Source organism: Chroicocephalus ridibundus, chromosome 8 (genome assembly GCF_963924245.1).
Source record: "Chroicocephalus ridibundus chromosome 8, bChrRid1.1, whole genome shotgun sequence".
Classification (NCBI taxonomy): Eukaryota; Metazoa; Chordata; class Aves; order Charadriiformes; family Laridae; genus Chroicocephalus; species Chroicocephalus ridibundus.
This window is the reverse complement of record NC_086291.1, coordinates 13,155,992-13,567,505: the sequence shown is the minus strand read 5'-3', so window position 1 is coordinate 13,567,505 and position 411,514 is coordinate 13,155,992. Positions and strand designations below refer to the sequence as shown.

The 411,514-nt window shown below is 39.3% G+C and overlaps 2 protein-coding genes across 4 annotated transcripts; both read right to left on the bottom strand.

The window, feature by feature from the left end:
* Positions 1 to 7,834: 7,834 nt before the first annotated feature.
* On the bottom strand, positions 7,835 to 80,826 carry ST6GALNAC5 (ST6 N-acetylgalactosaminide alpha-2,6-sialyltransferase 5). 2 transcript variants are annotated; one of them, XM_063344200.1, is made up of 5 exons: positions 80,299 to 80,823; positions 79,437 to 79,658; positions 21,971 to 22,380; positions 16,493 to 16,600; positions 7,835 to 9,343 (listed from the first exon to the last, which is right to left on the bottom strand). In XM_063344200.1, the coding sequence occupies exons 1-5, from the start codon at positions 80,362 to 80,364 to the stop codon at positions 9,112 to 9,114; spliced, it is 1,038 nt and encodes a 345-aa protein (XP_063200270.1). In that variant the 5' UTR covers positions 80,365 to 80,823; the 3' UTR covers positions 7,835 to 9,111. The 2 variants fall into 2 exon arrangements, with proteins under 2 accessions (XP_063200270.1, XP_063200271.1); XM_063344201.1 differs by lacking the exon at positions 16,493 to 16,600 and having other exon boundaries at positions 80,299 to 80,826.
* A 62,475-nt stretch (positions 80,827 to 143,301) lies between these two features.
* ST6GALNAC3 (ST6 N-acetylgalactosaminide alpha-2,6-sialyltransferase 3) lies at positions 143,302 to 370,728 on the bottom strand. 2 transcript variants are annotated; one of them, XM_063344559.1, is made up of 5 exons: positions 370,503 to 370,728; positions 266,146 to 266,340; positions 222,512 to 222,921; positions 152,501 to 152,608; positions 143,302 to 150,903 (listed from the first exon to the last, which is right to left on the bottom strand). In XM_063344559.1, the coding sequence occupies exons 1-5, from the start codon at positions 370,518 to 370,520 to the stop codon at positions 150,717 to 150,719; spliced, it is 918 nt and encodes a 305-aa protein (XP_063200629.1). In that variant the 5' UTR covers positions 370,521 to 370,728; the 3' UTR covers positions 143,302 to 150,716. The 2 variants fall into 2 exon arrangements, with proteins under 2 accessions (XP_063200629.1, XP_063200630.1); XM_063344560.1 differs by having other exon boundaries at positions 150,750 to 150,898.
* Between the last annotated feature and the right edge of the window lie 40,786 nt (positions 370,729 to 411,514).

Genomic DNA, 411,514 nt, shown 5'->3' with positions numbered 1-411,514 from the left:
GAAACTTTTGGAGCAGAATTAAATGTCAGCGCGTGGTGAGTTAGGTCTGTGAGCCGTGCATGCCCCTGCTTGCAAGATTTTGTTTGTTCACGTCTGCACCCTGTGGTATGTAACTGCATTGACAGGTCTTGCAGTGGGTTTTATGGATGTTGTTTAGAATACTCCTGGATGATAAAAAGCTAAGTTGCTTCATTTCAGTTTTTCAGCTCTTTCAGGGTCACATGTTGAAATGGGTTACTGTTGCTGAGCCACAGAAATGGTAAGTTAACTGTAGGCTCATACTCTCTCGTACACATTCTCTCATGTCTCTCCACTTTGATTCCTGAGCTGTCTATGAAATGCCGTATGTATTTGAGTAGCTGTTTTGTATGACCGTGCCCAAATGTTTACACGAACGTGTGACTCTAAGCTACGCTTTTGTAACAGACTGAAAAGTGAGATTGCCACAAAAATAAGTGGAGAAGGAAGCCTGAGCGGTGACGAGGCAATCGGTGTCTCATTGGTCTATGCCAGTTAAATCTTTTATACTGAGGTGACTGTCACCATGAAATGCTGCTGTTGTAGCATAAGGAAAGATCGTAGATGGTTCAAAACTGTCTTTACAAATATCATTAGCGCTGGTGTATCTCCTCTAGAGAGTGGACTCTTTTTTTTTTTTTTTTTTTGTCAGATGTTTTTTCCCCCCTAAAAGCTGGTCTCCGGTACCGATTACAGAAAAGCAAATGTAATCTGGTTCAAATTCCCGAGTGTCTGCAAACTGAGCCCATTTCCATCTCTTGTTTCAGCAGTCGGGGATTTCCATTCTCTGGTAGCACATCCACGAAATGTACTGGAAGCGTGTGGATCTTGAGGTCTAATGAGCCTTCAGATGGGCATCGGTGTGTGCTAAAGCAGGGCTGAGTTGCACATAGTAGGAAATCATGTGTTTTATGAAGAAACAAAGACCGGATTCAGCTGTGAATTTATCATGGGTGGAGGGGATTTGCCAAGTGATGAGGACAGGGAGGTGTTGCACTGTGTTCCTCAACACATACGAGAGGTTTGAAGGACTAACTGTCCCGCTGAGGCAGACAAGAGAAGTCTGCAGCCCCGGCAACCCTGATACCAACACTGTGTCAGTCGAGGTTTTTTTGAGGCTTGAGAGCTGCTTCTTTCTCCTCTCTGATGGGTGCTTAGAGGGAAGGAATAAAAAGAAGTTTCTGGTCTGAAGACTTCCAAAAACTGAGCTAATTACCCCTTCAGTATAGATGGGGAAATGAGATGCTGCCAGTTGCTGGTAAATAGTTAGATTTGATCCAGTACTTTGTTGTGTTGTGGACTGAAAAGCTTCTACAAGTTCAGGATTATTTGGAATTGATAGAAATAGGTGAAGTGGAAGGCAGTTCACGGAGTGGGAGTGGTGTATTTCATGGAGTCTGCAGCATTTGGAGACAGGACAACCTTTGTATATGGTACAATCTGGGGACAAAGATTGGGGGTGTCAGAAACTCAGTGTCCCTGTGTACAGATCGTCCCGCTCTGTGTCACACAGCTGTGTGTGACCCGGTAGCATTTTGTCGTGCTTCCAGACTAAGTTACCTTTGGACTGAGGACACCCATAAAATATTTCACCCAAGAGACTAATCTATCCATAAAGTCAGGAACTACAGAAAACAGCAGTGTGTTTAATGAAAGTGTCTTCTCAACCATCACTTCAACACTTTTGTACAATAATGAGCATAATGGGTTTTGCATTTTTAAGTGGTGAAAGGCAAATTAAAAAAAACCAAAACAAAACACCAAAAAACATGAGAGAAATGTATTTCCCATGGAAGATAATACCCTCTGCTGTGCGCAGTCTGCTGTTATTTCTGCTTTCCCTCTTTCCATGAATTTTTACAAATAATATGCTGTAGGGAAATGCATCTTGAAAGCATTGGTGTTTTATGATGAAAACTTGTATGTGCTGCATAACATACTCTGAAATCAGCATTTCATTGCGCTAATTTCACTTGCACGTTCTTTAAAATGAGTTACTTTTTCTCCCTTAATGAGGATTTCTGCCTGATTTAGTGATTAAATGGATAGTGTTTAAGGTTTCAGTTCAAAGTTTATGAAGATGTACATCTATTGATGTTTGACTGTGCCGTGTCCTCTTCCCCATGCGAATTTTAGATTTATCTTTTTTTTCTTTCTTTCTTTCTTTTAATGTACATGCACAAAGAACACTGAGGCCTTGTCCAAAACTGAACCAGTTTTGCTGCTCTGGCCAACAGGCTTAACAGAGATGTGAATTATATCAGCAGAAGTTATTTTGGCAGCGTTGTTTACAGCAATCCGTTGAACAATCCCAGCTATTCCAGAACGGGACTGTTTGGTAGTGTAACAGCAACGCTGGCAAAGCTCTGCCATAGCTGCCATTTCGTTGGAAGTGACTTTTCCCACGCTGCCCACCACTACGTGGCTTTGGTGCGACAGCTCTGTAGGGACCGGGCAACCGGGCTGTGGTCTGTTTGGGAGATTTGTGGCATGTCATACAAGTGCCTATGTCAAAGTTGACTAATCTGAAATAGCAAATGTATTTCTTGCCTGCACCAGGACTTACTGGAATAATACTGTCATACAGTAAGTGCTTGGCTGGGCCCACTCTCCAGGGTTTGCATGTAGTCGGCATTTTAAGCTTAGGCTCTGTCCTTTATGTCCAATTCCAATGTAATGGTACTTAATTCCTTTGGCAAATGCTTTGATGTTTACCGATGAAGATACTGCTGTTGGTTTTTGTTAAGTTACTTTTTCCATACTGGTTTTCCTGTCCAGGTTAAGTTTGTAGCTCAAAATTACTGTGTCTCAAATTGTAATGATTTTAAGGTCCCCTTAGTTCCCTTGGTCTTTATAATGCCAGTGGAATGGCAAATGGGGCCATCGGTACCTCACTGCAATGTGTGTGTGTTTTGTACAGTTTTTATGCACCCTTCTCTGCAGTAGTCCCTATCTTTCCCTTTTTTTGGGTGTATATAGAAGGCTTTGTGCACTTGATTTTGCTTCTCATTTCTGTATAGCTGCTCCTTCTCTCCAGTATCCTTTGCAATGGACTGACCAGGAATAGCTTTTTAGTGTTTCATGTAATGCTTGTCTACAGATGTATAGCTGAATTAAAAAAAAATAATGCTGTAGTGGGAAATGTTCCAATTTTGTCTAACACAAATGAACAGTCCCACTGAATACCAGTAACCTCTTTCAGTTTTGGCCTTGTCTGCAGCTTGGTTACAGCAAGGATGCAGTGGGGGGAAGCATATCCTCATAGGTTATAAATCTGTTCATTACTTTTGCCTTTTTTGTTAAAACATAAACCTAACCTAAGCTCTTGCCTTAAACTCAGCCAAACCTAATGGTTCCCTTCAGAATTTCCTTCATTTTGCTGTTGACAGACTCGCATCGTGCTGTTTGGATCCTAACTAATAGGCTCCAACTGAGCTGATAGCCGAAGGGAAGTCAGCAACGTCCTAAAACCTTATACGTCACTAAATATGCGTTATTCCCTTTATCTTCCCCGTACTTCAGGAAGTATCTAGTGTCCTAAAAGCTACTGATGTTATCTTAACAGTTGTCTGGGTTGTGTAAAGAAGTTGACAGATTTAAATATCACTAGACGTCTCCTGAAGGAGATAAACCGGTTCTGAGAAACCAAATTATTAAGATGACTTTCCTTGGCTGGTAAAAAGGGTCCAGCCTTGCTCTCCATCTGAGCTAGATGCTTTGGCATTGCTGTCAGTAAAATGAGAATGCAGTTACTGCCTTTAGATCTTGTGGCTGCCTGGCACATTTTGAGTATGGCGAGACTGTAACTGGGCTTTAGTGTACATTTTTTTTCCATATTTTTTATTTATCTATTTATTTAGGCAGTCTAGCCCCTGTATCCTGTGTCAAGGAGTGACCTATGGTAGATGCTAAGGGAAGAGTACAGAAAACCAGAGAAAATGTATTGAGATGTTTTCCGGTGAAATTCTGCTTGTAACCTCAAGCTGATGATGTATCCTCTTGGCCTTATTTCCTGTATTCACCTGGGTTCCATAGGTGAAGATCTTCTCTTATCCCGTAGCTTTTTTGGAAGCGGAACTAGTTGTGGATTCATCACCTGGATGTTCTTGTCCACTTGCTTCAGAGAACTTTGAAGAACTCAATAGATTTGCAAGGCATGACTTTTCTTACAAAAGCTGCGTTACCTCTTAGCCAGTGCCGTCGTCTTTATGACTGCTAATTCTGTTCTTTGTTACAGTTTTCCATCGTTTGTCTGGGTTGCCGGGGTTGCTTGTCTGTAGTTTCCTGCCTTTTCTGTCTTTCTGACAACTCGGGGTGAAAGTACTCCACAGTGAACGAGGACGGTGTGTGTCTGTCACCTGCTGAGTAGTGTCTCTGGCTGGGTCTGGTGTTCAACGACACACAACGCAACGAAACGTCTCCCTTTTGTGCTGGCCGTGCCCGTGTGTGCTGTGACAGCTGTGTGCTCTCTTGCTGGCGCCCTGGGAAGGTGCCACAGAAGGGAAGGAGCTGCTGGTTCACGACCTGTTTCCGCACGTCTGCATTTGCCGTGGAGCCTGTTCTACAGTCAGCCGTGATAAAGGCACCATCTTTGTTTCCACGGTGATGCTGAAACTCCATCCTCATGGTGGTCAAAGGGTATCATTTGACATTTCATGTTGTGTTGTAATTTTCAGTGCACAAAACATTTAACAATCCAGTGATTTTAACAGTATTTAGCATAAACAGAGCCATTTTACAGCCATTTTATAAAACATCCTTTGAGTTTTATACTTTTCTGCTTCAGTACAGAGAAACTTCTCACCACCTTAGACTCTTGCCCTTTCATATTTCCTAGGGTTTTTCTAAAGACTGTCCTTAAAATTTTTTCTTCTTTCTCCTTGTGATAAGCAAGATGTGCTTTTGCAGTAGGCAGCTGGAAACTCAAAGTGATCAGTATTAACTGATGCCCCAGGAAAGGTGAAGTATTGATACCTGTAAGGTTTCTGTACCTTCTTCTCTTTGGCACTACGTTTTGTTGTCTTACCAGTACTCTTTCACCGTTTAACTGTTCCTTTCTTTACGTTTTTTAATCCCTAAGCTATGGTTTTAGGTGAACTAGAAATTGCATCTCCTCGCATCAAACAAAATAATTAACTTTCATTAGTCAGAGACAATTATGAGAATTTTTCAAAGAGTTTGTGTCACGTGAGAGGTGTGTAAAATATTGAAAAGAAAGTTCTGCAGGACAGCCATTGCTACTGAGCCACAACTGTCCACCCTGTCAGCCCCAGCCTGACCTTCATCTTCGTATTGCAGGGGAATACGGCCAGAGAGCACAAACCACACTTTATTGCTTACTCTCTAGATTCCCCTCACCGCATCCTCCAATGTTTTCCCAGCTATTTTTAGATTATTGTGTCCTTGCCTCCTTAGAGGTATTTTGGGTAAAAATGACTTAGCTTCATATGAAGTTTGCCCGAGAAATACTGCAGGACAAGACCCAGGTAAGCACCTCCTGCAGAATGTTATCAGTTTACACTCCTGTTCGTCTGTATGTATGTTTAATATCTGAAATTCTTATTGTGTGTTCTACTGGCTACAGGGTAGCTGTCAGCAGACCCGAGGCTCATCTACAACACAGTGCTAAGGCTGTAACTTGGTCTTAGTAAGTTTCTTAACCTCCCCTTTCCTCAGCTTCCTTACCCAGGAAGAAATGGTACTGACACCTCTTCTGAGGTGCTTCAACACTTCGCATGGAAGGTTTTCTCAAAGTGCGTCGTGTTTTTGCTTTGTATCATGATGCTGTTAGCTGGGCATCTTCCAACCACTGTGCCAAAATAACAGAAAGAATGGTTGTATTTTTCTGTTCTTAGTTGCAGAGATATTTTATCATCCTCAATTCCCGTTGCACATACCATGGCTTAAGAGCTTTGGTTCTTTGAGATGAAAAATAGCTACTCTGATGAAGCCAAGCATAAAAGCATTAAGGTATGCAAGGAGTTCAGAAATAAAGTAACATAGATCTTAAAACTGCTGATGTCTGTAAATACTGTTTTGCAACAGTTTTTAATATGTGAAATGATGCGCGCTGAAGATCATGAATCGATGAAAATTATAGTGAAGAGTGTAAGATGACAGCATAAACCAGAGAATGGCAGCAGTGCCTGGTTTGTGCCGCTTATCTCTGGCCTGACGGCATTTTCTATCATAAATCTGTTTGGTTTATAACTAGGCTATAAAACCTTACGTCAGGCTGAAATGTAGCAGGATATGGTGTAGTTCAAAAATTGCACTTTTATAGAAAAATACATCAGTAATTTGCAAATTAAAATTGCAGCACTTTAAAAATTATTTATTTTTCTTTTGCACTCTTCCTATTTGTGCTTTTTGCACTGGATTTATGTTCCATATAAATCTGTGTGATCAGTCCTATTTAAAAGTTGCTGGCTCCTTGGCTTCATCAAGTTCCTTTTGTAGTGAATTTTCTATGTACAGGTGTGACTCACTCTTAGAAAATACTCCTTCGAACTTTTTATAATTAGATGGGGAAACATGCTGCAACTCCACAAGAAGCTGATGAGACTCAAGTGAGTTTGGGGTTTGGTTTGTTTAAAAAGACTGAGTGTGTATACAGCTAACAAGAACACGTAGTTACTAGTAACAGGAACTGAAGAAGGAATAATTACAATCCTTAGCTTCACTCTGTTAGAAGTTGGGAGACCTGATGTCAATTTATCCAACGTTTCTTCTTCACATTCTTAGTGCTTCATCTGATCTACTTGGTATTGACCAGCCTTGGAGACAGGAAACAAGCGTGTGGAGCACAACGCCGTCTGGCCAAGCCCCCGTGCTTCTGCTGAATATTAAAAGTAGATCAGTGTAATCTATTTTAAAGTTATCTGTTTTTAACAATAACATAACTAAACATTTAGCATACACAACCCGCAGGCCTTGATTAGTGGAAAAACTAGGAGCTCTATTGTAGAATTACAAGATCTTTTTATTATTATATCACTAATAAAATAACAAAAGGATGGTGGCATCAGAGGACCTACTGTCATCTGTACCGTCTCTTGCAGTCACATTAGAAGTGATCTCTAAATCAATTTGACCGAGTTCATCAATTTGAGCAGTATATGCTGGATACGTGCCCCAGTACACGTGCTGAAAGGGATGTTCAAATTGCCATTAGTTCAAAATCCATTCTGGTTTTTTGCAGAATTTTGTGAAATCAAGTGGAAGGAATAAAGCAGAGTCAGTGAAAGGGGGGGAGTTAAACACCAGCTGACAAGAGACAGGTCACAAGCACTTGGCAATAGCAGAGCTCTGCCTTCCGTTTGTAGGCCGAGTGGAGCGTACCAGGAGGAACACCAAGAGAAAACCTTTAAGGCAAAATAGTTATAGTTTCTTCTCTTGGATAGCGGGGAGGGCTGCACCAAGGAGCGTGGCCCTTGGAGGCCTGCTCTTCGGGTCCAGGGGGTGTCACAGGGGTGACGCTGTTTTGCCCCTGACAGGGCAATTCACTTTGCCCCCAGAGGATCGGGGACACGGGGCAGCTGCAGCTCTTGCTATCCAGTTTTGGAAAGAGGAAGACCGCGGGTCGTAAGTGGGTTTAAATGATGGTGAGTTTGGTCCCAGTTCTACATATCACCTCTGAGGTTCAGCTTCTTGGACTTGGGTGTTTTAAGGTACTGCCTTTGTTCTAGCTTTAGTATTTGTCTAATGAGAGACACCTTTCGTCACCTGAGCTGTAATGTTTCATGCAGTAATTATTCCTACTGATTACTTTGAAGAAATTAGAGATTTAGTATTTGTCAGGCAAAAGGAAAAATAATACTGTAACTGAAATCTTCTTTATTCACAAGCCAAATGTAACCCAGTAATTCACACTGTGAGGTTCCACATACAGCACTAGCATTGTCCATCCCCCTGCTTTGCAGGGCCTGGCCACGCACGTGTACTTCACCAAAAAACTGCCAAGTGTAACTTTGCTCTTTTCAGGGGGATAATTTTATATACGTCCAACTCTTTTCACATCCCAACTTCAGTGTGATCCAGGATCTCCGAGATCAGCAATGACCTTGGAACAGTGGGAGGCAGAGAATTTTGCAGGTACAGCGTTGTAATCTTTTTGGCTAGCGTGGCTGGTGTTGCAGTACCTGGTAGCATAACTTCTTGATTTCAGAGACTTGGCCATGTTCTTTCACGCCGTTGTTGCCGGGTTTGCAGCCCGGTGCCTCAGGAGGGCGGCTCCCCCAGCCTCTTGCAGGAGGCAAAACAGAACACAAGCCCTCCAGCCTTAGCCTGGTCTCGTCACCAAAAAGCATGCTGCTACAGAAAGGGATTTTTTTGGATAAACTTTGCCCTCCTTCCTCCCACCCCTAATTAAAAAACAGCAGCCCAATAGCACAGCAGCAAATGCACATTAATATCAAACAGAATTTTCACTACTGTTTTCATATTAACATGAGATGTCAGAATGTAAAGTTAGCTAGATCTGCACATGGGACCGTTCTTGCTGTTAAAGGCTTCAGGCTGGAACGAAGCCCAAGATTTTTAAAAGAAATGCAACATTTCCAGATCAAATATTAATTACATGCTATATAGAATCATATTTTTCAAACAAATTTTATAAATAAAAAGCTAGGCCTTTCAAACCATCAGCAATATTAATTTTGGATTTGAAAGATTATGAAAGATAGACAACCACATAACTGTGAATTAGAAAAATACTGGCCTAGGTTGCATAAAAAACCTCCATTAAATAAATAGCGTAAGTTTTCACTATGAAAATTCAGTGGCATTGTACTTTAAAAAACCATAATGAATTAACCATCCGTTAATGATACTCGAGTTGTTTTTCACAAATCACATACACATACAGGAAGTCAGATGGCCAGAAAAGGCTATATACTGGATTAATACAGTTTGACAGAAAGTACTCTCGCTCCGCTCCGCTCCTTCATCGCAACTTCCTGACTCTTGTTGCAGTTCATCAGCTGCAAATCCTGTTGCCCTTCTCCTCTCGGCTGCCTTGCTGTCGCAGACGGTCCGACACCCCGGAGGCTGACGCAGTGGGTGACTGTGACTGCGGTCTTGTGCATTCCTCCCTCAGACCACCGGTTTAATCTCGGGGTGATTTACGGTGAGTGGTTCCGGTTTCCAGTCTGGTTGGAAAAAGTGAATGTTGAATGTCCGTGCCCAGTTCTCAAACACTCGTTTCTCTGTGATGAAGCGGTGATGGCTGCCCTTCCGTCCCCGCTCGTGTGAAATGTACATTGTGCATTCATCAGGTCCCAAAGGTTCGTAATAATGATAAGGGACTGAAAGATGATTAGGATCCCTGTGGAAGAAAGAGAATAGATGGAAGCCTGAGATGTTCTTTTTTACTGATTGAAAAGATGCTATCTTTAATAAGCTGATGTGCTTAAATCCACTTTTTCTCCCAGTTAAATCAAATTTCTAGGTAGCTGTATTTTTCTTGCATATTTAATACATCAGAATGGGGCAAAGGTGTTTTCTTTGCTCTTTCTGTTGCTCTCCTTTAATCCCCTCCTCTCAGTTAAATAAAGGACAGCAGGAGCTCAAAAACAAGGGAGTGTGCTGCAGGGCTGTGTTACTACTGAAATTTGAAGCCAACTGCTTAAGAGATTTATATCTAGATTGTGATTTGTAAAAAGCCTTGCAGAGGTATTTGCTGAACTGGGGGAAGAAAGGGAAGGGGAAGATGGCGGGGAGGTGGTTATCGGTGTCACATCGGCTCAGTTGAACATTCCCGGCACGGCGCTCGAGTTCTGAGTGCACAACTTCAATGAGCCTATCTGTGTGCCAGGTCAGCGATAGAGTGCTGTGGCTGGGTTTATAATCAAACATCTGATGCACAAATGAGTTCTTTTTGATTTTACGGTGGCAACTTTCATGTATCTAAGCTAAAAATTAAAACCGTTCACCCACAGCATCCTTCTGACCTTGTGAGCCCATCGGCATTAGCCAGCAGAAGATGCAGTACTCATGTGGTGACACATAGGATATGCCAAAGACCAATTAGATATTTAGGGATAAAGTCCGTTTTAGCAGTTCTAACCTCAATGTTTTGATGTTACATTCTGTAAAAGACCCTTTGTATTATAATAAGCCAGAGTGATTAATTCTCCTTTTGTTTTATTCTCTGCATTAAACTGTACCCACTCTGTTTTGACTTCGGGCACAGGCGTTTGGGGCTGACGAGGGCTCATACAGCCGTCTCTGTCATAAATGCAGAGGGAGATGCTGTCCCAGACAGAATAAGCCATTGTACCGATCTCCACAGTTGGCTACCAACAAACTATTTTGTAGTGTCAGAAAAGTTAATCCAAATATTACCATTTAGTGGAGCCTTGGAACTGCTCTACGTTAAAGCCTGAGCTGAACAGGACCCTAGTACGGAGCAAGAAATCTCATGCAGATTCAGGGCTGTCAGCTCTAATATAGAGTTGATTATTTTCATTTTGAAGAGCTAATATTTAAGCTCACTTTCAATTGAATGCATCCACAATCTGTCAGTATTCCGTCCTGGTCATTATTTTTACTATGTAATTCTGTCACCTACGCAATTCTCTAATTTTTCTTATTTTACCATTATCCATATTGTATATGCAGTGGTAATGTATGATATTGCTGCTGCTTTCCATTTGTACCTTAGATTAACGTTTTAATTCAATCAATCTAGCTTCCTGGTAACACAACACGGCGATCAATCTTACAAGACCAGAATAACAATAAAATTACATTTCTACAATAAGATGGATTCTAAATTTACTTGTATATATTCTCACCGGAATACATAAGTGAGTGAAAAGAAATCCTTCAATACCTCACCTACAGAAAACATATTTGTAATGTGAAAAATACCCTTCATATAGAAATTGAATGCGTTTTTTTTAGCTACAGCTATTAGATCTCAATCTTCACTTAATTTTTCACATACTTTTTTGATACATTGGACCTCTTATTATAATCTCTTAAATGAATCATTTGTATGGTAAATCTAACAGGATACATCTTAATGTGATTTATTTTTTCGTAAGAACTACTAAACAAATAGGCCTCTGCCCTTCATTTAGGCTGCTCTTCCTTTCCGCACTGACCCTGGATTTTACTCTTGTGTTCTCGAGGGTAAACCTGTATTGCTTGGGGGGTATTTAGTGCTTTGGAGTTAGGATTAGTAAAGTTGAAATCGTATCTCCAACAGGCTTAGAACGATTGCAGACACAGTGGAAAGAAGGTAACTGCTCAGTATTGCACAGTGAGCCCCGACGCCTCCAGGGAGGTTTGGCTGGGATCCTCCTCTGCTGCCCCATGCCACCTTTTTTTTTTTTTTTTTTTTTTTTTTTTTAAATGAAGGCCTGAGTTGGGTTTGCAGAATGTGAACTGGAAGAGCAAAAAGCAGGAAGTTAATCACTGTCTGTCTCTTCTCTATTCCCTTGCTGTACGCTGGAATTAGCAATGGATGATAGTGATAACTGGAGTCAGGGGGCAGGTGGATCAGACGCAGAGAGGAAGGAGAGAAGTCTTAACAGTGGTCCTCTTTCTTCTCCCTCACTCTGTTTAGTATTTACCTAGGGTTACACTCTTCTGTTACCTCTTTGGAGCCACATTTTGAAGCCTGTACCTCCCAGTAAGCACTTTATCTCTTTTGTTATCAGTATTCTACCGGTGGATATTTTAGCAATGGGTTTCCCTTTTGAAGACAGGGGTTCCACATTACATCAAAGGCTCTGAAGCTGACACCTGAGTATCCTAAGTGGATGCCCTTAGCTCCAGAGGCTGTAACAGGTCACTCCATTTTGTGCGATGTCCCATCAGAAACAGCCCAGAAACACCTGCTGCACAGGGCCCGGCAGGCGAGAGAGGCAGAGGAACCCTGTTGGGTCCAGGCATCCCCTGGTGGGTGCTGCGAAGGCTCGCGTGCGCATCTATTGGCTGAACTGGAGGTGAATTCAATGCAACAAGGAAAATGCTGGTGGTTTTAGACCTCTCCAAAACTACTCTGCAGCTAACTGAGGTTTTGAGGCTAAATTCCAAATGTTCTATTTTGGATTTAGGAACTCTGAAAGGCAGTTAGGTATCTAGCATGTTTTGTCTGAAGTCTTTCTCCTTCTGTGGGAGTTCTGGATTCCCCTAGATTGCATGCTAGTAAGGTTGGGATTTGAACTTGCCTTGAGTAACTACACCATAACCCAAATTAACTGTACTGTGTTATCTTCTAACTCTGCAATTAGCTTGTGTCACCAGCAAATGAAATGCATGAGTAATTTCTATACGGAAATTGCTTGCCACCTCATTTATTAACATTAAAACAGATGCTGTTTTATCACTGCCTGATACTGGACATTAATCAGTATTTTGTCAGACTTTGCATGCATATTAATATCACAGCTGGGAGGAATCTAGGAAAGTTCCTCTGTAAAATATACTGTACTTCCTGCCTAACAGCCTGCCAGCACAGCAGCCGTGTAAGTGCTTGTACCCAGTGTCACTCATCTACTCTTTGCCACTTCAGTGCACATTTTCCCACAGATGGTTTCCACCCACAGCGAAAGCTGAAAATACAGCAAACAGCGATTGCCTCAAAAGAAACAAGGCAGAAAAACAAGGCCATCCCATATCACATTCTGGCCAACCTCTTCCTTTACGAATGAAGAGCCATTATAAATCAACCCACTAAAACTAGCCATACTCACACGCTTTGTAAAATAATTCATATTTTGAAGGGTGAGTAAAGTTTCGTTAATATGTTGAGTGATGGGCAAGGTGCTGTGCCAGGACTATTAAGATTTCTGGATAATTTCTTGCCTTCTATTCTCAGGATCCCATTTCCTTGACCTCCATACCAGCCGTTTTCCAAACCATTTATGCATTTTGTTGTTAAGGTAATGAGGTGAGATCCGGGCAGATGGACCAAAGGGCATGACTATCTCCCATAAAGATCACAATTCTGTGGGCACCCCTTCTTCCATCAAGCACCTGGTAAGTCTCAGGAAATGCAACTAGCAACAACTGCTTCTTTGCACTTGACTTACAGAGAGAGGGAGGTAAGAAAACACTACATTTAAAAGCTGTACCCAAAGGAATAGATTAAAGGATTTCAAATGCCAATTTTCAGGCAAATTATCACAGACAGGAAATGGCCTGGCAGTCAAATGAGGATTCTTAGAGGAAAATGATCTGGGTCCATAATCGGAGCAAAAATTATTCGTATTAGTAAAATAAGGCTCAGAATTAAGCTTTACTTTTTTTGTGTGAGTTCCGGAAGGCCCATGAAGAGGAGGGAGGGTTAAAGAGGGCTCTTCTCACCAACACCCTGAGTTTTCCTTGTGTGCGTGAGTACCCAGAGACATCTGCAAGGAACCAACCTCTCTCTGCTCTCCCTGCGACAGGGATTGGAGTCGCTACAAACTGCATTAAGGCTTGTCTGTGTCCTTCCCAGGGATGGTGCTGAGCAGCCACAAAGAAAATCAGCAGCATTGCAGCGCCTTCGGGAACGGGGGTGATGTCTGTGCGCCGCAGTCTGGCTGCTGATGCAGGGAGGCGAGAGGAGAATCCTCCACGTCCCAGTTGAGGAGTGAGCCCTGTGCATGTGGCAGGCTGCCAAAGGGAGCTCGGAGAGGGAAATGCTTCCCATCTGGGGTGCTGGTTTGCTCCAGCACAGGCTAGGATTGGATCCCTGGGCACTGGGAAAAATACAGCAAGATGGCTTGTCTTCCTGGCGACAAAAGAGCGAGAGAAGCACACGCTCTCCAGAATCTTTGCAATGTGCACGGAAGCACACGCTTTCATCGTCTTCTCGAATGTGCAAGTCAGATGTATTTAACAGCACGAGAATGGTATCAAAGCCATTAACCCTTACTACAGCATCAATCTGTAGCCAAGGGATTCGATATTACATATAGCTTTCCTGTAAACTCCTAGAAATTTATAATAATCAGGTCACCAATTCCAGTTCAGCTATAAAAATCAATGTCCAGGGAAAGTAAATAGAAAAGAATCCAAAACACGTTGTTGCAATTAATAGTGACAAATCTTTTAGTCTGTACTCCAGACTCCTTCACTAGACTATTTTTCCTGCACGGGTGGGAAGCAATTTGGTTAATGAGCTTAAGCTAATAATTTGTAGCAGAATCAACAGTATGATATTCACGATACCTTTGAGATGTCCTTCACGTTACGGATGTGATACTAATTTAGTTCCACGACACTGATCACCCACGCTCATTACCTACTCCACAAATTAATACTTAAAAAATAATGGGTATCTGCTGAAGTTGTAAATTTGGTGATATTAACTCTGAATAGAATTAAAGATTGTGGTGGTTTTTTTTTTAAATCTTAATGATTCCTTAGATGCCCAGCAACTAAGTACTTCTACCATCTCTAACACACGAGAGAGGTAGGGTGGGGATTTTTGTTGTGTTTTTTTTTTTTTCTTTTTTAAATGGTGGTTTTCTATTTTGTCTGACTGAAAACCAGGAAACATGGCATAAAAATACAGAATATTTCTGTATTTCTGCTATTCTATTTTGTTGTCTTATTTCTTTGAACGGAAGCACTGTTTAACTTCTTAATGAGTAGCTGAAGAGCAAACCAAGACGGTTAACACTATTTACGGCAAGAGGTTCCTTTCGTAGCTTTTCATGGACAGCTTCTTCCAGGCACAACGATGACAGTTTTCCCCTTCATCATCTGGAGAATACATCTGAAGTAAAGACACTTTATATTCCTTTGATCAAGAAATGACCTTTTCCCTTTTTATGACCTGGTAAGTGTACCTTTGTATTTAAAATTTTGTAATTTTAAATTAAGTATATGTATCTAAACTAATCCAGCTTTGCCTGCATAGTTAGGATTAAGCATTGCTTTACAGTGAATTGCTGTCTTTTGCATTTTTAGATCATTAGTTTAAGAATTACTTCCATGTGCCAAAAGAATACAGCCACTTCTGGGTAAGCCAGACCAGCCGCTTACAGAAACTGAAGAAGTGTGTCTTGGCCAGCTGCAGCGAGGGGAACTGAAGTGCTGTGCTGTGGAAGGCATTTATGTTGTCTGGAATATCTGATCTAGTTTGTTATTTCCCTTGAGAATTCATGATGAAATCTGGCAGTACATCACAGCATTTATCATCAGTGTTTTGTTATAATTTGTAGAAATTCTTACAAAGTGGAATTTAGTCTTGACATTTTATATTGTAATTTCTTCAGGGATTTCTACTATGTGCCCGGGACAAATGCAGACTCCCGAATGATCTTTTTCAGTGCTCAGAAGAAAGTCAAAGCAGTCCTGTTCTTTGATAGATGAGCTAACCTGTCACCGCAGCCTTGCTCCCCTGCCCCTGAAAGGCAACTTGAATTAGTCAATGAACCAGACTTCAGTGAGATCACTGAAGTTTGTGTCAGAAAATTCAAGCAAGTACTTCTTCGTGAAAGGGATTCATGAGCAGCCAATGAATCGTTACCCTGATGCCATCGTTCCTCACTGCCGGTACCAGCTCTGGGCGTTGCTGGGTCACCCAGCGGTGCATGTGGGATCAGGACTGGGTGTGGGCACAAAACCTCGTTTCTGAAAGGCCAGAGTGCTAGGCTAGTAATGGATGGACAGCTGATACTTAAGTCAGGATAAGGATTGCTGATGTAAAACAAATTTGTGTGAATTTGTACTGGATCAGTGCTTTGTATCCCGTGGCTAATGTCATTTTGGCCCAGTACCAGAAGTCCTGAAGACTGTTTCCCTCTATCACTGATCCATAGTAGGAAACCTTAACCAGCACCTTGGCCTGAACCTTGAATACAGCTGGAGGCACCACGTAGCCGTAAAACGTACACATGCTGTTACTTCATAAAACACATAGCTTGTACCAACAGAATTCGTGTGCTGCTTCTTCTGCTTGTGGCCCACACCCTGCGTGACCAAAATGCGTGATTACAGGACTGATCCTCTGTTCTGCAGGTCCAAATTCTGGTTGGGTTTTTTTTGATGGGGATTATTTAGGAAGCTAGTTTACTGGAAGATTGGGATTCATGTGGCAGACATAAAACCTTAATTTGAGTTGTGCAGCAAGTTCAATTTAGAAACTAGTCACTGTGAGAACTCTGTTCCTCTATTAACTGGAGGGAACTTTAAAAACAAATTAAAAGTAATGTTTTCCAGTACTACTTTTTTTTTTTTCAGATTAATTTCATGCCAATTATTGCATTACTTTTAGCTGATAAATATTCAGAGACTAAAAGAAACCAACAAGATGGATTAATTCTCCCACACTACAAACAAAATTTTTAAATATTTTATATAACATAATTAAATGCTGTTTGTTGTTTTCAGAATCAGATCTTGGGACATGTTAATTAATTGCTTTAAGAGGACTGACGACATGTTACAGAGAAAAAAAATTAAAAGATTCAGATATTTATCTGTAACATTCAACCTTGTTGGCTAATAATGGTTCCAAAATAAATCCTACCTGCAGAAATCCGGTGGCACCATGCCATAAACATTTATCCTGTCACAGAGCTCTAATGCGATAGTCATTGTGAACCAGCCCGTGCTAAGCCAAGTGTTGGATATCTTCCTGAAAGCAAAAACATAATTAAGTTTCTAGGCTGACAAATAATTCTTGAGATATCTGAAGCAAGTGCTGGGCATATTTTTTTTTATTCTTGTGAAAGGTTATGAAAATTGGGCAACCAAGACTACTTTGCTCATTCATCTTTTAATGATTTTGCTAGTGTCTTCTGTCAGTGGACTAATCTATGCAGAAACTGCTCTTGCTGTAATTAATTTTGGGCACAGCAATGTTAATATTTAGCTGACCTTTTGGCAAGTTTACCTTAAGTGACTGAAACTTCATGTCCTATATTTATATTCTTCTGCTAGTATTCTATACACATCTATAATCACCTAATGGAGCTTACACACTTAGTGCTGAGGAAAACGCGTCGCAGGGGATGAAGAGGACTGCTTAAAATGCTGCCTCCCACAGCATACAGAGGAGCCTGTCTGCTGGAGCCAGGTCTGGCCTCAAGTGCTTGCTCTAACCAGTTTCCTCCCACCCCGTCCATGATTTGGTTTCTAGAAGCTCCCAGCCACTCGCTGTGACTGCTGGCAGCTCTGCCTGTCCCTCTGCCAGCCTGGGAAACCTTCATCCTAGGTGCTACCCCTCTGCCTGCCCTAAGTCCCCTCCCCACCTGGTGGGACCTCTGAATACGAGTGACAGTGCTGCAAGGGAGCCCTCTAAGGCAGCTCCTGGCCTAGTCTTCTCTGCATCTTTAAAAGAAGCACAACTGACCCCAGCATTATTTACGCAAAATAGGAGATATCTCCACATAAGTGCTCACAGATGTAAAAGATTTACAAGTTGTGCTTAAACTTTGCTGTATCACAGGTTCTTATCTGCAAAATGGCAACACTAATGTCTCCTCTTTCTAGCATTTGCTTGTCATTGCTGTTTAGTGTGTAAGACCTGGCCACTATAATGGTTACTGGTTGCCTGGCACATGCACCGAAAGTCCCAGTCCTGTGTTAAGTTCCTGCACTGTCCCTATGCCTGGGGGGAGCTGGCAGTCTTGGAACGGGAGGGTCAAGGCAATGCCAGTGAGGAGCACGTCTTAAAGGTGTCATAAAGGCGTATGTAGGGGAGCCGCGCGGGACCAAGTCAGGCACCTCTCAGAAATGGAGGCACACACTCAGGTATCTGCTCCAGAGAAAACAAGTTCACTCCAAGTTCTCCTTTCAAATACTGTTAAAGAAGGAGAGAGCAGGTCTCCCTAATGGCTCCTCACTCAGCTAGAAAAGTCCCACAGGAAGAACTTCAAGCCTGTGTCATCTGTGTCCCAAAAAGGCTTCAGATTCCTGATGAGAGCCTGTCACAGTGACTGCCTCTCCTTTACCTCTTACTAAAGCTGAGGCACTGGAGAGCAAGTGCAGGCTCTTGGCTGGCTTGTGTGCTGTGTCAGATTGTACCAATATGGAACCTACATTAACTTCATTCCACCATGTCTGGCTGACATATGCAAAATTTTGTGACACCCCCCCAAAAAAAAAGCAGCGCAGAGAACATGAGGGTCTCATCAGAGCAGTCACCTGGGAATCCCAGGTCCTGAGCCCAGTTCCAAGGACATCTTTTGCACTTTACCCAGTGACAATGGAACACACAACAGCCCTGGAAACAGGGACCTGAAGCCACAACAGCCACTGCGAGCGAGTGCCAGCAGTCACTACTATGGAATTCAGCAGGCAAGAGCCCACCCTGCAGCTTCCCAAGCTAATGCTGAGCAAGTTGGTTCCACGTAGGTCACCTACAGGGCAGTAGGAGGGAGATGTTTTGAGCACTGTCAGATTGAGGAATGCCTCGTGCGTTGTTTCCTCAGTGAATTAGACTACTGCAAAGAAAAAAAAAAAAAAGTGGTGGTATCAACGCTGGGTGCCTAAAAGGCACTTCTAAACATTCTTTAACCAAAAATGCCTGAAGGATGCTGGGGAGCCTAGGTGATTTGTCCTGTCCTTTGTGGGTCATCTGGTAAGGTATGAACTCCTGAAACGTACGTTTTTACTGCTCCTGACATACAGACTTTCAGGCTAAGTTAGCATTTGGAGAGTAACATGATTTAAGCATCTCATTAGTTCCAATTATGGGGCCTTATTTATTTTCTGAATTTGCACTTAAGCTTGGGGGGGGTGGTGGTGGTGCAATTTGTCACAATGTCATAGCTGGGTCACAAGCTCAGTGGGGGCCTTCAGGCAATGCAACAATACCAAACGGTAAATAATAATTTTTGTCTCAAAATTATTAAGAAAGGGAAAGCTAGGGAAAAGCCTAAAAAATTTGCTTTCCTGCCACTTGAGAGTTTCTGAGCCTATGAATTGCTAGATAACGTGGGAACGTGTTCAGGCTAAGAGGACGTTGGAGCGTGCACAAGGCCTGGTTTAGGTGCCTAAGACCTCGCATTCCAAAGCGGAGGGAGCAGATCTATCTAGACCATGACTGACGTGGCTGGGCTTTGCACTGCCCAGGTGAGGCAGCCTAGCTCCGCTGTCTGCCGGGTCAGTTTGCTTTTTGCTTACACGCACTTATGCTGTAATTCAGTGTTTGCAATAAATAGGAGAATAATGGAATTTAAATAAAGCAGCTTAAAAGCTAAACAACAAAATAAAAATTATAAAAACTTAACTCAAGTACCGCTTTGTCCTCTTTAAATTCCATGTCTGTAGGACAGCAGTATAGAAACAGGGTTACAGTGTTTTGCCTTTTCATAAAAGATCCAAACAAGAGTCCAACAAAAGAATACTGTTTTTATACCTAATCAGCTGTAATGAAAGAATATGAAGAACTGTCATGTGCTTATTAGGGGAAATTATCAGATATTCTTTTATACGATGAACTAACACACGGTGCTGATAATTCTGTAGTGCACACTAAATTACAATTAAAGGCCTTTCTGCTCCACCAAAATCTCATTTATAATCTCTATGGAAATACTCTTCCTGCAGTTATTTCATTTATGCTTCCTTTATCTAATTACTATAATATTGGTTCTGAATCATATTTTCTTAATGTACCCTTATTCAATTATAAAGTTATTTTCAAGTACAGTTACTTTATAATACCAAGTATATCGCTCTGCAGCCTTTGTCATTCACCATACTATTTAACTGGCAATGTTTTCTGAAGGTTTCCCTTCATTTCAAAATCAGCTTTTTTTCAAACAGCACAATACATCAAATTACCTTTTTTTCTCATCATTTTCAAGACAGAAATGAATAGTTTGATTATTGCAACCTTGCAATCAGGCCTCTCTCTCCCTCCTTTGTTTTTTGCAGGCACTAATGTCAAGCGCTCAGCAGAAACCTCCCAGGGAACAGCAACATTCTGGGCTGTACAATGTTCTGCTCTTGCCCCTACAGCTACATAAATTTTCTTCCCTTACAAATTCCTTCCTACCCGTGTTTCTTTTCATCTTCCCTCTCTTTTTTTGTGCTGCCTATTCATTTATTTTCATCTCCCGTTTTAATCTTCTTAGTCCTTCAAATATGCTGTACATGCCCTCTAAAGGAGCGGTTCATACACAGCAGAGCCTGCAATTTCTTAAAAGCAACAGGACCTGTTCAGGAGGCTGCATTTTGCTAGCGTCCAACTGCCCTTGATTCACACTGGGAGTGCAGGGTGCCCATGACGGAGTCCGCTATAAACTTGTTATAATGTCATTAATGTCTCAAATGCCTTGAGAATATTTCAGGAGCCAAGGCTGAGCGCAGTGCCTGTGCAGAAAAAGAAATGGTTTAATCACATGCGCAGCTATAGGCCTCCTGCTCCGGATGGGTGATGCAGAACCGGGAAGAGCAGCTTGCCGGAGATTGCACAGCTGGCGTCAGGAAAGGAACGGGACCCTGGCTCCCCGTGGCAGAACTGGCCAGAATGAAGCAGAGGAGGTAAGCTGTTCCTTAGAACAGGGGACTGTGTGTGGTATTACACTGAAAGAGTAGCCCAGGAAAGGAGGTGGCAGCGTTCCTTCCTTGTGTACAGGGTTTGCCCCTTAGGGCTGATGATGGCCCATGTTACAGTGCAACTACAGCTTTGTTAACTTTCATGCCTTTGTAAACACTGGGCATACAGTATTTACTTTGCAATTTTATTGAAGGGTTCAAATGCTTAATTCACCTTCTCACTTTGCTCTGCTCAGGGTGAACAAACCTGGAAAAGACAGTAATGCATCAGAACTGGCAGGATTTTTCCCCTTGTTGTCCTTCCTTGTCGTTCTGGCAGAGGCAGAGTCTCTGGCAGAGACTCACAAGCACTGATTGGAGGATGAAGAGAAAAGGACCTTCAATGGTAAGAAACTGACTGAGTTACTGTGTGCTCTAGTGTTAGTGTGAGTCAATCAAGAACTTAAATACGTGGTCTGATCCACTATGACTGAACGGAGCTCTGCAGACAAACCATGGAGGGTATGACAAAGGCAGCAAATGCGAAGCAAAGATACAGTTGCCATCAGCTCAGAGGATACAACAGTTTCCTCCAACACTGGTTCTGCCTTTTTTGTGCAGCCCAGAAAACAAAGTTGTGCTCTTGAGTCCTCCCCGTCCCCAAGAGGATCGAGCCCAGCTCCAAGCTTTGGTGTTTGTGGATAGTGTTTGTGAAGCTAGAAAATCTCACCATGAGTTACTCCACAATAAACCTACCTCTTCATTTGTACGTAAGTGGGGACCCTGCTCCATTTTTACAGCAGCATATCTAATAAGTAAAAAATAGTTCATTAAAAAGAAATGTATTTCTTGCTAGGAAGTCGTTGGTTTAAATGCCCATTTTCAAACGTTATATGTGAAAGTGCTCAGGTCCTGCAGTGGCTCACTTATTAAAAATTCGATTTGAAGATCAGCCTACAAGTCATAAACAGTCTCATGAAGATGTAACTATCATAATAACTTTCGTTTTCCCAGTTGGAAATACAAGATGAACTGTTCTGAAGCACCTAATGTATGACTAATGTTTATTTGTTTTACACGAAGCTTTACAGCTGCAATGTTCCAAGAATGCTTAAATTCAATAAACAGCTATTATAATTCACTGAATGGTGGCATCTCCTCTATAAGAAAACATAACCTATCCATTCTGATTTTTCAGAATCAGTAAAAAAACTTTCACATATATTACCCCAAAGTGAGATTTAAACAGCTCCTGCCTCCTTGGCTGTATAAACAGTACATCCAGATTGTGGTGGTCTTAATTTGATGAGGCAATGCTCCATACAAATTATTTTGATGCATATTTTTTACTTATGTTACAAGTGATGTTGTTTGGCATGTCATACAGTATTACAACTCATGAGGCAGAGGATTTAATGGGTGTGATGGTCCCTCTGAGCAGATCTGAAATTGGTATATATAAACTACGTTATTTTACTACTGTATGACATCCCCCAAATGCATCCACATAAGTTCTCACCTGTCTTTCCCAGTTTCCCGTTTAAAAAGGTCGTCAAATTGAAGCATCTTGTGGCGAGAAATCATATATGCTTTTAATTGAGGCAGTATCTGATTCATCAGCTGCAGGTTATTATACACCAAGCCTTTACCATCTCTCCTCATGTAGCTGCTAGGACCCCAGAAGATAAACACAGCACCATGGCTCATATTTAAGAGTTCATTGCGATTTCGCAAAATCCTCTGAATACTGGAGTGTGCAATGACTCGAAGGCTCGTTTTGTTTCCAACATCTTTTCCATAACCTCGGGTGGGTGCATCATTCATTCGTATTACGCACTCTGTCTCGTCGATTCTGTCACCTTGTTTACTTCCCAGAAGGTGTCCAGAGCTGGTTACCAACGCACAACTGTTGCAGTGCATTTTTAAAGGCTGCAAAGACACACATACTTCAAAATTAGCTGTAAACATCTTCCCATTCACTACATGATAACTATATTTTACATGTACATGGCATATTTTACAGCAAAACTCTCAAGAGGACTTTACGTAAATCTCTCTCAGCAGTCTTCCCAAATAACTGGGGACACATTACCTGTACGTTTTGTAGACGGGGAAAATGAGGTATAGCTCTATAGCCCTTAAGGTTCCTCTGTGGCCTCAAGTCCACTGTTTAAATCCTCCTTTCCACTGCTGCATCATATACGGTAATCACAACAGCTTCTATACTGTTCCCAGCTGCAGAGGACTGTACTTCTTCCACTTGCCATAAATGAGCTATAATTGGAGTATTTTTTATGCTTCCTCTTCCTTTTTTTTTTTTTTTTTTCCCAGGAAGTAATCAATTGTAAGTCCTTGTAAGCACAGGTGTGAATATCTTTTCAACCTTGGGGTCAGGACATTTTGGTAAGGGAAGAGATTTACACCTTGGACCAATCCTTCCACGCCATGTCCAAGTTGGTGCCATAACCACTGCAATGCTCTTGTACCTCCTTTGTGGTTCAGCAGTCAGAGCTGCTCATTAATGTCTGCGTGTATTTTACATGACAGTGAGTTAGTGCACTGAGCTTTTTCTAGCTTGCCAGGTCATGTTTAAAAGTTACCCAGTAAAATGGGACAGCAGGGGCCTGTTCAGTGAGTGTCTGACGTAATGGAATCAGGAGAGTAAAACAAGCTTTCATGAAAATGAAAATGCATTATAAATCATATTACTGAAGTAAGCCACCAATACAAGTATCAGTAAACGCAGTATGTATCTGTTGCTCTGCACGAGAACTAAAAAGGGGCAAAAGGCTAACGGTATCCCCAAAGTGCTAATTTCTAACCAGAATACCATAAACTTTGCAGTAAAGACTGTTTGAAGGTGTGCCTTGGTGGCCCTCCATGAACCAATATCTTGCAAAATACTTAAGACCAGTAACATCAGATTACAGAACATACAGAGTGTGTATCTTAGCATTTCTTTGCAAAAAAAGGCAAACAAACTGAACTGGTTACTCACTGGTCTGAAGCTCCGTGGAAGGCCCTTTTGGTTCATGATTATTTTGATCTACTGATCCCTAAGGTTGTCTATCAGAATTTTATTTTCATCATTAGCCATAAAGAATGGCATTCCTGTACCTTCCTGGTGAGTAACAGGCTTGTTTAATTCCAGAGGCTCCAAATCAGACACACCGCATGCTGAGGGCCGTCATCTCCTGCGCTGTGGCACTGGCCTGATCCTGTAGTACACTGATGGTATTCATTGGCTCTGAACCCATCTTTGACAACAAGGGCCTTGGCACCTCAAGATCAAACCCTGTGTCTCTCCACGGCAGCTTGCTGTTCGTGCCACGACAAACATAGCTAGCGTGTCTCCGGGTGTAAATTTGGTGGGTTTACTAGCAATGAGGAGAAGTTATGATGACGTATAATTACACTTAGTATCAACCACATGTGTATAGGAATCAAATGACTAAATCAGCGTACTGTGAGGTCCAGCTTAAAACTCTAAAGCTGAAAGGAAGACATTACCTATGTTTGAGATAGCATAACCTTGCTATCTCAGGCCCCTGTTTGGAAATCTTTTGGCCTCTACCACTTGAAGGAGGGGTAATTGACTTAAGTAACTTGCTTTTAATTTTGAAGGTAGTGAGTGAGTCTTTTTTTCTATGTCCTTTTTTTTTTTCAGTCTGAGCTTTTTTTTCTGTGGGAATAGCTAATGAATTATGACGTGCTTTTTAATTAAAGACAAAATAACTAAACTATAAAATTTGCGTAATGATACAACCAGTAAGCTTTGTATCTCCATCTTCCCCAAACAACAAAGTCCCTTTTCTTTCACCTATATGGATTTTAACCCAGAGCTAATGATATGGGTAGAATTGTTCATGCCTTTGTGAGCCAAGGTTCCTAATGCAGTATTTACATGCATTTTCCTTTAAGCTTTCATCTGCCACTTTGATGAATTACCTAGCAAAAGGCTCTAAGGTGAACTAGCTGCTCCACCATCATGCTTGGGAAAGCAAGATGAAGTGCTAATGAGGTTAAAGGAAATGTAGTCAGCACCAATGTTAACTCACATGGGTTTGAATATCCACATAGCAAGACATTTTCACCTAAATAATCTCTGCTGGTTTCTGGCCTATTGAGCTACAACTTCCTTGTTTCTTTTCAAAGTCTGCCAGAGAATCCATCAATTGTTAGGAAACAAGGGTGACCGTCAGTGGAGCTGTGGAAACTTGGCGGGGGCGGGGGGGGTGTGAGGGAGAGGATGTCAGCATTTGCTAGATGATAAACATTAACATCCCCCCAAAACATCTGTCCCACATCTTGTTTGAAAACTGTTCCTTCTGGGAAAAAGTCTTCAGACTGAAACATTTGAGTATTGCCCAGCTACTTCTTGAATGATGCATGGGGGCTGAGCCCGTGTAGCTGCTCCAGGCAAGTCATTTTCACTCACCTCACTCAGATCCTTTCAGTCGAAATCTACAAAACTTGCACCTGAAAATTGTCAGAGGAATTCACAGCCAACAGCCACAACATTCTCGTACCAGCTGTTTATAATACTTTGACAGTATTGAAAGCAAGGGGGGAAAAAAGCTATCGGCTGTAATATCATCTCATTGGGAGGCAGTGGTTGCACCAGAAATGTCATCTACTTAAGCAATAATAATGGAGGCACAAGGCAGTTCTTTGGGATTGATGACCAGCTGGGAAAAGTTGATGGCCTGAGAATAACCAGGGGCCATTAAGCCAGAAGAACATTAACTCCGCAGAAAGCTCTCTGTTACGGTAATTATTACAGTGATATTTGTTAAAAAAAAAGAAAAGGCAAACTACGAAAAAGCAAACCCGTGACATACGAGTTACATTTTAGGTAGGTGATGCAACCTTTACTTCATGAATCTTGCTTCAAAATGCCCAGAAAAGGGACAGGGTCAGAGGTGGGTGAGTTTTATGGCACCTGTATTTTTATTACCTGGAAATGTAACATATCATGCATGTAAAAGACAACGTCATTTAGTGGTACCCACTGTCAATAAGCAGCCACAATTTCATGTGTACCTGAACTACATGTACAGCACCTTGGCACAACACGGCAGGGCACATGGCTACTTCCACAACCCAAGTCGGTCATACCAGTACTCAGGGCACTTACAGACAGCGAACGAGCCAAGTATCAGCCAAACAAATGGCCCAAACCACCTCTCAGTTCCAGTCATTTAAAAATACATACGGGGAGAGAGAGAAAAGAGGTTACAAACAAAAGAGGTTATAACAAACGAGCGCAACCTTGCACTGCTGCAAGTATCATAGGCCAGACTGGCTCCTGGCAATGTTCACTTATGTAGGTCCTAGCCCAGTAAGTACTGGTGCTATATCATATACTTCTGATTTGTTTAATAGCAACCAACAAACAGAAACAAAAAACAATGCCGCAGTTGTTTCTGCGTTTTCCAATTTGAAGCAATCTGCTCTATTATTGACTTTAAAATCTATGTTGTCCAATGATAGAAAGATGTTATTTTCAGACACTTTATTGCTCAAAAAAAAAAAATCAATGGAAAAATGTTATTCCTCATTCAAAATATGTTACTCTTAGATACAATTATTTTCTCTGTGATGAAATCAAATGATCCTTTTTTTTGGCTTATAAAAGTCTTTTTATTTTAAAGCCAAGATTAGAAAACAACATAATTCCCTCCAGTAAAATCAGGAATGCTGGAAAACACGTTTTTTCCTATACTGAGTACTTAATGACCTACTTTCAAGACCCCTGGGTTCAGATCACTCCATTATCAGTAGTATAAAGGTTTTCCTTCTATAAATAAAAAATAAAAGTATTTTATCTTGGCAATAATGACTTGGCCAACCAAAAAAAAAAAGATCTTTTGGGGCGAAGAACAGCCCATTGCTGTGTTCATCAGAAAAAGACCACCTGTCAGTTCATCAACACCAGCATTCCTCGTAGATACATCTGGAAATATTACAGATTCCTTCAAAGTGTATTGGGAGAGAGCAAGAGAGACCGAGAAAGGTTACAGAATATCCAAATTCCTTTTGGATGAATGACCTTTAACTAAGCATTTGAGACTGAAAGTGCAAAATATCAATAAGGTACTTGACAGCTATGTTTTTCTCTTCCACTGCAACACCTCTAGAGCATTTTGTTAGCCAGCGCCAGCGTGCTTGTCTTCTGTCTCATCTGGAATGAAAAGCTATAGGGCTTCTTCACTCTATATTAACTACCTGAACGGTATTACTGAACTAACAACCTCCTCTGCAAGAGCTCCCAAACTGACCACTAAAGTAAAAGCAGTGGCAGAAATAAGAAGACTGATGTACAGGAAAGCAAAACTGTTTCCATTGTCAGCTGAATTAATGCCGTATAGGGCTATATTAATGGTTAAAAAAGCACACATAAAAACTACAAGAGACAGTCTTACTGGTTCAGGAGAAAGTGAGCTTATTCCAGACAAGCCTAGCTTTCTCTTTTTGTCATAAAGCAGATAATGTCATTGGTAGGAGTTTCATGTCTCCCCTGCCTAGTGCCCATTGTGCCTGGCAGAAGCACAACAGCTAGCTCGTGACACTCACTGTGTGTTACCTCAGTGTTCGCTTTTTATGTTCCTTGCCTTGTGCACAGAACTTAATCAGCATCTCATGCGTCATATTAATGAACCCTGCGTTCACCCCGTGTTCAATGTGATTTATTACTTATGGCTTGTTCTTGATTGCTGGGTCATCAGCCACCAGCAACAACACTGAGTAATTAATGCATTGCCAGTAATAGCATATTTTGTCCTGGCAGCTTTAGTTCTAACTTTTTACTTTTTTGTAGCCTCGAGCAGTTTTGGGGTTTCTCACAAGCTGGTGGCTTGGGACCAGCTCCATTAGGCTGGCTGCTCCTTCCCAGTTCTCCTCTCCCAGAGGCCTTGAGGACAATTCCCCTGTCACAGCGGGCACCCCAGCATCTCCAGGAGCTCCGAAGGGCATCCCTAGCCCATTGCTGGCATCACACACGGCTGCCCCTACTTTTGTGGGGCCCTGTCACTCAGCGCTGCTCCAGGTATAAAGCTTCTCTTGCCATTACATCTGTCCCTCATGAGCAAGCTATATATACTGTTTCTATCAGTATGCCTCCTTCCTTAATACTTTTGCTGGAGGACTGACGATTTTAAGGCCAAATCTGCTTTTCTTTGAGAAATTCCCAACAATCACCTTAAAGTAGAATAGAAACCCTAAAGCTTCACATTTGCGTTGCAACTTCTGTTCTTTAAGTCAACGCAGCAAGCTGTGGGGCTCAAACTGTCTCATTAGTGAAGTACACTTCTGTGCACTTCAGGAGTGACTTCCACAATGCAAGTACTCTGGGAGACATGATCCTGTGAAAATAATGCAAGCTCCCTGATAATATTTGCTTTGTAATACATTGATGTTGGAACAGTGCTTTCATAATAATAATATGAAAAGAACTAAAAATGAAAAAACATACACGCACAAAGAGTTTGCGTTAGTATATTTCAAGTCCCATCTACCTAACACACTATACAATGATGCTCTCAAATTAGTTTTCTCTGAACAGTAAAAATTATTCCTATGTATATTGGGATATTTTAGGTAACATGCCTGTGTATAAAAAGCTGGACCAAAAAAACAGACTGAAACACCTAAAGCGTGAAGAGAGTTTTGGATTTCAACCAACTTCAACTTGCTGTGGTACACACCCTTCTCAAGTCTCTGGGAGTTTTGATTTTGTGGTGCCAAGTTCTGATCCAAGAGATGCTTTTGCTTTGACCGCAACATTTTCACATGTATGTTCAGGTAGAGAGTGGAGCTTACTTTCTACAGTATGCATGCCAGCTCAGATTTTTCCCTCAAGTTTCATAAATTTTCATTCTGTAACTCTTATGCTAGCAGGTACAGAGAGCTCTTAAAGAAAGGGGGAAAAAAAAAAAATCTCTTGAGCAAATATATTTATAATTTTTGTTGAACTAGACTTTTGGAACATTAGAGAATCTGCCATGAAAACAAACTGCATTATCCACTGAACTAGAAGCACTGATTGCCTTGAAAACTGTATCCCAGTGACTGATACCATACAAGTAAACAGAAAGGGTTAGGAGATACCACTTGGACAACATTGTTAATCCTTATGCAAATCCAAATAACAAGCATTTGCAGCAAAACTTTGCAATTCAAAAAAGGCCTGGCAAGTCTGCTCATAAAGATAAATGCATGTCTGTTTAAAAAGATAAAAGATAAAGCAAATGAATTTCTTATTACTTCTCTTTGTTTCTTGGGCTGTGGAGCTTGAATATGCAAATGTTGTGGAAACATTAGCGTCTTCATTTCCCATTGATTCTTCGAAGTTAATTATATAACTGGGCTCTGCCTTCAGATATTTGATAAGTAGAAACAGTGAAACAGCCAAACTTCAGCAAATGCATTCATCACACTAGTGACCACAGCGCCCTAGGTTTTATTCCTCCAAGGAATGGAATATTTTTGTTTTCCACGGTACTATACTGATGAGCATCTGCAAAATCTGTAGTAAAAATATAACAATTCTATTTTTAAAAGGTCCTTAGACATACCTACTTCAATTTCAAAATTATGAAAAGAGAAATAGAAAAACAAATGCACTCCATAAAGCTTTCACTGGAATAATTTTCTTAGAAAAAGTACTGTTAAGCACATTAGTCAATGAAGAGTCTTCTGCTTGTGTGAAGTGTTTTCCGGCACATTAACTCCTTTTCAGGGGACTGCCTGCTAGTCAAAGCTTCCATTAGATTAATTAAAATATGGCTCCTCTCACTGGAAAGAAAAGGCATGAGTTTGGTTACAGGACATTGACCGCCTATAGAAACCGAGCCCTTTCTAGTTACATAAAATACAAGCAGAAGCAGCACAGGAGACTGAACAACAGGATAACTTTGAGTATATGGAGTGCATTTCTCTTCTTATTTGGAAGCATGATTACCAGGTGCTGATGTTTTCCCCTAAGCCACCTGAAGTGAATATAAGGTGCAACCTTGCAAATTGTCAGCACATATAAAGCTAAGATTTAGAGAGTAGTTTCCATCCTGCATCCTATAAATGTGTCCCATGAGGAAGATTAGTATCAATCATAGGCTTATTGGAGAGGGAGATAGGATACAATGATAACCTGAAGCTATCAACTAGAGTAATGGTCTAAGAAGAAAAAGCAATCAGAGAAAGAAAAGAATATCCTCGATGAAAGACAGAACTGGAAAATCAGGCAGGAATGTATCACGTTGATGAACATGAGCTGCTATACAAGAGAGAGAATCATATGAACAATATACAGGCTCTAAAGAAATGGTTATTGCCTAATGTTTATCTTAAAAGGAGTGCAAATAGACATCCATATTACATCAAACTGCTTTACTTTTGTTCTGCAGCTAAAGTACTTGCACTAAAATGCAACAAAGCCACAAGTCTTAACCTGTGTCTTAACAATGCAAATTGTTACCACTGAAGTGTCAGAAAAGCCGGAATTATGTCAACAGTCTATAGAAAAGGTATTGGACAGTCCAGATTTTTGTTTCAGAAAGTTTTCACATCGACTTCTCTCGTCTGCTTTGGTATGTTTTGGCAATTCTTTCCAGCTTAAATGCTTCATGGGAATACGTTGCTCTCTCTGCACCTGTCATGGCTGTGCAAGATTTTTTTTTTTGAGCTTAAAGTTTTACAGGGTCACTTTTTAAATCTGACCCAGCTTCACAGGTAAGCATCACTAATCCTTAAAAGTCTGTGCCTAAGTTTTCAAATTCAAGCACTTGTTGCTTTCTGTGGCACTATTTGGCTCATCCAAATGCATTTAAACTCTTCCTACGAGCATTATCGCTACAAGGCATTAAGGTGATAGCAACTGCAAGGACACAGGAAGCCTTCTCAATGGCACTCAGTTTTAACATGTCAACTTCATCACAGCACACAGAATCCTTAGAACAGGCCAGATGAAATTTCAGATCAAATGTATGATTAGAAAGACTTAAGGGCCCCATAGAGAATTTTCCCTAAAATATATTTTGTCTTGTATTTCCTTAGCTTGCTAAAGTAGACTGAAATAAAAAATACAGCTCCTCATTCCTTTGAAAGGTCTTTGTTCAAAAATTTGGTTCAAAGGTCTCTGTTTCAAAAACTGTCAAAAATGTTCAGCCTCATGGTGTTCTCTAAGGCCTTTTGATTTTCATGTGGCTAGCTCCATGTAATCTTCATCAGTTTATTTTATATTAACCCAGACTGCTCTATACGCTCTTACTTCTGTCCCTCTGAGTTAACAGCACATCAGAAATTAGGGAATGAAAGCAGATTAAAAATAATTTCTTTTGCCAGGAGATACTGCATCTGAATTTAAAATCTTTTTCTGAAGATATACTAGGCGCAAAAATACACAAAGTTGTAGCACCTCTGCAGCAGGATCCCAAGGTAGCTTCCATAATCACCGGCATATTGACACTACAGACAGATGCTGGAAACCAGTACTGTCAGCAAAACTGGTCAAAACATCCATTTCATTCAATAGCTACAAGATGCAGAAAGCCACTGGGAATTTCTCCCATGCACATATGTAGAGAAGAAAAAGAGAGTGTGTTTTGGGCTACAATATTTGTACATTCAATTTTGGACTAAAACCAGATAAAAAGAAAACATCTTGAAGACAGATGTTTAAAAATCTGTATCTGCAATTATGTATCCATATAATTTTATCTGGTTTTGGACTACAACTAAATTTGAAAAATAATCCTTTGAATTCAGGGGTCAGCTCTTTGGATCTTTTTTTTTAAAGGGTCTCAAGCATTCCAAACACGTCTCTCCAATTGTTTACTATTATCACAGTCCTGATCAGGACAAAAAAATGTATTTATCCAATCAGGATGTTTGTATCGAGTCTATTTGTCCATGTGCAGGTTAATATGAAATTAAACACTTGGTGGATGGAAACATTTAGCACTGAAATGCAGTTACCACCAAGAGTTAATGAGACAATCAAGCACAAGAGATGGCACTCTGTCTGCCGAGGTGGCACTGCTTCTCCAAAGAGACGCTCTTCAATTTATATCAGAACATCGAAACTGTATCCTGAATAAGTAAGGGGTAAATAAGTTCAGGTGAAAAGGATAAGGCTAACTGGAATCTCTGGAGGAATTAGAGAAAAAGGCTGTCTCTCAGAGGAAGGTACCCTGAGCTGCAAGGCAAATGAGAAGAAGGAGCCCTTGAGAAACTGAGCCAGGAAAGAGCTGATAGCAAGTCAGCTAATTACAGGGAGAGAGCGGGGTTGACCTTGCTAGAAGTAGAGTTAAGTCTATTTCCATATCTATGTATTTCACAGACATGTATAACTGTGCCATCTCTTGTGGCTGTGGCACACAAATGCTTTTATTTGTGTTTTACTGTCAACTGATTTGAGTGAAGTATGATTCCCAGGCACTTGGCTAACACTCTTCAGTAATATTCCTTGCTTAAGGATGTAGCTTATCTGTAACTGAGGAAATGATATAACTTAAATCCACAGTTACCCAATGCATTTGGGCAAGGAATTTAAAGTGTAGAAGGGTGTGCCACAGAGAGGATGCAAGAGGTAGGTTTAAGAACAGATAACACAGAAATCAGGAAAAAAGGAATCATCTTTTAGTGAGCAGCAGCAGAGATGAAGCCTTCCTGCAAAGAGGTGAAATGCAGAGTACCAGAGTCCCAGGGGATTTGTGGGTGCTTTATACACTTTATCTGCTTTTTATTTTACATTACTAGTCTTAAATTGTACTCCTTGGATGTGCTGTGTGTGTCATTTGAAGTGCATTTTACCTGGTAGTGACATTAAACAATTCATACTCATTTCTTCCTGCTGTGGGGAGGGAGTATATTTCACTGGATCACTCCTTAGATCCATTTCACAATGGGAACAGGAGGCAAAGAGAAGTAAAACAAAGGGGGAGCAGGGGGGAGATAGGTAGGTGGATGGCACTGCTTTCTTTAGTGACACTGAATATATATAAAATTCACCCCAAAATGCTATGATAAGATGGGTGATGGTGGTGGTGGTCATGGAAGAATGAAAAGGAGAAAAGGGCAGCATGATCAAGAAGTGCTAAGCTGCAGAGGTCTTTCAAAGTATCTCTTAATCTTTCATTGTTTCAAATCACTGTTACTGAATGCCTTGACATCGAACTGATATCTGTCAGCAGGAAATTTTAAATTCTGTAACCAGCACTTGCTTTCCAGGTCTCTGTACCATGCCTGGCTGCAGCCCAGGATTCTTGTTTCATGTGAATGAACTTCTGTCAAACAGTTTCTTCAGAGCAATAGGCATATTCTAAAGTAGTTTTTCTGCGCTGGGCATGTAGGTCATCTTTCCAGCTTTACCGTCTCAAATAATGCCTACCCAACTAAACAGCATTTCTAACAAACCTAGGCCTCTCTAGAGCCACAATTTCAACTCTCAGGAGAGATGGCAGGGTATTTTCTTCTTGTAGGGGAGAAACAGTGAAGTGTTGACAGTTTTTTGTGTTGGAATCTTTCAGCAAAGAATTAAAAAGAGGAAGACCAGCTACTCATCAGGTGTAACTGCTTCACTCCACTGAACAAAAACGTGACTGGGTGGTTTATCCTATCTTTACTGCACGGCCCTTGGGTTGCCCTCAGGGGTGGCTCCACCCTGCAGCAGAATGGGCCAGGAGACTCTGTGTCCAGCTGCCCAAACCCCATGGCCTCGCTGGCAGGGCGAGGTGGCACCAGCCTTTCTGCTGCCCTCATGCCCACATGTATGAGGCGGTTCTCGGGAGCTGCCTGACGTTTCACACGCTTGGCACATCCTCAGGGCCCAGCAGTCGTGTCCACCTTACTGCTGCAGGGGGGACATCTGACCCCCGCAGCATCCCCAGCAGGGCTCTGCGCAGCGTCCCTGTACCTGCGCCCTCCTCTCCGATCCCCCCCTGCCCACACAAGGCCACCCGCAGCCCCGCTGGCTTTCGCGCTGGTCTCACAGGGCTGGCACGCTGTGACAAATACATCTGCAGAGGACGGGGCAGGGCAGAAGGGACAGAGAGTGCGCGGAGAGGCAAACACGGTGACAATCTGCCAGGAGGTGGCACGAGAGCATAATCCTGACTCAGCCTGCCCGGTCGCAGGCACAGTGAGGCCACGAGTGTCCATGCCGCTCTCAAGGGAGAGCCCTTGAGGACAGCTGGACAGCTGGCACCCTGCCTCCCTAAAAACCAGCATGAACGAAGTGGGAATTTCACCTTGAGCGTGGCAGGGCCTGCACTGTGTCAGGCCCGCCTCCTTCCCAGATTTGCGCATCCGAGGAGAAGGCATCACATCCTCCCAGCAGGAACTGCTGCTCCTGGGAGCGCAGCACGGCCGGGAGGAGCCCCCGACCTGGAAATCCACAGTTGAAGAAGCGAGCAGCCAAACTCCACTGACGTGTCAGTCTTTAATTAGAGCTGGAGTGTTGTTCAAATCTTTCCCTTCACGTGTTCTCCTTCCCAAAACACAAAAAACAGCAACGGTGCAGGATTTCTACCCCTCAAAAATAATAATCACACTACAGCCCTACTATTATAATTAAACAGAAATTAATTACATTCTATAGAAGGGGACAGGTTCTGAAGGCTTAGCTGGTTTCCTTTTTAATTATTGTATAACACTGAACACAGCAAAAAAAAAAAATCTTTTTAACATGCTAAATGCGCTAGGGGTTTTGTTTGCTTTTACAGACTGCAATGGATGCTACATTTGCATTTAATTAAAAAAATAAGTTATTAAAATAGTTTATTTTGGTTCAATGTGTATTTGTTTAGCATGTGGATGGTTTCACATCAGAAATTAGATATTTTTTCAATCGCTATTGAGCAATAGACATCTGGGAAAGCAAATAAAAAGAACAAATCAATAAATTTTCATAAGAAAGCTTGTTAATGCAAAAACATTTGGTCCTGTCACATCTAGATTACTTTTGAATATTCACCATTTCCAAAGGAATCAATCCCAATTCCAACGGATAAACAGTAAGTTACCTTTTTGACAGGAACAAAATAGCACAACAGCAGAAACTGGGACGCATGCAAAAACCTCACACCGAGTATGAACCAGCTTCTAGCCAACGGTGATGTGATGAAACAACTCCTGTGGGTAGATGGCACCATCCCTTCCTGCTACGTTTCTCAGGACATGGCTGGGTGTATGAACGTAGGCTGACTCTGCTGAACCAGGCAGGGCATTTGGGAGAAAGAAATTCTGATTTCTAGCTCCTGAGCAGCCTTATACAGGAATCGGGCAAGGATACTGGCAGATGCAGAAAAAAGAAGTGTAGGCATTCAGTTCACTTGAAATTCAAATGAGGAAACAGCGAGTTGGTTTATGTGCTTTCAGGGTTAGGCAACAGCTAAGCAAAGATTTTTTTAAACTGCAATTTTACATTTAGGTTTAGGAGGGGAACTTTAATTGGGTTAAGCCCTGCTTTGGATACCAAAGCTCTTCACAGGATCAAACTCTGTGTTCCTGTATTAAATAAGAAGTCCTAGGAAAACACTTCTTCATAGCCATATACCTGATTCATCATTCTTTGGAAGGCTACAATAAATCTGTCATGGAAGCCTACTAATTGCTAGTAAATCTCCGAAGTTGGAAGTGTCAAAAGCATATCCAAAAAGAGTAAAAGTGAAGAGCCGAACATCTAAAGAGCTCTGGGGTGAAATTCTGTCACTTTACAGATGAACCTGTAATCTATGTGAAAATAAATGATGTATAATGATTACTAAATTTGAAATCAAATCTTCACATGGGGACAATTCAATAAGGTTAGGTGATTATAGGACTATGCAGCAGCATCAATTATGGAGCCAGAAATAGCCTCATATCCCTCAGAGGCCACAAAAACTCTGCACTGCTTTATTCACCAACATCAGAGGACATTCACTTTTATCAAATAGTCTGGGGGTTCTTGTTTGGAAGAAAAAAAAAAGGAACGAAAAAACAGAAGGCATGAGCCCAAAAATGACTGGCAATGATCCTAACTTATCATCTGAGCTACCATTTGCTCTGCCAATTGATGGGAAATGAAGTGTGATCAATTCTAGTCCATTGTACATCATTCCCATTGACTGACCTGCCAAATCCTTGATTGAATAATTAGTTAAAATATCAATATCTGCCATTTCGCACAATGCTCACAAGACAAAGCCCTGAAGTTTTCAAAAAATGGACAATTACAACATTATCTGTAACTTTACATTTTCTTTCACATATATGACTAAGCCTTGATATTGCCAAAATATGGAATAAAAACATAATGGTACATAAGAAGTAGTAAAATCCAGAAGCATGAAATCTAGAGGTTAGTGCAACCCCTAAAGTAATACAACCTACATTTTAAATCTTACAAATGGATAATAAGCCATATCAGAAAGGATTAAATCTGTGCTCCTCATTTACAATAGCTCGCTTTAAGTAGAAACCTATTTTCCATTCTCAATATCAAGGGAAACAGCGCTAACTCAGGTACTTGGTGGTGACTGACAGCAATGCTGACATTTTAACAGCAGCTACTGTTTAAGAGCACTATCACCATCCTGTGATTCTTAAATAAAGATTTAATCTGCTTTTGATGCATCAGAGCTCTGCAGACCAGGCAATCTGCTGTTAGGACACATGAAAAGATGAAGATTTCTATACTCCCATCACTGAGTCCCACACCGGGTGTGTAACAAGCTGTTCCAAAGCCATAAATTAGACCACGTGAGGCACTGCCCGGCATTATGCTTTACATTACATTCCCAAGTCTGAACTGCTATCAAACAGGGACGCTACATTTACTTTTCTGTCATCTCAGACACAAATGGTGTTAACTGCAAATACAAATCAGTTATTCAGTGCAAAAATGACACATGACTTGTAAATTGGGCCTTTCATAAGTACCTTGGCATTTCTATGTTTAGTTCAGATGCATGGACGTAGTTCCCAAGTAACCAGATGCCATAGCAATATCTAAAGACACCACTTGTCCCCAATCCATTCTGCTGCGGCTTTGGGTGTGCTCACCACCTTTCCCCTTAATTCTAGTATCTATTCCCATCTTATATGCCAATGAAGAGCAAAACCAGAAAGGGAAATGTGCAAACTGAAAATGCAACATCTAAAATGCAGGAAAGTGCTAGTGACTTACAAGGCAAAAATGGAGAAACCACATGAAAGAGAAAATATCCTACTCTACATCATGAATGACTAATTTCTTCCCACAGTACGCCGTAATAAATCCTAACCTTTGCTAACACAAGAATAGGAAAGCTCTTTCCCAGAGCAAATAAAGACATGCCCTGCTTAGTGCTCACTTCAGTGTGCATAAATGGAAGACATTTCTCGTTTGCCAGGTAGTGGTACCTCAAATAATCCAAAGAAAACAGATTCATCTTTCCTTCCTGGCTGACAGCAGGTTAAAAGCATAATGCCCTAGCTTTGTATCCACACAAGGCTTCCTTTGGACGTTACACCAACCCTATCCTAGGTCTTTATTTTTAAATTGGCAGAAAATACCCTACCAGTGTGATCCTAGCAGTTGCTGGCTGATTGTTTTTTCGATCCCTGCGCTCGACAGGTGTGCGTAATAGCTGGGACATGCTGCAGTAGATTTCTATGGCTGCTGCTGTAGTGCAGCAGTTTGCATAACACTTTGAAGCGAACGTTTCTTAAGAGAAGGAATCTGCATTACAGAGGCAGCACTTGTATCACAGACAAACTATATATTCACGTTCAATGCATATTTTTTTTATGTCAAACCAGCCTTCTTGTGCATCTCTCTATGAACGGGATTTTCAAATTAGGGAAATGTCGCAAGTTGGACTGATCGCCACCCTGAGTTGCTTCAGCCGTATTTGCCTAGGAAGTATAGGCTATGCAAGCTCTGTGCAGTCTGCAAACTCTTACTATGGAAATGTGAATTACATATACATTTACTATTTGCAGATAAATGTAGTCTGAAGCAATCTGGTTCTGTGCATTTTGCATGTTGAAACACCTTTCTCTTGTATGTTCTGAATGATGCCTTTTAATCCTCTGTGAAGATCGGTTATCCAACATTATCTCACAATATTTTACAAAGTGCTTGTCCCTCCCAGTAAAAGACTGGAATGACCAACTTAAGCACACAGAAAGACAAAACGTTAACACACCATCTTCATCAGAAATAACTGCATCCTTCCTGTGTTACCCATGGCAATTTGGGTCTTAGTAGTTGGTCAGCCTCTCTCTTCTTTACAAGAACAAAAAAACTTATCTGTGGTTTTCTACAGGGCTTAGCTCTGGCGAGTATTAATTAAGCACGGTGAGTATTACAGTAGAAAAATGCCTCCTTTCTCCCTCCTAGCAAAACTAGTAGCAGGGGGCATATAAAATATATAATAAAATATTCTACCCTTTCCAGATTAGCCCAAAGCACAAACAAGTACTAGCATTCTCTTTGTTCTTCTTACCCAGAGCAAATGCTACATCAAGTTCAAGAAAGACAGTTGCATCTTGAGCAAACTGGCTCCAGGAATCAATCAACTTATCTCATCCAAGAAGAAGGCGGATGTCTAGACTTTTACATTTGTGGAAATGGTTACTAGGCATTGAGTAATAATGACAACATGATGGGCCGACAAGACTTTATTTTTCTCTGAGATTGGAAAATTCTGATTCTGCTTGGCAATAAATGTAAATTATTTGCAGCGTAAAGATTTGGTAGATATCCTGCAGTCTACTGCACATGGGTGTACTGAATTCTTATATACCATAATTGTGCACTATATATGCATTGATAAAATTAATAGAACTGCAGGCAGAATATTTCTATCTTGAATAATTTTCCACATATTAACCATTCATCTCAATACCATGCCTTTTCTTATCTGATAATTTTATTAAGAATTGGTAGGGGTTTTTATTCAGCTAAAGCTTACTGAATGAAGGAAAAGTTGCAGTTGTTTAACAGGTCAGGTAAAAAGTGGATAAAGAAGCCTCAGTACTGCATAAGATGCCAAGACCCTCCAAAATAACATTTACTAAATGGATTTTCACAAGCAGCAATTTCTATTTATTAAACCAATAAATGCAGTCTTGCAATATCTGAAAGAATTAAACATTCTCTGTGAAAATTAGCCATACAGCATCACAGGAGGTTCCCCTTTATCCAGCATCAGTTAAATTTCGCTGTCTTCTAAGAAGGAGATTAAATTTCCCTTTTACAACTCTGTTTCCAGCTATCATCTAACACACTTCAACAAGCTTTCAAAAGCAGGCTGGCATCGCTGAATTCTCTCTCAAATCCAGGCTGCTTCCTTCGCTCCAAGCTTCTCCACTCACTATTTTTTCAGTGTTTTTCCATTCTTTCATGGTTGCTTACTCACCATATATCTTTATTTTCTAGGCTAAAGTTTCTATGCCACATATATTCCACTGCAGTGATACAACATAAATGAAGCACATATGGTAAATTAAGAACACATTTTAAACATCCCTGAAATTCATTTTGAAGGATGAAGGGAGCACATCAAAAATTGAGGGTGTGAACGTGAATTTTAGGATGTTACAGAAATCAGATGAGCATGCTATAGATTTCGATCTTTTTTCTATTTCTTTTTTATTTGCTATCAGCATAGGGTTACCAAAGACTTCGAATGGACAAACTGCAGCCTATGGGCAGTTTATAAAATGTGGTTTCTTTATGTATTCATCACTTGTTAAAAACATGTAGCTGTTACTTTAAGAAAGCGTATTTTGGTAACTTCAACATATTTACGAGTTCAGGGTCTACATTCTGGTGTTTTAGGGTTTTTTGTGTCTTGGGAATATAGTGACGGTTGCTTACGACTTGAACCTGCAAACTGACAGCATTTCTGGCCTTTAGTAGACAACCTTCCTTCTAGCGACCACAGAAGGCTTTTCTTGACGCAGGCATCACGAACAGAGAGGGATGAATTACTGCACGTAGTGGTCTTAGATTGATGATCTGTTTACTCTTCTTACTATATTGCCAATTGTTACAATTTTATTATGTATTTCATAAATATTGCATGTTTTTCTTAAATCTCAAGAGTGATGGGATTTATAAGAGAAGAAAATAAGTTTCTCAGAGTGGCTGAGAAACCGGAAAGTGTAATGTTAATGAAACTTCAAAGGCAAAGGAAAAAATAAACTCTGAGTATAATATTAGTATTTATAGCTTACCAATATTTTTAAACCAATATATTAGTTGGATACAATTTCTGATTGATTGACTCGGATTGTCCAGAGCAATGATATATAGGGAATGTGTGAAGAATAGTCATATAGGCTCACTTCAGACTTCTGTTGTTATCACAAGTGAGATACTGATGCTTAACCTGCATGTATTCTCTACCTATAAGTTTTCAGTAGTCCTAACTGGGAAGAGGTGCATCATATTCTCCTCTTTAACCCTGTGTCAGGATTCCCACCAGGGGTCTGGTGAATAGTGCTTCAGGTGCTCTGTCTCCAACTAAGCCTAGCATTTCCTCTGCCTTGGTTTAATACATCCTCCTCCCCAAAAATCAGTTCTGCAGCAAAATTTCATGTATACACAAAGCTTCTGGAGGGCAACATGCCTTCAGCATCACACACAGCAACTCCTCTCTGCTTGGCCACTCTACTGCTGACGCCATCCGTGTTCTCTAGGACATGCCACACATGCTTCAGTGAGTCTTTTCCTACTCCCTCCCTCTCAAACAGATGCACTGGAGCTTCTATTTGCTTTACTTTTCACACTTTAGCAAAAGACTCTGTTGTGCTGCTTCACCTCAACTTCTCTTTCTGAAGAACAAGACACTAAGGAGTCACCTGCCATATATCCTGGTAAAACCAGTTAGTTCATTTGGACCATGCTTGTCCTCTCTGCTCTTGCCTTCCTCCCGAGAAAAACCCAGCAACTCTTCAACTCATTCTTGCAGGCAAGATTTCTGCTCAACCTGGGAGAGGTTTTTAGTCTCTCTGTCCAGTTCTTGGCGCTCACATAAAACTCTCAGAGTGACAAGGTGAACGAAAGGAAATTTTTTTACAAAAATTCTGACTGAGATTGTAACTGTCTCATTGAAACACTCGGCAAAATCCTTCACACCAAATGAGAGAGATGTTACAAGCTGCCTTAAAAATTGATCACGAATGAATGAGTCACTTTCTTAGCAAGTAAGACTTGGCAGGACTGATTTGCATCACAAAGCCACCACTGTCTTCTGGCATCCTGAAGGCATTGTCAGTGAAAAAGCCAAGGACTGAATGGATATAGATGCAGATGAGAATCACTTACTCCTAGGGCAGGCTTTAGCTGCAGAGCTAGCCTGAACTTTAACTACTGCTCTCTACCACTTTCCTACCCGCACCGGAAAGCTTATGAGCTGTCTCAGAGGATGGTTTCGGCTTGTATTAACACAATGAGGAAAGTACAGGCTTGAGCCCTGACACTGGCTCCCTCCAGGCTGGCAAGCTAGCTGCTGACATGCAGCACAGGGGCACATCGATCATACATGCTGTTCTTTCCAGCATTACTGGACAGTTCAACTAGGATGAGATGCTGTTGTTCCCCAGCACAAATCCTCAATTTTCTACAGTGAACTATGATCATCAAGAATTGCTGGAGCAAAGATACGCCATGAGAGGACACCATGGATATCACCCACGTAACTTCATTTGGCATAAAAGAGCGAGCATCTTCTAAAAAGCTCTTCCTTGGTTACCAGTAAATACGCAATATTGTAATTTATCACCAATAATCCCATTATTACACTGAAACTAACTCCATTTAAAGAACTTTCAACACCTAAAGGGTTTCAAGCAGTTCCCAGTAAATTTCCATGTCTAGATATGTCAATAAATTCAGTCTCTTAAGCAGCAAGAATAATCCACTATGGGAATAATACTGCATTTACCAAATGTATGCAAATAAATTTGACTAACAAAAAATATCAGTTTTAAACAAAAGGACAAATACTATTTGTATTTATCAGTATTAAGCACAATTTTGCCCTATTTCCTTTGTTTTGTACTGGACAAACTGCAAAAGTGTGATTGCTTCACAGCCAATAATCCTGCTGAGCTTCACCTTTTACCCCAGTCTTTTCATGAAATTCATTCCAGCTGCCGAGTGTGACAGGTATGCAGCAATATACACTTGGTGATGAGCATTTGTGACAGCATTTAAGATGACCCAGTTTTCAAGGTGGTTCATATATCTTAGTGGGAAAAAACCCATATCAATGAATAGGATAGGAATGCTGTTATTACATTATTGTTTTTACTGACCCCTCCCAAAGAGAGACACTCATCCTCTGTATACAGCCCTTCTCATTCTTAGGTAATTTTTATTCTAGAGGCACATTATTGTTATAGCAAAACAAGTATATTATGCCAAAAAACCAGTCCTATCAGGGATACAGCTACATGGTAAAGAAGTGGTTTGTACTGGGCAAGCTTCATCACCCCCTCACAATCAAGCCCAATTCTACCAGACTTACAGGTACAAATGCTTCTACTTTAGTCTCTTCCAAAACAACTGTGCCAGTCTGTGATCACACTTTTTCTCCTCTCCCAACACTTACAGGGCTCCTTAGCGTAGGTGTGGTTTCCTCCCTTGACCATCATCAGTAGCACAAAGTTATGCCTGTTATCCACATCCTGAAGAAGCCAACGCCCACTGCCATTTCTATAAGGCATTCCCCAAAAATGCTCAAGAAATTCCAATTTCTTTAGCCTTTCTTTTTGGCAAACAAACTACACCTGGTCTTCCCACTGACCAAGTACAAAATCAGACTGACCAGTAAAGCTTTGAAAGCTTCCTTTGTTCATTTCTCTGCTTAGTTGTCGCATAGGCACAGCCATGCTTGCTTACTACTAAATACAAATTTCATCTATTTGCAGTCCTGATTCTTAAGTGCTTTTTACAGGCAAGAATAATGGTAGTTCATTGCTCTTGAGCCAGGTGTTCTCTGGTCAAAACCATAAAAGCAAATACGAAATCCCTCCTCCCTCTCATCCACATCAGATTTGTTTAATAAAAGGCCATTTAGTTTTCTCCCATGTATCTCAGCACCTGGGATCCAAATGTCGAGCTACGTTCTTTCTCTTTTTCTATCATAGAGAGTAATCAGGATTCTGCACTCTCTACCAGTTGGCAACTTGGTTGACAAGGAGTAAGGCAGAAAAAGAATTCGAAGTTCAATACTCCTTTCCATCGCTTAATGCAGAAATCAGACACAGAAAAAGAAAATCTAATGTGAATAACAAGAAGAAATGGTGAACAGAAACTGTACAACATGCTTGCCTGAAGGCTAAAGAAGCTAGTTGATGCTCCAAGGACTTTCATGAGTTCTACATAAAATGGTCATTGGATAACATGCAGAAAGAGGAGCAGGGGTTGAACCAAGCTCTTCCCAGCCTTCGGCTCACAGTCCCGCTTGCTCTGTTCTTTGTGCCTAGAGGCACAGCTCCAACAAGAAGTACAACGTACTCTGACCCACACATTAGTTTGTAGTTTAGAGATTAGGGTTGTATCCTTAGAGAAAAAATTGCAAATCACCTCTGACCAAGGAAGGCATGAAGGTTTTGCCCTCTGCATTCTCGATAAGCGGTCTAAACACTAGGCTACTCTTCAGGGCAAAGCAGAGGACCTTCTTGTTTAATTGAGGCTTAGATGTTTTTTGGCAAAGGTGCCCTTAATCTTTGATTTTTGAGAAAAGGGCAGAGGAACTTATTTCAGGATCAGCATTTAGGACAGCATGAAGGAAGGTGTTTCTTCAGAGCCATGAATAAGCATGAAGATAGGATATTGTTTTTTATTATCTCTTGGTTCGTATTTTTGGTGTTTTTTTCCAGATAATTGTATACGGTCTTAAACATATGTTAATGGATTTTTATTAAATACTGCATAAACCAAGGAGATGTGGCATTTTATGTGCCTACACAGTTACACCCTAAATGGCATCTATTGAAATACTTAGAATCTTCAAATATATTATTGTGGTTTACACATTTGATTCACAGACCTTTCTGAATGTAATACAAACTCTACTTTTCAATAAAGAGGGGATGTTACTTCTTGAAATGCAAGTCCAGTGAAAAGCATGGCCGTGGTTATGTAACGTGTTTTTGTGTTTCTTCCATGCATCTTTATCTCCATCACTAATTTTGTAATTTCAAGTAAATCCCAATGTGTATCTCCCATGAGAATATGAAACACTATTCTCGTCACATTTACAGGGAAGCAGAGATACTGCACTGTTTTTCTTGAACATAGATCTGAATGTGTTCTTGAGAGAAGTGCCCATCTTATTGATTCAAACAATATCTGAGAGGCATCAAAACTGCAGCAATGGTTTAGCTGCTAACATGAATCACAAACTCTTTTTCAGCACATTCGAACTGGGATCTTACTGCCCTGAACATTGATACATAAATACAGTTATCTGACATAATGTAATTTCAGAGCAAAATCACATCAGTACATTGACTTAATACCAGGTTCTATATGAAAGTCTCATATTCTCAGCTGATTATTTAGAAAGTGGAGCCTAAACAGCCCTGCATAAGGAAAAAAAATCTAACCTATAGAATATAAGATGAATAACCTTATTGGACAGATGCACTCCAAGATTTTAATTCTGCTTCAATTCCTGTTTAGCAGAAGTCCATTAAACTCCTACATCATGAGTCTGACCTAGAAAAGTAAATAAGTACTCCGTTATTCCCTTTAGAGCCCCGAGTTACTAATAAGGAATTATAAATCTCCAGTTGCTTTGTCAAGCAGCCAAATACATCCCAAGTGAAACACAACTGCAAAGTTCATAAAAATGAGACCGATTGAAATGCAAGACTAAAAATGTGATTTTGTTTTATAGACCATGAATTAATACCACATTGTTTCCGCTTTTGTGAACTACAAATATGGACAAGCAAGAATGAACAGAATACAGCTACATTCACCCACCTACTCGACTCTTTCACTGGCCCGTGTTTGTCTCCTCCTTGAAAACATCAAGTTACTGCACTTATATAGCACTATTCATCATAGATGTTTAAGCTTTTTATGAAGACAGATAGGTAGTTCAGATGGGGAGAGACTCGGGAGCAAACAATCATAAACATTCACACGTGCCTCAGCCAAAGTCACCATGCAAGGCAGTGATGGATTTGGTAATAGGATCATAGTACGTACCCTGGCTCAACTTCCAGCTCTAAAACGCACAGCGTATCATGGGCACTGCTCCAGCAAAATGCTAAGCATATACATTACTAGAAATTTATGAATAATCACATTGAAGATGTTTTCTGAAACAAAGCCACAGCCCTATGCTTAGGATGAAATCTGGGCTCTGCTGGAAACCTTGCCTCACTGATAAAAGCCCTCTTGGCTTCAGCAGGTCTAAGACTTCCCGTTCCTTTCTAAACGTTTCTTGAAAATCTGCTTTGGATTTGTTGATTTGTTTGTTGGATGACCTCAGTTATACTACCCGGGCTATGTTAAATATAGTAGCTTGAATTGTCATTACCTACAGCGATTAAGCCTATAATTAGATCCCCTTCAATGTCTTCTTGACTTGCAAATGCATCCCTCTAACCTTCCCTTATGCTGTTTTACCATTTGACCCTGGAATGTCTCTGGTTGCTTTCCTGGTGCAATAGCTCTAAAGTCCTCTTTGAAGTAATCTGGCTAAAAAGCTGAATGCTAGTTGTAACACTATAGTGAGAATTACTTATAATCAAGTTTCCTAAGGCTCATTTACAAATCATCCTACTACAGTTTATTCCACTGCTTTTGCAGCTGTCTGTCAGAGCACAGCTTTGCCTTTAGAGGCTTCTGAATGCTGCTGAAACTTCAAAATACGTAATTCTACACATAAACATTGGTTTTGGTAGGAATTTGGCTATATTAATAAGACTGGTGAGCTCAACCCTTCACCTCGCTCAGTTTGCCATGAGGAAACTCTCCTAATGAGGCCATAAAAGCCCTAAAGTCCTGCCTGCTCCCAGTGATGAAGACAGCGTGTCTTATTCACAAGAGTCGTGTTCGGGTCATGACTAAACCTCCCCAAGTCAGGTACTGTCCACTTGGCTGCTGCCTTCTGAGGACAGAATGGTCTGTACTATGTACATGCCGCATATACTCTCTACAGCAGTTTGGGACTCTGCGGTATGAAAATAATTTAAGATAAGTTATAACATGGCTTCACAATTTGAATTATACTTGATGTATCTGTCATGCTGATTTTTAATTCTCTATCCACCTCTAAAGCTGAGATGGCACCATTAATTACATAGCTGGAACAGTGTACTTGTACAAAAATGTGAATGAAATCGCTAAATTAAGATTGCTTCCAAGAAACTGTTGCTCAGTCTCATTAGCAATACAAAAGTGCAGTAATTGAAATGCATGCAAGAAGCTGTTTATTCAACTGGCCAAGAAACCTGACAGTTACTAAAGGCAATCTTAATCTACACAAAGAGAGGGTTAATTAAAGATATGCAAATAATTTGTTTTCTTGTGTTTCAAGCTAGGAAGCACCTAGTGTCCCATCTAAATAGGTGATGAGAAGATAACGGATCCTCTGGAAGATCACAATGAGATGTGAAATACATTATATGAAAGGTGCTAAAAAATCATGTGCTAAAATACAACGTACTACGAAAACGGAAATTAAAACCTTGTATACTTGGCCCAATTTGCATGTATTTTAGCATCCCACTGGGAAAATAAACATGTTTTGTAACTACTGACACCTTCACATCAAATGCAGAGACCAAGTCACTGAAGGGGTTTTCCAGCCACACACAGTGTTTCAAAGACAGCATGTCACAGTCTTTCCAGCGGTGACAGAAAAAGACAGATGTGGCTTTGGGCTGTGGGAGAGCCAGTATTCTACTGTTATATGGTTAAGACCAGCTAAAAATCCAACAGTTATTCTGTAAACTGAAGAGTAATGCTAGCAACTGGACAGTCTGTCGTCTCCACTTCAGGCAATTTAATATCTCCTATCTTTTATTTTCCTTTTCTCTCTATTCCATAAAACACCAATAAATCCTCCTTTTCTTTAATCTAAGCTTAATTGAGTTTTTGGCTGTTATCTGGGGAAATTACTTTTTCGTATTCCTGAGGGAAACAGAACAGTGTCCTCAGGAGAGCTGAACACAACAGTCAGCCTACTGGTCAAGGGCAGGGGAAAAACTGTTCTCTCCTTTCAAGGCATTGCCTCAGAGGGGTCAGTGGTATCATTATGAACAGAGACAGGGCTAAATGACTTGAGGATACAATGCACCATCAGGGACTCAGATACACGTAATAGACTACTGGTAGCGAGAGCTAGGATTACACACAAACATGCTAGGAATAAGACGGATATCTTCAAAAATATTTCAAAAGCACTGTGTTCACTGAAACACAGCGCACGTGCAGAAGTCGTATCATTTTAATTATAGCAGTAGAAATAAAGTGGTACAATTGTCTTAATGTGGATGCAGACTTAGAGGTATAAAGGTGTTTGTTGCATGATAAGCTAGTCTTGGAAAACAAGAATAAAAGGCATTTCTGGGATAAGGCATCTTGATGCTATACATCTATGCCCACGGCAGAAGACAACTATTTCCATAAGGCATGTGAACATAATAGAATAAAAACTGCATGTAGACCAGTCCCAACAAAAGAGGGCACATTTTAACAGAAATGAGGAAAACAGGGTTCTTGATAAAAAAAAGCATAAAAAAGCAGTTCTTTTTTGTTTGTACATCAAAGGCACACCATCATCAACACAAAGGAAACTTTGCTTCTCATTGATGCCCTCCTCAGGGTTTGCACATAGACTTTCCACTAATGGTTCTCTGCTTTGTGTAATTATATAAGATGGAAATAGACGCACAGTTGTAAGGTGCTTTCAATGGAGTTATCACTTTGCAAGTCTGAGCCTAGCATTTTTATTATTTTTGCTCCTTTGTATCACCGTGCTGCTTGGAATATTTATTCCATTTGTGTTCCAAATATTTCCATTTTCAGAATACAATTTAATATATAGACAGAGCAGCAGACTGCCTGCTTCCTGACAGGGCTGATAAGAACCAAAATGTTTACAATGTAAAGCTGTCTGAGAAGCAAAGCAACAGACCTCTGCAGGACAGGTGCTCAGACAGGAGTATCTGCTAGTAAATCTGAAATGTCTCACGCTGACAGAACCATCCTACCTGCTATCCAGAAATGCTCCTCTGAAATACCAAAGTAACTCATGAGTGCAGCCAAAACTATTTTTAGTGTAAAAATACTACACCTTCCCCTGCTGTGGACAGATATATTCCGGACACCAACATATTCGAAACATTTTGCTGTGACACCAACGTACATGTAGTTTTTTTCCTCCTCACTGAAACAGTCTGTGATGTGCCAGGACAGACATACATACTGTCTTACTCTGCTTGGATTTCTTCAACAACTCTACAGAGCGTGGAAACTTATGTTAACCTCTGTGTTGTCCCCAGCACTGAGCACTGTCATCTCCAGCTGCGTTCTCAGGTGACGCCTCCTGCAATCCTAACTGGCACCCACAATCTACTAAACCACCGTCCACTATCAAATTGCCCTCCTGGGACAATTGTACAAGTAATTTGCAAAAAGATCACAATATCCCTAAATCTACTATGGCTACTTTGTGAGAGGGCTTGGGAGGAAATAAATAGCCCTGAAATAAACTCTGCTTTATGAATTATTCTGATGCAAATTCATATTCTAAAGTATTGCTCTTGTGCTAGAAGGAATATAAACAACTGAGAATATATTTTTATACTTGGATTTACAGGGGCCATTATGAAAAATTGATTAACTGTAACAAACCTCCAAACAAATACTAATTTAAAGAGTTAGGTGAGAACCACAGTAGTGATGAACAGCTAACCAATACATTCACCGAAGATTGAGTCACACTCAAAAGATGTTAATTTCCATTATTCCTATTTAATGTTGTGGATTTTAAAATATTTTGGCCTCGATCTTTAAAACATATAGACACTTAAATCTGTTTGAAATTAATGCGAATTTCCATCAAACCACTTTTGAAGAACTAGCCCTCTGGATTTCTCAGGGTATTATCATCACAGTTAATGTATTCACAGAGGAAAGAAATTGGCTTAGTCACACAATCCATGAGCTGAGGGTTGCAGCACCCTCCTCACTGAAGAAAATAATCTCATATGGAAATTTTGAATGTTTTCAAACTGCTTAAAACACTAATATTGTTCTGTGCAGCCTCATCCCTTCCTACTGCGATGGCTAATATGCTGGTATCACTGTAACATCAGGGTTCTAAATCCACAAATTACTGAATCATACTAAAACTACTAGGTGCTGATCCTACCACGCTGTCATGGCATCTGTGTGCCAGTGAGGTCCAGCAGCTCCCTGGGGTGCCAAAGCGGTGTTGGGTTCCCAGGGAGCCAGCAGGGCAGCGACTCATCATCCCAGACAGGGAACAGGACACAAGCCCTGGGCATCGGGCACCTCCGTGGGGACAGGGATGTGCTGAGGCCAGGCCAGGATTTCAGCTCGAGGGTTGGGCCCGGCTCGGCAGGACTGGGCTGGGGCAGAGCTGTAGGCTGGTTAGAGGCACCGACATGGTGTTGGTGTCAGTGTCACTGGGGCAGGGACTGAGGGCCTCAGGCTGGGCTGAAGCGGCGCTCCTGGGCCCACAGGAGTGGTGGGCAGACCTGCTCACATCTTTCTCCAAAGCAAAAGCAGAACTGCTATGCAACTCATGCAAAAAGTAGGTTTTGCCTGTAGTGTTTTGAGGATAATATGGATGAAGACAATAGCTGTGCAGGGAAAGGGTCTTGTCATAAAGGAAAGGTTGGGAAGAAGGTCCCAGCATCCATTTGTGCTGCAGTATCCAGTCCACAGCAACGTCAGTTTCATATCTAATTATCTGAAATTAGGCATCAGAGAAAGGATAAATAGGTCAAACAGTACTTATAATATTTGTAATATTTATGGATACCAAGCAAAACATTTAGATGGCACTGCCCATCACTCCTAGGTACAATGATTCCATGACAGCATGGCTAGACCAAGCCACACTGACCAAGTGACATCATTTACAATTTTGCCAGTCTAAGGCATGTCAGGATAAGACACCAGGCTATGATCTTTCTCCCATATGTATCATTCTGATGAGTTTTACAAAATGCCAAATTATAAACCTCCTGTCATTATTTTATAATAAGAGATGAGATTTTCCCATTTAAGAGCTCTAAATGTGAGATACCAAGTTCAACACCAGAAGTAGTCAACTAGTGTCAATTTAGGGTAGCTTGTGTCCATCCAACCAACACAGAGCTAATTGCAAACAGCCCTCCTTTAACTTCTAAAACCAACTTGTGACCAGTCTTTCAAAAAAGTCACTATAAAATTCACTTTGGGGAATCTTTTTTTTTTTTTTCCATCTCTTCCTAATGCAGCTTTAAATTAACATGTTCAATAAAGCAAGCAACACTCCAGCTCTAATAGCCAGAATCAGTCTTGACCCTCATTTTATCTTAGCTGGAGATAATTACTTGATACTAATGTAGAGTGCCAAAGACATTCCTGAATTTCACTGAATTATTACTAGACAGATTTTCATTCAAATCACTCAGTATAACACTACATAGCTCTGTATATCAGTTTATTTTGTAGTATTCTTGCTTGCTTGCAGAAGGTCACAAACCTTGACCGTACTTTCAAATAAATCCACAGACTTCAGGACCAATCCCATAATCTGATACATGCGAGTAATCACATCAATTGGTTTCTACAAATCCTTCTCAAATAGAAAAGTGCATACTTGTTTCCCTGAACCATGTCAAGTGCATTTATTACAGGCATAATGCATGGAATATAATATTCCAAATAGGGTATTGTACATGTTATACATCAGCTATGTAGCAAGTAGTCACTGCTTTTTGTGGAGGTGTGTCACATGAGCCGTCAATAGAGTTTGTCAAGCAGTACCTTGAAATTCAGTTATATCTCAGTGGATGACCGGTTAATTTTACGGAGTCTAGACAGAAAGTCTGAAAATTAACATGCATAAATTTGAATCATTCCTGTGCGTTTAGCAGTCACTGCACTACTGATATCTATGGAAAAATGACCAGAGCTGTCTGGAATATCAATAAGAAACCCCACAATAGGTGGTTACCTGTCAACAAATACTGAAGTATCTACATAATCACAATTCTACCGTGTTTGAAAGGATATACAATCTCTCTAAATGAGGTGATCATGCCCTTACCAGCTATTAGCATTAAGTAATGGTCAGTCATGGTGGAAAATCTTGATGATTCAGCCTTAGTATATACAGCGCAGGGTTATGTGTCACATGAGCAAAGACTGGCTAGATTTTCACTAATCAGTTCTGAGAGTGCCAAAGGCTCACTGATTGTTCCATCATCTCAGGTTTATTCCAAGTATAGCTCATCAGATTACAAGTCTGACAGACGCTGAAGTACCTTACAGTGTTACACAGCTGATGAGCACAGTGTCACAACAGCAAACTGAAACGAGGCAGAATCTTTCTTTTAAGGTATATTCTGCTAAATATTAAGCTTTCTCCTCCAGAATATACTTCAAAATTAACTGTATCGTGCCAAAATTCTTTAATATTCAGATGCCACTACTTAACTGCGTACTCCAGAATATCCTGCCTTCACTGTGTGTCTGCAGTAATGCTTCTACACGTGTTGGAGTAATATGAAAAATGTGGCCTTTTGTATTCTTAATGGATCAGAACCAATACAAGGACACAAGATGGTTGATCCGAGAAAGCAACAGGCATACAGACATTAATTGAACAATGTACCTGATATATGAGGTAATCCCCACACTGGACGTTTCACATGCATCAGTATGTTGCTTTGGTATCAGTGCTCTAAAGAAATATTTCAACCTTCCTCTGCAGCCTAGTAAGTAGTTAATATTCTTAATCTTATGTACTATATTTTTAAACACTGTAAAACATTTTGTTCTGTTTTATCTACCATAAACATTCAGCCTAACCAGGAGGGACACACAGAGGCATATATTGTATTGAGAACCTCATTTCTACTAACAGACAGATCCACTTTGGATCACAGGAGTTCAGAGCCTTCAAAACATTCTGCAGTACTGTCGGAACCTTCCACTGCAGCAGCACTTATAAGAAGCACAGAAATTTGTACCTAATGCATTTATTTACTTTTTTCTGTGATGCTTCAACTTTCTTCTTAATTTTTTTTTTCTGGCGTTCGATGCAGTTACATTATTTATTTAAATTACTGTATTAACTGTACCGATATGAGATAAACAGTATCTATAACACTTTTAGCACTTACAGAAACTTCTCACAGTTGAGATGCAATAGTACTGTACCAGTCACCTCACTGTTACTTTGTGCTTTACCTTGCAACTTCTTGCCTTACCTACTGTCTTTCATCTTACTTAGTCCTCAAATCCTTTAGGTCTGGGAATTGATCTATTTATTACATGTTTGTGGAGTTCTGGCACATTTAGGCTTGGTTCCCTACCTGTGCCTTAAAATAAATGCGCAGTAACAGAAAAGGTTCTCTCCTGCAATTCCCCAGGGATACCACCACCAACGACTCGACGCTCATTTCTTTCTCGTGCTCTGGCTAAAGCAATGCAAATTCACACACTCTGCATCTAAGAAAGGGCAGCTCAGCACAGCTTGACCCATACAGCCAAATGTAATAAGTAGAATTTAACCATCCTTAAAAACCCCCGCAATATAATCTATACTTTGTAGGATTCATGGAGTGTATGCTGATTTACACAGAGTAGAAATTTATATCTCTGGTAGAATCAACAGATATTGTCCTTTATTCTGATCTTTTTCAAATAGACTCTAACATAAACGCACAAAAATCCACACATTTTCATATTGTTAAGGTATAGCATTAAACTGAAAATTGGGGAGAAGGTGCCCTTTTTATGCCAAGGGCTTCAGTTCTGGATAAAAAAGCACTAATGCCACTTTTATGGATTACATCATGTCGATAGTAACTAATCAAACGCTACTCATGAGCAGATTTAAGTAGCCACAAATTCCTAAAGATACCGGATCACTTATTGAGAGGCTGTCACTTCCTGAACCCTCTGTCAACATTTACATGCACCGGGGGAAGCTGATGCCGTTTTGGAATCAGAGTAGGATAAGCACAAGTCCAGCACTGATTACTGGAGCCTTTACTAGCGCGATAGTTAAGCATGTGCTTAAATGTTTGTTTATTCTCACTGAAGTAACGGACAAACTCACATGCTTAAGTACCTCACGGAAATAGAGCTGTAATTACGGTCTATTCTTCCTGCCAGTATCTTTCAATATCACTAGATAAAGATTCTCCAAAGCAGGAGGACATTTCCCGAGTAAGACTTAAAACAGTGGCTGAGAGGAGGGGCATCAATAGCAAAGTTATTGAATAGTTTCTCAGCACCATCTCAGTTAGTACACGCGTGCTGCTCTATCCCATACGCGAGATATCCCTAAGTATCCAGAAAGCCAATGCAGTGATGCTTCTAAAATACAGTAGCATGCATTATTTGACTAAACATTATGCCTCCCCAAGGGCCTGTGAAGCAATAGAACGCCAAAGTGAGTTAGGCATTGAATAGGCATTAAAACTGATTCTGAAGTCCCCTTTCCTAAAATCTTCTCTACTGAACAAAAAAATTGAATAAAGTCTTCAGCCTAGTAAATAATTCATGATAAACACAATCTTTGGAATTTTAACACATAATTAAATGCTGCCATCATTAAACATTTATAAAGTTTGAAAAGTATGGTACAATGGAAAAGACCAAATTTGTTAGTTACAGAGAAATGCGACTTGCCCTGATTATTCACTGAAGCCCTGACATGCTATAACACACAGCACTGATGTTGGAACTTGGAACCTGAATTACTGCATTCAATGTCTGTTCATAACAGAACATTACAGACTATAAAGGGAGGTTTTGGGGGTTGTTTCTTTAAGAATCTGAAGCTGTACAGTGAAGGCACTAAGTGAAGGGGAAGGAGAACTGCTTGGAGGGAGCTAGATGAGTCCTGGCATGAAAAATTTACAGATGTAGGCAAGTATTTCAGTTATATATTTGTTGATAAAACTTAGAATCTTATAACAGCACTGTGAAAGGCAACGTAGGATTCGTCAGGACAAATACAAGTTTTTAATGGCACATCTTTATCTCTCAAACTAATACCCCATCATATGCAGAAGAAATAGTGATGATGGTCACAATTGGAACACAGATTCTCGTCACAGAAAACCTTTCAAAAAACTTCTGTTCTGAAAATTGTTTGTTTGTTTGTTTTTTAAAAAAAACAACCCCTAAGCTTCCTGAAAAGCATTTTTCCCTCAGTATTAAGTTTACTGGGTTTTACTAAAATGCAATTTTTCATTTTTAAATGCAACAATTTTTTAACAATAGACAGTTTTCCAGCTATCAAAGCATTTCAATATTAAATATGAATATGTTTTCAAAATATCTAAAACAAAAAAAAACCTTAATATATTTTTTACAAATGCTGTCATTTTCTGGTACGTTCTTGCTAAGAAATAAGACACATACTGATATCAAAGTATGTTTTCTTTATGGCTGGTCCTTTTACATACGCCATAGTATAGGAAAGTGGCAAAAGAAAATCACCCTCTCATTACTATTCTAATACGACTCACTGGTAAACACATAAAGTATATGAACTATATGCAACACTTCCAGATCCATTCCATTAACTTAAAAACAACTGCAGAAACACTCTTACCATGCAAATTATTTGATATTAAATCAATACTTAAAATAAATTTAATTTCATTTGGGATTCCTTTTTATCTTAGAGTGAAATAAGTAAATAGATCCTATTTGTTTGCATGTTTATGCTTTCTTTGATCTTCATAACACAGGGAAATATACTGCATATTAAAGTAATTTTGTATACTCAATATCATTAATTCCTCCACAAACCACAGCCACCAAACCACAGCCTCATTGTAGGACAGCATATAGCAATGCTCAGAAGGATCACCTCTCGCCCTTAGGTTATTTATGAATGTCCCTTAAAAAATGCAAAGGAGCAGGCTATTAATTTATCAAATAAATAGCTAAAATAACATTTGTTATATCCTGCAATATTCCTGGCACTCAATATCATTAGGTTTTTAGACCGCAATTTTTGTTCTCCACGCTATCACCTACATAGGAAAAATGAATGTTCACAGCTGTCAGCACATATCCACAACTGTATTCAAACTAACAAGCTATCAATAAAAACACCTGATACATAATAACAAAGAACATTTACAACTGCAAATAACTGATCATGTAGGATAGCTTTTATTTAGTAACTAATATAAAGATCTGGGTGCCTAGCATCAAATTTAACTTCGCTTTTATTAAACAGTGTAGTTTGGGGGGATAATTAACCATAAATTTGTTCAATGCTTAAATTCGAACCACCTTTTTTTAGGATTAAGGCTTCCTATGACAAAAGAAATGCACCTGCAGAAACACAATTTAAAGACAGATCTGTGTAATTAAATATGACTGAGAAATTCTGCACAGCTCCAGGATGGATGCCTGACTGGATTTACTCCGAAGAAGCACGACTTTTTTGAGCTCTGAGTATCAGGAAATTTGACAGTGGTCTCAGGGGAGCTAGGGTCCTCCAAATCCCCACGTTTCTGAACAGGTAAGCTGTCTGCAGTAGTTTAACTATGGACATGATGTCTGGCATTAGCCAGTTATGGGGCTCAAACCCCATAAGGACATGGAAGTCTGAGGTGGAATCAAGCTGAGATATTGATCCTTATTATATGTAATAGGCAAAACAAGCATCGTAAGCCCTGATTAGCACCATAAGCCTCCAAGATGTACTCAGTGCAAAGATGCAACTGAAGTCTGGGAAAATTGAAAGGTAGAAGTAAAACAAAACATGAAATGAGATTAACTAAGCAAGCAGGAAGTAGAAAGTAGAAAGTAAAGAAGAAGGAAGGGCTAAAGGCAAGAAAATGTGAAATTTCATAAAGAGCATTACACAGTAATATGAAAGAAGAAAGCCACACTTATGGAGTTAGGCAAAATTTAAAAGTCTCAAAGAGACTACTAGAAAATATAATGGATAATAACATGGGACAATTTTTAAAGAAAATTTCTTCAGTAAGTGGGAATGCAACTCGTGGTCCTTCAAACACATCTCGCAATTGTAATTGGTATTCAGAGAGGATCAGAAAAAAATAACACTCATCAACTTACTTCCCGACATCAAAACCTGGTAAAGAAAGGAAGGTGATCAAAAGCACACTCCACCTACCAGCCAGCCACATAATACACCGCGAGGTGCTCAAGGGAGAGCAGGCGCCTGAGGGAGGGGGACCAGGTCACACTAACCCCACAGAGGATGACTCCACGGAGAACTGGAAGCACAACAGTCCCTGGCATGACGATAAGCACAGAGGTCTTAAGGGGCTGACCTGCTGCACTGACTTTCAACCTACAGCTAAGCTATAAGGAGGAAAATTTCAGTCCCGATCTTCTACAATACAAAAACATTAGTGGGTAAATAAGCTATCAGAGGCAATGAAACTACACTTGTTGATTAAAAAGTGCTTGGATTGTATTCTATTCCTCAAATTTGTGTATAAAAACAGACCCTGTATCACACTTCCGTATGGAGAGTTAAAATATCAAGAACTAAGTTAGTACAAGGGGACCCTACCCCTTCAGAAACACACTTGCATAGCAAAAATGAAATCTTGCAGAGAATACTTAAGAATACTGAAAAGGACTTTTCTTACACCCAAAGTGAAAGATCTAACTTATGGAGGAAAGAATGGGAACGGTGTTAGTTCCAGCCATGTGCAGACAGTAGGAATCATTTGACAAATATTATAGAAATGTTCAAAAGACTGAATGATCCTAGACTGTGTTCAGACCAGCTGAGAACTAAAACGGAAATCTTGAAAGAAAAAAAAAAAAAATCATCAAGTTTTATTCCAAAAGGAAGGAAAACTACAAAACCTCAAACATTTTCTGGTTTCAAAAAGCCAGAGGTTATGCTAATGAATGTATAGGATGACAGACAGGCAATGCACTTTGCGTTTAATCAATTCACTTAAAAGCTGTGAGTAGATGGTACATGAACAATTCCAGTTTCTAATTCAAGAACCCCTACGCTGGAGTGTTAAGATTCATGACATAAGTTCCTTCATATTTCAGGTTTTCTCATATTCCAGGAACCAAAATAGTTTTCAGTGTGCAAATTACAATAATGTAGTACATGATCACATATAATATATATATCCCCATATAGCTCTCCAGTGAAAATACATTCTACCATAGATATCAGTCTGTTACAGCTCAAGCTAGAGCAACTAAGTCCTTTAGCTCCTACTGAGCATCCTTTGGTTTTACATCTGCAGGTCTGCAGTACAAGCTCTGACGCCTGTCACACACATTACTAAATAAAATACTGATAAAACTATCATAATGCTTAACATCTGAATGTAGGCATATATGCTGGCAGGACTGTGGCTTTCAATTCTACATAATTGGAAGTTCTTGGGAAACAAAGCAAAAGAAAATGTATCTCCTAGCTTCCTTGAAACAAGAGATTGCCTGTCCCAAAGTCAACAATGAACTTGGTTGTTTTGTCAATAACAAAAAGACTAGAAAACTAGCAGAGAATATATTTCAGTATTTATTGCTATCCCTTAAGATGCCCCATAGAAGTCACTGATGAATTTGGTATTGGCTCCAGGACATGAGACTCCATTGTGCGACATTTTCATTTAATAAATTCTAACCAAGTACAAGATGAAAGTGCTGTCTACATTCCTGGAATGCCTAATGTTCCGTTCACCACATCGGGCTACCTGACATTCAGGATGAAAACCAAGATAACCCTAAGGAAGAACTAGTCATTAACATTCCAGAAGACACAATCAGTACTGAAGGATGTGCTATTGAAGGTTGCCTTGAGTAGATTGTTTGGAAAAAGAACTGAATTTTAGAGAACCATCTAACAGGAGGTGGAGCAAGGGGCCAGAATACGGTGCCATATGCTTTCCTATCAAAAGAGGTGAATAACTATGGTACCTACAAGCCAACAGTTTTTCAGAGAGTGACAAGATAAAGCTTTGCAAAAGGGCAAGGAGAAAGAGCAGGTTTAAGACTGTAACTCTCCAAGTAATGATATATTTCTTTATAACCCAATAGACATGTTAAATAAGCATCTGTCCTTCTGGAGCGGACTGTACAGTCAATAACTGTTTAAATTCAAGGTGATGGTACTATAACCCTAGGATTACTGATTGTCCTTCCTCTTGTTTCTTAATATGGCTCATCTTCTACCATAAATCTCTTAGATGGCATATATATAGTAAGCCTTCACACTGGCTGCCATGGACCTCTAAAGATTGCTGCTTCACTACCTCCAGAACAACTGAGTTCTTCTCCACAGCAAGACTCAAAGTGAGTAGATCAAACTTACGTTAATACACATGTGCAACCCCCTCACCATCACCACCACTCTCCAAATGCATCCGTATGATATATCTATATATGTGACAGGACAAAACAAGGGACAGGAAGGGGAGGAAAGGCAAGACATGACATGACACGATATACCTATCAGAAATGCCACTACAGAAAATTATTCCATTCTGAGTGCTAATTTACCTGGTAAGTTTTAAGGGTAACTGCAGTTCACACAAAAATACACTTTTGGTAATAAACCCTTAGCAGCTCTAAATAACCAAAACATTACATTAAATGAGCATGGTGAATAGTCATATATCCATTTCTCATTGATTTCAATGGGATTCAATGTACCATATCTGATAAATTATACTGCGCAGCTGATAAAACACATACAGCATTACACAAATAATAATGGGTATTTCTTTTTTTAACTCATAATTCTATAAATAGTACTTTGTATTTTATATTGATTTTAGGGCACATCTAGTACATTACGTCCCATTAGAATCAACGAGGAGTGAAAATACAATTACTGAAAATAATTTGGATTAAGATAAATATGATTGACCTTTTAGTCTTTTTCCCATGTTTTCAACAAAACGGGCTGAGAAACAAATTTAAGATGACATTTACATTTAAGAAATAAGGACACAAAGGAATAAGAGACTTCTGACATCCAGAAGCAAGGGATGATTCTACAAACCAGACAGTAAAATTGCTCAAGTGAATAACAAATACATGAAGAGTTGATCTGACATTTATTTTCTTACCATTTGCTTCTTGTCTGTCCCCTATCAAGCTTAATTTTCTATCATCTAAATCAAACACTGAAATCATCAGCACTTTTCTTTCAAAAACTGGAATTTAGATTCCATAGATGCCTAATACTCTGGAAAACAGCATTAACACAAGCACAGGCAATTATATCAGAATATCAGATAAATGGATTTAACAGACTTTTGCAAAAAACATATAGATGAACTCATCAGTCAAATTTAAATGCTTGAATAAAACACTAATGCTACTTACTAAACATGTCAATGAAGAGCTGATAGATTCAGTAGTTGCCAAGAGTGGCAATACACACACCTGAGAATAATCATAAACACCGCAGCTAAAAACAAAAATGGAGTTGCCAACTCCTCTCACCGAAAGTGGGAAGATAAACAGCATAAAGAATATTGACAGAATGGCAAATTAAAACTAGTTAAAAATAGCAACATGACATTTTGTAGTTGTATCACAAACATACTCATGCAAAATACTAAGTTTTCTCATGCAGGACACAGGTGAATTAACTTCAGAATCAAAGAATTTTCCATTGTCTTCCAGAACATTAATACTGAACTAGCGTAAGTATATTGTTACCTCAAAAGAAACATTTTCCTTCCAATTTCTACAAACTTAATCACGTCTCTTCTAATTTTTGCTTTTTTAAAGCACCCAAGTGCTATGAGGTGGTTCTTTTGAACTAATGAGATTAGAGACTTACATTATCACTATCTACCAGTAAAAGGGAAAATGTGTCTCACTGAACTTTAGAGCAGAGGCTTTCAGTATTATGTATATTAATGGTATATTTCATTTGAATGCACAGCAACAGACTGCACTGAAATGCAATGAGATGAGAAAATAATACACAGGAAATTTTTTTTTTTAAAAGAAGTCACACTGAGATGATACATGAAGTACAATTGGCATTTTTGAGACCACTCTTCTTCCAATACAGGATTTAACCTTCACTGAAAGAAGACCAAGGAGCTAGTTTCTCTGACTTGAGAAAAAATGTTTCACTATGTTCCACTTTAGCACTGGCATCTCAAAATAATTTGAGGTAAATGCAGCTACGATATAACCAAAAGACGATTTATATTGGCATCATTTGCCTTCAAAGCACAAACCTTTTCCTTTTTTAAACCAAATCCACGATGTATCACAAATTCACTACAGGTGAATTACACACACCATCTGTATCCCATCCCATATCCCAACACTACATATCCCATCCATATCCTCACTTTTACTGCAAATAAGATGATGAACCATTCTGAAACATGTATCTGAACTGGCACAACTGAGCCATTTCAAAAGCCGGAAGAATCTTTCCAAAAGCTTTATCAGTGAGAAAATACTGAATCTGGTGTCCCCTCCCCCCATGTCTTCAAAACTGGTGATTTCACATACATCACTGGATAAAATATCAAAGGCAGCAAAGAATGCTTGCTGCTTTTCCAATTAGCTATGCTACACAGGGTAAAATAAAAATTAACACCAAAAAAAAAAAAAGAACATGACAATTGCATGCAAAAATACCGAAACCCGGTTGTGATGCTCTCTGTATAGTTTTCCAAGGATGAGGCTGTTTCACCTGGATTCAGCACCTAACGCTTGAGTTATGTACCTCTGTAGGACAAATGCTTAACACAAAAGTGAAAATGTCTAATTTCATTGTCTACCCCATTTCACGGTTACAAGTCAGACCCCTTAAACAAATAAGAATTTGCTGCCTTTCATCATGCAACCACACCCGACGTGAAGCAGGTCCCGCAAGTGTGGGTACAGGTGAGAACTGAGTAGACACGATTGTAGCTGGCCAGGCTCTATCTCTGGACCAGCTGTCAGGATCCTCCTGGTCAGCCACTGGCCAGGAAATAGAGAAACCCCAAGCAACCTATGCAGACTGCCTCAGTCTAAGAAGCAGCCCTGTGGATCACTTCGAAGCCATAGGCTGCCTAGTTTATACTGAAATTATCACTTCGAATTTCATCTTTCATCTTGAAAATGAGAGTCATAACACTGATCCATTCTTTACCCTGAGGACGCGAAGCACTTTAGGAAGAGCTGTGCAAGTGCTGGGTATATCACGTTAAAAGAACAATCAGTAGAATGGGACTGTCTCCTTGCACAGTGTTTGAAAGCACCTGGCACCTCAGAGCCTGCTTTGCAAGAAGGCTTAAAGGAATAATGTTAACATAAATAAACACCTTATTCTGTAACTGCGTCCTGTTTGCATTGCCCTCGGAGACAATTAGTCCATTACCAGGAACAACAGCAAGGTCTGTTTCTTGTATGGCCTCGAATAAACAATTTATCACATTCTGTCATACTATTTTCATTTCTGTATTAAGAAAGCAAATGAACTGCCAAACATCACTCGCTAAAGCCAAATTATAATTTGCCTTCTTTAAATGATGCTTTCAATACAAAGCACTCGGTAAGCACCATTTCATGGGAGGTGCGTACTGTAGAAAACATCACTCCTAGAATACATCCGCAGTGAGCGTTTAGCGAAATGTTTGAACAATTTGCTTAGCAAAGAAAAACGCGCTCCTTGGGGTTCTTGAATTGGTGGTCAGATGAGGGTGCTGATAGTATTTGTTCTATTTGTTCTATATCTTCACTGTTTCTCAACAGCCTCTGTATAAGTGAGAGTTGAGCGTTTGAAAGTGGGAGCTAGAGCAAAGGTCAGGGGACATGGAGCTTTCAGCACCGTTTCAGCCCTCACCTAAAATATACTGCGAATGCCTTCTATGACGTTATTGACTATATGCCTTACTGATGGAAAGACTGTAACATCTCAGGATGTGGAACCTTAATTTTCTTGGGAGGGGGTACCCTCTCTGAAACTTGGGGCACATCCAGACACAGACAGATTCATGTTGAAATGCTGGGGTTTTAATTTCAAACTAAGACTAGTTAGCCTGGTTTTATTTTACACTATTTTTTTTCATATTTTAAAAATAATATATGTTCAAGTGGCAGACATTGTGAGGTGTCCAAGAAAGGCTTCACACCAACCTTTCTCTTAGCCATTAGTACACACCGCAGCAAATGGTAGAGAATTGAACTATTCTGTTACCATATCAAGGGATAATACCAAAAGGAGAGAATAAATTTAGAGATACCATGAAGCTGCTCTAACTCTCACCAGGGGCCAAGAGTGACACAGTTCAGTTCCTGAAATATTTTGCTGTTTGAATTTCAGTTTCAACAACAGGACTAAACCAGAAATCAGTTGCAGTGTAGCAATATTTACAAACAGGATTTGTATTTAAAGTAGTAAATCTCTCAAAAAAGCATACAAAAGTATAATAAGGCTTCATATTTTTGCATTCATAAAGGGCTTCTGTACCTGTATCTCCAGTTTCAAGTTGCATGAGACATCCTTCTGTCTCATCAGACAAATGAGGTTTTTGTTTGTTTTCCTAGCCTTTTTAATACATGCAAGTGCTCTTCTCCATTTCCTCAGATTTAAAATAACATATTTAAAAAGCATTCAGGACCCACATTATCATCTAACAAGCAGTAAAAACTGTCACTTCTATTTTATCCCTCTTAGCTCCCTGATTACGAAGTTCTATTAACTGAAAGACAGCACCAGTTCACAAAGATAATCAAGAAGAAAGGTCAGTGGTTTATGAAAGGATGTTCTGGCCTTTCAGGGCACCACTGGGACTTGAGCTCAGTGCTAGTTTCAAGAATGGAAAGACAGAGACTCAGTGTCCCTCAATAGTATAATCCTGGCACTGCTCATAAAACCATACAGATTTCCTCAGATCTGAGGATGACCACTGAAACATCAATCCTCAAATGGGAATTCCTTAAAAATGGTCATTGCAGAGACACTATCAGGATAACATGTGACAATAAGCATTGCCAAAGACTGTAGTTTATTAAAATCTAGACCTGTGGATAGAAAAGCAAGCGTCACTTTTTATCGCTGTCACCCTTTAACGCAGAGAATCCTAAAAAATGTTTTAAAATAATACAATTATTTCCCCAATGCCATTTCTCTATTAACACTATGGCTCCATGTTGTTCTGTGGTATTCCAAATTCTCGTGCACCTTTAACAATGAGACCCATATAAAAAGATTTTTAGAAACATTCAGTGTAGGAAGTATTTGGGACCTAACAATTATTAGCCCTAGACTGTAGCCTCCCACTCTTTTCCCTAATCTGTATGAATCTGCCAGGGAGGGCATGACCCCGCATGCTACTTGCCCTTTCCGTCTTCAAATGTTATTGATCTATAGATTCCAACACTTCAAAGCAGAACCAGGAAATAGTCTATGTGCCAACGGAAGAGCGGTGCTCTATTAGGTGATCAGCAGCTGATGCTGAACGTCTCGCAGGCTGCACCCGCGGCACTGGCAGCCTCTGCTAATAACAATTGATTGGGCTGCAGACCTGGGTACTAATCCTGCTTCTGCCAATTTCCTGGGGAAATTTCCAGGGGAGAATTCTACAGAGTTTTAGCAGAAGCAAGATTGGGCTCTTTGAATAACGATGTTTCATTCATAGCATTTCCTGACCTTGTGTGCCGCTTCCTAGCTCTGCAAAGCAGCATGTGGGAATGGCCTCACTCATCCAATGCTATGCTTTTGTTCTCCCAAGAAATACAAAGGGAGAGGAAGTTCAAAAAATTTCTGCCCATATAAGACTGTTAGGAGACACACAACAAGAAGTGATGGATTATAATAAAGAAAAGAAAAAAAAAGAGTTGTTTGAGGCTGCCTTCCCTGACAGAGTCTCAACACCACTTGATGGATTATTTGTCGGGATTCACCATTTGTGAGACATGTATCTAGCTTAAGCTACAACGTTGTGGCAGGAATCTATGTATTTCAGTGCCTAATCAGAACAGTCTGGTTTGTACACCTTCACTCTGAAAGCTGTGCAGTGCAGCTTTTATTGCAGTTTTATTATCCATGATAACAGGATTCACTACTTGCAGTTCTCTTCTCCAACTTTCCTAATTTAAGTGAGAACAGAATTGTGTTATCTTTATTTTTACCCTTTGAAAGGGAAGAGAAAAATATTTGCTCCTAATCCATAGAAAGCAAAGAAAACTGAGGTCATTTAGCCTTCAGCTGCATGATGTTACACCTGAAAGATGACCTTCGTTTTTTTCAAAGATGATACTCCATGAATGCTATATTTCTGTACCCGTATCTCACTACTACTATACAGAAAAGTACTGAAACTTTTTGTATCTGTATTCTTGTATTTATAATTTTTGCACTTGCTCTTTAGACTTTGCAAATTTTAGGCAAAAACCCACAAAGGCTATCTAAACACTAAGCATACAGTGGATGCCCTTACAGCCTACAGAATTTCAGGAGACCTACTGTTTTAATCTACTAGATCAAATACAGCCACACCACCAAGTGATTTCGCCACAACTCAATATCCAAGGAAACTCTGGATCAGCATTCGTAGAGGTTAAGGACTGAGCTGGCAGTCTGAAGACGACTTCTACCTTTGCTCTTAAAGATAACCTTTCCAGGTACATGGCAAGATTTTTCCTGCTCTTCCCAAACTGTTCTTGTTTAACAGGACTGTCATAGATTTCATACTCCGAAACTATCAGTAAGGTACTTTATACAATCACAACATTTATATTCAAATATGTTTTAAGTCATCCTATTTGTTGGTCGTCTTCTGCAGTCAGGCAAGGATTTTATTTTCCTTTACACTAAAATATGCCAGGATTACTTGAGCATGCAAAGAGAAATCTGAGTATCATGATTCTTCTCCCCATGAATGAAATTAACTTATTTGATTTTCAAACAGAATGTATTTTTAATATGTAATATAATAGATACCAAATGCACAATATAAAACAATATAATATAAAATATAGACCAAATATTTTTAAGGCATAATAAATTAATGAACTTTGTGTAAGCACTTGGTGCCAGTATGATGAATACAGTTTCCCTAAGGAGCCGAGGGTGCCTATTTAACGTTGTTCGGTGCCTGTATTTGCACGCCCCGTTAAAGTTTATTAGAGCCCAAAATCCTGTGCAGCCCTGCTGCACACATCAAAGGCCACGTTAACCTGCCCCAAGTCACCAGAGTTGGTGCAAAATGCATGTGGTTCAACGTGTCTGAAAAGCAGGTCATTTATTTAAGTGCCTGTGTACTAATTTAGAGTGAGATCTCAGTGTCTCAGACATAGTCAGTGACACTTTGACAGAACTGACTGAAAGCCAAAACCAGAAGTATGGTCTTCAAAAGCCTTGTTCAGCCACCATCCGAATCTGGGCTTAAGGACTGCTCTTTCAGTGTGTCTGACTGTGATCTGACAGGGGCTAAATCTGGCAGCCTGGCAGGACATCTAACATTGCCACGTATGACGAAGTTGGGGGAGTTACACAGTTCAATAAAACAGACTAGAAATCTCTTTGGAAAGTTACAAGGTAACGCTGTAATCTCCAATTTACATGCTTCTCAAATATGTGCTTTATCAGCTTCTGGAGCAGGAACTCAAATGCTTTACACACCATTTCCATATGAGATCCCCAACTCAAGACCACAAATTGTGTTCTCTTTTGTTAACGTTTATCTGGGCTAAACCATCCTCCACCACGATCCTGTCCAAGCAGGAGGGCTGGTCTGAAAGTGCATTTAAGTATTTTTCTGTTGGGCAGCTCTACACAGAATAGGTATCTCAAGTCCAGAATCCATTTCAGGGGCATAACTTTCCTAATCCACTGTATATAACTTCAGCATTACATAGAACAAGGTCTGAAATTTCGCTTCCAAGCCATGTATGAAGGTCAGGTATCTCAAGTGATTGCTCGTGCACCTATCCCGAGGCTGAGTCCCCTCAGTTTTTAATGCTCAGCACTTTTCAAACTCCTACATGAAACTCCTTGCTGGACACTCAAGGTCAAAACTATGGTTTGAACTTTTTTGTTTCACTATTCCCCTATGTCATAAGGAGTTAATACTCCTGTACTTTAAGGCAGGAGTCTCCATTTAATGCTTCTATGGCATTTGGAGATCCTCAGAAGCAAGGTGATATGTAAGTACAAAATATTATTATTTAATGAGTTGAGGGAAAGAACCTCTTGTTTCAGAAAATGGGAAGGTTATATGTGTGTAAAATATAAAAACGGCCAGTTGAAACTGTATTTGAAGGAGAATGCGAAAGAAAATTGTTATTTGTTGAGGGTTTTTTCCTATTATTTAAAAAAATATAGCCTGATTAGAAAAGTACAATTTAGGCATCTACCACACTCAAAAGCTTCTCTGTAGTATATTTTAACTGCTGCTTCAACATACAACCTGTATCACTTCATTGGATTATTACGTTACCACTTTGAATGAATATTTGCACAAATTGCACTAGTTGGCTATTATCAGATAATTATTAAAAAATTCCTCTTCACAAGTTTTAGCCAAGACAACATTAATTAAATGGTACAGACATCCACAATAAAATGTAAGCCTTTGCTAATTATAGCACAATACTGTGGCTTCTTACTACCCGTTTTATACCCTGTTGGGGCTAAAATATTAGCTTTAATCTTTCACAAAATGAATTTAACTTTGCCTCCCAGCTTCACCATTCTTTTCATACAGTTTTGTTTCAGGACTTGCCTTGTCTAAATATGCTGCAACTATAGCCCATTTCTTTTTTTGTGCCTTAATGTTATAATTTGAAAGGAAAATGTAAGAGTAATTACTGATGTAATAAAACATGAACATACTGTGGACAACTCTATGGAATTTTAATTACGAAATGTAGGTTCACAAAATTTCCCCTGTCCTCCTTTCAATGAGCTGCCACCCACTGCACGTCTTATTTTCATATTTTGAACACCTTCTGTCAACTTTGTCTTCGTATTTCACAAGCATAAACATAAAGCAAATTATGATGCTGCTAAATAAGAGCCTGAAATGCAATCTTCTTATAGAAATATGTATGTCTAACACAGCTTCTATTTTTATTGATTGCTCTGTGCAAAAATATGAAGGCATAAATAATAGGACAGTTGATTAGTTTTAATTTCTTTGCACTTAGGCACGGCCTCAGTCTAAAGAAGGATCTAACCAGACTCTGACAGTTAAAGATTAACAGTCCTGCCATACCAACAGGCTTGACAAAGGAGCTTAACTTAATCCTTAAGGCAGCATAAGATGTCTTATGTGTATTACTGCATAGGAGCACAACTTTAATAAACACAGTGTAATGTAATTTTCAGTAGTTTTACTGATGTAAAGTATGGGATATGAAACAAAAAAAAAATAAAATTGACAGATCTATTTGTTTTCCAAGGGAAACAAAAAGGAATCAGAAAACTTACTATTTTTTTAAAAATTACTTCTATTTTGAATTTCAAAGCCTCGGTGCTTTGCACAGACTGGCACAAAAAACAGCAATTCCAATAAAAACAAAAACAAAACAAAAAAAAACCCACAAAAAACCAAAAATGGAGCAGGTGCAACCTCCTCATCATCCACAAGCAAGAGGTGACGGGACTACCATTTCAGCTAAACTGGGTTATGCGCTGCTCTGTTACAGCTGGTTTTACCTCTGAACTCAGTCACAAGGTTCTCATTGCTCCCTGTGAGCAATGCACTCCATTTTAAAAAGTCTTGAGAACTTAAATAACTGTTGGTCCTTGAACTTAGTGTGACATCGCTGAGATCACCTCTTGCACCTTCAAGTGGAATTAATCTTTTTTTATTTGTGAGAGACTGTGAAAATTAACCATCATACATGAAAGTTCAAATGTTAGGACACTAATTGTCATGTTAAAACGATTTTTTTCACATTATGCACTACGAATAGGATGTCATATTCATAACACACTGAAAAATATCCCTGGGAAGTGGCATAATTATAAAAAATCATTTCTGAGAAACTTTAATAAAGCTGATGCATCTTATCATCAATCACACTATACTATATGTGTCTGAGAGCACTGATATAAGCATAATGCTCTGTCTGTTTCTAAGGTGCTCCTAATGCAGCCGTTCCACTGTATTCCATATCAACATGAAATCTCAAAGGCAGGATTTTCAGGTCCTGTGAACTGTCTCCAATCTATATTTGATCTGAAGATATGTGCTTTTGCAGGTTATATGTGTATGTATGTATAGGATATGTTGCTATTCTATCTTGACAGCAGTGAGAGCTCTGACGGGAAGGCTGAGATGCAGCTGCACCTTCTGCTGAAGCCCAGGGTGCTGCACATTCCGTGTCTTTCATGAGAGCAGAAATGTGATCCCTGCACTTACAGGTAGGTAACAAGCTGTGCGAAGTTTCAGATCAACACAGCTGGGAGCGAAAGGTGATTCTAAAGCCTCATTTCACTTTCCAGGCCAAAATGTCCACAGGCATAATTAAAGATACCCTGAAAGCTGTTCTGTATTGCACAAATTGCTGCAGATCAAAAGGGATCACTATGCTGGAAGAAATCAGACACATTAATACCAGAGATACCCTCCTGGCCCTGATATCCCTCCTCCACATCTACCAGCTGCACAAAGTACCTCATTTATGCCCTTAAACCATCAGGGATACACCAACACTACTCCTGAGAAAGAATATTCAGCATATCTATAACTAGGTTCACCACTTCTTTGCACCGCTACCAATACATAAAGCAGATACAGCGGAAGTAAGGAATTTAGCTCTAGTTTAGATTCTACTTGTAAAAAAAACAGAGCTTTTGGCTATTCATAAAAATTAAAAGATAAATCAAAATTAAATCTATTACTATGATAATTACATACAGAAAGAGTAACATCAAGGCTCAGCAGTTGTACATTAGCGAATAGTTAGTTAGTACGTTAGTAAATATCCTGTCAGCACAAATTCTTCATTGAAAAAATTAAGATACAGTCGTCAACATTTCCAAAGAAATATACATGGTAAGAATACCAGAAAACACAAATGAAAACACAAACACTACAAATTAAATAACCTATTTATATAGAAATAGCCTATATATATAGAAATATAGAAATAGCCTATATATATAGAAATATAGAAACCTATGTGTATAGAAATAGCCATGTTACAAGCAAAACGCCTCTTAGCCTCATTCTCAAACAAGATTTTCTAAAGCAAAGCAATTAAATCTTTTCTTTGATAAGTATGTGGCCAGTGAAAACAGATTTTGTCATAAATGGTGCCTATAGAGGACTAAAGCATGCTCCGAGAACTTAATTTAGGGTCTCATTTCAAACTTTGAGAACCTGATCCACAACATCATCTGTCATATTAGGCTGCTGTACAAAAGAGAAATGCTGAAAAATAGCCTTTTTTGTTAAGTGTACTAAACATGTGGCAATCTAATGACCAAAATTTAATTAACAAGAGTACTGTGAGGTATGTAAGACTTCTGATTGAATGCTGAGAAGTGTGCAACGGTACAATAAATGTGTAGGTTGTACTTATATTCTCCAACTGTATTAGGTAGAAAATTCTTGGTGGTGTGGCAGGGGACTGAAAATGCCCCTCCAGAGCAGGGTTAGGAAACCATTAGGATATGGACTAGCAGATTTTTGCAGGGAAATGCAAGCCTATATCAGACCATGCTCCGTACAACCAGCCATCGCCCGTGCGTCAAGACTGTAGGACGCAGAGAAGCTCTATGGTGTCAGCTACATAACCACACTAAATATGCTGCTGAGCCCAAGATAATAAACCCTGCCTCTCAGTCAAGCTTATTAGTTCTGGCTTAGCAACATCCTAACTGCAGCTCCTCAGCTGCCAGAGCAGAGACGCCGTGTCTCCAACCAGCTCAAAGGGAGGGCAGAGCATGCTCTCGTCTGCTGGCAACATCCCATACAGACATATGCTTAGACATCATGGCAGCTGGCACTTGGCAAGAGGGGGAAACCCTTACTGAAGTGCCGGTTATTGTGTATAGTCCCATTCATGTCCGAGGTAGTTCTCATGGATAATGTGAGCAATATTATAACAAACCGTCTCAGTCTTCATAAGGCTCATGAATCACTATTAAAAACAGAAAGAAAACCAGAGCAGTGTTACAAAGAGAATACATAAGTAGATGAACAAATGGCAGTGGCGGTGACTTTCCCATAGGTTTTTAATTTGTAAAATGTATTTTGGAGAGTCATCAAAAACCTAAGTGTTAAAAAAGAAATTATCTAAATAAAATACAAAGTGTTTTGTTATGTTTTCTTTTTAAAAAAAGAGTTCACCTCAAATTGTGCAGGCACAGGCAGAAGAGCTGAGGAAGGACAGGTAGTATTAACTCTGCATCACTCTTGCAGCTGCAGTCAGACCACTGGCTGTATTTTGAGGTTTTAGGTTCCTATTTTAGAGTCAACCAATATGCTGACGTGTAAAACTAACCCTTTTACAGTAGCATTAGGAATAAAATGGACAGCAACAAAATTTAGGAGCGCATTTGTCGTTGTTCTAATCTCCAAGGATGAACTTTAGCCAAGTGTCTGAAGGACTGACCAAAAATGCCATACTCAAAGCTGGAGCAGAGACAGGAAAGGACAGCACAGGTTGTACAACAGCACATACTCCCTGTGAGCTTCTGAGCTCTGCGTAAAGCCTGAGGATAAGGTCGGGAGAGTACTGCTTCCATGCGTTTGGCCAAAAGCTTTCTCACAAGGACTATGGACAAGTCTTGGAAATCCTAATGTTTTCTAAACATACCATTGCTGTGGCCAGGTGTACAAGGTGTACATAGTCTGGACTATATACACCAAATACAAGGTGTATATAGTTTGGATGGCTAAAAAACAGCTAGTATTTCAAATGCAGTTTCAGTCCCTGGGACTGCACTTGAGAATTGTCCAGAAATGTCTGGGGCACATCTCTACTATCATTCCCCAGGCACCATGTGTAGCCTGTCCTGACCCTGAATGCCACAGAAAGCACACGCAGAGCCAGCCCAGCTCCACAAGAAATGTACCTGCCAAAGGTCAGGTTTTATTTGTTCAGATACAGTGTGACTATTCTGCTTTCAAATTCAAGCTAACAAGCCTGTCTCAGACTACGCTATGTAGACTTACTGACCCAGCCTCCACCAGCTTTGGGATCTCTGCATCACACTTTATTAGCCTGTAGCCACGCGCTACCTTCCTCTCAGTTGCCTCTATTAGGTGCTTCCTCAGATGCTTACGTTTTGTACAAGTCACAAGGATGAATTCCATTGAAACAGAATAAAAATCTCTATGCCCAGAGAACGCAATGCAGCCGAGAAAGTTTAGAAGATAATGAGCCTGAATGTAACTCATATCACTATCTACAAAACACGGCCTGGTGTCTCAAACTGGGAGAGAAGGTTTTAACCTCATGCAGGTATGCTAAGTAGCAAGCACTTGATGATGAACACAGTCTCTAGAAGTCTATTTCTCAGTGAGCCATTTCTTAAGCATAACATTATTCCTTTAACTTTCCTGTGCACAAAGCTTGATACAGATGTACATTTGCACAAACTTGCACTGTTGAATTTTTCTTTTCCTTAGAGATAACTCTAGACTGATGCTCTGCTGAGTGTTATTACATCTACTTTTATGACCTGCTATGGCTGAGGGCAAGATACATTCTAATTTAATACTGTCCAACAGTACAAAATTTACAGAATATTTTGTTTCTGCAATATTAACATCATGCCAATACCTGAGGATGCTAATAACATACTAAAATCAAAATATAATATTTGCTAAAGAAAAATACATATTCCAAATGCATTGACTGTTTACTGAGAAACACATTCTCCTCCTTTTTTTCCAGGTTATTTCTTCCTGAGCCATCCATTCTGTAATGGAAATTTTTCTACAGCTGCAATGAATTCTTAATGTGTTGTATTTGATGACTAAGTACACATTTATATATTCTTGTTCTATGTTACTTACAACAGTCCAGATTATTAAATCTGAATTAAAAAAAAATGATCTATGCTGCCTGTACACCATATAAACCCATTACTGTTCCCTTTTCTTGGGGACATTTGAAAATTTTGCACTAGTTCACTGTCACTGTGAAAAAATACTCTAGTAATCTATTAAATATATTCGTTTGCCCCCTCTGTATTTTAAAATAACCCAATCTTATTCTGAAGTTTTCTTACAAGGTTCCAGTTAAGAATCTAGTATTTATTATTGCAGTTAATATACACATCATGCTTCTCTTAAATTGTATGTGTCTCCGAATACATCCCAGGCACTAACAGTATTACGGGATTTGCTTAACCTCAGTTCAAATGTGGTATATTCTCCATAGGAATGTGTACGTGCTTCTCAGCGCCCAACTCTGTCTTTCATATAACACCACCAAGGGGCACCTCAGAGCTCCACTTCTCCATTTGTATTTTGCACTTCTGTTGCAAACAGACTCTCTGAAGGCAGAAGGCTTCAGCTTTGACTTGTGCACTTGCTTCCTATGTGACTCTTAGTCTTAACTGTATTTGGGTATTTTCAGAATTACAATGGAGAACAATTAATAGCAGTTTCTGAACTGAAAATATTTGCTTTTCCAGCTGATAGCAAACTTCAGTAATTAACCTGGTCTTAACACTTGAAGCTTTAACTGTTAGAGCAAGAGAGTGATGGCTAATGGAGATTGCTTAGAAACGAGGTGAAACAGTGAGGTGAAACACCACAATGCTTCATCTCACCTTCAAAGCAGCTTTTGTGCTGTCACATCTGCTTATATCAGCATCAAACGACTGCTGATTTGATCATAATTGCCCTAATTAGAAGTTCAATTAATACACTGAGTTCTTCGTATCAATGCCACCTCAGCATCAAGGATGTGCATACAGAGCATTACTGAGCAATACAGGTTAAACTAATAAGGAAGGTCACCGGGAAAAGGAAACTACCTGCAGCCTACTGTTCTGAGGATATCACATAGTTAGGATGACACTCAATATCCACTTATGCCCCAGGACAAGCAGAAAGGGAGAACTTAAGGAACTCTATTGAGAGATATCCATCAACTGTGAAAAAAAAAAAAAAAATCACATTTCCTGTCATTGAAAATCTCATTTAGTTCAGACTTGCTTCCACTAAGGATTAAAACCCTTCAAAAGAACACTTTGTCTTCACAGGAAGGTGAAAACAGCCTAAAATGCTCACAGTGAAAGACTGTGTGCAAAAAGTGCACAATATGATAACTTCAAATGGTTATCAAATATAATATACTTCAGCACATACTAGAAATAGAAATGTGGTCATTGAAACTAATGATGAAAATGAAAAGAAAAAAAATTAAGTGTTTTTGCATGAGAGACAGGCAAATCTCACTAGCAGACAAAGTGTCACCAATTCCCTGCCTGGAATTATTTTGCATATCCATCGAATGAAGAATTTTGCATGTTCTCAAAAGAAGATAGGGAAGCAGACAAGGGAAACAGACAGCACCCACTTATTAAAATATGATGCATAGGATATTCATAAAACAGGAAAGAGGATAGATATATAGTCATTCTTCACTTTTCACGGTTCAGCATAAAGGCTATAATTCAGAATCAATCAAAAAACAGAAGTGCAAAATAAATAAAAACATCTTCATGCTTCTGCAATTTTTCTTCTGTGAAGAAAAAAACAGAAAAAAAGAACTTTGTCTTAGTCAGTTGTAAAAACAAGATAATGTATTATGACCAATTTAATGGTACCATATACTGCTGCGGGATGTGACTTTTTAAAAATGTGAGAAAATTAAAACACAATTCTGCATTAATGGTCTTGGCCTGACCATCTACCTACTATTTATATTTGTACTGAAATCAATCAAAATTTTGTGATACAGTCTCTGCAATAATCTTTTTGCTTCAGTTTCTGTGAAAGAACAAAGCTACATCATAAAATGTCACAAATTACACGGGGCAAGATCTTCACCTGTTATAAATCCCAATACTTCCTCTGTTTTCAGTATAACAGCAATGATTTACGCTCCTTTATCTTCTCAATAACCAGGAAATGGTCAGAACACAACTAATTCGTGGTTGGGTAGATTTTTATGCATCATGTTACATGAATGAATGTAACATCACCACGTATTAGATGCATACCAAACATCTTCCAATTTTCAGGGACATTTGGATATTTATTAGTACCTGTACTCTTTTTAGACAATTCTTTTAAGCAACAGGTCAAGACCTCAGCCTGGAGTCACCACCTCTACTGGTTAGACTTCATCTTTAACAGCACTTATTTTAGAAAGAATTAGTGATAACTGTAAAATATTACTTGCTTTTATTATCCTGATACCTAACATTTGTGTTCTCTCTCAAGCACACTGGAGTCAGAATTCTATAAAAGAATTGTCCAACTACGGAATATGGCCTTTTTCATAAAATAAATGCAGAAACTGCACAGCTGACACCTATATGTAAAGATTTGAAAATATTTCACCATATTCTAAGTAGGAACAGTGCCAGGCTAGGACTACTGGTTCTTTGCAGAGGTGCCAAGCAACCTGGAAAACAGGAAAAAGTACCATCATTTCCTATCATTGTTGCGCGCTACGTATTGCACACTAGCTATTATCATCGAGCTCACACAGAAGCTGCTAAAAATTTTAGACAAGGCTCATCAAACTGAAACCACTATTATGATTTGTTAGGCTGAAAAAGCCCACTACCGCAGTAGGTCAAAAGTAAGAAAATATAAAGCACAAGATAGTCATAATTCACATGTCGGGTAAATGCGATAAAACAATTGTCTCTGCTCTGCGTGTGTGGAAATTCAGTTACATTCTCCGACTGTCATGCTCCCAATTTTTATTTTTTTTTACCCTGCCCACTGTATGAAGGTTTTAATGAACCTACCACTTATCAGAGGAAAAGGTAACTACAGTACCTCAAAATACAAAAAAAGCTAAGAAACCAACAAAACACTGAACGAGGGGCTTTTTGGACTCACAGCTTGCCTAGGTCTGTGACAGACGGAAGTGTCCCCCAACAAGGTTATTCTAGAATAAAGTCTCCCCCTTGTGGATCTCTCACATAATAAAAGCTCCATCAAATACTTAATTGCATAATAAAGTCTGTGCTCCTTCCTTTGCAGGTAAGAATTTCAGCAGAAAATAGGAACATGTACTGAAATCATGGTATACGGTTTACTTCAACTCAGTGGACTCTATCCCACCTCAGGCAAGGCAAGCTGGTTTGTTGTAAGATACCTTATGACTCTGTGATAAATTCATTTGAAAGACACTAAAACTCTCAAAATAATTTAATTCCTTCCCATCTTCACACAAGTGGACGTTATGAAGGCCGGTTTAGAGACCTCCCACAAACTTTTCAGCCCCAAACCATCAATGGTTTAACTATTTAGGTAAAAATTCAAATTCTTTCTAATAATTAAAAAGAATATAACACATGGTGAGATTCCCTCCTATTCTAAGTGCACGAAGTTTACTATCCTAGAAAAAATAGTTTCATCCCAGAAGAACCCATTGTATCTCAGAGATTAAGGAGCTATAGCACTATTTGCAGAATGACTCTTCCTCAAACACTTCATTAACTACACTATTCTCTCATCTGCATTAATTTAAAGGGATCACAAAGATTTCTTTGCATATGATAACTTACATTATCATAAATTAAGAAATCGTTGTGATCACTTAAATTATCATGTTGATCTCAATGCCCTCTTAAGGTATTTAGACATGGTTCCAATAAATCATACGGTTTGTCTGCAAGATTGATTTTGATACGTTTTGGTTTTTTATTTTCTGAGAAACAGAATCCTTGATGGCTTGAAATATTATTCAATTACATACGTGACAAATTCATACTTTATTCGCAGTGCCAACTGTTGAGTCAATACTGGGTAAAAAGCTTTTTAACTATCCAGAGACATGTTCTCACATTAATTTCAGAATAGTAATATAATGGTTAAATATTTATTTCTTGCAAGTTCTGGAATAGTGCTAGGTTTCCTACTTTCATTAACAGTCTCTTATTTGTATGCAGTAATTGCTTTAAAAATATTAGCATTGTAATTTCTTGCTAGCACTATGATAAATCAACAGAAATTCTTATCCCCATGCCTCCCCATGGAAAAGCATAATTCTGCTTCCCTCGACAGCAGTGACAAAGCCTCTTTAATTTCAGGATTACACTCAAAGAATTAATGAAAGATGTTAGTTTGACAGTCCGGGACTCTTGTCCTTCCTAATTGCAGAACAGATGCAATAGCTAAGCAGTGCCAGACTCTGCCAATGTGCCTCTGCAGGAAGCAACAGCTCCTCAAAGGAGAAGGGTAGCTGCTACTTCTCCACTTCGTTTCACTCCTTGCCCTCTCAATAGCAACTGCCAGCAAACCATGTTTTCCGTTCCAAATGTGAGAGGTTTTAGGATATAAATACCTGGCTATTAAGAACAAAAAAGATATCATTCGTTCATTTCAAACATCCATCAATAATGACTGTCAACTGTTGGTCTGGGACGTGCAGAGGTGAAATGCCAAGAACCGAACTCTGAATCCACTGCATTTCTGAATTTTCTTGTTTTAAGAGTTCAACGCAACAAAAACAAAGTTTGCATTGCTAAACCATGAAAGGCTGCTAAAGCTAAGAAGGTGGGTTCTGATCTGGGCTGCTTGATTCAGGGGAAAAAAGCACTGGGAAACAAAATGTCACAGATCTGACCAAGTGCCAAGAGACTCCTGCAAAAAGGCTCTTCAAACCAGTAAAAAGAATATCACATATTTTAGCTATATTCTCAGAGAATGCCTGCTTATCTTGACAGGATGGATGAGGAACTACAATTCTTAGTGAATATAAAATAAAAGGAGGGAAATAATTGGTAATTATAATATTGCAAGCTATGTTTTAAAATCAGTGGTACTTTACTAAGTACCTTCATTTTCTGGCATAGTCTCCATACATGACCACCCAGCACTACTAAATGAACTGTACTGCTAGTAGTGATAGACTTTTATAACACATGATATTTCACAATGTGGACAACTGTTAAATTTCATCCCCAAAGAGAAATGTCTATACTACCATATAACGCAGCTTCTGTATGTGTCAATACTCATATTGTAATTATGGATTAATAATAACTTTAGTAATTATCACATAGCTTTTACATGTATGTGCATACTTACTCTCATTAAATGCATCAAAATGGGTACACCACCACAAACATGAAACTTGGTTTTCCTATTAAAGCAAACTATGGGATCCAGAAACAAAGTATTTTTAAAGTTAAGAACATCGTTCAGCTCCTAGATCTGAATGATCTAGACATTTTGTCTACTGCTAACTGTCATTCATGCACAAACACATACCAGGGATGAATTTTGTTTAACGGTCATTCAGTTTCAGGTCATTCAACCTGACAGACAATCCCAAGATTCTACATGGGAAATTAAGGAACCTATATTGTGAAAAATCTACCACCCATTGTCATTTCACAGTCACCCCTGTGCCATCAAAATAACATGTACCATTGCTGAAGCAATTCCCTCCTTACCTTTCCATGCCTGTTGTCCTTACACAACAGGTACTTTTCATCTCCTTCCAGACCTCCCTGTCTCTTCAAATACCATGTCCTACTCACAGCTAAGGAATTTTATCTTGCTCTCTTCTTGCAGCTCTCCTAATAGTCCTTAAACCTCCCCAATTCCTTCATTTTCTCTCACTTTGAGCTGGTTGCTCCAAGTGAGCTGCTTGCTATTCACACTGTCTTCTCCGCAGTCTCCAGTATCCCACCCAAAAACAACATTCTCTGAAAATTTTTCACCATTCCCCAGTCCTTCCAATCTCTCTCCCTATTCTCATCATCACCGATCCTGCATCCTTCTTTTTTCAAACCATTAATGCCTGCAATCTTTTGCATTCTCCATTTTTTATTCTGCAGGAAACGTTATGTATTCTGAGATTGTAAATCCATGTTAAATATATGGGTCTGTTAAAATACTAAGACAAATACACTATTAAGAGTAAAATCTGAGCCCTTCTCTCCCCCATCATCTCCTTATGGCAATACAGTGTCCTTACTGCTCTGTATACCATGGTGGCACAGCTCTCCGCATGACCTCATGTGCGTTAAAATAAGACAAAGCAAGCTGGGAACATAGCAGGGGCTCACAATCTTCTTTTTGAACCCCAGAAGTTACGTGGAAGAGTTATTAAAGATTCAGCAGATTATTACTGTGAGGCATGAGCTATGTGAAATGAAATTCAGAAATGGAGCATCTGTGGGTTTTGGGCCATATTAAAATATATTAAAAAAACTAGAGGATCATCCTTCTCCAAAACACAGGGAAACATTAAAATTACGCTGAAAAACACAGAATAGTGATTTTAAGTACGTTCTATTAATGAGGGGTGTTTGGGAGTCAGGAGAAATCAATGTAAGGGGTTACCAGCATCAGAAGACTACTCACATATACACCCTAAAAACCCGTAGACACCTTTTCAATTATTACTGCTTACAAAAATCATGTGCATATATATCTACACCTTATCACTACAGTCATGTCCAAGAAGAAAAAAAGAATTACAAGACAACAGCTCACACAGTAGGGAACCCCATGACCTTTTTCTATACAGACATCACATTAGAGAATTTCCAGGAGAACCACGTAAGAAAGCCAAGAAAGCCTACAAGGGACCATCATGAGCTACTTTTCTGTGTTAAGAGCCCTACAGATGACTCTTGCATAGAGAGTGAAGCCAGAAGGAACAATAAAAATCTCTGTATATCAAAGTCACTCATCTTCATACCGTACCTCTAAACTGAGCTCAGTAACTTGTTTGACAACAGATCTTTCAGAAAGATGTCAGTCTGGATGTGAAAACATGAAAAAGTTAAGATTCCTCACTTCCCTTGCTTATTTTCTGAAATAAATTTTTACTTCAAGAAGTGTGTGTACTAAACATTATCTGGGGGTTTGGCAGAGAGGGGTCCTTGGAGCTTCCAGGTAAATGCAACAAACTGAACGCTGCACAAGAAGTAGAGAAATCTGCCTTCTGAGAAAATTACTGAAGCTCAAGTATCTCTTCAGCATGGATGTGCCACCTTGCTCGCTTTATGTCATTACGTCTGCCCTGTGAGATATCAAAGCTTAGTCTGCCTATCTCTGGTAAACGGGTATTACAGTCTGACAATCCAGCCTGGTAATTCCTGTGTCAAGGGGAGGGACATCATTTTGTTCACCATTAAAGAGATGCCCCCAATTTCTAGAATGAAGACGATAGTTGACAACTTCTGCTTTCCAGGAGGAGGATGAAAAGGTCGTTTATGCAGCAGATACGCTTCTCTTCAGTTTCCCAAGACGAAATGGGTGAAGAATAAACACCTGCCTATTGACTCTCTCTTCCAGCAACCAAACTTCCTTCTTTAACCCTTCTTAATATTGTCATAAACATTTGTAGTGTACTTCTAGCATCCAACATCAGAAACAAAACACTTCACCCTCCATCTTCTACTGGGCAAGGAAAGAAAAAACCAACATTCCACAAAGGCCTAACCGCAGGCTGGGCACCGGGTCCCGTTAATCCATGCACCCCAGGGCCTGGCACCAGGGCAGTGACGCCAGCCCGGCCATCGAGGCACCAGGGCACCCCATCCCGCCGGGGGTGGACCCGCCGCCGCAGGGAGGGCAGGAAAGAGAGCGAGCTTTGCATGTAAGGGGGTCGGGAGACCCCTAGGGAGGACGGGACACCGAGGACCGGGTGAGAGGGGCGACCCCGCGGCCGAAGGACTCACCTTGTGCTCCAGGACGCTGATGTAGCCCTCCAGGAGGCCGGCCCCGACGGGGAGCGCCGGGCGGTGCTGGCCGCGTCCCGGCGGGCGGCTGGGCACCGCCGCCACCTGCTGCTGCTGCCGCCGCGGCGGCTCCGGGTGGCCCCCGCCGCCGATGCCGCCGTACATGAGCAACAAGCTGGTGCACATGGTGGTGAGCGCCAAGCAGACGGCCAGCCCGTGGCGCTGCGGGGGGCAGAGAGAGAGGCGGCTCAGCGCTGCGGGGCAGCGGGCTCCCCCCGCCGCGGGGCCCTCCGGGGCGCACCGCTCCCCCGGCGCCCGCAAGTTTCACGTCGCCAGAGACCCGGCAAAAGTGCGAGGAGAGAACTGGGGAACCCCCTCCTTCCTGCTCCTGGCCCCTCTCCGGCCTCCCTCCCTCTCCCCCAGCCCTGCTCCCTTGCCTCTTCTCCCCTCTGCGTGCCCGGTTCCCCCGCGCCTCTCATTCCCATGCAGCCGTCCCCCTTCGGGCATCTCATTCGTGCATTTTAACGAGTGTTGGGGATCGTAGCGCTCCCCCCCGCGCCGCTACCTCCAGCCTCGTCCTTTAAAGCACATCGGCTTTCTGTACGCTCCTTAAAGAGCACACACACACACACACAAAACCCCCAAACCACGAGCAACACGAATAAAAGAAAGCAGGCGGAAAGTTCTTCGCCGCCGCCGCCGGGGTTTTGTTCGCCTCCCCGCGATCCCGAAGAGCCGCGGGGATGCAGCCCGGGGAAGGCTGGAGCGTGTGCAGGGTGCCCGGGGCAGCCCCGCTCTGCTCCTCTCCTCTCCTCCTCCCCGCCGCCGGAGCCGGGATGAGCAGTGCCAACAATGCACTTACCATCAGGGTCTTCATTTTGTGCGCCTCCCGGCCGCCAGTCCTCCCGCTCCCCGCTAGGCTCGGCATGGCGGGGAAGCCGCAGACATGGCTCGGCCAGGGAAGCGCCGCCGTGGCGGGGATTAGGGGGGAATTACACCCGGCCGGACCCTCGGAGCCTGCCAGAGCCGGGTCCTCGGCTGCCCCGCCTGCCTCCGCCCCCGCCTCCGCCTCCTCCTGCCGGCGCAGCGGCGGCTCCAGGGCAGGTGGAAGTTAACTTCTGCCTCCCCCTCGGTCGCGCTGCTCCGGCGGCGCGGTGGGGCGGGGAGCGACGCGGCGGCCACCGCGGCCCCGGCGGCACCGGGCGGGCGGCGCCTCTCCGGCCCCCGGCGGGCATCGGGCGGGCGGGCAGGGGCTCCCGCCCTCGGCCCAAGCGTCTGTCCTGCTTCCAGCACCGGGGCACGACCCTCACATTACGTTAGTTGTATTTTTTCCTGGCGGAAAATTCGCCATTCTCCCACCGCTAGCTGGGTTTCCTGACGCTGGCAGCGTTCAGGCAATACTTTAAATTCACGTTAGTAAAAAAATCGACGCCCTCAACTCCTTGTGCGGTGCTAAGAACACCCTCTCTCTCTCAAGCCCTAAAAACTGGTTTCAATTTTTTTTTTTAAACAGAAGCTTTCTTCATTTTTTTAAAGTAAATCTCACAGACTTGCTCACCATGCCATCTTTTTGGTTTCTGAAGACGAACATTTTCGCACTCTCCTTTCATAAGCAGCCTCCCAAAGTGTTAGGGTTTTTTTTTCTAATTATTTCTCTTTTTTGTGTTAATGGTGTACAGTTCAGTTGTGAAAACTTTATTAACAGACCTCAAATTACATAGAGTTCTTGCTCTGGGATTTCCACGTTTATAAATGTGCCCCTTCAAAACAAGCCATTTTAAGGTTGATTTCTTACGGAGTTATTAAACTGACAGCATAGCATTTAAAAAAAATAATATATCTCCTAATCATGAAGATATTTCTCTTAAATTACTCATGGAAATAATAGTTCTAATATATGACTTCACATCTAACCTATAGCTATCTAACATTAAAGATTACATTAAGGCGAAAACGATCAGCAGGCTAACTCAACCATGGTCACAATAGCAGCTTTCTCAAGGCTGGAATTGTCATTGAAATCCATTTTTTATCTTTACTAATTCATAGGAGGACTAAGGGTGAAACAAATGCCATCTCTAGCATTGGCACATCATGCAGCATTTAGTGTCTTTTAAGAAAGTAAAAAGAAACGAGAATGCATGGTACATCAGCGGATAGCACAGTAAACACGCTTTATCATTTCAAAGAAGAATGCCATATTGCAAGCATGCTTGCTATTTATTCACTTTGTGAGTTTGGTTTCAATAGTACCAGTTGTTAAGACAAACGAAGCAATATAAGAAGAATCTTATCAGGTCTTGGTAATTCTTTATTATGTGGTTGCACTTGACACTCAAATTAGTGAAACAAAGGGCCAACTTGATGAATCATTGAAAGCAAATTATCTGTGGCTCTCCAAGGCTTCCTGCAAGAGACTACAAAAGGCAGCTCATGCATTTTACAGTGCTGTTTCTCAACTATCAGCAAGCAGGTTGCTGGTGACTGACCTTTCTAAGCCTTTCTAATATATTTTGCCATGCCAAACTGAAGCATCATTTTTATGATTTAGGCTCATGGCTGTATGTTAGACATCTGTTACACAGTATGTCTGACCAAATTCATTAAACTTATGGGTTTTGGTAGAATAGGCTGATTTAAAAATCTACTGATAAAGGAGACAAACTATATTTTCTAATTTAATGCTGAGCTTGACTTGAATAATGTCCAGCTTTCTGCTCGTCAAATATTTAATTAGATTGCTATGATGGTCATAGACAGTATTCTTGGCAGTCAAATGCTCATGGAAACAAATACAGTAGTGTAATGTAAATCCTATGGAGGTTTTTATGAGTAAGCATGGGAACTTCAAAAATCATCTGGAAAACAGCCCAGCTATTTAATTTAATTTTAAATTCCAATGAATTAATAGTTCTAGCTATCTGGAGATTTGGTTTTAAACACTATTGGAATCTACGTACTTGCAGATATGCATCTGCATACCCAATATAGACTTGCAAAGAGGAGAAGAGCATAGGCTGAACTCAGGCATTTAAGCAACTTGGAAACAATACAGAAAACATCTTAAAGTCCATCTGACTTCCTGCTTCAACCAATTTATTTTCAATATGCAAGGGATACTGAACTGTCGATGCATTTCTATTCCTCCTTAGAGCTAGGGGCAAAGACAGATTAAAATATAAACAGATGCTTTCTCTAGACCAGGAAAAAAAGCATCAGAGCCATGGTTAGGTTTTTCACCAAAGTCTGACTGAGGAGAGCTTTTCATCTGCATGGAAAGGACTGGGTTGTCTCCTCTTCCAATTTACTTTCACCCTTCTGGTAGCTACAGGCTGACAAAACAGTCACATGAAATAAAAATCTGCTTGCGTCAGCTTTAGAAGGACGTAAGATGCAAATAACAAAAATCCACACAGAGTGAGAAATACATATGAGAAGCAGTGATACAGATAGAGACAAAATTCTCAAAACTGGCAATGGACTTGGAGCAACAGAGCTCTTTCACTGATTCCTAAGTAAAACTGCTCAAACAGCAACTTTCCCCAAGTTGTCTGGATAAATGAAATAACTATCTTACTATAATGCATTTTAACCTGTGTTGTCTTTCAGAGATTTCTTTGTATAGATATAAAACACCCTTTCAAACTATGGTTGATGTCTCATGACATTCATATAGAGATAACATAGCGTAATCTACACCTTAATATAATGAACAATTATAAACATACTTTCCACATTATGGTTATCCTGGAATGAGTACTTGAGTGGAGGAGCCTCTTACTTTTCATCTATGCCAGTCCATCTCAGCAACCGGTAGCCAAAAGTGCTTCAGTGCAAGTTACGATGAGTGCAATGGCTAGTATTCCTGCTGCTGACCCAGTTGTTTGCCAGGATGTTTTCCCCAAGTGCACTGGCTGCTACCTGTGTAACCCCAGCAAACCCTGCTCTAGGACCTTGCTGTCCCTCTCTCCTTTCCACCATAACCAGAGGTAGGGTGTTAGTGCGTGCGCTCAGTACACAGAATGCCTCCAAACTGTAAGCTGCAGCTGCTCTTCAGCCCTGTCACCTCCTCAGAATGAAAGCCCAGACAGTCTTAAATGTTTAATTATTTTGTGACTCATTGATGGCAGCGTGGCTCCTTTGCTGCAAAAAAAAAGGAGAGTATTTTAGAGAACTGATTTAGTTCTGTGTCCAGTTTTAAAGAGAGTATGAAAATGAAATTTTTGTTTACCAATCAATTACATGTCACAAAAGAGTGAAAAGGGGACTAGTGTGATATAAGTAGTTAAACTCCAGGCGAGTTCTGTATGTTACTCTGCAGGCGTGCTGAAAGCACTTAAATACATTCCCATCACGCTATGTGTATGAAGATGTTTTTCAGAAAAATATTGGTGATAGAAGAGCTTAAAATAGATTGGAGGGGCGAGGTTAGTTCTATCAGGACCACTTCGATATCCTTACACCTTTGAAACGAAGAATCTGAGTTACTAAGATTCTATACGTGGCTAAACACAAGAAAATATTTGTTTAAAATTAATCTAAAAGTGACTCCTGTTAAAGTTGCATCATTTTGTCATCTCTGTTATATTCTGTGGTCTGTGAAGCCTTGGATCTGTCTCCTTAAGAGTAAAATCCTGGCCCCACTGAAATTATCCCCTATACCTCTCTTATCCCTCTGCTTGCTGGGGCAAGGAGCTCACCAGCAAGTATAAAGCTCCCACTTCTAGCTCTGCAGCCTCGTGAGGTATGAGCTTAAACCATGATCACTAGCATAGAACAGAATATTGCTTGTCCTGGGCCTCTAGCCAGTGACATTTGGGAGGATGGCTGGGAGTGCCACATTTCAGGGGGAAAAAGTAAGCATTTTTTGACTGACTAGCTAGAAAAATGAGACTAAAGGTACTAAAGAGGTTGGAATACGATGAAAGTTTGTGTGGATTAATGGACAGAGAGGCCGTCAAAGGTATATAGGAAATGAAATACATCACACTGAGATCATCTCCATGTGTTGTTTTATTATTTATGTACCTATGAAATTTTAACTTCTTTTTCCTGAGAGAAAGGGCTGCATTTTTGCATCACAAACACAACCAATGGAAAACATTCAGCAGCCAGCAAAGTAATGAGCTTACACTATAGATTTTTCAAACTGCCCAGTGACTCATGAAATGCTTTTCAAAACTGGAAATATGCATTGAGGATTGGTCAAAACAGGTAGAAACAATATTATAGATCAGTCAATACTGTCTCTCCTTTATGAAATCAGGCTGCCTTTGAACTCCTGACAGAAGCAAACAGAGATAGATGCATAAAAAAATGAAATATTGCATGGAAATAGAAGTGCAAATGAAAAGAGAAAGGGGAAAATAGTGAGATAAGATTTGCTGAATCTGCTCGTTTTTTTCTTTCCTATTTCTTAAGTTTTCTCCCCAATCTAGGAAGCATAAATAAAGGTATTGGATGTTTCCGAAGCAATCTGTCTAGCTCAACTGAATGGACTCATCTGCTTTAAGACCACACGTGAAACACTGTGCTTCATTCTAATCACTTTTTGGGGGAGGAAAGCTAAACAAGGCACACCCTGGAATATACAGCATACTCGGAATTCCACATCTAAAGTCAGAAACTTTGATGGTTAAGAAATTAGCACAGGAGGCTGCAGATGGAATGTACCCGGTACCGCTTGTGGAAGCCAACAGGCATGACCACAAACTGTTCTTCACGGCTTTTTGTTTTACTGTTCACCACAAAAACAAAAGAAGGGACACATATATAATCCCTGTAAACAGAGCACAGATATAACATATGGACTAAAGCAACTGAGGACGTAATTACTAGAATTTGGTATGAAATTTGATACATTTGAATATTCTGGGGGTACCCCTGCTGTAACATAAGAGATCTCAACAGGCTCCCGAATGGCTCAGTGTATGTATATCTGTTCCTTTGCAGAGAAAAACTGCACCAACAGGAAGTCAGAGTGTTAAACGGAACAGAATTGCTAAACTTTTAAAAAATTACCAAGCAAATATCAGACATGAAGCAATAGAGCAAAAAAGGAAGAAAAGAAGGATAACTGCTCATTATGGATTGGTTTGCAGTTCTTTATGTATTATTAGAGAGTCAATAGAAAACTCTTCTGCTATTACTAACACAAACACAAACATCATTTATGATGACAGGCTGAACAACAACTATGTCAACAAGGGGATCCATTACCGTCAAACTGAAAAGGCACAGAATCATGTAAAGTCCTTCAGTGGCCATAAGTATCTTATTTTGGTAATAGCTACTGTACTTATGTACAGGTTTATAGAAACCATCTTCACTATTCACATAGTATATCACCACATAAGCATATATGCAAATTCAGAGCAATAAATCACTTAATGTACAGCGTGAGAATAGCTGCCAGTGAATCCTGTCCTAGCTCAGCAATTTCATGCTCGTGTCCAGTGTGCTTCTGAAATTATGTAGTGGCTGCCTTTGTTATGTATGAATTTCTTCCATTTACCCAGAATACTCCAGACACGGTTACCTAAATGAAGTCTTGGGGATCTGAGGTTACTGCTGAGGGGTCCTGAATACTCTAATTTCCCAGGGAAGTCGACAGGAACTGAAGGAAGGTCTCTGCATTCCAGTGAGCCGCCTGTTACAGATAGCATTGGTTCTAGCCATTTGCAGATTCAGATGGGGATAGATTTCTACCAGGAGATATCAGAGACCATGGGCCCAAGGTGCAGTGAAGGTACGGAGATAGTGACCTTGTTTATATAGCTTGCTTAGTTAATTGCAATTGAACATGGAATCTAGACCTGAAGAGAGTACAGAATGGTTCTAAAATAATTTCCTATGTCCAAACCTGGTACTGCGAACCACCCCAGACAACTCTTCTAGCGAGGATGAATAAGCATTGTAGGAACTAGCCTGAAACAGTGGGAGAGTTTCTTCACTGCAATAGATACCTAACTGAATGCTTCAAACCAGATGCTAAAGCAGATGGATTGTCTTCCTTTGCAATGTGCTGTGTCCTTGTTTAAACATTTCTGCCACATTATTGATATTTGTCACTCTTAAACAAATACAGAAAACAAGTCTTCTCTCTTTCATGCAGGATAGATACCTTGGGTGTCTACTGGCATCCTCAAATCATGGATTAGCACAAATCCATGGCTATATACACTCATTTTTCTTTCTTACACTTCAGGGCACAGGACCAAGTTCAGCTCAGCTGCAGAGCTGGATCCAACATTTCCTGCAGCAGCTGCACCCTCCTTTCTTTGAACTGCTATTAATACTTGTTATCACATTCCCTAGCCTTTGTCACCACCACCTGCCTTATGCTTTTGACTCAAGTGACAGAACTTCAAAAAATCCTGTACTTTTCCCAATCACAGTAAATATTTTATTCAAGGTGATGATTATGTATCTATTCTCTCCTATAAACTACAGTGCCAGGAACATACTGACTCGAGTTTTGCCGCAGTACTTTTACTACCTTCTGATGATTTCCTTGGTGGGAATTGCATTTGGCCTCTTGTTTTGCTGAATTTCTCCAGAGACCAAAGCATTCTAATCAAACATGCATATTTATCTAATTGCTTTATTTTCCCTTTTCGTTTACAATTTATTTCAGTTTGGAAGGGATTATTTTGATGCTTTCTTTCTCTACAATAGTTTTTGTTTGTTTGGTAAGTATCTAATTTTATTTGTTACCAAAAGCCCTTGAATTCTGTAAGGTTTGTTCAGTTTTTCTTGTGATCAGTACTTGAAATGTGAAGCTAAGCTCTGTAGGGCATGTGCTGTTTCTGTCCCCAGTTCAAATAAATGAGGCCTTAGGCCATTTATGGTTTAGACCATAAATTCAGATGTCAAAGGAACAGGTGGTAACGTGACACAAGCTGTTCTTGCTCATTGTATCAGTTTCCTCTGCTCAGTCTCCTACTGCTTCATCTCTGTCACAATCCCGAATCACTCTCCAACAATGGTTACTCCATTTTGGCGGGTTCAGTTTCTGTCCATTGATAAATGAGAGCTTCTCTGCTTCTAAGCAATATCAATCTGGAGAATGTGGATCTTGGAATCCAAAAGCGTGTCTATACTGGCACATTAACTCAGGCACAGAACTGCATTACTGTGACTAAAGCCTTCTGGGATAAAGCTGGCTCACATCACACAGCTTGGAGCCTGTGCAGAGGAGCTCAGGTCCATCTGCACATCAGCTCCGACTCACTAGCAGTCTGCTAGGTTGAAGCACTGTGGGTTATGGTTCAAGAACTTGCAAATAGGAAAGAAGAACAAAAGCTTACCAGAGAAGTGAAAATAATGGGTATGATGCATTAGTATAAAATAATATAATAGTTGTTCAGTGCTTGTTCAGTCACTGATTTTGGAGATACAGTCATATATAATTTGATATCCTGCTGGTGAGCAAGTGTGTTGGACTTTCTTCCTAAGTGAGAAGGAATTATCTGCCAGTCTTGTTTGTGTACCTGGCTCTTCATTTTAATCGAAGAAACTATTGTCTGTCAATTTCTTTAGGATCCTAAAAAAATTTTATCCTAAGCACTATTCATTTTCAAGCATTGTCTCCACACTAACTAGTCCTCACAAAATCCATGTGGCTTCATCTCTATTTACACAAGACCGTTGTGTACTGAAGGTAAGGAATGCTGTTCCCTCAACTCCAACTGTCACCTTATAGCTATGAATATTTAGTACCTTGGGTATTGAAACCCAAAAAGCTTAAAGTTGGGCACTGAAGACTAGAAGCTTCTTTTGGCAAACTGAACCTTCTTGACTTCTCAAAACCAAGAGTTCTTACTTCTCAGCATCACTTGAGAATTGCTGCAATAGCAACATCTCCCATCTCAGCTTGTAGTTAAAAAATTTGCAAACTTTCCCTTCCCTTCCTTTTTTTTTTTCTTTCCCCCCACACTGTCCCTTCTCCAGTCTTTGAGTAGCTGGACTGGGTCCTCCTGGCTACTCCTACCACCTACTCCACCATGTACTTACCCAATCCATGCAGAGCTCCATGATGTAACTGGCTAATGACGGGTCTGCTTGGCAAGTCACTTTTCAACAGAGCACCGGGTGATGGCTAGCACAGCTATTTATCTGTAGCCATATTATTACAGCATGTCTTTTTGATTAATTAGAAATGCAGCACTGTAAGTTTTAGTTTTACAGTCTGGGTATCATTCACTAACATGAAGAAGATAGTGCCCTATTTGCAGCTTTACATATTTGAAGGTGAGAGAGGAAGGGGAAGGGATTAGCGCAGGACAGAAAGAGTACATGCAGCAAATATGGATATAGTGCAGGGTGGGAAGCACTTTGAGGGGTGTGTCAGGGACAAACAAGGTCTTAGACATCATCACAGGCAGTCAAGAAGTCAAAAGAGATACTAAGAAAAGTAGTAAGTCTGATCTGCACATTTTCACTCACACAAACAGAAAAGAAAGCTTTGACGCCTAAAGGCTGCCCTGGGCTGCTGACATTTCAAGTCAGCTAATAAGGATTTAGCAAAGGAAGTAGAAGATGGTACGCAGAGAAAGCATGGCATGCAATGGCTGCTCTCTGACCATACCAAATATAAGGCAAATGTAATTTCTAAATCTTAATAAAGAAGTGGTGTAAAGGGAAATAACATCTCTGCCTCACCCTGCTTGGAGCTCAAGGTCCATGAAGAGGGAGACTATGTATTTAAATCTGGATGATTAAAGCATGTTCCTAAACCCAAACCTAAATATTTCTATATAAGAATGCTACTTCTCAGCATGTTGTGCAGTCATGAAAATACAGCTCCGGATCTAAGCTGGATCTTCGTCTTATCTTTCACATCACCCAAAGCTGCTTAGTCTTTGTGTACACGTGGGCTGACCTTTCACTTTTCTAGTCTATTGCTATTGAATTGTTCATAAATCTTGTAATCATTAGACAAGGTTAGCCCTCACATTTCAAAAAGGGAACATCTTTTTTTTTTTTTTGCAAGCTGATGCTGGCTGTTTTTTGTGTCTTTGTAACACTAGATTATGCAAACCAGGTGCTGACCAGCAGATACTTCGCAGACCTCAGCGTGCTGATTGTGGCAACATTGAAACAGACTGAAACATTTAGGAATATGGGTTACATAGATGCACTTTATTCCTAAATGCAGGTTATTAACAAATTGGCAAAGTTATTGGCCAATTGACTCAAAGTATAAGCATTAAAATAATTCATCCTGAACAATGCGTGGTTTTATTTTATGTTTAGTACAGTAGGCTCACCTGCACGAATTTGCTGTGCTTATTTAATATCCTCTTTAAGATGAAAAATGATGCCAGTCCTGTGGTAATAGCATCTTTTGACGCTGAGAAAGCATTTCACTGGATTGAATGGCAGTTTCTCTTTACTATGATGGGAATTTTAAAATTTGCTATAAATGTATTGCATCAGTTACACTGTTCTGAGCAAGGATGCATACTAATGTCACAATACTATCTCAATTTTGACTTTTGAGGGAGACTAGTCAAGGGTGCCCACTTTCAGTGCTATTTTTGCTAATGGAAGCAAACCAATCTTTCGAAGACTCAGGAGATTGGGTGGAGACTCTGAAATAGAATGCATTAGAGCTGAGAGCTTATATTTGCAGAACTGCCCTTAAAATGGTGTCCAATTTTGCTATACATTAGTAACCCTTTGGAGACTCTAAAACATATTCTGCAGGGAGCTACGGTTCCTAAACAACTTCCTAGATATTGGGTGGATTAGGATTTAGCCAAAGATTTTGGAGCTGAAGTGATGATAGCTGTAGAAGCGCTGAGAGTCCCTCACTACTCATTAAACCCAAAACTCACAAGTCTGAGGACCTTAACGGTGGGGCTCAGGGTAGAGTGGGGCTTCAAATGGGGAAAAAAAGAAAAAAAAAAAAAAAGCTTTACTCCAGGCTTGGAGGATTTTCACATGATTTTCTGAAGAAAGAATTCTTTAGAAGCATTATGAACTGTTCTCCCATGCTGTGATCACAGGAGTGATGTAACAAAGAAGTCTCTCCTCCCCTTGCAGTAAAGCATATCATCATGAAGAAAAAGGGAAAATGCTTATAAATTCTCAAGAAGCTAGACAATTTCTTTATTGCTTTTCCTCAGTGTCCTGACAGAGTCAAACAGAAGTATGCCAGCAGTATTAGAATAATAGAATGGTTTAGGTTGGAACGGACCTTAAAGATCATCTAGTTCCAACCCCACTGCCATGGGCAGGGGCACCTCCCACTAGACCAGGCTGCTCAAAGCCCCATCCAACCTGGTCTTCAACACCTCCAGGGATGGGGTGTCAACAACTTCCCTGGGCAACCTATTCCAGTGCCTCACCACCCTCACAGTAAAGAATTTCTTCCTAACATCTAATCTAAATCTACCCTCTTTCAGTTTAAAACCATTACCCCTCATCCTATCACTACACTCCCTGACAAAGAGTCCCTCCCCTTCTTTCCTGCAGGTACTGGAAGGCCGCTGTAAGGTCTCCCCAGAGCTTTCTCTTCTCCAGGCTGAACAACCCTAACTTTCTCAGCCTGTCCTCATAGGAGAGGTGCTCCACACCTCTGATCATCTTTGTGGCCCTCCTCTGGACCCTCTCCAACAGATCCATGTCCTTCTAATATCGGGGGCCCCAGGGCTGGATGCAGTATTTCAGGTGGGGTCTCATGAGAGCGGAGTAGGGGGGAAAATCCCCTCCCTCAACCTGCTGGCCACGCTTCTTCTGATGCAGCCCAGGATGTGGTTGACTTTCTGGGCGATGAGCGCGCATTACTGGCTCATGTTGAGCTTCTCATCAACCCACACCCCAAGTCCTTCTCCTCAGGGCTGCTCTCAATCCATTCTCCACTCAGCCTGCATTTGTGCTTGGGATCGCCCTGAACCAAGTGCAGGACCTTGCACTTGGCCTGGCTGAACTTCATGAGGTTTGCATGGGTCTACTTCTCCAGCCTGTCAAGGTCCCTCTGGATGGCATCCCTTTCCTCCAGCATGTCAACTGCTCCACACAGCTTGGTGTTGTCAGCAAATTTCCTGAGGGTGCACTCAATCCTAACATCCATGTTGCCAACAAAGCTGTTAAATAGTACCGGTCCCAGTACTGACCCCTGAGGAACACCACTTGTCACTGCTTGCCACTTGGACATCAAGCCGTTGACCGCAACTCTTTGAGTGTGGCTATCCAGCGAACTCCTTATTGAGTGATCAATCCATCAAATCCATCTCTCTCTCTAATCTAGAGACAAGGATGTTGTGTGGGACAGTGTCAAATGCTTTTGCACAAGTCCAGGTAGATGATGTCAGTTGCTCTTCCCTCATCTACCAATGCTGTAATGCCACTGTAGAAGGCCACCAGATTTGTCAGGCATGATTTGCCCTTAATGAAGCCATGGTGGTTATCACCGATCATCTCCTTATTTTCCATGTGCCTTAGCAGAGTTTCCAGGAGGATCTGCTCCATGGTATCGCCAGGTACAGAGGTGAGACTGACTGGCCTGTATTTCCCCGGGTCTTCCTTTTTTCCCTTTTTAAAAATGGGGGTTATGATTCCTCTTTTTCAGTCAGCGGGAACTTCACTGGGCTGCTCAGACTTCTCAAATATGATGGATAGTGGTTTGGCAACGTCATCTGCCAGTTCCCTCAGGAACCACGGATGAATCTCATCAGGACTTGTGCACCTTCAGGTTTCTCAGCTGGTCTCAAACCTGGTCTTCTCCTACAGTGGGTGGTTCATCATTCTCCCAGTCCCTGCCTTTGCCTTCTGTGACTTGGACGGTGTGGCTAGAGCCCTTACTGGTAAAGAGAGAATCAAAAAAGTCTTTGAGTACCCTCAGCCTTATCCATGTCCTGAGTGACGAGGGCTCCTGTTTTCTTCCTGAGTGGGTCCACATTTTCCCTGGTCTTCCTTTTGTCACTGACATACCTATAGAATTTCTATGTTGCCCTTGATGTCTCTGGGCATATTTAACTCTACCTGGGCTTTAGCTTTCCTAACCTGATCCCTGGCTGTTTGGACAATTTCTCTGTACTCCTCCCAGGCTACCTGTCCTTGCTCCCACCCTTTGTAGGCTTCCTTTTTCTGTTTGAGATTGTCCAGGAGCTCCTTGTTCATCCATGCAGGCCTCCTGGCATTTTTGCAGGGAGGCAATGGATTTTGCCAGAACGAATAAGCCTGTGCCTCTACAAACAGAAAGAAAACATCTTCATTTAAACCAGGCATCATGTGAGCAACTGTGGTACAAGGTCTTCCTCTGTTTCCTGGCTTCCTGCTTCCCTCATGTTAAATGTCAGAATCCTCTTCTGTGATATTTTAGACTTTTTTTGTACTGCTTTTCTGCATTATATTCACATTAATAATGCTGAGAGAACATCCTCCCACACTTCGGTACACATCAATCCTTACTTGAGTTTTTCCCATCCCTAGTTTCTGTTACTGTTCTCTTATGCACCAGATTAGCTTGGAGCTTCTTGCACATAGGTGTTGGCAAAAATCCTTTCACTGCTGGCTCACTTACAGCTGTAACCTGTAACCTCCACACCAGTCTTAATGCTACAGATTTGGGAAGCTAGAATTAGTCCCTATGGCAACAGAGAAATCAGCCAAGTACAGGTGAAGTGTTGAGAGGTACCTGATGAAACTAACTAAACAGCTGGTTCCAATTTATCACAGGCATCTGCAATTAAGTGTAATCAGATCATCATACCCACTATGAAAAAGATTGCAGATATCACTGCACGGCCAAGGAAATGCATTTCCTGGATGGAATGTGATCCTTATGGTAGGATACTGGAGAACTAGAGATGGTGATGGGACATTTAGTTGGCCCTGAAATAGCAGTTCTTGGCAACCCTTGCCTTACAGTAACATGGTAAACTAAGGTATCTACAGAGGGAAAACAAATCTAAAATCCTTAAATACTAATTTTCCATTCTCACACCAGAAAGAATGTTGCAACTGTAGGAACTTTTTGAAAATTTGTTACTCTTATTCTCCTCTTCTCCTTTTAACTTATTTGTATTTATGGACTTGTAACAGCTTTAAATATACGGTAATGTAAATTAAATACACATCAGTTCAAACATTTAGGAATAAAGCCCTCTAGTTACGAAAATTGAGATCTCACTAAGTGCTTAGAAGCTAAATACAAAATCAGTAAATAAAGTTTAACAAAGGTAAATTGAAAGGCAAAATGAACTCACTCTGATGAGTTAATGTAATTCCCTTATGGAATGCTAGTTTCCCTATTATAATTAATTTTAAACACTAAACCAGTATGTCTGTTTTTTGATAATTATAAAAATGCATTCATCCATGTCCTTGCAAATTATTAATATTTATCATAAGGAATATCCTGTAGACATTAAGAATCAGGGAGAGAGAACTTTTAGCAAATTCTTACAGAGCTTTACTAAAACAATAATGGAGTTTTAAATAGCTGTGAGTCCAAACCAAAGAGACATATAGGGCTAAATCCTCAAGCTTCCTTCATAGCATCTACCTCACAAATCACTCAGGCAAACTTGCACTGAACCTCAAAACCAAAGATTTCAGGACTGCAAGTGTGTGATACTGCCAAGTATCCTATGTGCTGACTTCACTCGTGTTCCACTCCTGGGAGCCAAGAGTATCAAGTGTTCTAAAGGGATGAGGCCATAATGATGTTATAAAAAGATTACGAAAGCCCCTGTAGTTCTCTTCCATTTCAGGGATAACTTCAGTGATAAGGAAACAGCATCGTGACACTTTTGAGTTACTTCTCTGACATTTCAGCAACACTGATTATCGGTATTTCTGTTCATGGATATTTTTAAGCCTCTCAGCACATTTGGACCTAAAGTTTCACACTTCTAGGAACTCAAACTCATCATGAGTAGCAATAAGAAGCTTCCCTTAAGTCGGTGAGACTCAATGGGGGTTTTGCTTACATAGAAGCTGCTGGATCAGATGCATGTGATCTAGTTATATGTTGGCTTACTGGTTATGATAAACCTGAAAAGCAGAAGCTGGAACCAAATATGAGGCATAGCATTTTGCCGTTTCAGAAACTTAGGTTCCATCTAACTTTCTTCTCCATTTAGAAAAAAAAACACCAAACCCACATATGTCACTAATTTCTGATATGAAATGTGACCAGAATGTGCTTTCCTTCAAAATGTACCCCAATCCAGAGGCAGGGAACAGAGCAATTTCACAGAACAGCTGATTCTAATATACACACTTATGTGTGTGTAAATATATATATGTATGTGAGTATACACATTAAAACTTCCTTGGTTGATAAATAAGCTCTTAAACTTAGGTAATTTGTTTGAGTGAGGAAACAGAAACTCACCCACAGTGGCAGCCAGGATTACAATAGCAATGATCAATAAAAAACATTGTCCCCTCCCAAAATTGTAGCCAAACTTCAGTTTATATCTTCATGAATTAGTGGACATCAAGCATCATCTCCACAGATTAGGAAAAGGGACCTGAACGTTGGTGGGAATACCAGGAAATCTTTGCAACCTTTTTGTGGCTGGTTCCTGTAACAGACTGAAGGAGCTGGATTTTCAGAAGATACCCTGAGTTTTTCTCTTTTCATTTTGCTGAAGCAGAGCAGCTCAGCTCTGTTTGTGGTGGGGACTGTGAAAACACAAAGGAACAGATGAGAGAGAGCTAGATAAGAAAAGACGGAAGTGTATTCCTTGTCCTATCTCTACTCAGTAACTAAAGGAGGCAGGAGCCACAGCAATGTTGGTACAGGCAGATGTGCATTACTCCCTGCACAGAGTGATGATGCAGCAACCTGTGCTCCTACAATGCAAATTAACTTCCTGCTGTTTCATACACCAAAGGCAAAAACTTAAACCAGCAAGTTAGATAACTTGCTATGTATACATATAGTCTGAGAAAATAAACTATTAGATTTAGACTAATCCAAAAGTATAAGAGGTATACAGGACAACCATCGTGGTGTAAAACAAATGGAACAGCTAATGACGTTTTAAGGGTGAATAGGTCTTGCCTCTGAAAGTGAGGAGTTTTAACTGGTTTGCGCTCTCTTGCTTTGATCTGACATTCCCCATTTTGTTCACCTTGCTGACCACTGAGAGAGGAGTGAAAAGACTTAGAGTGTGTGATTGTAGGGTGCTATTTTTTATGTCAGCATTCTTCATTATTGAGTTGGCTGTTTATGCTGCTGATGTGTAATGTTGTGAAGCAGATGAGCTGGTAAAGTATGAAGGGTATTCTATAACCTTTGCTGTACTTTCAATTACCTTACAGTAACTTAGAATTCAGAAAGGCTGCTCTGAGCAAAATCAAAATACAATACGATAAACTCCATTAGGAAATGAAGCACTAGGGCTCTTGTTGAAGGAGGGCAAAATGGTCTAATTAATAGTTATTGCATCAAGCTCACGCTGCAGTTGCAGTAATGACACTGATGATATTGATGGCATTGAAAATGGAGTTTAGTTCAGAATGGAAATGAGCAGAGTATTCATCTTCAACTACGTATTGCTGTAGGCAGTGGAAGGCCTCAGAGCTTCTTTGTTTTGTTGTTCTGTTGTTCAGCTGGTTTTCTTTGATAGTGCAGCTCCAAGCAATTAATACATATATTTACCCAAGACGAAGCATGTTCATTTCACTGGAGCCCCATAGCTGACACTTGTCCATACTGAAGAATAGGCATTTATTGGCTTTTATTCTTGCTGTTTGATTTTTCAGTGGTGGATAGTTATCTAAGGGTATCCCAACTTCTTTATAATTTTTATTAAACATTTCTCTCTCTTCTTTGGTTTGTGAAAGCTGTTGGCAGCAAGGAATGCCAACTCCTGCATCCTGAGATAAGGTTTCATTCTCATCAGTATTTGGTTTCCATTCAGACTCCTGTTGATATGTCTTCTTTCTTACACTTTACTGATATATCTGTTTGGCTTGTGTTATTCTTCAGAAATAAACACATCACAAAGTCTTCCAGTAACCAAGCTGATTCATGTAGGTAGATGAGGTCTTCATCAAATGTCAGGGTCAGTAAAGCTCCCTACCCATTCTGATATTAATGCCAACACCATTTATTAATATGAAATGTCAAATTCCAGAACTAGAACAAAAATCACTGAATAGGACCAAAAGCTAACAAGGGAATCCAGAGCTTGGAATATACCTTGGGAATTCATCACGATAACTGACACCTATAACAGTAGCACTTCAATTCTGAATGGGTCGTGCCATACAACTAAGCTCAAGAGAGCCCTGTGATCAAAAGAAAAGAGTCAGAGTTACATATACTGTATAAAATCTTCTCCCAGTACCATTGAATTTAATGGGAAAAATTATTCCTCGCTTCAGCAGAGAGAAAGACTTATTTCCTTGCCTCTGTCCAGACTTCACTCCCCTGCCATGTAAACTTCAAGGTTGCAAGTGCAATCTCAGGTGGGACAGAGGTGCAACCAAGCAACATAGGAGTTTAGTCAGGTAAGCAACTCTCAAGCACCCAGATGGACAAAAGTTTATCACACAAAGAGTGTGCCAGGCCTCTAGATACACTGTACAAAACAGCTATAGCACCTGTTTAGCTAGATATCTGCAGATTCTACTAATTAAAGAATAGTCCTCTGATGACAATCATCTGGTGTAACCGCTCTGAACTACCCACTTCAGAAGAACCTGTTAAGATAATGGTATCCACTCCAAGTACCTCCCTGGCTTCAGGAATGGTCACTTGTGATAGAGGCCAGCCTTTGGCTGTGTACCTTTCTTTCTGCCTCCCTCAGCAACAGTAAAATGCTGGGTCACTTGGTGTTGAAACTTCTCCAAGCGAGTCTTATCTGTTGCCTCAGAAGCAGACTTACTACTTGCTTTCGTTATGTTTTAATTTACTTTCCCTAAAGATAACACTTCAAAGCAGCAATTTATGTTCTGTAACCTCTTTATTGGTCCATCTTAACACCTGTTCATCCATTTACAAAAAGAAATTCTCTGTCTCTGCAGGAGGAAGAATGTAAATATAGGAAATATTGTAGAGGCCTGGGTATATTCCCAGGCTATACCATTAATTTTTATGTTTAGTATTAGGAACAATCGTAGGTTTCAGTCATTCTAAGCTGTGAATTTGTATGATCCCTTAAACTCGTTCTTGATAGTGCACATTATAAAAACTCCACTTTAGTCCAGAGTTGCTGATAACACAGCTTACTGCTCCATTTCACCAGGTATACATACCACAGAGCCTGAAAAATCACCTTTCCCAGGACCTTCCTCTGCCATTCCCTGGCTTATGTCATGAAAACTTTTTCATGCATTTGCAAGGCTTGTCCAACCATTGGCTTAGATCAAAAGAAGATATGATTGTTGCTGAGAACATAACACAGCAGTAGAAACAGAGATGCTGAAAAATTTTATTTCCAAATAGCCATGATTTCCATGGTTGTCTTGGTTTGTAACCTCCAGTCCCAAATTACTGAGTACAGGAGAACCTCTATCCCAGATTCTCAGCAAATGTCAATCCACTTAAGGCCATCAACTCCAGAGCAGCTAGCAAATCGAACCTTTAGAGAGGATTCTGCTCTTTGCTTTCCCCAGAATAGAGAAGGCTTGTTTTTCATCAGCATTTCTGTCAGTATCTCGTCTCACTGTATAGAGTCTTACACTGCTATGTTAGTATGTGGTCATTTGTTCATGGTCTGGATTAGGGGTGACTGGGAGGTGTTCAGTTTGGATTCCCCCACTCCTACAGAGAAAAAGTTATCAGCTTTGCTGTTCCACTGGATTTATATGATTGCAGCTGAAATAAGACCTGGATCCAGAGAGTTTTATTGTCTCTGATCAATAACTAATGAACAGGGCTAATATTTTTCATGTAATATGGGCACAATATGTCCTTATGATATGGGAACAGCATTCAAACAAGGATTCCCAAACCCAGTTTGCTGGGAAATATAATTTACTAAAGGAAAACCGAACTAAGACTCAAGAGACTTTTGTTCCATTCTTCAGCTCAACCAAGCATTTAGTACCCGAGTGGGGACAAATCATCTCACCTGCCCTGTATGAATGGTAATGATATTTTGCTTGGTACAGGATTTACAGAATAATACCTTATACTGGCTAAGATAAAGTTTATGAAAGCCAAAGAAGTATTTTATAGATAATATTAGAACTTTAAAGATCTATGTTCTCCCTCAAGACCTGTGCAGAAGAGGTGATGAAATTTGGCCTCTTGCCCTGACATGCTATGACTGAAGTAACCTTCAAACTCTCCAAAGCTTCCTCTTATGTGGAACTCAGCATAAGGGAAATATTCTTGCCTTTCTAACAGAAAGCTTCATTACACTACTTTTGTTACTTGGTTACTAAATAGCTTACCCTAACCCTTCCTTTCAAGTTTACATCTATTGTCATTTTCCACCATTTCTTAGTATTTTATACAATATTTACTTTCTGTTATTTTTTTTTAAGTGGGTATCCAATGCACCTAAGGTTATTTTGCTGTACACGCCCCTGCTTCACTGTTTTTTACGTTTTTGTGAGCTACAGAACATTTGTTTGCAAAATAAGCTTCATGGGCGAGTTGCTGCGTTCAACAATATTTTCCCCCTCTCTTCTGCTGCCACATGCAGGGTGGCCATTCTGTCTAGCCAAAGTAAATGCCACAAAGCCAAGGCTGCCAAGCAATTTGTGTTTCATTTGGCATTGCTGGAGCAATTGGTGACGTGGCAGGCAGTATGTGTGTTATCAACATATTAAGAGTATCCTTCAGGGTCAAAAACCGGCCATAAGAAAGCAAGAACGAGTAACAATGCACAAGGTATCCCAAAGTCAAATGCTTTCTAAAACTGCATCAACTTTAATAAGAAGTGGCAGCTCCAGGCACCATACACATCTTTTTATACTGTCAAACATAAATGCACAGGAATGTACGTAGTACATGATTAGCAAGTGGAACCACCAGATCTGCTAAGAAATTTGTGTACCTTGCCAAATAAATGCCAGTCAGGTTAGGCAGTACTGACACTGACTCTGGCCTTGGCACCTCTAAGCAGTAAACCTTTGCCCTCTTAATAAATGGTAAAGCACAATGGCATTTTAGTTTACAAACATATGGTCAGGAACAGCAATATATCCGTCCTTGAAAAGACTCTTCTTTTTACTCCTCCTTTCTTCTCCAATATTTTCCTCAGTTTAGAAAAATAATTTTATGTTCTCCTCCCTATCAAGCTAGTAGTATTTTCCTCTGTTACCAGTCATGAGCGATATTCTGCGCACTGGAGTGCACAACCTGTTTTAATGAGCTTTGGCAGAACATCAGATTCATTCCCCACCCCCCGCCTAATTACAGCCTGCCATTTGTGTCATTCTGGTTCAGGATCTATCAGCAGATCTATTAGAGACACCTATTTCTAGGGATTTATAAATAAGCAATAATAATGAGGTTAAAAATGACTGAAGAATGGCATGCAGTTGCAATATTTTTGGATTGTTTTTACACTGTTTACCCAGTTGGTTTAAGATGTTTTTGAGGTCTCACAGCCCTGTTTCTTGCAATTAACATATGCTGTAAATTAATTCATTTTGGTACTTGAAGGTGTTTCATAAACTCTTGTAAAACAATTCAATGACAAAACAATTTGCGAAGTTTCACCCATGGTTCAAAGCCCTCACCCTGCAAGGACAAATACACATATTTTACTTTCTGTAATTTAGCAGACATGTTTGAATCTAAGGGATGACTGATGTGCTTAGAGTTAAGCCTGGTGAAAGTCTTCAGCAGACAGAGATCTGCAGTAACAGGCTGAAGCTACTTTTAGCCCCGAAATATTGATAAATTACTTTAAAACAAAGTATTTGAAAATTACTTTTAGTTTTACTCCTTTGCCAACCTTGGTTTTCCCAGGACTTAGATCCTGGCAGAAGGATAAAGAAAATATATATATGAGAGTTTTGCACATGGACCAGCCAGAGCCATAAATTGCTACAGTGCAATGTATGCTATTCTGATGATTAAGGACAGGACTTTGTCATCCTTTCCCAATTTTTCTTAACCAAATAGGAATTTTGCTTGAATAAATTCTGCGTATGAGCTGATCAACATGATGTTCAAGTTGCTTTTGAAATTTCTTAAGTTTATGGATTGACATACATACCCAGACACACATATGGATGTACAAAAATTTGCTAGTTTGATTTTCTAAGCTGTCAGTCATTGTCTAGTAACTGTAGACCATAATCCAGGACAAAGTCAAAACTTATTCTTCCTGCCTATAGAGATGGGTCCTAAAGTTTTTTAGGGTTATAAAGCTATCAGCTTACACACTAATCAGATCTTAAAATATTTTCTTAGCTTAGTAGGATTGGTTTAAGTCTACTCAAAAGATACAACAATGAAGACAGCAGTTCCCCTGTTTCTTTCTACACACAGAATTATCAATACAGTAAAGTCGATAATCTGAAGAAAGAAGGGATTTATAGGAGGTCACAAATGCACAGCATTGCAAATCCACCTTACTTCATACAACTATTTAACATGCTTTTTGCTTTGTTGCTGTATTGCATTTTCCAGTCTCAGCTTTGTTCTGTGAACACTGGATGTCATGGCTCATGAGCTGACTTTGTCAGCCTTTGCCCACTATCTCCTGCTTTCATCAACATAGCTCTTTCTGGTTATCTGTAACTTGTTTCTCAAGAGCTAGTTTAAAAGTAGATGATGGGGTATTACAGTCTTTGTTTCCCTCACACAACACACATGGATCTTCCCATAAGACAATGCACAGGCAGTATCTGTCCTGTTCGCTAGTCCTTCTTTGCTTTTGTAAACCAAGAATGTAATGCGGTTCATAGCTGTAAAGTCCTAATTTCCAGAAGTACTACATGTGTTAAGTTTGCAGATGACGGTATAATGGTAAACACAAATGTTGTAAGAAGTGCATAAAAAGCTCTATTATTAAATTATTCTAAATTAGAAGTAGAGGAGCTCCATTTACCTGCATCTACCCATGACTGCATCAGTACCTGATGACATATACTTCTGCATCTTACTGCTTCACCTTTCTTGATGCCTGTCTTTTCGTGGATCCCTAGGGCAAGTAAAAACTTTACTCTCTAAACCATTCAGTCATGAACTTCTATACCTACAGTCCCAACAAATTCCAGGTTTTATTAGCTGGGACTGCTGTGTGCTGTTTTCTGCAGAACTGGCTGACATTATTTCATTTATGGGGCTGCACGTGCTAAAAAGCTTGTGATTCAAAATAAAGTTCAGGATGACATTCAAAATCTGTTGGTTTTTTTCAACCTTCACTTTTCAGTTTCATTACACTTATCAGTAGATGGCACTTGCTGCTTCTTGTGGGGACAGAAGTGGGACCCACAGTGGCCACATCCAATAAAAATTTTTTGCTGTATTTAAAAGTTATTTAATTTAATTCCATCTTCAGGTATTTCAACTCTCAATAATCTGAAGTACCATAAGATGTATTGGACGTCATTGATTTGTGACTGCCAATCAGGGTTCCTATGGACCTGGTATTTGCCGCAAACCTTTATGACTTTAAGCATGACATTTACCTGGCACTCAATTTTCCTATTTAGAAAGCAGTAACAGAGGCTTCATGGGAACGGTGTGTGGACAGACAAATTCAGTGGCTGCGAAACACTCCAGTACTGTTGAGAGGTGGCCACAGAAGAATTCCAGTAAAATCTGTAATACTAACGGAGCAATCCAGTCATTGTTATAGTAACAATATACACTTACTAACAATAAACACTTCAAGCTGGCTAAACGCTTCTGGATGACTAGTGCAAATTAATAACCAGCCTTGGTTCTCCACTTGGTCCTCTGATTTTTGTTCATTTGAGAAAGAGAGTGTGAAAAAAGCAAAGAGGGGTTCACAGTTTCCCTGTTTGGTAGCTGGCTGTGGACTATTTCTTCATAGTACTTTAACTTGAATCCTATTACCCATGTCAACAAAACAGTGACAGCTAAAATGAGCTGCAACGTGGTTTTGGACTTTCTCTCTCCTGACCTTCTCTGCATACAGGTAATATTTTTTACAGCTTGGTTATAGTTCCTGAATATATATAGAAGGCTATAGAGGGCCTGGATATAGCTGCTTTGTATTTGCAAGGTGGCAAAAATAATTTAAAAACCTGGCCTCATGGAGTTTAACTCTGAATCTGAAAATTAAATTATACAAAACACAGTTTCACGAGTCATAAAAGTAAAAATTCTAGACAAAGAATCCTCATCATGGACCTAACTTTCATTACTACAATTTTTCACATTATGAACTGATTTTAAATAATAGGGATGCTCCCTGGTAGTGCCCGTTATTCCTTTGGTGCATGCTAAAGAATGGATTTACAGAGCGATAGATATTGAAGTTCAAGGATGCTTTCTGACACAAAAATGCAAGAAGCTCTCAGACTTCTGAAAGGCATCAGAATACAATATAATCCTGCTGATAAAGAAAGGAAAATGCCAAGCAGCCAGTACAGCTTCCCAAATGTCTACTCAAAGAATGGAGGGCAATGAGAATGTTCTGGAAATGGAGAGAATTGTATATAAATGAGCAGAGCTGGACAAAGATAAGAGGAACCGAATGTGCACTGAGATGATTTTAGTTAAAGAAGAAACAGTGAATAAAAGAATATTTGAAGACATCAAGAAGAAAAAACACACTACTGAGAAATTAGACCAGGTAATAAGTGATCAGGAGGATTACCTTACTAAAGATTCAAAAAATGACTCAGCTACCTGCACTGTGGGTTCGGGTTTTTTGTTGTTTTGTGTTTTTCTTTATTTAACATTTGGTCTGTAAAAAGGAAAATTAAGAAAAGGTGGTATGGACAGTTAAGTAGCAAAGAAAACTGCTATCTCCGTATGGCTGGCTCAGGAGCCCAAAGCTTTTACCACGCTTTCCTAGGGCAGACTCACCTGGAGGCAGGCATGTTTTCCCCAGATCTCTACCTTCACTCTGGGAAAAATTTACTGAACCTAAAAGGTTTCAATGAACTGTTGTTATCAGTGAAATTTGACTTTTTGTATTTCTACAACAAGCTACACTAGCATTTGCAGAGGGACTCTAAGCCTGGCTGGGTCATAAAATAAGGAGTTTGCATCAAGTCAGACCTCTCTGACAGTTGTATTGCTTTAATTCTGAGAGGTAGGAACAGCACTGAGAGAAATAAGAAGGTATGGAGCTTGACAAGGCCTTAAGACGAGTTATCTGTGCTCTGAGACAGAATCAGGAATAGTTAGGCTACTTTCCTTTTCCCAAAATCCTCTGAGAAAAGCCTGCAAAAGTTCCAGAGAGAGCCTGCTCCCAGCCTTTCATCCTATAAATGGAAAGCTTTGCCTAACATTCAAACAGACCCACTTCTTCTTTTTTATTCTAAGTAGACACAGGGAAATAAAAACCCCATATCACTGTCTTCGTCATTACAACATTTCTCGCAGGTGATTATTACATTCAGCTGCCTTCTTTAGCAATCAGTTCTACCACCCATTCATTTCTAAACCTCGTATTGTTCTCGCTGGCATTTTCTCAACTTTCACAGAATTGTCCTACGCAGGTTTAAGTGCGATGTTGCAAATGGAGTACAGTGGTCCTGGAGAGCCCCAGCAGTACTAAAAATCACAGCATAATGAGATCACACTCCTGTTCTATGCTTCAGAATGGCATTTGCTTTTTTCATCCAGCATCACATTTGTGCAGTGACTCCTATTCATTTTATGACCAGATAATTATCTGCAGTGATTTTACACAGCTAATCACTTCACAGTGTGTTGGTATTTCCATCTAGAGTTCCGTCTGTATCAGATGTCACCTTACCGATATCAGAATGTTTTTCCAATTTATCATCACCATTTTCAGTTCTAATCTTCCCCTTGCAGACCCTCCCCCAACCTTTTGGTCTCATCTACTTCTTTTTTTTTTTTTTTTTTTTACCCTCTGTTTCACAATCTCAATCAATAGTGAAATGCTTATATAACCAGACACAGGAAAGATCCTTGTGGGATTCCACTTGTTATGTCTTCAGAGTTTGACATACCAACAGACTAAGCAAAACACCTCTCACAAAATCTTATTAAAAATGTATTGAAATTATCTTGGATATGATCACCATCTTAGCAACAGGATGCAAGCAAAAATTGCTATGAACAGGAGGCTAGCATGCTTTATCTACAACAGTGACAACTTAAAGGAAGTAGAAAATACATATTTCATATATTTCTTATATCAGCATATCATTTTATAATAAATTTGGCACGTCTATATTCTAGTCAAAGACAGAGAAATCATACAAAAAACCTCTTGGATGTTAGAAAAAAGAGTAAAAATAATAAGAATTAAATTCTTCCTCCAAAATTCAAAGTCATGCTTCGTTATGCTTTGAAGCACTGCAATTCTATAGAAAGGGCATACTGGAAAGTCCAAACAGACAGCCAAGCATGGCAAATTAAAGCTTACAGTGAAGGGCTGAAGCAGCCAAAACAGCAACCAACTCTGGGTTGTAGAAATATTGTATCACAGCCCAAGGAGGTGATTATCTTTATTGTATCACAGCCCAAGGAGGTGAGCATCTTTCTCCTTGCAGCTTTAGTGAGAACGCACACAGAATTTTTGGCACTCTAATACTGGAAAGGTGTCTGAATTATTAAATATAATTCAGAAAAAAACCTGAGAAATTATGTGTAGATTAGAGTGGATGTTTTTGAAGAAGAATTAAAATAACTAAAGTAAGATTTGCTAAGGAATGACTATAGGGAATACTATAACATCTACAAATATTTGACAAGGAAGAAGTGAAATTTTTCAGATTTATACAATGGATCATAATAATGAATTATAAAATGAAAGAAAAAGAAAATATAACCAGAATACTACGATAAGCTTTCTTATGCCATGGCCAAGGTATGTGTCTACCAGGAATTAATTAAACCCTCCTTTGGTAGCGGAACTTGAGAAACTCAATGAAAGCCAGGAAATGGATGTCATCTTAATGAACTTTCTGACCATATGACGGAGTGTTATCTAACTTCCATCTAACTTTCTATCTCACTTAACCATATCAGAAACTAGACTCCAAGATTCAATTTGGAGTATGGAGTTTGAAAAATAGGATCTCTTAGTAAACCTTTCCAGAAGGCAGTGAAAGATGATCAAGTCAGGCAAAACTGCTACTAAAGATGTCTCAGATTTAATGAATAATCATTGCTTGCTACTGTTAAAGGACAAATTGAATGTTTAGTCCTGTTCTTGTCTGAGCAGCTGGCCAGCAAGGGGAGGAAGTTACTAAAGGAAAAAAACGAGTGTCCTGGTCATGTGAATGACAAGATTAGATTAGATTCAGTTAGATTACCGGGAACCATAGAAAGATCAGGGCCCCTCTCTTAGATGACTCCCACAACTGCATTCATAGTAATGATCCTGCTTTTTAGACTTCACTGAGAACTTCTCTGAACTCCACCCTTCTTTAGGAGATTTCCTATTTTCAAAATGTCTTATTTATCTGGATCTACACTTCATACTATTAACAAGCATCCTGTGCCAGTGGAACTAAAACTTGCTGGAATTTCTATACATACAGAATTACACATTTAGCTTGTGAAATAGTCCACTCATTTGAGGCAAACGCTGTAAATGGTACTTTTGCTGGAAGAGAACCAAGTTCATACTCATACCAGGTGAGCTCACCTGCTCCAACTCAAAATAAAGAACATCCTACCAAACAAATGAGAAATGGAATTTTAAATCTATGCATTATACCAGTTTCCTTCCTCCACAAGTGATCCTGCCTTATAAGTGAGATGGAGGCCAACTGGTGCATGCCATGTATTTTGATACCCATTATGTCTTTAATTATTGCACCCTAAGAGCATCAGATGCTTTGTAAACAAATAAGGGGACAAGACTTGAGGAACTGACAATTTAAAAAGTTTACAAGTGTTAACACGATCCCTAGCAAAGCAGCCCAAGGTGCTAAATAGAGAGATTGGCCAGAGCTGATATAACACAACAGAGCCCAGTTTCTGCCACAGTGACTTTCAGAAGAGAAAGAATGGACTCTACATGAGTATGCAAAAATTTGGTATTAATGTCATTTTAGTCTGGGTAACTGGGTGCAGTCTGCTGGACCACTCCCTCTGAGATCAAAAGATTTGCAAGTATTCCTTGCCCTCAAGATTTGGCCTTTTGTAAAAGAAGCAATGACGCTAGTAACTGATGCAGGACTTAAATGGAGGCTCAGGGAATGTATATAAAATGGTTAAACAAGGGAAAAGTACCACCCTTTTAATTAATGCACATTAATCCTTTCTTTCTATGAAAGAAATCACTTCCCAGTATTTCCATTCTTTTTACCACGATGTGTTGTTTCAAAAATACTGTCTGAATCTGTTTTTAAAACCTAAATCAGACTATAAAAATGTGTATGTTTAAGAACTTTGCTGAACTGCAGTCCGTATATATTTATTGATTTTTTTAAAAACTATCCTATCCTGTGATTTTTATTTTTTTAAAATAACTAGCTTCAGTCTTAGCTCTGTAGAAGCTCACACAACTTACTGGTGGACATTTTCCTGAAAAACCTATACATAAAGAAAGACTAAGTACATGTCTCTTTCTGGACTTCAACAACCACTGTTGATACAGAGAACAAATGGAAACAAAACAGAGACAAAGAATGGAAATTTTGTGTTTTGGCAGACAGATCTGCATTACCTTTTACGTTATTGCAAATATTCATATTGTGCCCTGGGGTAGTCACACAACGCATCAAGAAAAACTTAAAAGGCATAACTTATCAGAGTCTTTTAGTTTGTTTAAGAGATTTCATTGAATTATATTAAATTGGCAATGTCAAAATCCAGAAACTGCTGCCTGTCTCTGACGAAGTTATCAAAATCAGATGAAAGAAAGCTGTGCTACAATTGTTAGGCAGGAAGCCTGGCCAGGTTTTCTGCCATACTTGCTGATGAAACAAAGCCATAGCTTGCAGAGAACAACTGAATATTTCCATGTGTTATGCCAGTAATAGCTTTCCCTGTAGAGAAGCGTCTCTTGCTTCCACCTAACAGCAATGCTTGCTACCTAAAATCTGACAAATGGACTGTGTTCAAAGTTGGATAATTGGAATCTCAGTGGTGTGGACGTGACTTTTGTCACTTAAAGCTATGATGGTTCATCTGTTCTCAGTGGTAACTTAAATAGAAGGCACAGACTATTCTTTTGTCATCCATTGCTACATAGTCACAAGTGCTTGCTGTCACAACTATCAATATACTCAAACCAGAATTACTGTGAAATAGTTTCTATGCATTTTTGAAGAATTCGAGCCGATTCAAAAAATCCTCTCAAACATGAAAATAAAATAGTATGCTAAAACAGCTTCTATCATATCATTTTTGAAGCCTAAGAAAAAAATAAAATTGAATCAAAGTTTAGGATTTGGGATTGCCAGAAGTATGCAGTAATTTCAATTTATTTTTGATTCTTCAAATAAATACCTTTCTGCAAAAGTACAAGTTGTAAGATATGGAGGAGCCACACTTAATTACTCCATTTAATACTATATTTACTCCTACTATATGTGATAAACGTTTTCAATAACTGATTGATTACATTGATTTTAGCCTAGGCTGAATGTTCACTCCCCTGACTGCTTTCAGATGGGAATGTATAATGGCAAATTAGAAGACAGCACGCTCATCTAGATTATGCCCATTGCACGTGACAAGGAATACTCATTAACATTTGGGAAAACTCTTTACAGCCTAATAAACACTGAAAAAACACCCCAGTAAGCTTGATTCTGTTCTCACTATTACTTCATTTAAGCAGCATACTTAGACAGTATGTAGTTTACACAGGTAAGTATGCAACGTCTTTGAATTAAGGGCTCTATTTGAATGCCTGCAGTTTGTTATTTGCTTACATCAGACTTAAAGTGAGAAGTTGTAGGAAACAGCTGTAGGAATCATACAGACAATATTTGGACTTCAGATAGTCTGATCAGTAATAAACTGATGAGATCATAGGTATGTAAGTTTTCAGGATCAGCACTTTTCTATTGGTTAACTCCATTGAAATCAATAGAGTTGAAGCAACCAAAGTGAAAACGTGAATGGGTATTTTCTTCTTCTAGCTTAAATGGGTTTCTTTAGTAAACCTCAGATGCCAGACTGTTAAATGCAGAGTGTTCAGGAAACGGAAAAAACCCTCCAACCTTTTTTTTAAATGTAATTTTTACAACCATTTAAAGTGTTCTACAAATTAGTTATAGCAGACTTCCTGAAACTTGGAAAGAAAAGATGGGATAAACATGGCAAGAGACTCTTTACTGTCTATTCAAACTGAGCTCCCACTCAGAGACCTTACAAATCTTTTCCATACATACATTTTTATCCAATGCTGTGGCAAATCATTGCTGAATGTATTAACAATTCCAGTAACCATTTACATATGCGAGTTCTTTTTCATATGACTCATCACTATCAATATATCTCAAAAATGAAACAGAGAATAAAAAAGATTGAGTTGATTTGTAATTCATAAGTCAGTCAGAAATAACTTTTTAAAAACCGACTGTGAAACAGTAGAATTTGTCATAGTCTCAAACCAAAAAGCCTTCACCTCATTCTAAAAAGCATAAGTAAAATAAAAAAATCCGTATTTTAAAGGAGTATCTTGACAAACAGTGACTGAATAAAATCACCTTATTTTCCTAAGTCTTCACTATTTCAAGGCAGTAATTTCCACTCTATGTTCAGCCACCTCTGACTGCAGGACTAGCCAAAACAAATCAGTCAGGGATTTGACAAAAAGGGTACAACAGTATTTCCTCCAGGTTCTCTGAGTTGGCTTGCAGTAGTCGGAACTACTATTACGTCTGAACATGACCTAATACATGGCAAGGGAGATCTTCTTTTATCATGTCTCCCTACTGCCCTTGCACATCCAGATTAAACTAAGACTAAAGACTCAATCCAATTCTACAGCAGTCCAGCTTCCCTTGGCACCTCTCAAAAAGCCAAACCACTGGTGATAAAAAGACCATGTGAGGCAAAGTACTCTATCTAGGCTGCTTGTGAGTGTGTTTTGAGTCACATGCTTGAGGAACATTGCAAAAGTGAGCCAACAAAGCTGCTGAGGATTATCATAATCCTTGTGCATCTATGCTGATTAAATTCTGAAAGGTGCTCATGTTTGCAGAAGGCTCAGTCCTGTATGTATGTACGTACGTACGTGTGTATCTACATATGTAGGTTTTCATTCCAGAGATCACTGTCATACAAAATACAAGTTTATATTAATTGTCCACTCTCTTGTAACATGCGTATGCCTTTACACCTGCAATGCCAGGCTCTAAAATAAAGGTATGTGAAAGTACCGGGTCTGATTCTAATTTGCGCTAAGGTAACTGTACCTGCTTTTGACCATGTTATGGGGCTGTAAACGGAGGTAAATCTCAGCTAAGCAAATCTTCTTCAAGAGTCCTTTTCATTGCTCAACAGGTGTCCAAGGCTCCATGTAAATTAGAATCAGGCCCCACCAAGAAACAGGACAGTACCTAGCCAGATGACTAATAACCATGGTTTCAATGCATGTCAACATCCCTATGGAGATAAATTCATTAAGTAATTAAAACAGTTCAGAAATTCAGGAAGTGAAACACTGTATTTGTAGTTTGATTCACAGAAAGCCAGATTAAATAGTGTTTTATTTTTTCTCATCTCATAGAAAACCTTATTTTTATTTTTGAAGAAGTGTCTACATAAGCATCTTTTTTGTACAGTTCATGAAAATAATAGAGGAGTAAGGCCATTTATTAAGTGGAACATGACAGCATGTACACATGCAGTCTTATTTGCATAATAATTCAATTTAACTTCTGTGGAATACAGACATGAACAAGCAGCTCATGTCTTTAAAAGTTCGTAACATCAACCTGTGTCTGTTTTCCTCCTTCAGTATTGTTAAATTTGGCCCAGTGTAAGCACATGTGAGTACTGGGCTGCATAAGTAATAAATGAAGGGCTGATGCTTCTTCCCATACTGGTTTCTACTGCAAAATAATCTTTCCTAACTTATACAAATTCAGGAAAGAATGACCCTAGGCATGACATTTTCATTACATTAAAAGTCTAACAAAAAAGAAACAAATCCATTTTAAAAAGAAAGTAAGAATATGTACACGCAGTTAAATTCCACTATAGTGATTTGGCAAGGTAATGGAAAAAGCAGTGCTTCTGTTTGTAGAAGTTACTATTCTGCAAGTAATTTTTGCTACTTTTGCTATTATTTTGCTATTTATTCTCTAGAATTTAGATTAGAAAATTTGCATTTTTATTCTTTATATTGTGCTCAAGAAAATCAGACATATGTGTCTCCTGCAATGGAGAGATACACAATATACAGGACTTTCATTTTGCTTTTGCTATTTAACTAATACTATCACAGAAACTTTTTGGCTTTGGATAAAAAAAAAAAAATAAAAATCACATCTCGATGACTTTACAGAATGTCAAGAACTGTTAGGTTAATGTAACAGATTTTTAGCTGCTTGCTTTTATTCCTTTGTGTATAGCTCTCACTACCCCTATTTTCCTGCATTTGATCATAACGCTAGTAATAAAACTTCACTTCACCTTAATAAAATGGAGTCAAAGCACCTAATTTCATATATTTCTATTTTATTTTAAATAGACACTGATTACTGATCTGAAAATGTACCATCCTATACTGTTGTACCTTTGTGCCTCATTTTTCCATTTATATCCATTGTTGACTGTGATGGAACTATACTAGCAAAACAATATGATCCCAGCCTTGAGAAGATGTCTCTCTGCTAGGTCAAACAATTTGCCATAATGAAAACTGCAAAACGAAAATAAGCGCATTCACCAAACAGTGAAGAACACTGGCCTTTCTTCTCCATGCCTCATGATAACAGATTGGCCTTGCCAACTTCCATCACAAAAACATTTTCATCTGTGGAAGATCTTATAATTCTTGGTTTGAGTGATTGCTTTTAGATGATAGAAAGCAATAAATATGAACTTTATTTTATTTAGTGACCAGTGCTTCTGAAAGACTGCAAGCCAACTAGAGCAGCAGAATATTGAATACATAAAATGCTATTAAAGAAGGTTAAGGCTGTGTCATAAACTATCTAAAATGTTATTATTATTTCAAGCTCAAGCTGATATGTTGGTGTACTGTTGGGAGAAAATAAAGGATACAATAGCAGGAGTGAAAGCACAGTCACAGTCAGAAAAAGTTACTCTAATAATGACTTTGAGATGACTTCAATACAAACAAGAGCAGATACACTGTGGTTACATGGTCTACATCAATGATACCATATCAAAGTCATTCAACTTCCAAGCCATAGATTTTTTTTTTTTTTCAACTAACAGTCTAGAAGTCACAAGGATTGGTCTCATTTGCAAAGAATACAATGTGAACAAGAGCCATAATTTGGGAACTGAAAGTTAAACTAGATTTTTTTTGTCTTTTCTGTGTCCATTACTGATGATTTTACAGCTGGAATGTAGTTCATGGTGTTCGTGCAGAAGAGACAGAAGAAAGGTCCTATTAAGTCCACAGATACACAATTCAGTTGTATTAACAAGTACAATTTAGAACCACAGAATGGTTAGAGTTGGAAGGGACCTTAAAGATCATCTAGTTCCAACCCCTACCACTAGACCCGGCTGCTCAAAGCCCCATCCAACCTGGTCTTGAACACCTCCAGGGATGGGGTGTCAACAACTTCCCTGGGCAACCTATTCCAGTGCCTCACCACCCTCACAGTTTCTTCCTAACATCTAATCTAAATTTCCCTTCTTTCAGTTTAAAACCATTACCCCTCATCCTATCACTACACTCCCTGACAAAGAGTCCCTCCCCTTCTTTCCTGCAGGTACTGGATGGCTGCTATAAGGTCTCCCCAGAGCTTTCTCTTCTCCAGGCTGAACAACCCTAACTTTCTCAGCCTGTCCTCATAGGAGAGGTGCTCCGGCCCTCTGATCATCTTTGTGGCCCTCCTCTGGACCCTCTCCAACAGATCCATGTCCTTCTAATGTTGGGGGCCCCAGAGCTGGACGCAGAACTCCAGATGGGCTACCACAAGAGTGGAGTAGAAGGGGAGAATCCCTTCCCTCGACTTGCTGGCCATGCTTCTTCTGATGCAGCCCAGGATATGGTTGACTTTCTGGGCTGCGAGTGCACATTACTGGCTCATGTTGAGCTTCTCATCAACCCACACCCCAAGTCCTTCTCCTCAGAGCATTCTCCACTCAGCCTGCATTTGTGCTTGGGATCACCCTGACCCAAGTGCAGGACCTTGCACTTGGCCTGGCTGAACTTCATGAGGTTTGCATGGGTCTACTTCTCCAGCCTGTCAAGGTCCCTCTGGATGGCATCCCTTCCCTCCAGTGTATCAACTGCACCACACAGCGCGGTGTTGTTGGCAAAATTCCTGAGGGTGCACTCGATCCCACTGTCCAAGTTGCCAACAGATGTTAAACAGCATCTGTCCTAGTACCAACCCCTGAGGTTGGTATGAACTTCTATTAACATGTACAACTTGTTATACAACTTTACCATTTGACTAACACAATGCCTATGTACACATGCACTCCTCTCCCACTCCCCAGCAGCATGCTAAAACACAGCCTTTTCAGGGTTCTTTAGCTCTTAAAGCCTTAACAATGGTGGTGGGCAACTATCAGCGTCATAGAAGCATGTTCCCAGAACACTGCTGTGTGTATCTTCATTTGCCCCCATGAAAGTAGGCTCATCTCTGCCTTTCAATGCTGACTTCAGCACTAGCTGGTAGGAAAAAACGCATTGTTTACCTCTTCCACAAAGTCAAGGAGAAGCCTTTTCCACAGACAGAAGCTTTCATACTTTCACAGAGCTTGTCCAGAATAGAGCCTACCCTAGACATTTTTTCCAGCACACTTTAAAGATAGTAATATTCCAAATCCCCATCCAGGACTCAAACCCAGGAGATACAGCACTCTGGTCCTCACCTTAGGGTAGCACTTTGCCTTCACATTTAGCTTGTGAATGATTCTACTCTTCCAGTGAAATTTGACCGATTAATTGTACACTTGAGCCTTAAACAACAGGAACTTCTTAATTCATGTGTCGAAACAGTGCAAAAGCCTTGCCATACTTCTCAGATTATGCTAATCCCCCAAACTCATAAACCTACCTACCATTTCTTATAGGTGTCAGGAAAAGCCTAAAGAGCAGGGGCAGATTTATGGGCTGCACAGCCAGCTATGAGGAGTTTCAGGGTGTGCAGCCTCTTCTTGACAACACTGCTGAGTTCAGCATACATCTGACTCTGTTGAGAGTTAGAAAAACAAAGTAGGTAATTCCACACAGGACTGGGAAAGTGATATCCCTTTTTTGGAGCATTCATAGCCATTACCTGATGGATAACATGGGAAGTTTGCCATTCTCAAAGGACATCAAGAAGAGTTAAACAGCTAGACAGCTTTCTGGGCTTTTGGCTAAGAGGAGGCACCATTCTGTGGTAGATATTTGGAGGAAGGAAGCCTCAAGTTTTGACCTTTAAGTAGAGTCATATACAGCTGCACCCAGCTTTCTTGATCAGGAACCATATTCTCAGACTCTTTGTTTTTCTGCTTTCCTCCAGCTTTTGATTTCAATTTCTTTCCCCTGTCACTTTTGAGGATGTCTGATGGTGAGGCATAGCAAAAGAAAAGCCAATATTCAAAGGCTGGGTTTTCCAGAATGGATTACACTTGTAAAAAATCCAAAGACATTCATCAGGTGACCGCAGTTAACATTGCACAATTAATGAACACAACAATGAAGGCCTTCTGTACCAAGTTATTTAATCTGTATCCATTTTATGAAACTTTGTGCTCACAGAGAGAAAAAAGTCTCCTTTTTCTTAGTTGGCTTTGGTCATTAATGTAACTTAAAACAATCTCATGGGCTTTATTTAGTTACTTCATCAAGCTCTGGAGTCCAAGTAGAGTTAAAGGCATTGCACTCAGAGTTCCCAGATATACCCTTGTGAGGTAGCCACTATTTCTAGAAACCTCTCCAGACAGCCAGAATCATAGCTGAACTCCTTGTCCACTAGACTTCGTAATGATCCTTCAGGAGCATTTGTGATTTAATCAGCCTTTTCCAGAAATCTCCCCTGGAAGACCTCCACTCATCCAGTTTACAGAAAATTTACATGGTAAATGTAACTCACAAAGATTTTGTAAAACACTTCTGAAACCATTGTCTCTTTAATATAAGATAAGAAACATTCAGATTCATGCTCAAAGATAATGTTGTATGCATTCCACTGTCTGATTTCTCACCACTGGCTGTGATAAAGCCCAATGGAGTCACCCATAGTCTTTCTATGGCCATGTAGCTTTTTCAGCCTATCTTGCTTAGCAGCCTTGGCTGGTCGTGCACCTAAATCAGATGCTACTGTTCTTCATCTCTCCAGACACCATTTCCTGGATCTTCTTTTTAGATGAGTCTCCAAATTAGTAATTTATCTAAATTTTCTGTTTGGCAAATTTGCATTGCTCCAAACTCAAAATGCTCCAAACTCCAAAATACTTCCTTGCAATCTACCCCTATCAAACAACTTTGTCAGCTACCTTGTTCCCAACATCCTTCCACCTTAATAAGCTTCTCATTAAGTGTTAGCTAACATCTGTGTCAAGAGAAAAATATGGTAAAACCTATTTTAGCAATTCATACTGTGAAATAAAATACAGCAATTTTATACCTTCACTGTTTCTTTGAAACTACATAATTCTCCAACCAGTCATAGATACAAGTTTCTTGGTAAATGTTGATGGGCATTTGTTCAAACATTGAAAGATCACTGAAAGAATCAATCAAACTACTAAACAGATGATTTCTGCACAATAGTGCTGTTGTAGCCATGATGGTTTGTGGGTATGAGGGAGAAGATGATGATACTTGTAACTACTGTAATGAAAAATGTAAGTGGGAATTATTTCTAGCCTGTATGAAATACAAGCTATATTTATTAACTAAGTTATATGGCTTGTAGAATGACTTATAATTTATATGTGAATCGTACATCTGGTTGAAATATCTGAAATTCACAATCTGATAATCTGCTGACTGTGAAACTCTGTTTTAGCTTGGATTGTGAATAAAGAATATGTTTAATTTTTCTTCTACGCAATGCTCCAAACAGCTGAAAACAGGGCAAAATTAATTAAATAAGTATTTTCTGCTATCTATTTGCTTACATTAACACTAGTCACATTATAAGACATATTTTTTTCTTCCAGTTTACCAGCTGGTGGATTTTTTTCCTCTCTGTTTTTGTATCTCCTTGAGTTTTACAATCCAGGGATCCTGGAAAGTGAAGCCTGTTCTGTAGTTGTAAAACTGACATTTACAGTAGAAATTTGCTACATCTACTTTGCTCAAAAAGAACTCCCCCACATGAGAACAGCACATCTGAATGGCATCTTCAACACCTTGGCATATCTAGTATAACTGTAATCTAGTGCCAGACACTGAAAGAATTAATTACCAGTACTTCAGTACTGAAAACACGATTATAACAAGCAGATAAATGTCATGTACACAGACATGATGCGGTAACAACTTTCTACTTTGATAATGATGTAGATTTGAACCGCAATCTAGAAGTGGAGATCATGAGGGTTTTTCTTTGCCTTCCTCTGTGGAAAGTCTATCTCCATATAGAAAAAAACAAGCTACTTTTTTTTTTTTGTGATCTCTTTTCTTTCTATCTTCAGTATATGTTCTACAATATGGGAAGGAATCTGGATGAGAAAAATGTTTCTCTTTAAAAGTACTTAAATAAAAATCTCTATTTTCTGTAAATCAAATATCAATATCACCATATTATTTTTTTTTATAATTATGAGGTAGAAGATATGAAATACTGCAAATACTGATAGGAAATCCTGCAATTTTAGGTTAATCACTGGAAAAAATTATAGCTTGATCATGAGGTTAAGAATAAAAGTGTGGTATATAAAAAACCCTTATGTGATATACATTTCAAATGCAGTTTTAATCAACCCCTTATGGAGGAGTGTGAAATCTAAGTAGTAAAAATGACATACTGCTTATGAGAGTTTTAAAGCGACGTGAAGCTATATCCTGAAAAAAGGCTGGATAATCTCACAACTAGGGTTATTGGGCATAGGGAATCAACTTTCCCAGGAAAGTGATTTGGTCTGACAATTGTTGGTACCAGCAATTTCCAAAAACAGTTCCTCCATGCTTGTCAGCAACACAAACCAATGCAAGTGTTAGTTACAGGTGTCTCAAACCCATTTTTCAGTGTCATTATAAAAAGAGTAATTGAGACCAGCTAGTACACACAAACTACATAGGTCATGAGTGTCTTATGAAAGAAAGAGGATTACTGAAGATTATAGACAGTGATAGTTGTAAGGGCTTTTACTTATTTTTAATAAGGCTTACGTATCAGGTCCAAATGTAACATTTCAAACCAACAACTCCCTCTCAGACAAATAAGAAGTAAACCATAGCATGCTTATTAACTTATCTAGAAATGTCAAATAATGAAGCAAGGGGCATTAAACAGATCTTTTTATTACCATGACTGTAGCTAACACTAGGAGCTAGGCTTCTTTTACAACAAAGAAAAAGCCCAACAAATTTAACATGACAAAAGATAAATCAGTGCTCTCGAAAAGCTATTAAGCCATAAGTGTTAATTTCCCTTAGTTAAATCTTTGCTCCATCACCTTGTTACATATGAATCATTTCCTAGAAGTGAAAAAATGGTGCTTTAGAAATATTAAAGTCACACCTTTATGTCTTCTTGAATAGGTCAGGTTGTTAAACTTTCAGTAAAGGGTACCTAAATGCAGATATCTTTGAAAAAGCTAAAAAAAGATGACACACATAGTGCAGTGGAGAGAATCTGTGAAAAATCAAGAATACAGACATATCTCAAATAGATCTCATTGACTTTTAGAAAGACTTTGAACAACAGCTGTAGCCACTGGGGTGCTGTAATGACATACCCCATTATAAAATGTAACACTAAGTAAATGTAGGAGTGGAAATTTAACAATTGGACGTTTAATGGCTGCAATTATGGCAAAAGAATAATGAACCTATTAGACAGAAGAACTGGCAATTACTCTAAGGCTTATTGCAATACAGCTGTGAAAAAAGTAATACAGAAGCATGCTTAAAAATGGTTATTAAAGGGGGATAATGCATTCTGTTTACCTTGACAGAAGCAATTTTTCATACGAAACGAAATGGAGCTTTTTGGCTATCAGACATGGGAGCTCAGATGTGATGGATCCCGCTATTTAAAGGTAATGCATTTTCAGATATGCTTTTCTAGGTATAAATGATGTCTACACTAAGACTATAACAGCTAGATTTATCAGCCAACAAACAGACAGAGGTAGATGTTTAAAAACACACATAAATGAAAAATAAATAGCATGCAAAAATTTAAGGTATCCTCTAAGCAGTCTAAGTAGCTACTCTTCATGAATGGAAATGTTAAGTGTTAGTTGTCTCCTATCAAGACAGATTAGGTGCCAGACCCATTAGGCAGTGGTCTGTAAGTGTAGTACAGATGAAACAAGGAAGACTGTTGAATAAAGACAAGAATTGTCTTGTATGGAAGTGTAATATTTGATTACAGCAGTATATAATTTTTAAAATTTCAGTTTCCTTTAGAGTTAACAACTAAGGGTAGAAAGTCCATGCAAGTGTTAGTAAGTGATACAGGATGTATTGCTTGTCCACATAATTAGCAATCTGACAGAAATTCAGAGGATAGCCATGCCAACCTTGCCCAGGTCAATGATTTAACTGGTGACTCTATGTTAAGCATGGTGGAAAGTTAAACATCCCACACCAAGTCATGGCAGTGTTACTAAAACATATATCTCAAGCCTGACTGTGTTCATCAGCTTTCTGCTTCTTTCAGTGTTTCATAAGGGATTTATCAAATACATGGCAGCTCTCAGCCATACATTCCCATGGAAGAGCTCAAAACTTAAGTATGTATCTAAATTTGGATGGCAGTGAGTGCAACTAAAAAAAGGGCCTCAGGGCCCGTATCTTATCATTTGGTGCAGACGGTTAGAAAGAAATGAAGACTTGCCCTTAAAAGGAAATGACAATAAGATCAACTAATTGAGAAATAGAGTCTTAGAAGACACAAAACGCAGTGTCTTATGAATGGCTTCATAAGGCCAGGAACCAAAGTAATCAAAAAGTTATGCACTAGCAAAATTCTCATCAAGGGCTTTGCCCTAAGCTTACTTACATCATAGAAATGAATATGTAAAAAAACAGGTTTACTCTTGGCTTAAACAGCGTGACTAGCAATTTGTGTGTATTTGGTTCAGGTTCTGGGACTGGCTTTGGCTGCTTTATGTAGCTGTGGCTGCTCAAAGCAGCTAGAAAACTTCTATAAGGGGCCATAAAAATGTTCCCATTTGCTTTAAATTATTCAATAGGTCATTTAGGCCCAAGGCCAGTATATGAACATGGGTACAGAAAAGGGGCTTTGAGCTATGAGTATCAGTTTCCTGGTATGGGAATTAATTTTGAGAATGAAAGAGATGATGTTGTAATTTGACCTATTGACTTAAAAAGGTTTCTATTTAAGACAAACATGAACTGAAGATGAAGCTATTTATAATGTGTATCAATTATTCACCTTGCACTCTGGTACTTTTTTGTTACATACTTTGGCTACTCTATGGAACTAACTCATTAGTATACATATTCCCTGCATACTTTCCTCAGAAAGTGTCAGTTCCTGAAAATAAGTTCCCAGATCACTGTGAGAGAAGGAGGCCTATCAGTCTAGAAGAAAGAGGCTTTTGAAGCTTAGGAGTGGGGACCATATAGGATACAGAGAAGCACGTTACAGAGACGGAAGCAAAGACCACCAAGGAGTTCTAAGATAAACATAACCTTGTATTAACTGTCCAGAGTCAGAACTCCATTACTTCTGAAATGCAGGCTGTTTATTTATTCTTAAAATATATAAATGACTTGTGGGTTCTATAGTGTGAGAATACAGCATAATCATTCCCCTGAAAAAGATACTCTTTTTACTTTAAAGTATAACCTGAAGTTAGTGACACTTCTATCATCACTCCTTAAGCATGGCTGCCAGACAAAACATCATGATACTATAAATGATGTCTCTTTTCCCACATATACTTCCTCCTTGTTTCTCTCATCATTGCCCAAGACACTGCTGTAGAGGTTCTAGACTGTACTTACACTAGCACTATATTGCATCAGCATGCAAATTATACTTATATCTTTCGATGTGCAAGTGGCTATTTTACCAGTGTCTAAATTATTAGACTTCTCTTTAGACTGCAATTTATCAGTGGTGTCTCTGGCTAGAAAGAGCCAGGCTTCTCACACATTCAACCCAAGCATGACTAAGAATGCAGCTTTAAAAGCACAGCCTGTTTGATTAGCGTCGATGCATAGATCAGAAACCAGTAACAAACAAAAATCCAAGAAAGTGAGTGTGAAGGAAAGTGGAAAAAAACATACCATGAAAAACTGCCATTAAAGCAGGATGTTATCCTCCGTTGTCATCTGCCGAGAATATATTTGTTCACCAAGTAATAAATAAATATATCCTCAGGTTCTCTGCTTTGAAATGATGCTACAGAAAAGCGCATTGCTACTGTTATCAAGTTTAGGCTATCATTTGGTTTATGGCAAATAGATGGTATTAGTTAACTATCTCTGGAAGGAATGATTCATTGCAGAAGGAGGAGCAGTATTTCGAAGACTGCTTTTCAAACTTCTCAGCTCCCCAGAGATGAAGCACATTACACGAGACTAGAGAAGAATAGAGACTGTCTTTGAAGAAGCATTAACATGCAGTGCCATCTTTTAAATATTTTAATTGCTGGTATTCAGCATTTGTATGAGTAAGACAGTCTGTTTATATCAAATTTCTCTTTCTTGTTAACTTCCTTGTTCCTCTGAAATTGCTGAGAGGAGTTTGTGCTTTTTCTCTACAAGCTGTATATATTCATCTGGGTGCCCCTGTGCTTATTCTCCTTCAGAGAGAAAGCCCGTGCTCTTATACTTCCAGAAAGTTCTTACAATATGTGTGCTTTTTGCAGCATGATTATCCTTCAAATATTACAGGAAGTCACTATTAAAAAAATATAGGTACTATACAGAAAGATAAAGCCAGACTGGTTAATTTTGAATCTTCTTGAATGTGGTGATATAATTGATTTCCGGAATTCTAAAAATTGCTATTCAGATAATCAATACACTAGGGACAGACACTCAGGATAACGATTATCCTATAAAGTTGCCCTTTTATTTTTTTTGTTTTGTTTTCCTTTTTTCATTTTACTCTCATGCTACATCAGACCTTTTTAAATGAGCTGTAGGCCTTCCTGGTTTATTTGGCTCCCTCTGTCTGCCTCAAATATGGTTTTATTATGTGGTAGACTGTCTACAAGTGTCTTCTTTCACAGTAACCTTTTAAATGAAATATGTCAGCAGAGTATTACAGCTTGCTAACCAAGGATTTGCCCTGTTTTTCCGAGAGGTTCCTCTCAAAGAAAAATTTTCTTTTCACAAAAAAATTGCAGAAATTCTGCCTACTGTGTTGAGACATGTCAACTCCGTGCAGTGAAATACAGGACAGGTCTCCATACTAGTGGCAATCCAAGGCTGGTAGCAGCACTATATAGACATAGTAGCCTGGCTCTGGAAGCAGAACAGTGTTGATCAAGCAACCCTCTGACCAAGCTAAGAATCCCTGCTGCAATACCGACGGGATGAGATGTTTCAGATCTACGTTGCTTTGTGTACACCTATGTAGGTGTTTCTAAGTTGTAAGACAGAAACTCTACAATGTAAGATACATCTGTCAACATGACTAAAAATGCATCCAAAGATGTATCTGTGAAAACCACAGTGCATAGTGAAGAAAGGCTTTAAGTGGGCTAAGTGGAATCTCCGCAGCATTCTTGCCATTAACTACTCAGGAAGAAGAGTGGGAAAAATCAGTTTAAATGGTGCTGTGTGACAGACACTCTCAGGTCTGGTCTATAAGAAGTTAAACATTCCTTGACACCAGACTATGGCATCAAATTCCTAACGGGAATAACTTATAAACTCCTGATGTCTGACTACTTGGGGGAAATAAATATGAATTATTAGCTACCATATTTTTAATGAGTCTGGTCTTTATGCACTGTTACTTATCTTGAGAGTGCAACTAGGCTGTATTATTTATAAGACAAGGACATTACTTGCTTAGCTTCTGGAAATCTATGCTTTAAAACTGGACTGGCATCTTCATAGTTTGCACCAAGATGTTGTTGTTTAAAAAGAAAAAACAAATCATGCCTCCCAAAGACTCACAAACTTCAAGTACATCTGCAAACATCAGAAAATGTTTAGAAAGTCTGGGTAAACTCAAATTTCATGAGAATTGTTTGTCCCTGATTTGCATGCATGAGTCATGTAATTGTCAGTGAATGGTGAAATAGTGAAGCAGGTGGTAACGTCTGCACACTGGGTTACGAGTGGAGTGTTCTGAGGCAGGATGTGTTTCAGTCTGTAGGAGAGTTACTGGAAAATGTGACAGACCGAGTTCTTTTGGTTACAGGACAAATGGAATAGATCTGAAAAAGCAGTTTAACAGGCCAAGAAGAGAAATGCATTGGCTATGTTAGAAATCTGTTATAAGAAAAGAAAGATGATTTCTCGGATGACAGATGTGAAAACATTGCAGGCTCAAAAAATAACAAAGCACTCAAAGGGCTCCTATTATAACTAGCTCATCCAAAGATAAGAGAATAAGGAAGATCAGAGATACACATTTGCATTGAGGAAAAAAAAATGTCACACCCTTTTTATTCTGCCCAATGGCCTCATTAAAAAAAACAAAACCACAAAACCACCTTGTAATAAAATTGAGATCCACTGACTGTGTTCTTCCATTGTAGCACAGGCTGTCATATTGCATGACATTTGCATATTCCCATCTAATTTATACTGCTTGCAGATCTTTCCAAGCAGAACTATACCAGAAGAAGTAATGTATAGAATCATAGAATCATCTGCCTTTAAGATCATCAAATCCAACCATTAACCTAACACTGCCAAAACCACCACTAAACCGTGTCCCATGTACTAAATATCCAATAATACAGCAGCCTTTGGACTAAAGGCAAGAAAAGGAAATGAAAGAAGAACAGGTACATATTCTTCCAAAATACTGTTTTGGAAACTGTTAGATTACATAACTATGTTGTACTTCTCGAGTGTTTTTAACCACTGGTTTTTACATGCTGCTATTTTGGTTGCTAAAGGAACAAAAACAAAGCTGAGACCAATGAGATGGAAATTCAGTTTAGGATCGGTTCAGAAATTAACAGCAGCATGATAACTGGACATGGATACACAGATGATGTAGTTGTAAATCCTAGGAAAGCACTGCACAGTATTTACAGTGTTAAATTCTTTACCTGTTGTAAACTAAGCAATCTTGTAGGCTTGCTGACAGCCACACCATGTTTCAGATTACAGTGGACAGAATTAAAGTTCTCTTAATTGCTGGGTCACTAAAGCAGAATAATGAAATTTAGTAGAAGCATTGCTAACTTCAAAAAAAAACATTCAGTAGTACTCCGTCACTGAGATCAGCATTTCTGACTTGCCCATTTTGAAAGATGATAGCTCTGTACTGAAAGCTAAAGGCAACTGTTTTGTCATTGGCTTGTTGCATTACAAGCTCCATTTAGGACTAAACCATCCATACTGTGCCAGGAGATAGAAACCATGTAAACCACTACAAACTTGAGAATCATTGTGGGATCTCAACTGTATACGTCTCTTCCTCACTGAAGTACAGTTTCCTAGTAGCAAAACCTTGAATGGACTCTGGAAAGAAACTAAATTCTCCAGTGGTTTCCTCTGAAAGCTTCAGTTTGTCTACCTGAACACTTAGCTTGAGGAGCTATCTGAAAAGTGAAAGCCATTTTATTGCAACTAGTAAGCAGAAGTAGCTGGAAGAAGAAAAGGCAGGAGGTATCTATTTGGACCAAGGGTGCTAAGCAGAATGACAATCAAAGGTGAAGCAAGATCTATCAAAGAAAATGTTCTTGTTTTCAGATTTTCAGTGCTCCAAGCTCTTTGAGAGAAAACGTCCCTAGGATTAAGAAATGCTTTGCGAAGCATGCTTTTGTCATTATTGCCTCAGTACCAGCCCATGAACATACTGAGGTTGCCAGGCTCTCTGCTTCTGTCATGTCTTCCAGTGCTTTAGCGGATCAGTGCAAAGCCAATTAGTTAAGTCCTGTTCTTTGCTTTCTATGTTCTTATGTCTGTTAGCAAACAGGTTAGCAAAGCCAACTCATATCCAACAAAGAACCGCCTAACAAATTCTAGCATTTGTGAAATGTCAAGTAAATCTGTGTGCTCACAGAATCCAGAGCGTATTTCTAGACACTGTAATTCATCCAGGCTTAGAAAATAAGTATGATCACAACAGCAATAGGCTTTAAGCAAAGAGACAGAAAACACACTCCCATGGTGGTTATAAATCCCCAGAACCATACCTGTCAACCCAAGTAGCATTCTTCTGCCACCATTTCCTTAATTTATGCATACATTCCTCTAGGAAATATAAGCGTGATCTACAAAATAATCTGTACGGAATGAGAATTCATACAAAATACCAAATTACTAACCATCAATGTCCTGCTCTAATCCTTTATTTCTGATTTCTTCATGGACAGACTTCTGTGACCAACACACATAAGTAAACGCTATTTTAACTGTGTCTGCAGGAAGAGCAGCGCTTGGCAAATACAACATTCCTTGAGACAAGGTGTTTAAAAAATTGCATACAGATCTGTAGTTTTCTGCTCTTCACTACTGCCTAGAAATAGTTCTTTTTGGCTAAATTAATTTCTTAATGACAATCAAGTATGATACTTGTTGCTGGTTTATATTACACTTTGCAGATTTCCAGTTTTGTGCCACTGAGACGTAAACTTCCTGACCTTCAGTACATTAAGCTAATGTACTACCACATTAATGTAATCAGATGATCACAACACTTCCCACCATCTGTGATTTACTTTTACAGTGATCAGTGCAGAAGCCATCATGTTTCCTTTGTGTTGCCCACTATAACTATCTCCTTGCTATGTAGTTTTTAGTTCTTTATTATAGTGCAGTCAAACTTTCCACAAAAAAAAAGCTGGTGGCTATGAGAAAATCTAACTTGCTGAATGCAAAAGGAAAGTCAGCTTTTATGAAAAAGTGTAAATTTGACACATTAGGGAGAGGGGATACCTATTCTTGTACAAGCAAACACAGTAAGGACAAACAGACGAACTTTGGATGCGCAAGGCCTTCTTCGGGTGAGGGGTTTTTTCCTCTCAACAATTATAATAATAGCTGTTATAATAATGTATATGACTTTCTTGAAAATCTGGCCTTATCTGTATTTTTATCATAGCTATATTTATCATAGCAACAGCAATTTTTTCACTATATGTGTATATAAAACTGAAACCCTAATATTTGTATAATTTGTGGTTTTTTTCTGTGTGTTGTAGCATTTATGTACCTTTAAACCATAAACAGTTCCTGCACGGACACATGGGTATGCAACACTGTAATTGCATCACAAACATTTGATACAAGAAATTAAGAGGTTTCCTGTGTTAGAACTAGCAGAAGGAATTAGGGTAGAATGCAGTTATTACAAGAAATGAAAACGTCATATTTTTACAAAGTATGCGTGAGCTCACACAGGAGACAAAATCCTAAAGAGGGTTTGCTGCATTTCAGTAGTGTAACAGAATCAAGTACTAGCTAAGTAGCAGCTTCAAGAGTCTTTAGGCATCTAGGCTTGGTTTGGAGGCATGTGCTCCCTCCTGTAATGGAGGTGACAGAGCAAGGCAAACAGGAAATGCATAATAAATCTGCATACTTTGTAAAACTCGTAAGCTTATCTTACAAGCTAGTTACATGATATATTCTCTTTGAAAATGTTATAGATAAACTTGTGCCAGCCATAGTCCATCAATTTTATGAAAAGATATTTAATGAATGCAGCAGATTCCCATAGCATAGGAGCAACTACAGAACCATCATGAATAATGAACATAATGAAAGAAATATACCTCCAAGCACAGAACAAACTACTGACTGCATCATAAGACTAAAAAAAAAAGGGTGCCTTAAGTAGTTATTTCCAAATATCATTCTGTAAACAAATTTGAATATAAAAGCCACACAGAGTTTGTTATTCTTCAAATTTGTATAAAGGATTTGTCATCTCTGAAATGACAATCCATTCAAAGTACAAAGGCAAACATGCTGAAGGTGCCAGTTTGATTTACCAGAAATACCAGGAAATAGGGCAGTATACAGCTGTGCATAAATTCCTAGCAAAAGTTATCCTCAAGTGAGTGATCACCAGGGAGTAAAATGCTTGTGCCTCCACTTCATAGAGGTATCGAGGAACAACAGTGCACTTATCACTAATCAGTACCATTTCCACTGTACTCCAGAAAATCGTATTTACAGAGGTTTATTGCTTCCTTTATTTTACTGTCCCCAAATATAAGACAGAGTTGGATCAAAATGGCCCTCCTTTTTCCCCAAGCAGAAATAAAAATACTCAAAAAAACCCCTAGATCACTTGCCTCCTCACTCAGACAACAGTTTGGGAAAAAAAAAAAAAAAAAAAAGTTTTTCCTTTGTTTTCCTGTGTACTGCATACCATATGTCAGTATCACACATTGAAAGATTAGATAGCTGATAGTATGATCACCTGACAGAGTTGGCTCAAAGATAACTCTAAAGCTTGCATTTTCTACCCAGCTCAGGTTGTTCCCCTTTGGCTGTGTTCAATCCAAGCCTAAGAAAGCGAGGGTCTGAACCTGCCAGTGTTAAGCCTTCTTGGCAAAATGTAGATTTCTCTTATCATCTTGCTGCATTTAGCATCTCTCTGCCTGCCTCCACAGCTCCTCATTAAAGGGGAAAGTGAACTCACAGCAAGCAGGAGGGAGAAACAAAACACCCCAAATGGGATGACAGCTTTCAAAATACTTTACAGATAGGGGAGAGGCAGCTGCCACAGCAGAGACTAGGTGAGAGTAACCCTTAAACTCCATTCTGAAAGTTAGCTGTGTAGCCCCACCTTAGCGTCAATGTAAATAACCACGAGGTCAGAGCAGGTGAAAGGATTCTGGGTTTATCTCCTCCAGCTTCTGAACTAAACAGGAGCTGTGCTTCAGTGGGAATCTGAGATTGGGAAGTTCCTCCCTGCTGCATTACAGCACCATAAATTGCAATTTTTGTTATGTAAAAAATGGTAAACAAACCAGTAAAGACTTATCCTAAAAATGTTGGACGTAACTGTACTGCTATTCTTAAAGATAACTAGCAAAAACTTGGCAAAAGCAGAAAAGGCATACGTATAGTCCTGTGTCTGGTATGAAGTTTAGACATCCAGAATCAAGAATTTTATAGAGGGTGATTATATCTCAGTTAATGAGTTTCTTGACTCAATTGATGCTCCTTAGTGCCAAAAGCACAAATATTCTGAATAGCATAGTGTTACCTCCACTACAGACAAAAGTGTTAGTTGGTGACAGACATAGTAAGAGTAAAGAAACTGACTTTATTTGTAAGCTACTGTCTCCTGTGCACAAGAAGTATCAAGGAGAAGGTATGAACCTATGAGTGACACCAAGATAGAATGGAAAAATTGGCAGAGAAGTTGAAGGCATAAAAGGAGGAAAGTAGGAGGCGAAGTACTACTAAATGAGTGATGTGGATGTTAATTTGAATACAGAAATGTTGTTTACATTTTTAGGGTGACTAAGATGCATTTTAAGGGATCTCAGAATTAATCAGAGGCTTATTCATGCAAAGCAGTGGTATGCATGGGGCCTAGTATCAGTAACTCTGCTTCTCACTGGCTTTTTTTTAATGTTTCAGGAAGCCAATTAAAAAAGCCACAATTATAAGCAATCTGGTTATGTCATTGCATTTCCCGGATGGTAAGTCTGTAAAACGATGCTCGGACTTTGTATAATTGGGCCCACAGATGTCTCTCGGAGGAACTGAAATGGATGTAGAAAAGATACATGGGTTTTTGTTTGAGTTCATTTGGAATGAAAAGGCACAGCCCTTCTGCAAAGCATGTTGGTGAAGCTGGGAAAAAAATAAATGTGGTTGTTGCCATCTGGCTCTTCCGAAATGATCCCTACAGAGATCTGTCTCTGTCTATTTATACCATATCCATTGTCATCATATCTGACCATCCTTGAGACAGCACTCTGGGCAAGAAACATGTAGGATGACACCCTGAAAATTATGGAGATGATTCTCAGTGAAAATCAGCATAGTGAGATTAATGAATGAAGTACATAGTTTACCCCAAATGAGAATCTGCCCTTACAAATGAATTGCCCATTGTTAAAAGATTTTCGAAACACACTTGTCATGGCTCTTCTTACTGTGCTTATCCTGCCTCAGAGACTGAGGATAAGGTAGAATGGCTTTTTGCTTTCCTCTTCTGATGAGCATTTATATGTATGTAACAAATGTAGTCTCATTCACACTAGCTTTCACACACAGATACATACTACGTCAGAAAAGCTTATATATCCACCTATGACATTTTCTGTAAGAAGCAGGGCTAAGAGGAGGTTGGAGAGGCTCTGAAGAGAGAACAATTAAAGATAAATACTTGTAAATTAAATACAACCACTATGTAGCTAACAATGAGGGTAGGTAGGCAGTGTTTACTACTTTGTATCTAACATTCAGGGATACAAACAGAATCATAGAATCATAAAATGGTTAAAGTTGGAAGGGACCTTCAAGATCATCTAGTTGCAACAGCCTGCCATGGGGAGGGACACCTCCCACTAGACCAGGTTGCTCAAAGCCCCATCCAGCCTGGCCTTGAACACTTACAGGGAAGGGGCACCCATAACTTCTCTGGACAACCTAAATATTGTGCGCCTCTGAAAGCTCTTCTGTTCGTAGCTTTTGCCTGTGTATCTCCAGCTGCCCTTCCCCTTTATATAGTTGTCTCTCCTTTTCTAAGGCCATAAACCTCCTAATAGCCCCTACCAAGGCTCACTTTCTGATTAAAAGCATTATGGGCGTCCACTCAAGGAACAGGGACAATACCATGTGATTTAGGTATCCATTCACACCACTCAAATGTTAACTATTCACAGTAGAAAGTCCACGAAGAAGCCACAGGAAAATGTATTAATAATATATTAACAACAAAAGTACTAACAAAAGATACTTACCTGATTTGAGGGAGGGAGCTGGTTTCAATAATTAAAAGGGGCTACATTCAGCCAGTTTCTCTTTTCCTTATTTCATATCCCACCCAAATGATAAAAGTGTTCAGAATATTTGACTAGCCAAGGGGAAAAGCCCACATGAACTCCACTGAGTTTCTTGGAACAGCAGAATAAATGCTGTAAACATCAAGTGTTTATAAGGAGCGTTCTATCAGTCTTTGTAAACTGTACCATTAAGACTCCAAAACAACCCAACCTCAAAAACCACCCTGACATAATCTTTAAAACTAAAAAAGCATTCTGAAATTTTGTTCTTTCTTATCAAATGCAGTCTAACCCTAGGCAGGGGGCACAGACAATTGCATTACTCACATATAGCATACTTCTCCAGATTCTACTCCCCACAAAAAGGGTCTCTCCGCTTTTAACTGTTTAATGATTTCCAAAAGCTTTCAAAATGGTTTTCTGTCTAATATCTCAGATCTAGCATTACCGCTACTTGGGCATGTAAAGATAGCTTAAAAATTGCTAGGCGTTCAAATATGAAGGAGCGTCAACAGCAATACAACACTGAATGACTTAATTCTGCTATTTAACTCAACTGAGAGCAATAAGGGGTACTTCAGTGCTGGTTTAAGTTTCCACAATATGCCATAACCCCCTGCTCACTGCTGGCCCAGTTGCTTTGGCAAAATACTGCTATGGAAATCCTTGCTAAGATACAGAAACTTGCACTGGGGTGGGAATGCAAACACCCTAATGTAGTACTCTCACTGAACCCTTCCTGGGCTCCACCTCACAGCAAATGGCCTAATTCTGATGCACTACTTACATGTAAAGCGTTGTGAAATTTAAATCAAAATCAGTCATAACATTTTCTCTTACTCACAAATCCACTCAGCCTTATTTGAGGTATGAGGTATTCCTAATTCATCCACCAGGATTTTCACTGTAACCACAGCTGCCAATTTTAAAAAAAAAAAAAAAACAAACCAAAAAACCAACACAACAGGAAGTATGACATAAGATAACAGTGATAGCTGATACAGGTGAACACCAGGTTACTATTAAAATCTTCACAGGACCTACTCTTGGAAAGGCTGTTAGATGTGAATATTTATCTGAGCCTGAATACATACTACACAGCAAGTCTCTAGTATATTCATTTTTCTTCGTCATTTTGCTATGAATAACTCATCTAGAGAAGCCTGGTAGCCGAGTCTTTCCCTACCTTTCAGCCATCTCTTAGAAGAGCTTCTTCTACTTTCCACTCTTTAGGGATCACTTTTATATATTTTCTTCTAATCACATCTAGCTCCTTTGCTGGAGGTTGATCTTTCTTTCACATTTTTTTCTTCAAGAGAAATAACATTTTTCCAACTACAACCTTATGTTCCTTTTTCTTCAAGTCACGCAACTACCATTCTGCAGCTCCCTCTAAAAAACCTTCTATTTTATATAATTACTCATAGATCAAAATAGCAGAGAATGTCCTTCCTACTGTAGTTTTTTAGGGTGTTTCTGATAACTCTATAATGAGAAAAAGCTTTGCATTATACTTCTCTTGTGTCCTAATTGGATATTACTTGTATTTAGATCTCGACATAACAAGAGCTTGAAATGAATTTTCATGAATATTTGTTGTAAAAAGAAGACACATTTGAAATGATAATATTTAGATTCTATTAAGGTGCAATCGACCAGCTTGCAGGCAGCAGAACAGAGCCTCAGGAAGAAATTACCTAAAATCCCTGTAGGACTCAACATTCAGGGCCAGATCCTCCATTTGGCTTCAATGGAGCAATACTGATGTACTCCCACACACAATCTGGCCTTGTTCTCTGCAGTGCTATTGCACCCAATACTTTTTTATTAACAGGTTTGCCTTTGTCTGATTCAAAGATTATTTTTTTTTATACTCAAGCAACTTTTCTTTATTTAAAAAAAACACGTATATGTTTAAAATCCTAAAATGCAACCAATGAACTCTGTCAGCCTCTTGGCTTCATAATTTTTGGTTCAGTCTCCATGTGCAAACTCAAAGACTTTCAATACCAGTTTCCTTTCTGATGCACCTCCCACCGATGTGTAATATTCCCTGGAAACCCTTCCAGAGATGAACGTGCTGAAATTTCACTGTGCAGGGGTAAAATATTATATTATGTAATATTGAATTTTAGTCTCATATCAGAGATTTTCATCTGGAGATATTACAGCACACAAAATGTAATATTCCAACTTCTGTATTCAAGCGTCAAGTATTTTACCACCAAATAAATGGTCTGTCAGCTGGACCCCTCAGGAACTCCAGCGATATCTGGAGCTCATCAGACAATTCTCAGATTTTTTTTTTTCTGGGAATTTCTTGGGGAAGTATATCAAGCTAACTGCACCTATGCAAAAGCAGCAGTCCAAAAGTAAAACAGTGCTTACACCCCACATGCCTAGATAAAACATCTTCACAGGTTTATTGTCCAACGTTCTACAGTAACAGATATGAATGGCAGACAAACCCCAGAAATTAATAAGATCCTTTCATGCATGTGTCTACAGGGAGTCTTCATTAACATTAAAGTCGAACCTCTACGGAGATGGCTAGACATTTTGCATGGCACTCCTCCTGGCCCTTTACTTACAGTATTTTATTAGCATAGACACTGAGATATTACTTACGTAATAAGAGTTTATGACAGCACAAGTGCTTGTATGAGGGGACTGCACTTCATTAGAACATATTTTCTGACATCGTGTATTCTTCATTAACTTTTAAACATTTTACTAATTAGATTTCACTTTGTGAAATGGACACTAAATAGGATGGCTTTTATCCTGGCTCCTACTCAGTGAAAAATTATGGGATTGTGGGCAGCAAATGTTAATTGAATATACAGCAGTAGCCGAGTTCTGCTGCTGCCCTTCTCTTCCTGCTGCCCTTTGCGAGACTGAAGGCTGCCATTATTGTTTCATTCCTTTGACCTCTTATAAGGGCAGCACAGAAAGGTCGGGCTGCTCTTTTCTTTCCTCTCCTCCAGATCAGCTGGCAGTCCAGATCTCTCCATTCTCTTCCCATAGTTTTCTATTACACAACATCTCCCTGCACGCCTTACTTCTATTCTTACCTCTGATTTATTGTTCTAATACTAATACTTCAAAAATTCAGCATCTCCATCTCTCCAGACACCTAGATAACCTTTTAAAAATAAATGACTAACACTTGCCATATGATCAAATAGGAGCAAGACACCTAAAGCAAAATGTTATACAATCCTCCAACAGTTTCACCAAAATTCTCTTGCTGCCTCCTCTCAGCCCACCTATCTCTGTGACAAAAGGGGAAACAAGCAGTCTGCCTCACAACTGGTCCTGAAAGTTAACAAAGATGTCCGTAGGAATGGACATCTGCCTCCATCTTCCCACTTATTTTTGTTTAACCCTAATGTCCCAATGCTATCAAAGCTTATGTGATCACAGACACTCTGCTTGTTTGCAAGTCTGTCTGCTTCCACCTAGTAACTTTGGATTTAACTGTATAATTTAAAACTAATTTCACAGAAAAACAAAAATCTCAGACACAGGCGTGAGTTTCATGAAGCTCAGCAGCCAGCTAATAGGAGAGAGCCCCTGCTGGCACTCTGAATGAAGGAAAGGCAAGAGCAGTTTAAATTGCCTCTCTTTTGTTCAGTTTGCCCAGACACTGGGAGGAAGTAGCAACCAGGTGAGTCAGTACACAATTATTAACTGTACCAGAAGTCTACACATAACTTTAAACCGGCCAAACTATGTTTTCTTTTGACCACCAGACTGGGCACAGGTTGGTAGAGAATATGGGAAGGAGCTCTGAAGCCACCTTAACTTCAGAAGTTACTGCAGTAGTAAGTGCATCTGGGGACACAAGAAAGGGACAGGGGTAGCATGGTAAAAGCCAGATGACAGAGATATCACAGAGTATGAGGATTTTTAAGGGACATGAGGGAATCTGGAGCTAAATCAATGGAGAAATGCAGACTATTAAGGACAAATCCATTGCTAACCAGACTTCATTACTCCCAGAACTAGTAATAAGGTTACGGCTTATGTCCCTTCACTGGCAATAAGTACAGAAAGCACATCAGACAGAGTTTCTTCTAAGGATTTACTCAGATTATTTAGCTTTCTAGATCAAAATCAACAGCTTCAAATGAATCTGGAAGACAATGGCACGAACAGCCTTATGGGGTAACAAGAAACTTCAGCTTTTATTGATATCAGTGAGATGAGATCAATAAATGCAGTCACATAACCTTCAAAAGCCCAGGCAAATCAAGTTAATTCATTATAAATGAGTGTATCAGTACTTGCTCTGTTCAGGTGTCAACATTTTTAGGTTGAGATAATATACAGAATTTACTGGTAAAATTTTTACTGTGTTATCTTTCCAAATAGCCTGACTATAGTATTCATGCTGTTCCCTGAAAGCATAGGGATTCCAGAGGACCCTTGCCCAGGCCTAATAAAGGCATCTGTAAAACTGTCCACAGAAATCTCTGCATATGGAATCAGGCTGATCCCGGGCAGCAACAGCAATGCCCTTATTAATTCAAACATTTTCGTAATAAGAGATTTTACTACTCTCATTAACATTAATAGCATGAGAGCAATATCTTGTTAGGAGGAAATACAGTAGCGGAAGGAAGAATGCTCCTGAGAGGAAGATTTCCATGGGGCTTAAAGATCCTTGGCACAAGATACACATGAGAGTGACTTCTGCATCTCAGGAAAGTTTCCTTGCTTTGCCCACAGAAGAAACACAGCTGACACTGAGTTCAATTAAATACTGCCCCCAGGCCTGATTCTCATAGCCAACAAGTTTGATCTTACCTATTCGTTATACATTACAAGTTATGAATATATTGATTTTTTATAACTTGTATATGGGTACAACTGCTTTGGAAAATCCAAAGCAAACGTGTTGTGTGGATTTCTCAAGTATCTGAATACAATTTGCAAACTTGTTCAATAGAAACAGATAAATCTGGAATAAAATTCAGGAGTTATAGACTGTGTACTTGTTCATCTACTAGTTCACATGCATTTTCAGGCAAAATATTGTTGAGTTAAATTATGCAGGTAAATTTGGATCACCAAAGTAAGAAGACAAGCTTAATCTACCCCGAAATATCTTTTTGTTTCCAGAAGTTCTAAACCTTTAATATTGCGGGGGGGGGAAGAAGTATATTCAGCAATTCATACTGGGGCCTGATGCCATCTATTCTAGTGCCTGATGTTCCCATACTAGTAATGCTGCTATGAAACATGACTTTAGGCACACTCAAAGCTGTGGCATGGGAGGAATTAAACTGCTTCTTTCATGTCTTCATAGCTAATACCTTTTATCTAGTTATTACGTAGACTGATCAGATGAAGAAAGTTTAAATACTTGGTGACTTGTCACACTGGGGCCTTCAACTGTTTGAAACAGTAGATTATTTTCAGACAGTTGCGGCTGTTCAATTATGCATTTTTGTTTTGTGATGCATATAATCAGTCACCATATTCACAAATTCAAGATTTCCCAGTGGGAAAAGTTTTAAAGATAGGACTTCCATTGCTTTCATGCCTTATCAAAATGGAGGCAGGCAACACTTGTTTTCAGCAACAAATATCTTGGGAAATATACTAAGGGCTCAATCCTGCCATACTCAGAAATTTTAGGATTTTCTGCTACTGATAGAACGCAGTATGCTAAGCCCAGATCTATTCTGTGTTCCAGACAGATCACTGTTTTGAGGGAAAAAAAACAGGGAGGCTATCAAATTCCAGGGTAATAAAATAAAGGCCAACAAATGTGTCAAAACATTTACTCAAAAGAACGAATGTTAGTTTCTTTGGATTATACATTATTAACTTTATCAACCATTTTTTGTGACCAAAACAGGAACAAAAACCTGTGACCAGGGCTAAAAACTCTCTAACCCTCTTCTCAAGCACTAAAGGAGCCTCCTCCCAGTCAGCAGGAAAGGACAGTTTTGCGGCTGTCCTTTGCAGCATCTGCATATCCAAGCCTGTGACATGGCCCATCAGCACTAACTGCAGACACACAAATTGGTTGCATGCCTTCTCTGGGAAACAACTGACCTTGGTGCCTGCACACAGCTTATTTGCCCCTAACAAATCTTTTGAATTTTATATGAAGTAAAAAGGAGACCACGTGCAGGAAATCCACCTAGATTTGCCCCATTCATTCCACCAGGAGCTTAGATTCTTTTGATATATTAAAAACGGAAATACATTAAGTCACTGGCAGACTGAAACATAATTCTTGATATGGAGATGTACAATGATGTAATATCACTGGGGCCCAGACAGTTTTCAGACGTGAGTGCAAATCATAGGCCTCTTAGCTTGCTAGATGCAGTTGAAACAGTACCTAAGATTTCAAGTCTTATGAAATTTAAGGGAGGGGAATACCACAATACAGAACCAAGCTTTGCCTGGTACATCCACCCCTATTAATATTGTGTGGGAATATTCCCACAGGATGAGGAGAATGTCAAAGACAGGCCAGCTTTGCCTATGCATCACTGCCCAGAAGAGAAGGATATCAACACAGTTTTTACATTTCAAATCTTTGTTTTGCTTAACATCAAAGTTATTTCCAGAGCCCCACTGTGAGAATCAAGACATCACTACTCTGGGTGCTGAAGAGTCAGTTGGTGTATAGCCTGATTCTGTACTGAAGATTTTTCCCTTCCCAGACAAGATATACGCAGCCAACTTTGACAATAACATTTCAAGCAATTCTTTTTGATTAGAAATGTCTCAGAAAACAGTCCATTAAAACTGAATGAAAGGTCAAGTCTCCATTTGGGTAATTATGTTGTTTTCAAGAACGATCAGAGAGAACTATGGCAACATATCGTGGATTAGTATCTGCCACCATATGGCACTTCAGAATGACAAATAGAAACAATGCATGTACTTTGCTAAAGAAGCAAATTGTAAGCAATTTAAAAAACTGTTTTATAAAACCAACCCATAGTATTAAATACAGGAAACCTGTGGGATATTTTGTTGGGTGCATTGCTGTTCAGGTACAGAAATATCCAAGCCCATCAAGTCCTGGGCAATTCTCTTTTTACTTCTGATTATTTTAGACTTTTTTGTTTGTACTATCTAAGAAATTTGTAAGGTATCTCTAGCCCTAAGGAAACATTTGAGGTGCTTAAATACATGCTTAAAAGGCAAAGCAAAGATACAAGTACAAAGGTTGGTACTGAGCCCTATTAAAATCAACAGGAAAAAAAAAACATTCTAGAAGTTTAAATGGGACAGAGCTTTCATATCAGTATTGCTGACAGAAAAAACCCCAAGCTGCTCTTTTTCCCCACTGCTTCCCCTTCCTGCAAATCACGAGACAGACTTAAAAAATAAGAATACAAAAAAAGATTTTTTTTAACTCTTTCGTGCTTTCAAACCGCTGAAACATACACAGATAGTTCTGAGTTTTTTCTGCAAAATGAATCACTTTTTTTTTTTTTTCTTTTTCCAAAGAGCATTCCACATACAAACCAGGTCTTCAGGAAAAATCACAAAATCTTGTGAAATACAATGCCTTTAAGAGCTCAGAGCAGTGTGCAATGGCGGGCCTTGGCAGGACGGGACAGCACTCACCTGGAAACCTTGAGCTCCTGCTGCTGGGAGACGTTGAGCAGAGATGGCAGCGCTTTGGCACACAAGTTTGAAAAACAAGTTTTACGAGGGTTCCATATCCCCAGCACCATCCTTCCCAGCTGTGCCCAGGCCGGGAAAGCTCTTCCAGGGCAACAGGGTGGCCCTTGGCCTGCAGCCATTCCATGTGGAACTCTGGGGTGGAAGTGGCTGTCTAGAACTCTCTAGACCAACCTCTGCTGCCCTGCAGGCTGTGAACGCACTTAGAGCAGGTCCTGGGCACCACCCGGCCCACATCAGCTGCCAGAGCTGGGTAAGAGCAGCTGCTGCCCTCAACCACCACAGCCTCCAACGTGCCTACCCTTCGCTGAGGGACTCATCTCCCCCAGCGAACCACTTCCGCCAATGAGAGGCTGGTGATGGGCAGCCAATGCTTTGCCTTTCTTGGGGAGTGACACTCCTCTTCTCCAATGAAAGCGCAGCTCTCTGTCAGGTGGGGAATGTCCCGCCCCACGGCCATCTGGGTGGGTGGAGCCAAGGTGGCCGCCTCACGCCTCAGCCTTTGGGCGGGAAGACACTGCCCTGCTTCAAGCTTCGCCCCTCAGACCAAGGCGAAGTCACTGAGGTAGGCAGAAGCTTCCCCCAAACAAAACAGAGTTGTTTTGATCAAAAACCTGGGAAAAATGTGCGAACAACCGCATGGAAATCGTGCAGCCTCTCTTCTACCTTATCATTCCAATTACATTCTCCTAATCTACAAAATTGAAAGGTAATGAGCAGTATTTCCTTAAACCACATTAAATAACACTGTCAAAATGCAAATTTATTCATTAAGTATAAATGAGTATGTTAAATATTCATGAATTGTTGCTTGCAGTATATAATTAATCCCATGGTCTGTGTGTCCAAAAGCATTTAGAAGATAAAGAGTTGAGAAAACGCTGCTGTAGAATGATAACATTTAAAGCATGTTTTTAAAAGCAAAGGTCGCCAGCCCTTTGGATCCTAAACTATTACCAGTGCTTATAATTCATTGTAATACCTCTTCAGCATGTACAAATGCTTTCATGATTCAAGGTTTGTATCCTCAGTCCTTGCTGTCTAATAATCTATTCAAGGAAAGAAATACTTGAGAGCGGAAGGTGCTATTAAATTATCCCATTCACTACTGATGCACTCAAAATTAATATGGTACTTTCCACATTTTAAAATTCCCAAGGATCACAAAGCTGCCCTTGAAAAATGATGCAGTTTGACTCCTTGCCCCTCCTTTTTCAGAAAAAAGTGCATTCCGACACTTACTTGAACTGTCACTAAGGCTAGTTGCCATTTCAAGTATCACAAAAGATAAAACAAAGGCTTCAGCACCAGAAAAAGACTGGCCTCTTTTTTTCTGTGCTTTATAGCCATTTGCGGTTACGAAGCACAAACCCCAAGCCCTGTACTAAGCTTTAAGTAGGTGCTCCCATTGATGCGAAAGAGAAGTACAGCATATAAAGGGCTGGGATGTTATGGCTCAGTGTCCTTAGCTTAAATATTCGCTCTTTTCTCTGCCTGCCTTAAATTCCTGCTGCTTCCTTTCATGTAATCAAAACTGCTTTCAGAAACTCTTTGTCAGTCAGCTTCATACTTTTTTGGGAGGAATCTTTGAGGTACTGTTGAAAAGAACTGACTTTTTCAAGATAGCGTGAAGAAATAACAAAAAATAAAATCATTGTAGTGTTCATAATAATTCCCACCACAATCATTTGATCATCTCAAGTTGCTTACTGCATAAAGCTTTCAGCAAGAATAAACTCTGCAGTCTCCCCTTCCTTCCACAACACTTTCAGAAAAAAAGTACATGGCACTGACTTGACCTATGACAGTTTAGTGTATGAGATTTTTTTGTTTGTGTGTGTGTGTGAATTAATTAAAACAATACCGAAAGTGATTCACAATTCCAAGTAACTGAACCTGTTGTTCACAGCAGAAGCTAGAAATGAGATATTTAAGAAGAGCTGTGAGGCTGTGCTCTGTCAAGTTTTTGTCACATCTTTCCTTGTACAAATGTAACAAATGGTATGTCACTTGTGTGCAGACATGTTTTGTTCATTCAGAGCCAGCAATGGTATCTCTGCGTGGCATGGTTTTGTACTGTATCAGGTGGACACATCCTGCAAAGTTAGGTGCTGGAGGATTTTCAGTTTCTGTACAGCATCCTCAGGGGACACATTTGCATAGCTCTCTTCCCAGTTCTGCAGAATTAATACATAGGACAAGGAAGCAATCAGATTTTTGCTAGGTGACATCACTATACATCAAGTGTCTTTCATCAATCAAGTCACTAAGACGATGAAGCAATACAACTTGTAGTGTATCAGAACAATGAACTGAACATCTTTTCCAAAGTGCTGACAAAAAAAGGCAATGTGAGACCAAATGGATTTGATTAGCCTTATTTCAAGGCCTGAGCAATAGTGCTTGATGAACTATAGGCACTATAAGAATAGGGTGAAGGCAAAGCTGATCACAGAATGCAGGATAATGTTTCATCCTATCTATTAAAGAGGTAAGTTATCTAACTTCATGGCCAGGCAGCTGCAATCCAAACACTGTTGACATTCAGTTTACAAGACATTTGTGATAAGTGCTTTTGTTGTAATTAAAAAGCTGTGCAAGTCTACCCAGATGTGTCGCAACCAGCACCTTATCTCTTGTGCCAAGATGAGGACAGACCTCACCTGTCAAAGACAATTAATTTAGATAGCTCTCCCTTGGACAGGAGAAGAGTTAATCAGAAATTCTCTTGTCGAATGTTTTGCTTTTTCCAGTGAAGAATGCTAGTTGGTTGTCATTTAAATCTCCCATAGAAAGATACAGATTTTGATCAATCTTCTGACAAAACAAGCCAGTTCTTAACCTGTTTCATTTTTTGATAGTTCCTCTGACCACTTTACATAATGTCTCAGAATTTAGACTCTGTAGTTCCTGAATTCTGCTGATCCAGAGGGAAGATGGGAATGCCCAGGGACTGGGCTACCCACATAACTCTGATTTCTCTGTGCAACAATAAAAAGAAGGGCCCAGGAAGACATGTTAGAATAGCCTATTTTCATGTGAAAACAGATGGCTTCCCCCCATCTCCCACTCATCCCCACTCAAATTTCAGAATCCTCCAGAGGCAGAAGTGATTTTCCAAAAACTCTTAGTCTTGTTTTAGAGAAGTTCAGGGAACCTTGAACATTGCTGAAGGAGAATGATCCTCTAGGATATTATTCTTGGCTGGCAAATGAAGAAAGACAGGACAAAAGATTCTGAAGATGGAGGAGAAAGGATGGCACAATTTGGGTGGTCTCCTGTTCAGTGGAAAGGCAGACAGCCCGCTAGGAAAGAGGCTGCAAATGAATTCTAAAAGGGGAATTGATGAAAGAAATAAACAAAACAAACAACCCCCCAAACCCAACCAACCAAAAAAACTAAATAAGTCCTCATTCATCATGAAATAAAGATGGCAAAACCAAAATTAATCAAGGATGTAGAAGTAGTAGATTTTCTATAAATCAATACTGAAGAGTCTGGGTAAAAAAGGAATCAGAATTAACTATTTATAAATTCAGTGTAGCTGGTATTACTGACACTAAATGGGAAGAACTGCATAATTGGGACATTAAAATCAATGGTTATAACCTATTTTGGAAAGATCAAATAGAGAGAAGGGGTAGAAGAGTGGAACGCTACGGTAAAAAAGACATACTCTGTTTTCAGGACACTGGCAGCTCAGAAGCAAATGATCTTGAATGCAATGGATCAATACTCTAACAGATAAAACACTAGATGGGATAGCAGCTGCTGTCTGCAAATCACCAAATCATAGAAGAGAGCAGGATGACTGGATGCCTTTGCACCTTCTCTAATGTGTAGGAGCAAAAAAGCTGCGCTATCATCTGAGATTTCAGTCTGCCTGACATATGCTTAAAATTTCATGATGCTGATACTAAAACCTCTGCAGAATTTTTGAACATTATATATGAACATTTCTTAAACCAAAAAGGGAAACTCTCCAAAAATGAGAATTTTATGTGAGACCTCATCTCACAAATAATGAAGAGAAATCAAAGAACTTGATAAGAGAACTAAATTTTAGTGGCTATGATGATAGCTTGATTGCTCTTTATGGGCATAAAGAGAACAAAGCCCAAACAGTAATATGGATGGTGCAGTCTTTTTGCCAAACCGAAAATTATTGTAAAGGAGAATCAGCTAAGGAGAGAGAAATGATCAATAATTGGAAAAATACAAATATTTTATTTAATAGCTGCAAAATTAGGAAAGCAAGCTCTATGTGTTTAAAAAACATCTAGCTTAAAGGGTTAATGAAAGCCTCTACATAATTGTAAATCAATGAAATGAAGAAAGAACCTTGATAACACTGAATATAGAGTAGATGTAAGGAATTACATAAATAATTCCTCCAGTAAGCGTAGCCAAGTTGTAAGGAAAAATTTATGGCCAGAGAATGAAGGACAATATTTTTCAAATATGTTAGGAATCCTGACAATAGTACCCATTCTTTATCAAATTGAAGCGGAAGATTTGTTAAGAGTAATGAAGACAAGAAAGACATGTTCAATAAGTGTTCGTGTTTGGTATTTAAGGAAAAGACAGACAATAGGTGATGCTCTATGAGGATGATGAACTACCAGGCAACTAAAAAACCCCAAGAAAAACATTAAATGGAAGCTACTGAAGTAGGAATATTTGCACAGGAAACTTCAGATAACCGTTATCCAAGAGCTGTTAATGAGCTGACAGAGGAATCTCTATTGTTGTTACTGCGTTTTGCTAGGTCTTGGAACAATTGGGAAAATTCCAGAAAGCTGGAAGAAAACTTGTGTTAATATTTAAGAAGGATAAACTTAATGACCTAGATAATTACAGTCCTGTCAGTCTGAAATTGATCTGGAGCAAAGTAATGGAATGGCTGACAGGGGACTCAATTACTAACTAATTAAAGAGGAGAAATATGGTAAATGCCAATCTAAGTGCAGTATGGGAAATAGATACTGTCAAACACATTTGCTGGCTTTTTTTTTCCAATTGTGACTACAAGCAAAACACAACAGTGTTGATATACTTTGATTCTATATGACATTTGATGTGGCATTCATAACATTTGAGTTAAGAAACCATGATAATACAAAATTGACATGTCGCACATTAAATGAATCGAAAACTGGTTAACTGACATTTCAAAATGTGAATTTAAATGAGGAATGATCACAGAACAGGTATTCTGCTGGGATAGCTTCTTGGTTAACATTTTTATCAACAATTTGGAAGAAAACCCAAAGGTTTGCAGAAGACTCAGTCTTCTGCAAAATGAAGTGTTAATAAAAAGAAAAGATCACGGAGAATAGTTGACAAGGATTACTGGGTGATCTGCTGCAAACTAATAAAATAAAATCAAAATGCAAAGCCTCAGGAACAAAAACTTCAAGGGGATAGGCTGGCTATTCTATAAGGTTTCGAAAAGGTCTAAGGAGGAATAATTCAATAATTAAACTATTTTTTTACCTGAGTATCTGGTTCTATATAATCAATAATAATCAAATTTATTTGCATTCACATCCCATGCCACTACTATTAAGTACGAACGTACTTCAAGAGCAATATACAAACCTAGCTGTCCTGCATGGAAAAAGGATGAAATCCATATTACATCATGCTATGAGTATGCATTCACAGCTCATGCTATAATGGTTCTGAAGGGAACATTACAGTATATTCAGAGAGTATGTCTGAGAAATAACACACAAATTCTTAACAAGCTCCTTGGCAGTGTATCAAATTTGAAGGACCCTCAAAGCTGAGCATGTGAATGGCATTTCTTCCCTTTATTTAGTTTTAGTCTTACCACAGAAATTCTCTTTTTACTTCCCCTCATTGCACTGGCTGACAAAATAGCCCAATTTGTAAAGGAAACAAATCTCTGTGCTATGAGTACCTGAGTACCAGAATCTGGCCCAAAATTAAATGGTAACAGTTGCTGCATTATATACGCCAGTGCTGAGAAACACACCTGGAATCTCCAGTCTTTTCAGAAACCCAGTAAGTATCTATGTGTTTAATGCAGCCCATGTAAACCAAGTTAAAATTTACACATTGAAGCATGTTGCTTTTTAATCATATTCTTACCTGGGCAATAAAACAGGGAAATTAGAGGCTAGTTAGAGGCTAGAGGAGTTCTAGTTCCTTTCTTCTCTGAGCACCGTAGGGTCCGCTGCATGATGAAAGAGAAGTTATGTCAGTCCTCCTCACACTCTTGTCAACATTGTAGCTGCAAGCAGAGGTTTGCAGCTCTTCAGCCTTACACAGCTCTCCCAAGCACGTGCTGGATGTCCACTCCTAGGGGCTTGAGCACTTCTGAGAGTGCTATGCTCCAAGAAAGCGCTTGAAGGATGTACCCTTTATGGATAGGATCCAACGTACCTTTCCAACAAATCGCCATTCCTGTGTGCAAGTGTGCGCATGTGTGTTTTAACACACAGAAATAAAAACATGAGTTTTTGTAAGTGTAGGCTTTGTGGCTGAATTTACCCAACATTACTGGATATGTTTAGGATAGATGCCTTAAAACGTCTTTAAAGTCAATTAAGAAATACTTTCGGCATAGTTCACATTTGTGTGCAGCAGATTGTAATATTTTCTAGAACGGAGATCTTTATTTCTTAGAATTCAGTGAACTTTCAGGTATTGTTATAGTGGCATAGATGTAAAGAAGAATAAAAGTATTTAGCACAAATGTACAAATTATGTCAGACAATTGGAAAATCATATATATTTATTCGTTTTTCAAAATAACCCAGGCACAAGTTTGCAAGTACATAGAAGCACATTCTTCAAATGAGAGCAAAAACTGAGTAGCATATAGCAAGAAAACACATGACGGAACATCTAAAGTAAGTATAAATAGTATGAAAGTTTTCTAAGTCTACAGTGATATCTACTATGAATACGCTTGTCAGCGTTACAAGGCAACCAAAGAATACATGTAATAAATAGAATAACATGAAATTTCTAAATAAGTTTATGTTAGCAGCATATAGCAGCAACTGTCTAAGAACAGAAGAATGCTTGTACACTGTATATACATGCACATATATACAGATACAACTGGAAGGCCACAAGAACAAAAATACCCTGGGAAAATGATGAAGGGAATTTTTACGGGTAATGCACTATATAAACACAATGTGTGCAGCAGCAAGCATCCAGCATGTTCATGATAAAAATCACATCCACAAGTGAAATCACAGTTAACTCTTCATCAGACGAAGCACTTTCCGTGCTGTACCCATATTCAATTATTCTGTCCTATGCCATTCATGACATATGGAGCACATTTGGATGCTAATCTTAGGAGGAATCAGGACCCCTTGATTCCCACGGTCTGACAGGAGGAATCAGATCTCAGATTTGAAGGAAAAATACCTATGCAAAAAAATACCCATGCAAAGCCTGAGGGGGTGAAAACCAACAAAGGGCTCCTATTTAGCCAAAAGACAGGCTAACAGGAATTTCACTTTCCTGTGGGGCAGTCCAGTATGGCAGCCTCACTTAAAAAGCTTTAGTTTACATAATGGAGCAGTCCTGAGGATGTGAACTAGATTCCTTTTGGATGAACTAAAAGATGTGCTCCAACCACTAGTGGCATTCAGCCCATGGGACCAAACTAGAGACTCCCATGTACATGGTGTGGAGATCAGGTCCTCAGCACCAACAGCTCCAGGCTACAGATCTGATCCAGCTGAGCTAATTCCTCACTGATGTAGACACAGGCGTTGGAAATATACAGAATAAACATGAATCAACAAGTACTATAACCTATATTTACCATGTAAGAGATTAGTCTTATTTGTTCTTACTTGCCACTATCTGTAAAAAGAGACTTTCCCTATAGACGGTCTTTGTGTTTGCAGGTGTTTGTGTGCATGTGACTGTGTATGAGGAGGGGACAGATGAACAGCCAAAAGAACAATGAGCACACGTCTTTTTTTTTTTTTTTCCCCTTTTTTCCCCTCCAGCCATCCTTAGAAATATTATTTTCAGGAACAACACTATGAAAAAACTACAGGCATCTTAGCCAATCTTCTACATGTGCAATTCCCGTTAAAAACATACTCCCATAAATGTCAAAAATTTCTGATTGCTGCCCTGCCAACATCTTGACACTATCTGTGTTGATAAAGTCATTCCCGATGCTACACTCGGATGTGAGATCTCCTTATAACAGAACACAGAATTGTGACTGTGAGCACTAGAGTAGGTTCACAAAAGTAAGTTTAACTATTTCTGGTATTCCAGTGAAAAATGTCAAATTTAGTAAACATTTCCTGACTGTTTTCAACAATTTATTTGCTGCCAGCTGCTAGCAGCACTTGCAGAGATCCAGCAAAGTGCTCTGGGCAACACATGATAAGAGACAAAGGAAAAGCACCACTTCTGCTACTTAAACTAAGTTTACACACAACTTACATTATTTATTATAGTGCGAGAATAAGATGTGTAACATGCTATCATGCATAATACATGGTAAGAACATGCATTAGTTCAAGTTTACAGTCTCTTAATGGCCAGTAAATCAGAACAGCAGTGGCAGATGCTGATAGCTGCATATCTTGAGGAATTCCCAGAAATAACAGCAAGCAATGCAAAAAAGATGCAAAATCAGCTGTGTAGGACAGCCATAAAACGGTGACTCTTTGTGAGTTGGTCTTACAAACAATAACAAAACCCAGTGATATCTTTCCCACTGCATTCAAAGAAACTGAGTTCAGCACCTGAGGTGAGGCTGTGCCTCAAGCAAGATCTGTGCTCCTGACTTGAGGGAGCGTCCCTGCTCTGGCATTCACCACTCCTCACCCCCATGTTAGCATCACCACTCCCCTGGCCCCACAAAAGGGGAGGATGGGGCAGACTTTGTGCACCTCACAAGCTGGAGAACATACTACATCCAATGGGGCTGGAAAGGGCCCAAAGGGGAGCCTGTGAAAGCTGGGGGAGCAGGCCCAGGGACAGCTTCCGCAGAAGCCCTGTCTTTAAATGGAGAGAGACCCTCTCTTTCTCTTTCAGCCCCTTTCTCCCCTAGGACTCCAATCCAGAACAGACACATGAGACTTCTGTAGATTATGCAATACACGGTTTACAAAAAGCTTGCTTTTGCCTGTGTCACTAGCTATATGTCACAACAATAGCCAGAAAATATATATGAATCTGGTAGTTGGCTATTTACCATATAATTCTTCACCATCCCATGGTTAAGTCACATTCCGCTGCATCCTCTCAGAAAAGAAGGAGCAGAATGAGACACATCTACTGAAAATGAAACACTTTCTCCTCAAAAGAACTACGCTTAGTTAGGAAGACTAGGCGTTTTTCAGTAAGTACATACTCTCTGTTGACAACAGTACATCGCAGTACCCACAGACAGCTCCTGTGTGATACTTTGGCACTAACAGAGTTTCATGTTGTGGGTACCCGAAGGTTCATCAGAAACAAACCCCGGACTTGCTCAAGCAGAACTCAAGACATATGCTATTTCTGAGATATATGCAGGAAAAAACAGTCAGCAAAATATAAACACCAGTATGTAGAGTGCTTGTGATTTTCTACTTCCTAAGGGCACTATACAGTTATAATTTGAGTCAATTTAATTCTTTCTTACCTGGACATGTCCTCTAGTTGAGCATCTGTGCTCTGCTGCCAGCTATCTTTGTGTGGAGTCCTACTTTTGTCCAGCCCACAAGCAGGTGAATAAAGACCATCTCCATCAGCTCTCCAAGTGTTGGATGGGCTGCTCTTTATTAGGCATGCAATGCATTATGCACATATGATACCTCTTAGACAAAACACTGCTTACCTTAGTACCCAGGAATGCAAAGACTTTACTGGGATGGGTGCTGTATTCATGAACTTGCCAAAGTGATTTCCATCAGTTTTGAATTGAGTCCTCATAGATTCCTAAATCAGTGAGTCTTCAGATAAGCTGCGTCAGGCTGACTTCTTCATCCCTGGTGTTGTTTATACAGAAATCTTCAACAATACAGAATTTGGCCTTAATTTTTCCTGTGAAGGGCATGTTTTCTCATTGCTGGTAATTCCTACTAGAGAGAGTAGGACAACAGTTCTACACATGAGCTAAAGGCATTTGAAGAAACAGAATACTTTGGAAAAGTATTTCCAGGAGAGATCAATGGGTACTCCTCTCCTAAAGCACTTTAGGGACATTTTATAGAAGTTGGAACACCATCTGCTCCTAAGTAGAACTCTTCCTCAGTCCTTCCCACTTATTCATGTAACTGATACAAGCAGTCTGCAGATGGAGCCTCCCAGCCCAGATGGAAAGGGAATTTGGCTGGATACATAGCCTTCTTTTTTCTTTCTGTGAGGAGGCCTTGATATAAGCAGAGGGATGTGATCTGGACATCTAGTGGGGATGAGAAGGTTGGGATCATGTCTGCTGTGTTTCTTTGGAAAAACAAAACCCAGGTTTTTATGTTATTCATTTAATTACCTGTGAATTAGTAATTAGCCAGTCAAAAAGATTCTTTTTTTCCCTAGGAAAATTTCTGCTCCTATTTAGAACTTTTTTCTCCTTGAAAAAAAAAAGCAAATCAAAAGGTAATGCAACATGAAACATATTAAAATTTAAACGTTCATTAAAACCAAGGCTACAGCAAGCCAAACAATAAATGCCTTTTGTTTTTTTCTCCTCAAGACTAACTAAATTGTAAAAGAAAACATTTGGTGACTACTTAGCTGATTGATGGCAAAAAACCTGCCAAATTATTTGTGAGTATTCATCTATTAGCAGCAATGTGAAGATCTATTTTGAAAACCTCAGGTAAACTCCCTACTTGTTTTATACACGAGTAGTTGATTAAAATAGGACTGCTTGAATGAATAAGCAATTAGGATCTGATTACATTCAGGTAAACTGTAGTAGGCTTTATTTTAAAGAATTAATAAATGATTCTCAGCTGATGTCTTAACTGCTTTCAGAAGGTGAATCATCAAGGTCTCTTACTACACAGCCAAGTAGTGAGACTCTTTCTTCAGTACCACAGTGCTGATTTTTAAAAGATTTTGATGAAGTAATTTCTTTGTAGAATCATCTTTAACTCAGCGGTCACAGTTCCTTACTCATATAATAAAAATCATGCAAATGCGTGTTCAGTTTATGCTAAAGACAGGCTCATTTAAATAAGGGAACTGATGTTCATTTACTCTAGTGTGAATGAAGCCTGCTGCAATGTTTCTAAAAGTGTATCTGCTCTTACTGCAAACCCAAGCAGAAAGCAACACTTTTACTTTGCTCTGTGACAACTGTACTCTAACGATGTTCTCAGCTGTTCTTAGAGCTGTATTTTTCTTAGCTAGCCTTTGCATCAGATATTGTTTCATACAGCACGCAAGCTCTCTACAAAGAGCTTCACTATGAAGCACACATTTTACAACAGATTTATGGCAATTTGGCAAGTCTTAATTATTTTTAAAACTTTCACAGGCTTAAAAACTGCCTTGCATGTGAACACAACTCAGGCAGAAACCTTATGCTGTGCTTGTTGGAGTGAAAGACTATGCTTCGTGAGGATACACCTCATCTAAGTCTGTCCAGCCCAACCTCACTTTCATGTGCAGCACTTTCATAGTAACTTTTTATAAACCCAAAGACCTTCTAAATGCAAGTTCAATTTGACTGATCTTGTCCTTTTCAGCTCCTCTTCCCACAAGGGAGCTGTAGGTTTTCCCAGACTGCCCTGTACAATATGTGTGGAGCATTCTCCCTGGTTCTGAGTGTCCTGCATTCTTCAAATCCTGCATTAGAAATTTTTAATTAGCTTTCCGTCTATCCAGCCATCCATCTGAACTGAAAAGTTGCATATGCATATGGCAATAAATCTAGCTCACTGTCTTTTGCTGCTACAACTTTTCATTCATCCACGACCCTTCCCGCTCTTGATTTCATCCCATGCTATATTAGCCTACAATTGATTTTAAACTCCGGGGACAAGAAGCAGCCACTTTAAATTATTTTTATATTATAGCATTGCCTGTAGCCTTCAGATTCTTTGGTCACCTCTTCTGCAAAGCATTATACAAATACATTGCAAATGAGACTATCTGCCTCAAGAGCTTACAAGAAAGTCAGTCAAGACAGGGAGTAGGGAAATATTATTGTTCTCCTTTTCCGAACAGGAAGGTGAGACATCAAGCCACACAAGAAATCTTGGACAGAGCCTGTATTTGAATATAGATGTTTATCCAGGATCATAAGCATGGCCCCAGCCTTTGTCTGACAACCAGCATGAACACTTACAGCACTAAAGTAAGCAGTGAAATCTGAGCTATACTAAAAGTAAAATCAGAAAGCTGCATTTATTGTAGAAAATAGAAGGAGCAAGAGAGATGATCACCTACCATCACCTACCAAGAGGAACAAGAAACCAATGATCAGGAGGAGGAACACTGGTTAACAGATTTCCTCCCTATCCTAAGAGTTGCAGCTGCTAATAAGAGAATATATATGCCATGAACATATAAAATATAGATTTATATATACAAATATACAATAGCAAAGAGTCAGTATACAAATACTTACATGTAAAAATAGCTGTTTACTTTCCCCTTTTCATGATTTACAAAAGCATACAAAGTTTCCTGTTGGTTAATGTTTAAGTAGTGTGAGTAAACCCTGTGTGTCATGTTCCACACATAATTCTTTCAAGTGTTCACAGTATTGGCTATTACAGTGTTAAATCTGACATTCCAGATGTTAAAATATTCATAGGACATATTCTAAACTTACAGCATTAATTTAAATACAGTTTAAATAAAACTCACATGTATAGTTGAATTATGGTCATATTACAAATGAGTCTGCTGCAGTTGAAAACTTTCCATGAGAATAAGCTTGGGAATATATATTTCAACTAGAGATGAGCATATTTTAAAATTCTTGAACTGCCTCTTGATGTGCAGATAATACTGCAAGGTGGTGAGTTCTTTCAACTCCATCTGAAGCAACGCAAGCTGAGAGAACGCAGTATTACAAATTATCCTCAGTAGGAAAGCGGATGAACAGAACAATTCTCCATCAGATCCAGACATGCTGTCACTTTCTTCAAATACCCAACAGACAGGAATAAATGACAGGTACCATTGTTTTTGTGTTAAGAATAAATGCTCTGTAGCATTCTTCATCAGGGAAGTGTTTTATGGACTAAAATTAATCCTCACAACTCCCTTGTGAGGTAGGTAGATACTATCCCCATTTTAAAAGATGGAGAAACTGGATATTTAAAATGAATTATGATGGCCACATGGGAAATACTGTCAAAATATCGGTATTTGGATGGTGGACCAACTCAAAGGCACAACTGGAGCAAATGGAGATGTTCATGAGACAACTTTACACTAATCAGCTTGCGTACTGACAGCAGGCTTGGTACGACAGCCAAAGGTTCATCATGGGCTGCAAAACACTGTCTTTGCTAAGTGCCACGCTGCTGGAGCTAAACTGTGGGACAACAGCCTCAAAAATTACAAAGCACATAATCCAAGACGGTGCAGCCTGATCAGGGTGGAAGGAAGCTGCATTTCAGAAGTTATGAATTAATCAGGAGCCTTGAGTAAATAATATATTCTCATGTGAGAGCTGCGTGCAGTTCAAGAACACGTTTAGCTCATCTCTAATTTTACCATATATGCAAGTGCTCAAATATAGCAATGTATTCGGGTATTTTTTAAAATTTACTCACTCATAGACCTTGGAGGTCTATATTTTTCCTCATATTTCTTGTGTGGAAAATTTCTACTAATACCACAAATGGAACTAGTGCTGCAGTACTGCAAATGAGCTGCAAATACTAATTTTAATTAACTAAGGTGATGGACAGGTTTTAAAAGACCACCGTATTCTCTGCGTGCACCTGCACATACAGAAATCTCATCTGCCTTTAACTGCTACTGCCTTGAAGTAAAATCCAGTTTAAGTATAAAGTGCATCGTGTGGAGTAAAACCCTAAGAAATAACAAACAATGTGTCTGCCTTCCAGAGATTGATTAATTTTGCTTAACAGCTGAACCATCACCCTCTTTGTCTTTTAGTTTTTAGTTTAGTGTTACCTAGGCTGAGAAAGGCCAGCCAGATGTAAGCAAAATTATTGTAAACTGAGGCATTTTTGTAATATGCTGTTAAGGGAGAGTTAAGAAAACCAGTATCAAGACACTGTCCAGTTGGGGTGTGTAAATATTATTGTGTGCTTCTTTGCCCATTTAGCAAATACTTTCTTTTCCGTGATAAACCTGTGGCCTCCATATGGAGCATTTTCATGCAGAAAGTATTCCTCACACTCGTCTCTTCCTGGCTCATAATAGTGGTAGGGAACTTTACGAAAGCCTTCTGACCTAGGGGAAAAAAAGATACGCTTAGGTATTATTTCCAAAAAACCCCAATATATACTGCATCTGAATTCACTGAAATCCCTTCCATGTGTCAGCACCTGAGCTCCTTTGCTAAACTGTATAAGGGCTTTCATTACAGCATGATTTGTATGAATTTTCCTATAGAAAATTAAGCTACATGTATCTCTCAAAATACACTGATCTTATCAGTCAGTAAGAAGCTGATGGGCCAGTTCTTATGGGTACTGCACATTTTGTTTAACCTGGGAGAACTCAGTCCGTAAGGCTCCATCCCTAAGCAAAGTCTTCTCATTGGATAGTCCCAACTCTTGAAACCAGTTCTTGAACTGGCTGAATAACGCAGTTATAAGAATAATATACATTATAAGTAGGTAATGCAGTCAGAATTGCAGCTTTAACGAAACCCATCCTTCTCTGCTGCCAATAGGCTGAAGTGCTATCATGCTGTTAACTGGTTTTACATCAGGGCTATGCAATGCCAGCTCGGCTGAACTCTGTGAGGACAACTTTAGCCCTGTCACCCCTCATCTCAGGGCGTCTACTGTGTTTTCATAAACAAAGAACAACATATGTTCGTTCCATCTGGATGACTCACTCAATCAGTGAGATCTGCAAGTTCTAAAAAGTCAGTCTCTAATGTTAAGATACCCTAATTAAACAGCTGTGACTCAAATTCTTTTTTTTTTTTTTAGGGTCTGCCAGGAATGAGTCCCACACTGGAGTAACACAAAATGTGGAGTGATGGTCTGCACAAAACTTTACTCTAGGAGCTGAGGACCCACTGGACTCGTTACATGCAACACCTGAGCCAGCCTAGGCACAGAAGAATAGATTTGTACTAGTGTCATACATTGTTTACGATGTTTCCTGCTTTTCTGAATGAGGAATAATTTCATTTTATATTTTGCTACCATATAGTAGAGATTAAAGCATTTAACGTGGACTTTTAAAAATTGTGTTCAGAGTTATTCTTCTGACAATAGGATTAATCCATCGTCACTGTAAGGTCACTAACAGTAGTTGGCTGGAATTTATGTCAGTTTACTGTGATAAAGCTTGCAGGACTTGTTTTATTATCTAATTAGAAACCCCCTACTACTCAAAACAAGCCATATATAACCTAGGAAGTTCAAGTAGGCTGCTCAATGGTGGTGAAATGTAATTTCAGGTAACAATCCTGGGCCAGTCACTTTCTTTCAGTTCCAGGTGTATTTGGTATTCAGAGAACTAATCTATTAGTATTTCCTCTATAGATTTCTTTTAGCAGTAGAAGTAAGTACATTTTGTCAGAAGAGTATGAACATACTTTATTTCCAGCTAATTCAGAAACTGCAGAAGATTCTGGATTAAAAATAGTTCCTTACGACATCTGATGTAAGATTTCGTAAATGTTTTTATTTTATCAACAGCAAATGCCATATCAGGGCTAAATATGCTGACAATAGTGTCACATCAATGCAAAACACTGGGAAATGTCTGCCTGATCCATTTTTGGGGTTTATGATATTAAAATCAATTGTGAAATTTTGACAAGACATCAGAATTGCAGATGCATGAAAATAATTTCCTGTGATCTTACTTGCAGTAGGTGTCATTTATCATCCCATAGACGTGAATTCCATAGCAGGCATCCATAGCCAAAATTAAGGTAAACCAACCCGTACTGAGATATGAACCTGACTGGACTCTGTAAAAATAGAACATACACAAAACAAATTGCAATGAGAAATTATCAACACTTTATCAAAGAAATATAATCTATTACCTGGGACAAAAGGCATTAAGCAACTTGACAATCTGTCAAAACTATACAATTATTTTGAATTATTTATAGATATGCTCTCATTCTTGCCAGCTTGGGGCCTCAAGCTATTGTCCACAGAAAAAATACCATGTTAAATATCTGAAGTCAAACAATGCATCTCCTATAAGACAGAAAAGAATTTATTTTTACATCTGAAAGACAGTAATTAGTAGAGTGTGTAAAATGAGATAAAGTTCGCCAAAAAGCAGACTACTGGCAGAGTTTGTGCTGTGTGCATGTGAGTATGCACCATCCTCTTCCACAAACAAATTCTTAACCTCCAGTGGACTAGCCTCAGCTTGAAAATTCACACAGTAATGAAACTCTTAAGGACATTTTGATAGAAAACCATCTAATACAAGGCTTTGAAAAACAAAATTTTGTGCATATCCCTTTACATAAGTTTGTGTTATCATTCTTTAAGATAACATGGCAGAGGACACAGTGCCCAGATCGATAACCTGTGCTCAAATAACTAGTTACATTAAATCAGTCCAAAAGTATTACCTGCACGAGTGAGAACAAACGGCATGTGCAAGGATTTGTCTCACACGCTGGCTATGTGAACAATCGTACGCATTGTTAATTGCAGACCAGATCCTGTTCACTCTGCTCACACAAGCGTTACCAATCCGGTACTGGGAGTCAACAGAGCTACCCATATAACCTGGGCAAGCAAGACTTACTGCTTTAAAACCTCATAAGTAATAAGAACACACTTAGTCCTCACTGCTTACACACTGGTTGAAGTCCAGCTTTGTGCATGTATAGTTTTCAGTCTGACGGAAATCAACGAAAATAATTACCTTAAAATTATAAAGAACTTGTCCAATTTCTAAAGAAAGCTATACAAAAGTCAAAACCATCTTAACATAGCCCCAAATTTGTCTCAGTTTGAGAGAGTTGGGTGTGAGTGAGAGCAGGGGATAATTTAGCTTTATGCCACATCTACTAGCTCTTAGCTTTTGGGTACAGCAGGGACCAGTCTGTTCCCCATCAGAAGTTAAAGCAGCCTAAGATTTGAACACAATTAAGTTTTGCTACAAAAGAACTCAGAAGTAGGCCTATGTATGGATCAGTTATCCCCATCAACAAAATCTTCTGAAAACACTTGCATCCTACGTTAGGAATAAAGCTTTTGTGTGGAAAAAAAAAAATCATATAGCAATTTATCCAGCCTATAAGACCCAACTTTCCTGTGAGACAGAAGAACCAACCTCAGGTGTTTCTTCCTGGTTCAGAGCAAAAACTACTACGGTCTCCTGCCTCCCCGGTAAATCTGCCAATCAGTGGCTGTGGCTCAGATGCTGTGTTAATTCGTTAATTCCTTGCTCTTTCTTGTTGAAGTCTGACTAAATACTAATTAAGATAATGGGTGAAAAAGTAGTTGTACAACCTTTATATGACATTTACCCGACACATATAGGACTGAGATTCGCATTCCCTCCCTGATGAATACCTTTTATTATGGATAGTAGAAAAGCTCCAAGAGCTTTACATTGCTAAAGAAACTCCAGTACACTCCAGTTTAAACAAATCTTATTTTTTTTAGTGAAAAACAATTACCTCAACTTCCAGAGAGTTTTATTGTGCTCAAGAACACTCAAAGTAGTTTGGGCTACATCTTTTCTTCCTTGCCCATGTCTATCATCCTTCATGGGTTAGCTGGTATGAACTTCTATCCCTACCTTCCCTGAAACATCCTTATCCTTAGGATATCTCCTAAGTATCTGTTCAGCTGCGGTGATATAGGACCATTCTGAAAACAATAAATAAAGGGTTAACTCAGCACTGAAGAGTGACAAGTGGGAACAAAAGGCAGGGTGTCAAATACCTGCATTTCATTAGGTGGACACTGAGTATAATTGGGCTTCTTTACTTGACACCTTTACAGCTGAAACTGTACATCTGTTTATCTGTCCCATCAGGATCTTCATTTCTTCAAACAGAATGTTCTGCTGCTGTCTAGCACAGAGAATTCCCCATCTGATTCACGTTATTTCAGAGTAACATTCTGCCATGATAAAAAGCTGCTTTGCTTCTAACTTGCTTTCTGCTCTTGCACCAGAAGAACACTAGCCTTCAGCTTTTAAAGCCATTTAGAATGATAATAACCATTTATAAGAACACTATGAAGATCAGGACCCTTCCGATAATGGAGGTTTATTGGAGAGTACTATATTGACAGTAGCATCTGAAATTTGCTATACTCAGGAGGAAAAAGGAATTTTAAAAAAGAATTAATCAATATTTCATGTCTTGTTTTAACACCATTGGACCTTAGTCTTCTCATCTATATACCACACTGGCAGGATAAATAAAAACAGCAGAGTGAGTTCCCAGATACCTTCCCTGGGAGATGAAGTACGTGACAGAATACAGATTATGTACTTTAAAACAAAGCACTTACATTCCTCTCATTTTTTCCTCTGAAGATACATAGGGATACAAGGGAATATACTTAAGCAGTGGGGATTCTGGATGATTTGGTAACACCTTAGAATTCAATCTGATACCGTAAACATACTTGCAACATTCTAATGAAAGCAATATTAGAAATGTGAAAACAATTTTAGCTGTCCCTAAAAAGTCATAAATCTCTGAATACCTTTTAAAATATCATCCCATAAAACTGTAGTGCAAAGCAATGTCTCAGCCCTTGCTGTTATGCTAACACCGTGCACTCAATTTCTTTCTCTACAGGAGAGTTTTACATGTTTTTTGGACAGGGCTTTTTTGAGACTCATTAAAAAGAGTTCCTCTTGTTACTGTAATTGCATTCAAATTTCAAATTTTACACAACAAGAAGAAAAGAATTCTCCACTTACGTGTAGCGTAAGGCTATGTTACTGCACAAATCTGAGGGAAGGAGGACATTAATCCCAAAATAGGGAAAACAGGAGTTTGCTAAACGTCAGCCGTAGAACTACTATAGGCAAATCTATTGTGATATATGTGTGTGCAGCAAATCCGAAATTGTTCCCTATGGCTCACAGGGACTTTTTCTTATACTCTAAAATTAATGGGGCACCATATCTAGGCAGGAAATTGTCTCAACGGCTCAGGAGAAAATAATGCACTATTTTTCAAAAAATGCATTTAAAAAGAAGATGGTTTTGCTTTCAAGACATGATTTACAGCTAGATGCAGCAATAAAAAGGCAATGCTCACAAAAAGTTACTTTGTCTGTTTGTCTTGAAAGCTTATTTTGCATACTTCCTACATTATTAGGATTCTTAAAGAAATGTTAGTTATTGGCATGTAATTCATTCTGTTAAATACCATCCAGCATGTCAGAAACGTACATAGGCATATGCTTAACATTAAACACATGAAAATACCAATGGAACCCACTTAATTAAGATGCTTGAAACAAAGTATGTGACTGCCTGTCTTGCTTGTAGTGAAGGTTTAAGTGCTTAAAATGTCATTATTTCATCTCAGAGTATAAAAGTAAGCTCCAGGATTAGTAGTTTCAAGCCTCAAAACATAGAATTTGCATTTTTAGTAATGCTTTCCATAAACTCCAATAGAAAGAACTGACTATAATTTCTCACGATACCTTAAAAAGGAGACTTGCCACCTACATTTTGGAAGGAAATGGTAAAAATCATGTTTAGGATTGCTAGAATTGTAATGTGTGATATATAAAGCTTTAATTAAAAATTAATTAAAAGTAAAAGCAATTAGACAGGCTTCTTTAGCCTTAGCTTTCCAACATTCTACAAAAAGCATAAGAAATTGATATAAAGAAGATGGAATAGAGAGCGCCCCATAAAAATGTCGGCGACTGAAATTCATCTTCTTTGACATCTATAACGATGCTTTGATGTAGGGTAAATGAAGGAAAAACTAGTTCCTTCTCTCATCAGGGGAAAATGGAGGAACATCAAATATTTTCTTAATGATCAAGGGCAGGTGAGTTCAAATTGGGTAAAAGTTTTGTTGTCACTTGAGTTCTGATTTTAGCGTAGAATTCCAGGAAGTTCTTTTCTTTGTTCAATTGTTCCATGATTTTTTATGTGCACAATCAATTCTAGCTCTATGGTTCAATGGACTGCAATTTCCAGTGGGGACTTCAGTGGTAAAAAAAAATAAAAAAGGAAAAAAAAAGTTTGTTAAGGTGGAGATGATCTGTAGACAAGCAATTTCCTGTCAATCTGATTGCAGAAAAGAATTTAGAAGCCTATTTTTAATTCTTTGCTGGGAGAAATTAAAGAGCGCAGAAGGTCAATTAAGAGTACTAATTAAGATGAAAAATGAAGAAATTTAGGACTTCAAGAAGCTATTAACAGACAGCTTGCCAAAAGCATTAACTAGACATTTTCCTTTTTTGCTTTATTTCAAAATATTGCAGTAAAATAATATTCAACAACGACAGACTGAAATGACAAGATTCTCCAGGCCAATTAATTGACAAAAAATTTTATCTTTTCATAAAGGCTGCTTATAAACTCCAATCCTCAGATGACCCTCCTACCAAACTACTGAATCATCATCAGCTTTATTTGGAGCAGCTTGTCAGGCCCCTTGATTAATAAATAAGTTTAATAAATAATTTGATTAATAAATAAGGGTCTTGGTCTAAAGAAACTGAGAGACCTGTAATCCACAGAGCGGAGGCACAATGTGAGATGTCCTTCCAACATGCTAAACGATTTGTAAAAATGATTCAAAATAAACAAATATTTTCAAGAACTGTGTCAAGATTAGCTTAGACTGTGTTCAGGTAGACATGTCTCTGGTACTTATTTGTGTCAGCAGAGCACCAAGATACTGTTAATCTTCTGGGAGGGGCTCGGTCTACTCTGGTGTTGCCTGTCCCTCTGCCACTCACCCCATGTCGTCCTCAGCTGTGACCGACCCTCGGGAAGGAGGGTAGAAAGTACACGTGCCCTCTGCACTCCCTTCTTAAAGACAACCAGCTCTTTTTCTGCCCGGGTTACTGGAGGTTTTTGCATTGCCGAATAACGGTACGTTTCCTTACAACTAAAAAAATGGAAAATTTATCTAACAGCACAAACCGGTGATCCGTGACTTAATTCCATACTAACCAAATTAATGCTACCATTGTACTTATGTTGACTGAGATTTCTATTTCTGAGGAAGCATCTCTGAATATAGCTGCCGAACAGCTCTTCATCTTTGCCAAATTAAACGCCCACATTCCCCACGTCACAGGTTTGGTCTATGCCTTCCTCTTCGTATCAAAAGTAGACTTGTAAATGACAGATTAGAATGAGCTGACAGAAAAATGCCCCCACCCCTGAGAGAACGGCCAGGCTCCTTCTTCTAGCACCTCCCCTTTGAGGAGCACAGGTACTTCTCATGCCAGAAAGCTGTTTTCTTGAGAGGAAAAAAAGGAAGTACATTTGGCACAGGAGAAGGGTAAGACTCTAAATGCTGAAGAATATTAGCACTAGCCTTAATTCTATTTTCTGTAAGACTCGGTGCTTTGTTGCTAATAATTTCATTATATATTTTCTGCAGAAAAAATCGCACAAGAACAGCAATGAAGACGCAAACACAGAGAATTGATTTCACCTGGTAAAAATGGACGCTATTTCTGCATTATAAAGATGATACCTGTCAGGCAGTTGTTTATCATAATTATTCATTCTTTTGCGTGTGTGTGTGTGCACTCATGTGCTTTCTCTGCATTCCATAACAATGCAGGACATCTAATAATAAACACCCATGCCCCTCTAGCAGTGAGCAGACTGTCTCACACATTCAAAAGCCCACGCGGTGCTTCAGGTCATTCTGAGAAGTGAAACATTTAGATGTGGACAGATGTTTTATTATCCGTCATGTATGGTTTTATGCAAAGCTTAAACAAGTGGAATGCATTATGAAGAGCACAGACCACATTCCAAATTCAGACAGCGGCTGTGCCCAGAAAGATGTACCTGGGAATGGAGAAGTGATGCACTCCTGCCAGCCCAAACTTTTGGTGGATCATCCTTACCGTGAATACTGAAAATAAACTGCAGGTTTATTCACATGGCGTACTCTCCAATTAATCTCCAGAAATATAGGTTTTCTATCTATATTAATACTGCACCAATGGAACACAGAGAAAAAGAGTCCATTTCAGTTGAATTTGCTATAAAACCACAGTAAAGGCTACGCTTAGGTCACAAACTAGCCCATGAGAATCTCCCCTCACAATCTGATTTAAGAAGAGATGTAACAATTAATAAATCCTACCTCAAAATGGCCTTGAAAAAAAGACAGGAAGGACACTTCTGAATGATCGCAAAAGGGATCGGAGAAATGATGGCTTTGTATTTAACTGCATCTAATTTTAAAAAAAATACAACTATGTGACTTACTGTTTACAATTTTTGGCAAGACAGGCAAAAACAATATTAGAAATAAGGAAGAATCTGTTACTGCAATTACTGAAATCCATGTGGCATCTGCTTGGGTATGTAATTTATGCATATAGTTCTGATCTTTGTGGGGTGTATGTATTTATTTTTTTTTCTTTCCTCTCTTTCTCTACTCTATTCAATATATGGATGAAAACCTGAAACAAAGGGAAAAAAAAAATGCAGCTTAAAGAAATTGACTTCTGCTGCCCAGGCTTCTGTAGTTTCCTTATTTCTGATTCCTTGACCTGACTTTGATGTATCTCAGCTCAGTTGTGAACTCAGGCAACAAGAGAAGGAAGTTATTTCATCCAGGCAGAGAGGGCTCCTTCAGGTGCCTGTGCTGCTGAGCTCCGAGGAGAAAAGCAGAATTCCTCTTTATCAAGAGTAATCACAGAGGTCCAGCTTGCTGCAAAGCATACAGAAGAGAAACAAGACTAAAGAATTATAATTGTAAACTCTACCTCCCCTGCTGATAGCCATATGTATGTATTATTTTGAGGTGATTCTCATGCAAGAAAACCTGTGCTCATCTTTTCAAGTTGAATGACATCCTCTGCAGAGAACAAGAGTTGCTAGCCGAATTTCTTACAGCAGCTGGGCTTCTGCAGCTCGCACTGACTCTTCAGATACAAACTGTGCTCAGATACAAAAAGTGCAAACTGTTTACAGAACAGTAAATCCCAATCCCAGGATTTTTCTTTCCCCAGTCTCTTGCCTAGTCCTCCTGTTTCCACATTTTTCTTTCCCCAGTCTCTTCCCTAGTCCTCCTGTTTCCACAAATACTTGTTCTTTTTCTTTCTCTTGAATCAAGAATTCTTTTTTTCCCTTTCTTAAGTACAAACTGTGGTCTTCATTGATGTGCTCAAGTTATTAGCAAAAGATGCCCTTTTGTAAGTGCCCTGGTTGCAGTTGCCACCTGAGATCTGAAGTCAAGCAGTTTACGCATGAATTACCAACAACCTTAACCCTCTGGAGGTGTATTGTGCAGAAGGAGAAGTGCATGGTGCCACACATCTCCATTTGCACTTGGCTTTCATTGCCGAGCAAATGGGTGTTTAAAGCAGAAGAGGATTCACAGAAGTGTGGACCATTACAACCATGCAATTACGTTTGCAGTGAAGGGAAACTAAATTCACACAAGCAGATTTGAGGGCTAAGCTGTTGGCATCTTTACACAGCCATTTTTCTCTTAAAAAATCACGCAAGTAAAATTCTCTCCACCCTTAGGGTGAATGAGCTTATCAGGAACCGCAACTTTTCTGGTCTACGCCAGCACAGCGCTTGCTCCACAGTACAATTACTTATGCTCGTGGTGGTTGAAGCAAATGGGAGCTAATGCCAAATCTGCTTTCCCTGGGCAGGACTCAAGCCTGCAAGTTAGTTGTGGCACCATGGTGTGCTCCTATTCCGCCGTTCTCCACTTTCCATTGCCCTGTGCTAGGTCAAAGTCTTACTGCAACCCCTGATGCCTGTGACAAAGGGAGTGACAGCTGAAACCGTGACACAGGTTTCGTGACTTGTGCCATGGGCCTCCGTGGGGCAGCTTTATGCACTCTTCTCCTCAGCAGTAGCGGCATCCAGTTTGCTGAGCACTGGTTCAACATTTTCCTACAGCATGAAAGGGAGTCGAGAAGGATTTAGATTTTCATCTTTTGTAACCAAAAATGAATCAAAACTCAAAGTATGCCAAGTGGAAGAAAAAGAGACAACAGTGACTCTTCCCTGAATCTACATTTAAATCAATACTTGCCATCTTGGGTCTGCACATTTTTCTCCAGGGAGGATGTAAACTAAACAGATCTGCAGTTAATCCAGGATCCCCAAAGAGAATTAATTAAGCAGGCTTTCCCACCCTTTTCTTTTGGTATTAAAGGGCACTTGCTACTCCTAGCTGCATATTTTAATGAAATCTGTTGTAGGTAAATACAGAAGAAATTTCTTGATTAGTTCTTGCCTTGTCAAGACAAGATACCGAAGGGAGTTCATCTTACCTTGGCTGAAGGCAGCTTGAATTTTTCAGAAACATTTTCTATTAGTTGGGTTTTTTTTTATGTTTAAAGCAAAAAATATAAGACAACTTTCTAAAGGTGCACATTGTATGTTTGTGACATTGGGATGTGAGCAGAGGTTTTTGTAAAGGTTTTTTTTTTTTACTGCTATGGTGGGAATGATCACTACCTCTTTGAAATTAACACGGAAGGGAAGGCAGTGTTACATTTTTCTCCCAACATTTCGCATTTATCTGGGAACTTAGCTTTTCACCAGGATGGATGGTCATCCAAAAAAAGCTTACAGGGGCCCAGCCATAATATTTAAGTTTAATTTCTAAGTTTAATTAATTTAAGTTTAATTTCTGAAAGGAAAATAGGCACTGAAAAAAAGAGAACTCAAACCCCACAGATAAGACCTTCATTGGTGCACATCCCTCTATCAACAACTTGTCTCTCCCCAGCTGTGGTATTCATAAGAGTGTTTCCAGGTATTCGAAAATTAATTCCTAATTTGTTGCTAAATTACTTACTGATTATTTACATTACAGTAGCACTGCGAATTCTCACTGTGCAAGGCACTATACACCCACATGTGACAGTCCTTGACCCAAAGAGCTTAACTGTGAAATAATCACGAGAAAAAGATTCTTTGGAGAATGCACATATCCTTATCCCCAGTTCTCACAGGGAACAGAGGCATACTGAGATTTCCTCCCTTACATTTAAGGCATGTATATAAGCAGTAATTTAACATGCATGCGAAGGTCTGTGCACCAAATATAGCAAGTAGAATGGAATAAAATAAATGCAAGACCTTCTAGTACTGTTCCACAGAAACTTCCTACAATACTGTATTGTGTTATAAAGCTACATTCTCTGAAATTGAATCCAGAGCCACAGTGCTCTTCTTTACACTGTCTATTTGCACAAACCAAAAGTTCATTTTAGATTATGGAACATCAATATTTTTAGCAAAAATGAAATCTTAAATCCAGACAAATTATTCTGATGTGGAAAAAAGGAGGTAAAAATAGAACTTGCGTGGGTCTGAATTTTAATTCAAATGCAAGAGGCTATAATGTAACCCATCAGTCAAGCTTTGAAGATGAACTGCTAATTAACACAGATGTTGCCTTCCCTTTTACTACTGCAACTTTTTCCAGCTTAACTTTTCCTTAAAGTAAAAAAGGAAAAAAATATTTCTCTTTCCTTTTCTTTTTTTGACACCCAGTTTAATGAAACACCCAGACATATACAGGTATCACACTTAGTTTCAGTATTAGGGTCTTGCTTACTCTCTCTATTCCATCAAAACGTCTCTACCCGTTCACTGCTTTCTTAGTTAACTCACCTCTGTCCAACTATCTAGAAAGAAGCAAATAATCCTAGCCTCAGAGCTACTGGAACTTCCCCTACCTTCTCCATGGCTCTGTTTACACAGCAGCTGGCTCTCCGATGGGCACCTCTCTCTGACGTATATTGTGGACAGAAGAGGTCGAGGTCTAATTGAAGTCCCACCTGAAATATAGGGTCCCAAATCCTCAGGGCATGCAAGATTAGCTTTTATCTTTCCCCTTCTGCTCACAAAGAGACACTGCATTTATGCAGCAGGGTCTTCTGAAGGCCAGATGCCTGCAGCCACCGACACCAATATTTACACTGAAGGCAGGACCTTGATTGCAGACAGACATACTCAGCAGAACAGAGAAAGAACGGTGCATTTTTTTCTCTCAGATGGCAGACTTCAGATACAGCAAACAACTTAGAAAAGCAGAAGACTGCTCAGGAGAAGCTCATAGGAAGAACTATGGATCAGAGTAGATCCTCTTCTAGCCCACTGCACGGTTCCTTCCACACTGGACGATTTCAGATTATTTTCTTCCCATATTCATTGAATAGACTGCAGGAGGGTAATTGTGCAAATGGAAGCTGGGAGAAAAATCTCCATACTTATTAGAATGGCAGTGAAATGCTCCAAAGAGAATTTTTATGGCTTCCCTGCTATCAACTGAAGTAGCAAATTAGTTAATTTTCCAAGTCTTTCACAATCCAGCTTTTTGAGAATAGTAAACTCAATAATTATCGGACTAATCATCTAGCCAGCTCACTGTCAGTGTAAGCTAATGCCTAGTAACCCAGTATGGTGAAGAATTCTGTTAGCTTTTTCCAGTGAACCAAAGTTATTAGAACACATTAATGAAGCACGACGGTGGTCCTTTGCTTTATAAATACATGCTCTGATTTCTTCTCCACATATTCCATTGCTCTCGGTGATATCACCTTTTCAGTGATTCCCAGTATCAGCTAGTTCAGACTTGGATATGCCGCCAGTGAAGCTCGGCAGGCCAGCGGCTCTTTAGAAGGCCGCAAACGTGACAGCGTACATCAGAGGAGGCTGTTGCTGCTCTCTGGGCATCAAAGTTCAGGACATCACAGTTAACCGAACTCTTATCTATAAGATTTGCATGACAAATATTAAAACAAGCTAATTCATTACAAGTAGAAACTACAGCCCACTTATTACAATGTAGACTCAACACTACGTCTTTTTGGCACAAAATTGTACAATTTAAAGCTGCCAAAAATCTGTTATATAGTTACACTACAGAGAACCCCAGGTAACACTAGTAGCTGCATTGCTGCAAGGAATACCAGGTTAAAAATTAAAAGTTCAATCACACACAATAACAGAGATAGCGTCACAATTAGCTTTACAAAACAGCACCATTCTTTACGAGGCTTTTTCTTTGCCTCTTCATGCCATTTGCCCGATAAGCCCTTGCCAACAAAGACATTATACTAATTACAATTAGTTATACAAAGTGTGGGACAACTGAAATGATTTATTGATTTTTCCTCACAAAATAAACCTTATTTTGAATTCCAAATATACTGTAGGAAAAATAAAGCAGAAGCCCCAGATGCCATGTTTACTGCAGACATGTATGAAAGTGAATACACTTATAGAGACACTGAATCCATTTACAAGTTTAATCTTACAGTAGTTTGGAAAAATCATTGTGGAGTAGTTTTTATGCAATTAAATTCCTTTTCCCCTGAGCAGAGACATTTAAGGTTCAAAGGCAAGAGCTGAGCTGTTTTCAAAAAAACTTAGAAGTACACTATCTTCCAAACAATAGTTAAAAAAGAAAGTGTCCAGGCCAACAAATTAAAGTATGCATCTTTGTCATGGAATATTAATGCGGCACTGTCTATGTTCGCATTTGATATAATCTGTTATCTACATGCAATCTGAAGAGATGAAAGGATATGAAGCTGTGTTAAATATTTTTCTGTCTTAAATATCAATCGGTGGTAACTACCGCTTCATATCTAGACACGGAAATCACAAAGGAATCTTTTTGCTTCAGTTCTTTGGGAACTCATTCTAAGCATTTCTGCAAGACCTTCCTTTGCCCTCCACCCTGCAACATCATGAATGCTCCTCAAATCATACCGAGAATTTGCTCATCTTGTGAATATCCTCAGTGTTCAAATGTATTTCCATGAAGGATGTGCACGGACTGAGAGTCTAAGCAGAGTACAGAGCTTGATCCTTCATGGGGACCCTCCTCACAAGTCTGTATCTTAAATTCCTTTGAAGTTCCAAAAAAATACCTAGACTTACTGAAAAAATGAATAGCTGATCCAGTTTGATGTTCTTCCAGTCCTTTGTATATATGCCCCACCTCCAGAGCTCCAACTCACTCGAGCACTTAGATATAAACCTTCCGTAATACAGACAATGAATATATACAAGTAAATAGGCTTAGACGCAACAGCCACACTCACAAACCAGCAGGTTTACCCCCTGATCTCAGCAGTGCCTTTTGCCACTACACTAGCCATTTTGTCCTCAGTCTTGACAAGAGAAGGCATAGCACTTAGGCAAAATACATTTCTTCTCTTTTTTCTGGTCTGCAAGTCAGCGTTATCTGATTAGGTCCACTTCCTACGGCGTGCTCAGTCTTGCTTATCAGACACACTGGAAAACATTTCCAATAATAAGCCACCAGAAATCTGCCTTCATATCTGCTGTCAGGCTACATATAACAGAAATCTTTTCATTTTGGTTTTAAAGTATTGCTTCATTCAACAAGCCGACTGCAGGCTGACACACAATCTAACCTAAAGGCTATGGATCAGCAGGTAAATGCAGAAATTCTATTAGTTTTCAGACCTGAGGTTTACGCCTTTCATTTCAAATGAAATCAAAATCCTACACATGAATAGGTAAAGCACAGAGTAAAGATCCTTTCTTAAAACCATCCATTACTTATTACATGAGTGCGAGGAAGAAAGCAGTTTCTGCATCTTGTAGATACTGTATTTCTTGTGCTCAATGACACTGGCAAGGATGGTAAATAGCAGACATAAAAGAGATCCATTTTGAGGAAAAATTAAAACCATGACGAACATTATTTTAGGCAATGTGCAATCCTGCACAGGTACAAAGACAGGCATATTCAGATATGCTTGGTCTTAGCAAAACCTCTCCAAGCTTGTATAAATTGGACTTCCTTACCTAAATCTGAATTTAAAAGTTGTAGGCAAACTCGCCTGTGCTTTAGGGGGTTTGGAAATAAGCATCCTCATTTAGCAACAGAGGAAGGAAATAGTGCAAAAGTGTGTATTGCAAAAGCGTGTATTACAAAGTATCCAGAATGTTTATGAAAATATTTCTTTTTCCAAACTGTAAGAAAAAACATCAACAAAGAGAGATTTCATTCCTTTGTTCCTGCTATATGTATACATACTTTTGATACGCAATCAGATTTCCTACCCGGCTTTATATATAAATACAAGAGATTTATGGATGATTGACACCTGACTTCATTTTACCGTTTGCTCTGAAGCAAATGGTAAAAGCATATGTTCTCTAGAAGTTCTCAGAGCACACGCGTCAGCATTTTGACACAGTATACAGACTGAATCCTCAAATTAATAGCAGTGACTATAACCCACTTCTGTTGTGGTCAGGCAGAACTTCACTGAAGTCACTGGAACCACTTCTGCTAAAGCTGAATTTCTCTGTGAGACTGGTATATTGTACAGTATACAGGCAGAGCATCTTTTGGAGATAAGGCCCAACCTAAACCTGTGGAATGGACACACCTGCATTCTAGTTTTGTGGCTCAAAGATTGTATTATATACACAGTTCCTGTATAATTATGCCACACACAGTTTTCCTTCAAAACAGTGGACGATGATTGTCTTAGAGCAAGAAAATCAATTGTGATTACCTAAGCACAACTGTGATCACACTAATAGTGCTTTTTTGCTGCATGTCCTGTTCTGTGCATTCAGTTAAGGAAGCTGTTCCATGGTTTTGCTATTTATTCAGGAAAAAATACAGAAGGAAAGCATTACTTTTTCTTCTTTGAAAAATTAGCTGTAATATTTGTCTTTGGAATATGGCATTAAACAGTGAAGGAGCTACTCATCTTGTTGGGCTCCCTCTTTCTCATTATACAGCCCTACTCATATTTTTCCTTTGTATTTTGTGTTTATTTGTATTTAATCTGTATTTTCCTCTGGCAATAGGTTTGATAGCCTCTTGTTACATTTTGCGCTGATGCTATCTTATAGCTTGATGATTACAAGCGAGTTGGTGTTCTTTATCATAGCTCTTAGCTATTACAATATTCAGTCCTCATGTATGGATTTCCCATACGTTTTCTCCAAGAGAGGCAGAATTGTAGCTGTTACACAAAACTGAGAAGAAACAGAAGTCTACACAGTGTGAGATTTCACCTTACGTGTTCAGTCAGATCAAGAAATGTTACATCAATTGGCTTAGAGTAAAAGCAAACAGAAACCTCAAGATGCAATGTCTGGGTCCAGTTTGCAGTTAAGTCCAGTAAGCCCATTAAATCACAGCTTACAAAGGAATACAAAATAGCCATGATCATTCTGTTTTATCTCACAGCAGATGATAATAGAAATGCTCGTTTATCTTGCCCTTCTGACAGGTATTCAGCACTTCGCCTGATTCTGCATAAGAACTTTTGACAAGGAAACAGTGCTTTGTACTCTCCAGTCAAAGGCTGACCTAGATGGTGCTTAAAAATTAACATTCTGTTGGGACATACTAAAATCAGGGCTCCAGAAAGCTAATGTAAAATATAGCATCTCAGCTGGCACCATTGCTTATGTAGTACCTTTCATCCCAAAAGGTTCTTGGTAGAATACAGACACACGGACAAATGCAGCCACTTGTGGGAGACTGTGGAAGGGGTTTAACAGCATGGCAATGATAAAGGACAATGTAGGATGAGGATGAAGAACTATGTATCAAGTAAACTCCCCAACAGCATGGGAGATGCTTGTTCAATGCAGGCAAGAGAGGAATACTGATATGGAGCAGTTTCCTAATGCATTCTTGAATTGCCTTGGAAATCGCTCATCTAAGTATTGACCGGATTCGACTACGTTTAACTTGTTTGATCTGATGACATCAGGTTATATGGCTGCAGTCTGTGATAAGAAGCCAGTGATAGAAATAAACTGTAGATCTCAGAAAAGCAAAGCAAGAAAGCCCACAGCCCTAAACCATTCATATGGAAATTATTCAATATAAACAGGTAATTTCTTCTTGAACTGCTCATATAATAGTCTCTGTCCATCTATCACTATGAAAACTACATGGATACACAGATTATTACCATATGAAACAATGCAGACATCTTACTCCCCTCATAGGTTTCCTAGCATTGCTCAGGGCTTTGCTATTTTAGAGTAATGTCATTATCTTTTATCTTTATGCTGTGTAGTATTGTCCTTCATTGTGCAGTATTCGTTACCACACACTCTGTTATGCACTGCCTCTGCAGATGTCTATAATATGCACAGATTAAGCTAATCGATTTACTGATACCACAGATATACCTTGCACTTAGATCTATCACAGGCGTTCCTTATGCTTACGAGACAAAGCAAATGAGTTATCTTTTATATACTGGAGGATCACTCTTTGTAAATGTTGAATGATTTTAGTGGTGACATTATGACTTTGTTTTTCTTCAATTTGTTCCTAAGAGGATGTATGAAATAAAAATTTACTGGTAGAGGGAAGGAATATAAATTAAACTATTTTATGAAAGCTATTCCTTAAAATGACTCAGACAATAAATTTCAGCAATTGTTCAAGAGCAAAAGCTTTTGTAAGTACCTGAGAACAACAATACAGGTGGAGGAAGAAGAGAGAACACCTTCAATTGAGACCATTCAAGTTTGCCATTTCCTTGTAGAAGCATACGCAGAGCTGCTCTTCAAAGAGGGAACTGTCACTTCTCTGGGCCTTGAGTCATGCTTTGCTCCTGTTTTACCTTTGTATTTTTATTTGGTTTAAGTGCATGCAAAGGATTAGTTTGAAATGATGCCTGTTTTCACACACTGTGGAATGAGTTGCCCGTTTCTAACATTCAAACCACAGTGTAGACTAGACAGCCTCCATAACGTTTAAACAGAGTTTATAGAGGCTGTAAGCAGCAGCTGGAGTGGAAGTGTTTTGTACAGAGAAGTGTCTGTAAAGATGCTAGATGTTATCTCACTCAGTCCTCAAATACCACAGGAAATGAATACATAAGACAAACCTCATTTCATCCAGTAAGGGTTTTTTTTACTTACTTTCCCTGAGATTTCTGGAGTTTCCCTTTAAGAAGAGAGTCTGAGATGACGGCATAAGAAATACAAATTTATTTCCTCTTGACAACTTATTTCACTACTGCATAAATTGCATGAAATGCAATTCTGTATTGCACAAATGCATGAAAATTAACCACGAGAAAAACGAATTTTACGCTGCAATCATGAACTGAAATATGCACCGCTGACATGCTCCTTTCGAAGCAGTTTAACGCTGCAAGTAAATGAGACCTCACAGCGTTATGCAAGGTATGCAAGGACAAATATTACCAACAAGCAGAAAAGCTAAGACTCGAGTGGACAAAGCTAGGTCTATACAGCTGAGTTAAATCTATGCTGAACTTATGTACCATCCTCACTCATGCTCAGCAGCCTGTCAGACACCGCCTGAGTCTAGCTGTGTGGTAGATGATGTTACAGCCTGTCAGACACTGCCCAAATTGAGCTGTGTGCTAGATGATGTTACTGCTCCAACTGTTTATCACCACCAACCAAGCAACTGGAGATTACTGATCCCACAGTTCTGGGAGCACACGATGCAAATCTCTAACCTGTTTCAAGCAAAATAACCAGACTAGATCAACTCACGTACATTGGAAATAGGTAGCTGACTGCAGTGGGCAGATAGGAAGTGGATGTATCTTAAAGCAGTTCAGCCAGGAATACGCATCTTGACCCTCTGGAAATGTGCATTCATGAGCCTTGATAGAGCAGCTTCCTAGAGTTTTCCATTAAGAAGGGGGCCTACAAGAATGCCAGGGACGGGCTGTTTGCAAGGGCATGTAGCGATAGGACGAGGGGCAATGGTTTTAAGCTAGAGCAGGGCAGGTTTAGATTAGACATTAGGAAGTTCTTTACAATGAGGGTGGTGAGACACTGGAACAGGTTGCCCAGAGAGGTGGTGGAAGCCCCATCCCTGGAGACGTTCAAGGCCAGGTTTGATGAGGCTCTGAGCAACCTGATCTAGTTGAAGATGTCCCTGCTTACTGCAGGGGGTTGGACTTGATGACCTTTAAGGGTCCCTTCCAACCCAACACATTCTAGATTCTATTCTATGATTAATAGGAAATTGGCAAAATAAAGGCATCTGAGGAGAGCAAAGTATCTGATATTTTGATTACAGACAAATAAAAAGCTTCAAAAAGACTTTGTGTCTATAAAGACAATTATTGGAACCACATCTTTTTCAAGCCTCGACTGAAGTATGCCTAGTATCCGCATACGAAGATCATCATTGTAATGGTAATTGCTTTGCCACTCCAGGAGCCCACTCCAGGAGCCTGAGTAGCAGACAAAGCTATGATTAAATATCATTCAATTCACCTCTTTGTATCTTTTACCTGGCACCACAATGTTATTTGCCTGAACAGTGGTTATAAACGCCCACAATTCAAATGTTATACAATGCAACAGAATATTGACAACTCAAGACAAGACCACTAGTAAAGCACTCCTCCCTAAGAAAGTAATGGTGAGAGCTTTTCAGTACTTTGTTGTAGGTGCTTAACTTTGTTCAAAAATAATCATGAGGAGAGGCAGAAAAGATATTTGACGGAGTGGTTAGGTGGAGGCTTACATTCCTACGGATTTTCATTCAGCAGCAGCAGGTAGAAGATGAGTTCAATGCACCATCGCACCTTCTGGAAAATGATCTATCCTTTTATTTTGTCCTATTTGTTAAAGAAAAGGTTTCGATTCAAATTCATTTTTCCCAAAATGACATAAAATGAAGTTGTAAAATATTTATGTTCTTTGTGATCTCTTTTGGGTTTTGGTCTGACATTACACTGTAATGTACTCATATCTAAATGACTCTGTGTATAGAGAGCCTCAGCTGCCCAAGCGCTAAGAATTAGCACTTGCACAAAGTCGTCCTGAATTATGAAGTTGCCTTCACGTTTCGGAGTGCTACAAAATAAATAGCCCTAATAGTACTGTAATCTTTCAGTTTCTGTTCAAAGTACTTCCTGAAAGCAAAATGAATTAAACTATTAGCACACCTGTAAATTAAGTAGGCATTCTGACTTATTAACTGAAGCGCACAGAAGCTATCTGAGATATCCAATCGGCTTGTTCTTGCTCCCATTGAAACCACCAGCAGCACTCTCATTGTCCTCAGAGTCATAGAATCAAGCCCAGAGTAAGCAGCAAATCGACAAAGGATAAATCTAATTCTCAATCAATTGCATTAACAATGCATAGTAAACTACAGGACAACAGGAAGACAATGTGCTTGGCAAACACAAGTTGCACACAGCAACAGCTAATACAGCATAACCCACAAGGGGTATGCAGGCACTTGCAACATGACTACCTGTATGCAATCTGTCCCAGCGGTTCTTGAATGTCTCCCTTACAGGTGGGCAATGTGCCAGTAATCATGCAATTGTGACGGAAAAGCAATTGAAGGCCCCTTTAAAATGTGAAAATCCCTGTTTTCTTCTGCCCCTGAACCTCAAGCAGACCTGATAAACCTGTTGACTCCCTATGAGGAAAAACACATTCTACAAATTATCATAAACGACTAAGTGGCATGTATGTTTAGTTTTTGCATGCAAAGAAAAACCTTCATCCTGGCTCGAATGCATGGAGAACTTGTGAAAGTACAGAATTTCAAACAAGATTAAACCCCAGTAAATCCTCTCTCATTGTGCCTCACTGTGCAGACTGTCCTTTCACTGAGCACAGGTTTGAAATACGGAGGAGCTGCCTTCCCAGAGTGCCATCCTTCATTGGCTCAAATTCTCACAGAGGTTTGTTTTCTCAGCCAACCCTGCACGTTCCTCCCACTAACAAGTGCAACTGTACTACAAAACAGACATGAAAACGACTGCCATGCCACAGAATCCAGCCTCCTACAAACAAGAAATAGAAAAGAGCCAGATATTGTTCAATCCCATATCTCAAAATGGTGCAGAATTCCCATCAATAAATTGACCCCATGTTCCTGGTGGTTATGTATTTCTTGTTCTCCATCTTTTCCAAAATGTCCTTTTCAATAAAGTCTGAATAAATCTTCAAAAATTTAAATGAACTGCTCTGGGAAGGGCAAGAAATAAGCTTTGAAGCCAAAGTAATATAACCATTTTTCAGTACAGAATTTATATATCATTCAGAAACAGTATCTTAATTTTAACCTATATGAGCTTGAGCCTCAACTGAAATAAACAAAATCTTGCTGAAATTAAAAAATGTACAAATGGTCTTTTTCCAAGTTCTAACAAAAGACAGGAATTATTGAGAAGAAAGTGCAAGTATTGTAAATATTGCAAATATTTCTTTGGCACGAAGCAGAAATTATTTTATAGCTTCCCAGTGAGGAACTGTGAAACCCATTTTCTTTTCCTGCAACGTCTATAACAATTACACTCTAAAATATATATTAGGCACAGAGATAAACTCTCCTAAGAAAACAGTAAGAAAACATCTAGTCAAAAGTTTCTAATCATGAAACTGTACAACATTACCCTTCCTGTTTCTTAAGTGATTAAAAGGATGAAAACCAGCAATTAATGAATTAAATTGTAAAGGCAGAAGAATAAAATCCTTAAAATCCCCGATGTATTCCCATTGCTTTTGCCGAGCCATTTTACACCTTTTGAGGCACCTGCCAAGAAAAGGTCAGTTGAACTAATCCGTGCTTACACCTTGGCATCTCCATTGAAACATGTCATCTCTCCACTGTAGAGTTATTACTTGCTGCCTATGACACTAAGTCTCAGAAACAGGCTAGACTTGATCCTGAATGGAGGTGTGACGGATGTGTCTTTCATAAGCCACAGAAATCTATACACTAGGTGTCTCAGGAGACTAATAGTCCAGCTTCCTTTGGAGTATTTTCCTCTTCTGTCTGGCTTTCAGAGCACTCCTTTTGCTGATACAGTAACTACAGAGTGGAAAAGCAACCATCAATAAAAATTCAACACCAAACAATTAACTTTGTGGGACAAAACTCAAAGGAAAATCAAACGTATTTGCTTATGTGCATTTACCCAAAACCCAGGGCTTAAATGTTCACCACGCATTGTGAATTCACCTTCTCTAACTGTGGAACCAGAGCTCCCTTGTTGGTCTCACAGGCTTTCCCCACAGAAAGCCATCTCTTCATACATCGGGAATCCTAAAATCTCACAGTGAGTGCCTGGCAGCAAGCAAACAAATGAAACAACACAGCACAGAATAAAAGCAGCCATAAAAAAACCCTCATGTATAAAAATTAGTTGTCAGATAGCTGACAACTCCGTTCTGTCTTCCTGTAGGCTTGTAATACTCGGGAAACAACCCCTTCACATTTATCACTATTTACCAATACCACTCTCTCAGGTCTCAGAGCTTGGACCAGCTACAATTGCCACCCACTCCATATTCATGGAATCCATCTCCTTCTCATGCCATCTGTTCTTCGTCCCGCACTAATCATGATATATAGGGCAATATGATTGCTACCTGCTCTGAACATGCTCCTAGTATCTTACCATAGGTTTCAGCGGAATCACAACTGTGAGGGTATGTGTGTTGTCTCTGAACCCCTGGTGTAACACCACTGGAGCAGAGAGGCAAGTTTTAGGACTAGTACTACTTCTTATGCTGTTATCACTCCTTGTTCAGTGTTGGAAGAGAGATTCTCTCTGATTTCTTACCACTACAGTCCTTCAAAGCTACATTTGGTGCAAACAAATCTAGTTGATAGTGGCCTCTGTTGGGTAACGCAGGATCATGTTTTGAAATTGGACTTTGAAAGGACTCTAAGATTTATCTCTGAAAATTAGGCTGTGATTGGTCTATTTGGGAGTAAGGCTGGTTATCAGTGATAACACATGCATTTAGACTCTTAAAGAAACCTGACAGGTGCCAGACATAAGAAATTATCATTTTCCTCTGTGAGTCTGGCTCCATTACACACATGTTCAGATCCCATTTTTGTTAGCCAAAGCCCTGTTCAAAAAATCATTTTACAGGTTTTAAGAAGCCTGTAGTCATTTATTCAGAATTTTTCCTTTTTATTTCAGTCAGATATTAATAGAACAGCAAAGAAAAATGTTCCCGTGGTTTAAAGAACACTTTTTTCTCTATATCTGCCTTTGCTTACACATGAGGGGGAAAAAGGCTCTGATAATCTACACTACAAGCAGGAAAGGTGACGAGTGGAAACTTATCTTTTAAAATGCTTTCCTGTTTTACTTCAGGTGAAACAGGCAGTTAATATGCTAGAGGCTGTTTTCTGTGTAGCCTGGAACGCTAAAGAGAAGCAGCATGACAAATATCATATATAGAGCCTGCATCATAACACAGCAGCTTAGTTACTATAGGAAAATCAGTGACGACTTGAGACAATGGACAGGAATAAAAGTTAAACCCGTTTCGAAGTAAAAAGTTAAACACCAGAGAGAACATTTCTTATTATCTGCCCAATATTACGAACACTAAATAATTGCACAAACTACAGTGAGGGTAATATATGCAGCAAACCACACAAGACTTTACCCTTGCAAACAAAGTTCGGGAGCATTTTTGCTCACAGGAAAAGCATCTTAGTTTGAATTTGTATGATAAGTAAATATTCCCACTTCTCTGCTGGTTTGGAAGAGAGGTTAATAGAGGTGAAACATTCAACCAACATCTCTAACATACACATTTTTCTGTGCAAGAAATCGTTATTATTCCCACCTCATGATTTTATCAGCCTGGATGTAAGATCTGCAAAATGGAGAAAGGTTTACAAAATGTAAAAATGACTTTTAGAGCAAAATAGAATTATATATTTATGTTTCTGGTCAGAAAGTAAGCTAGGGCAGTCATTTCATTGAATAAACAAAGACCAAGTCATCACCTCTCTCTTTGCTGTGGTTAAAGTCGGGATTTGCAGATCTCGTCCACTGAGACTTGAATCTTCAGACCTATCCAGGCTGGTAAGATTCAATCCAAGCATTAGTAACATTTAAGTGGATTCTATTTCTGTTCTGCTTGAATTAACTGTCTGAAAGATTCATTACTTACATAGTTCAAGGCTCTGAACAAATCGGAATTAACTTCAGTGGTTCATTTTCATAGGACAGAGTTAAGTTTGTACACAAGTGCAATCTGAATTTTATCAGTGGCTTAGGCTGGTTTGATATGTATGGGACAAAAAAACCCTAAGGTAATTCAGTATGTTAGAACTGGATTTCCTTAATTCACATTAAAACCAAATGTATACAGTATTGTAGTTTAAAAAATCTTTGATGTTAATAGCACAAGGGATAAAATATGGGTCTAATCAAAATGACTCAGTATTGCACATTAAACCCTGCAGTACCCAATTACTCATTGCTGTTTCTGGTGAGAAATGTGATATTCAAGGGTATAACCTAACCTGCAGCCATAAATAACACATATATTAAAAAGAACAGGTTGATGGCAAGGCTACTAAATGCTGTTCTTTTACTGTGGGATCTTAGCTTTGAATCCATTGCTAGTAGTAATAGTACAGTAGTTACATGGTACAGTTTTATTTAAAAGCAATCAAGTCCACAGACTCAGCAAAATTATAAAGTGATTGTGCTTGTCAAAAAGCAACATTAATGAGCTTGGGCTTGGTATGGGGATGATCTTCCTTTAAAAAAAGGACTTGTTTTGTTTTGAACTTGTCATTTTGATTTGTCTGGGAGTCTCTTCTTGATTTGCCTTGAAAAACCTTATGAGGGACAAAGAGAGCCCTTTTTGGGATGTCTTCTCACATGAAAAGGCTTTATCTTACTGTCCACCCAGTTTGCCAAATAAGCAACCTGTCATGCTTGTATTAATTCACTCAGGCCAAAGCTGAAATTCATTTCGAAGCTTGTATTTCAGCATTTTTCCTCTTGAACATATTGAGCTTGTTGTGTACAAACACAAAGCTGTCTGTCATAGCAAGGGAAAAGAACTAAAAAAAAAAAGAAGGAAAAAAACCCCCTGTCATATGCTTTGGGTTGTTTTTTTTCCCCCCCTTTCAGTTCAAACAAGTGTCTGTTTTGTGCTGCAGAGATTGGTACACCACCTCATCCATTTCAAAAGAGAGACTGCTTTATGAACTCATGGAAAACGGTTATTTTATACAGCAACTTGCAGATATGATCCTCTGACAGCAGCGCTCATTAAAAGAGCATCAGCTGGCTCAAGCAGTAGTCTTGGTTGTTATTGAAGTAAGTCAGACCCTTGGGGATTTTAACACCATTTGTTCAACAAACAGTCTCATTCTGTCCAGCTGTAAAAAAAAAAATTCCAATTTAAAAATAAATCTTTTGTAATGGGCTCAAGGAAATGTATGGTATGGGAGGATTGAGAAGTTATCTATTATACGGGCATTCTGTTCACATCCAGGATGATTCTGCCTTGATAAACGAACAGTGACACTATTGGCAAACCTGGGATTTGAAGTAATGGTTCATTAATGCAACTGCACACTAAGTAATGTACTTGGGTGTCAGCGTTCTGCTGGGTTTTCTTCCTCGTTGTAATGCTCTTTTTCCTCCTGGATATGCTTTAAAGATATCCTGGCACTCCTGTCAATATATTAGTTTGAAAAATGTCACCATGGGCCTGGAACTGGTGTGTGTATATGTAACTGTGCATTGACACTTGCATTGGCTTGATGCATTCTGGTGATGCGAGTTCAGTCTCCTGTAGAGATCCAAATTATGATACGATTGCACTGAGCTTACAGACTTCTCTCATGCTGGGATGGAGATGGCGTGAGGAGCTAAATTCACAAAACAGAGCAACGTGCTCATACTGCATGGTTTGAATAGCTCTTCCAGCTGCACGCAGCGCACATCTTGCTTTTCTTTAGAGGAGTGTGGAGATTAGATATGGCTGACGTGGGGATGCGAGGTATTCAGTTCTTCCCCTTCACTAGCACAATCCTTCTTCCGATCCAGGCTTCCACCATTCCTTCCTTCCCTCTTCTTTTATTTTTTAAATCATATTCAACAGTTCCCACATCTACCTGTCAGGGACCAAATGTCTAAAACGATGGTTTGTGTAACCCATGTCTCTGTTCCAACAGAGTGCTCAAAGGCCCCGGCAAGAGTATTTTAATGTGTCGTTTAGGATTTAGGATCTATTTGAAAAAGACAAGTAGAATTGGTACTGTTGGTAAGGCAAGGTTTTAAAGTGCACATAGAGTAGGGGAGGATTCAATATTAAGGGGAATGACATCCAAAAGGGACAGACTTAGTCATTCCTTCCATCTGTCACCTGTAGGTGACTGAAAGTTGATTAAGTCATCTTTGTGTGATCAGAGGGGAAAAACACATTTTTAGCACAATTATGTAGCATCATGTTTAAGTATTATCATATTTGTCAGCAAGAATTGCTACTCATTGGATGGCTTATATAAATTTATTGTGTGAAAAACTCAGAAAAGGTGTGTGTAATTGTTCCAAGCATGTTTCATTAGATTTTAATTTGAGACTGATGTGACTGGTGCAGAATAAAGTGACCTCATGCTTCCTGCCCCAGGAAATTCTTGGAAATTAGATATTTCAACTCAGTGGGATTCACATTCCAATGTATTTTAAATTACAAGAACGGAGTCTTTTGCTTGCTGTTGTCCATCTGCATTATATTCTTTGATTTACTCCTATACAGAGAATATATAGATTGCTTCTTATCTACATAGCTTAGCGCATCTTACACAGAAAAATCAGGAAGGAAATCTCAAAGGCAATTATGTTGGAATTAAACAGCTGCAAGGAATCATCAAATGTATTCTGGCCAGACCCAGCGGGATTGTTTGAAATAGTTTATGTGAAAACTCACTTCACATGGAGTTTTTGAAGGTACAAGTCTCTGGTCAGGATTTGTCTAAATTTTACAGAATTGCTCAGTTTTCCCCAGTCCTATGAAGACATTACTAACAGTCAGCAGAGCTCTCCTTTGCTAGTGGCTATTGATTGTAATCCTTTCCCCTGCCCCCACAGGTAGGAAATGTGAACAAATACCCACTGCAGTTAATGGGATCATCTTAAATCCTTCAGAGGCAACTATCCCACTCCATTAACCCACCAGGGACTGGCTGTAACAGAGGCTGGAGCGTGGTTCAATTCCTAACCTATCTCAATTGCCACACTATTTCTTAGGGCGCCATTTACCAATGCATCTTTGCACACAAATGAGGCCGAATGCAGTGAACCAATGAAGATTACCTACTGTTCAAACTTTAAAGCACATCAAGGAGCATGCCTAACTAATTCCACCACTGGGCTAAGATCATGCAGTATATTTGACAGTAAGCACAGCCTTTCCAGCTTGCCCAGGGGAACCTCCACTCTTATCACTTTGGCTTTTGATGTGCAGCACCTACGGAACAAAAATACTTAGCAAGTTGCAACCATTAAGGGGGCACTTGAAAACTTCTTGTTCCAAGCCCAGATATCTGATATTGAACGTGCCTGTTGGCACATTCCAAGCAAGAGCAATTTTAAAAACTAAACCGAACACACTACTATTGATCTGATTTTGTCTGCTGTGCAAGGTGCAGCCCTTCCCCCGAGGTACCTACGCAGTTCACACAGCTGAAGGCCACTGAACTAGAGAACAAGCTGATTGATTTCCTATTTGTGTCCAACAGCACTTTAGTGGCATTAAATATTATTTAATGGCACTGATTACATTTTAATGAAATTACCAAAAAAACCCTCAACCAAAAATAACAACAACCACCTCTCCCCTAACCGGTAGCACTGTGCTGTCTCCAAAGCAAGCTCACTGTCTGCTTGCATTGGAGGGTCACATCTTGATTAAGCAGAGTGTCAAGAGTATTGATAGCATCTTTTCAGTATTCTGGGGAGCAGCCATCAATAAAACCCCAACAGAGTACAATGACTTCTACTCTCCTTTTATTAATCATGAAAATATATTTACAGTTGGAGCAGAAGTGCATTGTACAGAAGCATCGGTCCTCTCTGCTCACATCCACATTGCAATCCCCTTTCATTTTATAGGAATTGAAGACTAAAATGGAAGTCAGTTCACATGAATCTTCCTGTTGCAAACAATTATTGTTACCAGAAATCTTCAAGGAAAATCAAAACAAAGCTCACAGGCAAATCAAAATGACAAGTTCAAAACAAAAGCACATTAAAGCTTAAAGAAAAAAAATAGATCTATTTCCTTTACCAACTCCAACTTAATAAAGAGGATTCTGACAAGCACAGTCCTGTTATATATACAGCTGCCTCAGTCCACGTTCCTGATCGTTTTATAAGAAATGGTGTCAAGAAACTACCCTTTCAATAGTACTAAATGGGAAACATCTCAAGTGTATTTACTTTAAAAATCAAATGCAGGCGAGCACAACACTAGTTTAATTTATTTTTTATAGTAAAATTGCTCTCTCATTTCTGGGCTGCAGCTGTCAGATTGTTTGCAGATTGTTTGACTTGTCCAGAGGATGCAGAATGTGGACAGAATCTCAAATTTTCAGGGCAGAGCAGAGGGGAGACGTTTTCTCCTGCAGATCAGCCGTATGTAGCGCGGGTCAGATAGGCGAGTTAGCCTGGTCGTGGAAACCACGCAAATAAAAATCTTTCCCCTCACCATAAGCAGAAAATCTTTCTGTAAAGAATCCACTGCAACCGCTCACGGCCTGATCTCTGAGTTACTTGTTCTACCGTCCCACAAGGTGCAAATTATCTCCTGGGATATGCCAAACTGCTCACGTCCCACTAGGGTATGCAGCTCCTCGTGGGAGATATTCAGCATCTCACATGGTTTAGCCCTTAACACAGAGAGGCAAAAAAAGAAGAATAAAAAAACTAAAATAAAAAAATTGCCTGGTTCATGTTCATGAAACAAGGAATCCTCCTGAACACATACTGCAGAGGGTGAGCAACTAGTGAAGTGGAGCTTCTACCTAGAAAGGGAAAAAGCGTTCTATTTCCCGTGTCAATCCCATGGCAAATATTTGCAAGGACTAAGCAAGCATACTTAATTGGCTACTCTTTTTGTAAGCAGAAGCCACAAAAGATGTTTATCTTCAAATCTGATTTCATACCTTAGCTGTCACCGAGGAAATTAAACATTCAGCAAGTCACTCTCTCTGTCAAATATGGAGACAGTCGGCAAATGTAGGCCATAAAGGTAGAGATTAATTACCGGCTGTATGAATTGTTGCTGTTTTCCTCTGTCAATTACGTCATGGTTAATCACGGAGTAAACTCCTGAGAATTTTCCATCATTCCTCCCTGCATTTTTCACAAATAAAAAGTAAACAAATATAACCAGAGGTCATTCTAAGCTCTCTCTATCCACTGGCAGGAAAAATTTCTGGGAGTTGCAGCATATCTCTCCATGAAGATGAAATTAAACTTTTTAATTTCACAAGATGATTTAAAACTAACAGATGAAGACGTGTCATGATTTATTGTATGAACTTGAATAATATTTATGCACACATTTACTTCTGGTAAAAGGTTATCTGGTCACTATTTGTAGGTGTTTCTTGCTCTTTTGGGCTCATAATCGTTTATGTTGGGCTACATAAGACTTGACAAAAATGGTCCAAAGCAAAGAGTGAAGTAAAAGAGAACAATGGAAGGAATGTACATATTGTAGGTCAGTCTTCCTAGTCATAATTACTGACCTAAGCATTTCACCCTATGAGGCCACTCTGGACTGGGTTTCCACCAGAAGGATCAGCTATATCAGATAAAAGCTAAAGGTGATAAAAAGGTAGAAATATGACTTACTATTAATAAAGGCAATGTATCTGCCTACGTTGGGCAGCCAGCAGCATACCAGTATTCCTCTAGAACTTTAGAAAAGACAAGCATCCCAGTTTGCTCCACAGTTGTTTTGGTTTTTTTTAGAAAATATGTTATTACACTTGAATTCATTAAATAAGCCTAGATATCAACGTTAGCCAATATCTACACAGAATTTCCCACAGGAGACTAGATGAAAAGAATATTGTAAAAATGTCATTAAGGTATGTGGGTAGGTGAGGGAATGAAATCTTCACAAATACTAATGTAGGGCACTAGAAGCACAGTTTAAGGTAAATTTGCCTTGGATCACAAGGACAGTCTAATCCAATTCCATATGAGTTACAGAGTCTCGTTCCACCAACTTTGACTCATAGGACTAAATCCACCATAAGCAGGTAGAGAAGGAAAATATTCACATCTGTTAGCATTACCCATCAGTTTTTTCCTCCCTACAAATAGTTGTGGTCACACTTCAATTAGCGCCATGTCTATCAATACTCCTGAAAGGACACTGCAAGAGCAAGAATTATTCTCACTTCTACCTTATAGATCCACAAATACCTTCAGAGAAGTATTTTCTTCCTTTCATCTGACAATAAGGAGTAGTAAGTTGAAAAATCTGCTCTGGATCAAATGACAACTCTTACTGAAAAACCACAGACCTCAATAATTTTGATTTTAAATACAGGAAAGTCCTATGTACTACACTTGACTTTAAAAAAATTTAAGACTGTGCATAAGAAAAAACATATGAACAATCACATCTAATTACATGACCAAAATTATCTTTAAATGGGGTAGTTCGTTATGGTTTGCACTTGGCACTACTCAGTGATACAGCATGGGTATAAGACAGTGGTCTTCACGTAGTTCTGGGTCAGGACAAGCCATTTGTATAATTTGAATAATTTGAATTGACTAAGATAACCGTGCCTCAGTCTTATACTGGAAAGACTGGCAATAGGTGAGATAAACAAGACATGCTGCTCAGATAAAGAATAAAAACTAGCAATTATTGGGGGGCGGGGTGGGGGAGGGGGTTTCATTTGAGTTTGCTAGATACAGAACTGATTAAAAGCATCACCATCTTTTCTGCATCATAGAAGCTGACTGGTGTAAGATTTCTGTTGTTTCTTGCCTACTGATCCGGGGATGTTGTATTTCCAAACAGTTGTGAGAACAGAGACCAGCAAATACATGTGCCTTCATCTGGAAGGTAAATGTACTGGAATATGTTAAACACGTAAGGCTGTTACAGCGGTAATGCCAGTTCTGCTGCGGGGAGGAAGAGGGTATAGGAAAGAGAGGACGTTCTTTGTGTAAACATATAGAAGAAAGAGGCTCAAAAAGTAACAAAATATTTGCTAAAGACACAGATTTACTGTAGTAGACAAAAAACATGCTTTGCTACCTGTGTTTCAGTTCAGCTCCTTACCACCTGGCTCGCAAGCTCCACTGCCCTGGGCGGCATTCAGCAAGATTACAGTTCCGGCACTTGTTTTCACTGAAGGGAATCATGATCTGACACGAACCTCCTTTTCATATCTAATTTCTTTATGTGATTACAATTAGGTCTAAACCTCCCTGCACCTGTTTTTACAAATTTAAATCTTAGCATAGATGTTCAAAACTTATACATAATCTTTTGCTAAAGACTGTTAATTCCTGCCTACATGTAGGATGATAACCTCACTTTATAGGTACATACATTTTAAAGAACATGATTCATTTCATTTTTCACTAGAGTTACTGTTAACTAAACAAGTAACGGGTAGTAGTGCGTTTGGAGTAAAGAGGCTGCATTCCGGGCTGTGAGGGATATCATGAAATCCACCCACTCCTGTGAACTGCATATCCCCAGTTTGGCATGGCAGGAAGCATGTGTCAATCAGGCTACAAACAGATGAAGACTGGGGTATTCCCGTGCATGCTTTTATGACTGTAAAAATAATTAATTGCTTATTAACCGACAAAGGATTATCTTGAACCAATAAGATTCCGCTGCTGGACTCGAGCCATTTGATTACTTACTGCTTCTGTTTACAGGGAATTGGGGACTACAGCTACTCACCCTATCAGTCATTATGGGAAAATTACTTTTTCCAGTCAAGCTACTACGGTTACATGGTTTTACCTTTTCTATTTCCTGATAGTATGAATTACTATAATATTGACGTAAGTAGAATATATATAATTTTTTGGTCTTAATTTAACAATTGGGCAGCTTTCAGGTTTGGCCATAGGGCTGTTAAAATTAACTGCGTAGAATGGCATAACAAGACCAAAAGTAAAACACGGTAATATCAGGTAGTGAGGCTGTAGTGGTAAATTTGTATCCTATACAATCTGAAAGCGATACCTGGCTGGTTACATTCCTGACAGGTTTATGCATAACAAATCTTCAGTCCATGGTGGAGAGAGGTACACTGGTTGTTCCTAGTTAATTTCTAATTCTGAACTAGATCCATGCAATTAAAGCTGTTTCAGCACCTATTTCTTATACAGCTAAAAAAGGGGTGAAAAAGAAGAAAAAAAGAAACAACACAGAAGTGACAATTTGATGGGATTGGAAGCTTACTCAGCCATCACTGGGATGCCTGAAAGGCCAGGCACTTAGCTTTCCTTGGTAGAGATTAATTACCCAGCTGTGACTCCTAGATCTCTACTTTTAAATAACGACTTGCATAAATCTCTGAAGACAAGAATTTACCACTGCTACGTTACACCCAACCATGGCTGCAAGATATTACTGCCAGTGGAAATTCAAGTTTGCAGGAAACGGATGTAACGCTTTTCCAGGAGGAGTAAGAAAATCAACCCTGACACCTATATAATTCCACTTGGGCTCACCTCCATTTCTGATATAACACTGCAGGAAATTGCATCCTCGTACTTCTTATACAACCATGGAATTGGTAATATTCAAAAGTCTGGTAAGGTGCCTGTGTTTTAGCTAGAATTAATATTTGTGAAAAGGGAAAAGCTTGGGAAAAGTTGCAGTAAGCAACAGCAGGTGATTTTTTCCCAAGGCTTATGAAAACTACATTACACACATTCATACATGGATACTTATAACTTCAATGAAGGTAAGCAGAACTATTTTGCCATTTTTCAGATTGTTTTTGTGTACTTGTGCTTATTACCATTGGGCTCACAACTCTCTCTCATTCTGAGCAGGTGCACTGAAGTAGGTTTAACTACCTGCAGGTTTCAGATAAGAGTTGTTCCTTTTTGCAGCTCAGGTTTGAATTCCCTCAATTCATGTAAAATTTCTGTCCGCAGTCATGGTAAAGACAAAGTGCAGGATGAAAGGAATAGCTGTCTGCAGAGTGATCCTTGATAACTGCATACCACAGGATATTGTCGGCAGCCGGAAAAGCATTCAGGATTCAGGTGTCATTGATAAATGTGATTTTTAACAAAATGATAGTCAATAGAATTGTCATAACATTACAGTGGGGAGAGGGAAAAGATATGAAACACTCTAGAACTGATCTATGCTGCAATATTAAGTGAATTACCAACATTTTGCAGTAGGTTTGTCTCAAGGAATATGAAAATAACCCAGCTTTGAAACATCCCAGTAGTTATTTAATAGGCGCAAAAGATCAACAGATAATTACAGTGTATTTTGGTAATTACAGTGGATATGATTTATGGTATATTTTAATTACCACAGAGAGCCTAGCATGAAGGATGAACACTTAAAAGTCAAGATAAATATATGAATACATCGCCTATAAAAATAAATCCATTAAGTAACACGTACTTCACTGATATTTGCAAGAAATTGCACAGCTACATAAGAATAGCCCCTTTCCATTTGTTATGAAAAGGGCTGACAAGTTACAGGGCCATCTCTCACGATTTGGCAGATTCAGTAAGACAGTTACGTTCCCCATCACAAGCATATACCTTTAAGAAGCGCAAAGGAAAGACAACACCTAGTGCTTCAGTTTAAATAGGTGACACCAAATGCTATTTTCTTAGCATTATTTCAGCCTTATGCTAATGAATTCCAACACTGTTGTAGGTGAGTCTCTCCTCAATTATGCAAACTTTGGTCTTTAGTGTAGAGGTCATTATGTGACACACAAAAAATGTACAGTAATGAGGTTATTCATATTCTATTACAGTGCATAAGAATTGAAAACCAAAAGTGAAATTAACTTTCTTCCTGTTCTTTTGTGTCTTCATAGATTTAGGCTAATAACTCAGTGGTATGGTATGACCGGGATACGAATATTTAGAACACAGCATCATACCAATATCACAAAGCAAATATCGTAGTGGGGAGTATTGCATTAACACCCCGCTTCTGAGCTCTAGGAGATGAATTTCATATATAATACAGTGTGATGTTTACCAATTCATTACATTGACCTGGCTTGCTACTTCCTCAGAAAACTGCAAAAATGGAAATGTCATACATATTTGCATTCAGGAGGTTACTGTGTATCACTGCACACTTCTTGTGCTGTCTAAACAGAAGTCTGTTTTCTGCTGTCAGTCTAATGGCTCAGCTGCTAACCCAATCTGAACTGCCTTTGGGAGGCATCAGGGGACTCTAGATACTGGTAGCTTGAGGCATCGAGAAGATGAGGCACTTTGTTGCCTAAAGAAAGAGAGAAGCTACTGTCAGGACAGCCCATATCCCACAGGATCTTCTTCTGGAAGCTATTGGAATAGGCTGGAAGTGTGACTACAAGCAAGGAGAGGTGGCAGAGGATGGCTAGTGAGGGAAGCTGGAACTTGTTTGTGCATAGGAGAGGGGTTTGAATTGATGAGAACAGGATTTCAGACTAGAAAGCTGCCTTAGCTCAAGCTGATGCGGAATATGTCTTCAAGGACAAAAGACCGTATTTAGAACACGCATGGATAAGGACATTCACGTGCTGGCATCTCAGCTTAAACTCTCTCTGTTTCAACGCACTATTTTGTTGGATCTTTTTATACTTAACAGAATAACTTTATAAAATGTGTGTATAAGATACGGTCCTGGTGTCTTTAAAACACATCTTACTTTGTAGCTACCAGAATTGCTGGATTAAGACAAAAATAGGTTTGGGTTTCTTTCTCCCAAAATGTTCATTAAAAATCTGATGAAAACTACAAAGCCAAGCAAAGGTCACAACTCTACTTCAGAGTGACATTCCAGTCTGGACAGGGCAAACTGCCTGGCACCCTAATTTTGTGGAATATCAACATTGATGTAGGACACTTAGTTCCCAGAAGAACGAGAAGCGCAATGGTCAGGCCAGCTCATATCCCATGAGGTGTCTTTCTGGGAGTGATGAGGATGTGCTGGAACAAAAAGACATGTCCAGATCCTGATTTCCATTTTATGGGAATTTTTGACAGTCCAAAATTCAATTTCACTGCAAACTAATAGAAATAATTTCCAGGATACGTCATCAGCCATTTTTTGTCCTTAAATTTCCATTTCAAAATGAGTTTTGAATTTTCATTTATTATTTTTATAGTAAAACAGCAGCAATCTCTGTTTTGCTCAAAATGCACTATTTTGAGTGTACTGCAAATATGACCTATAGGAATCATACTGTATTCAGAAAATGGATACAGCTGATTAACACTCAGTATTCCTCTGCTTTTCCGAATGAAGGATACACCTGTGTAGCACAAAGCAGGGCAATGCAAAATATAGATATTCAACTTTAGCTAGAGGAGTGAAATGCAAACAAGTTCTATGTCTCCTGTCTGCATAGTAATAAAACAGTGCAGGAACTGTCTATTCAAGTGGCCTGACCTTCTAAAGTAATGAATACCCAGCAGCTACCAGTGAAGTTGCTGTACCTCAGAATTCATTTGAACTAAAGCTATTTATGAAGGGGAAGATTTTCCCAAGGTGTCCTGGTTTGAGGTAAAACAGAACCAACTTTCTGTTCAGTAACTTTTAGTTCTTAGCTAGGCCTCTTCTAACTCTCTGAAATTAACAGCATGTTGTGTCTAAAATGGTTCGTTCAGAGTGATAAGACAGTTTGTGCCAAGGAACGGTATGCAGAGAGGCTCTTGATTATACTTATTTCTATAACAACCAAGGTCAGCTAATTTTGTTATTTGCCCTGTTAGAGGGTTGGAAGTGGAGGGGCGTAGAGGGGTCCCACCTGCGGGGAGGAGTGGACAGGTGACCAAAAATTGACCAACAGGGGTATTCCATCTCATCTGCCCCATGCTCAGTATAAAAGCCGAGGGATCAAAGGGTCAGCTCTCTTCTTTCAATGGCTGACGTCCGAGGAGGACCCTGTCTGTTCATCTGCCTTTGGTCCTGATGCGTGTGTTCCTGACTCCAGCTCTGGAAACCGATTCCCACCCGTCGCTGAGTCCAGCCTGGGACTTCCCCAGTGCCTGCCGGTGACATCATCCTGGGAGCTTAATAAGGTTTTGTATATACTGTCTTATTTCATTATTTTCCTTTTTATTCTATTCTTAATATTTCATTAAAGTAGTTTAGTTTCTTCTAAACTCGTAAATCTCTCTTTATCTCTCCTCCTCCTCTCCGTGCACAAGAGGCTGTGGGGCAGCATTTGTCACCAGCCATGGGCCAATTTGTCCAAAACTACAACGCAAGGAAAACATGCAGTTATGGGAACAGAAGTGCCAGGTGGACTTTGGGAAATCTCGTCACTGTCAAACTCTGGAGTGAACTAACTTCTGGTACCTAAGTGTGCAAATCTTAGTTATGCTTTCCCTGTGTTTAATACACAATGGCTGACAAATGCAAAGTAATTATTAATTTTTGGTGATGCTTAGTAACTCTATTGGGCAATGCTGAAATCAGAACTCCTAGTCCAGCATTTATCCTCTCCCCAGTTCTCCCTCTTTTCCTCTTCCAGAAGATCTGTGGCCCTACCAGTATGTGCAAAAAATATCACGACATAATCATGTTACATAAAATGTTCTTTAAAAATTAGTTCTTCCAAAACAATATCCTTTATGACTTTCCGTGGAGTCACAAGGGGAAGAATCCCATCATGTCTTAATGCACCTTCTAGAATTTCTCAGCTTTTGGGAGATAATAGATGTTCTCTGACTCCTTTGTGTGAAACGCCAACATATTTATGTCGAGATCCAGGGTCTGAGGTTGAAGCATTATAACAAAAGCAGCAAAGCAGCAGCAAGTTCTAAATGCAATTTTCTGTGAGACAGAAGTACATTCTGTTCCATGTTTACATTCAATGATCTTTACATGCTGAATGCAATACTATTATCACATCTATTTGAATTCTTTTTCTGCTATGGCAGAAAAGAATTAATTCTTAGTCACACAGCCAACTTAGACTTGCAAGTCATTAGGAGACCAAAGTTTCCTTCCAGGCTGAAAGGGCTGCATCGTGAGAGATGCAGACGTGAAGGAGAGCTATTGTTTAGTTATTTAGGGCAAATCCTGTACTCTACACACTGCAGATTGGGAGAGCCCCCGGCACTGGGCTGCTCTGCTCACGCGATCAGTTCAATACGGCTTCAACCTGAAAGAATTACTCTGGATCCAGAAAAAGAACCTTCTTGTTAAGACTGTGACAATTGTTTGCCATCTTGCCAATGGTGCTGAATGTGCCACTAGCGAGTACTTGAGGTCTGGAGCAACAGTGTATGAATGAGGCTACAAAATTAATTGGTCTCACTTGACTGTATTCTTTACCTTTACTTGGCCCAGGCAGGTTAGAGGAGGAGTCTACTTGTATTTGCAAGAAAGGATGAGTTTCCATTAAGGAAGAATATCTGAGATCAGCAAGCCTGTTTACTCAAGTGCAGGAACAACTGAAATGTGGAAGCGAGAGCATGTGTTGTAATTGCATCCAACACTGGCAGAGCTTCTCACAGGGAAACCACCGCCTGTGCTCCTCCTTCCACAGTGGGAAGCAGCAGAGATTACAGCTAGTGATTCCCATTGCTTTCATCCCTGAGGATTTTTGTGCGGGAGTCTGAGAAGGGACAGGGTCTCTGTTCTCCACAGAGAAGCAAACATAACTTCACTGGGACAAAATTCTGGTATAAACATGCTCTGCTGTAAAAAGTAACTTGGGCCAACATGGTTTTCTGTACTGTCAAATACCAGCAGTACTGCATTGCACCATTTTCTCTGGGTGATCCAGCACAGGCCAGATGCTATTTCAGTACTACTAGAAGTAGAACTAAAGCTAAGGGGCCATACTGGTATTGTGGAGGGAGCTGAAACAGTGGGGAGACGGAGGTCCCATAATGAGTTGCTGCAGAGCTTCTGGACATAAATGATCCTTTCCCCGAGTCCGTGGGCCTGGGAGGTGCAAAACTCATCTATTCAGAAATTAAGGTACCTTCCTCATCACAGAACTGAGTTATATATTATCTATTCAGTTACTTCTTGGCTGCCTTCCATCAAAGATACTTCCCATTCTTTTCTTGTACCTCGTGCTAAAGCTTCAGCCTTATGTTTTTCTTCATATCTTTAATTACAGCTTTTGGGTGAATGAGTTAAGTAGCTCCTGAGCCTAAAAAATTCTTAGCTCAAACTACGTCCCAAACTTTCCTAATCATTCACTTTGTCATCCAAATACATATACACACATATACGTGTATGTAACCTGAAACATTTCTTCTGCAAATGACCCTGATGACATTTCCAGTATCTTCATTACAATTAAAGAAGCTTTAATTTATTCCATCACAGAAGAAGGGAAAGACTCCAAACACACACCCTCTCTTTTCAAGATCATGCTTGTGGGGCAGTTTCACTGGGTGGTTATAAGAGTGCAATCTTGAAACCTCTGAGATGAACGATTTCCCATCAATTCTGAATTCTACCCCACTAGTGGCATTAAAATGCAAAAAATCTGCTGGAACATGCAATTTTTATCACATCTATTAATGAAATGCAACATCATAAACAATAAAGTTTAATTAGTAACTAAAGTGTCTATGGCAATTAAATAAGAAGGAAGTGTTCTGGAACACAGCAGGATGGATTATACTTTGAGTCATTTACATTGCAAATGGATTTTAAAGATGTTATTGATGGAAGTTTGGGGGAAATTAAGATTTTTAGAAAATAAGACATTGACTCTATGACACTTAAACGCGTAACTTGGCTTAACATGAACTCGGTAACTGGAACTGCAGGTGGAACTAATGGGAGCAGCTAATAATATAAAGTGCACTGAAAAAAACATAAAAAAAAAAAGCTTGAAAGAATCTAGTGCGATGACATGACTCATTAGTGTCAGGCCAAAAGAGCAGTTAAAATTAAAGAATACACGTGCAGTTCTACAGTAAGGAAAAACTGTTAATTTATTTTATGCCTGAGTATTTGAATACGAACACAGATGCTTACTATATAGTAATAACTCTACCTGAAACACTGTAATCATTTAAGATTTGGAACAAAGGTCCTATTTGAAGACAATTTGTGAATAACTTAAGTGGACAAGCAGTGGAACACTGTCTACTTGTTTCAACTCACAGTTCATTCCACCTGAATTATTCAACCTACAACAGCAAAGCTGGATAATCATCAGGAGAAGGCTGGGTAAAAACAAGAATAAAGAGGAAAAGAGCCAGGCAGATGTGACTTGAGGCCCAGATTTCTCCTCTGCAACACAAAGGTATAAAAAGCATTAGTGTTTGCTCTTTTGCAGAAAAAGTCAGCGAAAGCTAGGTGGGGAAAGAATTATCACTGGCCGATTCACTAGGAAAGTGAGTTTTCAGCTTTGCACAAGCTGCCCTGAAAGCAAGTGAATCCTCCTGGATTTGCAAGAGTAAAGGTCACCTCCAAACCGGGCCTGTCCTCACGCGCCTCGCTACCCGGTGATCCCTCTGGGAACAGGCGCTCAAGCACGCTGAAACAAGGCTGGTCCGAGTAGAGTGACAGTGACTGTCACTGTGCAAACTGCACCTGTGAGCCTCACAGAGGCTACCAAGCTTTTGAGCTATCCGTGAGGATATATTTAGGAAGAGGCACTTTTGGGTTCTTCATCTGCAGGGTACAGGAATTTGAATTGTTCCCACTGACAGTAGCTATAATATGGGCAGCTGAAGATTCATTTTTATGATAGTAAGAATGGAAAAAATATTGGCTTTTGATTCTTTCAGTTCACAGGTTTCCATGAAATTGAAGTGTTTTACTTTTCAGACCAATCTAATCTTTGAAACACCGTCTGCCATCTCTAATTGCCCTTGTGTTCAGGGTTTTTTTCTGTTATTTTCTCACATCTCCTCCACTATCCCATGCTCAGCATACCAATCTTGGTGAAATTTAAGAGACAAAAGTCCAGGCTTTGGTGCTACATTAGAATTTCAGTTGGTTTCATAAAGATCCTTAGCATTATCTACTTTCCCCTTACGGGAAGAGATGAGTAAACAGAGCAAAAGGTATTTGTCAATAGCTTCATAAATAAAATCCCTTGACACTTCTGCTCCTGCTCTCATCCCTCTTTGTTTGCATATTTACAAACATTCCAGCATCAAAAGATAGTATTTTCAAAAGCATTCAGGTGATTGTTTACTTTGCTGCTAGTGCATTAGGAGGTAAAAGTGCCCCTTACCTAATGGGAGCCCCGATAAGCCTTTGCTGACAGTAAATCCCATCTCCAAGTTTTTTCTCCCCAAGAATGTTTGCAGAGTAAGCACCATAAGAAGCTCATATCTTAGCCGCAGCGATGTCTGCTCTACAGGACAGATTCTCCCTGGAATATCTGCTGCTCTCCAGTGAAGCACAGAGAGGGTCGTTTCTGCTACACAGCCTTGGCAGGTGACAAACTTCTCTCTCTCTTGCTCCTCGGTATTACAAGGAGACACTGCCAGTAGCTTGCTCCTGTTCTGAGGTACAGGGGGCAAAATGAATGGCCACATACGCTTCTGAGAACTGCTTTGCACTCTAACGCTCACATCTGTGCAACACGAAAGCAATGCAAAGGCATAAAAACAGTGAAAGCAAAAAACCGAAATGTGTTATTCAAAAGCTTGAAGTTTTTGCTTTATTGGTCTTCTAATAGTTCCAAAATGAAACAACACTAGATCTTTTTAACTGCATGCAGATAATCTGATCTTGCAAGTGCTGGCTGCTCCCTTCCTCGTGCTGAGCGCTTCTCGTGTTGCTTTAGAACTCTGGCACTCAGCGCACGTGCTTCGTGCCTGCGGGATCAATCTCATCATTTATATTTTTACTATTGCAAGGTGAAAGAAAAAATGGAATTCTCAAAGTTTGTATTGTTAATGCGTGGAGTGGCCACGGAGCTGACTTTTGGAGCAAAGCTTAGCAACTGGAGGGCAGATGCAAATGTCTGCATACTAAGTGGCTGAGAGCTTGTTTTTCCTTGAACTGAAACTTCAGTCAGATGACATGACATATGGAAAAGGCTCCTTCAAAGTTGGCTCATTAGTGCTCTTAAGACCTCTGACTCACCTACCATTTTAAATGCAAAAACTTCCATGAGTTTTGTAAATATTAAACAAAATAATTGTGTGTGCACAAATGTATAGGCAGGTTTTCAGACAGCTTGGGAAAAAACATTCTGTGTTCGTTGCCACAAAAAAGCACCTCTTTTCCTCTGTGAATGTCAACTTGCTACGGGTGGTGGTGAATTCTGACAACCAGAGACCAGTATGTACTTATTCAGCCCTGTGTGGATGAGGAGAGACAGCAACAGATGAGATCTAAACCAGGAAAAGTTCACATTTTGCAGAGTCTTGGGTCTTTAAAATGAACCAAATGTAAATCCCAATTCTGAAAAATATTTACCTTTGAGATATTTGTTAACAGGTAGGCTCAGATCAGTGGTCTAGGCTTTGAATTTTTTTGTTCCCTGGTACCTGTCTTTCTTCCCTATGCATAACAATGCAACAAAGAGGGAAGAAAGGCTGGCTTATAATTAGAGCACAAGACACAGCATGGGGAGAGAGGACATTCACACAGCCTAATTGAGACACTTTTCCCCAGGCTTTTTACAGCCACTGAAGAGAGAGAACTTCACAAGGCAACTCAGGGGCCCTAAGTAGCCCTCTATTTTTAATCACCTCTCTCTCCAATGACTCTCAAAAGGACTCCAATAGCTGTGAAAAGAGGCTTTCTCTCCAATGAATACCGAAGGAGCAAGAAAGCCAAATCTCCTATTGTAGGTTTCTGAGTAGGAGTTTAAATCTCTTCAGTTCTGTTTTTCCTTAGTCCACAAGACTGTGTGCCTGACAAAAAGCAGGTGCCTCAGTTTTCTCATCTGCAAAATGGGAGAGCTGCTGCCCTTTCCATCCACTGGCTCCAGGTCCGTGAGGCCGATGTTGAAGCCTGCAGGGCACTGCGGCTGTGCAATGGGAGTCCGAGAGGCAGAACAGACAGGATGTGATGCTTCACATCGCAGCACACTGGATTCCATCTCTAAAAGCAGATCTCCCCAGACAGCCTAACTAGAAGGAAGGTGGCGCTACCAGTCCTTAACTGCTACGTACCGAAACTGGAATATGAAGAGAGGTGCTGATATAAATGCTGTGCGTTGTACTGAGAGGCAGTTTTCCCTACAGTAGTGCTATCCTGGATGTAGCATAGCTATTTTAAAATGTTTTATGATTTTAAAGCATCGTAAAGGTCAAAGTTTAATAACTGTGGCGTATAATTCCCTCTACCTTTAGCTCTACTTCTAGTGTTATTAACTCATCCACAGTCTAGACATAATATGCAGTGCAGCAGTTCGAGCAATGCTCTGCCGAGCTGACAGGATCAGCTTCTCAAGGGATGTAAGGGCAATTCACCCTCCAACTTTATTGAATCCTCTTTGGACCAAAACCTGCTAGTTGAACAAAAGTTGCCACAACGTGTCATGTGCTACAGCATATAAGAGATGTGAGATGTGGTGAACATTTGTAATTGAAAACACACAGTTGAGTGGAAGAGGAAGCTAGCTGTATTTCAGAAAATGAACAGGATGGTTCCACATGTATAAATAGCAGTTTTCAGTAGCATTATCCAGCTCCTAAGAATAAAAAGCTTGCTTTTGCTTCCACTGGAAGCAGATTCAGGCTCTAAATTGATTAGGGTTGCCACTGTTCTTGGATTACTGTAAGAGCACAACATGGCCCAAGTCAACGTGTCACATTCTCACAGCATCAACACAATCAGTACCCCAAATACAATTAAAATAACAATTTATTCCATTAACTTGGTCTTTTTTTCTGAGCTATGGATTTTCTCAACTGCATCTATGAGGAGACTGATCTAAAGTACACCCAAGCCAACGAACGACCACCCCTGGCTTCAATAGTTTTAGATCAGCACCGGTTTAAATGAACTTGGACAGCCCTTTGCTCTAAGAATTGATCACAAATATTTAGTAATAAAAAGCCCAGCATTTTTAAATCATTATGTAAGAAAAGTGATTTTTCACATAGGTCAGAGAAACTTGTGTCTGGCCCACAACTACATGAGCATTAACACGAATTTTTGTGCATTCAAAATTAAAACTCTGTTCCTGCAAAAACTCATACATGAAATATTGAGATTCACTTTCTGTAAATGTTTATACCAGATATGATTGCTTGACTGTTTGCAGAGTTAATGTGAGAGTGTGAAGTAAATTAATTTTAAAATTAAAATGAATATTCATGGATGTTTTTAGTTCACATTATTCATCCAGCTTTGTTTAATACAGAGGCTAAGGAACAAACGTGCATGGAGACAAGAACGAGTCTCCTTCCTTTTGCCCCAATCTTTTACACTTTCTGGGCATAGCCTGCTACCCTCTAGTACTGGCAGTCGGCAAGCCTTCATTAGGAATAACATTTATATAAAAAAACCAAACCCAAAACAACTTAATTTTGCTCATCTCAAGACACAAATATGGAAAAAAAATGTGGCATTTCTTAGCTTTAGAAACATTGTACTGGGGATAACCTCCCTTCCTGTGCTTGAGTCTATCTTCAGAATTAGTATTATTGCCGTGACACCAGGCAACAGACATATGGAAGTGTTATTTGTTTCTCATTTACCAAACAGATAAGAATATGGAAATAGTTTCAGTCCATTTGTTTGATGAGCTTCCTAAGCCAGTAATAAACAAATCAATACAATTAGTTTTGGCTCATCATCATTAGAAACCTTCACTACTGGGATACAATTTAATTATACCTCTTGTTCCACAGCAAAGGAAAGCCTTTGAAAATGGACTACTTTGCCAACTATCGAACCAGAAGGGAGGAGCGAGAGGGTACATCAGTGATGGAGGAGTTATTATCTAAGCGGGGAGTACAACATATAAAGCATATTGTGCAATACAATTTCCCTGATTGCAAGTCTAAAATATTCCTGCCATTAAGTGCTTATGAGCAACCCAATGTGAAATCCAGCTGTAAAATGACTGTGTATATGACATGCTTCATGTGAATGTTGCAATTAATACGGCATGCATCAATCACTCTTGGACTTGATTACAAACTGCACTAATCCTAATTGATTAATTAAGCTGCAAAGTTACATACAGTAATGTAGGTTAAAAAATCCTCACCATATGTGTGCTAATGTCCCAAAATACATTTTCATTGTGGAGATTAATGCTGTTACTTTGCTCTTGGCTGTGCATCTAGAGTCTAACAAGAAGGGCTGCACTAAACGCGGATATCCCTGAAACTAGAAATTCTTCAATATAGGAATGCAGCTAGCTATAACAGAGGAGAGGGGAACAAACATCCACATTCAAACCCTCAGGAATACTTTTGGGAGGAAAGGAGGGAAGGGCTGAAATCCACACCTGACTTCCCTGAAGAACTCCTGAAGCACAATTCAGCTGTGGCAATGGCTGCTGCAGAACAGTCCTCACCTCAGGGGGGATAACGGAAAATCCCGAATGTTAGGTGCACTGAATGCACGCTTAGGGCGGCAACTCTCCAATGCCGTCAATCAACGCCTCAAGACTTTAATTGATATTTGCGCACCATCTCTTTGTGCCACGGTTGTAGTCACTCTCCTCTAAACCCCGGCTGACAGGCTTGAAAGTGAAAATTACTCCATAGAGGGGGCAGCCGGGGCAGAACAGTGCCAACCCGTGTAGGGAGAAGGGCCCAGAACACCTGTAGCTGGAGATGAAAGAGCTACACAGGAGAGGAAAGAAACCTCCAGCGATCTCCCCGTGGCGTCACCTTATCAAAGGCTCGGTTTGCCGGGCTTTTATTTGCCATGGTTTCAATCCTCCGGGGAAAATATCTTTGTGAAATCTAAGAGGACTTGATGCATAAATAATGCAATTGGGATCACTCAAAAAACATTACATTCACTGCACATCCAGTGCAAAGCTCACTATTGTATTTATAACAATACATCTTTGGATGACACATTTTAGATCGACTTGTAGGAACTTTTTACACAATCAATAAATGTTATCTCCAAATTAATTGCTTGGATGTTTAAAAATGTATTTCTGCTCAGTACCCAGCACCAGGCACTGGTAATCAATGCATTCTACTGTATAATTATCATCCTAATTTTCATCTTACTTTTGAATGACACTAAAAGGAAAAAAAAATCGTGCTTTTAAAATACAGGAACCGCTTCGTGTGTAATTTGAAAAACTGGGGTATATTTTAATTTTCTATGTGGAGACTTAAGATGCTAACTTTGGACAGCCTTTTTTAGGTATCTTGCTGTAAACAGACACATAAAAATTACCGTAGGTTGCCCTAGCTAAAATTCACGTAAGTGTCATAATGACAATACCAGCCCTGTAAGCCACTGAGATGTAATCCAGTTGAGGCTCTGCTTTCAAAGTACGTGAGGATGGTTTTCAGTTTCAGCTGGTCTCCAGTGTCATCAGAAAGGACCATTTCATCCTGGAAGGTAGGTATGAATGGAAAATTACCCTAAGCTTCCCCAGTTAGGCCAAAGTGACACTGCCAACTCAGTATCTCAGCAGTACAGTCCCAAAGTGAACATCTGAAGATTTCCAGAAAATAATAGGATTTTTTAAAAGCCTCTTATACAGGCCTCTACGTTTTGCTTGGCAAAGTCTGTGAAAAATAACGTGGTCTGTTTCGTGTTTGTTTATGGTTACTTTTGCCATCAGGATGTGATGCAGTAATGTATTTTTGACTGCATACATGTATGCATTTGCCTTTCCTAAGGTTTAACACTTTAACTTCTCTTTCATCAGGTCCCTGGATCATAATCCAAAAGTAATGGTCTAGTATCACTTAAATTGCCATCTGAGTACAAAGCTATTAAACACTACTGAGCTGATAAGAGGAAAGAAGCTACTACTGGTGAAATGTATTGAGAGGCTGAGCTCTGTAACAAATTTATCAGTCTCTTCTATAATGTTTTATCACTAGTAACTGGTGTGGCAGAGTGGAAAGGGCACCGTGTTGTTGGAGCTATTAAAAGCCCATTTTTTCCCAGGAAGTCTGCACTGTTCAAAGTGTTCTGCTTTGCTGTATTGTCTTTGTAACACCTTCCTCAGCCTCACAGGACACAACATTGGCCGCAAGCCAATAAAGCAAATCGTACAAGAGGCTACAGTTAAGACGAAAACGATGTGAGCTTGGGGGAGGAAATGCAAATTTATTGGCATAGTCATGCCTAAAGAGCATGGGGAGTTGAACCTTTGGCACAGCTCAAGGACCTCTCAACAGGCCTGTGCCTGCCTCACTTATTGCCTCTGCTGAGAGTCCAGGGGAAAAGCCAGCAGTAACCTTAACTCAAATGACTCTACAGTGAAACAAAGGGAATTTAATCAAATATGAGCACTGTTACATTAAAAATGTAGCAAGACCATTTCCCAGGATGTCTTATCCTCTACCGCGCAGTAAACCATCCACATAAATACAGGAAAACTTGATCCAAACATCTTTTGCTTCGATGGCAAGACCCTAGGGCTGTGCGATTGCACAATTTTATTTTAAATTTTACAATATCCACCATTCTTTGAGCCCTTCTTTCTGGAATCAATTGACTAGATGGGAGGTACCACTTTCGCTAAAACAGAAGAAATTTTCTAGCCATCATGATTTCAGAGAACAGCTGGAAAACATAAACTCTGGAAGCCCAAGAATAAGAACACAAATTACTAGAATTCCATGTTTACCCTTCTGAAATCTCACTATCTTGTGAGGCTCAGCTCCAGCCTTGAACACCTGGGAACGATGGCATTAAGACACTTACTGACACCTCAAACAAGCTCCTGTTCCTGGCCCAGAATCTACATAGGGACTCAGAGGACAAGCTCCACAGTATGTGGTGAGGAGCACGTGAGCCATTTCCAGAGACACCTTCTTGCAGCATCTGGTGTTTGTTTCACTGCACCAGAGAGCCGAAGCTCAAAAAGCAAGAAAACCAACACACTTTGGGACTTGAAAGTAAGACAGCTGACTGAAGCTGTGACCTTGCATGCCAGTGAAAAAGTGTAAGGCTTGTTACTACATGTCTAGAAACCCCTTCTGAAAAGAAAACACACGTGCATTTATTTCACTGGGCATCCATTCAAGAGTGCACACATTTTGTGCTTTTATCCCAACATCTGATTATACACATGAAAAACAATATTTGATTCTGTCATCAAGTGGGTAATTTTGTTGTTTTATTGTTTCCTTTAAAACAGATGATAGCTGCAAACAGTGTAAAATCAGGCTAAAAGCTTTAAATGCACAAAAGCTTACCTATGCATTTTCTATGGTGCGTCACTATCTGTCAGCTCTTCACTGACTGAGTCGTTCAGATCCACAGTTACAATGTCCATTAGGATCTTGCGGTGAATTCTACTCTCTTGATTGTCCTAACAGAGGATAAAGCAGTATGGCCAAATTCTCTGCTTCTGGAGTGCAGTTATAATAATAGGCCCATAACTCCTACAGCAACTGCTTAGCAATATTCAAACGCTGTAAAATACCGTAGCTGTGAAATCTAACAGTCATAACTTTGAGACCCCTCAAAATTGCTCTGCTTTCCAAGATTTAGCAAAGCTTATCTGGGAAATTTATGCCAGCGGGAATCATACATGTTCATCTGCAGATGCTAGTTCAAAGGAAAAGTTTTATGATTTCAGAATATATTCTTCCATTTTAATTGAACCCAGGAAGTTGAAAGCATGCTGTAAAACTCAGTCCTTTTCCAGTGGCATTATTTCCTCCAAAACTGAGTGGTTTGAGTGGTTGATTGTTATGGAAATGAATGAAAAATGTCAAGAGATTCTGAATTTCAAGTGTTCTGCTCCTGATAGCAGATCAGACTGTATTGTAATATGTAATTAATAGCGTATCTGCCCAGTGTACTCAATTACACTGCTTTTGTAAACTGAAATAAATATTTCTTGTATGTATACACCCAGATGGTGACTTACATTAGCTGTATGACCTATAACTTTGAATATCTTTATATGCAGTTAAAATCTCAAGCACACTGTTCCATCCATACTTTCTTGAATATAATATATTAATTCAGCAAGTCACTTAAAAAGCATTTGAGATGAGATAAAACAAACAGTAAGAATTTCACCTAATCTGAAGATCCGGTAACAAGGGAAAGCTCTGGTTTTATAATCTTGCTTCAGGAGAGAAAGTATTTCCCATAATCACTCAAAATTTTAATTTCTCTGCACAGAATGAAATTCCAAATGGTTTTTGACAGTCGTAACTCTTAGGCAAACCTATTTCATTTTAGTAGCTGAACATCAATTCATACCATAATGAAAAGCAAATCTTCAAAGTTGTCTCTCTCTCTCTCTTCCCTAGCATTTAATACAAATCGATGACACGACATGACCGCTATCACAACATCTCTCCTTGCAGATTATTTTCTTAGTTAGCTTCACGCATTTAATCAACGATGCTAAGCTACTAAAATCACTCTGCTGTCTTTTTTCAAGTTATCAAGACTCAGTCTCCCTCGAACTTGCAGTCAGCATCTAAGTTAAATAAATACTGGTTGAATGTGGATTGATCTGAGGATAATAGTTATATGTGAAATAGCATATATTGTATTTAAATTTAGTGATCTAATTTGAGCAGAGGAATTTTTGAGTACGTGTATCACAGATGGCACCGTAGTTTATCTTTCAATAGGTCTCCTGTTATAAACCGTAAACTTCACTCGACAAGCTCAGTAAAACATTTTATATATATAAACTGACTCCTAATTGTGTGCTGACATTTGTAATAGTGCAACAATCCCACAGATCTTTCTATTTTACTTGGCAAAGTGCTCTTTACAATATCATTCGCTCTCTTTCTCTCTTGAGATATATAAAGGTTTAACTGGAGCTCCAGGACACACCGCACACGGTCAGAGAATTCATCAACAGCCAGCCAACCTCTTTATTACTCCTTCATTCCCTGGGTTTATGAAAAGGGCTGTTAATTCAGTAGGCAGCACTCTTACCTCTGTCCCACTGCTGCTGGAGTGATGGCCCCGATTCCTTCCGCACTTGCGCTGTTCTAAGTCTGCAATAACTCCAGTGAAATCATCAGTAAAACTGGTCTTTGTGAGAGGAAAATGAAGCCCTTTATCTTTCAGAGAATAAGTGCTCTTTCTTACTGTAAAGTAAGTGCTTTTTCCATATTGAAGCTATTAAAAATGTCAGAGTGCATCTTGCAAGGCCAGAGACATTTTACTTTTATGACCAAATTCCAGTTTAAATAATTACAAGAGCCAGTTAAAAATGCGTTTTCAACAAAAAGGGGCAACATTTTCATGAAAACATTTTCCTTCCATGCTGCTTTTTCGCCACTGTGTCAAATGCACATTTGTTCTTTCTTTTTGTTCTTTAATGTCTACATGCTCTTTAGCATCCATTGCATTTCATCCCAGAGGTGGCTGCATTTCACAGTGGATAAAAGAGACTCTTTTATAAATAGTAAAGTTAATTATTTCATCTTATTTCTTCATTTCCACCAAGATTAGCTGTTATAAATAAATACATTTACAGTCATCAAATACTACTGCCTAATTTCCCATTAGATTCATTCTCTACACTTCTTTTCCATAAAATCAGACTCAGCTTTTTTATACAAAGAGGGCACATGATTTTTAATTCCACTAGGATTATATCTTTGGGTCAAAGCATAATTGCCTACAATAAATAGAAGCATAAAAGAGTGACTTGGAAATGGAGAGACAATATGCTGGACCTGTTTAAAAGACATCTGGTGTCCCAATTCACTGATAGCAATGCTGAAGGGCATTTGTTTTCCCCTGCTATGTGAAAATTCAATTTCCTTTGAACTAGGGGGAAATCATATTTTTATCGATTAAAGGGAATGAAAAAAAGCAGACAGATACCCAGTTTTGTGAGTATCACACCGAGCACCCTTGCCTTGCACATGGTGTACTACTGCTTTAAATAAAATACTGTCGGTATTAATTCCTTTAGACAGCGGCCAGATCTAGGGAGCCAAGCGTGCATCTGTGGGAAGACCAATGGAGACACAATTCTGAACCTTTACATTTAGAGCAAGCCTTGGGCTCTATTATTCAGTAGAGTAGCTTGGCAGGGAAGATATATAATGTTTAGTAAGGTCAGAAAGGGTGTCCATTCCCCGCCCTGGCATGAGATGGAACTGATGAACTACAATTAAAATAATGTTTGCTCCATTCACAGATGAACTGACAGACTGAAAACTACGGGGGATGTATGCTGTGGAAAGGAGGTGCAAACAGAGCTTTCAAAATCCTGATAGTTGTGTGCTAGGTAACCTCTGCACCCTTCTCACCAGCTCCAGTTGCTGCAGCTGCCTGCCGGTCCCTAAAACACCACCAAGAAGCTCTTCTCAGTGTCAGCTTTCTCCCAGTGGCTCCTGGACACGCATCTCTCACCGACTTAAGTGCTTTGCACAATTGACTTTCTGATCCCTCAAGGTTATTCACATGAGGGGAGTAAATGCCTCTTCAAACAGCTGTAAAGCAGCTGTGAACAGCTGGAACAATGAAAGACAGGCTGCTAGGGCTGCATCCCCTCCATTCAACTATCCTACCACTTTGGCAAAACCTGAAGCTCCCAAAAGCATGGGAAGGTGATGGAGTTTCAAGTATCCACAACTACTGTGGGGCAGCTGCCATCCACTGGGCTGCTACAGCCCAGCAATGGCTCTACGTTGCGAGGGGGTGGGCAGTAGGGGGTCCCGGGCCCATGTGCAGAGAAGGCAGCAATGTCACCAGGATTTACTGAAAACTTTTCCTGAGGCCACAGCCTGGCCAGTGGGTGCACTCTTGTTAACAGCTTTAGCACTGGTGAGCAGCAGGAAACATCTGGAATAGTAACATTCAGAGCTGAAATTTCCTCAGGACAGATGGGAAAGTTAATTCACTCCTGGACAGCAGACGCCACAAAAGGTTAGTCACAGAGACACGGGTCTGAACAGGGACTGTAAATACAGTCGAGCATCAGCTTAAGGTATCTTACTCCTTTGTGAAGGGAGTTTCTTTTCCATCATTCCCTCCAGTGGGTTCACTGCTCTGCCCTTGGTCCCACATCCCACGGGGGAACACGTAACGAAGTGTTAGGTAGAGTCACACGACAGTCTGCAGACAAGTCTGACCCAGCTGCAGCTCTATAGGCACCACAGGGTAAGATTCAAGATCAGGAGAGTATGTGCTACAAAGAAAAGCTCTGTCCACACTCTTGTTGACAAATTGTCAACCTACTGGTGTACTAAATGCTTACAACGTGAGTTCCTAAACAAACACACACCTCTCAGTGCAGATACTTCAGTCTACCTATTACAGACGAAAGGCATTCCCCCAAACAAACACAACTAGCTTTTCCCCCCTTCTCTTAGAAAAGAAAATGCAAATTTAGTGAAAAATAGTCTGTGTCCAACCAATGTTTTAAGAACTGAGAAGACCAAATGTTATTGCGCGATGGGAGGAATGAATTTCAGAAGAAAAGGCGGTCAACTAAAACTGCCAACCATACTCACACACTGAAGTCCACAGTACTCTTGGCTTGACTGTCCCAGCTGAGTTTAGTCACTACACAACTAGAACAAAGCAATTTCAGCCATTTCTAGACTCATTTTTGCACTGGAAGGATTCCAGATAACTTTGGACAGTAATCTCACTGCAGTGAGACATGTCAAGACTTTTCTATATCAAGTGAACTCTAATACATCTAGCGTGTTTGTAGGACTTCTGTATAACAATTAAAAGCTTCCCAATATTGTTCACCATAAGCACTTCTGTGGAAAAATACTTAACGGTTATTATTCCTGCACTTGGAAAAGGCACTCCAGCTATCTGGGCAAACTTCAATGGGTTTTTGTACCTCTTTCACCCACTTTTCCGTGTAATTTTTTTCCTCTGTCCCAGGCCGAAATTCATTTTCAGACCCAATGTTATGTTTCTAGAAAGAAGTAATCCTTAAGAAGGACGGCAACCAGACCAAAGAGAGTATGATATGTCAGATGAACTTTCTGCTGTACTAACAATATGAAAGACACCACCTCTGTCATGCCTTTACCAGAACCTTAAAGTAAGTACAACACATGCTAAATAACTGCACATACCTATTAGGAGATGTAACACACAACCAGAAGACACTTAACCACTATATACCTCACCTTCCTTTGCTAATGAAGAATTAATCTAGACTCTCTTTAATCAACAGAGAAAGGGCAGAAAATTTGCTTCACCTATCTTTAGACAACTCTTTCAGAAAAATGCCTTTCAGAGATGCTGAAAACCGCCTGAAGGGAGGCGAAGGAACTTCCTAAACCAAATGCCTATCCTCTACGTTGCCAAAGCGACCCTGCATTTGGGATTTTACAACTCAACCTTATGTCATTTCAATGAAGTTCTCCATATTTTATATTTAATACGTTAAGAATACAAATTCAGTCAGTTAACTATGTTTAATGCGAGCCTTTGGTTTTCACTGGGTTGGGAGCTCTTGCCTGCAGTCGCTGTCTCCTTTTACATTAGCATTCTGTGTTAAGAAGCTGCAGCCTATGACATTAAGGGTCTAAAAGTTTTATGACTGTAGTCTGTAGCACTAAAATCAAAGAATCCAAATCAATGTTACAGATCACAGAATGCATCATTGGGAGTTTCTCACCATTAAAAAAACATGTCTCGTGATCTATGTTGTAAATACACACTCAATCAATTTTTAAAACATATATTGCTCTGAGTGTGCAGTGATGGTAATAGGAATGGCAAGGATGTCACTGAGATATTCCTGCCCGAATGTCTCCCCTGGGTGGAACATGTTTTACTGAACTGATATGTGAAACTATCAAGACAGTCGTTACAAATCCAGATACACACAGTTTGTTAGTTACAGCCAGACTCTTTTGTAGAACTGACGACTAATGTTAGGGCCACTAATAATGCTAAAAACCGATTCTGTAAGGCCAGTACTTCTATAATCCATAACGGTGTGGATCACATGATGAGATACAACTTATCTTCGTATAATCTTCCACACAGGGGCTTATAAATACATTTTCCTCTGATAGATAAGGTAATGGTCCAGCAGAATTCTAACTTTTTCCTGAAAATTTATTCAAACAACCATGGAAATCAGGCTATAGTATTAGCTTGACTGTACTGTATTATATAGGTGATTACATGTGATTTTTTAGGAATCAGACAAGAAAGTAGAGAAGAGAAAACAATCCATAAGCCAGTCTGAATGAAAGCAAACCATACCATTTTGAATTTTCCAGTTCTGCTGCCATGCACAGGAATGCAAGAAATGAAAGCATCTATTAAGTACAAGGTGGGAAAGGCTGCTGATCAGACTACTCAACATCCAAAGGGCACGAAACAAAGATGTGAAAAGGGTCTAAACTTTCTGCAGCCCACTTGGTACTGCTGGGTACTAGGCTGATACATCTTCTTAAACTGCAACATTTTAAGGTAATTTGGAGTTCAACTGTACTTTAAATAGAGAGGGTTTCCCTAGGAATTAGAAGAACCAATTACTGCATATTAGACACAACAGATATAACTTTTGTGTGAGCCTTTAATTTGAAACCATTAGGTTTAGTCCTCAGTAGAAAAGCATGCACTTTGTAACTTTGACTTTAAACAGTATTTTCTCAGAAGTTTTTCAACTGAGATTCTCTGTTATCACATTGCCTTCCTACCCACTCCTTTCAGTTCATTGCTATTGCACATCAGAGACTGAGATACACTTTGGAGACTTTCACTTTTAAAGCAATGACTGAACTGCATACGTTGCTACTGCCCGTTTCTTCAAGATGTTTAAAAATATTACTAAACAATAAACCTCTACATTGGTTTATTATACCAGCCTTTTACCCCAGAGATTAAAGGTCAAATCTAGATTAGACAAACCGTTGTAACCTCCTAGTTTCACCAGTCCGTAGCAGTGCTTCATGTACATAGTAAAAGACCAGTTTACATTAGTTGGACCAGCAATCTTTGCTCAGGAGAGAAGCCAAAGCCCAGGACAGCAGCCTTACAATGGACTGGGTCTGACGCAAACTCACACAACTGGAAAGGTTTTAGCAGGCTCTGGTGTATGACATTAGTCTGTCACTTTATGGGCACTCAATTATTCAAGCTATTTAGACATAAGCTAAGATTTTCGGAGAGTAAGAAGGAGACAACTTGCCAAAGCAGATGAGGAATCTAATCCTGATACAGGGACAGACAGTTATTATTACTAGATGGCTGGTTGCATGCAAGAGGAATTGTTGTCTGTAGTTGCAGAAAGCGGGGAATGTTCATATCACAGTACCATCACACCTCTCAAAGTACACTTTGTGATAGCCTGAAAAGGAAAGAATGGGCAGAGAGACCAAGACATTAGAAACAATGTTTTCTGCTTAAAATATAGCATCTAGATGTTTAAATGCTTCTGTTGTATCTGTTCTGTTGGATACACTGGATAGGACGGACAGGATACACTGCAAAACCTCAATCGTCAATATATACCCAGCATATCCATGTTTTGTTTACTACTACTAGCATGTTATAATACCAAGATACCTGCAACACCAACAATCACAAAGAACTTCATAATCATGTTTAGGAAAAACAGCACAAGAGATTTAGACAGATGTTACCAGAAAATCTCTGCTTCTTCAACTAATGAAAACATCCTACAGTAGTGTTCCCAGTTCTGCTTTCTAGATATTTCACGTGAATTCCAGATACTTCATCAGAAAAAAAAAAGCAATAACCAAGATGCCTTTTTTACTCAGGGAACTTTTTCATTTTCAGATGTAATATGGGCTATTTGACCAAGGATGTGCTTTGGAAAATATTTTTCCCTGTATTTGTGCCATGTTCACTGATTATAAACAGTGATGATCAAGAAATGTAAACAGGAATAAAACAATGGCAAAACTTAGCTGCCAGCTCTCAAATTTCCTAGAAGTAATTGAAACATCTTCCTCACTTGGGAGAGAGAAAGCAGCTCCTGATGCAGCATCCCATGTAGCAATCCCGTCTGTGAACAAAAGTGCAACACAACATCTGACCTCCTGACTTTGGTGGGGGATGTGCAAGTCGAAAACCAGATTAAAGACCTGCTGTTCAGACCAGGCTTGGATTTACAGGGATTTGGTGGCCGTGAGGAGAGGGGAAGAAGGTGGTAATGGCCGGCTGACAAAGCTGTAATACTGTTCAATTCACAGTACAGGTGAAGGGAGACCTGCAACACGCAGCGAGCACGGCTTTTCCACCTTTCCTGAAATGAAAGTTTGCGTCAGGTTCTATTAATGCTGGCTGGATGCCACTGCAAAAGCACCCCAGCTCACAGTTCACTATGTTGAGTAAGAACAGCAGCATATTGTGGACTATTTTCCTTAGGTTTTCTTCAGCTAATTTCATTCCTCTCGTGCTATAAGATCACTCATAGCAGCTCAGAAATGCCTAATGAAAAGAGAAATAGTGTATCTGATTCCAGTCATGCTGTTCTAAGCGAATTAATCGGAGTCATCATTACCTTAAACACTTCCATTCAGAGTGGGTTTTATGATGAGCTGAAGAAAAGTAAATGCTGTTTCAAATAGGTACCTCTATATATTAAATCAAATAAATGAATGATAAAGTGCTGGCACTTTTTGGCTGTAATCCTGTTATTGCTTAGAGCCATTTCTAATGCAAATGAAGAATGATGTAGCAGAGCTATTTAGCAATTTTCTTTGATGGGCAGTGCTGACTGCTGGAAAGTGGCAGGAATGCAACTGCTCAGATGTGGAGTGTTCCAACATGTCTTGTACAATTCTTCCCCAAATCTAATGATCACCTCTCCCTCCTGCAAAGTGCGATCTTTAATCGAGGCTCAGCTGAGAAATACAAGACTATATTTGCACAGAGACCAAGACACAAGAGCTGGGTCCAGTCATACAGAATTTTAGGAAATGTGCGATTTCTAGTGAGTTCACTTAGGAAATTCCACTTCTGCCTGTTTATAAAAATGCACTTTATATGGAGTTGCACACCACCTGGTCATCCAGGACCCCCTCCCAGGTAAGCATGAATTTACATAGGCAAGAATACATTCCTGTGCCTGCTGAATGTCAGGGTAGTGCATCAGGGGCCATTTGGGATCCCTGACTGAAGGACATCTTCATAGCTCTGCCAGAGAGTTGCAAGATGATACCTGTGCACAACTTGACAAATGACTCCCTGCATGAGTTTTACAATCAGGAAAATGGGGAAATTAAAGCTGATTTAACGTCCTGCAGTGTTTCAAGGACTGTGGATGAAACACATCATGAAATGCTAAATAATATTAATGAAATCTAACTGGAGGAAGAACACCGACTTCAATCTTGGGAAGAAAGATGGGCTTGGGAACTGTCCCTCTATTTAATAAAATGCTGCATAAGGCCAGTAGGAGGTTGTCATCAAGTAAGAGCATACACATGAAATGTGGTAGATTATATGCCTACTGTAAATTCAAGCACAGAAAACTTCTTCAGAGACTACAAACTATCTGGACAATGTGAAATGGTGCACAAACATCAGCTTTACAATGGAATAGCATGGGCTCTCTTCAGGATATACATGACCCTCATGTCTGCACTAGCCACCCCCAAAACACAGAACAGCCATCCTGCTAACAAGATCACACAGAATCACAGAATGGTAGGGGTTGGAAGTAACCTTTGGAGATCATCTAATCCAACCCTCCTGTCAAAGCAGGCTCACCTACAGCAGGTTTGGAATACCTCCAGAGAAGGAGACTCCACAACTTCTCTGGGCAGCTTGTTCCAGTGCTCTGTCACTCTCAAAGTAAAGAAGTTCCTCCTCATGTTTATGCATGCTCCCTCAGCACTTGTGCGTGCATCCCATCAGAGCCATGGATTTGTGGGTGTTGAGTTTGCTTAAATGATCTCTAAACTGATTGTCCATGACCAAGGGAAAGTCTTCCTTTCTCCAGACTCTCTCCCTTACCTCCAGGGTCTGGGATTCCTGAGGGCTAGCCCTAGCAGGAAAGACTGAGGCAAAGGGGGCATTCAGTAACTCCACCTTCTCTGCATCCTCTGTCACCAGGGCACCCACCTCATTCAGCAGCAGGCCCACATTTTCCCTAGTTTTTGTTTTGCTACTGATGTACTTGAAGAAGCCCTTCTTATTGTCCTTAACATCCCTTGCCAGGTTTAATTACAAGTGGGCCATGGCCTTCCCCATTGCATCCCTGCATACTCTGACAATGTTCCTATATTCCTTTCAAGAGGCCAGTCCCTTTTTCCTTATTCTGTAAACTTCCTTCTTCCATTTGAGTTTTTCTAGAAGCTCCTTGCTCATCCGCAGGCCTCCCGCCTCTTTTGCTTGAGTTCTTACTCATAGGGATGCACTGATCTTGAGCTTGGAGGAAGTGGTGCTTGAACATTGGCCAGCTCTCTTGCACTCCCCCTTCCTTCTAGAGCCTTTACCCACAGGATTCCTCCAAGTAGGTCTTTGAAGGGGCCAAAGTCAGCTCTCCTGAAGTCTAGGGTTGTAATTCTACTTTTTGCCCTACTTCTTCCATGCAGGATCCTGAATTCCACCATCTCATGGTTGCTGCAGCCAAGGCTACCCCCAACCTTCAGAATCACAATAACATAAAGTAGACGTAGTCCTTCATAGAGCATGTTGCTGGGGGCACTCAGAGAGAGACCCAAATGTACCTTCCCCAGCCCTTTGCACACACTGGTACATACTTAGGGGGAGCAAAGCTATTTATACTGTGGCATCCTAGGGAAAAGTGAGACACGATATTCTGAAGTGAATGAAAACATCAATAAAACCACTTCCACCAGGATAGCAGAAGGTCTGGAAAACTGCGCAGACCTTACCGAAGAAAATGGCCAAGGAAAAAAAACCCTCAGAAAGCTGTTTTCAAATCAAGCTGACCAGGTTTGAAGGATGCTAACCAGCATTTTTGCAACAATATTTCATTACATTTTTGCTCAGACTGTTCCACCTGAGGAATGACTTCGGAAATGAAGAAGCAGGGCTTGCTGAGATCCATATGTTGTGGTGAGAAGAGATGTAACTCTGAGCTTTTTCCACAAGACTGGGCAGGGCAATCTGTCCTCAAAGGGCATATTTACAGGAAATCATCAAAGATAAATTTGTGGTTTCCACTTTCCTGATTGGGGCGGATGGTACCGTATGATTGCTATTCCAGGTCCTCAGGTTTCCTGCTGTTTTCAATAGTTTGCACTTTAAACTGTCTTACAACTGACTTTGGTCTCTTTATTTATTTTTTTATTTATTAAAAACCACTTCCATCCATTTAACTAGTTAATGTTTTCAAAGCCCTTTGAAGTTGTAAAGCACTGCAAATTTAGAAACTGTTGTTAATAGTCATTTGGACAAATGGATCCAGAAAATTGCATATTGATGGAAGGAGTTTATGTTCTTTGCAGTCAAATATTTCCTCACTCGTTTCATGCAAAATTGCTTGGCCAAACAGATTTTCCCAAGGCGCTCTCAATAATGAATGTAACTTTCTTTTGTTTCTGGCTCTTCTTCGAACCCATCAGGAAAGGGTAAAGCACAATGACATAGGTCTGTTGTCTCCTGTAACCCTCTGGGACTGTTTTCTCTAATGTGATTGTTTGAAAATCAGCAGTTTTCTGCCAGGAAATAAAACAAGCCATTTTCATTCCAAGTAACACTGAAAAAATCTGAATGCCACAGAGCCTGCTCACTCATGCAACATTAATTTTTAAAAGAATCAATTTGGTAATCTTTCAATTATGGTTTATTGTAATGATAATAATCACTGAGAAATCATGTTTTTTTCCACTGCTAGTGCTGGTGGCTGTCATCAAACCACTTTCAGCAATGCTGAAAACACCTGGACTAATAAACCAGGCATTATTTATTTATACTTTAGTTTTACTTATTTAGAAACATATTAAACATCAATTCCCTTAGCAGTTGGTGATGTTGCAAAAACTAAAAGCAAATACATTATATCTGTAGCACATAAAGACCTAAAAGTCACTGCCAGCCTGGCTTTCTGGTACTGTCATAATTGAAAAGTACTTAAAAAAAAGCCAAACCAAACCACATGGACCTCGCTCATCGCTAGCACTATGGAACACATCAAGTGAGTCTCTGTGAACACCTCTTGTGCTGGAAACCCACAGAAAGGCTGTCCTAGCTCCCGTCGGGCAGGCGAATACCAGATCTCTCTGCTTTTCACGCTGAAATCATTGTGCTGGCTGTTTGGTTCACTTGAGCATGGACACGAAGCATTTGTGATAGCTCGTATATGTATAAATTGCTCCAAGCCTTTATCAGTGCTTGCATACACTGAGCTACATACTCACGTAACAGGGAACATCCATTGTTCATACAGCAGATCATGCCAGAGTTTAACATTTAACAGCGTGAGCACAATAGGTTTATATTATGTTCACATTTTACAATAAAAAGTGTACAGAAAAATCACTTGGTTTCTGATCAAAACCTGAGCTCCCTGCTGTTTTAATTCCTGTAACCAACAATCATCAATAAATAATCATGCACAGCTTCTACATCCCACTGTGATATTTCGGTTTTGTTTTAAGTACTGGATGTACTGAGTTGCGATCTGTAATTCCAGATCCAGCTTTCAGGTGTTCTGCTCCAGGATTCAAGTGAGGGACCAGGCACGAGGGCAAGGACAGAGAGGGGAGAGCTGTTCTGCAGCAGACACCTTGCAGGTCTGTGAGCTGTTTTAAAAGAGATTGTCCCAAAACCAGGAGGTATGTTCAAGGCAATATGTTTCACAATAAAAGGACAAAAGGCTGGAAGAAGAAAGCTATATAGATGACATAGGTACAAACAATGAGGCAGGAAATCAAAGAGGAAAAAAAAATGTGGAAAATATCAGTCAAGTAATGATAGAGAAGAAAAAAAATATTCGAAGGAAAGCAAGAAACATGCCAAATGGAAACAAGTATCCATTAAAGAGAAACAGGAAAAAGGGAGAGTTTGTGACCAAAGTACGGTGACAACATTACAGCCTGTGATTTGAGTTAGCTAATCCAAATGGAAGAACCTGAGATGGGTGTAAAGAGAAGGCAGAAAAGTTGAAATGCCCCAGGAATTGCTTGGCGCCAGGCCTCAGGCCTCACAGACAACATATGCCTTAGTATGTACTGAGCTCTCCTGGCACCCAAGTAAAGACTCAGACAGTACCCAGGCTCTGAACACCACTGTACAACCATGAACAATGTGGCTCACAAATTCAACCCACCATTTAGCTCACTGGAACAGAAAATTAAACCCTACCTTTGCAAAGACACAAGAACTGCCACCTCCAAGAAGACCACCCTGTAGGCGGCTGCACCAAACAACCCAGCTGGCCCCCGGCCTCACTCTGCTCTCTGCTGTAGCACTCCCACCCTGGCAGCCTGGAGGTGCCTTAGCCTTCCCATCGGCTATGGCCAAGGGCAGCAGGGAGTGGGGTAGAGGGGGAAGTCCACGACCCCCTCCCCTTGCTGTGAAAGGCTTCTCTGCCGCCTGTGTCTGTGGCTCTCCTTGCCCCCTTCTGTCACCATCTTTACCTCCCAGACAGGTCTAGAGCGCTCCCTGGGTACACAGGGAATAGGACACTGGGCAGTGGAGGAATGGCAGAAGGCCAAGTCATTCATTTCTTCATTCATTGAATAAAGAAATCAAGCCATTTGTTTCTGAAATGTAGGTAATTAACATAAACTAATTAAATATCACACTGTTAGACCAAAGACATTTTCTATTGATGTCATTTGGTATAATACTTAGAAAAATCAATGCAATTATATTTTTAATGCCTAGTTCATAACTGCTTAATTCATATCTCTTAATTCTGTTTTGGACTGAAATGGCTTAGATTATGTAATTCCCACTTCCACGAGTTTGGCATTTAAAGGTAACATTCAACCATGCCATTATGTTTAGAAAATATGCAAAGTATTGAAAACCTGAAGACAATCTTACTGCATGTTTAACAATCCGTGTAGTCTGATCTGGATATACAAATATCAGAATGTCTTAATTCTAATTAATGTTCTTGCCATTAAGATCATTTGGGAGATGTATCTATGCATTCTGGGGCTAAGCACTTTTAACTTTGAGCTCGATATCCCAACATACAAAATGAGAGGCTTCTCTATCCATGTCAAAGCATTGTTCTTCTATTTGTTCTTGCATGTTCCACCTCTGGATACAATAGAAAAGGAATGTGGCTGAAGATACTACTCAGTAGTAGACAATACTAAAACAAAATCACCACAGATGATAATGCACACATTTAACATCTCTCATTCACCTGAAGAGAGATGGTATTCTACTGACTGACTCAGGGTCAAGCTACCTTCATTCTCCTAACACATCAAACCTGAAGGACCTAAAATTATTTTTAAATTTTATGTTCAATGCAGCCTTGTTGCAAGATGTGACCACCTCCAATAACTTCATTTCAAAAATGTTCTTTGTGAAGACTATACGTACCATTTGATAAGAACTTGTAACCATTGATTTTAAAATAGTTATATTTTGAATTACATAGAGAGTGGACACAAACTTTACTGAAGCACGTAAATCTACAATTCTGTGCAAAACGTTCTCTTTACAGGAAGTGCAATAGTATTGTAAAATGTAATTAGATATAATCTTCCCTGTTTTCATTAGCTGTTAACATTATGTAAAGACAAACTAAAGCATAACAAGTCTTTTTATTATCACGTAATTGTTATTTTAATGGTTACATTACAAGCCATATAATACTATATATACTTCCACCTCTCATATTAGTGGGCAATTATTTTGAAACTTTCTATTATAATCTACCCACAGAGACCAATGTATTAATGCCACCATTTTAGTATAATGATGACCATGGTTTTGAAATCAGTATGATAGCCTCCGGGAAAAATGTAAAGTAATAGTGAAGAAAATATTTATATTATATGCCAGTCTCAGTCGTGGTACATGGATGGAAGTTTAAGGGAAACATGTGGAGCTGCTCTTGCTACCACTATCCTGAAACTGCTCAAATACATATGAAACCCATGTTTATTATTTCAAAAACAGAGGAAAACTTTTAAGTGATTCAGAATTAAAAGCTTGCAAATGAAACTGGAATAAGCCTTCCCTGAATGTATCATCCCCGAGTACCATCCTAAACCATATCCAGAAATACTGCCTGAAATACTCTATTTCCCACTGATATACAATGAACTGCCATTAGTTACTCATCCATTCATTGCCTTTCTCCTAATCAAACAAAGCAGTGTAGCTTGGCAGGAAGCCACTGGTGCTCAGACAGGTCTAAGCAGTACATAAAGCTTGAGGATATCCTGAGGATATCCTATACAAAGTTAAATGAAGTTTCGTATCTGCAGGGCACTCTGTGAACGAGACCCAAAATACCTCTAGGACCGAGAAGGCTCTAGGACGCCACTGCAGCTGAGGGTCCCTGGCAGGATCTGTACAGTGGAACTGAAATCCAACTCTGTTGAGCACTGCGCCTTCTTGGAAGAGGAGGCAAAGGCAATTTAATGGCATGAAATAAGCCCGGAGGAGTTAAGGACCACTGCTTTCTTCTACTCCAAATATGAAACATATTTCAGCAGTGTCATCACTAATATGAAATCAGAGCAGCACAGAGAGAGAGAGCAAAAAAATGCCCCTCTAAGCTCCAGCAAAGTTATAATTCTCTCCTGATAAAAGAAAAAGCTACACATGACAAACGCTAGTCACATTTCTTAATGGATGGGAAGGTACGGAGACAACGCTAAGATGGACGCAGGATAGGAAAACAAATAATACTCGAACAAATTGAAACTAAAATTCTTCTTTTAGAGGAATACTGCTTTGCAAATACTCTTCAGATTATTTTCTTTCCCTAATATTTTGATTGACTGCAAAATGTCAAGAGATTACCCCTAATTTTACATGGAAGGAAGTGCCAGAACATTACCATGTTTGGCTGAAAACAGGTTATAGAGCAGCAGAAATTGGTTCCATTTTGCAGTTCCAGACCATTCCAGCCCAAAATTAGCACTGTAAGAGACTGAAATGCCTTCATGGTAAGCACACGACATTCAAAAAGCCCTACGGGCATGAGTTTCTGCACAGCAATAGCTCCTGCTTTCCCCCAGTGTCCTTTTTTCATGGAAGTCAAGTTGTAAAAAGGGGATAAATATTCCTTGCCTCACAAAGGCATTTTGAGGCTTAAGTGATATCTGCAATATTTTCGGAAATGGTCTCATGGAAAATGTCTGGGACGCTCTTTGGAGACAGGAACACTAGCATCTCTAATGAATGTACTTCAAGGAAAACTCTGAAACAACATATGGAGCACAAACTGAACACAGAGCACATATTTCTGGCATTTATCTTTGTTTTTATTGTTAAGATAAAAGCATGCTGTTTGTTTCTTAGGATTTCATCTGCTATCGCTTTCTTTCTCCGTGTCTTATTCTACACTAGTGACATCATCTGCAGCAATTTTTAAAGTTTTGCAGCAAATTCTGTGCTTTGGAAGTTTTAATGAGTCATGTAGAGAATGTTATTAGACAGGGAGTTCACGCCTCCTTTCTGTAACCAGTGTGACTATAGCAGAGAGGTTATGCTTGCTGGGATGACTGACTTTTAAAAATAAAAACAAAGACAAAGAAGTCTCCAAAGACCAGGATGGGACAGTAACAGCAAACTTGCAAAGAACAAATACGGGCATTTAGAAACCTTTTCTTCTTTTGCAGTTGCACGTTTACTGAATACTAATTCACTGAACGGGGCTGCTCAGGTTGTGAGATGAGTGGTGTCTCTGGCACGTGGTCCCAACTGCGCTCAATGCTACTACAAACAAGAATTGATTACAAAATCTTGAAAATAGAATGGCTGAATCTTTGAACATCTGCATCAAAAAGTATTCCCCTTCACACCTAAACTAAGCTACATGCTGATCAATATCCAAGACGTCAGATGAACTATTTGAGGACACTCCTAAAGATTCATAATAAATCCCCACAGTTGTAGTTGTTTTTCCAAACTGTTATAGTTACCAAAACCTGCTGAGATGTGTATGCCTGAGAAAAATTTTACATGCTGCTCTTGTGCGTGTTACTCTTTAAATGCATAGCTGCCTCACTGTTAAAAGCTCAGAGAATTTGAGTATCACAGGAACTGTATAGGATGTAGTCAGCAATTGTTTCCTAAACGCCGGTTGTAGCATACCCCAATAGCACATCAAGTTCTCCGAGAAGCGTGGCTGTGAATCCTGAGTTACCTTCAAAGACGTGCGCTATAAATCCATGTGCGCACATATATATCTGTACAGTTTCACTGTTCTGAAATTGCAGCCTGAATTCTTTATATGGGATACATGATAACAAGCATATAAATAAAACAGTGTAGAACATCTGTTTTGTTTTTATATGGATAAAAATACACATTGAGGATGTGCAGAAGCAAGCACCTAGTTAACACTGAGTTCTAAATTAATTTAACGAGACACAAACTTTCACCGTTTCCCCCCAGTTTTCCTCCCGACGATGCGTATGAGGTCTCACACAGGCTTGTTTTCTTACCAATTAAATTTTCAGTGCAGTGTTTTTTTACTAATCCTTCTACATTTTAAGGTAAAATACTCCATCAGTTCAGGCTAAACCGTTTCTACTTTTAAATAGGTTTTCTTCTGCTGTGTTGCCTACTTGCTCAAAGCTTTGAGAAGACAATCTTTTCTAGACATCATGCAATGATGATATTTGAAATTAGCTCATATACCTTTTCTTATAAAAGTCCTTTGCAGTAAGTTTTACTAGCTAGTGGGTGGACAGATGTACAGAAACTCTTCTCTATCTGAAGCAACGAATCACGGTAGTGTTTTATTCCCTATCTCCTAAAGTTGCTATCCTCACTTGAGCAGCAACTCTATAACACCAAATCTCCCAGTGCATCTCACACAGTTTGATTGCAGTATGTTGCCTTTTGCTAAACACTGTAAATACGGCTCAGTGCACTTTAGGGAGCTTCCATTAAAAAACCCAGAGTTATCAGTAGCCAACGGGTATCACACTAAAGTAATAGCAACATTGCGTTTATTTTCTGATCTATTTAATACATCTTAGAAAAGTATTGCTGTGTGACAACTGGTGATAAGTACAGACTTGAATGGTAATGTCGTGGTAATGTCTCTGTGTTTTTAAAGACAATTATTTCAGCTGGCAGCAAGGTTGAGTTAGAATAATATATAAATTTCTTGATTTTTTTTTTAAAATAGTTCTGTTCCTTTAGAATTTTAAGCTCCTTTAGGAAAATCAGAGTCTTTTTTTAAACACTGTGATCTGAAAAATCAAAAATGTTGCACTATGGAAGGTGATCCAGTGAAGCTTCTCTGAACACCAAAGGCTTCATTCGAATTCTGTGTCTCTGCTAATTTTTCCTCCAAGTCTTCTGCCCTTGCAACCATAAAATACCTTCACTACCAGCAACAAGATTGGAACTACCGTGATCCACAGCGCTACCAGGATTGGTAGCATACAAATCACTGACTTGCCTAATCCTTTCAAAAGGTGTATGTTCACGGGATGCGAGAAGAGTCAAGGCAGAATCTCATTACACACACAATCAGAGTGTTGCTGATAAGAGATATCAGCACTACTCCCTTGACCATAAAAGCTGCAGAATATTTAAAGGACAAGATGGAAACGCGGTGCATGTAATTAGGATAATACCAACCGCTGTATAAAGATTTAACATCTGGCTTGTCAACAGCAGAAAACAGATTTGGTGGCACTTAAAGACAATGTGATAAATTAAAAGCAATAGATGTTGGATAAATTCAAAGAACATCTGAAAATTCACAAAGATAAAGTAGTTCTTGATTATATATTTCTTGACTTAAATCATTAGGTAAAAAGAAATAACTCCATGGCTGAAGTCAGCAACCACCACAGAATCAATAGGTCTCTGAGCCCACACCAATCTGTATGCAGCCACAGTTTTATCACAAAATATTAGCTAATATTGATATTTTTAAATAAAGTCACTTTACTATGTAGTTAGTGTAATCGTAGTAGGAGCTGTGTCTCTTAACAAAAGTGCCGGTGCTTTGTACAGCATTTACTGGCACGTTAATAAAAAATGGATTTCTTCTATTGAGTTCCATCTGCCTAATAGAGAAAAGTGTTCATCTTAATTAGGAAAATCTTCATAAAGAAATATAACTGTAGTTACTAATGGGCTGCAGGGAATAAATCTAGGACACTCAGGAACAACTGGTGTTTTACCAGGAAATGGAAGAGTGAATATAAACCCCAAAACAGTTGTTAGCTGTCCGGTGATTGACCACAAATAGCAATAGATGTTGAGGTTTTAAGTGTTTTATAATGAAAAATCTATTCATTTCATTAAGGTTTCATGCTTTAGACCCTTGTTTTTTTCAGGTAATAAAGCGGTCTTAGCTGACAATGAAACTATTTAAACCCTCTATGAATTAAGATGGAGAAAGCCATTAGCATTTTTTGAAGGAGTTACTTTATAAAAAGAAAGACTGGAAGTGCCAAGCAATAGCTCAAAAAAGTTCCACCATCAAGCACTTGAAAAATGGACACTGTCTCAAACATCTTCTGGGGCTTGCTGTGATGCTCACAGGCAGTTTGAGAACTTTTTGCTGACACTGGTGCAGCAGCAGACACAACATCATCATGATAAAGACTATATCAAAATATAAATTATAATTTTTGTCCTTAAAAGTGTTTCAACTGGCATTATACATTTCCTCTGTCAGTCTGAATCAGTTTTTCCATCATTTTCTTCCAAGAGTTCTATAATTTAAAGATGCTGACGTTACCTAACTCAGCTCATTTTCCTTTCAAAATGAAATGAACTTTTACTTATCTTCCAGAATTCTTTTTTTTTAGAAAAAGCATTTTAATGCAAAGCCCCAATGGGAACTACTTTTATAATCCCAAAATCTAACTCTCTGAGCCAGATTCAGTGTCAATCTTCACAACTTCCCAATGAAAAACTGCTTTCTGCAAATATTGCCTAACACCAGCAAAGAATTTGTATTTTCTCTGAATGGCCTTGATGGGGAAACTCATAGGTATATGTAAGCAAGCGTAAAGGTGGAAATAGCATTACTGTAGTATTTCATTCCAGCCAACAACCAGAAACATGGCATAAAAATCTGACGTTCTGGCCACTGACAGCTTTACTACCTCAATGCACAGAGACTATCACCAAACAATAGAAGTTGCAGCTACTTGAGCCTCAGAGAATGTAATTCCATTTATTCATTTCAATGACATTTTTACTAGACTACAGCTTCATGTAGATTAGTCAGACACATCAAAAACCACATATTAGCTGAGGCGAAGCTGTGATGACTGCAGTTGTCTAACAGTGTCAATCCCAACTTTAGATGAATATAATTTGCTAGCTCTAAATGACAGAGATATAATATAGATCTCAGATATCGCCAACGTAATAAATAATTAGTGAATAGAACTGAGTAAGATAGCAGGTTGAGCACACCCCCAAATTTTGAATCTTGATGCAGAAGTCAGTGATCAGAATGATCCATCTTTCTGCCTCAAATGATAAAACAGCTTTCTCACAACCTGACACATAGCACCATCTGGCACGAACAGAGGAAACTACGAACTTCTGGAAGAAAAGCACAAAAGCAATTTAGTTTCTTCAGAATTATCCAAGATATTAACAAAAATCCTTCAGAAACAGTCATCCGACTGCAAATGTGGCTCAGTGAACCTGCCTCCTGTATACTTTCTTGTATAGCTAATAAACTCAATAAAATGTTGTTGAATTGAACGGAATTGTTTGGGTATGGGATGAGTGTTGTCAAAGTTAAGACAGTGTGTGGGAAGTCAATTGTCTACCAAACTGGCTGGGTTTCCGAACATTATCTCATGTCTCTTAACGGGAATTTTAGGAGCTCAGAATACATATCCTCTGCAAAGCTCAGCAGGCATTTTCAGTAGTCATTTATAAGAAGAGTGACTACAAACACAAGTTAAGCTGTGCTTTGAGTGGTATCAGCACATGCATTATTGGCTGTTTGCTGGGGCTCAACGTCCTCCACGTGCAGTGGGACAGGAGCAGTCTCATCACACCGTCAGCCCCGAGAGGGGACGTGGAGCGGTGCCATCAGAGGCACTACTCGGCCATACTGTGCTGAGCGGTTAGTCTGAGATGTTTGTAGCATAAACACAAATGGAGTTTGCAGTCTGGATGACATTAGTCTGTTTCACTGATATTAGCACAGATTTATTTTATCATTGCTTTTTGAAAGTGACTTTTAACGCAGACTGTTTTCTAAATGATCCTTAAAAGACACTCCTTTCTTCCTCATCACCTTCACCTAAGGCAATAACATCCAGTAGCATTGATCTATTTGCTGCTAGTTTTCATTAATTTTACCCTCCCTAAGGGTGGTGCAGCTTTGGTGCCAGCTAATTAAAACCTATTTAGGGCTGTTCAGTGCACTTTATCAGACCAGAATTAGCTCTTCTGCTTTAATGAAGACTACAGTTTTCTCTGTTATTACCAATTAAATGTTGTTATATCATATTGCATTATATTTCTAATGCATGGCAAAGATATAGATGGCTTTAGAACCACTTACCTGGATTGAGGTACATACAAAGATGCCACATTTAGTAATTACCTAGTGTTTCTTTAAATCCTTCAACTTGACTCAATACATATAATATACCAAAACATTAGTGAAGTACTGGAAGAAGCTGCCAGCTTTATGCTCCCTCTAGGGAAGTATGAAGTAAAATGCATTAATGAAAAATTGTGAATGTCTGGTAATGAATATTATTTATGTACAACAATTATTCAAAGTGGAAGAGCATTCACCGCCTTGAACTCCAATACTTCGCTAATGAAGACTCCCAGAAAAGAACATATGCTCCCCAGATTCATAACACCGCATGCAAGGTTAATTCTCCAGTATGAATAGCCCATATCAGAGGGTATTCTGTACTGCTGTAGAATTAAAAAAATGCTTCATTGCAAAATAAACAAACTTGTTAGTTGGAAGTTATTTAGAGGCGATTCTTCTTTCTTCCATGAACAAATAATAAACCATTTGTCGATAACAAAGCTGTGGGTTTTGAACCTGCGCTCATTGAAGTCAGGGATGAAGCTCCCATGTCAGTGGTGCAGGACCAGAGCTTTTCTGCAGTAGAGAAGCAACTGCAGCACATAGCTGTCAGCTGCTTCTCATAACATCCTTGAAAACTTGAGCACGGTAGGACGAAACTACTGAAAAGTCCCACTAATTACCTAAAAAGATGGTACATCAAAGAATAGAAATAGAAAGCTCATTAAAGGCTTGACAGACTAGAAATCTGTTGCAATCTTACTATGCATTAGTAGCATACACTGTACATACGGACAGTATTTTAGGATTAAGCTAAAATAGATGTGGTTACAATCCACTCAGTACATTTTAAAATATGAGTTGAACTTGGTTTCCTTCCAGAATTTTTGCTGGGAACATGTTGAAACAGACCTCTGTTCAATCTAATATTGCAAGCAAGAGTTGATGTTTCTCTGAGGAACTGAAGGAATATTTGGCTGAGGAACCTGAGTCTGTCTCAGCATCATAATAGTCTGGCACAATGTGCGAAACTATTTTCATCACCCACAAATCTCTTGTGCTCTCCCTTTACTGCTTCCACAAATGCCACATACTTCTAACAGCCTCATGACCCTCCCTAGAAACAGCAGACGGTTCCTGTGAATTGAAGATGTTACAGAAAATGAAAGTTTCCAAACTGAGGTCCCCTCATTAGTAGGGAACTGCAGGATGTTTTCTTGTGATACGGAAGGTGTTGGCTGGTGACACGTCAACTGTTTCCCTTGTTTCTCACTGACAAGCGCACTAAATGATGTTAAAAGCACCACTTAGTATTTGATGTGGAAAAGTAGGACTAAAACTGAAAGTTGCAGTGGGTACAAGTAGATACCACTGTGAGAAGTGGTGGGGTTTTTTACCCGGGGTTAAAGGGAGGCACGTGCAAAGGCAACGTGATGTGGGTCATGATGAAGGCTATTTACAATTTGTCACTGTTCGCAATGTGAAATTTTTAGTTATTGTAACGGATTATGGAGAAAGAAATTGGGCCACTTTGACATTAGGCTGCTTAAGAACTTTGTTTATAAGCACTGGGAGAACAGAAGTTCAATCTGCCTTTGACATGGAAAGAAGCATTTGCATTGTGTTGATTGAGTAATAATAAAACCTTGAGATGTGTTAATCTGTTGAAGAGGAATGGATTAGGCTGGAGATGATGATACTTTGACATTGGATGATGAGATTCTTTGATAGACATACTAAGGTCCGGTCTCACAATAAGGATTTTGATATTGTAAAGTCACTGTGACCTGACCGACTGTTAATACGCAAGAGTCATAAATATAAACAAATTTATGTTTAGCAGTGCAATAATGTACCCATGATCATATTTGGCTCGATTGATATGTAAACCGGACGACTTGGATTATTAGAGGGCATTTTTGAAGAACGACTCTTGTGTATTTTCTCTATTAGCCTCTGTTCATCAGGTTGTTCAGTTAAACCCAAGAAGCCATGATGACCTTGACACATTTATGAGATATAGGTGCTCCCTCCGACTCTAGAATTGCAGCAGCACATGCACATGGTGAACAAGCTGAGGGGCAAGTTCTTCCCTATGTTTCAATAGTTTTCAAAAAAGGAAAAATCAACTCCAACCAAGTTTTGACAGTTTAATAACAAAGTGAATCAACAAAGCCGGAGAGATCAAGCTATTCTACTTCAAAAGCTAAGTCAGAAGTTCAGACTAAGTTAAATTGTTTGTGAATATCTGTATTTTTAGTTTGGTCAAAATAGCTCCAGTCCTTCACAACTGCAAATTCATGATGTGCAAATTCAAGGCACAGCAGTGATCCGCCTCCAGTGAGTATGTGTGACAGGTGCTTTTCCATGCCAAAACACAGATCATCAGAATTTTTGCAGCTAGGTTACAAAATCCTACAATTCGTGGTCTTAATTCCACAAATCCAATTTCTGCTCTGAAGATGCCAGCCAAAACAGTGTCCCTCACACTTCCATCTCCTTACAGCCCTCACTTGAGCAGCATAAACACACATTCTCAGGCATGGAAAATAGAATTTCAGCATAATTCTGACAAAAACCTAAATCTATTACAGTATCACCAATAATCCATTTTCACCAAGAACGGAAATAATGCATAACCCTGAGGTCTTTGTTTGAAGAAAAGCTACAGCGAATCTCAACAGAGAAGAAAATACAATATCCAGAGTTATCCTGAGGTTGTGCATTTGGAAATGTTGTTTGTGTAGGATTATCCTCTTCAAATAAAATGTCAATTTAATCAATAGTAAATTGAGCTGAAAACAACACACAGCTTTGAAAACGTTTCAGGAAGACATCCAATATTTTTGGGACTCCAGCCAACAGAAATGGAAAGAACAGAAGGTAGCGTAGGTGGGGTAAATGGGGCCTAGCTGCTGCTTCATCAAGTGCTTATAACAGTCAAAACCGTATAACAATCCATTAAAAACCTATCTAGGGATTCATTTAGTAGCTGGCATACAGCATGGACTTCTCTCATGTATCTTTTGTCAAACATTATAATTGTTCTTCACATTTAGGACTTACCGGTCTTTTCCCGTCTCCTTCTTAAATACTATATCACAGTAACTCATGCGCTTTTCTGTTGTCACGTAGATTTTGGCGGTTGGGTAGCTGTCAACAGTTTTCTTCAGCATGTTGTACACAATACCATTTCCATCCTTCCTCATGTTTCGAAAAGGTCCCCAGATCACGTAAACAGTGTTGTTGGTTTCTTTGAAAAAGTACTCGGGATTCTTGAGTAGGAGAGGCACACTTGTGTGAGAGACCACTCTTACGGTTGTCCTCTTCCCAACATCCTCCTCATAGCCCTTTGTGGGAGCATTGTTCATCCTCCATATGCAGGAGGACTTGTCTATCTCAGCTCCCAGCTTCTGGCCAGCCATCTGTCCTGAATTTGAAACAATGGCACAGAGGTCACAGTCAAGTTGTAGAGGCTGGAAGAAAGAAAACAAAAATATATGGCAAGTCTTTTTCTATAAAACACGAAGACTGAAAATTCAATTAAAAGAATGATGGGCGCAGTCCAACAAATTGATAGCAATGCTTCTCTTTAAAAAAAACTAACAATCCCCACATGTTAGATCTGGTAGAAAACCCTACCACTACAAATCTCTGAATGCAATACTTTTTAGTGAAATAGGCAGTTCCAGTCTTTTGCTTTGTTCTCCACCTTGCAAAGTCACCTAGGAAAATAATAATTCCTTTTTTTTCCTCTAAATGTTACTCTTTCCACTAGAAAACAATGAAAGAAAGAAGCAGCAGAAAACAATATTTAGATCAATGCTGCCTTCTCTTTTAACAAGGTGTTGTCAGCAAAAGGAAAAAAGTACAAAAAAAGTAATGCTGGAAATTTAACTATACACTGACTGTGTTCATGTGTCTGAATGAATAGTTCTTAAATTTGTGACAGAAGTCAAACACGAGATGCAACTCTAAAAAGCAATCTAGTAGCATGAAAATCCTGCAGTTGGAAAGGAGACGTAGACAGAGGAATACGTTGTTCTCTACAGGGAACAGTTATGACCCATGAAAAATGAGAAGCAGATGGACTGGTGACATGCGAACTAGGAACTTAATCCTAGGCAAACTGAAGTCAAAGACTGAGCACGTTCTAGGGTACTGTTTCTTCATTATGAATTGAAAATGGGAACAGTTTTCTGTCTAACAGAAATATAGGGACCTACCTGATGTTATGTTTGTCAGAGTATAGATAGTAAATATCTTTTTGTTCTTTTGCACCAACAGAATAAAAGGAAATGCCCTATATTTAAGTTGGATTGTATTAGAAGTTTGGTTAGAAATCCAAATGAAATGAAAACTAGATCCTTCAAGAAAAACCTACAGAAGAAGGTCCAGGCCACAGATCATCTACAATTTTTTTGTGTGGTCATAGACTTGATCTTCTGTCGTGCTTCCAATTGGGAGCCAGTGACTACAGTTTAATGTTTGTCAGGAAAAATTTCCCTCATGTTCTTCAGACAGTTAGCCTGACAGGATGCTAGACACTTTTCTGATCAGGCTTGTGGTTATTTCCCTTCAAAATCCCACCCCATTTAGCTGATGTGGATGAACATCCTGGCTACATTTAACTACTACAACCTTAGAACATGGTGGCTGAAAAACATCAAATTTCTTCGATAATGGTGCATAATAAAAGGACAAGAGATAAAAATCTGAAGGGAGAGAAATTATAATAGCTAAAATATCTCATCTTTGGGAGACAAATATTGTACTGAACTAAGGTGTGTCCTGCAAGACTTCTGCAATAAATCTCACAATCACAAAGGTTTGATTTCTCTATGTGAGTGGATCACGAAAACATTCTTTCCTCATTTCATCAGGAGTTAAAGATGCCTGACTCCATGCAAAAGCATTGACATTTGCTTTACAGAACACCATGTATTTTTTTACAGCTGTTGTAGTTTTAGAGAGCTGTCCTGCACAGCTTTCTGACAGCAGGGATGAAATCCCAAGAGATGCAGCTGAACACAACAATCTTTCTGTTTACCACTTAGTTACAGAAATCCTCTCTAAGATACATTATGAGGACATGGCTGGGTGACCTAAACAAATCCATAAGCATAACTCACATCGTAACCTGAAGTGAATTGTTAAAGTCCCAGTAGATTAATTTATAGCTTTCAGGGTGAACTTTCAAACTAACAAATGCTGAATATGCTAGACAAGAAAAGCCAATTTCGTCAAGAATCCGGTCCCATTTAAATTTGTCTCAATCTCGGTGGTGTTTTTTGGCTTTGTTTTGTGTGGGGTTTTTTGCTTTTCTTCTGTTTTGTTTGGGTTTTTTTTTTCCAATAGTCTTCCTTCTCCATTAAAACGGAGCTGCTTTCTTAAATTTGGAATTGTTTGATTTTCTGACCTTAGTTAGAAATGCATTGCACATTTTCTATTCACTGAGTGTAACTGTTCTGCTCGAATAAACTGAGTACACTCACTCCTGCAATTGTGTCCCCCGGTTTTCTACCTCTTTTGTTGTGATTCATTTATCTTGTTCCATTTTATAAAGCGCTTTCATAATATTGAATGCCTGCACTAGGTCAACATATAATCTGCTCTTCAATAGAGGCAGAGGCTTAACCCCTCCCAGCCCTATCTCAGAATAAATATTTTTTACAATGTAGAGAAATTTTATGTGTCCTAATATGTGTATTTCCCAACAGAGATCCCAGAGTTAGGAAACTGACTGACACTCATGACAGACATTCCACCGACTCCAAGTATCTTTTGGCATCCTATCTTCCTCAACATATGAGAAAACACACATCAATATTCATTTGTTGAAGCCCCATACAGAGACAGGCCGGCAGCTTTTGGTGTTGGTTTGTAAGTGTCACAGACAAAAGGGGCAGTTTCCCTTTTCTGGGGCAGTAATCCACATAAAACAGCTTTCTCATTTTCCTCATTTAACGTGACATTCCTATTTGCTATGATAGCCCAGCTCAGGTATGGCTGCCCCATCACTTTAAGAATCAAAAGCTGCTCAAATGTAGCTCCTCTACCAGGTGGCTCCCACAGGAGCTATTCGGGCACAGGGATTTGGGTGCCCAAGGAGCTGGAATTGGGAAGCACCTGGGTAGTTGTGGCTGCCACTTCTGCTACTGAACTAGGACACAGCTGACAGCTCCCTATGAACCTTGAGGAGTTGGAGTGATGTTCTGTTTTCCCCCCTCACCCCATACTTTGAGGTTCTACTTCCCTCACACCCTCTTCCCATATGCAGAGTTTTGGCTGCAAGGTTGCCCACGGTAGCCCTAATCAGTATGAGAAGTTATCACTTTCAATTTAACTTGCCGTATTGGTTGTATTAAGGATGAAGAGAAGCAGAGAGAAAATTCTTACACACAGAAACAGCAATACAGAGAGATGAAAACTGGAGAATTAGAGAAAGTGTGCCTTCTTGGTTATCTGTTTTGCAATTAACAGTAACTGTTTACAGATGTCCACATCACAAACACCTAGATAGCAATTAAACACGAACTCACCAGCAGCCTTATCAGCCTTATGGGTCTGGCAGGCAGTCCAGGCTGCCCTCTCACCTGCAGAGATGGCCCAGCAGCAATGGGACTGATACAGATTGGCAGGACCATACAGAAACCTTTGCTGTTACTGTTTATGCTCTCTGGACTGAGAACATCAGTTAAGGGTTTACCTGCACCTTTCACAAGATCTTTATTCACTTGCATTGTAGAGATAGGAGCTAAAGAAAAAGCCACAGAGACCCATTCACCTTTTCTTCTCTTTTCACGTATTTAGATACGTATTTCACTTCTACATACCACGGGGGCTGAGCTATTACTGCTCATAGAAAATTATTCATTTTGTCGCTGACCAGAAGGACGTAGAAGTCCTCAGCAGAGCAGCTGGGCATGATTCTTACAAATTGTCCCATCTTTTTCCTGAATGATACATTGTAACTCTTGAGGAGCACTTATATTTTAATCAGTAAAGAAAATGAAATGTCTGACCTTTCCATTTCCTCTGCAAGCTTACAGACAATAGAAAAGATAATTAAAACTGTGAATTAGAACTTGCAAAACAGTGCTGTTTCTCTAGCAAAGAGAAATAGCTGTGTAATAAAGGTCACTTATCAAACAGTTCTAGTTATTAAATCTTTGCATTTAGCACTGAAGTGGCTTCACAGAATCAAAGGTCAAATCATTAAATAACAAAACCAGCCAGAATTAGAAAAGGTCACAAGCAAATCTAACTAGAAGTAGGTCACAAAACATGATTCTCTTCCACAGAGTATTTCAATATTCGGAAAATTCGTTACTTTCCAATTTGAAACAACTCCCCTATCATTTCAAATGTCTCCGCCAGGAGACTGGAATTCCAGGTACAGGACCGTTTGCATGGGTGAGTTTCCCAATGGTGCAGACCCTGGATCACCAAGCTCCCCAGACGTGGACCTGTAGGTCTGCTGAAGTCTCACACGAGGATGATCTCAGGCCAGGTCTCAACCTCTGGGCCGAAAATTCAGCACAAGTCAGTGGAGTCCAACAAAACAATGTCCTGACAGACCAGCCATGTGCCAAGCTCCCGTCTTAGCAGACACTGATGGATTCACTCCTCAGTTGGACCAAATCTAGCTCGGGACCTACGCAGATGCAATTTACACTAATGAAAAGCTGAATTTCTCTTGCGACTTCTTAGCACTACAGGCTGGTGGTGCGCCCGAGAGCTCACTCCAACCACCAAGTCTGCTTCCCTCTGTGAATCCCACAACTAATCATAAAGATAGTTAGGAAATTCAGATTAAACTTTCCCAATTGTTACCTTAACAATATGATTGTAATTTTGTAAATTGGACGCAATGCCCATTCACTACATAATGAGGCAATTATTAGCAGCTCGCCACATATTAATTTGCTCCTTTAATGTTGAAACAAATGAGATCTTTTCTTATAATCATCCTATTTGAGTGAATTCTAACAAAGCCGATTGAACAAAGCTCCAGAGAGACTTTCTTTATTTCAAGGCCATTTATTCTTCTGCTCTTCTTGGATGTCTTTAGAGTTTTAGAGGATACAACATTTATAATGATGCCAATAGGGAATAGATTTTGCCTTTATTCTTCTTGATGTTCTTTTGAGGTCTTTGAAATGAAAGGTACAAGAGAGGCATTAACCGTCTGGCGTTGTTTTTATTGCTTTTCTCTACTTTACAAGCAAAAAATGTATTTTAATTTTTCCTGTGTTTTAGTGATGATTAACCAAGCTAGTTTCATCTACGCTTACTCACTTTCTTCAGACCTCTGACTGGGAGGAAAGACTTGCCAGGCTTCTCCAAGACAAAATTCAGCACATTTAAAGAAAAGAAAGATAGTGCTTGTGTGTTCACCCAGCAATGGCTATCAATTTAACACAGCACTCAGAAACACTGTATATAAATCACATTATATAACTAACATCAAGCAATAAAAAGAAAAATGATAAAAACCCACAGGTCTGACTACCCTGAGTTTGTGGTTGTACCCCCTTCCCTCCTGTGGTAGTGTTATGTTTTTTTAGTCTTCAGCAGTTGATTTTGGTCCTAGCCCCCGGCATCACATCCCAGCAAACATCTCTGTCTTCATAAAATTTAATGTTAAGATGTTGTAAAGATGTTAACATTTTGACATTATTTTGAAATAAACCCTATGTCAACATGCATCCAATTTCCAAATAAATAGAATATGATCTGCCTCTTCATAAGACTATTCCTGAGACCGCAGTGCCTGGGATATTTTATTTAGATGACTGTCACTGATATGTACATAGAATGCTGGCAGGAAGTCTTTATTTAAATTGAATGAATTGGAAGGGAATGCATTGGAGCCACATAATGAGACTAATCTTGCAGTAAGAGACTGAATAAATAACCATGACTGAAATTCTGTCTAGATACACTGACCCAGTTGTTACAGAACTATTCTTTGATTTGCAGCTCATGTTACAGCTCCTTAAAAGGGCCGTATCAGCCCTTTGTTTGGACAGGTACCTTGTGGATTCCTGATGTCAGTGGTAAAGAGACAGAAAAGCAAAGAAAGCTTGGACTTTGGACAGAGGTTGAAACTCGCAGGCCAGAGTCTCCAGCACCATCTAAACTTTCACTTGGCAAATGTATTTTTGAAACATTTTAGCTTGCTTTCTCATGGAAAGGAAAGAAAAAACAAACCCCAAAGAAAACAAACCACAAATCCAAGCCTTCTGAACATGAACCACAGTGCAAAGTGATGCAGTGTCATCTTTCTCACTTTCAAGACAGCTCCAGTTACTCCGTATCGTACCTCTTTCAAGATACAGCAGAACAAATGTTCACCAGAACGTTGGTGATTTTCCTGCTGCTATAGGGAACAATATAGGCAGCTTTGAAACAAGGCAAGAATCAAGTACATCTCATGATACTGAGAGCTGAAAAATAAACGCCTCAAGTATCTGTGAAATCTCTGAGTAGTAACAGAGTCAAGTATGTGACCTATAAAGAAGAAAACAGAAAAACAGGTCTTTTTATGTATTTTCCTCTACTCTAATACAAAGCATAAATTGAGAGTCAAAGATAATACCCCTCTTGACAATCCCATAAAATAAAATTTGAGTAAAAACACGTCCGACTTGATCAAAACATTTTAACCTTCTATTTTTTAAAAATCATATTTAAATAGTTTTCTAAAATGGAATTAAAATGTTCCTTCAATTCAATGTTTTTCTGTATTAGGAAAAGCTTGAACAGTCCCTTTCATTTTTTCCTTTCTTCCTTATTTCCAGCTGAAACGCCATTGAAAATGACACCTTTTAAATAACCCTACACTAATATTTTCTTCCGGAATAATAAACTATTGAAGGATTCCTGATAGCTCTATTGGTAAAAAAGATTTAAAAATAGAAAGGTGGTGGAGAGTAAGTAAAGAACAGGAGAAATTGTTCTGTCTCTACATGGAAGGTTAATGAAGGAAGGAAGCTGCCGGATTCAGTGTTTCGAGTAGAACAGAAGGACCCAACAGAGGCAGAGCACTGGAGGACTGATGGTCGACAGCCCCGTGGGACTTCGAGCACTGAGAGAGTGTCAGGTGAAGAAAGTTTTGCCCTAAGGCATTGCCTGAAGGATGTGTGAGGCCCTGTCCTGCGCGTCTACTCTCCATCAGTAGAAGCCACATTTTAGTTTGCCTCTCAGATGGTTGGTAAATTCTCCTCTCCCCATGTAGGATGGCAGAAGGGATGTGCTCTTATTAATGTGAATGAATGAGGCAAAAGGGAAGGAAATAAACAGAAGCAGGATACCAACAGAGAAGACAGAAAAAAATTTGGACAAGAACTGAAACAGGCTATGAAAAGGTAGCACATAGTTTAGTGTTTAGAAGAGAAAGATGTAAGGGGAAAGAGGATTTGAGGAAAAGTAAAATACTGATATATAGCCAGTAAGATAAACCATGATGTTTGGGAATGAAATCTAGAACCAAAACACCTAAAGATATTTGTTAAGGTATAAACTAACTGTTGTGAAGAAAGCTTTATCAGACATGTCAATCAAATAACTCAGCATTAGGCAGAGAGAATAGCTTTTTTCCTTTAAACTGCAACTGCCCAAGCAGAAAACGGATGGAAACAGATACATTCACTCCAGCATATAGTACTACAGCTTGTAGGTAACCAGAAACCCTGACATCTGTAGACATACAGATGTCTACAGTTCCATATCAACATAACTAACACCTCCAAACTGGGGGTGGAAGAAAAGCAGAATCATCTCTGGCATATAAAATATCCAGATAAAAACACAAATATGTGGAACTGTTCATGTCAAATCCCGTTGAGGATTGAATGCCTAATTGTTATGGGAGGGAGGCGAACTCCACCATGCACACTCTATACAGCAAGTTCACAAGGTAGGTACTAAAATAACATTCACTCTGAAAAGCAGCCTACGAAAAAAATAATTTCCCAGTTGTTCAAAAAGGAAAACCAAACCAACTACATTAGTTCTAAAGTACCTTCATCCCAGTGGTTTAGCTGATGACCATAAATAACCAGAATGTTTGTGACACTCCATCTATCACTCATTTGCAAATATACAGCCTTTGAAATACCATGGCTTTGTAATAGTTCAAAAGCCGGGAATTCTTCCAAATGCTGCTTGCTGAATGTTGAATCCAATAAGTCATTTATCTTAACATCCGCCACATTGCTCACTTGCCCCCGTTAGCACGTGATGACTCTTGAATTTTGCGCACAAAAGTTACTGCAGAAACACAATTTAAACCAGACACTATCCATCAAACTTCATAAACAACTCCAAACACAAAACAATCAGCTGATCTTAACTATGGCACCCCTTTTGTCACTCTACTGCAAAACTATTTGCAACAGTATATTTGACACCAGCAAAAAAGTCATCACTTGATGCGGCAAGTTATTGGTATCATAATATTTAGGTTTACTTTATCTTCTGCAATTCTCTGTTTATATTGCATTTTTTTTCCTGTTTTTTGAATGTAGCAATAAGGGAGATAAAATTTGTTTCTTCTCTATACAGGCATATTTGCTCAGCAAACAATAGAAAACACAAGGAGGTAAAATGTCACTTACAACTCAAGGAGACATAAAAGGGGGGAAGATACTGTTAGCACATGGACTGAATAGCGAATGAATCACAGTATGAAAGGGCAAAACCAATTTCTCACATCCAATACCGTGTATGGCACTAGAGCACAGGCAACATGTAACACATAATCCTTCCTTACAGAGTGGACTTTAGAACAGCGTCCTTCAAAGCAACCAAGGCCAAAAGAACTCTCTCCACAAAAACTGGTTTTTCTCCGCAAATAATAATAAGTGTCTGTGCAAAAAAATTCATGAGAATTCTCACTATGAAGTTGCCTACTATAAGAGTATTTCTAAGGAATTCTTTGTCACATAGGCAAAACATTGATTACTCTGCAACTGCTGACTTTAATTTGTATTTATTATAAATACCCACAGATGGCGGTAAAGTATATAATGTATACAGCAGATTTGTTCCAAGTTTGCTTTCTCTAATAACCTCCTATTATCGGCACTCACCATTAATCATGGGCCATTATCTAGGAACTTATTTGGCTGAATCACAGATGCAGGAACGCCTGTTAGGCCTCTAATCTAAATACACTTAAAAAAATTACACTCACAAATAAATTATGTGACTTCTAATATGAAGATCATATCTTATTTCAGATCAATTTATTTGGGATCTAATATGGGGAAATGATATCAAGGCAAGCAGCAAAAACTGTCAGAAAAACTACCTTGTATTCCCTTTTTTTTTCCCCATGAAAATCCACCTAACAGGCTGGAAGCCTAACCTCTAATTTATTTTGGTTCCATGCTGTCTAGACCTATTATTTAATTTTGTCTCTCTTGGTGGTCTATCTATCAAATTATTTGTATGCATGGAAGGAAAGTGATAAGCTACAATGCTAATTATCCATGTTTCTGAAATAAAAAAAAAAAAAATCCATGCTAGGAATAACAATAAGTTTTATTACAATAGCATTAAAACCAGTAGCATTTTTCATTTGGCAAAATAAGCCTTAAGAAGCTTTCCGAGTCCGGTGTTTTTAATTGCAGGATGCCTTATCTAAAAGACAATACGCACTTGCTTCTGGCCACATTCATTTCTTTTCCCCTCATTGGTATATTGGGAATATTTGCTGTACCGCTTTATGCCTGTCAGCTTTGCAAATGTTTAAAGTCTTCTGTAAAAATATAATTTCAGGTTAAAACTTCACTTACAAGGTCCTAGTCCAAAATTTAAATTGTTTTAAATATCTTTTATTTTAAGTTATTTAGATCGTTTCAGCTGCAGAAAGATACAAGGTTAAGTCACCATTTTTCAGATATCTGAACTTTCAAACACCGTGGCACTGGGCACTAGGACAGAAATTTAAACTAGATTGGAGAGTTCTGCTTAAATAATTAGGAAGATTTATTTTAAGGTCTTTTAAGTCATTAACGGAAGCTGTTAGAAGCCTAGCTGCATAGTTAAAAATTCTGAAGCTAAAGCTCTGTTTCAAATGAAAAAATTGTTGTAGATATACTCTCTTCTGATTGCTTTTACATCATTGCCTCAGCGCGTATGTCCAATAACCAAAATTTAATCAGTGCAGATTTCATTACAGCCACTAGTTTGTATCATGGACTAACATTACCTGCAATAACTTTGTAAGCACCCTCAAGTGGGAGCTACTGGGTTAAATGGTTTGTAAATAATTCAAAGATCATTCTGCATTGGTTCTTCTTCCTCATGGAGCTTGACGGTGTAGTGTCTCCTGCTACCACATCCCACACCAGCTCATTTTCCCCCTCACTTAAAAGCCTTCACTAAAGAAAAGCCCCTGAGCACAGTGGCCTCTGCCAAATCTTACCGAAGTCAACAGAGAATTGTGCAGGTCAGTGCATCATCCCTACGGAGCTCAGAACAAAGCCTGAGGAGGTCCTGAATAACACACATGCACAAATGAGGTGGTAAGTTATGAGGTGAAGCATGTTAGAAGCAACTGCAAAACAAAATCTTATTAAAAAATGAAAATAATAAACCCTATCAATCTTTCCTCCACTATATAGTCTGGCCTGACAATGATATAGTTGCAAGATATAAACAACACTACCTCCAAGATGGGTAGTTATAATAATATAGCTCTTCTACCTATAATTTAAATTTTTAAGAGAGAAATTAATTAGTCCTTCACGCATCTTAAGGAGAAAAATACTACTGTAATGCACCTATACGCTGACTTTCTAGGAAAATCTATGGCACATTCATAGCCTCCACTACAGTCAAAAGCAAAACTCCCACTGACATCATTGGAGCCATGACTTCACCTTATGTCTGAATTTTGGAAAGAGAAATTTGGAAATTTGGATATGGAGTTCATAGATGGAAAAGTTTTCTATCTGTAAACAGACTCAGCTCAGCAGCAACAGAAACAGCAAGGAGACTTCTCATGTGACATGACATCCTCCAGCTTGGGGTGAGAATCTGTGCAGGGCTGGGCTCAACAAGACATACTTGACTCTGAAGAATAAATTTAGACATGTGATCATAAAATTAAATAGCTCAGAAAAAAAATGTTCTGTGCGATTACAAGATCATGGTGCTGCTGTTTTGCCTGGGCAGCAGCAGAGGCCTCTCAGCTATGATTCTGCTTCAACCTCTGAAAAGGATGCAGGGCCTTTTCTTGACGTAAGCCATCTACTCACAAAGCCAGATGACAGTCTTCCTTCTTTGTAGGTGAGCATGCATACTGGTGTTCTGCGCTATATGGACTTACCTTGTGACTACTGAAACTATCTTCCTGCCTCGAGTCTATTCCTGGGACGGAGACCAGGTGTTGTGGTTTTGGCTGGACACCAGGAGACCTGGGACATCAGCTTCCTGCTCTTGCTGGCATCAAATGGGTTAAATCAGATTCTACATTTCAACCCTGCCAGTGAGTGCACAGGGTTTGTGTAGGTTTTTGGTTTTGTGTTTTGGTTTTTTTTTTTTAAACCTGTTGATTTTAATGAAGCTTGTGATTCCTTATGTTTCCAAGGACTGTAATGACACCAGGATCTTTATCGTTTGACAACTTGAAAAGCAATCTTAAAGGTCGACACCAAAGCTCATCAGCTGCTCTGTAACTCCAACTGATACAGCAATGACTACCATGGTTCTGACAAAACAGGTTCTTGGGGACAGGAATAAGGAGGGAAACTTGGTGCCCTCTGATAACATCTGCCTGCTTTGGCTTGCTGGCACTATGAATATGGTGAAATACATGTCAGCTGATGGCCTAGCAAGGGAAAAGATAATGGAAGACTAACAACTGCTTTCTACAGCAAACAGGTTGTGTCTCTCCTTTCCTCCTCCTTCCAGAACAACGCTGCTCCATGCCACAGGCTCTCTTGCACCTCCAGCTCCCAACAGCTCACAACCACACACTGGGAACTGAAGAGGCTAAGTTCCACCTCACTGCCACAAAGAAGGTCTGAGGGACTGTAGTATGCAGTTAAGTAAAAAAATGTAAAAATATTCCACTGAAGTCATCAAGTAATTATAAAACAATCATCCAAAAGAAGAGCCCACAGAAGTTAAAGCTGATGTTGAGGGAAAAGCCCAGAGGACAGCAATGAACCTTAGCTTGCATAGAAATAGTATTTCTTAATTTCTGTGCACAGTATATATTGGAAAACTTTTCTATAGTCATGGTAGTTCTATGTTTTCTTGTCTGCTTAGCAACTTTAAAAAAACCCCACACGTATATATATGTATTAATAAAACTAAAAGCAGCGAGAGAGGTATATATGGAGAGTTTAGATGATATATTAATTTCATTATAAGGAAATATTTACAAAGCAAATGTGAAAGCTTTGGCATCTCCACTCTCTGAGTCATACTACTGCAGAATTACAGATGCAGTATGAAGAAAAATGTGTGTGTGTGTGCGTTCATCTACCCCATCATACATGGTCTCAGACATGCACAGTATTCCCTACAGCTAAAAAGGACCAAGGGAGATGAGGAAGGAATATTGATGGGCTAATATATGTCCCATAAAAAAAAAAAAAAAACTTTTTTCAGGGAATGCACCTTTGCAACAGCGGGAAATTAAGCATTGGAACAGGTGCACAGAACATTCTGGAGTCTCCATCCCTAGAGGTTTCCTAAGCTTGATGAGGCACAGAGCTGTCCCCACCTTGATGTTAGTCCTATTTATAGACAACGTTCAACAAGATGGACTCCAGAGGTTCTTTACAACCTATTTTTTTTCAATAATTCTATAATTCTATAACTTTAAGAGCCAAGGGGAAGTTGGATGAATTTTAATGAAAAAGACAACATGCATTTTTAATAGTATGGACTATTAATCACTAGGGGGAAAAAAACCCCAACCTACCCCCCAAAAAAAGCCTAAAAACACATCAAAAGATTGAAAGTTGGATAATTACTGAATAATTATTCTCTTTTTTCCTGTCCGCTCTTGGTTCTTTCTACTGCCTGTCACACACAAAATCACATACAAAATACAACAGGAGAGAGAAACATTCCTAAAATGAAACTGAGATGATAAGAGATTTGATCTGCATGTCATATCACAATCCTGCACAGAACCTAAACCTAATAAATCTTATTCCCGATAAAACATTATTAGGCACAGTTACAAGACTGGAATCCAGATTGACCTAACATCATAACCACAGGTGCACTCCAGCCAATGTAGCACAGGGTACGGGCAGGCAACACAGTGCAATTTCCTTCCTGGCATACGTGAACTAGCTCCAGGACTGCTAAATTGGCTGTTTCAAACAGCTTAGGTTCATTACTTCATAGGATATTTGCAGAGACTGTGAATTTTAGTTGAGTCCTCTTCATAGGTCTCCTTTCTAAGGCCTGTTAGCAATGACTACAAGGTGATACATACAATGTCATGCCTGCAGACCGATGCTCCGAGTTCTTGTTACTACTTTTAGCTCTACTAACAGTGGTGCCTCCACCGGTCTAATGGTCTCTGGGGTGAGGAGAGGCGTAAAAAGAAAGAGAAAGAAACACTGATCCAGAAGGAATAAATCTTTTCCAAAAGAGAAGTCAAGGCTGCTGCCATGTGCTAGTGACCACTGAGCAGTAAGCTGTTGCTTCACAGGCTGGGACAGAGGGGAGGAAGAGAAGAGGTAAGTTGCAAGACATCAAATGCACATCGCATTTTAGAAAACTGGGAGAAACTCCCATACAATTGGACCTCCAAAGCTCCAACTATAATACAGCAGAATTACAGGGGCTACAAAATGTAGGATGATGAAAATAAATTCTGAAAAAGTATATCACAAGTGAATACTGTACTTATCCCCTCCCCTTGGAATAACCCTGCTGTAGCAGCAAAACCATTGCTAGTTCTGTCACAAGATCCTCACAAAAATCCTGCAGACCCTGTTTTTCAAAAGAGCAATAATGAAAAAATAAAGTCCTGTGGTGCTTTTCCTCTATCAGCCCTGTTTATGAATTCATAGCACAGCATGAAGGTTATTAAAATCCCATATGTGAGAACCACACACAGCACAAGGAGATACGAATTGGCATTCCACAGAGATAATGCTATCTAATGGGCAAAACAAGTAGCATGGTTTCATTCTTATTCAGAGTACATTTGGAAAGGGCAAAGCACCTGGCTGCTGCTAGTGGAGAGCTGACCAGACACAAACCTGGTTACGAAACTGGTTATGAAACCTGGTAATGAAACTTAAACACAAACCTTCTTCTTACCTGTTGATTAAAAAGTTAAATGTAAAGAGCATGACTGTTATCTTGCTGGGCCTTGATATTCCCAGGGCACTCTTTTACCCAACAAACCATTTGACGTGGGGTGGATTAAATGCTATTTGGGTGACGCAGATACTATTAAACACATTGCTATTTATTTCCACACACACTTTTAAAATCAAAATGTAATTAATTGTGGAGATAACCAATACACCTCACGAATTAATTCCAGAGTTCTGCCTATGCAATAATTTCATTATTTTCCAGAATTATTCATTTACTTCCCATTTTATTGTTGAAACAAAACAGTTAATGCTGTGCTTTATTTTGCTGCCAAAAATGTTTTGATCCCAAGTAGCACAGAGCTATTTTGAACACTATCAGCAGCTGGAAAAACTTCAAGAAAAAAACCCAACCAAATGTTTTAGAAAAAAGGTTTATGAAAAAAATCCTGAACTAACAAAACATAGACATGCACAAAAAGTTTCCCCAGTTTTCATATACTCTGAAACTTTTGTTAAAGAGAAAGCAACCCCCAGTCCATGATTTTAAAAAACTTGACAAGAGTTGAATTTAATGTCTAAAATATGTTTTGCTTAAGGACAATGATCAAAGGTTTGCAAGGCTGTTTCTCTGTCTTGCATGTGTGATCAATCAGCCGTCACAGTGAGACCACAGGTGTCTGATGACAGTCATCACTAATGACAGAGATGGAAAGTACTCCAAAATAGGAAAGGCAGGATCTGCCGTGAAGCAACATGAGATAAAACCATCTTCTGGCAGGATTAAAATCTGTGCTGGCTTGGTACTCTGCTATATTGCTGAGGAAGGGTCTCTTTCTCCTCCATATCTCTGTGATCCCACTCTGCTGCTCAGTCTCCCCTACTTGAAGAGTCACTGCTGAAATTCAGAACTGGGGTGATGCTGCGAAGTTTGTGTTCAGATCTGAATTTTCTCTAATTTCAGGAGTGTTCAAACTCAAGATTCTCATTTATACCAAATTATACACTTTCATCTGCACCTTCCAACCTTGTCACTATGTGATAGGCCCCATCACAATATTACACCATCTGTTTCAGCTGTTGGATACTACTTACATGCTACAATCAACATCACTGTCAGAAATTATAATCTATATCAATATTTTACAATGGCAAAGCAGGGAAGACAGTGGAAAGAAATTAAGTTTCATAACTAAAATGAAAAATCCTTTCCCTCTAATGACTCCTGCCTTCTAAACTGTCTTTCTTTATGCATTAGACAATTTGACTTGTGATTTGCTACCTGACTAGCATTAGCTACGTAGTTCAAAACAGGAGCCCCACAATGAGCAATAAATAAAACATAACAAATAATTTTCTGTAGCGTGCCATTCCAAGTAGAGGTGGTTGTCCCTCCTATCACCCTCACAACTAAAGCTACAGTCAGGTATTTAATACTGTTCCACAAAAAAAGAGCTTTTTGACTTGTGTTCAGCGCGCAAACAGGAGACTAATAACTAAAAATTTAAGGGTCTTTGTTGCCTTCCTTCTGCATTTTTTTTTTGTGTTCCCCACCAACTCACCCCCAACCCCCGAATGGGGAATAAAAGATCTCGGGCAAGAGCTTGGCACTTGAGTGCCAAGACAAGCTTTGTAGAGGCCTGCATGATCTCATGAGCATTGCTTCATCATCTCACAAATGTTAATATATCTAACGCCAAATCTGAGAAGAAATACCGGTGATCTTTAGAAGACAAATCCAAAACGGCAAAACCATATGATCCCCATTACTTAGCACATGTTCAGCCTGGGTAGAATAGATTATGACTGTTCTGAGCCTCTGATGTGCATACTGATTCATATTTAGAGCACTGTCCAGAGAGTAACGTCTGACGTATGCGAACACAGGAGACCTGCTGATATTGGAGCTCAGGAACAGAGTTCCGACGGCATTTCCAAGTCTTACAGAAGATTTCAGGATGCAAAGTGGATTCCTGGCCACATCACCTGATGAATGAGACATCTAGTTTGACCTTGGTGTCAAAGGAAAACTGTTTTTATCTGTAAATACGTCAGCCTGAATGTCAGTCTTGCTGCATTTTTAATGTGGACACCAGAACTTCGCTGCTCAACACAGAAACTTATGTACACTTGCACCTTTAGCACATGTTTCTTTATTTCATTATTTTTACTATTCCCACCTTACAACAGACTGCGTGTTTTTCTGAGCATGAAGTATTCTGTGGTTCGTCCAGTGACAGCTCATTGGCTATGATACAGGGGAATTCAGAGCCCAAATGCTGGGACTTTGTATTCTTACAAAGTAGTTGGGATCACAGAGCTAAATCTAAGCAAAGGGGGGAAACAAATTCCTCCTAATCCTGGCTGCAGCTAAAGTATGGTCCAGCTTCACCTGGAAATTGGAACAGCTCAACAGAAGCTTAATTTCTGAAGACTTCTGGTAGGGAAACCAATTAGTGAAGGCTGTCTGGACTGCTTGGCCTAGGAATATACATGCAATGCCATTTATTCCATAGGGATGCCAGAATTTTGTTGCCTGAACATGAAGCGAAAAGCCTGGTGATAGTAAGTACTTTTTTTCCGGATTCATGAAGGAATGATTTGTGGTTTTGAAAAGGCACAGCTACAGTGTAAGTGCATTGTACAATGACAGTCCCTGCACTTCGGAGGAGGTGGAAGGTTAGGTCACCTTCTACAACAGCGCAAACAACACTTTTTAAAGAAGTAGATGAAGAAATACGTTCTTCAGGGTTGGGGAGATTTTCTATATGCAGTTACCTTCAGGTGTGAGTCCAGCTCTGAGGATACTCTGTCTCTGTGCAATACTTTTGGGTGATCCTACAGCAAGTCATGTCAGTTTAAGGTTCTGATGTTGCAAAATACGTAAGGTCAGCTGTTCTTATATTATTGGATTATTCCTGCTTTAATCACAAGCTCACAGAGTTTTGTTCTATGCTGAAAATAAGAGAACCCACCCTTGTAGCTTTTTCACTGCCACTAGTGTTACAAAACATGAGGAAAATAACTCCATTTTACTTTTACCTTAGCTTCTCAAAAGAAGCCGTACTGCATCTCTATCAAATCAGAAGAAAAAAACAAAACATAAAAAAAGAGAAGAAAATCTGACTTTTGTTCTCCTGACCTTGGGAAATAAAAATTCACTAGAGCTTCCCTTCATCTTCCCACTTCATTTCTGCCAAGTCACAGAACAAAATAAATATCCAACGAAAAAAAATCTTCTATCAGTCTTTTGAATACTTTTGGGACAGAAATCACTTAGAAGTGATGTGTCAGGGCACCTTGCCTGTTTCTTCCTCTCCCTTTCTCAGTCTAAGGATGATATTGAAAAAGCAAAAGCACTTATAAGTGCTGTTTGGGGCATAAAATCCCCTGCCATTCATCTCTCACTAGGACAAATTTTGAAAAGAAAAGCACTTAGAAGTCCCTTTCTGTCTCCATCTACATTATTCCTTTTCTCAGATGTGTTTTGAAATAAAAATAGAAATGAAATGCTATTTTCACTGTTTTGATGTTCAAATCAGGCATGTCTCCTCTAATTTCTTACTTTTGCATTTGCTCTGTAACAAATATCAGTTTTGGTATATACTTCGTTCCGTTTCGCTCTCTTTTTAATCTCAACATCCCCCTCCCAATTCAAGTAATGAGATTATGATGCTATAATCTTATTCTGAGCATGACCTTTGAGTTCTATAGATTTCTATTCCAAAAAAGATACATCCGTTCTGCTGGCCAGATGGCAGCAAAATAAACATTTAGCTACATTTAATTGATGCATTAATTAACTTTCTAAAGTGGGGGAACTTCCACTGACAATGGCAGTCATCTCCAGAGCTACAAGTCACAAATGTGTGCTCAGAGGCAGCAAAATCATCAATACAGTTTTTAATAACTAAAAAAGCAAACATAATCCTGAGACATACATAAAGGGTTATGAAATTATCTTTTCACTCTATTCAGCCAGCAATGATAGTCAATTCAGTCTGGGCATTTGACTTCAGCACAGATTTGGATCAGCTGCTGAATGGCCAGAAAAGCAAAAAGAATAATCCATGCCCTAGAAAACTTAACCAGCATTGGAAGAACTGGGTTAGTGCAGAGAACAGAAAACGGAGGAGATGTGATAAATGTTTCCAAATACGTAAAATATGCTGCAAGGATTCTCCACATCTGTTCTACACAAGCAGGGTGGTAGCAAGAGAGATTTAGGTTAGGCTTTAAGCAGCTTTCTAGCATGTGACACGAAAACAGTTATAAACAATCTTGCCAGGGGCACAAGTATGAACTAGATAAATCCCAAGGTCCTTTCTTACCTCATTTTCTGTGAATCAGTGAGTTTTAGTAGGCTGATGTACATACAGCACTTCCCAACTTGGCCATCTTGGATGACACTAAAGAAAGAAGGTGACGCTGTGGTGTATAGTAACAGTCTCTAGCTCAGCACTCTGCTCTGCACTACATGGAAAAGCAGGTATCCAGGTATCCTTTAGCAAAAAGGTAGCTGGGCAGGTGTGTGTGTGTGTGGGTGTGTACGCACGAGTGTAACTCATGTACTAGTAAAGCAACCTGCAATTTGGCAAACCCTAAACCCTACATAGAGAAATCAGTAAAATGAGAACAGATGTTCTCCGTAATGTTGTAGCAGTGATAATAATGACTTCCAACTTTTTAGAAAGTCAAGAATATTTTTCTAAATATTAATGGTTGTTTTAAAACAGTTATGTGCTTCTGACTTTCGAGTTCAAGCTCCAGCAAAATGAAGCTGAAATGGAGGTACTCACTAGCCCATCACCTTTTAAGATTTCTGCTGAAATCCTCCTTAAATGCAACAGAAGACTTGCAGTCAACCTTTCTTTCCTCTAAATCTATTCAAATGTTTCCTGAAGTATTCCTAGCAAACCCTTGCTTCTTGACAACAGTAGATATAAAGCTCTCTTTGAGTAAAAGCTGCATTTCTTCTTAGTTTATGATAGCTTTAGACTCGCTATCCTTTTTTTTTTTTCCCAGTAGAAAGAATAGGAGTAATTGTGGCATAAAGTACCACTCATCACGAGTAAGGATGTCAAATTCTGTTCTATTGTAAGCTATATCAAATGATAAGCAATTAGACCCTGCTTTCAAGGTCGTTTAAATAAATAACATTTTGTGTGAGTTACTTTTCAAAAACTGCCTAATGTACATACCACAGTCTGGAATAGTGATACGTCTATGCTGACTATGGTGTTAAATGCATATTTCAAGTATCAGAATTTCTATCTGTGGAAAAAAATAACATTTTCAAAGTCAATCTGAGGCTGTGCATTTTCACATGTTTCTGATCAGCTCTTCACCGCCGCTCTTCCAAAATCGTTGCTGTATTGTCAGCATCATCTTCATATATAGCTGCCAGTGGAAAATGGATCAGATGCTACACATTGCTCAAGGGCAATAAAGACTTGAAGGAACCTTCTGCAGAAAGTTTCTGAAAACAGAGCCTAAGCCTGCTGTGTTCTAAATTACCTCGGTGGGATTCTCCCGTGAAGGCAAACATATGTTTGTTTACTGCAGAGGCAGCATACATGTCCCATGGCAAAGAAATGCTAGTTTGTGGCTACTACATTTGATAATTTATTCAAGAAAAATTAGTTATGAACATTGCTAAGTGACTGAGCCTACTGACCTACAAAACACAGAGTAAATTTGCTTTTCATGTGTTGCTTGGTTCCAAGCTCTTGCAAGCTTACGTGCTAAGCAAGTAACTGTGTCACCTGAAAAAATAGATAATAGGGTTCCAATGGCAATAGCCCTTGATAAAACACGAGCATATTGTGTGTAATCTCAGATGCCCCCTTGCATCAGAGAAGTATTGTGAATCAGTGACATTCAGTTTACCATCAAATAAAACCCATCACTTGTGGAAACGCACATGTAGAGATTCTGCTGCAGTAGATTTCCACATCCATCACTACAGCTGAACTTGTCCGGTGAACTACAGACTGGCCTCAATAAATGCAAATCAGTTTACGATCAGTCTGTCTACTCCATTTCCCATACGGGAAGCAAATACTGCAGTCACACAGAGCTCACTGGAAAGAGAACCACTTACACACGGCTACACAGCGGAGGGGCTCTGCTACAGTAGGAAGAAAAGGTTATAAGGCAAAATAAATACTACAAGCTTGGGAAAGACAGACTGTAAAAGCTGATGTGCTTTACTTATTGGCACTGGGATGTGAGAGCCAGATTCTGATGCTTTTTTGTGCTGTCTTTGACTTTACACTTGTAAACATTAAATGTAATGGCACAACAAGGTCACTCTATTCAGCACAATGATGCTCAGATTTTCTCTGAGACGCAACCTTTGGACCATTATTCTATATATTTACTAATTGCTTCAGCAGGATTACTCACATGGCCAGAAAGCGCAAGATTTATACCCCTGGTAATTAAAAAAAAAAACCCCATGACTTTGTACAAGTCTGCCAATGCACACAATTTCATTTCAGAGAAAAGGAACAGAGGACCTCATTCTCCTTTCACACTAACATAAACCTGAAATCCTGGGCAAGCCATTTACGCCAGTGGCGGAAATAAGAAACCCACCCTGTGAATTGTAAACCACTATAGAGAGATCTAAACAAAGGAAGGTAAAGAGACTGCACAAGTTTCTGCTGAAAAAACTGCTGTGCTGAGGGAAGGTATTAGTTCTGGTTTATAATTGTACTTTTTACTTTTGGCACAAAAAAATACCAATTCTGTTCCCCAGGCCCACGATACATGAGAAATAATAATGAATACAGATACCCTTTAAGCCAAGATCAACTTGTTTAAAAGACCTTTGTTATAAATAGGTGCTATTGTCAAAGGGGTATGTAAGAGTATAGATGAAGGGTAATTAGGAGGGTAATGAAACTCTGCCTGTGAAGAAGCAATAAACAGCCTGCAGTGGAAAAGGTTGAGTCGGTCTGTGGGTGCATTTTCATATTTAGGAGTTTGAACTTTGGCAGCCATATCCATTTCTGAACTTCTGAATTGGTGGAATGGCCATCAGGGCTACTTCTGATATCAAGTTATTTCTCAAAGAAAATAAATTTTTCAGGTCTTGGAGCAAATGCATAACAAATGGTGTATAACTCACAATCCCTTGGACTCTAAGCCTGATAGTGTCACCTTAAGTAGCACTTTCTTCTGAATAGGCCTTCTACAATCAATAGCATTATTCCTGGAGTGAGCTATTGCTTATCTTCACCAGACCCCAGAATATTGCAGTTTGAGGCAACGTTCAGTTTTATGCAGTTTTGTTTCTGCTGTGTAACATTTACTCCTTCCTGTGGGGAGACTCCACAGACAGATGCAGGGAGGAAGAAATGGGAACACAAGTTTAACAAGGCAGAAGGTAGGCAGGGAGAGCAGAGTCCATACGGAGCCAGAGTCTAAAACACAGTTAAAAATATATACCTCATGGATCCTCGTGGAGCCCAGGGGAGCAAATCTGAACTGACAGCTTTTAATGGCAAGACAAAGACTTTGGCCTTTTCAAGGATCTGGTACAAATACCTAACTGGGGCGGGTGAGAGTTAAGAAGGTGGAACCAGACTCTTCTCAGTGGTGTCCAGTGACAGGACAAGATACGATGGGCATGAAGAGAAATACAGGAAATTCTGTTCAAACATCTGAAATACTTTTCTATTGTGAGGGTGCTTGGACACCGGAACAGATTGCTCAGAGATGCTGTGGAGTCGCCATCCATGGAGACAGTCAAACGCAACTGGACAAAACCTAGCTGACCCTGCTTTGAGGAGGGAGGTGGGACTAGACGATCTCCAGAGTTTCAAAACGCAGAGGGGCAAGCACCTTGTTCAACCCCAACTGAGCAATGCTTACAGAAAAGATCAGTCACAAGGGCTTTTGTGTAAAAAAAACCTGCTTGAAATCCTCTCACTGTTCAGCAAAGAAAAAGGTGTAAGGCTGGACATACTTGTTCTGGATCTCAAAAAATGATTTGATACTGCTTCATCCAACAGATTGATTTCTAAAGTGGGAAAGCATGGCATTGAGAAAGACAGAAAACAGAGCAGGTTATAAATCTTTCCATAGAGAAGAAAAAAATGATGTCTATAAAAGGAACATTTCAAGGTTTTAGTTTAGAGAATGTGTACTGCCATACGTGTACCTACTAGAACCACTTAAGCTTTTTTTATACCATTTATCACCATTACAAAGAAAATGAATCAGGGCATCTAACCTGCGTCAAACATAAAAAAGGAAAGGATAGTAAAAAATTTCTGCTAAGGAGAAACAAACAGCAACCTGCTATGCTAGCCAGAGGGCCTTTCTTAAAAATGGTGAGGTAATTTCCATAATTTCCATTCTAACACACAGTTTCTATCAACGATCGGCAATATATATCTTAGATATACAAATAGCACACAGATTTTAAAAATCTTCACTACATATTACAGTTTCTGGTAAATATATTTTATTGCTTTTTATTGTTTGCATTGAACTAGCAATCAGCTGTGTCTATACAGAAAGTTGGAGAGGAAGATTCAGGTCCACAAGAGCTGATCTGAGTTGGCTGCTTTTAAATGCAAGATTATGGAGAGCTGAAATCATAGTTTTGGGACAAAATATCAGTAAGCTCTATGCAATCACTAGGCAACACTGGCAAAGTACTATAGAAACTGTCAGAGAGCACGATCACATTAGAAATACTTTAGTAAACTGCCTGAGCTCTGTTATTTGCAAGAAGGAATTTACTGTGTGTGAAAAATACAGCAGGAAATCAACTAAAATCATAGGTTTCTGTGGTAGAAGCAAGTTGTTTAAAAAAAAAAAAAAAGGAAAAGGGAAAAAAAAGAATCAAGGGAATATCCTCATGTGCTACAAATGTCTCTTAGCTTCACTGCCTTCGCTGTACACCCATTGACTATCTCCCTTTAAAATTTTATCTGTTACAAATTGGAGGTAATTCAGGCAATACAGAATTTAGCATGTGCTTAAATGCTTTGGGATCCATTCCAAAACACATGAAAAATCAATGTCTTTATCTGGTTTTGGATAAGGCCCCTGTTAAATATATCTGGTGCTAAGCATGAGCTGAAGTGTTTTGCTAAACAAGTATCACAGAGAAAGACAGATCTCACAGAGGTCATCTCTGCCTGTATATAAGCACTCAAATGCTACTAGTCTATCCGAGATACCGAGTTTTAAACAATGTAAGGTGAAATTATCTGTACACTTCAAGAACAGCTTCTTGAAGAAGCCTAAATGTAGCAGCAGAAGATATTATAAGTTCTGGATGAGTTCTGAGCTTTGCATGTCCTTTGGCTTGACCTGTCATCCTTATTTGTTATCATCTGATCACCTACATTCTCCGTGTCCTTGATTTTAATTCGCATGAACGGGGTATTATATAAAAATGTGACTCTACAAATCCTTAACTACAAAAGTGAAAAATGTGTCACAAAATTCAAACATGGAGCCCAAAATAACAAAGGATCTGAAAAGCTTCTGTAATTTACATATATCCCAAGATTGTCAGAGCCTGTACTAACAAGTCTTAAAAAACGATTCCAAAGGACTTCACAAAATGAGATAAAACAATAATTTTAGGCTATGCTATAACATAATTCACTGTCAAATAGTTTCCATACAGTTTCTAAAAGAGAGAGCTTTATAAGAACAGAAAGCTTTGTAGAAGTCTGGTAAATTTTGATATAAAATTGATATAAAAATTGCAATAAAAGAGTTAATATAATTTCAGAGCTAGCCATCTATTTTCTCCACTAATTTAGCTATTTTGTGAAAGGCTTTCAGTCTTAGAGATTTTTTAATGCACCATTCCTGAATGCTAAACAATCAAAAGAAAGATAGAACTAAAGACAATTCCAATGGAAAATGAAAATAAATATTAAGTACTAAATGCAAGTAAAAGGTCACTTGCAGCTTATTTTCTGTCATTAAAAAGTTACGCTATGCTTCTTTTGTTCCATTACTCTACTAAAACTCATCCCCTTAAAGGAGGGAAAAAGAAATATCTCTTCATTCCTGTGTATCGATGTTTAATTATAGCGCATTTGACTCTAAGTCCAAGAACTACTGGTTCTGGAAAAAAATACAAATACTGCTTTAAAGATTATGTCTGCATGGCTTGATACAAATGTGGACACCTCCAATTCATGATTTCTTGTCTCCATTATGACGGCTTTTTATTTCAGGTAAAATCTTAGAAAAGGGAAAGAAAATAATTGAGTTATGAGTTTGTGGACAGACCAAGCTGAAAAAAGGCTGAGTTTTTCAGGCTTTCTAATCCTGCACCTATTACCTAGGTTTGTATTTTGATACTGTTACTAATGCTGAAGATAACAGCAGCCTAATAACCTAATACCACCAGCTGTCCCTTTGGTATGAAGATAGATTTAGCATGAGTAAGAACATAAGAACGTAGTTTTACAAGGAAACGAGACTACTTTAACTCTGCAAGCTCTTCGGGACAGGCTGTGAAGGTGGACATGTACTGGAGCAAAGGAGGTGCCTTTAGGAAGGCATGCTGGCAAAGGTGGCTCTACCTCAGACGTCCCTACAGTCCAACATCCCCCCTTTTGCTCTGACAGGTAGGTAAAGAGGACCTGGCCTCTGACAACAGCATTGTAGACACCCAGGCATCTCACCTCAACCAGGAAGCATAGGGAACAAAGCCCTTCCTCTACCCTCGGCCATATACTTAGCCAAGTGAAGGCCTATTTCAGAATTACGGCATCCTACTTCAAGTAGACCCCTCACAGCGCAATTGCAGAGGCACAGCTCAGGACAGCAGCATCACTGACGCACTGAAACAATTTATTTGCATGCACAAGACAAGAAGTCTGGATAAACCTTCTTTACTTTCCCCTCCATCATTCTCCTGTCCCAGTCTCACCATTTTTCCAAGTTTATGTGTATTGTTCTTCACTTATATTCTGAAAAGTTCCAGATCATACATGCAATTAATGCCAATTAGAAAGCTGCACTTTAGAACCAAAATATCTGGCTCCAGACAATATTTTTCCAAAAGGAGAAATGGATGAAATAAAATTATCTTCTAAAATGAGGGCCATAGCTAAAGACTGCTCACACTCAAGGGAGAAGATTCTTATGAGCACAATTCTCATTAAAAAGATGTTTCATCCACACCATCATCAATAAGCCGTGAAGAATAAATGTAGAAGCAGAACTAGAAATAATGTAACACAGTGTGTAAGAAAAGAGACTGCACTGAAAACATAACTAACTTCTTAAAAATAATTAAGCAAAGAAAACAAATTCATCACCACTGATGTAAATCCTTCAAAGCTCTGACAGCCTGAAGTCTCCTGCTCTGCAGTGTGATATCCAAGGTTCATTGCAAACCCCTGTTTATCCAACTAACTGTATTTCTCAGTAGTTCTACCTAATTAACAGTTTGGCAATGAAGGAGGCAATGGGGAGCATATATATGTAAATACACCAGAAATATGCTAGGGAACATTAAATGTGTAAAATCAAGCATTGAAAATTTAGGCAAGTGTCAGAATTAAGGTTGCTGTGCAGCCCTAATTGGGCAACCTTGTGTGCACGCATTATGATACTGTCTTTAATTACCCGACCACCTACTATTTTTTCCACTGGACCCCTGCCTGCACTGACTGACATAATGAGCAACTACTCAATGCCTTTGTTTTCTTGTTATTAGTCAATGTGTCCCCATGCCTCATTTATTGAGCACTATTCACACCCCGCTCTGAGACTTATTAATTTCTGCCTGGGCTGTCATACACTACTTACATTCTAGTAGCTCCTCACTCCTCAAATACCATTCTAAAGAGAGGTAGGAAAAGATTGTATTAGTCCTCTTCAGCAGAAGGGGTCTGAGAAACTAAGGTGAAAGTTATAAATTAAATTAAGAAGTATATACGCACTGACACACAGAACCTGGAGCAATTAGAGTTCTTCGGTAATTTGTATATTCAAATGATTTTCATTGACTTGAGCTATCTCTGTGAAAGATCAGTGCTTCGTAAATCAGACCCAAGGGTCTCAAACGGAGCATTCAGAAAGTAAACAGCACACAATTAGTCAAAACATGGCTTGATTAGACTGGTATCACACAGAAATTCTGTAACAGAGGCAAGAATGGAATCTAGCAGCTAGCATTAAGGCTTTACCATGACAGCCTTGCCTTGCCTTCCATTCCTGTAATGTCACGACTGCTTCGCACCTTGCCATTTCTTCAGCAAATAAGGCAGCAGTACTAGCAACCTTCTTTACACCTTGCCAGCTGGCACCAGAAATGGTAAATCCAGGACCATGAATGAGGCTGAAGTTGCCCCACTATGCACAGCCACGAATACATCAAAGAAGTCTGAATCAGAAGTAGACAGGTGATTTCAATTATGGCATTTCCTAGTCCCTGAACCTTGATTTTGCAACCCTACTGGTATTATGGCAGCTACAAAGGTACTCCTGTGTTGTCCACAGCAGGGCCAGAACCTTCCTATTCACCACACAGATTTCAGTCAGTTGAACTAACACAGTAGCAGTGGCAGTAGCAGAACACCACCCTCTAATTCAGTAGCCATGCTATTTTTCTTTTTTAATTACAATATCATGATTGGTAGTACCAGGAAAATACTTTTCTCACCAGCTCTAGTGAAAATAACACATTTTCTCCTGACCAACAATATGACATTATGAAATAAAATATTTATATTGAAGAAGCATCCAAAATTTTGAGTATAACAGGCAGCCATAAAGCAAAATTCATAATGTAAACAAATTAAGAGGTATTTAACAAGACTATGTGCTAAATTGCTTTTTGTGTCTGTTACCCACCAGTTGTCCTTTTGGGAATACAAATTATTCACTGGACGTACAAGCCCACCGCCCCACAAGCACAGCAAAATAAAAGCCTAGAGGTCAGAAGGGTGGCCTGGCACTCAGGAATCCTGAGCTGTGGTCTGGCCTGCTGCTGACCTGCTTTGTGGTACCAGGTAAATGACAACCTCAAGGTCTCACTTTCCCAATCTGCAAAATGGGATTGATACTTGATCTCAAAAAGAACTGCATGGACTTGCTATATTACTGTTACTGAAAAAAATGCCTCCCTACCTCAAACCTCTCCACACATAAAACTGTGTGTGAAGGGGAAGTATTCAGCATGGTCCATTTAGTTAGAGAATTGTCATGTATCCTGCAAAAGCCCCATTTGCTCCCTGCGCATGGAGATCAGGGGAGTTATGCCTCCGACCTCCCAGGCGTCACCCTGCAGGGACTGGAGAACAGACGGGCAGATCAGTTCCAGGGAAACACAGCGGGGGAAACCCGAGGCGCTGGCATGTGCTCCATCAGTCAAATTTAAAATGAGCTGCAATTTCTTTTTTGCAAAGTCCCCTTAACTTGATGTGGATTTAGCGACCGGTCAGCTCTAGAGATGATGCAAGCAAATGCAAGGATCCCACAACGGAATGGTGGAGAAAGCCTTGCTCGGGTACTCACTTCCTGGGCACAGCAGGTGCTCATGTATTAGAACTGAAAAATTAAAATAGCAAAATCTAAAAATCTACATAAATATATGTTCTAGTGGAATGATTTCAACTGACTATGCAAAAGTATAAAGAGGTCATCTCACCGCTAGTAAAACACAATTAGCAGAGTGACATAGCTTTTACTTATTAATTATATTTCTTTTGTACCAACACTATGGGAACTGCAGCAAAAAAAAACCCCTATAATCAGCAAAAATCTTTTCTGATGACAGGTTTTTTCTCCTATTAGCTCTGCAAAATATATTAATCCTGAAAGAACGGTATTTCCTTTCAGTTTTGCAAAGCAGTGTGTACAAATAAAAATGTTAACTGCCAGGACATAATTTTCAGTATGCCTGTCTTACTTCCGATGCGTGTTTTCTGTTTGGAGCACAGCTGTTCATATTTCCCAACATGAGCTTCAGTGCTGTAAATATCTTCTCTATTGAGGGCTACATTCCCAAAGTACTGCACAGGGGCCACACGTACAAATTGTGTTAGTGCTAATGCAAGCTGTGCCCATGCAAATCCATGCACAGCACTTAGAAAATGCAGACCACGGACCTTGACCCCACCACTTTGCCACTGAACCAGAATTGCTGTAGTTAATGCTCTGACTGTGACATAAATCAGGTTTTTCAAAAGGCTTTTATTCAGCTAAAAGAATTCGTTCTGGGATAAAATTTAAATAGATCATGCTGCAGAACTGCATTAATGAAGCAAATTACTCCCAGCAACTTGGAAAACAAAATAATTTGGAAACTGAAGGTAGGATTGTCTGGGGTTTATTGCCACATTTTTTTCAACAGTAGAAGTCTGTGTTGCGTTTAGCTCAATTTCTTTACTTCTGGATTTCAAAAACAAGTCCTTTGCCTGTCAGCACAACACAGCTGGCAGCACTATTGCTTCTATGCTAGAAGGTCAGAGATGCACATCTCTGACTGAGACATGGGCTTGTATCCAATGCTGACACTGCAACAGAGCGTTTGGGGGATGTCGTCGCACAGTTAGAACTGCCGGCCTTCAGATGAGACATTAAATCAAGGTCATTTCTGCCCATCAGTGGGGACCACCTGGGTGAAAGGTAACAATCCCATGGCAATTTTCGCAACAGTAGGACATAAGCACAATGGTCTTAACAATATTTGCTCCTAAGAAATAGCTTCTGGTGTCTGAGATTCTTTGGAAGCAATTGTTAAGCAAAATAATAGAAATCCATCAGACTATTTAAACCATGTCAACGATATCACCCTCCTTACTTTGCAAAGCTTTCTCTGTTTAGGAGGAAGGGCAGCCTACTTCTTAGCACAATGAGAGTACTGAGTCCAAGTACGTATTAACATATTCTGTAGAGACGTGGCATATACTTGTAAGTTTTTAGAAACACGGATTCATGAATTTCCAGTTTCCTGAAGGCAAATTTGCAACAGTAATTATCAAATTAGGTTAGTATCATTCAGCCAGTCTGCTGTTTTAGGAAGACGGAAAAATATGAGAAACATAAGAGTATGGGAAATAAAAGCTATTTCGGCACCATTTTCCTCTGAGCCCAGCAGGCAAGTTTATTCTATGGCTGGTGACAAAAGTCATGGTTGGTGGCCATCTATCCCCTCTGTGCCCCAGCTTTGTGAATACAAGGAGAGAATCTGAGGAACAGACACAGGTATTTTTTAGCTTTCATAGGATCAATCTGTATTGTAAGATCAAGAGCAGAAAGAATGGTAAGACTACAGATGTATGTCGGGCTGTTGCTATGAAAGTTGTGAAATATCACATCTTTTCATAAGAGCTAGAACAATACAGAGATAACGAAACAGGATGGCATGGAAGCGTGGTGTACTGCACTCGGGGAACTTGGGCAGTCACAGAAATCTCTCATTCTGATCAATCGATTCTGATTTCACCTGTTCTTCATGGACTATAATCAAGTGAGAAGATGTCTTCTTTTTTTTTTTTTTTTTTTTTTTTTAATTTTAAATCAGACACTGTCTGAACCAAAGATGAGGGGCTATCACAAGCCTGTAAAGAAACCTTTGGGTACCGCACAAGATATGATGAAAAAAAAAAATAGGAATCTGAATTGATTTGCAGACAAGAAATTATAAAGCATGTTTTTCTTCCCAAGGAAGCCCTCAAAAGGAAATTGAGAGGACTTGCATCATTTCAGGTATTGATAAAATAGGGCTCTTCATTGTGTTAATTTGAGTAATCCTAGGCAGGTGTCAAGGAAGGAAATATGTTGCTTTATTCGTTCATATGACAGGGGAAATAAGAATGGAAGAATATCAGATAAAAGGCAAAGTGGACTAAAGTTATCTTTGACCACAACTGAAAAAGAGAAGCAAAACATAATATATACATAGTAGGTAGGGAAATAAAATTAAGCATACAAATAAAAATGCTGCTTCTATAAAAATAAGAAACACGCATGTACTTAACATCCATCCTGGGAAAAATTCCAGTGAAGTTACAATTAGATTTTGAGAGTAGTTTCAGTAGCAACTTATTTCATTTCTATAACACTATAATGATTTCATCAGTAACAAATTCTCTAGCTAGTATCGTGCTGCAAGGTTTAAGGATGGCACCATTAAATAGCATCCATAATTGTTACAATCAACTGCATATTACACAAAAAGGTGCATTTGTGGATGACTGTTAAATGTACCAATTTGGCATATTAGCATTTTGCTGAAAGTAACACTGTGAGCCTTCAAGAACATATTACCTATGGACCAAAGCTCATGTCAAGTCCATTTTCGGCTGCAAAATGAAACTGGGCATCCTTTCACAGTAGAATTTATGTTACAGTCCCAAATACTACTGATTACCATAAACAGTTTAGTTACGACGGGGCAAAACATGGGGTTTTTAAAATGCCACTGAGCATAGGGCTGGGTATAACAGCTGTCTATTTGCAGACGTTTCCTCCCCTTGTTCCATTCTCCTTTGCTCTTAAACCACTGCAGGAAGCTGTGACCAGTGCTTTGCAGAGGGTGACAGAATTTGGGCTGCAAACCTGACAAAACACCAAATCTACTTAGCAGGAAGGGAGTCTTGCAGAGACACACACACACGCCACAAAGCATGATAACCTGAGGTTTCATTTACAGTGACACTAGGGGAAAACCCAAACAAGCAATCTAAAAACACATTTGACATCCCAAATCCTCTAGATCATTAAATAATAGACACTACCTCTGTGTAGAACACTTTTTAAATATTATCCTATCTCAAATACAAAAAAGTACTAGAAATCTAGGACAACCTTAGGTAGACAAAAACTTCACTGCATCCAGAAATAACTAATAGTTATATATAGAGATACTCATATTGGAAAGAAACAAAAAAGCTACATTCATGAATCCTCTAACAATTTAAAAATTCAAACAGTTCTTAAGACGTATTATGCGATAATATCCACTCACTCACATTTAATGTAGAAATGCCTGCTAGTGATATGTAGTTGCTAAAATTATATTTATGTTTATAAAGATCTTGACAGACAAAATAGATTTTTCAAAGAAAAATGACATGCTTAGTGAGGGAAGGGAAATTACAAGAAACTTTTGCATTTAGTAAAGACTGAGAAAAAGACTGATTTTCAGGAATTCAGAATGCAACTTCCTAGATAATTGGACAATTAATCTGAATGTACAAGAACTACAAATGTATATACAAATCAGGTGTTTTGAGCGTAAAATGAATCGCTAATTTCTTAATAGATTTGGCACATTCTATTATGAAAGCTGTTCCTCTAAGGAACACATTTAAACTGCAAGAATGCTACTGCAGATTGAATGGAAAAAGATGATGGCCAAAAATCCTACTGAAACCACTGTAAGATTCCTCACGCGGACTGAAACAACAACAACAACAACCCCACAAACGAAACCCAAAAAACAACAACAACTAAAAAAATCACTTTGCCTTTTAATTCTAAACCTTTTTTAATTGGCCTCACAACAGCACACCTCTTTGTGATCTTTTCCTTGTTAAATCTGCCTTATCTTTGCAAACAATCTTCAGGAGAAAATAAATGGCATTTGCAGAAAGAGTGGAAAAGCATGAGGAAAGTAACAAACTGGGCATCATCTCAGGAAACCACGAAGTGATTCACCTAATGAAAAAACATCCAAGACATTTTAAGAAAAATAAATCCTGGTTAATTCAATATCTATAAGCAGAGGTAACATGTTATGTCATCTCTTCTCTTCCACTACAGCTGAATCCCATGCCAAGTTCTAGGAAACTGAGACAGTGAGAAGTGAGGAGGGGGGTGGGCTCTTGCTATAGATGAATTAGGAAAAATCAGGAAGAGTTTTGCTTGATAATGTGGTAATAAAGAAGGAACTGCAAGTGTCTGTATACGCTAGAAGAAAGAAGAGAATGAGAAGTGGAAATATTTAAGATCTTTACAGAAGAAGGAAATAAAGAGTTATAAACAGCTGTAATATTTCCCATATCTCAGTCTGAGGAAAAACAAGTGGTGAACCATTAGTCCACCGCATGATCTTCCAAGGGGTGTGGGCAAAGGCCCAAGAATTGTAAATATAAAAGCGGACAGGTTAAAACCTGAGTTAACGTGGAATATGGGTAAATCATGTACTAGCTGGGAGATGAGCAGACAATTGGGTTTTTTCAGCTCTAGATTTTTTTTTTCTATATGCAACTATTCAGCACACACTGAAACTAGCAGAAAAATATATGCATTATTCATGCTATTCGTGGTAGACATGCACTGTAGTTTTAGTGAACAGGACTGGAAGTAACACCAGAGGAAATAGAGGCCGTAAAGGAAGACACTAATCTCAGAAACCTCAGAGTGTCACTGTAATTTTTTTTAAGGATTCTGTTATGATAATAGTTAGGTTTGCAGAAAATTATTTCTGCGCTATTCAGATAAATGACCTCACAGAAGGCCATTTTTTCCCCAGGAAATGAAGAGTGGATAACACCCACCAGAATGGGAGCAAGCTATTTAAGAGCAAGTGGAGGGAGCTCCACAATGCTGGTTTCTATGTGATTATCAACGTCCTGAACATAACAAATGTTTTAGATTTCATGACAGAATTTACCTTGCATTGTAGGCAGCAGAGGTGGCAACTCATTTTAAAAAGGAAACAATATCACCCCCATCCCTTGCTTGAAAATGACTTCTCATCTACAATTATCTGTCAGTTTTGCCTTCTCATTTTCAGCTATCACCAGCCTCCACACCTACAAAAGTCCATTTCTCCTTGATTCTCGTGCTCAGCTCCAAAATAATTTATTAGGAGTTACACGTGCTTATCAAAGACAGACAGAATTCATGCAGAAATTAATGGCAGTGTATGGAAGTTGTTATATATCATTATATAAATCGTGCCAACACTGCTGTCACAGTACCTGGATTGCCTCGTCCTTTGTCAATCAGAATAAAGCATTAGTGTAGTGCAAAGATTATTTTTGTTGTTGTTCTGACAATGAAGTTCTATCTGTAATACAATGGCAGTAAGTGATAATCTATCAGGGATGGTAGATCCCCAATCATTTTACGACAGTCAGTCTGAATGCCCCCATTTTACTTTTTCAACATGACCAGAAGTGACTTGATCCAAAAATATTACTTGCTCTTTGTAAACATGAATCCTTTACAAACATGATGAACCTGAAGCAGTGAAGAGTACATTTGGTCCACACCAGCAGCAGGACAGAAACTGAGGGTAGTTCATAAGAGCTCCATCCTGTTCCTCTGCCTGTTCTCTTCTGAGTAAAAGATCAACAATAATCATCGTTATTTGCCTTACAGTAATATCATCAGCTCCATCAGTTGTCACTGATACTGGTGATGACAAGGCGCATCCAACACCAAGCACCAACTGGAGCAGAAATGAATAAGATAGCTCCAGCACGGACTCACCTGAATGGGGGTTCCCACAGGATGGTCCCTCTACCTCCAAGGCACTCTCCTGTGGGACTCCCTGAAGGTGTGCCATTGAGAGTATTCACGAAGACACACCATCTACCATGTGTTTGAGAAAATTACATTTCTCTGGCTTCTAACTAGAGAGCCAGTTTAGCCTCAAAACCACTGAAAAGTGCCTGTACTCAGCCTTTAGGAGACACTGGCATGGCTGCAAATGAACTTTTTAGAGACTCACTCGATTTGAGAGAGAAGTTGTGCTTGTAAAGACATCAGAAAGAAACTTAAAAATGTACGCGAGCTCTGATCTGAGACACAATTTTGCGATAGGTTCTTCTGGTTTGAAATCTGTTCCCGGTTGCTCTTCCGAAGCCTGGGTGAATATAATGAATTCATCTTGGGGATACATCTTGAATCCATTCAGGAATGAAACCTCGTGCAAAACGGAGCAGCAGCTGGCCTAAGAACAGCCTCTTATCTCCTAAATCTCCAAGCTATGCCTTCAAAGATGGCCTAAATGGTAGTATATTTTTGGAGAAGTAATCTGATGATCTAGTGAAAGAGATTTTGGGCAGTGAAGGGCAAGCCAAATAGCAGAGGAGGCTGAAGAAAGAAATCAGCAGTTTTGGACAACATGGACTGGATCTAAAAAGGAAGAGCTAACAGGAAATAGGATAGACATTACAAATCTTTTACATGCTAGAAATAAGATGACATGAGAAACTGTATTGTAAACCAGAAAATGTTAATAAATCAATAAAATTAATTACACAAAAAACACCTGAGAACAAAATTGTCATCAAATACAAGGCTATTGTTTTTACCTAAAAGCCAAACTTTATCCTTCACTTTGCTGTTTAATTTCTATTGTAGAATATTAGCCAGTGCTGATCTAAGCTTTCAACGTACTGCCCTGGAACTACTTTGGGGTGACTCTTGTGCATGCAGGCAGGCATTTCATAGGAGTCTGACGGCATTTGAAGAAAAGCTTAGAAAAATACTTTTTCAACTTGATGCACTCAAGAAATCATATTTTCTCTTTACCAAGATGAATCCTAGGCACCAGTACGCAGAAGGCAGAAGGGAGGGAGGGTGGTAGCATCACTGAATTAGAACCAGGGAAATCAACCCAAACCGACTTGCACTTTGGCTGGTGTAATATTAATACAGGGCCCTTGAGCATTCTTTGCAGTCTCTAACTGGAGCAAGCAGTCTTGATCTAAGACCTGTGGCATTTCCATCAATTTCAAATCCAAAACTCCGGGTCCTAACTACAATAGCCTCTTAAAAACAAATTCAAGAAGCTGTACTTCAAAAAATGATGCTATTACTTGCTGAAAAAGAGGACTTGACTGGTATGAACAAGGTAAAGGCAGTAAAATGTGCATCCCTGGGGTTGGGGATAAAAATGTAGGATTAATTGTTGTCATTAAGTGGACAATCCCAAAATCACTCTATTAATTTCTCTGCACTCATTTTGGGAATTTCACTTAACACTGTATTTATCCATCTAATGGGCATGCCAGCTGCTTTTCTGAGTGACAGGAAACAATGAATTACTGTAATCTCTGACTAGCTGAATATGAAAAATACATCAAATGGAGAGACAGAAAAATAAAGATAGAGGAAAGAAACACTGCAAATAACACAGAACTTCATTTTCTCCCCACCCCTCCCCAGACTGAATCTTCATTTCAGGGTGCAGCCCCAGGGACACAATTTACCATGAACTTTTCAATGTTGGTGGAAATATCACTTATTGGTTTAGAGGTAGTTAAAAAATGATTTATGATGAGTGGACAAAATTTACAGCTACACCCACAGAAAACGTAGCTCCTTGTTACAGACACTGTAACTCCATCAAGTACAGCGCTAAGACGCACACACTGCCAGCATACAGCTATGCCAGTAAGGGGCACGAGGGTTTTGATACGACAGCCATACAGGCCCTCTTACAGACCAAAAAACACATATTTGGTAGTATGGATTAATGTATTCAGCCAGACAAGAGAGACTATCCCAAGAAAAGCAATTATGGCTGATGCAATCTGCATCTGCTCTAAGAGGGTCTCTGAGCTCATTTCTCTCCATGCAGCAGTTACACCAGTCCACCTGTTCCAGTCCGGTCTGAGAGCAGATAGCACAGATTAACAGCTCAAAAATGCATTTAAAGTTCACATTTTAATCTAACAAAAAGCCTAAGAGAAAAGGCTCCCGTGGTAGAAACTTTCCACCAACTCAGAGAACAATAAAAAAGACAAAACTATGTATTCAATCCGCAGAGCCTTGCAGCAGAACCTGAAGCTGCCAAACGCCGGCTATGACAGATGGCCATGGGAGCAAACTTGGAAAGCAAAGGCTTTCAAGGAAGATGGCTGTGGATTTAAAACTAGCCAGTAATTGGCACGATTGTCAGTGTTAGGAGTCTGTCTCTTGAGCAAGTTCTAGCGGCTGTGTTTACGTGCACACCCCTGCACGTACGTGTCACTGTGTGTGTGTGGCTGGCACGCTGCTTCCCTGCAGGGAAGTATTAATAGCCTCGGGTCAGCTCTGCGCTGCGCATCTCTGCCAGGATAGCTCTGCTGGGCAAGAGCTCAAAGAGCTAAAATCGCCGATTGCCACAGCCAGCAGAAACCCCTTGTGTAGAAACAATTATATGAGCAAAATTCCATTTTCACTGGCTCTTTTTACTCTGTGGTGTATTTTATACACCAGTACAAAGTGCACCTCAGCCATTGTCACTGCATCCAAAACTAGCAACACTTGGCTTCAAATGATACCTTGAACCTCTGTGAGATATAGACTCCAGCTATAAACTCAGGAGGGTGACACTGAATTCCTTATGATGGAGGCATCTTATTTTTTAAACTGCAGTGGTGGGAGGATATTCAGCGAGTAAATGACAGGGCTCTGCTCTCCCAACTGATAAAATGGAACACCAAGAAACACCTTGTTTACTATTAATGCAAACCAGCCCATCCTTCATTTAACAACCGTTATTGACAAAAGCTGAAATCACATCATTGTGACAATTCTCATCCAGAGTAAGGGCAGTAAGTTCCTCCTCCCACCCTTGACCACAAGCTTCACCCTCAACTGCTCATTACACAGGGAGTCCACCTTTGCTATCTTCCCCAGGGGTTTGGACTCATTCAAGAAGCTTTTACACCAAACCTCTCTCTTTTCTTTACCAGTCCAAAGAATACTCCATTCACTTTGTCCAGTCCATCTGCCATTCAACTAAAACAACACTTTTCTGATAGAAGTTTGTCTGTCAAGCTGGGTAACTGCGAAACTTTGGTTTGTCTCTGTTTTCCAAATGGTGCCAAGTCAATTTTAAGAGTGTTGTGTCTCTCATTTGGAGAGGCGTTGTTCACACTTCTCACATGGAAAACACACCTGGCACCTTCTTGTAAGGTGTCTAACTTCTAATGTAAACCTCCCCTTCTTTACCAGTAAAAAAATCCTCAAGAAGGTGGGATAACTCTCTGGAAATTACATATAACCAGGGTGGATGGCAAATCCACGACACCAGGCACCTTTTCTGGAATAACCTGCAAGCTCCGTTCAACAGATCAATCCAGCCCATGACCGTGCATCGTAGACATTTATTTCTACCAGCCCAGATTCTTTAGGGATTGACTTCTGATGGCACAGCTCACTGGCTGATAGTAATCTCTTCTGAAGTCTCCTAGTCTTTTTTTTTAAAAAAAAAGCAGAGCTGCGACACAAGCAGCACTGCTTGACTCATCACATTCGGGCTCTGTGTGGAGCAGATTTAATTTCTTTGTATAGAACACTCGATATATTTATCCTGGCACTTGACTTTTTCCTCATGAGACACCATCAGAGTTGTGGCAGCTTTAAAAACCTAAGCTAATTCCATATATACAGAAGGAAAAAGGCTGAGCTGGCAGGATTTACTCTACTGAGGACACACATCATCTGTGCGCCCTTCTCTCTTGTAGGTTCATAACAGCCTCAGTGGTTTCACGTGGACCTTGCAGCTTATTCTGATGGTTCTCTCTTGTCCCAGATAAAAAGGGGGCTGGAAAGCGGAAGAGGGCAGTGGTGACTCTGGTGATAATTTGTTTATTGAGGTCTATTTCTGTAATATAAGATGTGCTCCTGGAGTTGCTCATTTGGTGGTTATAGTCTTTGGAAGGAATTTTATTTTCAAGTGTGTGCCTATGGCTCCCAGAGCCAGGAATGGGAGGTCTAGTATAGTTAGCAAACACAGAGGGGTGGGGGGATGGGAACCAACAACCCAACCCCTTCTCTCTCAGACGTGTAACACGCAATGTGATTGTTATTAAAAATGTTATGTAGCCAACCCTTCTGCAATACTTCCAGGAAAAGTTGTTCCTGAAAATTTATATAGCAGAAGCCGAAAAATATCCAGAAGAATGTATGTCATGTTTAGTTTTACTTCCATTATTATTACTATTATCATTATTACGTGATTACTGGGGCTGAAATGATTTAACTGAGCAACTGATATAAAATTGTGTCTTAGAAGAGGTATAAATGATAGATGACTATGAAACAGATGACCTTTTCTTAACAAAATATCCTATGAATTCTTAAGCTGTAACAATGAATAAGATCCCAAAGGAAAAGACAGGATGGAAGTCATGAATGTGTCAGAAATTAAATACTAAAGCAACTTTCTGTCACAGTGAGTTCTGGTTGATGTAGCTTTTTAGTCTCTCTAGGACCCAGTTCTTCCCTGCAAGAGCATGAAACGAACATCTCTGAAGTTAGCTGAATACACCATGCAAGTTCACAGTCTGATACCTTCTGTTCTGACACAAAGCCCAGTGCTATTCTCCACGTTTCTCTTCATAGTGTCATTCTGCATCCACCACTAACAGAGGCAAAACTTAAACCTTCCCACGTTGATCACTAGCGTTATTTATTTTTAGTATTTCATATGAAAATTTCAGTCCTTTTTAAATTTTTTCTTCCTTCCTGTATCTGGAAAGAAACTAATATTAAAACATCCATCACATTCTTTGCTTTCTTTGTGCATTTTTAAATTCCGTTATACAAGTTTTATAAGAACATGGTCTCTCATGATTGATACGGGTCATTCCTACGATTACTCCTAACATGTTTGATAACTTTGCTTCTGCTATTGTTGAAATGGTACATGCCTTATCTTATAGTCAGACAGCACATCACATAACCTGTATTTTTACATGTTATGTTAGTTTTCCTCCATACTTCAGGTGCTGTTGTTTAATGCAATTACTTTGTTCTGTTAAAAAAAAAAAAAAAAAGAAGTACTACACAAGTATGTACAAGGTCTCTAGCGTCCTCCTGTTTTTATTCATATCTGGGATATTTCACTTGTGGAAACCTCCACTCTTTTCAGTTGAGTTCTACCACAGAACTGGCAAAAGGGGAAAAAAAGAAACTAGGCTGTATTGTTCACACACACATGTGGCTGTGCGTTCCACAACTGGCAAGCCGTTAATGCTTGTATACTAGTTTGTTCAGGCTACACGACAAAATGGTATGTGATAATATGATCCAAATTTATTTCTTCAACATCAACACAGTATTGATGAGTTTTTCAGTTACAATAGGATTAAAAAAATATCTTAACTTCTACAAAGCATGTTTTATCTAGTGCTCATCACTATACTGTGAGATTCTTCAATGTTCATGACACAAAGGCTCTTCTCTCCCTCAGAATTCATTTTAGATGAAGCCATTAGATCTCACAGCTGCAGTTTAATGTAGGGATTTTAGGTCATCTCAGAACTTACCCTTTTCCAAGAACAGTTTTAATCTTTGTATAGTACTTGAATATACTTCTTATAATTATGTTTCAAGTGTTATTGCAGCTATATTTCAGATTTTATGTATGTAAGAAGATGCTATATTATTTTAATACTGACGGTAGAGTAAAAATCTATTCAATATTCACCTTTCAGGAAGCACAATCAAATATCCAAGAACACTATTAGACTTGCCTAGCATAAAGTTTCAAACTGCTAATGGGTCTTAAATTGATGTCATAATGCCGCAATTTAAATACATGATGTTCATTAATTTTGCCAGAACTCTTTGCAGAGTAGGAGGGGTATGAAAGAAGGAGGAAGGTTATATTTTCTATACCTGCTTCTTTTTATCCGCTCGCCTATTTTTGATACACAGGAAGAATCATTACATCAGCTTGGGGCTGGGGGGATAATTTATGCAAATGACAATAGGTTTCAGTTAGGTAACCACTGTGGAGTTCTATCAAAGTAATATTTTCTATGAAAAAAAAAAACAGGAATAGGATAAAAATAACTAACACATGATAGGCATGATGTTTCTTAAAGATGGATTTCATGGGACACATCATCAAAAATCCATAGGTACAAAGTGCAGGAAATAAGGGACAGAAACGTCATCTTGCCCATACACCTCCTTTTCACCGAAAGATCAACATTCATGTACTTGAGAGAGAGAACAATATTGCAACACAGGCAGCCACAGTCTGTCGCAAATCTCAGGGAGACCCCTCAGAGGTGGACATTGAAAAGGGAAAAGAGATCACACTGTGGAGGAACACTAAAGGATCCTTTTCTCTTGAGGGGAGGGAGGGTGGGCACTAAACACACATTTTCTAGGTGAAGAATCATCTATTTCATAAATATCTCAAAAGTCAAACTAAAATGCCTCTAGACATAATGGGCCAGTATAGCACAACACTTCACATCTATTTATATTTTAAATATAGTATGTTTACTGTACATAAAGACAGTTTTTCCAAAGCTGTTGCTATAGCTACAAATCAAGGAAACCATAGCAACAACCCTGTATTATGTACAGCCTTAATTAGGGATTAAGTTATGTCTCTCTGCATTTTATATTAAATACTCCCATACAATTAGTTATAGTAATCTTAAAATTTTTTTCAGACTTTTTAATAATAAAAATTCTATAGTATTATATTGTCAAGTCAAATGCAAAACACCCTTGAAATACGTGTTTACTGCATTATTTTGATCATACCTAATAATATACACGTCACTGTTTTTTACTTGGGATAAACACAGATGTTCATATCACCATATTTCCTGATCTTTTTTAATACACATCATTCATCACTTCACTCTTAACCACCAAGTAATTTATTTTCCACCATCTCATAAGATTTTCAAGTCTCATCCCACTCAGCCTTACCCCAAAAGGAATCAGCTCCTCCTAACTTCAACTTTTTTTCCTTTGGATTCAAGTCTTGGTTGTTTTTTTTTTTCATTTTTCTCAGAAACTAAGTATGCGATGGAGGGGCAGGAAATGTAGACTTGTAGTTCATCTAGATTTTCCAGCTTCCCTGTCATGTCAGATGACTGACTGGGTTGGTGGTAAATTACTCGGATTACTCTGTTTGGTTGACCTTGTATATGTACTATTTAAGTACACTGAGAAGTTGGGATCAGAGAGCCCTGGCATGCTGCATGCAGCCAGGCCTCAGAGTGGAGCCTGAGAGGAATAGGTAGATGAGAACAGAGAACAAAGGTGAAGAAAAGAAGGATGTTGGAATTGGCTGAGGAACAGGAGGGAGTGCTATCAGACAGCAGGAGACACGTAGGACCCAGTGGGGTGATAGGCTTCAAAGGACACCCTTGAAGGCTATGAACACATTCAACAGGTATGCATAGATTCTCTCAACAAAAGAGAAAGCCAAATTTCATGTCTTTAAAAGCCTTCCCTCCTATCTTCCTTTCCACCAGAGTTTTATGATAATTCATTATGGCATAGTTTCTTCACCTTTTGGTCCTTCCCCATTGATGAGAAAGCGTGTGTCCCATTTTGCAAAAACCTTAGCCACATTTTTTTAGGGCATTAGCTGCACTCACAGACTGGACCTTCTGCTTATCTTACACACCACAGAAGCATAGAAAACTAGAAAAGAATAACTTAATTATATGAAACGAGCAGAAATTCAATGTATTTGGTGGTTACAGAAATGAGAGATCTGTGGTTTTAATCTCTATGAAGAATCAAGAATTGCTGGCCATTTTAATACAAATGCATATTTTATAAAGCAATCTGTGTTATAAAAATTGTAGTCTGAGAAAGCTACGAGTGTGAGTTAGGAACACGAGCTGAGTAAAAGCTTTTCACATGGGCAGCACAATAAAACTTCCCTATTTGCATAGGGAATAATTAAGTCAGAAGACAGTGCATTCACAATTAGCAAGGCATGTTCAGTTTCTTCATTATCATTTTAATTAGCAAATATTAATGTAATCTGCAAATACAAGGGGGAAAACAATTAAAATTACTAAGTTTAAGGAGTCCTTCATGACCTAAGCTAAATTGAGACAAATGTCTTACTAATCGATACTGGTCACCAACTTTCAGGACATTCATTTCCATTTACTGTTAGAACTTCCAAGCGTGTTATCAAATTTAAGAATGAATTAAGGCTCCCACAAGCTACATCTAACCTCTGATGAAGGCAATGGTGAATAAAAATGGATTAGCATGCTCCTCTCCTCTGCAGTTATCAGTTCAGACTGATAGTGATCAAGTGACCGTGGCAGCTCTGCCTCATTCTTATTCCATGCCTGCCTCTATGGCAATAACCCAGGGACATGCAGAACACACTGCCCTCTCATTTTTGGTGGGCTCCTGGTCCTTCTGTATTTAAGATATGCTGGATGGAGCCTTAGCCCTTTTGAACTCAATGGCAGCTGCCATTCATTTCACTGGGACTAGGAGTCACACCCTGACCCAAACAGATTTCCTTTTGGTTGCTTGTCCTTTTTCTGCTCTGCAGACAACGCACCATGGCCTCCAACTGACTCAGTGCTGCGTCTTACAGGGACAACAATTAAAAGATACAGAATTTTAAAAGAAGCTGCCTTCTGAAAACTATAACCCTCTCTCATTCTGATTTTCATATTTAACACTTTAAAGGTAAAATAATAATTAACTTGTCCAATACGCTTATAGGACTGAATATCATGAAGTGGTAAAGTATTTTCGTTGTCTATAAAAGCTGCTATTTGAATGAATTTCATTCATTAATATAATAATTGCAATTTTATAAAGAATAAGTAGCAGTCAGTGGAAGCCTGATAGTATTTCTCATGACTGACAGTGCTATAACTGATCTGAAACAACTTTTAGAAAGAGTTACTTTTTATGTTAACTTATTTTGCAAGTTTGCATCTGTTATAAATAGTACAGAGAGAGAGACAGAAGGGAAGAGTCTGGGGGAAAAAGCACCACTACCACCAAGACCCAACAACGTCATGAGATATTTTGTCAACTAAGACAGTTTGAAGCAGGAGTCCTTGTAAAATATAATTTTATCACGCAAGTATTTTTATCACACTGCAAGTATTTGGCAAAGCAGACACAGGTCAATGCATTTTAAAATACAGACTGGAAATACATACCTTGTTTTCAAATAGCTACCAAGTGTTAATGTAATAGTTTCAGAAAAATCCGGTAAACCTCTAGCTCTATAACTTTTCTACACTCACATATGTTCGTTTCACAAATCATTCCCTTTTCCTTTTCCATGCATATACAAACACAAATAAACTACTTCTTCCTCAGGTATGCCAGGCAAAATTAAACATTTTTAGGATTTTATTACGAACGCAAACAAGAAAATTTCCTTTTGAGCTAAAGGGAGCGAAGGCTTGAAATTAATCCAAAAAATTCTCTTGCTTGTATAAATACCAGTTTTTACTGCAAGCAAGCATGATTTTGAGGCAGCTTACTGCTCTCTCCATTGCAGATGTGACAGAAATTAAAAAACACAGCGGTTATTTAAATGGTAGCACACTTTTAAAAGAGACTTTGCTCAGAACCATTGCTTGCTTTAGTTTTTATTCTGGGCAGGTTGCTAGAAAAAGCAGTTATGTGGGATCAGAAAAAGCGAAGTCTACTGGTCTGTTTTGCTGTGCTCTTGATATCAGGTCTTACCTCTTGTGTTTTCACATTTATATATCCATAATGAGTTCTCAGAGGCTGCCTTTGGCCATTAGAAAATGGTATCCATTTGACACTGGTTTGTCCAAAGCAGTTTAGGATCAAAGGGAAAGTTACTTCATTGGTGAGACGAACGATGATCAGACAGAGGAATGCTGCAACGAAACTCACAGCAACAATGGACTTTCTCTGTAATGAAAAGAAGAAAATCAATTATTAAAATTCAGAATTGATTTTAATAAAAAATACATATCTTCTAGTGTAGGTTGAAGGAAAAACACTTTAGATAACTTTACGTGAAATTATTTTTATGGTAGTTACCTTGCTGCAGGAACATAAGGAGACAGGTGACCAGATCATTTTGTTTCAATAAATTTGCATTTCAGAGGTTTTGAGAGTGTCTTTTAGAACGGGCTGGAAACAAATCAGTTTTGTTCAAAAAACCCCCAAACCAACAACTTTTTTTTTTTAAGTTTCAAAAAACATCTATCAGTTTTAAATTTTATTTGTATTTGTAATGAAGATTTTTATGTAAACATCCACACCAAAGGCTCAATTCAAAATCATCAGTGCTCTAGCACATGACAAACACACGAAGTGAAAATGTCATTTACAGCCATACCACACAGTTTATTGTGAAGATGATCACCACAGATTGGGTTTATTTTTAAAACATTCCCGTGCAACAGAACTCATACTCTCACCTTACAGATTTTAGAATAGATCGTCGGTGAAGTCAGCACAACATTCTGCCTTATTCCAGGTTCACAAATTTACAAGGTAAGGCATTATTACCTCGGACAACATGACCTCCATTGTTAATAATGTAACAGCTCTGAAGCCTGTGTCTAATTAGCCTTTGCTTTCCACCTCTAACCTATCCAGTTGGTTGGACTGGTTAATGTAACCACAGAAAGATAGGAACTTTTTCCCTGGGTAACTCCCCAGTCTGCAGGAGAAAAACTTCTAAGAAACACAATGTTCTCCTTGGTTTTAGCTATTTTTTAAATACTGCAGTCAACTACTTCCAGACAAATTACTTAAGAACAAAACATGTTAGCTGGCATATGTAAAGATTCTAGGTATGATACTCTGTTGTAAAGGTTATTTTTAAATTTTCCCTGAAGGAACGGAACAACGATCATTTACAGGTGTTTTTACCATATTTTAATTACTTTCTAGCTTTACCTCATTTGCCACAGTTTAATCACCCTACTCCATTTAATTCTATCCCTCTGAACAGCAATATATACAGAAAAGAGAGGGGAAAAAATTATTTGCCTAAGGGCCTATGTAAATATATACTAACACTTGATGCTGGATGGCAGAATCTGATCACTCAATTCTTTCTACAAATACCACCAACTAACAGGAACCAGCAAAGCACACATTTAAGGCAGCTTCTGTACATGATGGCAATAAGGTCGCCGTCGTGCTGCAAAGGCAATGGAGGGGTGAAAGGTGAGCTCTGATTGTAACTGCATCGGGTGAATCTGCTCTTTGCCTGGAGGTTCATTTCACAGTCTGCAGAAACTAAAATTCAAAACGTTGAGCAGAAGAAACAATCATATCTACATAGCAAACATACTGGGAAAGATGTAGAGAAGGTTTTACTGAACATGAGCACACAAGGCTCATGTGCCCATGTGTAAGGCCTGTAGGCACTGCTGCCATGCTCCGGTTCAGTTTCCGGACACAAGAAACACTGCGAATCACAAAGAGCAGACAGAAAATCTGAAGGGATATTATTGCATTCCCATACACAAGAGTTAACAAAATAGTACATTATGGGGATCAATTGCACGGGTCTATCTTTTTTGATATATTAGGAGGCTGCAATTTGCAAGATAAAAGCAACAAAAGACCGAGATGGAAAACTTGGGTGAATGAAGTCTCTGTGAGGGAAAGGGAAGAGGATGATGAAGAAGAATTGTGGCAATGTGATTCAGTGAGGAATCTTAGCTAATGGCTGTGCAATGTAAAATTAAACTCAGCAAATCTTCAGAGGGCAGCGCAGCAGCCGCAACCCAATCACAGCTTTCAGAATTCATGGAAGCCACTGCACTCTTCATCAACTGCATTATAGCAGATTTACATTAAATTGCAATAAACTGGCTGGGGAGCACTTCTGTGTCACTTCTCTTTGTACCAGATGGAATCAGAAATGTTTAGCTATATATCAGGGCCTTGAAAGTGTTAAGAGCAGCCAAGATATGCAGTGCAAGTGATAATCATAAAGCAATAAGAAGGTGCATGGATTAGTCATATAATTTATTGCAAATCTGAATAAAAATACTGCAAATATTTAAAGGGGAATCTGTAGTCTCATTCCACTACATAGGCATGCTTCAATCAAAAATGTCCACAGCAGGAAGCAGCAATACTGCCCTGTATGATGCTGCTACGTGATTTCCATATATTCGATCTTCCTGGTTTATTGAATACCATTTTTTCCTTCCTTTATTTCATGCGGATATGTTCTGAACTTGAAAACGTTGCAATCAACTTTGTGTGCTTGTCACAGGGAGCTGTTCTAAAGAGCCTCTGCCCCGAGAAGAATTCAGGCTGTGTAGCTAGATTTCTTGGTCTTCATTAGGATGACATTCAATTTTTCTTTTCCTTCTCTTTGACTACATTGTACTACAGGAGACAACGTGCAATGAGAGAAAGGAATTTTTACAACAGAAAGAAATCACGGCATATGCTATCATTGTTTTGGGAAAAAAAATCTAGCGATATGCAAACACAATGCCTACTTATCAACTTGTACAAAGAAAGGTTGTGGTAACGATTCAGTTCCCCTATAATTTTTGTTAAAGGCACGAGATCCCACAATATACATTCTCTGAGGGAAAGACTGTTGCAAATTGGAATTTCAGTAGCTCTATAAATTTCACTGTAAAAATATTAAAAAACAACAAAGCATCTACTTATCATAATTTTAGCCTTCTTAAGCACCAAGTAAGACAGTCTGCTCATTGGCCAAGAGTATTCTAAAGGGCACCTCTGAAAATAATTTGTTCCCCTTAAGTTCCTCCCTCCTTTACCTCCTCAAAAAAACCCACCAACCTCTACCAAAAAACCGAGGCACTATTTGTCAGCAAGTGCTTCTTGCAAAATCTCCCTTTCTGCTGATAAATGCATTTTGTTATCTTTCCTCTGATAAAACTTAAAATTTAGCATTGGAGACTCCAGGAATTTGACATGACATTAGGATATGACAGAGGAGAATGAAGCTATACACGGGGATGAATACCAGACTATAATTTGTCTCAAAATTTGTCGGCATCAACATTTTAAGTACTTACACATCCTACCATTTGGGAGAGCTAAACCAACATTAATTAGCAAGTCTGCACAGAAACAAATCTTATTCCTTCTTAATTTTCAGTTCTCATGAATGCAAATAGTCTCTTAACAAAAGAAATGTTGCTTTAACATGGAAACATCCCCTGTATAAATCTCAATGAATCTTTATATTGTTCTACCTAATCTAATGTAGATATTTTGATGTTGGCAACATTTAAATAAAAAATGTATATTCTGTTATAAACATTTCTATACATATTCAGTAAGGAGTAAAGAATAAGACATATTTTAAATAGTTTCTTAGCTGGATGACTTGCACAGTATGTTAGCTTTTGTATCATTTTATTTCATTCACTATAGTACCTGACTAGTCTAGATGACAGTTGCAAGAAGAAAATTACCATATTTATGAACACAGGATCCTATAGCAGAAGGGTGATAGAGTTTACTATTTGTTAATGACACTTAAGTCTAAGCAGATGCTCATTCAGGGTTTAAGTAAAAAAGAAAAAAAAAAGAAAAAAGAAAACATAGAAGTGGACACACTTCAGGTCAGACGATGTGAAGCACGATACCTGGGACCCCGCTGGGCAGAAAGCACACACTAGAACTAAATAGTTTCTCCTCAAGTTTTTTTACTCAATTCCCACAATAATGTAATCACAGTTTTGGTTTCAGTTATTTCTCAGACACCAGGCTTATTCTGTCTAGTGTGTATATCAAAATCAATAAGCAGTAGTCATGATTCACACTTCTAAGGCTTCAATTTATATTTACGTTGTTAAAATAAGAATTGAAATAAAATCAAGAGTGTCATACTACTATGCTGGCTAGGATTTCATGACAAGCTTCACAGAAATAAAACAATAACATCAGTATTTTTATGGGTGTATATATACACACACACATATATTTAGCAACATGGTCCCTAACACTATTTATAAGCTTCATATCATCTATTTTTGGCTATTTACCAGTGCCAGGGTGATTCATTAGCTTCAGTTTGGCAAGAACTTGACAGTCTGAACAAGTTTTAGTCATTTTTCTTTCATAATCTGTTAAGAAGTCTGGAGATGACAAGACCATTTTTTATAGTTCAATAATGCCTGATAGAATAATAAGACACAAACATTTTTTTTCCTGTTGTATACAGTTGCCTAGCAGGCAGGAAGAAAGGAAATATTTTAGGCATAAGAGGAGAATTTCATAAGTTGTAAATTTTACTGAGGTATGTAGTAAGTATCTTTTTTCTATTTTCTAGCCCAAAAGCAACAGCCTGTCAATTAGAATGTATTATATGACAGAGACTATCAAACCACTTTACAAGCAGTAATAAATCACCATCCTAGTGAGAATAACAGTAAAAACCCATTTCACAGATGCATAAACTGAGGCTGAAAGCAACTTCCCTAAGATCACAAAGAAATCAATGGAAGCTACTCCTAAGCTTTTATTCTAGAACTATGCTGTTTCTTAGGTTTATTGTTTCTATATAACAAACTGCCTGAATTTGTTAAGTGCCAAAGTTGAATATGATATTATGGAAGACTCTAGCAAAGAACACTTGGAATCAGTGAAGTTCCATGCTCCAAACAGTAATTGCAAATAAACCTTTTTTCAGAAATTGATTTTTTAAAATATTCATTTTTTCTGTTATTTTCGTGTATGTTTCGTGATAACACTGTGCTTGGAAGGACAAATCAATGGTAAACACTTACATGAGGGCTTTGAGTCTTTTAGATGACACAATATGCAGTAATATGGTATTAGTTTCACAATATCCACCTTTACAAGCATACTGAACAACTCAATCACTTTTTTAATATCTCTGCACATTATACTATTTTTATTATAGGACTGATGCAGGGTTTCAGGTTTTTTACTCAAATATAATACCAATTGAAAACAATAATGGCTACACTTACTGAATTCATTTCATTCTGTAGACCACTATATGTAAAAAATAGTTTTATTTAATTTTCTCTTTTATAATCTCGAGTATCCCTTTCGAATGCTGCTTTCTGTTACAACAGAGCATAAAATGAAATTCTTTCAGCGCACTAGTTCAGTATACCTTGCTGATTTCACTGCTATTGAAAACATATATGCCTTCCAGCTATTTCTTTTGTCCTGAACCTCTCTGTAACAGGGCTGCTGGAGGGATACTCAGGCAGGGGTCCTAGAAGTTTTCAAAGAGGGAGCAAGACTATATAGCAAAGATCTTTTTAGAAATAGACATGTGTCAAACAACATTTGCATAAAATCGGTAGCTGAAGATTTACTTTCTTCTCCTCCAGAAGTGAGAGTTAACCTGAATATGTTCAAAGGCTCCACAGGAGATGGTGGTCAATGTTTCTCTCTCAGGAGAAGAGAACAAAGCCGGTAAGGGCTTATATCAGAAGTAAAATCTGATTTGGGTTCAAAACCCAGTAAAATTAAGATTAAAGCAATTTATTTTTTTTTCTGGAAAAGAGCACCTTTGTTAAACTGGAATGTACGCAGGCAGGAAGCTGAGGAGTAAGAGCAGAAATAAAGTTCAGTGATGGAGAAGCAAGGCAAGAAATGCAGCATACATAAAAATAGATAGAGAAGATACAATGAAGGAAACATATGACTTTTAGTCTTCTGTATGGCCTGGAAAGTATTTTCTAAGAACGTACTCTGAATCAGGACTGCGTTCACAGCTTATGATGTTTGAGAAGGCATGAATAGAAGACACACTACTTCTTGCATGCCTCCTGTGTAGGAGCTCTAGCCTTCTTTATAGCTAAGGCAGCTGAAGAACTCTCAAGAACACAGTTCACTGTACCTCTTTTATTGTTGTCCTTTATTGGAAACTTGTTACATGATTCAGTTTTCACCATGATTTGCAATGCTGTCCCATACGAATGGTGGCATATCGAAGTTCATTACAGCTCCACATAGTGTTTTTCACAGTAAAATGAAACGTATTCAAATATCTCCTTCATTAAAGCCAAAAATCTGCAGAGATTGCTCAGGCTCACTGAGGTTAGGACCTGAGCAATGAACAAAATCAGGAATCAGCACAGTATTGTCCAAACAACTGATGTAGCAGCAGTGGTCTATATTAAAAAAGCCTTCACTGCTTACATATAGGAGGATTATCGCTATTGACATTTAGTCTCAGGTAACTGCATAACGTTATTACATACAGCATTCCCATCAGAAATACCACACATATTTGGGTAAAATATGAAATTATGTAAGGTGAAGAACTTCAAAGTTTCAAGGAGTAACTCTTGAAGTATTTTGAAGGTCTCCCATATGCTATCATGCATAAGAAGTTACTACATTAGAAAAGTCCCAGTAATTCTGAGCCTTTCAAACTGCAAAGCATTGCCAAATTTCAGGAATTAATCTGTGTCGCTATTCCCTCTTGCCCTAAACTCAAAGCCTGATAAGAAGGAGCATTTTTTTTGGCTGGAGATATTCTTATCCCTTAAAGTGATTTCAGATTTTCCAGCACTTTGAGTTCTTCACGTCCTATAGTGATTGTTTCTCCCACTCTTTTGCTGCTTAACTGAAGCTGAATTTGTATTTCCTTCAGCAGTCTACTTCTAGCCTAGGGTTCCCTATGCAAACAGCCCCTACTCCCAACAAGACACAAACACATCATTAGCACAGCTCCAATTTTCACAAACCACAAAGTCACAGCAGCACAAGGCAACCTAAGCTTCTGAGCAAGGCATGCCTTCTGCCACTCTGCTACTTCATTTCATACTGCAACTGAAAGCTGTCCAGTAGCTTAAAAGATCTAGCCCATTAAAATGCCCGTGGCAGAGAAACAGATTTTAAATAAGGTTGTTGATTTTTCATTCTTTAAGATCTGCTAAGAATATTTAATCTAAAACTGCTGTTACTGATTCATCCATGTCCTTCACAACTGGGGTGAACTTCATCAGTAGCTGTAGATGCATATTATATAAATACTAACATAGTCTCTGCATGATAAAGTAGTATTAAAAAGGAAAAAAAGCCTCTGCAGTACAGCTCTCAAATGGTGCTTGGTTTTTTTGTTTTTTAACTCTGGATTATTGCCCAGCGCTTCTTATCAATAGCTTGGCAAGCTTTCAGACACACACAGGCTGATGTACGCTTCCCTATAATAGAACTGCTGGTACAAGAATTTGTGATCTTTCAACCTGGCAGTTGGTTGTTACTACTTATTGAAGTACCACCTGATTGTAGCTATTTTTCACCTGCTGAGAAAAAGTTCAAAGAAAAAACCACCCATATGTGAGTATTAACTCTTACTCTGCCAGATATACCTCACATAGATGACCCCTCTCTTCTATAGAAATACACAAAGATTCATGACAGGCAACATCATAAGAATGAATCCCCAATTGAGCCGTTTTCACAAGCATTCTGCCAGACACCCTATAGCTGCCAACATTTTCATGAAAAATCCCTTTCAAAAAGTTGATTCTTTCAACCAGAAATAGACTCAAAAATGCATAAACCAGAAAAAAAAAGAACAACAAAAAGCCCCACAGATGCATCAAGAAAGATTCTTAGAAAACAATAAAGTACCAGCAGACCTCTGGTCTGCAGATCTCTATATATGAAAAAAGATGTAGTTATTTAAAGCCTATTAATTTTCTTTCTTATTTTATATGGAATATCAGAAATACTCCACTTCTTGTTTCAAAACTCACGTGCGTTAATCACGTAACTATATGTTTAGCAAACACTACACTGGGATGTAACATACGGAAGTATTAACTTCTAGATAAGAAAAAAAAAATCAAACAAATAAAATTAAACATATGACAGCAGCCTAGAGGCAGAAGAAATGAAAGTAAATAAAATGTTATAACAATATTCTCAGGCTGCACATCTGTGAAGAAAACGCCTTTTGCTGGAAACCTTCGCTTGCCTGCAGCTCGCTTCTACCTGCGGGGAAAAGTTTATGCTACAGAACAAAAACTGCATAACCAGAAATTCACACAATTGGAATCTAATTGCCTACCACCATCTGGACAAGCCCAAACTTCCTCCACTGAATTTTCCTCTGTGAAGATCCCTGACTGCCATGCTGGACTTGAAGCTAGCAAATATTGGCCCCGTGCCTCAGTTTCCTTCTAAAGGCCAGATAAAATGGAAGACAAGAGAGATCTTGCCCAGTCTGTCACTTGGCAGGACTCTTGCTCTGGCCCTTCACATGAGCTTCATCCCATACTGCTCTTTGGGAGTCAGCACTTTTGGAAAGTTGCTCTAGATGCTCTCTCTGCCACAGTGCACGTAGCGCACCTGCTACAGAAGCATGAAAAGGAAAAGAGGAGCAGGTGGCCATTATTCATTTCAGTCTGGTGCAGGGCACCCTCAGCCAGCGCACCTTAACACAATGCAGATTAATGTCTTGTTCCCGTGGCAGGGATGCAAACACTGCTTAGTGTGGGGAGGCATACAGGCTTTTTCAAGGTCTGGCTGAACAGTTGGCTCTGCTCTGAAGTATAAGAAGATACAAGTACTGAATATAAGGGATAGAGGCCTCCTTCACAGCCACCAGGCAAAAGTCCAAATTCAGAGAGCCGAAAGACAAGGTTTCTTTTCAAACGGGTTTTTCCCCCAAGAAAGGAGGACCACTGTGAATCAGAAAGAAGCTGTTCTTAAGCAGAGATGATGCTCTTCAGACAGCTTGTGGGAGGCCTTTTGTTCCTTGAGTTGTGTAGTTTCTTTCTTTTTTTTTTTTTTTCCTTTTTATGAATTTGATCAAGAGACTCTCCAGCACAGCTGTAGCCATGTTGTCCTTCGTTGGCAGGAGGCAAGAGCAGCCTCCATGGATGGCCTTTTACATAAACCAAGTAAACCTGGGCTCTAAATTGTTTTGGCAAGGCCCTTTCCCCACAGACAACACAGAAATCTCCCTGTTTTCTTTGGACGAACCTGCTCTAGCCTACCTCATCCATACATAGTTGCCACATATATCATGAGAAAAGTAAAATGTATTATTCAAGCACTTGTCTGTCTCTTGCACTTGGAGTAAAATTTCAATAGACATCATCATTTATAGCCAAGAAAAAGCAAGACCTAATGGAAGAGAAGTCTAGGCTGAAACCAGCTATTTTGTAATGAGAATTTTAAATTTTTCTGCCATATAGCTGGAAACATACTACTCTTAGTGAGGAAAACACACTTTCCTTGCTTAATTCTTCTTTTTTTTTTTTAATGCTGTTTTCTCTATTGGAAGATTAGAAAAAGGGGCTTTTGAAAAAAAAAAATATAAAAAATCAAAAGGATTGATAAAGAAGCTAGACACCAGCGTGGCAGAAGAGATCTTCAAAGCCAAGATTTAGATGTAGATGTTAAACTATTTCTGTGGCATACAACCCTTCAGGGCAGCAAACTTGTGAGCAAATGGAGGCATGTGAAGGATGTGGTATTTGCTGGGATGGTCACATTAGGGCTCATTCTATCTGATGAGTTCATTTTCCAGTGCAAGAGCAACATGCTATCTGTAGGATATACATTGAATCCATTTCTAGGGAGGTTTTTTTTTTTAGGGGGTTGTTTTTGGATAAAGGTATGCAGAACTCAGCAAGGCACGTTTTCTAGAATATATTAACAGTCATATTATTATCACATGACTACAGCACAGAGCTTTCTACCTAGGATGCAGACCAACTGTGTTGAACACTGGATGCTTATAGTGGCAAACCCAACAATTTCATGATCCAAATGAAAAACAGAAGGCAGGCCTGTATTTTAAACCTCATCTGTAGGAGGGGCTGCACTGAGCAATGCAGCATCTGTAGTGACAGAGAGGGACAAACGGCCTCGACTTTTTTGGCAGAGACTTTCCTTTCAAGCACTGGTGTGGTCTGACCCCGCTCTACCTGCTTCTGCTGATACAATCATAGCAAAATGTTGCAAACCAGCAGGAACTTAAAATTTCTTGCCCATTGAGTATACTTGTATTCCTTCTACATGTAGGAGACTGTTCATTATTCAGCCTTGGGTAACATGAGCAAGAGGTTATCAGAAGTTGCCACACGGGAGACTCTCCAGTTAGCACAGAATATGCAGCATTATAGCTACAGAACATAATGACTGCCCACATATGACTCAAGAAGTTGATGACATATCCCTCAGTTGACCATGGAGCTCCTTAAGTAAGGGCACTGAAACTCAAGAAAAGCACCGATCAAGGCAGCGTCTTCAATTTAATTATGAGCTTTATCGATCATGTCTTCTCTTTATAAAAAAAAAAAAAAAAAAAGAAAAAAAGAAAAAAACACACAGAAAAAAAATAAGAAAAGAGAGGAAAAAAAAGGTTTCCACAAAGCACTAAGCTTGTAGCAAGATCTAGTGGGACAGTGCAGAACAGACTCCTTGGCTGCTCTGACAAATCCACAGTGGACGATCTTTGCCTTTTGTCCTGACCTCCCACTTTTAGGAATTAGGGAAATAATTTTATGTGAACTAGCTTTTGTCAGAAAGAAGCAAAATACAATTTCACATTTACAATAAAATCCATGATCTGAGACCTATTTTGTGAATACACACAGCTGAATGGTATACCTGCAGTGGAATAGCACCCAAAAGCCACAATCTGGAGCCAATCTCCATTGTGCTAAAAGCTATAAATTCCTTGGATTCATTATTTCTGCAGAGCATCTCAATTGGAGGTAGGGGAAACCATAAAAATTGATAGTTTTCCAAAAGAAATTCTTTCAAGCAGTAAAGTCTAATCTCTCTCTGATCTGTTATCCTGATAGAATAGTACAGGAACAGTAATGTATATACCCTACACAAACACACATTCTATCATCATATCACACTCCTCTCACGCTGGGTGAGCTAACTGAATTGAACTTGACCTTCAAAGCCCTTGGAATGCAACAAAATATCTCTGTTTTCTGACATTTATGGGTGGCTTTTCTGCATGGCTGCTTTTATTGCCTAGAAAATAATGGTGAAAGCTGTGTGTACAAACCTACTATAAACACTGACAAATCACATGAAAGGAAGACAGATTTATTCAGTGTAGATTACTCCAGAGCTAATCTAATCAAATGCAAGATTTACATTTTTAAAGCAGATCAAAAATTCATAGAGTTAGCATTTCGATACAATAGATATATATTACAGTTTTATTTCAATCTGCAAGTGTAATTGAACTGATTTGGATTTTCTGTGCTTTTATTTTTGCTTAAAAGGGCATTATGTGTTTCATATGAAAATGCATCATCGAACTAGCACATGCACAAGGAAAACCCCATAGAAAATTCATACAGAAGGTTATCAATCTCTGTCTAATAAAGCTTAGATAAAAATACATTTGGACATGAATCTATATTAAAAAATAAAGCATTAGATTCGAGAAGACAAATATATCCTATTCATGGCCTGCTTAAACTTAAAAGAAACTACTCCCAGCCACACTACCAGAGCTGACTCAGAACATTTTGATGGAAGAAATAAGACACATACGTGCACCTAGCACAGTTTTACATCCTTTATTCCATGAAATACAGAGGCACTATCAGGTGTCAGAAATTATCCCAAACCCCTGTTCTCTTCATGCATGTTTAACTTATTTGCATGCAAGAAACAAACAAAACTAGTAAAAAAACCCCAAAACATTCAAATTGAGCTAATTTTTGTATGGTTGTAAATGAAAATTAATGTCAGAAATTATCCCAAACCCCTGTTCTCTTCATGCATGTTTTACTTATTTGCATGCAAGAAACAAACAAAACTAGTAAAAAAACCCCAAAACATTCAAATTGAGCTAATTTTTGTATGGTTGTAAATGAAAATTACAGTAGCAACACTGCCTCATACAGTCCGTGGACTGTTCTCTAGAAGACAAGATGGGCTCACGATACAGAGGATGCACCTCCGCCATGGGACGGACACAGATGGCTCTTGTTCTGCTGCCTGACCTTGGGCAAATCACTGCTACTCTGTTCCTCATTTGCATTGTCTTCAGAGGTACCCTAACATCCACCAGGGCATATTGTTTTCAAACAACAGCAAAGCTTGACCCAATTAGAAACAAGTATTTTCACCAAGTATTTTAGCCAAAGACATAATCTACTGTCTGGGTACTTGGTTCTGTGCCAGCGTACCTAGCTACTTGCACTGAACAAAAACAACCATTGAGTCCTGTTCCTCCTTCATTTAAAGATATCTCTAATTGATTTAAAGGAGAGCAAGAGAAAGCCAGAAGAACAATCAAATTCGAAAAGGATCGGGAAGAAAAATATCACTATAAAAATTTTATTTTTATTCCTTCCCAGCGCCTTTGCATATCAGTTACTCAATTTGCAAACTCAGGATGCCTCAACTCTCATTTGAGTCAAGTCTGGCATCACCAAACCCAGCTCCTGAATGCTCCTTTTGAGGCCCGTGGGACGGAATACTGTGTCTTTGTAGCTTACAGCCATAAGGAAACTTCCTTAACTGCCACCCGTGCAAGCCTTGACATGGATATGAAAGACAAGTTCTCTTCTTCAGTTTTGCTGCGGAGGCAGGAAGCAGGTTCTGCCCACAGGCTTTCTGTAGGACATAAATGTCTCCCACACATTAACAGCCCAAAGGCCATTTATTTTCAATTCTCTTTAACACCACTGTGGTCTGAAGCAGTAGAATAAGGCCAATCAGACTCTAATGAACTCATCACAATGTCCCAGAGATTACAAAAGAGTGTTTCCCTTTCCATCAGGGAAGCTGCCAGACACACCAATGAGATTAAATGATGTTCCCCAAGACCCTTTGGAAGTAAGAGGCAAAGCTGACTTTTCCTAAAGTTCATTTAGAACTGGAATCATACTCAGTTATTGCTAAAAAAGAAGCATTTTTTTTTTAATGTTGGAGTGTCTAGGATCTATGATATTCAAAAAGTATGTATAATGAATGGAGTAATGTTACTCTTACATTTACCGTTCCCTTTGTTTTCAATATTTTCCATTATTTCTCTCAAAGGTCTTCATTTTTAAGTAATAGTTATCAGTTTTTACCTCTAGCTTTACCCCAGTGCTGCTTAAACAGCAGCTACCAATAAAAGAATGAATGCGGCCACTTGTGACCGACCACCTTTCATGGTGCCTACATTCTCTGTCAGAATATTTGGGTTTGCAGTACTTTGTACATCATTACAAGTTATGAGAGTTTATGATCTGTTCCAATCACTACAAGTCACAAAAATTATTCCAGTGCTCTTGAAAAAGCAGCACAAGATTTTCTCAGTGAACCTCTAAGTCTTTTAGCCATAAATCTCAACAAGTAACGCTGTTTGTTTAATTTAACACTGCTATACAGATTAATGAGACAAGTTGTCCACTAGTCAGGGGAGGAACACAAAGATCCATCCTAACTTATTTCATTTCCAGGTTTATTCATTGTACGTGTTATATAATGTGACATTCACACATTACTGAATAAGTTAAAAGAACAAAATGCACATCACTAATCATCTGATCATTTTTCATTTCATTTTAGATGCCAAAATTAATGATGCCTTTCCTTTTTCATTATATTTCTTTTTTTACACTTTATTTCATTAAATCAGAAACAGAGTATGTGAGCATTCAGAATATTTCTCTGCAATTCCCTTGCTTCTGCACATGCAACTTACCCCACAGTGCTAGAAAATAGATTTAATCAGTTTAAACCCTAGGTCTGTTGGGACTCCAGCAACTTTTTTGGCTAGAAGATCCAACTTCAGACGTTAATGTTCCAAGACATTAAATCCTGATATTTTCAATTTCTCATTCTTAGTTATTCAGCATTCACCACAAATGTCACCTGTCAAGTTTCAGCTGGTCTTACTCCATTTCCTCTTGCCTGAAAGTTTATTACCTCATTGAGTGCCACAACATCTAATTTTATACCCTCTGGCCATTCTTAGATACTCTAATCCTCCAAGAAGTCATGCAGTACTTCCCTTTTTGCTGTGCTGCAGAGTGCCTCTGCTTCAGCAACCTCTTGCTACCCAACAATACTATTTTCAAATTCTCTTCTTTTACTGACCTTAAGGAATCTCCATCTTTAATTCTTTAATCCCATAGGTTTTCTGCAGTTATGCCCCAGCTTCCTTTTTTAAACCCTCCTGCCAGTTTCTCCTTTCATAATTGTTTTCAAGAATCTTGTACTTAACTATTCTTCATTTATGTATACTACTCTGTCCAGGTGACTAATTCCATCCTAAATTGTCTTTCAGAACATCTTTCATCTCACAGTAATTCTTCTTTTTATCATATTAAATATCCTTTCTCTTTCTGGAAACAGAGTCACTTTCCCTCTGCAGACCCTTTTTCCATGTGCCCCTTTTTCCTGTAGTAGTTCCTTTTGGTTTTCTGTTATGATATCAGTCATGTGGTTGCTGTAATGGTCATGGGCTGCTGTATTTCAGTCCTGTTAGTTTTTTTTAAGCCTTTGTTACCGACATCCGGATGTTTTGATTGGTGCTGTATTAAGAAAAAAAGGTGCTGTATTTAGAAAACGAAAGCACTGTTCCTCTAGGCCCCGTGAAGTGCCCTCTACAGCAAGAAGTACACAGTTGGAAGTATATAACGCTATAGGGAAAAAATGTGCTTTGGGGTCTTACTGGGGGCACCACCTTTTCATAATGTATTTACCTAGAAAGTATTAATCTAAATGAAAGGCCAGAAGACTAAAAGCAGTTTTCTGAACAACAGACTGCATTGAATGTATCTAATTAGTCCTATCCATTCTCAGAAACGGACCTTTGATGTGTCTCTTCTCAACTAGTTTTAGCAAGCTAACTGAACCAAATTCTTCTTGTATCTTCCAATAAGAACATCCTCCATTTTCCTGATACACTAACTTCTCAATCCCTGTTCTTCTGCTTTCAGGTCATCTTCTTTGACTACAGGTATTGCACCCATACTGTAATTTGTCTTTCAAAAGGGATCTCACTAGTGTGTGTGTATCAGCTATAAAACTTCTATGAACTAAGGTATTTCATGGTTCAATTTTATTTAGAAGCCTGATTATCTTGTAAGTGATCAGCACACCCATAATGAGTCCTGTGTCGTTTGTTTCCAGATGATGAGCTGCCCATATATCAAGCACAGTGGCTGCTTGATTACTTTGTTTTTCTAGGGTTTGTCTAATTGATAATTTTATTTATTTATTTATTAATGTTGCAGAACATCCCTGGAGTCTTCTGTAGCTATAGCTTTGGTATTAACTGTAGGAGCCAAAGTTTTTACTAAAAGGCTTTCAGAAAAGGTCAGGTCTCAGTAATGCCAGGCAGGACAGAAGAGGCTGCAGCAGCTAGAATAATAGGAGCTGTTGGGTTTAGGGTCAGATTTTGGAAAGCACCCTCCCCTTTCTGATAGCAAAGTTAAAGAAATGGGTCTTGAAAACAGCATTCAACCTATTTTTAAGACTTTAGACACTACTTCAAAACCAGTTTGCAATGGCCAGCCTTAACTCACATTACTTAAGAAGTATCCCAAGGAAACGTATTGTGCGCAGGCTGTACCACGACAGAAGACCAACCACAGTCACGTCACTTTACATAAGCATATTCACTATGTTTTTAAACAAAGTTAAGAGGAATTTTCACACTAAACGACTTAGCCTCTCAAATTTTGACCAAGACTGTACCAAGGAATGTCATATGTTGTCCACTGAAGGGTGAAAGCGTACAAAGCATTAGAGGATGAAGTAAACTACTAGGGCTACACACGTTTTATTTCATTCTTCCACCTTTTCTTTTATTGAGCACCAGAGCTGCCATTTCCTAAAAGCCTCATGCTGTCACCTCAGAGACAGCAGCTGACATGTCCCTTTAAAGTGACAGGAAAAAGAGATTTTGTGACATCATAAAACTGTTGATGATAAAATCAGTTTAAATAACAATAACTACAGGAAGACATTTGCTGCTCATCTTTCACTTTTGTCTCCTCTTCTAGTTATGGGACGCTCACAGAAATAGAGAAGTAACGCAGCTTCCTCTCTTACACACAAAGTATTTCCCTTTGGTGATCCAAAGACTACTGAAATCTATAGGAAAGCTCTGTATTGGTTTAGAATCTCAAGAGTTTTCTCTGTCTTCCCTGACCACAGGACAGATTGCCTACATGATATTTATAATAGAAAAATCATGGATAAACTACTGGACTATTGTACTGTACGGAGACAAGGACAAAGGAGAATCAGAGAGATCTTAACAAATCAGCTATGCAGCAAAAACCCATGCAGCAATTAAACAACCAGTCCTAGCACACAAGCTCAGTTAGAGAATCTCCTCTGCACCGTGAAAGAAGTAAAGGAACATAAAAGACACCCTTGACCACCTGCAGCAAAAGCATGCCGCAGCAGGCTACGCTGCTGACTGGGGTGCAATGTTGTTTTTCTATTATATAGGGACAAATGGTTTGTTCTTGTTTTAACGACATTGTAAAGCCAATACAAGTGCAAAGAAAGCTGCTCTTAAGAATCAACAAGGTCAATAAGCTGGACTAAAAGCCCATTAAAAATTGCATCAGAAGAAAAGAAATGATACAATAATAGTCCACTAAGGCACAAACTCAGAAACAATCTGATCAAAATGCAAAGCAGTTCAAAATCTGTCAGTTACTCAAACTATCTAAGATTCAAACCAGGTAAAATAATCACATCACTAGGAAAGCAAAATTTGATTTTTTTAAAATTATGGTATTGTCTAGTAATGAATAAATTAGATTTGATTCATTTTATTCTCTCCTCCTATGCAGCGCAATTACAACAGCAGTGGAACGAGATTAAAAAAAAAAATTACCATTTCATCAAAGGTTTTTAATACCCATCTATGATTTAATTTGATTGCCAAATTTGATCTATAATGATATTAATAGATAGAAAAATCCATAGTAGAGTCCATTATTGCTGAACTTTATCACCGTTTTAGAAAGTACAATAGTAAAATTATCTATTAATTAGATTAATTTCAAGGAAGCGTAAATCATCCTGACCCATGATACTTGCTTGCAAAGCTATTGTAAGAGAATAATTAATAGGCAATAGTCCAGGAATATCATTCCGAGCAGATGCGAACCTTGAACTTCCAGTCACTAGACTTAAATTCTGGCTAAGAATACATCATTTTACGGAAACTCCAACATCCTGGCGTGATGCAAGAAGAAGGAGAAGAAAGAAAACTAAGTGGATTGTTGTTGTTATATATAATCTGTGTTATTGCTTAACACGACCATGAATTAGAAGTGGATATAAGTAAAAATCTCTGAATTTTAGAACTTCAAGGTGAGAAGGGCTGCCCTGCTCAAATAACAGAGCCCCATATAAAGAACACATCTTACAAGTCATTTCATTTATAACCTATTCTGCTGGCAAACGGTATGGCCTTGAGCAAGTATTTAACCCTAAGCAGTAGCCGGCAGTAAATACATACAGTGAGGAGGACAAATAAAACACATAGGTTTGCAATTTTTCCTCACCTTTCCATCACCTGAAATCAATTTCTACAGATTCTGAATTAGATCCATCCCAAAAATATATTAATTTCCTAGGTTTAAAAACTTAGTTGTAAGGTCTTTTTAGCAGTAACAGCATCCAATAAACAATGAATGGGAAGTAATCAAGACTAGAATCTTGTATTCACATGTAAATTTTCAACAGAAATTAGTTAGTGTATTTTCTGATGAGCTATATGTCACATTGCACTATCTGTCTAATAAACTCTAAAATGTTCTCTGTTGTGATGGATGGAGCTCTTATCTGTAAAACCTCTTTATAAGATACTGAGAGGTTACCAAAATGTTCTGTTTCAAGAGCTGAAGAGAGGACAGAGTTGTTTTTATTCCCACACAGACTCTCAGGAACATCCTATAGGCACAGACGGATGGCAAAGCGCTATTCTGCTCTACGGTGTCATTCCTCCATGTGATGACTCCTCTACTGTGTTTTATAACATCTAGGCTTTTAACAGAGACACTATGCAGAACAAAAGCAGATCACCAATCTGAACTAGAATCCTGCATCCCAAGACTTCAGCAAAGACCAAACTGAATGGATGTACATTTATAACATTATGACTAAACAAGGAAAGGGTGGATGGAAGACAGAGAAAGAACCTTCTTCCCATTCCCTGAACACCCAGTTAGTTTTAACTCCTATATAGTGCAACATATTGAATAACAACAGGATAAACCCCATTGCTTTAGCTATAACTTTATGACAGCTTATAGCACCAAGCAAGAACACTTTCTGTGTTTCAGCATGTTTCTGACAGATTATTCAGCAGATGTTAAGTGTGCTGAATTCAAATGAAATGTGTGCATCAGAGGGTCAGTGGAAGAAGGACCTCGCCCTTGATCCCCAGTCAGAAGTATTTGGTGTGATATTCAGTAAGGCCTGGAGTTCTTTTATAACAAAGCTTCAAGAATAAACTCCACCGAAAATGCCACCCGTATTTCTGCTATCTCTCTGGGAAATCTAGTGAAGCGAAATTGATTTTCTTTTTTTTATTAGCAAGGCTATTAAGCATGAGGCACCAAGTGATGAATGGAGAGCAAGCCACATAAAGAGACAGAAACATCTGAAAATGTCTTTTATTTGTTGCCCAGTTGCTTTTTGAGAAGAAATACCTGCATAGGTGAAAGATCAATCTCTGTCCAGACTCCACTGGCAACACCTACAGTGACTCTAGGAGACTGAATGCATCCAGAAATCTGCAGGTTCAGTAGGTGGCCACTACAGAAATCTGATCCTAAATTTCTAAGAACAAGGATATTTCTCCTAACTTCTGAGAGACATCCTAGCTCACTAGAGACTGTTCCTGTAAAAGCCCTTATTGCCGCCAGCCCACTTTATACTGAACAGTCAAAGAAATCTGAAACCAGGGCTTGCAGATGAAGTTAAGAAACTCATTATCCACACCTCCCCCTTTCCATCCTTTTCTTTTAAACTCACATCCTCATTGCTTTTTCTTTGATTTTCTCCTGCTTTGAACATCCAAAGCTGACCATAGGGATTTGTTCCCCAAGTCATCTTTCAACAGAAGCAGAAGTGGTAGGAGAGCTGGAAACCAGACCTAAAAGGTGTTGGATAGCAGCACATCGCTGCTGTAAAACTACAGGTACTTATTCTGGTCTTGTTTCTTCTTGATGCACTGGTTTCCTGCCTGGTATTTTAGACAGTGTGATAAAAATATTGTAGGCATAATGTTTCATTTTCTGGTAGTAGAACAGTTTGGCACACAGTGACAAAGAGGACAAAGGAGGATACCCCCCCAACACACACACAGTTTAAGACGCATTTATGGTCCTATGAGAGCAGAATGAATTCCTACAAGCAGAATTAATAGGATACCTTATTCTTAACATCTGAAGGAGGCAGAAGTAAAAGAAAAATGAAACTTAACATGTCTTTTCTTTCAAACAAAAGGAGGATATTTAAACAGGAGAATCTCATGGGAAAGATTTCCTATCACTACAAACAGTGCACTTGTTCAGAATATAACAATGATGATAGCATTCCTAATGGAAGTAAGATGTCCTCTCGATTTTCATGTGGATTGTAAATTAGAGAAACAAGTACCAGAGCAAAGATACCCATGTATGCATGTGCACGTGCGCACACACATACACCGCTCACCCTTTGCAATTACTTAATTGTAATGTCAGATCAAAGACAGTCAGAGTACAGATGGATGATTTCTCATCTGCATCTAGCTGTGGTCTTTCTGTTTGTCATTGGGCCTAGGCGATAGCATGAAGCAATATTATACTCATTAGTCCCTGGAGGTTTCTGCAGTTTATGATCACAGAGATGAGTTTTCCATCTTCCCACTGCTTGTATATCATTTAGCATTACAAGATGTTCCATGAATAATGGAAATAATGAAACTATGTCCTCTAAGACACTCTCCCCAGGCCAGAGCCAGCATACACTATAGTTATTAACGAATTATATATGCGCTGATTAGCTGGCAGCTGCCGCCAAGCAGAGTGTGTATTACAGCTCAGTTTTGCCTTTCCTTCACCTGGGACCTTACTTTGGATCCTCCTCTTCTAAATGGCCACTAACGTTCACAAAACTTTTAGGAATGTAAGTATCTCTGAGATGATCAGGAAATGCAGAAGTTATTTGGAGAAGAGGACTGGACAAACAAATGAACAGGCAGATAAGCACCGTGGCTATATAAGGGTTATTTCCAATAAAACCTAAATAGTGACTGCTATTTCCTTACTGGTTCTTGCACATCACAATTTTAAAATAAATAAAAAGTAAAGACAGGCTAAACAGCTTTTAAAGTATGATTTTTTTCTCATTTATCTATGAACTTGAGGACTAGAAAGAACGTCAATGCTCTACCCATTCTTCACACGCATTTATGAGAATTTCTTGACAACAGTAAGAAAGGATCCAACTTACCAAGTGTTCAATCTTTTTTTTTAGTACTTAAGTACACTGTAACAGCAAAGGCCCTTAGAGATTTATTTAGTAAAGTAGGCTGGAATACTCTAATTCCAGATCCATTCTGGCTTTATAAATTCTATAACAAATACAGGGCCATGCAGGAATTCACGGTTGTAACTATAATGAGCAGCACAGTGAGAAAAACACTTTCAACCAACTAAGATGGAATTTAATCCTTCCAAGCCAAAAAGGATTTTTATTGAATTGTTGCCAAAAAAGAGTGCCTTTTACACAATTGTAATTCCTTTTGTTGGAAGCATATGAGCATTAAATAGTTCACTGTTATATGAAAAGTAAGATCTAGAGGAAGTAAACACCTTTAATATAAGAACTCACTACTGAAAACATGTTACCATTGTTTTTTGAATATTTTTTTTAAATTACTTTTGTGTTTTGTTGTGGGTTGGTTTTTTGGTTTTTGGTTTGTTTGGTTTTGGTTTTTTTTTGTTTGCTTGCTTGTTTGGGTTTTTTTTGTTTTTCTTTTTTGTTACTAACTTGAATGTGACTTATCTGTCCGCTATCCCTCCGTTCTGCCCACCGTAACTTAGGTATGCATTTGCAAATTTTGACAAAATCAGAAAAAGTGCTAGGCTGATTTCTTACCTCAAAGGGAACTAAATTCCCAAGAGTAAAACCAGCAGCTGATCAGATCAGCACAAACGCTTGGGGTCAGACAGGCACATCTCAGCTATTCAACATTTTGCTTGACATTTTGCTGGCTGACCAGCGTATGCACCTAGCTCCAGACTTGACAGATCGTTTGCCATCTTGCATGCCAAGAGTGCAGCAAGAGAGAGCAGGTGAGCAGGAGTGTACAAGGAGGATAAAGGGCACATTAGATCACCACTCATGGAGAAAAACCTGCTTACTTAAATATCACCAATCTTGTAAAGAAATTCTAGAGCTCTCTCAGTATCTCATCAGACACAACAAGCTGAAGTTAGAAGAACCTTACATACCATTGTATGTGCATACCTCAGATTCACTTCAGAAGATGCAACAAAGCTGGAAAATGCAAATATTTGCTAATCATTTAAGACAAATAGTGCCCCAATCATGCTGCACTGACACAGCAATTGAACTATTCCTGAATTTCATCAGTGTGAAAAGAATTAAGTTCAAGATTAAGCAACAAATAAGTTTTAAAATCCCATGAACTAAAAGAGAGAAAGAAAGATGCATATGCTAGAGCTTTAGTAAGTCACTAATCTTTATTGGACCATGTTACCTTTTCTATCAATGGTAAAAGTTAAAAACTGACAAATAGCCAAAAATACATTGTTAGACAATCATGCTATTCTGGCATCTCACTAGAGATGAAGGGCAAAATACATTGTGTGGGGTCTGGGTGCATGGGAGGCTTATACAAAAAGCCAGAGATAGGGTGGAGGTGAACAAAAGGGAAAACAAAACAAAACAAAAAAGTCCTGAAATTTGGGGATATACAATCCATGCGGGTAGAACTACACAGCTTCTATTCCCAGGGATACACTTAAATACATCCTCAAGGCAGCACTGTGATTACAATGAATTGGTGCATTGAAATGTTCTGAGAATGGAAGCTGATCCAGTTCAAACAAGTGAGAAATGAGGATGCTACAATGTTGAATATTTAATTAACGAAAGAAAAACAGAGAAGATTCGCAGGAGACAACTGTTCTGCATTCCCAGGCTTTGGCTAGCTGGCTTGAGAAACATTTCCATTGTTAAACACAATTTAAAGAAAGGAAAAGAGATAGAGGCGTGCAAGAGCATGATATTGTTCAATTAACATTTTGATTTAAGATTTTAACAATAGCCCATTTAACGTGTAGGAGAATGTTTGCTCCCAATCGGTTTGCCATGTTCCAGAAATGTCTGATTATACCTCAGCCCAGAAGATTGAGAAGGCTGTCTTAAAGGATTACAACCTATAGACTTACATTTCTGATTTGTACAACTGCTGGAGGGCATCGTTGGGTGAAAGCATTTTGTGAGGGTATCATACAGAATGTGCATCTCAAGTGTTTTACACACATGAATTCAGCAAACCTGCCTTCCTGGACAGCAGTAAATCTAGGACCCAAGCACCTTAGGAAGGAAAAGGGGAGAGCAATACATTATATAATTTTTCTCTATTTTGTCCTGTGAACACACTCTTCTGAGAGTGCAGAGGTCTGTTTGATAAAGCAATTTGATTGATAACAACTGTGCCACTCCTTTGAAGAGTCCACATGAGTACCACAGATGGTGAGATAACTTGCTGTAATTTTCTCACCAAAGAACACTGCATCAGGTTTTCAGCCTACATAGCAGTCAATTTCCAATAAAATTCACTAAAGGAAATTTTGTACTTGCACTTCTCAGATTTTGATTATCCCAGAATCCATGTCTCTGCTGCGATGCTGGAATATGTTCTACACTCAGCACATTGAATATTTCTGCCCTGGTGACTCTGAGGGCACATGTAGGCTAATGTCACATTTTGACAGTGACAAAGAAGTGAAAATACGGGAAAGCTAAAGGGGAAGAATCAGGCATAAATAATAATGAACTACAAGTGACTTAACTGAGGTGCCTGGAAGATTATAGAACCCAGGGTCTAGTCCAGTAATCGCTTTGTAATATCTTTACATTATATGGTACTAGCTGGGTAATGCAGTGTCATTGTGTCCTGCTACTCGGAGCCTAACTAGAATAACTGGACTCAATTACATTTAGAGTGGATTCGTGGGTGAGGCATCTAAATCTACAAATAAGCCAACTGTATTTCACTATACCAAAGGATTCGTTAAATTGAAAAAAAAAAATAAAAAAAAAAATCAAGTATAGCGTTTCTGTGACCCATGCTACTCAACTGCAGCTATCTCCTAATGTTTTAAAGGGTTTTTATCAAATATACTGACCACAGAGTGGACAAGCACAGAGAAGACCGTCAATTTGCAGGTGTACTGTGGACTGTAAGGATGTAGAGGAGTGTCCCGTAACATCTAACTAGAAACCCTGACAATTATGCGATTTTATTCCTAGTTCTCTAATAAGCAGCTGTTCCTGTTTCATCAATGATATCCACCATAAGGCAAGGTTACATCAAGCCAACCTTTTATTTCCAGTGACTCTTCACATTTTCTAAACTGTCAACAGGTGAAATCGCTGTCTAGCACTGACTCAAGAAACAGCACACACCTCACTTGGGGATTTGGACTCAGGTGCTTACTGTGGTGCAGGGACACTACACCAACACGCATAGCTAGTCTGGGTTTGTTACTTGGGAGGTAAATAAGAAACGTAACTCAAACGTTGCAGTAGCCCTCCTCCCATGAATCTTATAGTTTCCCTGGATAGCACCAAACTTGGGAGCGCTGGAGTTTGCTTTCCAGTGTTTGTCTTGCAGTTGTATCCCTCCGATGCCTCTTCAAGTTTCCCCACACGCTCCCTTCTTCACACAGAACCCTAAAAGCATCTCCACTGGCAGCATTCTTTGAATACGCACAAAACTGGCTGCTTGTCTGCAAGCCTCCTTCCTCTGCCATAGCATCAGTGATCTGTCTGAAGAGCCTGCTTTAATTCCAACTCTCACACCTTTCATTTACTGGCATTTAGTTCTGTTCTCAATGGCTTGCCTCTGGAGAGTTCCTTCCCTCGGGAAGAAATGCCGCAGCTTCATTGATCGGCCCAGGCTCTGTATATAGCAATTTCACAGGAGTAGACTATATCGCTTGAACTCTGTGGCACAATTTCCATTGTTTTGCACCAGCTTTCGGCTCTCAAAATGGTCTCATCAGCAACATGATTATCTGTTTAAAAGGCTGCAGTGCTCTTTGAGTGCTGCCATTCAGTAAGCCCACCTGGACTGAATGGAACAGCATCCTTCTTACAAGTCTAGATCATATTTTCGTTCTTGAAAAACAAACAATGCTTCAACTCAAATATAGGGCTCCAACTGAACTGCCAAGGCATCTTTTTAGCCTTTGCTGCTTTTGATGGCAGCTGATAAAATGCCAGGTACATATTTTGCTGAGTAATACAGCCTGGGAATTTGCTTCTACTTTGTCAAGTTCAAAATAGTTTCTGCTATGACTAATTCCTGCACAGAATCCTATTCAAACTAAGATGAATAGCTTTCTTGACTATTTCCTATGCAAATCTCACTTTCAATTTTATGAACCAAATTTTAAAAAATGTTCTTTGGATAAGGAATCGTCAATCTATAATTTCAAAATCCTTAAAAATACTGTTCCCAGGAGTGGGAATATCCAATCTTTCACAGAAGCCTGTTTTTTAATTTCCTTCTGGCTTTCCTGCAGTTGTATTTCAGACACCTTTTTCATAACGTTGTTTCTGAATTGTCTGTTTTTACTTGTGTGAAGTGAATCTACTCTTGTTACTTTAGCACTCAAGCAAAATGCACATTTTTAAACTCCAACAGTACCTAGTTTCTTCAGGTTCTACCACCAAAAAAAAATACTGTATTTTTAATTTTATTTTTATAGTCAAATAATGTTTTACTGTGAAGTGCCTAGAATTTGTCCCTCAGCTTTTTTGACATTATCACTCGTGAGATAGAACAGAAATCCTTCTCTCACCAAATGAAACCATTAGTCCTTTCCTAGCCATAGCACTTGCAAAACTGAATCTTCATGGCGGTTGCAGTCAGCTATAGCCTATAGGTAGATTTTTTTGAAAGGTCAGATCTTCACATTTAGCCTTTTCTGCCTGATGCTTTTTGTTTTGAGGTACATTGTGTTACAAGGATTACACTCACACACCAAGAAATAAATATATTAAAGTTAGTATCCAAAATAACCAAACAGCAATTCTTCTGTTTGCAGAAGAACGCACAAAGGTAAATGACTTCGTATTTCAACAGAAGTGACACTTACCAACTTGACATTATCTAAACAAGCAACGCACAGCGGGCCACTCCCAACACTTCTGTTGTTTCAGTTACAGTAAATTTCAATGACAGAAAAATTTTGATTAACGCTGGTAGAAAATTAGCCAGCTATGTTTTGAACCCTTTCAGCAAAAGGTAAGTTCAGAGCATTTTTAGAGTGTCATGAAGAAAGAGTTACACTTTGACCTCTTGACCTTAAGAGGTACGGGATAAAATATACAAGCAAGTAACATTACTGTTAACTGGATCATAAGCAGCATCTATCCATAATTGTGTTCACTGTATTAGATGTAGCTGTACGTAAACAGCAAAAGTACAGCCTGACTGGGGCAGCAACACAAGTGATCTGCAGCCTTGCTCTCTGCCCAGCCATTCATGTGTTACCCAACCACAGAAATGCGTGCTCCTGAAGAACTGGAAGGATCCATCTGCCTCAGGTCCCTGGCATGGCAGAATGGTCTCCTTCCTGTGGAGCATCAATTAAAGGCAGACTGAAAGAATAGACTTTGATAGCAATGTACACATGAAACAAGTAAATTGCAGATTTTAGCAAACACTTTGTCCATTCTATAGAGCAGGCAGACCCTTGTGCAACATGTGCAAGTACAGCCCCCCAGTACGCCCTGTGAGGATCTCAGGGACCTTTCAGAGATAATAACATTACCAGCACCACTGACACATACCAGCACCCTATTTCCTGGTTACAGAGTGTTAAGTTTTGTCACATCAGTCTGGGAAGGCAAGAGACACCGATTTCTTATACTGTTTTCTAAATCCTGACCGTCAGTTCTATCTCTGCAGATATAGAATAAAGGGGGTCTTAAGAAAAGTACTTATTAAAAAGTCAGAAACTGTACTACCAAAGTCTGTGTGAGTGGGGAAACATCACCCATTGTGCAAGCTCAAGTTTTTCCCAGGTTACTCATTAGGGGCACAAAATAATTCTATTTCATATTTCCATAAAAGCCGCAGACTTTGAGCCCAGTTCTTGTTGCTAACAATAATGACTGACAGGTAGATGGAGGTTATAATGGCTCCATTATAAAGGAAACACAAAAGGATAGAGAGTTAAAGGTTTCACAGCTCACCAACTCTGTCACTGCTTGATGTTTCGGCTTTTGAATTCTTGTCTTTGCATTTTCCTTTTAACATTTTTATAGGACTTTCTAGTTGGAGTACCTATTAAAGCAGCTGTGTTATTTGCTGGATAAAAATCTAATAAAAGAGCTCCCTCTTTAAAACAAATAAAAATAAATGCAACAAATGTGTAGTTTTACTCTTACCCTACTGATTTCAAATCCTACGGAGTTTCACTATTGTATTATCATTTACATGATAACTCAGGGTAGAAATTGTTCAGTGAAATGCACTGAAGTTCACCTTGGGACCCGACCTTGGTAGGGTTCCATCCTCCTGCATTTTCATTTTGCCTTCAAGTTGAGTATTCGTTTTTAAACTGCACCAAAGCGTACATATGGCTCACAATAAAATTCTCAAGAGGAAGCTCACTAGTTTTAGGAACAACAGTGGAAAGAATATGAACAGAGCAGTGTGAAAAGAAATCTCAGCAAGGCTCTCCCCGATTGAAGTCTCTTCTGCGTTCAACATTTGAATTTTCTACATTATTTATTGCCACCATCAAGAGTTTAATCCTTAAGGCATCGTTCTGCATGCAGTTGCCTTATAAGCACATGAAACCCTAGGTAGCTTAATTCCAATACAGTTATATAAATGATTAACCTCATCTCCAAATATGATGTGCATTTCATCTAAGGAACTGTCTGAGATTCGGAACTTCGATGTTGAGACCAAATTTCTTATATTCAAGCTCAATTTCAAGAGCTCTGTTAAATGACCTTTTACTTGAAGACTACACAGTAGACAAGCACCATTTTGTAAACTGCAAGTAGGACCAACAAAATATCTCCAAATCCAAACATTTACCTAATGGAATTACATTTTCAACCTAGATTTCTGAGTTTTTCTCTCCAGCTGACCGCACAACCTTCTGAACACTTCCCCCCTCAAAAAAAAACCCCACCTCCAGGCAGATTAACCTATAATTGTGACTAATTGTAAGTCCTCAGGTTACCTTGAGGTAACTTGCTACTTTGACTGCATCAAACATGATAACTTAGGACGTGACAAATCTCACAAGAGAAAGCTCTCTGCAAGCACTTCTATTATTCATTCCCTACTGTCACCTTGAGTGTTCTCAGAAGACTTCTCCAAATGTCACCTTCCCACTAACTTTCACATAGCTACATACATGAGACTAGAAATACTGTTTCAAGTGTATCTCAGTGTAAACGTTCAGTTTCTACATACACAGAAAATGCATTAGTTTCTTCTAAAGAAAAAAAATAGGGAAAAGAAGAAAAAAAACCCCACCAAAAACCCAACAGCAAACCCACGTTGTGTCCACAGAGCCAGTGCAGCCTTCTACATTACCCTCAGAACTAAAAGTAGATAGAATGAATAAAGTTATTTTTATCATCACTAGACCTCTAAAGAGCTTCCTCCAAGGCTCACTGAAGTACACAGAAAGGCATGGGGTGACTCCTTTCTGCAGTGATCCTGACCTTGCATTCCGTCTGTGATGCCTGCTCAGTTTGCCTCTATTAGTGATTCAGTTGTTTCTTCTGATATTTCCCTCCAAATTTCATATCTGAAAAATAGCAACACTGTGTGCAAATATCTGCATTCTTGTACATGAGGAAATATGTGTATTCTTTGTTAATATTAGTTTTTATTTCTACTTGAGAAGTTTTGGGCATCTAGCTAAGAAAAATAAACAAGATAAAATAAGCAGTTGTCAAGTGGAATGCTACATATCAAACAAGGGACTGTTTGACTAAACTACAGGTAAACACTACTGATAAATCAGCACAGACCAGTATTCACAGTTTGCCCAAAATAGGAAGAAAAAGCTTTGTATTTTTCTGTGAAAGAAAGCAACTACAATGCATGAGTATCTTCTGTAAATATCCTCAGATCTCTTACGCGGAAAGAAAGAAAGCATTCTAAGATTTGAGAATGAAAATGCTGATAACATCTCAGCCAAACCCATTTTAGGACCTGATCCAAAACTCAGTACATAAAGACGTGGTGAGTTTCCATGGGGCATTAAGCTGCTGTTTCCATAGGCAATCACCAATAACATTGCTGCGAGTAAGGAGCGGCTGTGAAGCAGGCAGTATAGACCCAGAAACTGCACTGCCAATATGTGCATTTAATTTTTTATTGTACAACACCCTTTGGACACAAGGGGTTTTGAGAATCCCAGTATTACAAGCGTTTTAAGTGGACTTCTGGGTTTCTTGAGCTATCCTATTAAAACATGAGTCTTTCTTTCAAATCCTAGATCCCTTGAAGTCAGAGTTTATTCTACTTGAGTAAAATCTCCATTTCCTCCACTGATTTCTTTACACCTTTGTCTTCAGAGAAAAGCTCAGATTCTCTCAGTAGATTCCACCGTCATGATTTAAAAGTATTTAGAACGTCTGGTAAGGTAAAAAACCGCTTTCCACAATGAAAGCCTTTACGAACATTTTAAGTTCTGTTCCGCTCCAGTCTTAGTGAGATAGATATATATAGAGATGCGTGTGCCTGTGTGTGTTACAATCAGTATTTTGAAATGAGGGAAACTAATGACGATAGGTTAAGTAGTGTAGACCTCTGAGCACTCCAGATTCAGCACACAAACCACAAACTAATACACTCTAATGGATCTTAACTGCTTTCAGCATGGGCTTAGCTACACAACTGTCTTCTTGTAAAAGTAAGGCAAACACTGCTGATTTCTCTTGCATACTTTCTTATTTAAAAAAAACCAAAAAACCAACAAACCTTTTTTCCTTAGAGCATAAAAGAAATGTGCTGCTTAGAGTTTGCTTTTCATTAGAAATCAGGAGTAGTATCAACTTTTCTTCAAATTACCTTTGAGGCCACATCTGGTTAGTTTAATTCTTCGAAGATTGGCTTGCTCTGTCTCCTTGGCTCTTTTTTCTCTGTCATACATTGGCTTGTTTTACGTCTGACAGTTCTTTTATTACCAGATTTCATTTTGAATCCGATTTCCCCCCTGTCTCATTACTTCTGTCTTGCTCTCTGTGTGTTCTCTTTTTCTTTTCCTGTCTGACAATTCTCTTATTAGTGGATTTGGTTTTGCTTTTGTTCCATGCTTTCTGGTTTTACTCTCTTGCGTCTTATTTTTGCTTTTTTACTTATTTTCCTCCTGTCAAGGCTTCCTTTTCTTTCTGCCTATTGTCTCAAAAGGTATATACTTACTTTTGTTTAAGGTTACCAGATTTCAGCATGTTGTGGAGTTGATTTATCATTAGGTATTGCCACACAGAAGGAACCAGGTTGAAATCTTAGTTTCTTCAGCTGTTCGGTCTAAGAGCACAATCACTAATACAAGTATCAACCTATTTTTATAGCTATTAGCTCTGCTTCCCAGCTACTACAACATGCCCTAGATCTAAACTTACTGGGTTAAGAGGAAGGACACTGCTTTTAAATTCATTACTTTCTCACAGCATTCTCCATAAGCCACTAGGTCCCCTCCAGTTAGTACAGAGAAAAGGTGACACACAAGCCATGCCTTTGCTCTGCTCCTCGCAGGTTCTCTCCTAACACCATCACTACAGTAAATGAACGAATACACTCCTGAAGCACATTAACAGCCACAACCAATGTTATTTGCAGTTCTTTGTGTCTCAGCTCCTCCCCAGGGAAACAGTTGTGTGTGCACACGACGCAGTCTTGCTGTAAGACATTTCAGAGGGAAAATGAGAGCTTTTGTGTGCTTCATTGGGGAAAAGGTGGAAATACGATTAGTGAGCTTCATCCAGCTGGTCTTCTAATCCTTTAAAGATCTTGCTGTACCACCAGGACTGCACCTGTCCTAGGGGCTACCAAGTGCCCACTGGAGCAGAGTGACCATTTCCAAGCAGTCAGAGCCCTGAATGAAAGCCAGGGAGACCTCACTTATTTGCCACCTGCATCACTAATTTGCTCCAGGTGCCAGAACTTGAGGCAAGACCAAGAAAGCACTACTGGGACAGAGGGCTGATCTGAAAGGAGATGTTTGGCCTACACTGATACTTGGGGATCCACTTATCAATGGGGTATTTATTTTTATGGGAGTAGAAAACACAGTTGGGTGAACTTGCTGCCATTGACTGCAAGGAGAACGTTGGCTCACTACCCCTTCATATTGTTTTTCTGGTGTTTTTCAAATTAAAAGGGAAGTATTGCAGTCATAAATTTTCTCCTCCGTGCTTATGGATGGAGAATTTCTGCTTCTAAAGGCACCAAGGAAAGGAGCTTTACTAGATTTCTGGGTGAGAGCTCAAGCTGATTTATTATTTGTCAAGAGACACATTAAATAAACTTGGCCTTTTTTGCTGTCATCAGCTGTCTGAAAGACGAGCTACAAGCATTAGAGTTTCTTTTAATGCCATAGCACTTATGTTAGAGAAAGCACTGTCGAAGCATCTTACAGTTGGAAGGAAGGTGTGATGTCAGGGTTGAGTATTACTTGCTGGGGCTGTTTGTTCCTCAGTGGGGGACTGGTCCCTGTGCAGTGTCTCCTGTTCCCATTTACACTGGGGGTGAAAAAATAGTAAATTGTCTTTGGTAAATTAAAGTTTGGTGAATCAAGAGGAGAATAAAGTGCCATGTCATTTTCACTGCCTATAAAGAAGATCTCTAAAGTGACACAGCATTCCTTTAAAGGTCATTACTGCCCAATTCCAAGGAGCATGATTCCCTTCAGTTATTTTCAGAACACAGCCTCTCTATTGCTGCCAAAGAAATTTTCAGGTCATTTTTTTGTTGACAGTCACAGGACTTTCTCACAGTTTCCGGTTCTGTGGACTTAAAAATCAAAAGCAGCACTCTATACAAACAGCAGTGCAGACTATCAAGACAATGATTTCTGCTAAAGCTTCTGAAAACTAAAGAAAAAGCAAATCATGTGTCGTGCACTGTGGGCTAGGCATACTAGCACCCTGTTCCATTTGCTAATGAAAGCTAAGAAATCAAAAGGATATAATGCATACAATGATATGGGGCAGCGCAACATAAAATGTAAAGGCATGTAGCATTATTTGCCATGTTTAAATCCTGCGGACATACTAAAAGCTGCAGCTGTGTGAACCAGATACCAACCTTCCTTGCTATGCACAAATTCTGCATTCTTGGACCAGCATCATATTCATGAAACTGAATCCAGGATGAGAAAATGAAAGAAAATAAAGAAAATGCTCACATATGTACTGCTGGTGGGGCAGGCTTTTTTTTTTTTTCCCCCCTTTTAAACAGACACATCTGCACCAATTTCTCAGACTAAATGGTATTAATCACATTACCACAGTAAGTCCCATAGCAAAGATGATTCATCTGATCTGCTGGTAAGGAAGGCCATCTCTGTTTCTGCAGATTCTACTCTTCTCCACATCACTTAGTTTCCTATCCTGTGATTTAAATAGAACTGGGACTAGATTGCACACCCTTGACACAGAAGTCCCACTAACATTTCAATAACTGTTCACCACTATGCATAAAAGCTCCTATTAGTGGTCTTGGAGTGCTGCTGAACCTGACATAGCACTAAACTGCAGCAAGCGGACCGGGATTAGAAATTTCAAAGCCATTTAGATGCCTTAAAGATGCACTGTCATAATCTGCCTTTGGGAATGATCTGCCCTCATAGCTAAAGCTAGCGTGTTAGCAAGGTACTCCAATGCCCAAAGGCTCTCCTGCAGCCTAGTTATAGCTACCATAAGCCCTGTTTCAGCATTCTCTGGTGTTGTGCTGGATTTAATCGCAATAAGAACCCATGCACCCTTCCCAGGACAGCCAGAATTAGGTATTTGCAGACACTTTCACACTAAAGCTATACGGCAGAGCTTTCCTTTTTTCCAGCATCTTGAGAAATGGAGCAGTCAAAAGACAAATAATGTATTTCCTAAAGCCAAACCTGCACCCCATAGAAATTAGAGACTGATCTGCTTTCAAACATAAGACAAACTCCATAGGCCAACCCATAACTCTACTGTGCCTTTTAGTCTCACACTCCAAACTGAAACTGTCAAGAAACACCAAAATTTGCCTCTGCACTGAAATTATTAGCAGAATCCAAACAATCCCAAATGCAAGATGCATAAGGGATCCTGGGTCCTCAGTTCCTCAACCCTTGTGGCTTGAATTCAGGCCAAAGCAGTGACTATTTTGAATCTGAATGCTGATCTGGAGTCACGAACTGCTCCTAAGTTTCTGCCCGGAGCCCATCTATACCATGGTTCAGAATAACTGCACATGCCAGAACCATCACAGACCCTGCACACTTCTGCCAAAACTCTATCCACTTCACTGGAACTTAATTTGGCCCAGAGTCTGCAATTACTTAATTCAAACAGCATCTTGTTATAAATTTGCTGGGAGCTATCCCCCAGTTGTTTATCAGCAGGAAGACAAAAATTTAAAATAGAGTTTATATTTTCCAAGGCCAAGAATTGCTGGCTTTATAGTAACACTACTGACTTGTAAATAAACAGTAAAAGGGAGGGTAAAAATCCACCATGCAGGGTGTCTCCCTCTCATAAATACTCAAATTAATCTAACTAGCAAATAGAGAGCAAGCAAGGCTTCTGAACCACTTAACAGTTCAACTGTTCAGAGAAACACTTGGATATTGTTAGCAGATAAAGGATAACAAGTTGTGAAATTAATATCCTTTCATTTCCCTTTCACTTACTTCACATTACTTAAGATAAGAGTAAATTACCTCAAATGCATCCCTTATCGAAAAAAACAAGGATATGTTTCCATACCCTTAAAACATTTCTATTTTCAGTTTACGTTTCTTTCCTTCAACTTTTGTCTAAGATGCACATAGTACCAGTATTTTCCCTCCTGTCCTCAAGAAAAGCCTATGGCGTACAGTGAGCAAGTGTCAAACACTGAAAAAGATGTGGGCCAAATCTACGCATCTTGATTTTTTACCATTCTCTTGATCATAGTTTCTCCAGAGTTCAAAAGTATTTAGATGCAAGTGTCAAGTTAATGCATATGAACAGAATACTTCAAGCAAAAGTAAAACAGTATTAAAATGTCTACATATTTCAGATCATACTTCAGGAAAGCTCATAAAGGCTTGAGTTTGTCAGTAAAAAAGGCATCTAGCCAGTAAGCAAACTCAAATACTTCAGAAGCCAAAGACCAATTTGCTGCCAATTTTGTAGCCTTGTGATTTCCAACCAGGAACTCTCATGATTGAAATACTTTGTTAGTTGATAGTGAGTATTTTTCTACTATACAAGCACTTAATCTACACAAACATGAGGTGAGCATAGGAGGCTGACTCTGAAGATGTCACCCTTAAATGAGTTGACTCAGATAGGTGTCCTTTCCAACTTCACAACACTGTTTGTCATCATTGTTGTTTTAAAAGTTGTTCCAAAACTTCACTGGTTTGAAAATACATACTAAGAGACAGAAATTGCAAAGGAAGTGGAAAAAGATATATTATTCCTATAAGGCAAGATAAATTGAAGAAAAAATCCTATGCTCCGGCTGTGGTTTATATATTCTTACTGTTTTCAAACAAAACCCTCAGTCTTTTGTGGAAGATAATTTCTGATCAATTGGTTCTAATCAATTTTTTCAAAACTAATGACCGAATTTTCTACAAACAACAGGAAGATTGCCAAGTAAAGTCTACACCTCTCCCCTAGTAAGGGTGTTTTATGAGCTGTCATATTCTGCAAATCTCATCTAAAACTAAGCTGTGCCTCTGCACTATTCAACAATAAGATGAAATGTCTTGCTACAGCTTCACTGTAATTCAATTGAGATGAGAGTTTAAGTGAAACAAAACTTCAAAATGCCACTCTATTTATACCCATCCTTATATTGCTTAAGATACCCAAGTCCACTTCCAGCAAAAATTTCAATTGCTGCAAAAACTTAATGGGCCTTAACATTTCATATACCACAGAGCCAAACATGGACAAACTACAGGTTGATGTTATTTAGAGTACTGTAGGACACCAAGAGTACTCCAGGGTAAAAAGCTCCCTGCCGCTAATGGTCTGTGTTTGAGCTGACAGCAGTGACATACATATACAGGGTGAGAATTCCTGGGGGCAAAGTTGTGAAACAAATGAAACACTGTCTTCAGAAGGGGGAGGCACAGATTCGCTGGTAATGCCTGTTTTGAATTTGCACACGTACATGCAAATAAAAAAAAAAGGTTAAAAAGCAAACTAGGCTAAAAGTTAGCTTGAGGAATAAAGAAGATAGAGTATGAATTTAGGATACCATCAGAAAACATAGAAGGAAATACATACGCATGCAAAGGGGAGAAGGAAGGGATGCCCAGAGAGAAGGACAACCGTTACTTGGCCAATTGGTGGATGTGTCATTATATTCACACTTGACCTGGTTGCCTAAATATAAAGAAAACTCATGAGTCCTACCTAGCCCTGCCCTTTCTATGAAACCATCAGTTACAAAATCAGGTCTGTCGCTACAACCTTGACAAGTACAGAAGGCAGTACAGAAGTACTAGTATGGAAGGCTGTGCCGCCATACAGAGAGACTTGGACAGGCTGGAGAGCTGGGCAAAGAGGAACCTTATGAAATTCAACAAGGGCAAGTGTAGGGTGCTGCACCTGGGGAGGAAAAACCCCATGCACCAGGACAGGTTGGGGGCTGACCTGCTGGAGAGCAGCTCAGCTGAAAGAGACCTGGGAGTCCTGGTGGACAACAGGATGACCATGAGCCATCAATGTGCCCTTGTGGCCAAGAAGGCCAATGGCATCCTGGGCTGCATCAAGAAGAGTGTGGCCAGCAGGCCGAGGGAGGTCATCCTCCCCCTCTACTCTGCCTTGGTGAGGCTGCACCTGGAGTACTGTGTCCAGTTCTGGGCTCCCCGGTTCAAGGAGGGCAGGGAACTGCTGGAGAGGGTGCAGCAAAGGGCTACCAAGATGATTAGGGGACTGGAACCCCTCTCTTATGAAGAAAGGCTGAGGGATTTGGGCCTCTTCAGTCTGGAAAAAAAGATGGCTGAGGGGGGACCTTATCAACACTTATAAATACTGAAAGGGTGGGTGTCAGGAGGACGGGGCCAGGCTCTTTTCACTGGTGCCCAGCAACAGGACAAGAGGTAATGGGCACAGACTTGAGCATAGGAAGTTCCACCTAAACATGAGGAGGAACTTCTTTACTTTGAGGGTGGCAGAGCACTGGAACAGGCTGCCTAGAGAGGTGGTGGAGTCTCCATCTCTGGAGACTTTCAAAACCCACCTGGACGCATTCCTGTGCAACCTGCTCTAGGTGACCCTGCTGTGGCAGGGGGGTTGGACTAGATGATCTCCAGAGGTCCCTTTCCAACCCTATGATTCTATGATTCATACTTGCATGAAACAAATAGGAACTGATCAAGTCTGCACTAACACATGAGATTCAGCTGATGGGCCACTAGAAGTGGTGAGCAGCATCCCGTTATTTTTCCAGCATCTTCCCTCTCATTCGTTATTTTTAGCTTGCTGTTCTGAGAAAAGAAGTCACAGACAACTATATCCTGCCTGTCCATTCACCACATTCAATAATCGTATTTCCTTACAAGTTTTGTGAAAATCTGTTTCACAGGATACACTCAAAAGTTATTCTCACTTGCTGCACTTCTGGTCCATACCAATAGACACAGAGTAGCCAGCTACCCAGGGCTCATGTCACTCAGGATCTGTCATAGCACTGATCTGAGAGAGCCCTGCTACTAAGGAAAACTAGGCAAAGAGACAAAAAAAAAATCAGAGGTACTGCAAGGAGATTCCACTTCATAAAGGCTGAGGGGAAGAAGCCAGAAAAAGCAAGAGATACTGTGAGGTTGAAGGAGGGAAGGAAGCCTACAATGACGCAAGATCCCCATCCCAAAGCAACTAGGTTGTATCAATTCCATTACTGGTGGAATGACTTTTTACTCATTAAAAAACTCACTTTAGATAGTCTGTTGGTGTCTGTTCTGATTGTTTCCAGGACAGAGAGGTTCGTTAAGAGGGTTAGATAACGATATGTCCATAAGATGAATGAGTCAATGTAAAGGTGTTTCAGTGTCTGCATAAGGTCACAAGTAAAGCGTTCAGACTTCTATTAGCGGTGCAATAGCTGTTCAACATTGGCCACCATAAAGCAAGTTCCAGTGGCACCATGTGCCTACAGCAGCCAAATTCAGGGCTTATCATGGCCCAGCACAAGGCAGACAAGACCACTAGGGCTTTTACATAAATACATTACCTATTATCATGGAACAAAATATTTCCATGGAGAAAGTGTAAGATTTTTGGTTACAGCAATCCTAAGACTTGAAAGCAAATTCACAGAACTCTTATTTCTGATAATCCTTTTTGACAGAATTCATTAGCCAACCCAGGAGTCCTGCAGTTTATTTTGATTAGGATGAGAAATTTATGATAGAACCAAGTATCTCCTGCAATTCTATCTGCTAACAAAAAGAAAATAAAAAAACCCAAACAAACAAAAAACAAACCACCAACCCCAGAGTTGCCTTGAACACAATGAAAATAAAGGTAAAAGGAGGTATTTTCTTTACTCGCACAGTGCCAAACTTCTTTCTAGCTGACATTCAATCCAGAGGATTTTTTGGCTTACCATCTGAACTAGGCTGCCAAGGATATTGTGACTCCATCCGATGCTTTAAAAACGGCCCTCTCTCACGGCTCTAGTACCCTTTCTACCTTCTCTCGCCCGTATATCCAAGCATCATAAAATCATATGCAATGAAACCTTCTGCCCACATACACCCTGTGCTTGCTCATGTTTGAAGTGGAAGCTGCTCTCACTCTGCCATCTGTTCTGTAAAAGAGCATCTCTATTTCATAACGGTTTTACCAGATGAAGGGCAACTATTGTTTCCTCATTGGTAGCACCAGTTTTAGTCCAATTCAGAACAATATCTAGTGGCAAAAATACAGGGCAAAAATACTGCATTACAACATAAATAGAAAAAAATAAATGTTTAAAGAAAGTTTCCTGGAGAACAACACAAAAGACTCTAAAGAAGCTAAGGAGAGACAGTAACATTACAGTCGAGTGTGTGGGTCTGCCCTGTTTTAAACCATTTAAATGGAGTCTTTTTGACGCTAAAGGAAAGAGATAGCATGAAAATGTTTATGGTTAAAGGCCAGTTTAAAACATCCTTGGCTCAAAGGCCATCAAAGGCCACCTGTCTTTCCTTTTTTAAACATAAATCTCCACACTTTGTTCATTTCTTTTCAAAGCATAACTGGAAGTGCCACCCAGTTGTGGTAATCTGGCAATAAATTTAATTTTAAGAAAGTGTTTCAATTTTGAGCATCTGATCCTACGACTTTAGCCTTATATCAAACAACCAATTAAGAAGGCCCTATTGTTTTTCCTGCAAAACAACTGCTCTTCAGTGCAGTGTTATGGTGCATCACACCCATATGACCATTTTTCTCTCTTGTTCAGGTCAATATCTCTGTATAAGTCTCAGTGGCTTTCCTCTCTGATTCATAAGCAGTTATTATGGATGCCTTGCACTATGTCTTTGTATTCTTTGGTCCCTAGCTATAGACATTGGATTTTTTCTTTTTAAAATTTTCTTTGAAAAATTCTGATTTGCTGTCCATTTTTAAGGTCAGTCTTACAAAACATGCACAACCTACCTGTGCTTGATATAACTTGTTAAATATTTTATTTTATTTGTGTTTTTATTAGCTGGATACAGCCCTCTGGGGCACTTTTATGAAGGATGCTTTTGAAATGTAAATGTGATTGATTTGATATTACAGCTTATATTATTCTACTTGCACAGTGCCTTTGGGAACAAGAGAATGGAGTTTCTCTTTTTACTGACGAAAAGGTCCTATGGTAGGTATTTTCCTCTCTTCTACACATAAACACAAAGAGCCTACTAACTTCTAAAAAAAGTTAGCAGTGTTCATATGCTCGTGCCAACGAACTTTTAGTGCTTCTTCCATTTTCTGAACTGTTTTGGTTAATAAAAACAATAAATTTGATACTCCCATTTAAAAGGCAAGTTATAATTTACACATGATGCAGACACAGCTCCACCTTTAATAGACTGAATAGTACAAACCATACCGTTCTTATCACAGTTACTAAAGAAGAGTGCATAAAGCAGTACAGCCAAGTGGTCCAGAACACGCTGCTCTGTTTGCCATCACAAGAGCAAAGGCATAAGAGCAAAAGAAAAGTTTGCAAAAGCCTACGATTACTTACTCCTGTTGTGAGAAGTGATTTGACTAGCTTTAAAAAGTAGTTAAACAAAGGGCTAATTGCTTTATGTAACAGCAAATCCTTTAAGAATAATATATTCCAGGAGAACATTCAAACATCTGGAAATGATGGGCTAGCACACTCCCATTTGAAACACTGTGTTCCACTTTTCCCTGCCCACAAGAGGGTGGAATGGACATAGCAAATATATTTCACTGTACTTCTACAATGAAATCTTCTTCTGGTTTCAAAGGAAGCATATTTGTATGACTTCTACAACCTATCAAATCCCAACAATTTAGCAGAAATACTTTTGACTGTAATAAACGGCGGAAACTATTCCAAAATAATGAGGTATTGTCTTGGGAGATATTAAAAATACAGCAAGTAACTAAGAAGCTATCTGCATTTCACACACACAGTATTAAAATACACCCACAAGAACAAAAGGCATTTGTGTAAAATTTAAGCAATATTAAGTGTGCAGTTTTTCCAGTGAATTGGTAAAGCTCAGAAGATATACCTAATTAGAACAGAAGGCTGCAACAGTTAGACCATTTCAGGAAGAATAGTTAAGGTACGTTGCCATATGGTTCTGAAAACTCATTTAATGCAATCCAAATAGAAGAACATATGCATATACCCCTGTGAGTTGCCCAAGCATTAATACCGCCTTTTAACTCAGCCATTTAGTACAGGCACAACTGTTACTGAGCTGCATGACTTTAGACAGTGAAGGTAAAATTAAATTGAGAAAAGATTACAAAAGCTGTGAAAACAGCATAAATCAAAACAAATTAAATATTCACCTATGTCTTATATGACATCTGATTTTCCATTCTGCTGAAACAGAGAGTAACATATAGCTCTCCAAAACTTCAAAGGAGCGAACATGTCTTTGCACAAACGCAGTCAGTGGGTTAGGACAGTGTGGTCATGCAGCAGATCCTGAGGTAACGGACACAATCGATATAACATCTAAATGGCAAAGCTACACGCTCAAAATACAGAAAGAGCCACAGCTAAAAATCACTTATAGAAAAACGCCTTCATGTTTGAAAGTATCAGGTGCCATCTGTTCCTATTCAAGTGTGCTCCTTGAAAAAAAAAATCAAGAAGAAAATTTTTGAGTTTAATGGAATGATATTTATGAAGCTAAGAAAGAAGTAGAGAAAGAAGTTGAGAAGATAACATTTAAGACCTTGACCAACAAAATTTGGCTGTCATTCACGACTTTGAAAATGCAAACTCTTTTTTACTACCGAAGAAGCAGCATTGTTGAAAGTTAGTCTCGCCTTTAACGAAGATGTTGCACTATTGATATTGATCCAGAAGTAACACCAAATCCAGAAATTTGGCTCTTCTTCTGTCAACCTTTAAGAAAGTCTCAACCTCATTTAAATACTGAGGCTTAGTTCAGCACCTAACAAATAAACTGTTCACCCTACTACCCTGGGAAAAAAACAAAAATACAAGAATGAGTAGTTTTGAAAACCTTATTCTCTATTCTCCTGCTGGAGCTATTCTTACCCACTGTGTCAAGATCTATCATCGTATAAACTCTTTGACTGCTACTTATTTTTACCATTACACTTCGCATGTTTTGGGCATCAAATAATACACAAAATAAGTCCTTTCATTTAATCCAAAAGAAGAATGGAAAACTATTTTTGCTATTATTTAATGAATAAAACTGTCTCGTATCCATAATCCCTGGCTCATCTTTTAGGAGGCAGAATATAATCCCCTGGGAGGTTTCAGTAAAAATGGAACTGTGCTCCAGTTCTGTAACTGGTAATTGCCTTCCATGAGCTCTCTGCTGATGCAAGGACACTGTGCACAGGAATAGCTGTTCTGCTCACACCATCGGTGATAGGATAATGGCCCTGTATTTGTACCTGTTCCAGTTCCTGAATCTTAATCACCCTGGGAGCTGAAGACACTCCCTTACTGGTGTATATTTTACAACCAGTCAATGCAAAATTAATTACTAATTCTCTCAGTCCTCCAAAAGACATTTTAAGAGATTTTTAGACCTATACATTTTTAAAAAGCGTCCTCCATTGATCTATGTCTCTGCCATAGATCTGTGTGCTGCTTTCTGTTCTCTTCAATCCGAGTCTGGAAAACAAGGCACTTTTTCTGAATCCCGATGCCTAAATGTATTCAATGACATTTAGTAATATGTTTTACTACCCTGGCCTTTGATTATGTTGTATTGCAACTGCCTGGTCATCCCATAGTTTCCCCACAGGTCAACGACACTTCTAAGAAGGGAATAAGCAAAATGCTATTTAAGCTGATGGTATCACTTTCTTATTGCAATGCCTTTGAATTAAAGGTTGTGCATAACAGTAACAACACAAGGCAGCTCATTGCTTTTGGTGTCAGCTCTCTTCAGAAACTACCTTATTGCTACCAATGAGACCACACTCACAACAATGGGCTACAGAAGAAAGCTGCATTGCCATTGCTTTTAAGGAGACAATAGATTTTGCAGAAAATTAATTCTGAAAATAATGTGGCTGAACACAAGATTTTATGAAAGCTGCAGCACTTATTTTGAAGAAATCTATGTGAGACAGAGTATACAGGGAAACTGCAGAGAGCATTAGCTTAAGAATCATTTTTTTATGTCACTTCCCTGATTGGTAACATTTAGCTAGTGTGAAAAACCCATACTTAAATATGTAAGATACATATTCACATATTTTCATAAACCTCAACACTGAAGATTCTTACTAGTAGAACTTTGCATCATTGGGCAGTTTTCCAAGAGAACATTAATATTATACATGAATTTATGATTTATTTATCTTTACCCCAACTACTTTAGAGACTACATTCTTATAGCATGTTGAAATTCAGCCATCTCTGTAACAGAGCGACCAGTCACCCAGCACCCCAAACCAGCACACTTTGGGAGAAAGCAGATGGAAAAGGTGCCAGAACAAACATTATCTGAAAAAAAAAAAGAAAAAAAAAAAAGAAAAAAAAAGTGTCGTAGGCATGTCAGTTCTATAAAGAGAAAGATATACTTACAGAGGTATCATCTGAAAGCCTCCAGTTTTATGGGAACAGATGCAACGAAAATACCCCATGAGGGCACACATGTTAGAGCAAGGGACAGGCTTCTTAATTCTAGGTAGGTAGCTTATATATGTCGTGATCAAAGCTTTCATCCTTGAAATCAGCAGAACCCCTATCGATTTCCATGGGGACTGCATTTTCCTTCCCATAGCTATGTTTCAATAGGAGAGACCTTAAGGAAGGGTGAATAAAAAACTGCTTCTAAGAGGAAAATGCCTCTTCTGAAAATAATTATTAATGGCCCTTCTTTGTCTTTATACCCTTTTCTTTCCTCCTCCACAGAAGAAATCAAAAACTGTTTTCATCTTCTCAGATCAGCATTGCCTGTTGCTACAACTGTGCCAAAGCTGACTGATTAGCTTTGATTTTTTGGTCAGCTATTTCCCATTAAGAATCTATGATCTTTGTTTTGACAAATACTCTAGGCAAATTAGCTGGACATCAGTTACCTAAACACATGCATGTACCACCATTTTACAAGCCTTAGCCTCTATCTGGCTTTCCAGGAGGGCTGTGACATACCTACCAGTTGAGTGTGCTTGTGTTGCTTTTGTTGTCCCAGAACACGTGAAATGGCATTAGACACCTGTGTTGAAGCAACTGAATCCCATTGTTCAGTACAGACCTTCCCAAAACGGGAAATATTTTATCAGTCTGATATGACCCATTCCAAAGTCAGCACCTGGGTCAGGACAGATGAAGAGGAACCTCAGATCTTTAGGTACTTTTGGATAGAGTTTAATTCCACTGTTGTCTTAAAAGACAGATTCCCCAAAGATGATATCGAGCTTATAGATTTAAGAGTGGTGTGTCCTATAAATTCACTGTACATTTGGGTTTACGTATTAGTTGCTGCTATTTTGTAACAGTAGATGGTTATAATAATAGTATTTCATGTTGTTTCACAGTCAGGGAAGATAGAATAATCATTTGGGAATCCACAGGGGGGCAGTGAAACCAAGTAAATGTTTTGCTATTCAAATTGAGGCACGAAAGTAAAATTTTTCATCAAAAGTGCTGGTACAGATTTTTCAAAATGTCTTTAAATACCTCTGCTACAAACTCTATCACAATACATAATAATGTTTTCTCCTGACTCCCAATCACAAAGTTAATCACTGAATTGCCTAATGATTTCTCAGAAATCTTTATGATGCTTAGCATATTCTTTCTACACCTGACTTGCCTTTGTGTATTACAAGCAAGTGACTGCAAGGAAACATTAAAAAATATGCACTACTTAAGAAAACAACTTTGATAGGAATAACAAAGTATTGCTTTTTCCTGGCAGGAAAACACTGCAACAAGTTACAATAGTTGGACTGAAAGTTGAAGTGAAGTTTGGATGGCCCTATTCAGAGTTAGGCAGAAGAAATCCGGGTGAATTAAAAAAGAAGGGAACATAAAATGTCTGGGAAGAAGCCAGGGAGTTTCTTAATCTCCTATTCAGAAGTAAACTCAGCAGCTCCTTGGAATTTGAATGTATGTTTACACTAAATACCAAGTTGCAATTTGTCATGTGTGTTTTAGGACCAAAAATCTCCAGCAAATTCTTCTAGAAATGTGTTAAATCGTATTTCAAAAATATTTCAAAACCTCTGCTCTCTTACACTAGGGAGACCCTGGTGCCTTGTACATCTAATTTTGGTGCAATTGATTTACTTCCACAAAAATCATTCATCTATCAGCATGGAAAACATAAATGTCAAAGCAGCTATAATATACGTGCACCAATAATCTGTTATGCTTTTCTTTTTTTCTTTTTCTTTTTTTTTTTTTTCAACCAGCAAAGAAGAACATTTTATTAATCTTCACTAGAATTAAACATGGGTTTTAAAAACAAAAGATCATCGAGTGACTTCTACCCAGGAGTCCTTTGGAGGGGACAATGAGCCTAAGCTGCAGACCAGTAACCAGAAACTGCCAATGCCTCTTCTGGTCTTGGCAGTATCATATAAAGTTCCTTGCCTCAGTTTCTTAATGTGGGATCATAAAGAACAGTGTCATAACGCTGATGATCTATGAGGTCACCTTATTCCCATGGCTAATACTGGCAGTAAATTTAGCTATAAAGTAGTTTGAAAAGAATTATATGTGTGACGAAACACACATATCCTGGGAGAACAGACGATCCACAAAGAAGCACAAGTCACTCACTTCCTCCAGGTCTTCTAGCGGCTCCCAAATCACTTTATTCAACTTGTTCAGCCATCTCAAATTCATTTTCCCCTTTAGCTAGTTTGACTAGATTAAAACAAGCAAGCAATCAAAAAAAATCCAAAGCTCCACACACCACACAAAGAAGTCTCCACTCAAGGTTTTTGTGTCTCTGAAATGAAGAGGGGAAAAAAAAAAAAAAAAAAAAAGGAAAAATAAAAAGGAAGAAAGAAGAGTAAGAAAAAGTAAGAAAGAAGATTCCCCAATTGGGGTAGCTCTGTGGGATGAGTTGATAGAACAGATGATGTTAGAAAGCAATAAAGAAATCCACCTTCACCAACTATGTCATAAGAACACGGCTTTAGTGAGGGCTCATCGACCATGCTCTGCGTCATTAGGTGTTCCATTAACAGCCATATGCTGAAACATAGGAAACTTGGAAAAGAAGAACAATATGATACGACCATTTCTCAGAGCAATGTGATTGAAGAGTGCCTGAGAGCAATGAAAGTTCATGTTCCTCCAGGAGAGGCCCCATCCACCTGGGCTTGCACACATGAAGCACTGTCTTTGTTAGATTGTTAGGTGATACCACACAGGTCTAGTGCAAGCCCTCGGCAGAACCCCCTGAGGAGGGCCTGCAGGATTACGTCCTATGTTTAGTTTTAGGTCTTGTTCACCAACAGGACACAAAAAGCAACAAAAAATGGACCAAAAGATGCGGCACATTGTAGGAATGCAAAACTAATAATATTTTAGAAGTGATCTCGATCTGAAAATTTCAGGGGAAAAAAAGATAAAAATCTGTTACTTGAATGAGGAACCTTTATCAACTTTTGCGCTGACATTCAAAAGTTAAATAATAAAAATAGAAGTTAGTCAGCAAGTAAATAGTGAAGAAAAGGACCCCACCCCACAAAAAATATTTGAATATCAAAGTTCCACTTACATCTGTGCAAGTTAGGCAGCTTTTGGTCCAAAGTGTTTACTATTAAACAATGTGGTAAATCACAATTCAATCTCTTCTACACTTGGTAAAGTTCTTAGTTGGTGGGGATCTCAACTTTTGTAGTAGACACGTTAAAGAAAACAAATTCATACACAACAGGTATAGCACAGGCCAGAATATTTATAAGCCGCAAAACAAAAACAAACCAAAACAAAAAAATCCATTATTTTGCAGAAGATGTTGCAACTTTCTCCTACGCATCCCCTCTTGGTGCTCAGACAAAGAAGCTGCCTTTCCAGCCCAGGGAGCCGGGGGGCAGAATACGAAAATGCAACTGCAGGCTAGGGAGAAGGAGCCCAAAGGCCTCAGAGATCTGTAGTATGAACGTTAAATATCACAGCAAGTTGTTACACAGAATTTGTTTGATGATATGACACTAGTCTCTTGAATTTTCACTCCATTATGCCACCATGGCACCTTATTGTTGATGCAGAACGCCCAGGAAGTAGTTTTTGACACTTTTGTGAAGTTTTGGTGGGGATAAGACCCCACTAACTCCAAGATAAAAGCCACCCCTGTCTGGGACATTCAGTATAAAAAAAAAAGGGTAAGTTTAAATACATCTTCCACAAGTTAAATTAAATTTTTTAAACAGTTTTACCAAATATATCAAAGTTCACCTAGGCTAATCCTGTTCCAACCTAATTTAGTGTTCAAAATCCACTTACTTCAGCAGTTTAAGAATTAGTATCTTTTTCAACGCTAGCAGTTTTTTCTGGTATACAGCTTCAGAAAAGCTCTATTGCATCCGACAAGATCATGCCAAAAAGCTGAATTAATACATCACAGCCACATATACAAGAAAATGCAAGACATAACATAACAAGGTATCTTAAATATCTGGGTTTTTTCCTCAAATGATCTACTCACAATACAGTTTCTACTCTGGAATGCCATACATCCAGTGCAACACATTATAGCTGTCTGATACAATATTGGGGAGATTTATTTTTTTTCTTTCATTGTCTCAAACTAAACCGAACAAAAGCCATCAGGAATAGTCTGTGTTATGGACCTCTTCATTGCTGACAAAGAAAACATGTCCAAGTCACTGTAAGGTTAATCTTTCTTCACAGCTATCTCTCATTCCTACACAGGCTGAATTAAACACCTTCCAAACGACAAAATGAACAGGTAAAGCAAAAACAACAAAAAAAGAAAGACTTGGAAAATATAGGTTCTTCCTTTAAAACATGAATTTGAATTTTGTATCTAATGCCTGCACATTGTGGCTTACAGAAACATTAAAAATGTATAAGCAGATTTTGAAATAGCTTGAAGAACCACAGAACAACACATCTGTTAACCAAATGGAAAGTATCTAAAAAATTAAAGAGGTTGTGGAAATTATTTGTTTTATTCTTTTGCATTGCACTTAATCATTATGTGTTCTTCTCTTCTAATTGAGTCCTCTAAGCTATAAGAGTTTAAATAAACACAAGTATCCAGCCATAATGTCTGTTTATATCAATCTTTGATCAAGCCTTACTGCAGCAAATTAGGAAGAGTCTTTAACTAGTAATTAGCAGCATTATTACAAAAGAGCAACAAAATACTTGCATAATATATTTCTCTCAGGCCAAAGCTACCAGCAGTAGTAAGGGAGGACAGTCTTAAACTGCTTTTGAAGACCCCACAGTATATAAGAACATGAATTGATTTAGGTAAGTACCAGGATAAGAGAGTACATAACATGCTAAGACTCACACCAAAATAAACCATTTTTGAAGATTAAGGTGCTCATCGTGTAGCATGTCCCAACCTATCGTGAGGAGGGGAGAAGGATGAGCACAAGGTCAGCAAGAAAAGGAGATTGACAGAGAATAACCGCAAAGGGAATACAGGAGGATGGGAATGTCTTCAGCATAAGTGGACTGCCTTTAATTTGCATTAATGATATGCATAACACTCCTGCCCCCACCCACCAAAACAAAACAAAAAAACAACCAAACCAAAACCTAACATACATTGCAAACCACATTTTACTGTTTGCATAGGCTCCATTTTGAGGTTGTCAACACACAAAGAATTCACAAGAAAATTAATGTGATATGGCAAACCAATGAGAAAGGTGTATTTTTCTTCTATGTCTTGTTCTACTTCATTAGCCAGCAGGAGTAAAGTCCTGGAGCGTGCAAGTGAGCAATTTGTCTGTTGTCTCAGAAACATACCAAACATATTTGATATGCTGGAGGAAAAAAAAAAAAAAAAAAACACCAACCAAAAAAACTCTCTCCTTGACTTCCTTATTGTTAATCCGTGTCTGAGAAGTCATGTAGTTTTCATGCATCTGCACCCGAACAGCCAGCAAAAGTGAGAAAACTAGATGTCTACGCCCTTTCATGATATAACCAAGTCTTTCCACTATTTGGGGAAAAAAAAAGTTAAAAATCTAGAATCAGGGCCATAGATCTAGGAAAAGATGACCAGTCTTTCTATAGCATATTACTGTTTCACAACCAAGGGTAAGAAAGACACTATCACTTCATAAAAGAGCAAATAATTAATCTCACTACAGCCAGAAATGCTCTTTCTAGAAAGAGATCTATTTTTACTCCTTCAATACCATTAAAATATATCTACAGCCAATCCTTATTCAGAGCTAAAGGCAGTTTTTAAATTACCAGTTATGTTAATTCTTTCCTAACAAGATTTGTGATTTATATAGCAAGCACAGTTTAATGTAACTATAATTTGCCCTCCTGCTGCTAATTGATGACAAAGCACTACACACGTTTTTTAAACTTTAAAGAAAAATTAAACATCATTTTCCAGAGCCTTATTGACCTTTATTGTACACAAATTGCTTGAAATAATAATGTTATGATGATCTACAATCTAGTTCCAGAGTACCTTTAACTTCCATACCCTGAATACCTCTGTTACATACCATCAACCAATTAATATAATCTCTTTCTTTGCAATGTGAATATTAGCGGAGGAAAATGGAAAGCTAATAAAATATACAGCCAGAATAATGTGGGTTTGAACACATTTATCAACTTCAAGACTTTGTTATTCATAATTTCGGAAAAAATGACACCGTTACACAGGCATATATAATAAATACAAAACAAATCTTATTTAAAGAAAAAAAAAATCAATTTCCTTTTAGTTTTCCTTTTACAGAGATTTTCACTTCCCTTAAAGCTCTGCTTTTTATTTTACCTAGCAGAAATCCTGGTAAAGGTAGTCAGTGTTTGTTCCCTGACATTTCTGCTGAGAAGAAAAACAAGGATTTGCTCATCTCACTCTCTGAAGCCACAGTACATATGTAAGAAATAATCAATAGATCTCGGCTAATACTGCAGAATATTTCTGCAAATAATCACTGCAGTTGTAATACTCGGTCCCATAGTCAGGGGTCATCTTTGACTCTTCCCTCTCAAGAAATCTTTTCAGTGTCTCAAAGCTACTTCCTATATAACATTCCCAAAGCACATTCTTGTGTTGTGTCTACATCAATAAAAACTACTTTGGGTCCCCCCAGTTTTGATGATTTTTCCTTCCTGCAGCTGCTAAAAATTTATTCATTTCAAATGCCCCCAAAAAGCTGCCGCCAAATTTATCTTCTTTCATTGCTTTATTTCCATTGGATCCAGCCAAATAAAAAAAGAATCTATTGTTACACTGCAGAACTCAACTTCATCCTCTCCTTGCAATGTTCACCCCAGCTTTTCTTTCAGAAACCCCGCTGGCAGCTCACTGTCTGTTACCACTTCCAGTTCATCCCACTGTCGCTTCACTCTCTTCAGGACTCCATGCGGCTTTGAGGCCAACAAAGCCTTGTCTGATAGAAATGAGGTAAAACATCTTCCTTCTCTTCCCAGTACTCCCAGTCTGCCGTTCCTTGGTCTGCCTTTACACAGAGTTCAAATACTGAGAAGAACCCGCACCCTCTAACACCCCCGACGCCCCAGTGTAATTAAGTTGGGCCAGATGTTCGCGGCTTTCCATTGTAACAAGATCACTTCAGCCACGCTTGGCCTACCTTTGGCTCTTCTGCTCTCTGTCAGAATTTCAGAGATTGTCTTTATTCACAGAAATTTTAACAAAAAACCCACCCAAAACTGTTTTCAAGGTTGCATACAACTTTTTTACAAACCAAAGCCTGTCTTTGCATGCAAGCACTGGAAATACTCAAACCTGTTGTAACTCTTCTGACAACATAGGCAAGCTATAGATCAAACCTGAAAATAATGTGTTCAATATTAAACGCTTACACAGAACTAAGTGATCCATTCCAGGGAATATTCTTTAGTAGGCACAAACTGATTTTTTCTATCAAGCCAAAAAGGGGGGTAAAAAGGAATAAAAAGAGTAAATATATTACAGCGTTCTTCCTCTTCAGAAAATATTTTTCATAGAAGCCCAACATTTGTATATCTGCGAAGACGACTTTCCTAAGAAATTTGTATTGTGACTTTACAGTTTACATACATTTTTTTTAATGGACATATGTATATAAAGTTTGCTGTTAAGCTCCCTGGAACAAGCACTGCACTCCTTGCTCTTTATTAGAAGACCAACTTGAACAAGAGGTTCTTGTCCTTAATTAAGCTTCTTAAGGTTCTAGATTAAAACATAATTTTTTACCACCACCTCAGTTTAGATGGATAAAGCCTTAGCATAGTGAAATTAGTAGAGAACTTCACCCTACGATTCAGAATATAAAGATAATATATACTACTTCATATAGTGGGAGAAACCCAGAAAATTATGAATGACGTTTACACACCTGCAACTATGTGCAAATTTTGTGGCCACAAACAAATAGGCATTTTAACTAAGACATCTTTACGAAATACAGGTACTTAAGAAGGTAAGTTTAAAGCAGATGTCTTCAGTGAGAAAGAAGACAATCCCAATTTATTTCTAACACACTATGGAAAATATTATTTAAAATTAGGGGGACATATATCTAGAAGGGCACTAAGTCATGTTCACTCATACAATTCAAAAGAGAGATTTTTAGAAACAGGTTCAGGCCAAGGAAGACTCCTAGAGTCAGTGAAAAGTGTAATTCTATCATACAAGCTTTACATATATGCCCTAGGGAACCACAGAGTTTAGACAAACTTGAATTAAGGCAAAGTGTTCTCTTAAGAGCAAAAAGAAGAACAAGGAAACTGAATTTGCTTGATTAAAACAAATTTGATCTGTTTCCAGAAGGAGAAAAAAGCTCATCTCTGATCAACTGAGATTCTTTGAGGATACTGCCAAGATGAAAATCACAGCATAACGCAACCTATTCTTTTTTAAGAAAAAAAAAAAAAAAAAGAAAAAGGAAGTATATAAGTATATCTCTGAGGTGAGCTCTAAGGTGAGAGCTTAATTACAAGGACAGGGAATTATCTTTAGGAATAACTAACTGCAGAATTTAAAGTATAGCCAACAGTTATGAAGTAAGTAAACTTTTAGTAAAACCAACATCCCTTCCTTTCCCATTTCTGCTGATGACCACAAGTGGAAGAGGACCTACGCAGACTCAGCCCTGCTCAGTGGGAAACAATGGGCATCAGGCAGCCAAGTGAGGTTTAGTACAGGAAGGCAGAGATACGGTGTCCTCTCCCCACCTGCCGCACTATGAGCAGGGCCTCTGCACATGGAACAAGACTTTGTACAATATCCGCCAGAAAAGCTGTCTATCTTCCATTGTGTGTTGCAATTGTTATGGAAGATGTCTTGCCCTCATTCAGCGGGGCACAAGGACCCTTGGAGAATAGCTTCTGTGACCCATAGGGTCACCCCAGCCTTGAATCCAAGGAAGAGATGAAGCTGACATTGGTGACAGCTCTGGGTAGAACACAGAGAAGACACAGTGCCTGGGAACTGGAACTACTGCCGACAGGGAACAGCCTACAGGCAGGACCCTGCCAGGGATCCTGGGGCCCAGCCCAGACTCCAGATTTACACTCAGCTGAATTGCTGGGGAAACCTTGGACCTTTCTGGAGATTAACCTATGCGCAACATGATCCAGCAGTTCTGTGGAATTAGGATCAATACTGTCAAATGGGATACCAGCATTAGATAGATAACAGGTAGGAGTAGAAGAAGATTTGACTTTTAAAATACTCAGCGGTCATAAATAAGTGAGCACTGCAAATGATATCAAACGCCAAAGAAGGCAGATCATTTAAGAGCAGGTGCACAGGCTAAAAGATAATAAAGCAGTTCAATACTGATAAGCTTCAACCAATATATCTTACAGCAAAAGGAGAAGAAATTCTTGCAAAAATCTGTCCTTAAACAGATAATAAAGGAAAGAGGCGGGAATGTACCTCTAACATCCCTACGGCAGTGATGGTGGAAGCTGGGGACTACAAGGGAGTGCTGCTGCTATTGGAACAGAGGGATGGGCCACACAGACCATTGGTCTAACCGAGCAAAGCATTTATGTTTAAAAAAAATGCAAGTTGTTGAGACTGCTGTGTGCAGAGAAGAAAGTGCTCAAGTACAGGCGAGGAGAGGAAATGGCTCAGCGTGCAGCTGCAATAATAAAGCTGAGTGTGAACAAAGACAGCCATCACTACCACCAATTCTACAGTTCAATCAAGTTTTTCATTCACAAGTCTCCAAGGATTATACAAATGTTCATTAATGAGGTAACGAATCTCCTTCCGACTCATTTTCAGATGAGTTCACTAAATAAAAGGGGGGGGAGGGGGACAGTGCTAGTTTCCCAAGCTTGCTGTTCTGCAATTATACTGCTGCCCAGTAGGAGATTTTATGGCATATTCACATATAATGCAACATCTAGAGAACTCTGCATTTTAGAAGTGCTTGATGAGATGAGATAATACACAAACAGAAAGGAAAAAAGCTCAAGCCTTAGACTCCTTGGCTCCATCTCCTTTTATTCTTCTACAGTGAACTTGGTGACAGAAAGGAATTAGCTCCATCAGATACCTGATATCAGAAGCTAACACTGAATCTCTCTCCTGCACACACACACACAGAGCAAACAATGATCATGGCAATGTACCAGAGCCTGTCCCTGAGCAGACAGACACGAAGAGAATTTAGTTAGAAATTGGAAATCCTTCTGATCACAATGAAAAATTGCAGTGAAACTACAGAAAGAGAATTAGAATAAGAGCAGCCACATTATCATCTATAATGGGCAACGGCTGCCACAGGCTGCAAACAGCATTGGGATTTTTCAGCACAAACCAGGAGGATCTATATAAAATTTTAGAAGCGTTTTCAATCCACAATGTCTGTCATATGCCAACAAAGCATAATAATGAATTTGGAGAGAAAGCAGATTGGTAGATTGCCAATCAGCTTGAAACAGCCAAGTCGTGCTATTATGAAATCTTAAAAAGATGAACTAGATGCAATAGATTAATAAGAGGAAAAAATATAAGAAACAGATAGCAATACTCAGGAACTCTATTAAGACCTACAGATACATGCAAAGCTAGCGAGTACGGCCACATACAAACAGAGATGATGTGTGGTACAAGCTTGGAGTCCATTCATCCAATACCTCAGAAGGTAAGAAAGCAAGCAAAAAGCAAATGCACGAGAACAAAACACAGATGAGCTTAATACAAAGACATGTGGGAATCGGAAAGAAAAATACCCAAGATAGCAAAACAATGTTTTGTATAATGGGTCATGTGCAATTACTGTGGTAACGGGAATAATTATATCAGAGCTTCCAGACACGAAAATAATGCACCATATTGAAGTAGGAAGCAACTGGGATCAGTGGCCTGGAAGATAACATTTTGCATGTATAACATTAATGCAGTGCCCTGTTTGCAAAGCAAAGACATCACTAAGTATAGAGAAAGAGACACATACACAAAGTCCAAACAATTAAATGCAATATGAACATTATTCCATGTACTACACCATGCAAATTTCCTTAGAATTACGCAAGAAAATTGCAAAGCTACTGTGAGATAAACTGAATTAAATAATCATGAAACTGAAGGAAGTACACAGGTTATAATTATATACAAAACCACCAAAGAATAAATATACACACTGAAGTTTCAGAAAGCACACACACAACACAATCACTGCCTTCAGTTAAAACAAGTGAATGGGTGCTGCTAGCAATGCTAGATAGAACAAGCAAAATATTCCTATGAGAGATGCAGCAGATGCAAAATAAAGATGCAGCCTGAATACGTCTCTTTCAACTTGATACAGCCATCAGAGGTAGCTTGAAGCTTATTACTCATCATCCCACCTTGAAGCACTACGTGAATGAAAAGGCAGTCGCACAACATGATGCCAGTGAGATGGGGCTTGAAGGATCATTCCTATAAAAGGGACAGTCAGTACCTTGTGTGTGAAGGTCACTAGCACCAGAGGAAAAGTGTACATCTGATTGAAAAGAAATGTCTTGCAGTAATGTTTGCGTGTGAGAAGTTTGGTCCAAGGACAGGAAACCATTCTAGTGGAAAGAGATCATAAATCACCAGAGAGCAGCTTTATTTTTTTTTTTTTTTAAAAAAAGTAATGAGAAGAAAAAAAGACTGAGATATACATAACTGACTTCCCATCCGGTACAACCTTGCAGCATCAAAATATGGCAGCTCAACAGTAATACTAACTCTTCAATTTGACAGACTCAGCTGAAACAGTTTTATGCCCATATCAAGGGAGATGCTAGAATGAATCAAAGAAATCATGAAGAAAAAAATTTACTCAGTCTTATATCCAGCATCTTTTTAGGATGATGCTCCTTCCCAATAATACAAGTTCCCAGAACAGAAAGACCTTCCTTCCCTGCATACCACAGCTATGAGGTGAGGGTACAAGGCACAATTACATGTGGTAGTAGTGAATCTCAGTGAGAAACTATGACTGAGAAAAGATTCACACATCTTTTGTAATGTGAACAATGGATGCTACACAGACCTCAGCCACCACAAAGATATCTGAGCCCAGTGAACAGCAATAATCATATAACAGTGTCCAGTCTAAGCAGAAGGAAAGACATTAAGACAATGGAGGAACAGCCCTACGGACTGCTGTCTAAATGGTCAGACATTGTAAAATTACTGCATATTGCAAGCAGCAAAGCCAAAACCAGAAGTCGAAAATTAGAACAAAAATATATATTTTTTACATTCCTCTGGTTAAAGGCATTATTATGATTGTCAACCCTTAAAGGAGAAGAGCTAACTTCAACTACCTTTGAAGACAGAGTCAGTCATTCAAGGCGAATTGTACAGCAGCAAAGCTACATCTGTTTAACAGACACTAAATTATTAGTGAATAAATTGCATATATTTCACAAAAAAATCAAGTAAATTTATGCATGACAAACCAAGTCATAACTGGGAATGCTGAAGAGGACAAAATATGCTCTTCGGACTTGAATCAGCAGACCACAAAAGAAAATGGCAAAGTTTTCTAAAATCCTATTTTATCAAGAATTTCTTCTTGTTTAAAAGGAAAAATTCAGACTTGCTTAAAAAAAAAATTTGGGTCACTAGCAATTCGCAACACAAATTAAACTGTGAAAGATTAACACATCCAAAATCAGATAGGTTTTCTAGCCACTAAAACACCAATTTGCTTTGCCTTTCCTTGACTTGCATTTATTATATAAATATACAGGCAAATCTTAAAAATGTAATTAAGACAAGATGAATGATGCATTTTTTTCAGCACTGCCATTTCAGATGAAATGGAGGGTAGGTCGGGTTCCCAGGAAAGGGTGTTGTAGTAGGATAGTATGGCAGCACTCATGGTAGTGTACAGGGATCTGTCTCCAGACAGAGCTCAATGATGGGAAAGCATCATTCCTGACCAGTACCTGGTCTTTCCAGGTGTATCGCCACTGTAGGTTGTGGATCACAGGTGCCACCACACCTCTCTGCAGCATGGGTCCCCACAAGTGCAGTTCCATCCTCTGCTGCTGGCAGGAGTTAGTGAGAGCAGCTTGCTACTGCTAGAGGAACTCCTCTTTTGCTTGAACTACACAGATGGTGCTTTGGGTGCCAGAGGTCCCACTTCAGTCCCTGCTGACTCTCATCATGTCTTTTCTTTAAGCAGCTATGGTTCAGTATTCACCAGTCTGCAGGGTTCTTCCGTTCACATCTCTGACTAACTATTAAAGCACACTAATATGGTAGATTCACAAGAAAATGGGCTTCACTGCCTTGGATAAAAACAGTATTAATCACACAAAGATCTGCTCTGTACATTTGTAAATGTTGTGGAAACAAAGAAGTCTGACTGTGTCCCAAGAATGTGTTTATAACACTAGAGCTGTCTTGCTTCATAGAATCATAGGGTTGGGAAAGGGACCTCTGGAGATCATCTATAGTCCAACCGCCCTGCCACAACAGGGTCACCTTAGAGCAGGTTGCACAGGAATGCGTCCAGGTGGGTTTTGAAAGTCTCCAGAGATGGAGACTCCACCACCTCTCTAGGCAGCCTGTTCCAGTGCTCTGCCACCCTCAAAGTAAAGAAGTTCCTCCTCATGTTTAGGTGGAACTTCCTATGCTCAAGTCTGTACCCATTACCTCTTGTCCTGTTGCTGGGCACCACTGAAAAGAGCCTGGCCCCGTCCTCCTGACACCCACCCTTTAAGTATTTATACGTGTTGATAAGGTCCCCCCTCAGCCATCTTTTTTTCCAGACTGAAGAGGCCCAAATCCCTCAGCCTTTCTTCATAAGAGAGGGGTTCCAGTCCCCTAATCATCTTGGTAGCCCTTTGCTGCACCCTCTCCAGCAGTTCCCTGCCCTTCTTGAACCGGGGAGCCCAGAACTGGACACAGTACTCCACGTGCAGCCTCACCAAGGCAGAGTAGAGGGGGAGGATGACCTCCCTCAGCCTGCTGGCCACTCTCTTCTTGATGTAGCCCAGGATGCCATTGGCCGCCTTGGCCACAAGGGCACATTGCTGGCTCATGGTCATCCTGTTGTCCACCAGGACTCCCAGGTCTCTTTCAGCTGAGCTGCTCTCCAGCAGGTCAGCCTCCAATCCTGTCCTGGTGCATGGGGTTATTCCTCCCCAGGTGCAGCACCCCACACTTGCCCTTGTTGAATTTCATAAGGTTCCTCTTTGCCCAGCTCTCCAGCCTGTCCAGGTCTCTCTGTATGGCGGCACAGCCTTCCGGTGTGTCAGCCACCCCGCCCAGCTTTGTGTCATCGGCAAACTTGCTGAAGGTGCACTCTATCCCCTCATCCAGGTCATTGATGAATATATTGAAGAGGACTGGACCCAGTACTGACCCATGGGGAATACCACTCATCACCGACCTCCAACTAGACTCTGTGCCCCTAATCACTACCCTCTGGTAGTTTAAAATCTTATTTTCGAAGTACTAGATTAAATTTCTCCCCTTGTGGGCTGCAGTATTTAAAGTCTTTTCCAAAACTCTTCTATAATATTAAAATCTCATTTTTTTATGCAAGAAACCTTGAGTCTGTGGAAGGCTAAGTAAAGAAAAAAAAAAATCACCTTGCCACACTTCCGAAACATACCCAAATAAAACAGTTTAGGCAGAAGCATGAGTTGAGGCAGAAGTAGCTTCCAATAAGTCCTCCAGCTTCTGCATGTGGCACAACAGCAAGAGAGGACTAGGTTTGAGAGCTTTAACATAGCAGAAGCTGTAGCTATCGTGTTTCCTATCCCTTTAATATTATCACAGTGTTAGAGGATCCTCCTCCTTTTGAAGCATTTTGGTTCTCATCCATTCAAAATTTCTTCTGCAGTGCTGGAAGAAAGAGAAGTCTGACTTCAGATGCAATGTGGAATGAGTAAGACATGGTTTTCTATTTGAAAAAGTTAAATAGCTTTCTCAGCCTCTTTGGTTGCTGGTTTAATCCCTCTGTTGGCAGGTATTTTGGGTTGCTGGAAGAGTTGTTCTGCTTTACAGTCAGGTAGAAAACAATAATTCTTTGAAGTCATCTCAGTCTGAGGAAAACACAGGCAAAACATCAACTTTGCTCTTGGAATCACGATAAGGATAGGACATAGGGGGCTACTTGAGAGACACTAATTCTAATTTCAATTACCTGAACACTGAAAGTCAGACTTGTAAAACATTACATTCTTCTTGCATAGCAAGGTGCACATCTTAGTTGGCCAGGGCAAAGCAGATCCTTTCTGACCTCTGATACAGTCTGACCTCTATACCATACACAACCATATTTCACCCAAATAATCTGTATCAAGCTGAAAGGCTCGAGTTATGCATTACTTAGCCTGCTGTAACTACAGAAAAGAAAAAGCCAGAGCACCAATGTTACACAGAGCCTTTGCAACGGCCAGCAACTAATGAGCAGAAGGAAGTCCAGATAGTTCCAAATGCCAAGCCACACCTCTGCAGCACGAAGTTGAAACACTCCCTGAGCTCCTTCCAGGCTAAACCAGGGAAAAAACCTGAATGAGCACACACAAATCACTGCTGAGAAACACAAGGGAATTCTCTGCACCAGCTTTCTGGAGATTACACTGACCTGACCTACTTATTATCCGGATGCCAGTTACGACCTGGTTTTGATGCTCAAGAGGAACCCTGCTTTCACCTAAGTCAAAACATGTAAGGGGAACGGGCAGAGTGCAGAAGAGGAATTTGTTCCTGGCAGACAGTTAGCAGAAACCCTGATCCATGAAATATAATATAATAATCATATTAATGCAGAGTTCTGTGTAATGAAAACTACCCCTAATTTCTTTCAGGGTTCACTGAAGGAAAGAAATGGGCCAAGGAACCTTTAATTCCATACCTCCAGTACATACAGATTAACAAGCATCTCCTAAAACTGGAACAAAGTAGGTATTTCAAGAGAAGCAGCCAATTTCTCCTTAAATACTCATGGTGATGTAAGTCCACTGCCTCCCTAGGGCACTGTTCCAACACTCCATCCCTTGAGCACAGTGAAAACTAACAAGAGTCACTAATGACGTTTGCTACAAAGACTAGGTCTGTTCTTGGTAATATTACTAGACTTATTAGCAGCATTTGTTACTGTTCAGTAGATCCTGCTGCATTACTGAGTAGCGGTGATCAGTTACGTACGGATAGTTCTGCTCAGAATTGGCTGCAGCCTTGCTTTTAGTTGTTGAAAGTAAATTCATTCTCTCACTTTGCTGGGTTTATGCACGTAGCTCGCTTCTCCCCACACTGATTTTAAGGCCTCAGGGCAGAACATATTTCTTTTATGAATTTTACTTGTTCTACATGAATTCGTATGCATATTTGTAAAGTGCATCTGAGATGAATATATAAACACATTATCTAGTAAACTATGTGAATGCTAGGCAAATTATGAGCAACCCAACTGAAAGGTGGCTGCTCTGACAACTATCAGATACATATGACAGAACTTCCCTAAGGTTGTGTCTCATTTAGTTTTCCATTTCTGCTTTCCTACTTCTATTCTGCCACGAAATTGCCTCACTTAAACTCCCACTCTCAAATCCTCTAGCTCCTTCTCCTCCTCTCTCAGACTCAACCAAAAGGCCACCTACCTAACTCATGTAGAGAGCTCATAGCCTTATACTGCCTTTTACATTTCTGCTGCATCAGTTATCACTCGATCTCTGCAAGGATGAACAGTGCCAAAAGCACCAGTGTGAAACAACTAAAATAAAAAAACCCAACTAAAATAAAAAAAAAAAGACAACAAAAAACAGAAAAAAGGATGATATAACAGTCCCTGTTTTTATGTGTAACATAAGGCAGCTAAACTCAGCACTGTGACCCAAAATAGCACTGACATCTGCACTTTCAGAATGTGTGGTCTAATCTCCATTGGAATCCCTAGTGCTTAATCTGCCAGTCACCACACACAGATTTAGTATTTACTGCCAGGTATTAATTCTCAACTGTTTCAAGCATAAAAGTCACCAGCATTGGACAATACAGCTAAGGAAACATGCCTTTTATCAACTGTTTTCACAAAGATGTCCTGTCTTGTTGTGACTAATAAAAAAGCAATCCTATTGACTAAAAATTTAATCTTACCTTAAGTATTTTGCCAGTGTGACCATAGAAATACCCCTGAACCAGACTCAAATGTGAGGCTAAATTCTCATTAAGAACAAAACTGAAATAAACCTTACACAGTGGCAGATTAGAACCAAATCCCCTTTACACTAAGTGGCAGGGGACTTTGGCAGGGAAATTTCTGGGAAGGTTTTTCACTTCTGGACCATACCATCTTCTCTAGTTCGGAACAGCCTTGAATTTTTACCCCGTGGTTCCTTTGATTACTTTGGATTTAGATCACGAGTTACGACAAGAGAATGCGCTCCTTAACCACATCATGCAGGTGTCCATTCACAGCAAGCATTTACAAAACAAAGCTTTCTCTTTCCTTCCTGCTGTACTTTTCCTTTTAGAAAGTGGAAGAGTAAGTAAAATAGGTGGCTGTTCAAGTGAAAAGGCAGGGAAAGGTTATTCCCCTTTAGGAAGGACAGGAAACAGTTTATCTGAAAAAAATGTAAATAATTACCTCCAGTCTCCAGTTCTGCCAAGTAAGATCCGAATTGCATACAGTTCTAAAGGTTTCTTTGCTTCACTGTTGCTAGTGTCATACAACACTTGGGCCAGCGGCCCCATTCCTCCACCACACTAATGATGCATCAACTATATTGAGAACGTGCTGCACTGAGCACAGCTCACAGGAGCCCACTTGCAAGAACTCAAGATGAAGGGAGTCGCACTTTGGTAAAAATCCTGGCAGCCCGTGGTTGCACAATTGATAGTGAGAGAAATAAACTTCCATGTCCCTCACAATATTCAGATCTCCTCATTTCCAAGATGCCTTTCTGTCATGGTTTTGGCTGGATTGGCCAATCAGAACGACAGATGTCCCCCCCTCCAGGGAGGAAAGGAAGAGATAAGGAGATTTACGAGTTTAGAAAAAGAACTAAACTACTTTAATGAAAATAATAATAATAAATAAGGAAATAGTAAATAATAATAGAATAATAAAAATAAATTAAAAAAGTATACAATATATACAAAACCGTATCCAGCTCCCAGGATGACAATTGTGTCACCAGCAGGCACAGGGAAAGTCCCAGACTGAAGTCAGTGATGGACAGGAGCTGAATTCCAGATATGGAGTCAGGAATGCTCAGATCGGGATCAAAGGCAGACGAACAGACAGGGTCCTCCTCAGACATCAGCCATCGAAGAAAGAGAGCGAGTCAGAGCACCCTTGCCACACTGATCCCTTAGCTTTTATACTGAGCATGATGCAGATGGGATGGAATAGCCTGTTGGTCAGTTTTGGGTCACCTGTCCTGTCTGCTCCTCCTTGCGGGTGGGACCCCTCTACGCTTCTCCGCTTCCGACCCTCTAACAGGGCAAATAGCGAAGTGAGCTGACCTTGGTTGTTACAGGAATAAGTATAAGCAAGAGCCTCTGTGCATACCATTCCTTGGTATAATCAGGTCTTATCACTCTGAGAGTGAACAGTTTCTGAACAATGTGCTGTTAATTTCAGAGTTTAGTCAGTTAGAAGGGGCCCAGCTAAAAAGTAAAATTACAAAACAGAAAATTGGTTCTGTTTTACCTCAAACCAGGACACTTTCCTTCGTATTGTCCTGCACTGTTCATAGCATATTTTGATTATACTATATGGCCTACACTATATTGGCATTTCAGCACAAGGGTTTTGAGACTTCCATAACGTAACTCATAAAAGTAACCCTATTTCATGGGTGCATCCCTCAGACAACTTAGCACCAACTACCATTGGTCATCAAATTTCTTCCTCCTTCATTTGCATTTTCAAGGCAGAGGTCACAAGGAAATACATCCCAGAATATGGCAGCTCCTTCTTTGACTAAGTTGCTCTCATATATCTGCTAAAGTCAATTGTCAATTTAGCAATTTCTGCTGAAGTCAAATGTCTTCTCTGCCTTCCCGTTTCAAAAGGTACAAACAGACAACAAGCGCTTTCCAGCCAATTCTTGGCGGAGCTCCTTTATACACTACAAAGTCATTCTGCTTGCCAACTCATCTACCAAATACTTTCTTTTGAATTGGAATGACCCTCACTACAGTAATTTTTTAAATGGAAACATAATCAGACTGCCTGTATTTGCCAAACTAAGAGTTATACATTTATGAGTACTTCTGTTCAAGTAAGCAGAGAACGCAAAACTAGGTGTTTATTTTATTTTTATTGACGATAATGTTTCTGTCTGGCAGAAGGCTAAAAGCTTAAATAAAAAGCCACCCTGAAGTGAAGGTCAGCACAATCAGACACTTAGAACTCAAGGTCTAATTCACCGTATGAAGGTTAGTAAAGGAAAACATCAGAGGCTACTTTGCACTGCATTACTAACGCAGAAAGGCTAACATATCAATTGCAGCAACAGATTTTTATATGGGGGTGCTGATAACATTTAGGATGTCACCACAGGATCAATTTAATTGTCCAGCATCCAAACAATTATAAGGAGCAACGCTGAGCGAGACTGCTTGCTAATTGTGAGCTAACACAGAACCTCAGCACTGGATCCAGGCAAGCAGACCTTTATTATCACTAGAGAAACAAGAGAGAGTGTTGTAATCTTGGTACCTACTGAGAAAATATTGTCCTTGTGCTAGACGAGTATTTAAAAACAAATGTATTTTAAAAAATTATAAAATACAAATTAAATGACTGTATAAGATCCACTAGCATAAGCTTAGTAAACACTATATTGAAAGGTTTCCTTCAAACACTCTACACTTTCAAATCAAATTAAAAAGTTATACATTTAATTCTGCTCTGAAAATACTCTAAAATCATTATTGACTATATGCAAGCCAGATTTTCACAAACTCGGGCTAGTGCTGTACAGAACCAGTGGACTTTTGCCTAGAATAGCAAAGATAAATAACAAAGCTCTGCTCCAAGATGTCCCAGGACTTAGTTACAAATTAAATAATAGATCACCTTCTTCAAGGAGAAATCATGTAGCTAGAACTCCATGAAATGTTTGATCTAGCTACAGCCAAACTGCAGACAGACATCTCCACAGTGTTATTGTTATTGACAAAACTTCCACAACAGGGACACAACCTAATAAACCAGAAGGATCAATTATTCCTGCACTACATTCTTTACCATCTCAGTTATCCAAATCCTTTAAGTAATTTCCTTAGGAGTAATTCAAAGCAATGGCAACGAGTCCTTGGAAAAGTGTGTTTATCGGACTTCTGGAGACTTCTGTGAACTAAGATCTGGTATTTATCAGCATATTCTGTAGCCTGTATGGCACAGGCTTAACATTAAGTACCAGTTTCTTTTCTCAGCAATTCTGCTATGAAAACATTTTTCTTTTGATGACATAGGATCATTTCAGCAATCCAGAACTGCATTTCTTTCTCCCCTACATCCTCCCCCCTGCTTACATCCTCAGAAGCTGGCTTAAGCAGAAGCACAGCCCCAGTGCAGCCCATGCATCGCATGGTAGGAACAACCGGTCCCAGAGTCAACTGCTTCAGCCAGCCAGTGTGCGCGCATCTCTATGTGGATGCATTATCTCATTGAGAGCTCCTTCGAAAGCAAAGCACTGATAAAATACCAGCAGGATGTCAGTAAATACCCGTCTTCATAAAGGTATCTGATCCTATGCTGACATTCTGCCCGAGCACGTGCTGGTTACTCCAAACACTTCATTAGAAATACAAAGATATTTGAAAAAAAAAAAAAGAAAAAAAACAAAACCAAAAAAACCACAAAAAACCACACACACAAAAACTTTGCTTTACAAACCCTCTCTTGCACAGTGGCCAATTCAGATCATAGTTCTTAAACATCATCTTTTTTCAATGCACTAACTTTATACCTTTTTTTAACTAATAAAATAGGGAAGCCCTCTAGACACCATGTCTTCACTGGCTCTCACAGAAGATCGCACAGAAGACCATGTTTTCTTGTTTATTTGCAGTTGATCTGAAATTAATGTGAATTTGGTCAACATAGCAATGAAAGCAGAACTGCTTGGAGCAGATCACCTCCCACACTTCAGATCTATCACTGGAATGTCCACCAAGCACATGCAACAAAATAGCATAGTTGGAAAGACTGGAACCAGGAAGCAAGTTGAACAACACACGCGCGCAATGGATTCTTGCGGACACCCTTCTGGGTGGCATGAAACTGCAGCAACACCATTTCTCATCTTTGTAAATCCTGGAGGGAAAATCCTGTACCAACACGTATTAATTAAAACCTGAGTTGATCCGTTCTTTAATAGAGGCATCAAATTTGCATTTCCTTAACCAGTAAGCCAAAGTGGCTATCTAGTGATGAAAGTGTCAGGTATTTGATACTCCTCAGAATTACAAGCTTAGATCCTATCAGCAATGTAGTAAACATGCTCAACTTCTTGAAATTTACCACAAGAAATCTTTCAATAGAACCAAAAAAAAAAAGGGGGGGGGGGGCATAAAGAAGGTAGCAAGGTATGTTCGCCAAATCTTACCCAGCTTAAACCACCACTCAGCTCACACTGATATATAAATGAATTAAATAATGGATCATCTTCCTAACAATGCCCACGAATTATATTGATTGTGTCATTTAAAGAAGAAGAAAAAGCTATCTTAATTCTTAAAGTAAACATAAAGAAAGAGTAATTACAGAACTACTGGATGGAAAACAATCACAGTATTTTAGTTAAAGAAGCTGAGACTAAGTAGTATAATGTACTCATCTGTTGTCTGTCATAATGAAGGCAGTAATTTGTTCCAATACCATTTAAGTATCTTAAATCATTTGGAATGCATGGGAAACTTCACAACAGCATTGCAAACATTTAAAGAGCTATCATTTTGTCGGGAATCTGAGTTCAGGATTAGGGTGGAAACAACAGGGTGTGATTAAAGTGAGACACTTCACTTTCAAAATTTCCAAGAGCGGTTCAAGGGGAGGGGATGCTGTTTCCTTGGTAACTAGTCTACATGTATAGTTGCAGTGTTTAATATGGATTAGATGGCATAGTTACTAGGAAGCAAATACAATTATTCTTCTTTAAACTGAACAAATCTAGAATACATAAATTTACAATCTCTAAGAAACATAAAAGGCTGCTCAACAGGAAAGATCAAACAGCAAGAGTGCACAACCAGAGCGGAAGAGAACAGTCACCAGTGTCCAGGCTGTAAAAGTAATAATGAGAATAAATTCCACGTGTGTCCTCCTTTGTGATGAATGACTGCCACAAGCACAGTTCAATCTTTTATTTGTTTGTTCTCGCTACAGTCATTATTGGTAGGATACATTTCACTTGGCATAGGTCTTGGAAACAGGCTGCATTTCAGGAGAGCAAACTCATTTAAAGGCATTTGTGTTAACAAATACATCTTTTATAAGGGCCACACACAAGGTATTTACAAGAAAGCAACTTTCAGAGAGGAAAAAAAAGTATATATAAAATATTGGCCAATCACCTTTGGTTTTAGCTTAGGTAATATTTTACCTGTATTCTGGAAGCCCAAAGCCCTCTGCACTTGAATGATCAGCAAGGCAGGACTGCTCATGTGATAACTTTCAAGTGGTTTTTAGACAGAATTTCCTAACTGAGTGGTCATAAGACCTTCCATAAGACACAGCTACATACAGATGGTGTATGTTTTAACTGAATATATTTTATCCCCCAGAAACAGCTGCTCCTGACCTGGAAGACACTTATGAATGCCCTTGATTTTATGATCACTAGGGGTATCTAATGTCAGCAGCAGTACTGCAGCAGTCACTTGCCCTGCAGGCATCCGTGCACATGGTTAAGTCTTTTAATATGCACTCAAACACAATCTCCACAAAAAACACTACCGGAAATGAGCTGAAACTAAAGGCTGTAACTAAAGGCAAAAAATATCATACAGTTTACACTGAAGTCAACCATTTAAAAAAAAAAATCTGCACAGTTTTCATAATTTCATCTGCACTATTGAATTACAGGAACCAACAAAAAGATGAGGAGAAAAAAAATAGTTAAATCACTGGTGTTTTTTTTCAGCACTTGAAACTATTATACATCATGAAAAAAAAAATGATAGAAAGATAAAGTTGTTTAGGTTTTAAGTCAGAGACAGATCAAAGTCAGCCCTGTACTGAAAGTCTATCTAAATCAGTTCTTGATATAAAAAAATTACATTTTCAGATACAGAATGCAAAAATGCAATACAAAATTTGATCTACAAAAACAGATCTGTTACATGAAACATTCCCTGATTATGAGGCAATTAAATAGGTGTCAACTCTCCTAACTCCATGTTAAAAGACACACACTCATGGCAGAAAAAACCCACCACCACTAAGTTAAATCCAAGTTATAGGCCTGAACGCAGTTAGTGCCTTGCCCTTCCCCTTCCTTTTTTAAGGACACACAGTTATTTAGTAGGTGGTGTTTGATAAGAAAATACTGAATAAGTTCTACAAACAAATTGTTGGTGAGACCTTGTTCACATTTTAAAGTGAATTTAAATTTCAATGTGGGGTGTGTTCAACCTTTATTAAAAAGGTGTGATGACAGAAAAATAACTACTAATTTTAAATGAATTCTCTATAGTCACATGATTCATTGATAAACATTTAGATGTAATTTTAAAAATTGCTAGCTTTTAAGCATATTAAATACTAAGATCTAAATGTAGCCACGCAAGTGTTACAGACTTGCACAGTATTAAGAAAATCTTTGGCATTGTTGAAAGCAGCAGTCTGGGTGCAGGGGCGCAGCAGTCTGAAAACTATATTTTTAACACCATCTATATAGGGTTATTGTCCAGTTTATTTATTACTTTTACCATGATATATGGTAGCATGACGATTGTCCTAGTCACAACTAGAGTTGTGTCATACTACTAAAGAAAAACATAATTTATAGTAACTACACATTTCTCATGTTTAGCAGTGATCCAGGTCAAAGTCTTCCTAGAGTATAATTCTCGCAAAATACAGCACTGTTGATGTCAAAATCTAATGCAAAATTTTCCAGTGATTTAAACTTAGTCTCAGATGTCATTGAGTAAAGAGCTCTAAATCAACTGAACACTCCTCTTAAATATCTATCATTTAAAGAACAAGATCACAAAGAGAAGGGGGGAAAAAAAAAAAAAAAAAAAAGAGAAGGGAAAAAACCCCAAGATTTATCAAAGGTAAATGGGCTTCAGGTAGCTTCAATACTCTTTGTGCTAGGAAAGACACCACTTAGTTGGAGATGTCATATATAAAACCAGTGGTTATCTATAGTTGCTCCTTCTCTAAATTTAATGCTCAGCCTTCCAATGCAGAGTTGCCATTTTTCCTCTTGTATGGAGACTAGAAAGCATAAAAAATGAACCTGCACTGAACATGTACCTTTAATAATCCTCTTCCTCTGACAGGCCCATGCCCACCCCACTGGTTAAATCCTCTACCACCAATACAACACCTGACATTTCAGCTGCTGGAACAGTAGCTGCACTTAAGCAGCAATTTATTTATTCCATATATAGATCATATAATTATCTCCAGGATAATTAGCAAAATTCAAGACGTGTTTTTAAAAATGAAGTCACAAAGATGATAAATCTGAGTGAGACATCACTTGCTCACAGTGATATAGTAAATTACTAGAAAAGACAATATTTACAGCAATAAATGGCAGAGCTCTTCAAAAGGACTATATAAGCTCAACTTTCATTTCCTCCTCATTCTTAAAACATTTTTGTTTTCTGAGAACAAAGTGGAGAGGGTAGACGCGAAGTTACTAGGGAGGTATATAACCCAATACAAATGGGTTTGTCAGCCACGTTTAAGTTTTTTCATTTACATATATGTAGATATAAAAAGAAAGAGCTAAGTCTATGAAATTGTTCTGTCTTAGGTTTCAAAAATTCTAGAGGTATTTCCTACTATTTTCGTTTGGCATCTTACCAGGCCTCTCATTGTGGATCAGTCTGTAATAAAGTTGTTCTGCTGATTCAAATGTAGTAGTACTAAAATTGTGCAAGTGAGTCTACTAGTTTAAAGCCATTATTAAAAATAAAGGTAACTAAAACAATATAATTCATAGGTACACACTGCAGAGTAACTTACTACCTGAAAAAAACCAAACCAACCAACTAATCTATCAGTCAATAGTAATCAATCAAGTTTGCTCTCTAGGGTTTTTGGTACTGTCAAAAGCATTTAGGAATAAATCCAGTGATGAAGCCAGAGGAATCCCTCCCCACTTGTCTGTCTAGTGAACATATCTCAAGTAGCAGCAACCAAAAACTCGCACAGACAGTTTGAGTTCAAAAAGTACATAAACGTAATAGTCAAACAATGGACAGAGAAGGACAATAAACAGAACAACAATTACTTGGATGATGTTCCTTATACTTCTACTAGGTCACAATAAAAAGAACAGGTTTTTCTGGCTGCTGGGATTAGGACACAGAGAAGCAGAAGGCCCCTAAATAAAACCTAATAGAGATGGAAATTATATTTTTTGCTTGCTTGTAACTTCATGCTTTTTTTAGATATCTTTTCTCTAGTTCAAATATTTATGGGCTTTTACTTCATAAAATTGGTAGAAAATTTTAAGTGAGGACATTTCAAAAATAAAGATTCTTGTAAAATTTGACTTTTTGTGAGTACTTTTTAATGTTATCTCCCCTCCACCCACCATTTCACCATCTGACAGTCATTTGGGAAAACACATACAAGTTCATGAGTTATTTCACTGTCATTAAATCTATAGTTTTCAATGAACAGTCAGCTTTCGGCAAGGACATTCCCTAAAGGAAGATACAATTGCAGAGCGTTCTGGATATGCAGAGAAATCCCTGCTCTTCCACTCTTTGTCCATAAGCGAGGCAGGTTCCTCACTGGTGCCAGGGAATACAAAATGCTTCCCCTTATGATGCCTGGAGTAATATTTGAGGTCATGCCTCTGCTTATGCATCTTCCTCTCTTTACCTCAGCAAACCTCCCACTGGAGTCAATTAGAATTTTGCTTGAGTAAGCACTGCAGGGTATGGCCTGTTGGCATTAAATAAGTCATCATTTTTAATTGGCATTTTAAGTTCCATCAAACTACAGACTATACCTCACACTGCCTTAGTAAATGTTTGCACAGGGTAACAATTTGGATCACGTTAATATTCACAAGTGATCCAAATATACGCTGTACAAATACTGAGGTTAGGTGAGTTATTTCAGAACAAAAGATATCTATTCTTCTTAAATTAGTATGTATTTTGAAAGTCATAAGACAGCCCAAAGTTATTTATTTTAGGGCATGCACATATTTCTTTTAGATCATTTGGTCCAGCGCCAGTAAGTACTATGTATACTGAAGACCTTATAAAAGGTTGTTTTATCAGTAAATTCATCCTAAGCCTCTTTTTAAGTGTAACATTATTCATCTTGAAAAGGCTGTAATAGCATGCTCACCACTTTTCATGATTACACTAGCTGCTCTCTAAACACCCCCAAAATCTCTCATTATTGGGATTTCTTGTTGGGACTTTCTCCCTGATATCACTCCTCCTCCCCCTTCAAAAGGAGCATTAAACAAGCTTTTGCTTTGTTGAAGCACTTTGGGACTAGAATTTGTATGAACCTCAACAGATGTTGAAGAACATAACATCGGATTATAGTGGGGTGGTTTTTTTTGGTTGGGGTTTTTTTTTTGTGGGTTTTTTTTTTTTTTTAGGATCCTAAACCACTTAGCATAATGTAATTCTGGATATGTGAAGGACAAACTTCACACTGATGAACGGCGCGTCTTGCAATTCCTATTCGCACACATGCTCCTCTTAGCTTCTACAGAAATACATGTAGGACCCTAAGTTGCTCTAACCTTCAAAAGCTAATTTTTCCCCCCTGTTTCTTCAAAGAAACACACACTGAGTTTTACGATTTTACAACATAGGTTTCAATCCAGAAAGCGGTAGGTTTTTCCTGTCCTGTTAACCCTTTTTGCAAGCCTAAATTATACTACTTCCCCCCCCCCCCCCCCCCAAGGAATTCCCCATTTCTTGTAGCACCAATCTGTTTCAAACATCCCTATGCTCAATTCCTGATGCATCTTCAGGACCAATGACAACTACAAGACAGAAAATATTGAACATGTGTAAGATTAAGTCATGCTTACAGAGAATGGGTAACTAGAAACTCAAAGGAACACATGAGCTTATGCGTACAGGCAGAACAAAAAGTGAAGAGAAAACACTTCAGGAGCCAAATCAAGTGGGTTGTTTCTGTAGCATCCTAGAGCTAAAAGGCAAATTACAATCAGTCCCTCAGTAAAATTGAATTTGACACCTCTTTTCTATTGAGATTAGGAATTATCATCTTGCAAACCTGCACTTTGGAGCATCAGTGTCAACCTGTCTGGGATGTAATTTAGATTTTTCAGTAACATAAAATACCTACTCTTCTGTAGTCATTAGCGGCTGGCATAAACAGTCTGACAGTATTATAAATGAAGCGCTCGACAGTTTGCAACACTAATCCAATATTTTTCCAGTAGCTCTAGAGCTCTCTGAGAGGGGGGAAAAAAACCTGCACCTGTTTAATCAGAATCCCTTTTTTTATTCTTGTTCTGATGGTTTGTAAGTCTTTTTGCAGGACCAACCTGATTTCTGTTGAAGAGCTAGAAAACACACAGTGGAGTTAAGAATTACAAACATTTATGCACATGCTTAATGTTCTTATCATAAAAAAGATGAGCTAATATAGATTAGCAGTTATTTCTTAGAGATAAATCTAAAACTAATGAGAAAAAAAAAAGTTTCTTTTGAACTGGAACAGTCTGGGATCTCTCGTTCCCTCTAGTGGCCACTGGAGCTTAAAACACCGCATCCAAGAACGTATGTGAACTGCAGCCTTTCATTTGATATATGTAACTAGACTGAGCTCTGCCGTGATGTTGCATTTTAAGTGGAACTCCCTGAAGAAATCAATGGGGAATTCTGCTTAAAAACCGGTAGCATATTATGGCCTATAGTTGCCTAAGGAAGATTTCTTCCCAGCAGGGAGGAAAACAAAGGTCATTCTCTAGGAAGAGAGCACACTAGGGCTGGACTTGAAGTAATTTAAAATTACATTAACATTTTGATTGTTTCTCATGTGTTGTGCTTGCCTGGGCCTCCGATCAGAAAATATAAAGATTTAGGAAATGTGAAACAAGAGAGAACTGGTGCAATTTATGGTGAAAAGCAGATAATGTAAAACAAACAGGAAAAGGCAAGCTGCTTTTTAACAAGATCCACTTCGATCTGAAACATCAAGAAGCTGGAAAACCTGCCTCCTCCTCAAAAAAAAATAAAAAAATGTTTTGTGCTTATTGCTATGTTTAAAACTCCACTGAAAAGGGAAGAACACTAGTCTAAGCAAAGAGTAGAGCAGCAACATGTGAATATAGCATCTAGTTACTTAGGTTAAGCAAAGAAGATGGCTAGGTACTACAGAAATTTCAATCCCAAACTCAATAATCCTCATCAAATTAAATGGGAATTTTGAGGAATGTCATATATGCAGAAAAGAGTAATTCAAGCTATTATTGCTAGCTTCCAGGTTAACTACAAGCACTGATGGCAAAAAGCAAAACAAACTCCTGGATTTTACAGTTCTTTTTCACGGGGGATTAATGATTAAAGATAAATAAAATGATTGATTTACATTGTGCAAGGAGTGGTAACTACTGAAAGTATTAAGATGTTATTAAACTGACAGCAAACAGTACAAGTCAGTTCTGATATCCCCAGTTTAGAACAAATAGAAGAACTGGATTTCTATGACTGGAGCATGTATAATTGATTGAGAAATTTGGGAATAGCTGGTTTATAAAGGAAACTTAACACTGGACTCACCAGACTAGCAGTTTGAGTAAGAGCATGAAAATAGCAAAACTGAAACATACTTCTATTAAAGATGCAAAGATTATTTTGGAATTTAGAATTCCGCTGTTTGCCTTGGGGAAAAAAAAAAAAAGGAGTAAACATTATATAGCATCTCTATAGAGAAGTACCTGCAAAATACTTCTGTTCTTCTGCAAGACTGCAAAATATCAGTTAAAATGTCATTCTCACTTCTGAGCATCACACATCAAAAAAATGGAAATGAAATGGGGAATCCAGAGAATGATCCGCAATGAGGATGATCAGACCAGAGATTTTAAAATAAATATGAGGAAAGGCTAGGGTAAATATTAGTTTAATTCAAAGGAGAGATTACAACGTGATATGCTTCAAATACATAAAAGGTTACTGTTCTTCATGCCTGTTGGACACTACAAGCAGTAAAGGGATTAAGTTTCAGCAAGGCAGATAAGGACAACATCTTCAAACAGTAATGAAATACAGTAGTTTAGCCTGCAAGGTCTGCCTTATTGAAGATGTTAAGAACTAGTTAGACAATCACCTGTCCGAAAGGACCAATATAGCTGATATTGCCTTGGGGCAAGATCACAGAGGTGATCATGGAGGTCTTTTCCAGACCTGTAAGTCTATAAACAGGGGAAGAACAAGACCAGTCACTGAATCTGAAAGGCAGAACATAAGAAACAAAACAAGTAAATTAACAGCAAACACTCTTTAACTTATTATCTTACTAGGCCACAGAACTCATTACTGTGGAAAAACAGAGGCTGAATGTTAAATACATTACTAAAAGCAATCATTCATTTTTATAGACACTGAAAAATATCCTCAAACTTACCAGGACTGTGCAGCTATAGCACTAGTAGTGTGATTATTTATGGCTGTTTACATGGTAATTTTGCAATACAAAGAATAGTTCACTTGGAAGATAAGTGAGGATGAGACTGATTCCCTCCACAACTTCCTGTCCTAAAAGACAGGTCACCAATCTGCATGACCAGACATTAAGAGAAAAATATTGCCTGTCTCAATACTCAAAAAAGGCCCAGAATAATACTGCATTCCAAAACTAATGCATTAACATCTGTTGTACTATGGTTCGTACTCTGCTTAGCGAGTGTTCTCCCATTAAAAACAACAGTGTAGTAGCAGGTAAGAAACTCATAGGAAAGTGCATTTCTGGAGAAGTGGAATAACCTGCTCCCATAAGCTCAAAGAAATCAGAACCAGATTTAACACATTCGTTTTCCCAGAAAGTTGGTGTTCTCTCACTACCATTTAGCATTACTTACCATGGAAATTGGATATCAGAGGGTGATGCTAATGACCTACACTGCCTTTCAGCTTCACGTCATCCAGTTTGAATCATAACCAGACTAGTGAGCATTCTAAAATAGTCATACCTAAGTGACAACAGACGAGATGAACTCAGTAGGAAATGGAATTTCCACCTTTCACAAACGTATCACCATGCTTTATTATTGCATTGCAAGTTCCTCAACTACAGGCCAGATCTCCTACCCTGTTTTGACTGTACTGAAGGCAGTGATCTTAGCTAAACACACTTCCTTAGTGTGTTAAAAAAAAAAAAAAAATTTCCTTACAGAACAACTCTCCCGCTGTGATTTTCTGTGGAGATTCTGGTTTCTCATTGGTTTGTGGGGTGTTTTTTTTCTACATTAGCCTAAAAGCAGATGCTTTTCTCCAGGTACTAGAACTGTAATAATACTTTCCCAATAGAAGGATTTGCTTTGTCAGTAAACTAAAACTAGGTCATATTTCTGACTGACACTACTCAAATATTACATCTCACACAAGAGTGATCACCCACTATTTACACAGCTGTTATCAAAATCTGCACGGTTATGCTGTTCAGATTTGTTGCCAATCATCCTTTCTCACTGGGTGGATTTAATGGTTAAAAGGTGTAATATGAATAGTTATTTGTATTAATCATTGTTAAGGTAAATATAGAAGGAAGACACCACTTTCTAAAGCTCTGAGACAAAACCTTAGTAAATCATGCTAGCTTTGAAAATGGCATATCAAAATATACATGCATGTAAAAAAAGCCCTAACAGAGCCTAGTACTTCTTTTAAAATTCCAAGAGCGCCCTCTTGTGTGAAAACTGACAGATATTACACTGTATGCAACGGTGAAGCACATGAAATGATGTTTTAAAGTCTGCAACAACATAATTACATTCCTTCTTATCACCTCGTTACCTTGCCTATTGCTGACATGTACTTTTTTTTTTTTTTTCAACTTGTTTCACTGGATTTCTATTCTCATGGACACATGAGCAGGCAAAGTCAAAGCCAAATCAGTGCAAAATAATCTATTCCTTATCTTGTCTCATAAATACAGTTTCCTCCAGTGCTTCCCTACTCAGCCCTGCAGGAATGATACATCCTCCAGGCTGCAACACTGACACATACCAGACCCTAATAAAAATAATAAGAAGATATCAGCCAACACTTTCAAGCTGATAGGAGAAAACTGAAAAATCGTAACTAGAACTGTGTGAGGTGAGTGAGCAGGGGACTCAGCTTGCTTTTCATTGTCCATCTTCAAATGAGACAGTTTGCAATGGGAAATTTCCAGAAAATAATGGCCTATTTACACTGGAATGTCAGCAGGAAAGCATCATTTGGCACAGAGGAAGATGAAAACTGAAAGGCATCACAGACACTTGCCCGGAGGTAACATGTTGACTAATGCCACAGATTTCAAGTTGACAGGTGCTCATTAAAAGCCACAAATACAAGCAGCCAGAGTGAAGCCAGATATACAAGGGAAAATGCACATATTGCCTGCTAAAACTGCCATAATTACCAAAAGTAGAGCAGACTCGGAGCTACTGAGGAAGAGTGGGTAAAAGCAAATAGGGAGAGAGGCAGATGGAAAGACCTAAAAGCAAAGGTAGAAAGATGAAAGAAGAAAGGGATAGGAAAAGAGTTTACTAGTTGAGTCTACATGGAACATGAAACCCTCATCACTTGCGTTACTCATTTTTTTAATTTTGTGCTTGCCTTCCCCTAGCAATTAAACTGAACGTCCTTGACAATCTGTCTTCTGTAGCAGCACAGAACTGAAACTAGACATCAGCTTCAGCCCTTTATGGTCCCCACAGTATTTTAATTTTCTAAATTGGAGATTTATGGAAATGCTGACATTCATCTCTCAGTTAAAATGCTAGCATGTTGCTTACAAATACGGACTTTTTCCTCCTTTTAGCTAGAAGGTTGACAAGAAAGGCTTAGCTGCTTTCTAATCATTATCCTGCACATGACGGGTTGTGAATTTTATGAGCTCTATCATCTTACTGCTTACATCTCTAAAAGCATCTGGCCACAGACATGCTTTTGCTCTCTGTGTTCTTTAAACAACAGTGGTAATAATTAGCAACTGTGAGCAGCCTGATTATCATATGAATGGAGAAACAATTGAAAATGCATCAGAATTAGGACCCAGCAAACACCTAAGTCTTCAAAATTACAGAATCTTTAGCAACAGATACTGAATGATTCAAAAGTTCACTTGCCACCACACCGTTTCATTAAATACTATTAACAGTAGTCTCTAAATTGCACCGCAAGACTTCAGGTTTGATTGAAGAGACTTCATAGTATTGATGACCTCTTTCGCTGTGTAGACGCTTAATAAGGGGAAGTCAGGTTAGTATGTTTCCAGTGGACTTATTTATTATTATTTATGAAAATATACGCTTTTTGTCTCTTGGGTAGCTTCCTTTTTTTGTCTCTTCTCAGATACCTAGGGTCCTCTGTACAAGACAGACATGGATCTGTCCAGAGGAGGGCCACAAAAATGATCAGAGGGATGGAATACCTCTCCTACAAGTAAAGATTAGAATAGTTGGGCTTGTTTACTCTGGAGAAGAGAAGGCTCTGGGAAGACCCTATTTGCAGCCTTTCAATACTGAAAAGGGGCTTACAAGAAAGATGTGGACGGGTCTTTTAACAGGGCCTGCTGTGATAGTACAAGGGGTAATGGTTTTAAACTAAAAGACAGTAGACTCAGCCCAGATACAAGGAATAAATTTTTTTATGATGAAGGTGGTGAAATGCTGGAACAGGTTGCCCAGAGCAGTTGTAGATGCCCCATCCCTGGCAACATTCAAGGTCAGGTTCATCAGGGCTCTGAGCAACCTGATCTAATTGAAGACGTCCCTGCTCATTGCAAGGGAGGTTGGAACTAGATGACCTTTAAAGGTCCCTTCCAACCTAAACTATTCTATGATTCTGTGACTCTACATCAGAATGTAAATCTTCATGTGATTAGTTCTTCATGTATGTTGACAAAACAACTAAAAAACCCTTGATGTGATTGAGAATCTACTGTTATTAGAAATGTTACCACCCATTAAAAGTGAAAGAGTGACAATCAATCATTCCTTGTACCTTAAAGAAAATTATAGAATGTGTTGGGTTGGAAGGGACCTTTAAAGGTCATCTAGTCCAACCCCGAATATGTTGCGATATGGGCATGTTTGTCACCAGTGGGATTCCCAGAGAGAAAATACCATGTGTCAACACCAAGGTGTGTTAAAAGCTATTTATAACAAAAGGTGTTATCTATTTTACAAGTATCTCCGTATGCCAGACCCACTCACTGCCTTTCCAGAGTCCTACTTTAATAACATGAAATTTCATTAAATCTTCCGATTACTGCTGGCTATAAGCCAAGGCACTAAGACATTCCTCTCATCCTGCAAAGGAAGGAATCCTTATGGAGCATGTGTGCAGTTGTTAACCCATCAACAGTCTCTCCTCTGTACCCACTTCCTCAGCGTTGTAAGCAAACTAGAAGTGGGCTGGGATCCAAGTATTTACCTACCTTTCTGTCATACACATATCCTTCCTCCTTCGCTACATGCTTCTCTTCCAGACCACGGTAATACTTACATTTAGCATTCCCTATGTGAACACTGAGAGGCAGATAATAGCATATGTAAATTATTTCTGACAGAAACAGTGAAACTTCATTTTTTTTATTAGTGAATTTATCATCTTGGTTTTTTCCACAAGCCAGAAATTCAATCTATTTACCAAACTGTCAATCATGTCCTCAGAACTTTCAAATTTTATTTGCAGAGGTATTTAGTCATCTGAGAGCCACAGCAATATTTTGATATACCTCTGAAAATGGCTTCCTGCTTTTCCTTACAGCTTGAGACAAAGGACCAAAAAAAAAAAAGGGGGGGGGGGGAGAAAAACACATTAAAAAGAGGCAAAAAAGGAAGAAATGCTGTGTTTCCCACGTACAGTAGTTTGTGACTGTTAGTTTCAGCTGCTAAGTGTTCCCCATCCCCCTCACAGATTCAGCAGTAGGAAAGGGAAGAGGGGAAGGAGAAAAAGACCCAACCTCCAACACACAGCACTTCTGGAATGTCTCCAAATCCATAATAACATTCCTCCAGGATTTCGGGGACTGACAGCACACTGCAGGCAGCAGCAACCGCTTTTTCCTCACATTTTTAAAGCCCAGCAGTGCCACTGTCACCCGTTAACATCCCAGTTGCCTGAAGAACAATTTCCCTGGCCTCAGGTCTCCTGCAGCACAAGGCACAGAGCTGTCACATCTCTTGTAGGTTTGCTGCCTCAGCAAATTCAATTTACACTTTTATTTGTTTACTTTCTAAGTGAAATCCAAGCTGGATCACTTCCCCAGGAAGGAAAATTGATGTTAAAAACCACTTGAATTTGTCTCTCCTGACAATACTCTAAGCAAGGAGTTAAGAAATCATTCTCCCTTTATAAGAAGGAGGGAATTTAAGGCTTTAGTAGACAGCAGCTTAGATCATCCCAGCAATCAATCCCAACAAGCAAAATCTAGGTCAGTGAAACTGATGGAAGTCAGACGGCTCCAAAGAATGAAACATTCAATTGTTAAGAATTACAGAAAAAGCTTAGGATCTGGTTAGGACAAAGGTCCTATTAAAGCTGCCAACTGGAAATACAAGTTATCTGGAAAATAACCTCCTTCCAAATCCTACATGCAACAAAGTACTTAGAGAGTTTGTCTTCAAACAAAAAAAAAAAAAAAGAGACTTTGCAGGGGAAAATTTAAAAAAAATAATGCAACCATCTTGGAGCTGTAAGTAAATATTTATTGCAGTGATCACAGGCTTCACCAATACCTTCTCTGACATCATCTCATGAATAATAGAATTAGATCCAATATTTTACAGAGTTATGAAATTTCTACTAGGACAGAAAATAACTGCTGTTACAGACAGGTCTCCCCTGGTGTTACAAATGGCTAGCAGCAATGTAAGACTTACAAGTAAATTAAAGTAATATGCATTACTTCATTTTCCTTCCTGCTGCAGCAGGAATGTAAAACCTTCCAGTTCTGCTTTTCTGTGGATTACAGACAGCTTTGTGGAACTGCTCTGAACAGCCTCTGCTCAACTTCTCTGAACACAAAGCTCCAGCTGACCTAAAAATCCGCAGGGATATTGCATATCTCACACTGATCACAACTTCAGAAATCAGAGCTGCTAATAGGGCTCTTGACAGAACATCAGCTACTGGAATTTTGTTAGCGCTATGAGTACCTTTAAGGATTCCCCGTCCTGGAAGGTGAACTAAATGAGGTAATTGAAAATCCCAGTTATTTAGAAGTGTTCTAACTGGTCCCTACAGCCCTTTAACAAGTCTTAAGCACACCATGGAAACAATGCCATGCCCCCTACCTCCCCACCCCCCAATTAAACCTACAAGTTATAGTTAAGTGCTTATGTGTAAGAAAAGCTCTGAACTCCAAGCACAGTATGTACAAAGGCTCCTGGACCATCAGCATGGAGTTTGTTGTGCTTACCACGTGGTAAGCAAAACAATAAAGCCTGTTGTGCTCTTTGTGTTTCTTTACAGTACAAAACAGAATCCCGCTGACCATTCCTCATCAGAAGACCTGTGACACCTCCAGAACTCCTCCAAAAGGGACCTATGTTGCAAGGACAGGTTAGAGGGCAGTTTTTCTTGAACCCTCATTTTACATGGCACAGAGAAAAGCTTTGGAGTAGGCAAGAAGTGAGAAATCTAGGTCACACTTTCCAATGAAAAGTTTAGACATTTAAGTGATATAAAGACTTTGGTGTGTTCCATCCTATTTTAAGCAATGCCATCTGTATGGACTCTTGTGAAAAAGTTCTTCAGCCTGCTCACAGGCAAGATGGAAAGAGGCTATTACCTTGCACTGATCTTGCACTATTCTCTCAAAACTTCTCAGACATTTGTTTGGGGGTTTGGGTTTGTTGTTTTTTTTTTTTGTTTTGATTTGTTTTTTTAAATGTTGTTTGGGGGGGTGGGGGTGGGTGGGTTTGTTTTTTTTCCAGCTCATCATTGTCCTCAAGAAAGGATAGAAGATAAAAAGTTTGAGAACAAGAAAGGTCAAGTCACTTGACCCCATCCACAGAAATAGGAATGGAGGATGCCTCTCCCTGTCTAGAGCTATATTTTAATAAACCTAAACTTGCCATGGCATTAAAACAAATGCACAGCTATACAGCATTATGGAACTGGAGTGGAGAACATTTGTTGTGGACAAGGGAGCTTCAAAAAGTATAGAAATAGATCTGATTAGTTAACTACAGCCCTTCTGCATTATTTCAAAGACACTTGCATCATCCTTGTTTCTGGACTGTATTTCTCATCAACAAAACTCTTCTGCCAGGGATGTGATCCAATGCTAGTGGGTATAGAACTAAAGATTGATTTCACAGCAGAAGAGTTTAATTTTCCTTATATGCCCAACGATGTCTATGTGCTGTCTGGAAAGTTTAAGGTCTTAGAATGCTTAGAAAAAGCTCAGAAAGTCAGACCTTAAGGGGTGAGAAAATATACTTTCTAGACAACAGGAGGCTATGGACCACTGCTCACAAGCAACAGATATTGATGTTTTTCTCTCTATTTATTATGTCCAGCAGTGAAGCATCTAAACCATTAGACACCACAATTTCATCTTCCCAACCAAAATGGGACTTGAAGAGACAGCTTGAAGGTTGCAGACAGTACCTGCAGAAGCGTTCCACAGAACGGTACCTTTTAAAGTATTCACTAATATTTAAGTGTAATATACTGCCTTTGCAGTATGCTACTATTTACTACAAGGTCTTCTTAATGCAGGCATGCATGCGAATAGTTTAACATCAGCATTATCAAAAATGCTAACATTTAAAATAAACAAAAAAAAATCATGAACGGCAAAATTACTTAAGGAATGCTCTTACATGTTTACAAAATGGCTGATTGAATCTCATGGTAAAAGAGAATATTATTCTTCAAACACTATTTTAATTTTTTAAAAAGCGAGAAAAGTGAATACAAGCACATTGTCTCACATTTGGGAAAACAACCTGAATAAGGATTAAAATGCAAGAATTCATCTGTCTCAGCCTAACGCTCAGGTAATGAGAATATGGGTTACTAACACAGCAACAAACGTCACATCTCCAATGGCCACATTTGTGGCTTTAAAGACCAACAACCTCTCTAAACAGAACAGATCTACATAACATCCAGGGATGTTATCCAGATGAGTGCCATATTTAATCATACAGAACTCTACAGTACTGTTTTCCACACTCAAAAGTTTCCGAAGTACCATGCCTTTTACTGAAAGAGGAGCTTTACTTCATGTAATGGTAGGCTGCCCTAGACTGTGCTGAGAGACAATGCTGGGTATCTTCTGTCCCCAGGTAACCAGGGAAACAGTATTTGGAGTGGTATGGAGAGGCTAAGGAGGAGTATTTTTTCATTGTTCATTTCAAGAAAAGAAATACAGGTCATCAGGTGACGTTAGAGGGGTTTTCTGTGCATGCAGCTTATTTAAGCTGTGGCGCTCCTTGCTACGGTACATGATAGAACTATGTGGGTTCATGAGAAGACTGCACAAAGTTCATGAGAAAGTTTGTTACGGGTTATGGAGTGAGCAGAAACCACTGCTGGCTCAGAAGGCCCCCCCCTCCCAAATTGCTATGAGAGAGCAGGGAAGCATTGTCTGATCCTAGCTCTAGTCTTTTACTTCTGCCAAGTGGGCCTTTGGTCTCACCTTTCACAGCCAGTCTTATATGTGCCTTAGTATAATTTATGTCCTAATTATGACAACAATATTCAAAAGTCCTCATGAGGATCAGAGCACCATGCTAGATGAGCACAGGACTAGAATTGCTTAGGACGTGAAAGGGATCAATACCTGCACAGAAGTGGGGATGGGAGGGTGCAGATCTCCCCATCTCACTGCTCAGAGCACCCCACACAGCAGCTGTAAAATGCTTCGTCATATCTCTGAGTACCTGTTTCAACGATCTCCTTCAAAATGAACAACACTTCAGGTAAGATACTTGAAAATCAACTCAGAGGCCTTGGGTTCCTTAGAAAATAGCACACAGACTCCTATGACCTAAATTCTCACTGATATCAAAGAAACAGAAATCATGCACCAAGTACACTTCTTATTGTGTGCCCAAATACTTAAACTGCTTTCAAAAATAGACTGAGTCACAGCAATTCTGCAAGAATTTTGTAAATCCTGAGCATGACAAGCTTTTGAAATGCTACCCCTTTGGGCCAACACGATGCCATCTCCAATATTTTATGCTGAGCCTTATCAGTCCTGGCAGGGACCCGGCTTCACAGCTTGAAAATCTGAGCAGAGACAAACATCTGTCAGCAATCTGGATGTGGCTCCTCTTCAGCTGCCTGATTAAGAGCGCACGCTGGGTTTGGATAGCCACTATCTCAGACACCTTCTTATGCCTCTAACCAGGCTCCCTCTGGGAGGAGAGTAGCAAACCACAAAATACATATCCATAGAGCAGGCTCTGGAACTGATTAGTCTTTTCAGTCAATATTCTTAATTTGTAAGATTCACGGTCTGGATTCCAGTTCTTCTGACAGCAACAGATGCGTAACTGGCAGAAGCAGGTTCATAAAGAAGGAAAAAACCACAAATCTGTTCCCCTGTTCTCCCCACAACTCCTTCCATCCATTATCTGGTTTCAAGACTGGCAAAAATGGCTGACCGGTTACTGTAGGAAAAAAACAACAAAAACCAGAGATTGCAGTTGCTATGAGATGTGTCCTACATAACCCCAAAAGACTGACACCACTGCCAGCCCTCTTCTGGGCCATTCCATAGCAGAAGGGAAGCTGTCATGACACAGATACGCATCTACCAGCAACTGCATAGATGGGAACAACAGAGATTTTACCATTATACCGTATGGAATGGGGCCCAAGAGCTTTCACCATGCTCTTGTATGGTCTCTGCCATCAGGAATCAAAGAGTCTTTTCTCCAAGTCACCACCAACCAGGTTAATTCCCACATTATAAAAAAAGCAGGATTCAGGGGGGAACAGTTGGGGTGTGGGGTTTTTTGCTTGTTTGTCTGTTTTTGATAGAAACATGGAGACTAATAGACAAACCAGATCCAGGGAAAAGAGCAGAGTGGCTGAAAAATCATATTGAAAGTGAGAACAGCTGTAAGAGAGATAGGTCTGTTGCAAACCTGTAACCCCTGCCAATATGGCACAGTCTTAAAAAGGGGAGAAAGCAAGGCAGGAGCATAAAAGAAGGATCAGAGGCTTCTGAGATGAATGCAAAGAAATTAATCTAAGGCACAATGCTAAATCTAACCCAAATAATGTCAATGCATTGAGAAGAACGGCGCACACACGGTAGTGTTGACACTGCTGATAACACAAGCTGACAAATCTCCTAATATATTAGGCACAAATATTTTTTCTTGCATGCAATATCAGACATGCCTGATTTCTTATCCCATTGATTTCATTCCCTTTCTCGCTAGCAAGAGGATTGAGTTAAGATCCCGTCCAGTCAATGAGCTTCTTTCCATTGACTTTTGCAAGCTCTGGCTCAAGCCCACACTTGTCATGGCCAACGCATGGCTTACAGTATTTGTCTTGTCACTGTCCAAAGAGAAAATTATTTCAGCGTTTTGCATATCCATTTGCTGAATCAGGGAGAAAGCAGATTTTGCTAACAACAGTAGAAAACAGCTGGGAGGAGAAGAGGCAGAATTAATTTTGGACCTTAACAAACTAAATTACTGAGCTACTCAGTCAGTAATTGACATGTTGGAATATAATAAGGGGTTCTGAAGACTCTGAATGCACCCAAGTCACCTACGCAGCCTTCCAGCTGGAGGGGCAAGGGGAAGGGAGTCAGGACAGAACAAGGCAGCCTTGCACATGCATAACCGCATAACCAGACTTGGTATCAGACTCTCTTTAAAGCTGAACATTTTGTTTTAGTGCGCCTAGAGTGGAACAGGATGTCATGGATTAATTCAAATTATGACTAATATAATGACAACAGGTCTAATAATTTCCTGTGTGCTTACAGAACTGCAAAGAGACAGCTAAACTAGAATTCAGAGGTCTGTGCAAGAGAGAGTATTTCTCCCCCATGCTGGAGCTAACTCATCCATTTAGAAGAGGAATCCAGTCTTTTACAATGTTATTGTACTTAAAGCACTTTTCTGGACGTAGATTTCAGGACATCACAATCTAGAGTCATTAGTTTAACAAAGGGTGCAGAAAATTTGTACTAGCAACACTGTACAGCAACTGCTTACTTGTGGGAAATGCAAAAAAGAAGGAAAATTAAAAAGAGAGCAAAAACTACTGAAGAAGATCCTACAAACATACAGTGATTAGGTGATGCAATTATGAGAGGGTTGGTTTGTTTGTTTTTGAAGCTTTTTAAGGATGGAAGCAAAAATCTCTAATACCTCATTATTCAGCTTAAATTTATGGATTGTAAACAACTTTTTGAACATCGAATGGCATTCAGAAATGGATTCATCTGCCTAGCTTGTGCTTTGTACTGTAACATTACTTGCAAATACAAGCATTGTCACTTTTATCTGAAGGAGTGAGCAACCTCCTGCTCTTCCATACTCTTTCTCAGTAACGGTAACAGTGCAACACATGATACATCCAACACTATCTCTCTGTCTGCTGCCTCCCTCTTCCAAGGCACAGTTAAAAGAGAAAGTGTTTTTCATGTTTACTCTTATTTCTTCTGTCATGCACACAGTATTGCATCTTACACTTCCAATTTTTATGCTCTCTCCAGATAGAGTCCTTGAGAAAATATTTTGACATTTGTTTATGTTTCCATACTACAACTCTGGATGAGTTTTCATCATACATTGGTGGGTTTTTTTAAAAAACAAAACAAAACAACCAGGTTGTCACAGGACAATCCACATGCAGCTCCACATTCTGAAGTACTTGCAGCTAAGCTTTCAAATTATATTAATTATTAATGTGTGATATCAACCATTTTGCAGAACAATAATCAAAACAGAAATGTGATATTTTTTTTTTATTTCTGTTTCATAGGCTACTTAAAAATAGCCATACTTGGGTTTGTAGTCCCTTATCCTTGCCCCAGTCAAAGCCTTTCAGTGGGTTTTATGATGTCCACAAAAATGCTTTTTGCATCCATAGTATGCTTAAAAGCTCTATTTCAGATGCCAGCCCCACATACAAAATCCCATTCACAGAGCTTTAATCAGAGCCAGTTAGCCTTCACAGTGAGATAAGGGCATGCTGGCACAGTGATGAGACCAACTGGCTGAGAACTAAAACAGTTTGAGGGTCAGCCAAAGAAAGTAAAATTTGAACATGTTAATTCATGACACTGCAAGAAAAGGGAACAAAAAACCATGAGTGCTAGAAAGGAATAAGGACCTTGGCCCAAAGCAGTCACCAGGCAGCTCGCAGTCCCATTTTCTCCTTGTGTTTCTGGCTGTCTACAGGTAGTTTCTGTGCTCCAGGTTCTTGTTTCCTTCACCAGCGTAACTCTGCCAGATAAACGAGCTCTTTCAGATATTCACAGCCCAGCTAACAGTAATATTATCAACAACCATGATTAGCTTTAGTGTAGGAATATGCCTTATTTATTCTTTCTCTAATAAAGATTGCTCCAGCCACCAAAGCAGAAAAACTGTTTTTTTTGCTGACAGGCATGCTATAGAAAAAAAGAAAAGCAAACAATCCTCAGAGAAAGGTAACAACCCACCTCCAAATCACAATCTTAAAAAACATCAAGCACCTATCTTAGGCTGGAATATAGGGCAGGATAACTTTAAAAATGCCAGTGCCACATGCATTGTTTTCCTAGATGGATGGTTCCTATGAATTAGGTTTTACAGTCATCTTTTCTACATGCAGCATTGAATTCGTTGTTGCTACCTAAGAAAACAATACTATAGCATATGGGACAAATGCCCACAAACTGCTTTTACCAGTAAGGGTGAACTACAGAAAGCACCACATGCTACAGACTGAATGTAATGTTTTAAAATTCATCTATGATGAGTTATAAGGAGCTGTGCATAAATAAACATTTTCTGCTGATGTTTCAGTAACTTATAAACATTGCTCAAATAATTTACAAAATGTTAGCAATACCAAGCCCTACTAGCAATGCATTCATTTTAAAAGAGAGAGCATAGCTTACTAAACTGGTTTACACATGTTGAATAAATCATTTATAATGAACTGTGAAACCCTTAGAAAAAAATAAATACAATAAATTAAGTTCATTTGGTAAACGCAGCTATTGACTAGCTATTTAATAAAGCACTCATAGCACACCATATGAAGCATCTGTCTACAGCACCACATGCTTGCTAAACTATTCACCATTGAAATAAGCAACCTTTAATAAAAAAAACACTAAATTTAATTCTAAAGATTATTGACCTGCTCTAGTTGTTAAATACATCATTCATAACACATTTAATGAAACATTTATTCCGAGTTATGCAGCCCTCAAAACAAACACATTTTCACAGCTGTTGAAATAGCACCAGTCTTCTATGCAGTACTACTTCATAGCTTATGATGAACGTATTAACAATTTATAGGCTATCCTGAGTTGAGACAGAAAACATTAGCGAGGACATGCATTTGGATATCTAGCAGAGCTGTAAACCAGGGCAGAGAAACACCACATGAGCACCATGTCCTTGGGGACTTCCAGAGTAAAAGCTGTGCTTTCTTCAGTCCTATAAGGATCCTCTAAAAACATGGGTCCGGTTCTTATATGTTTTTGAACTTTTGCAACTACCTTAAAACTGGCTAGTTTCCCTTGCAGATTTTCAAAGCTTACCTTTCTACAGTGTATTTATGCCTTATGGGTGAGCAGTATTTTGGACTCGGCGTGAGAAAGGGAGTTGGTGCAGTACCTTTAAATAGGACACTTACATTACAGTTAAAAGGTCAAGATCCCAGCACTTTCAAGGAAGTTAAAAAGTTAACCAGAAAAAACATTTTTCTCCATCAACTAAGGCAGAATTAAACACCTTTTTTCTGTTTTGTAAAACTATGATTTGCATCTAATAATTTGATTCTTTTTTATTCAAACATCATTCACGTCCCCAAATAAAAGACGCAGGTGCAACCACTGCTACATTTCCCAGCTACTGACGACCACCCACCTTGGCCTTGGGACACAGCTTTGTCACTACATCTGATTTCCATTAAGTTATGCTTTTTCCTTGGAAATGCTGTGCAGAGCATTAGCTTGTTAGTTTGCAGCTTCAATAACAGCAGAAGCTCTGTGGAATTCAGTTCTGTTCTTTCTTGCTCCAGTGAACCCTTGCTGATGTTTTACCCAGGAATCTGGTTATTGGTAGCAGATAAAATACATAAAGCAACAGAGTCTATCTTCTACATTTTAACGGAGCTCTGTGCTGTATCATTTATACCATGGAAACGTGTTCTGGCTTATAGAAGCATCCAAACCTGTTTGCAACACCTCTGCAGGGTGACTCAGTACTGCTCAAAATACCTGATGTATTTATTTCTCTGCCCCAGCATCATTTTCTCCCTATTCTTTTCCTCTTTCAAAATTCTTTTTTTCACTCTTATCTTCTGGAGAAGAGAGTTTACTTCAAAAGCAACACAACAACATAAAATGTCTTCGAACTCCTGTATGGCTAGTAAAATGGTTAAAGCAAACCAAATTCCCTATACACCAGGACCACCAGTAGTCTTGTTACTGAAACTAAAGAATCATTCATTTATCTGCCCTGGAAAGCCATTGCTACAGCAAGAAAATCCTGATGATTCAACAGTTTTGAATAAGAGTCATCAGAACAGCAATTTTTTAATTTATAACACTGCTCTATTATGATAGTCCTGTAAAAAGCAGTGCTTAAGAAAGAAGTGAGATCCTTTCTTCTGGGCAGCCTCACAGAAAACAGACTAATTAATCCCATTTGAGTGCAGTCAGAGCTGACCTTGCACCAATTTCATAGAAATATGCAAAAGCTTAAACAAGAAAAATTCAAATTAATAGAAGAGACTAAGACTTCAAATTCTTGTGTCCCGTCAGAAGTTTCTGTTAAATAATTTGTCGTGAAAAAATACCTTGCTCCATTTGAAAAAAAACATAAAAAGAATATCTGCAGTCTCCTATTTTCCTAGATTCTAAATTTAATTTGATGGCTCAGAAAGCAGCAGATTATTCAAAAAGACCATTCTGACCCCCAACTTAGACTTGCACTTAATACAACCCCTTGGCAAATTACACCACACTGTTGCTTTGGTTCAATAAAAACCAAACAAGAGACAATAAACTGGACTTAAGACAGAGCATTATTCTGGCTCATGTCCAGGCTCTATTTATTATTTTCTCAGATTGTTTTAATAATTATCCCTTAAAATACCAGAGGGTGCTGAAAGAGACAACAGCATTGATCAGTCCAGGTGTAAGATAATAAAGGCAATGGAGCTGATTCAGTTTTCCTTTAGTTTATATCCTTTACTAAAAAAAAAGGTATTAAAAGATTCTGGAGAGAGGAAAAACTATCAAAATCTGTGGCTATAGCTCTAGAGGAGAGAACCCAGCAGGGAGTTTTGCTTTAAGCCAGAGCAGGAAAAAAAAAAAAAATCTGATCCGCTATGCACAGTAACAGCAACTAAACGAACAAACTGACAGAAACGACTGTTTATTTACAGTTTCTGTAAGCTGGAATGCAGACCTTTCAGTTGAAAAAGCTGGATTATTTTGTTGCTTTTGAATACGGAAGTCTGAACTGTTGAAAATGAAGCTTTATTCCAGTCATGCACAGTAATCCATTTACAGCCTTCAGCCTACCAAACTCAAAAAATAGTGGGTCCATATCTGACAATGTCTAATAAAGAAAATATAGGACCTGGGAAAAGTACTGAAAAGCCAGAAATTACATCCAGAAAGACAGAGGATATGAGATACAAAGTCAGTAATTACATTTGCCCTTAACTTCTGTCCACCAGAACGTGGGCATGGATGCAAACACACACAGCCTAGGCCGGTCTTGCAAACAGCAATCTATCTAAAATTGTGCATATTTGCCACTGATAGTGAGCCTGCAATAATATTCCCTGTAATAAAATCAGTTCTGGGGCTGTGGAATGTTTGCATTAAACTGTAGAACTTGCATGTTTGTTTTCCATCTTTGTACCAAAAGAAAAATAAGTAATTTACTTCAGCAGTCAGAGGATCCACAGTATATACGACATCCACCATTTACGCAGTTTGGCTGAGAACCTGGACAAAGTTTAGCTTTGAATCCAAAAAGCTGAAACATGGCAGCGTATTAGACATAGGAAGGTCATTTGAACCTTTCCAGATGACAAATAAGGACTGCTAGCAGGAGGGCCAAAACCACACTGAAGTAGAGAATTGTGACTGTAATGTTAGAATGAATTCCCTTTACAGGTGCCAGGGGATTCACCTTTGTTTCCTACAAATGTTCTAGAATAACTTCACCAGTAAGCGTTTTGGCAAACAGTTCATTTTAAGCCATGGAGAACAGCAAATATAAGAAAGAAAAAAATAGTTTGACAATACATTTGTATCATAATCCTCGAGAAAAATGTAAGATGAGAACAAAGCAAAGCACTTCTCTAACTCCTCTGAAACCCGTAAGACTAAGGTTGAGATTATCTAGCAGATGTTTTTCATTAACAACATTGTACATTCTTCCATTCCATTAAAAATAACGTTGTGAGGTGCAAATAGCACAGTCTTACCGTGTGCAGTTTGGGTGAGCAGAACTCAAAGTTTACTGTGCCTGCACTACAACCCTTGAGAACCAAGGAAAGGTGTGGATTTCAGCAGAAACAGACAGATGGAATAAATCACTCCTGTTCATCATACTTAGCTCTATTAAAGGTATATGTATCAAATATTCCCTCACTTATCCTTAATCCTGAAAAACACTCATGGAATTTCCATACCAGTGGTAAGCTATAAACCTCATTTCAGGTAGCCTCTCTTGTTTAATTACATAAAGTTTACTTTCTTGGTGAAAAAGTTAATAACCCTGAATATAGGTTTTATGTAGGGCCTTTGGGAAAAGCGGGGCAAGATGAGCCAGTGAACTGCAGAAAGAAGAGCTGAAAAGAGATGGACTGAGTTTGCACTCGCCCTCTCACAAGCCATCAAATTACTAGGGGCTTTTTAGTTTAGCTAGATTTTCCTGTCTAGTTGAACACAGGCAGAAAAAGAAGAGTCGCACTCCACCACTTCAAAAAATTCTCAACCGAGTGCATTATGCATGAACAAATTAAGTTTAGGCTCTAGGATAAAAAAACCCAGCCACATGAAAGTTTGCTGCCAAATACAATCCTCCAAGCGTTCTTAAGAGTATTGCAAACTGTAATTCCTTTCAAGAGAAGCCTGCACTTAATTGCAGAGACGTTAACAAGGATCAAGAATGCTACATTCAGGATAACCAGTTGGTAATTTATTCATGCCCTAAGCCAATTGGTAAAGCGTTCCTCTACTTCATGACCGAAGGGCCACCATTCAGTCCTTCATTCATTCCATTATTCAGGGCTCTTCAATCTACCGCTCTACATGTAAAATAATTAAACTTGCAATGTTTTTACATTCTAGAGGTAACACTATGCCACCTCAGCAAGATTAAAGAGAGAACCAAAAATGCTTGACCTGCCCACAACTGAGGATGATTCTGTTAACACAGCTATTAGACACGTTTCAATAAGCCTGCTACATATGGTGTACTACAGTTAACACCATGAATAGCAGCAGCAGCATTGTAGAAATCATAAAATCACAGAGTAATTAAGACTGGGAGACCTCTAGAGATCACCTAGTCAAACCTCTTGCCTAAAGTAGGCCTAATTTCAAAGTCACATCAGGTTGCTCAGGGCTTGTCTTGTTGAGTTTTGAATATTTCCAAGGCTGCATATGCCAGGCCCCTGTGCCACCTTTATTCCAGTCTTAGTGTAAATTTTTTCTCCTCATATTTAGTTGGAATTGCCCTTGTTGCAACTTGTGGCTGCTGGCTCTTTCCACTATGCTCCTCTGAGAAATCTTGTCTCCATTTTGTCTAACCGTTCTGGAAGCAGGAGACTGCTAGTACCTACTCCCTAGGTCCTCGCTTTTCCAGGCTAAGGAAGCCCATCTCCCTCAGAGTCTCCTCATAAGATTTTTCTTTCCTAACAACTAGGACATTAGTGGGTGGTTATCTGCCTCCCACTATTCTTCGCAAAAGAAAAACCTCAGACTTGGGATATCTCACTTTCCATTTTAGTTCCCATAGAAATGAAGCACGCATACACCAAATTCCCATACACATACAGACATACTTGCTATTTGTTCTAGGGAATAAGGACAGGGGACAAACTTGCCTAGCAGTTGATCCAACAAATCTTTTCCATCTGCTTCGTCACACTTCAGAATTAGTCTTGGCCTGTGGCAGCAAAATAACAGGGACAAGCCCTGATCTCCACTGGGTGCCTACATTTACCAGGAAAGGACAAGCTTTAAAAATCCATACAGTAGTTAAAGACCTCTCTTTTGAAGAGAAGCCTTAATTAAGCCAGATGACAGGCTGTCATTACAAGAAATGCCTTCAGTCACCTCATTTATTCAGCCAGCCCAGGTGCAATCCATTCTTGGCTTTCAGAGAGGCAAAGGTCCTGCTCCCATGGCAAAGGTCCTCCATGGTCCTGCTCCCATGGCAAAGGAGCACTACGGCATGCAGAGCTTGGGAGGGAATCATTTCCCATTGCACAACCAGCCCTCCTCCCACAGCTGGCTTTCATGGAACAATGTTTCTCTTAGCAGAACAAGAAGCAAACAAAAAAAATTGTTTGGATCCTTTTTTTTTTGTCAACCAACACACATAAAAAAATTAAATCTAGTGTTACAGCACAGAAAGGGGAAGCCAACTTCTCCTTCCTCTCACAAGGAAAAGAGATCAGAAACACCTGGTGATGCAGCCCATTGCATTATGCATACGTTGCCAAAAAATCCACAACTGTGACACGAATTACCAACAGTCTAAGATACAAATTAACCCCAAGAAAACTTCGAAGTGCAGGCCCTCTCACAGTTCAGTAAATTGTACTCACCCACACTTGTTAAGTGCTTCAGTAGCAACAATGAAATTAAAACAGAAAAAAGCCCAGACTACCATTCTATTATTTCTTCCTAATGGTAGACGTCTTCCAGTCTGTATATAGCCAACCACATTTTACCACTTTAGTAGAAAAGCCATCTCCCCATCTATAAACAGTCAGAGACAACCCCTGTTTTCTTCTTGGTTCCTACCACAACACTCAGCCCATCAGCACTTCAATCATCAGCCAAATTCAGAGAGGGACAGTTATCTTTCACAGCTCTTACCCCTATATTTTTCTCCCCATTGTGGGTCCAGGAAGGAAAGGATGTACTCACATCTAGCTACTTAGGAGTTTGACAGAGCAGTTAGTCAGTTGAGATATTTGACATCTTATTTTATTTAGAATCATTGTGCAGACAGAAAGAAATTAACAATTCTGAAGCACTAAAGAGTCAGAAAACAAAATTTCAGATTTATGGTTTAAGGTTCTCTTCTTTGCATCAGTTCTGCAAAGAAATAAAGCATGTGTGCTGTAAAAACTAACTTTATCTTACCTATTTTTTCATGCAAATTTCATATTCAGCCCCCCCAACAGCAAACCCCTATGTTTTCCTGTTTATTGCAGAAATAAGCCCGATTTAAGCTCCTGACGTAAAACCAACTAAACCTTTAAAATCCATAAGAATATTACAGTACAAAGATACAAGAAATCTTGTATCTTCTCAAGTAACATTTCTAAACACAATATAATTTGATTTCATAATTATTAATGTAGTTTTTCCTGTAATTTCCAAATGAGGGCTTATCACAGCTGATGATGAAGTTGCCATCATAGAGCACCCTCAGGGATAGCCCTGGCTAATTCCCAGTTCTATTGCAGTTGGTTGATAAGACGCGCACAAAACTTCTGGGATTTCATTTCTGACTGGCAGAGTGTAATAAATTAGGAAACAGAAGTGACATCCCTTATCAAAACTCAACCCAAGTGTCTATTATTAGACCTGATCTCCAGATTCAAATTTCAGAAGATAGTTTCATATAACTTTATTTAAATAATGGTAATACTTATCTATTTGCAGGCTAGCATTTCAAAGCCTGCATTGCCTAAATCTGCTTTGAATTTTTCTTCTTCATCTCTTATTATACTTCAAAGAAATGACTTCAATTAAGTTTAATTACTTCCTTCCACAGCTTTGGATACAGCCTTATTATATTTCATTACCTTTCCTCTTGGACTGCATGGCAAATAGATGACTAATAAAAGTACAAAAACAAAGAAACTATTAAGCAAGTACATTACATATACATAACCATACTGTACACGTATCAGACTAATTAAGTTATTATCGTAGTCTGCAATCACATAAATGGAATATTAGGAGGGAAACTTTTCACACAAGGTCAGCAAAACCTGGCTCATTCTCTCAGATTTCTAATACCTTTCGTACCTAATTTAGAAATAGTTTTAAATTCCTGAAAGGAAATAAATCTCTTAAAGCACAAAAATAGTTTACACTTTTTACTCAAGAGTACATTAAAGTATATATCATCTAGGCAGTGAGTCAGTTACCAATTACATTCCTCTGTACTCTACTTGTCTAGTAGTTATAGAAGCATAGCTCTATCCTTTCCAGTCGTCTGGAATACCATACCCATGATTCAATACAGATCCTATAATCTCACTTTTTTTCCCCAACTACAGATGGTAGGAATTATGATGATAGCAATGGTAGAGCTATGTAAGTAAAGCAATTCTTCACACTTCCTTTGGATAAGAAGGTCTCAAGTATTGACTTTAAAAACAAAGCATAACTCATTTATTTAAAATTGTTAATGACTATTTTGAACCAAGGTTAAAACAACCCTATGTCCACTAAAGTGAAATACTAGATCAATGTTATCATATCATTTCTGGTCCAAGCAATGACATAAGCTTTAAAGGTCCCTTCCAACCTAAACCACTCTATGATTCTATGAAAACAGCAAATTTTTTTGTAGTTTGTAACAAAATACTGATAAACAATATAACTAACAATTACTAAAGCTCAGAGCTGTTTAGGGAACTTTTTACTGAGTGAACAAACATAGGACTAGTCATCACATACCTCAGGCTGCTACAGCCATAGACCAATGAAGACTGAACAATTTCAAAACTCATTTTCATTTGGTACAAGAAAATAAATATGTTTCCTCACAGTAAATAATTTTTAAATCAATTGGATGTTCAGTTTTTTATTATATTTTATTTCCACACACACAAGTAGACTTCCTGCAGTTTTATCTAAACTACTGATGAGTTTTCCATTTTCCTTTTTACAAAGATGTTTATTTCCATAAATGGATTAAATTCTCCCATAAATTGCTTTAGAGCACTTTCACGCAGTGCTTCACAAGACACTTTACAAATACAACAACACTGGCTTAATCGTGCCATTAGCAAATCATGACAAGCCGTGGTACCTTGCCTTGAGGCCCAGAAGGAAATTCAACCCTCTGGCTTTATTCACAAGGGGCTGAGGTCTTCCCTTTGAGAGCAAGATTTGGCAAACAGACAGGAAAAAAACTAAAAAGGAGCAAGTCTGTCAAATTCAGTTTTCTTTTCAGTGTCACTGATAATGTTTTCCTGCAGATTTTGAAGCTAAAAAGCAGCTACAATACATTTCCACATGTCTGTGACCTGCGTGATATTGCCTTTTGGGGGATGCACTTTTCACTGTACAATTGTTCCTCACTGCAATGGCCTCAGGCAGATTTGAAACTGATGATCAGAGGTAAAAGGTAAAATAGGAGTCTGTAGGTCTAGCAGCTCTTGCAGTTTGCATTCAGAAGAAACACACCAAAGCCAGCGTCTCCCACTGGAATCAACGAATGGCAAGTAGTAATAAGGTCTCGTGCAAGACCTCAGTGGGGAAAAAAGCACAGTCAATCTTCTGGTTAATTCGTAAATGCCATCAAGCGTAACATTAGTTTTAGCAAATACCGAAAGCTGAATTTTCAGAAACATTCATTTTCCAACCCTCATCTGAAAGACCAGACACACCAAGAGGCAAAGAAAGGTATGCAAGCAAAGCTTTAACAAAATGCCAACCGAGCTTCACCTCATGTCCCTCAAAAGCACAAGCACCCCCGGGACACAGCAGATGAACATGCTGCCTTCTAGACATGTGGTCAGAGTTGGAATACCGATGGCATTTAGTAAAACAACAGGAAACAAAATATATTCAGAGGCCAGAAAGATGCAAGACCACAAGCAATTTTAATATTCTTTCTTTATTTGACAGACATTCAGTATGACTCTTTCAATAAAGACAGTTTCAATAAAGACGAAGTTAAGCAATGTGAATATTTTGTGGTACCTGGAGTTTGTGCAGGACTGCAGGTGAGGAGGTAGTGGCATATACGACAGGCAGATGGCCCAGGGGTATTGTTCAAAGGTAGTAAAGCTAGATAGCATGCTGCCAGCTCAGCTGACCATAGCTGGAAAAGGTTATAGAGGTATTTACAAGTCCAGGATAAACAATGATGTCCGTCAGGACTAGAGGAAGTAGGGAACAATTTTTTCCATTCTAGGCACGCTAAAACCGTATTCCAGTGTTCAAAAGGCACCAATTTATCAGACTGGACAAGGAGACTTGCTGCTTCTCTAACTCAGGGCAGTGGGGCATGAACGTAATAAAGCTGCATTTCTGCTACAGAACTTCCCATATAGCTTCTCTTCCCATTTAAACAGTGGCTAGGTCCAGGCTAGGCTTATTGCCTATACGTTGGCAAGCAGTGTCCTGCTGAAGGGCAAGCAATTAACAGTATGGGCAGCTGCTACTACTGCAGGAAGTTTTTTGGTAGTAGTACCCACATGAACATTCCCTGACCCCTCGTAGGCTACTCTTATGCTTGCACCACGTCCTCAGCTGGACCAAATGCAATCTCTGCAATACTTGGGAAAGTAATCTTAAAAATAACCCTCTGGAAAGCAAAAAGAGTTATTCTAATACATTTCCATTTCCTGCTTATGTTACCATAGCCCTACATACAGCTATGCTGGCACAACAGAGGGGAGAGTAGCTGTAGATGGCTCATCAGAGGTGCCAGTCTGAAGCCAGAGCTACACTGGGGAAAGCGTGAGAGATGCTGCTCCCTGGGACAGCAACTACACGTTGACTATCTGGCTCTTGGATTATGGATTTGGCTCAGGGATCTGGGTCTGTTCTTGTGGTTAAGGCAGTGGTTACAGACAAGGAGACCATATCTCTATATTTAGTATTCTTAAGAGGAAGTGTGGTTAGATGGGGGAAGCTTCTATGGCATTTCAAGGTCTTCAGTTCTCTGGTTTCATCTGAAGTGACCTGGTAAATCCACTAAGATACCTTAATTGGTTTAATGATATATGAGTGGGCAAGTGGCAGTGAACACAAAGGAAAAACATAGTATGAATTGCATTTCATAATAAGAGTTGTGAACTGCAGAGACAGACTGCCAGGTCTCAAGAGCAGGTACAGTTAGTGCTGCCTAAGAGAACTAAAGGAAGGATACAGTTTCAAGAAGCATTCCTAAAGAAGCTATTTCTTTTATCTTGTTTGGAACGTTCAGTGGCTCTTTCCTCTTCCCATTTCCCTAGTCAAGAAAAACCTTTAGTAGGGTAAAACCAGTTTTTCTGTAAAAATATTTTTATGCTTTGTGGAAAGAAATTTAAAAAAGATAAGAGGGATGGAGAGACATTCAGAGACAGCTGTCTGAAATTCTGTCATTAATCATATAGGAAAAAAGTTACAAAATATGCATCTTCAACCAGTTTCTCCTCCATGTTACACATTCCACAGCTCCCAAGGATCCCACAGGAGAATGAGTCAGTCTCCTTCTCCATTCCAGTTTTTAAAACGCAAAAGCTTTTTTTTTTGTGTGTGTGTCTCCACATAAGAAGCACTAATAGAAAGTTCTCTTCTGTTAACAGTTAATTATTACCTGACTAGCTTGCCACAGACAAATGCAAACACAGGAAAATTACAATAGATCAGCTGACACACAGTAACTTGTAAATAACTCATTCACGTGGCTGAGAGGTCTAAGCTAGAAGAGTTTAGTAAAACTATAATGCATTTTAATAACCACATAAGAGTCAGTGTGGACACACGTGAACTGGAATTCAAATTTTTATTCCCCTGCCAAATCAGAACAAACAAAATCATATAGGAACTTTATTCTAGTATAACTGCATCCCACAGCAGAAAACACACATTAAAACTTGAAAGCCTTCTAGCCTTTTTGGATTAATCCAAAACATAAGGTGACTTCCACTCACGAAGAAGGGCCAGATCTTAGGATTTACAGAAGTACATACATAAACCACAAGCACAAGATTTCATAATCAAATGTCAAATAATATCATAATAATTATTTAAGGTACACCAGGTGGTGCTCTACTGGCCTGAATGGGTTTGTAATAATACCAATATGTATATTAAAGAGCTAATAAATACACTTATTTTTAAAGTGTACTATCAACGCGAGAAGAAAATTATGTTCAAATCTGAGTAAACAATAGATTTAGAAGAAACTAAAAACTAATGATTATAAAAAGGTTGTGAAACTTGCAAAAAAAGAAAAGTGGTATTTGGTTTCTTGCTTTTCCTGTTTAGAATTAAAACACCAAACCTCATAGAACGATGTCTCATGTTGTTACAGGCTCAGGACGGCATTCCCTTTGCCAAAGACCTGGCAAACTTTTGTTAGTAGTAAAATTCTAAAATTCTTTCCTTAAAATTATATATCAAGACAGAAGATACTTAATCCTACACCAAACTAACATGCAAGGATGCATTATTAGAAGAGACAGGATCTATAAATATTTCATTCCGCATTTCTTCTGTACAAATTGCTATTCCCATGAAATAAATGTGTTTTTCTGCTTACTTCCAACTGCTCCAACACCTGCATCCTGCCTGCCTAGGTTAGCATTCCACTGCCTATTGTTAATGCAAATTGCAGCAAAATATACCTTTCGTAAGAAGCCACTGTTTCATTTAATTATTAGCAAGTGTGGTGCTCCCACGTCAATTCTAAAATGTCACACATGCTATATAGACAGACAAGAACTGCTTAATAGGACTGTCTCGAGACAACACAAGCCATTGCTTCTGAACAGCATCACTTACATGATTTCATCTCCCAAACCCTTCCATTTCAGTTCCTGCCTCACCTTTCTTCTTCTCAATAGTAAAGATGAAAAAGAATATCCAGCATGGTATTTTATCCAATTTCAAATATAGAAACCAAGAATTATGTGTTCCAGGTGCTTCTGCTAAAATTATCTGAATAAAAATAACTGTCATTATTTTAAATACAAACCCCATTTATATAAATTTTGTACTGATAACATAATTTCAGTTGGTTGACTTATTTAAAAAAATAAATACAGCTCCTGAAAAGCATATGAATACACCAGTATATCTTACTCAATAAAAGGTGACAGTACTATCAAGATCATATTTGTAACAGTGTAAAGGCAATATTTGCATAAACATTGGGTGTTGTTGAAGTGGGGTGGAGTGCAAAGAATATGCAGTTTAATATTTAACAGTTTCTGAGATGACATACAGCAATTCACAACTCATTCAGTCATGTTTTATTCTGTCCTCAGACTCAGGAACACAACATACATTTCAATCGCACATTGTCCTTTTTCATTGCAAGTTTCCATTCTGCAGAAACCAATGAAGCCACTGGAAATGTGTTGGTCTATCCTACCTCAGCAGCGCATGGGTTATTTACAAGAACCACCACACAAAACACAGCAGCTGCAGTTTTTCCTCCAACAGGAATAGCAAATTCATCCCACATCAGTATTTGATGCTGACAACAGTGAGGCAACTGCTCCCCCGGTTTTAAGAGATGACAGAGCCCAAGACAGAGTTTTGCCTCATTTCTTGGGAATAAATCAAATAATTAGAGTTGCCTTCACCCTCTCTGTTTATGCATCCCCACAAAGATCAATTCTTCCTGGCTCCTGAACAGAGGTCTCAGAGGTCTCAAATACTAGCAAGATAAAAGACACTTCCACCTCTTCTTTGTTATATACGCGCACGCTTCTAACCTTCTACGCTACCAATCAGATCATGGGTGGAGAGCAACTGTCATGGATAACAACTACAAAATAAATTATCGGTTTGGTTCATAAGATGGCTTTGTTCTTGGGGACAACCAGCTTGCCGCACAGCGGCACCTATCTGCAGCAATTAAGGGGCCGAACAGCAGTAGCCAAACCAATTCCTCCCACTCTTCCCATGGGCTTCCCACAGAATTTCCAATGCTCTTCACTTGCCATTTATTGGCAAGTGGCTGCATGTCCCAGGCCCATAATATCTGAAAGTCAAGCTAAAAATCTAAAATAAATGTACAACCAATAATTTCACTTTTCTTGCACAAAATAGCTCGCTCTTGTTTTTTTTCCCCATGGTAAAAGCTGCTCTGGGGAGGAGATTGGTCCAAAAGTGATATTCATCCAATGACCACCAGGAAGATAAAGAAATTCACCTTCCATTCCCTGTGTGAGCATTTGACCTTTCCTTTCCTAACAAATACACAGAAACCTCCCCCCCCCACCCCGACTTAAGCCACACACAAAAAAAATCCCTCTTAAAATAAGTCAGTCTGATGCATAGATATTGCTTCTTTGGGAAAAGATGAAAGAACAACCACTGAACAGAGCACCACGTCCAGTACTACACTTGTAGAAGGTGCACAGATACTGCCAGAAAGAAATATGGCAAAAGAACAACAAAAAAAATGCTGAAAGCTCTGCCTTTTCAAATTAACTGAGCAGATGTTGTGACAGTTGCGACTAGACCCTAAAAAATAAAATAAAAACTGTATGTTTTAAGCTGCATTTCAGACCCCTTAAATTAATCATGAACATTTAGCTACTGCCACAAAACAAGGTCCCCTTTCCTATTGGCTGCCATCTCACTAGAAGTAAGTAAGAGCACATTTGTCCTATATTTCAAGGGGGTTGATATGTTACATCAAAGTATAAGAATTTGCTGCTTCCTGTGATGTTTTATGTCATACTATGACATGCCAAGTTATCTGGTATTCATGACATGTCAAAATGAAAATTTAAAAAAAGAACAAGACATAAGCCACTGAAGCTCACGCACAAGTCTACAAAGAGGATGAATTCTGAGAAGACTGCTCTTTAATATGCAATTCCATACCCATGATAATGCGCACAACAATTGTGTATCCTGGGCGGATGAGAAGCCTAAAACATCTGGATGACACATGCTTCATTGGTGAAAGATGAACTGCAAAACAAAAAGTCTTTCCCCCATTACTGCTTTATCACATAACTACTTAAATGTAAAACTCTGCGTATGAGACATCTCCTAATTTCATGCTCATTTTGCAGTTTTAGTTTTCACACCTCTAATGAATTTAGATAGGAAACTCCAGTTTTAAACCAACTGAAGTATGCTTACACTGGAGATTGTTTTAGTACAGCTACATGGGCATCAAAATGAAATTCATTCAACCAAAGCAAGTCCCCTTCTAGGACTAAGCTGCCATCGCCTTCTGCTTGGGAGAAGGCTAACATATTATTTTTACAGTATAATTAGTTTAAGATCATTGCAAGCAAGAATGAAGAGTGTTTTTACACTTCTTAGAATTTAATTTTCCTTAAATTTTCAAGAAGGCAACATAATAAAAAGCATATTACAAAATTCCACATAGTACACTCCATAAAATCTTACATGGTAATTAAGCACCACCGGACCATGATACAGAAAATCCTAGCCCTGCACATTGCTGGAGTCATTAATGCAGCTTCATTCACTTTGGAGCGATTCAGAGGTAAACAATGTAGAGCAACAAAAAAAGAAGTCTTTCAGTTAAGAAACAGAGTAATTTTAAGGAATGGACTTAAAATAGACATATCTAATGTAGAAGGAGCATCAGAAAGCCTTAACTATGGAGTTTTGCTAGTTTTGTTTGGCAGGGGGGTGGGGAAATCAGCGAGTGAGGACAGAGTGATCCAACAAAAAACCTGTTTGCTGCCTCAGAAATCCTGATTCTTCCCTATAACTCCTTGTTGCACCTGCCTGTCACTTTCCAACTCATTTGTGCATACCTCATAAGGGGCACCTTTGCATATTTACACTGTAATTGTGTAAGAAAAAAGTTTTGCTGAAGCTGTGAAGTACGAAAAAATGGGAGGAACTGGAAACTCAGAAGACTGATCTCTTCGATTTACAAACACTTCCCATCCCCAAAAATATAACCACGTATTCCTAAGAACGATTCCAGTCACAATAGAAATACAGCAGACCACAAAACTGTTGATCATCAGGTTAAGACAGGCAGAGAAGAGACCTCACATTACAGTGGACCTGCAGCAAATTTAGACGTTGCTGGGAAGCGACCCATCAGATGGGCATCTTCCCATGAGGAAGGGAAGTCACCTTGTTACTTTCCCTAGGATCTCTCCTCTGTGTCTTGCCATGCCAGAGGAAAGAGCACAGCATCAGAATCAAACAGGATCCAAGTACAACTCTCGGCATAGGAAAACGGATGGGTGCCACGCATAAACATTGCTGCAGTCAGTTTAACAGTCAAGGGAGTATGTGAATTGTCTTGGACCTGATTCAAGCAGGATATAGAGGTCATCTCCACGGAAGGCCCTGCATCCTGCAAATCCCTAGCAGTGAATGGAATTATGGTGAGACACAAAGCCTACCCTGTAAAACAGAGCAGAGGGGAAACAAGGAATGTGCTCCTGGTGATGTAAAAACTTGGGAGGAAATGTCTACGATCTTCATCATGCACATAGAGGTTAAAAAAAAATCAAATTAATAACTAAATATCCAAAATGACAAGTATCCAAACACCAGAACCAGATCCTTTTAGACCTTCTGCCTCTCCCCTCTGAACAGCTACTTGCCAGGGTGGAAAATTTAATATAATGAGATCAGCTTTGCTATTTGAGTCTCAAAATGGAGCTCAGATGGAGCATGTGCCTGCAGATAGTAACGTTATCTGTATTACTGCAATGTCTGAAGACCCCAATCAGACACAGGCCATTGAATACTCAGAGAAAACTCTCAAAGAAAATTCCTGCCAAAAAAACAAGTTACCATGCAAACTAATGGGAAAATGCAACATGTGGATTTAATTAAACCGGCTGAGATAACCACAGAGAGGAAACATGCAAAACAATCATAGGTAAACACACAGGTATGGTCAGCTTTGACAGCATCCTGCAGAAAACTGTTACAAGCATGTGATGAAGGGTTTTGCTCGGTTGAGACCTGTATGTTACATTTTGCAAAACACTTCTTTGATTAGAGTGAAAAAAACATTAAAGCAGCTACAGATTTCAGTTGGCCACCTGCTTACATTTGGAGAAGAACTCGCAATCAGCTGTGGTAACAAGAACATTGCCTCATGTTATACAAATACTATTTAGACCACAGAATTTCACTGAAGGTTTGAACTGTCTTGTGATCTCTGCTGGTAGAAGGTCACGTCCAGTCCATAGGCATGTGAAATCTCTTTTGTTCACTGCACAGTAAATACACAGCACACAAAATAGAAGGAAATCTCTTTCTAGATACCACACTTAGTTGTCACTGTATGAGCCCATCACACGTGGAGTTTTTTTATTAAGTTTTACCACATTAAGCCTACACAGTTAAAATTGTACTATGACGGCAACATAATCCACCTCCATCATCCTTTTCAAAACCTCCATTTAAAAAGAAGAGTTTGTAAACAGGGAAAGGTGTAATCCCCTGCAAAGCATAGCCTGTGTGATCTAAGTTACCTTTTATATTTGCTTTAAAATATCACTGTCCAGTCCTCAGTGGGGGGTATCAATATTTTTCGAAGTATCATTATCATTCATGTTGTATTTATTGTAAGACAGGTACATTGAAGTATCATTTTTCAATTATGCAAAAACCAGCAGTTCTTTAAAGTAATTTATTGAATAACAACTGTCATAATTTTAAAGGGTCAGTGGCTGATACAGTAGAAGTTAAGGAGTTCAACATCTCTAGGGATAATAGTGACTACACAAACAGTAATCACTTTGTTAATCTTGTAATCAGCAAGGTGGCATGTAGCTACCATAGTAACAAGCATAAAATCAACTGATTCCAAGAAATGCCTACGCCTCACTCAGCTATTCTGCCACAATTTTTAAAGACATGATGGAAAATATAAAAACACATCCTGTGTCTTAGAACTCGCCTCCTTCTCTTCATTTCCTCAACAGAAGAGAGGACTCCTCAGAAGAAGAGAGTTTCACTAATTTTAACGAGAATGTCCCACTGTTGATTGATCGTGGCTCCAAAAACTTTGTTTCCCAGTGGACAGTGTGGCCAGTCTTACATAGAGTGCGGAACAAACACGACAGAGAGCACACACTCCCTAAGAAGAATCACCTTCCCTTATATTTCTAAAAGGGCTACACACAGAGAGTATTTCTTGCAGTCGTCATAATAAAAGGAGGTCTTGGTATCTAAAGGTTATACACTTTTACTAATATGCTCTTAACCACTGTCAGTAACTCCAGTTAATTATTAATAGCCACCTCTGTTCTTTGCACTTCACAGACACCTCTGTCCAATCTCATTCAAACTAAACTCACACATGTAAAGAACTCAAATGTTCAGCAAGTCTTAATATCTTTGTGAGGGGGGATTAAAAAACCTAGGAACGGAGGGAGGGTAAGCCACAAGGCAGAGCCACAGAGGCACTCAGGGCTGAAGTGGCAGGGACACAGTTATTCTGGCTTCCCATCCACTGTGCCACCACGTATTTAAATTCTATACCTATAGCACAGACTATTTTATTTAATGTTTCCACACAGGCTACTGACTGAATAAATGACAGAGTCAGGATAAACCTAAGAGAAAGGAGGAGGATGTAGCTAACAGGTTTGTATTTTCAGGAAGGAATTAGCCTGGTATCACATCAAAATATACGTATTATTCTCAATTTCCTTATTATGGTAAAAACTTGAGGAATACCTGTAGGCATTACATTAAAAACATATACAGTTAGGTGTCTTGATCTAGACATTTAAATTATTCCTATGGGAAGTCTGTCTGAGAAAGTCCCGCCTGCCTTATGGCAAAGCTAATCTTCACATATCTGTTTCACTTTTTATCCTTGGACCTGCCTGTCTTAACGAGATTAAGAATTAAGCTGGCAGAGAGCTGTGTGTCAAGGGATACCAATTTATCTACTGATTTAATCATCAGAATTACAACCAAATGGAGCTCCAGGACTGGGCAAAGGGAAGGTGTTATTGTGTTATAATTCATACTGTAAAAAGAAGGCCCTGCAGAAATCATGCTTGTGGCAGGCTGTCACCAGACTGTGCAGAGGAAAGGACTGGGGGCTGGGGGAAGACAGGAGTTTTCTTGTAAAAGGATATTCTTATTTAACCGTTAGGGCCAGAGGGAAGATTTTGCATGTGATCTCTCCACATAGTCAAAAAGAAGTAAAGAAATTCTGTCTTCTGGATCACTCATAGATCCAAGCTAAGTCATCCAGGGAGTGTTTAAAAAGGAGTGCACACACTTAATCTTTGTGAGGCCAGGCTCCGTTCACAGAGCTCATACCTCCTCAGCCCAAGTCACAACTTAACTCTCAATTGCATCAGTGCTGTCTGCTTAAAGGAGTTTGTCACCATCTACCTCCAAGCAGAACCTGCTAGTTCAGGGAAGTTTCTGCACTAGAGGCATACTTTGCCATATGTATTAATATAAGCTGCCACAACCTACACGCTCACGAAAAACCCTCAAAAAATATCCATGTACCACAGACACACTAGTAGGGAATGAATGAAAGGGGAGAACAATGCAGCAAAATAAGAAGTTGTTTTTAAAGTTGAATGCCAAAAAAAAAAGTGATAAGAATTAGATTCAAGGAGACACAGGAAGGTTTATTACTTGGGGACTGTTTTGAAGATTCGCAATTTATCTCATATGCTGAAGGCAACTGCTATGAGAGGCCATCCCTAAATCTGGGATAATCAACCCTTTGTTAGAAGATCAGACTGGAAATAACAAAAGCACGCACAGAGCAGTTTTATTTACTAAAAGGAACGGAGTGCAAATGTATTAAAAATACACACAGAAAGGAGCAAGGGAGATAGCAAATGAATGCGAAACAAACCGCTTTCAAGCCAGGCACAGGAGAGTGACTCCCTGCAAGTGACAACACTGTAAGGAAACAAACGCTGTTTGTTCTCAACTGCCTGCACTTCCGCCTCCTCCCCTTTCATTCAACACTCGGTGCTAGTGATGCTCCCTCCATCTCTATGACATGCTGGCTGCAAATACTTTTATCTCAGTGAGGAAAGCAGGGCGGAGAAAGCACATGATCACATGGGTAAGTTTACGCTTATATTTGCTGACATGAAGGGGAAAAACCTTCTTCTATCAAATAGGTCCCTTAATTAGAAAAAGCAATTAAAAATTAAGTATAATTGTGTGGAGCATGTGGATCTCTGGTAAATTCGGCAGAGGAGTGTGTGCTTAAGGAGCAACTGTGATAGCTGTGTACATCTGCAACCTTTGCTTTAAAAGCAGTAAATACTGCACAGTCAGAAAAAGAAAATAACTTCCCCTGTTTTGTCCTTTGTACTGGAAGTCTGTTGCCTGAATACTACTGCTGCTGAAGGAATTCAGCTCCAAGTCAACCGAGACAAACCAGAGCCCCTCACCCCCCTCCTATTATTCGGTACACAGTTCCCTTCCCGCTAGCCGGTAGCTCGCAGTTCTGACAATGCAGGGAAAGAGGAAAAGAATGGCAGAGGGAAGCAGAGCACAGCTGTACGTTGCAGAATCTCTCCATATTCATTCACCAAACAAAGCCAGTATTCAAAAAGACAACGAAGACGCAATAGGACCATACCGAATCCATGCCTCTGAGCAGCGAGGGGCTCTCCAACAATGCATTTAAGCAACAGATAGAGATTTACCTTCAAAATGCAGGCCATGTTCTTTCTCTATCCTTCCTACCACAGAGCAGCAGGATTCTACTTTGTGAGCAGCAGTTCCAGTGTCAGGCAAAAGGCTGGTAGAGCTGCAGAACTGCTAGAGCCTACATTCCTGTAGATCCAAATAAGGGTACCACGCATCCAGGATCCGTTAGTCATATTAGTCTTTTTATGCCCCGTTTGTTCCACCCATCAGCTCCTACCACTGGCTGGGAGCCAGCCCGGTACCTCCCCTCTGTCACGTGACCCAATTTGATTCATGGCTCCAGCGTGTATTTTTGTAAGCTCCAGGACGCTCTCGCGCAGTACTATACGTACAATGGCAATCTGTACCTTGCAGATGTTTTGCAACGTTTGGGGACCAAGCTGCATGTTTATAATTAATCCCTGTGCAACTCCCTATACGTTCTCAGGAGACAGTTGCTGCCTGTTGGTCAGAAAAGTCCAAACTCTCTCTATTATTTGGGCTCTAAAAATCCTTACGCTGCTTGTTAGTGTGAAATATCGTTTTATGTTCAGCCCCCTTCATTGTACAGCAGGCTTCCCTTTGTCTGAAGGCTGCAACTGCTTCCCAGTGAGAGCTAATCATTGTCAGCAACCAACAAATACCCCACCAGAGGTGCTTGCGTTTTGCTGTGCCTGCCTTTTTGCGTAAAGGGCTGGCATCTATCACAGGGAATGGAACTTGGGAGCGGTTGGTTTTTGGTTTTTTTTGTGCAAGTCTGATAAAGGTTCTCTGAACTTTCTTTGAGCTTTCCTATACTGTAGCAGGATTAACTGCAGATTAATACATTCGGCTAATTTGGCTGATGTTACATCATCTCATTAAATTCAAGTTGTTCTCTTACATATCACACAGGTTTCACTTCATATTTCTTGCTTCTCCTGCAGTCTCTTTCTCCCCTTTTATACTTTCCCAGTACTTCTCATTACTACATCTTGGAACCCTTTGCATTTTCTGTACTTGGCACCTTCCCTGTATTCCTTGTGTGCTACATCGCTTCACTCCTGCTGCTTTAATACACACCAAAGCACTTCCTTTCCCTTAATAAATTCCTTGTAGTGGATGTCTTCATCCTCTCTGCAGTGACTCAGGGTACCTGTTTATGTGGAGCCAATATATTCCAGTTAATGTTCTGATGCTGCTTGCCACAGAGATCCTTATAAATACGTGGAATCCAGAAAGAGTTAGTACTGTGCAGCACATTTAACAACCAATACTGCCTGGCAAGGCTCCCCTATCCAGGTGCAATCCCTCAAGACAGTAAGTAGGTTGAAACTAAAGGAATTATCTGTCCTTGTTTCTATGCAGGGGCAGATCATCCCCAAGAGCAGAACAGAAATGGACTGGGGAGGCTTCCTCCACCTCACATTCCTTGGCTGCCTTCCTGTGCACTTCCAAAGAAGATGCCAATTTGTGTTTGGCCTTTACGCTACCCCTCCAGAGCACCGTAGTTTTACACAGCTCCTGCAAACTCCTCAGCCCCTCTCACCACTGGAAATCCATAAGCTAAAGCTCTTAAGTTCTTGAGCTGAAAACTGTAGTGTTGTTGGGGAGACTAATAAAAAAAAAACCTTATTGAAGTTTCTAACTATGAGTTGTCTAACATAAGGAAATATCTAAACAATGAACCAGTGGAAGAAGTTGTGAGGGAGGGACCTATGGTCTTTCTTTTACTAGAAGCTACCACTAATCAGTGTTACATCATTCTGGATTGCAGTTTATGCCTCTCTAAGGACTAGTTATTCATAAGGAGTTCTCTAACACAGCTCTTTTTTAATCAATAAGATACACAAATTGCTCATATTTTTTTCTGATTAAAAAAATATTTGCCTATTTTTCTCTCCAGCAGTCAAGCACCTAGTTTTTCTGGGACTGAAACTATTTCTTCCATCTGTGTAGCGGGCATGGGAAAAGTTTCTGAGACAAATGAAAAATACTCCATCCCCTTTCCACCCACCTTCCCCTTACCAAATCTGTAAAGAAAAAAAGAATGAGACCTGGAGAGAAACTGTCCTGAAAAGGTCAATCATTTCAAGATATCCAAAGCATTGAGAGATTTCTAGTGAATGGTATTCCTCAAGGAAAGACAGAGATGTGGGTAGGTGTCTTGTTTCAAGCATTTCTCTTACATGCTTTGATTCTAAACACCATATCAGACAAAATAAGGTGACCTTTAACTTTTAGACTTTTTGTAAATGGACATTCATCTTACAGATACTCCATCATTACTTCACTCCAGTGACAGCCATTCTTCCCTCTCTCCCTCCCCACAATCCAACCACCTCATATTCACCTGCCTCCTGGGGTTTTTGTATGACACCTTTCTAAGGGCATAACAAAAGTAATATCTTGGATTGTCCAACAGGCAGCTACAGCCCCTCTAAGTTTTCTTAGTTTAGTAAACTACAGTCAAATATATTTTCTGGAACACTAAAAGTGCTGTGAGTGTCCATGAGTTGCTTACAGTATTCAGAGGGCCCTGCAGCTCCTGTTGGCCGTTCCCAGCCAACGGGGATCCCAGCAGCAGCAGCTCTTGTTTTAGACAGTGCTCTGCTGGTGCTTGTGAGAGCGCCATGTGAAACCGTGTTTGTTCTTTGCAAATACAGGAGCAGCTTGAATTTTTTCTTCCAGAACTTAATTTAGAGAGGAGAAAATGTAAACCCATGCCTTTCAGACAAATACACACTTTAAGGAGGGATATTAGATTCCACTTTATTTGCTCCTGGGGCAAGAACTGAAGGTGTGACTCCAGCTGAGATCACTGTGAACAACAGCAGAAAGTTCAGCCTTAGGCTGAGCTAATTTCACCTCAGAGAAACTACATGAAGAGATGCATCCACCAAATGATAAAAGCAAACAAACATTGTAAGCACATCTTTTCCATAAGCCTCATGAAGTATTTTACTTGAATTTAAAATGCTCTAGAAATCAGCTTTAGGTCAAACATGGCTCGCTCAAATTTCAGTCGCGCCTGCAACTTTCCATCCAAAATGAACACAGCTGTTGCCTGGTAGGGATGTCAGAGGCAGTATGAAACTGCCTTTCAAGTCTGAATCATTGTGACAGGCGACGCAAAGTCACTACTAGTAGTTCTGAGGAGAAAGACCTTGCATATTTGCCATCTAGTTCAAACCCTTCCAATACATGAAAAAGTTATACTGGTCCAAATACTGACCCCTGAGGGACACCGCTTGTCACCATTCTCCACCTCAACATGGAACAGCTGACCACCCTCTGGATGTCACCATCCAACCAATTCCTCAACCTCCAAACAGTCCGCCCATCAAATCCACCTCTCTCCAGTTTAGAGAGAAGGATGTTGTGGGGAACAGCGTCAAAGTGTTACAGAAGATAGACAACATTCATAGCTCTTCCCTTGTCCTCTGATGCATCCACTCTACCACAGAAGGCCACTAGGCTGGCCAGGCAGGACTTGCCCTTGGTGAAGCCACTCTGGCTATCTCAAATCACCTCCCTGTCCTCCCTGTGCCTTAGCACAGCTTCTAGGAGGATCTGTTCCACAATCTTGCCAGGCAGAGAGGTGAGGCTGACAGGTTGGTATTTCCCAGGGTCCTCCTTTCTACCCTTTTTAAAAATGGGTGCAGTGTTTCCATTTTTCCAGTCAGCAATGGCTTCACCTGGCTGCCATGACTTTTCAAATGCCCTTGAGAGTGGCTGGGCAACTACATCAGCCAGTTCCCTCAGGACTCCGGAATGAGTCATGTGACTGACAAAGCTGTACTTTCACCTATGATAAGAACTTCAAAGACAAAACCCCACAAAGAGGTAGCAGACTTAAACATTAAGTTAACGTGTTAGTCCTATACTCTGTATTTTAAAAGTGCCTGCTTAAAGAAAGTCTGAGAACTATCATCTTCTCGCTAACTGTTGAAATCAGACACTGTCTCCTGTAGTGAAAACATGCCAAAAAGGAAGAAACTATTTTTACGCTTGCTGCCACTACAAGATGGCAGTTCTCACCCTTCAGGTGCAACCTGAGTCAGTGGTTGAGTAGCAGATCTGCTCCTCTGTTATCCAGACAACTCATCTTCCCAACCTTCTGTATCAATTTTTCCTTACCTCATGTAAGCAACATAAGCTACTCGGCAGCTCAATGGTGTGACAGAGGTAGAAACTGAGACAGCAGGCTATGATTGGAACAGGAAATCTTATCAAGTTATCCAAAAGTTACATGTAATTTTAATTTAAACCTTTTCATAACCCTGACTTTCCAGGTAAGAAAAAAAGCTAAATCAAACTAGTGTGCTTCATTTCAGGGGTGAACTCCTGCTACACTCTGTCTGGAATCCAGAAGCTGAGGAGAACACGTACAGCCTGAATTCTACCTTTACTTTTCAGAAAATCCGTACATCTTAAAACAAGCACCACATACACATTAGGGAAGGAGTTCAATCAGAAATATATATTGCCCTACCCAGCTTCCTTCTCAGCACAATTCATCTGTACCTAAGTCGGCTGCAGTGCAACATGCTGCATTTAAAAAAAAAAAAAAAAAAAAAAGGTTTAGTTGTGGAATACTTCTGCATGTTTTACGGGCAGGAGACAAGGATTGCTTGGCACCATTAATGCTATTAGAAATTCAGCTCATCACCTCACTATTATTCAGTGTCATGGTAACAATTTAGCATAGCCACACAGCACTTTGGGACCTTGCACGTTCTTGAGTTACACACACACGCGGCTGCTTTCTAATGCGCACCTACAAAGACATTCAAATCCACACCTCCCATGTTCTCTTAGTGAGAGAGAACTAAGGTTCTCTTTAGTTCTCTTTCAACTAAACATTCTTAAAAAAACAACATTAATTTTAAAAAGGAAAAAAGAAAGTAAAAAACAAGTTTTGGCCAGACCTAACAGCTTTAGGGAAAAAAATTTTCCCTTTATTCTTTAACATGAGGCAAATGTTTGAATAAGGTAAACACTATGCTATTTTATATTTATAGGATATAAATGATATAGTCTTATATCTGTACTATATGGCTTTTATACAAAGCACACAATGTTGTCAATAAATATTTACTATTTAAAAGAAAATAAAAATTCCACAATATTTTTAAATGTATGAATATTCAGAGATTAAAACACAGAGGTCTGGAGAAGTTCCTGGAAGCAGAATAAAGCAAGCCCTACAAATAAGTAATCTTTTCAGAATGTTGTCATTTAGTTTTCAGTCTGTCCTGGTTTCAGAGAAATAAAGTTTTCTTTCTGGTGGTTGCTGTGTTTTCAGATATGGTATGAAAGGACTATCAATAATGCATATTGTTTTAGTTGTTGCTAAGTGGTGTTCATACTAGGCAAGGACTTTTTTCAGCTTCCCATAGAAGCTGAGAAGGGGCATAGACAGGACAATGGAACGGCCAACAGAATATCCCATATCACAGATGTCATTCTCAGTACATAAATGGGGGCTGGCCAGGGGACAGGAATCTGCTATCTCTGCTAGGGTCAGGCTGGGCAATGGATCATCGGGTGGTGAGAGTGACTTGTGTCTTGTAAATTCTTTTACCATTATTGTTATTTTCCTTGTCCACAATTGTTCCATTAAACTGTCTTTATCTCAACCCACAAGATATTTGTTTTTCCTCTTTTCCTCTCCTCTTCTCCCTACCCTTCAGGGTGGGGAGGGGGAGTGAGTGAAAGGCTGCATTGTCCTAGTTGCTGCCTGGGCTTTAAACTACAACACAATCCAAATTCATCTGAGAACTTCAGGTTTCTGCTTTCAGAGTTGCTTATTAAAGAGTAATCATTTTACACTGAACTATAGGTTGTTCTATTTTATATTAATGAAAAATTGTGTGTCATACTTATTTGCAAATTTAACTGAACAAAAGGAATTTAAAAGCTACAGGAAAAAAAAAAAAAAAAGGTGCTCAGAGAAGAACACTGTCCATCTTCCCAAGGAGCTTTCCTCTAATTAAAACAGACTAAGCAACTCTGAAGAGTGCTGTGTCCGCTTATGCCGCCAACTGTTTTGCCTGTGTAAAAATAGTAAGATAAACAAATGTATAACTTACTGCAATCTCCAGGAGAAGAAAACCCACCAATAACATTCTGAAGGGCATTCAAAAGCTAAACGATATGTCATTTAAAAGTAATGTTGTTGACTAGACAATACGATTGGTTGATAGGCATTTCTTGCAGGTTCTTCAGCCCAGGATATATTTGGCTTTTCCATTATTACCTTTTTATATTCTTTGCTTCTATTATCAATGCCTTACACTCCCACTATTTTTATAATGCATAATTCTAACATCCCCAAAACATTAACATTATTTCACGCTTAAATACATCCATGTCAATTTGCCCTCTAATGAGATTTTATCTTGGAGAATACAGGTGTTCACATAAAAGGAGCTTAGGTAAAGGAACCAGCAATGACTTCAATCACAGTATTGAAGGCCCTAAATTGGAACAGAAAATTTAAATCCAGCATTTCAATGTAGGAGAATACCTTCTCCTGAACTGCAGAAGCAGGAACTGTCCCCTGCCGTGCTTCCTCCAAAGATCCAGTCAGCTACTGGTTTTAGGAGCTAAGGTCTGTTATTATCCAAACTGCCTATCTTTTGGAAAAAAAAAACAAAGCAAAAAAAAACAACCAAAACAAACAAAAAACCCAACACATCCCTATCCCTTCCTGAGGCTTTATCTAATGTTTCTTTGCACTTGAAAGGAAAAGCTTTAAAAGCACAGCAGTAAAGATAGTTTTGTTTAATGCAGGAGTGAATTAATCTTGTTCTGAGGGGGGAGGAAGGGGGGGAAGCGTGGGGTTTTTTTGACCACTCTCATGTAACATATCTAGAGGGGCTCAGCGCCAGAGCTGTCAGACTGTGAACCCAGACCTGAGCCACCTTGCTCAACAACATCCTGCTACGCGTACCATCACAAAACTATGAATCCCAAAGCTTTATCTCTGTCTTGAATGAAGAGTTGTCCTCCAGGGAAAATAAGTACATAAATCAATCCATCTGTATTCTGGGAATGAGATGGGAATTTCAGAATTCTACTTTTGCCAGGGAAGGGGGAAATGTGAAGAACAGGAACCAATCTCTACTTCACAGGCTAGAAAATAGGAAAGAAAGGAAAGAGAGCCTGTGGCACTCACCTTGCCTATCCAGTGTCCCACATATTATCCTTTTAGGCACCGTGTAGACCCAGTCACCATCAGCATCCTCTGAGGGCTCCTGGAGGTCTTTCCCAGCTCTGGCTGGCAGAAACAGGGCTCTGAGTTCGGACAGCAGCAGACACTGCTCAACAGGCTCTGTTCTGCCACGAATCATGAATAGACAGCCAGAGGAACATGCAACCAGGGACAACAGACTCTCTGTCCCACACCTTCTTAAGAGACAGAGGGAGCCACATGACAGCCAGGAGAGTCCAGGACAGAGGCTGCACGTGGCTGGGGCCCAGAACAATAAAACCTGAAGGCACATTTGGCCTGTGGTCCAGAAGTTTCTGTTTCTAATTAAAACCAGCACAACAGCAAGACGAAAGCAGTTGAAGGGTTTTTTCTAACCTTACTCTTAGGTATTAGAGTTCTTTGTAGTTACATGCTTTCAACAGAAAGTCAGGCAAGTGTAATCAGAAATGGGTCCTATTCTGCAACAATTTATCACCTGCAGGCTCTAGCAAAGCCAGCAGCACGCACAGGATATAAACTAGTATGAAGTGTAACTCATAGTCTGGTTTCACTGAGCATTATGAATTAACATTATTTTAGCATGCTATAAATGGATCTGTAACACGATGACAATTTTTGGAACAAAAATGTGTTTCACAGATGTTTTCTGGCTTGGATGTATTTTATTCAGTTATGGCCCCAATGTTTAGACATGCAGCAAAAAACGTGATTTATATACCAGAATACTAAGTAACATTTTCATGTTAACAGAGATGTCATCTGGAGAGATTTACAAAGATGGTCATAAACTCACTAGAGCCCACGTATTCCTGTTTTTAAACCTCATTCAGTACTTGATTTCTGAGTTATGAAACCAATAAAACTATCATACTTAAATCCAACTCTACCCCTTCCATTCAAATTCTCTCAATGAAATTCCCTTCTTGACACATTTAAAGTCTTACCTAAGCCACAGCTTGAGAAACAGAAACAGTAAAAGCTGCTTACAGACCTTGAATCATGAGCTTTACTCCTCTGAATCAACTGATACTCTACTCCCTATTAAATCCACACTGTTCTTGAAGCCTTTAGAGACAGTAGCCAGCCATCACGCTGTGTCCTAACGTCAACAGGCTTTGCTCCACCAGATCTAAAGAGAAGAAAATATCTACCTTGTTATTAAAGCTACTTTCACCCATGAAAATCGCCAGCAGCAAAACTTTGCTGTACTTTGAAAAGCCCATCTCAAACTAGAAACACACATTATCAAGAAAAAGGCTTTTATATCTTCTGAAACACCTGATAGCTATCATACCAGACTTTTAACAAAATCTATTCCATGCAATGCTTTTAATTAACAATGTTACAAGTTCATAACTGACAATAATCTTGCTTCTGACAGTTTTCTACACTGCTGTGTAATACCAAACTAGAAGATAAAAAGATGCAATTATAGGGGGATTTAAGGTGAGTTAGAGAACTTTTGGATATTGCCTTGATTGTAATAATCAGCAAGCCTGAGTTAAAAGGTTTAGGGTTCCAAACAAAAAAATGAATATACACAAATGCTATTATTGAAAACATGCAATTAAAGTCGTAGAATCAAACACAAGAATAAAGAAATATAGGAATTCAGTTTGTCTGTGCAACTTAAGTTTAGTCTGGGCATACAGATCTCAGAATTTTTACTGACATCATCACACAAGTCTTTCCTCAATGGAAGTTTTGGGTTTGGTTTTTTTTTTTGGTGGTGTTTCTGCCCCCACCCCCACCTGCCCCATTTTTCCTCCCTTTTCCAGCTCAAAAGATGGAACTTGCAAAAGATGAGAGTGAATCAGCATTACTTGAATATGCTGTTTCCTACAGGATCACTGCTTCACTTACCGGAAAAAATTTAAAATTATACAGTGAATGAGAAATGGTTTTAAAGGAAAAACTGCAGTAGTCTGATGATTTAATCATTGAAAGCAGCTGTGAAGAGGTGGATTCTGTACTTGTCTCTAAGAGAAACCCTCTGATGCTCTCTGAATTAATAGCTAGGCACTAGTATTAGTTTGTCATTTACTGAACTCGCAATTTGAAACTGTAAGGGCTTATTCACTGATGCACTGGGTACTTGCAGCTGTGGTTGAGGGTAACAGGGGTTATATTTTGAGTATATTAATTGATAGATAGTGCCAAATACTCTTAAAATAAAAGGAAATCTTAGTCATCCCATATTGGACAGCAACATAAATGGACACTTTAACCATTTTTTTTTTCTGTGACTCTCTTTCTTATAAAACAGTAGTAATTTTTAATGTGGATATATCATATTACAGTGAATGGCATAAGAGTGTCCATCAGGAAATTAGGCATCCTGTCTTCAGGAAATGCTTTCACTGGCATGAGGTAACGTGTGGCATAGGGCCACACTTGGGCAAGGAGGAACAAACAGAATATTAAACAGCTGCTCCCCACCTGCATCTGACCAACCTGTACACATAAACAAGTCAGGAGCATTATAACAAAACCCATGTTGTTGGTCATGTTAAAACTATATATAATGTTTAGGAGATAATTTGACGAAATTAAGACTGCAGAGGTAATCAGCTTGGCATGCCTAGGTTTGTTATTTAATACAATTTTTATTTTAGTATCCCAGAAATCAGAGGCATGGATTCCACCTCCTGCCATTACAGTGGTACTCTGGGTTGCCAGTAAAGTTTTCTAACTTCCAGGACACCACTCCTCAGAAACCAACAACTCACACAAAAGCAGTCACTTCTTGACCTAGAGTACAAGACGCAACCTCTCCCTGATATGTGGTAGCAGCAAAGAAAGGCAAGATCCTGTCCTGCGACAAACACCATTCTAGTGAATGCTGACTGACGAATCTACCATCTCTGCCATTTAATAGGATACAACTTAATTAATCTCTATCAATGTATATTTTCTGAGTTAGAAGCTACAAAAAGAATGTATGTCATTGTTATGCTAACTTTGAGAAAAAAACCCAAACAACCCAAACCTGAACCCCCCCCATTACTTTAAGAGTCACAATAAGTTAAGAAACAAGAAGTCTCAGAGTAAGTCCATATAATGGTTCATATAAAGTCCATACGGTGGTCCCCAGTTAATTACAAAAGTGGTGTGTTTGTTAATCTTAACGATTTACGAATTCTGGCGATTCTGATGTTTCATTACAAATCAGTAGAGTTCCTCAGGGGCTGGTATCAAGTCCAGTGCTGTTTAACATCTTTATCAGTGACATGGACAATGGGATCAAGCGCATCCTCAGCAAGTTTGCCAAAAATAGCAGTCTGCGAGCCACAGTTGACATGCTGGAGGGAAGGATGCCATCCAGAGGGACCTGGACAGGCTTAAGAAGTGGGCCTGTGTGAACCTCATAAGTTCAACAAGACCACGTGCAAGGTACTGCAGTTGGGTCAGGGCAATCCCAAGCACAAATACAGGCTGGGTGGAAAATGGATTGAGAGCAGCCCTGAAGAGAAGGACTTGGGGGTGTTGGCGGATGAGAAGCTCAACATGACCCAGTAATGTGCACTTGCAGCCCAGAAGGCCATCCGTATCCAGGGCTACATCAAAAGAAGCGTGGCCAGCAGGTCAAGAGAGGTGATTCTGCCCCTCTGCTCCGCTCTCATGAGACACCACCTGCAGTACTGTGTCCAGCTCTGGGGCCCTCAATATTAGAAGGAAATAGACCTGTTGGAGCAAGTCCAGAGGATGCCCACAAAGACGATCAGAGGGATGGAGCACCTCTTCTATGAAGACAGGCTGAGAGAGTTGTTCAGCCTGGAGAAGAAAAGGCTCTGGGGAGACCTTTTAGTGCCTTCCAGTACTTAAAGGAGAGGTGGGGAGGGACTCTTTATCAGTGAGTGTAGCGATAGGACAAGGGGGGACAGTTTTAAACTGAAAGAGGGTAGATTTAGATTAGATATTAGGAAGAAATGGTTTATTGCCAGGGTGGCAAGACACTGGAACAGATTGCCCAGGGAAGTGGATGAGCTGTTCAAGGCCAGGCTGAATGGGGCTTTGAGCAACCCGGTCTAGTGGGAGGCATCCCTGCCCATGGCAGGGGATTGGAAAAGAAGACCTTTAAGGTCCCTTCCAACCCAAACCATTCTATGATTTTAGAGTTTTCAGAAAGGCAATAAATCCTCTGTTAACTGTTTCCCCAGACTGAAAGTGGAAGATGCATACATCCATTACAGTGGTAAAAACACAAAGATTTGGTGCTCTGACTATTTTTAAAAAGCCAATTTTTTTAGCAATTTAATCCTGACATATATCAGTCTAAGCCAGTGAGGGACTTAGACTCAGTGGCCTTTGGTGTAAAACACCAGGTTTTGCAAACATAATTTAATTTGCAAAGTTTTCACTCTAAGTTGTATATCTCCAGGAGAAATTTGCCATGTCTTCAATCACACAATCATTTACAAACCTTCATAACTATCATTCATCCCTCACAACAATTTAAGGGTCTCTGTGAAAATATTCTGAGCAGTTCCAGTACGTATTTATTAATATTGCCCTATAGTCACAGCCTGCGTCCCAGTAGCAAAGCTATCAGAACTTGGATGCAAAAACATTTCAGAACATTTATGTTAAATGAGTTCATAATGCAGATTTTTAACAGTAATATGTAAGACAAGTAGAGAGCTTTCCTGCCCCTATATTTTCAAGATGACTATCAGCATATCATTTTTCTATGTCTATTCTTATTATTTAAAGCGCAGCCACTAGTGTTTGCAAGTCACACAACACGCTAATTCTCTTGCAACAAAAGCACAAGTAATGGTGTATGTGAACAGCAAGAAAGGAATAAACTAAGTATAGAGACATATTTTAAATAGAAAACATTTTGGAAATAATTTTACTCATCCTCAGGTGGGTAACGCTCTGCATTTAATTTCCCCGCAGAGATTTATTACTAGAATTACTGTTAATCTCAATAAAACTACAGTATTTCTGTTAATCCACCAGAAAGTATCAAAGCTAAAAATAGCCTGTGATTTATCATGCACACAATGATACAGTTTTATAACATTTTTATTATTTTCAAAGCCTTCTAGGATTTTCCTTATCAAGATGTGACAGAAGTCTTCCCATAGCTCAGTTGTCTCTTTAAAATGCTGCAGTACATGATAAAGAAAATGCTTTATAGTTGGAGATAAACTTACTGTGTCTGGCTTTCCATTTAAATAAAATTTACAACAGCATTTGGAGAAACTGCAGTACCAGATTTCACTGACTCTGGAAAAAAATACGCACTAGGAGGTAAGATTGACTTTATGCCCATTTAGACATTTTGTATAGCAGTCATGGAAGCAAGAAGTTGTAAGGATTTTAAGCACTGGTTCAATTTCAATTCTGGAGCCCACATGCAAGCAGGACGGCTGCTCACACCTGAAAGTTTCAGAGTACATGGATAGCCTAGATTTTTGTACATGAGACTAAATGTAACACCTGTCTGCAAACACAGAGTTCCTCTACTTTATTCATCTGAAATAAAGTTATTTTTTGCAGTTAAAGGCTCCTGAACTAGAGGTGCATAGTTTTAGAGTTTGTGGTAGCAGGAGATTTAATTATGTTGGACTAATCGTATCTTTTAATTCCCTTAATTATCATCCCAGAAGCGGGTGCCAAAGGAAAAATGACCAAATCCACTGGGCTTTGACCAGGGCCGTATTTATGTCCTTCTTGACATAAATAACAATCCTTAGAGTTTTCCTTAGAAGGAAGATATAAACCTGACTGTTAGGTGAGGTCATGAGCAACTGAGGGGCAACTGGTTCAGAAGTGTCAGGAAGGACAGCTTCTTAAGTCATAGCTCTGTCAGATCCTTTGCACTCTTGAACAATTTGCTTTGCAAGTTAACATCTATCTAACCTTCTCCTGATAAGAATAAAGAGAACTGCACATTGCTGCAGTCCTGTAAAAATCTTAGTCTAAGGTAATAGCAATAGTAAAGAGTTCTTTTGGAAAAATCGGGAAGGATGTCAGGCTTTGCAGTCGCACTTCCCTTCCGTAAACCACACAGTTGCTGTTGTTGCTATAGTCTAAGGGCTGTAACATTAATAAGGTTTCAGTCAGGACCAAAGGGTCTTGGGATAACATGGAGTGAGGGTGGGAAATACAGAAAAACATAGGTCAGACAGGAAGTTACCCCTATTGCAACTTTAAGAGCACTTCCTTCCTTCTCTCCCCTGGTTGCTATTTTTAAATCCCACAAAAGGAAGCATCAGCAATTCCTCCAAGGGACAGAAGCTCTGTATTAGAAAGGTAAAGGCACAAGACCACCGACTGGCATAGTTAAATAGACTAGCATCAGGGCTGGGTAAAGAGCTGACAAATTTGTGTTTAATTCTGTTTTCATAAAGAGAAGTGGAAACTGTTTTTCTAAAATGGAATTCTCTTCCTCTAACATAGCCTCCCAAACATAAGCACTAAGCAAGAGAGAGCAAATCTGTGAATTTTCAAAGCCGTATCTTAAACCGGCTTGAGATTTTTAGCGACATTTACATTTGTACAGCGAGCCCAGTTTATCTCAGTTTCAGAAGGTGGCCATTATTGGCATTGCTTGAAGCTTTTCTTATGCACAGTCAAAACACACACTGTTACACAAAATAAGTTCACTGGAAGGGCAGGAGAATTTAGCTTTGAATACATTTCAGACAGTATCTCTGCTTGGCTTTGAACAAGGCTTTTGGAGATTTTTCGTGCTATTCTGTCTCTCCTTAAGAATACCTGCAGGGAGAGATGTGGGATTCTCCCCCCACCCCCAGCTCCTGCTCTCCTTTGTCCACACTTCCTCTCTCCAAACCAGCTCAAAGCAAGGATGCGGGACCACAGCCAAGCTAGAACAGCATCAGAGATTGCCCATGCAGTATCTTATTAATGTACTCAGGTAAATAAGCGCTGGAAAATAGTAATTTTGATACAGCAAGGGGAGATGGCTTGTCAGAGGAAATTATTTCAACTGGAAAACAAGTAACAATCTCCAAAAGCCAATATTTCTGCTTTACTTTTTGCATTCTACAGTTCACAAAAATAGTGAAGAAACTGTCAAGAGCCAAACCAAAACTAGATCAGGACTCTGCAAGTCTGAGAGGAAGAACCTGAGAGAGAGAAGACTGAAAGACAAGGTTGTTAACACCCAGATATCACCATGACACAGATGAAATTTAAAGCTTTAAAGCTTTCCTATATTCCTTTATTTTCCATTTCCAGGAGGCATTTTCTTGAGTGTTTAAGACACATTTGCAGTTTGCTTCTAAAACCATGCAAGAATTTTCAGTAATGTGTGAGAATCACTGGAAAATATTCTTGAACAAAACATGAATCTGTTTACAGGAACAGTCTAAATTCATCTATTCCAAGATTAGTCAGAAAGTTTCCTAATTGTGACTGAAATGCAAGTAAACACTATCATGTTTAATTCCACTGAGAAAGAAGACACTGGGAACTGCTCAGGAAGTTGCTAAACATGATATAAAACGATGTGACGACTCACAGAAGTCAGGATCTGCTCTCAAACAGGAACACAGGACGTTAAATTTAGCGGCTGATTATACTGCATGGGATGAAATCACAAAAAAAGATCTCTTAGAGCTCAGGTTTATATTGGCTCTTTCAATTCTTGTTTCAGGCTGCAGTGTCAGTATTGGAACATTTGATTCTAAAAGCACAGACAAATTATCTACACATTGGAAAAAAAAAGCCGCACCAGGTGGTTATGTCACCCTCCTTTCACAGTAAGCATGTGCATTTTTAGTGAGGTGACAAATTAATCACTGCTAAAGCAGAATTCTCTCATAAGTTATTGAACCGTCTTCTATGCCAAACCTGTGCTGTTGCCTGTTACTTGTGACTATTCAAGGCACGGCTGAAGATGCTCAGGGTGCAAGCTAGTTACCTGCACAGCACCATGAAGCAATTCAAGCAGTGGTGATGGCAACTACTTGAGTTGAGACACCAGAGTATACTTTGTGTAAAGGCCAGTAGTTTTACTAAGTATATAATTGGCAGGGTTGGTTACTATAAAAAGCTCTTAATTATATTATCATCAGGAGAGCCGCTTGTCTTCAGCAGCAAATACCCCCATTAAAAGATTATTCTGATTTAGCCTCAGTGTACTCTAGTTTCCACACAATATTCTTTTTGGTATTTTCCTCAATTCCCAGACATAACAGGATCATTGTTTCCTGTTTCTTGCACACACTGCTACCAATAATTAATTATAAATAGACACATTACTTTTTAAAGAAAGATAGGGGTATAGCAGACACCTTCCCAATGGGAGACATCTCAATACACTTCTAGGGCAGGGAGACGTACCGACCTCAGATAATGCCATCAGTAAGAGCAGCACCAGCTGCTGCCTGCCCAGCTGTTTGGGTGGCACATTCATGCTGTGCCGTGCTGCTTGGTAACCTCAGCGGCCAAACACAGAACTCTGCTGCTGGGCAGCGCTGGGGGAGGAACAACAGCGCAAGGAGGTGCGAACTCTCCTCTGTTTTCAAAAAGCACCACAAGGGAACTGTTCCCGCATGCATAGAAAATCAGAACCTGAGAATTTGTTTTTTAATTAAGGACAACAGGTATGGATTAGAGTCCTGTTCCAGGCCTGTGGACACAAAAGATGTGCTGGAAAGCCCTTGGAGGTTAATATAAAGAACAAAGAACTGCAGAAAGGAAAGATACAAGAAAGAGCAGTTGTTCCATGTACCACATTTGGTACATTTAAACAGGAGAGCAGGAAGATCTATGTTAAAAAAAAAAGTTAGAATAAGAAAAATCAGTTTTCTATCCAGAAGTTGTTTTTACTGTATATAGTTCTCTTCAGCCACAGAGACAGTAGAGTGGCAAGCTGCATGAAACTGTCTTCCCATACATACAAGATGAACCAACTTCATTACAGGTTTATACAGGGACAATCAGACTGTGGCTCTGTTACAGCTTGAATTAATTTAAACTCTTTCCTCTTCAGGATTAATTTTCAGCAAGATAACTCCAGGAGCTGGCACCTGGTTGCATGAGTGCTACTGCTAGTGAAGGAAAAAGTGTGTGTGTGCACGTACAAGGAAGGCAGAAACACAGGAAAAAGGCTACAGGCACAGGACAGTGACTGTTTAGAGTTGCTTAAAGTGACAGGAATCCTTAGAATGACCACAAAAGTTTTTAATCAAGAAATAAGCAAAGCTCACATCCCAAGTAAAGATCATAAATAGAGCAGAAAATTAGTTTACCAAATATGACAAACCATAGCAAGAACACAAATGAAGAGGGAAAAAAAAACGGATAGCAAATACAACGTAGAATAGGAAGAAAACCAAAATGCATGGTAGCACTTGGACTTATGGCGAGAACTGTGATAATGGAAAGTGTTCTGAGTAAAGGGTCATCTGAGCTACAGGTGATAAGGGGAGAAAGAGTGCCATATAAAGGAGTCGCGCAATAATTCAATAGATGACATTCTGCATGTAAGGCAAGAGCACACAGTGCAAGCCAGCAAAATATATTAAATGCTCAGATTAGGACCAAGACATGACCTTAGCAGACAGATAGAAAATTGGATGTAAAATAGACATGAAAGCATCAGGGAATGTGATATAATAACTACAAAGGTTTTCCCAGCGTCATGCAAGAGAAGGAAGCAAAGTCATCCAGCCAAGATAAATGCTGGCACGATTGTTAAACCACTGGGACAGTGTAAATTACAAAGAAAAAAAAAAGTACACTAGCCTGGATGTCAGTTATTCTCAGCTCTAGTACACCATTATCAGCCAACACTTATGTCTCCTTGTTCACCTTCAAAAATAAGCAGAACACATTTTACTATTAAGCTTATAGTAGGGATATAGGGATCACAGCAACATCACCAAGATGGTGATCTACCTCATGAGACTCAGCATCACGCAAAATAAAATTTTGGTGTACGGATTTAAGAGAACAAAAAAGAAACGGTAACACAATCACAGTTAAAATCCCATCTGTCATCCGGAAAGAGCCAGGACAATAATTACAAAATAAAAATGAAGTGGCATTATAATAGGCTTTTCGTCTGCTATGAAATATTTGAAGCACAGGGCAGGGACTCCTGACCAGAGGCTGACCAGGCTGCTATGGCTATGTTGTGCAACACAGTACATGGCAGATATACTAAACAAAGCTCTGGAAGTTTTGACATGTGCATTTACCCAACACTGCAAACAGTGTTGTTCTGCAAACAGTAAGAGAACTGTGGGAGAAGAGATGCTATAAGCCTTTTATTTTTTCAAATGAAAAATGACTTGAAATTTTAAATAGAGATGAGAGTCACATAACAGAAATATTACTACATGCACGTCATGACAAGCAAGAAGGGTTTCTTTCTTCACCTTGGATTGGCAAATTTCACATCAGATATTCCTATATGAACATTGCAACCCAGGTGTAGAGCAGGGCCCGAAAGAGTTGAGCTTATTAAATGATCTACAACAAAGTTATCCACTAGTGCGGGTACATAAGTATGTATCTCTGTGGGTGTACGTATATAAAATCCTCATATTATTAGCTGCTTTTCTGTGGCTGCGAACATGTTTCAATTTCCTCACATTTCCTTTCAAAATTATTTTACAGTATTTTTCTCGCTGACTTTAATGGCTTAGTTATCTAATGAAGTAAGAACGTAAATAGTGAACATTTAGATTTTTTTGTATTGGGAAGTACGAGAAAAGAAACTCCCTGAAAATATAATAAGCAGAATTTGTAGTCAACCAGCACTCTACCAATAACGGAGCACAAGACCAATACTAGTCTGGCATTAATGACCTCTCAGGCAGATTGTTTGTGATGGGGTTATGCTGCGCTTTTAGAGAGAGTGCTCTAACCTAAATTCCTGTAGCCATGGCCTTCCTCTTCTGTGTTCAAAGGCAAACCACTGTCATGGAAAAGAAGTAGTACATTTCGGTCAAGATTTCAGCAAAGGGCAATGAAACATAAAATAAGATCGGAGAATAAGCTTGTTAGCATCAAGCCCTCCAAATCCCACAGAAGACTTTTGCTTGGAAGCATGCATGCAGTGGTATTCAGAGAACGTACACTTCTAAAGTGACAAATTCAAGGGGCACCCAAGCACACACACTGACCTCCCTTCCCCTTCATGGTATTTGGTTGGGTACAACAGCTCACTGCAGTTCTTGAATACAATTCAGAACTACAACAGTGCAGTTCCTACCTTGTACTTAACAGAGACGCTCCGGGTGAGAAGATTGAATTACTTTTCCAAGTCAAAGCTTTCTAACTTGGCCTTTGTAACCTTGCTGCTCTCCTTTCCTTTCTACTAGTCTTAAGTGCAGCACTCTGATAGCACAGATGCTAAATCAGCCTGATTTATCCAAACAAGTTATGCATTTTCAAATAGTTCAAAAGAAAATCTAGAAAACAATAATAATTAAATCGGACATTGCACTTGTATTCCTATATTACCTGTGGCCCAACCAATTTATTTTTTATTAAAAAAAATTATAGGCATTCAATGGTGTGGACTGAGTTATGTTATATAGCTAGAAGATCATAAAGCAAAACACACCGAGGTAAGCAGGATCACCTAGGCCTGTCTTGTCTTACTTTGAAATCAGTCTCAAGAGGAAGGAATAAAAGAAAAATAGATATCAGACACGCCAGAGCAAATGCCAGTAGCACATCAAACATGGACCAAGAGGCAGTCCATGTTATTAACTATTTCCCATTGGAATGAAATAATGGAATGGGCTTGTCTATCTGAATTTCCCACTTCTGTTCTTACAGCTGGAAACAGATGATATTGTCCACTACGGTATTCAGAGTTATTAGGAGATAAACCACAGAAAAAAGGATATGCTTAAAATAAAAAGATAAACCTTCAATGGTTAGAGTCATGCTTCAAATTGAATCCTTCATTTTCTGAAGGATGACTGCCTTTTCCGCAGAGTTGCGGGGGGATACAAAACATGGCAATACTATTGCCTGTGAATAGCCAAACACAGTGCAAGATAAGCAGGAAAGAGGTACCAAGCCTTTGTAATGCTCTAGCCTGGCTCCGCATACTAGGAGACATTCATATTGTCTCCATATGTTTTCCAATTCATTTTTCAAAATTCTCTTAAGTTGATCTATTGTGTCATTTGGATTTTATACCTACCATCACCCACAGTCCTGAGATGGCAGCAGGTCATAACATACCTATAGGTAATCCCTTGGAGAAGAGTGAATTACTTCACTGGAATTGTTGTTCTTTGGAAGTAATTAACTTTTTGTCATCTTCCCTGGGAATGCTTTTTGAGAAGAATACTGTCTCTGTTTCCCCCATTGCTGTCCCTCACACACCCTGCTGAGTGAAATTTGAAGTCAGTTGAAGACTCCTGCTCTCTTCAGAAACAGATCAGAAATACTGTTGATGATGAACATTTTCAAATTTGCCATGTGTGTCTTCCCATTGCTTGCCAGAGACCCTCCATGTGATTCCTCTCTGAATCTATGAGTTCCCATCCAGCACAAGTGACCCTTACAAGCTGATGAAAGCAAAACAAACACAAACAAGCCTTTGAGCCATGCTGGACTCCATTTACAGCATACTGCCTGTAGGAAAGGCATAAATAGTCACGTACGCTTATATAACTAATTGAATTACTTCCAGAATCCCTTTCCCCCAGCTTAACACTCAGACTCATAGGGAAAGGTTTAACATAATTTATTTCTATATATGCTCCTCAGTAATCAAGTGACCCTTGCCTGAAAGCAAAGCCTCAGACTGAATACTAGCACTTTCTCTTCTCCTACTACTGAATTTCTTAGTCATATTTCAAATCCATTACATGTTTTCTTGCTGTTTTGAGAGGATGAGATGCCTTGAATTGACTGATGTGAGTCTCCAGAATGAAGGTGGAAGGGGGCAGTGATTATTGGAGGAATCAATGTGCTTCCATTGTACTTCTTAAATAAGTCCACTCCTCCTAGCTAAAATAATGCCTTTTGCTTCCTACGAAACTTCTTAAGCCATGTCTTTGAAGATCTCATACAAACACTTTCTGTAGTTACAGAACATCTCTCCACCACTCCAAATCCAGCACCCCTCTGCCAAGAACAGTTACTTACAACTTTTCATGTAAAAGAATCCATTTCATTAAAAACATGGGAAGGAGAAGTATTGCTGCCTACTTCCTACATAATTACCAGCTACAGAACATCTGCTAGGGAATAGGAGACCTTTATTCAATCCTTCAAAAAGGACATAAAACCAACCCTTGCTTTAAGGTATTCCTGGGTGGAGGCATCCTCCATCTCACATGCTGAATGAACTTGGCCACTGTGGGCCAAGGCTATCAGTGGAGACCAATGAAGGTAGCCACGTGTTGTCGAGAAGCCCCTGCTCATGTTGGCTGGGGCCACAGGTAACATAGGAATACAAATGCTCATTTTCACTACATTGTCATCAGTTACGTGAACTGCCTAGTGTACAGCCCAACCAGGTCCCTCTGCATGGATTGCCAGCTACTCTGTGTACCCTCAAGGTCCCCATGGCTCTGTATCAGCACTTTCAGCTAAGACTCTGGAGTTGAAGGCTGATCATCTCCGTAGCCTATACAAACTGTTACCAACTTGATTTGACTTTTACCTTAATGCCTTCTTTTTAAGCTTATGGCCATCCATCACTACAGCAATTTATAGAGTACTTCATACCCAGGATTACAAACAGTTGCATTGCATTCCATATGGGTGTACACCTGTAACATTCTCCTTTATACTAAAGTCTCTCAGTTTCAAATCAAACCAAGGCTGGCTCCTGGCTGTCACTATTCATCAGTTCACTTTCCCCTGTACAGCCTAGGAGATAAGATGATTTATTGTGAAATCCTTTCTCAGTCCTGCCATTAAACGTCTGTTCTATTACATACATTTAACTCTCAACATACCAGTCTCAATGCATTTTTTTTTTTGACATGTACCAGAACAAAAATATTTGTACAAGTGAGTCTACAAACTGATGTGCCTGCATACAGGGCTAGGTAATTACCTAAACATACCAATGTAAATACAAATAGCTAACATTCACCTGCAGAAATTTAGTGGTATGGTGTTGTCTACTGGTCCTCAGACAACACAATGTTTCCAAAGTAACAATGGCTTGAATCAGAATAGGCAAATGAACAGAAGAAATCAAAATTCACCTCCTCTTCGTATTAAAATGGTTAGGTGTTTCTACAGACTTTTTTGAATTATCAAGCGAGTTTGAAGCTTACCTGCTTTACTCTGAAAAGCTAAACTAGGATGTGTGTAAAAGTCACCCACACGCATCAATGAAGCTTGGACAGTGTTCTACTCCTCCTGCAAGTGCTTCCAATAGGAGCTTTTATTGTTGCCTCCAGCTGGCAAAGCAACGCATGTTGCATAAAAAGTCACTTAACATTTGGGAAGCACTCACATACTAACGTAATCAACGGCAGGCAAGACCCTGGAAAACAAACAATTGCACTGTTGCCCATCAACCACAATGGTACTCTCCTGTCATTGCTCCAGGCCATGGAGCAGCCTGTTTCAACCAGCTCCTGAACTAGTTTCTTGGCAGTACATAAAATGGACTTCTAACGCTGACCACCTTTTCCAGATACCCCCTGCCAAAGCCTCATAAAGGGTGTGAATACCTGCCAGATGCAGAGCACAGCAAGTTAGATCACCAATGTTGACTCAACTTCAAACTGAAACCCTGCAGTGAAAATACAGGGGAGTCTGAATCCCCAACGGGTAGGGAAAATATCCATTATATCATAGACAGCAAAAATTAGCTTACCAAGTACAAAATATTTACATGCTCTATATAGTTGTTCTTATTTTGACACACGGCTTTGCTAGCCAGTATAATGCTTTCTCCCCAGTGCTAGCCATTCCTGGATGTTTACATGCAGCAACACTCACCTCAGTTACAAGTTCTCTCACATGATGCATCTGTTTCTCCAGCTAATCAGCAAAAAGAGTGCTTAAGTTATGCCTAGGCCTGCACTGAATCAAAAATTTAAATTTTCACTCCATTTTATGATTTAAGGAGTCCTCCAGAATAGAAAACACATCTTGTTATTGACAGCTTCTGTACTATGACATCACATTTTTGGCAAGGCACGGGCATTCTGTGTTTCACAGTGCAGATAACTATATTTTATCAAAATACATTTGTAAAAGTCTCTTGGGAAAGGTAAAGGAAAAGGAGACAGAAATCCTAACCACCTATTCATTGGCCTTTCATTCTCTTTAGAAGTGCTTGTCCCTTTGAAAACATATTTTTCCCTTTCTTTTAGAACACCCTTACAGCATCCTACTCAGAATGCGTTTCAAGAATTATTCTATGTCAGATGAAGCATAGTAAAATACTGTTATGCAAAACAAAGCTTCTTGCTCAAACAAATAGAAAATAGATTCTCTTCCCATCTTTATGTTGAAATAGTAAATCGCAAAATCAAACTGATTTAAGCTATCACTTAGGTTGCTTGAAAGTGTGCCAGCACATCAGAGGCATACTGTCTTCCTGAGAATACACAATAGCAGATGATACGCATTAAGACTAGGGCTATGCAAATAATTAATTTTGCAGTTTGCTTGGGGAACACAAAAACTCATTTCAGATTAGTCTGAAATAGTCTCTGTTCTTAGGGGAGAAAACAGGCAAACAGAAAAGAAACCCCACTCAGGTCAGAAGAAGGCATTTCATACTTAAAGGTTTTAACCTTCTGAAATGTGTCTGCATGAGAAGCTAACAGAGGAAACATTTTAAATGTTTATTGCACGTTCTGCAAAAGAGTAATCAATACTATTTTTCAGGCAGACTTTGATGGTCACTGTTTAAAGAGGAAAAACTAGAAACACATCTATCCTTATGCACACATACTATTAAATTTCCATGTAATTATTTATTAAAGAAAGGAAATTCACAGGATGGGTTTTGTGCCTGCTGCTTAGAATACAACACCAAAATCTATACGCTTGTATTCCCCCTTGAAGAAAACTGGAATTAAGTTGTGATGCTTTTCTGGAGTCTTAACAATTAGGGGAATGCTTTAACCTGTTCATATCTATGCTATAGAATGCTATAGAACAGTATTTCTTTCAGATGAAAAATTATAACCTTTCCATCTAAGGTCTGCCCATCTGTATTTCCTTGTCCTCTGGGACGTAGTGCACATAGTAAAAGGTTTTTTTGTTTGTTCTGTTTCTTTTGTGCATATGCAACAAAATTTAAAACAATAAAAAATACTATGAAGTATCAATTATTCCTAGCATCAGTAGTGACACAAGATATAGTCCCAGGCCAAATGATGGGCTTTAACTGCCGGTCCCATCACAATCCCTTAACATATTAAGTCTACAAACACATATCAAGCCCTAAAGGTTTTTAGGTATCCATAAAACAAAGAGGCATATTATTTTCTACAGAGTCATTAAGAATTTTTCTCTACTGTTAATACTTTGAAAGAGTTTTCCATGGCTTTCATTTTACCTTTAAATAACAAACTCAGTGTTATCTAACATGCTGTCTCTGAAAATTCAATCAGCAGCACTTTCTTCACAGCCCACATTTAAATCTTCGCACTCAAATAGTATTCTACACCTTCAAAGCAAGCCCTATACAAATATTTAAACTAATTCTCATAACACTTCAAGGTCCACATTAGTTCAATAATTTAAAACAAAGAGAAAGGATTTCTATTAAGTATGAAGAAAAATAATCATTCCAAAAAAGGAAACAAATACACCATACATTTACTACCCTGAACATACAGATATCACGAGCATTAAGCCTGCTTTAAAAACAGCCAATCCCACAAAAGTAAAGATATTCTGATACTTCTGACATTAAAAAGCCAGCACTACACACACAATATTTTGAGAACAGAAACACTACTAGTAACATCTCACCAATACAGCTTCATTTGTGAACTAACCTTAATGAGCACATCATACTCCTTCCACACTTCCCCAACGTCAGACAAACTCTCAACTTATTCTCCTTAGTGTAAACCCCGAGTGAAAAGCTGTTCATTTAGGAAGCAGCTCTCTCACCTGGGTGAAAGCTGTTTTGGCCATAGAGGTCAACTTGCTTGTTAAGCATTTAGTAGTAAAGAAACCACCCCGCCCTTTCCTGAGTAATCACAAGACAGCTGTGACTAGTTTGGCCAGAGCTTCTGTTCCGCAGCTATTTTGCCAAAGCCAATGTCCTACCTGTTCACTTCTTTAGAATCTGTGGGAGGTTTACAAATTCTACAACAGCTGTACACATTTAAGAATTTTAAGGACCAGGTTTTTAGGCATATAACTCATTTATGACAACCAGAGTCAGACATCTAACTATCTCTGTGGCTCTAGGCCTTGATTCTATGCAATCTATCATCTACCAATTCCAGTGAGAGTTGGTCTGAGATGTTAGAGGAGCTTCAACCACATAGGAGGAAAATGTTCTCTATAAATGAGTCATCTAGGACAGATTAAACAAGCTACCCAGTTCCTGACACACAGGGTCAGGCGCTAGTCAGGGCTGGCACACCTGGGGCTGCATTTGTAGAGCTGAATGCTGCTTTTAACCACAAAGCCACCCACAGAAAATCACTATGGAGTCAGCCATACACCAAAGTGGCCCCTAACTTACCATATTTTCATCCATTCAATAGCCAAAATATAAGCAAAATTAACATAAAGACTTTTTTTGCCTTCTCTGCCTGTTGTACCTGCTACATAAGAGAATCTCTCCCAACTTCTTTCATACAAGCTGTCTCCCAGATCTGCAGGGCTGAAAACTTGACTGCAAAAGGGAAAGATGTGGGAGGCAAAAGACACAAAGATGTTTTTCCTGGGGAAGCTTAATTAATTGTTTTTATAGCACCTTAATGATATCAATTGCTCTGGAAGCGCCAAGTTTTTTTTATCGTTACCACCACAAACAGTCATGGAGGACAAGAAACAGTCTGACCACTGTACTTGATGCATTGATTTTAGATTGTGACTTGAGTGTTCTGTAGCTTTTTCTTTCAATGGAAACCTCTTCTGTTGCAGATAAAGGATGTTTTGAGGAATAAAAGAGGGAATAAACAGAGCATTATTTTTTTTTCTAATATATTTCTGTGATGTAGGAACCTCAACCCACCTCTTATGTATTCACTTGTGTTTATGCTGGTTTTATTCCATTCTGAAATTACCTTGGTTCGGTTAGAAGGCACTGCTGTCAGCTGAAATAGATAAATACAAAGGATAAGACAGCAATTAAAGGTTGTTTTTTTCCCAGCTTCTACACGCACAGTTTGACCTTACTGGCAGTCACAGCTAGAGGACTATAGTGCCATCTCTCTCTCTGAGCAATGTTTGCAATGTATTTAACCTGCCTTCATCTCAATACAAAGCTGTGAGGATGAATTATGTTAGCGTATACTAAGCAGGCAATCATTACAGCAATTGTGCATCACAACATCTCTTTTATATAGGTACAGACAGTTTGCCTGACTGCTGTTTCTTTGTGGTCTTCCAGTTTCCGTAACACCTTATTGAAAGAATATAAAATCCCATTATTTTCCATCCTCTATGCTATGTGATTGAAATACTGCAGTTATGTAGCATGCCAAAACAAATAACTCCTGCAGAAAAAATGGTGCTGGATTACAAGGGAATATAGATGAGACAGGCAGACAAACATGCTAGCTGGCATACCTCAAGAGACACCTTTGCTCACAAGAATCTTAGGAAGGCTCGTAATGCACTGCTATATTCCTGCCTTTTATATTCTTAATTATCAACTTAATGATTACCTGAAAGCACAGATGAGGGAGAATTTTTGCCATGCCAATTCTACCATTGGGTGTACAGGTTGCTCCAAAGGAAATAATCTGCTGGACAGCTGGCTTAGTGCTGTATTAAAAAGATCTATTCGGAGATCAGCAAGCTGTCTGTCCTGGGTCAATTTGATGGGCACCTCTCATGTGTCCCAGAAGGATGTTGTGGTAAGCTGTACCCATTAATATTCCTCCTCATGCTGAATTCACAGCGTTCCAAAAAATCCTCATAAAATCATAATGCCTGAGTGCCCTTCTGCTCTCATCAGCATCATCTTCGGACGTTGGGTAGGATCCCCTTTTATCCCTTAGCACTAGTCACTGCATTGAATTCCCAGCTTTCTGAGATATGTTGGCCTCTAGGAACAAGCACAGATAGCCGCAGCCAGCACCCTCGGCTACATCCAGTTACAAGCCTGATTAGAGGCAGAAGTTCACTGTCTTAAATGGCAAAGAAGAAATTTCTCAAAGCAAGCTGGTAGCTTTCCTATGAATCTTGCATATCTGGCTCAGGAAGGTCACACCTAGAGAGAGTTTTCAGCTCACTTAACAGCACTATGTAGACCACAGAACTGCAGAGATGGTCTTGACATGCTAGGCCTGTCCAGAATGTCATTGATCTTTGTTCATATAAGCAGTTACACAATTAAGCCAATATGATTTAGCAAGTGTCCTGGTCAGCTTTAGGTTACAGGTCATACGTGGTGGTGATCTGGCTAACTGGACACATGTTAGGAAAATTATGTAGGGAAAACACAGGATGAAAATTTCAAACCCAAATAGTCCTCTGAATTCAAATTCAAGAAGCCTGTACAAATACCAACGGTGAGCAACTCATTGTATCATGGAAACAGAGTTTAAAACAAAATATTTGGCTTCTTCTGTGTAATGCTTTACCTCTACCCTTCGGGTCACTAACTTGGAGAGTGACAGGAAGGGAAGGGTAAAACAAATAGCAAGTCAAACCCAATATATTGTTTCCCTTTATCTCTCACCAGACAAAGCTTTTCCCACAAACTCCAATAGGAAATAAATTGTGATTCAGTGACCTAAGAAAGTTCAAAGCTACTAAAGCAGCAAATGAGTACAAGTGAGCCAGAGTCGGTGCTAACAAAGAACACATGCTGCCAGTTACACACTTGGAGGCTAATTTTCAGTAGTGCTGAGCACTCATAATGCCAGCTGAAGCCAGGTGGAATGGTAGGAGATCAGCACATCAGAAGATCAGGCTCTTTGATTTAAAGACTATCCTGAGGCACAGAAAGCCTACCAGTGGGATGAAAGAATGGAATACAATGACTGTCAGTAAAAGTCAAGCATTCTGGGAAAACAAGTTGAAGCCAACAAAATAATCTCCTCCGTGTCCCACTCCTCAGAAAGGGATAAACTCAGGACTCTAAGAATACAGGGGTGAGAAATATTTGTGGAGAGGAAAAAAAAGTGATAAATGGTGCAATAGCGTTTCAGAGCTGGGTTTTTAGGGTGACTGCTGAACAGATGCTTAGTGGGAGTACCTAAGGGAAAGCTATTATGTATTCCAGTTGGTAGAACCCATCTCTGCTAACGAATGGTGTAGGAATCCTTCTACTCCCACAGAAGTAAAGCACAAGCAGATACCCAGATACCCCTGTAACTTGACTGCCCAGCTGTTTAGCAATTTCCAAATCTGCATAAATATAATGAATTACATTTTAATATGAAATATATTCTCTCTACTACCTATAAATGTGACAGCTTATTGCAGAGTCTTGATTCACGAGTATTTCTATGCCCTCACTTAGTAATTGCCTCACCCACTGACTGACAGCTACAGCTCTATCAAGACGATCCTAGTGATATTCATTATGCAGCGTATACAATATTAAAATACTAAATGCTAACTAAATACTAAAACCATGTCACCCTCTACTCCTTCCCCTTACCAACCAAAAAGGAAATGTAAATAAAGCTTGGTATTTTTGGTAATCACAAAGGAGGAATTGAATATATGTATATTAAACACCAGCAAAAAATTACAAGCACTATCAGTTTAGCCCATTCCAAGTTGTGTCAAACTGCAGGCTCAGGACTGCATCAACGATCTCCACAAACATGTGAAAATGAAGCAATGTATTTCAGACTATTTTGTCAGACTGGAGGGATTCAGTGCTTAACCTCTTTTTTAACCTTTCCTTTACCCTTCCTCGTCTTCAAGACCATATAACAGCAGACATGGCTCTCAGCTGTATCCTGCTGCTGTTTCTCTATTGTGATAATTTTTTTTCACTTCTGGAAATGCAGAGATAGTCTGAGTGAACTGGACCATAATCAGTATGCAGCAGTAACAAAGTGCCTCATTCTATCAGGTGCAGAACATAAAATTGGGAGAGAGAACTAGTTTGTAGCTCTTCTGATTTTTTTTTAAGATAAGAGTCTCTCCACCTTTCCTATCATTTAATAAGAAAAGTTGGAACACACACATCTGGAAAGTGGGACGTTCCCAGAATCTGTGGACATCCACGTGAAACTCTTCTTTTTCTTTTTTTTTTTTTTTTTTTTTTTGCAGCATGACCCACACTGTAGACCTTTCAAGCAGTAAACTCCCAATGCCTCCCTGATTGTAGCTGCCTTCTGAAGCATATTGTAAGGGAGAAAAAGCACAAGTTAATACAGCCTCAAAACCCTTTAGATAAGTAGAGGCTTTCATCTGACTAGAGAAATAGATGGAGGCAATATATTTAACCTGGGAGAACAACTCCAAGATAAGCTTCCCCTTGGAGACTGGACACAGAAAAACAAGGAGATTCCAAAGGGTAAATAGGATGTTCAGAAGAAGAGGCTTAAAGGAAAGAAGGTGGAAAGGACACGCCATTTTCAAGTTCTTCAGGAAAGATAGTCTTTAATAACTCACTGGTCACCGAATCCCAAATACTGTGATAAGTTGCTAGTGTGCTAAAGCCCCAATTAAATAGCTTATCTCATCGCGCCAATGTCTAGTCAAGTCTCATATATTGCAGTAGAACATTTTGAAAGAATGTTTTTGGTTCCTTGTAGAGAGGGGATGGATATAAATGTATATAATTCATTTGCTGTGTTGTGCATTAATGCTGGTTATCAGTTGTTACCAGAACTGAGCAGTTTGTGAGTATGTTATTTTAAGCTACCCCTGCTGCAGTGTCTAGATGCCTTGAGTTTTGTCTATATTTATGAAATTAAGCTGCATTTAAGTTTCCACTGCCAGTGGTGATTTCTGCAGTAACGTGTTGTGAGCTTCTCTCCAGGACAGGCTTTCAATAATACAGATCCCAATAAAGCTTCAATGTAAATACACTGCTGAACCTTGAGGATGAAACACACAAAGTGAAAATAAAGCCAGGCTGGATATCTATGTCTTTTCCTCTTTTCTGCGGCTGGCTGGCTTTTCTGAACAGGAAGTGATCTTGTTATGAATTTTATCAACATTGTATTTAGTGGGCCTTAAGTTCCACATGTCTTTACATATTTTCACTGGCTATTACTGTTTTCAAACAGCTGTTAGTGAAAAACGCAAGAAAAAACTATATTCTGATAGTCTAATTCTTATATATAGCTTCTTGCGTGCTTTGATGTAAATTTGGATGAAATGGACTACAGACCCTATAGGTAAAGATACTTAAAATGAACAGCTTTCTCTAGGATAATAGAGAACTTAAAGCTTGGATGTGATTAATGTTTACTGTGGATCATAAAACTGCATGCAAACACTTGTGCAAAACTCGCATTGATACCTACAGGGGATGTTCACATGTCATTTAGTCATAACGTTCACACTTTGCAGAGGAGCTAATCAGTAAACTGATAAACTACATTGAGACTACGCTTGCTGAGCTTAAAATACAAGAAGAAAATGTCTAAACGCTGGTTATGCGTGATCAGACTGCAGATAGCACAGCTTACTCTGTGCGTCCAGGCTCCCAGTTGCAGTCCATACAAATCCGATCCACCTTGACCAATAGCTAGGGCTCCAGCTGAAACTCAAGGGAAAGCCAGCTAAACTCAAGAGAATGCATATGTCTTTTTAAACACTAGTCACATTGAACAACTTAAAGAAAGGGTTTTAAAAGCTGTATTTGAAAATGAAATGTGATAAGAAAATTATGCTCTACTTCATCTGGTGTAGAGGGAAAATAAAGATGAGTAAATTTAAGATGGATCAGGTAAAAAGTTCTTCAAACTATAGTTAAAAAAACTGTAAACAAAATATTTGCAGAGTTGTGGGGTTTTTTTCTTAAAGTGCATAGACCTGATGTAGCTGTGTTGATGTGTGTGTTTCAAGGATACTGTAATCTCACCTTTCAGGGAAGGCTTCCATAAAAATCAACAAGGAATCCACCTCTGTTCTCTGAACAAGTATCCCTTCTCTCTGAGTGACTTAGATGGGCATATTCATAGAAGGGTCCTTCATTCCCTGAAGAACCAGATTATAAAACATTAGGCATTGCTAAGGGCAAGAAATCAAACTTGATAGTCCGATGCAATGTGGCAATTCCTATAGCACTACTAGTAGTTCATTTCCATACAAAGTCATTCAAATAGCTAGATAAGAATTCCACTCTCCCTCAGACATATCTGTCAACAAAATTTGCATTGCATGCAATATTTATTACATCCTTCAGGCATTCCACGTGAGCTGTCTCACACTGGCATTTTATACAGGTCCAGGTACATGCCATATTCCCTGAGAGGTTATCAAGGAACCCCTTGGCAAAGGAGCTCCAAGTGGCAGTCAAGGGACTAAGTATCAGAATGATTAGTTGGATTGCACTGAGACCATGAGATATTATGAGTTAGCTCTGTGAAAATGCCTGTTCAAGGCAAAAATTAAGACACAGCAGACATTCCATGTTAAGGAACAGTCCGGCACACCGGTGGCTAATCAATTGTTAAAATTTAGTATATTTGTAGAATGGAGCATAAGGAAACAATTAAGCCTCCATAGTGCTTATAAGCTGTAGAACTGATTTTTGAAAATCTCATACTATTTGATAGAAAATAGCATCAGCTTCCAGCCTGCTATCAAAGTATATGCAGCTAAAGTAGACGATGCAGTTTTCTTCTGACAGTATGCCACTTACATAGCATTTCAGATCAGAATGTGTACTCTCCCCCTACTTTTATTGACAGTTATCTTCTCTTTAATGAAACTGCATATTTTAGAGACAGAAAACAGTCCTACTCTTAAAAAAGTGAACAGAACAGCAACTGTTTACTTTGGAGTGTTCATTAACATCAGATCAACTTCTCTCAAAAAAAAGAGCTGGGTTTTAAAGTCGATTCCCTGAGCAGCATTTTCTATCAAAATACTTGTTAGGTAGCATTTTTTCCCACCAGTTGTTGGAAAATATGCAAAACAAATATTGAAAAAAATGTGACTTTCTTTTCACTGTAGAGAACATACTGATTTGGTGGTTTAGCACAACTAAATTCTCTTTGAAATACGGAGATGTCTCTGATTGGAATTCCAAAATAAACAAGGAACACCCAGCCAAACCCTAGAGAAGGGAAAAAAGCAGATACAAAGCCATTATCTTTCCTGTAAGCACGCTAAGTGAATTCACCCTTGATTTCCAGCAAATATTTTAGCAAGAGCAAGATGAGTTCTTTATGAACTGAGCGGTAAAGACAAAGTATGTTCCATCAACTGTGCTCTGGAAATAAAATGAAAGGCCTCCATACTTGTAAAAGTAAACCAGATCCATTTGAAGAAAAGGGAGCATTGCAGAATGTAAACTATTTGCCTTTGCAATATCCCATCCTCCGTTTAGGCTTGATACTAATTGTTACCTCTTCCCTTTTGGTAAGTTTTATCATATTTTTTTTGTGTCTTTTTCCACTTGTTTGGGCTGAAATCAGCCTGCAGACATATCATCATCATATCATGTATTCTGTATACCTACACGTAGCACCTATCTTTTGTCACCTCTTAAATATGCTGGAAATATCTTTTTTTTCCCCTCCTTCAGAGAATTCATTGTAGCAAAATATATTTCATGAGTGCCAAAAAAGATATACTGAAGCACCTTGGCAGATTTTTTTCTGTTCCAAAAAGTTGTCTACATTGTAGTCTAGACAGAACGTGCAATGTATCCTCCCCTAGCCATGACTTTTTTTGGGGAGTACCTTATCATCACCTCATTGGACTGGTGTGCATCTAACAAGGCTGCCTTCAGCACTAGTCTCACCATAATGCTTCGTAATGGCTTTTGAACAGATTGCACGTCCATCTGGTGCCCCAAGGTGAACTGACAAACTCATTCTGTTGCAGAGAACACAGCCAGCAGCTCCATTTTAGTTTGAGCTTGTCTCCTTTCTGTGCCCATCAAAGCACTGCAAGCTCTACTGAACTGGCTTTGCCTCAGTGGAGCTCCTAGCCATCCTTCCTAGGCATTGTGACCTCAATTATTACACTTCCAGCCATCCCACAGTAAGACTGAAGGTGCTAAAGGATGGTGCTGATCTTGTGACTTCCTCTGCCCTTTCAGATACTTCTTGACCATACTAGACCGCTTAACTATCATAAAGGCCCATAGGTATATCAAATCTGAAAACATACTTGGTAACTACTCTAAATCTATTGCCTCTCCATGCTTTGAGGTGGATGTGTTCCTAATCATGCAGTTTTTCTGGTTCTAGACAGAGTTCTTCAGATGTCATGTGCTCTTTTCATTTTCAGTTTTTGACATAGCTTTCACTTTAGTTTGATGTCCTGCTCCCAGTACCCTACTTGGAGTTGTTACAACTTGGTAGAGCACTGAATTCTTTTTCATTGAGGCCTCCTTCTGCTGCACAAAAATCAGTATCAAATGCAGTCTTCATGCTTGAGGTTCCCTCCAGCCCTAGTTTCCATTGACAGTGAAATGCCTCTTGCGTCACACTGCGGGCCAGAAACACTTTTGATGTTTGGGTTTTTTGTTTAAGAATATCTCCCAAAACCTATAGTAAAGGTCATTAAGGGCTGGTACTTCTTTTTCATATTAGCATCCTGATCCCAAAACTTAGCACTGTAAGATGATCTGTACCTTTCAGAAGTACTGAATGAGTATTACACTTATGACTTTTTGCCTGATGTTTCTGATGGGTTATATTTTATGGAGGCCCTGGATGACACTCCCAGGACAAGTGTCAAAATCTGATTATCATTTCTTTTGACAATATTTCTAGTAAAATAGATAGGTCATCAGAAACCATTTTTTTGAGCTTGTACTTTTTTTGAGATCTAAGAGTGAACAAGACTACACAGCAATCTGTCAAAAGTAATATTTATGTGTAACATTAACTTGAAATTATTTGTACACCAAGTAATTTTTATCCTTTATTTTTAAAACATAAGGAAGACTTTTGTCCAGAAGTTTAGCTGACAGCAATAATTATGGCTAATGAAGACAAAGGGACAACATCTTATGAAAGTTTGTCATTTTGACCTGACTGAATCATCTGAAGTGATCTGTTTTCAGTGTGTGCTTTATGTTAAAATAGCCATAGCTTGCTACTATCACAAGGAAAATGGTTAAGGTTATTGTAAGGTCTCTTTTGCCTGGAGAGAAGACATGTAAAAACCAAACTATTTCAAGACTTCCTTCTTTATTATTAAATTAATTCTGGTAACATCCTTCTGCCTAATGCATTATGCATTGAAATTCGGGGAATTAAATACTGGCTCATTGCTCAAGATTCAAGAGCTATTTTAAAAATTTACTTTGTATTGCAAAGTGTCAGTTGAAAGTACCTGGTTTTGTTATGGTCAAATATTTTATTACAAGATGTCCCACTAATCCAACACAAACATGAAGGTAGCTTACCTGGAATGTTTTCACAGAACAACTTAAAGACCAAACGATCATTAAATACAACTTCAAAGATAAATTACAAATTTTAGAAGCTACTATATAAACCAAGTTATTCTTATATTAATCCACATTAAGTGTTTTTCATATTTGATTTATTATAGTCAAGAAGTCTGTCCAGCCATCACCTGTAGATGTTAAAAAATGTGTGGTGCCCCACTTTTGCTGTCCATGCTTCTTTTGATGCAACACAGGATACTGTTGGCTACCTGGGCTGCGAGCACACATTGCCAGCTTTTCATGCACCAGTACCCCAAGTCCTTCTCCACAGGGCTGCTCTCAATCCCTTCATCCCCGGCCTGTATTGATATCAAGGGTTGCCCTGACCCAGGTGCAGGACCCTGCACTTGGCCTTGTGGAACCTCATGAGATTTACTCTGGTCCATTTATCAAGCCTGTCCAGGCCCCTCTGGATGGCATTCCACTCCTCAGGCACGTCAACCACACTACTCAGCTTGCTGTTATCTGCAAACTTGATGAGGGTGCACTCAATCCCACTGTCTATGTCATTGATGAAGATATTGAACAGTACTGGTCCCAATACTGACCCCTGAGGGACACCGCTTGTCACCATTCTCCACCTCAACATGGAACTGTTGACCACTACCCTCTGGACCACTCAACCACCAAACAGTCCACCCATCAAATCCACCTCTCTCCAGTTTAGAGAGAAGGATGTTGTGGGGAACAGCGTCAAAGTGTTACAGAAGATAGACAACATTCATAGCTCTTCCCTTGTCCTCTGATGCAGCCACTCTACCACAGAAGGCCACTAGGCTGGCCAGGCAGGACTTGCCCTTGGCGAAGCCACTCTGGCTGTCTCAAATCACCTCCCTGTCCTCCCTGTGCCTTAGCACAGCTTCTAGGAGGATCTGTTCCACAATCTTGCCAGGCACAGAGGTGAGGCTGACAGGTTGGTATTTCCCAGGGTCCTCCTTTCTACGCTTTTTAAAAATGGGTGCAGTGTTTCCATTTTTCCAGTCAGCAATGACTTCACCTGGCTGCCATGACTTTTCAAATGCCCTTGAGAGTGGCTGGGCAACTACATCAGCCAATTCTCTCAGGACTCTGTGACGCATCTCATCAGGCTCCATAGATTTATATATATTCATGTTCCTCAGCTGGTCATGAACCTGGTCTTCTTTTACAGTGGCGGGGACCTTCGTCCCCCAGTCCCTGCCTTGAGAGTTATGGGGAGAGAGATTGTCAGTGAAGACTGAGGCAAAAATGTTGTTGAGTTCCTCAGCTTTCTCCTCATCCGTTGTTACCAGTTTGCCAGTATTGCTCATCAGGAGGGTATGCTTTCTTTGACCTTCCTTTTCTGACTGACATACCTGTAGAAGCCTTTCTTATTATTCTTTGTGTCCCTTGCCAAGTTCAGCTTCAGCTGCACCTTGGCCTTCATGACTCCATCCCTACGCATCCGGATGGCTTCCCTATACTGTCCCCAGAATACCTATCCCTGCTTCCACTGCCTGTAAGTTTCCTTCTTGCCCTTTAGTTTGACCAGCAGGTCTTGACTCAACCATGCTGGGCTCTTGCCTTCCTTTCCTTATTTCTTACACCTAAGGATCAAGACATCTTGCACTCTATGGAAAGCTTCCTTAGGGATTCGCCAGCTCTGTTCTGCTTCCTTGTCCCTAAGAGCAGTTTCCCAGGGAGTCCTATCGACTAACTCCTTGAAGAGCTGGACGTTTGCTTTCCTAAAATTCAGGGTCCTGGCTTTACTCTTCCCCTGATCCATATCCCTCAGGACTGCAAACTCCACAAGTGCACGATCTCTGAAGCCCAGGCTGCCTCCCGTCCTGACATCACCAATTAGCACACTTGCAGTTGTGACCAACGTGTCCAGTATCACATCCCCTCTAGTAGGGCTTTCTATTACCCAGCTTAAGAAGTTCTCTTCAGTGCATTCCAGTAGTCTCCTGCGTTGCCTACAGCTTGCCATGCTACTTTTCCAGCAGATGTTTGGGTGGTTGAAGTCCCCCCAGCAGGGCGAGAGCCTGCAAGTGCAATGTGTCCTGTAGTTGGAGTAAGAAGGCTTCATCCATAGGCTCCCCTTGATCAGGCAACTGTAGCAGACACCGACCACAAGGTTCCCTTTGTTGCCTCAGTCTCTAATTCTTACCCATAAGCCTTCAACATGCTCATGGCTATACTCCAGAGACAGAGGAATATATATTCCCTATAATTAATGATAGGGAGTCACAAATCTTTCAATAAGCAAAGCAGGATCCAGAATCTTTGAAGACCTGGACTAACTTCCAACCCTGAAATGAAAGTCTAGGAAAACCCCCCTATAATTTTCAGGGTGTTAATAATAACTTGAAAAAAAAAAAAAGAGACTATTATGTACCTACAGAAAATTGATATAGCCTAGTGACTTGGGAAGAGTAGATGGAAGGTGAGATTCATACGTATATTAATTTCCCAGTTGATAAAAACCACGTATTTTAAGAAATAAGACAAAAACAAAAGTAAAAGAAGTAAAACAGAAGTAAAAAAAACATGTGTCATGGTTACATTTGGAACATTACAGGGCGGATTCAGTTGCCTGCACATAGGTACATGGTACCATTTAAGATGCTCTTGGTGCCTACCTAGCCTCCAGCTGTCATCCCAGAAGGTCTCTCATAGGTTATGCGTCACATCTGACAGCCCCCTGTATCAACACCATAACAGATTAAAAAAAAAAGTATCAGATAGTGCAGTGTTCAATAATTATAATGAAGTTTACTCTTACACCTGTTATCAACTTATTTTGCTTGTATAATCAGATTTCATAAATTATATACTAGCCAATATCTTAGTTAAAAAATTCTATCCAGCATCCTTATAATCTGTAACAGAAACAAGCATAAAATAATCATACAGAAAATAGCGAGATAGAGATTTTACACATCTCTAGTAATTCAGGTCTTTTCTCATGCTAATACTAGAATTGCTTAGATGTATCAGCAGAAGACACCACGGAGTAGCATAATAAGAAATGAGAAACTTTTAATATCTGTGAGAACAATTACATTATTAGCATTCATAGCATAGCCTATATCGTACTATATTTCCATTACTTAAGAGTAGCATTTGTTTGATCTATTCTGAGCAATTCTGGGCAGGAAGATCTAATTCATGGACACAATCTTATTACCGCATCTGAGACCAACAGGACTATTGCTGCCTTTCCTGCTCCCTACAGGACTTCTGGGTATGGACTATAAGAACACATTCATGTTTAATTATTATGAAAATGTCACATAAAGAATGAGAAGGGAGTTAAATCACTGTACAAAGATTTAAACTGGAAGCTGGTAAGGCTTTAATAACACTCTGCATGTGAATTATGCTTCCAATAACACATAAATGTATTATAAAGCTTTAGCTGGTATAAAGCAGTTTCTTATGGCTTAATGTATTTGAAAAGAGAACGGCTGCACTTTATGGTAACAGTAATACCAACTATGAATCAAAGTCATAGTTTAATTCACTTAATTATAGCTGCAGTTAAGCTAAGACAAAAGCCATGTTTAAATACTTTCTCTTCAGTTTGTGAAAGCGGAGAGACAACATTCGTTTCCTCATATTTATTGGAGTACAGTAATGAAACACCCCAGCCTTTTGTTGCAGTGCTATATGCCCTCTTGGCCTGCCTCTCCTTCCAGCTGGATCCCAGCCGTGCCGCAGGCCACCTCCTGCCATCCATCACAGGGACATGGCGGTTCCTCCCTCACCGGCCATTTCCCTTTTTACCTACCACAGCGCCTCCAGCCTTACCTCTGTATCCCAGGATATCTAACCATGCAAGTGTTACATGCTTCTACAGGAGAGGGTAGAGATGTAGTTTTGAAGGAAGCCAACACACACTTGGTACTTGGTGTATCAGGCACCCATGCCCAGGCCTTGGCGGAATCGCGGTGAGGAGAGGTCAGGGCTTCCTCTCACCTCACACAGCTGGTTCCATCCAGTTCCAGCTGAGTCCATCACCGAGGCTGGTGGTGCCTCTGTGGTAACAGATTTAAGAAGGGGAAAACTGCATGTCTGTGAAGAGTGAGGAAAAAAGTGAGAGAACTGAGCCCTGCGAGCACCCCTGTCAGAGAGGGAGGAGGAGCTCTGGGTGCCCCAGCAGAGACTCCCCTGCAGCCCTTGAAGACACCACGGTGGAGCAGGTTTTTTCCTTAAGGACTGCAGCCTGTGGAGATGGGCGGGGGAAAAGCGTGAGCTCTGTGGGTCACATAAGCTGAGGATAGCACATATACTTGGCTTTGTCACAAGCCACATGAATAGTCCTTGAAGAAACCCAACCTGCTAGGACCATCTTGCCTCAGCAGGTGAAAGCAATGGCATCAACAGACATTTCGGAAGTGCCTTGTGGTGGCCTCATGTAAGAGGTTGATTACTCTTCAGATTCTTCTTCATTTTACTTACTAACAATGAGAGGATGAGCAGCTCTGTTCTTCCAGTACAGTCACGGCAATAAAAATTTAAACTAACAGCCTCTGTGTTGGTAGACTGGGTTCTACATACAGACTGATTCATATCCATCTGAAAGCAAAATTAACATTTTAAGGAGTATTTGGAAGAAACGATTTTGATGGTATCGTAACATTTCTTTACCTCATATGTATGTAAGCATTAATCTGTTAAAAAGGCCTCATCACAATCCTGACTGCAGGGGAGACACGACAGAGGCCCGGCAGCTCAGATTTGTCCTGACTGCGTCTTTTAGGATTTAAATAGCAATCTTCAGCCTCAGCCCCCATCCCTACATCTGCTTTAGCTGGAAGTGAGCGAGAACATCCAAAATTTACACAGACAGACCCCTTTTGGCCTCAGGACAGCTGCCAAGTGTTCAGGAGCCACTGCTATTCTGTTCCCACTGCTGCACCTCTGAGAAGGCAACCACAGTATTTCATGTACATTTAATATCAACATGAAATATTTATTACCCTTTCCAGCATTAAGTTCTGTTTAGTGTTTTATCTCAAACCTCAAATTGTCACACACACACCCCCCCATACAACAGGAAATATTTCAGTCCCTAAACCCATGAAAGATGAAGTGAGTTACTTCACGAGAGCACAATTAAAAGTTTATTTGAATTGTATGTAGCCAACCCTCTTACACTCTAAACCACATTGTCATTACAGTGGTACAGGGACTTTTTAAGAGATGTTAGAGGATTTGAACCTGCATTATCTCATTACCCTATGCAATCTGTCAATAAATCAATGTATTGTGTATGACTGGAAGTGCCTGGCGTATTCTTCTTAACTACACCAACAGTAAAAGTCACTTTAACATCCCTGAGCATTTCAGACCCCACACCTCAACCTCCAATGCAACTCGAACCCCTCATAATGCAGTGTCCCATCTCTGAAAACCCACAAGAGTGCAAACTGGCCCCAGCCCAGCCCACTGGCTAAGTACACGGGCTTTTAGGTTGTCTGTTGGGCTTCCCTGACTGCACAGACAGCCCTGCCCCTGACGATTAGGGCACCCACGGTCTCTGACCACCTGCACAAGGGGTATGAGGGGAAGATGAACACAATGCCAGCAGATAGAACAATAGTAGAACAATAGAAAGCAAAATGAAATCAAAAACTCAACGCAACAAGAGAGGTGGAGGATGCATGTTGAGAAGCAGCTAGAATGACACAGGAAGCACGAGTGGCACATCACAGAGGTTTGGCCAGGGCACCCACCACAGAACAGTGGCAGGAGGGAAGGACAGGGAGTGCTGCAAGATGGGGACAAACAGCAGGGTAGGACTGAGGGGCAGCCATGGGAACGAGAGGTGGCGAGGAAAGGCTGAGGTCAGCCTGACACAGGAGACACAGGGCTGAAAACCTGAGCACCCTCACTGCCCTCCCCACCCCCCCACCAACTAGCTAGGTGTTGTTTAAAAAAAAATAAATATATATATATATACACACACACATTTACACACACAACTGGAATTAGAGTTTGAAAAAACAGAGCCTGCAGTATGAGGGAAGGTGTCTCACCTTCCACAGACTCCAGCTTCAGCTTCAGGTAGTTCCATCTATTCCCCACCAGACTTCTCTGAAGTAATGTGCTGATACATTAAAAACCCCTTCTTAGAGTAAGCAACTCTAAATAACTCCCACATTTCTGTCTTCTACTATTGCTTCCTCTGAAACTCTACCCCCCAAGCCCAGAAAAAACAAACCCCACTTGAAAAATACATTTTGAAATCCTACCAAAAGTCTGCTTTCTGTTATGTTAACCACTGGCTAGTCAACATCCTTCCCTGGCTTTAAAGAGAACAGCTTCCAAGTGGCCTTCAACTCACTCAAATTGCAGAGGTTTTGTTACAGAGACACTACCCTGCAAGAGACGAATTCCAGCTGGATGTTGATATTTCACATTATTCCTGCATGTTAAACATTTAAAAATATACAAGTTACTTAGCCTTTAAGCAATGTGCTAAATACAAAGAGCAAAGCTTCTCCTTTATTAAGACTTCAAAGAGACAGTATATTAGTTCTGCTCACTCCTGCTTTTGCTGAAAGAGGTGAAGTTACAGTTCACTTCATGTGTCCTTGGCCGTTATTCCCTATTGCACATTCAACTTCCACCTCATTTGTCAGACGTTGTTTCCAGCATAAACTCCCATTTAAGAGATCCTCATGTTTAAACAAGAGGGGCTCCCATCAGCACCCATCTCCTCTCACTGCTGTCTTGCTAATGGGGTAATGGATTTTCATGATTCTTGTAGTTCCGTAAGTATAAGATGTAGGACTTGTTCCTATTTTTAACAGTGCCAACTCATTTCAGAAGGTTAAAAAAATAAAAAAAAAAATAAAATCACATCTCATTGTATACAACAGACTAATAAAAAGGCTATGTATCAGCATAACAGGCAACGTATAACCCCTAGTTCTGCTTGTGGATGAAGTTATGCAAAGCCTCCTGGTGTTAAACATCTGGAAGGCAAGAACAACCCAGCATGCTGTAAAGTGATAGCCCAGCTCCTGGCAGCTCCTCGCTTGCAGGATCAAGCATGTATTCCAGATATATAGCAGTGCTTTCCCCTGCGTCAGCAACTCTTGTGAACAGGTCCAATCCACCCAGGAAAACAGGACATACACCTCGCATGTCTGAACCGTGGTATACTTGAAGAAAAGCACACAAGTTTTCAG

Excerpts from the sequence above, each read along its gene's own strand:
- ST6GALNAC5 (XM_063344200.1), bottom strand. The coding sequence starts at position 80,364 with ATGCCGAGCCTAGCGGGGAGCGGGAGGACTGGCGGCCGGGAGGCGCAC. Across the intron at positions 79,659-80,298 it reads ACAAAATGAAGACCCTGATG|CGCCACGGGCTGGCCGTCTG; the intron begins GTAAGTGCATTG and ends TGCCCCCCGCAG. Across the intron at positions 22,381-79,436 it reads TCAGCGTCCTGGAGCACAAG|CCTTTAAAAATGCACTGCAA; the intron begins GTGAGTCCTTCG and ends GTGTCTTTGCAG.
- ST6GALNAC3 (XM_063344559.1), bottom strand. Across the intron at positions 152,609-222,511 it reads AAGGAGACGGGAAAAGACCG|AGTCCAGTCAGGTTCATATC; the intron begins GTAAGTCCTAAA and ends CTATTTTTACAG. Across the intron at positions 150,904-152,500 it reads ATAAATGACACCTACTGCAA|GTCAGAAGGCTTTCGTAAAG; the intron begins GTAAGATCACAG and ends TTTTTCCCCTAG.